The following is a 499,799-nucleotide window of genomic DNA, read 5'->3' as shown; positions in this document are numbered from 1 at the left end:
AAAGGAACAAGAAAACTACAGAACAACCAGAAAACAATTCAGAAAAATCATACTATAAGTCCTTACCTATTAATAATTATTTAAGTGTAAAAGGATTAAATGATCCAATCAGAAAGTATACAGTAGCTGAATGGATTAAAACAAAAAAACAATGCCCAAATATATATTGCTTACAAAGACTCACTTCAGTTTTAAGGACACATGTAAGTTCAAGGTGGAGGAATTGAAAGAGATTTTCCAAGAAATTGGAAGTCAAAAAAGAATAGGAGGTAACTATATTCATATTAAACAAAATAGATTAAAAAAAGTAACAAGAAACAAAGAAGGTTGTTATATGATGATAAAGAGGTCAGTTCATCAAGAGAACACAACAATTTAAAATATATATGTGAGATTCCCTGGTGGCTAAGTGGTGATGAATCCATCTCCAATGCAGAAGACATGGGTTCCGTCCCTGGGTTAGGAAGATCCCCTGAAGAAGAAAATGGCAACCCACTCCAGTATTCTCGCCTGGAGAGTCCTATGGATGGAGGAGCCTGGTGGGTCCTTCGGGTCGCAAAAGAGTCAGACACAACTTAGCAACTAAACAACACTGGCAAATATACATAACAACAAATATATATGCACCCAACATCAGAGGACGTAAGTTTACACAAATAGTAACAGATCTGAAGGGAGAAATAGACAGCAATCAATAATAGTAGGGGACTTCAATAGCCTGCTTTCAACAATGGATAGATCGTTCAGACAGAAAATCAGTAAGGAAGCATTGAACCTGACCTGTACTTTAGACCATATGAACCTAAAAGGCAGACCCAGAACATTTCATCCTACAGCAACAGACTATACATTCATCTGAAGTACACATAGAACATTCTCCAGGGCCGATCGTGTCACAACGCAAGTCTTAGGAAATTTATGAAGACTGAAATATACCAAGTATCTTTTCTGACCAAAATATTGTAACACTAGAAATAATGACAGGAGATCAATTGAAGAATTCACATATATGTGGGAATTATACAACTCCTGAACAAAACGTTAATCAAAGAAGAAATCAAAGGGAAATAAAAAATATCTTGAAACAAATAAAAATGGCAGCACAACATACCCAAACTTACAAGATGCAGTAAAAACAATTCTAAGAGACAAGTTTATGAATAATCACTTGGAAAAAAATGAAATCTGACCTCTGTCTTATACCACTCACAAAAATTAGCTCCAAATGGATTAAAGGCTTAAATTTAAAATGTGAACTAAAAAACTATTTGAAGAAAATATGGGAAAATCTCCTTGACATTGGTTTTTGCGATGGTATTTTAGATATGACACCAAAAGCACAAGCAACAAAATCAGAAACAAGTGTAACTCTATCAGACTGACAGCTTTTTTACAGCAAAAGAAACAACCAACAAAATGAGAAGGCAGTCTAAGGAATTGGGGGAAATATTTGCAAACTATCTGATGAGGGGTTAATATTCAAAATGTATAAGGAACTCATATGACTCAATAGCAAGAAACATAAACAAATAAGCTAAATAATATAATTTAATCCAGTTCAGAGAACCTGAATAGACATTTTTCATACAGAGAGACTGTAGAATGATCATTGCCAGCGGCTCAGGGATGGAGAAAATGGGGAAATGTTGGACAAAGAGTACAAACTTTTAGTTTTCAGATGAATAAATAGTAGGGATCTAATGTACAGCATAGTGACTACAGTTAGTAATACCATATTATATATTTGAAAGTTGCTATGGGGGTAAATCTTAAATGTTTTTAACATACACACAAAGATAAGCATGTGAACTTACGGAGGTATTTACTAACTTTATGGTGTTAAAGTATTATTTCACAATATATATGTTTGTGAAATCATTACATTGTATATTTAAACTTATATAATGTATATGTCAATTACATCTTTATAAAATAAGTACTGCTATTTTGACCTTGTGTTACCTCAGTCTATAACTAATTTGTAAAACATCAGGAGCAGTGGTCTTGAGGTCCTCTGCATTGACTCAACAGAAAAAGATTATTTGGGGGAAACATGACGACAACTTTGCGATAACCTGTCTATTCATACTAGAAAAATAACCCAATTGTTTTAGGTTCAAAGTCCAGCCACTCTGTTGCTATAGTGCGTAAAGCTCTATACTTTGCTTGGTGTTATTTCTTGCTGCCTCTGAAATATATTGCAAGCAATCTTTTAATTAACTTCAGTGTTGTTAGTTCTGCCTAATTATTCTCTAGAGGCAAACCAGAAAATACAGACATGAAAATAAAGCTTGGTATTACAGTGAAAACAGGTTGGTAGTGGGTAGTGAAAATGACTGAAGAGTAAGTAGGTGATATTTCTGCAGTCTATATGTAGAATAAAAATCTCTACAGCCATGAACATTTCTAAATTGACACCTCTGGTTATAAAAATTATAATAATAGCTTCATAGACTTTTACACAAACAATATAATTAATATATTTTTGTATTTCAGTTTCTGCTGATATCTTGGTCCTGATTTTTACAGAGCCCTTCCCCTTGCACAGAGAAGGCAATGGCACCCCACTCCAGTACTCTTGCCTGGAAAATCCCATGGATGGAGGAGCCTGCTGGCTGCAGTCCATGGGGTCGCTGAGGGTTAGACACGACTGAGAGACTTCACTTTCACTTTCCCCTTGCAAGTTTCTAATTTTAATTCATTAAGTAGATTGTACATTTTCTATGAAAAGACCATCACATAGTACATTCAGTTGCCAGGATTTAAAAACTCAAGCTAATACAAACAAACCAAAAACCACAAGCCAAAAACCATTTTTTAAATAAGAGTTAATAGAGACTTTTTGTGTGTTTATTCTCTATTCTCTAATCACTTAATATTGGACCCGCAACACAGATACAATGCAAAGAAGGATGGTCAGATTTTTTGAAATTAATCTTAGGATTGCTTATTATGGCAAAAATGGAAGATAGAGTAAATGGAAGTTTCTGTTCCCTGCTACTTCTAGATTTCTATTTTGTAGAAAGAATATCTTTTAGTAAAGTACAGGAAAGTGGTTGCCTTTTCTTCCTTGTGACAAATGAAGCTGAATAAATACATATATATTTTTTCCATAACACCTTTTGTGTTCAAAGGTTAAGCAGGCTTCTAGAGGGACAAAATGATGCTATTAAATAAAATGCAAATCTTTAAAGAGCATCTGTATTATATGAAAGTGAAAGTCACTCGGTTGAGTCCAACTCTTTGTGATCCCATGGACTATACAGTCCATGGAATTCTCCAGGCCAGGATACTGGAGTGGGTAGCCTTTCCCTTCTCCAGGGGATCTTCCTGACCCAGGAATCCAACTGAGGTCTCCTGCGTTGCAGGCAGATTGTTCACCAACTGAGCTATGAGTTAAGCTCTCTGTATTATATATCTTAGTTCAAAACCATCCAATGCTTATTAGATCAATTCTGCAACCTCACATGCACTTAGGCACTTAGAGGATTTCTACTTTAAATATTCTCACACTTTTCAGAATTTTTCAGCATCTTAGCAGCAGCTCAGAGGCTGCCAAGTGTGCTAAGGACGGACTTAACATAGACTGATGCTGAAGCCCAGGTTATGTCCTCCTCACTGTAATCCATGGGGTCACAAAGCGTCGGACACGACTGAGCGACTTTCACTTTCAAGTTCAAGGGGACAAAGTTCTAATCTCAGCTAATCATTCATGAAATAAAGAACAGGGAATGGTTGACAGCTAGAATATATAAAGAACTCATACAAACTTCCCTGGAGTCCAGTGGTTTAGACTCTGCACTCCCAATGCAGAGAGGACAGGTTTGACCCTCAGTTGGAGAACTAAGGTCCTGCATGCTACACAGTATGGCTAAAAAAAAAAAAAAAAAAAATAGAACTCATACAACTCAGCAGCAGATCTGACAAAAATTGGCAGATGATCTGAATATATATATTCTTGAAAGTTGCTGAGAGGGTGAAATGAAATAAGTAGATGATATAATGCAGATGTTAGTGACACTTTGGTGGTGATCATTTTATAGTATAAAAATGTACAAATCAACACGTTGTATCCCTTAATTACACAGTGTCATATGTCCTTTATGTCTCAACAAAACTGGCATAAATAGTTAGAATAGAATAGATAGGAATATTGCTCCTAGCACCCTTACATGATCTTCAGTTCAGTTCAGCTCAGTCATGTCCGACTCTTTGCAACCCCATGAATCACATCACGTCAGGCCTCCCTGTCCATCACCAACTCCGGGAGCTCACTCAGACTCATGCCCATCAAGTTGGTGATGCCATCCAGCCATCTCATCCTCTGTCGTCCCCTTCTGCTCCTGCCCCCAATCCCTCCCAGCATCAGAGTCTTTTCCAATGAGTCAACTCTTCGCATGAGGTGGCCAAAGTACTGGAGTTTCAGCTTTAGCATCATTCCTTCCAAAGTAATCCCAGGGCTGATCTCCTTCAGAATGGACTGGTTGGATCTCCTTGCAGTCCAAGGGACTCTCAAGAGTCTTCTCCAACACCACAGTTCAAAAGCATCAATTCTTCGGCACTCAGCTTTCTTCACAGTCCAGCTCTCACATCCATACATGATCACTGGAAAAACCATAGCCTTGACTAGACGGAGCTTTGTTGGCAAAGTAGTATCTCTGCTTTTGAATATGCTATCTAGGTTGGTCATAACTTTCCTTCCAAGGAGTAAGCGTCTTTTAATTTCATGGCTGCAGTCACCATCTGCAGTGATTTTGGAGCCTAGAAAAATAAAGTCTGACACTGTTTCCACTGTTTCCCCATCTATTTGCCATGAAGTGATGGGACTGGATGCCATGATCTTCGTTTTCTGAATGTTGAGCTTTAAGCCAACTTTTTCACTCTCCACTTTCACTTTCATCAAGAGACTTTTTAGTTCCTCTTCACTTTCTGCCATAAGGGTGGTGTCATCTGCATATCTGAGGTTATTGATATTTCTCCCGGCAATCTTGATTCCAGCTTGTGCTTCTTCCAGCCCAGCATTTCTCATGATGTACTCTGCATATAAGTTAAATAATCAGGGTGACAATATACAGCCTTGACGTACTCCTTTACCTATTTGGAACCAGTCTGTTGTTCCCTATCCAGTTCTAACTGTTGCTCAAGAGGCAGGTCAGGTGGTCTGGTATTCCCATCTCTTTCAGAATTTAAGAAGGGCTAATTCAGATAAAGTGTCTAAATCAAGCACTTCTCAAACTCTAACATGTGTTAGAATCCCTTGGACCTCTTGTTAAAAGGAAGGTTCCTGCTCATATCTGGGTGGGACCTGAGCATCTCTTTTCCTAGCAAGCTCCCAGATGATGTCCATGCCATGATCCACTTTGGGGAACAAGAGTCTAAAGCCTAGATCACACTCCTTGACACACAGTCAGCACTTAACGAATAGGTGTTATCTTATTCGCTTATATACCCATGCATAAAATGAGGCCACGACTACATGAAACATGACATGAAACGTTTTATAAGTTATGTGCAGAGTCTACATATTCTTTGCCTTATGAATGTACATAAATGTGGCCACAAAATAATGGGACATAGAAACTGCATGTGATAATCACCCTGGTACCTTGACAGTCTCAAGTTAGGGTCAATGTTAGATTTTGCTAGAATTGAGTACACTTTCTCATTTAACTTTCCAACTTCTCATTGATTAACCTTTAAGACTGAATATTGCTCCTCAAATTATAAGTCCCTTAAACTGCTCTCTAAAAGTTCAGAAATGGTTAAATCAGTACACCTGTTTTGGCTGACAAAAGCTAGTCATTGAAGAATATGGAAGGCTGCAGCATGCTGTGATGCTAATGAAACAGTGAGTGAGGGACTTTTCATTTGAAACCTGGAATTACTTTATTTTTTTTTTAACTGAAGCACAGTTGATTTACAATATTGTGCCAATCTCTGTCCAGCAAAGTGACTCTGTTTACACATACATATTTTTTAATATTCGTTTCCCTGATGGTTTACCAGAGGACATTCAATATAGTTCCCTGTGCTATACATTAGGACCTTGTTCATCCATTTTAAATACAATGGTTTGCTCTACCAACCCCAAACTCCCAGCCCACCCCTCGCCCTACCCTCTTTCCCCTTGGCAACCACGTCTGTTCTCTATGAGTCTGCTTCTGTTTTGTAGATAGGTTTTTTTGCACCATATTTTTGATTTCACATGAAAGTGATACCATATGATGTCTGCCTTTCTCTTTCTTACTTACTTGACTTTGCATGATAATCTCTAGTTGCACTTATGTTGCTGCAAATGGCATTATTTCATTCTTTTTAATGCCTGAGTAGTATTTCATTATATATATCTACTACATCTTCTTTATTTATTCATCTGTTGATGGACATTTAAATTGTTTCCATGTTTGGCTATTGTGAACAGCGCTGCTGTGAACATAGGGGTGCATGTATCTTTTTGAATTATAGCTTTGTCTGTGTGTTTTCCAAAGTTGGATTGCTAGATCATATGGTAATTCTATTTTCAGTTTCCCGAAGAACTGGCATACTGTTTTCCACATTAGCTGTGCCCACTTATACTTCCACCAACAGTGTAGGAGGGCTCCCTTTACTTCAAACCCTCTTTAGCATTTGCTACTTGTAGACTTTTTAATCATGGCCATTCCAACAGTTGTGAGGTGGTACCTCATTGTAGTTTTGCTTTGCATTTCTCCAGTAATTAGTGATGTTGAGCCTACTGACCATCTGTATGTCTTCTCTGGAGAAATATCTATTAAAGTCTTTGGCCCATTTTTCAGTTGGGTTATTTTTTTGTTGTTTTTGAGTGGTATGAGTTGTTTATGTATTTTGGAGATTAAATCCTTGTCTGCAGTATCATTTGCAAATATTTTCTCACATTTTGTAAATTGTCTTTTGTATGTGTGTGTGTGTGGTTTCCTTTGCCATGCAGAAAGCTTTAAGTTTGGTTAGGTTCCGTTTGTTTATATTTGTTTTTATTGCTATTACCTTGGGAAATTGACCATGGTATATCTCTGATATACCATTTATGTCAGAGAATGTTTTGCCTATGCTCTCTTTTAGGAGTTTTATGATGGCTTATGTTTAAGTCTTTAAGCCATTTTGAGTTTATTTTTGTGTGCGACATGAAGGTGTATTCTAACTTCATTGATTTAGTGCATCTGTCCAACTTTCACAGCACTTATTTGCTGAAGAGGGTATCTATTTTATATTCATGCCTCTTTTGTTGAAGATTAATTGACCATAGGTGTGTGGGCTTATTTCTGGGCTTTATATTCTGTTCCATTGATCCATATGCCTTAAAAAAAAATACTGTTTTGATTATTGTAGCTTTGTGATATAGTCCACAATCTGGGAGAGTTATGCCTCCTGCCTTTTTATCCCCCTCCTCCCCCCCAGGATTGCTCTAGCAGATCTTGGTGGGGGTGGGGGGGGTTATGGTTCCAAATAATTTTTTGGATTATTTGTTCTAGTTCTGTGAAAAACATCACGGATAATTTGATAAGGATTGCCTTAAATCTGTAGATTGCTTTGAGTAGTATTATCATTTGAACAATGTTAATTCTTTCAGTTCTGGAGCACGGGATATCTTTCCATGGATCAATATCCTCTTTTATTTCCTTTATTAACATTTTATAGTTCTCAGTATGTAAGTCTTTTACCTCCTTGGTCAAATTTATTCCTAAGTATTTTATTTTCTTTGTATAATTTTAAAAGGTTTTTTTGTGTTTTTTTTTTTTTTTTTACATTCCCTTTCTGATATTGTATTGTTAGTGTAAAGGAATGCAACCTTTGGGGTTACTTTAAACCATGAGATTATTTTAAAACATAAGGAAAGTCTTGAAGTTTAATTTTGAGTATCCTTACAGACGGAATACAGAGGGACAACTTCAAACACTGAACTGAAAAATATTATCATACATGGAAATCTATTTAAAAATCACCATGGAATACCCATGTACTGCTGGTGTGAGCATTTTGGAAAACCCATTGGCAGCGTCTGCTAAAGCTGAAGGTCTGTATGCCATATGACCCACTTATGGAATCCCGCTTGTAGGCACACAACAGGAAAGCATATGCATGCTTACTGAGGGACATGCACGAGAGAGCTTAAAGCAGTACTAGTCACTGTAACCCAGAGCAATCCCAAACCAAAGGGCCATGAATGGTAGCAGCCTATCATACAACGGAAACCACACAGCAATGCAACTAGTGGAACTACAGCTGTGGCAACAATGTGGACGAATCTCAAAAATATGTTGAGCAAAAGAAATAAAATTAAAAACAATGAAATTAAATACAGACATGGAAAACCAGCTTATAGTTACCAAGAGGGGAATCAGGGAGGATAAATTAGGAGTTTGGGATTAACATATGCACACTACTATATATAAAATAGGTAACCAATAAGGACCTATTGTATAGCAAGAGAAATTATACTCAATATTTTGTAATAACCTAAAAGGGAAAAGAATCTGAAAAAGAATATTATATATCTATAACTGAATCACATTGCTGTATACCTGAGACTAACATATCGTTGTAAATCAAATGTATTCAAAAAAAAATAAAACTTAAAAAAAAAGTGAAATTAAAACCAAAGTTAACCTATAGTCTTAATTTTGGGTGGTGCCACCACTTGGGGTGGGGACCATAGGAAAGACTGCTGGAGTGCTGGTCATGGTCTATTTCTTAGTCTGGACACTGGCTACAGAGCATGTAAGCTTTGTGATAAGCTGTCTATCTGCTTGCTTGTAATTTGTGCAGTTTACTATATGTATGCTATATATTGATAAAATTTACACTACAAAACCCCCTGAGACTGTCTTAAAAGTGATTAATACTTTTGAAGTGCTTGGTTATTCTAGTCAGTAAAGTATTTGAGAAAGAATAGATGATTTGTTTATGAATGTTTAATCTGTCTTTGATCTGACACATCTTAGCTCAGATCCATTCTTTAAAAGATGATGTCAAAAGAAAAATCTTCAGAAATACACTTAGAAAAAAAAGTAGCATGTTTCTTAAAGGAGGGCTACAGCTTCCCAATTTCTATTTTCTTTTCATTAACCTGTGAGGTTCCTTGAGCAAAAGCCAATTAAACAATCACAGACTCAAGGGACCCCTTCCTTCTTCTGGCCGAGAAAGTCAGTGAGCAGAACTTGGGAGGCAAAAATCGGAAGATCTGAAAAGGATTCCTGAGTTTTCTCAAAAGCTGCAAGAACAATGGACCTGTCCTGAACCACCCACCATTAACCACACTGAAGTAGATGAACTTTAAAAAGAAAGAAACAAACGCTGTAAACTTCTTGGGGAATGAATCATCATTGAAAATTATTAGCCCACATGCAAGATGCCATTTCTAGGTGCTCCCAAAGCTTTTTAATATTCCCCTCATTTCATCTCTCCCTAAAACCCATCTCTCAATCCAAATAAGTCTCTTCTTTTATTGCAAGATCTCCTGGTTGGGTCTCTAAGGTTGGTCCCTGTGGAATCATACAATTTTCATTACAAATCCAGCTTGTTTGTGGGAAGAAATCTGTTAAATGAGCTTTTCCAGTGTATACCACTGTTCCTGTTCATTTGTTTCCCTTCAGCTTTTCCCAGCTGAAATTCACTTTTAAAGCTTTTTTTTTTTAAACAGCAGCGTGCAGTCTACAATCTCTTATTCATAGTGCCCAAATAGGAAAAGCTCTGAAAACTAAGTTTCCTTTAAATTTAATGACAAAATCAGAACTCACATAAAACTGTTTATAGTGTCTATTTACCTCTCTTACTGTGAATTTTTATGTTTCCTTGCAGAGATTTAAATGTGTTTATTACAGGATGCTGCTTTGGACCTCCCTGGAGATGTAATACAATATGCCAGGTATGCACTGCATTAACTTTCTACACTTTCCGAATTTCCAGTTCCAAAGCACATCTGGGATTGTGGAGCTGTAAACAAGAATTCCTCTCCAGGAGTGGAAATGAACTTATTCAGCTACTAGAGAGATTTAGGTTAAATTTAAACAGCAGTCTTATGGCCAGAAGAGTGTTTCAAATGGATATTTTCTCCCAAAAGCCTGTATAGAGAGATCAGAACCAATATTTAACTTGGAATTCAAGCTTAAAAGTTAATTTCAGGCTGACTACAGGACTCTGAACCCTACATATCAGGTCTTTTTCCTACTGGTGAGATAAGGAGGTAGATACAGGATGCAACTCAACACGTTTGGGGTGAGTCACATAATTAGGAAGAATGGAGGATAAAATATGAATGTTATTGCAAACGTTTGATGTGCCTATTTTTAATGTCTGAAGCAGGTGATAAAACTCAGTTCCCTGAATCCATTTTGTGGATTCCTCAATTGAGAGGATTATTAGAGTGATGATCTTGGTGGAACCTACTTGCCTCCCACTTAAAAGTCTCCTCTGTGTGATAATAAAAAGATTGTGAGACTTTGCAAACTAAGAAACCTCTGTATTTCATTTGCTTGAACTTCCATTACCATAAATGTCAAGCTTAGCTGCACAAGCCATGTTGCATAGAGGAGGTATGGTAATTTAACCAAACTGTAGATAGCTGGTTCTCTAGTTTGGTGCATCCTTTAGAAAGAGATTAATGCTTGTAGCCCACACTCAGAAATTCACATTTGTCTGGAGGGCTTCTTGAATATCAGAAGTTTAAAGTTTAAAGTTACGAGGTGATTTGACCACATAGCCAGACCTGGGACTCCTGCTTCAAAGAAGCCTCTTAAAAAATTCGAAGATATACCATCTCCCAAGATGTTTGGGGGATATGCCTTTATAATGACATTGATAAAGCTATTATAAGGGACATTATATCAGCTAGTTATCACTGTGTAACAAAACCAGGGGTAAGGGCTAGCCAGAAGGTAGAAGAGTTTTTGCAGTAGTTATGGAGAAGGAAATGGCAACCCACTCCAGTATTCTTGCCTGGAGAATCCCATGGACAAAGGAGCCTGGCGGGCTACAGTCCACGGGGCCACAAAGGGTTGGCCACGACTGAGAGACTTCACACACACACACACAGACACACACACACACGCACACACAAATGCCAACCAAGGATTAAAAAGGAACAATGTAGACAGAACAAAAGAATGGGATGAAATGGACATCTGCTTACCAAGCAGAAGAGTTAAGAAGAAGTGACAAGATTACATAGAAGAACTATACAAAAAAGATTTTAATGACATGAATAACCACCATGATGTGGTCACTCACCTAGAGCCAGACTGCCTGGAGTGTTTGTTGCCTCAAAGAGCATTTCTAGGAACAAAGCTAGTAGAGGTGATAGAATTCCAGTTGAGCTATTTCAAATCCTAAAAAATAATGCTGTTAGAGTGCTGAGCTCAATATGTCAGCAAATTTGGAAAACTCAGTCATGGCCACATGGCTGGAAAAGGCCAATTTTTATTCCAATCCCAAAGAAAGGCAATGCCAAAGAATGTTCAAACTACTGTACAATTGTGCTCATTTCATATGTTAACAAAGTAATACTCGAAATCTTTCAAACTAGGCATTAGCAGTATGTGAATCAAGAACTTTCAGGTGTACAAGCTGGATTTAGAAAAGGCAGAGTAATAAGAGATCAAATTTCCAGCATCCGCTGGATCATAGAAAAAGCATGGGAATTCCAGAAAAACATCTACTTCTACTTCATTGACTATCCCCAAACTTCTGATTCTGTGGATCACAACAAACTGGAAAATTCTTAAAGAGGTGGAAATACCAGACCACCTTACCTGTCTCCTGAGAAATTTGTATGCAGGTCAAGAAGCAACTGGATATGGAACGACGGACTGGTTCCAAATTGGAGAAGGAGTACCTCAAGGCTGTATATTGTCACCCAGTTTATTTAACTTATATGCAGAGTACATCATGCAAAATGCCCAGCTGGATGAATCATAAGCTGGAATCATGATTGCTGGGAGAAATATCAACAACCTCAAATATGCAGATGATACCAATCTAGTGGCAGAAAGCTAAGAGGAACTAAAGAGCCTTTTGATGAGAGTGAAAAAAACTGACTTAAAACTCAACATTCAAAAACTCTAAGATCACAGCATCCAGTCACATCACTTCATGGCAAACAGAAGGGGGAAAAGTGGAAACAGTGATAGACTTTATTTTCTTGGGTTTCAAAATCACTGCAGATGGTGACTGCAGCCATGAAATTAAGACATGCTTGCTCCTTGGAAGGAAAGCTATCACAAACCTAGACAGCATATTAAGAAGCAGACATCACTTTGTTGACAGAAGTGTGTACAGTCAAAGCTATGGTTTTGCTGGTAGTCATGTATGGATATGAGAGTTGGACCATAAAGAAGGCTGAGCACTGAAGAATTGATGGTTTTGAACTGTGGTGTTGGAGAAGACTCTTGAGAGTCCCTTGGACTGCAAGGAGATCAAAGCAGTCATTCTTAAAGGAAATCAGTCCTGAATATTCATTGGAAGGACTGATGCTGAAGCTGAAGCCCCAGTACTTTGGCCACCTGATGTGAAGAACTGACTCATTGGAAAAAGCCCTGATGCTGGGAAAGATTGAAGGCAAAAGAAGGGAATGACAGAGGACGAGATGTTTGGATGGCATCACTGACTCAATGGATGTGAGTTTGAGCAAACTCCAGGAATAGTGAAGGACAGAGAAGCGGGCGTCCATGAAGTCACCGAGTTGGACATAACCTAGAAACCGAACAGCACCACTACTGGTTGAATTGAGTTTAGCTGTCAGTCTGAGCACCGGGACCACTCAAAGCCACTGGTCTTTCATCACTCTCAGCTGCTTAGACATGATGAAGCACAGGGTTCATTTTGGTATATTTTAAAACTAAAACTCTGAAAGAGTGGGGCTCAGGCTTTAATGTGCACACAAATCCCTTGGGCATCTTGTTGAGATGCAGATTCTAATTCCCTAGGCTTGAGATGATTCTGAGATCCTATCAGTGGCCAGGAGACTGTTTTTCAAGGCCTGAGTTTTTCAAACTTCACTGTGCATTGGAATCACCTGGAGGGATTGTTAAACACAAGCCCACCCTCACATCCTGATTCTGTAAGTCTAGGGTGGACCTGCAGAGAAGGCAATGGCAGCCCACTCCAGTACTCTTGTCTGGAAAATCCCATGGATGGCAGAGCCTGGTAGGCTGCAGTCCATGGGGCACGAAGAGTTGGACACGACTAAGCGACTTCACTTTGACTTTTCACTTTCATGCATTGGAGAAGGAAATGGCAACCCACTCCAGTGTTCTTGCCTGGAGAATCCCAGGGACGGGGGAGCCTGGTGGGTTGCCGTCTATGGGGTCGCACAGAGTCAGACATGACTGAAGCGACTTAGCAGCAGCAGCAGCAGGGTGGACCTGAAATCCTGAACATTCCTGCCAGGTGATGCTGCTAATTCAGGACCACACTTTAAGTTTTAAAAAAAATCAGTTAAATAAAAAAGTTACTCTTTTGGATTTATTGTTAATATCTGAATATTTGCTTTCAAATTGAAATAAGCATCTAGATAAAATATTGAATAAAAATTTCCTTGTGAGCTTTATGTGCTAAAATTCAATCATTCAGCTGAAATTTGTATTTATTACTGAAAGAGTAAAATACTATTATAATGAACAACTGTGAAAGGTTTTTACAATTTTAGGTAAAAAATTAATTATTAAAAACTTTTAAATAGTTAAATCAATAAAGAAATAAATCAGCCTAATAGGAATATTAAGCATGAATGCTGGGTAACTTTAGGAAGAATAAATTATTCTTCTTGAGGCAATAAATATTTGTACAATTTTAAATGAGAATAGAAGGCTGAATAATTGAGATTATCTACAAATCATGTTTATAGAGTTTGCATAATTATTAGATTTGTATCATTTATGAGATTGAACAAAATATCTTCAAAAACTATATTTCCATTTTGCTATTTAATTCCATTTGGGCTGTGAGTTTTTTAAAAAAATAACCTGTCCTAGAAGTTCATTTTAAGTTGACAATATTTGGCTTCAGCCTATTATTTATTTTAACACTAGGCTATTTGGCATTCAGCCAAATTGAGGATTTGGTACACTTCCAACATGACTCAAGAGCTGGATTAAGGGAGCTCCCAAGATACTGGGTCAGGCACTGTCCCGAGGGTTTCTGCTCCTGATGAACTGGAGCATCTCACATCTCCCTAGCCAGCTCCCCTCACTGAGGATTTTGGGGAAGTCAAAGCCAGTCCATTGAACTCCTTTATTTCAAGGATCAAGTGAGATTAGGGTTGCCAGATTAAATACAGGATGCCCAGTTAAATCTGGATTTCTGATAAATTATTTTTTAGTGGACGGATGCCCAATGGAATGTGTGAGACATTCCTGTATTTCTTTTTGCTATGTCTCACATCATTAGGCCCCAGGTGCAAGACACTTGTCCATGGATTATAATACACCTTTATTTCAGTAATTTTAAAATGTGGGGGGAAATGAATATCTTAGAATTAATAAATATGATACTTTGACTTGCCTCATTTATATAATGAGAATATCATTATCTTATTGAATAAATATGAAGATCCGACCAAGAAATTAATAATCAGTTCTTGTTGCTCAATCCAGTTTTGAATTGCACAACAGGAACTTTAGCTTCCAAGGTAGAATGTTTTCCAATGACTGCTCCTGTCAAAGTAGCACAAGAGGAGGTTACAACTTCTTATAGACTTTTTAGGACAAATACTGTATAATTCCATTTATATGAATTATCTAAAATAGTCAAAATCATAGAAAGTAGAAAGGTGATTACTGTGAGTTAGTGGGGGAAGGGAGGTAGAGTAATTAATATTTACTGGGTATACAGTTTCAGTGTTACAAGATGAAAAAGCTTTAGAAATCTATTGCAAGAAATGTGAATACCTTTAACTCTGCTTGACCACTTACAAATGGTTAAGAAGGCAAGTTTAATGTCATGTATGTGTTACTTCAATGAAAAAATTCTTATAGTCTATTCGTTTAAAGTTCCTTCCTGTGTGGGTCAATACTAAGTCAGTCTTATGATCACTGAGTGAAGAATTATCTTTATTATTAAAATGCATCAGAATTCAATGTCATATAAACAGAAAGTAGCTGAATCCATGAGTCTGTATCACCTATGCACTCATCCATCCTTTGATCCATTCATACATGCATGCATCCATCAATCCATCGATTTATTCATTTAATAATTCATCTGACAGCTATTGAATTTCTATTCTGTGCCCAGTACTGGGATTAGATATGAAGGAAACAGAAACAGAAAACGTCCTTGTGTTCAAGGAAAGGTCCAAAAATGTATTGCAATGCCCTACTTCTTAAGAGACTATAATACTTTTTGCATCTCAAATCTCTGGAAAATAGTTAATTTCTTCTTTCACATGTAATTCTCATCCCTTTCCCTTATTGACTATTCAAATCCCACCCATTTCTTCAAAGGCAACTCACACCCTCCTATTCTATGAAGTCTTTCCTGGATATTACAAATCTCTCCCTTCCTCAGATTCCTAAGTTCATTAAAGTACATAATTTGGCTGCTAATTGGGTATTGGATGAGTAAAATATGTAAAGTGTTAGAGAGTTATATGAGCTAAGAGGAAAAATCAAGTGGGAAGAGAGGATATTAATATCTGCAAAAGAGCTGGGTTGAAATTTTAAATGAAGTAACCAGTAAAACTCTTACACAAAAGCAGAATTCTGAGTCAGATCAGATCAGTTGCTCAGTCATGTCCGACTCTTTGTGACCCCATGTATCGCAGCACGCCAGGCCTCCCTGTCCATCACCAATTCCCGGAGTTCACTCAGACTCACGTCCATCGAGTCAGTGATGCCATCCAGCCATCTCATCCTCTATTGTCCCCTTCTCCTCCTGCCCCCAATCCCTCCCAGCATTAGAGTCTTTTCCAATGAGTCAACTCTTTGCATGAGGTGGCCAAAGTACTGGAGTTTCAGCTTTAGCATCATTCCTTCCAAAGAAATCCCAGGGCTGATCTCCTTCAGAATGGACTGGTTGGATCTCCTTGCAGTCCAAGGGACTCTCAAGAGTCTTCTCCAACATCACAGTTCAAAAGCATCAATTCTTCGGTGCTCAGCTTTCTTCACAGTCCAACTCTCGCATCCATACATGACCACAGGAAAAACCATAGCCTTGACTAGACGAACCTTTGTTGGCAAAGTAATGTCTCTGCTTTTCAATATGCTATCTAGGTTGCTCATAACTTTCCTTCCAAGGAGTAAGCATCTTTTAATTTCATGGCTGCAGTCACCATCTGTAGTGATTTTGGAGCCCAGAAAAATAAAGTCTGACACTGTTTCCACTGTTTCCCCATCTATTTGCCATGAAGTGATGGGACCGGATACCATGATCTTCGTTTTCTGAATGTTGAGCTTTAAGCCAACTTTTTCACTCTCCACTTTCACTTTCATCAAGAGGCTTTTCAGTTCCTCTTCAATTTCTGCCATAAGGGTGGTGTCATCTGCATATCTGAGGTGATTGATATTTCTCCTGGCAATCTTGATTTCAGTTTGTGTTTCTTCCAGTCCAGCGTTTCTCATGATGTACTCTGCATATAAGTTAAATAAACAGGGTGACAATATACAGCCTTGATGAACTCCTTTTCCTATTTGGAACCAGTCTGTTGTTCCATGTCCAGTTCTGTTGCTTCCTGACCTGCATACAAATTTCTCAAGAGGCAGATCAGGTGGTCTGGTATTCACATCTTTCAGAATTTTCCACAGTTTATTGTGATACACACAGTCAAAGGCTTTGGCATAGTCAATAAAGCAGAAATAGATGTTTTTCTGGAACTCTCTTGCTTTTTCGATGATCCAGCGGATGCTGGCAATTTGATCTCTGGTTCCTCTGCCTTTTCTAAAACCAGCTTGAACATCAGGAAGTTCATGGTTCACATATTGCCAAAGCCTGGCTTGGAGAATTTTGAGCATTACTTTACTAGCATGTGAGATGAGTGCAATTGTGCGATAGTTTGAGCATTCTTTGGCATTGCCTTTCTTTGGGATTGGAATGAAAACTGACCTTTTCCAGTCCTGTGGCCACTGCAGAGTTTTCCAAATTTGCTGGCATATTGAGTGCAGCACTTTCACAGCATCATCTTTCAGGATTTGGAATAGTTCAGCTGGAATTCCATCACCTCCACTAGCTTTGTTCATAGTGATGCTTTCTAAGGCCCACTTGACTTCACATTCCAGGATGTCTAGCTCTAGGTCAGTGATCACACCATTGTGATTATCTGGGTCATGAAGATCTTTTTTGTACAGTTCGTCTGTGTATTCTTGCCATCTCTTCTTAATATCTTCTGCTTCTGTTAGGTCCATACCATTTCTGTCCTTTATCGAGACCATCTTTGCATGAAATATTTCTTTGGTATCTCAGATTTTCTTGAAAAGATCCCTAGTCTTTCCCATTCTGTTGTTTTCCTCTATTTCTTTGCACTGATCGCTGAAGAAGGCTTTCTTATCTCTTTTTGCTATTCTTTGGAACTCTGCATTCAGATGTTTATATCTTTCCTTTTCTCCTTTGCTTTTCACTTCTCTTCTTTTCACAGCTATTTGTAAGGCCTCCCCAGACAGCCATTTTGCTTTTTTGCATTTCTTTTCTATGGGGATGGTCTTGATCCCTGTCTCCTGTACAATGTCATGAACCATAGTTCATCAGGCACTGTATCTATCAGATCTAGGCCCTTAAATCTATTTCTCACTTCCACTGTATAATCATAAGGGATTTGATTTAGGTCATACATGAATGGTCTAGTGGTTTTCCCTACTTTCTTCAATTTAAGTCTGAATTTGGCAATAAGGAGTTCATGGTCTGAGCCACAGTCAGCTCCTGGTCTTGTTTTTGCTGACTGTATAGAGCTTCTCCATCTTTGGTTGCAGAGAATATAATCAATCTGATTTTGGTGTTGACCATCTGGTGATGTCCATGTATAGAGTCTTCTCTTGTGTTGTTGGAAGAGGGTGTTTGTTATGACCAGTGCATTTTCTTGGCAAAACTCTATTAGCCTTTGCCCTGCTTCATTTCATATTCCAAGGCCAAATTTGCCTGTTACTCCAGGTGTTTCTTGACTTCCTACTTTTGCATTTCAGTCCCCTATAATGAAAAAGACATCTTTTTGTGGTGTTAGTTCTAAAAGGTCTTGTAGGTCTTCATAGAACCATTCAACTTCAGCTTCTTCAGCATTACTGGTTGGGGCATAGACTTGGATTACTGTGATATTGAATGGTTTGCCTTCGAAATGAACAGAGATAATTTTGTCATTTTTGAGATTGCATCCAAGTACTGCATTTCGGACTCTTTTGTTGACCATGATGGCCACTCCATTTCTTCTGAGGGATTCCTGCCCGCAGTAGTATATATAATGGTCATCTGAGTTAAATTCACCCATTCCAGTCCATTTCAGTTCGCTGATTCCTAGAATGTCGACATTCACTCTTGCCATCTCTTGTTTGACCACTTCCAATTTGCCTTGATTCATGGACCTGACATTCCAGGTTCCTATGCAATATTGCTCTTTACAGCATTGGACCTTGCTTCTATCACCAGTCACATCCACAGCTGGGTATTCTTTTTGCTTTGGCTCCATCCTTTCATTCTTTCTGGAGTTATTTTTCCACTGATCTTCAATAGCATATTGGGCACCTACTGACCTGGGGAGTTTCTCTTTCAGTATCCTATCATTTTGCCTTTTCATACTGTTCATGGGGTTCTCAAGGCAAGAATACTGAAGTGGTTTGCCATTCCCTTCTCCAGTGGACCACATTCTGTCAAATCTCTCCACCATGACCCGCCCTCTTGGGTTGCCCCATGGGCATGGCTTAGTTTCATTGAGTTAGACAAGGCTGTGGTCCTAGTATGATTAGATTGACTAGTTTTCTGTGAGTATGGTTTCAGTGTGTTTTCCCTCTGATGCCCTCTTGCAACACCTACCATCTTACTTGGGTTTCTCTTACCTTGGGCGTGGGGTATCTCTTCACGGCTGCTCCAGCAAAGCGCAGCCATTGCTCCTTACCTTGGACAAGGGGTATCTCCTCACCGCTGCCCTTCCTGACCTTCAATGTGGGATAGCTCCTCTAGGCCCTCCTGCGCCCGCACAGCCACAGCTCCTTGGACGTGGGGTTGGTCCTCCAGGCCACCACCCCTGGCCTCGGTCGTTTGGTTGCTCCTCCCCGCCGCCGCCCTTGGCCTCGGGCTTAGGGGCGTGGGGTATCTCCTCCAGCCCGCTGCCCCTGGCCTCGGGCTTGGGGCGTGGGATATCTCCTCCCGGCCGCCGCCCCTGACCTCGGACGTGGGTTAACTCCTCTCCTCGCTGCACCTGGCCTCCGGTGTGGGTTGCTCCTCCCTGCTGCCGCCCCTGGCCTCAGGCATGGGGTGTGTGGTAGCTCCTCCTGGCCGCTGCCCCTTGCCTCGGGTTTAGGGGCGTGGGGTAGCTCCTCCCGGCCGCCGCCCCTGACCTCGGACGCGGGGTAACTCCTCTCGTCGCCACCCCTGACCTCTGACGCTGGGAATCTTCTCTTGGCCGCACCCCCGACCTCGGATGTGGGGTAGCTCCTCTCGGCAGTTCCTGTGCCGTGGCAGTCTGGTATTCTTGGCCGCTGCCCCTGATCTCGGAGGTGGGGTAACTCCACTTGGCCGCTGCCCTTCGGGCATGGGGTCCTCCCAGCTTCTGCCCCTGACCTCAGACGTGGGGTGGCTCCTCTCGGCCGTGCTACGGCGCGCCATGTCGCAGCCGCCTGCGCTATGGCGCGCCCGTCGCAGCCGCCTGTGCTAGTGACCTGAATAAAGTAAAGGGTAAGCAATCTGGGTATTTGGGAGTGTCCGTTCAAGCAAAAAGAATAATTAATAGAATGGTCCTGATCTGGGAGAGTGCCTAGTATGTTGGAGGAACAGGAAGGAGACCACTGTGGTTGCAATGAAGTCAACAAAGGAGTGAAACTGGGAATGAAGTCAGAGAAGACATAGAACCAGGTCACGTGGAGCCTGTAGGTTTTACTAAGAATTTTGGCTTTTACTCTGACTGGAATAGGGTGCCATTGAAGGGTTTGGGGGGAGAAGTGATCTGATCTAATATTTATTTTCTCTCTACTTATTTTTAACATTATCTCTTCATCCTCTGAGTTGAGAATAGAATATGAAGTTGGGTAGAAGTGAGGAGGCTACTGTAATAATTTAATCAAGAAATAATGATGGCAGGAATCAGTGGTGGCAGCGAGGTAGACAGAAGTAGTTGAATTTGGACTATATTTTAAAAGAGCTGTTAGGATTTGCTAATGGATCAGAGGTGGAATGTGAAAGAAAGAAAACAAAAGATCACACTTGCGCAGCTAGAAGCAGCCCTTGACTAAGAATGGAAAGATTGTTTGGAGTGTATATCCAGTTTGGAGTACACAGATGGTATTGAAAGCCAGGATACTGGGTGAAACCAGCTAAGGAGAGCATGTAAGTAGAAAAGAGAAAATATCTGAGGACTGAGCTCTAGAGATGTTGCTGTAATTATCTCCATCAGAGCAGAACACTGTCCTGCCAGAAAGGAGTGTTGCCCAAGTCTTCATGATCCTTAAATCTTAAGACAGGTTAGGAAATCCTCTGGAGTGGAAATTATAAATGTTCACTGGGCATCTTTGGCATTAAGGAGAAAACAGAAAAGAGAGAACTTTGGAGATAAAAATTGTGCTACAATTCACGGGGTCGCAAAGAGTCAGACACGACTGAGTGACTGATCTGATCTGATCTGGTCTGATGAGTACTCTGTGATACCTGTAAGCTGTCTATAGCATGTGAAGTGGACACAATCTATATAAGAGAGAATAAGACAAAAAATAAGAAATGATTTGGTAACTGAAGAAGAATCAATGTCACAAGTGTGACCATCTGACACCAATTCTGTACTACCAACTGGATGTCCAACAAATAAATTCTGATGCTAACTCCCCAGCATTAGTGCAGACCCCACAGACAAGGCCTGAGCAAGACTGACCCCACCTCAGACACTAGCCACAAATCAGATTCCAGGACATCTGCACTGCTAAACAGTTGGTTACAAATTCAGGAGCTGCATGAACCTCTCACTGTTTATAATTTGCTAGAATAATTTGTGGAATGCAGGAAAGTACTATTCTTTTTTTTCTTTTTTTTTCTAATTTTATTTTATTTTTAATCTTTACATAATTGTATTAGTTTTGCCAAATATCAAAATGAATCCGCCACAGGTATACATGTGTTCCCCATCCCGAACCCTCCTCCCTCCTCCCTCCTCATACCAACCCTCTGGGTCGTCCCAGTGCACCAGCCCCAAGCATCCAGCATCGTGCATCGAACCTGGACTGGCAACTCGTTTCCTACATGATATTTTACATGTTTCAATGCCATTCTCCCAAATCTTCCCACCCTCTCCCTCTCCCACAGAGTCCATAAGACTGTTCTATACATCAGTGTCTCTTTTGCTGTCTCGTATACAGAGTTATTGTTACCATCTTTCTAAATTCCATATATATGCGTTAGTATACTGTATTTATGTTTTTCCTTCTGGCTTACTTCACTCTGTATAATAGGCTCCAGTTTCATCCACCTCATTAGAACTGATTCAAATGTATTCTTTTTAATGGCTGAGTAATACTCCATTGTGTATATGTACCACTGCTTTCTTATCCATTCATCTGCTGATGGACATCTAGGTTGCTTCCATGTCCTGGCTATTATAAACAGTGCTGCGATGAACATTGGGGTACACGTGTCTCTTTCCCTTCTGGTTTCCTCAGTGTGTATGCCCAGCAGTGGGATTGCTGGATCATAAGGCAGTTCTATTTCCAGTTTTTTAAGGAATCTCCACACTGTTCTCCATAGTGGCTGTACTAGGTTGCATTCCCACCAACAGTGTAAGAGGGTTCCCTTTTCTCCACACCCTCTCCAGCATTTATTATTTGTAGACTTTTGGATCGCAGCCATTCTGACTGGTGTGAAATGGTACCTCATAGTGGTTTTGATTTGCATTTCTCTGATAATGAGTGATGTTGAGCATCTTTTCATGTGTTTGTTAGCCATCTGTATGTCTTCTTTGGAGAAATGTCTATTTAGTTCTTTGGCCCATTTTTTGATTGGGTCGTTTATTTTTCTGGAGTTGAGCTGTAGGAGTTGCTTGTATATTTTTGAGATTAGTTGTTTGTCGGTTGCTTCATTTGCTATTATTTTCTCCCATTCTGAAGGCTGTCTTTTCACCTTGCTAATAGTTTCCTTTGATGTGCAGAAGCTTTTAAGGTTAATTAGGTCCCATTTGTTTATTTTTGCTTTTATTTCCAATATTCTGGGAGGTGGGTCATAGAGGATCCTGCTGTGATGTATGTCAGAGAGTGTTTTGCCTATGTTCTCCTCTAGGAGTTTTATATTTTCTGGTCTTACGTTTAGATCTTTAATCCATTTTGAGTTTATTTTTGTGTATGGTGTTAGAAAGTGGTCCAGTTTCATTCTTTTACAAGTGGTTGACCAGATTTCCCAGCACCACTTGTTAAAGAGATTGTCTTTAATCCATTGTATATTCTTGCCTCCTTTGTCAAAGATAAGGTGTCCATATGTGCGTGGATTTATCTCTGGGCTTTCTATTTTATTCCATTGATCAATATTTCTGTCTTTGTGCCAGTACCATACTGTCTTGATAACTGTGGCTTTGTAGTAGAGCCTGAAGTCAGGTAGGTTGATTCCTCCAGTTCCATTCTTCTTTCTCAAGATCGCTTTGGCTATTCGAGGTTTTTTGTATTTCCATACAAATTGTGAAATTATTTGTTCTAGCTCTGTGAAGAATACTGTTGGTAGCTTGATAGGGATTGCATTGAATCTATAAATTGCTTTGGGTAGTATACTCATTTTCACTATATTGATTCTTCCAATCCATGAACATGGTATATTTCTCCATCTATTAGTGTCCTCTTTGATTTCTTTCACCAGTGTTTTATAGTTTTCTATATATAGGTCTTTAGTTTCTTTAGGTAGATATATTCCTAAGTATTTTATTCTTTCTGTTGCAATGGTGAATGGAATTGTTTCCTTAATTTCTCTTTCTGTTTTCTCATTATTAGTGTATAGGAATGCAAGGGATTTCTGTGTGTTGATTTTATATCCTACAACTTTACTATAGTCATTGATTATTTCTAGTAATTTTCTGGTGGAATCTTTAGGGTTTTCTATGTAGAGGATCATGTCATCTGCAAATAGTGAGAGTTTTACTTCTTCTTTTCCAATTTGGATTCCTTTTATTTCTTTTTCTGCTCTGATTGCTGTGGCCAAAACTTCCAAAACTATGTTGAATAGTAATGGTGAAAGTGGGCACCCTTGTCTTGTTCCTGACTTTAGAGGAAATGCTTTCAATTTTTCACCATTGAGGATAATGTTTGCTGTGGGTTTGTCATATATAGCTTTTATTATGTTGAGGTATGTTCCTTCTATTCCTGCTTTCTGGAGAGTTTTTATCATAAATGGATGTTGAATTTTGTCAAAGGCTTTCTCTGCATCTATTGAGATAATCATATGGTTTTTATTTTTCAATTTGTTAATGTGATGTATTACATTGATTGATTTGCAGATATTGAAGAATCCTTGCATCCCTGGGATAAAGCCCACTTGATCATGGTGTATGATCTTTTTAATGTGTTGCTGGATTCTGATTGCTAGAATTTTGTTAAGGATTTTTGCATCTATGTTCATCAGTGATATTGGCCTGTAGTTTTCTTTTTTTGTGGCATCTTTGTCAGGTTTTGGTATTAGGGTGATGGTGGCCTCATAGAATGAGTTTGGAAGTTTACCTTCCTCTGCAATTTTCTGGAAGAGTTTGAGCAGGATAGGTGTGAGCTCTTCTCTAAATTTTTGGTAGAATTCAGCTGTGAAGCCGTCTGGACCTGGGCCTTTGTTTGCTGGAAGATTTTTGATTACAGTTTCAATTTCCATGCTTGTGATGGGTCTGTTAAGATTTTCTATTTCTTCCTGGTCCAATTTTGGAAAGTTGTACTTTTCTAAGAATTTGTCCATTTCTTCCACGTTGTCCATTTTATTGGCATATACTTGTTGATAGTAGTCTCGTATGATCCTTTGTATTTCTGTGTTGTCTGTTGTGATCTCTCCATTTTCGTTTCTAATTTTGTTGATTTGATTTTTCTCCCTTTGCTTCTTGATGAGTCTGGCTAATGGTTTGTCAATTTTATTTATCCTTTCAAAGAACCAGCTTTTGGTTTTGTTGATTTTTGCTATGGTCTCTTTTGTTTCTTTTGCATTTATTTCTGCTCTAATTTTTAAGATTTCTTTCCTTCTGCTAACCCTGGGGTTCTTCATTTCTTCCTTTTCTAGTTGCTTTAGGTGTAGAGTTAGGTTATTTATTTGACTTTTTTCTTGTTTCTTGAGGTGTGCCTGTATTGCTATGAACTTTCCCCTTAGGACTGCTTTTACCGTGTCCCACAGGTTTTGGGTTGTTGTGTTTTCATTTCCATTCATTTCTATGCAAATTTTGATTTCTTTTTTGATTTCTTCTGTGATTTGTTGGTTATTCAGCAGTGTGTTGTTCAGCCTCCATATGTTGGAATTTTTAATAGTTTTTCTCCTGTAATTGAGATCTAATCTTACTGCATTGTGGTCAGAAAAAATGCTTGGAATGATTTCTATTTTTTTGAATTTACCAAGGCTAGCTTTATGGCCCAGGATGTGATCTATCCTGGAGAAGGTTCCATGTGCGCTTGAGAAAAAGGTGAAATTCATTGTTTTGGGATGAAAAGTCCTATAGATATCAATTAGGTCTAACTGGTCTATTGTATCGTTTAAAGTTTGTGTTTCCTTGTTAATTTTCTGTTTAGTTGATCTATCCATAGGTGTAAGTGGGGTATTAAAGTCTCCCACTATTATTGTGTTATTATTAATTTCTCCTTTCATACTTGTTAGCATTTGTCTTACGTACTGTGGTGCTCCCGTGTTGGGTGCATATATATTTATAATTGTTATATCTTCTTCTTGGATTGATCCTTTGATCATTATGTAGTGACCTTCTTTGTCTCTTTTCACAGCCTTTGTTTTAAAGTCTATTTTATCTGATATAAGTATTGCTACTCCTGCTTTCTTTTGGTCCCTATTTGCATGGAAAATCTTTTTCCAGCCCTTCACTTTCAGTCTGTATGTGTCCCCTGTTTTGAGGTGGGTCTCTTGTAGACAACATATGTAGGGGTCTTGTTTTTGTATCCATTCAGCCAGTCTTTGTCTTTTGGTTGGGGCATTCAACCCATTTACGTTTAAGGTAATTACTGATAAGTATGATCCCGTTGCCATTTACTTTATTGTTTTGGGTTCGAGTTTATACACCGTTTTTGTGTTTCCTGTCTAGAGAATATCCTTTAGTATTTGTTGGAGAGCTGGTTTGGTGGTGCAGAATTCTCTCAGCTTTTGCTTGTCTGAAAAGCTTTTGATTTCTCCTTCATACTTGAATGAGATCCTTGCTGGGTACAATAATCTGGGCTGTAGGTTATTTTCTTTCATCATTTTAAGTATGTCTTGCCATTCCCTCCTGGCTTGAAGAGTTTCTATTGAAAGATCAGCTGTTATCCGTATGGGAATTCCCTTGTGTGTTATTTGTTGTTTTTCCCTTGCTGCTTTTAATATTTGTTCTTTGTGTTTGATCTTTGTTAATTTGATTAATATGTGTCTTGGGGTGTTTCTCCTTGGGTTTATCCTGTTTGGGACTCTCTGGGTTTCTTGTACTTGGGTGATTATTTTCTTCCCCATTTTAGGGAAGTTTTCCACTATTATCTCCTCAAGTATTTTCTCATGGTCTTTCTTTTTGTCTTCTTCTTCTGGAACCCCTATGATTCGAATGTTGTAGCGTTTAATATTGTCCTGGAGGTCTCTGAGATTGTCCTCATTTCTTTTGATTCGTTTTTCTTTTATCCTCTCTGATTCATTTATTTCTACCATTCTATCTTCTAATTCACTAATCCTGTCTTCTGCCTGTGTTATTCTACTATTTGTTGCCTCCAGAGTGTTTTTAATTTCACTTATTGCATTATTCATTATATATTGACTCTTTTTTATTTCTTCTAGGTCCTTGTTAAACCTTTCTTGCATCTTCTCAATCCTTGTCTCCAGGCTATTTATCTGTGATTCCATTTTAGTTTCAAGATTTTGGATCAATTTCACTATCATTATTCGGAATTCTTTATCAGGTAGATTCCCTATCTCTTCCTCTTTTGTTTGGTTTGGTGGGCATTTATCCTGTTCCTTTATCTGCTGAGTATTCCTCTGTCTCTTCATCTTGTTTAAATTGCTGAGTTTGGGGTGTCCTTTCTGTATTCTGGCAGTTTGTGGAGTTCTCTTTATTGTGGCGTTTCCTCACTGTGTGTGGGTTTGTACAGGTGGCTTGTCAAGGTTTCCTGGTTAGGGAAGCTTGTGTCGGTGTTCTGGTGGGTGGAGCTGTATTTCTTCTCTCTGGAGTGCAATGAAATGTCCAGTAATGATTTATGAGATGTCTATAGTTTTGGGGTGACTTTGGGCAGCCTGTATCTTGAAGCTCAGGGCTGATTTCCTTTGTTGCTAGAGAATTTGTTTGGTATGTCTTGCCCTGGAATTTATTGGGCCTTGTGTGGTGCTTGGTTTCAGTGTCGGTATGGGTGCATTTGATGAGCTCCCGTCAATTAATGTTCCTTGGAGTCAGGAGTTCCCTGGAGTCAGGGTTTGGACTTAAGTCTCCTGCTTCTGGTTATCGGTCTTATTTTTACAGTAGTTTCAAAACTTCTCCTTCTATACAGCACCATTGATAAAACATCTACATTAAAGATGAAAAGTTTCTCTACAGTGAGGGTCACTCAGAGAGGTTCACAGGGTTACATGGAGAAGAGAAGAGGGAGGAGGGAGTTAGAGGTGACCCAAATGAGATGAGGTGAATCAATAGTGGAGAGAGTGGGCTAGCCAGTAGTCACTTCCTTATGTGCACTCCACAACTGGACCACTCAGAGATGTTCACGGGGTTATACAGAGAAGAGAAGAAGGAGGAAGGTAACAGAGGTGGCCAGAAGGATAAAAGGGGGGAATGAAAAGGAGGGAGACAGATCCAGCCAGTAATCAGTTCCCTAAGTGTTCTCCACCGTCTGGAACACACAGAATTTCACAGAGTTGGGTAGAGTAGAGAGGGGTTAGGGAGGAGACACAGGCGACCTGGTGGAGAAAAAGGAGAGTCCAAAGGGAGAAAGAGCAGTCAAGCCAGTAATCTCACTCCCTAGTGAAAAATGGGTCCTGAAGATTGGGTCCTTAAAGGTACAAAATTGGTAACAAATACATAAAAGCAAAAATTAAAAATCTAGAGTAGAGTTTGGAATTTCAAAAATATGATGTTAAAGAAAAGAAGAAGGAAAAGAAAGAGAGAAAGAACGAACAAACAAAAACAAACAAGGTCGCGAAAATTATAAAGAAAGTACAGGTACAAAATTGATAACTAATACCAGAAAGCAAAAATTAAAAATCTAGAGTAGAGTTTGGAATTTCAAAAATACAATGTTAAAGAAAAGAAGAAGGAAAAGAAAGAGAGAAAAAACGAACAAACAAAAACAAACAAGGTCGCGAAAATTATAAAGAAAGTACAGGTACAAAATTGATAACTAATACCAGAAAGCAAAAATTAAAAATCTAGAGTAGAGTTTGGAATTTCAAAAATACAATGTTAAAAAAAAAAAAAGAAGAAGAAGAAGAAGAAGAAAAATAAAGAGAGAAAACAAACAAACAAATACGAACAATGTCACAAAAATTATAAAGAAAATACAGGTACAAAATTGATATCAAATACCAAAAAGCATAAATTAAAAATCTAGAGTAAAGTTTGGAATTTCAGATATACAATGTTATATAAAAGAAGAAGAGAAAGAAACAGAGAAGGAAAAAAAAAAAAAGTCAGAAATTATATAAAAAAAAAAAACTATAGGTACAAAATTGATAAAATATACCAAAAAGTGAAAATTAAAAATCTAGAGTAGAGTTTGGAATTTCAAAAATACAATGTTAAAGAAAAGAAGAAAAAAACAAAAACAAAAACAAACAAAAAACAAGGTCAAAAAATTATAAAATATATATATATGAAGTTTGCTGAAGAAGAAAAAAATAGGGTCTTTTTTTTTTTTTTTTTTTTGCAAAGTAATAGGTTATAAAAGTGAAATTTAAAGGAACAATAGAGGACTTAAAAAAATTTTTTTTAATTAAAAAAAAAAAAAAGGAAAGAATGATCGTAAAAATAATAAAAATATATCTAGGACTTTTTTGGTTTTTTTTTGTGGGTGTTGTGGGTTCAGTTCATTTTTGGCTAGTTCCTTGGTCAGATTTATATTTCTCAGGATCTATAGGCCCCTTCCTATGTAGTCCGTAGTAACCACAGGGTTTTGATCTATTGCCTGTAGCTTCCAAGGCGTTTCCCTCTGTTATATCTTCTTCTGTTTGCTAGTCTCTTCAGTATCTGGTTTCCGCCCTGACACAAAGGGCACGGTGGAGGACACTTTTTTTTCTTTTTTTTTTTTTTTTTAGGCTTACTTGTTCAGTCGCGCTGTGGGGAGGGAGGGAGGGAGGGATGCTGCAAACAAATAACACTGGCGTGGGCTCGCAGTGCCTCAGCCACCCTGGGTCTGCCCCTGCTCACGGCGCGTGTAGCCTCCCTGTCCACACTGCTCGGACTCTAGGTTGTTCCGCCGGGAACAATCCGAGGCTGGCCCTGGGCTGCATGCACCTCCCAGGTCCAAGCCGCTCAGGTTCAGGCACTCGGGTAGTCCTCAGAGGCGCAGACTCAGTTGGGCCTGCGTTTTGTGCTCTTCCCAGGTCCGAGCAGCTCAGGTGATGAGGTGTTTGGCGAGCGCCAATGCTGCGACTTATCGCCTCCCCACCACTCGGTTATCTGGATGTTAAAACCGGCGCACCTTATCAGGCAGATGTTGACCATCCAGACCCCCAAGAAGTTTTAGTTAGCAAAGAAGCCTGCTTACAGTTTTATAGATAATGTCTCTCTGGGGCTGCGATTGCCCCCTTCCGGCTCTGGCTGCCTGTCACCGGAGGGGGAAGATCTGCAGCCGGCTATCTCTGTTCAGTCCTTTGTTCCGTGCGCGGGCCTGGCGGTCTTAGGTTAGGGCTGGCTTTTCGCGTGGTAGATATCCCACAGTCTGGTTTGCTAGCCCAAATTATTTCTCTCAGATAGCGCTCAGGGTATTCAGGCCAGATTCTTACTCTCAGTGATGCAGCCCACGCTGCGCCTCCCTGCCCAGCCCCGGCTTGCTAATGGCGGATGCAGGCGTCTGCGCTGCTTCTCCGCTGGGGGAGTTACCGTAGGGCTCGCAATCTGCGAGTTTTAATTGTTTATTTATTTTTTCTCCCTGTTATGTTGCCCTCTGTGCTTCCAAAGCTCGGCACAGATTCGGCAGTGAGAAGGTTTCCTGGTGTTTGGAAACTTCTCTCTTTTTAAGATTCCCTTCCCGGGACGGAACTCCGTCCCTCCCTCTTTTGTCTCTTTTTTTTTGTTTTTAATATTTTTTCCTACCTCCTTTCGAAGAGTTGGGTTGCTTTTCTGGGTGCCTGATGTCCTCTGCCGGCATTCAGAAGTTGTTTTGTGGAATTTACTCGACGTTTAAATGCTCTTTTGATGAATTTGTGGGGGAGAAAGTGTTCTCCCCGTCCTACTCCTCCGCCATCTTGGCTCCTCCCCAGGAAAGTACTATTCTTAACAATTACAGTTTTCTATTAAGAGTATGGATCTGACAGATGGAGCAAGGCACGGGGCAAGGTTGGAAGATAAGGCAGAACTTCATACTGTCTTCTCATGGAATTCAGGTACGTCAATTTCCCGGCACATCGAGTTATTCACTCACCAACCAGGAACCTCCCATGAGCTTCTGTGTGATGGTAAACCGGATGTATCAACTTGATTGGGTCACTAGCTGCCTAGATATTTGGTTAACCATTATTTCTGGGTATGTGTGTGAGGTGGTTCTGGATGAGGTTACCATTTGAATCAGTAGACTGAGTAAAACAGATCATCCCCCACCAACGGAGGTGGGCCTCACCCAATCCATTGAAGACCTGAAAAAGCATGAGTAAGAAAAAATTCCTTCTCTCAGCTTGGCTGTCTTTGAGCTAAGACATTGCTCTTCTCCTTCCCTTGGACTAGGGTTTGGATGGGAACTATATTATTGACTCTCCTGGGTCTCCAGTTTGCCAGCTGCAGACCTTGGAATTATCAGCCTCCATAAGGAAATGGCAACCCACTCCAGTATTCTTGCCTGGAGAATCCCATGGACAGAGGAGCCTGGTGGGCTACAGTCTATGGGGTTGCAAAGAGTCCGACATGACTGTGCAACTTCACTTTCACAATAATATGAACCATTTCTCATAGAAAAATCTATGAACATAGAAAAACAGGAGATCTCTTCGTCTCTCCCCCACTCTCTTATGCTCTCATTTGACCCTTCAACAACATGTGTTTGAAGTGCACACTCCACTCATATGTGGATTTTTTTCAATAAATTCTATAATACTACATGATTTATAGTTAGCTGAATTCACAGATGCCAAACCACAGATACGGAAGATTGACTATAAAGTGATACACAGATTTTCTAATGCACAGGGGTCAGTGCTCCTGATTGCCACATTGTTCAAGGGTCAACTGTATACTGCTGGTCCTTGAGAACCCAGATTAACGCACTCCAGAGATTTTCTTGTGGTTTCAGTACTTGGGTGTGATTGATCATATCACTGTCATATGCTTGAACTCCATCTCCACCCCCCTCTCCTTCTAGGAGGTTGTTGTTCAATTGCACAGTCGTGTCCAACTTATTATGACTCCATGGACTGCAGCACGCCAGGCTTCCCCATCCTTCACCACCTCCCAGAGCTCACTTAAACTCATGTCCACTGAGTCAGTGATGCCATCCAATCATCTCATCCTCTGTCATCCCCTTCTCCTCCTGCCCTTAATCTTTCTCAGCATCAGGATCTTTCCAATGAGTCAGCTCTTCACATCAGGTGTCAACATATTGGAGCTTCAGCATCAGCATCAGTCCTTCCAAAGAATATTCAAGACTGATTTCTTTTAGGATTGACTGGTATAATCTCCTTGCTGTCCAAGGGACTCTCAAGAGCCTTCTCCAACACCATAGTTAAAAAGCAGTAATTCTTCGATGCTCAGCCTTCTTTATGGTCCAACTCTTATGTACATACATGACTACTGGAAAAACCATAGCTTTGACTATACGGACATTTGCTGGCAAAATAATGTCTCTGCTTTTTAATATGCTGTTTGTAATAGCTTTTCTTCCAAGGTGCAAGTGTCTTTTAATTTCATGGCTGCAGTCACCATCTGCAATGATTTTGGAGTCCAAGAGATAAAGTCTGTCACTGTTTCCATTATTTCCCCATCTATTTGCCATGAACTGATAGGACCAGATGCCAAGATATTAGCTTTTTGAATGTTGAGCTTTTAGCCAGGCTTTTCACCCTCCTCTTTCACCTTCATCAAGAGGCTTTTTGGTTCGTCTTTACTTTCTGCCATAAGAATGGTGTCATCTGCATATCTGAGGTTATTGATATTTCTCCCGGCAATCTTGATTCCAGCTTGTGCTTCAATCAGCCCAGCATTTCACATGATGTACTCTGCATAGTAGTTAAATAAGCAGGGTTACAATATACAATCTTGATATACTTCTTTCCCAATTTGGAACCAGCCCATTGTTTCATGTCTGGTTCTAACTGCTGCTTCTTGACTTGCATACAGGTTTCTCAGGAGGCAAGTATGGTGGTCTGGTATTCCCATCTTTTTAAAGAATTTTCCACAGTTTGTTGTGACCCACAACAAAGGCTTTAGTGTAGTCAGTGAAGCAGAAGTGGAGGTTTTTCTGAAATTTTCTTGCTTTTTCTATGATTCAACAGATGTTGGCAATTTGATCTCTGGTTCATCTGCCTTTCCTAAATCCAGATGGAATATCTGGAAATTTTTGGTTCAAGTACTGTTGAAGACTAGCTTGGAGAATTTTGAGCATTACTTTACTAGCATGTGAAATGAGAGCAATTGTGTGGTAGTTTGAACATTCTTTGGCACTGTTTTTCTTTGGGATTGGAATGAAAATTGACCTTTTCCAGTCCTGTGGCCACTGGTGAGTTTTCCAAATTTGCTGGCATATTGAGCACAGCAGTTTCACAGCATCATTTAGTATTTGAAATAGCTCAGCTGGAATTCCATCACCTCCACTAGCTTTGTTTGTAGTGATGCTTCCTAAGGCCCACTTGACTTTGTACTCCAAGACGTCTGGCTCTAGGTGAGTGAGCACACCATTGTGGTGATCTAGGATAATTCCAACTTTTAAATCATGGTTGGTCTTTCTGGTGACAAGTCCCCATCCTAAAGCAAACTCACTATGAGTAACCTCATTGGCATGACAAAGACATTTTTATTACAGAAAATTCCAAGGGTTTTTGAGGCTCTGTGTCAGGAACTGGAGATAATGAGATATTTTCTTTATTATACCACAGTGTGAACCATTGCATTCAATATTTTCCAAAATGGCTGCAATGCTATGTCATTTGGCACACTTTTCTTTGTAATTTACTTGGCTGCATCAGGTCTTAGTTGCAGCATGGGGGGATCTAGTTCCCTGACCAAGGAGCAAACCTGGGCCCCCTACATTGGGAACATGGAATCTAAACCACTGGACCACCAGGGGAGTCCCCCCACCCCCTACTCTTCTTACTGTCCTCCTAAGGAGACATGGTAACTATATTATTGTTTAGTCACTAAGTTGTGTCCTACTCTTTTGAGACTTCATGGACTGTAGCCCACCAGGATCCTCTGTCCATGGGATTTCCCATGCAAGAATACTGGAGTGGCTTTCCAATTCCTTCTCCAGAGGATCTTTCTAACCCGGGGATTAATCCAGCATCTCCTGCATTGTCAGGCAGGTTCTTTATCACTGAGCCACCAAGAAAGCCTGATGACTTCATTTCCTCCCCTTAAATTTGAGTGTGCTTGTGACTACAGTGACAGTGATGCTAGGTGACTTCTGAAGTTGGTTTGTAAGAGGTAAATGCAATTTTTGCATCATCTCCCTTGGGACACCTGCTCTGGAAATCCAGACACCATGCTGTGAGGAAACTCAGGCTATGTGGAGAAGCATCTATATGTGCTTTGGCTGACAGGTTCTGCTGAAGCCCCAGCAGACAGCGACACCCATCGCTAGACATCTGACTGAGGAATACTTCAAGAGGACTCTGGCCTTAGCTGCCACCTGCCTGCAATTGCATGAGAGACTCCCAAATGAGAACTGTAGTTGAGACAGTGAGCCTCCAAACCATGAGAGATAATAACAATAACAAGTTATTGTTGCTGTTTTATACCACAAGTATGTTGTGGGTGGTTTTGCAGCAATACGTAATTGATACACAGGGATTTCCCATGAATGAAATTTAGCTGATATGAACAATTTGCTATTTTTTTTCATCTTGGGAATAAAATCTAGATGAATGCACCCAATAAAATGAATATGTTGAAGGAGAATTTCATGCCTGGACTCTACTCCTAATGGAGTTTTCTCATTTGCTCCCTATATGACCTTGGACAAGTCCTGACATGCGTTTGGCCTCTGGCTTTTCATCTGTTAAAGGATGGGAGTGATGTGGATGACTAGAGTGTACTGTTCAGCCAAGTTTCTTGCTTTCTCTATTCTCAGACATGAAACTTCCATGGTTATATTCTTCTTTCACAACAGATAACAATGGAAGGTTGGTTCATTTTGACATTTTATACTACAGTTAAAGGAAGAAACAAGTCTTAGCCCACAGGCTGATAAATCTTAAATATTATACATTTTTATAAAGAAAGAGTAAATTGTCCTGGAGTAATTAAACTCCAAGCTAAGACTTGAGCAAATTGGTTTGAAATATTATAAACTGATCACGAAGCACCTTTCACTCAGAAAATTGTTGTCAGTTCTTTTTAAAATGTGTGCTTTGAAAAATTACCTGTCACTGATGATTTTCCCTCCACTCTTCTGAGGCTGAGAATGATTTAACTCAAACTCTATAGTCAAAGCTATGGTTCTTCCAGTAATCACATACGGATATGAGAGTTGGACCATAAAGAAAGGTGAGCACCAAAAAGTTGATGCTTTTGAATTGTGGTGCTAGAGAAGACTCTTAAGAGTCTCTTGGACTGCATGGAGATTAAATCAGTCAATCCGAAAGGAAATCAAGCCTGAATATTCATTGGAAGGGCTGATGCTAAAGCTGAAACTCCAATACTTTGCCCAGCTGATGTGAAAAGCCGACTGACTGGAAAAGATCCTGATGCCGGGAAAGATTGAAGGTGAACAGAAAAGGGGGCAGCAGAGGATAAGATGTTAGATAGCATCACAATTGAATGGACATGAATTTGAGCAAACTCTGGAAGATAGAGAAGGACAAGAAAGCCTGGTGTCCTGCAGTGCCTGAGGTCACAAAGAGGCAGACTCGACTTAGCAAGTAAACAAGAACAACTGTAGTTTTTAAGCCTAGGTTTTCAAAGTTAAGAAGCTAAATAAATTTCTGTAATTTTGGCTTTTGATGCTCCTCTATATGTAATCTGAGGAGCTGTGGCTGTGCGGGCACAGGAGGGCCGAGAGGAGCTATTCCACGTTCAAGGTCAGGAGGGGCGGCCATGAGAAGATACCCCTTGTCCAAGGTAAGGAGCAGCGGCTGCGCTTTGCTGGAGCAGCCGTGAAGAGATACCCCACAACCAAGGTAAGAGAAACCCAAGTAAGATGGTAGGTGTTGAAAGAGGGCATCAGAGGGCAGACACACTGAAACCATACTCACAGAAAACTAGTCAATCTAATCACACTGAGCACAGCCTTGTCTAACTCAATGAAACTAAGCCATGCCATGTGGGGCCACCCAAGACAAGTGGGCCATGGTGGAGAGGTCTGACAGAATGTGGTCCACTGGAGAAGGGAGTGGCAAACCACTTCAGTATTCTTGCCTTGAGAACCCCATGAACAGTATGAAAAGGCAAAATGATAGGATACTGAAAGAGGAACACCCCAGGTTGGTAAGTGCCCAATATGCTAATGGAGATCAGTGGAGAAAAAACTCCAGAAAGAATGAAGGGATGGAGCCAAAACAAAAACAATACCCAACTGTGGATGTGACTGATGATAGAAGCAAGGTCTGATGCTGTAAAGAGCAATATTGCCTAGGAACCTAGAATGTCAGGTCCATGAATCAAAGCAAATTGGAAGCGGCCAAACAGGAGATGGCAAGAGTGAACATCGACATTCTACGAATCAGCAAACTGAAATGGACTGGAATGGGTGAATTTAACCCAGATGACTATTATGTCTACTACTATGGGTAGGAATCCCCTAGAAGAAATGGACTAGCCATGATGGTCAACAAAAGAGTCCAAAATGCAGTACTTGGATGCAATCTCAAAAACGACAGAATGATCTCTGTTCATTTCCAAGGCAAACCATTCAATATTACAGTAATCCAAGTCTACGGCCCAATCAGTAACACTGAAGAAGCTGAAGTTGAATGGTTCTATGAAGACCTACAAGACCCTCTAGAACTAACACCCAAAAAAGATGTGCTTTTCATTATAGGGGACTGAAAAGCAAAAGTAGGAAGTCAAGAAACACCTGGAGTAACAGGCAAATTTGGCCTTGGAATATGGAATGAAGCAGGGCAAAGGCTAATAGAGTTTTGCCAAGAGAACACATTGGTCATAGCGAACACCCTCTTCCAACACAAGAGAAGACTCTACACATGGACATCACCAGATGGTCAACACTGAAATCAGATTGATTATATTCTTTGCAGCCAAAGATGGAGGGGCTCTATATAGTCAGCAAAAACAAGACTGGGTGCTGACTGTGGCTCAGACCATGAACTCCTTAGTGCCAGATTCAGACTTAAATTGAAGAAAGTAGGGAAAACCACAAAACCATTCAGGTATGACCTAAATCAAATCCCTTAAGATTATACAGTGGAAGTGAGAAATAGATTGAAGGGACTAGTTCTGATAGATAGAGTGCCCGATGAACTATGGACAGAGGTTCGTGACATTGTACAGGAGAGAGGGATCAAGACCATCCCCATAGAAAAGAAATGCAAAAAAGCAAAATGGCTGTCTGGGGAGGCCTTACAAATAGCTGTGAAAAGGAGAGAAGCAAAAAGCAAAGGAGAAAAGGAAAGATATAAGCATCTGAATGCAAAGCTTAAAGAATAGCAAGAAGAGATAAGAAAGCCTTCCTCAGGGATCAATGCAAAGAAATAGAGGAAAACAACAGAATGGAAAAGACTAGGGATCTCTTCAAGAAAATTAGAGATACCAAGGGAACATTTCATGCAAAGATGGGCTCGATAAAGGACAGAAATGGCATGGACCTAACAGAAGCAGAAGATATTAAGAAGAGGTGGCAAGAATACACAGAAGAACTGTACAAAAAAGATCTTCAAGACCAAGATAATCACGATGGTGTGATCACTGACCTAGAGCCAGACATCCTGGAATGTGAAGTCAAGTGAGCCTTAGAAAACATCACTACGAGCAAAGCTAGTGGAGGTGATGGAATTCCAGTTGAGCTATTCCAAATCCTGAAAGATGATGCTGTGAAAGTGCTGCACTCAATATGCCAGCAAATTTGGAAAACTCAGCAGTGGCCACAGGACTGGAAAAGGTCAGTTTATTCCAATCCCAAAGAAAGGCAATGCCAAAGAATGCTCAAACTACCACACAATTGCACTCATCTCACACCCTAGTAAAGTAATGCTCAAAATTCTCCAAGCCAGGCTTCAGCAATACGTGAACTGTGAACTTCCAGATATTCAAACTGGTTTTAGAAAAGGCAGAAGAACCAGAGATCAAATTGCCAACATCCACTGAATCATCAAAAAAGCAAGAGAGTTCCAGAAAAACATCTATTTCTGCTTTATTGACTATGCCAAAGCCTTTGACTGTGTGGATCACAATAAACTGTGGAAAATTCTGAAAGAGATGGGAATACCAGACCACCTGACCTGCCTCCTGAGAAATCTGTATGCAGGTCAGGAAGCAACACTTAGAACTGGATATGGAACAACAGACTGGTTCCAAATAGGAAAAGGAATACATCAAGGCTGTATATTATCACCCTGTTTATTTAACTTATATGCAGAGTACATCATGAGAAACGCTGGGCTGGAAGAAGCACAAGCTGGAATCAAGATTGCCAGGAGAAATATCAATCACCTCAGATATGCAGATGACACCACCCTTATGGCAGAAAGTGAAGAGGAACTAAAAAAACCTCTTGATGAAAGTGAAAGAGGAGAGTGAAAAGGTTGGCTTAAAGCTCAACATTCAGAAAACAAAGATCATGGCATCCAGTCCCATCACTTCATGGCAAATAGATGGGGAAACAGTGGAAACAGTGTCAGACTTTATATTTTGGGGCTCCAAAATCACTGCAGATGGTGATTACAGCCTTGAAATTAAAAGACGCTTACTCCTTGGAAGGAACGTTATGACCAACCTAGATAGCATATTTAGGTTTAAAGCAGAGACATTGCCATCAAAGGTCCGTCTAGTCAAAGCTATGGTTTTTCCAGTGGTCATGTATGGACGTGAGAGTTGGACTGTGAAGAAAGCTGAGCGCTGAAGAATTGATGCTTTTGAACTGTGGTGTTGGAAAAGACTCTTGAGAGTCCCTTGGACTGCAAGGAGATCCAAGCAGTCCATTCTGAAGGAGATCAGCCCTGGGATTTCTTTGGAAGGAATGATGCTAAAGTTGAAACTCCAGTACTTTGGCCACCTCATGTGAAGAGTTGACTCATTGGAAAAGACTCTGATGCTAGGAAGGATTGGGGGCAGGAGGAGAAGGGGACGACAGAGGATGAGATGGCTGGATGGCATCACCGACTTGATGGACGTGAGTCTGAGTGAATTCCGGGAGTTGGTGATGAACAGGGAGGCCTGGCGTACTGTGATTCGTGGAGTTGCAAAGAGTCAGACACGAATGAGCGACTGAACTGAACTGATATGTAATCTGACCTCTACATACCTTACGTGAAAATATATTCCAAATGGGTTGTAGATTTAAGTATGAACGGTAGATTAATAAAGTAAAAAAAAAAAAAAATAGAATATCTTCATGACTTTGAATAGGCAAATTTTTTTCAAAGCCCAATACAGAATTCTCATCATAACACAAAGAATTGATTAAATTTGACTATATTAAAATTATAAACTTCTGTTCATCAAAAGACACCATAAGGGAATTAAAACACAGCCGACAGAAAGAACCCTTGTATTACATTTATCCAAGAAAAGACTTTCGTCCAGGATATATAAAGAACTCCTAAACAATCAATGAGGAAGAAAAAAGATGGCCATCTGATAGAAACAGGAAAAAGACTTGAATAGATACCTTATTAAACAGAATACCTAAACAGCCAGTAAACACTTGAAAAGGTACTCAACTTTATGCAAATTAAAACCATAAACAAAATAAAATCCACCAGAATAACCAATTATAAAGACAGAAAAGATTAAATGTTGGGTAGGGTGTGGAGCAACTGGAACTTTCACATGGTTATTTGTGAGTTGCACTGGCTTTATCTACTAATGCTGTGAGCATACATGTTTCAGCAGTTCCACTCCTAGTTATATACCCCAAAGAAATTCATACATATGCTCACCAATGACATGTACAAGAATATTCTTAGCAGTGCTATTCGTAATAGCCAAAACCTGGAGACAACTCAATGTTCATCAACAGAAGAATGGGTAATGAATAAACTGTGATCTATTTAGACAAAAAAATAGCCAGAAGAATGAAATATCAATAACTTCACAAAACAACAAGGATGACTCTCATAAATGATAGGTGAAAGAAGATGGACATGAATACTGCCTACTGACAATATGCTGCCCATTGAAGCAAATTTAGAGATAATCACTAATGTCTTTACCTATTACCCATGAAGGGAATCAGAACATGCCAACTGAAGACATGCCACAATGGCATTTTGATTTTGCTGTTGTTCAGTGGCTGTCATGTTAAGCTAAAGGCATTTGAGAAATAGCAGGTGCCAGAAAGCCTCTCTGAACTCCCTTTCTACTCAAACACACTTTATAACATTTCCCATAAGAAAGCTTCCCTCCTTGTACCAGGAAGAGAAAAGCATTCTTATCATTGGAGATGATTTGATGCCAAAATGGATTTTTATAAAACAGCCCTACTAAAATAACCCTTATCTCCCATTGGTTTCCACTCAATATTTCCTTGCTGTGCATCCTGGGACACTCAGGCAAATCACATATCCTCTGCGCCTCAGTTTCCTCATCTGTATTACTATTATTTGGTAGGGGGAGAGGAGGCATGCCATGGGGCTGTGGGATCTCGGTTCATTGCAAGGGATTGAACTGGGGCCACTGCATTGAAAGCTCAGAATCCTAACCATGGGGCCAGCAGGGAACTCCATCCCCATATATTTCCTAGTCCCCTTCGCATGATTTACTGTCCCAGCCCAAACTCCTTTGTCTTGTCACTTCCTCAAAATTTATCATGTCTTTGTTTACAAAAAGTATTTGAGCTCTTGATTCTAATTGCTTTTTTTGTGTCTCCATTTTTCTCCTGAAGATTCTTGTGTGCACATAAAATTATTAAATAAAATTGGTATGCTTTTCTTCTATTAAGGAAGTAGGATTCCATTTATGTAAAATACAAAAAAACGGATGAAACTAATCTAAGTTAGAAGTCAGAATAGTGGTTTCTGTTAGGAGGAGGTGGTGACTGAAGGAGACTTAAAGAGAACGGTCCTGTTTCTTGATTTGGGTGCTGGATACATAACAATGTTCAGCTTGCGAGTACTCATCACAGGTGTGTTTATGTGCACATTTCTCTATGTATGCTGCAGTTCAATAACGTGTAAAATAAAATAGCAAAAACATTCTCCAATCTTTTAGAAGACTGCACCTAAGAATGTAATTATAGTTATTCTATCTGATGGGTGTTTTCTTAAAAATAATAGAGTTAATCAAATTTGGATTATTTATTTCAAGTGCTCAAGTGGAAGCAACTCTCTAAAGAAGGCTGAGATGAATCCTTTGATACATGAATAATTACGGTTGGTGACGTTTTGGAGTTCAGATGCTCTCAGAGTGAGACTTTTCTAAAATCTAGTTTCATATTTTGATTCTCAGATCAATATATGTAAAAATAAAATTAAATTTTGTTCACTTGGGAACCTAATCATATTAAGACCTTTTGAAGATTTCTCAATCATGACTCCACTTTTTAATGTTTATTTCCACCTGCATTGGGCCAATATAGCCAGAAAAGTTCTTTTGAACTTCATAAATAGCAAAAGCACTTAGAGGCAGAAATTTAAATATATGCTCTGTTAATGTTTTCATGTCAATGATATTATCAGATATGTGAGAGAATTAACATGGCATTCAATAGTTTAAAGGAAAAAAAGTTTTGTAATATTGAAATTGTTAGGACTTGTTTACAGTTACTGCTCTTCTTGAGGGCAAAAAAAATATATATATCACATATATGCATACCCTATCCCCTTTATCCATTCATCTTTTCATGGGCCCAGTGGTGGGTGAGGACAAGTCCTGGAACTATTGTCAGCCCACTGGTGGGCAGAACTGAGTTCTGGGGTCTCTGGCTGCCCAGTACATGGAGGTCCTGAAGTTGCTGTTGACCTGCTGGTGGGTGATGCTGGAGCCCGGGTGGTCCCAGGCTTGTGTTCTCCCCATGGTGGGTGAAGCTTATCTTGAGGCTAGCGCCAGCCCACTAACAGTGAAAATGTAGTCCTAAGGTCTCTAACTGTGGGACCAAGGATCCAAGAGCTAGTGTCCACCCTCTGATGGATGGGTCTGGGTTCTGGGCCCTCTGGTGGATGGTACCTGGACCTGGGGTGGCTGGTGGTTCAGGGAGTCCTACAGCAGCTATTCTGTGGTGGGTGCAGCTGTGTCCCCAGTTGGCTAGCTTCTTGGCCTGAGTGGGTCCTACTACTGATGCCTGCAGGCTGGGTGAGTGGGTTCAGGTCCCAGAGTCAACAAGCTAGAAATAGGACTTTCCAGCACCAATATCCCTGTGGTAGAAGAGCTCCCCCAAATGGCTGCCACATGTGCCTGTGTCTACAGAGTGAGTCCAGGTGCCTGCTCCCTCTTTAGGAGTCCAAGATCAGTAGGTGGGTCTGAGCCAGACTCCTTTCACATTACTGCTTCTGCCCCTAGTCTTATAACATGAGAGACTTTGTGTGTGCCTTTAACAGTGGAGTCTCTGTTTCTTTCAGCCAGCTGTCTGACGCTTCCAAAAGTGAGCCCTGTGTGAGTGTGTGGTCGGTCTCTTCAGTTGTGTCTGATGCTTTGTGATCTCACGCCCGCCAGTCTCCTCTGCCCGTGGGGTTCTCCAGGCAAGAACACTGGAGCCAGTTACCATGCCCTCCTCCAGAGGATCTTTCCAACCCAGGGAGTGAAACTGCATCTCTTACATCTCCTGCATTGGCAGATGGGTTCTTTACCACTGGTGCCACCTGGGAAGCTCAAAAGTAAGCCCCCTGGCCTTCAAAGCCAAATGTCTGGGGCCTTGTCTTCCTGGCCCAGGACCCCTGGTCTGGGGAGCCCAATGTAGAGTTCAGACCACTTGCTCCTTGAAGAGAACTTCTTCAGCTGTAATTATCCTATTTGTGGGTCACCATCCAAGGGGTATTGGTCTTGACTATATGCCGTTTCTACACTCCTACCTGTCATGTTGTGCTTCCTCCTTTCTATCTTTGGTTGTAGAAGACCTTTTCTGCTAATCTTCAGGTCATTCTCATCAATAGTTGCTTTGTAAATAGTTGTAATTTTGGTGTGCCAATGGGAGGAATTGAGCTTGGGGTCTTCCTACTCTGCCATCTTGGCCACTCCCCCTCAATAATTTCTCATTATCGATGTGAAAATCATCATACTTGAATTCATTTTGATATTAAACATCCTTTAAAAATTATGCAATTTTGCAGACATGTCTGACAATCCTAGATATCAATTAACTGTTTTGCAGATTAATAATGATATGTATGCTTTTTATTGTTCAGCCTGGTTGACTATATCCTGAATTCATAGCTGCACAATCTGTTTAATGTACTTTAGGCAGATTTATTTTTGTAGCAACTTGAAATACAAAAGAAAGACAAAAGCAGTGGTTTCCACTTCACTGTAATAAATGCAATAATTATTTTAAGAGTAGTGCTCACTAAACTTTCATTATTCTATTTAGATGGCAAGCTGTTATTAACAGGAAGCAAAATGCTGTTAACAACACATGCTACAGGGTCATCATTAACTGTGCTAGACTATTACTTTTGTAGCCCTTTAGACATACATGCACTTTAGTTTGGCATGATGTCCCTATCATTTTCTATGTTTGCTTGATATATTTTAGGATGTAGATCTTCAACAGGAAAACCAAAAAGAGCTTTCTTGTTTGGAATTGCTAGGTCCATGTTATATCAATAGGCTTTTTTAATCCATTTAAACAGTAAAACAATCTTTTGAGATATAGTAATAATGATGTTAAAGCCCATAAATTATTTTATATATTTCTCACTTTCAATGTTAATTTAAGTATTTGAGGACACTATTAAATGATATAACCTTCCTTGTTTCAATATCCCAAAATATATGTTTCTCATTGACTAGGGAAGATGTAAATTTATGAAACTTTTAACATCTCAAAAAAAAGTTCTTTAAAAAGTTCCAACTATCCCCTCTTACTATTCAAATTGTACTGTCAGTCTAAGTCAATGCAATGAGGTCAGAAAAGGGGGGGGGGGGGAGGAGAAAACTCTATTCACTAATAGTATAACTGTTTATCTCCAAAGCCCAAGACAGTCAACTAGAACTAGCAAAGAAGTTCACTAAGGAAATTGAATTAGAGTGTAACACACAAAATTGCTTTCTGCAGGTTTGTTTTAACCAGTGGAGAAACATGACATAAAGATATCATTCACTGTAACAAAAAACTTATAAAATAACTGGGAATAAACTCAACTATAGAACATGAAAGACATAATGATACAAAATATATTAAAGAACTAAATAAAATCAAAGTTAAGTTTGGAGATAGACAATTTTTCAGGATTAGCAGCCTAAATATTACATAGATGTCTTTACCATCTGAGCCACCAGGGAAACCCAACATAGGTGTCAGTTATGTACAAATAATGAAATCCCAATTAAAATCCCAAAGAATTTTCATGGGCCTTGTCAAGATAATTGTAAAATTTACCTTGGAGAGGAACAAAGTGGTGGAGGAGTAGGTGGACATGGAGTACATTTCTCTCCATGGATACATCAGGGATATACCTTCAGACACAGAAGTGCTTGCAGAACACCAGCTGAGAGCAGGCAGGAGTACCTGACCAGTGGAAAAGAATATATGCTGCTGCTAAGTCGCTTCAGTCGTGTCCAACTCTGTGCAACACCAGAGATGGCAGCCCACCAGGTTCCCCCATCCCTGGGATTCTCCAGGCAAGAACACTGGAGTGGGTTGCCATTTCCTTCTCCAATGCATGAAAGTGAAAAGTGAAAGTGAAGTTGCTCAGTTATGTTCAACTCCCAGCAACCCCATGGACTGCAGCCCACCAGGCTCCTCTGTCCATGGGATTCTCCAGGCAAGAGTACTGGAGTGGGGTGCCATTGCCTTCTCCAAAAGAAGATATAGAACCATGCAAAACTCGTTAGGATGAAGGAAGTAGGGGGAAAAAGAGGAGAGTTCATAGGATTGGACCTGCCCTCAGCGGGTGGGGAACTGAAGCAGGAGTTCGATCCCAACATTAGGCAATTGTTTGGGACAGAGGAGAAACAATTGAGGTTGAGAGTGAAGCAGCTGATCTGTGACAGTCTAAATGGAATGAAAATCACACAGACTATCTTTGCCGCAGCCATCCATATCCCGTACAGGAACACAAGTCCCCTAGATGGCACCGTGGCTGGAAGCTGGAGTATAGGGATTGTGGGGGAATCCCAGGGTGAGTTCTGCTATTGACTGTGGGGAGACATCTCTGGGTGATATGAGGAAGGAGATTGTGGTGTGAAATTTCTGTGGAGGAAAACCAGGCAGCCATGGAAGCAAAAAACCTCACCTCTTCCCACCAGAATGCAAGCACAAGTCATATAAACCACTGGACCAACCTTATGAGGGCAGAAACCAAAAGGAAGAAAGAATTCAACCTCAAAGCCTAGGAAAAGGAGACCTCAAACATGCTAAGTTAAAAAAAAATTAATGAAAAGGCAGAGAAATACTGCACAAATGAAGGAATAACCTAGAAACACATAAGTTCAAATAAATTAAGAGGAAATAGGGAAATTACCTGAAAACTGATTCAGAATAATGATAGTAAAGATCCAAAACCTGGAAAATAGAATGGAGAAAATGCAAGAATCAATTAACAAAGACCTAGGAGAAATAAAGCATAAACATACAGAAACAAAAAACACAATTACTGAAATTAAAAATACTCTAGAAGAAACCAACAGCAGAATATCTGAGGCAGAAGAACGAATCAGTGAGCTGGAAGACAGAATGGTGGGAATAACTGCTGAAGAGCAGAATAGAGTAAAAAGAATGAAAAGAACTGAGGATAGTATCAGAGACCTCTGGGACAGTATTAAATGTACCAACATCCCAATTATAGGGGTCCCAGAAGCAGAAGAGAAAAAGAAAGGGTATGAGAAAATTTTTGAATAAATTATAGTTGAAAATTTCCTCAATATGGGAAAGGATATAGTCAATCAAGTCCAAGAAGTGCAGAGTCTCATACAGGATAAACCCAAGGAGAAACACATTAAAACACATACTAATCAAACTAACACAGATGAAACACAAAGAAAGAATATTAAGAGCAGCAAGAGAAAAGCAGCAAGTAACATACAAGGGAAACCCCACAGGTTTAACAGCTGATCTTTCAGCAGAAACTTTGCAGGCCGGAGATGGAAGGATAGACAGAAAGGGAAAAATCTTTCTGTCTATCCTAACCAAGATTACTCTACCCAGCAAGGATCTCATTCAAAATTGATGGAAAAATCAAAAAGCTTTACAGACAAGCAAAAGTTAAGAGAATTCAGTACCACCAAACCAGCTTTACAACAAATGTTAAAGGGACTTACATAGTCAGCAAATACAAGAGAAGAAAAAGATCTACAAAAGTAAACCCCAAACAATCAAGAAAATGGCAATAAGAACATATATATCAATAATTACTTTAAAGGTAAATGGATTAAATGCTCCACCAAAAAACACAGACTAGCTGAATGGATACAATAAAAGACCCATATACATGCTGTCTAAAGAAACCCACTGCAGACCTAAAGACACATATAGACTGAAAGTGAAGGGATGGAAAAATATATTCCATGCAAATAGCAAGCAAAAGAAAGCTGGAGTAGCAATCCTCATATCAGGCAAAATAGACCTTAAAATAAGGAATGTTACAAGAAACAAGGATGGGCACCATGTAATGATCAAGGGATCAATGTCTTCCAAGAGGAAGACATAACAATTGTAAAGATGTACGCACCCAACATAGAATAACACAAACACTAACAGACATAAAAGGAAAAATTGACAGTAACACAATAATACTAGGAGACTTTAACACCCCACTCACACCAATGGACAGATCATGAAAACAAAAAATTATTAAGGAAACACAAGCCTGAAATGACAAATTAGATCAGATGGATCTCATTGATATCTTCAGGACAGTCCATCCAAATGCAGAAGAATACACTTTCTTCTTAAGTGCACATGGAACATTCTCCAGGTTAGACTACATCTTGGGTCACAAATCAAACCTCAGTAAATTTAAGAAAATTCAAATGGTATTAAGCATCTTTTCTGACCACAACATCATGAGACTAGATATCAGTTACAAGAAAAAAAGCTGTAAAAAACACAAACCATGGAGAGTAAGCAATACATTTCTAAAGAGCAAACACATTACTGAAAAATCAAAAGGGGAATAAAAATTTCCGAGAAACAGTTGACAATGAAACCACAAAAACTCAAAACCTATGGGACGAAGCAAAAGCAGTTCTAAGAGGGAAGTTTATAGGATTACAATCCTACCTCAAGAAACAATAAAAACATCAAATAGACAACCTAAAGAAATAAATGAATCAGAGAGAAAAAAAAAAAAACAAATTAAAAGAAATGACGACAATCTCAGAGACCTCCAGGACAATGTTAAATGTCCCAACATTCAAATCATGAGTCCCAGAAGAAGAATACAAAAAGAAAGACCATGAGAAAATACTTGAGGAGATAATAGTTGAAAACTTCCCTAAAATGGGGAAGGAAATAATCACCCAAGTCCAAGAAACCCAGAGAGTCCAAAACAGGATAAACCCAAGGCGAAACACCCCAAGACACATATTAATCAAATTAACAAAGATCAAACACAAAGAACAAATATTAAAAGCAGCAAGGGAAAAACAACAAATAACACACAAGGGGATTCCCATAAGGATAACAGCTGATCTTTCGATACAAACTCTTCAGGCCAGGAGGGAATGGCAGGATATACTTAAAGTGATGAAGGAAAATAACCTACAGTCCAGATTACTGTACCCAGCAAGGATCTCATTCAAATATGAAGGAGGAATCAAAAGCTTTACAGACAAGCAAAAGCTGAGAGAATTCAGCACCACCAAACCAGCTCTCCAACATATGCTAAAGGATCTTCTCTAGACAGGAAACACAAAAACGGTGTTTAAACTCAAACCCAAAACAATAAAGTAAATGGCAATGGGATCATACTTATCAATAATTACCTTAAATGCAAATGGGTTGAATGTCCCAACCAAAAGACAAAGACTGGCTGAATGGATACAAAAACAAGACCCCTACATATGTTGTCTACAAGAGACCCGCCTCAACACAGGGGACACATACAGACTGAAAGTGAAGGGCTGGAAAAAGACATTCTGAGCAAATAGAGACCAAAAGAAAGCAGGAGTAGCAATACTCATATCAGATAAAATAGACTTTAAAACAAAGGCTGTGAAAAGAGACAAAGAAGGACACTACATAATGATCAAAGGATCAATCCAAGAAGAAGATACAATTATAAATATATAAGCACTCAACATAGGAGCACCACAATATGTAAGACAAATGCTAACAAGTATGAAAGGGGAAATTAACAATAACACAATAATAGTGGGAGACTTTAATATCCCATTCACACCTATGGATAGATCAACTAAACAGAAAATTAATAAGGAAACACAAACTTTAAATGATACAATAGACCAGTTAGACCTAATTGATATCTATAGGACATTCCCCCTCCAAACAATGAATTTCACCTTTTTCTCAAGCGCACACAGAACCTTTTCCAAGATAGATCACATCCTGGGCCATAAATCTAGCCTTGGTAAATGCAAAAAACCTGAAATCATTCCAAGCATCTTTTCTGACCACAATGCAGTAAGATTAGATCTCAATTACAGGAGAAAAACTATTAAAAATTCCAACATATGGAGGCTGAACAACACGCTGCTGAATAACTAAGAAATCACAGAAGAAATCAAAAAAGAAATCAAAATATGCATAGAAATGAATGGAAATGAAAACACAACAACCCAAAACCTGTGGGACACTGTAAAAGCAGTGCTAAGGGGAAGGTTCATAGCAATACAGGCATACCTCAAAAAAACAAGAAAAAAGTCAATAAATAACCTACCTCTACACCTAAAGCAACTAGAAAAGGAAGAAATGAAGAACCCCAGGGTTAGTAGAAGGGAAGAAATCTTAAAAATCAGGGCAGAAATAAATGCAAAAGAAACAAAAGAGACCATAGCAAAAATCAACAAAGCCAAAAGCTGGTTCTTTGAAAGGATAAATAAAATTGACAAATCATTAGCCAGACTCATCAAGAAACAAAGGGAGAAAAACCAAATCAATAAAATTAGAAATGAAAATGGAGAGATCACAACAGACAACACAGAAATACAAAGGATCATAAGAGACTGCTATCAGCAATTATATGCCAATAAAATGGACAATGTGGAACAAATGGACAAATTCTTGGAAAAGTACAACTTTCCAAAACTGAACCAGGAAAACACAGAAAATCTTAACAGACCCATCACAAGCACAGAAATTGAAACTGTCATCAGAAATCTTCCAGCAAAAAAAAAAAAAAGCCCAGGTCCAGATGGCTTCACAGCTGAATTCTACCAAAAATTTAGAGAAGAGCTAACACCTATCCTACTCAAACTCTTCCAGAAAATTGCAGAGGAAGGTAAACTGCCAAACTCATTCTATGAGGCCACCATCACCCTAATACCAAAACCTCACAAAGATGCCACAAAAAAAGAAAACTACAGGCCAATATGATGAACATAGATGCAAAAGTCCTTAACAAAATTCTAGCAATCAGAATCCAACAACACATTAAAAAGATCATACACCATGACCAAGTGGGCTTTATCCCAGGGATACAAGGATTCTTCAATATCTGCAAATCAATCAATGTAATACACCACTAACAAATTGAAAAATAAAAGCCGTATGATTTTCTCAATAGATGCAGAGAAAGCCTTTGACAAAATTCAACATCCATTTATGATAAAAACTCTCCAGAAAGCAGGACTAGAAGGAACATACCTCAACATAATAAAAGCTATATATGACAAACCCACAGCAAACATTATCCTCAATGGTGAAAAATTGAAAGCATTTTCCCTAAAGTCAGGAACAAGACAAGGGTGCCCACTTTCACCACTACCATTCAAGATAGTTTTGGAAGTTTTGGCCACAGCAATCAGAGCAGAAAAAGAAATAAAAGGAATCCAAATTGGAAAAGAAGAAGTAAAACTCTGCAGATGACATGATCCTCTACATATAAAACCCTTAAGACTCCACCAGAAAATTACTAGAACCAAACAATGAATATAGTAAAGTTGTAGGATATAAAATCAACACACAGAAATCCCTTGCATTCCTATACACTAATAATGAGAAAATAGAAAGAGAAATTAAGGAAATAATTCCACTCACCATTGCAACGAAAAGAATAAAATACTTAGGAATATATCTATCTAAAGAAACTAAAGACCTATATATAGAAAACTATAAAACACTGGTGAAAGATTCAAAGAGGACACTAATAGATGGAGAAATATACCATGTTCATGGATCGGAAGAGTCAATATAGTGAAAATGAGTATACTACCCAAAGCAATATATAGATTCAATGCAATTCCTATCAAGCTACCAATGGTATTTTTCACAGAGCTAGAACAGATAATTTCACAATTTGTATGGAAATACAAAAAACCTCGAATAGCCAAAGCAATCTTGAGAAAGAAGAATAGAACTGAAGGAATCAACCTGCCTGACTTCAGGCTCTACTACAAAGCCACAGTCATAAAGACTGGCACAAAGGCAGAAATATAGATCAATGGAACAAAATAGAAAGCCCAGAGATAAATCCATGCACCTATGGACACCTTATCTTTGACAAAGGAGGCAAGAATATACAATGGAGAAAAGACAATCTCTTTAACAAGTGGTGCTGGGAAAACTGGTCAAGCACTTGTAAAAATGAAACTAGAACACTTTCTAACACCATACACAAAAATAAACTCAAAATGGATTAAAGATCTAAACATAAGACCAGAAACTATAAAACTCCTAGAGGAGAATATAGGCGAAACACTCTCCAACATACATCACAGCAGGATCCTCTATGACCCACTTCCCAGAATATTGTAAATAAAAGCAAAAATAAACAAATGGAACCTAATTACAATTAAAAGCTTCTGCACAACAAAGGAAACTATAAGCAAGATGAAAAGACAGCCTTCAGAATGGGAGAGTTCAGTTCATTTCAGTTCAGTTGCTCAGTCATGTCTGACTCTTTGTGACCCCAAGAATCGCAGCAGGCCAGGCCTCCTTGTCCATCACCAACTCCCGGAGTTCACTCAGACTCACATCCATTGAGTCAGTGATGCCATCCAGCCATCTCATCCTCTGTCATCCCCTTATCCTCCTGCCCCCAATCCCTCCCAGCATCAGAGTCTTTTCCAATGAGTCAACTCTTCCCATGAGGTGGCCAAAATACTCAAGTTTCAGCTTTAGCATCATTCCTTCCAAAGAAATCCCAGGACTGATCTCCTTCAGAATGGACTGGTTGGATCTCCTTGCAGTCCAAGGGACTCGCAAGAGTCTTTTCCAACACCACAGTTCAAAAGCATCGATTCTTCGGGGCTCAGCCTTCTTCACCCAACTCTTACATCCGTACATGACCACTGGAAAAACCATAGCCTTGACTAGATGAACCTTTGTTGGCAAAGTAATGTCTCTGCTTTTGAATATGCTATCTAGGTTGGTCATAACTTTCCTTCCAAGGAGTAAGCGTCTTTTAATTTCATGGCTGCAGTCACCATCTGTAGTGATTTTGGAGCCCCAAAACATAAAGTCTGACACTGTTTCCACTGTTTCCCCATCTATTTCCCATGAAGTGATGGGACCAGATGCCATGATCTTCGTCTTCTGAATGTTGAGCTTTAAGCCAACTTTTTCACTCTCCACTTTCACTTTCATCAAGAGGCTTTTGAGTTCCTCTTCACTTTCTGCCATAAGGGTGGTGCCAAATGCATATCTGAGGTTATTGATATTTCTCCCGGCAATCTTGATTCCAGCTTGTGTTTCTTCCAGTCCAGCGTTTCTTATGATGTACTCTGCATATAAGTTAAATAAACAGGGTGACAATATACAGCCTTGACATAGTCCATTGTCCTATTTGGAACCAGTCTGTTGTTCCATGTCCAGTTCTAACTGTTGCTTCCTGACCTGCATATAGGTTTCTCAAGAGGCAGATCAGGTAGTCTGGTATTCCCATCTCTTTCAGAATTTTCCATGGTTTATTGTGATCCACATGGTCAAAGGCTTTGGTATAGTCAATAAAGCAGAAATAGATATTTTTCTGGAACTCTCTTGCTTTTTCCATGATTCAGCAGATGTTGGCAATTTGATCTCTGGTTCCTCTGCCTTTTCTAAAACCAGCTTGAACATCAGGAAGTTCACGGTTCACATATTGCTGAAGCCTGGCTTGGAGAATTTTAAGCATTACTTTACTAGCGTGTGAGATGAGTGCAATTGTGTGGTAGTTTGAGCATTCTTTGGCATTGCCTTTCTTTGGGATTGGAAAGAAAACTGACCTTTTCCAGTCCTGTGGCCACTGCAGAGTTTTCCAAATTTGCTGGCATATTGAGTGCAGCACTTTCACAGCATCATCTTTCAGGATTTGGAATAGCTCAACTGGAATTCCATCACCTCCACTAGCTTTGTTCGTAGTGATGCTTTCTAAGGCCCACTTGACTTTACATTCCAGGATGTCTGTCTCTAGGTGAGTGATCACACCATTGTGATTATCTGGGTCATGAAGGTCTTTTTTGTACAGTTCTTCTGTGTATTCTTGCCATGTCTTCTTAATATCTTCTGCTTCTCTTAGGTCCATACCATTTCTGTCCTTTATCGAGCCCATCTTTGCATGAGAATGAGAGAAAATAATAGCAAATGAAGCAACTGACAAACAACTAATCTCAAAAATATACAAGCAACTCCTGCAGCTCAATTCCAGAAAAATAAATGACCCAGTCAAAAAATGGGCCAAAGAACTGAATAGACATTTCTCCAAAGAAGACATATAGATGGCTAACAAACACATGAAAAGATGCTCAACATCACTCATTATCAGAGAAATGCAAATCAAAACCACAATGAGGTACCATTTCACACCAGTCAGAATGGCTGTGATCCAAAAGTCTACAAGCAATAAATGCTGGAGAGGGTGTGGAGAAAAGCAAACCCTCTTACACTGTTGTTGGGAATGCAAACTAGTACAGCCACTATGGAGAACAGTGTGGAGATTCCTTAAAAAACTGGAAATAGAACTGCCATACGACCCAGCAATCCCACTGCTGGGCATAAACACCGAGGAAACCAGAATTGAAAGAGACACGTGTACCCCAATGTTCATTGCAGCACTGTTTATAATAACCAGGACATGGAAGCAACCTAGATGTCCATCAGCAGATGAATGGATAAGAAAGCTGTGGTACATATACACAATGGAATATTACTCAGACATTAAAAAGAATACATTTGAATCAGTTCTAATGAGGTGGATGAAACTGTAGCCTATTATACACAGTGAAGTATGCCAGAAAGAAAAACATCAATACAGTATACTAATGCATATATATGGAATTTAGAAAGATGGTAATGATAACCCTGTATGTGAAAGAGCAAGAGACACTGATGTATAGAACAGTCTTTTGGATTCTGTGGGAGAGGGAGAGGGTGGGATCATTTGGGAGAATGGCATTGAAACATGTATAATATCATATACGAAATGAAGCACCAGACCAGGTTCGATGCAGGATACAGGATGCTTGGGGCTGGTGCACTGGGATGACCCAGAAGGGTGGTATGGGGAGGGAGGTGGGAGGGGAGTTCAGGATGGGGAACACGTGTACACCCATGGTGTATTCATGTTGATGTATGGCAAAACCAATACAATATTGTAAAGTAATTAACCTCCAATTAAAATAAATAAATTTATATTAAAAAAAAATAGACAACCTAACTTTACACCTAAAACAATTGGAAAAGAACAACAAAAAAAAACCAAAGTTAGCAGAAGGAAAAAAAAAATCATAAAGATCAGAGAAGAAATGAAAGAAACAACAGTAAAAATTAATAAAACTGAAAGCTGGTTCTTTGAGAAGATAAACAAAATTGGCAAAACTTTAGCCAGACTCATCAAGAAAAAAAGAAAGAAGAATTAAATCAATAAAATTAGGAATGAAAAAGGAGAGATTGCAACAGACAATACAGAAATACAAAGGATTATAAGAGACTATTATGAACAACTATATGGCAATAAAATGAACTACCTGGAAGAAACAGACAGATTCATAGAAAAGTTCAATCTTCCAAGATTGAACCAGGAAGATACAGAAATTATGAACAACCCAATTACAAGCACTGAAATCAAAACTGTGATCAAAACTGTCCGAAAAAAACAAAAGCCCAGGGCCTCGTAGGTGAATTCTATTAAACATTTAGAGAAGAGTGAATGCCTATCCTAAAACTCTTTCAATAATTTTCAGAGGAAGGAACACTTCCAAACTCATTCTATGAGACTCCTGTCACCATGATTCCAAAACCAGGAAAGACAACACAAAAAAAGAAAATTACAGGCCAATATCACTGATGAACATAAATGTAAAAATCCTCAGCAAAATTCTAGCAAACAGAATTCAACAACACATGAAAAAGCTCATACACCATGATTAAGTTGGGTTTATTCTAGGGATGCAAGGATTCTTCAATATATGCAAGTCAATCAATGTGATACACCATACTAACAAATTGAAAGATAAAAACCACATGATCATCTCAATAGATGCAGGAAAAGCCTTTGACAAAATTAAACACCAATTTATCACAAAAACTCTTCAAAAAATTAGCACAGAAGGAACCTACCTCAACATAGTAAAGGCCATATATGATAAGGCCACAGCAAACATTATTCTCAATGGTGAAAAACTGAAAGTATTCCCTCAAGATCAGGAGCAAAACAAGGGTGTCCACTCTCATCACCATTATTCCACTTAGTTTTGGAAGTCCTAGCTATTGCAATCAGAGAATTTAAAAAAATAGTAATAATAAAAGAAATCCAGATTGGAAAAGAAGTAAAACTCTCATGGTTTGCAGATGATATGATACTATACATAGAAAACCGTAAAGATAATATCAGAAAATTACTAGAGCTAATCAGTGAATTTAGCAAAGTTGTGGGATACAAGGTGAGTACACAGAAATCACTTGCATCCCTATATACTAACAGTGAAAAATCAGAAAGAAAAATTAAGGAATCAATCCCATTCACCATTGCAACAAAAATAATAAAATATCTAGGAATAAAACTACCTAAGGAGACAGAAGAACTGTATATCGACAGTATAAAACAAAAGACGCTGAAGAAAAGAAATCAAAGATGACATAAAGAGATGGAGAGATATTCCATGTTCTTGGGTTGGAAGAATAGATATTGTGAAATGGACTATACTTACCAAATGCAATCTACAGATTCAATGTGATCTCTATCATATTACTGATGGCATTTTTCACAGAACTAGAACAAAAAATTTCACAATTCATATGGAAACACAAAAGACCCTAAATAGCCAAAACAGTCTTGAGAAAGAAGAATGGAGCTGGGGGAATCAACCTTCCTGACTACAGACTATACTACAAAGCTACAGTCATCAAGACAGTATGGCACTGTCTTGAAGAGAAATATAGACCAATGAAAGAAAGAAAAAATATAGACCAATGGAAGAAGATAGAGAGCCCAGAGATAAACTCATGCCCTTATGGGTACCTTATTTTTGACAAAAAAGGCAAGAATATAAAATGGGGCATAGACAGCCTCTTCAATAAGTGGTTCTGAAGACACTGGGCAGCTCCACTTAAAAGAATGAAACTAGAACACTTCCTAATGCCATCAACAAAGATAAACTCAAAATGGGTTAAAGACCTAAATGTAAGACCAGAAATTGTAAAACTCTTAGAGGGAAACATAGGCAGAACACTCAATGACATAAATGCAAGCAAGATCCTCTATGATCCACTTCCTAGAGTAATGGAAATAAAAACAAAAGTAAACAAGTGGGACCTAATTAAACTTAAAAGAGTTTGCACAGTAAAGGAAATTGCAAACAAAGTGAAAAGACAATCCTCAGAATGGGAGAAAATAATAGTTAAGAAAACAACTGGAAAATAATCAATTACCAAAATATACAAACAGCTCATACAAGTCAATAGCAGAAAAACAAACAATGCAATCAAAAAGTGGGAAAAATACCTAAACAGATGAAATGTCTGTCCAAAGAAGACATACAGATGGCTAACAGATACATGAAAAGATGCTCAACATCATTCATTGTTAGGGAAATGGAAATCAAAACTACAAGGAAATACCACCTCACTCTGGTCAGAATGGCCATCAGTAAAATCTTCAGACAATAATAGTTGGAGACAGTATGGAGAAAAGGGAACCCACTTTCATTGCTGATGGGAATGTAAAGTGACATAGCCACTATGGTAGTCAGTATGGAGATTCCTTAAAAAACTAGGAATAAAACCACCATATGATCCACCAATCCCACTGCTAGGCATATACCCTGGAGAAACATTGCAGCACTATTTATAACAGCTAGAACATGGAAGCAACCTAGATGTCCATTGACAGATGACTGGATAAAGAAATTGTGGTACGTATATACAATGGAATATTACTCAGCCATAAAAATAAATGCATTTAAGTCAGTTCTAATGAGATGGATGAGCCTAGAGCCCATTATACAGAGTGAAGTAAGTCAGCAAGAGAAATATAAATATTGCTTACTAATGCATATATGTGGAATCTAGAAAGATGGTACCAATGAATTTATCTGCAGGGTAGCAATGGAAAAACAGAACAGACTTAAGGACACGGTCAGGGGGAGGGGAGGAAGGAGAGGGTGAGATGTATGGAGAGAGTAACATGGAAACTCACACTATCATATGTAAATAGATAGCCAGTGGGAATTTGCTGTAACACTTAGGGAACTCAAACAAGTGCTCTGTGACAACCTAGAGGGGTGTGATGGAGAGGCAGATGGGGGGAGGCACAGGAGGGAGGGGACATGTGAAGGCCTATGGATGATTCATGTTGATATTTGGCAGAAAACAACAAAATTCTGTAAAGCAATTATCCTTCAATTAAAAATAAAATAAAATTTATCTGAATCCCCAGAACCTAGAACAGAACCTGGCATATAGTGACAGTGTTACCCATGTGTGGTGATTTAACAATCAGTGAATGGACAACTTTAACTTCTACCTATTCCCAGGTAGCTCAGTGGTAAAGAATCTGCCTGCCAATTCAAGAGGTGCATGAGATGTGGATTGTGTCCCTGGGTTGGGAAGATCCCCTGGAGAAGGAGATGGCAACCCAGTCCAGTGCTCTTCCCTGGAGAATCCATATGGACAAAGGAGCCTGGAGGGCTACACTCTATGGGGTCACGAAGACTTGGTCATGACTGAGTGACTAAACACAGCACAGCAAGTAAGAATCATGGATCAAAAAACTGACTGTGCATACTCTATATTTGATTTCATATTTTGAAGTTGTTCCTGCAGCAGAGTCCCAATGTTTCCATTAATTCATTGATTAAGATGAAAATAAAAACAGAAAAGATTCAAATATGAGAAGAGAGGTTCATCCATGAAGATAAACAGGATTTAATTTATAATAGAAAATGGTGAAGATATTTCTTATAATGCTCAATAATAAAGCAAAATACAGCATTTAAACAAGAACTTGAATTCATCTGTGTTTTAAAGACCTTATTTTCACGTGCCATGAAGATAAAACATTCTATTATACTTCATCATCAAGTGTAACCTAATTTGGTAAAATATTCATGCACAGTAAGTCCACAAGTAAAATAAGAAAGAATGGCTGACACTTTCTCCTGAGAAGTTGATGGAAATTCCTATCTTAGTTTTAATAAGTCATTTAATTTTCATGAGTAATCTAAGAATTTTCAAGTTGCTTACATAATTATAAAATAGATTCAAACATTCTTCACATATATTTACTCATTTCTTACAGTCAAAACATATATAAACAAGAGTAAAGAGATTCAGAATAGTACCTTTGAAGTATCTTAAGCACCATTGATAAATCAGCTCAGTTCAGTTCAGTCGCTCAGTCATGTCCGACTCTTTGCAACCCAATGAACCACAGCACGCCAGGCCTCCCTGTCCATCACCAACTCCTGGAGTCCACCCAAACCCATGTCCATTGAGTTGGTGATGCCATCCAACCATCTCATCCTGTCGTCCCCTTCTCCTCCTGCCTTCAATCTTTCCCAGCCCCAGAGTCTTTTCAAGTGAGTCAGCATCAGGTGGCCAAAGTATTGGAGTTTCAGCTTCAACCTCAGTCCTACCAATGAACACCCACGACTGATCTCCTTTAGGATGGACTGCTTGATCTCCTTGCAGTCCAAGGGACTCTCAAGAGTCTTCTCCAACACCACAGTTCAGAGGCATCAATTCTTTGGCACTCAGCTTTCTTTACAGTCCAACTTTCACATCCATACATGACCACTGGAAAAACCATAGCCTTGACTAGACAGACCTTTGTTGGCCAAGTAATGTCTCTGCTTTTTAATATGCCGTCTAGGTTGTTCATAACTTTCCTTCCAAGGAGTTAGCGTCTTTTAATTTCATGGCCGCAATCACCATCTGCAGTGATTTTGGAGCCCAGAAAAATAAAGTCAGCCACTGTTTCCCCATCTATTTGCCATGAAGTGATGGGACTGGATGCCATGATCTTCGTTTTCTGAATGTTGAGCTTTAAGCCAACTTTTTCACTCTCCTCTTTCACTTTCATCAAGAGGCTCTTTAGTTCCTCTTCACTTTCTGCCATAAGGGGGTGTCATCTGCATATCTGAGGTTATTGATATTTCTCCCGGCAATCTTAATTCCAGCTTGCGCTTCCCCCAGCCCAGCGTTTTTCACGATGTACTCTGCATAGAAGTTAAATAAGGAGGGTGACAATATACAGCCTTGACATACTCTTTTTCCTATTTGGAACCAGTCTGTTGTTCCATGTCCAGTTCTAACTATTGCTTCCTGACCTGCATACAGATTTCTCAAGAGGCAGGTCAAGTGCTCTGGTATTCCCATCTCTTTCAGAATTTTCCACAGTTTATTGTGATCCACACAGTTAAAGGCTTTGGCATAGTCAATAAAGCAGAAATAGATGTTTTTCCGGAACCCTCTTGCTTTTTTGATGATCCAGCGGATGTTGGCAATTTGATCTCTGGTTCCTCTGCCTTTTCTAAAACCAGCTTGAACATCAGGAAGTTCATGGTTCACATATTCTGAAGCCTGGCTTGGAGAATTTTAAGCATTACTTTACTAGTATGTGAGATGAGTGCAATTGTTCAGTAGTTTGAGCATTCTTTGGCATTGCCTTTCTTTGGGATTGGAATGCAAACTGACCTTTTCCAGTCCTGTGGCCACTGCTGAGTTTTCCAAATTTGCTGGCATATTGAGTGCCATTGATAATAAATGTTAATGATTTGTTGACATAAATTCAATCCATTTTTCTTAAAAAGTCAGGGAATATTAAATTTCTTTGCAATGAAATCACCTAGTCAGTATTCATAGATGTGGCTGAGTCACTGATAAAAATAATATGTAACACATTTATCTATGTTTCTAGTGAACCAAGACTGCCAGAGGGATTTAATAAATATGCCCATCATGCATAGTCTCTGACATAACCTAAGATAATTAAAATTATGCTGTTACTGTCTATATGATTACTTGAAAATTAAGCAAATGATTGAATATCCTTGTGATCACTCCACCAAAGTTTATAAATTTGTGATTTCGCTTTATCACAAGTAAAATTTTTAAACTCTTTCTAGGAGTTTCTATTTTATGTGGAATTCCCAGCCTGTTGAAATCTGCTGGAAGATTTTTCCTAGCTCCTATTTATTAAGTGCTGCTTACATGCTTACATTCTGTGCTAAGAGCTTTAAATTCATTATTTAATTTACATAACAATCACTTGAGATTAAAAAGCTCACAAGAATTAAGAGCTTAGTTAAGTATTTAAACTAAGGTCTCTCTGTCTTCAAAACACCAGAATTCTCAAATACCTGTATCTTGACTCCTTCTATCTATATAGATTGCATAGATATGTCTATGTCCTCAAATCTGTGACAGTCTATAAAACACATCATCAACTTAATAGTAACTATTTTGTGTGGGGAAAAAGACACCCAAATAATGTATACTTTGGTTTTAAGACACTTCAATATTAGAAAAGTTAAATGTAAAAATATGCAACAATAACAACAAAAACCAACTCATAGTTATTAAAAAGATCTATGGTGTATTAGCAATGAACAGTATTCATGGTCTTCTAAAATATAAAATCAAAATATTTTCTGGTAATGGAAAATCATTCTATTCAAAATAGCAACAGAACAATGAAATACTTAACAATTCATATAAATCCCATCCCTTGATCTCCAAGGAGAGTAGAAGGGCTGGAGGTTGAATTAGTTGCCAGTGAACAATGATTTAATCAATTATGCATATGTAACAAAGCCTCCATAAACCCCAAAAGGAGAGCATTCTAAGAGCTTCCCGGCTGCTGAACAGGTGGCAGTGTGGGGAGAGTAGCCCTCTCTGAGAGAGCGTGAAAGCCCCTTGCCCTTTCCTCATGACTTGCTCTGTATATCTCTTCCATCTGGCTGTTGCTGAGTTATATGCTTTTTATAGGAAACTGGTGATCTTGTGAGCAACATGTTTCTGTGAGTTCTGCAAGTCACACTAGCAAATTAATCGAATCCAAGGATTGGGTCATTGGAACTGCTGATCTATAGGATCTATAGCCAGTTGGTCAGAAGTACAGGTGATATCCTGGGCTTATGATAGGTACCTGAAATTATTTTATTTGAAATTTGATTATTAGTGCATTTAAAAATATAATGTGACTTCTAGTTTCTCATCCAGTATATTAGGAACTTAGAAATCATCTCTACATCCAAACAAGTAAAAAGGCGAACAAACTGAAAAATCGACAACTTGCCTTAGATCTGTGAAATGTTGCTCTAATCACCAAATGTGTGTGAGTGTTTGTGTGTGTGTGTGTGTGTGTTGGAGGTGGGATAGACACCTTTCCCCACACCAGCAAGCAATTCTCCAGATATCAGCAAGGTCCTACAATTCAACTCAATTCTGACACTCTTTGCCTGGAGAGATAACATCAGATTCCATAGGCTCAAGGCTTAATCCAACAAGATCTCCCCCTGCTCCTCCTAAGGAGGGAAAACCCTGAGAAGCGCTGGTGAAGTTCAGAGTCCAGGAGCACCAGCTCACTGGAAGACCAAGACCTAACCATAGGACCTTAGAATGCCACTCTTCTCAGAATTTACCACTGCCTCATGAAAGACCTCTTTACCAAGATCCCTTTTACACAGTGTGACATATCTGCCTTCTAACACCTGATGAGAGTAAGCATGACGATGGTGCAAAGAAGGGGAGTACCAGAGTGATTTAAGGAAGAAGCGGGGCAAGGAGATAGAACCCTACAAAAAAGATGATTGTAATTAAAGGACAACAATAAACAGAGAAATGAATTGAAATGTTTGGTGGTGAAACCTGGTTTATGGATGCCCATTGTCTCTGCTGGACAGATTTTACTCTACGTACAGCTGTAGCCCTGAAGAAGGAGGATTTACATCTTGACAACTTTAGCTATCTATAGGGGGTTGAGCGGTGAAACCCTCAAAATACCTGTCTAAGTCCTGTGCCCTATCCTGTGAACACGATCTTATTTGGAAATAGAGTTTTTGCAGATGTAATCAAGTTAAGGATATAATCAAGTTGACGTCAGATCATCCTGGATTTTGAGTGAGTGCCACCAGGGAAGTCCCCCAATGTGAATTCTTAGTTGGAAATTGTCAAGTTTCTTCATTTCCCTCTTAAGTCACAGTTTATTACAGATAATGGTATTCCACTAATTTTAGCATACCTAGTCTATTGATTATCTCTCCAACAAATGGCTTAGTATACATATAGGAAAAATTTAAGAGATCAGATACTCTTTTTTGAGTATTACTATGTCCTATATAAAGAAGCATAAAAATCTACTTGTAATCCCAAAATACAGGCTAACATTGGGTTTAGAAACATCTAAACTCAAATTTTGTACATGAATGGCAAAAATTTACAAGGATTATGGGATACTTCCCTGGTGGCTCAGATGGTAAAGAATCCGCCTGCAATGCGGGAGACCTGGGTTCAATTTGTGGGTTGGGAAGATCCCCTGCAGGAGAGCATGGCAACCCACTCCAGTATTCTGGCCTGGAGAATAGCCATGGACAGAGAAGCCTGGCAGACTACGGTCCATTGTGTCGCAAAGAGTCAGACACGACTGGGCAACTAAGCACAGAGTCACTAAGTGGAAATACTTAGCTACTTGAAAAAAAATTATAAAGCTATCAGATGTTCAAACTTCCCTCTTACTTCAGATTAAAAGATAGATTTATTTATACAGCTGAAACAGGACCCTATAACATATGTTTAGTCTCCTTGACTATTCTCCAAAGATTATCAGAAATGAATAACCTGACTAATCAGATATTTTGACAGGGCCCACATTGATTTTGAGAGTGATTTTTTTTACATGATATTCTTAAATAGTAACCTATATAATTTATGTCATTATAAACAATATTGTTTTATTTTAAACTTATCCAAAACGCTGTTCAACAATATAAGAATACAGAATACGATAGGTCTTATAAAAGTGCTTATAAGTTCTTTTCAATCATATGAATGCCTAAGTAGTTTTGATCATCAAACTGAGTCTGAGAATACCTATGATAATAAAAAATACTACTACTAATAATTTAAATATACTGTGGAAAATACTTCACTCTTAACAGTTGATTTAAATGTTTAACATATAAAAATCCTCTAATAGTATAAGTGGAAGAATTAAGAAATTGGATATTTACTAGACCAAATGAATATTTTGATGTAAAATGTCTTAACTTGTATTAGTTCTCCACTTTTTTTTCTGTGCTGCCAAAACCCTAACTTCTTTAGATTAGTGAGATGCTAATCCCTACGGTTCAGTAAACTTCACTAATAAATAATAATGATAGAACACGAGACATGTTCTGTGAGTCCCACAGACATGCTGAGCCATGTTCACGGGCTTCATTCTCCTCTGCATGATGCTCCTTTCCCTTTTTTTCTGTAGCTATCAGGGCTTCCTGTTCTGTCCCGCGAGGAAATGCAATACAATGGTTAGACTTCATCCTACTTTATCGGCAAACAATGCCCAAAGCTTAACTCAGTTGATATTTTATTGTTGTTATTTCTGACAAGATGAGCTCCTTTGAAATTATTTTCTTCAAGAATTTGCATCTCGTATTTTACCATCTGAGGTTGAATGATGATTTCCTTGTACTGTTGTTTTTTTTTTTTTTTTTAATTTCCAGTGTTTTCTACTAAAGATTGTATACCACTTTAGAAAACATGAATTTATAAAAATACTTCAACAAATTTATGACACACTCAAAATGAGAGCACTGGTGTTTCACAAAGAGACGTTACTGAACTCCGCAGAGTTAAAAACGACAATTAGAGATGGCTATCCTGAGAAGTGGAGACCTCCATAACTGATGAGGTCGGGTCGAGAGGTTTGCTCCAGCGTCCCTTCTTGGGCAACAGTTGAAATGCAGTCGAGGGCCTAGGAGACCCGGGACACTTCCCATGTTCCTAAGTGAGACCCTTTCTTAAGTGAATATAAAAACCCCTTGGTAAACACGTGTGAAGAACACTACCTTTGTGTTCGGAGTGATGGTGAAATGCAAAGCCATGGCATCAAGAATTTTTTTTCCACTTGTGTGATCAAATTTTTAGTATGTAATTATAAATAAGCTTTACTCTTGCCTTTATTAGGGGTCGACTGCTTCCTAACAAATTACACCCAAAACTTAAAGCAAAGTTTATTATCTCATAGATATATGAGGAATCAATCCAGGAGTGGCTTTTTTAGATGCTCTGCTTCAGGGCGTCTCATGAGGCTGCAAGGATAAATGTTAAACTCATCCTGAGGCCCACTAGGGAGAAACTGCTTCCAAATCCACTTCTGTGGTTACTGGCAGGATTTAGTTCCTTGTGGGCTGTTGGCTGGAGCCTCCCGTAGTCCCTTGTCCTGTGGGCCTCTACTTAGGGAAGCTCCCAACCTGGCCAATGGCTCACTCCATCAGAGTGATATTGAAAAAGAGGCCTATCTTTTGATCACACAGTATCGGAAACAATAGCCATCACTTCTGTGGTATTCAACTCATTAAAATCTAGTCATTTGGTTCCACTTACACTCAAAGGGTGTACGCCAGAGGTGAGATCAGTGGGAGCCATCTGGGAGGCTGCCCATCACGTGCAAGATACATCCACCTCCTTCCCAGATCCCCCAGATACTCATCACATTACAACATGAGCTAAAAGTCTAGAACCTCATTACTGAAGTCAAGTCAGGGTGGGTGAGGCTCCCGGGGTGTGATTCTTAGCTCCAGGAGCACAGGTCCTCTCCATCTGTAGACCCACAAAAACGAGTTATGTCTTGACATACAGTGATGGATCAGGCATAGGATAACCATCCTAAGACACTCCTGTTCACCAAGGGAGAACAGGGAAATGCAAAGGAATTTACACGCAGCCCACACTCAGACGGAGGGATTAGACCGGGGTCTACAAACCAGGAGGCGTCTCGAGGCTGCCCACCACTCTACCTGACTGACCCTAAAAATAAAGGACATGAAATTTTAGAGAAATATTTTATGAAGCTTGCAGTGTAGCTGATTTTTGGATATATATTGTATTGCTGTGAGTTTGTATTACAATTATTTTCTTTGACTTAGGATAAAAATTCTTTCAGATTTGTAAGAATTTTGGAGGAAATTGCTAAACCATTCTATCTCCCTCTATCATGACTATAGATATGACCACTGACTCTTAGGTTGTTTAATTTTTCCAAACTTTTCAAGATGTTTTCCTAAAATTTAATGTAACATGTTATAGCTCCATACTGACTATTCTAGCTATATTCTGTATTTCTTCTTCAATTTATCAATATATTTTGCTTTTCAAGTTATATTCCTTGATATGACATGTCTTTGAGTATGAGAATTGTTGTAGTTTCTTTTTGGCACTATTGACTGAAATAGAGAAATAGTTTTTCCACTTCTTTATGCTGTTTAAAATGAAAAAGTATGAAAGTGAAAGTTGCTCAGTCATGTATGACTCTTTGTGACCCCATGGACTATACAGTCCATGGAATTCTCCAAGCCAGAATACTGGAGGGGGTAGCCTTTCCCTTCTCTGGGGGATCTTCCCAACCCAGGGATCGAATCCAGGTTTCCCACATTGCAAGCAGATTCCTTATCAGCTGAGCCACAAGGGAAGCCCGAAAATACTGGGGTGGGTAGTTTATCTCTTCTCCAGGGGATCTACCCAACCCAGGAATCAAACCAGGGTCTCTTGCATTGCAGGCAGATTCTTTACCAACTGAGCTGTCAGGGAAGTTACTATATAAAGTCTATTTTTTTCTTGATTACACATTTCCTCAGAATAACAGAAATGAAGAACAATAATACAAACTAGCAATTGCAGGTAGAGCAGCTTCTACATCAATTACCCAATTACTGAATGATACAGTCTCAGATAAAGAACCTGGAAATTTTACTGAATGTGCAGTTTGAACACTTCTTTTGAATGAACAGTCTGTATCAGATGCTTTGTGATACTTCGGAATCTAGCTTTATACTTTAAAAATATGTAATTACTACTAAGTAAAAAATATCTATAAAAGTATATCCAAGCAAGAACATAGACTAGGATGTTTTAAAATTTCTGTATGCTCTTAGAATGACGTCAAAATAACGAGAACAGAAACTTATAACAATCTACAGCGGTACCTATGAACTCACTGACATAATTACCATATTTTCAACAATGCTTCATATTTTTATTATTCTATAGTATTTCTATTCAAGAATCAATTCTTTTTTCCTTAAATAAGTAAATCTATGATTTTATGAATCATCAATCTCAATATGGAGAACAGGCCTTTCAGAGAGAACATATAAACTCAATGCTTTTCTTTATTGACACGTCACTCGTTTTTCATTTTGTAAGATAACATTACATCAGTTTGTATCTTCAATGACACATGAAAGATCCAAAATCAAACTGGCAGTCTCCACAGCCACCTGCAGGCCACTAAGCTTCGCAGTAAAGCAGTCCAAGGTCAGGGTGTCGGCCGAGCCTGTGGCTTCACGGGAAAGGCAGGTTTGCGGTGGGAAGGGATGACGAGCACTTCTTAGGAAGGACCAGCTGAGTTCTTCCTGGCTGCTGTAGAGTCCACAGCCACATCTGGAAGGCAAATCTGGCCAGTTCACAGCAGAAGGCAAATTGGCCTGAATCGACCAGAAGTGTCCGTATTTGCTATCGGTAAGAATTTCACCTCCGTCGTGCTCTAGAGAGCCAGCGAGAGATTCAAGTGCGCTGCAGAATGCTTCAGTGATCAGCTGGAGTTCTGTCTGAGAGCATCTCTCATCTCGAAGAATGCTTTCTGGCTCATTACGGGTCTAGAGAGTAACAAAACCAAAAATGTTTCTGAAAAATACTTGATCAAACGCTTAGTCATACAGTACTTGGGGGTTGGCACAAGGCTAATGGGCAGGGATGGGCCAGCTGGCCAGGCTAATCCATTAACCTGGTTGTTACAGTAAAAGCATCCACTGCTACTGCTAAGTCGCTTCAGTCGTGTCCGACTCTGTGAGACCCCACAGATGGCAGCCCACCAGGCTCCCCCGTCCCTGGGATTCTCCAGGCAAGAACACTGGAGTGGGCTGCCATTTCCTTCTCCACTACCAGTCATTTTATCAGAATGAATGACTCAGAATTAACCCCACCATCAATTTGTTCTGAAGGATTGCCAGTAGCGGTAGTGCCTTTGTACAACACGAAGGACAAGGCATAATAAGTGAATCACAGGCTTCCATACACCCAGAAGGAAGCTCGTGAAGACTAATGAAGTCACAAACGAAGTACTTATTTATACTCAGTAAACATTTGAGATTTGTTTAAAATGCAAATACATGTGTTATAACTAAGACAAAAACCATCTAGGGACATGTATCATTTTCACCTTAATGTTTAAAAAATAAGTATTCTTCTCTTTAATTAATGACAAGGTTATATAATTTTGAATTGCTTTTCTTCCACCGTTCTAAAAAGTTTATTCTAGAAATTTCATGAGAGAAAAAGTAACACTTAACAAACTCATCACTGAATGATCGTTAAAAATCTGTATCTTAATTACTCAAAAACAATGACCATTTTTTCCTTTTGCCCAGGAGACTGGAACCAGATATCATGTCTACTGCACATCCCCTCCCCACATTTTCAGTGCTATATTGTTTCCTCAAAAATCCTACTCAAGACACTGTCCTTCTCCAAAAGACTTTTTCCAGTCTACTCAGTTCCATTTGCAGACTATATTATTGTCTCTTCAGCATCAATAGATTGGCAATGGTTTTGTTTTTCATAATGTACATTCTGATAACTTTTCATGAAGAAGCTTTATATTCATACAGATTTTAAGTTATCTGGGGAAGCAAGTTATTTGGGCATGTCTGTGGAAAACATTCACACACTCACCAATCCCAGGCATCCCAGAGACTCTGCACTCCTGACTGACCAAAGAACCAACTGCAAGCACTTGGAAAACACATACCTTTTTGTAGCTACTTTCAAAGAAAGTAGGTCAGTGTTAATGAAATAAAAGAAATATGATGTGTGACATTTATCTACTATTAGGATATGGAGTCTCATAGATTAATAAAAACAATTCTATTTAATAGAATTAACATGTATCATAAATGAATACCATTTAAAATTATAACAGAATCTAATAATTAGATGCTTTAATAAATGAAACTTTTTCTGGAATATTCAGAAGGTACTGAAGTTTTTTTGTAGAATCTCAACACTTTCATCATGAATATCAATTATTACTGTATGTTAGCAGTGGAGATCTCTAGGATGACAACTCCCATCAACAGAATACTCATTCAGTACAAATGAACTTGCTTAGAAAACAGAAACAGACTCACTGATTTTGAGAACAAGCTTACAGTTGCTGGTGGTAGTGGTGGGAAGGGATAGTTAGGAGCTTGAGATGGACATATACACATTGCTATATTTTAAATGGATAACCAACCAACAAGGACCTGCTGCGTAGTACATTGAACCCTGATAAATGTTATGTGGCAGCCTGGACGGGAAGGGGGTTTGGTGGGGAGAATAGATACGTGAATATGTATAGCTGAGTCCCTTTGCTGTTCTCCTGAAACTACATCAACGTTGTTTGTTAATTGGCTATACCCCAATACAAAATTAAAAAGTTAAAAAAAAAAGAAACTAGAAAAAAACCCAGAATGCTCAACAGGCAGTATATTTAGACAGTCCTCAAAGAATGTGATCATCTGCTAAAAGGCTGGATTAATAATCATTGTGACAAAGATATGAGCTTATATTTTCAAGTATTATTTTCCTCAAGTGTTTTTAAATACAATATTGATTTCAAGACTACTGAGAAATTAAGCATTAAAGGCTCCAGAGTATTATTATCTTATTATCTCATAAAATGCATGTTGCTGAGAATTCAGATAATTTAGGAGGGACTATCTAACCTACCTTGTGTCTGATATATGCCACCAGATGAGTTTCAGTACAGCCACCTCCCAACAAAACATACGGGTCCTTGATTGTTAACTGCAAAGCATGCAGTGCTGTTTGACACGTGAGCTAAAAAAGAAACAATCACCAGAATCTGACGTTGACATCATAAACACGAGGAAATAGAGCCATGTTTTCAAGGCAACTTAGACAGTGGACTCAAGGAGCCTGATTTTAATTGCAAAAGAACAAAACTAGTGTCACCATGGTTGTCATGTGATGAATACATTTTGGAATAATAAAAATTAGAAACGAAAGACTACTTTAGCCAGATGTTTGTTTTCATGGACTGGATTAATATTCTCCTTCATATACATTTAGCTCTTCAAATTGAGATTCACAAACACAACTGGATCAGCAGAGTGCTAATATTTCTAACAAAAATACCTGCATCTAAATAAATTAGCTGTATAAATGCTATATAGAATTTATTTCAAGCTGCTATGGAAATGATCCAATCCAGCAGCAATAAAAACACACAGACCTTGAATATTTACCAGGCTAGAGCCTTGAGTATCCATTCTGCCAGTCTGTGACAGTACCATTGGGCATCACTTTCACTGTATAAAAACTGCATGTGTTATTGCTGTTTGTGAACATCTCTGTTAAGAAGTGGATGATGGGTATAACTGGGGAACCTATTTCTAAGTGAGTTATTCATACACATTAGCATCAAGTACACAATTCAAATTAATTTCTTAAGAAAATTTCCCATCAAGGACTTTTACATTGCTTGTAGATTACTAGAAATAATAAGAGGCAACATATGCCAAGTTTCTATACCACAGGAAAATAAATCAGCTTACTTATAACTGTAATTCTCACATTTTGGTTGTTTTTGCTTTCTACACCACCTAGGAAAGTTGTGAAAAAAGCACAGCTGACTGATGTGAAAAAAATTATAGTACCTATCTGATTCTTTAATCCCTGCCCCAGTCCCTAGATAAGGAATTCAACATTTATTACCTACCTTCAGCTCATCCCAGGCTGTGTCATTTCTGTTGCAGAGAAGCAGGCTACAGATAGTTGTTTTGTTAGGAATAAGATGAAAAAAATGTTTGCAGCCAAACTTTGCAATGCACAAATCTTTTACACTTCCATAACTACTGGGGGAGATTGAGCCCAAGGAACCAATAGGCCATGTTCCTATTTTTTAAAAAAGTTTAGAAAACACAAAATAGATGAATAAACATGGAGCTTACAATCATTTAAAATTACAATATCCATTCCTAGCAAATATAAAAGTCCCAAAAGCACAGCATTTAAAATATGAAATATAGGATAAAGAAATAATAAGATGCATCTTCTTAAACTATAAATAGTATTCTATTATTCAAATGATGTGCAAATAAAGCAGCGGTTCTTTTGATTTACAGACTTCTTTGAACATTTGTTAGAAGCAATTCTGCACTCTTTCAGGAAGTCCAGGAACCTTGGAAGCCCATTCAGGGATCAGAGACCCCAAATTAACAACCACACTAATCTGAAATAAGGATGAAATGAGGAGACAGGATATTTTTAAAAGGTGTTATTATTTTTACCTTAAAACTCACAAACTAAGCTATGCAGAGGGCTGTATCACTGAATTCCTTTGGGGCTCCATTTAGTGAACATACAGGATTTTTTTTCTTTGCCAAACAATTGTTTGTATGTAAACAACTACCTAAAGCATGTCAAAATAAAGTATGTGAACTTATTATTTCATTTTGTTATTCTTTATATTTTCCCCTCCCTCCTGCATAGGTAAAATAATAAAATTTTACAAAACACAAATTAATAAAAAAATGAATGAAGAAGTTAGGATGACTTGAAGGTTTCTAAAATCTCTAAATGTAATTAAGTTATATAAGAAATGGCAACAAGCTTTTAAGAAGTAACAATGGTTTAACAATGGTTTAAACAATGGTTTAAATCTTAAGATTAAAACTATAATTCAGCAATGCACCTCCTTGGGCCAGTTTCCTCTCAAACGAATGGAATTAAAACAATAATGTCTAAATATTCTTGCAGCTCATGAACAATTTCACTTCTTTGAATATCCTTTCTTCTTTACTTCTGAAGTCTCAAAGAACAAGGAATACTTGAGGGATCTAAAATTTAAGAAAAAGAAACAAACCCTACATCTTGTACAACTTCAATGGTGGAACCAACAGAAAATTTGTAAGGCAAGGCTCAGCTTTCCTGCTGCCCAGCCTCTGATGTGGAGCAAATCACTGAACTCTTCTTGGTGGGCTTCCCCATAGGACAGTAAAGTGGGGGTGATCATGTCTATTTCACAAATCAAACCAAAAGTTAAAAATGTTTTGTAAGCCATGACAAGCCTCATACCCACCAGTCTACCAAGCACAATAATCCCATTACTCATCCTAAATTATCCAAAAAGAGGAATTAGGTTTGAAGCAGGAGGGAGAGGTAATTTCAACCTAGATAAAATGGATTAGGCCCAAACATACTTCATCTATTGTTTAATGGAGCCACAGGGGCCTGATAAAGAGTTTTTCTCCCCGCTTTCTCTTTTGTCTCAAAAAAGTTTCTGTCCCCAAGATCCAGAACTATAATTCTGGCTTTATGTAAAAGTGTTGGTTGCTCAGTCGTGTCCAAGTCTTTGCAACCCCATGGACTATAGCCTGTCAGGCTCCTCTGTCCATGGAATTCTCCAGGCAAGAATACTGGAGTTGGTAGCCATTCCCGACTCCAAGGAACCTTTCCTACCCAGGGATCAAACCCGAAATTATGTGGGGGAACAGAGCACAGCATGTCTATAAAAGAAGTTCACACTCTCCCCAATCCCAGGCACCCACTGGTAGTGCTGCAGTCTCTCGATGACACTCCTAAGCAACCAACCAATCAGCAGCAAATACTTGGAGAACGCTTAACTTTTTGTATCCATTTGCAAGTGAAATAGGTCAGCTCATGTTGTACAACACTCTAGTTATCAGTGGGATAAAAATCAGTTGTGGGCTGGTGTGGAAACCAAATGCCCACTTACACTATTTCAATGGAAAAATTCTTCAGTTTAAAAACTGACATCATAGTATTTAATACTCAATATTCATAACTTGAAATCACCTGCTCATGAAAAGCCAGTAAATACTTAGGGATGTGGGTCTGACCCACAACATCACTAATGAGTTCCAAAGAGTGATTGCCATTATTTCTTAACAATTTCCACTCTGATGATCGTCTGACAATAGTCCAGATATACTAGGGATTCGATACTGGCACTCACACTTCTTCTCTGATGACTTATAAAAATAGTCAACTTTAACAGTTTTACCAAAATTTATTAAACTCTTAAGTCCAACCACTTATAAATTGAAATTTATCCAAATGAAATGATGCAGTTAAGAGATATTGACAAGTGGCTCAAATCAGGAACTCTCTAACTTGTCATTTCTCTTGGTCTCTATTAGGTGACTACCAACCTGTTTCCAATTTGCCAGGTTTGTAAAATACAGTGAAATTCTTGCCTGTTATAATTTTATATGTTAATAAATGTATTATTGTTAATTCAACAAACATTTTAGAACCCCTACTATGGACCAAGCTTGTTTTAAGCACTAAAAGTAAAAGGCAACCCCAGCTCTCAAGGAGCCTAGCTGGAAATATCTGGGATATTTAATCATGTGCTAGCTTTAAACAAACATACACCCTAATAATACACACACATACCCTAATTAGAAACCACTATTTAGGCAGAAGTACAGTTGATTGTTGGAGTTAGATAACACAAAGTGACTTAAGAGCTTTGTAAAACTCAAGTAGAAGAAATCTGTTTAGATTATGAGACTTTATATGACTGTAAGAATGTTAGCTTTCTCGATAATCTGTTGAATGTTTGGGGGTTAATAGCTGTAAATTATGGCAGACTCTGCAGTACATTTGGGGCTGGAAAATACCTACAGAATAGTCATCATCACTCAATTTTTAATAAGTGAACAATACAGGATCTTTTTCAGAAACAACCTTTGCTGCCAGAAATGATACACACACACACACTGTGAGGTTGGCAGCTTTTCAAATTGTTCAATATGTTAACACAACACACACCAAGAATATCTTTGCTCAAGGGAAGTGTGATTTATTAACTATAAAGGGCAAAAACTGAGAGTGCTTTTTACCTGTCACTTTACTCAGGGGTTCCATCAGAGACACGCCAATTCTGTCTACAGCAATAACATGATGAGTTCTGAGAAACTGTTTCAAAGATGGGTGTATAACTTTTTGACACAAGACAAGATCTACATGGTCACTAACTAGTTGTTTTCCTAGGTTAAACAACTGGTCCAGAGCTGCATTTTCAAGAGAAACTCCGTAACTGACCAACAGTGTTCCTTCTCCAGTATCAGAAAGGTCTCCGGATAAAGACACACAAAAGAGGGCCACCTTGAAGGAATCTGATTTTTTGATAGGTAGTATCTTCATCAATTGAACTCCTGATACTTCAATAAGTATTCCAGGTAACACAGCAGAATCTATAACCCTTTGCCCTTTTAAAGGAACAATTATACTCTTTCCTAAAATGATGTGCTCTTGGGCGTTCTCTGGAATTGTAAGCAGAAAGGCTCTCAGAATCAGAGTACTGATATGGTCAACTTCCTTTGCGATGAGCATGCAGGCAGGTTTACTTGTTAGTATGCTGCGTACCAAACTCAGGAGGATCTGGGTGCTACTAAAGTCGACTGGGATTCGGCAAGCACAGCCCTCAGATTTCAAGTAACTGGTGCAGAGGCTCAAAAGATGCTTATTTAACTTAATAACCGTGGTGGGTGCCAAGCCTAGTCTCTGAACATTTTCGACAAGGTTGCAGCAAAGAATGGCTGTGAATAAGCCGCCATCGCTGAAGCAGGCCACGTGATTCCGCACGGCGGCCGTCAGGACCTTTAACACGGGGTGGCTGACGGGCAGGCCGGCGAGGAGGGCGGCCGACTGGGACGTGGTGACCACGGAGCCGCCCCGGCCGTTGTGCAGCTGCTTCAGCCTGCCCGCTGGGCCGTAGCACGACGTGACGAGGCCCTTCAAGGCCGCCAGGCTGGCCCTGGCACGCTCGCCCGTCAGGGGGTCACTTCTGCAGATAGAGGGCTTTTTAGCTTCTAAACGAGACATGTTACTGCAAGGTAATTTGTGAAGAAAGTTTTTATTTTGTTGACCAGAGTTTTCTATTCATTGTATTGTCGTGGGTTTTAACATTTAACAAGATTATCTTTTAGGAATCAAGAGTTAGGATTTACAGCATTGTGGCTCTAAAATTAAATACTGAGCTCCATGCTTATGAAGCGAATCGGCACATAAGGATCGATATAATGACATTTTAGTAATTCCAAATATTTATTTTACTTCATTATTCAAATTCTTTTGTTTGCCTTCAGGCTGAGACTTTACAGACTGTTTTGCAGCCCTCTGTATAAAATACGTTCCAAGATGGACACCTATGAAGGAAACCACAGCTACAAGAAGCCAGTTCTTTCTGATCCAACTGCTATTTTTCATCTCTTCTTTCTAGCTCAAGCTCTGACTCAGAGCTGCTTCTTTCTACAAGAAATAAAAATAAAAAATATTTTAGAGAAGTAACCCCAAAACATTTTATAATTGAAGCTTAGTAATTAATTTTAATGCTCTGCTCCTTCTTTAGAAAAAGGAACCACCCACAGGTACAAATCTCCAGAAAATGAGAAACTTAAGACTAAAAACATCCATTTCTTTATTCTTCAATGAATCTCTACAAGGAAAAGTACTGGTATTTTAATAATTCTGGAATGCACAACAAAGTCAGGAAGCTTATAGTACACAGTTTTTTAATATGATATGGTTCTAGAAAATGGTGTGTGTATATATGTGTATATATATATAGTAAAACTCATAGAATCTGGTCTCGAGGTCTCAAATGTTTTTATTCTCTTGCATCAAGATCTAGCGATATTTTTTTCTCTAACTTTGGTTTGCTTGGAAACCTTAGGTCTGAATATAAGTGCATTTGTATCAAATCCTATTTGTAAATAATTATGAAAATGAGATAACCGTCAGGATTCCTAATATAGACACGATCTAATGTACACTATCTAGTCTACATCTAGCTGGACAAATGTGTACAACACATTTACCAAAGAAAAAACCATGTTTAAAATATCTGGCTAAAGTCAGAGCAATCCTATGTAGTTTTACCCTATCAGTTAATGATACTCAGTGTTGATATCTTACAACTAATCCACTCCCAAACTACAGCTATGACAATAAATACAAAAGCCAGGGAATGTGCTGGATGACAAGGAGAAAGACAGGACTGGATTGGCAATCTGGCCTCAAAGAGGGTAAATAATGTACAATGCTGCCGTTTACCAGGTGTGCCCGCACTTGTACTAGTTTCCTTAATGAGGCTGGAAGAAGGGAGCCGGAGGCGTAAACTTCTGATACTATAATAATGTGTGGAGATCTGTTGAGGTTTGGTGCTTTGAAGGTAAAGGTTCAACCAATTACCGGTTATTTTCATGAATATACTAACCCTGCTAACCACGTGGACCGTGTTTAGCATAAATAAAACTAACTGAACTACTCAGACTACAGTCCTGCCCAGAGTAGACTATGGCACAGTACTATACAGACCAGGAAGGTGATCTGAAGACGTGCAAAGATGTGAAGAGAACAAAGGAATGTTATGCAAAGTGTTATTTTGGTTATCACACCTCCCAATTTAGTTACAGGGCTGTAACCATGGCAACTGGGCCCAAATAAAGTGAAAGCAAGGATGGCCAGCTTTCTCACTGCAATGATAAAGCTATAGTTGTGTCTTTTTACAGCACAAGGAAAAAAAGTTTCTGTTCATCTCATATGAGAAAGAGCCAAATAACTTAAATATTATTTCAAAGCTTATTTTAGATTCAGCAAAATCTGTGAAATACATTTAAATGCAAGCTTAGTGAAGTGACTTCCATATGTAAATTTGCATATTACAACACCCACACAAACCACAGAAACCACAAATCTTAACAGACTGTGACCAATAAAGTGATTTACCTGGTTACTTTTCAATACATAATAGTGACATGCGACTTTTCAAAAGGGGCTAAGTTGGCCCCTCTCACGTCTTGTGGTAGTTGGACCAGTAACCACATCTTTTGGCTAGTATCTTTATGAGAAAGGAAGAAAGTGTTGGTGACCGCCAAATCATTTTCAGGATGTCAAAACTGCTGACTCATGGTCCTATGTCTTTCTCTAGACAAAATAAGGTTCAACTGAGAAAATGGGGGACATAAAACACAGGGCTGGCTTATAGAATAGGTTTGGAAGTGCCAATTCAGTTATTTCTTTCTTCCTAACAATGTGACCTATTATTCCTAAAGTTAACATCACATGAATGGCCCTGACTATTCCTGGATGCACTGGCCTGGCAGATGGTCTTTTTGCAGTGATGGATAACAATTAAATATTAATAATACTAAAACTTCCATGACTGTATTCTCAATTCAGAGCTATAAAATATGATCTAAAGAAATATAAACAGGTAAAATTTTTTCCTAAAAGGAATCAGGGTTCTTTGGAGAAATGGCTGAGGCAAGAAATAAATGAGATAAGCTAGGGACTTTTCCTGTCAAAAAGTAATAGTTATTAAAAAATGACACAGGAAACAACTGACAAAGGATTAATCTACAAAATATACAGCAGCCCATGCAGCTCAACGCCAGAAAAACAAACAACCCAATCAAAAGGTGGGCAGAAGACCTAAACAGACATTTCTCCAAAGAGGACATAAAGATGGCCGACAAACAATGAAAAGATGAGCAACACTGCTCATCGCTAGAGAAATGCAAATCAAAGCTGTAAAGGGTGTCACCTCACACTGGTCAAAATGGCCATCACGAAAAAGTCTACAAACAACAAATGCTGGAGAGGATGTGGAGCAAAGGGAACCCTCTTGCACTGTTGGTGGGAATGTAAATTGATAGAGCAACTATGGAGACCAGTATGGAGATGTCTTAAAAAACTAGGAATAGAACTACCATGTGACCCAACAACCCCACTACTGAGAAAATTGTAACTGGAAGAGATATGTGTACCCATGTCCGTTGCAGCACTTTTTACAACAGCTAGGACGTGGAAGCAACTTAGATGTCCATTGACAGATGAATGGATAAAGAACTTATAGTACATATATACAATGGAATATTACTCAGCTATAAAACATTAACACATTTGAGTTAGTCTTAATGAGGTGGATGAACCTAGAGCCTGTTGAACTGAGTGAAGTTAGCTGGAAAGAGAAAGACAAATATTGTACATTAACGCATGTGTAGGGAATCTAGAAAGATGGTATTAATGAACCTATTTGCAGCACAGCAATGGAGAGGGACACATAGAGAACAGACACTGGACACAGCGGGGGAAGAAGAGGGTACAACAAACTGAGAGAAGAACATGGAGACATATACATCACCATATATAAAACAGATAGCCAGGGGGAATTTGGAGGGAATCTAAGATGGGACAATTTAAGCATTAAAAAGAATATTGATGATAATGACTGTGATAATTCAAATTTATGCCAACTTCTGAATTCATCAAGAGCAAAAACTCTCATTGCTACTAGAGCATTAACTTGTTATTATAAAAACTGATGAAGGGAAACAAGGGCTTCCCTGGTGGCTCAGTGGTAAAGAATCAGCCTACAATGCAGGAGATGCAGGTTTGATCTTTGTGTTGGGAAGATCCCCTGGAGAAGGAAATGGCAACCCACTCCAGTATTCTTGCATGGAAAATTCCATGGTCAGAGGAGCCTAGTGGGCAACAGCCCATGGGGGGTTGCAAAGAGTTAGACATGACTTAGCTGCTAAACAACAACAAAGGAAAACAAAGCCTATATTTTGCTTTTCCTATATAAATGCATTTTGAGGGGGTAAATCAAACTCACCTGAAACTTGCAAGCCTGCTACTTCCCTGGGAGGTGGTTCTTCTTAGGACTTGTAAGTGCCAGACTGTCTGGTTCAGAGAGGTTGTCCTTACTAGGAATTTGGAAAACAGGGCTGCTTTTGATCCTGTGCCACCCCAAATGTATGAACCCAATCAGAGGTACCATAACAACCAGAACTTTGTAGTCTTTCCAGAAGTTCTGAAAGCCCATAGTACTTCAGCATCAGTGTACCTAAGAAAAGGTTGACAGTTAAAAACAAAATTAAAAAAAAAAAAATCCCTCTAAAATTACACCTCTAAAGCACAAGCAAAATACTGCCCTCTAATAAAAGCTACCTGTTAAAAAGTTTCTAAGTACAATACATTGCAATGTTATTTAACAAAAAGAGGTAAGTTGCAGACTTACAGGGATAGCAGGAGATCAGGCTTGGAAACATACAGGACAACACTAAAAGTTTAGTCAGCAATTATGAAGGAGCAACATCACCTGCTGGGAAAGCTGCTGGAAACTTTGGGAACACTCATGCATCAATGTTATTGTCTTTATATAATTAATTTCTCTGACCCACAACAAGTTAAATCTATTTAGTCACAATTTTAACAGAAGAACCAAATGGCAATCCTTAAATATGCAGTGAGAATTCAGATTCTGCATTCTGATAGGATGTGAGTGATGATCTTTCCACTGAAATGTTGTCAAGCATTGTTCCCAATTGTAGCAGAAGACTTTTGGCTTGAACTCTGTGAATGCCATCTCCACATTTCTGTGCTGAGCCTCTGCATTTAGAGTGTTTACCCTTATCACTAACTATATCCTGTAAGGGTTATTTCTGCTTTACTGACTATGCCAAAGCCTTTGACTGTGTAGATCACAACAAACTGTGGAAAATTCTTAAAGAGATGGGAATACCAGACCACCTGACCTGCCTCTTGAGAAACCTATATGCAGGTCAGGAAGCAACAGTTAAGAACTGGACATGGAACAGCTGACTGGCTCCAAATCGGGAAAGGAGTACCTCAAGGCTGTTTATTGTTACCCTGCTTATTTTATTTACATGCAGAGTACATCATGAGAAACGCTGGGCTGGATGAAGCACAAGCTGGAATCAAAATTGCCAGGAGAAATAAGAATAATCTCAGATATGCAGATGATACCACCCTTATGGCAGTTAGTGAAGAAGAACTAAAGAGCCTCTTGATGAAAGTAAAAGAGGAGAGTGAAAAAGTTGGCTTAAAACTCAATATTCAGAAAACAAAGATCATAGTATCTGGTCCCATCACTTCATGGCAAATAGATGGGGAAACAGTGGAAACAGTGGTTGACTTTTTTTGGGGGGCTCCAACATCTCTGTAGATGGTGACTGCAGCCATAAAATTAAAAGACGCTTACTCCTTAGAAAAGTTATGACCGAACTAGACAGCATATTAAAAAGCAGAGACATTACTTTGCCAAAAAAGGTCCGTTTAGTCAAAGCTATGGTTTTTCCAGTAGTCATGTATGGACGTGAGAGCTGGACTATAAAGAAAGCTGAGTGCTGAAGAATTGATGCTTTTGAACTGTGGTGTTGGAGAAGACTCTTGAGAGTCCCTTGGACTGCAAGGAGATCAAACCAGTCAATCGTAAAGGAAATCAGTCCTGAATATTCATTGGAAGGACTGATGTTGAAGCTGAAACTCCAATACTTCGGCCACCTGATGCGAAGAACTGACTCACTGGAAAAGACCCTGGGAAAGATTGAAAGCAGGAGAAGGGGACGACAGAGGATGAGATGGTTGGATGGCATCACCAACTCACTGGACATGAGTCTGAGTAAACTCTGGGAGTTGGTGATGGACAGGGAGGCCTGGCGTGCTGCAGTCCATGGGGTCACAAAGAGTCAGACACGGCTGAGTGACTGAACTGAACTGCTAAGGGTTATTGTCAACAAAGTTTACTTGAAGAAACTAGGGCTAGGAACTTGTCTGCAGTTTCAAAGCTCCATAGTATTAAGAACAGTTTTTTTGCTCTGTCTGTTCTGGAAAGCATGAAATGTGGCCCAGGAGGTCTGTTTCTGATGATCTCTTGGGTTTGGGGTTGTAAGTCTAGATGACCTCTCAAGACTTCTTACACTTTTTTACTCAAGGGAGCTCACTAGGCTTTAGTGATGAGCTTATACACTCATAATGCTCTGAATGGACCCGCTCTCCAAGCTCCCTTCTGGGCAATGAAGGACAATAAGGACTGTTAAGAATTAGGTTCAGTGGCATATATGTGAGTTCCATTATGAAATCACTTATGGTAATTTTGTGTGAATGTGTTTAGAAAAATGTCTGAACATAATTTTTATTTATACCTTCCCTTTTAAGGCAAGATTAAAATATAGGACTAATGAGCTACATATCTGAACTGTGTTCTGTATGTACATATTAAAAATAAACAATGCTTAGAGTTATGCCTATGTACATATATTATTCCCAGCATTAGAAACGATTTCTCCTCGAAGTACAAATTCACATTTCATAAGGACTTTTTTGCTAACTTAAACAAATTGCTAGAGAAATCATGGCCTGCTTTGTAACTTCAAGTATTTTTAGCCCTCTCTCTTCCCTCAAGGGCTTTGGCATTCTATATGCTTTTTTGCAACCTTTAGGACCATACCTTTTATTGACAAACTCATGTTCTAATCTTTGGAGAAAGTCAATCACAAATAACTGTATCATGATTACATTTCTTTGTGGAGCCCACTGTGCAAAAGCCTTTGGGGCATTTGAGATTTGAGGAACAATAAAACCTCTGAGGGAGGCCCTGGGTGATCAGGAATAATGAGGGAAGAGCTTGAAGACTTACTTCTGAGATGGAAGGAGGGACTTGAGGCTGTGCCAAAGTCAATGGTCTGTGTTGACAGGTGGCATTTTTGTCCACAAAATACCTTCAATTAAAGGATCAGGATATACTGTCCTTTCACATCCAGTCTCAATACTTAAGGTGACTTTAAGCATCTCCAACTCTGTCCCTTTTGACATGAGCTTGTCAAGTCACAGCACTTTTCATAGACAGCACCTCTGCCCCTGTTTACTTCTCATGATCACTAACATATCATCATATTTGTCACTTTTTCGTGAGTTATGAACTTTTAGGAAAACAGCTTATAGAAAAGACTCATTAGGAATGGGGGTAGTAGTGGTTTAGTTGCTAAGTCATGTCTGACTCTTGTGACCCCATGAGCTGTAGCCCACTAGGCTCTCCTTCTCCATGTTTGGAATGAAAGAATAAAATAATAAAGCTGAGATGAATAACTCAATAACCAAACTTCAGAATAAATCCAGGTCCAAGCTGTAACAGCAATGTCTGGACTGTGGTACTATTCCCTCCATGCACAACAGATCACAGTATGGAATGTCATGTGCTAGGAGCCCTCGTATTAGGATCAACGTGGCTCCCTGTACTCAACGTCTCTTTGGGTCTTCCCTGGGTTAAGACAAGGGAGGTACTCCATTCTGTTTATATTGTGTTTAACAGGCGAGTATCCTTTTCCACTAGAATAAGATGCATTAAGGATCAGTGCATCTTTTTCTAGATTTAGGTTTAGTTCAGCCTTGCAATTAGTATCTATTTTGGCTGAAAACTCATTATTTGCCAAATGATCACTGAGGCCCAGCAACAGCACTTCCTGATATAATAATTTTAATATTTGCTCAACACCTACATGCAGCCATTTCCTCATATTCTCTGCGTCTCATATATTGATTTGGCTAATGGAGGTGAAAAAGCAGGTAACTGACTTCCAGTGATTATTCTGTCGTCCTTTGTGAGGCTTGGAAGATGATAAAGATCAGAATGACAGGGCATTTTACTTTACAAAGTACTTTTAGAGTCTTCACATTTAAATCCACATAAACACGCTGAGTATCACACCATCTCCAGCAAGTAAGATAGACTCACAATGGCACAGCAATCTTCACCTACTTCGTTTCTTTTACTTAGCGTCTTTCCAGCATTTTATATATACTGTCGCTTGTATAAATCACATACCAGGGCAGACACGTTAGACTTTACTAAATAAGGCTCCTTGCTAGTTGTAAGAAAAAGACAACAAAGTAGTTAGTGAAGTAATGTGTTCCTTATTTTTCTCGTATCTTCTTGTGGGGCTTTTGCTATGCTAAGTCACTTCAGTCGTGTCCAACTCTGTGCGACCCCATAGACGGCAGCCCACCAGGCTCCACCGTCCCTGGGATTCTCCAGGCAAGAACACTGGAGTGGGTTGCCATTTCCTTCTCCAATGCATGAAAGTGAAAAGTGAAAGTGAAGTCGCTCAGTCGTGTCCGACTCTTAGCGACCCCATTGATTGCAGCCTAACAGGCTCCTCCGTCCATGGGATTTTCCAAGCAAGAATACTGGAGTGGGGTGCCATTGCTTTCTCCGTGTGGGGCTTTTAAATACAATCAAATATACTAGGGGTATACAATTTGATTTAATCCATTTTTTTCTTCTAAAGTCTTTTTGTGGAATATTTTCAAAATGAAACTTAGTATCACTGCCCTTTTCTAAAAACTATAACACAGGCTTACTTTTTAAAGTTAGAAAATACAGTAATAAGAAAGCTAAAAAAATCTGTAATCTTTTTGGTTTTAACAAAAATATGACTGCAATATACACTCTCTCTTTGTAATCTCTTCTCCCTCCAATAATATAAATCTTCATTATGATTTTTAGTAGTTATATAGCTTTTATGGCGATATCCTAATTTAACAGATCACTGATTGATAGGAATCTGAGATTTTTTTCAGTTTTATTGCTAAACATGCTGAGTACTCTTGTAAATCCTCCAGAGTCCATGCTATAGCCTCTCTATGCTGCTTCTCAGGATAATCAAAGTCTTACTAGAATTCCTAACAATTAACTCATTTTTCAAATGAATTTAACAAGAAGGTTTTTAAAACTTTGACTTTTATAAAGGTTCACAGTGCTGAACAGCAGGGAGACAGGGAGTTCCAAATTGGGGATGGAAAACAAAGCTGGATACAGCTTTTCTTGAGATGGCCCTTCCCTCAAAACATTTGGCAAAGAGTTATTCCAAGTGGTGTGGAACTATTTTATGGACAGAAGAGATTCCTAAGTCTGAAGCAAGATTTTCTCAAGAATATGCTCAAAATGATCACATTTGCCAGGCAAAAATAGGCTGGCTTCTAAAATGAGTTAGTGCTTCTTCATTCACAGAGCGTTTCAAGTTTGCTTGGACTAAATCAGTGACACAGACCACAGCAAGAAGACGTCTTCCCTCTCCTTACCCTCCTCCAGTCAACCTGCCACTGCCCGTATCTTTCCTGGGTCCTCTCTAAACACGCTCCTAAGAAAAGCAAATGAAAGCAGAAGGTGTAGGGCTCTTTTGCAAAGATGGAGGAAACTAAGAAAAAGGAAAAGAGATTAGTAAATTTTACATTAGTAAACAGAAAGTAGATATTTACAGTTTTATCCATTGAAATGCCTCTGTTAAGTATAGAAAATGTTTATACACCATTGACACAGATGCTTTCTTATATCCTTCTTTCCAAAACAAATACTTTGTATTATTCAAAAAGTTTCCTATTTTTTCTATTTGTTTCCATAGCAATTTTATGAGACCAGTTTATATATGAGGAAACAGTAAATGATTCTAAAATTATTGTCAGTTAATATGGCACACGTCTTGGAGTTTGGAGTCCTAAAGTCTAGGCTGGTATTCTTAATGGCAATTTTCAAAAGTTGAGTATTAGTATCTCAGCTTTGGCAAGAGTCAATCAGAATTGCCAGTGCATAATGATGTGTGCCAAGAACATTCTGGGCACTGCTGAATAGCTGTGCGGGTCGCTGAGGTCAGGTTCCCCAGTGTATTACACCTGGCATGTCTTTATTCTCACAGCGGGATACATTAGAGGTTAACAGGTCTTGTGCCACTTGGTCCAAAATGAGAGGGCAAACAAGCCCATATCCTCTAAACACACACCCATGATCTAGTAATGGATGAGTGGAGCTAATTTTAGCCGCTATTTTTTTTTTTTTTTAGCTCAGTTCTTAGTGCTGAATAAATAGTGAGAAATTAATGAGCAGAATGGAGAAAAACTGGTTACATCTCTGCCCCACTAAAATATCATAATCTTTTTGACTGCATAGAACTGATCAGTAACGTGAAGGGCAAAAAAAGCACTTAATTCTAAACAACCTGGCCCTGGCTATCAGATTACTCTTGTATGCACGCAGTTAAAACCACCGCGTTTCGCTATCCATTAGGCCTACAATAACCCGGATGCAGGCAATGCGGGGAAGGCTCTCATTCTGCCTATTGGGCTTGCGGGGCGCCATCTGCTGGCCTCTTGAACACAGTGTAAGGCAGATTCTTACGTCTTCATTTGGCTCCGTTTAAATTTGAAAAAAAAAAAAATGTTTAAAACATTTTTAAAAATTATTGAATGTAATTTAAACATGAAGAGAACACTAAATGGAAAGTTGAACAGTTAATTAACCCAGCTCTTGTGGCTGCGATATTTCATTAAATTTATTGGAATTGTATAATGCCTTTTCTTCTGGCGTGACAAATGTTGATTTTAAGTATCTGTGAATTCCTCATTTCTGAAATCTAATTACTGACCCTGAAAGTAGTTCTTTTTATCCTCAATTTTAATACAACAGTTCACATTTTGGCAATTTTGTGTACACGTTAGAAAGGACTGCATGGTGTCTTCAGGCCTATTGAACTGACTGGTATGCCAAACAGAACAATAATTTATTTTTCTTTTCCCCCTTTTCTAACTACATCACCTAAAATAACAGCTTTGCTGAACTTTGTCTTGTCAAAACACAGACAACAAAAAAATTACTGTCAATCCTTGATTAACTGAGTGGACCATGTGTCTTAGTGGCTTAGTCCTGTCCCGACTATTTGTGACCCCACGGATAGTAGCCTGCCAGGGTCTTCTGTCCATGGAATTCTCCAGGCAAGAACAGTGGAGTGGGTTGCCATTCCCTTCTCCAGGCGATATTCCCCACCTGACCCAGGGATCAAACCCGAGTCTCCCTCACCGCAGGCAGATTCTTTACTGTCTGAGCCACCAGGCTTACGAAAAAATAATGGAACGCTTCATGAATTTGCCTATCATCCTTGCACAGGGGCCATGCTAATCTTCTCTGTATCGTTCCAATTTTAGTATATGTACTGCTGAACCTGAGCTCTAAGTTTCCTTTCTGCAAAATCTTTCCCCTACCTTGACCAGTAGGCAGTAACTGGTCAGAATCAGCTGACCAGCACAGCCTGGTCTGGAGCGGGTCAGGACCAGGCGCAGAGCATGGTAAAGGCATAAGCATTTTACGATCTCTGATATCCTCTACTCCATTACTGTGAATTCAGTGTCTTTATAAATAAGTAGTATACTGGAAGCATCACAAGTTTTATATGGGAGCTTTTAACTGTCCACAACCTAAAATTTGAACAGCAAGTGAATAAGTAGCAACTAACAAGGAAAAGACGATCAGCTTTCTGGCAGGCTGTGGCTTATCAGAAAAGTGTGGAAAGTCGTTATAAAACTTAGGGTTGTCTGAGAATCTTTCCAGTCCCTTTCACCATCTTTACACCTGCCATTTGACATGGAAGCTGGTGGGGAGTTACTGAAGACAGTGGAGTGGGCTCTTAGTGCTGCAGCAATGCCTTTATGTTCCCCTGGTCAGATCTGAATCTCAAAAGGGCTGGTTTCTGTCCTCACCATTTCTGAGATTTCTATTTTACTCTCTAACTTGGTTTCTTCAGATAACCTACTGGCCAGAGGACACTGTGGCTACTGGGTCTGAGCCCCTCTGCTTCCCGCTCCCATGTGGTAAAACTTCCGTCTCAGCTCCCATTTTCACGTCCTTCCTCACTGTCTCGGAGGAGGACCAGACACTTCTGGTCAGTCAGTCCCACCTGCCACTGTGTCTTCAGGGTCCCAACTCCATCACCCCCCCCCCCCAACTTCTACTTTCTATCTCCCACTTGGAACTGGTCTTCCTCCTTGGCAAAACTGTTTTTCTCCACTGAAAAGGACCAAAAGCAAATTCCCTAAAGCCACTACCCTTTACTGGCCCTTCCTTCTAGGTACTAGACACTGATTCCTTTCAAATAACACATTTCTAGAGCCAATTCCCAGGAGAAGGCAATGGCACCCCACTCCAATACTCTTGCCTGGAAAATCTCATGGACAGAGGAGCCTGGTAGGCTGCAGTCCATGGGGTCGCTAAGAGTCAGACATGACTGAGCGACTTCACTTTCACTTTTCACTTTCATGCATTGGAGAAGGAAATGGCAACCCACTCCAATGTTCTTGCCTGGAGAATCCCAGGGACGGTGGAGCCTGGTGGCTGCCGTTTATGGGTCGCACAGAGTCGGACACGACTGAAGCGACTTAGCAGCAGCAAAGCTAATTCCCACTTCCATCTTCACACCCAAGTAATTTGCTTTTGTTCCACTCTCCATGGAAACCGCTTTGACTATAAGGATCACGAATCTCTCCCTATAATCTCTCTACAGCACTTTTGATGAGTTCTTGAAACTCTTTAAGTACCTGAGGCTAGTCTGATCCTTCTCGGTCTCCTTTAATGGTTCCTTGGTCTCCATCCACCTGTTCACCCTTCTCAAAGCTCTGTCCTTGGCTGTCTTCTCCCTCTGTTCATTTCCTGGGTGTCCTCATTCACAACCAAAGCTTCTACTTTAGCTTTGTGACTCCCATGCCTTCATTTCCAGCTTAGTCCCACATGTCCCATGCTGCTGTTCCCCACAAGTGTCTAAACTCATCTCATATAAAAATGAATCCTCTTTCCTTCCCAAATTGCTGTTTCTCCTCTACTTCCTGCTTTTTTTTTTTTAAATAAAGAAATTATCTACCTCACTGTTCAACTAGAAAATCTAAATACGGTGGATTCTGCTGTTTCTTAAACTCCCCATCAAGTCAGTCACCCAATTCTCCATTTGACCTGACATTTCTTTTGCACAATTTCTCCCTACCGCCATAGTCCAGACCCTCATTACCTCACTTGCTTCTAGTCCAATGGTTCTCAGTGTGGTTCCTTCACCACTGGCAGTAGCATCACCTGGGAATTTATCAGAAATGTAAACTCTTGGGCTGCTCCGGAGCGACTGAATCAGAACTCTATACTGGGATTCAGTAATCTGTGTTTCAACAAATTCTTTAGGTAATTCTGAAGCTTAAATCTGAAAACCACTATTCCACTCTCTACCCTCTTAACACTGCTATCTTGGTGAAAACAACAACAGATACAGTTGTGTTGCTCAGAAGCCTTCAATGACATTTTTGACTAGAAGTGAAACCTACACTTCTTTGTACAGCACAAAAGATAGGATCTAGTTCCTGCCTACCAGTTTCCACAAGGTAAAGCACAATACATCGTCTTAGTAAGAATGCACTGTTGTGTAGTGATTAAGTGGACAAGCTGTGGAATCCTATTGCCTGGGCTTTGCATCTCTGCCTTATTACAGTACAGCTGGCTGTGACCCTGGATGATTCCTTAACCTCACAATGTACATCATCCATAAAATGAGAGTAACACTGACAGCCATATCACAAGGTTGTTGTGCAGTTATCACACACCTGGCACTCATGCTGGACTCTGTTACTAGATTTCAGGATGTTATAGAAAAGGTTGCTGCTAAGTCGCTTCAGTCATGTCCGACTCTGCGAGACCCCATAGACAGTAGCCCACCAGGCTCCCCCGTCCCTGGGATTCTCCAGGCAAGAACACTGGAGTGGGTTGCCATTTCCTTCTCCAATGCATCAAAGTGAAAAGTGAAAGTGAAGTCGCTCAGTCGTGTCTGACTCCTAGTGACCCCATGGACTGCAGCCTACCAGGCTCCTCCGCCCATGGGATTTTCCAGGCAAGAGTACTGGAGTGGGGTGCCACTGCCTTCTCCCATAGAAAAGGTTAACAGGCTCCAAAAGTGAGGGCCAGGAAAGTTCATCATGAAGGAAAGAAGGAAACTCAAGGACAAAGCAAAACAGCAAAGACAGGGTGATAAATTCATATTCGTTTCTCTGACAACAATTAATGAAGTTAATGGTGCTAAGTGATTAAATATGAGGGTTCCATATGAGGGTTCCATCATCCATAATGATGCTTTGAGTAATGATGGAAACCAAATTCTAACCTCCCCCACTAAGTATGATCTTAAGCAAAAGACTTATTTCTTGCCTCAATTTCATAGTCCATAACATGGTGCTATATAATGAGAATTCCTATATATTTACCTAGGACTTCCCTTGTGGCTCAGACGGTAAAGCATCCGCCTTCAATGAAGACCAGGGTTTGATCCCTGGGTCAGGAAGATCCTCTGGAGAAGGAAATGGCACCCCACTCCAGTACTCTTGCCTGGAAAATCCCATGGATGGAGGAGCGTGGTAGGCTACAGTCCATGGGGTCGCAAAGAGTTGTACACGACTGAGCGACTTCACTTGGTCTTGGTCTTACCTACGTAAATATTTATTGTTTATCCAATATCTGATATGTGAACATTCAATACAGGGCAGCAATTATTCTTATTGTATGTACAATATCTTCAATACAAATCAGATATAAAAACAGGCACTTCTGGAGACTCCTGTCTGATCCAAGCTCTGGGGAGTGTGCAGACAGATGTCAGTCCCAGGACTGACTGTGGGAAGAGTTGAAGTTATGCTGTCTTTCGGGAACAGTGGGTATCCAATAACTGATCACTGCAGGGATATAGTCTTGATTCTTCCCTCCAACTTAGGACAACTCTCAGAGTTACTGTGAGACTTGGTAGATACTCTCCTTGGGACCATACTGCAGCTCAACTTTTTCTACCCACCATTCTACCTCTTTTCTTCCTTGGTAAGATCCAAAAAGTACTAATAAATGTCCTGGTCATAAATCTCCTTAGGTCTGCTTCCCAGGGAACCCCATCTAGGACAATCTGGAAACATCTTGTTCATTTATCAATGTACTTGTTGACTGTTGCCCCTCCCATTATTAAATATAAGGTCAATGTGATCAGGGCCATGCTTGTGTTGGCCACTTCTGTATCTGCCAACTAGGCAGTGTGACAAATATGAATATAAACTGCCGGTGTTAATGAATGCATCAATGAAACTGCGGGTAGAGCGAGCCTCTGAAACACCAACAGGATGTGAGCCTGCTCTGGAATGGGAGGAAGAAGCATATGACCTCAGGAGGCCTCCATCTCAACAGGTTTCCAGGCCCAGAATGTCCAAAGCGCCAAGTCCTGCTTCTGCCGTCCGAGCTAGTACTGCCACACGCTGCGGAGTGCTCCCGTCAGAGGGCGGCTCTCCAGGCAGACACAGGTCTCAGGGCCAGGGCATTCGGCGCCTTCCCTCGGGCGCCTTTTCCGTCTACGTTTCGGTGCGGCCGCGCGGATCCGAGGGAGGAGAGTGCACACCCGGCGCTGTGCGCACACCTTCGGAGCACCCCCGCTCCTCCGCGTTCCTCCCGGCAGCAAGCGCCCAGCGCCGAGGCTGCAGGTTAAACGCAGTCTCTAAGGAGCCGGCCCCCCAGCCCCGCCCCCGGTCTCCTTCAGTGACCTTTCCGAGCGAGGACGAGGCACCGAGGAGCCCCGGCCCCCCTGCAGCCGGGCAGAGAGTCGGCTCCCCGCGGCGGCCCTGGCCTTCTCACCTGCCTGCCGGCCGCCGCCCGCAGCCCCCAAGGCCGCACCTCGCGCCGCCGCAGCTCCCGGAGTTAGGCCCGCTCTGGGAACCGAGCATGCGCAGCCCCGTGCTCGCGCAGGCCCGCGGCTCCTCCGGGCGTTGGTGACGCTTTCGGCCGGGGACGCGGTGGTGGCGACCGGAAGACCGGGGGCGGGGCTCGTCTGGTGTCTCTCTAGGCACACTGTCGGAAGTGGAAACGTTAAATGACGGGTCACACGGCCTTGCTGAGGCACAGTGTCTCCCTTTTTGCCCGCGCTTAAGAGGCGCTCATGGAATGGAAACGTGACCAACCGCTCTCGGCGGGTCCCGGGCCTTCCGGCCTTGACCAAGGGCGACGCGCCGGATCCCGCGGCCGCTCACCAGCCCCGGTTTTCCGGAGCGACCGCCCAGAAGACCCGGAGAGAGGGCGCCGCCGCGGCCGCCCCTGTGGAGTGGGGCGTGCGGGAGGCCCTCAGCGGTGCGGCGGCCGCCCCTCGTCCACGCGGGGGCTTACGGGGGTCGGAGGCCCCTGAGTCTGTGCGCTCGCCGGCTAGCTCATGTCCGTGCCGTCACCCCTCCCGCTGATGCGCTCGAGGGCCAAGACTGCATTCTTCCGTTCAAAGGAACTGTAAGAGAAGTTATGCTCATGGATAACTGTCTCACAATGCACCCGCCATTGAGAAAGCCACCTTCATCTGCCAACCCGTGTTTTCTATACTCGTTCCCCATCAAACATTCGGGAGACTTTTCCCCTTTTTGTGCTAGTAATTTTCAAGAAACATTCTGTGTCACAGAAATGTTGAGTTTTATTTTTCTCTCTTTCGATCGCCCTTCTCCCTGGCATAGCGGGTAACTGGTTTGTCACCGGCCAATCGAGCTCGCCTTGTTCGCGGTCCCTAGATAGAGGTCCTTCGCCGCCATGATTGTTTTGGGCCCTCGTTGGAAGCCGCGAGACCTTGCACGGAGGACATTTTTGTTTTTGGAAGATCCCGCGCGCTCTTCCGGCCGTTAGCTTAGTGTTCGCCGCCATCTTAAGTCCTGGTTGTGGCTTCAAGCGGGCCTCGAAGCAACCCAGGCCATCTTGTGTTTGGGCGGCGGCTGCAGGGCTTCTCTGCGCGCCCGGGAAGCGGGAAGGAGGTCGGCACCCGGAACACCAGAGCTTCCAAAGGCTGGCTTGGGAGCTTCTGGCCTCCTTTCTAGTCTGAGTTTGCACAGCCAGGTACCCTGGACAGTAACTAAACAAAAGCCCGACCCCAAACCCTGCCACCATCGTAGGTAAGAACTTGGAAATGCTGGGAACCTAAGACGTTCCTTCCCTTGCACTCAGCTGTGAGCCCAGCTCCTCTCCCGCTTCGGTTATTTCCTTTGATTAGTGAACCTTTCCTGAATCCTTATCCCTGTGCTTCCTCCTCTCTGTTTTAAACAGAAGGGTGCCGGAAGCCTGGGCTTGACAGTGGAAGTTTTGGCCTGGGAAATTGTTATTATTTGGACGAAATGGAGTACAGTGACAGGGCCAGGTATTTATATCAAACATCTACATTGTATGGAGAAGGCGAAGGCACCCCACTCCAGTACTCTTGCCTGGAAAATTCCATGGATGGAGGAGCCTGGTGGGCTGCAGTCCATGGGGTCGCTAAGAGTCGGACAGGACTGAGCGACTTAGCAGCAGCAGCAGATTCTCCTTCCCAGTTTTCAGTTTGTGACATACAGATTGTGTTTGTATATACATTCATTCATTCAGTACATTTGTTGAGTACCTGGTGTGTACTAGGTTGTAAGGATTCTGTAGTAAATGAAAACCACTTTATTTCATGAAGTTTCCATTCTGTCACCTTGAGAGCTACTAGGTTGGGCAAGTAACAGTGTTTTCTGGTTCTTAGACCTGCTATAATATACAAACAAGTATTCGTTTGCTCCTTCCCCTATCTTCCCCCGCTCCTTTTTCCTCCTGGACTAGGAATAAATCATACTGACACTTTATTTCTTGGATCCTGGACCTGACTGCATTTGTAGATGAACTGGTTCATTTTACAAACAATATTCAAGGTACTTACAGTCTTGCTGCTCCAGTTGTGAACTGTGTATCAACCGCTTGAACATCACCTGGGAGCTTGTTAGAAACGCCGCTGACTCCGAATCTGCCCTGAGAAGCGCATCTTAAGTTCAGACAGCACTGACCGAGGGCACGGACTAAAGACAAAGACTTTCTCTTTACAACTTGTGCTTCTGGAACAATATATGGTCAGTATAGTCCACGCTTTAAATGAAGTGGACGTGTGGCTTTATATTCATCAGTTTAATGTCAAGATGCCAATTTAGCATTCTAAAAAGTTGAGGATTTGTCAGCCCCATATACTGTTATGTAACATTTGCTATGCAACACCTTTTGTCCTATGTGCATATTTTATTTTTAATTTATTTGAAGTTGAACTCAAAATTCTGTTTGTTTTCAGTAGTTCAATATCAACTTGGAAAACCTTGGAGCATAGTTTACCAAAGCTTTTTTGGCACCTTGCATTCTGTCATTTTAAAATAACAAATCTAAATTTAATTTATTTCAGGGGTTCTCAGCTTTGGTTCTCAGCTATGAAAAAATCACTTGGGGTGCTTAAAAAAACCAACAACCCAGACCAGTATCAGTAGACTCTGAGATCTGTGGATGGAATTTAAGGAAGTTAAGGTATTTGAGAAACAACAAATGAGTTTTATATTTTCTGTGTTGCTATTTGTTAGATTTTTCTCCCTTGTAGATTTACTTAAAATAATTATGAAGAGAGTTGGACTGGAAATGTGGTGAACTAGCTTCTTAGTAACCCATCAGCTTGCTGTTTATTGTGTCCTAAGCAAGTTATTCAGTCTTTCTTTCCTTTATCCATCTAAATATTAATTGGGAAAAGAAGAATGAAGGTCCTGTTATGTTTTATTTAGTCTCTTGTGTATGTTGCAAAATGTAGTGGATATTTATATTCTGTGCATGTGAGGAAAAGAAGTATTTTGCAAGTGCAATATTCACTGCTTCTGATTTTCCTATACTGTATCTTGTATATGCTGGTAAGCATAATGGGTCTGGAAATGAATTCTAGAGCCATACTCTCTGGGTTGAAATCCTAGCTCCTCCAGCTACCAGCTTAAACTGATTACTTAACCCTTTTGTGCTTCAGTCTGTTGTTTAGTTGCTAAGGGGTGTCTGACTCTTGCTTACCACATGGACGGTAGCCTGCCAGGCTCCTCTATCCATGGGGTTTCCCAGCAAGAACACTGGAGCAGGTTGCCATTTCCTTCTTTAGGGGATCTTCCCAATGCAGGGATCAAACCCGAGTTTCCTAAATTGGCAGGCAGATTCTTTACCACTGTGCCACCTGGGAAGCCCTATACCTTAGTTCAGTTCAGTCGCTCAGTCGTGTCCGACTCTTTGTGACCGCATGAATCGCAGCACTCCAGGCCTCCCTGTCCATCACCATCTCCCAGAGTTCACTTAAACTCACGTCCATTGAGTCAGTGATGCCATCCAGCCATCTCATCCTCTGTTGTCCCTTTCTCCTCCTGCCTTCAATCTTTCCCAGCATCAGGGTCTTTTCCAGTGAGTCAGTTGCTTCATCTCAAAAATAGGGTTGATATGAGGGTCAGATAAGTTAATACAAGAAAAGTGCTGAAAACAGTGCTTGGCACATAGTCACAGCTATGTAAATGTTAATTAGGTATTATTCTATTTAAGTCTTCGGATTATTAAAGTTTTGTGCATACATTCAAATCACTAATGGGTAAAGGTATTGTAGTTCCATGACTTTTTAGGCCACGTATCCATTTGGGAAAGAGGGTGATTTAAATACAATATGCCAAGCCAGGAAGATGTGTGAGTGAGAGGTTTTTTTAATGATCTTTTTCTTTTCTCTGAATAGCTTTATGGAGGTATGATTGTCGTACAGTAAACAGCACATACTTAAAGTATACCGTTTGATGGTGATTTACATGTATATACTAATGAAATCAACACTTGAGTCAAGATAGTGAATGTACTCATCACCTCCCAAAAGTTTTCTCTTGTCCTTTTGTAAACCCTCTGGGCTCTTCTAGACAACTGCTGCTCTGTTTTCTGTCACTCTTGCATTTCCCAGAATTTTATCTAAATGGAATCTTCATGTATGTGCTGTCTTGGGGGGTGGGGTAGTCTGCTTTTTTTCGCTCATTATAATTGAGGGCCATCTTTGGTGCAAGTATCAGTGTTTCATTCCTTTGTAATTGCTATATTCAGCAATTTGTTAGACTAATTTGTTTGCACATTTGTTAATTGAAGGGCATTTGGGTTGTTTTTATTTTGATAGTGGTCATTTTCACATTGGAAAAACAAAAAAGTAATTATTTGGTGGCCAGTCAGTTCAGTCGCTCAGTTGTGTCCGACTCTTTGCGACCCCATGAATCGCAGCACGCCAGGCCTCCCTGTCCATCACCAACTCCCAGAGATCACCCAAACTCATGTCCATTGAGTCGGTGATGCCATCCAGCCATCTCATCCTCTGTCATCCCCTTCTCCTCCTGCCCCCAATCCCTCCCAGCATCAGAGTCTTTTCCAATGAGTCAACTCTTCACATGAGGTGGCCAAAGTACTGGAGTTTCAGCTTTAGCATCATTCCTTCCAAAGAACACCCAGGCCTTCCATATGCAGAGAACCTAGGAGGTGCCAGTGGCAGACTGTGTTTGTTTGGGACTTTGTCTTTGACATTGTTTAGTTTATGCATTCACGTTTTCTGAATGAAACGTTATAGTTTTTTAGATGCCAAACATGTCATCTATATTGAGTTGTTAGTGGGTTGGATCTCTTTTATTGAGATATAATTTATATGTAACGTAATAGTTTCATATGTACAACACAATTGTTTGATATATGTATATATAGTTAAACAAGTCAGGGGGTTAGGGGTGCTGACCCTCTGTGCTGTTGAAAATCTGCATACAACTTTACAGTGACAAGCTCACAACTCAGCCCCCATCTGAGATTCCACATCTTTGAATTCAACCAACTGTGGATCATGTGATACTGTAGTATGTATTTATTGGGAAAAATCCAAGTGAAGTGGATTCTCATAGTTCAAACCTTGTTGTTCAAGGGTTATCTGTATAGTACGGTTTTATTAACTGGTCACCATGTGGTACATTCCCAGGGCTTACTTATTTCATAACTGGAAGTTTGTACCTTTTGACTCCCTTCACCCATTTCACCATCCCCTACCATCCCTTCCTCAACACCCCACCCCCTGCCCCTGCCCCACCAATGACCACCAATATTTTCTCTGTATCTGAGTTTGGTGTTTGTTTTGTTTTAGATTTCACAGAAAAGTGGATCATATTATATTTGTCTTTCACTGTCTTACTTATTAGAAGAATGCCCATTATGTTGTCGCAAAGAGCAGGATTTCCTTTCTTCATGACTGAATAGCATTCCATTATATATATGCATACACCGTAATTTCTTTATCCATTCATCTATCATGGACACTTAGGATGTCTCCCCTGTCTTGGCTATTGTGGTTAATACTTCAGTGAACATGGAGGTGCAGATTACCTTTTCAAGTTAGTGTTTTTCTTTTCTAAAGATAAATACTGTGAAGTGGAATTGCCACATCATATGGCAGTTATATTTTTAATTTTTTGAGGAACCTCCTTACTGTTTTCTGTAGTGGCTAACCAATTTAAATTCCCATCTACAGGACACAAAGGCTCCCCTTTTTTCACATCCTTACCAATACTTCAGTTGCTCAGTCGTGTACGACTCTTTGTGACCCCTTTGACGTCAGCACGCCAGGCTTCCCTGACAGTCACCAACTCTCGAAGCTTGCTCAAACTCATGTCCATCGAGTCAGTGTGTCATCCCCTTCTCTTCCTGCCTTCAGTCTTTCCCAGCATCAGGGTCTTTTCCAGTGAGTCAGTTCTTCACATCAGGTGGCCAAAATATTGGCCATCACCAGCACTTATTTGTTGTCTTTTTGATGATAGCTATTCTGACAAGTGTGAGATGACATCTCATTGTGATTTTGAGTTCCTTTTCTCTGGAGATTTGGAGGTGCTGAGTAGGCTGTCTGAGGTCATGTAAAAAGGTAGGATTTGAATGCGTGTCATTTTTGCTAGAACCCGAGACCATGACTGCCTTGTGGGTCAGCGCCTGTTTCTGACAAAGTATTAAATAAAAATTAGATGCTGTTTTTTAGTGAAGCAACCACACAGGGCCAGGTGGGGATTTTCTGTGGGCCCCACAGGAATGGGAGGCCCAGAACTTGGCTTAGATGACCACGTTAAGGGTATAGAGTGAACTGTGGACTTAATCTTGGTGGGAGATTTCAGTATATGACCTACATTTAAAGAAAAAGAAAACAAAATCCTTATTTTTTGTGTGTCACTTGCATTATTTTCCTGTTGTTTCCATTTGTTTTTTGTTTTTTTTTTTTTTCAAGTTCACTTTGGCATTCAGAATTATCATATGAATAATAGGAAAAGCTGATTCACTACTTTTTTACACTGTAATTACCTTTTCAAATTTTATCAGTTGTTGTCAGCAAGATCTTTACTCATTTATCATTTTTCCTTGGTATTTTGTTAAGGTTTGTGATTCCTTCTTCATATTGTCCTTTTATGCGTGTGTGATAAAAGTAGATTGGGGGAGTAGGGGCAACAGGTTATGAAATGATTTCTCATTCCTGAATTACAGTTGTTCCTTCATAAATTCTAGAGCCTTTGTTATTTTAAGACAATAGAAGAGAGTATAACATATTCTTGGTAAAGTTTGAAATCTGGAGATTAGAAGCCTAAAGCTAATTTCTGATCTTTTAAATCCTGAGTAGGTGCTTTGGCTTGTGATGCAGACCGGCAGTGCTAGATGGAAGACAAATGTGAATTTCAGAGTGCCTTGAATTTTCCCACAGAATAATCTAGAAGGTCACAAACTTTATTAGAGTTTATCTCTGCTTTGTATTTAAATGACAGGACAATCGTGATATTGTTTCATCTACTTCCATTCCCTCCCCAAATTAATTTTCTTAAGGATTTTAGAATCTTTCCCTCTCCACTAAAAACACATATTTTTGGTGAGGTCAGATGCTATTGAAGACTTTTTGTGAAAGAATGCCTGTTTACAGGTCAGAGAAAATGGGCTCAAGAATGCAGGGTAGAGGATGAGATACTGTTTGTAAGACATGTACTTTAACTTCTCAGTATGTTTATGAAGATTATACGCTTTGAGATATTTGGAAAATTGATCTTTTTGGAGCTTGTTCTGAACTTCTTAAAAACAGGGTGTAAAGTAAAAATTCTACTGCATGTAGACTCGAATCGGCAGCTCTGATAAAGCTTTTTTAACATTTATGCTTTGAACCCCAGGCCCTGAGCTTGCTGTTCCCTCCTTAAAGTAATGCTAGGAGCCTAGGAAGGTAATTTTTTAAGGTGCATGTTTGCTTTTTAACTGTGTGTGTGCACATTTATCTTTTAATGATCAGTATGTAGAGGCTAATAATACCTTTTTCATTCAGATGAATGTAAGGATGTCAGTATTTTAAGGACAAAAACAAGTCACTGAAAACCTCACATTTATGACCTAATAAGGCTGAAACTCCAGTACTCTGGCCACCTCATGTGAAGAGTTGACTCAATGGAAAAGACTCTGATGCTGCGAGGGATTGAGGGCAGGAGGAGAAGGGGACGACAGAGGATGAGATGGCTGGATGGCATCACCGACTCGATGGACGTGAGTCTGAGTGAACTCCGGGAGTTGGTGATGGATAGGGAGGCCTGGCATGCTGCGATTCATGGGGTCGCAAAGAGTCAGATACTACTGAGCGACTGAACTGAACTGAACTGAACTGATGACCTAAACCTTCAACCAGGTATCTCTTGCCCCTTATGTTCAATACAAAACACTTCCATATTTTCTTTACATTTATATGCATCTTAGCTCTCTCAACTTTGGCTGCATGATATATGTAACTTACGTGTTATTTGTGTATTGAAATAGGACCAGAGTACCTTGACCTCCTGTTTAGAGGGTTTAATAAGGAATTTGGGATTTGGAGACAGTAAAGATGTATTAGATTAATAGGTATAAGTCTAAAACAGTAACACAGTCTGTAGCCACTGATTTCAGTAACATCAGCAGATTCCAATTAGCAGGCTTGACACTTACCTTTGCCCTGCTCCAGGTTATCAGAGGGAATAAGAATGGCCCCTGTTCTCAGAAAGCTCTGGTCACAGGGAGGGGAGGGACTGAGGAGCAGAGTTAAGTGAGTGGAGGGGGTGTGGAAGGGCTGGGCTGGCCCAGAGAAGGGACCCTTCACCCTGGGGATCCCTAGAGAGCTCCCGAGGAGCAGGCGGCAGCTCAGTTGGGTTTCCAATGATAACTCGATCTTAGGAAGAGAGGACCTTCTCTAGTGTGACACGCATATGTACACATATGTGCTGGCCCTGCATGTTCAAGGTCACATGCCCAAGTTGGCTGTGGAGGCCTCGGAGCTGTGACGGTCCCTGAGCCGGGGGTGGTGGGGCTCATACCTGCTCCAGTTCCTAGCCTGATGGTTTCGAGGCTGGAGAGTGCCAGGATGGAGACTGGAGCTTCTTGGAGAGGCCCGGGCCCTTCAGGACGACCAGCTCTTTGGGGCCTGAGACCGCCTGGCACCCCCTCCTGTGGTTTTCCCTCCTTGGGGGAGGCAGACGGCTGTCTGCGGCTTCCTCTGTCCTGTCCCGGACGACAGGCGCTGAGAGGAGAGAGCGCCCTGTGTGCTGCCCCAGGCCCCTGGCAAATGGCCTTCCTGTGTTTAGACTTCAGCCTCCCAGGGTTTCATAAAAGGACAGTGAAGGCCTTGCCCCTCACCGCCCCAGGGTGGTCGTCAAGGCAGCAGTAACGCAAGGGGTCAGTCAGAGATGCCTAGGGGCACCGCCGCCACCTCGCCAGATGTGAGGAGACTCAGCAGGGAGGCTGGTGCTCTCTGGCGCTTCTGCTGCCCGTCCCTTCTGTTGGCCTGTTCTGTTATGAATATGCGTCTGCACGTCTTACACACACCTTCTCTCAGTTTGTGGTTCCACCTCACCCCCCTCCCCAACTGAAGTTTAATTTTTTTAACCTTTTTGTTTTGAAATAATTATAGATTTGCCCCAAATTGGCATAAAAGTACATGGAGTCCCCTGTACCCATCACCCAGCTTCCTCCAGTGGTGACATCTTTTGTGACTAGAGTGCAGCTATTAAAACCAGAAAGCTAACATCGGTACAACCTCCAGAGCTTATGAGATGGAACCAGTTTACATGCATTTGTGTAGCTGTTTTTATCATGTGTTTCTATTCCTGTAACCAGCACCACAAGCACAGTGTAGAATTCCATTGCCAGAGCTTCCTTCTGCAGCTTCCCTATTCCTAACCCCTGGCAACCACGAATGTGGTCTTCACTTCTATAATTTTGTTGTCTGAAGAATGTTATATGAGTGGGATCATACATTCTATAACCTTTCAGATTGTCTTTTTTCTCCTGAGGATCATCCCCTTGAGATGATCCAGCCAAGCGGTCGTGTGTGTCAGCGGTTCAGTTATGGTTGCTGAGTGATGTCCCATGGTACAGATACGCCAGATCTGTTTAACCACTCACCCACTGAAGGACACCTGGGCTGTTTCCAGTTTTTGGCTGTTATGAATAAAGTCACTATGAACATTTGGCTACAAATTTTTATGTGAGCCTAGGTTTTCATTTTTCTGGGGTGAATTACCAGGAGTGCAAATTTTAGATTATGTGGTAAGCACATGGTTAGTTTTGTAGGAAGCTGTCAACAATCTCTTTTCTAGAGTGGCTCTGTGATCTTTACAGTCTTTCCAGTAGTGTAGGAGACATGCCTGTTCTCTGCATCTCCACCAGCATTTGGTGTTACCTGTTTTTTTTTTTTTTTTTTTAATCTCTTTTTTTATTAGCCATTCTGGTAGGTATGTAGTGATGGCTTATGATGTTGAGTGTTTTTTTTTAATTGAAATATAGTCAGTGTATACTGTTATGTATAGTCAAGCCAACAAAGGTCTATATAGTCAAGGCTATGGTCTTGCCAGTTGTCACGTACGGTTGTGAGAACTGGACGATAAAAAAGGCAAGGCTTCAAAGAATTGATGCCTTCAAACTGTGGTTCTGGAGAAGACTCCTGAAAGTCCGTTGGACAGCAAGGAGATCAAACCAGTTAATCTTAAGGGAAATCAACCCTGAATACATGTTGGAAGGACTGATGCTGAAGCTCCAGTACACTTGGCGCATTGGAAAAGTCCCTGATGCTGGGAAAGATTGACAGCAGAGGAGAAGGGGGCGTCAGAGGATGAGATGGCTGGATGGCACAATGGATATGAACTTGGGCAAACTTCAGGAGATGGTGAGGGACAGGGAGGCCTGGCATGCTGAAGTCCATGGGGTCGCAAAGAGTCGGACACGACTGGATGACTGAACAACAACTGTTTTTTAGTTTCAGGTGTACTATATAAATGATGCCTCATTTGCATACAGCATAAAATGATTCGAGTGTCTCTCATGCTTATTTCCCATGTTTGTCCTCTGCTGACATACCTGGTAATGTCCTTTGCCCACTTTTTGACTGGATTGGTTTTATTTTTTTACCATTGAGTTTTGAGAGTTCTTTATGTGTTCTAGTTTATAAGTTGTTTACTGGTTATGTGGATTGCAAATATTTTATTCCAGTCTGTAGAGAAGTTTTAATCTTAATACTGCCAACTCTACCATTCTTTTTCTTTTTGGGTTATACTTCTTGTATCTAGTTTAAAAATACCTTCCTTTCTCAGAGCTTATGAAAAACATTTCCTGAAAGCTGCTAACTTTTCACATTTGAGTTTGTAGCTCATCTGTAGTTGATCTTTATGTGCTGTGTGAAGTAGTGGTCCAGTTTTCTATTTTTCCAAGTAGACACACGGTTGTTGGACCACAGTTTGTCAAATGAACAGTTTCCTTATTTCCCACTGATGTGCACCACTGCTCCCGTCACCGTTTCCACGAGCCCAGGGGCTTGTTTCTGGCCTGTGAAGTCTGTTCCTTCAGCCTGTTTGTTTCCCCTTTGCCAGCACATTATTTGATTTACTCTGGCACTGTGGTAGTTTTGCAGTATCTGGTAAGACTGACTCCCTTCATTGTTTTTCTTTTTTTGTTTTCCTTCTCTCTTAGTCCTTTTTGTTCTTCTTCAGATGCCCTGTTTAGGATTGTGCCTGGGATTGCATAAAGTTTGAACAATGTGATGAGGTCTGGCACATGTCTTATTAAATTCATCTCTAGATATTTTAAATCTGTGGAATGCTAGTATGATGATATTTTCAGAAATCTATATCTTCTGCTTGTTTCAAAGAAATTGCTTTTAACATTCATCAGTAAACATGTTTGCTACTTTTTTTTCTTTGGTAGATGCTTTTCTCACATTAGCTTGTTTCTATTCAGAGATTTCTAGTGTTTTTCTTTTCTTTTTTTTCTATTTCTATGAAAATCATCCTGTGCTTTTATTCTGCTTCAGTTTTTAAGTATGGTAATTGTTCTAGTATTAAACTGACCTTGCACTGCTTGGATAAACCTCACTTGGTTCTGAAGTATTTTTGTAATGTATTGCTTCTGTTTGTTTAGGGTTCTTGTGTCTAAGTTCAGGCGTAGAACTGGCTGTGATTCTCCCTTTCATAGCCTGCCCTTGCCCAGTGTCAGTCTCTGGGCTTAATAGGCTGAGTTGCATGGTGGGAGGGGCTCCCTTTCACCCTCTGCTCTGGAATCATGTGTACATTTTGGCATTATTTATTCTTGGAAAAGCTGCTGGATTTTGGATCTCTTCTTAGATCACCTCTAAGAAGAGACCTTAGAGGTCAGCCTGTCCAACAGCATTGTTCTTCTGAGGCAGAAAGAATTAAATGCTGAGGCTCCAGTCCAGAAGGCCTGGTCCACTGTCTCAGGACTCAGCAGCCTCATCATTGTAGAAGCCCTAATCCCGACGTAAAGGTATCAGCCATTTTATTACCTGAGAGAGAGGGCACAAAGCCTTCACATCAGAGTCTACACAAATTCATAGGGAGACTTGAGAATCATCCCATCAGTATGACAAACAGGTCCCCTAGGTTTCTAGGGTCATCGGATTAAGTTAAAGAACCGAGAGGGGAAAGGGAGCCTTGGGCAGCACTCTGACAGCTCATGGAAAGCTGTGGGGAACAGGCAGAGGCTTCCCTGGCTCCACTGTGAGCAGCTCTGTGTAGGAATAACTCAGTGGGCCATTAATGCGTGTATTGCCCTTTGTGATGACAGGTGATAATTTTCACCTGGAATATCAAATATTCACTGTATGGTGTTTTTTCATGAAAGTCAATAAAGATTCAGTGTATTTTTTGGAAAATTTCCCAGAAACAGCAAACATAAAATAGTGTCAGCTCCTGTTTCAGGATTATTTCTTCATCCAGCAGACTTTCTTGAGCACCTTCTAACTTTGATAACCTGCTCCTTCCAGGATGGATAAGTGTGCTTTTCCCTGTTTGGAAAACAGCAAATTGTTTGGGTTCATTTTATGCTTCAGCTCCTCCTGTAGTTCATTTCTAGCCCCTGTGCATAAAGCTGTAGTGAGGCAGAGGATATGCGCCTTATCTAAAGGACTTCAGCAGGTGTGCAGGCTCAAGGTCTACACAGCTGCTGTCCAGATGCGTTACGTGCTTTATCTTGGTGCCCTGTCACAGCATGATGGTAATTAAATTGATTCAGGCCACATTTGCCTTAGCTGTGGAGTCCCTTCCTCCCTTCTCCACACCCCCCACCTCTTCTGTCTCTTACCTTTCCCTCTATTTCTCTTTCTTTGATGAGCAGGAGAGAACCACCCTCCTGCAGCCTTGTTTGAAGTTGTGCTCCGTGTTGGGAACGTCTGCCTTGGCCAGGGGAACAAGGACATGCCTACCTTGGCAGCCCAGTTAGCCTTTGACCTCGCAGTTCTGCAGGGGACAGATGATGCTCGATGGCTCTCAGTGAGGTGACCTGACTCTTCTCCTGCCCTCGATCTTCAGCTGTGAGACCCTGGCCTGATCCCCCAAGTTCTTGTTGGGGGAATAGAGGTCAGGCCTGGGAATAGATGGTCTGTAAGGGTGTCTTATAGTTCTAAAATTGTTAGTTTTTTGAGATTGCAAACACTGTGGGAACAAGTGAAAAAAAAATTGCATTGAGAGGCAGAATGCCATATGGTATTAAAAATGGGTTAAAAATGAGAGTAAGGTTATACAGTTGCTTTTTATTTATTTATTTTTTGCATGCAGTCTGTTTTATACTAGAGATCATATTATTTCATATAAAAATATGCCTTTCAGTTCTGGATTCTTACAGATTGTATTTTTGAGACGGGGCTTTGATGATGCTTTTTGAAGAATCCAGATCTTAAAACATAAATGCAGCTGCTCTTGCTTTACTGATTAAAGGGGGGGAAAATGAGCATTTTAAGAGTCAGCTGGAACCTTATTGTGAATTGAAAATACAACTTTCACTATAATATAGCTCTTAATCTATCTAACAGCAGATATGGTCTAAAGCCTTGTAATAGTCTTCTGTGTGGGCCACCTGTCCTTCTGGAAAAGGAAGACATACTGGAAAACCAGTGTGTAATTAAAAATAATTAGGGTGCACGTGCTTCAGATTTGGTTGGATACTTGTTGGCAGTACTCTTTTCCCTGTTCCTCTGTCTAGCTGAACTACTAGTATCCTCTAAATATCCCCAGAGAGGGACTCCCTAAATTCTTAACAGAAGTTACTCAAACCTGATTTAATATATTTAAAGGAGCTGACTGTGTGTTTATCTGGCTCAGATAATACAATGTAATTTTAAATATTTAACTAGTTTTCAGAACAACCTTTATGGATGTTGTTTTAAAGCACATGTTCTTGACTTTCTAGAAAGTTATTTTTTCCATTTACACCTCTGTAGAAATGGGCTTGCTAAGATGAACATCATTAAAAAACATTCTAAAGCATATGCATTGCATTGTTCAGGGAACAGAAGTGAATAGATTAAAATGAAATTAAAATGATTTAGGGTTTGGATAAAGAAAGATATTTTTGTCTATTAAAAAATAGAATCAAAGATTATAAGATTTTTTTTAAAATTTCCCATTGACTCAGTAATAATAACTGTTAACACTCATCTGGGGCCTACTATTTGTAAATGATGAGACTGTTTTCATGTACTTAGTCCTTTCAATAATTTTAAGTTAGGTATTGCTACCCCTATTTTATAAATAAGGAATCTGGGATTCAGAATAACTGCTTTTCTTCTTTTGCATTATGATTTATTGCAGGATATTGACTGTAGTTCTCTGCTGTGCAGTATCATATTGTTGTTTCTCCACTGCAGGTATGCTGGTTTGCATCTGCTAATCCCAGAGTCCCAGGCTGTCCCTCCCCAGCCCTTTCTCCCACTGGCAGCCCCCGTCTGCTCTCTGTCTGTGAGTCTCTTTCTGTTCTGTAGACAAGTTCACTTGTGTCATATTTTAGATTCCACATGTGAGTATTTGTCTTTCTCTCTCTGACGTACTTCACTTAGTATGATAATCTCTAGGTCCATCCAAGTTTTGCAGATGGTATTATTTCATTCTTTCTCATGGCTGAGTAGTAGTCTATTGTATGTGTGTGTTGGAGAAGACTCTTGAGAGTCCCTTGGACTGCAAGGAGATCCAGGCAGTCCATTCTGAAGGAGATCAGCCCTGGGATTTCTTTGGAAGGAATGATGCTAAAGCTGAAACTCCAGTACTTTGGCCACCTCATGCGAAGAGTTGACTCATTGGAAAAGACTCTGATGCTGGGAGGGATTGGGGGCAAGAGGAGAAGGGAACGACAGAGGATGAGATGGCTGGATGGCATCACTGACTCGATGGACATGAGTTTGAGTGAACTCCGGGAGTTGGTAATGGACAGGGAGGCCTGGCGTGCTGCAATTCATGGGGTCGCAAAAAGTCGGACACGACTGAGCAACTGATCTGATGTGATCTGATCTGATCCTACGGAAAAAAAGAGAAATTCATGGGCAGTTCACATGGCCCTTGTGATAGTTAACTGTCAACTTGTTTGGGCTAAGGGATGCCCAGATAACTAACAGACATTATGTCAGACATTATGTCTGTGAGAGTGCTTCTGGAAGAGATCACCATTTGAATTTATGAACTGAGTAAAGCAGATTACCCTCCCCCGTGTGGGTGGGCATCATTCAATCCACTGAGGGTCAAAATAGAACAAAAAGGTAGAGGAAAAAATGAATTCAAGATCTAATTTGGGATATCCATCTTCTCCCGCCCTTGGACATTACCACTCCTGGTTCTTGAGCCTTTGGACTTGGACTGAATCACACCACTGGTTTTTCTGGGTCCCCAGCTTACACACAGTGTATCGTAGGACTTCTCAGCCTCCAAAATTTCATGAGGCAACTCCTTTAATAAACACATGTATATATACATACATGTGTGTGTGCATTTATATCTTCTATTCATTCTGGAGAAGCTTGACTAACACACCCCTCTATCCTGCTATAGTCTCCAACTATAAGACTGAAACCTCCTCTTTCAGGGAACTGGATCTAAAAGTACTGACATCAGGGGTTCCCCAAGGAAACAGTCAAGACAGATGGTTCTAAAGTGAAGGCCACACCCACAAACCCCACATCTGTGTGCAGAACTAACTTCCATCTCCTAGTGCCCCACTCCCAAATACACACACATAAACAACGACAAATCATCTACCATGTAAGGAAAAACTCTATTATGAAAGAAAGTTAAACAGAAAAAAAACTACTTGGCTGAAACCCAGACTATGCAAGGAGAAAGACACTTTCACTGATATCAGCAAGATAGAAGATATTACATCAATAAATATTTTTTTAAAGGAGCTTCTGAGAAGGATAAATATCATATTCTAATGCATATAAACAGAATCTAGAAAAATGGTACTGAAGAATTTATTTACAGGGCAGCAGTGGAGAAACAGACATAGAGAAGAGACTTATCAACATGGGGAGAGGGGAGGAGAGGGTGAGATGTATGGAAGGAGTAACATGGAAACTTACATTACCATATGTAAAATAGATAGCCAACAGGAATTTGCTGTATGGCTCGGGAAACTCAAACAGGGGCTCTGAATCAACCTAGAGGGGTGGGATGGGGAGGGAGATGGGAGGGAGGTTCAAGAGAGAGGGGATATATGTATACCTATGTCTGATTCATGTTGAGATTTGACAGAGAACAACAAAATTCTGTAAAGCAATTATCTTTCAATAAAAAAAATAAAACATAAAAAGGAGCTTCTAGAAAGCAACTAAAACTATGATAAGTGAAATTTAAAACCTTAATAGAAGGACTAAAGGATCAAGTTGACTAAGTCATCCAGGAACTTCAGAAATAATAAAGATGAAAAATAAGAGAGAATAAATGAAAAAACTAAAGGATCCGTACAAAAGTACCAACATGTAAAACTTAGGATTGAAACAGACACATATCAGGGCATATATAACAGGAAAATTTCAGACATTGTTGAAAAAAGGATTTTAAAGTATGTGTACAGGAGTGTGAGTTGAGGGAGTGGGTGAGTTGGGAGGAGGGGGATGGGAAGAGAATATTTGGCTCCAAACTACCCAAAGCAACTCTGGAAGCTAAAATAATGGAAAACTATCCCCCAAAATCTGAAGAAAATTCTTTTCAAACTCCGACTACATTTAAACACAAGGGGGTGTGGGTGAAAACATTTTTAGATGTGCAAGATCTTAAAAAATGTATATTCTGTGCATCCTTTCTCAGTAAGCTACTAAGGATGTGCTTCACCAAAATGAGGAAATTGATCCCAAAAAAGGGAAGAGACAGGAAAAAGGAAGGCTGAGATAGGCAAAAGGCAGAGGAAATCCCTGAATCTGGTGAAAGCAGATTCCTGCCTGGGACCCATGGGCTAGACAAGCGAAGAACCACAGTCCCGGAGAGGTGTCTTCAGGAAGTGTCTGGGCACATGCAGATGAACTTCAGACAACCAGTATGGAATATGAGATTGAATTAGGACAGGTATGTGGAAAGCAAAGCAACTGAATAATACAAAGCAATTGCTGATTCCAGGATAAACAAAAAGTATGCAGAAAATAATAAGTAAAGAGTACTTCACACAGTTCAGTTATGACTAGCATTTATAATCATGATAATAAACAGCAAATATTGGCCTAAATAGTACTATGCTTTCAACAAAATTTAAAGAATGGGAAATGTGTGTGTATGTATGCGGTATGTAAGGTTAAAGGGAGCTCCCTTTAACCTTAATGGAATGTTTTAGAAACAAAACCTAAAACCAATAATAGCAACAATCTACACAGCCACAATAGTAATCATAAAGCAGCAATACAGCATGAAATTTAGTGATAAGGACTCAATTCCTTTTTTAAGTATATAGTTCATTTACAATGTTGTGTTAGTTTCTGCTGTACAGCACAGTGATTCATTTATACATATATATATATACGTTCTTTTTTATATTCTTTTCCATTATGGCTTATCACAGAATACTGAATATAGGTCTCTGTCCTACAGAGCAGGACCTTGTTATTTACCTATTTTATATACACAGTTTGCATATGTTAACCCCAAACCCCCCCTTCATTCCTTCCCCATCCCTACCCCTCTTCTCTATGGATACGGATCCAATTCTTAAATGCTAAATTCTGCTCCAACCTGCAGAGCAAGCTGGAGAGAGCTGCTGTGGAGGAAGGGATGGGGTGGGAAGGATGCCTTAACTCATAAGTCTTGTGCGTGGAATTATCTGCCTGTTTAGATCCTGCACAGATACTTTTTGAGCAGCACTGTCCAAAAGAAATGTAATGCAAGGCACAGATATAATTTTAAAATTCCTAACAACTACATTTAATAAAAAGTTAAACAGAAATGGTTAATTTTAATAATGTGTCTTATTTAACCCAATAAACCCATCCCGTTATCACTGCAGCATATAATCAATATAAAAATGTTTACATTCCGGATGTTTTAACTAAGCTTTCAAATCAGGTATGTATTTTGTTTCCAGAACCTTAATTTGTACTGGCTACGTGCTAAGGGCTCAACAGGTACTTGCAGTTAGTGGTGACCATAATGGACAGTGCAGTTTAAGGGATTTTGGTTATATTATAAGAAAAGCACTTATTATACAAACAGCTTGTGTGGCTCAATATTAAAAAAAAAAAATCAAAAAAATAGGCAGAAGACCTAAACAGATATTTCTCCAAAGAAAACATACAGATGGCCAATATGCACATGAAAAGATGCTAAATATCACTAATTATTGGACAAATGCAAACTACCATGAGGTACCGCCTCACACCTGTCAAAATGGCTATCATTAAAAAGTCAAATAACAAATGCTGGACTGTGTGTGGAGAAAAGGGAACCTTCCTACCCTACTGGTAGGAATGTTAATTGATGCAGCCACTATGGAAAACAGTATTGAGGTTCCTTAAAAACATCAAAAATAGAACTACCACATGATTTAGCAATCCCATTTTTGGATATATATATATATGCAGACAAACCTATAATTCAAAAAGACACACACCTCTATGTTCACAGCAACACTATTTACAACAGCCAAGACATGGAAGCAACCTAGATGATCACTGACAGATGGGTGAATAAAGAAGATGTGGTCAGTTCAGTTCAGTCGCTCAGTCGTATCCGACTCTTAGCGACCCCGTGAATCACAGCACGCCAGGCCTCCCTGTGCATCACCAACTCCCAGAGTTCACTGGGACTCAAGTCCATCGAGTCAGTGATGCCATCCTGCCATCTCATCCTCTGTCGTCCCTTTCTCTTGCCCCCAATCCCTCCCAGCATCAGTCTTTTCCAACGAGTCAACTCTTCGCATGAGGTGGCCAAAGTACTGGAGTTTCAGCTTTAGCATCAGTCCTTCCAAAGAAATCCCAGGGCTGATCTCCTTCAGAATGGACTGCCTGGATCTCCTTGCAGTCCAAGGGACTCTCAAGAGTCTTCTCCAACACCACAGTTCAAAAGCATCAATTCTTGGGTGCTCAGCCTTCTTCACAGTCCAACTCTCACATCCACATATGACCACAGGAAAAACCATAGCCTTGACTACACGAACCTTTGTTGGCAAAGTAATGTCTCTGCTTTTGAATATGCTATCTAGTTTGATCATAAACTTTCCTTCCAAGGAGTAAGCGTCTTTTAATTTCATGGCTGCAGTCACCATCTGCAGTGATTTTGGAGCCCAGAAAAATAAAGTCTGACACTGTTTCCACTATATGCTGCACCTGGTATTTTCCAGACCAGAGATCCTCTGTCTTATTTTCTCCAGAAAATAATTCTCTAGGCTTCTAGGTAGGGTGAAAAGAGCAGTTGCCTGGCTGTAAAAGGTATAAGAATTTGATTCCTTTTTATAGCCAAATAATATTCCATTGTTTGTATATATCATATTTTGTTAAGCATATAGTGATATAAGCTTACCTCAGAAAACAAGAAAGATCTCAATTATTCCATTATGTTTACCCATTCATAATTTGATGGGCATTTGGGTTCTTTCCACTTTTTTGGTTATTATGAATAATGCTGCTATGAACATTCCTGTATAAATGTTTGTGTGGACATATGTTTTTATTTTCCTAGGTACATATATAGAAGTGGAAGTGCTGAATCATATGACAACCCCATGTTTACCTTTTGGAAGAATTTCCAAATTGCCAAATTATTTTCCAAAGTGGCTCTAACATCTTACATTTCTCACCAGCTATGGATGAGAGTTCTAATCAATCCATATCTTTGTCAACGCTGTTGTCTGTTTTTTGTATTTTAGCCATCTTAGTGGGTGAAAAGTGGTGTATCATTGTGGTTTTGATTTGTATTTCCTCAATAGCTAGTAATTTTGAACTTATTATTTGTGCTTATAAGGCCATTTGTATATCTTCTTTGGAGAAATGTCTGTTCAAATATTTGGTCCATTTAAAAATCAGGTTATTCATCTTTTTTTTGTTGTTCTAATTGTTCTTCATGTTTTCTGGACATGAGTCCCTTACTTGAGATGTGACTTGCAGATATTCTCTCCCATTCTGTGAATTGTCTTTTCGAGTTCTTGATAGTGTCCTTTAAAGCACTCAAGTTTTAAATTTTCATGAAATCTGATTTAACATTTTTTTTTTTTCTTTCATGACTTGTGCTTTTGGTATGTATCTAAAAAATTATTGCCTTATGCAAGATCAGTGATACACTGGTAAAGAGCCCGCCTGGCAATGCAGGAGATGCAGGAGACAAGGGTTTAATCCTGGGTTTGGAAAGCCCCATGGAGGAGGAAATGGCAGCTGACTCCAGTATTCTTACCTATGAAATTCCATGGACAGAGGGGCCTGGCAGGCTATAGTCCATAGAGTCGCAAAGAGTTGGACGCGACTGAGCATGCACATATGTAAGGTCATAAAAACTTATGCCTATGTTTTCTTCTAAGAGTTTATAGTTTTAACTCTTACGTTTAGCTCTTTCATCCCTTTAGAGTTCATTTTTTATATAGTAGAACATAGGGGTCCAACTTTATTCTTTTGCATGTGGATACTCAGTTGTGACAGAAACATTTGTAGTAAGGACTGTTTCCCCATTAAATTGTCATGGTATATAGGTTAAAAATCAACCGAAGATAAATGTAAGGATCTGTTTTTGAATGCTCAGTTTTAGTCCACTGATTTATGTGAGTTTTATGACAGTACAGTACCACACTATTTGGATTACTTTGTAGTAAGTTTTCAAATGGGGAAGTATAAATTCTTCAATTTTGTTCTTTTTAAAGATTATTTTGCCTACTACAGAAGTCTTATATTTTTATACGAATTTTAGGATGAGATTATCAGTTTCTATAAAGGTCAGCTGAGATTTTGATGGAAATATGTTATAGATTGATTTGGGGTATATGGCCATGTTAACAAAATTATTAAATGTTCCAATCTATGTATATAGGATATCTGTCCATTTACTTACATTTTAAATTTCTTTAAATAATATTTTATGGGTTTTGTTGTATAAATTTTATTGGTTTTTTTTTTTGTTAAATTTTTTGTAAGTATGCTGTCTGACATTATTTTAAACATACTTCTTTTCTTAATTTCCTTTCAGGATTATTCATTGCCAGAATATAGAAAAGTAGTTAATTGTTTAATATATTTACATCTTATAACCTTAGTTCATATGCTTTGTAATCTAGTAGTTTTTTTTTTTTTTTTAATTAGGATTTTCTACATATAAGAACGTGTTATTTGTGAACAGAGATAGTTTTATCTCTTCCTTCCCATTCTGGATGTCTTTTATTTCTTTTTCTTGCCTAATTGCCCGGCTGCTGCTGCTGCTGCTAAGTCACGTCAGTTGTGTCCGACTCTGTGTGACCCCATAGACGGCAGCCCACCAGGCTCCCTCGTCCCTGGGAGTCTCCAGGCAAGAACACTGGAGTGGCTTGCCATTTCCTTCTCCAATGCATGAAAGTGAAAAGTGAAAGTGAAGTCACTCAGTCATGGCCGACCCTTACCGACCCCATGGACTGCAGCCCACCAGGCTCCTCCATCCATGGGATTTTCCAGGCAAGAGTACTGGAGTGGGGTGCCATTGCCTTCTCCAATTGCCCTGGCTAGTACCTCTGATACAATGCTTTGTGGAAGTAGCAAGAGCAGACATCACTGTTTCTCCTCCTTAAGGAGAAAGCATTCAGTTGTTCATGATTTAGTATGGTTTTAATAGTGGGTTTTTAGTAATGGATTTTCTTTTTTTCTCTTTTGGATGCACTGCATGGCTTGCAGGATTGGAGCTCCTTGACCAGTGATTGAATCTCAGCCCTCGGCAGTGAAAGCAGAGTGTTCTAACTACTGGGCCTTCAGGGAATTCCTAGGTGTGAGTTTTCTATAGATGTTCTTTACAGGTTGATAATACTTCTTTCTATATTCCTAGTGTGTTGGATTTTTTTGACTAAAAACTGTTGGGTTTTGTTACTTATTTGAGATAATAGTGTGCTTTTTCTTTTATTCTGTTAATATAGCAAAGGTTGCATGCTCTTCCTTCAGATTTATATATAGTAAAGAATGTAACCATTTGGGGTTCCTGGGTGGCACAGTGGTAAAGAATCCACCTGAATGCAAGGTGTGGGTTCCATCCCTGGGTTGGGGAGATCCCCTGGAGGAGGAAATGGCAACCCACTCCGGTATTCTTGCCTGCAAAATTCCATGGACAGAAGAGCCTGGTGGGCTATAGTCCATAGGGTCACAAAGAGTTGGACACGACTTCGCACCATGATGATGATAGTATGTTATGCAGGTTAGTTTTCAGATGTTAGACCAATCTTATATTCCTGAGATAAATGTATTGTGGTCATAATATATAATCCTTTTTATATGTTGCTGGCTTTGGTTTGTAGTATTTTGTTGAATACTGGTGTGTAGTTTTCCTTTCTTCTGATTTTTCTTTTTGGTATTGGTGCGTGTGTGCATGCCAAGTTGCTCAGTCGTGTCTGACTCTTTGCAACCCCATGGACTGTAGCCCTCCAGGCTCCTCTGTCCATGGGATTCTCCAGGCAAGAATACTGGAGTGGGTTACCATGCCTTCCTCCAGGGAATCTTCCTGACCCAGGGATTGAACCCACATCTCCTGCATTGGCAGATGGATTCTTTACCACTGAGCCACCTGGGAAGCCCCTTGGTATTGGTATCAGGATGTAACTGGCCTCTTAGAATGATTTGAGAATTTTTGTTATGCTTCTTTTAAAGGGTCTGTGAAGGACTGATATTAATTCTTCAAACATTTGGTACAATACATCTGGGCCTCTGCCTTTCTTTGTCAGCAGATTTTAAATTGCTAATATAATATTTTTGTTAAGACCAGTTATAAGTGGGCATTCATCTTGCAAAAATACATATTGATATTTGATTCTTTAGCCAACCTTTCTCTGATATAATATCCAAATAGAAAGAAATTTTAATATACCTACTTGTAACTTTCTTTTTTCTTTTGTTAAAGGTCTGTAATTATTCTGGAACCAGTAAACCATGGCATCAAAGAAATTTGCTGTTAAAGTAAGTGTTGCTTAATAGCTTTCTTTAAAATGATTAATCACTTTCTAAAATAACCAAGCCCTGTATTAATTGAAAATAGAAGCCCTGAACTTTCCTTTTGCTTTTTAAATTTGGGAGACCACTGAAAACTTGAAGTTGGTGATTGAAAATGAGAAAATGAATAGTTCATATGGTCATGGCAGTTTCTTGATTAAAGTCTTTTATAAATGCCTTTGGGGCTAACTTGGTCCTTAATGTTAAAAATTACGGTTCACACTGCATGTCCATGACATGATTTTTGATTATGACAGAGCAGGCAAAAGAAAAGAGGCAGGCAGCCCGTGCTGCACCCCAGTGAGTAGCAGGAGCTAGTTCTGCCTCATGGCCCTGCTTTGTTTTCCTCTCATAAGCATCTCTTCTTTATCTGTTGATGACTGGGTCTGACCCTTGCCTGTGAGGGAAGGGTCACCTGAGAGGGAAAAGAGAGGAGAAGAATTGATAAATAGTGACTATGATTGGCCCTCCAGGTTGTGCAGCCAGGGGTCCTGCCTCCCAGCAACTATAGATTCCGTCTCCCTAGAGGGACCACTGCATGAAGGATGCTTTCACATACGCGTGCTCTTTAGGGCATGTTCTCTATGCTAGTGTTTCATTAAGCAGAAATTGAAAACATCAAATCATACCAATTCTAGTGGTTGTTAACCGGATCAGATACTATATAATATTGTAGTCATGTCTTAACTTTATGAAGTCAGTGCTCATTAGATTTACAACCTATTTATAAATTTCATCACTTATAATTATTTCTAGTATTTGTATATTCTGTATGTAGTTTTCTTTCTGTGAGAGATTATAAGGTGAACTTTCACTATTTGTCTGTCTAGAAATGTATTTGGTTTTCCTCTAGAGAGTAAAGTTTGTTTAGAATTTCAAGTTGCACATCATTTCTCCTCAGCACTTTAAGGTATTTTCCCTTGTCTTCTGAAATCTCTTACTGCAAGTGAGAAATGTTTTAATTATCAGTTGGTACTAAAAAACCACCTGAAAATATAGTGACTTGAAACACAAGCCGTTTTACTCTCAGGATTCTGGAGGTCACCAGAAAAAAACGGGTTGGTTTTTCCATTTGCGGTTGACTGGGGCTGCAGTCATCTGGGACCTCAGAGCAGCTGGTGCATCGAAGCTGACGACTGTAATGGCTGACTGTGCTGCAGTCTCACCTGGGCTGTTAGTGCTGCCCTTCAGTTCCCATTCAAGTGGCTGCTCAGTATGGCTTGGGCTTCTCCTAGCTTGGTGGCTGAGTTTTGAGGGACGGGCTCCCAGGGCAAGAGTTGCCGGAAGAAGGAAGTGTGTAATTCGTCCAACCCTTGAAGACCTGGGCTCAGAAGTCTCAGATGCATTTCCTCCATATTCAGTTGGTCAGGGCACTCAGAGGTCAACTCCAGGGAAGATGGAGCTCTTGATGTGAAAAGCAGCTTGTGCTCACAAGGACGGGAGCCTCTGAGGGTGCATTTGTGGAGACCAGTCAGCTCAGAAATCTACTTGTGATTCCTTTCTCTGTTACCTTGCTTATCAAGCTATCTTGGTTCTCTGTGGTTACTTTTAAGGTTTTATCTTTGTCTTTGATAATCTACAGTTTCCCTGTGAAATCTTGAGATATAGACTTATTTTTATTTATCTGGCTCAGGATACAATGTACTTCCTTTGGAGGAGTCAAGTCTTTTGTCAGTTTTGGGAAATTTTGGCTTTTTTCTCTTCAAGTACTGCTCGTCTCTGTTCTCTCTGTTTCGTTCTCAAAAAACCAAGATCATGGCATTCGGTCCCATCACTTCATGGCAAATAGATGGGGGAAACAATGCAAATAGTGACAGACTTTATTTATACAAAATCACTGTGAACGGTGACTGCAGCCCTTGGACATTTGCTCCTTGGAAGAAAAGTTATGACATACCTAGACAGTGTATTAAAAAGCAGAGACATTTCTTTTCCAACAAAGGTCTGTCTAGTCAAAGCTATGGTTTTTCCAGTAGTCATGTATGGATGTGAGAGCTAGGCCATAAAGAAGGCTGAGTGCCATAGAATTAATCATTCTGAACTGTGGTGTTGGAGAAGACTCTTGAGAGTCCCTTGGACAGCAAGGAGATCAGGAAATCAACTGTGAATATTCATTGGAAGGACTGATGCTGAAGCTGAACCTCCAATACTTTGGCCAACTGATGTGAAGAGCTGACTCATTAGAAAAGACCCTGATGCTAGGAAACATTGAAGGCAGGAGAAGGGGATGGCAGAGGATGAGATGGTTGGATGGCATCATCAACTCAATGTGCATGAGTTTGAGCAGAATCCTGGAGATGGTGAACGACAGGGAATCCTGGCGTGCTGCAGTCCTTGCAAAGAATCAGACAGGACTGAAGCTCTGAAAGACAGCGATTCTTCTGGAACTCTTAAAACTTGTGGATAGTCCTGTATAATTGTTTCTTATATGCTAGAGGGTGATATTAACTCATCCAAGACTGAGCCCTTGCAGACTCTCTACTCAGAAAAAGACTGGGCCTCTTGCAAAGCTTTGCCCAAACTGACTGATCCATTTGGGCAGACAGTACTCATCAGGGGCAAAGCGTGGGCCCCAGGCACCTGATTATGTCAGAGTTGGTCTGTTGATTTCCAAAGCATACACCCTGCTGTGACAAGTTCTGCTCCCAGATTGCTCAATCTCACAGCTGCACCAGGTGGCGCTAGTGGTAAAGAACTGGCCTGCTTGATCTCTGGGTTGGGAGGATCCTCTGCAGGAGGAAATGGCTCTCCACTCCAGTATTCTTGCCTGGGAAATCCCATGGACAGAGGAGCCTGGCAGGCTGCAGTTCATGGGGTCGCAGAGAGTCACAACTTAGAGACTGAACAACAGTAACAACAAAATATTTTCAGAATCTTTAAAAAAAAAAAAAAGATACAAATGAGCATATTTACAAAACTTAAGCATACAGACATAGACGTATTTCCACTGTTACTTAATGTTTGAAATACGTGGTGGGAAGACCTACAAGCCTGGCCCTGCAGAGCCGTGGAGCGGTTTCAAGTTTACTTCTGCTGGAGCCATTGGCACTTGGGTGGTTTTGGACCAGGTTTATGTTCATTTCAGGGCTTGGAATTCCACCACCTGTGGGCAGTCTGACTTTGTAGCCCACAACCAAGTGTGGCACAAGCTTCGTGCTTTCAGTCTTTTCCACTCTTGTTCTCGCTCTTCTCCTTCCCCCTTCCCTTTCTCAGAACCCTGGGTCGGGGGCAGGCTTCCATGCTGCCTCCCTTGGTCAGGGAGCAGAGAGGTTTTTGCATTTTCATGAAGGGCACAGTTTCTCAAGAGAAAGAAGGAAAAGCTCTCTTGAATAGCTTTTATTCCAAGAAATTGTGGACAAACTTATCCACATGAACTAGAGTGTATTATATGAGATATCTCCAAATTGAGTATTTATTTCTATAATATTTCTGTTTCAAGCTTTGTATTATGTTTTAAGCTATTATGAAGAGCTGAAAGTTTTCTCCACAACTCCTGACTTAACTGGAATCAGTTTATTCCCAACTCCTCTCTCTCCTTTTCCTACCCTCTTTGGGCATTAGGATGCCAGCTCTCAGCTATCCTGGCTTCCAGATACTCTGACAACCAGGCTTGAACCTTTCAAAGGCATGATTATTTTTTTTTCCAGCTTGATTGAATTATTGACATAAAACCCTGTGTAAGTTTAAGGTGTACAGTGTGTTGGTTTGAGAAACATATAAATTGCAAAACGTTTATTTACCATAATGTTTAGTTAGCAAACATATCCTTCACTTAATTACTGTTTTCTTGTTACGGTGACAACATTAGAGCTTTACTCTCAAGTATATGGTACAGTGTTGCTAACTATAGTCACCAGGTTGTATATTAGCTCCCTGGAACTTTGTTGTTTTTTGGTCACTAAGTCATGTCCTAGTCTATTGCGACCCCATGTACTGTAGGCTGCCAGGCTTCTCTGCATGGGATTTCCCAGGCAGGCTTATCTTATAACTGAAAGTTTCTACCCTTAAACCAGTATCCTTTCATTTACCTACCCCCTCAACCCCGTACATCCACCACTCTACTCTGTCTCTGTGAATCCAAAGGTTAAAGATCCCACATGTAAGTGAAATCGTACAGTATTTGTCTTTCTCTAAGGTACTGACTGCACTTAGCATAGTGTCCTCGGAGTCTATGTTGTTGCAAATGGCAGACTTTTCTTCTTTGCTATGGCCAAATAATATTCCACTGTATGCATATACATTTTCTTTATTCATTCGTATGTGAATGGGCATTTAGGTTGTTTCCATGTCTTCACTGTTGTGAATAATGCTGCAGTGAACACAGGAGTGCAAATATCTCTTCAAGATAGTGATTTCATCAACATTGTTAATAGGCTATACCCCAATATAAAATAAAAAGTTAAAAGTAGTAGTGATAAAAAAGATAGCAATTTCATATTTCATATCCTTCACATATAATCACAGGAGTGGGATTGCTGGATCATATGGTAGTTGTATTTTAAAATTTTTTTGGAACCTCTGTTTTCCGTAGTTGTGCCACTAATTTACATTCCCACCACCCGTCTACCAGGGCTCCCTTTTCTTGACATTCTCACCAGCATTTGTCTTTTTTCATAATAGCTACAATAGCTTGTGTGGTTATAGCTCATTGTGGTTTTTAGGTATATTAGGATATTGACTAATACTGTTAGGGATTTATTAATTTTATTATTCTTTTCAGAGAACCAACTTTTGGCTTTGATTTTTTTTTTTTTTCCTGTAGGGTACTTGTTTTCTGTTTTATTGATTACTTTATTATTTCCTTCCTTCTATTTTGAGTAAATTTGTCCTTTTTCTAGCTTCTTAAGGTAGAAGTTTAAACCATTGATTTTGAACATTTTTTTTTTCTAATATATACACTTAAAGCTATAAATTCCTAAGCACCTACTTCGGTTCAGTTGTTCAGTCATGTCCAACTCTTTGTGACCGATGGACTGCAGCATGCCAGGCCTCCCTGTCTATCACCCAACTCCCAGAGGTTACTTCAACTTATGTCCATCGAGTCAGTGATGCCATCCAACCAATGATGCCATCATCCTCTGTTGTCCCCTTCTCCTCCCACCTTCAATCTTTCCCAGCATCAGGGTCTTTTCCAACGAGTCAGTTCTTTGCATCAAGTGGCCAAAATATTGGCGTTTCAGCTTCAGCATCTACCTTTCCAATGAATATTCAGGACTGATTTCCTTGAGGGTGGACTGGTTGGATCTCCTTGCAGTCCAAAGGATTCTCAAGAGTCTTCTCCAACACCACAGTTCAAAAACATCGATTCTTTGGCGCTCACCTTTCTTTATAGTCCAACTCTCACATCCATACATGACTACTGGAAAAACCATAGCTTTAACTAGATGGACCTATGTCAGCAAAGTAGTGTCTCTGCTTTTTAATATGCTGTGTAGGTTGGTCATAGCTTTTCTTCCAAGGAGCAAGCGTCTTTTAATTTCACAGCTACAGTCACCATCTGCAGTGATTTAGGGGCCCTCCAAAATAAAGTCTGTCACTGTTTCCATTCTTTCCCCATCTATTTGCCATTAAGTGATGGGATCAGATGCCATGATCTTCATTTTTTGAATGTTGAATTTTAAGCCAACTTTTGCACTCTCCTCTTTCACTTTCATCAACAGGTTCTTTAGCTCTTAAACTTCACTTTCTGCCATAAGGGTGGTGTCATCTGCCTATCTGAGGTTATTGATATTTCTCCCGGCAATCTTGATTCCAGCTTGTGCTTCATCCAGCCCAGCATTTGGCATGATGTACTCTGCATATAAGTTGAATAAGCAGGGTTACAATATACAGCCTTGACATACTCCTTTCCTGATTTGGAATCAGCCTGTTGTTCCTGTCCAGTTTATTAACTGTTGCTTCTTGACCTGTGTACAGATTTCTCAGAGGGCAGGTCAGGTGGTTCGGTATTCCCATCTCTTTCAGAATTTTCTGTAGATCATAGTTTATTGTGATCTACACAGTCAAAGGCTTTGGCATAGCCAATAAAGTAGAAATAGATGTTTTTCTGGAAGTCTTTTGGTTTTTCGATGATCCAGCAGATGTTGGCCATCTGATATCTGGTTCCTCTGCCTTTTCTAAATCCAGCTTGCACATCTGGAAGTTCATGGTTCATGTACTGTTGAAGCCTGGCTTGGAGAATTTTGAGCATTACTTTATTAGCATGTGAGATGAGTGCAGTTGTGTGGTATTTAGAACATTCTTTGGTACTGCCTTTCTTTGGGATTGGAATGAAAACTGACCTTTTCCAGTCCTGTGGCCACTGCTGAGTTTTACAGATTTGCTGGCATATTGAGTGTAGCACTTTCACAGCATCATATTTCAGGATTTGAAATAGCTCAACTGGAATTCCATTACCTCCACTAGCTTTGTTCTTAGTGATGGTTCCTAACGCCTACTTGACTTCACACTTCAGGATGTCTGGCTCAAGGTGAGTGATCACACCTTCATGGTCTGGGTCATGAAGATCTTTTTTGTACAGTTCTTCTATATATTCTTACCACCTCTTTTTAATATCTTTTGCTTCTGTTAGTTCCATACCATTTCTGTTCTTTATTGTGCTCATCTTTGGATGAAATGTTCCCTTGGTATTTGTAATTTTCTTGAAGAGATCTCTAGTCTTTCCCATTCTATTGTTTTCCTCTATTTCTTTGCATTGATCACTGAGGAAGCCTTTCTTATCTCTCCTTGCTATTCTTTGGAACTCTGTATTCAAATGGGTATAATTTTCCTTTTCTCCTTTGCCTTTCGCTTCTCTTCTTTTCTCAGCTATTTGTAAGGCCTCCTCAGACAACTGTTTTGCCTTTGTGCATTTCTTTTTCTTGGGGTGGCCTTCACCCCTGCCTCCTCTACAATGGCATGAACCTCGGTCATAGTTCTTCAGGGACTCGGTCTGTCAGGTCTAACCCCTTAAATCTATTTGTCACTTCCATTTGTTAAGCACCTGCTTCCATCTGTTTGTCAAGCACATAACTTGTTTCTATCCTTTTGCTTTCATAAAGATGCAGTTCAAGTAGTAATTTTGCTTTGATTCATATCAAAATATTTTCTAATTTTCATATTGTTTCCTTTTTGATTAATGGGTTATTCACATGTGTAGCTTCTAAGTGTTTGGAAATTTTTCAAAAATCATTTTGTTATAGGTGTTTTGTATAATTCCTCTATTTTGGTTAATATTTTATAAACACTTGAATAATCTGATGGTTGTTGTGTACAGTAAACTATGTATCTGACTCATGTCAAGTTTGTTACATGTGTTGTATAAATTTGCTATGTGTTTACTATATTTTGTCTACTTGATTAATCAGTTGAGAGTGCTGTATTAAAATTTCCAACTATGATTTTAGATTTGTATATTTGTCCTTTTGTTGATATTTGCTTTGTATATCCTGAGGGCTTCCCTGGTGACTCAGTGGTAAAGAATCTACCTGCCAGTGCAGGAGATATGGGTTTGATCCCTGGGTGAGGAAGATCCCCTGGAGAAGGGAATGGCAACCCACTCCAGTATTCTTGCCTAGAGAATCCTATGGACAGAGGAGCCTGGCGGGCTATAGTCCATGGGGCTACAAAGAGTCAGACACAACTTAGCAACTAAACAACAGCATTATCTTGAGGCTCTATTAATAGATATATACAAATTTATCATTGCTTTTTCTGTTGAATAGAATCTTTAATCAATATGAAATATCTCTTTTTATTTCCAGTCATAGTTACCCGAAAGTCTACTTGTCTGATATTAGTAGGGCCTACATTTGACATTCTCCAACCAAATAGCTGGGACCCCACTGGATTCCTGAAGCCCAGTAGTCATTCAGTGCCACCCATGAAAGGAAAGTTTTTAATTAGCATTTCCTTGTCTGTTCTTAATTATGAATGGACAAAAGATACCACCATAGATGTAAGGATGACTTGAGAAACAGAGTTCCAAAGAATAGCAAGGAGAGATAAGAAAGCCTTCCTCAGCGATCAATACAAAGAAATAGAGGAAAACAATAGAATGGGAAAGACTAGAGATCTTGTCAAGAAAATTACGGATACCAAGGGAACATTTCATGCAAAGATGGGCTCAATAAAGGACAGAAGTGGTATGGACCTAACAGAAGGAGAAGATATTAAGAAGAATACATAGAAGAACTGTACAAAAAAGATCTTCATGACCCAGATAATCATGAAGGTGTGATCACTCACACTCACCTAGAGCCAGACATCCTGGAATTGAAGTCAGGTGGGCTTTAGTAAGTATCACCACGAACAAAGCTAGTGGAGGTGATGGAATTCCAGTTGAGTTATTCCAAATCCTAAAAGATGATCCTGTGAAAGTGCTGCACTCAATATGTCAGCAAATTTGGAAAACTCAGCAGTGGCCACAGGACTCATTTCAATCCCAAAGAAAGGCAATGCCAAAGAATGCTCAAACTACCACACAATTGCACTCATCTCACACATTAACAAAGTAATGCTCAAAATTCTCCAAGCCAGGCTTCAGCAATACGTGAATCGTGAACTTCCTGAAGTTCAAGCTGGTTTTAGAAAAGGCAGAGGAACCAGAGATCAAATTGCCAACATCCGCTGGATCGTCGAAAAAGCAAGAGGCTTCCAGAAAAACATCTATTTCTGCTTTATTGACTATGCCAAAGCCTTTGACTGTGTGGATCCAATAAACTGTGGAAAATTCTGAAAGAGATGGGAATACCAGACTACCTGACCTGACTCTTGGGAAACCTGTATGCAGGTCAGGAAGCAATAGTTGGAGCTGGACATGAAACAACAGACGGGTTCCAAATAGGGAAAGGAATATGTCAAGGCTGTATATTGTCATCCTGTGTATTAATTTGTATGCAGAGTACATCATGTAAAATTCTGGGCTGGATGAAGCACAAGCTGGAATCAAGATTGCCGGGAGAAATATCAATAACCTTAGATAGCAGATGACACCACTCTTATGGCAGAAAGTGAAGAGGAACTAAAGAGCCTCTTGATGAAAGTGAAAGAGGAGAGTGAAAAAGTTGGCTTAAAGTTCAACATTCAGAAAACTAAGATCATGGCATCTGATCCCATCACTTCATGGCAAATAGATGGGGAAACAGTAGAAACAGTGGCTGACTATTTTTCTGGGCTCCAAAATGAATGCGGATGGTGATTGCAGTCATGAAATTAAGACACTTGCTCCTTGGAAAGAAAGTTATGAACAACCTAGACAGCATATTCAAAAGCAGAGACATTACTTTGCCAACAAAGGTCCGTCTAGTCAAGGTTATGGTGTTTCCAGTAGTCATCTATGGATGTGAGAGCTGGACCATAAAGACAGCTGAGTGCCGAAGAATTGATGCTTTTGAACTGTGGGTGTTGGAGAAGACTCTTGAGAGTCCCTTGGACTGCAAGGAGATCCAACCAGTCCATCCTAAAGGAGATCAGTCCTGGGTGTTCATTGGAGGGACTGATGTTGAAGCTGAAACTCCAATACTTTGGCCACCTGATGTGAAGAGCTGACTCATTGAAAAGACCCTAATGCTGGGAAGGATTGAGGGCAGGAGGAGAAGGGGATGACAGAGGATAAGATGGTTGGATGGCATCACCAACTCAATGGACATGAGTTTGGGTAGACTCCAGGAGTCGGTGATGGACAGCGAGGCCTGGTGTGCTGCGGTTCATGGGGTCGCAAAGATGACTGAGTGACTGAACTGAATTGAACTGAGAAAGAAAACTGAGAAAGAGAGGGGAAAAAAGCTAATGAACCAATTAGGGGGGGTAGGGTGATTCTAGTGAGTAAGAAAAGACTTTGAAAAAATTTGAAATTATATCTTCCTAGCAAAAAAGGAGACTGTTAAAACTATCTAACAAGTTGTAACAATAAGCATGTTATGAATAAGGGAAATTCCCCAGAAAATGTAAGTGTTCTTGTAAATTGAAAATATAATAGAAATAAAAATTTAGTAGTGTACCGGACAATAGATAAATATCTGCCCAAATAGTAGAGCAGAAAGATAATAGATAAAAAAATGGAAATATACCATGGGCACTTTTTTTGGTGGTCCAGTGATTAAAACTCTGAGCTTTCACTGCATCGAGCATGGTTCGATCCCTGATCAGGAAACTAAGATCCCACATGCCATGTGGCAAAAAAAAAAAAAAAAAAAGGTGAGGGGGAGGATAGCGCAAAAATGTTAGAAATTAGAGAGAGGTATAGTCTTAGAATGAAAAATTAGCATTCTGGAAAGGAAAACAAAAAAATGATGGAGAAGAAAATTATGAAGAAATAATAAAATTACTAGAAATGATAGCACAAAGTTACTATTTGAAAATTTCTGTGAGTGGACACCTAAAAAAGGCAGTGAGAACAAGTAATACTTAGGCATATTGTGCTAAAATTTCCTAACAATGGGAACTCAGAGAAGATCCTGAAAGGAAAATAGGTCACATGCCGAAGATCAGATTCAGAGCAGCCTCCTTAGCAGCCGGAGCTGGACAGTGGAGCAGGGGCTTCGGTATTCTGAAGATGATGGATTCCAACCCTGAATTCTTCCCTCAGCCCTGCTTTAGATCACATGGTCAGCTGGAATAGAAGTGTTTTCAGACTTGCAAAGACTAAAAAAAGAGTCCTTCTAATGTACTCAATTTTAGGAAGGATGTGATTTCTCCCAAATGCAAATGTGAACAGAGAAAGGATAAGATATAGGATCTTGGAAATAGGGAATCTAACAGGTGAGGGTCTCAGCAAATCCCATAATGATGAGCTATGTCTTATGCTTGGAAAGTAATGTTTGGAACAGGACAGATGGTTCCATCGACAATCTCCCCAACAAAAAATGAAATAAATAAAATAACACATGTATTTAAATGTATCGAAAGGAGTTTTGTAGGCCTGTCAGAGAGTGTGGGAATGATTTAGTGCTAGAAATAAGGGAACCTAAACAAAAGGAAAGTGACGTAGCCCTTCATTCTAAGCAAGCAAAAGACTATGCAAGATAGAAAAGTAAGCATAGTATACTACACTCCTCAGCTTTGAACATTTCCTATGTTGTGGTCTCCAAATTTTGGAAGGCTGGCAAAGGGGATGTGTGAGAGAGTGGGTTGTAAGCATTGTGTTTTCATTTTCCACAGATAGTGCTTACATTTGAAATAATAAGAGGTTATAGTATAAACAAAATATCTAGAACTATTTAGTAAATACGAGGTGAAATGTCTAAAAGTTTTCAGTGTGGTTGCTCCTAGTGAGTGAGAGTTGGGGTGGGGGTGGAGGCCGGATGGGGCGGAAGAGGCCTGTTTTTTATATTTCATTTTAATCTGTGTACATAAATTGCTACGACAAAAAATCAAATGAATAAATGTAAGTTAAAAAGAATTAACCTATGCAGATTTTCATACTGATGCATTTACTTTTGACCCTTAGGGTTGAAAAATACCTGGATAGAACATGATTTCCAAAGTAACAGAAAACCAGATGAACACCAGTTTGCCACTCGCACCTCAGGTGTTTATTCTTACTCCAAATAGTATTAATTATCCATGCAGACAGATTATTCTTATTCAAATGAAGAAAGGTCTTCTGACCTTCCTTTGAGGAAGAGGGCTTTTTTTTTTTTTTAACTGCTGTGACCCTGGTGTTGATCTTTCTTATGATTGCTACCTAGGCTAGAATTCCAGGAAATGGCAGCAGTGTATGAGATGAAAAAGTCCTTGGAACCCCAGCTTTCAGGGTCTCAGGGCAGGAAGACATGTCCTGAACTGCAGTGAAGGGTTTCTTAGCTGAGAGTAGTAGTGGCAGCAGACACATGTCTTCCTGGGGCTCTTGAGTGATCCTAATTCTAGCTCTGCAGCCTCCCCATTATTTCAGAACTTCCATAATTATTAGTTCTTTAGAGAACCAGGGGGCAGCAAATTACATCTGACACAGAGGAGCTGCCTGTTTTTGTAAATAAAGTTTTATTGAAACACAGACACTCCCATAAAAGCACCCTTGCTGATTTTATGCTATAATGGCAGAATTGAATAGTTGCAACAAGAGCCTTATTGGTGCAGAGTCTGAAACATTTATGATATAAGCTGATTTAAGTGTATAAATGTATCTCTCAAGGCACATCTCAGTTCCTGCCAGCCAGGTTTCAGAAGCTCAGTATTCACACGTGGGTAGTGGTTGCAGCTGGATTGGACCACTCGGATCTGAATCAGTGCTTCCTTCTGTACCCTTGCTTCCTTGTATCTTGTCAGAGTAGGCTTTCAACGAAGATACCTTGGGTTAAACTGGCTGCAAGGGCTGGGTAAGTTAGGAAGGTCAGGGCAACGCCATTTCCTTTGCAAGTGGAAGCAGAAAATAGACATGGACATACAATGTATTCAGAGTTTATTAAGAAAATAAATTTAAATAATAAATTTCTATTGAAATTGTCAAATCAGTATTCATGGCATCTACCTCTGAAAAGTTTAAGGATTGATTCCACTACAGGTTTTTAAAAAAACTATGCAGTGTCATCAAGTCTCATTCCCATGCAGTTATAATTACAATCTTATTTAAAGTGTTCAGCTTTGGTTTCAGCAGAGCAGTACTGTGAAAGGTTCCTACTTCATTGTCTGTCTCTGTTTGTAGATCATTTCCTCTGCTTCCTGCATCTGTTTTCTTGGATTAGTTAGGTATTACACCAAAGTCTAGAATTCTTTGGCTACAAAGCTTGCTCTGCTGTTTCCCCTCCCCGCAGCCCACTTTATTGTGGGTGGGAAAATTTTTGTTGGGAGGGTTTGATTAATTAGAAGGGATTCCTGGCTTCCCTAGCATTGGCAGCCTGGGAAGATTAGAGCCTGGCTTAGTGACAGGCCAATCTGTATTTAAGGAAAAACTCGGACCAGCCAGATTTCCCTGGAATGTGGATCTGGCTTTGTCTTCTTCCACAGGGAGTGTGTAATGACCGCTGCCTCCTCCTTCCCACCCACTCCAGGAGACCTGAGGCTTTTACTTGTGTTGATAGTTGTCTACTTTTTATTTGGCGGAAGGGGGTGGGGAGAGCAGGGGTGTGGTGTGTTAGACTACGGTTTAGGAAGGCTGAGTTATTTTCTAATTCTAAAAGTAACAGATTTAAGATTTTATTAATGTTAGCACAGAGAGGAGAGATTTTTACGTTTAAAAAAGTCTCCTTGCATCTTTACTATCAACGTTTTTCTTTCCACTCCTTTGTAGCAATTATAGTTTTATGTGTTCCCCTCTAAATTTCAATTAACCTTAATCTCTGCATTCCTAAGAAAAACTGCAAAAAGAGAAATATGTCCAAGAATTGACAGTAGTTTTCCCTTTATAGTAAATGTGAAGAGCAACTCTTTGAACTTCCAGAGAGAGAAAGTTTATGAATAGCAAGTAGCAAATGGGCTTTTGTCTTGCTGGTGTGCCTCAATGAATAACTTAAGTTCTGTGTCCTAGGTTTTTCAGTTACCTAAAGGGGAGTGCAGTACTTTGTCATCAGTACTCAATGCAGAAAAAGTTATACTGATGTTATGTATTGAAAAAAGATTTATGCAAATATTTTCATACTGTTTGAGTTCTAGTTAATGACTGTTAAGTTTTAAGAAAGAATAAAACTGATGTGTTGTAACAAAATAAATCACGCAAGTTTTCAATGGTTACTTTTTCACCCCAGTATTTATGTATTTATTTGGCTGCACTAGATCTTAGTTGTATCGTGTGGGACCTAATTCCCTGACCAGGGATCGAACCTGGGCCCCCTGCAATGACAGCTGAATCTTAGCCCCGGGACCGTTAAATGGTTACATGTGTGTGTCGTCAGTCACTCAGTCATGTCCAACTCTTTGTGGACCTATGGACTGTAGTCTACCAGGCTCCTCTGTCCATGTAATTTTCCAGGCAAGAATACTGGAGTGATTTCGAGTTGCCATTTCCTATTCCACAGGATCTTCCCTACCCAGGGATCCAACCCACATCTTGCATTGCAGGCGGATTCTTTACTACTGTGCCACTTGGGAAGCCCAAATGGTTACATTCTTTACTAGAAATAAATCTAAAGGAAGAGCATGCAACCTTTATCCTTGAGAATGTTTTTCCAAAGGAATTTGTCTTTGTGAAACTTTTCAAGGTGAAAGAAGTACCTCTGTCCTTCTCCCAGTACTTAAAGTCTTCATCTTCCAGTTCCTTCTTAATTCTGCCTATTCTTTGGGCAAACTTGAAGTTTTAAAGACATACAGGATCCCTATGAGTTTGCCTGGTGGAGGATGACACACACCAAGTTGGCTGCTCTTCCTTCCCCACTGCACAGTAAACTTGTTCTGTTTCATTGCTCCTGTTGGGAACTCAATGTGTGCTGAGTACTTGATCTGGAATAAAATTCATAGATGTTCACCAGCTATCACCCAATTAAATTCTGCCTCAGGCTTAAAGCTTTCAGGGACCATCACATTCCAGTGAGAGCATTTGTTCTGCGTGTTGATGACTTTGAAACCAAGTTCTTGTTGGGTCTGAAATGAAACTTCCAAGTGTTACCTCTGCCTCTCTGGCCAGACACCCAGTTTTCTGGGCATTATTTCCCCCATTCCTTCCCACATGTGTCAGCACATCTTTTCTTTTGGTCGGGGGTGGGGGGGGGGGTTGGTGTGATTAGAAAATGTTTAAATACAATCCTGGCTTCTCAAACCCTCTTTTCAGTTTCAACTTTCCACCTGCCTGCTGAAGTCTATGCCTAAATTGATCCCTGAAACTGCACACTAAAAATTCAGTTTATCCTATTTTCTTCTAAATTGGCTTTTGCTTTGGATGTCCCTGGACTTAGCAGCCTACGCTGTCTCCTGGTCCTTCCCTCACCGTCGTGTGTAATGCATCCATCCTTAACAAAGTGTCCTGGACTTGCTTCTTCTCTCTCCTTTTCTTATAATTCAGCCTTTATTATCCTTGTTGTTTATATTTCTGCACTGATCTCAGCATGATCTCTATGCCTTTCTTGTGTTGCCATTCCAGTGCCTCTAGAGAAGTGCCAGGATAATGTTTTCTTAACACCATTTTCACCATGTTATTTCCTTGCTTAAGCGATCAGAAGTAATTCTTTCTGTTAAATGAGATCTAATCTAAACTTGCCAGCTGACTTCAAGCCACTCTGATAACTCTTTTCCCTTTCCTCTTTAACTTTGACCCATATTTTCATCTTGAAACTTGGGAACGTGTCCACCTGTTTCTATGAAACTGATGAATTTGCATTTCCTGCAGTGGTCTGGCCTGTGGTTTTCTGTCTTCCTGTGCCCTCTCACCTTTTCTTGCAAAGTCTGTAGCATCAACTTTTCCCAGGCTTGACCAAAGCCTTGCTTTTATTTTCACACAAGATCTAAACCTTTCCTGTGTTGATTACCCTCTCACGTTGTTCCTCTGACTACGCGCAGTTACACCATCATGTGTTATATACACACACACACACACTCTCTCACAGCATATTCCTCTTAGCTACATTTCCCAAGACAAAGGACCTGTGCTCTGCTTCTTGGGTATCTGCCTTGAGTAATTCAGAACTTTTCTGAGGCGCCCAGTATCCCTCATTTTCATATTACAAAGATGAGGAATTTCTTTCCTCATGTCTTACGGAGAACAGGGAAGTCACTCCAGCTTAGAGTTATTTCATACTGGTCTTTTTTCAGTCCCAAACAGGAAATGTTATAATCTCCAATTTTATTTCTTTTCTTTTAAAAAAATTTCATCTCAACCTGTTTCTCCTTTTAGGAGTTCCTGTTTGAAAATATTTTAAGTGATTCTTTTGAAAATAGTCTTTGTTAATAGCTAAAATGACGTTGTGTAGAATTTGCTTCTATGAGGCCTTTAGGAAAGTAAATTGTTTCAGTACAGTGATGTTAATTCTTTGGACATCTTTTTATTTTATTTTAATCAGGACCTTACTGTTAGACTATGTAGACTATGGTATTTAGATTCTTTTCCAACATGCATACAAAACACATGTATATTATTAACTTATGCTAGTGTAAAAAAAAAATCTTAGTAGAAAAGCAGATTCAGGATGTCTCACAGATACAAGAGCTCATTCTGTCTCTTGAATTCCCTCTGAGGGCTGTAGAGGGCATCATTGTTCCACGAGTAACTCAGTAGACATGGCGATCCAAGAAAGGACAGCAGCCCAAGTGCTTTTAAAATTGCTGGCTCGTTCCTACATGATCGTGACATCCTAAATGCCGATGTTTGTTAGCCTGGGAGTTGTGTGTTTACCGCACCAATAGCCTGCTAGCCCGTGGATGTGTAGATCGCTGTCTCATGGACCTCCTGACCAGGAAACACAACTGTTAACCACAGCAGTAGGAAGCAGTCAATCCAAACTATCCACAGAGGCCTCAGAGAAAGCCTTCTCAGTGACACAAGACTGCCTCTGGCGTGCCGCCCTTCCAGATTCTGGAAGCGGAAGCAAGGGGCTGAGGGTAAGGGTCCTTTTGGTCCTGAGAAGGCTTTGGGACCCCAGCCCAACCCTGGTCCTAGCAGTAAAGACTGGAAGGATTCGGCTGGGACAAAGTCCTTGAAGTCACAGTGTTATTATAGTACTGTACTTCCTACTCACCTTTCCTTATTGTTATTGTTACATGAACTTTGGAGATGTGAGGCTGAAGAAGTGAGCTGTGGGGTGGGGACTCACAGAGGGTCGTTGCGTTCCAGAGCCCCTGGGAATGGAGATGATACTTCACTGAATGGCCCACATGTGCAGCAGTCCAGTCATGAGCCCAGTGATCTAAAGGTGCACAGTGTCCATCTATTCTTATTGTCCTCTTCAGGGCTTCTCTGGTTGTAACCTCTTGGAATACCCATGATTAAGTAATATAGGAAACTAGGCCACTGCATATGTCACTTTTTTGCACGTGAGTAGCATGTGACAATAACAGTCTGATTTTCGGACTACTAGAAACACCAAAGAAGGAATGAGTTTGTAATAGTCACTCTACACAGCAATAGGCACGTGCTATGTTTTGTGAGTGTGGTCTGAGATAAGGGAGAATGTTACGCCATTTGTTTCACAGAGATTTGGTGTCATATAGGTTCTGGCAAGGCCTGTGCCAAGTCTGACATCCTAGTTCTCATGACCTGAAAAACGCACTGTCTCTTATGGGTCAGTATTGAGATCATGTCTTATAAATTTCTGTGATTCTTTGTATCCTTTTCATGTGACTAGGTTCTTTTACAGTACTTCTTGAGATTTAGATCCTCAGATTTTTGAGGAAGATATCCTAGAAGATGAAATTAGCCTCAGACTTTCAATCAGGGTTCCTGATATCATGTCATGGCCTCACTTGTGAAACGTGGATGACTGGATGAATTGTGTTTACCCCTCTGAGCATCCATTTCTTCAACTATGTGAAAGTGCTGTTATTCCTGTCTGTTTAACAGAGTTTCTTATGGGTATCAAAGTAATAATTAAAGACAGTGCTGTCAGAGTGTTCGGGAAAAGAACACTTTATGCGGTAGTTATTTTACAGTGACATTCTGTACAGTGTTAGAGGGACTTGGCCTGGGTGTCTTACTTGTTCTTGCTCTCATAATTCTTTGGAGTGAGGACTAGTCTAATTCTTTTCATATGTGAGGTGTCAGTTAGCAGATCTTCATTTATCCCTGGTGTGCAAGGCCCTGGGTTAGGCACTAGAGACACAGACAAGGGTGATGATTGCCTGTCCGCCTCCTCAAGGTGGTTTGTAATGAGAAAACGTGTCCCAGTTTAAACAGCAGTAGCTTAGGTGACACAGACGCTGCCTTGCAGAGCTGAGTTGTGAACGAATGAGTACGGTGATTTTGTTCAGGTCTCTCTCTTTATGGGACATTGTGGCAAAACCATAGATCACTCAGGTTTTGGGGAGTATCATTTGTGTGTCAGTTTCCCTGGTGGTGGATAGCCAGGGCCAGAAACCAGAGGGCTTAGATTTCAATCCTTGTTGTTGGTTCTTGACTATGGGCAAGTCAGTTAACCTTTTGTTTCAGTTAGCCACAGCTGTATAACCAAGCAGCCCCAAACTTTCATAATTCCACGGGTCAGAAAATCTAGGTGGACAGTCTCTCTGCTTCACATGGCATTGACTAGGTCAGTCATTTGGAATGCATTCAGATACCCACTGGGTCGGAAAGCTCAAGAGGACTTCGCCCCCATGTTGGTTCCTTCTCCCCAACGCCTTTCTCTTCCCAAGGTGTCTTGTCATTCAGTTGTTTAGCTTGAGCTCCCTTACAGCATGGCGCTGGCCCTCCAGAGGCCATGACGCTGGAAGCTTCTCGGCTTCCTAAGGGCTGTGTCTAGAGCTGGCAGGCTCTTCCTTCTACCATACTCTAGCCATATGCATGTGTGCTCAGTCAGATCCAACTTTTTGCAACTCCATGGACTGTATAAATAGTGCTGTTCATTGATTTTTCCAGGCAAGAATACTGAGGTACGTTGTCTTGCCCTCCTCCAGAGGATCTTGCCAACCCAGGGCTCAAACCTGTGTTTCTTGCATCTCCTGCATTGGCAGGCATATTCTTTACCGCTGGCACCACCATATTCTGTTGGTCAGCAAATCACAGGGTCTGGAGAGAGAAAATAGCCTCGTCCTCTTGATGGGATGAGCAGCATGCTTGTGCAAAGCGGGGAGGATTGTTGGTGGCCATCTTTGGAGACTGTAAAGCATTTCTTCGTATCTCTTAGATCTTATCTGTTCAGTGAGGTATTGAATTACTGAGTCTCCAAGGCCCTGTCTGGCCCTATATTTTTTTAATTCCATAAATTCTTACTGGAGGAATTTTTTGTGTATAATGCAGTGGAAAGAATTTGGGCTTTGGCTGCAGAAAGGCCTGGGTTTGAACCTGGTCCTCACCACTGACCTGCTCTTTGGAAAGTGATATAAGTCTTTGTTCCCATCTGTTAAAAAGGGTTAGTTAGTGTTAATATAAACTCCCTTCTGGGTTAATTGTCCATCTCAGCACAGAGTCATCACTTAGAAATAGTTAGCATTGTTTCCCCTTTCACTTCTTCCTTACCTGATAGGGGCCTTTTCAAAGCCAATATTAGTTGAAGACTTTAATTGCCATTCATTTTGCTTAATTTTGATATAAGGATGATTAAGTATTTAATCTTGTTTTGCTGGTACAAGGGAATTTTTCTAGTTCAAGTAAGACTGTTCAGTTTATCTGTTGTGGTTTTATATATTATTCCTATAACACTGTTGCTCCTTAGAAAACATATTTAAAAATAAGTATTTTGAAAACACATTTTTGGTCTGTGAACAGCTGACTTATTTGGCACCTGTATCTAGTATCTTTTGTCTGGAAGAAACAAAAAGCCATGTGCAGTGGCCAGCATGCAGTCTGCCTGTTTGCACTGTTGCGGTGCCTGGCCTGTGGACCAGCACTGGTGTGTGAGGATGGGATGTGCAATTCTGTCAGCCTAACTGGGTCCGAAGTGAAGCTCAGAGACAAAGGACAAGAAGAGAAAAGACAGAGTCTGGTTTTCAAAATATGTTCCCTGAGCCCAGCATAAGCATTTCTAGTGCTAATTGCACTATTTTTATATCAGTGTTATTGTGAGGGCTAAATGAGATGATGGACTTCCCTGGTGGCTCAGACAGTAAAACGTCTGTCTACAATGTGGGAGACCCAGGTTCTATCCCTGGGTTGGGAAGATCCCCTGGAGAAGGAAATGGCAATCCGCTCCAGGACTATTGCCTGGAAAATCCCATGGACAGAGGAGCCTGGTAGGCTACAGTCCATGGGGTCGCAAAGAGTCGGACACAACTGAGCAACTTCCCTTTCACTTTCACTTTTCACAAGTGCTTAGCAGAGGTAACCATATTAATAAAAGTTAGGCACTATTTCAGTAGTAATCATCATCATAACAAAAAATATGCATTACTGAGATTAACTTTTTTCTTCCAGTGTTTCATGAAGCAGCTTGCTGGGTTTTCTTTTTTTTTTTTTTTTTTAAAGCTACCAGAGTTCTTATTTATCCTTTAAAAAATTTTTTATATAAATTTTTTTATTTTAATTGGAGGCTAATTACTTTACAATATTGTATTGGTTTTTTGCAACTGATCTCAGTCTAAGAACATTTCATGTTGTCAAGTAAATAAAGTCTTGTTTAAGCAGTGTCTGAAGGTACTTAATAATTCTGAAGATAATCCTCCATTTAAAGTGATGTTGAGAGATCATATAACATAGCTATGCAAATATATTCAAAGCCTTAATGTTTGTGGGAGTAATTAATGCTATTGAATGAGTCCTCAGGCAGTGTCTGAACTCTGGTTGTTGTTTGCTGTTAAAAAAAAAAACCCTATTCTTTCTCTAGACCTCCTTTCTTCATTTAGACAATCTGTATCCTTAAAAGTCCACATGGAGTCGTTTTCCTTTCCTTTCCTTCCTTTTCTCTTCCTTTCTCTCTTTCTCTCTCTTGTTACTTTCTTTGATTTGTGGTCAAGTAAGGATCATGGTTAACCCCAGAAGGAAGGCCAATAGGGCCGCAGGGGGCCTGGACCCAGCAGGACCTGGGCCTGGGGGCCCGGAGCCTTTGTGCTCATCAGCCTGCTGCCTCGGTCGCTTCCTCTTTTTCTCGCCTGTAACCACTGTGTGTAAGCCAAATCCCCAGATGAAAGCTGTGCATTGGTCTTTGCGGCCTGGTGATTCAGAGGCATGGGTGCTCTTGGGTGTCAGTGTCTGACCGCGGAGCTGTCGCTGTCACTTACCTTGGCCCCCTCTGGCACCTCCATCTAGCGGGTGCTCTCACTGAGGGAGCCTTGGGCTAGGGGTGGCCACGGCAGCTGTCTTGCCTGCGCTTCCTTGTCTCGGCTTGAGGCTGGTCTCATCGTCTCGTCTGTCTCCTTTGGGCCAGCATGTGGAGAGGCTAATGTAAAGCTGCTCTGCCCTTGGCGGGTGGGATTCCGGGCAGAGCCAAGGGCCCCCGAGAGCGCTGTGCTCTGGGGTTTGTACAGCACCCCCTGGGAGTGCGGCCTTCCAGGGGAGTGAGCCAGGCCCTGGTCCCAGCCCCATCCAGGTGGCTCAGCTGCCGTGGCTTTGCTCATTGGGCCCAGCACAGAATTTAACTGGGAGCGGGGCCGGGGAGGGAGAGATGGCATAGAACACACAGAAAAGCATGATGTAGTCCAGCTCCTTCACAGACAAGGTGAGCATCCTCATGGGGCAGAAGGTGAGGCTCTGAAAACTTGCTCAGGAGAACTTCAGTTCAGTTCAGTCGCTCAGTCGTGTCTGACTCTTTGCGACCCCATGAATTGCAGCACGCCAGGCCTCCCTGTCCATCACCAACTCCCAGAGTTCACTCAAACTCATGTCCATCGAGTCGGTGATGCCATCCAGCCATCTTATCCTCTGTCATCCCCTTCTCCTGCCTTCAATCTTTCCCAGCATCAGAGTCTTTTCCAATGAGTCAACTCTTGAGGTGGCCAAAGTATTGGAGTTTCAGCTTTAGCATCAGTCCTTCCAAAGAACACCCAGGACTGATCACCTTTAGGATGGACTGGTTGGATCTCTTTGCAGTCCAAGGGACTCGCAAGAGTCTTCTCCAACACCACAGTTCAAAAGCATCAATTCTTCGGCACTCAGCTTTCTTCACAGTCCAACTCTCACATCCATACATGACCACTGGAAAAACCATAGCCTTGACTAGACGGACCTTTGTTGGCAAAGTAATGTCTCTGCTTTTCAATATACTATCTAGGTTGGTTATAACTTTCCTTCCAAGGAGTAAGCGTCTTTTAATTTCATGGCTGCAGTCACCATCTGCAGTGATTTTGGAGCCCAAAAGTCTGACACTGTTTCCACTGTTTCCCCATCTATTTCCCATGAAGTGGTGGGACCGGATGCCATGATCTTCATTTTCTGAATGTTGAGCTTTAAGCCAACTTTTTCACTCTCCTCTTTCACTTTCATCAAGAGGCTTTTTAGTTCCTCTTCACTTTCTGCCTTAAGGGTGATGTCATCTGCTTATCTGAGGTTATTGATATTTCTCCTGGCAAACTTGATTCCAGCTTGTGCTTCTTCCAGCCCAGCATTTCTCATGATGTACTCTGCATATAAGTTAAATAAGCAGGGTGACAATATACAGCCTTAACATACTCCTTTTCCTATTTGGAACCAGTCTGTTGTTCCATGTCCAGTTCTAACTGTTGCTTCCTGACCTGCATATAGGTTTCTCAAGAGTCAGGTGAGGTGGTCTGGTATTCCCGTCTCTTTCAGAATTTTCCACAGTTTATTGTGAACCACACAGTCAAAGGCTTTGGCATAGTTAATAAAACAGAAATAGATGTTTTTCTGGAACTCTCTTCCTTTTTCCATGATCCAGCAGATGTTGACAATTTGATCTGTGATTCCTCTGCCTTTTCTAAAATGAGCTTAAATATCTGGAAGTTCATGGTTCACGTATTGCTGAAGCCTGGCTTGGAGAATTTTTTTTTTTATAATTCAAAATATTTATTTTTTTTAATTTAGTTTAATTTTTTAACTTTACATTATTGTATTGGTTTTGCCATATATCAACATGAATCTGCCACAGGGTATACACGTGTTCCCCATCCTGAACCCTCCTCCCTCCTCCCTCCCTGTACCATCCCTCTGGGTCGTCGGAGTGCACCAGCCCCAAGCATCCACTAGCGTGTGAGATGAGTGCAATTGTGTGCCTTATTTAAAGAGTAAGGACTGGATATGTTAGTCACTCAGTTGTGTCTCACTCTGTGACCCTATGGACTGCAGCCCGCCAGGCTCCTCTGTCCTTGGGATTCTCCAGGCAAGAATACTGGAGTGGGTTTCTGTGCCCTCCTCCAGGGGATCTTTCCAACCCAGGGATTGAACCCGCATCTCTTACATCTCCTGCATCGGCAGGTAGATTCTTCACCACTAGTGCCACCTGGGAAGCCCCTAAGAACCATATAGGGCTGGTGCTAATCAAGGCTTTTGGAGGAAGAAACAAGCACGTGCAAACTACCGAACTGGAAAGGGTGCTTTAGGATAGGGAGGTGGAGTGTCTCAGAACCCTGGCCCGGGCTCTCTGGTTGAGCCCGGGAAGGTCGCAAGACAGCCTCAGGCTGCCCGTGGCAGCTCCCTGTGGGCCTCTGTTTGAGGAGTGGAGCCCTGTTCTCTGTCTCTGCTTGTTACCCATGCTTTGCTCTCCTGTGCATGATGTGCACCATCGCGATGGTGCCTCACCTCCCCAGTGATGTCTTTTATAAGCCTGCAGTGCATTCCACCCCAGTGCAGCCTTCTGGAGGGAAATTTGGGTAGGCATCCATCATTACTCCAGTGACTGTGGCACAGGGGCAGGGGCACTTGGTGTGTCATGACTGTCCATGCCCCCCTACCGTTGGGCCTGGCAGTTGTCAGGATTAAATGCACAGATGAGCCTAAAAGTTACACAGCAATATTTTAAAGTTTAGAGACTTCACTATAAAGTTTCTCTTGGCAGTTCCGTAGAAGGCCTTTTTATAGAACATAACAAGTACTTCAAGTATGTGGTGAAGCCTCTGGGGCATCCAAGAGGTAACTGGAATAATCTGACCCTTGAGAAATTTCTCTTGGTACTGAGGATGAGGGCGATCATAATTACTGCATTGGCTCAGACAGTAAAGCATTCATCAGCAATACCAGAGACCTGGGTTTGATCCTTGAGTCAAGAAGATCCCCTGGAGAAGAAATGGTTACCCACTCCAGTATACCTGCCTGGAGAATTCCATGGACAGAGGAGCTTGGCTGGCTGCTGTTCATAGGGTTCCAGAGAGTCAGTCACGACTGAGTGACTAGCGATATTTACACTTTGCAACTTGCTTCATTGTTGATGTGCTTGTTGAAGCATTTTAGGGTCTTCATATCCTCAGTGTGTATATGTGTTATAACAGTTAAAATATTGCAATAATCAAGTCAAGTACCAAAGAGGGTGTCATCCTACCAGAATTTTTGAGTATCTACTCTATGGTTGGCATTCTGAATCAGGACTCTCAGTAGGATGCATCTGGCCTTAAATCTTGAGTTCTGAAGCACTGAGTGCATTCCAACAAACCCCTAGTTAGCCATGAGTCTGCATATTTGTCTCTGACTCAGCATTCCATTGTACTTTGCCCTGAGTGCAAAACTATAGAAAGTGCATTGTAGCTTCATTTTTAATTGTCATCAAGCAGTGCTGCATGCCTCTGTGCAGTCTCCCAACAGCTGATGAAATGCTTACTCTTTTAAAGATGGCCTGATGGAATCAGATGGTGCCGCGTCATTTCCGACGCTGCTGGGGTCTGTTTCACTTCCTACAATGACTGATCCTCCATCTGCCATGACATTGCATTCCTGGGCTGCTGCCCCTCACTGGGTTGGTGGCTGGACTGTTTATTTTTAAGAAAAGTTAAAATTATCCAGGGAAGGATGTCTTCTGTAAAATTTACATGAATCAGCCTCTCCCTGCAGGGATCTTGGGAGGGGTGTGTATGTGTATAGACTAAAAAAAAAACATTTTCTGGAAAATTTTAAATCTATTAAAGGGGAAGGAGTATAATGAACATAGAACCCATCTTCAAAATTGTGGACAGTTTTAAGTAATATTCAAGCTAAAGGCTGGTTTAAGAACAGCAAGTGGTACCATGTGACTCCAACACTCATGTGTTTAAGCTGACTTTTCCAAATTTCAGCACTGTTTGTAATTCTTCTCTACAAAACCAGAAAAGCCTTAGTTCTACCATCAGTCTTTGGTTTAAATAGTATGAGAAGTATGAGATCTTACTGGGGCCTTAGTGTGAGTTTTCTCATGACAAAAGCAGCCACCCAAACATTTTGGTGACCTTGGTTCTGAAGATGCTAATATTCCTTAGATTTCTGAGTTTACTGTGAAGGGAATTCTTGTTGAGGTATCAGTGCATGGTGGTTAGATGGGCCCACCTCTTTTCCTACCTATGGGATCCTGATTCCTCCTCTCCAGTGTTGGGATGGCTTCCCCCATGGCTCAGCAGGTAAAGAATCTGCATGCAGTGCAGGAGACACTGGAGACAAATGTTTGATCCCTGGGTTGGGAAGATCCCTGGAGGAGAAAATGGCAACCCACTCCAGTATTCTTGCTTGAAAAATCCCATGGGTAGAGGAGCCTGGCAGGCTACAGTCCGTGGGGTTACACAGAGTCAGACATGACTGAGTGACTAAGCAAGCAGGGTGGGGATAATAAGTGCCAACCTTCACATTGTTGTTACGTAGAAAGTATTTAATCCAGTGCCTGGCAATTGTTAACATTCACTAAATTGAGCCCTTAGCAATCAAGTTAAAGATACCAGCTGGGAGAGATTCTTACATTGTCTCGTATCTTGGGATCCATTGCCTATTCCAGTTCTTAAGTTATCTTCCTTCAGGATGTGTCTTCCTATTAAGTAATTTTTATTTGCTTTCCATGTTTATTAGGTTTTCTCTAATTGTTTTAATCTCCTTTTTCTTATATTTTTCATTCTGAAAAATGAGTATAGAAACCATACCACAGTAAACATGGTCCTAATGTACAGCACAGGGAACTATATTCAATATCTTGTAATAAACTATAATGGAAAAGAATATGAAAAGAATATACACACACATACGTTTAACTGAACACTTTGCTGTATACTAACACAACATTGTAAATTAACTATACTTTTCAAAACATTGCACCATGCCTATTGAAACCTTTTTACTGTCAGTTCATCGATCCTCAGGGTTGTCAATTTCTTGACTGTCTTATTTTCACTTATTAATTCTGTAATAATACTGATTTTGATTCTCAATTTGTTTCTTTATTTTCCCCCTTGATAGTAATCTACTATTCTTTACCAGATTACCCCAAAATTTAGACATTAAGACAACAAACCTTGCTGACCTAGCTAGGTAACTTTTCTTCAGTATCTCTCACAAGGATTCCGTCAAGATGTCAGCTGGGCAGCGGTTATTATCAAGGCTTGATTGGTGGAGCCTTATCAGTACTTCCAGGCTCCCTCAGTGATCCTGACAGGAGATCTCAGGTACTTACTTGCTGTTGACTGGAGACATCTACACATGGGCGTCTCCATAATGCAGCTCACAACATGACAGCTGACTTTGCTCAGAGAGGGCAAGAGAGAGTGCCCAAGAGGGAAGCCACCGTCATTTTGTGAGCTTCCATCAGAGTGACATCACACCATCAGCCCTGCCATATTGTTTGCTAGAAGCAGATCGTTGAGCCTGGCCCACACTGAAGAGAAGGGGAGCGTGGAACCAAGAGATGAGGACGACTGGAGGCCGCCTTAGACGCTGCCTGCCTCACCCTCTTTCTCATGTTGTTGTGTTGCGTCTATCTTTGGGCTCTTGAGTTAGTGAGTTTAGCTCCTAACTGCTATTTATCACATTGTGTTTTATTTTATTTTTAAAATTTTTATTGATGTGTAATTGATTTACAGTGTTGTGTTAGCTTCAGGTGTGTAGCAAAGTGATTCAGTTATACATATCCAATATCCGATTATACATACACACTCTTTTTTAGATTCTGTTCCCACATAGGTCATTACATAGTATTGAAGGGAGTTTCCCGTGCTATGCCATAGACCCTTATTATCTATTTTGTGTGTAGCAGTTTGTGTATGTCAATCTCAATCTCCCAGTTTCTCTCTCCCTCCATTTTCCCCCTGGTAACCGTAAGATTGTTTTCTACATCTGTGACTCTATTTCTGTTTTGTAGATAAGTTCATTTGAACCATTTTTTTAGATTACTTATAAGTGATATCATGAGATTTATCATTCTTTAGGGACAAATAAGTGACAAGTGAGTGACTTACTCCACTTAGTATGACAGCTTCTAGGTCCACCCATGTTGCTGAAATCACATTGTGTTGCCTTTTAGGTTGGCCTTGTACCTTTTGTTCTCCTCTCGTATTATGTTTTTGATGGAAATGCACTTAAAACCATGCCATTTATTTCAGTCTTGATCTCTTGGTGCTCCTACTCAGACATTCTCTTTGCTTTGGTGTAGTATGAGTGACTTTTTAATATTCTTCCCTCTGTATCTAAAGCCAGTTTGATTTCCTTTCAAGCTGTAGTTTGAGAACTAGGTATTTTGGCCAGCCTACTTTTATGTAGCTCTTAAGGATGGCCTCTGGAGGAAGGAAACAGTTGAGGTGAGGAGGTTAAACACCAGAATACCTGGATTCCTCCTCTCTTCTGAGGCCTTGTTAGCCACCCTGTGTTAGAGTTCACCTCTAGTCGGGGAGGGCTTGGGCAGCGCTGGATCCTCTTCCGTTGGGACATCCTGTTGTTAACTCTGCCTCCCAAATGCTCATTTACCATACTTCATAGCAGGAAGTTCAGTTCAGTGCAGTGTCTGACTCTTCGTGACCCCATGGACTGCACCATGCCAGGCTTCCCTGTCCATCACCAACTCCTGGAGCTTGCTCAATCTCATGTCCATCGAGTCGGTGATGCTATCCAACCATCTCATCCTCTGTCATCCCCTTCTCCTCCTGCCTTCAGTCTTTCCCAGCATCAGGGTCTTTCTAATGAGTCAGTTCTTTATATCAGGTGGCCAAAGTATTGGAGTTTCAGTTTCAGCATCAGTCCTTCCAATGAATATTCAGGACTGATTTCCTTTAAGATGGACTGGTTGGATCTCCTTGCAGTCTAAGGGACTCTCAAGAGTCTTCTCCAGCACCACAGTTCAAAGGCTCAGTACTTTGGTGCTCAGCTTTCTTTATAGTCCAACTTTCACATCCATACATGACTACTGGAAAAACCATAGCTTTGATTGGATGGAACTTGGCTGGCAAAGTAATGTCTCTGCTTTTTAATATGCTGTGTAGGTTGGTCATAGCTTTTCTTTCAAGGAGCAAGTGTCTTTTAATTTCATGGCTGCAGTCACCATCTGCAGTGATTTTGGAGCCCCCGGAAATAAAGTCTTGTCACTGCTTCCATTGTTTCCTCATCTATTTGCCATGAAGTGATGGAACTGGATGCCATGATCTTTGTTTTCTGAATGTAGACAAGCATATTTCCTGGAGTAGGTAAGTGGGCTGAGGAACTTTGGGGATAATGATAGAATCACTCTAAAACTGAATTATGATGATGGTAGAACAAGTCTACAAATTTACTTAAACTCATCAAAGGGGGAACTTAAAACAGGTAAATTTTATGATATGCAGATGGTTTGCTACTACTGATTGGAAGATGTGTAAGTGAGAGTCCTACCTAAAAATGCAAATTCGATTTTAATTACTTTCTAACTGTAAAAGAAACCAGTAGGAAAAAGGTGGAGAAAATGAAAGTAATGCCTTCCTAAAAGTATTCTGTGATGAGATAGCCTTTTATTTATTTTATCCTAATAGTAAAACATGGAGTCTAGTAGAGTCAAATCTTGATGGGCTTTAGATAACAAAGATAGAAATAATGTGGCTGCTGCTGCTGCTGCTGCTAAGTCACTTCAGTCTTGTTGACTCTGTGTGACCCCATAGACAGCAGCCCACCAGGCTCCCCCATCCCTGGGATTCTCCAGGCAAGAACACTGGAGTGGGTTGCCATTTCCTTCTCCAATGCGTGAAAGTGAAGTTGCTCAGTCGTGTCCGACCCTCAGCGACCCCATGGACTGCAGCCTTCCAGGCTCCTCCGTCCATGGGATTTTCCAGGCAAGAGTACTGGAGTGGGGTGCCATTGCCTTCTCCGAATAATGTGGCTGAAGGAATTAAAAAATAACCCCCACTTTTTTTAACAGCAGCTTCATTAATATAGCTAAGGAATATTTATTACGGGCTTGTTACTCTGGTGATCAATTAGAAAGACACACAAAGAAATATGGCAAGCTTCCCATCAGTCAGCCTTCAGTAAACAGATGGGCAAAGACTTCTGTGTGCTTGTCGCTGTGTGAGGCACCACGGGATGTACAGAAATTGGGAGGTCCTTAGGGGGAGGGCTGTGTCTTATGAATTCCTCCTTTCTTTTTTCCTGCTGCGCCCCATGGCATGTGGGATATGAATTCATTTCTATGGCTGTGATTCTTCATATATAATAGGTGCTCTGTGGATAATTAGCACATAAATAAATGAAAGAATAAGTAAGATAGAGTCCTTATCCTCTGGAAAAGTTGTGTTCTGCTTAGCACACTAACCCATGTAAGGGGGAATGGTCCCATGTCAACGCCAAGTGCTCATGTTGTCCATGTCGGGCCTGAGGAGGAGGAGCTGGCGGCCAGGACTGCTCAGCAGAGCCTGTGCAGTGAGTGGTACCCAGGTGGGTCCACCTGAATCCTTGACAGAATACATTTGAATGCTGTGCATACACAGGCTACAGGGTAGAAAAGAAGTTGGTTTGCGGGAGACCTCAAAGAGCAGGTGCTGACTCTGGTTGTAGAGGGAAGAACTGGAAGTTGAGTTGAGTGGTGAGAGTGGCTGCAGACTGCCTAGTGCCCAGGATTTGAAACCCAAAATGAGATTGGGTTTGTTTCATGGGGCATAAGGGAATTGGTGGTTCTTGAGCCAAAAGTGATTAGATTAAAATTTAGAAACTTGCTGTTAAAGTTATTGATGGACCAAGTGGGCAGTTTGGCTATTTTCACATCTTTTACCCAAGATGCTTATGTATTTAGGAAAGTTTGTATATTTGTTGTGACATGTTCTTTTTTTTTTTTTTCCTGGCAGCTTAAGCAAAATAATCATCAATTCTTCACTTTTTTTGTTTGTTTGTTTGTTTTGCTAGATAGGAATTCTCACACTGTCTTGTAAGAACAAAAATGTTTTATCTGAAACATTCAAGCAGAAATTCTTTTAGGGCATGTCATATATAGGACACCAAGTGCTGCCTGGAGGGTTCAAGTGGAGCTATGGCACACACAAGCCGAGCAGACAGTTAGAAAAGTAGCTATGTGGTGTCACTTGGGTTGAGAGGAGGGAGGAGCCAGGAAGGAGAGGTTTGGCCCATGTGTGTGCGAGACACTTTCCCATGTCTTCTTTTAATCCTCATAATGTCTCAGTAACATTTTTAATCCCTACATGACAGAGAAGAAATGAGACCCAGGGCCAGTGTCTATGGACATGAGCATTTCAGGTATCAGGTATATGCTTGGGTGAATTTTCTGATAGAATTCTTTTTTGTCTTTTGTAAAATTAATTTTTATTGGGTATAGCTGCTTTGGGCTTCCCAGGTGGCACAGTGTATATATAGAATCCACCTGCCAAGCAGGAGGCATGGGTTCAATCCAGAGGTTAGGAAGATCCCCTGGAGAAGGAAATAGTATCCCACTCTAGTATTCTTACCTGGGAAATCCCATGGACAGAGGAGCCTGGCGGTCTGCAGGCCATGGGGTCGCACAGAGTGGGACATAACTTAGTGACCAAATGGCGGCAGCAGTCGCTTTCCAACGTTGTACAGCAAAGTGAATCAGCTATGCATATGTATACACACATACACATAGACATACGTATACATCCCCTCTGTTTTGGGTTTCCTTCCAGGTTAGGTCACCACAGAGCACTGGGTAGAGTCCCCTGTCTTACACAGTAGGTGCTCATTCGTTATCTGTCTTATATGCATATCAATAGGGTGTGTGCGTCAGTCCCAGCCTCCCAGTCCCTTCCACCTCGCCCTTTCCCTTGGTACACATACATTTGTTCTCTACATCTGTCTCTCTACTTCTGCTTTGCAAATAAAATCATGTATACCATTTTTCTAGATTCCACATACATGTGTTAACATACAACTGATAGAATCTGGGTAGGAAAGGCAGTCAGGTCTGTGCGTCTTGTAAGTCAGCACTGTTACATGTTTGCTGGGATGGATGATCAGGCAGACGGTATAACCAGGGCAGCTCTGTGTATGTCCCTGTTTACAAAGTGTTAGACTCTCAGATAATAGTCCTTCAAATATTGCTTAGAATCAAATTCGTTACACTAAACATTCAACCCTAGCATTTCTTGGAAGGTTTAAAGATTGAACCCTTTGGAAAGATTCTAATCTGAAAAAATTTCTCCTGTTGGAACAAACTAATACTTGAATTTCAGCACTCAAACTTGGTTTCTTTTGAATCATCAAATGAAGGGTGCAATTAAGTGTTAATTTAGTTTGCTTGATCACTGACTTTGATCCACTTAGCGTGGGCCTTAGTTCCTACTCAGTAAACAGAGTTTTTGGATTAGAGCAGCCCTCACACCCTTGCAGCTCTGAACTTTCTGTCCTGTACTGTAGAAAACTATTTATTCCTTAAGACAGTAGCTCTTTGAGGGTTAAAAATGAAAACAACAAGAAGGAAAGCCACATCCAGTCTAATCCTGCTCAGCTCTTATTTACTCCGACATTTTTGGGAACTGTAATAACTTGTTAGATCTTGTGCAGTAAAACATGATTCCAAATTTTCCAAGCCCAGCTGTAGATCAGGATTCTAAAGGCCTAAATGGAAAAGGGTGGGCGTGTGTTTGTCAAGAGGCCACTTAGGGAAATCAGTTCCATGTAATTTTTAATACAGTTCTTTGGATAGACTTTTTTATGACTCAGTGTTACAGATGTCATTAATTTATAATGGAAAATAGTGAGACAATATGAAAATTTTCTTCAGCCTCAAGAACACTTAGGCAACAGGGTGAGTGATGGTTGAACAGTTTGAACAGAGGCTGCTATGAAATACCACTGCTAGGCACCAGGCTGAAGGGTCAGTCTGGCCTCTGGCCTCTGATCCTGCTGGGTTGGCAGCCAGTCCCTGGGTTACTAGGGCAGCAGAAAGAACCAGTCTTGTTGGAAATGCAGGGCTCTCAAGGTTTCTTCTCACCAGAGGAGATTCTACATGCATTTCTGCTCTGGGCAAGCTAAGAAAGGTAGTCTCGGATAAAATAGGAGAGTGGGTTTAATTTGTCTTCCTTCAAAGGCTTGTTTCCACACACTCACCTCCTCTGAGCAGTAGACACTTTAGAGATGAGTACTGCAGAAATATTTCAGGCGTCTTTGTGAGGGAGGAAGTTAAAATATCTTGGTGAACGTTGATCAAAGGGTAAGATGTTTTCCTTTCTCTGGTTTTGAAGGTTTCATTGGCTTTTTCAAAATATCAACATATTGTGGGTGACTTCATAAGTAGGGACTCCATAGCCTAAGCTAGAAATAGAGAGAATCTTGTGAACAAGAAAGGCTGCTGGTGTGAAATTGTGAGACGTGGGTACAGCTCATATCATGATCAGAGTTCCTCCTGCTTAGTCCTTGTTCTGGGTTGAATTGTGTCCACTTCCCACCCACCAGAAGATTTGTTGAAGTTCTAAGCCCTGGTGCCCCAGAAGGTGACCTTATTTAGAAACAGTGTCAGTAAAGAGGTAATCAAGTTTTAGTGATGTCATTAGGGTGGGCCCTAATCCAGTAATACCGCTGCCCTTATAAAAAGGGGAAATTTGGATACAGTCACAGGCAGAAAGAAGGCCACGTGAAGATACTGGGAGAAGGCCATTTTGCAAGCCCAGGAAAGACTGAGGCCACCAGAAACCGGGTGAAGCCTGGAACAGCTTCTCATCATAGCCCTTGGGAAGAATCCACCCTGTGACAACCTTCTTTGCAGACTCCCAGGCCAGAAACTGTGAGACAATACATTCCTATTGTTTTAAGCCACCCAGTTTTTGGTACTTTGCTACAGCAGCCCCAGGAAATGAATATAGTTCTGATCCCTAAAAGGCACAGAACTGTGAGCAAGAATCTCAGTGTCCTGGGCTTCAGCTTCCCTATTTGTAAAAGCAGTCTGAGAGTGGATGATGTCAGGACCTTTGTGCTCTGACACTTGGTGATTAATTCTTCAAAAACTGCACTTGATTTCCAGCAAAGTCACTGCTGTTGTATTTCCTAATGTAGCTTTAAATACGCAACAAATACATGGTTTTTTTTTTTTTCTTTTTCAGTTCCCACTTTTCTTCTGTTCACTCAGGAGTCATTGATGATACTTCCCTTAAACTAGATATTGGGCAAGGCTGTCCTTCCAAGTTAACCCACTAGACAAATGACAGCATGTCTAGTCTGTATAGAATGTGTAACCAAAAGCATTTAACTGTCATCTACTACCTGGAGGTTAAAGTATTTTGAATGTCAGTTCTTTAACTTTTCATCCCTAGATTTGTGGCTTGATTTCTTTTAGACATCCACAGACATATTCTAGTTTCCCAGAGGAGCCTACCACATAGACATAGGACACTTCTCAGCTCCATAATCAGTAGTGTAGGCAGCGTACAGATAGTAAAATAAGGGAAAGCGGTGTTACCTTTGAACCTTGTTTTTTCCTTTTCTTTTCCTTAATCCCTATATTACTGTGGATAATTTTTTTAAATGTGCCTTAAGCTTTTTAAGGAGAGATAAGTAATATAAAGTTTTCTTCTCATTCTAAAAGAAATCACTGTGTGTTAGGGTCAGAGTACAGGAAGGACACGTCATGCGATGACTGGTACACTTGCCCTCCTGAGGTTCTCTCATGGTCTTCCTGTTTCCCTCAGAACCCTTTTAGAGCGTCTTCCTCTAGAATATTCGCTGTCCTCAGTCTGCCAGCACTGAGAGACCGAGGTGCCAGGTGAGGCCTAGGGAGAGAATTTTAAATGGGGATAGGAGGAGCCCTGGTGGGCTGTGGCTGGATGGGCCTTCATTGCCCTGTTTTCTCTGCGCTCCTTAGTGAGAGGGTTAGGAAATGGCTAATGAGGACAGTTTCACTGTATTCAGCCAAATTAAAGGTAATGATTTTATTCCCATGTTTAATGTCACTTGTCTGGTTCTTCAAGAATTGCTATGCCATCTTCTGAAGTATTTTAACACATGCCTTGTTTTCATGCCTTATGTCTCCCTCCAGTCTGACTTAAATTTTCTTTTTCTTCTTCATATAATTCTACTCCACCCCAAAGATAAATAATCTTTCATAGATTAAAACACTGGGAAGGGCCTAACATTAAGGTCCTTAGTGTTGGTGTCTATTCTAGCGAGGCTCCAGTGAATCACCGGTGTGGGTTATAAAGAATGACACACCTTAGGAAAACATTGTCACCATGAGAGGCCTCAAGAACAGCTCTGCCACCTGAACCTAAGACTTGTGTTTTAAAAGGAGATATTTTTAATATTTAAACTAATGAAACTCTGTTTTTTAAAAGATTACAACAATCTTTGTTAAAGTTCTATGCACAAATTATTTATGACTGTTTTTGATTTCATTTTGTGCCTGAACAAATTATAATAATTAAAATATTCCCCTTCCGGCTGTCTCTTCATGTGGTTCTAAGCCTCTGCCCTGGGCTGGGTTTAGCAGATCAGTGGAAACAAAGGACTTGTTCAGCTGAATTGTGCATGTGGTTTCCTGCAACATTTTCTTCTTATGGTGTTAAGTATAGATTAAAGATAAATATATCTCCCCTTTTTATATTAAGATTCATGGTATCATAGATTCCTCTGACATCACATTGTTGGGTCTAGTCATTCATTAAAATTTTGTGAATTTTACCAGCTCTTTGATTCCAGTGCCTTTTTTTTTTTTTTCTGGAGAATAGTGTTTTGGCATTTTATTTCTTCCTCTGTGCCTTTTCTGAAAGACTCAGTGAAATAAAGGAAGGATTTGAGACTCAACCAATCTTTGTTGCTACTAGTTAATAGAAGTTGAAAAGATGTAATGGGTTTTCTGCAGCTTAACATTACTAACTAAAATAGTGACTTAGATTTTTTTTTTCATTGCTGTTTGATCATTTTATCTTAGTGTCTCTGTCGATTTCCCTTCTCCCTCTGAACATAGCTTCTCCTGGTAAGAGTCCAGTTTGCATTCATTATTTGATTTGAATGCTCTGATTCAGTGGTTCCCAACTTGTTGCTTTCTGCTGCCACACAGATGGCTTTCACATGCCTCACACGCTCACAGGGGTATACCCAGGGTTGTGCAGAATGCTAAGCAAGCTCCTAGTAATTCCGCCCCTCTCTTTCCCATTCAGGATGGGACAGAAGGAAGCAAGTGAAAAAGAACTGTTTTGTCGCATGGCCGTCAGTTGTTCCACTTTTTAATAAAGCAAATTGTTATAAATTCTGGTGCTTGAGATTACTGTCTTGCCTTATTCATTTATAGGTTCAATGGCTTCTTAAAAATAGTTCTATTTGAAATACTAAATAAAATGAATAATAACAGAAGGGAGCACCTCTGTACTCATTCTCCAGATTGAACATTTCATGACATTTTCCCAAACATAGTATCTGCCACTTTGTTTTCTAGATAAGAAAGGAATTAATACTTTTTCATTCCCCCTCCTTCTCCCTTGGGTTCCCTATTTTTACATTATTTTTTTTCTTTTTATTTTTTTATTGAAGAGTAATTGCTTTACAGAATTTTGTTGTTTTCTGTCAGACCTCAACATGAATCAGCCATATGTCCCCTCCCTTTTGAACCTCCCTCCCATCTTCCTTCCCATCCTTCCCATCTAGGTTGATTCAGAGCCCCTGTCAAGTTTCCTGAGGCATACAGCAAATTCCTGTTGGCTATCTGTTTTACATATGGTAATATAAGTTTCCATGTTACTCTTTCCATACATCTCACCCTCTCCTCCCCTTTCCCCTTGTCCATAAGTCTGTTCTCTATGTCTATTTCTCCATTGCTGCCCTGTAGATAAATTCTTCAGTACCATTTTTCTAGATTCCGTATATATGCATTAGAATACAATATTAATCTTTTTCTTTCTGACTCACTTCACTCTGTATAATAGGTTCTAGGTTCATCCACCTCATCAGAACTGACTCAAATGCGTTCCTTTTTATGGCTGACTAATATTCCATTGTGTATATGTACCACAACTTCTTTATCCATCTGTCAGTGGACATCTAGATTGCTTCCATGTTCTAGCTACTGTAAATAGTGCTGCAGTGAACAATGGGATACATGTGTCTTTTTCAATTTTGGTTTCCTCAGGGTCTATGCCTAGGGGTGGGATTACGAGGTCATATTATGGTTTTATTCCTAGTTTTTTAAGGAATCTCCATACTGTCTTCCATAGTGGCTATATCAATTTACATTCCCACCAACAGGGCAAGAGCATTCCCTTTTCTCCACACCTTCAGCATTTATTGTTTGTGGACTTTTTGATGATGGCCATTCTGACTGGTGTGAGATGATATCTCATTGTGGTTTTGATTTGCATTTCTCTGATAATGAGCGATGTTGAGCATCTTTTCATGTGTCTGTATGTTGTCTTTGGAGAAACATCTGTTTAGGTCTTTTTCCCACTTTTTGATTGGGTTGTTTGTTTTTTTTGGCATTGAGTTGTATGAGTTGCTTGTGTATTTTGGAAAGTAATCCTTTGTCAGTTGTTTCATTTGCTATTATTTTCTCCCATTTTGAGGGTTGTCTTTTCACCTTGTTTATAGTTTACTTTGCTATGCAAAAGCTTTTAAGTTTAATCAGGTCCCACTTGTTTACTTTTGTTTTTATTTCTATTACTCTAGGTGGTGGGTCATAGTGGGTTTTGCTTTGATTTATGTCATGGGGCATTCTGCCTATGTTTTCCTCTAAGAGTTTTATAGTTTCTGATCTTACATTTAGGTCTTTAATCCATTTTGAGTTTATTTTTAAAGTGTATGGTGTTAAGAAGTGTTCTAATTTCATGCTTTTACATGTAGCTGTCCAGTTTTCCCAGCACCATTTATTGAAGAGGCTGTCTTTGCCCCATTGTATATTTTTGCCTCCTTTGTCAAAAATAAGGTACCTATAGGTGCGTGGGTTTTTCTCTGGGCTTTCTATCTTGTTCTATTGGTCTGTATTTCTGTTTTTGTGCCAGTACCATACTGTCTTGATGACTGTAGCTTTGTAGTATAATCTGAAGTCAGGAAGGTTGATTCCTCCAGCTCCATTCTTCTTTCTCAAGACTGATTTGGCTATTCGGGGTCTTTTGTGTTTCCATATGAACTGTGAAATTTTTTGTTCTAATTCTGTGAAAAATGCCATTGGTAATTTAATAGGGATCACATTGAATCTGTAGATTGCATTTGGTAGTATAGTCATTTTCACAATATTGATTCTTCCTACCCAGGAACATGAAATATCTCTCCATCTGTTCATGTCATCTTTGATTTCTTTCATTGTTGTCTTATAATTTTTTTTGTGTACAGTTCTTTTATCTCCTTAGGTAAGTTTATTCTTAGATATTTAATTCTTTTTGTTGCAGAGGTGAATGTGATTGATTCCTTGATTTCTCTTTCTGATCTTTCATTCTTAGTATATAGAAATGCACATGATTTCTGTGTATTGATTTTGTATCTTGCAACTTTGCTAAATTCACTATTTAACTCTAGTAGTTTTCTGACACTATCTTTTGGGTACAGTATCATGTCATCTGCAAACTTTACTTCTTCTTTTCCAATCTGTATTCTATTTATTTCTTTTTCTCCTGTGATTGTCATAGCTAGGATTTCCAGAGCTGTGTTGGAAAATAGTGGCGAAAGTGGACGTCCTTGTCTTTTTCCTGAGCTTAGGGGTTATGCTTTCAGTTTTTCACCATTGAGAATGATGTTTGCTGTAGGTTTATCATATATGACTTTTACTGTGTTGAGGTAGGTTCCTTCTGTGCCCATTTTTTGAAGAGTTTTAATCATAAATGGGTACTGAATTTTGTCAAAGGCTTTTTCTGCCTCTATAGATATTATCATATGGTTTTTATCTTTCAATTTGTTAATATGGTGTATCGCATTGGTTGATTTGCATATATTGAAGAATCCTTGCATTCCAAACCCAACTTGATCACGATGTATGAGCTTTTTGATGTGTTGCTGAATTCTGCTTGCTAAAATTTTGTTGAGGATTTTTGCATCTATGTTCATCAGTGATATTGGCCTGTAGTTTTATTTTTTCATGTTGTCTTTGTGTGGTTTTGGTATTAGGGTGATGGTGGCCTTGTAGAATGAATTTGGAAGCGTTCTTTCCTCTGCAGTTTTTTGAAAGAGTTTTAGAAGGATAGGCATTAGCTCTTCTCTAAATGTTTGATAGAATTCTCCTCTGAAGCCATCTGGTTGTGGGCTTTTGTTTTTTGGGGGAGATGTTTGATCACAGCTTCAATTTCAGTGCTTGTAATTGGGTTGTTCATAATTTCTATTTCTTCCTGGTTCAGTCTTGGAAGATTGAACTTTTCTAACAACCTGTCCATTTCTTCCAGGTTATCCATTGTATTGCCATATAGTTGGTCATAATAGTCTTTTACGATCCTTTGTATTTCTGCATTGTCTGTTTTAACTTTTTCATTTCTAATTTTGTTGATTTGATTCTTCTCTCTTTTTTTTTGTTCTTGATGAGTCTGGCTAAAGGTTTGTCAATTTTGTTTATCTTCCAAAGAACCAGCTTTTAGTTTTATTTTTCTCTACTATTGTTTCTTTCATTTCTTTTTCATTTATTTCTGCTCAGATCTTTATGATTTCTTTTCTTGTACTAATTTTGGGAGATTTTTTTGTTCTTCTTTTTCCAGTTGTTTTAGGTGTAAAGTTAGGTCGTCTATTTGATTTTTTTTTTTCTTGTTTCTTGAGGTAGGATTGTATTGCTATAAATTTCCCTTAGAACTGCTTTTGCTGCATCCCATAGGCTTTGAGTTGTCGGGTTTTCATTGTCATTTGTTTCTAGAAATTTTTTGATTTCCCTTTTGATTTCTTTAGCAATTTGTTGGTTATTTAGAAACATGTTGTTTAATCCCCATGTGTTTGTGTTTCTTACAGTCTTTTTCTTGTAATTGATATATAGTCTCATAGCATTGTGGTCAGAGAAGATGCTTGATATGATTTCAGTTTTCTTAAATTTACTGAGGTTTGTTTTGTGACCCAAGATGTGGTCTAACCTGGAGAATGTTCCATATGCACTTGAGAAAAAGGTGTATTCTTCTGCATTTTGATGGAATGTCCTGAAGATATCAATGAAATCCATCTCATCTAATGTATCATTTAAGACTTGTGTTTCATTATTAATTTTCTGTTTTGATGATCTGTCCATTGGTGTGAGTGGGGTGTTAAAATCTCCTACTATTATTGTGTTACTGTCCGTTTCTTTTATGTCTGTTAGTGTTTGTCTTATGTATTGAGGTCTTCTATGTTGGGTGCATGGATATTTACAATTGTTATGTCTTCCTCTTGGACTGATCCCTTGATCATTATGCACTGTCCTTCCTTATCTCTTGTAATATATTTTATTTTAAGGTCTATTTTGTCTGATATGAGGATTGCTACTCCAGCTTTCTTTTGCTTCCCCTTTGCATGGAATGTATTTTCCCATCCTCTCACTTTCAGTTTTTATGTGTCTTGAGGTCTGAAGTGGGTTTCTTGTAGACAGCATATATATATGGGTCTTGTTTTCGTATCCATTCAGCCAGTCTCTGCCTTTTGGTTGGAACATTTAATCCGTTTACATTTAAAGTAATTATTGATATATATGTTCCTATTGCCATTTTCTTGTTTGGGGTTGATTTTGTAGATCTTTATTCTTCTCTTGTATTTCTTCACTATATAAGTCCCTTTAGCATTTGTTATAAAGCTGGTTTGGTGGTACTGAATTCTCTTAACTTTTGCTTGTCTGAAAAGCTTTTCATTTCTGCATCAATTTTGAATGAGATCCTTGCCGGGTACAATGATCTTGGTTGTAGATTTTTCCCTTCCATTGTCTTTAATATTTCCTGCCATTCCCTTCTGGCCTGCAGAGTTTAGGCTGAAAAGTCAGCTGTTAATCGTATGGGGTTTCCCTTGTATGTTACTTGTTGCTTCTCCCTTGCTGCTTTTAATGATCTTTCTTTGTGTTTAGTCTTTATTCATTTCATTAGTATGTGTCTTGGCGTGTTTCTCCTTGGGTTTATCCTGTATGGGACTCTTTGTGCCTCTTGGACTTGATTGACTATTCCCTTTTCCATGTTGGGGGAATTTTCAAGTATAATCTCTTCAAAAGTTTTCTCATACCCTTTCTTTTTCTCTTCTTCTCGGACCCCTATAATTTGAATGTTGGTGTGTTTGATATTGTCCCAGAGGTCTCTGACACTATCCTCAATTCTTCTCATTCTTTTTACTTTATTCTGCTCTTAGAAGTTATTTCTGCCATTTTATCTTCCAGCTCACTTATTCATTCTTCTGCTTCAGATATTCTGCTATTGATTCCTTCTAGAGTATTTTTAATTTCAGTAATTGTGTTGTTTGTCTGCATGTTTATTCTTTAATTCTTCTAGGTCTTTTTAAATTGATTCTTGCATTTACTCCCTTTTGTTTTCAGGGTTTTTGATCATCTTTACTATCATTATTCTGAATTCTTTTTCAGGTAGTTTGCCTATTTCCTCTTCATTTATTTGGACTTCTGTGTTTCTAGTTTGTTCCTTCATTTGTGCAATATTTCTCTGCCTTTTCATTATTATTATTATTTTTTAACCTAACTGTGTTTGAGGTCTCCTTTTCCCAGGCTTCAAGGGAATTCTTTCTTTTGGTTTCTACCCTCCTAAGATTGGTCCAGTGGTTTGTGTAAGCTTTGTATAGTGTGAAATGAGTTTTTGTTTGTTTGTTTGTTTGTTTTTCCTCTGATGGGCAAGGCTGAGTGAGGTGGTCTGCTGATGATTGGGTTTGTATTTTTGTTTTGTTTGTTGTTTAGATGAGGCGCCCTGCACAGGGTGCTACCGGTGGTTGGGTGATGCCGGGTCTTGTATTCAAGTGGTTTCCTTTGTATGAGTTCTCACTATTTGATACTCTGTAGGGTTAGTTCTCTGGTAGTCTAGGGTCTTGGAGTCAGTGCTCCCACTCCAAAAGCTCAGGGCTTGATCTCTGGTCAGGAAGGAAGGTTCCACAAGTGGTTTTTTATGGCATTAAGTGAGATTAAAGCAAATATCCTACAACGAGAAACCAAAGATGAACTGCAGACAAATGGCAGTTACAGGATCATGAAAATAATAATTAAAATAATGGAATATACACATACACTCATGAGCAAAGTCAAAACAGTCCAACAAAGATAAAGTAGAATAGATTGACTCAGCAAAAAAGGAAATCATAAATTGTATTTACCAGTTAAGAACAAAACTAACTAAAGCACAAACTGGAAAACAAAACTAAAGCAAGGTGCCAAGTGGGGAATAAAGTAATGAAAACAAAACTAACAAATATATTGAGAGGACAGGAAAGAAAGAAAACAAATAAAGAATAGATATGCAAAGTTAAATAGAGGTAGATGAAGAAGATTTATATACATTAAAGATTAACTGCAAGAGGAAAAGACCAGTAGGAAAGGCAAACAAAGGTATAAATGTATAAAAAATATAATAGAGTTTTAAAAATTAAAATTACAAAAAAGAGAAGAGAGAAAAAAAAGGAAGACGAAAGAAAAAAGGAAAACTCCACAGAACTGCAAAAGCCCAATGTAGAGGCAGAGGTTTATAACAACAATAAAAAAATGTGACTGAGAAATATAAGAAGAAAAAAAAAGCTCAAAAGCTTAATTAGATTTCATCAGTTCTGTTCAGTTTAGTCGCTCAGTCGTGTCCAACTCTTTGCAACCCCATGAATTGCAGCACGCCAGGCCTCGCTGTCCATCACCAACTCCTGGAGTTCACTCAAACTCAGGTCCATCGAGTCGGTGATGCCATCCAGCCATCACATCCTCTCTCGTCCCCTTCTCAATCCTGCCCCAAATCCCTCCCAGCATCAGAGTCTTTTCCAATGAGTCAACTCTTCGCATCAGGTGGCCAAAGTATTGGAGTTTCAGCTTTAGCATCAGTCCTTCCAAAGAACACCCAGGACTGATCTCCTTTAGAATGGACTGGTTGGATCTCTTTGCAGTCCAAGGGACTCGCAAGAGTCTCCTCCAACACCACAGTTCAAAAGCATCAATGCTTCGGTGCTCAGCTTTCTTCACAGTCCAACTCTCACATCCATACATAACCACAGGAAAAACCATAGCCTTGACTAGACAGACCTTTGTTGGCAAAGTAATGTCTCTGCTTTTGAATATGCTATCTAGGTTGGTCATAACTTTCCTTCCAAGGAGTAAGCGTCTTTTAATTTCATGGCTGCAGTCACCATCTGTAGTGATTTTGGAGCCCAGAAAAATAAAGTCTGACACTGTTTCCACTGTTTCCCATCTATTTCCCATGAAGTGATGGGACCGGATGCCATGATCTTTGTTTTCTGAATGTTGAGCTTTAAGCCAACCTTTTCACTCTCCTCTTTCACTTTCATCAAGAGGCTTTTTAGTTCCTCTTCACTTTCTGCCATAAGGGTGGTATCATCTGCATATCTGAGGTTATTGGTATTTCTCCTGGCAATCTTGATTCCAACTTGTGCTTCTTCCAGCCCATCGTTTTTCATGATGTATTCTGCATATAAGTTAAATAAGCAGGGTGACAATATACAGCCTTGATGTACTCCTTTTCCTATTTGGAACCAGCCTGTTGTTCCATGTCCAGTTGTAACTGTTGCTTCCTGACCTGCATATAGGTTTCTCAAGAGGCAGGTCAGGTGGTCTGGTATTCCCATTAGATTTCATAGTGCCTATAAAATTGACAGCTACAACTGAATGGGTGGGGGGAACAAAAAACATCGAAAGGAATCTACAGAACACGTCAAAACATAAGAATAATAAATTTTTTTCTTGAGTCACTGCTGTCAGAGTCCTTTCCCTTGCTGGGAGTCAGTCTACCTCACCTCCCTAGGATGCCCTCCAACGCTGTGCTGATCTCGGACCTGCTCTGGGGGCAGCTCAGATTCTAATCTGGTCCTACTCCTCTGTGTTCTTGCCTTCAGTGTCCACAGCTATCAGAACTAGTGAGTTTTCTTTTGTGGGAGCTCTCAGTGGCCTTTTATATATTCCATAGACACAGAGTCTGCCTAGTTGATCGTGTGGATTTAATCTGCAGCTTGTGCAGCTGGTGGGAAGGTTTTGGGTGTTCTTCCTTAGCCACACTGCCCCTGGGTTACAGTTGCGGTTTTATTTCCACCTCTGCATGTGGGTCATCCACGGGGGTTTGCTCTTGAGGCTTCCCTGGAGGACTTGGATTTGCCCCTGTGAGGGCCAGGTGTGGAGGTGTTGCAGCTGCTTGGGTCACAGGGGTTCTGGCAGCACCAGGTACTCAGGGGAGTTGGCGGCGAGGGCAGCAAGAAGTACAGCACTCTAGAAGGGTATGGCAACCAGTATTGGCCAATATGCTCCAGTATTCTTGCCTGGAGAATCCCCCTCCCTGACAGAGAAGCCTGGCAGGCCACAGTCTGCAGGGTTGCAAAGAGTCAGACACGACTGAGGTGACCCTGTACACATAGATGCAAGAGTTTTTTTGCCTGTGGCAACTCTGCCCCAGTGAGGGTTGAGTTTGAGGGTGGTGCAGCTGTTTGGCTTGTGGGGACCCTGGCGGCATCAAGTGTGCAGAGACATGGACTGCCTCAACCCCAGGAGTTGTGGCCCTATCAGAGTCTTTTTTGGAGCCTCTTGTAGCTGGCGAGCAGAAGGCCTCTTTGGCCAGTCTTTCTCCATAATTCTGCCACTTAGCTCTCCATAGCTCAGGCACTTAGAGGCCTCCCTTGCCTGGGGTCCATCTCTGTTGTTCAGTGCATCGGGCATATAGAGGCCTGCCCCCTGGCTGGGGTCCTACTCTGTAGATTGGCACGTCAGGCACTTAAAGGGGCACCCTGGGTGGGGTCCTCTGTAGACTGGCGCATCAGTCACTTAAAGGGGCACCCTGGGTGGGGTCCTGCTCTGTAGTTCAGTACGTCAGGCATTTGATGGGCCAGCCTCTCTACTGTTCAGCTGCGGATGCTGGCGTGTCAGGGGAGAGAGGCTATGATGATGGCTCCACCCCCTATGCATGACTCAGCAATATCGCCTTGCTTCCATGGCTGCCTGGCTTTCCTCCACAGGCATTTCCCACCACAGTCTCCTCCCTCACATCCCCTCGATCCATCTCTCCACAGTCAACAGCAGCCCTCGCCCTGGGATTGCTCCACAATCCCCAAACTCCAGCTCCCAGCCGTTGTGCCTTTTAGGGGACCAGCGTCCTATCTGGGGTCTGTAGGGGTCAGCAAGGTCTGTCTGATTCTCATTCCGTTTAGGTTGCCACTGATCAGCTGTTTCACTCCCAGCCTTAAATGTTTCTCCTCAGACTCAGACAGTTGCCCTGATGTGGGGATTGGACCCCTGCTTCAGTTCCCCCGCCCGCTGAGGTCCAGTCCTACTAACACTCCTGTTTCCCCCCTAGTTCCTTCGTCCTACCGAGTTTTGCGTGGTTCTGTATATTCTTTTCCGCTGGTCGGGTCCTCCTGCCTGCTCTCAGCTGGTGTTCTGCGTGCACTTCTGTGCCTGAAGGTGTGTTCCTCGTGTGTCCGTGGAGATGTATACTCCTTCTCCTTCTCCTCTACCATCTTGTTCCTACATTATTATTTTATCCAACTAGATTTTTTATGTTTATTCTCTGTAATCCTTTTTATGACACATTTTGTTCTTGGTTCTTGGTGTAAATGGGTTTCATGTTTATCGCTAGGCCCTTCTCCCTCTCTGCTTACCTCTCAGTGGGCTGGGGTTCTTCAAACTAGAGAATCTTCAAGAAGGGCTTCTGGATATTATCTTCTCTGAGGTTTTTGTTTTTTATTCCTTCTTGACATATGCCTTCTTGTCAGGTATGTTGGGACCAGTGACTTGGATGGATGGATGTTCTTGGGTTTAACTTTCTTTCCTTCAGAGCACTTAGACTTTGTACCATTGTCTTTTCCATTAAATGATGTGGAGAAACCCTTATGACTGAATTTTCTGTGTGTACAGCTGACAAATTCCTGAGGTCTGTAATATAAACAGCTTTTTAGTGATTATGCTCTACCAGTTTTCCCCAAAACTTGATGTATCTTTTAGATAACAATAATTTTTTTCCCCTTAACTTCATATATAGGAGGTTTATTCTATTACATTTTTAAACTTTTGTATTATGTGATAATGTGATCAGATCAGATCAGATCAGTCGCTCAGTCGTGTCCGACTCTTTGCGACTCCATGAATCGCAGCACGCCAGGCCTCCCTGTCCATCACCAACTCCCGGAGTTCACTGGCACTCACGTCCATCGAGTCAGTGATGCCATCCAGCCATCTCATCCTCTGTTGTCCCCTTCTCCTCCTGCCCCCAATCCCTCCCAGCATCAAAGTCTTTTCCAATGAGTCAACTCTTCGCATGAGGTGGCCAAAGTACTGGAGTTTCAGCTTTAGCATCATTCCTTGCAAAGAAATCCCAGGGCTGATCTCCTTCAGAATGGACTGGTTGGATCTCCTCGCAGTCCAAGAGTCTTCTCCAACACCACAGTTCAAAAGCATCAATTCTTTGGCGCTCAGCCTTCTTCACAGTCCAACTCTCACATCCATACATGAGCACAGGAAAAACCATAGCCTTGACTAGGCGAACCTTTGTTGGCAAAGTAATTTCTCTGCTTTTGAATATGCTATCTAGGTTGGTCATAACTTTCCTTTCAAGGAGTAAGCATCTTTTAATTTCATGGCTGCAGTCACCATCTGTAGTGATTTTGGAGCCCCAAAAAATAAAGTCTGACACTGTTTCCACTGTTTCCCCATCTATTTCCCATGAAGTGATGGGACCGGATGCCATGATCTTCGTTTTCTGAATGTTGAGCTTTAAGCCAACTTTTTCTCTCCCTACTTTCACTTTCATCAAGAGGCTTTTTAGTTCCTCTTCATGTTCTACCATAAGGGTGGTGTCATCTGCATATCTGAGGTGATTGATATTTCTCCCGGCAATCTTGATTTCAGCTTGTGTTTCTTCCAGTCCAGCGTTTCTCATGATGTACTCTGCATATAAGTTAAATAAACAGGGTGACAATATACAGCCTTGACGAACTCCTTTTCCTATTTGGAACCAGTCTGTTGTTCCATGTCCAGTTCTAACTGTTGCTTCCTGACCTGCATACAAATTTCTCAAGAGGCAGATCAGGTGTTCTGGTATTCCCATCTCTTTCAGAATTTTCCACAGTTTATTATGATCCACACAGTCAAAGGCTTTGGCATAGTCAATAAAGCAGAAATAGATGTTTTTCTGGACCTCTCTTGCTTTTTCCATGATCCAGCAGATGTTGGCAATTTGATCTCTGGTTCCTCTGCCTTTTCTCAAACTAGCTTGAACATCAGGAAGTTCACGGTTCACATATTGCTGAAGCCTGGCTTGGAGAATTTTGAGCACTACTTTACTAGCGTGTGAGATGAGTACAATTGTGCAGTAGTTTGAGCATTCTTTGGCATTGCCTTTCTTTGAGATTGGATAATGTGATACAAACGAAAAAAAGAATACGGGCATACCTTGTTTTATTACAGTTTGCAGATACTGCTTTTTTTTTTTTTTTTTTTTAACAAATTGAAGGTTTGTGGCAATCCTGTGTTGAACAAGTCCATAGATGCCATTTTTCCAACAGCATTTGGTTTCTTTGTATCTCTGTTTCACATTTTGGTAATTCTTAGAGTATTTCAAATTTTTCATTATTATTATTTTTCTTATGGTGATCAGCTATCTCTGATGCTACTGTTGCAAAAAATTATAACTCACTCTCACTGAAGAGTCATGATGGTTAGTGTTTTTAGCAATAGAATATTTTTTAATTAAGGAATGTACATTGTTTTCTATACACAATGCTATTGCACACTTAATAGACTACAGTATAGTCTAAACATACCTTTTACATACTCTGAGAAACGAGAAAATTCATGTGGCACCTCTTATTGCAGTGGTCTAGGACCGAAGCCCCAGTGTCTTCGAGGCCTGACTGTGTATGTAAATGACATCCAACAGAAGAGATCCTTCTACCTTTTTCATTTTCAAAGTTCTCTTGGCTGCTTTGGGTCTTTTGGTCTTCCTTAAAATTTTGAGATTTTCATTCAAGTGAGATTGAGTTTATACATCAATTGGAGAACGTTGTTATCTTTATGATTCTGAGTCTTCGAAGGCCTTAAGCAGGATTTTTTGTTAAGTCTGTTTGTAGACATTTTGTTTTTCTTGCTTCTGTATGCTATGCTAAGTATGCTAAGTCACTTCAGTCGTGTCCGACTCTGTGCGACCCCATAGACGGCAGCCCACCAGGCTTCCCCGTCCCTGGGATTCTCCAGGCAAGAACACTGGAGTGGGTTGCCATTTCCTTCTCCAGTGCATCAAAGTGAAAAGTGAAAGTGAAGTCGCTCAGTCGTGTCCGACTCCTAGCGACCCCATGGACTGCAGCCCACCAGGCCCCTCCGTCCATGGGATTTTCCAGGCAAGAGTACTAGAGTGGGGTGCCATTGCCTTCTCTGGCTTCTATAAATAGGATATTTTATTCTATTATGTTTTGAAATAGATTATCACAGGGTTTAGGAGAAACCACCAACCTTACTAAACTCTCTTATTTTAAAGTTTATTTTTAAATAGTTTTATATTTAATAGTTTCTGTAAGATTCTCTTGATTTTTCTAAATGTATTCAGTCATTATCCACAAATAACATCAATTTTGTCTCTAGTATTCACTTCTTACATCTCCCCTTTCTATTTCTTGAGTCATTGCATTGGGTAGGGCCCCTAAATCAGCAGGAATGTAGTGAATGCTTGTCTTATGCCTAATTTTAATGGAAAGAATCTTTAAGTCTCACTGTTAAGAACAGTTCCTGCTTTAGGCTTTGATAGGTACCACTTTTCAGATCAAAAATGTTCCCTACTGATCTGGGTTTTGACCACATTGTGTCATGAATCAATGTTAAATTTTATTGAAGATTTTTTAAAAAATTTATTGAACTGATTATATTTTTCTTTTAATCTCTTGTTACGGTACATTACATTAGTATATGTATATAGTGTATGTATATAGTGTAATATGTGTTCTGCTTTTGTCAATATTATTATTCTTGGGGTAAACTCTGCTTTGATTTGCCAGTATTACACTTTAGAATCATTGAAACTATTTTCAGTTAGTTTGAAATTATTTCAAACTAATAAATGAGCTTTATCTTTAATTTTCTTTCTTTGTTTTTTTGGACTGTCTTTTTTACTGATCTTAGTAAGTGAATTGAGTAGCTCAGTTTTTTAAAAAAATTATTGTAGTTTAAATAAGATTGAGGTTATCTATTTCTTGAAGACTTTGTAAAACTCTTCTGAAACTCCCTGGGTCTGAGTTTTTGGGTTGGAGGATATTGACTTTTTATTATTGGTTCATTTTCTTTAACACTTATTGATTTGTACATATTTTAGTATTTATTTTAGGTTTGATTTAGTGATTAATATTTGTTAGAGAAGCAGGCATTTCATCCATGTTTTCAAAAATATTGATACATTGAATTGAGTTATAGTTTTCTCTTGTTATTTTGTTTTAAAAACATTACTCTTAAGATTATGTCATCCTTTTCATACAGGATTATTTATTTGTGCAAGAGGTTTACCTGCTTAATTTGTTTTTCTAGTAAACCAGAATTAGGTTTTGTTAATGTTTGCTATTTTTTAATTTTCTGTTTAATTTCTACTTTATCTCTTTCTCACTTTCTCTCTCTACTGCTCCCCCAGCACTGTCCCACCATTTCATTCTGTATGTCTCTTTCTTTGATTTATTTTGTTTTAAATTGAATTTATTTTAATTCCTTCGTGTGTTTTAGAAAATTCAAAAAATGCTATAAAATTGCTTCCAAGTATCACCTTTACTTTAACTGCATTTTATATATTTAGATGTTAATTTCTAAATATTTTGTGATTTTCATGGTTATTTTTTAATTGCTTTTTATTTAGGATTATATCTTAGATTTTGCAAATAAGTACTTAAAAGAACATTTTCTGTAGTCTGAATGATAGCAACTGTTGGAAATTTGAGACTTCCTTTTAGACCTCAGTCAGCTTTTGTAAATGTTCCATGTATAATTGAAAAGAATTGGCATTCTACATTTATTAAATACAGGATTCTATTTAAATAGCAGATCAGGCTTACTAATTTTATTTCTCAAATATTCTACCTGACTTCTCAGTTTCTGATGCTATCTCTGACTGTTGTTAATAGATTTATTATTTTCTCCTTATAATTTTGTTAATTTTTGTTTCATATATTTTGAAACTGGTGCTACTAAGCACAAACAAATGTATGATTTTCTATTATCCTTACATATTTTTCTATTTTTATTATCAAATATTAATCTTTTGTCATATTAATGGTTTTTTGCTGAAATAATATTTTGTTTGGTATCAATATTTTTTTAACCAGTTTATATTTTGGTTGAACATGAGACCTTTGTTTTTCTAGCTCTTTGCAGCTTCTTTTTTGTAAGCATCAAATAGCCGACTTTTGTTTGGTTTGTTTGCCCAGTATTATAATCTATACTTCTGTGTCAGTTACATTTATTGCAAATATTGTGATATATTTGGATGTATTTCAACTGCAGTATATTTTGCTTACCATTTATTTTCTTTGGATCTTCCCCTTTCCTGCCTTCCGCCAAATTAATCAGAACCTTTTCTCATTCCTGCCCATGTGAAGTCAGTCACTCTTGTGGTTTGAAATACATATATAGTAATTCTTTTCTTATAGAACTTTAGGTAAAATAATGTCCAACTACAAGTAGCAGAAACCAAATAGAGAGGCACAGACAAGTAGATGTTACTCTTCTTGCACAACACAGAAGCTGGAGGTGGACCTGCCATCAGGGGCCTGGCTCTGGTCCAGCATCGTCAGCCTATCCCCTGTGAGGGTTTTTCCTTGGTTTTGCTGCTTCATGGCTGTGAGCTGGTTGGTGCACTTCGGGCATCAGTTTCCTGCGTGCCATGAGCCTCCCATAACCGGAAGGAGGCTGAAGAGAAATTGAGAATGGGGTTTGAGGTCAGACCATCTGCAGTGTCTCCCACATATATTTCATTCTAAAATTTTCTATCAAATTCTGTGGTTGTTCAATATTTCTATCCTTTTTGCATATTTCACTATAATTTAGTATATTTTATTAAAACAAGCAACTTCCACACTGTTTTCTTAATACAAAATAAATTGGTTATTGACTTTTTTTTCCAGTCATAAGTTTATGCGTAAATGGATGTGTGTGTCTCTTTTTAAAAATTAGTATCTAGACTGATTATTGCTTCCTTTATACCTTGCTTTTCCTTCAAGACTCCTTAAGTGAGAGATTGTGGGGGTCTTTGGGGGATAGACTGTGTTAGTTGTTTGATGTTAGAAATGTTTCTGCAGAATCTTGGATGGTAGTTTACATGGATATAAATTTTTAGGTCAACAGTGATTTTCCCTGAGCATTTTAAAGGTATTACTGTTCCACTGCCTGCTAATTAGAAATATTCTATAAGATTTTATGATAACTTTTAAGCTTCACAACTTTCTTTTAATCTCTAGTATTTGTGGTTTCACTCTAGTGTATCTAGGTGTGGATTTGTTTTATGCTTTGTACCCAAAATCGTTTTCATCTGAGGAATCATTTCCTCAATTTTAGAACATTCTTCACTATACTCTCTTGAAATATTGTTTTCTACCATTATGTCCAATTTCCTTTACTTAACCCTTATTCTGACCTTATTGCAGCCTTTCAACTTGTCTTCTGTGATATATGTGTTCTCTCATACGGATGTATTCCTCTGTTTGTTTTTCTCTCTGTTCTGTTTAGGGAAGTTCCCCAGTAGTATCTGCTAGCTTACTAAAATTTTTTTCTCAGTCACCTTACTTTAGTCTAGACCTTATGCTGTTTAAATTTTTTTCAAAATATGTTCTAAGATTTCTTATTTTTTCGTTTTCTATTTTTCTTACCAGTTTATTTTTTTTGTCTCTCTATTATAATTTCTTTATATTTTAAATGAAAAGTGTTTTCATGTATCTCTTTAAAGTTCTCAAATATATTTATTTATAAATCTACTAGAATTTTCCAGAAAATTAATTTTTTTTGTGTGTGTGTGGATGTGCCTTGCAACATGCAGGATCTTAGTTCCTTGACCAGCAGTGTTTGAACCACATGCTCTCTGCAGTAGAAGTGTGGAGTCTTAACCTCTGGGCTGCCACGGAAGCCCCTAATTATTTTTGTAATTGGTTTTATTGCCTACCTTTCTATCCATTAGAATTCTGTATATATTTTGGAATTTGGTGTTTATAGGCTCATTTTCAGTAGGTGGTGGTGATGGCTGTTGCTACTGCTGTTTCTTCTCTTCTTCTTCCTCCCCCTCCTCTTTCTTTATTGTTTTATTTTCCTCTATTGCTCTCTGTATGAAACCCTTATCTCTAATTTGCATTTTCTATAAAATTGTCTCTTCTCACTGAGAACCAGTTCTCTCTTCTCTTGGCTTCTCCAACATGAGGTCTAGAACCACATCTTAGAGTATATTTAATTAGTTCCCAAGTTCACGTTGTTCTCATGTTTTAAGGTCTTTTAGATTGGGATGCATCTGTAATTCATGGTCAGTCATGGCTTAGTTGGTGATTTTTGTTCCTTAGTTATATATAAAATTATATTATGCCTTACAATTGATGACATTATAGATTTGATGAAATATCAATAGCTAGTGTAGTTTCAGATCATCTGTCCTGCAGTCTAATGGGTGCTGTCCGGCTGAACCAGTGAGCAGCTCTGTTTAGCTGTCAAGGCTGTGTTTGTATTCTCCTGCCTCCTTGTGACCGCAGCATTCTTTCATCTTACTGTCTTAGGTCATCTGTTAACAGTTTTCTTCTGGGTAGTCCTTCCTCAGGCTTCAGTCCAGCCTCAGGGTTCTCTTTCCAGTTGTTCTGCAGGAGACTCCCCTGCTCCTGCCTCAGGTCCTGGCTTCTACCCTGCCCCTAGCTTATCTCACAGTCATTTCTTTGAATTAATGTTTTAAATTGAAGTGTAATTGATTTACAATGTTGTGTTAGTTTCAGGGGTTCATCATGTATATATGTATAGATTCTTTTTCAGATTCTTTTCCCATATAGGTTATTACAAAATATTGATGTAGTTCCATGTGCCACCCAATAGGTCCTTGTTTATCTATTTTATATACAGTGATCTGTTCATGTTAATCCCAAATTCCTAATTTATTTCTCCCTGTCTTCCCCTGTGATAACCATAAGTTTATCGTCTATTTTGTGAGTCTGTTCTGTTTTGTGAATATGTTCATTTTTTTTTTAAGATTACGAATATCTGTTGTTATTGTTATTTAGTCACTAAATTGTGCCTGACTCTTTGAGAGCCTATGGACTATAGCCCGCCAGGCTCCTCTATCCATGGATTTCCCAGGCAGGAATACTGGAGTTGGTTGGCCATTCCCTTCCCCAGCTGATCGTCCCAACCCAGGGATCAAGCTTTGCATCTCCTGTGTTAGCAGGTGGATTCTTTACCACTGAGCCACCAGAGAAGCCCAGATTCCATAAATAGCTGATACTATATGGAATTTTGTCTTTGTCTGTCTGACTTACTTCACTTTGCATGACCATTCTAGGTCTATCTGTGTCTCTGGCATTATTTCATTCTTTTTTTAATGCAGAAATATATATGTTATATATATGTATCAATTTATCAGCATATCACATCATCTTTATCCATTCATCTTCATGGTCATTTCTCACCCGTATCTGAGTTTTGAACTTTGCTTTATCAATCATTTTGCTAGTTTGTGGATGGTTTAAAAAATTTATCCTTGCCACAGGGATGCTACAAGATGAGAACTTAATAGATTATAATGATGACTATTCTTGTTGACCTCTTTTCCTCTAAGTAGAGAAAATAACTTAAAGTAATTGGACTGTGTGTTCTTTGTTGAGGGTTTAACTGAATCTCACAGTAAATAGAGCTAATTGTGATGATGACTGCTGTCCAAGATGCAAATGAGCTCAATAATTGAATCCAAGGAAATGGCACATGTCAAAGATGAAAAAAAGAAAAGCTGTAGTTATTGTCCAATTCTTAGGTGATTAATTTAAGAAGCATGCACCCCTTGTTCAGGAGACCAGAAGATTCTTTTTAAATCGTATTCCTTTATTAGATATTGCTGTCTGAGCTCTGGGGATAGGAGAGGGCTTTGCATTTATGATATTCTGTGTCAAGATTCTGCTTTTTTTTTTTTTTTTTTTCACATGAGGGAAAAAGATGGACTTTCCTAAGAGTCTGTTAGTATATTCTTTGTCCCTACCTTTGCACTGGGTACTCATTTTGGGATTCTGTTTTGTAGCCGACTTTGTTTTATGTGGTCATGTTCTCAAAACAGATGCTTTCAAACTGCATCAGAAGCAGCATATGTGGTGTGAGCACGTTAAGCCATGTTTGCAGGGGGACTGTGCATCAGAGCACTCTACAACAGTCTTTTCCTGAGTTTATTTGGCCTGGTCATCCTTCTCCACTGGCCTGATGAAGTTTGATTAGATCAATTTGTTGTTTTCTTTACATGAGTTATGTCTGTGTAAATCTGGAATGTTCCTCTAGGAAGCACTAATTTAGCCATATGTATCAATACTTATCTTGATTGTGGTTAACATAGGTGGAGCTATTGCAGTTACTGTTTAGCAGAAACCCTAGTGCCTTGGTGGCAGGGATAACGGTGATGGTAACTAGCGTGTATGTATGTATGAGCCCCTTCAGTCAGCACCCTGCAGTGCGCTGATCAGCGCTTCGCACGGAGCACCTCATGTAAGAGCCACAGCACCAGCCGTCTTGTGACCGTTCACTTTCTTTTCAAATGAGAATCTGAACGTGATAGCTCACTCTTTGTGTCATCTTGGCTAGGCCATAGTACCCAGTTTCTGGTCAAATATCCATCTAGATGTTGCTGTGAAGGTATTTTTTAGATGAGGTGTACCTGTCAATCTATAGACTGTGAGTAATGCACGTTATCCTCCATAATGTGGCTTCACTGCATCCAGTCACTTGAAGGCTTTAGAGAAAGAACTGAACCTCCAGACTGCCTTGTAGACGTAAGCTTGCCACACTAACTCCTCCCTGGGTGTCCAGGCTGCCAGGCCCACCAGTCACTAGCCAGTTTGTAAAAATACATCTATCTGTCCCTCCATCTCTGTCTGTCTTCCTCTCCCACCATCTCTACAGTTCTGTGTACACGCACGCACACACATGCCCCTACACTGAGACATCCCAAGCTGTCTAGCTCCAGAAGCTGTGTCCTAAGGCAGTACCGAAAAATTTCTGCCACACAGATAATTCAGTTTACATTTGAATTTTATTTATTCTCCCTCCCCTCTCATTTATCCACTCAAAAAGAGATGCTAGTAAGTAGGAATTCAAGCTTAAAAGGAGAAGGGTCTTCATCTTTAGAGTCACCGCCTTCACTGAAGAGTTATGGTGGCTGTTTGGAGTTGCCAGAGAGCTGTGGGCCCTCCCTGGGGTCCTGGAGATGCAGTGCTCATGTAGCACAGCAGATGCTCTTCCTTCAGGTGTCACTGTTCATGAAAGATACTTCCGTCTCCACAGCAGGCGCCTCTCTTTATCACCTCTTCACTATCACTACTCTGCTCGGCATTGGAGTCTGGTCACCAAAGGCCCTCCCCTGTCAGAGAGCTCTTAACTTATTGAATGGCTGCAAAGGTGATGGTCATGCTAGATGGCAGGTTATGCTTGCTTCTGCTTAACCAGGCAAGCAGACTCTAAAAGGTCTGATGGTAAAATGAGAATTTTGGTCACCATCAAGAAAGGTCTATGTCTCAATGTATTCATTTCTTCACATTTTCTTCTGACACACAGACTAAGAAACTTTAATGCTTCATTATTTTTGAAAATGTGTTCATACTTTGTAATGTTCTAACTACCCATATAAAAATGTAATGGGTACAAGTGTTTTTAGAGTCATGATGACTAGGTAGATCATTTCTCCTTTAGTAAATGTAGACGTGAACTCTGATTTGTGTGCAGTTTCACGTAGCAAAGAATGAACAGATTTTTCATTGGGTGGAGCTGAGAGGGCAGTTTATTATTTTTTCTTTAGGATAAGTACTCAGAAGGGTGTCCCCACACGTCCCCCCTGCTTGCACTGATGAATGCCTTTATTCTCTGAAGGCTCCAGCCTCCATCTCATGCTCATGCCCTTTGCTGTCTACCCCTCTGCCTACAATGCTCTTCCCCCAGATAACACCTTCTCTTTGAGGTCTTTCTTCATCACCCCATTAGAGGAGAGTGTAAAAGCTGGCTTAAAACTCAGCATTCAAAAAATTAAGATCATGGCATTAAGTCCCATCACTTCATGGCAAATAGATGCGGAAGAAGTGGAAACAGTGACAGATCTTATTTTCTTGGGCTCCAGATGCACTGAGAACAGTGACTGCAGCCATGAAGTTAAAAGATGCTTGCTCCTTGGAAGAAAAGCAAGGACAAAGCTAAACAGCATATTAAAAAGTAGACATCACTTTACCAACAAAGGTCCACGTAGCCAAAGCTATGCTTCTTCCATTCGTCATGTACAGATGTAAGAGCTGGGCCATAAAGAAGGCCGAGTGCCGAAGAACTGATGCTTTCAAATTGTGGTGTTGGAGAAGACTCTTGAGAGTCCCTTGGACTGCAGGGAAATCCAGCCAGTCCCTCCTAAAGGAAATCAGTCCTGAATATTCATTGGAAGGACTGATGCTGAAGCTGAAGCTCCAATACTTTGGCCACCTGATGTGAGGAGTCAAGTCATTGGGAAAGACCCTGATGCTGGGAAAGATTGAGGGCAGGAGGAGAAGGGGTTACAGAGGATGAGATGGTTAGATAGCATCAGTGACTCAATGGACCTGAGTTTGAACAAACTCCCAGTGATACGGAAGGACAGGGAAGCCAGGCATGCTACAATTTGTGGGGTCGCACAGAGCAGGACATGACTTAGCCCTGAACAACAACAGTCTGCTAACTACCCATACCCCTACTTTTCCTGTTGCTTCATCCTTCTCTGCTACTCAAATACTTCACTTTTTTTGTAGGGGTGGGGTTGTCTGTCTTCATTGTAGGGATTTTTACCTGACGTATTCTCTGCTATGTTCTTAACACTTGAAATAATTTTGGGTCTACAGTAGGTACTCAGTAGATATTCAGTGAATTTCTAGTCCTGATATAGCCTTTCAGAATGTGTCTCTAGATCTTTAGACTTGATGGTTAGTACTGCCTTTCCTGCTCTTTGACCTTGGCATTAGTGGCCACAAGCCTGGTTCCCCCTCAAGGTATAGTGCCTTGGGTGGCCGTAGGCACCCCTCCAGCCTTGGTACAACTGTGGCCCACCAGTGTTAGAGCCTTCTGTGCTTGCTGTCTTTTCCCCATATTCCCTTAACTCATTCATTCAGCCTACATCCACTTAATCCATTCCTTCTGGGTGTGAATGCAGGCCTCTTGGGAGCTCCTAGTTCTGCAGGGCCCACTGTCCTCAGAGCTCCTGTGAGTGAAGTAGCTACTGCGTGTCCTGAACAGCTGCCCAGTGACTGGTGGGCGGATTTAAGTAGAGGTGGCCTAGAGGCACGGCTGGGTTGGCTGGACCGTGGAGACAACCAAGGAAGTATGGCAGTGCTGAGCTGCCCCTGACGAGTAGCCACGTGGGCCGTTTGTGTGACACTGCTCTTTAGGCCACCTTGCTGCCAGCGTGCATGCAGGAGGGCTGGTGTGTGTGCCCTGGGCTTTCACATGCCGCAGTGCTTGCATCTGAGGGACGCTTGCATTCACAAATGCCAGATTTCTTTTCTTAGCTCAAGACAGAAATCGCCTCTGTGTATTAGTTTCCTGGGCTGCTGTAACAAAGGACCACAAACTGGATGGCTTAAGAACAAAACCTGAGGAGCTTCCCTGGTGGTCCAGTGGCTAAGGCTCCACTATTCTAGTGCAGGGGGCTGGGTTTGATTCCTGGCCAGGGGCTTCCCTGGTAACAAGTGCTAGTGGTAAAGAACCCTCCTGCCAACGCAGGGGACACAGGAGATGGAGGTTGGATTCCTGGGGTGGGAAGATCCCCTGAAGAAGGAAACGGCAACCCACTCCAGTATTCTTGCCTGGAGAATCTCATGGACAGAGGAGCCTGGCAAGCTGTAATATATAGGGTCACAAAGAGTCGGACACGACTGAAGCGACTTAGCGTGCACGCACACAGGGAATTCTATCCCACATGTCGCAACTAAGAGTTGACATGCTGCAAATAGGTCCTGCACGCTGCAGCTCAAAGCTCGTTGTCCTCAGTGAAGATCGAAGATCTGAGTGCTGCAACTGAGACCTGCCACAGCCAAATACAAATTAAATACTTAAAAAAACAAAAAACAATATTTTTTGTCTCATAGTTCTGGGGGCTGGAGGCCAAAAATCAAGGTGTTGGCAGGGCCTGCTTTCTCTCTGAAGACTCTGGGGAGGATCCTCTCACCTCTTCTAGTCTCTGGTGTTTCAGTCTCCGCCCCACCCCCCCCCCCATCATCATCATCACACTGCGGCCTTCCCTCTCTCTGTTTCTGTCTTTTCTTCTTCTTATAAGGACCTCCTAACCTCAACTTGGTTGCATCTGCACAGTCCCTATTTCCAAATAAGGTCACATTCACAAGTTCAGGGAATTAGGACTTTAATATCAGTATATCTTTTTTTAGTGGGAAGTGGGGTGGGAATACAGTTCAGCCAGCAGCACTCTTTTTGAGGCAGAAGCAGTAACCAAGGAGAAAGGGGAGACATTTTCTAAGGCTAGAGAGCAGAGTTGTGTCTTTTGGACAGTTTCAAGTTTCCCTCAATACTTTTGTCTTTATTGAGTGGCTTGTCCTAGGACGGAAATCTTTCCTCTCCAGACCCTGGAGTGCAGTTTACTTGGTTAAGTAATCCTGTGTACCTTCTCTCTCTGGGGTCTGGGAGCCCTGGTAGAATAGACAGATGAGCTATGAATGGAGAGTTCCCTAAAAATGCAGGAAGAAGCATCCTGCTGCAGGTGGAGGCCAGTCCCGTGGCGGGGGTGGGGCCTCAGCCCTCCATTGGGGCAGTCGTGGACGGCTGCAGCAGGATGGGGTGGTAGAAAGGTGGTTGGAGACTTTGATGTCAAGGGCTCCCCTCCAAAGGTGTCCTTAGGGCTTTGCTGCTCGTTGCTCTGTGGCAGTGTGTGGCAGGTGGGCGGCACTGCAGTTGCTTGGTGGACTGAGGAGGCATCCATCACCTGTTCTCCTCATGGAGAGGCAGAACCCTGGCCCCCTATTCACCCCCTTGTAGTGCAGGAGCCCAGTTACCGGGTCTGTGCAGGAGCCCCAGCAGCTAGAGAGAGGCCTCCGAGAGGCTGGAGGGATTTTCCTGTCTGGAAAGATGGTGGCCACTGTGGAGGAAGGCCAGCTTCATGGCCATGACCCACTGTCTGCAAGGAAGAGTGTGCAGCACACACCCAGCAGTGCTTAGGTAGCTGGAAACGTGGCAACTCCATACCCCCAAAGTGATCTTTAAAGTGGACTTATTTACACTGTTGTCATAGCAACAGGAAAACTCTTCTGACCTATAAGCAGTGGAAGACTCTGTAAAAGAAACTGTAGATGGAAAAAAAAAAATAATGCAGAAAAAAAAAAAAAACAAAAACCTGTAACAACGTACCATTCTTTCACTTATTCAGTCAATTGAGAATAACAGTTCGTGCATTTGGCAGTCAAATGGGAAATGGCCTTGCATGTTACAACATGAACCTGATTACATGAAGTGATTTATTTTCTTGTTTAGACACAGTGTACCAAGAACCTTCTTCAAGTGGAAAGCTGTTAAAAACGTGAGAACCAGCAGTGCTCACTAACTTACAGGAATGATAAATGCAAACAGCCCAGAATCCAGAAACTGTCTTGAGAATAACAGTTTATACTGTCTTTTCTTTGAGCATCTAAACCCTAGACTCTGGGAGTAAGTATGCAACTTTAGTCCATCAGATGTAGGTCATTTTTCTTTCTGTGAGGTCTATTTCACTTATATCTTGTCTGGACAGGGTGGAGCCCCTGCTTAAATTCTATTTCTAGCTTGCAGAAAGACTGAATTATCGTAGACCAAAGCCAGTGCTACTTGGAAAAATGGGAAAGGCGAAGGAGACAGGACATGTCTTCCTGTCTGGCCCAACTGTGAACTTGGCTGGGACCCTGTCTCTGGTGGGCGCTCCTGGGAGGTTGCACAGGCCTGGGTCAAGCTTCTGGGCCGGGCCTGTTAATGCCTCTCATCTCGTGTGAAGGCCGGTCCTTGGGGACTCTTTCCTGGCTCTTTCTGCCGCTTGACTCTGTGGTCAGCATATTTGTATGTGACCTTCACTAGAAATCTTTAGCCCAGAGACCTGGTATGCTGCTCCTGTCCTCTTTCTCAACCGTTTTCTATCTATTACATATATATATATATATATATATATATATATAAAATTCTGTACTGTATATATGCACATATAATTCAGTTATATCAAATTATAATTTTTCTTCAAAAACATACTGCAGTGAGATTTCCTGAAGCCCTCCTGCCCCTCCCTGCTGCCTTTAACCTGTCCCTCTGTCCCTTAGCCCCCACATGTCACATCTCAGTTCCCGCTCTGGCTGGGGAGCTGCATCCAATGGGCCCGTTGTATGCGGCTCCTCTCTGTGTTCATGGCTATGATACTGAAATATGATTCAGGACCACACACAGATAGCAAAGTCTCTGGCCACTTAAGCATGTAAACAGTCTAGCTTTTTATAAAGTGGAAAAATATTTCTTGTGCACTATTTTAACATGATCAGCATGTTGAAACTTGGTGAGCAACTGTGTCAACATTTCTTTGGCTGGAAAGAGCCAACCTGGAGAGCCTGGTGGTAACATATAAAAAGCGAAGCTGCTTTGTTTACTACTGGGATTTGGGCAGCAATTACAGCCTGCAGTTGACTTGCAGACTTGAGACATAAGTGAATAAGTGAAATCATTATTTTTTGCATCATGATTAGGCTAGTTGAAATAATGATTCCTTGTCAGATAGCTAAGATTCCTTCAGAGAATCAGAGGAAAATGGATAGCTGAGTTCCCATGAAGTCCTTTTATAGAAAAACTCACATCGTACCTGGTCTGCCAGTGTCTTCTTTTGTTTCAAATATTTACTGAACACCTCAAACATGTCAGATTCTTTTTTACACGCTGGGCGTGCGGATTAAGTGGGATAGACGGGCTATTGGCTCATGGTGCTTGCTGCTGCTGTCTCAGGGGAAACAGTAAATAAGAAATCAGGTACACAAAAAAGACAATATTTGTGATTGCTCTGAGATGGGTTTGCTCAACGTCAGATATTTATGGAGGGCACTTTTGAGTCTCTTAGGGTAGCTCAGAGTCTCCAAACTAATGCATTTCTTCTCTTACAGGTCTCCCATGCTAGCACAGGAGGCAGACAGTAAGCAGTAACCAAAATAAGTACATACATTAGGGCTTTCCTGGTGGCTCAGTGGTAAAGAATCCACCTGCCGGTGCAGGAGACATGGGTTCAATCCCTGATCCGGAAAGATCCCACATGCAGCCAAGCAACTAAGCCTGTGTGCCACAGCTATTGAGCCTGTGCTCTAGAGCCTGAGAACTGCAAACTCTGAAGCCTGCGCACTCTGGAGCCCATTCCCCACTGGAGAGGCCACCACAATGAGAAACCCACGAACCCCAGCTAGTGAGTAGCCCCCACTCGCCACAGCTAGAGAAGACCCCACAGGGCAATAGCCGAAAAGAAGACCCAGCATGGCCAAGGGTAGATAAATAACATTATAGATAGAAAACAACATGCATTCGATAGTGTGTTCGTCAGTGGTAAGGACTATCCAGCAGCAGAAAGTAGAACAAGGTGAAAGGTTACCAGCAGTGAGACCGAAAGTGGACAGGCTGCAGTTTTAAAGCGATGATCCTCGGAAAGCCTGCCCGAGAAGGCTGGGCGAGCTTGACAGGTCAGCTCAGAGGTGTCTGGGGAAAGAAGGTCCTAGGCCTGTGGAGATGCCTGTGTTTGAGGACAGCCAAGGGGTAAGCGTGGCTGGAGTGGGAGGAGTAGGGAAGGGCAAACAGGACACCCAGGTAACCGAGGGTGTCCGTGTGGGAGCAGCGCCACAGCTGACAGAGCCATGAGGTTGCTGTTTGGTTTTTTAAATTTTAACATCACAGACTGATTTCTTTCTGACTGTGCTGGCTCTCCTTGCTGAGTGCAGCCTCTCTGGTTGTGGCGAGCCAGGGCTGCTCCCTAGTTGTGTGTACAGGCTTCTCTCTGAGGGGGATTATCTCGTTGCGGAGAACAGGCTCCAGGGCGTGTGGGCTCAGTCGCTGTGGCACACAGGCTCAGTTACCCTGTGTGTGTGGGCTCTTCTCCGACCAGGAATCAAACCTGTGTCCCTTGCATTGGCAACCGGATTCTTAACCACTGGACCACCAGGCAAGTCCTATTGCTTTATTAATTTTTAAAACACGTATTTATTTGGCTGTGCCAGGTCTGAGTTGAGGCATGCAGGATCTAGTTCCCAGACAGGAATGAACCTGGGCACTCTGCACTGGGAGCATGAAGTCTAAGTCGCTGGCCCACCAGGGAAGTCCGGGGGCCGATCTTTGGGGCACAGGATGTCAGGGAAGGCTCTGGATGAGGTTGTGAGGCTTGAACTGAGACCTGAAGGGTTTGACGAGCCTTTCGCCTGTGGAAGAGTTAGGCAAGCCTGGTTCAGGCCTGGGAAACGAAGGAACAGCAGGGACCAAAGGCTCAGGATAGGAAAGAGCACCTCCCCGTCCTCCATGTTGCCGTGTGAAAGCGGGGCCGGGGGAGCTGGGGAGGGGGAGACGGCTCAGTACGCACTGTGTGGTCTGGGCAAGGTGTGCAGGTTTCCCTTGGAGTGAACGAGAGAGGTAGAGGAATGTGGCGATGCATGCCTTTCTACTGTCTTCTAAGGTTTGATAGCGGGAGGAGAAGGCAGCCTAAGCCACATCTGGAGGGAAAGCTGCATGCGGGCTGGGGCTTGATGCCCTTCCTCCGTCCCTGGCCCCTGAAGCTCAGCCCGAGTCTGCTGATGAAGGAGGCACACAGGCAGGGGGCGTTTGCGTGGACGGACACGTGGACCAGTGACTCACTGACATACCTCCCAGGCGGACAGAAGCCTGTTATCTTTTATTCTTTGAGTTATTTGGAAAACACAGACACAAGATTCCAAGAATAATATACCAGCCATCCAGAATTTATAGTGCTTAATATTTTGGCGTATTTGCTTCCAGCCTTTGTAAAATTGACTTCTCTGAGACCTGGGTTTGATCCCTGGGTTGGGAAGATCCTCTGGAGAAGGGACTGGCTACCCACTCCAGTATTCTTGCCCGGAGAATTCCATGGACAGAGGAGTCTGGTGGGCTCTATAGTCCACGGGGTTGCAAAGTGTCAGATACGACTGAGCAACTAACACTAAGACTTCGTAAAATTAGCACGTGCGTGTGTGTGTGTGTGTGTGTGTGTGTGTGTGTATTCTTTTCAATTCCGTCCTCAGTTGCTTTCCCAACTCTAGAGGCAGCCATGTTGAGTTGACCGAATTGGCTTTTAGCAGATCTTCTGTTTCTGGTTTGCACCTGGGGATAAGGAAGGCAGAGAGCAGAGCTGGCATTTCCCAAGGCTGGTGGCAGGCGTGGGGACCCGGCTCTGCCCTGTCTGGAGTCAGGCGGTATCTGTGCATGGACCTCGCCCTGGAACGTCAGGCCTGTTCCTCGAGCCTCCCACAGCGCTGGGCCCCAGGCCCACGTGGACAGAGCCTGTGACAGCCCCACCCTGAAAGCCCCTCCTGTGTCTCTCACTGGCATCTCTTTAGCTTGATGTGTCCTGGATCAGCTTGTCCTGGCTCCTGACATCATCAGGATGCGTGACAACTTTTCCAGATAACCAAAGCATATCCCTTTTTTATTTGAAACACTTTTGGTGGAAATTATCCTCAGATGTCTTGCAGATTTAGATTTTCTGAGTGTCTTAGATAAGATCTGTTAATCTTCTGTGGAAGATTAAGATCTGTGGATTGACCAGGGTTATTCCTTTGCGCATCAGCGGCTGTGTCCATTGATGTTCCGGGGACCGCACACAGCTTCCTCCAGCACACAACTTAAGGCTGCTTTGCTGAAGCTTTGCTACCAGCGTTCGCTGATTTGCAGCCCTCTCTCTCCATCAGCCAGCAGCTCTTCCCTCTCACTGTTGTCAGTAGACTTGCCTCTGACTCTCCCTCAGTTCCACTTCTCACTCCTTACCTAGGAGTCCCCCTCTGCTTTGGCCTGGGAAACAGATAATCAAATGAAGAACATGCTGGGTAAAGTCACAGAAGGCTCCAAGTGGGTGCTCTCCACTGAGGGCTCTCTAAGTGAGGGTGTCTGTTGGACTGGCCGGCAGACATGGTTCGACATGTGGTCTCTTCCAGATGACTGGTGCTGAGAGTAGCACTGTCCTTTGAGGCCCAGTGGCTGCATTTCTCCCTTCCTCACTCACTCCTCCTTCCTTGAGATTCTTCCCACCTTCCCTGAACAAGAGCTTGGGACACAGGGCCTCTTAGGAGCTGCTGTGGTGGCTGCCCTCAAGTTATAATTCAGCGTTAGAGAAATATGACTGTAAAATTGTTGAGGAAAGTCATTACTGGGTCTGTAAAGCTTCTTTTTTCTAGAACCAGCTGTTCAGTTTTAAAGGCAGGAGGGAACATTGAGAGGATCTCATTCCAGCACCTAGTTTTACAGCTGAAGAAAGCAAAGCCCCAAATGAAAACTGACGGAGTTCACCAAGTCCGTAGTTGCTGACTGAACAGTGCTTCCGTTGTGGAGCTGTCTGGGCTTCGTGGTCAGAGGCGCCGGCTGTTCACTGTCATGACCTGAGCACACAGGCTGGTAAGGGCTGTGGGAGCGGGGAAAGTAGATGCTCTCTCTTCTGTGCCTCGTTTCCTGAGCTTGGTGGGATGCCACCTCAGTGTAGACTAGACTTTTTACTGGTTAATAAAAGTGATTGAGAACGTATTCACTGTATCAGCAAAGGTTTATCCAGAAAGATGTTCATTGCAGCATTATTTACAGTAGTGAAAAATTGGAGATAGGTGGTCCACCATTGGGCTGATGAATAAATTTTGAAATAGCTCTGAAATTGAATATTACACTGTCATTAAAGCTGCATGTACAGAGTTATTAATAATAAAGGTATGACAAAGTCACTGGTTATCTTTGAGTGTACTGTTATTAAGTAGGCAAAATTAGGAAGTAAGGAAAATAATATTGAAATTATGTAGCATATCACCTTAACTATATAAACACTTTAAAGAGAGGAAAGACTGGCAAAGGAATATCCAAAATGAGAGTTTTTTTGGTGAAAGGCTTTTTTTAAATTATTTTTTCCTGTACTTTACAGAGTTTCTAGAATGTCTGTCTACTATTTTTATAAGCTAAAAAGTATTCTTTGATGATGCAGTGTGGGGAGGGGAGTGCAGAAACAGCACTGAACAGGGAGACAAGCTGAGAAACCACATTCAAACCTGCACAGAAGGAAGGCCCATCCTAGCAGCCCTGCTGAGGGTGGTGCCACCAGACAGACGCGCAGGCCAGGCCTACCCTGCAGTTGTTGCTGTTCACTCAGTTGTGTCTGCCTCTGAGACCCCGTGGACAGCTCCCTGTGCTTCACCCAGAGTTTGCTCACGCTCATGTCTGTTTCCTTACCCCTAAATGTAATTGTCTGGTTCTTAACCAGAGAAACAGTGATTTGCTCCAGCACTGGAGGGAAGAAAGGAAAAATTGGCCACATTGGATTGATTTATACACAGACAGTCCCACACAGTGTTTTATTTCTTTTTACATTTAAAATGTTTTCAGGAGTAACATTGGTGTGTTTAGAGCCCAGTTGTCATGTAAGCTCTGAGTCTGCTGTCTGTGCCCAGTGACAGAGGTCCTTGTTGGTGGCGCTCCTGTGAGCCTGTGTGTGAGGCCCTGCCCTCGGCCTTGGCCCTTGCGGGTTTTGTTGATCAGCTTCTTAAACAGAGCCTAAGAGGGAAAGAGGACAGGCGGGACAGGGCGCACAGGCGGGGAAGAGAGGAGCCCACCGCCCAGCGCTCTCTGAACACAGGGGGAATAGAGCTCATGCTTGCTCACTTGCTGCTCTGTGGTAGACGGCAGGTGGGAAGGGCCAGATTCTAGCAGATGCAATCTTACTGAATCTTCACTGCAATCTTCTGAGATAAGAATCATCACCCCCTTGTTGCAGATAAGGTAACTGAGACTCAGCTAGCACTTGGTAGAGTTGGAGTACCTAGCCAGGTGTGCAGAGCTCCAAGCTCAGGTGCCTCCTACAGTGAGGGCAGCTTACACTCCAGGGAAGTCAGGAGAGAGCCCCTGGCCGAGGACCACGGTGGGCTGGCCTGTGTTGCCACGACAGACGTTACTGGGGCGGTAGGGGAGCCGCAGGGTTCACTGTGCCCCCAGCACACTGGCTGTGCTGCCCATGTGGTCTGCCCCGGAAGGCCGACGTGGAGCTGGGCTCCCACAAGTTCCAACAGACGTACAAACCCTGAACTTTCCCTCCTGCCAGTTTTATGGAAATTTCTGCAAGGCACAAGGCAAAGGGTCTCTGAGGGCTCAGGCCCACTCTCCCAGGTGGCAGGTGGGGATGGGTGGGCACAGACGTGGAGAGGACATAGCTGCTGCTTCAGCAGCTTTGTTAGGGTTGAAGTTCCTCCTCTTTCCGCCAAGTCAGAGACTGAACTGCAAATTGCTGTCTCCTCTGAGGCGGCGGTGGCTGAGCCTGCACCTGGGTCATCCGCATGAGCCCTGATGCTGGGTCCTCCTGGACCTCCCCCAGCCCCATCCCCTTTCCTTCTGCTGAGACTTGTCCGCCCCGGGCCATTCTCACCGTATCTCCTGCTGTTCCTCCTGCGTGGGCTCTGGCACTGCATCCTGAAGCTGGTGAGGGCCTCCTCCTGGACAAGATGTGTCTCTCCTGCCCTTAGGCCTCCACATCTGCTCTCAGGCCACCTGGAGGTGGGGGTGGTACCAGGCACTGGTCCTCATGTGATCTTACGCTTCACCTCTCTGGGTTCAGTTGCCACGTTGAGGAAAATCATACACACCCAACAGGGTGGGCATGGGGACAGCGGGAGGACAGGTGATGGGTGAGAAGGGGTCTCGCCGCCTCCTTCCCTCTGTCCCCACTTCCTCCTCCTCCACTCAGCCTGAGCATCCTTGCTCCAAAAACCTGTCTCATTGATAAAAAGCTTTGGATTGGTGGACTGGACTCTTCTTAGCTGTGGGATTTTGGCCGAGTTACTTACCTCCTTTGAGCCTGTTTCTTCATCTGCAAGGATGAACATAGAACCATCTACCATACTATTTTCTGTATGTAATTTGTTTTATAAAGTGTAAAGCACCACGTGCAGGAGGAGCATTTATTATGCATCCTGTGTCCATCTGGCCTGAGAGAACTTGAGGTGAAGGTGCGAAGATGCAGTAGCCTTATGAAAAGGCATTTCGTGCTAATAACTCATGAAGCAGATGGACGGTGTGGGTTCTAGTAGTATGCTCACCTTCATCCGTTTATCCAGTGCCCTTATTCTCAATGTTTCAACTGAGAAAGCACACCCATGCTTTCTCCTTCTGCTCTTTAAAAGCCCTTGATTTGGGTTCGGCTTATCAGTGAATGACGCTTCGTCCCTCGGGCACTGAGGAGTGCCTGAGTCGTGCTCGGTGGCCACACTTGCGTGCTGTGCACCCACAGCGGGAGCCACGGGCCTCTGATGCCATCGGCTGGCCTCGCCCTGCCACGGTGAGCGGGTCAGGGCCACTCAACTGCAGACCAGGCCGCCGCAGCAAGAAGGGGCCTGAGCTTAGCCCCTGGCAGATGATCAGTGGGTCTTGGTTGAATGGACCCAGCATGAATTGGGCACAGTGTGACTCTGCAGAATCCTGCCAGGCAGAACCACTGGGTCTGTTGTTTGGGACCAGCCACTTCCTGGATTAATCCATCAGCCACGTTGGTCTGTTGGCACCCTGGTCTTGCCCTTCCGTTCACCTTTCTGGCAAAACAGAGTTTCTGGCAAAACAGTTGTTTTCTTACTGTTTTGAGTTGCTAGTGGTCCTTTAAAACTTAAAGTTTGCGAGACACTGTTCTCATGATCTGGGACATCCATTTAACCTTTGGTGTGTCATACTTCCCTATCAAGAAGATGATATGCACTCGTTTTTCAGGGACACGTAAAACTTTCTTTATCATAATCACAGAGGGATAAAAGAAAAACCCCTGAAGTCATTTAGTACCAACTGTCACCCTTCGGCAGCTCCCTCTGCACCAGCCCTGGTTGGTGCTGCCTCCTGGGGCAGCGTGTCGGGCATGTTGGACCCTGAGAATGTCTGTTTATCCACCTGTCCACAGGCAGTAAGTGAGCTGAAATCTGCCTACCTAAAACCCGCCCCTGGTGGTTTTAATTTTGTCAGCAGAGTATGTTTGCCAGTCCTTCAACAATAATAACAATAATATACATGATTAATTTAATAAAAGCAGCAACAGCAGTGGCTCTTGTGATCTGATTTGCTGCTCACCATCTGCCTGTGAGGAAGGTACTGTTACTATGCGAGCTCACAGATGAGGCTCAGAGAAGGCAAGGACCCCAGGTAGGACCTCACTCAGGACCAAGGTGCTGACTCCCTCCGTCCCTGGGTGCCAAGACTGGTGCCTGTCCTTCCCACCCCAAATCTTTTTTTCTTCCATATTATGTACTTCATGCTATTGGGCCTCCCACATAGAATGATGTTCTCAGTCCTGACACCCGGATAGTCCTACTTCTTTGTATCCTTTCTAGTTTGACAGAATGCTCTGAAAATTTGGTGCCCATCAGGAAGCTGTGTTTTGATAAATTTTAGTTTCATTTGAAATATAGAATTGCTACATAGTAGAAATCCATGTTAAAAAGAAGTGATTTGCTCTTATATTCTTGTCAAAGAATAGCACACAGATGTGACTGTGGGCTCAGAGTCCATGAGTTCCGATAAGCCTAGAACAATGGTTGTCAGATTTTTTCGGTAAAAAGCCAGATGCTGGATATTATGGACTCGGTGGACCATACGGTCTCTGTGGCATGAACTGAACTCTGCCAACACTGATGAAAGCAGAGGTGCTGTGTAAACAAAGGAGCACGGCTGCGTTCTAGTAGAACTTGATTTACAGAAACGGGCAACAGCTGGGTTTGGACCTTGGCTCAGTTTGCATTAACGGGATTGTCCTTGATGGTGAGAAAAGGTTTACAAGTGGATGTTAAGTAGGAAAGTCCTAGTTATTTTGCAATAAATATTAATAATACACCCTTTTAGTTTCAAAAGTGTCTTGGTCAAGAAATTAATATGTTGTCACCCTATATGTTCCATCATTTAAGGTTTTATTTTTAAAAGCACATTATTTGGCTGCCCTCGGCCCTCGTTGTGGTGTGCAGGGCCTTCTGGCTGCGGCGTGTGGGCTCTGGGCTTCCCAGGCGGGGCAGGGGCAAAGAAGTCACTGCAGTGCAGGAGATGGCAGGCTCCATCCCTGGGTGGGGAAGATCTCCTGGAGGAGGGCATGGCAACCCTCTCCAGTACTCTTGCCTGGGAAATCTCATGGACAGAGGAGCCTGTTGGGCTGCAGTCCATGGGGTCGTGAAGGGTCGGACACGCCTGGGCACAAACACATAAACACACATGTGGGATCTAGTTCCCAACCAGGGATCAGGGCCCCCTGCATTGGGTATGCAGAGTCTTAGCCACTGGATCACCAGGAAAGTCCCACCTGAAGATCATTAAATGAGACCACGATGAAATAGGAACTGTTCTTACTTCTGTTTTGTGACCTTTCCATAGATTTCTATGCTTTTCTAGTCTGAGAGGAGGGCCTGGCGTGGAGGGGAGCACTTGGAGGTGGGGATGCAGAGACTTTCCAGGGGAGTGGTTACAGCTCAGCTTTGTGCAGAGCTTCCTCTGTGCAGGGTGTGATATAAAGGGCTTCACACAAACCATCTCCAGAAATATATACTAATCCCATGCATTAAATAGGATTATTATTCCCGTTTTACTGATGAGGAAACTGAAGCACAGAGGGTTAGGAAATTTGCTCAGGGTTGCAGAGCTTGTGGTTGGATTTGGATTTGAACTGGATGATCTGACCTCAAATCTTCATGACCTAGATAATCACGATGGTATGTGATCACTCAGCTAGATAGAGCCAGACATCCTGGAATGTGAAGTCAAGTGGGCCTTAGGAAGCATCACTACGAACAAAGCTGGTAGAGGTGATGAAATTCCAATTGAGCTATTTCAAATCCTAAAAGATGAAGCTGTGAAAGTGCTACACTCAGTATGCCAGCGAATTTGGAACACACAGCAGTGTCCACAGGCCTGGAAAAGATCAGTTTTCATTCCAATCCCAAAGAAAGGCAATGCCAAAGAATGCTCAAACTACCACACAATTGTACTCATCTCACACGTTAGCAAAGTAATGCTCAAAATTCTCCCAAGCCAGGCTTCAATAGTATGTGAACCATGAAATTCCAGATGTTCAAGCTGGTTTTAGAAAAGGCAGAGGAACCAGAGATCAAATTGCCAACATCTGCTGGATCATGGAAAAAGCAAGAGAGTTCCAGAAAAACATCTATTTCTGCTTTATTGACTATGCCAAAGCCTTTGACTGTGTGGTTCACAATAAACTGTGGAAAATTCTGAAAGAGATGGGAATACCAGACCACCTGACCTGCCTCCTGAGAAATCTGTATGCAGGTCAAGAAGCAACAGTTAGAACTGGACATGGAACAACAGACTGGTTCCAAATAGGAAAAGGAGTACGTCAAGGCTGTATATTGTCACCCTGCTTATTAACTTATATGCAGAGTATATCATGAGAAACTCTGGGCTGGAAGAAGCACAAGCTGGAATCAAGATTGCCGGGAGAAATATCCATAACCTCAGATATGCAGATGACACCACCCTTATGGCAGAAAGTGAAGAGGAACTAAAAAGCCTCTTGATGAAAGTGAAAGAGGAGAGTCAAAAAGTTGGCTTAAAGTTCGATGTTCAGAAAACGAAGATCATGGCATCTGGTCCCATCACTTCATGGCAAATAGATGGGTAAACAGTGTCAGACTTTATTTTCTTGGGCTCCAAAATCACTGCAGATGGTGATCGCAGCCATGAAATTAAAAGACACTTGCTCCTTGGAAGAAAAGTTATGACCAACCTAGACAGCATATTAAAAAGCAGACATTACTTTGCCAACATAGGTCCGTCTAGTCAAGGCTATAGTTTTTCCAGTGGGCATGTATGGATGTGAGAATTGGACCATAAAGACAGCTGAGTGCCAAAGAATTGATGCTTTTGAACTGCCATGTTGAAGACTCTTGAGAGTCTCTTGGACTGCAAGGAAATCCAACCAGTCCATCCTGGAGGAAATCAGTCCTAAATATTCATTGGAAGGACTGATGCTGAAGCTGAAACTCCAATACTTTGGCTACCTGATAAGAAGAGCTGACTCATTAGAAAAGACCCTGATGCTGGGAAGGACTGAGGGCAGGAGGAGAAGGGGACTACTGAACAGAGTGGAACATCCACGTCCAGCAGCAGCATCTGTCTGGGACACGTGTGACTTCTAGTGGGACAGGGGAGTGAGAGTGGCTCCTCTCATTTCTGGACTCTTAGTGGCTAGTTCCATGTTTCTAGCTCAGTGACTTAAAGAGAACACCAAGTTGCATATAATTTTCAAAGGGAGTTGCCTTCTTTCGATAAACTAGAGCCAAAAGGAAATCTTCAAAACTAATTCCATCAATTTGTATTATTCTGGGTGGTATTTTTTTGTACAATTTCCAAAGCAGTGACCCTAACCACAGTGAGGACAGTCCTTTGGAGTTTTTGCAACCTACTCAGTCAGAGAAAAGCACAAAGGAGGGGGCCTGTAGGTTTGGTTAGAAGCCTCCTCCGGGGGCTGGGAGGTGAGAGGAGAACCAGGGCTCTGGCCCCTGGCCCCGCCTTTCAGTGTGTGTTCATCGAGGTGTAGTACACGCGGTGTGCTTTCCCAGACTTTTGGTGTTGCCCCAGGACAGCTAAGTTCATTTTGGCATCAGAACAAATGAGAGGATGTTTCCCATTTGCCGGACTCTTGCCACAGGTTCTTTTTCTGTTCTGTTAAGCTCCTGGCTGAGTTCTTTCCTCTTGTCCACATTTTAACTGGTGCTAAGGCACCAAGCGCAAAACTCTGCAAACAGCTTTCATCTTCGGGCATTCTGGTCGGAGCACACTGCAGTTAGAGTTCACACAGCATGGAAAGCTCCCCCTCTGCATGATGCACTAAACATTTAATAACTGTACAGTAATCCTGGATAGTTTCAGTGGGCCACACGGGAGCCTTAATGTGGTAAAAATGTACTTCTTCACTGTCAAGTTAACTTGTGGCAAATTGAGAGAAATTCTTCGAAGCAACTTTGAGGGGTTGGACATTTATAAGCCTAGAAACAAATAGCATATTCTGAAAGTAGTGTTTATGTAAAAAGAGATAATTGAAATAGAGTATTAACCCGGAGTTTGGTGCGTTTCTTTGCAGAGCAGTCCTTTTTAGGTTGGAGAGCCGTGTCCCTCCATGACAATGCAGAGAGGTTGTGAGTAGGGCCTGTGGCCAGACCAGCAATGGAACACAGGTCCGTCTGGCCCCAAGATCATGCTCTTTGATTCAGAATGTGGAGTGTTTGAATTTGACCTCTCTTGATGTAAAATCCTGCACTTTTGGAAAAAAGCAATCAAAGGTCAATGTGTATTATTAATTAATTGAATTCATATTTATTTCTAAGTGGAAGCATTTCTTAAGAAATTGTTCTCTGTGAGACAGGCATGCATCTGTAGCAATGCAGTTGTTTCCAAAAGCTCAGAAAGGACTGATTGAAACAAGGACCAAGTCCAGTATTGTAATTTTCCTTTGTTTTGGCGCATTTAAAATAGTCTTACTCCAAAGGAAATCCAGTCGAAACACTTACAGTTATAATGTGCATAAATTAAGGGTTTAGGAAACTGATATTTCTCAAGTATTTGGGGAGGAAATGATGTCTTCTGAATTAGCTTCATGACATAAGCCTGGCTCATTTCACTTGCCCGAGTACTGTATCTGAATGATATCTATATCTATATCTATATCTATATTTATTTGAAACATTTGTTGTTGTATTTTAGGTCTGTTTACATGGTTGGTATCAGAATATCAAGTAATTTGTTTTTTAAAGCCAAGATTATTATAAGAGCAATAATGTCTTTACCTCTGACTTTGTTGTGTGGTCACTTGCAATCTCTCACTTGCTTTTTGAGGCTATTTTTATCTATACCACAGTACCTGGCCTACTGCCTTCTTGCCCATGGTTAGTACACACACACACACACACACACACACACACACACACAATCTAGATCCTGGCAAGCCCTTACTGTATGAGGTGAGACTTTGATTTTTGATTCAGAGAAAATGACAGTCACAGTCTACAGACTGTGGTAGACTGTGACTCTGACTGTGGTGGTTATTGAGTGACACTGAGCTATGGCTCTGGGGGCTGTTTCAGGAGAAAATTTCCCCACGTTGGCAGCACTCAGGAATGAAGGTTGTGCTTCTCAGACATGTGTGTGTTTGCACGTCAATTCTGGGATGTTTTACAATAAGTCAGATTCTTGCTTAATGGCTCTTCACCATCAAGATGGGTCTGACAAGGAGACGCTCCCAAGCTCACCCCACTGAAGGCATTCATGAAGCAAACATCAAGTAATAAGTGGGCTGCTGTGTTTTTAGGCAAGAATTTGCTGGCATTAGCAAAGAAAACCCCAGCATGGCTCAGGTTGTCTCCATTGACTTCTAATCGTCTTTCCCTTTAACAGAGTGAAAAATGTCTGGGCAGTTACAGCTTTGTTCTAAAGTGGCCCATAATTTTGTCTATGTTTTACATCCCAGTGGATTCCCAAGACCAAATATGGTATCGTTTCTCAGAGAGGTCTCCTTTTCTTTCCCTTCAATCTATACAGTATTTAATAGATTTATTTTGAGGTCATGATTATCTTTTAGGTCAGCCTGCAACTTAAAACCTGGTAGACTGATGTGGTGAGCACGATAGTAGCTTAGAGGGACTGTGGGATGAACTGTGCATGTCTGTTCTGATCACTTTAAATTAAAAGCCATCATGTTTCAGAAAGCATTTGTAAGAACACATGAAATTGTTTAGACCAGTCTTTTCTCTCAACTCCATGCCATCACTTCTTACTGGTTCCATGTTTCCATATATACCACATGCAAAAAGACTGCTTCTGTTTTATCCACCCTCATGTGGTTGATGCCCTGCTGGGTGTTGTTGCGCTGCTGAAGATCAGGGGTACTGCCATTCCCCTGAGTCCGGCTTGATGAGGGGCACATCAGCGAGAAGAGAAGGGTGGAGGGGCTGGATTTGAGACAAAAGACACATGGGCCAGAGCTCCCTATGAGGTACGGTTAAACAGAGGGTTCTAACAGAAATGAGGTCGGTGAGCATCTCCTCACATATAGGAAATGTACAGTGCTGACGTTTATCAAAAGAAATGAACAGGTAGAATGTGGGCTCTTAGGGTAGTGGGAGTCTCTTACTTAGAAGTTCAGTTTCTGGAGACGTGGCAGCCAGCGTGGGGTCCCAGCTCCGTTGCTTCAGCTCATGGACTGTGAGCTGTGGACTCAGGGCTCGGTGACTAATTTCTGGGGAATGGGTGTGGGTCCCCGCTTCACTGGATCAGTCTGAGGAGTGAGTGGAGAGCACTCCCTGTGCTGGGGGGGCCTGGTGCTCGCACCCCGCCCGCTGTGTGTGCTGACATGGGACAGCTGTCCCTGGGGCACGGGGCTGGGACCATGCTGGACCCATTCACGAAGGTGCCTGGTGCAGCGTGTCAGCTCCCATCCCTGCGATCCTGAGCAAGGCTGTTAGCTTCTCTAGGCCTCAGTCCATAGACAGGTCTGTCAAATAAGAGCTTTGCTCTCCAAGATCCTTCCAGAATGAAAAAAAAATTTTTTTTAATTGAGAATAAACAGTACTTTAATATTTCAGAGTGCTGTTCAGGAAAATGAAGAGTTCTGCTAGGAAGGCACTTGCTAACTTTGGGAAAATGTTGATTAAACCGACATTGTTGCTTTCCTGTTGGAAACTGAGTCTTGTCACTCTGACAGATGGCTGCTCTCCGACCAGCATGTTAGCCCTTTCTAAGGAAGGCAGAGGATGCCTGCCTAGCACCGATGATTAATGCTGTCCACAGAAAGGTGGTAATGAGTTTGCTATTTTTTTTCCTGCTTTGTGTTCTGAAAGTAATATTTCTATAAATTCACTGTAATAAAACTGTTGCATTAGATACATTTAAAAAAATTTTTATTTGGCTCTGCCGGGTCTTAGCTGTGGCATGCAGAATCTTTAGTTGAGGGATGCAAACTCTTTAGTTGCTGAATGTGGGATCTAGTTCCCTGACCAGGGATCAAAAAATAAATCCAGGCCCCCTGTATTGGGAGTGCAGAAGCTTAGTCATTGGACCACTAGGGAAGTCCCTGGATACATTTTTAAAAGTCCACTTATATTGAGTACGACTTACATGCAATAACATGTACCCATTTGTGTGTAGAGTTGAGCGAGTCGTGACCAGTGTCTGCACATCTGTGTAGTAACCACTGCCTTGCTGCTGTTTGGTTGCTCAGTCGTGTTCCACTCTCTGCCACCCCAGGGACTATAGCCTGCTGGGCTCCTCTGTCCATGGGATTCTCAAGGCAAGAATACTGGACCGGGTTGTCCTTTCCTTCTCCAGCGGATCTTCCCAACCCAGGGGTAGAACCTGGGTCTTTTGGTTGGCAGGCAGATTCTTTATTACTGAGCCACCTGGGAAACCCAACCACTGCCTTAAAGATGTTTAAAAGCAACTTTATTGAGATATAACTCACATACCATAAAATTCCCTCATGAAAATGATATTTAAATCCAGTGAGTTTTAGCATATTTGCAGGGTTGTGCAGCCTTATCACATAGTAAGTTTAGAGCGTTGTCTTCACCCTAAAAAGAAACCCCAGGCCCATTAGCAGTCACTCCCCATTCCTCCTCCATTCCACCCTCCAACTCCTAGCCCTAGGCAGCCATCATTCTACTTTCTGTCTTTATAAATTTGCCTATTTTGGACATTTCATATAAGTAGAACTATACATACAGTATGTGGTGTTTTGTGACTGGCTTTTTTCACTTTGCAATTTGTTTTCAGGGTTCATCGATATTGTGGCATATATCAGCACTCCATTCCTTTTCATGTTTGAATAATACTCCATTGTATGGATATACTATCTTTTGTATATCAGTTAATGAACATATTGGTTGTTTCCACTTTGGGGGTACTATGGATAATGCTGTTATAAACATTTATGTAAAAGTTTTTGTGTACGCTTGCTAGGAGTGGAATTGCTAAATTGTATGATAAGTGTATGTAACTTTTTGAGAAACTGTTTTCCAAAGTGGTTGTATCATTTTACATTTTTACTAGCAATGCATTGGAGAAGGAAATGGCAACCCACTCCAGTGTTCTTGCCTGGAGAATCCCAGGGACCAGGAGCCTGGTGGGCTGCCGTCTGTGGGGTCGCACAGAGTCGGACACGACTGACGTGACTTAGCAGCAGCAGTAATGTAGGAGGATCCAACTTCCCCCACAATCCTCATCAACACTTATTGTTGTCTGTCTTCATGATTATAGCCATCCTAGTGGTGTGAGGTGGCTTCTCATTGTGATTTTAATTTGCATTTTCTTGATGGCTAAAGATGTTGAGCATCTTTTCACATGCTTGCTGGCCGTTTGTTTATCTTTTTTACTGAAATGTCTATTGAGATCCTATGCATTTTTAAATTTGGTCACTGTCTTTTTTCTGTTGTTGTAAGAATTCTGTGTATATTCTTATCAGATACATGATTTGCAAATATTATCTCCCATTTTTTGAATCATCTCTGCTTTCTTGATGGTGTACTTTGAAGCTCAAAAGTTTTAATTTTGGTTAAGACTACCTTATTTTTTTCTTTTTTCACTGTGTTTTTGGTATCATATCTAAGAAATCTTTGCCTAACCAAGGTCATAGAGGTTTACATCTATGTTTTCTTCTAAGAGTTTCAGAGTTTCACATTTGGGTCTGTAATCCATTTAGAGTTAATTTCTGTATATGGTTTGATGAACAGATCCAACTTCATTCTTTTGCATGTGGTATCCAATTGTCTCAGCAGCATCTGTATTACATGTGTGAACATGTATTTTTTTTGCTTTTCTTTTTTAATTCTTTCCCCCATCTAAATTGTCTTGGCATCACATTATAGACTTTGAAAGAAAAGCAGTAGTTTTATTCAACCCTCTCCCTTCCCAGAAGTGATGACTCTAAACCTACTTAGCTGTTTTTCTTCTGATTTTTACCTCTATATTTCTAAATACCATGCTTATATAGCAATTCTTGAGTATTATGATGAAACTCTCAATATATTTGAATTTGAACCATTTTAATGTACATCCATATTGTGTTTCATTATTACAACAATGTTCTATTATGACATTGTTTACTGCTGAGCTGAGTAGTAGTATATGCTGAGTACATTTCTTTTTCTTCCTGTGTCATTTTTGTTTTCCTTTGCATTGACCTGTTCCTCCCCCCATCTTGTTTCCATTGCTTGCTGTCTTCTGCGGTCTGGCCGGTCTGGCCCCACCCCCGCCCCCCACAGCGGGTCTTTAAAGCTCCTGCCAGCGCGGTTCTCCACATGGCCAGACCCCACAGGTGATCTTCTATGCCGTTTGTCCCCTGTGTCTTGCCGAGTTCTTTGCTCAGGAGGGGTCATCCTTCCTGCAGCTGTCTTGCTTTATTCATTCCAGGCTGGGTGCTCTGTGGGTTGCTGTCTTCCAGAGGCGCCTCCTGCTCTTCTTTTTGCTTCTCCTCTCTACTCTTCCTGAGATCTCCTCTTCCCAGATTAGCCAGAGATCCTTACATACACCTGAAGAACCTGATGCCCAGATTAATGAAGCTCCTTATTAATATCCTTGACTCTTGATTCTTTTAATATTTATTAGTATCTGAGCCACCAGGGAAGCCCTTTAATAGATATTAACTATTAATAGATATTAATGTCTATTAGGATAGTCTACCCTATCCTTCTCATACCTACCAAAAATGATTTGAAAGCAGTTAAGAATCCTGAGTCAAGAACACCTTCCTTTCCCAGAACGAAAGTCTCAGCCATCAGAACCACAATTCTAGGAACCAGGAAGTTCCCTGGAGTCCACAGGTGGTTCTGTGTCCCCAGTCATGGCTGCCGAAGGCAAACACTTTCCTCCCCATAGGCCGGTCTTCACTGAATCTGCGTCTCTTTTGCATACAGTCCTGGGTTGGCTTGACTTCTGGGGCACATCAGAGAAGAAGTTGGAAACACTTTCAGTTAGGAGCAGAGGGAATGCTAGAAAAAGAAGTGCCAGTTAGCCAAGGGACAGAAGGCAGGATGATTATTAAAGTCAGCTTATAGTTGATAGACCTGAATTACACAGCATTTAGTATCTCGTTTAATGTCACCACAGAAAGTTCTGCACTAGCTAGGCTCACAGAGGCGTCGCTTCATCATGGCGCTTCTGGAGGCTGCCCGCCTCCTCTCCCCCTGCCCGCCTCCAGCTGTCTATCACAGAAGCTATGTGTGAGGCGTTGTGCAAGGTGTTCCTCATAGACACCAGACTGTTTAAAGGAGTAAGTGAGTTTGAATTTTCTGGAAAGTAATTTTATGTAGGACAACCTTTTGTCACAGTTACAAATAAGAGAAATATTACCTTACATCCTTCTGAGAATAGGGTACCTGGAGGCCCTTCTTAACCGCCTTTCTCTGCTTGTGAAAGAGGAGCCTGGGGGCTTCCCTAGTGGTCCAGCGGTTTCGAATCTGCCTCCCAATGTGGGGGACACGGGTTTGATCCCGGTCCGGGAACTAAGGTGCCACGTGCCACGGGGAAGCTAGGCCTGTGTGCCACCAACCACTGAAGCCCATGCACCCGAGAGCCTGTGCTCTGCAACAGAGTGCCCGAGTGCCTTTGCAACAGAGAGCCGCATCGAAGACCCAGCACAGCCAAACATCAAATAATCAATTTAAAAATAGCTTTTAAAAGAAGTGTGATTGGTTTTTCTAAAAATTAAAAGAATTAAAGCACAGCCTAATGACTGTCCTTATAAATGGCATTTCTGTCATTGAAACTGTTTAATAAGTTAAAAAAAGTATGTATGTTCATATGTATGTATATTTCAGTGGTAATTTTAGAAATCTCCTGATCTCTCTCTTCATCCCATCTCCTTTTCTCCTTGTGTCTTACTGTTGTAACATCATCTTGCTTAACTAGGAAATCTATTATTAGAACATGTCAAGGTTCTAGAAAGGCCAGTTTTGCACAACATGTTGAAATAAAAACATATTGAATGTGTTCTTTGGGATGCTATCTTTAAATCTGGCCACTTCTTAGAACAAAAAATCTGGAAGTGGTTTTAGCTAGTATCAGTCCTGGCCCCTTCAAGATTGTCCAAAGGAGACTGAGGTTAAGATTTTTCCAGCAAACGCAGGACGGAAGTGGAACCAGAGCATCTCCGGCTGGGCCGCCTCTCACTTTGACATCAGGAGGGAGCAGCCTTCGGTTCTGGGGCCTGAGCGAGTCCTTGCACCATCAATGGAACTAGCTCTTGCATTCAGCACGTTCTCCAAGCCAGAGCAGCCACTGTGGCAAGTGACAGAGGAGGCGGAGTGAGCGGCAGGCTGGGGGCAGGCGGCTCAGAGAAGGGGGGTAGGCATCTGAGCGTGTGGTGATTCGCAAGCCTTAGAAATGATTACTAGTCAGAAAAAAACGTTTTGATCTTTCACTGTCAATAGAAAATGCAGGTTGTGTTACAGTTAATGGGAAGGGATTATTAATTTCTCCCTAGTGTTGCCTTTTTCTTGGGATCTTAGATCTTTTTGAAAAAAAAAATAAAGCCCCCTCCTCCCAAAGCTCAGTGCTCCAAACTGGTGTTTTTCGTGTTGCTCCTTTATGCCCCACCCCCCCCAGGAGAGTGGAGGTGCCCTGTGGGGGGAGCTTGTCCCCTCTTTGCCCCATTGCCCCAGGCAGCTCCACAGGGAGCAGAGGGGAGGGGGAGGGGGGAGGCGCCCAGCTCCCGGCCTCCGGAGCCCGTGGGAGGAACTAAAACCTGGGTTTTGCCAATCTGTTGGTCCTCACCTGGTGCCTCCCCGTGTCCTCCCCTTCCCGCCTGCCCACTGGGTATTCCAGAGAAGGCGGGTCGTTTCCTTTGTGCTGTCAGCCCAGGCGCTGTTACTGCCTTCCCCACAGAGCACCCTCTCGTTCCTGTTCTCAACCGCTGATGCCGTTAATCCACGCATGCCCCTCGACCCGGGTGTGCAGTGGAGACGGGGGTCTCTCCCTCCTGGTGCAGCCTGCCGGTGGGGAGCAGGCCACACTGCCTGGGTCCTTTGTGAACACAGAGTTTGGTAGGATGGCAGGGCGTCACCATCAGCCTGAGCACAGAGCCTGCCTCGCTTCCTTCTGTGGCTGTGCTGGGTCTTTGCTGGTCTGCTTCCTCTGGTTGTGAGTTGTAGGGCGCAGGCTTCTCATTGTGGTGGCTTCTCTTGTTGTGGAGCACGGACTCTGGCGTGTGCGGGCTTCAGTGGTTGCAGCACGTGGCTCAGTAGTTGTGGCTCCTGGACTCTAGGGAAGTCGGGGACCATGACTGCTTATTCCCTCATCCTCCCCAGCACCTGGCAGAATGCCTGGCATCAAGGACCCAGTACTGCCTGAGTGAATGAGTGAACAGTGTGTTGCAGGAGATGCTGCACGGGAGCTGGAGGATATATTTTGTGAGAAGCTCATGTGAAGCTTTAAAATCATGAGCAGATTAAGGAGGTGAAGTACTTTTTAAAATGTGAATGAGCAGAGGTGGGTGTGATGTTGGGCAGTTTGCCTCTGTTCCTGCCTAACACAGGCCTAGGAGGGTGGGCGGGCTGATCTCACACAGAGCCCACAGCAGCTCCGGGGTTGGGAGGCACGGCCCCGCGAGGGCAGAGAGCTGCGAACTTCGTGGGGTAGTAAAGTGGACAGGCCGGGTCCCCTTGGCACTGACTGTGCAGTTACAGGCCTACTTCACGGAGCTCCGGGCGGGTGCCAGGGGCCTTCTGCAGCGTCACCTTGGTTCTTCCCAGACTCTGGTGCAGCCTCAGCGGTTTCTGAGTTTACATATTACACGTTACAGGCGTGGCCGTGGTGGGAGACACTCTGGACCACGTGCCTTGCCCGAGTCCCACATTGCTGAGCGATATGAAGTGATCGTTCTGTCCTTTAGGGCCAGGCCAGCGGATGAAGTCAGGTGCACACAGGGCTCCCCAGGGGCCACTCTGTGGTGACTAGTCGAGAGTCATAGGGAAGAGATTTAACTGGGAATGCAGCTCACTGTACACATACGAATGTCTTTAACATCTAAAATACTAAATAATTTTTCAGATTGCTTTCAAGTTTTCCTTTGACCCATGAGGGTGCCGGATGGTAGTGGAGCTATAAAAACATTAGGCATGTACATTTGTACATTGAGAAGACAATGAAACACGGTGTCAAGAAGGACAAGTGGGATCCAGTTACTCACTATTTGATCTTATCTTTTCAAAGCCTTAGTTTATAGCTCTCAAAAATGGGGATCGTGATTTGTGCTTATCTGTATTGTAAGATTTTCTGTTGATGGGTGGGGTTGTGTTCTCTCCCTGTTATTTACCTGAGGAAATCAGTCCCGAATATTCATTGGAAGGACTGATGCTGAAGCTGAAACTCCAATACTTTGGCTACCTGATGCCAAGAACTGACTCATTTGAAAAGACCCTGATGCTGGGAAAGATTGAAGGCAGGAGGAGAAGGGGACGACAGAGGATGAGATGGTTGGATGGCATCACTGACTCAACAGACATGAGTTTGGGTGGACTCCAGGAGTTGGTGTTGGAGAGGGAGGCCTGGTATGCTGCAGTCCATGGGGTCGCAAAGAGTCGGACACGACCAAGCAACTAAACTGAACTGATGACCTCAAGTGCATCAAGCCTAAATTTCAGTGAAGCCTCTCCATCAGACATCTGAAGCTCAATGTGTCCAGAAATCTCATCTCTTACCCTGTTACACTTGCTTGTTTCTTGGACATTTTCCCCTTCCTCTCTCTCTATTTCTGCCGCTGTCATCTTGGTTTAGGCCACTGTCTTCTGTTGCCTGACTCTTGTAGCCACTTACCTAGTTGCATGACTTTGGTTTCTCCCTTTGGCACTGATCCTCTCGTCCAGAGCCAGGGTGATCTTTTTTATTTATCTGTGTGTATGTTTCTTGTGTAAAAGACACATGTTTATCATGTATGATATAAAGTCCACAGTACATCATCTAAAAGGAAAGAAAGAGAACAAGAGAGTCTTATCCACTCTGCTTTGTTTTTGTGTTTTTGTTTTGTCTTTTCTGGGGGGAGGGATGGGGAGGGCTGCACTGTATGGCCCAGGGACTCAGTTTCCTGACCAGGGGTCTAACGTGGGCCCGTAGCACTGAGACCGTGAAGTCCTAGTGACTGGACTGCCAGGGAATTCCCATCTCCCTTGTTCTTTTGTTTTAGATGTGGTTTTCTTTATAGCTTATGTAGTTTCAAATATCAAATAGCAGTACTCCAGGATTGTAATGAAAAGTAGCAGACCCTGCTCCTCCACTTTTCCTTATCCCTAAATCTTGTGCCTCAGAAGGTACTTCTTTCTGGCTGTTTATATTGTACAATTGCTTGCTTTCCAGACTTTGACATTATCTCCTCGCTTCTGTAGATGGGAATTAGCACTGCTGTGCCTCTTGCTTCTCACTTGCCCATGAGGAAACGTTCCCTCTTGGTGTCCTCCATAGTTACATCACAGTGTTTAGTTGAGACTGTCTTTAATGTTTATATTATTATAACTCTACAAGTATTTTCATTGCTGTGCCAGACTGTGTTCCACGAATATTTCCTTATTTTTATGTTTTGTTTTCCCTGAAGTTTTGAGTTGCTTGTTTGTTGTTGTTATAGTTTTCTTTGTTGCTGTCACTCTTTATCTCCGCAGTCATGCAAATGAGCTATAAAGTCCTTCCAAAGACTGTTTCCGCACAGCCCACGCCACCAGGCGATGCATCAGTGCACTGCTTCGTCTGGTCCTGCAGCTGCCACCCCGCTGCCTGCTCTGGACCGGTGGCTCGTAAGGCTCAGCACGCGGGCATCGCCCTCAATGTGTTGTCACCCCCGTCCTACGTCAGGTCCTCTTCCTTACAGTACTCTTCCCACTCTCTTGATTTACTGTCTGCTTGGTGCTTCACGTCTTAAGAAACCCCTGAGGAGGGGCTGTGGACGCGGGGTGAGGGCTCGGGGACCCTGTGGCACATGTTCCGCTGCCTGCCCTCCTGGAGCTGAGCATCTGAAGGACCGCACCATTTACAGACGTCCTCTCCTCGCCTCCTTGCCAGGCCTGCTGACTGGTCCTGTTTGTCCTTGCCTACATTAGAGGCAAGAGCATCACCTTTCCCACCACACCTTCCTGTGTGATTTGACATCACTGCATACTTTCACACCTTTGCATTTGTTGGTGCTATTCCCTTAGTCTGGAGGACTCTTCTCCAATTTTCTACCTGGTAAAAAAGTCTAGACATCAACCCAGATGTCTGTTCAGGTAATAAAATTGTAGCTGAGAAGGAACATTCCTACTTTTGTGTAGCAAAGTGTGAAATAACAGTTTTTTTTAGCAGGAGTATGGCAGTTGTTAGATTTAGGTTTGTCAACTGCCTTGATCCGTTTTGGAAGGACTAGGGTGTGTAATTCACTAACAAATCTGGTGAATACTATTTCCTCAGTTTCAGCATAGCAGACTTCAGAGATGGTAAGCAAGCTAACCGATGCTGACTGTTGGTCAGAGATAGATCTTCAAGATTGTCATTCAGTGGTTGTCTCCATCAAGTTATTTTTGACTTTCTGAGATATTTTTAGTAGACCTCTGTTCTCTCTCAGTGGTGAAAGCTGAAGTCTGAAATCAAGTCTGAAGTTGGTGGGGTCTTGCTCCCACTGGAGGCTTTGGGGGAGAACGCATCCTTGGCCTCCAGCAGCTTCCAGTGCAGGTGGCCGGCTCCCTTGTCTTGTGGCCACATCCTTCTCTTTGTCTGCAGGTCATCTTCTCACCTGTGTGTCCTTGTTCTGTGTTTCTTGTATGATTGGATTAGGGCCCATTTGATAAACCAGGATGATCTTGTCATTTCATAATCCTCAAAAACATGTGCAAAGACCTTTTCTCTAAATAAGGTAACATTCACATGTTCTGACAATTAGTCACCATGAGGGCTGCCATTCAACCCATGAAAGCCTCCAAGGTAAGGTGCCCTTCGAGATATATGGTCTCTGCTGATAAACATACATTGTTTTTTGGTCATAGTGACCACATCAGTCAATATGTTGCAGGTTCATTCAATCATTTTAACAGATAAACCTGCCACGAACCAGGCCCCGTGCCAGGTCCTGGCTTTATAAACACTAACACAGACACAGTTCTGCTCTTCAGACGCCCACAGTGCTGCAGGAGGGATCAGCTTTCCCCAAGCATCCTCATCTATTATTTGAATACATAATTTTATTTTCAATAACAGGAGAGATACGGAGTTAGAAATACAAAGAGAAACTCTGGCAAGTGTTTTAGATATGTGGAGAAGGTACAGAGGGGACTAGTCAAAGGACTGTTAATATTTAATAACTTACCAACCAGCAGTGTCTTGAGCAGACTTTTAATGTGCGAAGTGACTTGATGGTAGAAACCCAAACTCCTCGGTAAACCCAATGAACTCTACAGAATCCTCTCAGTTTATTTCACATGAGACCCTTGACTTCTTGCCCTAAAAGTTTACTCCATTCTATTCCCAAGGAAGGTATTTTCATAAGGTGCAAATCAAATGGAGGTTAGTCTTCAGCCTTTGGAAATGCTTTATTGCTTTCTTTTGTTTTAGGGCTTTATTGTACTGAAAACGGTTTTTTTTTCAATTATTCTTATAAGGTTCTCTTGGACTTGGGTAATAAGGAAGAATAACTTACAATCCAAAATTATAACCTCTAGTAGATGTTCTAATCCAAATTTTCTTCACAGTGCAGTGTGTTCTAGACAAGCTGTTATCATGAATAAAGGACCTAAGTTTGTCAGTGATTTCCTTACTGGGGGAAACAAAGATTGACACACATGTAAGATTATCCATTAATATAAATACTCCTTTTCATTTGGATTCCGTCCTGCATTTTCATCTGGGAAAGACAAGGGTGCAGGAACAGCTGGTGCCTCTGTAATTGCACACAACCCCCAGCCTGCCTGTCTGTGCACTCCCGGGAGTGTGGGTCACAAGTGTCACCCTCTGTCGTGCATGTTCCAATAAAATGAAAAGGCTGACACACCTGGTTTTTCTTCCACACCTTCCCCAAGTAATTGATCATTATGGGTGCTGTGTAGCCATTTATCAGGTAAGAATAGAATTGATTTTATGTTTACTTTTTGAAGCTAGAAAATAGTTTTAAGCTCTTAGATAATTTAGGAAATTTTCCAACTTTGTACTATTTTCCCAACTTTTCTAAAGTTTGAAATGATATCAAAACAAAACAACATTAAAGCAACTTGTAAAATCCTTGCAAACATGACAAGAACTGGAACCTTCCTGAGAACGTGACGTTAGTTTCAAGCATCGCCACTGTTGAAATGTAGTTAGTTCTCAGGGCAGGAGTGAGTCGTTCAGTGGGGTTTGTGCCTCCCGTTGTCACTTGTCTTTGCACCCTCCCTCTTCGCTCTGCTTCATCTGACGCTCACAAGTGATAATGAAAACACCAACTGACATTGACAAAAGTGAAAGAAAGTGAAGTCACTCAGTCGTGTCCGACTCTTTGCGGTTCCATGGACTGTAGTCTACCAGGCTTCTCTGTCCATGGGATTTTCCAGGCAAGAGTACTGGAGTGGGGTGCCATTTCCTTCTCCAGGGGATCTTTCTGACCCAGGGGTCGAGCCCAGGTCTCCTGCATTGCAGGCAGACGCCTTACCCTCTGAGCCACGGCAGCTTCCATCGACATCAACAAAGCGGAACGTAATTTTACTAGGTCACCTGGGAGGGTTGAGAGGGCCAAGCTTCATTGGCTGGTGTTCTATTTGTGGATTGTTTTCCTTTCTCTCTTCTTTTTTAAAGCCCTGGGAACTTGCATTATTGTGCCAGACTAGGTCTTCAGAATAAGCCCTGGACTTGCTTCCCTACGTCTCGGGACAAGCAAGGAGGGCCTTGACTCCTCGACCTCAGTCTGAAGATCCAGAAGAAAGAATGCGTGAGTCCAGGTGAAGACCCACCCTGACTGTAGTGCTGGCCAGGATTTGTCCTCCAGTACTGTTGCCCTGGCCTGGAAAGTTTGCCTGGTCATGTTAGATGTTCTTGCAATTTGGGATTTTCCTTCCAGGCATAGATGTAAACATCTCACCACCCTTAAACTCTGTGTCCAAATGCAACCCAGGTCAAAGTTGAAGCTATTGAAGATGTCTGGAGTTTTCCATTGTATCACATGCCTCATCAACATGGGAGCTATTTATTATTTCACTTTGAGCTGTGCATGGAAAATACCTGGTGATATATTCATGATTGCTTGGATGGATTTCTGAGTCTCTTTGCTTTGAAGTAATAAGTTTAGTATGGTGTCTGAGCAAAAGTAGATTCAGATTTTGCTCATAGCTTTAACTTTATTAAAGGTCCAGCTTGAGGAGGAGTAGGTTAATGTAATTTCTCTGTCATGCTAATAAGATATGTGTGATTTTTATGTTTAGATAGTATGTGTTTTGCTTTTGCAGCTTGTGAAAGAAGAAGATAAAATAAATGCCTTGTTGGTGAAAAGTGATCCTGACCACTCACATTCTTTTTTTTTTTTTTAATCCTAAATTTGTTAAAATTCCATATCACTATGAAAGGAGAATCCGAAGTCTTTGAAAATCCGAAGACCCTTTCCCACAATTGCTGTCATGTAAAATGTTCTTTTCAATTCTAGCCCCCTGGGATATAAATTAGCTTAAGCCAAAATTAACAATACTCTTGATGCCAGGACAGTTTCATGAGTTCAGGAAGCTTTTTGAGCCTCTGCCCTCAGAAAAGACTCATTTTGGCAGTTGTTTTATTTCTCCATTATTTCTCCATGGAACGTCCAAGGCTACGTGAAGTCCCAGAGCTTTCACTTAGGGCTGGGCCTCGGGAGTCCACCAGCAGGGCTGGGGAGGGGAGGTTCTGGTTCTTGCTATCGGGGTGTGGCGGTCTAGGCAGGGCTGAGCCCATAGAGCATGGTGCTTCTTGGAATTTTTGGGAATTTGTACTGGGGAGCCAGCTCTGAACAGCCTGGAACTCTGTCACTTAATGTTGAAGTGAAGCTGCTTTGTAAAGACACACACAAAAAAAGTCAAAAAGTATTTCAGGGCAAATAAAGACTGTTTTTGGAAACAATAATAGCATAGAAAGACTTTGCTCTGTTACCTGCCTCAGAGTAGGGCAGTGAATACAGTCGTGGAGGTCCAGCTTTGGCGATCCGAAGCGCAGTACTACTCTGGTTTGTACTACCCTTTATCATGTCTGTTTGTTTCTGGTGTAAGTCTGTATATTTAGATGGTTCTGTGAGTCTTTGAGCTTTTTTCTTTGTGAGGTCTGTTTATACATTTGGAAACATTGGTGAGCATGGTAGCCCTGGTGTTTTGTGGCTTTGAGCTTTTGATTCTTTTCTGAGGCTGCCGCCATGACGTTAAGCTTCGATGGAGTCAGGAGCATCAGAGGGGAGAAGAAAATGATTACCAGTGGTTAATAGTATCCCGGAGCTTTAGGAGTTTGGGAAGAGTGCCATTTCCATGAAGGAGTCTGAGAGCTCACATGGTGAGAAGCTCCCTGACCACATGTAAATTGAAAAACAGATTTCAAAATCAGTTTTGATTAAAATGGGAATTTGAGCCTGCCGCTGAAAACCAACCCTCTTGCTATAAATTATTTATGGCATGAGCACAAGGGTTTGGTATAGAGGCTGTAAGCCTTTTTTTAATCTCACTTCAGATACCGGTTTGATTATAAAAAGAAAATAATTAATTTTGATATTGAAACAAATTTTTTAAAGGGAGGTTCTGTTCCTACAGTGACTCTAAGGTAGAAAAAGAACAACCACTGATGCTTTTCAAAAGAGCCAGTGTTGCACTTGGGTTCAACGTAAAACTATAAGTGGCAGGTCTCAACTAACACAGTTCATCATGTTAGACGCTTGACGAGGTACTCCTTAAAGTGGGTGCATCAGTGGCCTATGGAGCAAACATTTGTGGAGTCTTGAGCTTTAAACATATAGTTAGGTTGATTCTGGCTAACTAGGTTGTGCCGTGTCTGTCTCGTGGAAAGACTGCTGAGCAACAGGACACTAGTGTGGGGTGCCTAGTAGATGGTATCGGGCAGCAGCCCAGCCTGTGGCATTGCCTCCCTTTCTGGGATCAGAACCCCCACCTCTGGCTGCTGTGGGATCAGACCCTCACCCTCGCCTCCTGCCTGCAGGGAAGTTCAGATAGTGAGGGGAAACTGGATTTTTAGACACAGATACAGAGACTGGTGAATGTTCGCAAAGATGGTGTAGTCTCTCTTTTCATTGTATAGGGTTTATGAAAGATATGTATATATCTCAGATGTATCGATCTATATTTCAGATCAGCATTATGTTTATATGTCCTTTTGGTCTTATTTATGTTTGCCTCCTTGTTCTAACATAGACTGAAAGAAGTGGATTCAGTCTCCTGAAACTCTGGTATTTCTCTTGTTCTTAAACATTTTATTTATTCATTGAATATTTATTGCTTGCCTCCCATGTACCAGGAATGGTTCTCGGCCTTGGGAACACAATTTTGAGTGAGATTGACAAGGTCCCTGGTCTCACAGAGGTAACACTGTGCTGGGGGAAGACAGATGCTGCCAAGGGAAAAAACAAGATGATTTCAGATGCCAACGAGAGGAAGAAAGGGAGCAAAAGACAGGAGATGGATAAAAAGGGACTAGAAGTGGCTTCAGTTGAAATAGGCTGGTCAGAGACCCTCTCCCAGGGGAGCGAAGGTAGCATTCGTAGAAGTCCAAGTAGAGAGAGGGAGGTGCTCCCCGGGATCTGGTGGAAGCAAGCTGTGGCAGAGGAAACAGAGGGGCCGAGGCAGAAGTGACCGTGGCGTTTTGGAAGAGCAGGTGCAAGGGGTTTCTGTCTGCATCTGTCAGTGATGCTGGGTTCTCGGGAGAGCTCCCATTTCCGTGTAGCTTTCGTCCTCTGTCACTGTGAGTGTCCTCCCCCAGCTCATTTCCTCCTCCTGCTGCGACTGATCGGTTGTGTGTCAGCGGTGTTGGTGGCTTTGCCTCTGCTGGCGGGGCAGTGCCTGTACTGAGTCCTGGGCTCCTCTGAGTCACCCAGAAGTTTCTCCGGTTGACCAGAGTGGTCTCCAGAGTTATGTGTGCACATTCCCCGGTGGCACTTGGAGGGAGGGAGATCGTCCACCTTACTCTGGGGAGAACATTAGAACTCATATCTGACTTTAGCATAATAAAAGATTAATCAGAAGACTGCCCCCAGCACTCTCGGCTGGGGCTTCTCTTTCTGGACAGGTGATCCACGGGAGGAAGGGGGCCTCTGTGGAGGGCGCACCTGTGGGGCCCTCACCTGCTGTCACTCTCCGGGCTGGACATACTGTGCAACAGACTTTGCATGGTGTCAGGGTGATTGTTTCATAAAGCACAACCAGTCTCCAGTCCCCACCTCACCCCAGCTCCCGTAGTGGGATATTGTGGTGAAAACTGCCAGAGTCTTGAATAGAGTTTTACCCTCTAAGTAACACCCCCACCCCAAGGTAGGTGGGTGTGCCCCCGCTGAAGTTTGGACTTGGTGATGGCTTGCACGTGGTTGCTGAGAAAAGAGTAGTGTCAGGGTCTTGGAAATGAGCAGGTGTTGGTGCCTCTGGCTGAGCCAGAGCAGGGAGGAGAAGCAGTCTGGGGAGAAGGTGTCGGTCTGGACAGGTGGGGAAGTCACGGTATGAACTTGAGGTTTCATCCTTAGACTCATGAATTCCCAAATGGTGAGAGAATAACCTAACTCCACACATGTTGCTGGACTCATGCCCTAGCCCCCCACCCATCCACCACTCGCTGTTGCATAACTTTTTATTAACCAAAAGCAAATTATTTGCTTCATGAAACGCAGACAATGAATAAGCCTGCACAACGGAGTGAATGGTTTGTCAGACGAGGTCGAAGAGTGCTCTGTTCAGAAAAGATCAAAGACGCTGAGCTGGAGAAGCACCGTTTGGCAAGATGAACTGGGAAACATAGGGAGCTGAGTCTGACAAAGGGGTCTGAGAAGTCAGGGACCCAAGTGAACTGGTGATCTGCCCGCCGGTGCAGAAGATGCTGGAGACATGTGTTCTATCCCTGGGTCGGGAAGATCCCCTGGAGGAGGAAATGGCGACCTACCCCAGTATTCTTGCCTAGAGAATCCCATGGACAGAGGAGCCTGGTGGGCTACAGTCCATGGGATCTCGGGGTCAGACACAACGACTGAGCAACTGAGCACACACACACAAACCCACACACACACACACATGGTCGCTACAATTTGCAGCCTTCTAATTTGCTATTTACATAAATTCTTCTCCATTCAGAGATCTTTAAAGCAACATCTTGTTTTTGGAATGTGAAGTTTTATGGCTAGTAGGACCAGGGAGAGATGGTAAGTTTGAAATGTGTTGGTTGGGTTGCAATGAGCTGTACTTCTGCATCATTCATTGGAAATATTGGAAAGGTAAGTATTTCAGCTGCCTGTTAATTCATCCCAGGGAAGGTAAGGAAGGCAGCAAGCCCGGGTCTTTGCAGGCGTGCTTCTTAGGAGCCTGCCCGTGTGTTTCCTGAGGTCTGAGTGCTTTGGCAGGTTGTTACCCTGACTGCAGGTAAGGCCTGGCCTCCGCTGCCTGCCAGCCAGGCCGCCGTTGCCCTCTTCTGGTAAGGGGCTCACGCTGCAAATGTCCCGAGTTTTACAGGGAGGGAAAACTCCAGCTCATCTTTCACTGTTGGCCAACTACGCTGCCAGCTGGCAGAAAGTCCTATAGTGAAGTGAATGTTTGGTTTAAGATGTTGTAAGATATACTCAGACCATGGAACCATGTGAGGGTCTAACCTTACTTACAGTTTTGGCTCTTGGGGGCTACCTTCAATATCCATATCGTTTTCCACAGTCAGGCAACTTTCTCTTTGGCGAAAAAGAGTTCCTTCAACCTTTTCTCTGCCTAGCAAACCCCGTCTGACTGCTTCATTAGCTCACACATGTGTGAGTTTGCATCCCTGATAATGGCAGCAAATGCAGGGAATATGGTTTTAATAAAATTTTCGTATCTAATATCTCTGAAGCATTAGGGCCCAGAACACTATAGGCCTGGGCTAAACAATTTATATCCAATAGGAGCATTTTAGCCTTGCTTGATGACATACTTACACAGTTTTTAATTTAGAGATGAGTTTATGTTACATGGGAAAACTTAAGAATATATTAAAATAACTAACTGTTGGAAAGGGGACATGAGGATATGGGGTTACCATGTATGGTGGTGAAGCTGTAGCCAAAAGCCAGTTTCTGTTCTGCTGAGGCTTGTTCTTTCCGGATGTGTCTCTGACTGGCAGCCTGTCTCTCTCTCCCCACCTGGGAGGGAGGTAAGCCCTCGAGTGAACCATCTGGGCTTTGCTGTTTCAAGGACCATTGTCGTGAATACCTGGAGTGGAAATACTATTTTGTGAAGCATTTAAGCACTTCCTTAGTACAACACCATTTAATAGATTTTTAAATGACCCATTAAGTAGCTATTTGGCACTTAAAACCTTGAGAGTGTCCCCAGTCCAAGCTAGCTACCCTACTTGTTTTGGTTACTAAGGATCTAAACACATAATGTTGATCTTTTTAAGCTGGATCAGTTTGATGTTTGCAGTTCGTTGATCAGTATAATTTTTCTAGGAAGTTAATAATGACAAGACATACATCAAATAGTCATGATCTCAGTATGATATTAATGATGCATGAGACGACTCTTCAGGGTTACCCCATCCACCCTGTGCTGAGACCCCCCACAGACTGCCCCGAATAAAAATGGTCAGACAACTGTCTCTCTCACGAATGGGCAGTTACCATTTAGATTTTTACAAAAGTAGTGATATAGTCGATTCTAAAAATGTTATCTGTTCAGAATTCCTGCATTTATTTTTTCATTCATTCATTCCTTGGTTTAGGCCTTTTTTGACGTTAGTAGTAACACACAAATGCTTTATAGAGTGGAGGTAATCTGTCAGTTGGCCTTGTGATTAATCATGGGACAGAATTGTTTGTTAGCAAATTATATCTTCAGACTCATGGAAAAAACCCTCATTGATAACATCCATCAGGATCATGGCTGAGAGGACCCTTTCCGTGTTTTCTGGGCAGTAGGGCAGGAGGAGCAGTAGCCCTGGCGCGCTCCTCCAGCTGGGCATTTGGTGGGGCATCTTTCGCTCTGGACTCTCTGCCCTTCTCTGTCTCCCACCCCCGCTGGCCCTGGATCTCAACCTGTCCTCCAACGCCTGAGAAAGCCCTCTGGCTTCACATGGGAGTTTCTGGAGCAGGACCTCTTTCCTTAGGCACTAATGACAGAATGAACCAGATGATCCTTTGTTGTGGGCCGTCCTGTGTATTGTGAAACATTTAGCAGCTATTCTGGACTCCACCCTCCGGATGCCATTGAAGACAACCCTAAATGCTTCCAGACGTTGCACGCTGGGGAGTGCAGGGGGAGATGGGGGTGATTTTTGCCTCAGAACCGCAGTTCTAGACTATGAATGGTGTATTCCTTCTGCTTTAGCCGCATTACTTGGAGGTAAATTGCACTGTCACACTTTCTCAGTAGGTGCTGATATATGGCACATGATGTATTTTAGCCTGAAGATTCATTAATTTGAGGAATTCAGGGTAAGGAATAGATTTTCTGTTGAAGGCTAATGCTCAAGGGAGAGTTAATCAGGGGGTGCATACCAAAAACAATTTAATTTAGCTTCTTTTTTCTCACCAAGAAAAATATTTAGTTCCCTAGTTTGTTTAAATTAGGAACAGGCATAATAAAACTTTATTTCATAGTAATAACTAACTGTAAGCTTCATCCTTGCCATGTTGAGGCAGAGATGAGGAGGAGAGGATCGAAGCAGGCAAATGATGTGTAGAGATAAGGAAGAGTAAAATCTAAAATGGAAAGAAGGGACAGGAATTTGAGGAGAACAGAAAGCAGATTGGAGGAAGAAAGACTTGACATGATAGTGACTGTCTTGAAAATTGCTCCTGCTGCTCATCTAGCGGCAGAGTTCTCTTTTCAAAAATTATTACTTGTTACCTACTAATGATTAGTAAATTTATCAGATCAGATCAGTTGCTCAGTCATGTCCGACTTTGCGACCCCATGAATTGCATCACGCCAGGCCTCCCTGTCCATCACCAACTCCCAGAGTTCACTGAGACTCACGTCCATCGAGTCAGTGATGCCATCCTGCCATCTCATCCTCTGTTGTCCCCTTCTCCTCTTGCCCCCAATCCCTCCCAGCATCAGAGTCTTTTCCAATGAGTCAACTCTTCGCATCAGGTGGCCAAAGTACTGGAGTTTCAGCTTTAGCATCATTCCTTGCAAAGAAATCCCAGGGCTGATCTCCTTCAGAATGGACTGGTTGGATCTCCTTGCAGTCCAAGGGACTCACAAGAGTCTTCTCCAACACCACAGTTCAAAAGCATCAATTCTTCAGCGCTCAGCCTTCTTCACAGTCCAACTCTCACATCCATACATGACCACAGGAAAAACCATAGCCTTGACTACACGAACCTTTGTTGGCAAAGTAATTTCTCTGCTTTTGAATATGCTATCTAGGTTGGTCACAACTTTCCTTCCAAGGAGTAAGCATCTTTTAATTTCATGGCTGCAGTCACCATCTGCAGTGATTTTGAAGCCCAGAAAAATAAAGTCTGACACTGTTTCCACTGTTTCCCCATCTATTTCCCATGAAGTGATGGGACCGGATGCCATGATCTTCGTTTTCTGAATGTTGAGCTTTAAGCCAACTTTTTCACTCTCCACTTTCACTTTCACCAAGAGGCTTTTGAGTGCCTCTTCAGTTTCTGCCATAAGGGTGGTGTCATCTGCATATCTGAGGTTATTGATATTTCTCCCAGCAATCTTGATTCCAATTGTGTTTCTTCCAGTCCAGCATTTCTCATGATGTACTCTGTGTAAATTTATCAGTGTGCATAAATCTTCAGTTGCTCTCATTAGTAAATCTTCAGAGAATTCTTGGAAAGACTGGGAGGGAGGGGAGAGAGGGAGTGTGTGCAGGGGACAGGGGTTTGCTGGTACAAAGGATCATTATATTTTGGTTCGTAGGGGAAAAAAATGACCAGTGAAATATATCACCTCCAAGGGTAGGAAGAATCAAGCAGATACCAGGGTCTGCTTCCCTGTCTCTAGTTTGTAAGGGCAAATGCAGACTTCAGATTGAAATCGTTTAAAGATGACCTTTTCCACAGTGGTTCTCAACCCAGCAAGCAGGCTACAATCAGGTAGGGAGATTTTAAACAATCCTGATGTCCAGGCCCAATTCTGCTTTCTCCCAGTCTGATTACGTTGGTCTGGGGCAGGATTTGGACACAGGCTTTCAGTATTACCCAGGGTATCCTGATGAGCTGTCAGGGGTGCACAGCCCTCTTCTTAGGCCGATGGGCCTCAAAGTGTGGTCTTCAGCAGGAGCAGCATCACCTGGCAGTGTTAGAAATGCATGTTCTCTGTCCCACCTCCAGCTGTGAAATAAGAAACCCTGGGCGTGAGCCTTGGCAATCCGTGTCTGTAACCTGCTCTCCTGATGAATCTGATAAATGGTCAAGTTTGAGAAACACTAGTTCAGGCAGTAGGTAGCGGTGCTTGGAAGACGTTGAATCCCGAGTCAAGAAAACGGAGTAGCAGCTGGTAGAAATATCAGCTGCAGTCGCTGAGACCGTCTTCAGAGTTCAGTCGCCTCGGGAGACTCCTCACTTATGCAAGGAGAGCGCCTGGGAGCTGTAACTTTCCACCGAGAGCCTTCATGAGGCTTAATTGCTAACGTGTAGGTAGCAGCTGATACCAAGTTGTCTCTCCCACTGGTTTCTGTGAAGCTTTCAACCTTGCTCTCAATATTCCTAATTAACGATCTTCAGCTTCTGAAGCCATTTCATCAGTGGTCTCCTGTCCCAGCACGTTTCCCTTTGAGCTGTCCTTGAAAGCGGTGTTATTCCCAGCAGTCAGTTAGAAAAGGAAAATGGAAGCGGCTCTTTGCAAGTCCTGTGACCAATTAACTGCCTCCCTTCTCTCCCCTTTGCCATTCTGTAAAGAGGGCTCGGGGAAGAAAGCCTCCGACTCCCCCAGCAGGCCCCGCCCATGGTCATCTAAAGTCTTCTGTCATCCTATTTGCTATTTCAATTTCCTGCCTTAGCCACGAACTAGTTGAAAATTCCCTTTGAACTCGTGCGCATTTTGTAGAAACCTGATGAAGCAGCCATGAAAGTCATTAAGAGTCCTGAGATGCAGGGCAGGGCTAGAAGGGAAATTCAAGCACCAAATTTTAAGGTTCATTCTCAGGGAAAGCCAAGGGATTAGGAGCGATTATGGTGGCTGCAATAATAATTTTAAGAATTCTCCTTGAATTTTGTTTTCTAATTTGATAAGGCAGGGTCAAAGTGAAAGGGGTGAGAGGTGAAGGGAAACTTAAACTGCTTAATCCTCTAATTGTCAGTAACAGCTTTTACGGCTTCACTTCTACAAGGAAAACACCTTGAACTAAAAAAGTTCTGTTGGATCAGCACCGACTGTGGTAAAGTTCAGAGAAATTTCCCAGGTTAGTCCCTATCATTCCCTCACATGCCATCCTGAGGAGGCTTCTGGAATTCCCTGCAGGATGGGAATCCCCTTGCATCACCAGGCACTTCCTATTACAGGGTTCCCAATGTTTTCTCTTTTGGTTTTAGTCTCTCATTCAAATAACAGGACCAGGGTTTCTGAACCAGGAGTCACTTTAGGGAAGTATCTGTGCTGTTCAGGACAGTAACTACCAAGTAAAGTAGCCATAAGTTCATTAATAAATCAATTGCTAATAAATATGCCAGCAAATTTGGAAAACTCATCAGTGGCCACAGGACTGGAAAAGATCAGTTTTCATCCCAATCCCAAAGAAAGGCAATGCCAAAGAATGCTCAAACTACCGCACAATTGCACTCATCTCACATGCTAGTAAAGTAAGGCTAAAACTTCTCCAAGCCAGGCTTCAGCAATATGTGAACCATGAACTTCCAGATGTTCAAGCTGGTTTGAGAAAAGGCAGAGGAACCAGAGATCAAATTGCCAACATCCGCTGGATCATCAAAAAAGCCAGGAGAGTTCCAGCAAAACATCTATTCCTGCTTTATTGACTATGCCAAAGCCTTTGACTGTGTGGATCACAATAAACTGGAAAATTCTGAAAGATGGGAATACCAGACCACCTGACCTGCCTCTTGAGAAACCTATATGCAGGTCAGGAAGCAACAGTTAGAACTGGACATGGAACAACAGACTGGTTCCAAATAGGAAAAGGAGTATATCAGGGCTGTATATTGTCACCCTGATTATTTAATTTATATGCTGAGTACATCATGAGAAACGCTGGGCTCAATAACCTCAGATATGCAGATGACACCACCCTTATGGCAGAAAGTGAAGAGGAACTCAAAAGCCTCTTGATGAAAGTGAAAGAGGAGAGTGAAAAAGTTGGCTTAAAGCTCAGTATTCAGAAAACAAAGATCAAGGCATCTGGTCCCATCACTTCATGGCAAATAGATAGGGAAACAGTGGAAACAGTGTCAGACTTTATTTTTTGGGACTCCAAAATCACTGCAGATGGTAATTGCACCCATGAAATTAAAAGATGCTTACTCCTTGGAAGGAAAGTTGTGACCAACCTAGACAGCATATTAAAAAGCAGAGACATTACTTTGCCAACAAAGGTTCGTCTAGTCAAGGCTATGGTTTTTCCTGTGGTCATGTATGGATGTGAGAGTTGGACTGTGAAGAAAGCTGAGCCCCGAAGAATTGATGCCTTTGAACTGTGGTGTTGGAGAAGACTCTTGTGAGTCCCTTGGACTGCAAGGAGATCCAACCAGTCCATTCTAAAGGAGATCAGTCCTGGGTGTTCTTTGGAAGGACTGATGTTGAAGCTGAAACTCCAATACTATGGCCACCTCATGCGAAAGTTGACTCATTAGAAATGACCCTGATGCTGGGAGGGATTGAGGGCAGGAGGAAAAGGGGACGACAGAGGATGAAATGGCTGGATGGCATCACCGACTCGATGGACATGAGTTTGGGTGAATTCCGGGAGTTGGTGAAGCACAGGGAGGCCTGGTGTGCTGCAATTCATGAGGTCGCAAAGAGTCAGACGTGACTTGAGCGACTGAACTGAACTGAAACTTATAAACTAAAAACTTAAATGAACTAGAATTAAACTCCTAAGTTATATAAGCCTCAATGCAGGTGCTCTGTAGCCACATGTGGCTTGTGGCCAAGGTGTTGGACAGAGAGACACAGAACATTTCTGTCATCACAGGAAGTTATCAGATTGCGGTTTGTTGATTTTGTCACCCCCATTAGTTGGAATACTGCAACTGCAAATGATACCATTATTTGTTAACTATTCCCAGTTTTGGCTGGATGGCATCACCGACTCTATGGACCTGAGTTTGAGCAAGCTCCAGGAGTTGGTGAGACAGGGAAGCCTGGCGTGCTACAGTCCATGGGGGCAAAGAGCCTGACACGACTGAGCGACTGAACTGAACTGATTCCCAATTTATTAGTTAGCTACTCTTTTTAACTGCTACTCTGTTTTTTTCTCTTTGAATTTAATCCTAAGGATATCTCTGTGAGAGCTATCCCCTTTTATAGACAAGAGGATGAGGTTCAGAGAGCCTGAGAAACTTGCTCCAGGCTTTATAGCCAGTAAAAGCTACAGCCGGTGGTGGGATACACGCCTGCTTGAATCTAAAAGCCCATGCTTTGTATGTGAAATTGTTTCCAAAGGTAGCTTCTCAGATTTTTGAGATTGGTAAGCCCACATCCTTACGGGTACGCGAAGAAAAAACAAAACACTAACCAGTGTTGTGCTGGATGATTGCAGTGGCCAGTCAATCAAATGCAGCAAATCAGTAGCATACCTTTCCCTGTGTCGTTTTCCTGACTGCTCCCGACTAGCCCAGTGCCCCGTAATAACAAGGCAGTGTTTATACAGTTGTCTGTTTTCATGTGTTCTCTGTCAGCACAGTGTAGTCTCCCAGCTCGGCTGCTGAGCATACCCTGTCCCATGGCACATCGTTTCCTGGTTGGAAAGCCTGCTGGCCAGAAAGTCTTCCTTATGTGAAGCTGATACTTGTCTCCTTGGGATTTCTCTGCTCTTAACTGGTTTTGTATCCCTAAGGCCCTAAAGCACTGAAAAAGATCATTCTTCCACCTTTAAAAGTCCTGGTAATATTATTTTATCCTGATTGTTTTCTTTTTTAGGTTAATCATTTCACTTGCTTCAATTGATCCTCATAACGTGATTTTCAGTGTTGCTCTTATCCTGGTCTCTCTTATGGTTTGTCTCTATTTGAATGTTGATACTAATTGAGCGTTAAATGTGTAAAACATAGCCATTGTAATGCTTATCCTGGCCAATACTGTGAAGGCAAACTAAAAGGACATTTCCATCATCAACCACAGCATTATGCTGTCCACTCACAGAGCTTCCCCTAGACTAAGATGACCTCTGTGCTCGGGCTGTTAGTTTTTTTGAATCAAATGTTGACCTTTGTGCTTGCTTAGTTGCTCAGTTGTGTCCGACTCTGTCCAACTCCATTGACTGTAGCCCACCAGGCTCCTCTGTCCATGGGGATTCTCCAGGCAAGAATACTGGAGTGGGTTGCCATGCCCTCCTCCAGGGGATCTTCCCAATCCAGGGATCAAACCCAGGTTTCCTGCACTGCAGGCTGATTCTTTACCGTCTGAGCCACCTACATATATTCTTGTTAAATCCCATCTAGTTAAGTTGAGGGCTTCCCAGGTGGCACTAGTGGTAAAGAACACGCCTGCTGATGCCAGGAACATAAGAGACTGCAGGTTTGATTCCTGAGTTGGGAAGATCCCCTGGAGAAGGGCATGGCTACCCCTTCCAGTATTCTTGGTGGGGAAATCCCGTGGACAGACGAGCCTGGTTGATCTCATCTTTCTGAGTTACAGAGATCTAGGTTTTTTTGTTTGTTTCTTGTTTTTGTGCCAGAGTCAGTTTTTGCTGTGCAGCCTCATCCATTGACTTTGTGGCATGTTCACCACGTCTTCATGTCACTGCTGGGAATGTGGACCAAGACCAGGGTCAAGGGAAAAGCTCTTCACCATCTCCCTCCATTTTGTGGTTTAGCCATTAATGACTTCTGTGGTTATCGGTGTTGAACAAGTTATGAATCCATCTAAGTGTCATTTCATCCATGATGAAATTTTTCTGTTTTTTCTTTACCAAGATTCATTTGTTCATTCACAGATTCATTCAGTCAATATTTGCTGGGACCAGGCAGGCCCTCTTGCAGGGAGAACTGTTCAGGTTTGTTAACAGATGGGTTGCAGAATATGAGAGACACAGAGGCATCCGGGATGACTCCAAGGTTTTGACCTGAATGGCTAGCAGAGTGGAGTTGTCATTTCCCAAGTCAAATCAGGTAAACCTAGTGGGAGCAGATTTGAGATTAATGTGTTAGAAGTTTGGTTTTGAACTTGTGAAGTTGTAAATTTCTATTTGGAGATGGAGACTGACTGGATATGTGCATCTCCAGCTGGAGAAAGGTCTGGGTTGGAACAGAAACATTGGACATGACTGATATATGAAGCCTTGAGACTAATGGGAGTGTAGGTGGAGACAAAGAGATCAAAGGACTGAGCTCTGTTTAGATGTTGGTGCAGTGGGGACCAGCGTGCAAAGGAGGCTGAGGAGCGACCAGTGAGGAGGGAGAACCAGGAAAAGCATGGTGGCCTGGAAGTGAGGGTTTCAAGGATCAAGTGAATGAACCACTTTGTTACGATGGCACCGAGGGCTTCCCTGGTGACTCAGTGGTAAAGAACCTGCCTGCCAGTGCAGGAGACATGGGTTCCATCCCTGATCCAGGATGATCCCACATGCCACAGTACAACTGAGCCCCTATGCCACAACTTTTGAGTCTGTGCTTTAGACCCTGGGAGATGCAACTCCTGAAGTTCATGTATCCTAGAGCCCATGTTCAGCACAAGAAAAGTCACCGCAGTGAGACGCCTGCACACCACACTAGAGAAAGTCTGAGCAGCAGTGAAGATCCGGCACAGCGAAAAATAAATAAATAAAATTATTTTTTAAAAAGGTGGTGCCGAGAGTCACTTACTGTGAGAACTGACAATTGTTTACTGGATTGGCTGCGTGAAACGTCATAGGTAACCTTGACAAAAGCTGCTTTGGTTCTGTTGTTCAGGCAAAACAATGTTACGGGAAACTGCCTGATTCCCGGCTGAGGTTCGTGTCTGCTTTGTCAGTCAGATTTCGCCAGTTGTCACAGACTAGGCGCCGTGGCAGAGGGTACTGAGGTTAGTTGTCGTAACTTGGCTTCTTCTGGATCCTCTCTAATAGTCTCTTAGGGCTTAGGTTTACGGCCACAAAGCCTGCCTTCCTCCCCCTTCTGCAAAGCGCAGTGCCGTCTGCCCCTCTCCAGGATCTCGTGCCACCTCCAGCGCTTCTCATTACCCCAGGGGCCAAGCTGTGTGCAGTGCTCACCCTCTTTGTGCTTCAAGGTAGGTTTCCCTGAACCCAGTGGTCTGGACTCATTTAAAGGACTTAAGTGCAGTGTGTGACCTCCCTGTCTGTTTTGGGCTTACAGCTTCCTTCCTTTCCATTTCTGGGCTTTACTTTCCATTTCTTCCTAAGACCCTACCTTGGTCCATCCAGTAGTTTTCCTTTTCCCTTTGGATTTCTGTCACCATCATCTTCAACCAGAGGGCAGTTTTTAAGATGCTCAGGGAAGCCTTATTGTATCTGTGGTTCTCAACCCTGGCTGTACATCACATGTATCTTTGAAGGGTTTCTGGTTTTTCTTTTTAAGGAAAATAATAATTTGAGTTTCTTAGAATTCTAAGACAATTATCGTCTTATCATTATGATAAAATCATGGTGTACTTTCCTCGTGGGTTTTAGAATTATATTCTGATGATCCGTTGCCATCTGTTGTATTACATTGTGAAACCCAGTCAGATTTTTTTCCCCTTCCTTTCTAATGTAACCTCCAGAAAATTTCCTGTATTGTATAAAGCACGCCAGAGTAGTCCTCAATGAGGTATAGTAGCCTACTGCAGAAGTTCGTAGACTTGAACCTGCACCAGAATCATCTAGAGGGCTTGTTAAAACACAGGCTACTGGACTCCACATCTGTAACTTTTGGTGGAACAGGTCTGAATTTGCATATCAGACAAGCCCCAGAAAATACTGATGCTACTGATGCTGTGAGCGCTAGACCTCTAGACTCTAGTGGACAAATATCCTTAAGGCTGTATGCACAGAGAGCTTTCCTGAACCGGCAGAACCAGGGTGGCCGGGCGCAGAGGGGGCTGGCGCGTGACGGGGCTGGGCCTCTGAGACGTCAGTTGCCCTGGGCCCTGCAGCACTGGAGACTCCTCATGTGCCGGAGGCCTCGGGTCCTCCCTCTGAGGTGGGCTTTGGCTGCACCGTGTGCCTGGCTCCCTGTGACTTCCTGTGACGGTTATAGTAGCCTTGTCTTGAGCCTGTCAGAGTCGGCTTGGAAAAGCCTTAGCCCTACCCAGGTTAGAAGAGTAAAAGGAGCCCCTTTTATCTCCAGAACCTACACAAAAATAATACTCCAGAGACAGTTAGATGACAGCTGGATTGAACAGAGGTGCCTGTCACAGCTCTACTGGACAAGTCCTTTGTTATATTTGAAAATAGAGCAGATTCTAGAGGAAAAGTACTAATGTGAAGAGCTCCTTAAGATATTTTACATTAACCAGATAAACAGAATTCCTCCAAGGTATCCAGAGCCGCCTGAGTGCTCCTCAGAGATGCTCTGGTTCCCCCACACCCACCCCAAGAGGCAGGAAACCTGTGCCACCATCCTGGATCTCCCTTCCTCTTTCAAGAAACCTCCCTCCAGGACTGACCACCCTGTCGAACAGGCCACACATTCTGACCATTGATTACCAGGGGAATATTTACAGGATTTTTGTTTTCATTTTTGATTCATTTATATTCTGTGATAAATTTATGTAACTGATAGGCTGCACTGCTTTCCATTTGTCCTTGACATTGAAGAATGCCATAATTCTTTGGGAATATAAAAGAAAGGTTTTTAACATGTTAATTTTTAAGGCTTACATTGAAATTCACATTCCAAAGCTTCTTTTTTTTTTTAATTTATTTATTTTTTAATTGAAGGATAATTGCTTTACAGAATTTTGCTGTTTTCTGTCAAACCGCAACATGACCCAAAGCTTCTTGATGACATAGAGGGTAAAGCGGGGAGCAGAATTTGATGACATAGACTGGGTAAAGCGGGGAGCAGAGTCTGAGGACATAGACTGGGTAAAGCGGGGAGCAGAATTTGAGGACATAGACTGGGTAAAGCGGGGAGCAGAGTTTGAGGCGCCAGCACCCCTGCTGTTCACCACTTTTCGTTTTCAGCTTACTGGGTGGTTGGCCATTAGTAATCCTGAGCACCCTTCTGACCAGCCGAAATGCTACTAAACTGAATGGGGCTTGTTTTTCTAGCAACTTAAGACCCTCTCAAGATAAGTTCCCTATAGACAAGTACAGAATAATTTCTGTCACAGCATCTTTTCATTTCATGCTCTCCGTTGCAGAAATACATGAGAAGAGGGTTCAGTGTAACCCGGTGTGATTACAAGCAATCTGTTCTTCTTCTGAGAAGCAGCGTGTGGTCAGAGTAAAGGGATTATGAGGCATTTATTAGCTTTTAATAGGAATAGGTGGAAACCTGTGCCCAGGCTGTTTGTAACTCTTTTGAAACTGACAATTAAGACTTCATTTAAAATAATCTGGAGTTGGAAGCAGATTCTACCTTTGGAGACAAACAAAACAAAATAACCATTTTGATATTTGGCAAAACTAATACAATTATGTAAAGTTTAAAAATAAAATAAAATAAAATAAAAATAAAATAAAATCTAAAAAAAAAAAAAACAAAATAACCTGTATTTCTTTCTTGAGCCCTTTGGATGGTTAGCACTATGCTCCAGTCTTGTGCCTGGATTCTCTCACTTAGTCCTCAGAACAGCCCTTTAAAGCATCTTTCGTTATTGTCCTGTTGTGCTCTAAGGGCCTTAACCTGGGGCCTGTGGTCTGAGGTACAGGCAGGGGGCTGTGCCAGGCCCATGCTGCCCCTCACCACCCTGTTGCTCGCTGCTCACAGGCTCTGTACGTGGCGCAGGCTGGTCTCCTAGGAATGGTGGCCTGGGGGTTCCACTGAAAAGGAGAAGTTGTGGAAAATCATTGAGGTTAGTGTTTAAAGAAATGAAGTCAGTTCTTACCTTTCCAAGGGAGTGACTGAGGGTGTGTTTCTAGCTGTACTCTTCATACGGTGATGGATTGTAGAGGCTGCAATTCGGCCTCAAATGCTCCGTAAAGGTTCCAGAGCATCTGTGAAACTTAAGCCAGCCTTCATCACACCACTTTGTTGTCTGCTTTCTTCTGAGTGGCACTTTGCTCCCCTTCTCAGATCTTGTCCATAGAGACTGTGAAGCACTGTGTGAGCACTTTAGGTAAGACCCCCCAAACCCTTTCTCTGCAGGAGACCAGAGACAACCTACCGAAGGACACCAGCCCCTGGCTCTGTTTTCTCCCCCTTTTTGAAGCTGTCATCGCAGCTGTTAGCTCTGCTCTTCTGCCATCTTCTTTCCTCACTCCTGTGTGATTTGCTCCCTGCCCATGTACAACCTTTTCCCAACCATGGCAATAAATCTGTTAAGAAAAACAAACATGTGACTAGGAAGGCCTATAATCCCTGACCTATAGTCAGACGCCCTGCAGCAGAAACCAAACAAGAGAGACACTCTCACTCCTCTTGATCCCTCAGACAAGTGACACCCTGCCCTGCATCCCTCTCTACCAGGAAAAACTTGACTTCAGGGGACCAGCCATCCATTCACAACCAAGGGAAGCCCTGAGTGCATTCCCTCTAATGGGTCTGAATTCATGTAGGCGATCCGGGGTTTCATCAGAAGGTGGGACCCTGATCTTCTGGCGTGGGGTGGTGGACATGTCTACCTGTTTTCTAGAGTGACAGCATTCTGTTCACGTAGGAAGGACCCTGAGTTGTAAACACTGAACTTGATGCTGTTCTCAGGACGGGATATAGGTGAGAGGGTGGTAATTTCTCCTAGTGAGAGAGCAAGCCAGACACTTAAGTACTTTTCATCACTGATGTAGTTTTTAAATTTATTGGGCAAACAATCTTCCCTGCCATCTGGGTGCTAGACTTGGTACTAGCCATTGATAACCCAGAGGTAACGGGAAGGTGCTCCTCCCCAGAGTCAGCCCCAGGAGCGGGGAGGCAGGTGGTCCTGCGTGGACAGCCTGTGACGAGTCCCACGACAGAAGCACAAATAAAATCCTGTGGCGGCAGAGAAGAGCCCATTCTCGCCTAAATCTGGCCAGATAGCGCTCTGGGGGCAAGAGCTCGTCGGTTGCTGCTGTTTTTGTCTCAGCTGACTCCACTGAGCTTCTCCGTGCCCTGTGGTTTTTACCGTGATGTCTAGCCTCGAGACAGGTTGCCAAGACGAAGTGGAGCCCACGCTCTCCTGTTGTCTGTTCTAGAGCGGAGGGTGGGGGGGTGGTTTGCCTGCTGTGCTTGGGGGACCTGCGTGAACCAGCGGATACCGCATCAGGTGCCAGACCTAGAGTGGCTCTTTGGGAAGCCTTTACAGGCGCAGACACATTGTGGGCCAGCAGAGTCCAAGTACAAGGTTGTAAACCCAAATACCAGCAGGAGATGGGACCTGAGAGTATACGGCATCTTGAAGGAGACCCAGTTATGTCCTTTTATAAAGGGGGAAACTGATACCCAGAGAGAGGGGAGCTGGGGCAGCCCTCCTAAGCCAGGCTGTGGTCAGAGGAGCTGGCGGTCTTGGAGTCCCGGTGCCGGCCATCCTCCTGTTTGTCAGTAGAGGCCTCTCTCCAGGCCGTCTCTGTGCTGGGCCCCTGACTTCACCCTGTCTAATTCTGTGCCTAAGATTCTAGAATGTTCCTCGCGCCTGGCCTGGCAAGTACTGTTGGCCAGGACCCACACCAAACAAAACCCAGCCCTGATCACCAGGGATCTTTGGAAAGAGAGAGCTCTCAGGCTCCTCGGTGTCTCCAGAATGCTGAGTTGGAATGTCTGTGCTTCTCCTGGGTGTCAAGAGTTAATGCAGGGCTGTACCGCAGGGCTGGACCCGGGACCTGGCACCCCGCAGGTGCTCTGCGAATCGGGGCTGCTGTGGTCGCCAGCTTGTTTCCCCCCGGGAAGTGTCTGCTCCGGGAGATGGTCTCCTCCACCGCCCCCTAACCTGCCTTGCCGCGACCACTGGTCGCCCTCCTAAAGGGGTGCTGGTTTCTCCTCTCAAACATAAACTCCAAGCTGGGGTTTCCAGAGTGAGTGAGTGAATAAGGAGCAGGCCCAGGGGGTTAAATGGCCAAAATACTTGCCTTGGCTTTTCTTCACCCTGAGCTCTCTGGCAGGGCTGTCAGCGTCATGCCTGCCACCCCACCCATCTTGGGCTCAGGGTGTCATGGTGCTCTCTGCACCCCCTTCTCCCCAGCCCCACCTGCTTGCTCCAGGCCCTCCATGGCGGGGCTGTAGCCTCCAAGCTGCCCCGTCATCCAACAGGATGCCTGCTCCCCAGTAGCAGCCGCAGGAGCTGAACTCTGTGCCTGCCTCCAGCCCAGGAGAGGGAGCTGCGTGGTCCCATTCAGAGCCTTAGGGTACCCTGCCAAGTGCGGCCCAGCTGGGTGTTACGGGTCAGCTCGGCACTCATCTGGAGGAAAAGGGAGCCAGTGTAATGGAGGAGGTTCCAGGCCACGTGGCCCTAAAGGGGCCCCCACGAGGGGTCAAGAAGTGAGTCCCAAGGGGCCTTCACCAGGGGGGGATTCCTTCAAAGCAATGCATGTGGGTGGACTCCAGAATCCGGCACCTCTGGACCTGACTCCTGGGGCTGTCACTTCCCGCCTGTGTGATCTTAGACTTCACCTTTGCCTTCCCTGACTCCACTTCCTTACCTCAAAAAGTGTGAGTGACAGTCCTGTTCTTTCATTGCTCAGGGGCGAGCTTTACATCAAATACTGTGAATTAAAGGGAGAGTTTTAGACTGTGCCTTTTCTTGAGAAGTCATGGGACTTTTAAATTTTGTGCTCTATTGGTTCGTCTTGATATGAATGTATGTAATATTTTGTTGAAGTCTTTAGTAAAGTTGATGCTCTGGGAAGACAATTCCCTTGTGCTTTTATGAAGACCTTTAGGAGAAACGTCTTTCTGGATTGCGTATCAGGATGGATTGGGTTATCCTCAGCACTGATTTGTTCTATCTTACAGCTTCTGATGGGCCTCTTATTTCTCACGTTGGTAACTGGTGCAAAGAGAGCAGAGTGCTACAGAGACTTAGGACGCGGTGGGGCTTTTGTTCAGACCTATCATACCTGTCGCTGGCTTCATTTTATGTCTTGACTCTTGTTTTCCTTATTTATTTTCCCATTTAAATCTTTGCCTTGTTAAGCCAAGCTGCCTTAAATCCTTCATTCCAGGTGGGTGTATGATGCCAGTGACACGTGACAGCTCATGTAGGAGTTGCCCCCAGGGGAATGGCTGGACCTGCCCATACGCCCACCCTTGCCCTTCCTCCCCGTACCCAGCTGCAGCTCCTGACTGTCCTCCGAATGTCCTCACGCCCACCCCTCCTCTCCCAGAGCTGCCTTCTGCTGACTTTCATTAGGGGGTTTTATATATATATATAGTGTGTGTGTGTGTGTGTGTGTGTGTGTGTGTATGTATGTGTGTGTGTGTGTGTGTGTGTGGACTGTTTGGGTTTATTTTTTTCCTTTTTTATAAATTTTTAACTTTTAATTGGAGAATAATTGTGTTACAGTACTGTGTTAATCTCTGCCATATAGAAACATGAATCCACTATGGGTACACGCACATCCCCTGCCTCTCCAGCCTCCCCACCAGCTCCCACCTCCCACTCATTAGGGTTTTGTGGTGGCTTTGAACCTGGAAGCCTGGCCCTGGGCATTTCTGCCTCCAGCCTTGAGTCTCCTTGCCCCTCGGGGCAGGTCTGCTGCTCCTCCGTGTGCTGAGCCCTCCTGCCCTGTGGCCTCAACTGCTGACCTGCCCTGTGTCCACATAATGAGACTCAAGTGTCCCCAGAGCACCCCCGGCTCTCTGGGCTCTTTCTCCACCATTCGGCTGTGATGCCTCCCCTCCGCCCTGGCCTCCCTCGGGCAGAGTTGGGAACTCCCTCTGGTCCAGGGGTGTTCGCTGTGGTCATACCTCCTGCAGGGCTTACCCTGAACCCCCCCGCCCCAGGAGGGAATAAATAACTGAATGAATGAAAGAGAGAATGTGGGGAACCTTCCACACGTCTCAGAGTTCTGAACCTGTGTCTGAGATGCCAGCATGAATGAGAAGTGTTAACATCCTCACTTTGCACTTCATTGTAAAATTAGAGGACAAGATTTCTCTGATCTGGAGGAGGAAGCCTTGGTACTCATTAAGTTTTGGCTCTGGAATTTTTAGGCAAGAGATAGGAAAAATCACCAACATACTTGGTTGGCAGTGAGTTTGGGGTGAAGTAATCTGAGGATCCTTGAATTCCCTTTTTCTAAAAGATGGAAAATGAGCGGTTGTCACTGGTGATGACATAGTTGTCACCACTCCAGAATAAGGAGGGAGAAAGTGATTCCCTGACACATCAGTGTATGGAGCTGTCTGAATGACCCTGGCCCTGGAGCGGGGAGTCCCCAGTTTGCAGATGAGGCTGTGCTTTGCCCTAAACTCAGAGCTCAGGTGCCCTTCTCCCTCCATCTCCCTCTCCCTCTCTCCCTCCCTCCCTTCTTCCCTTTCTTCTTCTCTGCCTCTGCATAGTAAGCATTCACTCTGAGCCAGCACTGTGCTGATCCCAGGGGTTGCAGAGGGACAGAGGTGTGGTCACTGTCTCCACCCAGGAGCTGCCAATCTGGCATGGGAGGCCCCTTCATGGAGCAGCCACTTCATGCAGAAGCAAGCACAGGAAACATCACTGATCTGGAGGAGGATGGGGTGAACCCTTCAGAAAAGTTCCAAAGGAGTGGCCACACTCCTTCAGGGATGTGCAGGGGCCCACTGAGCACGGGAGCACTGCTGCTTTGGCAGCAAAGAGCACGTGCCCAGGAGCCACGGGAGACGGTGAGGATGGGACCTTAGCAGAGCTCGGGCCTCTGCACTGCGGGCGTGGCTCTGCTGAGGCTGAGGCTCTGAGAAGTGGTCCTGATGGGACCAAGTGGGAGATGACGTGAGCGAGGAGCCAGAGGGGAGGGGAGGGGGGAGGAAAGTATTTTAACTCTTGAAGAAGCAGAACTGGCCAGGCGTGGTGACCGATGGTGCAGGCTGAGGGGAAGGGAGGGGTGAGGGGTGACTCTCAGGGTTTTGGCCGAAACCTCTGGGTGGAGGAGAGAGGAAGCTGGACCGGCCCTGGGCTGGCTGACTCCCAGCCCAAGCCGGGATGCAGCACTTCCTCTCTCTGCAGCCACTAGGCTGAGAGAGAGCGTGGCCTGTGTGGAGGACTCTGAGAGCCACTGGTGCTCTGTGCAGAAGAGCTGGCGAGAGGAGAAGCAGGCTCTAAGTGTGGAGGGGAGGGCTGGAGGCCTCGCTTCTGGCTGCCATCAGAGCTGGCTTTCCTGCTTTTTTCCCCTTTTCACTGCTGTTTACTCATGAGAGAAAAGAAGCAAAGCTTTGAGAGCAGGGACTTCAGAAAGGCAGAATACCTGTGATTAGTGTGAGAACTGCAGAGTTCTTGTTGGAGAACTCAGAAGGCTGGCTGCACCCCTCTGCGGGAGCAGGGAGGCGGGGTCTGGCAGAAAGCTCAGGAAGGTTTGAGTACCAGACTGAGAGTCAGTGATTTTTTTTTTTTTTTTAAAGACATTCTGGTCAGGCTGCTTATAAGCAAACAGACTAGCTTTTTTTTTATTTTTGTTTTATATTGGAGTGTAGTTAACACTCCAACATTAACAATGTTTTGTTAGTTTCAGGTGTACAGCAAAGTGATCCAGTTATACAAATACGTATCTATTCATTTTCAAATTCTTTCCCCATTTAGGTTACTACAGGATATTGAGCGGAGTTCCCTGTGCTCTGCAGTAGATCCTTTTTGGTTATCTGTTTTAAATACAGCAGTGTGTATGTCTGTACAGCAGTGTATGTGTGTACATAGCTTATTTGTGATCAGACCTACAAATGATGAAATGAAAAGTGAAAGTGAAAGTCACTCAGTCGTATCCAACTGTTTGCGGCCCCATGGACTGTATAATCCTTGGAATTCTCCAGGCCAGAATACTGGAGTGGGTAGCCTTTCCCTTCTCCAGGGGATCTTCCTAAGCCAGGGATCGAACTGGGGTCTCCTGTTTGCAGGCAGATTCTTTACCAACTGAGCTATCAGGGAAGCCTGCACAAATGATGAAAAAAATAGCAAATTGGATCTTAATATTCAGTTCTTTTTAGAAAGATTCTACACAGTATCAGTTCAGGTTGTTGAAACATCACTATTTGTTTTTAATGTTTTATTTTGTATTGGAGTATGCCAAAATTCTCCAAGCTAGGCTTCAGCCATACGTGAACCATGACCTTCCAGATGTTCAAGCTGGTTTGAGAAAAGGCAGAGGAACCAGAGATCAAATTGCCAACATCCACTGAATCATCAAAAAAGCAAGAGAGTTCCAGAAAAACATCTATTTCTGCTTTATTGACTATGCCAAAGCCTTTGACTGTGTGGATCACAGTAAACTGGAAAATTCTGAAAGAGATGGGAATACCAGACCACCTGACCTGCCTCTTGAGAAACCTATATGCAGGTCAGGAAGCAACAGTTAGAACTGGACACAGAACAACAGACTGGTTCCAAATAGGAAAAGGAGTATGTCAAGGCTGTATATTGTCACCCTGCTTATTTAACTTCTATGCAGAGTACATCACGAGAAACGCTGGGCTGGAAGAAACACAAGCTGGAATCAAGATTGCTGGGAGAAATATCAATAACCTCAGATATGCAGATGACACCACCCCTATGGCAGAGAGTGAAGAGGAACTAAAAAGCCTCTTAATGCAAGTGAAAGAGGAGAGTGAAAAAGTTGGCTTAAAGCTCAACATTCAGAAAATGAAAATCATGGCATCTGGCCCCATCACTTCATGGCACATAGATGGGGAAGCAGTGGACACAGTGTCAGACTTTATTTTTCTGGGCTCCAAAATCACTGCAGATGGTGACTGCAGCCATGAAATTAAAAGACGCTTACTCCTTGGAAGGAAAGTTATGACCAACCTAGATAGCATGTTCAAAAGCAGAGACATTACTTTGCCAACAAAGGTTCGTCTAGTCAAGGCTATGGTTTTTCCTGTGGTCATGTATGGATGTGAGAGTTGGACTGTGAAGAAGGCTGAGCACCGAAGAATTGATGCTTCTGAACTGTGGTGTTGGAGAAGACTCTTGGGAGTCCCTTGAACTATAAGGAGATCCAACCAGTCCATTCTGAAGGAGATCAGCCCTGGGATTTCATTGGAAGGAATGATGATAAAGCTGAAACTCCAGTACTTTGGCCACCTCATGCGAAGAGTTGACTCATTGGAAAAGACTCTGATGCTGGGAGGGATTGGGAGCAGGAGGAGAAGGGGACGACAGAGGATGAGATGGCTGGATGGCATCACTGACTCCATGGACGTGAGTCTGAGTGAAATCTGGGAGCTGGTGATGGACAGGGAGGCCTGGCGTGCTGTGATTCATGGGGTTGCAAAGAGCTGGACACGACTGAGCGACTGAACTGAACTGATACTCAATTAAGTGTGTTGTGATAGTTTCAGGTGAGCAGCAAAGAGACTCAACCAGACATACATATCTGCATTCCCCCCCAATGTCCTCTCCATCCAGGCGCCCACGTAACATTGAGCAAAGTTCCGTGTGCTATGCAGTGGGTCCTTGTTGGTTAGCCATTCTAAATGTCACAGTGTGCACATGTGCATCCCCAACTCCCTGACTATCCCTCACCCCCGTCCTCCCTGCCCCACCCTGGCAACCTTAAGTTCCTTCTCTAAGACTGTGTATCTCTGTTTTGTGAGCTCATTTGTTTCATTTCTGTTTAGATTCCACATATAAAGGATCTCACACGATATTTCTCCTCTGTCTGACTTACTGCACTCAGCATGGCGATTTCTAGGTCCGTCTATGTTGCTGCAAATGGCATTATTTCATTCTTTTTAATGGCTGTGTAATATTCCATTGTGTATAAAACCATCACTATTTTTTTTTTAATTTGGAAAATCGTCCTTGCTAATGACAAAGGGATAGCAGAGAACTTAGTTTGACCGAACAGTCGGGTGGAACACCCACAGGAGACCGGGTGGAATGTGTGTGAGGCACGTCTTCCCTCTTTGGAGGGGCTCTTGTTCTGGGATCTCTGGAGCCCCGACAGCCCATGGGCACTGAGCTTCCATGGGAGAAAAGTTACATCCTTATTTTGACCGAGTTCTAATAAATTTTGTTTTTATTGTGAATGAAGTGTTCAGAAGACAATATTATTAGCGGTATTTGTTACCAGTAGAAGTCACAGCTCTTTCCATATTGTAATATAATCATGGCAGATAATCTGAAAACATCACATGTGTTCATCATTGATTTGGATTTATAGATTATTGTTCAGTCACTAGGTCGTGTCTGACTCTTTGCCACCCCATGGACTGCAGCACACCAGGCTTCCCTTCACCAACTCCCAGAGTTTACTCAAACCCAAGTCTATTGAGTCGGTGATGCCATCCAACCGTCTCATCCTGTGTTGTCCCCTTCTCCTCCTGCCCTCAATCTCTCCCAGCATCAGGGTGGTTTTCCAATGAGTCGGCTCTTTGTGTCAGGTGACCGTAGTATAGTAATAGCCAGTGCTTTATTGAGCAAGTACATCCATTGCTGTATCACAAATTCTAAAATGTAAATAACTGTATTTCACTGTAATTGGTTTTCTGTTTAGTTATATGCATTGTGTCTCCGTGCATTTAAAACATTATTATGAACAGGTTTCATCAGCTTCACCACTGACCCAAGAGGTCTGTGTCGCATGAAGCTTAATAACCTCCGGCTAAGATTCTGTAGTTGTGGCGTGCTACCTCCACCTGGTGGCAGCATATTCCTTAAAGGTTAAATTGATAACAGAAGAAACTTTTAAAATAACATATTTGGATATGGTTTTCAAACCTTTTTGACCACAGCCCACAGTAAAAATTAGGCTTTATATCCTAACTCAGTATACTCATACTTAAGTTTCACAAAACAAGACTTAACTTTACCATGTGACACACTGATAGCTTTTAGCCCATTTCTGTTTCCTTAAAATGCTGATTGCAACTCATTAAAGAGTAATTCTGGGGTAACACTGTGCTGTTTGACGTCGTGGGAGACCATCTTTTATCATACTACACAATTTATTACCCAGGCCAAAGTTCACTTATTCCCACACATTTTCAGGGACATAATATTTACATTTAAAGTAACTGTCAACAAATATAAGTGTATCTTTACACAGTATTTTTAAAAATGTGTAATATTGATATGTGCAGTGGAATGAGCTGATTTTACTTGTATCACAAGACAGAACAATCCCATCATCACAACACGTCAGTCTCTGCCTAGGCAGTCAGATCAGATCAGATCAGTCACTCAGTTGTGTCTGACTCTTTGCGACCCCAGGAATCGCAGCACGCCAGGCCTCCCTGTCCATCACCAACTCCCAGAGTTCACTCAGACTCAACGTCCATCGAGTCAGTGATGCCATCCAGCCATTTCATCCTCTGTCGTCCCCTTCTCCTCCTGCTCCCAATCCCTCCCAGCATCAGAGTCTTTTCCAATGAGTCAACTCTTCGCATGAGGTGGCCAAAGTACTGGAGTTTCAGCTTTATCATCATTCCTTCCAATGAAATCCCAGGGCTGATCTCCTTCAGAATGGACTGGTTGGATCTCCTTATAGTTCAAGGAACTCCCCAAGAGTCTTCTCCAACACCACAGTTCAGAAGCATCAATTCTTCGGTGCTCAGCCTTCTTCACAGCCCAACTCTCACATCCATACATGACCACAGGAAAAACCATAGCCTTGACTAGACGAACCTTTGTTGGCAACGTAATTTCTCTGCTTTTGAACATGCTATCTAGGTTGGTCATAACTTTCCTTCCAAGGAGTAAGCGTCTTTTAATTTCATGGCTGCAGTCACCATCTGCAGTGATTTTGGAGCCCAGAAAAATAAAGTCTGACAGTGTGTCCACTGTTTCCCCATCTATTTGCCATGAAGTGATGGGACCAGATGCCATGATCTTTGTTTTCTGAATGCTGAGCTTTAAGCCAACTTTTTCACTCTCCACTTTCACTTTCATAATGAGGCTTTTTAGTTCCTCTTCACTTTCTGCCATAAGGGTGGTGTCATCTGCATATCTGAGGTTATTGATATTTCTCCTGGCAATCTTGATTCCAGCTTGTGTTTCTTCCAGTCCAACATTTCTCATGATGTACTCTGCATATAAGTTAAATAAGCAGGGTGACAATATACAGCCTTGACGAACTCCTTTTCCTATTTGGAACCAGTCTGTTGTTCCATGTCCAGTTCTAACTGTTCCTTCCTGACCTGCATACAAATTTCTCAAGAGGCAGATCAGGTGGTCTGGTATTCCCATCTCTTTCAGAATTTTCCACAGTTTATTGTGATCCACACAGTCAAAGGTTTTGGCATAGTCAATAAAGCAGAAATAGATGTTTTTCTGGAACTCTCTTGCTTTTTCCATGATCCAGCAGATGTTGGCAATTTAATCTCTGGTTCCTCTGCCTTTTCTAAAACCAGCTTGAACATCAGGAAGTTCCCAGTTCACATATTGCTGAAGCCTGGCTTGGAGAATTTTGATCATTACTTTACTAGCATGTGAGATGAGTGCAATTATGCTATACTTTGAGCATTCTTTGGCATTGCCTTTCTTTGGGATTGGAATGAAAACTGACCTTTTCCAGTCCTGTGGCCACTGCTGAGTTTTCCAAATTTGCTGGCATATTGAGTGCAGCACTTTCACAGCATCATCTTTCAGGATTTGGAATAGCTCAACTGGAATTCCATCACCTCCACTAGCTTTGTTCGTAGTGATGCTTTCTAAGGCCCACTTGACTTCACATTCCAGGATGTCTGGCTGTAGGTCAGTGATCACACCATCGTGATTATCTGGGTTGTGAAGATCTTTTTTGTACAGTTCTTCTGTGTATTCTTGCCATCTCTTCTTAATATCTTCTGCTTCTGTTAGGTCCATACCATTTCTGTCCTTTATTGAGATAGCCCATCTTTGCATGAAATGTTCCTTTGGTATCTCTGATTTTCTTGAAGAGATCCCTAGTCATTCCCATTCTGTTGTTTTCCTCTATTTCTTTGCATTGATTGCTGAAGAAGGCTTTCTTATCTCTTCTTGCTATTCTTTGGAACTCTGCATTCAGATGTTTATATCTTTCCTTTTCTCCTTTGCTTTTCACTTCTCTTCTTTTCACAGCTATTTGTAAGGCCTCCCCAGACAGCCATTTTGCTTTTTTGCATTTCTTTTCAATGGGAATGGTCTTGATCCCTGTCTCCTGTACAATGTCACGAACCTCATTCCATAGTTCATCAGGCACTCTATCTATCAGATCTAGGCCCTTAAATCTATTTCTCACTTCCACTGTATAATCCTAAGGGATTTGATTTAGGTCATACCTGAATGGTCTAGGGGTTTTCCCTACTTTCTTCAATTTAAGTCTGAATTTGACAATAAGGAGTTCATGGTCTGAGCCACAGTCAGCTCCTGGTCTTGTTTTTGCTGACTTTATAGAGCTTCTCCATCTTTTGCTGCTAAGAATATAGGCAGTCACTGTGCTGATTATTTTGACCATGGATTTAATCTTGGTTTTCTAGAACTTTATATAAATGGAGCCATACAGTTCTCATTTTAGCCTCACTTTGCTCAGTGCAGTGTTACTGAGATCATTCCATGTTGAGCAGGTCAGTGGTTTGAAATATAGTACAGTTTGTATTAATATATTCTCCTGGTGAGAGACTTCTGGGTTGTCTTCCATTTCGACTCTCGAAATTAAAACTTTCATGCACGTTTGTATACATGCCTCTGTGTGCACATGTTTCATCTCTCGCAGGTAAATACCTGAGGTAAAATTGCTGGCTCAGATGGTAAATAAATGTGTTTAACTATAGTGAGCAGACAAACATTTGCCAGGGTGGTTGATCCATTTTCCGTTTCCACTAGCAGTGTGTGAGTGTGGGTCGCTTCCCATCCTTAACCTATGTGTGACGTGCATCAGTCTTTATCCCTGCTGGCACTGCCTTAGGTATGTAGTTGTGTCACTTAGTAGTGAGTGTTAATTTGCATTTACTTGATGAATGATAATGTTGAACACTTTTCCACGTGCTTATTCACCAGTTGTTTATCTTTGTCATGGAGTGTCTGTTCAAACTTGAGTTGTTTTTTTAACATCAATTTGTAAGAGTAGTTTTTACATATTTTGGGCACCAGTCCTTTATCTCATTCATATGCATTTATGAATATTTTCTCCTAGTCTGTGACATACATATCTATTTTATTAATGATGTCATTTGATGAGCCAAAGTTTTTTAATTTTGATCAAGTCTAAGGTAGTGATTTTTTCTTTTATATTTAATTTTCTGGGTCTTGTCTAAGAAATCTTTTCCTACCCCAACGTTGGGAAGATAGATGGTATTTTTTTTTTAATGTTTAGGTCTGTGATTCATCTCAAATCAGTTTCTATTTATGGTGTGAGGTAGGTGTCAAGTTGCGTTTTTTTCCCCCCATATTTTGTCTCGTATTCTCACTATTTGCTGAAAATATTTTTTTCACCATTGAATTATAGCACAGAATTAAAAAAAAAAACTGTTTTGCCAAAGGGCTACAAAATTGAATTTCCCTGCTGGCCATAAACCAACCAACAATACTTTTCTTAGATAGTTTAGTTCATCCATTTATCTTGTGATTCTCAAGTTACTTTATTCACATAGTGTGAGGTTTTATGAAGCTACATCTTTTTATAGGGTCTGTAGCCATGCCACAGAGCTACTGGTTCTGTGGCTTTTTAAATTAGATTGAAATTAGGTAAAATTAAAAATTCAGCTTCTCAGTCAACAAAAGCCACATTTTAAATGCTCAGTAACACATGAGGCTATTTTCTTCCCTATTTACCAGTGCAGATAGAGATGTTTTCATTTCTTCCACAGTACTAGATAGCACTAGCCTATAGCAAAAGAAAGACTGGTTTTATATAGTTTTGAGGCATATTTTAATGAAACTTACTTAGTTTTGATACTGTCATTCAGCATCTTCCTTGCCCATTTTCATCTGTCTGTGCTTCTATTTCTATTCCAAGATGTATAGTCCCAGCCAGTGCTTTTGTTAGTCTGAAAATGCAGTTACTTCTGTCTGCTCTCTCCCACCTGGAAGAAAGAATTTCCCTGTGTGTGTCTACCAGACTCCTTTTCTGGAGCCTACCTGGCACTGACCTTTTTAACCCTTCTCAGTGTTAACTGCTGAATTTCTGGGCATCCTCCGACAACTTATAGTGTAGAGATAGGTATTTTCTCTTTCCTGTCCTGATTAAAATTAAATTTCTCCCTGGCATTTCTATAATAAATATTAAAATTGCAAAAAGCAACAAGTTATGAGTTTTATCATACCCCATATTAACATTTCTGTCCAGCAGTGAACTTTGTTGCCATTTCATCATGAGCAACCATGTAGGAATTTGTAAGCTTTTCTCTCATTGTTCACTGGGTGTGAGCTAAGTCTTTCATTAATGTCTTTCAGTGTGGGAACTTTGCTGTCCTGGTGGATCTTCATGTATTGCCGCAAGGCTCAAGCAAAGACACTAGCTGGTTTTCTGAACAGAAGAAAGAGGTACCAGGAAACTTTTCACTATTTTTTTAAATTGAAATGTCGTTGATTTACCATGTTTCAGGTGTACAACAAGTGATTCAGTTATACACACACACACACACACACGTATATTCTTTTCAGATTCTTTTCCATTATAGATTATTACTTGATATTGAATATAGTTAGTTCGCTGTGCTATACAGTAGGTGCTTAAAACTTTTCACTATTTTAAATGCAAGGAGCTGCTCTTAAGAGGAACATTAGCTTTTTTTCCAGCTCTCATTTTCATTAATGGACAGTAAATCTTGAGTGCTGTTTAATCCTTGAAGAAGAGTTGTCTTTGCCACAACAGACATACTCCTGCTTTTTCTGTTGTTGTTCCTTCAGAAACTGACACATCCATCTATTTCATATATTTCATTTGCCACTCTAGTATTTAAACCAGAAATTCCCTACCTCTTTGTTTGAGGGAAGGGGTTCTTTGTATTAAAAAAAAAAAAAAAAAGATGATGAAGAAGGAGAAGTTAAAGTGACTTTTCCAGGTAAGCAGGGATTGTAAACCTCACTGGTCGTAATGGATGGACTGAGCCCCTGGAGCAGGTGTGGGGTTGACACAGGCTGGTTTTTGTCACCTGTCTGAAATCTTCTCCTGTACCACATGATCCTTTGGCAAAAGTATGGGGATGGGTGACAGCAGCCCTCCTCTTACAGTGGCCAGTTGCAAAGCAGGTGGCCAGTCAGTAAAACAATTGATTGTATGACAGGATTGTGGTGTTGAACCTCCTCGAACCTCAGCCGCCTCCCCTGTGGATGAAGGGTTCCCCCAGACCCTGGCTGAGTCCCTCCCAGCTCTCATTTCTGTGGTCCCACCAAGTGCTGCTGTGGCAAAGGCAGAAGGTGCCTCCAGCTCTCATCACGTGCTTGGCTTCCTTCTCGAGACCCTTCCTTATGAGCGAGCAGGACAGTGAGCCTGTGGCTTTTACGTAACTTTCCAAACGTAACAGCCTTTGGTATCTTCCATGATGTTCGTTGGTCACAGTAGCTTTTTAGAGCTAGAAATAAATCCTATTACCAGGTGGTATGTGGAGAAAGAACTAGTGATGCTGGTACTTTTTGGCACCCCTTCTTTACCCCTTTACTGTGATGACTGTTTTCACTCAGCTTTTGGAGATAACGAGAAATCTCCTAAAAGAAAATTTATAAGTAATACGTTTTCAGTCAAAGGATAATATTATTAGGACTTTGTTGATCTCTGTTCATTTCCGAGGCAAACCATTCAATATCACGGTAATCCAAGTCTATGCCCCAACCAGTAACACTGAAGAAGCTGAAGTTTAACGGTTCTATGAAGCCCTAGAAGACCTTCTAGAACTAACACCCAAAAAAGATGTCCTTTTCATTATAGGGGACTGGGATGCAAAAGTACGAAGTCCAGAAACACCTGGAGTAACAGGCAGATTTGGCCTTGGAATACAGAATGAAGCAGGGCAAAGGCTAATAGAGTTTTGCCAAGAGAACGCACTGGTCATAGCAAACACCCTCTTCCAACAACACAAGAGAAGACTCTACACATGTACATCACCAGATGGTCAACACGGAAATCAGATTGATTATATTCTTTGCAGCCAAAGATGGAGAAGCTCTATACAGTCAGCAAAAACAAGACCGGGAGCGGACTGTGGCTTAGATCATGAACTCCTTATTGCCAAATTCAGACTGAAATTGAAGAAAGTAGGGAAAACCACTAGAACATTCAGGTATGACCTAAATCAAATCCCTTATGACTATACATTGGAAATGAGAAATAGATTTAAGGGATCAGATCTGATAGACAGAGTGCCTGATGAACTATGGACAGAGGTTCATGACATTGTACAGGAGACAGGGATCAAGATCATCCCCATGGAAAAGAAATGCAAAAAAGCAAAATGGCTGTCTAAGGAGACCTTACAAATAGCTGTGAAAAGGAGAGAAGCAAAAAGCAAAGGAGAAAACGAAAGATATACCCATTTGAATGCAGAGTTCCAAAGAATAGCAAGGAGAAATAAGAAAGCCTTCCTCAGCAATCAATGCAAAGAAATAGAGGAAAACAACAGAATGGGAAAGACTAGAGATCTTTTCAAGTAATTAGAGATACCAAAGGAACATTTCATGCAAAGTTGGGCTCAATAAAGGACAGAAATGGTATGGACCTAACAGAAGCAGAAGATATTCAGAAGAGGTGGCAAGAATACACAGAAGAACTGTACAAAAAAGAGCTTCACAACCCAGATAATCATGATGGTGTGATAACTGACCTAGAGCCAGACATCCTGGAATGTGAAGTCAGGTGGGCCTTAGGATGCATCACTACAAACAAAGTCAGTGGAGGTGATGGAATTCCAGTTGAGCTATTTCAAATCCTAAAAGATGATGCTTTGAAAGTGCTGTACTCTATGTCAGCAAATTTGGAAAACTCAGCAGTGGCCACAGGACTGGAAAAGGTCAGTTTTCATCCCAATCCCAAGAAAGATAATGCCAAAGAATGCTCAGACTACCACACAACTGGACTCAACTCACACGCTAGTAAAGTAATGATCAAAATTCTCCAAGCCAGGCTTCAGCAATATGTGAACCGGGAACTTCCAGATGTCAAGCTGGTTTGAGAAAAGGCAGAGGAACCAGAGATCAAATTGCCAACATCCACTGAATCATGGAAAAAGCAAGGGAGTTCCAGAAAAACATCTATTTCTGCTTTATTGACTATGCCAAAGCCTTTGACTGTGTGGATCACAATAAACTGTGGAAAATTCTGAAAGAGATGGGAATACCAGATCCCCTGACTTACCTCTTGAGAAACCTGTATGCAGGTCAGGAAGCAACAGTTACAACTGGACACAGAACAACAGACTGGTTCCAAATAGGAAAAGGAGTACATCAAGGCTGTATATTGTCACCCTGCTTATTTAACTTATATGCAGAGGACATCATGAAAAACTCTGAGCTGGAGGAAGTACAAGCTGGAATCAAGATTGCCAGGAGAAATATCAATAACCTCAGATATGCAGATGACACCACCCTTATGGCAGAAAGTGAAGAAGAACTAAAGAGCCTCTTGATGAAGATGAAAGAGGAGAGTGAAAAAGTTGGCTTAAAGCTCAACATTCAGAAAACAAGATCATAGCATCCGGTCCCATCACTTCATGGGAAATAGATGGGGAAACAGTGGCTGACTTTATTTTTCTGGGCTCCATAATCACTGCAGGTGGTGACTGCAGCCATGAAATTAAAAGACGCTTACTCCTTGGAAGGAAAATTATGAACATCCTAGATAGCATATTAAAGAGCAGAGACATTACTTTGCCAACAAAGATCCGTCTAGTCAAGGCTATGGTTTTTCCAGTAGTCATCTATGAATGTGAGAGTTGGACTATATAGAAAGCTGAGCGCCAAAGAATTGATGCTCTTAAACTGTGATGTTGGAGAACACTCTTGAGAGTCCCTTGGACTACAGGGAGATCCAACCAGTCCATCCTAAAGGAAATCAGTCCTAGGTGTTCATTGGAAGGACTGATGTTGAAGCTGAAACTCCAATACTTTGGGCACCCGAGGCGAAGAGCTGACTCATTTGAAAAGACCACGATGCTGAGAAAGATTGAGGGCAGGAGGAGAAGGGGACGACAGAGGATGGGATGGTTGGATGGCATCACGAACTCAATGGACATGGGTTTGGATGTACTCCGGGAGTTGGTGATGGACAGGGAGGCCTGGCGTGCCGCAGTTCATGGGGTCGCAAAGAGTTGGACACGACTGAGCGACTGAACTGTTGTCCTAATTTTGCTAAGGATACCCAGCGACCTCAAACTGGGAGCAGAAAGGCATAGGGTTCTGTGTGATGGGATTTATCATGCTAGTGGCATGAAATGTTGACATTATCATTCATGTAAATAGCCCTGGACTGTGGTCTGGAAGACTTTGTGTTTGATAGGCCATTGCCTGCTCCTCCAGTCCACCTTCATGTCATTCCAACCTTTGGCTTCTCAACATATGTCTCCGTGATTCAAAACATTTAATTGATACCCCCAAAGTGACCAATATGCACCCGAGGGGACCTCACCCAAGAAGTTTGACTTACATTAGCAGCATCCTCGGAGAAGGCAATGGCACCCCACTCCAGTACTCTTGCCTGGAAAATCCCATGGACAGAGGAGCCTGGTAGGCTGCAGTCCATGGGGTTGCTAAGAGTCGGACACGACTGAGCGACTTCACTTTCACTTTTCACTTTGATGCACTGGAGAAGGAAATGGCAACCCACTCCAGTGTTCTTGCCTGGAGAATCCCAGGGACAGGGGAGCCTGATGAGCTGCCATATGTGGGGTCGCACAGAGTCGGACACGACTGAAGCGACTTAGCAGCAGCAGCAGCAGCAGCATCCTAGAATCCACCATTCCAGGCCCAGATTTTCCTCCATTCTCTCCCAACTCTGCTGCCTCGGCTTTAGACCTTTTGTGTTGATACGCTGTCATTTTTGCCAAGAGTCAGTTGATTTGGAAGGCTTTACAATAAATCTGTGAGTACGTGACTCACTTCCCAGCCAAAGCGTGAAGCCAGAATTTGCCAGGGTGCCACACGCAGCTGCAGTGCCCTGCCTGTGCTGCTGTTGGGGCCACAGGGCGCGCCTTAGCGACGGGACTCAGGGCGCGATGGGGCCTGCAGGGCTCCGCTGTGGGCCGTGAGCGGGCTCTCCACTCAAAGCCAAGGATACGCTCTGTGGCTTCTACCTCACGCTGTTTCTTCAAAATATGGTCACTGACTTTAAAATGGATATGGGATAATGTGTGTGTGTTTAAGAGAAGAGAAGAGCTAGTTGAGGATATGACTTTAGCCTATGTTCAGTGTGCCAGGACTTTTATGTTTTTTAAATCATTAGATCATCTCAAGATTGGGATATCATGAACAATCAGTTTGATTGCATTTTAATAGCTACTTTGAGTAATGAAAGTCTTAAGAATATCCTGTTTCTTTTCAGAAAAGGAACTCATCACATGTATTAAACATGTGTTTATTTTGAGTCCAGCCTGAGTAGTCTTTGAACTCAGGCTCTTCCCCTTGTAAACCTAGGAAGCACAAATGAACCCCTGGGAGCCTGGAGATGTTGGGTACAACTCTCTCTTGCTCATTGATTGGTCTTCCTGCTGCCCCTCGAGTTTAGATGGGAATTTGTCTTTCCTTGTCTTGCCCTGGTTCTGAAGAGAACAGTGCTTCGCCAGGTGTGCTGTGGTCAGTTACTAGGGGACCTTGACGCAGCACACAGGATCCACCTTCCATTTGTCAAACCTGCTCAGGGAAGGAAAGCCCCATAACTACAGGGAGAGAGTTTGCATATGTGGGCCTTGGCTTTATTTTTGTCCTCCTATTTTTAGTTCTGGCCTTATAGGGCATTTATGGCCAAATTTTAGCAATCCTTGTTTCCATGTACGTCTTTCACATATTTTCTAGCTCAGTCATCGTTGAACCCTGCATGTGAAGCAAAATTCTTTAATTGTTAAAACAACAGTATGAGCAAGGCTGCCTTTCTGTTGCACCAACAATGCCAAAGCCTTCAACTGTAAGTGAATACCTCTGTGTCCACAAGGCACCGCATCTCTGGGCTGCAAAATGAGATCAGGAAGGAGGAGACCAGAGTTTGTATTTTATCGAGAAACTCATGTTTGTAAATTAAGTCCGGTGTTTTCTATACTCTTTGAAGAGTACGTGTATTTGCAACAAAAGAAAAGCTTGGCTCTCGTTGCCCTTCAAAGCAGCTTACAGCTCTGTCCTCGTTTTAATTTATGAAGATTCTAAGAGATCAACCTGAGATGGCATCGCAAGAAACCAGTGAAACAGGTTTGAGGTGACCTGAAAACTCTGAACCTTCTGCAGAGTCCTTAGGAACTGAACCAGAATTATCCGTCCTTATACACCAGTTCTTAATCTGGGTTAAGAAATTGAGATTTGGGAGCAATTTTATTTTCCCTTTCCCTACATCAGATTACGTTTTTCTGATAGTATAGCTAACGTGAGCAGTGTCATTCCATTGTACAGTTAGGCTTTAAGTTTTATTTTTCTTTTTTATAAATAACACTGATACATTAAAAACAGTAGCTCCAGAAATTTGGGATGTTGACATTCAATTAAAACCATGTTTTTCTGTTGCCTAATAAATATTAATTTACTTTTGAGCAATATAAGAAGTTAAATTATTTTTTACTGTGAATAGATGAATAGAGAGCAGTTTTCACAGAAGCTTATACAATGTCATCAACAAGCCTATGGAAGAAAACCAGACTCTTGATTTCCAGTTCTGTGTTCAACTTACCATCAGTGCTGTTGTTTTTCAGTAGATTTGTAAACCCCAGAAACTAATGAATTATAGTGGTTAGATATTAAAGTTTTTTGAACCAAGTTTTAAAAGTAGGAAATTTCTGTGTAAAAATCACTGTCTCTAGTTCCTCTTAAATCAGAAAATCTGGTGGCACTGTGCGGTGGGTCCCAGCGTGAAGTCTCAGGGCACTGCCCCTCCTGACTGGCTGGGGCTCCCCCTGACTTGCCCTGACTCTTTGGCTCCTCCCAGTCTGCAGTCCCTGCCCAGTAGGCCCATCTCTGGGGCTCCCGTTTGTAGCCAGAGTTGGCTCTGTTCTGTCTTCTACTTGTCATAGTCCCATTGGTTGATATTTACATGAAAACAGCCTTTCCCTCTCTGATTTTCTCACCTCCTTGCCCTGATTTTTACATTGTGTTTTTATCTTCCTTTTAGAAATATGAAACTGAGGCAGAGAGAAATGAAGAGAGGCAAAATATATTTCTTAGATCACAGAGTAAGCCAGCATCATGGTTTCAAACAAAGCTTAGTGGCAGATTTAAATCTTCAGCATTACCCATGAACATATGTAAATGCCTTTATTCATAGCTAAACTAAAAAGCAAACAAAATGAAATGTTTGATTTTGGCTTTTTCATATGCATGATACTGACTTTTTTTGCACTGTGTTGAATTAGAAAGTTATGTGTAATTTTTTTTTATTTACTTTAGGAAGTCTGTTTACTGTTAAAAGAAACCATTGATTCAAGAGTGAAGGAGTACTTACAAGTTCGTAAACAGCACAGGCCATCAGATACAGAATTCACAAGATCCAATCCCTTGTCCTTAAAAGGTAGGCACGAACTACTTTGATTTCGGATAAAATTTCTGCTTTGTAGAGATGGCAATTATGTTTGACTCTGACTGTCAGAGTCAGAGTTGTGTTGTTGTGTAGTGATACATTTTAAAAATACAGCCTAATGAATATGCTTTGTTTGGGTAAAGAAAATTAATCAAAAAGCCCTAAAGGGCTTTTAATGGTAGGCAAAATATATAAAAATAGAAAATACAACATTCCTAAGGAAACTATAAATTCTTTAAAGGATTTTTTTTTGACAAGTAGTCTTGCAAATAGATTTGCAATAATACTTAATTTGGGGTTTTATGCTTTTCTAAATGCTTTCATATATGTCACTATCTCAGAGGTTCTCAGCTGGGGGTGGTTCTGCCTCAGGGGACATTTGGTAATGCCTGTGACAGTCTGGATTGTCATACCTGGGGTGGGAGCCATGGTAGAGAGCTGTTGGCCCCTGGTGAGTAGGGGCCAGGAATGCCACTAAACATCCTACAGTGCACAGGGCAGCCCCCTTCCTGCCAACCAGGCAGTGTCCCCCAGATGTCAAGGGCACTGAGGTTGGAATATCCCAACCCCTTACCCTAACACCCTGTTACCCTAAGAATGGTAATATCTTTGAGTTATGGGTGAAGAAGCAGAGGATTGTGAGATTAAGGGGGTTGCTTGAATAAAATGTCATCTTCTTGAGGACCAAGATCATCTCCTGTATCTGGCATCTTCCCCTCCCTTCTCCCCACCCCTGACACTTAGGCTATGCCTAATGCAGAGATTTGGGGATATGAATGAAGGACTTCCCTGGTGGCTCAGACGGTGAAGCGTCTGCCTGCAGTGCAGGAGACCTGGGTTCAGTCCTGGGTTGGGAAGATCTCCTGGAGAAGGAAATGGCAACCCACTCCAGTATTCTTGCCTGGGAAATCCCATGGATGGAGGAGCCTGGCAGGCTACAGTCCATGGGGTCGCAAAAAGTTGGACAGACTGGGCGACTTCACTTTCTTTTACCTTTTCACTTTCAATGGAGGAGGACTTAGATGACAAGTGGCAGAGCCTGACCCTCAGCCCAGTGTTCTCTCCACTCTGTCATCACTGTGTTTTTTAAACTTTTTAAGTTAGCGTTTCATGGCACTCTGTTGCACAAATACAGTCTACCCCTGTTAATCCTCAGAGGTCAGTACTGCATTGCTGTGAACTAGATTATGCTAATGTAATAGTTCTTTAGGGAAACAACGGTTAACGTCCTCGCCTTTAAAGGCAGACTCAGTCTGCACCGTGTACTTGGGCACAGCTGGTAAGGAGGCAGATAAAGTTTTCTCAACAGAAAGCCTCAAACAAACAGAATTTTCAATCCAAACATATTGTATTAGATGACACTTTGTGGCATTTTGCTTAGGAATAGTTGAAGTCTTGAGAAAAACTGTAGCAGACATGGTGAGTGGCCCTTTGTAACTAACTGAGACGGAAAAGGAGCAGAGAGAGTTCTGAGACCCCAGCTCCACCATGGTCATGGCTTGCTCAGCACCAATTCTCAGGTGGTCCCTGCCCTGGTCTCCTCTCCTCAGTTGAGTTCAGTTCAGTTCAGTCACTCAATGGTGTCCGACTCTTTGCGACCCCATGAATCGCAGCACGCCAGGCCTCCCTGTCCATCACCAACTCTCAGAGTTCAGTGAGACCCACATCCATCTAGTCAGTGATGCCATCCAGCCATCTCATCCTCTGTCGTCCCCTTCTCCTCCTGCCCCCAATCCCTCCCAGCATCAGAGTCTTTTCCAATGAGTCAACTCTTCACATGAGGTGGCCAAAGTACTGGAGTTTCAGCTTCAGCATCATTCCTTGCAAAGAAATCCCAGGGCTGATCTCTTTTAGGATGGACTGATTGGATCTCCTTGCAGTCCAAGGGACTCTCAAGAGTCTTCTCCAACACCACAGTTCAAAAGCATCAATTCTTCTGCGCTCAGCTTTCTTCACAGTCCAACTCTCACATCCACACATGACCACTGGAAAAACCATAGCCTTGACTAGATAGACCTTTGTTGGCAAAGTAATGTCTCTGCTTTTTAATATGCTATCTAGATTGGTCATAACTTTTCTTCCAAGGAGTAAGCGTCTTTTAATTTCATGGCTGCAGTCACTGTCTGCAGTGATTTTGGAGCCCCCCAAAATAAAGCCTGCCACTGTTTCCACTGTTTCCCCATCTATTTGCCATGAAGTGATGGGACCAGATGCCATGATCTTCGTTTTCTGAATGTTGAGCTTTAAGCCAACTTTTTCACTCTCCACTTTCACTTTCATCAAGAGGCTTTTTAGTTCCTCTTCACTTTCTGCCAAAAGGGTGGTGTCATCTGCATATCTGAGGTTATTGATATTTCTCCCGGCAGTCTTGATTCCAGCTGTGCTTCTTCCAGCCCAGCGTTTCTCATGATGTACTCTGCATATAAGTTAAATAAGCAGGACGACAATATATAGCCTTGACGTACTCCTCTCCTCAGAGAAGTGCTAACTGCTCACTCTCCCAGCCTCTCTCCCAGGCGGGGAACTCACAGTGTTCTGACCTCAGGATGAAATCCAGAGCCTTTCTTGGGCTCATGTGGGCAAGAAGTTTGCTTTAAAACAGAAAATTAATCTTACTCTACACACAATTTTAATTTGTTTTTCCCACCTAACATAATGTAAAAGTCCTTGATTCATTTTTGGCTGGGCTGAGCCCCAGGTGTTGCACGGGCTTTTCTCTAGTGGCCCGTGGGCTCCCCTCTGGAGCACTGCACAGGCCTCATTGCAGAGCCTCTCCTGCTGTGGAGCCTGGGTTCTGGGCACATGGGTTCAGGAGCTGCAGTCCCCAGGCTCCAGCACACACACAGGCTCAGTAGTTGTGGCATACTGGGCGTGGTTGCCCAGTGACACGTGGGATCCTCCTGGACCAGGGTTGAACCCATGTTTCTTGCATTGGTGGGTGGATGCTTTACCACTGAGCCACCAGGGAAGCCCTTATAGAAGTCCTTTAAAACATGCATCACCATTTTTAAAATTTAATAGATAAGAAGTGGTGTCACATTCTGGTTTTGGTTTGCATTTCTTTAATAATTAGTGATACTGACCATCTTTACATGTGTTTATTAACTATTTGTGTATCTTTGGAGAATTGTCTGTTGGCCCATTATTTTATTAGGTTGTTGTAGGAGTTCTCTATATGTTCTGGATATTACTCTCTTATCAGATATGATTTGCAAATATTTTCTCCCCTTCCTAGAGAAATGGAGAAAACAAAGCCTTTTCCCATCTTTATAATGTCCTTTGACACAAAAGCATTTTTAATTTTAATGTAACCAGTTGATGTCACATCCATGAAATCATTTCTAGATTCAATGTCATGGAGATTTTCCCTGTTTTTTTCTTCTAAGAGTTTTATGGACTGCTGTTAAATTAGGCCTTTGATTCATTTTGAGTTAACCTTTTATATGGTTTAAGTTCAGGGTCTCACTTCATTCTTTTACTATCCAGTTTTCCTAGTGCCGTTTGTTGAAAAACCTGTCCTTTGCCCCACTGGGTGGCCTCCGCATCATTATTGAAAGTCTAAGTCATTTGACCACAGTCGTAAGAGTTTATTTCTGGGCTCTCTCTTCTATTCTTTTGGTGTGTATGTCTGTCTTTATGCCAGTACCACACTGCTTTGATGACCATAGCTTTGTAGTAAGTTTTGAAATTAAAAAATGTGACTCCTCCAACTTTGTTACCATTTTTCAAGGTTTATTTTGGCCACTTGAGGTCCACATTACTGTTTTTAATAACTACATAGAAGTCCATCAGTTGTCCGCCGTCTGATTTATCATTGGGACATTTAGGCTGAATCTCGTACTTTCGCTGTTGTAAACAGTGGTACAGTGGACATCTTGATGATCTAGATGTTTGCACACTTCAGTTTCTTTATAACATTTCTGTCTGTCTGTCTATTTGACCGTGTCAGGGCTCAGCTGCAGCTGAAGGGTCGCCGTTGCATCACGTGCAGTTTTCCCTCATGCACAGACTCTTTAGCTGTGGTGTGTGGGCTCAGTAGTTGGACTTAGTTGCTCCTTGGCATGTGGGATCTTAGTTCCCCAACCAGGGCTCAAGCCCACGTCCCCTGCATCACCAGGGAAACCCTAGTATTTCTGTTTCATGTTCATACTTTTATTGGTTTGTAAGAGCTCATTAATTAAGGATATTCATACTTTGTGTGATATATATATTGCAAGTAATTTGCCTCTAGCTTGGTTTATTTAACACACAACTACAAATGCGCAGCCTCTTTTTGCCTTCGGGAGCCTCTGAGGCGCACTTGTGGGATGAATGCCAGGCTTCCCTGTCGGGGATTAGTCGTGTGGTTGATGGCTGGATGGAGGCAGGGGCTGCTGATGCAACAGTGTGCTGCTCACTCTTGGGTGGAAAGGCTGTGCAAAGTATCCCTCTTGGAAAGTCACCTCAGCGTGACAGCCCATCTTCTTTCTGCTTCTGGACAGATGGCCTCCGAGCACACCTTCTGCAGCCCACCCCCTATCTGGCCCCCTTTCTGCTGCCTCTGGCCAGTCCTTGGCCCCACCTCGCTGGACACTGGACGCCGCCAGCAGCCCCCTAACTGGTGCCCCTGCGTCTGCTCTGGCTGGTGCGCCCCCTGCGGTCAGCACCCGAGTTAGGGTAAGACCTTCACGTCACAGCCTCATCTTGCATACAAAGCCCTTCAGGCTTTCCCCTGGGCTCCAGGGTGAAGGCTGGTACTCTGAGGTGACCACCTCTGCAGCCTCATCTTGTGCTGCCCATTCCTTCTTTCCTGCTGCAGCACAGTGGCCTCGATCCCTCTCTGGCACTCACCCAGGGGCCTGTGCTGGCATGGGCCCTCCCCATCTCCTTCCACTCTCCACTCCAAGTCCTCCTGTAGGGAAGCGTATCCTTGTCCACAGTCCCCAGGTTCCAGGCCCGCCAGCACCCTGTGCTTTGGTTCACACCATTTGATTCATGTTCATCTCTGCAAATGGGTAAGTCGCCTGAAAACAGGTTCTGCCTCTTTTATGATCTATAGCACATTTTCCGGTTCTTAAGAACTGTTTGTCCAGGTGACGAGTTACATGCATGAATGTAGCTCTCCTCTTCCCAGGAAGGCCAGGACTGCTGCAACTCACCTCTCCTGCCCTGTCTCCTCCCATGGCTTCCCTTTTCTATTTCCTGCAAACCTGCATTTTTGACACCTCTGTGCCTTTATACTTTCGGGTTTCTCTTTTGTCTGGAAAGCTCCTGTTATTCAGCTTTTAAGACCTAGCTCAAATACTTCTTCTCCAAAGTCTCCCTCAGTTTGCTGTCTTCCTTGCTCACAGCACTTTATAACACTGGCCACTGTATTATGACTGTAATGTAATCATTTTGCCTGTGATTTCATTTCTCCCTCTCTTTGGTGGTAAAGATTGAGGGATTGTCACCCCATGGCTTCTTCTTTTTTTTTTTTTTTCCTTCGAATTTCCATGCTGCTTAACTCGAGAGCAGAAACAGACAACTCTGCTTCACCTCATTGCAAACTGTTCATTTCTAAAGGTCAGAGCGTTGTCCACCCATCTCCCCAAGGCTGCCTTCCACAGGGGGCCAAGGCTCATCATCTCCTGAGCCAGGTACACCTGCCAGGATGAAGTGGGCACACACGGTGATGCGCCCATCCAGACTGTTTATTATCAGCATCACTTGGCTGCTCCATAGTCTTACTTTAAATGACTTTTTCCAAAAGCACTTTCAAAGCCCCAAGCCGTAAGGAAAGCCTTGCCTGTTTCCTCCTCAGTGTTCCGTTCGGTGTCTCGTTTGCCCTGAAAACAGAGTTGTTCTTACCGTCTTGGTGGCTTGGGTGAAAGTTGTGTGGTTTTCGCTTTTGTGTAAATTGGCTGTCTTCTCTCATGTGCACGAGTTTCTTACCTTTCTTATTTCCAGATCTGAGTAATGATATTGTGCTTCATCCTGGGGTAGACACTGATGCTGGGTGAACTGAAGTCAGTAGGCTGGTAACTTTGCTGATTACTCTAAAAAAATTAATATGTTTCATGCTCTGAGTTTCATGCTCTAAGTTATCCTTATTAAAACTAACATAAATTACTTTGAGGCCATTTCCTTAATCATAAAATACTGAGGAATACAGAGACTGCTGACAAAAACTCAGTCAGCAAACAGCATAGCATAGACATTTGCCAACAGCGTCATCCTTCTTAAGTCACCTGGAATAACTTCAATTGATTTAGTAAAATTAACGTTGGAAGAAAGTTTTTTTTTTAAGACTTAACTGTCAATTTCTGTCAACTCTACCTCATTAATATTTTTCCTCTTGGCCTTGCCAATATTGGGTGTTACCAGTATCTTTTAATTTTTGCCAGTCTGACAGGCCAAAAATAAAAGAAAAAAAAAACGTCTTGTCCTTTGATTTTTATCTTTCCTTTTTTGTGTTCGTTGACTGAGCTGTGTGTTTGTAGCCCATGCTTACCTTTGTACTGGGGCATTCACCTTTTTCAAGTTTTTCACTTTTTCTCAGTGTCACTTCCGGGTCAAGGCTGTACTTAATCAGCTCTTGAATCACTACCACAACCTTCTGATTTCACTTTCAGTTCATCCACATCTCGCTTCCAAAGTGCTTCTAAAATGACCTTTTGAAAACAAAAATGTGATAATCTTCACTGTAAAGACTTTTGTGGTCAGGAACCTTAGTTGCCTCATGAAAAGAAAAGTGAAAGTGAAGTTGCTCAGTCATGTCTGACTCTTTGCAACCCCATGGACTGTGGCCTGCCGGGCTCTTCTGTCCGTGAGATTCTCCAGGCAAGAGTACTGGCGTGTGTTGCCATTCCCAACCCAGGGATCGAACTCGGATCTCCCACACTGCAGGCAGGTGCTTTGCCTTCTGCCACCAGGGATAGGCTTTGTTTAATTTCATTTCTCCTCGAGGCTAGCTGGCATCAGTCTGGCTCTTCAGTGGAGAAGCTGTTGATTAAAGATAGTATAGATAGTTCACAGGATCTACCTGTGGGAAAGCCAGGCAGCCTGGTTCTGAAGCTGCACAAGACAGCACAGCCTCAGCCTCAAGATGAGGGGCGGAGCTTCCCTGGTGGTTTCAGTGGTTAAGAATCCGCCTTTCAATGCAGGGGCACAGGTTCGATCCTCTGTCAGGTAACTAAGATCCCACATCCCACAAGGCAGCTAAAGCCTGCAAGCCGCAACTAGAGAGAATCCTGCAGGCTGCAGTGAGAGACCCCGAGTGCTGAAACTAAGACCCAAGCAACACAGCCAAATTTAAAAAAGAAAGAAAGAAAGAATCTTATTTTTTAAAAAAGATGGGGGAGAATGGCTTTGGTACATGAGCCCTTTCAGTTGCCATCTATGAAGCTCAGGACTGAGCCTGCAGGAGCGTGGCAGCCTGGCCCATGGCCACGGCACTGTCTTCCTCTGAGCTCACCACAGATCCCATGGCCACATCCCGGTTACCGATGAGCCAGGGAGCCTGAAATGCTTCACTGTTTTTACCTTGGAAAAGTGGGGCTTAACAAAGTATGGGAAGTTACCAAAGCACAGGGAAGATGGTCAGAAGTTTTGGGAAGGTGGAAACGAGTTAGCGAGGTCCCCTGAAGGTTTCGTGTTGGCTTCCTTCTTCATAAACTTCTGAGCAATGATGAGCTTTTGCAAGAACACAGCTTTCCCAACTACAGGTGAAATATGCTCAGTACCCCCTCCAAGAAAGAGAAGCCAAGTCTCACATCTGAGCTCCACACCCGAGATTTCTGTGTGATATTTATTCCTCTTTCCCATCATTCAGAACCCATATTGGTTTATTTATTGGCTAAATGATGAAGCTAACTATTGCCAACATACCTCGAATAAAAAGCCAAAAAACTTGCTTAATATGTGAATATATACGTGGTGCAGCAAGGAAGACAGTTTAGGAAGATGCTACCGTTCTAACTTCTATGGTCAGTTACATGAAATAAATGGTTGGTGTTTATATCTTCCTACTTGTACTTTTATTTCATATTCCCTTTGTCTTTAGGCAGTAATTCAGCTGATCAGGACTCTTTACTTGGCAAGGTGACTGACATCTTCCTTCCTAAGGGGTTTGAGCCCTCAGTGGTTCTGCCTTTTTGAGGCTGCCATTTGTTATTTTTCAGTCACTCAGTCGTGTCTGACTCTTTGCGACCCCATGGATTGCAGCACGCCAGGCTTCCCTGTCCTTCACCATCTCCCAAAGCTTGCTAAAACTCACATCCATTGAGTCGGTGATGCCATCCAACCATCTCATCCTCTGTTGTCCCCTTCTCCTCCTGCCTTCAATCTTTCCCATCATCAGGATCTATTCTAATGAGGCATCTCTTTGCATCAGGTGGCCAAAGTACTGGAGCTTCAGCATCTGTCCTTCCAATGAATATTCAGACTGATTTCCTTTAGGCTTGATTGATTTGATCTCCTTGCAGTCCAAGGGACTTTCAAGAGTCTTCTCCAACACCACAGGTCAAAAGCAGCAATTCTTTGGCCCTTAGCCTTCTTTATGGTCCAACTCTCACATCCATACATGACTACTGGAAAAACCATAGCTTTGATTAGATGGACCTTTGTTGGCAAAATATTGTCTCTGCTTTTTAATATGCTGTCTAGGTTGGTCATAGCTTTTCTTTGAGGAGCAAGCATCTTTTAATTTCATGGCTGCAGTCACCATTTACAGTGATTTTGGAGCCCAAGAAAATAAAGTCTCTCACTGTTTCCATTGTTTCCCCATCTATTTGCCATGAAGTGATGGGGCCAGATGCCATGATCTTAGTTTTTTAAATGTTGAGTTTTAAGCCAACTTTTTCACTCGCCTCTTTCACTTTCATCAAGAGGCTCTTTAGTTCCTCTTCACTTTCTGCCCTAAGGATGGTGTCATCTGCATATCTGAGGTTATTGATGTTTCTCCCTGCAGTCTTGATTCCAGCTTGTGCTTCATCCAGCCCAGCATTTCACATGATGTACTCTGCATATAAGTTAAATAACCAAAGTCACAATATACAGCCTTGACATACTCCTTTCCCAACCTGGAAGCAGTCCATTGTTCCATATCCAGTTCTAACTATTGCTTCTTGACCCGCATACAGGTTTCTCAGGAGGCAGGTAAGGTGGTCTGGTATTCCTATCTCTTGAATAATTTTCCACAGTTTGTTGTGATCCACACAGTCAGAGGCTTTAGCGTAGTCAATGAAGCAGAAGAAGATGTTTAGTTTTTGCTAACTTTTAGCACTGGATGCACTCTGCTTGGTCACACCCATTGTATTGTATGTTACCTGTATACCTTGTGTGTTACCTGTATACCTGGTTGCTTCTTTTGTACACCATGGACCAGCATTTCAACCCCACTTTGGTCTGTTTGTCTAACGTGATGAAAGAGGTCTAATGTAATTCACCCTCCATGGCTGGCCATCTCCTGCCATGTGAGAGTTGGTGGTGAGTCTCAGATTAGTTGCATTTGGCAGGGCTCAGCCTCAGTGCATGTAAGTCTGTGTTGTTGAGCCCAAGTGTAATATTCATCCTTGCCATTGTGGCCACCTCCCTTATGAATCCTTGAGCAGCTACTTTGGCCCCTGTGAGAAGAGGCTGGCCAGCGCCCTTGGGGCAGGCTATCTGGTCCAGCTTATTATGAGATCCTCTTGCTGGGGCCTTTCAGAGAACGTTCACATCAGATCCAGATATTCTCACATGCTGGCTAACTTTTCCCCAGGTGTCCCTGTCCCAGCGTTTCTGTCCGTTGCAGAGTAAATCTTTTCCAGTCTTATGCTCAACACCGAGAAGACATTTTCACAGAGCTGCCCAGCCCTTTGTGAGATGACCTGAAGCCAGTTTCTGTTATCCCCCTCTGATGGGTTACAGTGGCAGTCAGAAACTCCAAGACTTAGCACTGTCTCAGAGCCAGTGTCTAGTCATCCTCAAAAGCTCTGGTATTTCCCTTTTATCACTGTTGTTCGTGTTTAGTTGCCCAGTCATGTCCGAGTGGACCATAGCCTGCCAGGCTTCTCTGTTCATGGGATTTCCCAGGGAAGACTACTGGAGTGGGGTGCCATTTCCTTCTCCAGGGGATCTTCCTGACCCAGAGATTGAACCTGTGTCTCCTGCATTGGCAGGTAGATTCTTTACCACTGAACCACCCGGGAAGGTTTTCTCACTGTGCAAATTCCCTGGTAAACAGTTGCAGACCCGAAAGGGAACATTACAGAACAGACTTGCAATATTTTTGAGGATTTCCTATCAGCTTGGCACTGTAGCCTGACTGACAGGCCCCAGAACGTCGCACCATCTCCCTCTGGCCTTGGCGTGTGCTGTCTCCTCCCCTGACACCCTTCTCCTCACCCGCCCCTGGGCTCGCTCTGCATCGCCCTGCAGGCTTGTTCTTCCCGTCGTTTCCCTCCGGGAGCCTTGTCTGGCTCCGGGCGTCTTCTGTCTCAGGGAGCTTTTCCCCCATCTTTTGGCATCCTGGCCAGTGGCATGCTCATCACTCCCTTCTCCTGGGCGGGGGTTCTCCCGACAATCACTCGGCAGGAGGACACATGGTAGAGGCAGTGAAGGAATGAGCAGAGGCTGCACTCAGCGGTGTTTGTTGGCCCTGGCTTCGTGCTCTGCTTCCGTCACGGCATCTGTTGCCCCTTCATCAGAAGGCAGGTGAAAGCAGCCTGGGGGTTACAAACTGTTAGTGTTCCACAGTTGGTCTTAAGAAAGGCAAAACCACATCCTGTGCCATCCTAAGAGGAGCCGCGGTATTTTCTGTCCTTTCTGAGGAGAGCTGCCCTCCGGCCCCGCCCATCCCAGGTGACCTCCAGCATCACTGCTCGTCCTAGTTACTGTTTCTGCGCGTCAGCCTGCTGGGCGCCAGCGCTGTGCTGGGACTCCCGTGTACCCACGGTGGATGCTCAGGGCTCCCCTTTCTAGCAGCGTCCTTCCCCTTGGTTCTGAGGATGAGAACCACTCAGCATTCAAGCAACTTGGCCCAGCTCCGATGACTGGCAAGTGTCAGGGGCATCTGACAACATGGCTGTCAGGGTGCCAGCTTCTGTTCACTACTCTGGCGTCTCTGTTGCCGTGGCAGGACTGTGTGTGTCTGTTTTCTCTTTTAGTACATTTTCCCTCTAATCATGAAAACAAAGCTGTGTTGAACCATGTGGAAGCCAGGAATAGCGTTCTACTTGACCTACTATGTGGGAATCTTTGTTTTAGATTTTTCCCCCCTCCTCTCTTGTTCACAAGGTAGAAGAGGAGAAAGCAACTCCAAAAGAGGGCTCATCTTCTAGCTCCAAGCACTTACCTCAGTGCGTTGTCTAACTGTTCAGTACACTTTTGTGTTTGTAGGGCAATTTTTTTTTTTTTTTTTACTGCCATTGTTCCATTCTGTGTAACCTTTTTCTTGCAGTTAACATCTAAGAAACCCAGTCCTTTGGAAAATGCCATAAAATAAATTAAATTTTCCTGGGCACTGTGGTTTCTGTCTGCCTTGGCTTTTGATTTGGCTTTTCTTCTAAGCTGAATGCTCCTCTAAAAATCTTAGCTTGAATCTCCAGCCAAAGTGTGTAGCTTGCTCTCCTATGGCATCCGAGGCATCTTCCTCGAATGTTCAGGGCTGGGTGGCCAGGCCCCCTCCCTTCGTCTGCACCCACGCAGCATCCCCAGGGGTGCTTGGAGGAGGGCACTTTACCACCATGTTAGGAAATCAGCGGGTGTTCATACTACAGGAGGAGCACAAGAAAAAGACGAGAATTGCCAAAACAAGCAAGTTCTTCCTATTCTTCCCTCCGCCTGAAAAACGCTCCCCTCTTTCCCCAACGACCGAGGTGCTGTCCCCGCCAAAGAAAGCTTTCCCCCTGCTCCCCCGACACAGGCCTCATTGTGAGCCATGCTCCCCATGTCCCCAGGAGCACACATTCATCTTTGTGCTGTTTGTTTGGGTTTGTATTTATTTTCCCAGCCATTGAAAAACAGCACCTTTTCCTATTTAAAAGAAATTTTAGAAGCAAAACCCTTTTCCCTTTGAGCCCAGCGCTTCCTCCGTATAAACCATCAGACATTTTTAGTGTTAGTTGCTCAGTCATGTTCTACTCTTTGGGACCCCATGGACTGTAGCCTGCCAGGCTTCTCTGTCCATGGGATTCTCCAGACAAAATACTGGGGTGGGCTGCCATTCTGTCTCCAAGGGGTCTTCCCAGCCCAGGGATTGAACCTGGAACTTCTACACTGCAGGCAGATTCTTTACCGTCTGAGCCACCAGGGAAAGCCTTCAGCGAGGACAGTGAAGGCTTGCTCTCTGAGACACCATCCTCACACACTCACGTTGCTATCCTTTCCTTATACATTAGGGACAGTGAACATGACTGTCTTTCTGATAGCTCTTAGCCCTGGTGAAGCACAGACCCTGGGCGGAAAGCCCACCTTAGACGTCACCTCGGCCTGTATTACCACCCGCCCCTGCCCGTCAGCCACGGCCTGGGGCTGTGGGCGCCGTTAGCACTGCACTGAAAGGGTGCCTCTGACTTGGAGGGAGGAACCGGGCACCCGTGTGGTTTTACAGACAGTAAAACCGCACCACAGAGTTTCAAAGATCTGTCGTTCTGCTAAATATCCTTAATATTGAGACATTGTTTTTTTTTCCTATTCACAGATCTTTACAATAGAAATGGGTTTCCCTAGATGTGTCCTAGGGCACCGTGGCAACATGTGTTTTCTCTTTACACATGTGTTTAAATAGCTTTGGTTATTATTTACATTTCTTCCCATAATGTACTCCATCAAAACATTTGCTCGGCTTTCATCCACATGTGAGAAGCTCACCAGGGCAATAATGGAAGCCAGTGCCCGTAAGGCCTTTGGGGAATGTGCCACAATTCCAGCAGAAATGACTTTTTCCTGGAACTGGAAATTTGTAAAACTTGGTTTTACACTTTTTACCAAAAGTGTGCTAAAGCCGCCCTGGTAGCACGAGAGGCTCTGCATCTTCAAAAGCTGGGGAGACTGGGCCAACCATTTTTGCAATAAATGGAAAGAAAGGCAAAATCTGTGAACTTTTACACATTATGTTTCCACTTGTTATGGTTACCTGTTGTGGACATTGCTTAAGTTGTAGTAACTTTTCTTTTATTTTTTAATTTTATAAGAAATTAAAACACACAGAAAAACTAATATGCAAAGCTTTGAAATATATAATATAATATAAATATAATATAATATAAAAGCTTCGAAAAACTTAGGATTCTTTTCACCACATCAGGAGGTTGTCGAGTACCAATTTGAACTACCTAGAAGACCTTTCCGTTAGTATAAACTTGATTAAATGGACCCTGCTGGCTGGTGCGTCAGCTGCTTCCCCCCGTGCACCCTGGCCTTCTTTCAGAAGCCCCTGCCGGCACATAGGAGATGCAGTGATTTCTCCCTCATACAGCAAAGTCTGAGTTGCCATTAGAAGATGTGCTCAGTCACTCAGTTGTGTCTGACTCTCTGTGACGCCATGGACTGAAGTCCATCAGTCTCCTCTGTCCATGGGATTCTCCAGGCAAGAACACTGGAGTGGGTTGCCATTACCTCCATGGGATCTTCCCTACCCAGGGACTGAACCCATGTCTCCTGTGTCTCCTGCCTTTGCAAGCAGATTCTTTACCACTGAGCCACCTGAGGTGCCATTGCTGAGGTTCAAATTACTATGCCGGTTCCATTGGGGCTTTTCTGGTGATGCAACCCCTGGCTTAGTGGTAAATAATCCGCCTGCCAAGGCAAGAGACTCAGGTTCAATCCCTGGGTTGGGAAGATCCCCTGGAGAAGGGAATGGCAACCCACTGCAGTATTCTTGCCTAGAAATCCCGTGGACAGAGGATCCTGGCGGACTGCAGTGCATGGAGTTGCAAAAGAGCAACTTAACAGCAACAGCAAACCCCATGTTTACTTTTGAGTTTGCTTGGGCTGGTTCACTTTCTGCTTCCAAATTTCTTCATATTCAGAAACTGGGAAGTGCAAAACAACTTTACCAAATCCCCTGGGACTCTTATGATTCTAGAAAGATCTTTGTCATCAGATGGTGGTTGCAAGACTTCTTTAAGGAGTTCTCAATTGGCTGAGAGCCCAGCCCATTAATCAGCTTTATGAAGACGGACCATGTATTAACTAGAGCTTCCAAAGATGCGTCCTCCTTGGTGGCAGGTGGGACTGGCTGGCTTCCTGCCCTGTTGGAGAGCCACCTGCCACTGATGAGAGGAGTGGGATTGCACCATTCTGTGAGTGAGCTGTCTGTTCTGCCACAGTATTTCTAATGGTGACAGCTGGATGGGGGGGCCTGAAGTTCTCATGGTTTACCCAGGGAAAACTATGGTTTTTCCCTTGCATGTTGCAAATATGGCCCTTGGGACACTTGCCTTGTATTATTCAAATGGTTTGGCTTTCACATTGTGTGTGTATGTGTGTGTGTGTGTGTGTTCAGGTGACAGTTGGGGGTCAGAGGAGATAGTGAGACGCACCCCTACTAAAAAAGCTGAATTTTCCTTTGGCAAATCCCAGATAAAATCTTAAAGAGTGACAGCCTCTCCTGAGTTTGACATATACTAATGAGGAAAGTTCTCCTCCCCTACCCCCCCACCCCTCTCCACCCCCCGCTCCTCAGAAGGCAGTGGCCGTTTCTCACAGAGGTTGCATATAATTTGTTAATGTGTGGGATGACAAGGTATAGTGGAAACTGTTTACCTTGGCATGTACTGTGCATTTCTTGGGAGTTTTATGTCCATTGCCCTGTAGCAATAGCCTTCCTATGTCTGGGAAGCACTTATGGCATTTACCAGCTTGTCTGTTCCCTTCAAATTCTTTTCCTTTGGCCAGAACTTCTGATCACAATGCCAAGATTTTACAACTTGTCGCAATTGAGTTTCACATCACTAATATTAATAGCCACTGGGAAGCTCCAGAGAGAAAGCAGATAGTAGTTATCTGACTGACTAAATGTCTGTAAGAATCCTTTGACTTTGAAGGACACAGAGGGCACGTGAAGAGGCTCTGTCTAGTGGAGGGGAGCACGCAGGGGTTTTGTGTTTGGGACTGGGAGCTGATAATTAGTTATCTTGGGAATTTGGGGGACGGTAACCCAAGTGATGATTAAAAGCTGGAGTGCTTTCGTTCTCAAATTCCCTAACACGACACCCTTTTATTCAGAATAAAGATGGAGAATCTAAAATGATGGTTGTTGCAGTGGTTGTTTTCAGCTTACTACTGCAGTTGTTTGCAATGAAGACAATTTTATATTCACTGAAATGTATAATATATGAACTGGGCAGAGTGTACCCACTCCCTTTGGTACAGGAGACATTTATATCACCTCTAAATGAATCCACCGCAGGTTTCTGAGGGAGGTGGATGTTCATGAAGCATTGCAAACCCCTGGGCTATTCCCAGGGAGTTGAGGAGAGGCACATTTAATACCTGCTCAGCCACACTTAATTGTGGAGCTGGTTTATATTTGTTGTTGCAGTGCAGTGCTGTTATTACTTAGAGCCTAAACTCCAATCAGCTTCAAATGGATCTCAGCTATTTGATCATAAACTATTTCACTAATGGGAAACTTGGCTTAACCTATTGTGTGGAATGTCTTGAGAAAGTCATCCATGTCTACATTAAGCAAAACCCAGACTAGCTCCACACGACCTCATACCTAAAAAATGAATCCCTGGGAAGAGATGCTGGTTTTAACTTTGAGGCCAAGTTCTGGGGTCATAGGTTGGTGTGTATGTGCTCGTAAGTGTGTATGTTTGTGTGTTTCCGTGTGTCTTTAATGCATAATATAGATATATATAAACCCACAAATATAAGCTGCTGCTAGAGAAAATAAAAAGTTACAAGGCCTGAAAGGAGACACCAAAAATATGATTTCCGTCCAAATATTTGTAGGAATTTTACTTAATTGCAACCAGAAGTCTGACCTGGAAGTGTAGTGTTTTGACCTCCTAGCTGTCTGGTTTCCTATTTGCAGTGTTTCACTCTCCCCCAGCTGTGAGAAAATATATTTTACACGGTTTTAACCCTGTGTATTCTTAGAAACACTGAAGTAGGAATTATTCTCCTGGGGGAAGAGAAATTCTCATTATTTACAAGAATGACTCGTAAAGGTTTCTTTTAAATAGAAAACATTTTTGAAACACTTAGCAAATCTTTCTCTGTAAGATATGTTTGAAAATAAAATAGCTTCTGGATTTCCTTTCAAGGTAATGTGAACTTCTGGGAGACTATAAGATTATTGCGATGTGTCGGTTTATCCTCATTTTAGTAAAATACTGTTTAATAACAAAAGTGTACGCTTTAGGAATAGTTCTCTCGTGAAGAGGCTTTTTTCCAGTTCTAGCTTATTAAATCTTTTGTTCCTAGCCTTTTAGAAAAGTAAAAATAGGGCTGAATAAACTTTGGGAGGCTGTAGTGGTGTTTGGTATTCTAATGGGCCAAAAGACAACACTGCCTTGTAGTTAGGGTGACTTAGGTCTAGGAGGCCTACTGTTGAAAAACTGTAGAATTGACACATCCGTTGCTCATAGAGGCATTTGCTGAATATAGCAAGATGATGGAGAATGTTGTTTCTGTGTAGCCTTAGAGAGTTTGCCTCAGACTTCATGGATTTAAGAGTGAGAAACACTGACAGTTCCCATCCATTTAGCTCAAGAACATTTCATCCCATGCTCCTTTTTTGTTTTTTTTAATAATAGCTTTCTTGAGATATAATTCATATACCAGGTGATTCACTCATTGGACATAAACGATCCAGTGGTTTTTGTATATTCAAAAAGCTGTGCAACCATAACCAGAAAACATCTGAGAACATTTTCATCACCCAGTGAAGCCATTACCCACCGTCTCACCCAACACCCGTCTTGCCGTCAGCAATTGCCGTTTCTATCGCTTTGCTTAGTCTGGACCTTTCGTATAAGCTGAATCATACAATATGTTGTTTTTGTTAACTGGCTTTTTAAATGTATCATGATGTTTTCCAGGTTCTTCCATGTTGTAGCATTTATCAGTAGTAGTTCTTTTTACTGTCAAAATAGTCTGTGGTATGGCTATATCACATTCATTTATTTGTTCATTGGTTGATGGACATTTCTGTTGTTTCAACTATTTGACTATTAGGAATAATGCTGGTATGAACATTTGTATAGGTTTTTGAGTGGATATTTATTTTAAATTCTTGTGAGTATATACCTAAGAATGGAGTTTCTAGGTTATTTTATACCTCTGTATTTAGTGCACTGAACTTTCAGCCTGTTTTTCAAAGTGGCTGTACCATTTTATATTCCCACCAGAAGTGTAAGAGGGTTCCATTTTCTCCACATCCTGTCAGCACTTGTTATTATCTGTCATTCTGATTATAGCCATCCGAGTGGATGTGAATGGAATAGCAAATGGCAACCCACTCCAGTACTCTTGCCTGGGAAATCCTGTGGACAGAGAAGCCTGGCGGGCTACAGTCCATGGGGTCCCAAAGGGTTGGACACGACTGAGTGACTAGACAACAACAAACGGATGTGAAGTAGTATCTCGTGGTTTTGATTTCCATTTTCCTGATGGTTAATGATGTTTTCCATCTGTTCAGATACTTGTTGGCCATGTGAATATTTTCTTGACAAGATATCTTTTCAAATCCTTTGCCTATTTTTTAAAACGAGTTGCCTTTGTATTAGTGAGTTTTTATAAGAGTTCTTTACATATTTGAGATACAAATCCTTTTTCAGATATATGATTTGCAAAATTTTTCTCGTTGTCTAAGGATTGTCCATTCACTTTCTAAATGGTATCCTTTGAAACACTTAAAGTTTTAAATTTTGATGATGTCCAATTTATCTGTTTTTTTTTCTTTTCATTGCTTGTCCCTTTAATATCATATCCAAGAAGCAATTACATGAAGCCTGTGAACATTTACAAGTATCTATTTTTTAAGACTTAATAGTTTTGCCTCTTACATTTAGCTGATTAACCCATTTTGAATTAATTTTGTATACAACATGATGTATGGGTTCAACTTCATTTCTTTTACATGTGGATATCTAGTTGTCCCAGTACCATTTACTGAAAAGATTATTCTATCTTCATTTAATTGTATTGGCAGCCTTGTCGAAAATCAGCTGACAGTAAATAAGAGGGTTCATTTCTGGACTCTCGATTCTATTTCTGTTCATTTGTCTTTATGCCAGTGTTGCACTATTTTAATTACGATAGCTTTGTAGTAAATTTTAAATCATCCCCCCGTTCTTTTAAAGAACTATTTTCTTGTCTTCCCAGCAAGGTTAGAGCTGACATTTACTGGTCAGGATCAAGACTCTGTTTTAACCTAGTCAGTGTAAGCACCATTTTAAATTACTGTAAGCAATTGTTTTGACAATTGTTATAAAACAATTGTTTTAAGAATCATTATAAAACCTGACTTTAAATGAATTAATTAAATATTATTGATTCTGCCAGGGTTTTAAATTAAACTCTTTCACAAATGTATCAACTCCAGTTACTCCATTTTAATCAAATCAATGAAGAGAAAAGTGATTCTTGTTATAGTCAAGGTCTTCGTATTAATGGGAAAACCTCGGGGTTATCAGTATTCGTAAGGCATGGCTGGGGACACGCATGAGTCTCAGTCACTCTCATTAAAATCCTTTACTTTAGGTTGTAAAGTTGACTGTGACTTAAAGTCTGGTCTCCTTTGCTTATCTGTCCAGCCTCATCCTTCATCCCTTTCCTTCTGTGCATTTTGAACCCTGCCCACCAGCATCCCCAGGAGCCACCAGGAGTGGCCTGTGGTTTTACACAGACGTGGGTGCAATGCCCCCCACCCATCCTCAGTCCTCCTAGTGGAATCCGCCTGACGCTTCCACACTCTGCCTGGATGTTCTTGGGGGAGGTTCCTTGGGGATCTCCCTCCTCCCAGATGAATCTGTTTGTTCTACCCTTTGTTTCATTAGACACACCCTTTCTTGGCACCCGCAGTTCCTGCAGCATCTGTTGTTGCCCTTCATGGTCCTTCTCCTCTGTCTCTTCTTTGGGGTAGATGTAGGAGCAGCAGGGCTTGGATGCCTCTGGTTTGAGTATTACTGTTAGAGGAACAGCTTTTGACAGAACAGCATATATATATATATATATACACACACACACATGTATATTTCCTATTCATGTTGGTCCCTATAACTCCTCTTCCGCAGTCATTTTCGGTAGAATGCCTTGAGACTATGGGGAAACTCCAGTGTGCTGCCAGCCTGCACCTGCATGACAGCTCATCAGTGTGATGTGTACTGTCATGTTCAACTTCTGTTACATGACTAACAGAATTTCTGGGCAAAGATGAGCATTCCAAGCTTGTTTAACCCTGATGGCCTTACTGCCATTTCCAAGGAATCTCTGATTTTTACTAAGTTCAGTAAAGTTTTTGTTGGTTGGTTTGTTAAAAAAACTGTATTTTGAGAAGGGAGCTGAGAAAAAGTTGACCCTTGCTCCACTGCCTTGAGAGGGGATTTTAATGGTGGGAATGAGCAGAGTGGAAGGGCAGACACAGGTGGATGGGAAAGAAATGGGCCTCAGAGCTTGGGACCTCAGGGCGAGTCCAGGGCACAGGGCTGGGGGTGATGACAGCAAGTATGGGCAGGGCTGGCATGTCGGGGGACTCTGAGAAGTACTAGAGCTTCCTGTAGAACCTGGGCACAGTAGGCTTGGCGGGAGGCAAGTGCCCCTGAGAAAGGGTGAAGGCAAATGCAGTAACCCAGCAAGTAACGCAAGGCCAGGGAGGAGCACAGGAGGGACCAGGCAGGGCTGGAGGCTGGAGGAAACGCACGCGCTCCTGCCCTTGTGTGGGTGGCCTCAGCTTTGAGGCTCATAGTGGCTCCAGGACCCCATTGAGAGCCCCGGAACTCCCCGTGGGCCACTTAAGGTCCTGCAGAGGGCCAAGCATCCTCAGATAGCCAGCAGAGAGGCTCACATCACATGGCCCTTCTCATAAAAGCAACTAAGGGAAGAGAGAAAGTTCCTGTGAAAAGAGCAGGGAGCTGTGTCTCAGATCTCAGTTAAGTGAGTTTAAGCGTGATCTTGAAAATGTGAGGGGAGAGAGAAAGAACGGGAAGGAGAGTGGTTCTGTGGGAGGCACCGCCAGGAAGCTGGGAGGTTTGGGATAATGAAACGTTCTGGGAGGCTTTGTGGAGCCTCAGGGGATGGTGAGTTCTCAGCATTCAGCAAAAGAAAAATACACAAGTCAAGTGGGAATGGGGTTTTCATGGAAGGATGGAGCAGCGCCTCCTCCCAGGGCTGGGCGGCTGCACGGGCTACAGCTAGGGGACAGCTCAGTCCTCGCCCCGGTGCATCTGACCCTCTCCATGGGCCTGAGAGGGTCTGTTCACTGCAGTTCTACTCTGGCCCTCTCCATTGCTCATATTTCCTGGACACCTCTCTTTCTTTCAGTCTTAGCCATGTATTTAGACCTGTTTTTTCTTTTTCCTGGATTCTGTGTTTTTAGTGGGAGGGTCTCCTTGAGCTCAGCCTGTCAGATTCCTCAGATTCAGTTTTTAGCAGTATGCTCATTTTACTGCAAGGCTGTATCTTTTAAAGAATGGTGGACTTTTTAATTCCATACTTAATTTTGATGTTGTGGCTTGAGTCTGCAAACTATATATATATCTGTATCTATACCTACCCATATAACTATATCTGTAATCAAGTTATATTTTCAGCTTGGGCTGCTAATAGTTAAAGAATCTGAGAGTGAGGTTACGACTCCTGTTTTAAGTACAGTGGTGTGTTTACTGAGGCTTCATAAAGATAGAGCTTTATACTTACCTGTTGGGCTATTTCTGCTTCAGTTGCCTTTTAATCTCCTTAGAAAAGATGATTCTAAAGATTACTGCTGAATTTCACAACATATAAAGAATACTTTTGCATTCTTTATAAAATATTATTTCCAAAATGAGCAAATTACCTCAAAAAGCAAGCTTTAATCAAGATTTATGTTCTGAGACTTTGAAAGAAGGCTGTTGTTAACACAAAATATTTAAAAGAAAAATATGCATCTTTTTTAAGATTCTTGAATATTTTCATCCAGTGATGGTGTTTCTTTTTTAAAAAAATAAGCTTCTTCAAAAGAATCTTCACTCTCATTTTGTAACCTAGAAATTTCAAATACATACAACAACAGAATCCTGCAGCGAACCCCCACTTCCATTGTCCAGCATCACATTTTTAACATATGGCCAGTGTTATTTCATTTGTCCTTTTTCCTGTCCCTCCCCCCAATTATTTTAAAGTAAATGCTGGATATCATATTATTTTACACAAAAATGATTCAATATGTATAGCTCTAAACGATGTGTTTTTTTTTTTTTTTTAATGATCAGAGTGCCACCCAGGAAAAGAAATATATTGATGTCATCAGATATATAGTCTGTTTTCAGAGTTCTCTGAATATCTCTTCAATTCCTTTATAATTGGTTTGTTCAAATCAGGGTCCAAACAAAGTTGATCTACGCATTGATTGCATTCCGCTGATTCTCTTTACCTAAGATAAATATCTCTTTGAACCATGAGAACACTCCTCCCAGCTTTTTTTCCATGTTATTTACTTGTTGAAGAAACTGGGTCAAGTGTCCTCTGGAATTTCCCACATTTGGGGTTTGGCTGCATCTGCATGGTGGAGTTCACATGCTCTTCCAGCCCTGTGTTTCCCGTAGCCTGGCAGTGAGCGCTCTGATGAAGTCAGGGCCCCTGTGCTTGCTCCTCGTGCAGGAGCCCTCTGTGGTAGTTGGGCTGTACTTACCACAGCCTCTCATTGGGCAGCACATGATGCTTGGTTGTATCTCTTTTACTCTCATGTTAACAATGTATATGTGGCAATAATGGAGTTTCTGTTTTATGATCTTTTTATTAGTCAGTATTTTCCATTGGTTCTTTTGATATTTCTACTATAGTACATCAAGGCTGTATATCGTCACCATGCTTATCTAACGTATATGCAGAATACATCATGAGAAACTCTGGGCTGGAGGAAGCACAAACTGGAGTCAAGATTGCTGGGAGAAATATCAATAACCTCAGATATGCAGATGACACCACCCTTATGGCAGAAAGTGAAGAAGAACTCAAAAGCCTCTTGATGAAAGTGAAAGTGGAGAGTGAAAAAGTTGGCTTAAAGCTCAACATTCAGAAAACGAAGATCATGGCATCCGGTCCCATCACTTCATGGCAAATAGATGGGGAAACAGTGTCAGACTTTATTTTTCTGGGCTCCAAAATCACTGCACATGGTGATTGCAACCATGAAATCAAAAGACGCTTACTCCTTGGAAGGAAAGTTATGACCAACCTACACAGCCTATTGAAAAGCAGAGACATTACTTTGCCAACAAAGGTCCATTTAGTGAAGGCTGTGGTTTTTCCAGTAGCCATGTATGGTTGTGAGAGTTGGACTATAAAGAAAGGTGAGTGCAGAAGAATTGATGCTTTTGAACTGTGGTGTTGGAGAAGACTCTTAAGAGTCCCTTGGAATGCAAGGAGATCCAACCAATCCATCCTAAAGGAGATCGGTCCTGGGTATTCATTGGTAGGACTGATGTTGAAGCTGAAACTCCAGTACTTTGGCCACCTGATGTGAAGAGCTGACTCATTTGAAAAGACCCTGATGCTGGGAAAGATTGAGGGCAGAAGGAAAAGGGGACAACAGAGGATGAGATGGTTGAATTGCATCATCGACTCGATGGACGTGGGTTTGGGTGGACTCCGGGAGTTGGTGATGGACAGGGAGGCCTGGTGTGCTGCGGTTCATGGGGTCGCAAAGAGTCGGACACGACTGAGTGACTGAACTGAACTATAGTAAACATAAGCAAAATAAAGTTTAAAAGACCACATTATGTATTCTTCTAAACTTTGCCTGTAGCATCTATAGTTGGTTCCTTTTTTAACCAGAGCCTCTATGAGATCTGATTTAGCATCTTAATTAAGATCATAAGTCATTGTATACCTATCGCTTTAAGTTTTACATATCAAAATGATGTACATTTTGTGTGAACTCTAAGGACTTAAGGAAGATAAAAAAAAGGAAAAGCAGGTGGTGAGGTTTTTGGTTTCTTTTCCATATGAAAAACTTGATCAGCAGGCAGTTAAGAAAGAGAAAAGAAAACAAAGAAGGCATGAGAGGTGTTCTTTGAAATCTTCCAGAGGTGCAATAATAATTGAGCTGATATGCACTGGCTTCTCATAAATTGTCTTGGTAGTCTGGGCATTGAGTACCTTAGAAATTAGCTTTCTCCATGCCTCTTCACTGTTGCTATAATATTCTTGCTAAAGGCCTATTTGTTTGTGTTTAAGGAGCCAGGGTAGTTTCTCTTTTATATTCACTTACAGAACTTGCGTTTTGTTTTTGTGTTCCAAGAACTTTGTCAAGTACCACCATTACTTTACCAAGCCTCCTGCTACTAATTTTGTTATAACAGACCAGTAAATCAGCAAAATAAGATTTAGAGCAGTGACTTCCAAACCTAAACTGTGCATCAGAATCCCCTGGAGCTTTCTAAAAACAATCTAGTTCTCTGGCACCTCCCCAGCTCTACATAGATTATCAGATATGAGGGTTGCAGGAATCCTATGCATGTGTCAAAGACCCTAGCTTTGGAGATTCAGATTCCCCAAGTGATTTAGATATGGGAAGGGAGCTCATGCTTGGGAGTTGGAAAAACTCGAGACCCATAGATGGTTGCTTGAACTTCACAGTGGTTTATTTAATAACTAGAAGAGACAGTGGGATTGATGATAAATGTTGGACATATTTGGTGTTTTCATCCATGGCTGGATGAGTGCATCAAAAATGGCAAAAAGACCTAGCGCCTTGTAAAGGAGATACGAATCCCAAATGACTGACAGTCCTGAGAGGAATGTTCGTTGCAGACGTAGGCTGAGTAGCGCATAGAGAACAGAAAACAGCCTACCTCCACCCGGAGGAGAAAGCAGCGACCGCCTGTGTGAAGGCCAGAACCACAGTAAGGGCCTTACTGACTGAGAGGCAGGGCTTGCTGAGAAAGCCGGCAGAGCCTGGGCAGCAAAACGGGGATGCGTGATGCGCTCCCTTCACTTCTCCAGTTTCCCCTGGAGCGCCTCATCCTTGCAGAGTGCCTGGAATAGACGCTTGTCCTTCTGTGCCCTCTTTATCACCCTCATTCATCCTTCTGCTGTGGAGTTACTCAGAAGTGCTCTCAGCCACCTCTTGTTGGTCAGCTCCTAGTGTTTCATTGTATTTCTGCCTTTGCTAATGCGTTTGATCTTGAAACTCTTTTCCCTTAACTTCTAAGACCTCTGTCCCCTGGTTGCCCCTCTTCCTGTCCGGCCATGTCTCCTTGTCCTCTTCACGTCTCTTTTGACATGCTCCATGGTGGACGTTTTTGCCCTTTGCCCAGAGTTGACTCAGCATTTTCTCCGGTCTTCACGTCCCTCTGAAGTCCACGCCTCATTTCTGTGTGCTTCCCAGACAGCTGTGCTCACTGTCTGAAGCTTGGGTCATGGTCTTACTGATTCCCACCACCACCAACCCCCCGCCCCGTTCCCGCCTCCATTCACCCCACCAACAAAGCCGAGACCCTCCTCTGCCCTCGTTGGTTGTCGACCACCAAACCTGTCTCTGCTTCTGTCCCTGAAGCGTCCCTTGAACGTGTCCCTTTCTCATTAGTCCTGTGACGACCCGCGATCCTCATCTTGCCCCACTTGGCTTGCGGGAAATTCTACCAGTTTCCGCCGCTCTGTGCCATCATGGAAATGCAGGCCCATGTGCTACATATTCTGACATTTCAAGCAGAGCTGGAAGTCCATATTTTCATGTAAACTTTCTGAATCCTTAAAATGCTTGTAACTAATTTAGAAACTTTGATAACACCATGTGCACCTTCATAGGCCACTAGTTTGTAATGTTTTACTTAAACATAAGGTAAAAATATCAAAGAAAATGTGATTTTGTTGTCTTTTGGCATGAGAAAAAGCTTTATATCAGAATTTCAAAACAAGACATGTATTTGACTAAATAAAATTGGAAAACACTTTGGCCAAATAAAAATACTATAAACAGTTAAAATATAAGTGATACTATGGGAAGAAAAAATTTTCAGTTAAAGGTCAATGTAGTTCTTATAAAATTATGCTTATAAATCAGTGTAAAACATAAGTTCAGAAAAGCTCTGTTCCCTAATAGAAATAAACAGAGGACGTGTAGAAATACAAATGAATCTGAAATAAAGCTTGTCCTTACTTGCAGTCAAAGAAATAGAGATTAAAAAGCCGTGAGCAGTGGTGAAGCCATGCGCACCTGTTCTGTATTTGAAGGTCCAGTATTGATGCGTATGTGGGGAAATGGACATGATCGTATACTCCTGGTAGGAATTTGAATTGGGCTTCCCTGGTGGCTTAGGTAGTGAAGAATCCACTTGCCATATGGGATACCTGGATTCGATCCCTGGGTCTGAAAGATCCCTGGAGAAGGAAATGGCAACCCATTATAGTATTCTTGCCTGGAAAATTCCATAGACAGAGAAGCATGGTGGGCTGCAGTCCATGGGGTCACAAAGAGTGGGACATGACTGAATGACTAGCACTTTCACACTTTAACTTTCACACTTTTCTGGAATGGAAGGTGGCAATTTCACATTGGTCAAAGTTTTAGCAGAATTCTGGAAATTAGGAAAAGAGAAAACAAATTTATTATTAAAAAAAAAAATCAAAGTTCCAGGAAACAGTAAAAAAGACACTCGGAGGCAAGAATTGAAGTGGAAAAGACTAACAACTTTCTAAAGCATTGAAGGATATGTTCATATGTTCTCTGGTTTAAGAAATCTCAGCATCCCAGCAGGATAAATTTTTCAAAAGATCCTAGATATATTGTAGTAAATTTCAAAACACCAAAGACTTAAAGTGTTAGTCAGTGTTAGACAGGCTTCTCTGTCCCTGGAATTCTCCAGGCAAAAATACTAGAGTGGGTAGGGGAATCTTCTCAACCCAGGGATTGAACCCAGGTCTCCCACATTGAAGGCAGATTCATCACTGTCTGAGCCACCAGGAAAACCCCTGATGCCCCAACGTGGGGCCAAAAAAAGAATAAATAGAAAACCGTAATAACCCCTGTTAAAGAATTTAGACCACTATTTCAGAAGTACCGGATCTGAACATTTTACCAAGGAATTCCCTCAAAATTTAAGAAATAGGTAATTGCAATTTTGTATAACAGAATAATAGCTAACATTTCCAACTCATTTTAGTATAACTTGACACTAAAACCAGATAAGGACAATACAAGAGAGGAAAGTTACAAGCCAGTCTCACTCAAACAATAAAAATAGAAATCCTAAACTAAATGTTAGCAACCCAAATTTGACAATGTGGAAGAATCATGACAGATGCCAAGTTGGTTCATAATTAGAAAGCCTATTAGTATTTATCATAATTAGAAAGCCTATTAGTATTTACAACATTAATATGTTATAGGAGAACAATGCATATGGTAACTAGATTGAAAAAAAAGTAGCTATCATTCATGATAAAAAATTCTTGGAAAGATTAGGATCATGTCTACAAAAGTCTATAGCAAATATTGTTCTCAGCAGTAAAACATTAAAAGTGTTCCTTTTATAACTGTGAGGACCACAAAAGTGGTTACTACAATATTCAACAGTTACTGGAGGTTCCAGCCCAAACAATAAGACAGGGAAAATAAAACAGGTGAAATATTGGAAATAAAGAACAAAATTTTAGGGGGTAAATGTATACATAGAAAAGTCTAGAGGAAATATGCAGACTAATTATTAGAATTAATAAGATTTAATATCTTTTTCAGCTGTAGGTCAGCATATAGGAATCATCTTATTATAGCAGACAGTTGGAAAATGTAATTTTTAGGAGCTGATACGTATAGCGGTAGCAATTAAAAAAAATGGGAAGTTCCTAATAGTAAACTGAATAAAGTATGCAATAAATTTATGTAGAAAATTTTTAAACTTTATCGAAAGACATTTTAAAAGTCCTTTAAAATAACTGGGAGACTTACCATGTTAAATGCATATGAAATCTCATTATCATAAAGATCTTATTTTCCCCAACTTAATCTATAGATTGAAGGCCTTTCTAACCACAGCTCCCAACAAAGTTTTTTCCATGAAGTTTGACAAGCTAATACTAAAAGCTGTATGACAGTCTGAAGGACCAAGAATAACTCCAAGTAATTTTATGAAGAGTGGAAACTGTGTTGAGGATCAGGAGAGGAACTTGCACTACTGGATATTGGGGTTTACAAATGAAGCTCAGGTAATTACCACAGTGTGCACTGACTCTTGGTCAATGGAATAAAATAACTCAGAGAGACCAGTTTATATATGACACAGCTGGCAGTTCAGATCATTGGGGACCTTCTGTTTGACTGTTCAATAGAGAACTGGGGAAAGAATAAAAGTGGATTCCTAATGGATACCATACACAAAGTCAATGTACATAGCATTGAGACTTGTTAAAAAATCAGATCATAAAGCAGCATTTCTAACCTGTCTCCATTTGTGTAAAAAGAGACAAGAATATGTGTGTGATTATATATCCTGAGAAAAGATCTGGAGGATATTGAAGTTAAGGTGACAAGTGACTCTCTCTGGGTGGTTGGATTTTTGCTGATTTAACCATCTCTTTATGCCTCTTTTTTGTTTCTGTTTAGTTTTTTTTTTTTTTTTAATACATTAAGTGTATATTACTTTTAATTAGAAATTTTTTTTCATTTTTAATTTTCTGCCTATTTGGTATCTATTTTATTTTTAGTCTTCTTTGAGATTATCTTTTCAAATTCTTCTTGGCAACTTCCAAACTGCCTCCTCCTTTCATGCACAGAAATAACATTTTCATTGTAATTTTGATTGAAATTGTCTGGCACATAATAGTCACTCAGTACATGTTTGTTAAATAGATAAATACGGGGACAATTCACATCTTAACACTGGTTAAGACTTCCAACCAAGAACATGATATGTTACTCAAATCTTTTCAAGTCTTTTTTTCCCTAAATGTGAGCTTTTCTGTTTTCTAAAAATACAGATCTCACACCTTCATGCAATTATTGTTTTCTAAAATGGTATAATCTTTTCTTCCCCCCCCCCCACATTGAGTCAGACCGTTAACTGTGTAGCTTTGCCATCAGGACTTAGAAGTGTCAGAAAGATGATTAAATGTAGATAAGCATATCCTGTGTAGTGAGGTCAAGGACCGGGGTTTATTTAGCTTAGAGTAAATGACTGCATTGAAACTGAATACCTGTCTCCAAGCACGTGATAGTGGCCAGCTTTCCTTCAACTCTGCTGAAGACAAGACACAGGAAAATGAACTTCAGCTAGAATGTGAGTGACTCAGATTAAAGATTGCAAACTGACAGTGTGACGCCAAAGTGGCCCTTGGGAACATTTTCTTTGGACTGTAGAATATATTATAAAACTTTGAATTCATTGCTAATTTGAAATTTTGGAGGTCTCACATGAAAATTTAGATTTCCAGCTTTTCTGGCAAGGCTTAAAATCTAGTATCCTGTGCCGGAGTTTCAGTGGCAGCTGATGGCTGGAATTCCGAAGCGACTGCCCCTCTTTAAAACAGCTGTGTGCTTTCTCCAGTTCTCCATGTCAGAACCCAGCCCTTCCTGTTATCTGCCTTGCCCTCTAAGCATTTTAGTCTGCAACCTCAGCTCCAGTGATAAAGGAAGAACTGAGTTGCCCATACACAGGCATGGCATTTTTCATTTTCAGGGTTGTTTTTAAAATGTGGTTTAAATATGGTCTGACTACTAAGCAAGAAGTGGACCAGGTGATTTCTCAAAGGTCTTTCCTGTCCTGTGAGTCTGTGATCCTGTTGGAATAGTGCCATGGTTCAAGAACTCAATGCATATGGTTGTCGAAGCTGCAGTGCGCCCATTGCAAGGCACAGAGCCCACAAAGCTCATCGTTCATCTGGTATTTCTTCATGTTGGGCATAGGAAGTTTGACAGATTTTGCAGAGGACCTGTTTCAAGAGCCTAGAGTTCAAACAACTAGCTACTTAATTTAGAAGATTTGCTAAAAGTCTGGTTCTTTTGTACATAGTTATATAAATGTGAGTGAAGGACTTTGTGAGTAACTTTAAGTTTTATAAGTATCCAGTATCACATCACTCCCATCATTACTGTGGGGCACCATTGTTTTGAATATCATTTCATCTGTGCTTGAATATCATCTAAGCACAGTTTTCATACTTAATGTTAAGGGTATATATACTCTTATAAACAAAAAAGTAGGAAGGCAGTGTGGGAAAAAAATCTGAAGTGATAATGTCTCAGTCTGTGGAAAATTCTTAAAGAGATGGGAATACCAGACCACCTGACCTGCCTCTTGAGAAATCTGTATGCAGGTCAGGAAGCAACGGATAGAACTGAACATGGAACAACACACGGGTTCCAAATAGGAAAAGGAGGATGTCAAAGCTGTTTATTGTCACCCTGCTTATTTAACTTGTATGCAGAGTACATCATGAGAAATGCTGGGCTGGAGGAAACACAAGCTGGAATCAAGATTGCCGGGAGAAATATGAATAACCTCAGATACGCAAATGACACCACTCTTATGGCAGAAAGCAAAGAACCAAAGAGCCTCTTGATGAAAGTGAAAGAGGAGAGTGAAAAAGTTGGCTTCAAACTCAACATTCAGAAAACTAAGATCATGGCATCTGGTCCCATCACTTGATGGGAAATAGATGGGGAAACAATGGAAACAGAGACTTAATTTTGGGGGGCTCCAAAATGACTGCAGATGGTGACTTCAGCCATGAAATTAAAAGATGCTTGCTCCTTGGAAGAAAAGCTGTGACAAATCTGGACAGCATATTAAAAAGCAGAGACAGTACTTTAACAACAAAGGTACATCTAGTCAAAGCTATGGTTTCTCCAGAAGTCATGTATGGATGCGAGAGTTGGACCATAAAGAAAGCTGAACACAGAAGAATCAATGCTTTTGAACTGTGGTACTGGAGAAGACTTTAGAGTCCCTTGGACTGCAGGAAGATCCAACCAGTCCACCCTAAAGGAAATCAGTCCTGGGTGTTTATTGGAAGGACTGAAGCTGAAGCTGAAACTCTAACTTTGGCCACCTGAGGGGAAGAACCAACTCATTTGAAAAACCCTGATGCTGGGAAAGACTGAGGGCAGGAGGAGAAGGGGATGACAGAGGATGAAATGGTTGGATGGCATCACCAACTCAATGGACATAAGTTTGAGCAAGCTTGGGGAGCTGGTGTTGGACAGGGAAGCCTGGCATGCTGCAGTCCATGGGGTTGCGAAGAGTCAGACATGACTGAGCGACTGAACTGAACAGCACTGAACTGATGGATCTTGTAAATAATAATAGCATGTGGCCAGTGGTATTACATACAGAGTCTGTCATGTTATGGGTACTGAGGCTACAGGTAGAAAATTTGTTTTGTTTTTTTCCTGACTAAATTTCAGTTCAGTTCAGTCGCTCAGTCGTGTCCGACTCTTTGTGACCCCATGAATCGCAGCACACCAGGCCTCCCTGTCCATCACCAACTCCTGGACTTCACTCAGACTCACGTCCATCGAGTCAGTGATGCCATCCAGCCATCTCATCCTCTGTTGCCCCCTTCTCCTCCTGCCCCCAATCCTTCCCAGCATCAGAGTCTTTTCCAATGAGTCAACTCTTCTATGTGGTGCCCAAAGTATTGGAGTTTCAGCTTCAACATCAGTCCTTCCAAAGAACACCCAGGACTGATCTCCTTTAGAATGGACTGGGTGGATCTCCTTGCAGTCCAAGGGACTCTCAAGAGTCTTCTCCAACACCACAGTTCAAAAGCATCAATTCTTCGGTGCTCACCTTTCTTCACAGTCCAACTCTAACATCCATACATGACTACTGGAAAAACCATAGCCTTGACTAGACGGACCTTTGTTGGCAAAGTAATGTCTCTGCTTTTGAATATGCTGTGTAGGTTGGTCATAACTTTCCTTCCAAAGAGTAAGTGTCTTTTAATTTCATGGCTGCATTCACCATCTGCAGTGATTTTGGAGCCCCCTAAAATAAAGTCTGACCCTGTTTCCACTGTTTCCCCATCTATTTGCCATGAAGTGATGGGGCCAGATGCCGTGACCTTCATTTTCTGAATGTTGAGCTTTAAGCCAACTTTTTCACTCTCCACTTTCACTTTCATCAAGAGGCTTTTGAGTTCCTCTTCACTTTCTGCCATAAGGGTGGTGTCATCTGCGTATCTGAGGTTATTGATATTTCTCCCGGCAATCTTGAGTCCAGCTTGTGCTTCTTCCAGCCCAGCGTTTCTCATGAGGTATTCTGCATATAAGTTAAATAAGCAGGGTGACAATATACAGCCTTGACGTACTCCTTTTCCTATTTGGAACCAGTCTGTTGTTCCATGTCCAGTTCTAACTGTTGCTTCCTGACCTGCATATAGGTTTCTCAAGAGGCAGATCAAGTGGTCTGGTATTCCCATCTCTTTCAGAATTTCTACAGTTTATTGTGATCCACACAGTCAAAGGCTTTGGCATAGTCAATAAAGCAGAAATAGATGTTTTTGTGGAACTCTCTTGCTTTTTCCATGATCCAGCAGATGTTGGCAATTTGATCTCTGGTTCCTCTGCCTTTTTTCAAACCAGAGAAGTTCACGGTTCACATATTGCTGAGGCCTGGCTTGGAGAATTTTGTGTATCACTTTACTAGCGTGTGAGAGGAGTGCAATTGTACAGTAGTTTGAGCTTTCTTTGGCATTGCCTTTCTTTGGGATTGGGATGAAAACTGACCTTTTCCAGTCCTGTGGCCAGTGCTGAGTTTTCCAAATTTGCTGGCATATTGAGTGCAACACTTTCACAGCATCATCTTTCAGGATTTGAAATAGCTCAACTGGAATTCCATCACCTCCACTAGCTTTGTTCGTAGTGATGCTTTCTAAAGCCCACTTGAGTTCACATTGTAGGATGTCTGGCTCTAGGTGAGTGATCACACCATTGTGATTATCTGGGTCGTGAAGATCTTTTTTGTACAGTTCTTCTGTGTATTCTTGCCACCTCTTCTGAATATCTTCTGCTTCTGTTAGGTCCATGCCATTTCTGTCCTTTATCGAGCCCATCTTTGCATGAAATGTTCCCTTGGTATCTCTAATTTTCTTGAAGAGATCTCTAGTCTTTCCCATTCTGTTGTTTTCCTCTATTTCTTTGCATTGATCACTGAGGAAGGCTTTCTTATCTCTTCTTGCTATTCTTTGGAACTCTGCATTCAGATGCTTATATCTTTCCTTTTCTCCTTTGCTTTTTGCTTCTCTTCTTTTCACAGCTATTTGTAAGGCCTCCCCAGACAGCCATTTTGCTTTTTTGCATTTCTTTTCCATGGAGATGGTCTTAATCCCTGTCTCCTGTACAATGTCACAAACCTCCATCCATAGTTCATCAGGCACTCTGTCTATCAGATCTATCCCTTAAATCTATTTCTCTCTTCCACTATATAATCATAAGGGATTTGATTTAGGTCATACCTGAATGGTCTAGGGGTTTTCCCTACTTTCTTCAATTTAAGTCTGAATTTGGCAATAAGGAGTTCATGATCTGAGCCACAGTCAGCTCCCAGTCTTGTTTTTGCTGAATGTATAGAGCTTCTCCATCTTTGGGTACAGTATTTGGCCACAAGTAATTATTTTGCTCACAGGTTTTTTTTTTTTTTCTTTTTTTCTTTTTAATGGGTCTAACCAGTTTGCCCATTTGTTTTGGCATCAAATAGACATAGCTTTATTGTGACTCAGAGTCCAGTACTGTCCTTATTTAAAGACATGAAATGTTATCTCAAGGGAAATGTTTTGGAGTCTCTAAATGTCTTGGGTAATAAGTGAAATTTTTAACCCAGGACCAAATATTCCATTTACCCACCCAAATTGTTTCCCAGTTGTGGTCTTAGACTAGGCTCCTGTGTGTATTCTTAAACTTATGAAGGACTCTTGTTTTTGGTTCCCACAGAACAATTTCTTTCTGCATCCACACCCACATCAGCAGTGATGAAGGTCAGACTGAGACCCACAGAATGTTTCAGAGGGCTCCATAAAGTCTTTTCCCAAGGCCACGTGTCATACTTGGTTTGTCCTTTAAGTTCTAACAGATGGTATCAAACTCATGACTTTTCTAGCCTTGACCGTCTGATAAGGACAGGTATCACTTTCCAAATAGGCACAGTTCCCAAAGTCATGACTTATGACATCATCTCTCCTGAATGAAATAGCTTTAAAATAGATGCAGTCTCCATCTTTTAAGTATGTTCTGTGTTCTGGAGTAATCCAGCACCAAGACAGTGTCCGTACTTGATAGGTATCAGCCCCTTTCTTCATGCTGTCTTATTAAATCTTACTCAAGTCTTCATCTGGTGAGTGAGCCCTGACTCACGACCTCAGCCTGGAAACAGTCACAAGTCTGAACCGGCTCACAGGAGGGAGCTGCTGCTAGTTCAGCCAGGAGGCATCTGGTTGCCATCAAGTGCCCTTTCTTCCAGCAAAAGTAGACCAATATGAGACCACTCTCCCACCTGCTTAAGTAAGCTTACCTTAGCTGAAAGTTGAAGTATTTATAAATTTAAGGTTTTGTTTCTTTGAAATCAACTTTAGGACTAAATCTTCAAATCATCTCTGTTCTAGACTTCAAATTGTGATCACAGCTTTAGTTTAAACTTAAAATTTCCTGCAACAGCTAAAGAAGCCATCAACATTAATAAGTGGCTGGCATTCTAAAAGAGTGGATAAAAGGGAAAGAGAGAGATTATTCTAGGTGAAAGAGACAAAACCAGATGCAGTGTGTGACCTTTGGTTGGATTCTAATTCAGGAGTATCAGTAATTTGGGGGACAGTTTAAGAATTTCAATGTGGACCATTTAAGCAATAATGTCATGTCAGTTACGATTATGGGATTTTGTGATGTAGGAGAATGTCATTGTCTAGGAGTCTGTATTACATATTGTGGAGTTATCTGTAAGGATATCTATTCTGAAATGGTATATAGCAAGTGTGTATGTGAAATATGATACAATATTAACCATTATTGAGTCTAGATGGTGGGCTTTGGGTGTTCATGGCACTGTTTTTCCACTTTTCTGGGTGTTTGAAATTTTTCATGCTTGTGAGTAATGATACAAACGAAGCAGTTGTCTCAGGGAGAGGAGTGCTGTGAGCCACAGTAAGTCTTGCTGAGGGCTTCCTGTGGTTTGAGAGAAGGCTTTGCTGGAGGGGATTCTGAGTGGTGGGTGGCGCGTACTGTGAGTGGTACTTTCCTGCCCAGGCCCCAGGCTAGCCATCCAGGGGCTCAGCAGGTGACCCCAAGGCGGTTTCCCAGGCTCCTGTGAATTGCTTTCCTAATCACAGTGGGAGAGGGCTTCCCACCACAAGCTGGACCGCAGCTTCCCCTTGGCAGTCTTGCGGAAGCTCAGGTCACATTGGCTAGGAATCCCTGGAAAACAAGCGAAGCTGGATGGCTTTACAGTAAAAACTCCATGTTGTAGATTTGCTCTTAGCATCTTGGGATTGTGAAATATCAATATAACGACCCAAATAAACGACCACTTCCTTCAAAAGTACTATTACTCATTGGAGCACAGTACTACTTAAGACTAATCTGCTGCCTCCCTAAGTCAGGGTGGAACTTGTTCAACTCACATTTGATTTTTTTGTTTTTTTGTTTTTCCTTTCTATTTCATAAAGTCTCTAAATTTCTAATAAAGCCAGTTGGAGCAGTTTATTTTAGACAGAATGCGAAATGAAATAGTAGCAGAACTCTGTCCTTAAAGCAGAGACCACCCTTTCTTTATCTCACAAAATGACCCCATCTCCTTTTTTTCTCGGGTTCTTGATGTTCTTTGGAGAAGAGTAGAAGGAAGTGCATGTGGCAACAGGTCAGCATCTAGAACGTCACTGGGGCATTGGGAGGTTGTCTGTTGGGAGGTGGTGAGCAGTACGGTAGCTCCTTATAAAGCATGGCGCTTGGGAGGCACAGGGATAGACTTTGGGGGCTGCTGGGGAGACGCTGGCCTCTGGCTGGGACTGGACGCCTCGTACATCAAGCAGTGCAGTGTGTGTCTGTCAGTCTGTCAGTCGTGTCTGGCTCTTTGTGACCCCGTAGACTGAGGCCCGCCAGGCTTCTCTGTCCTTGGAGTTCTCCAGACAAGAATGCTAAATTGGATTGCCGTTCCCTTCTCCAGGGTATCTTCCCAGCCCAGGGACTGAACCTGGGTCTCCTGAATTGCAGGCAGATTCTTTACTGTCTGAGCTACCATGGGAACCCAATTATTTTTTGAAATAGACCTACCTGAAGACTACTGGTGGTAAGATGCTTCCATGATAAAGCAGTTCTCTCTCTAATCCTAGTCTCTATTTGTGGCTAAAGATAGATTTTTCAGGCTATGGAGGACCACAGTAGCTCTCAAGAAAATAGGCATCCTTAATTGTGATTTACAAGTGCCTCTAGATTTTGGAATACCATTGCCATGTAATTTTCAGATGAAAAGGTTTATGATTTATGAAAAGGTAAAGATGAAATCACTTTATGATTTCCATTTTGCTTCTTCCTCCCAGCCCTGACCCCAGTTCTGGGCTTTCAGAGCATCAATATTGCAAGCCTGTAGCTGGTGCCCAAGAAGGGGGAAGCAGAGGGTCCCCTGGATTCTTTGCCAAGCTGCCATTTAGCTTTCAAGCATAGTGGAGCTTTGCTTGAGCCCCGGATTAGTACACAGTCTCAGAGGCCTGCTCAACTCAGTGAAATCAATGTCATTAAAGAGCAAAGATAATGCAGTCTTTATCACTGCCTGTTATCTGTGGACAAATGAAATACAGCTCCCTAAGTATGTCAATTCAGTGTATTTCAACAGCTGTGAGTTTCTTACGTATCAGAGTTAGGTTGCTGTAAGAACAGACACAAACACTTTTTGTGTTTTCTCTCTCTTCTGCTTTCTCTTTAAACAGTAAGGTTTCCCACAGCCAGTATAATTTGGACTAAGCAAGTGCAAATCTCTTTTACATGGTAAACTTACCATTTCTCTTATAGGTGTGTTCAGCAGGGTTTTCCACTAAAACCATAAGAAGACACCTGGTTAGGAAGGATTCCCTTCAAGATAATCCTGTCCTGGGGACAGTGAGGGGAGTGGGACAGAGGAGGAAAGATTTCAGTAAACTCCACTCTCCTAATAATGTCAGTAGTAAAACAGTCAGAGTTTGACTTATGCTGCTTTATTTTCCTAGAGGGGGAGGCGGTGTATTGAGACAGCTGACCAAGCAGGATTTAGTTATCACTCAAGTGGTATCTCCAGATACCAGGCTTCCTGAACTCATACTGGAACTTTCCTAGTCAACTTCAGATTTAGCCCCTTCCTACCAATAACACTTTATTCCTGGAGATTTTGTACATCGAAAAGAGTTTTGAGAATTGGAGCATGTTCTCTGACCCCTAATCACGTGGAACTATAAGCGTTAAAGTGTGATCCGCAGCAAAGGCAGAGTGACTTTGATAACGTATTCTTGTTGTTGTTCAGTCCTTTGCAAAATTCACATAATAAACCATTACTTTGAAAATCACTTCTCTTTGTGTGTTTCTATGTCCCTGACTACCATCCCCCTCCCCCAGCTGCAAGACAAATAAACAGATGTGGATGTCACTTCCACTCTCGCGGTGACCTAAGGTCCGAAGTATTTGTTTTAAAGCACTCAGAATAATGCCAGTGGTGTGCATATTTCATTTGACATTTTAAGCAGAAGAAAGCCACATGACCAAAATGCAATCCACTTCAAGTGTGTTAGGAAAAAACATATTTCATCTCTGTAAACCTGGAGATTATCCTGTCATAGATGTCACTGTTGTTGCGAAATCCCCACGGCTAAAGCAATTGTGTAGACAGAACATCAGGTCTGTGGTCACTGATGTTCTGGATCTTTCTGCGAGGATAACAGAAGGATACTTGAGTGTAGAACTGGAAACTTCTTTAATTGTATTTTTTATATATAAATTATTCCAAAACAAGGATCGTATTGGTCTTTGGAGAGTCCAGTGGACCTGGAGACCACCTCTTTTAACTCCTGGACCTTCCAGTTTTATGACTAAAACCCTGACTCTGAGGATAAGCGATTTGCTGAAGTTGTTTGAGGACCTGGGAACCCTCACCCTTCTTCGGTGGGCCTTTCACTTCTGATTCTTCCACCGGGTACCCAACTGTGTTTACCAGACATTTTTACTTGATCATTTCTGGAGGCTCGTTGACAGAGTGCTTTATACTTGGAGCAGAGCTGGAAGGGAGGAAAGAAGGGAGGGATGGAGAGAGGAGGGAACTATGTTGGTACTTCCTGTGACTACGGAAGTTTTGTTGCTGCAGAATTTGATGATGGTAAGAGGAATGGTGATGTCTCCATCGTTACAGATGGTGGAGTGCACTCCTTCAGACCAGGTTTCTTTAGCTTAACTTTATGCTTGTGAGATTTAGTCCTGATATGGCCTCTAGCTGAAGTTCATTTACTTTTAGGGGCAGAGTAGGATTTGCACTGTGTGACTGTTACCTCCCCCACACCCCACTTTGTTTTCAATGAAAAATTCTACTTTTGATGGATATTTGCATCAGTTCCGGTTTGGGACTTCTGTGAAAAGTGCTATTCATGCACCCTGTGTTTATGCTTGAGTTCAGCTTTAGATTCTGAAAGCAGCTGTCAGTGCATGAGAATTCCTGTTAGCCCACATTCTTGCCAACAGTTGGTGTTCATGGCCTTTTCCAGTTTGGCTATTCTGGTGGTTGGAGAGTTTTTTCTGCCTCTTTTTTGGGGGGAGGGAGGGGGACTTATGTCATATTTCGTTTCATCACATCCTATATAAAGACTTTATTTGAATTAGAATAAATTATAGGCAAAACACACTCCTCTTCAAATACTTTAAACTCTTCGTTATGTGAGCTGATAAGCGTGAGCATCAGAAAGTGGCCAATGGTACAACCGCTCAGCCTGAATTAAGCATCCTACCTGAGGGCCTGATTGTTAGGCCTGTTTGGTCCGACCTCCTCAGTTAGGCCATTTTCCAGATAGAGTAACTGAGCCGTTTCAGTGATTTTCCAGATAGAGTAACTGAGCCGTTTCAGTGATTGGAGGCTGTTCCAGGTGCCGTGGCCAGGCCTCCTAGGAGTTACTCAGGCATGTGCACCTCTTCCTCTGGAAGAGGCCTCTACAGATCCTCCTACTCTGACTCCCTAGGCAATCACTGAGTGCTCACTGGGCGGCAGGCGCTGGGCCGGGCCTGTGGGGTTCCTTCTCAGACAAGCGTTTAGTCTGATGCTGGCCTCTTTCACTTTACAGGCGTTTTCATTTTACTTTATTGCAGTATAGTTGATTTACACTGTTGTGTTGGTTTCAGGTGTACAGCAGAGGCATTCAATTATACGTATATATATACATTCTTTTTCATATTCTTTTCCATTATGGTTTATTAGAGGATATTGAACGTAGTTCTCTGTGCTATACAGTAGGTCCTTGTTGCTTATCTTTTTATATATAGTAGTGTGTATGTTAATCCCAAGCTTCTAATGGATCCCCCTTCACATTTCCCCTTTGGTAACCATAGGTTTGTTTTCAAAATCTGTGAATCTGTTTCTGTTCATAAGTAAGTTCATTTGTATCATTTTTAAAATTCGATCCCACACATGAGTGATGTATGATACTCACTTTTCAGGTTACGGCTTTAACATCACAGCCTACTTCCTAAAAAGAGGAATACGTCTCCGCTGCCTGAGGGGCTCACCAAGGACAGGTAGGAAGCCGATTTCTTGGGTCATTCTGCACAGTGAGTATGTCCTTAGAGAAGGAATGAAAATTAAGGAATGACGATTCCTAGTGGCCACATAGCCTTCATGAAACTGAAGTACTAATTAAGAGTGTTCGCAAACGCTTGAGATTATTTTTTTCCATCTTGCTCTGTTCACTGCCTGCCTCAGTCCAGTGAGCGGGGCCATGCTCCGCCTTCCTTTCCTGCTGCCTCTCGGCACTTGAGCATCCAGAGTCACTTCAGGCAGTTAGACCGCTGTCTGTGAACACTGAGGCCTTGGAGTACAGAGCGAGCGTGTGTGTGAAAAAGTGCATTCCCGGCCCTGAGCTGCCAGGGCCTCTCCGTAGGTGTGTGATGGGGCCCCCTGCCCCCACGACTCCCCGAGTCAAGATGTCCACTGAGGAGATGAGGTCAAATGTGTCCAGCCAACAACAACAGAGTCAGATGCTAACAACTGCTCTCCAAGTCCATCTGAGCTTTGGAAAGAAAATTTAACTCAGCTTCCTTTGCTGATTTTAGTAAATAAGATATGAAACAGGGACATTAAAAATGAACTATGCGGCAACTATACTCCAATAAAAACTTAGGAAAAAATAAAAGCAGTAGTACTTCTGGCACCCCACTCCAGTACTCTTGCCTAGAAAATCCCATGGACGGAGAAGCCTCGTAGGCTTCAGTCCATGGGGTCTCGAAGAGTCGGACACGACTGAGTGACTTCACTTTCACTTTTCACCTTCATGCATTGGAGAAGGAAATGGCAACCCACTCCAGTATTCTTGCCTGAAGAATCTCAGGGACAGGAGAGCCTGGTGGGCTGCCGTCTATGGGGTCGCACAAAGTCGGACACGACTAAAGCGACATAGCAGCAGCAGCAGTACTTCCAAGTAAAACACAGTATTCTAAACAAAGCAACAACAAAAAATGAACTGTGTAAAGGTTTGGTCTTGGGATCTTTGCAATTATCTGCACTTTCTTAACTTTAAGTGTCACTTGACTGTATTACTCTCACGGTGGGGCCTTCCACTCTGTTCAATCCTCTTAGTCAAATAAATCAGTTAACTTTGTATCTGTTAAAATACAGCCTAGCTACCCTTCATGGTAGGGACTGCCATTGCCTAAATTTTTATTTAAATGTTCATGAAAATCTCAGTTACAACCTAAGCAGAGTGAAGGGCTTTCTGTTGATAAATACCTGGCACCAAATTGCTTAAAATCTGCTGTTCTAGCATTCTTATTTTTCAGAGGAATCATTTGATCAGATCAGATCAGATCAGATCAGTCGCTCAGTCGTATCCGACTCTTTGCAACCCCATGAATCATAGCACGCCAGGCCTCCCTGTCCATCACCAACTCCTGGAGTTCACTCAGACTCACGTCCATCGAGTCAGTGATGCCATCTAGCCATCTCATCCTCTGTCGTCCCCTTCTCCTCCTGCCCCCAGTCCCTCCCAGCATCAGTCTTTTCCAATCAGTCAACTCTTCGCATGAGGTGGCCAAAGTACTGGAGTTTCAGCTTTAGCGTCATTCCTTCCAAAGAAATCCCAGGGCTGATCTCCTTCAGAATGGACTGGTTGGATCTCCTTGCAGTCCAAGGGACTCTCAAGAGTCTTCTCCAACACCACAGTTCAGAAGCATCAATTCTTCTGCACTCAGCCTTCTTCACAGTCCAACTCTCACATCCATACATGACCACAGGAAAAACCATAGCCTTGACTAGACGAACCTTTGTTGGCAAAGTAATGTCTCTGCTTTTGAATATGCTATCTAGGTTGGTCATAACTTTCCTTCCAAGGAGTAAGCATCTTTTAATTTCATGGCTGCAATCACCATATGTAGTGATTTTGAAGCCCAGAAAAATAAAGTCTGCCACTGTTTCCACTGTTCCTCCATCTATTTCCCCTGAAGTGATGGGACTGGATGACATGATCTTCGTTTTCTGAATGTTGAGCTTTAAGCCAACTTTTTCACTCTCCACTTTCACTTTCATCAAGAGGCTCTTGAGTTCCTCTTCGCTTTCTGCCATATGTCATCTGCATATCTGAGGTTACTGATATTTCTCCCGGCAATCTTGATTCCAGCTTGTGTTTCTTCCAGTCCAGCGTTTCTCATGATGTACTCTGCATATAAGTTAAATAAGCAGGGTGACAATATACAGCCTTGACGAACTCCTTTTCCTATTTGGAACCAGTCTGTTGTTCCATGTCCAGTTCTAACTGTTCCTTCCTGACCTGCATACAAATTTCTCAAGAGGCAGATCAGGTGGTCTGGTATTCCCATCTCTTTCAGAATTTTCCACAGTTTATTGTGATCCACATAGTCAAAGGCTTTGGCATAGTCAATAAAGCAGAAATAGATGTTTTTGTGGAACTCTCTTGCTTTTTCCATGATCCAGCGGATGTTGGCAATTTGATCTCTGGTTCCTCTGCCTTTTCTGAAACCAGCTTGAACATCAGGAAGTTCACGGTTCACATATTGCTGAAGCCTGGCTTGGAGAATTTTGATCATTACTTTACTAGCATGTGAGATGAGTGCAATTGTGCAGTAGTTTGAGCATTCTTTGGCATTGCCTTTCTTTGGGATTGGAATGCAAACTGACCTTTGCCAGTCCTGTGGCCACTGCTGAGTTTTCCAAATTTGCTGGCATATTGAGTGCAGGACTTTCACAGCATCATCTTTCAGGATTTGGAATAGCTCAACTGGAATTCCATCATCTCCACTAGCTTTGTTCGTAGTGATGCTTTCTAAGGCCCACTTGACTTCACATTCCAGGATGTCTGGCTCTAGGTCAGTGATCACACCATCGTGATTATCTGGGTCGTGAAGATCTTTTTTGTACAGTTCTTCTGTGTATTCTTGCCATCTCTTCTTAATATCTTCTGTTTCTGTTAGGTTCATACCATTTCTGTCCTTTATCGAGCTCATCTTTGCATGAAATATTCCTTTGGTATCTCTGATTTTCTTGAAGAGATCCCTAGTCTTTCCCATTCTGTTGTTTTCCTCTATTTCTTTGCATTGATCGCTGAAGAAGGCTTTCTTATCTCTTCTTGCTATTCTTTGGAACTCTGCATTCAGATGTTTATATCTTTCCTTTTCTCCTTTGCTTTTCACTTCTCTTCTTTTCACAGCTATTTGTAAGGCCTCCCCAGACAGCCATTTTGCTTTTTTGCATTTCTTTTCCATGGGAATGGTCTTGATCCCTGTCTCCTGTACAATGTCACAAACCTCAGTCCATAGTTCATCAGGCACTGTATCTATCAGATCTAGGCCCTTAAATCTATTTCTCACTTCCACTGTATAATCATAAGGGATTTGATTTAGGTCATACCTGAATGGTCTAGGGGTTTTCCCTACTTTCTTCAATTTAAGTCTGAATTTGGCAATAAGGAGTTCATGGTCTGAGCCACAGTCAGCTCCTGGTCTTGTTTTTGCTGACTGTATAGAGCTTCTCCATCTTTGGCTGCAGAGAATATAATCAGTCTGATTTTGGTGTTGACCTTCTGGTGATGTCCATGTATAGAGTCTTCTCTTGTGTTGTTGGAAGAGGGTGTTTGTTATGACCAGTGCATTTTCTTGGCAAAACTCTATCAGTCTTTGCCCTGCTTCTTTCTGTATTCCAAGGCCAAATTTGCCTGTTACTCCAGGTGTTTCTTGACTTCCTACTTTTGCATTCCAGTCCCCTATAATGAAAAGGACATCTTTTTTGGGTGTTAGTTCTAAAAGGTCTTGTAGGTCTTCATAGAACTGTTCAACTTCAGCTTCTTCAGCGTTACTGGTTGGGGCATAGACTTGGATTACTGTGATATTGAATGGTTTGCCTTGGAAACGAACAGAGATCATTCTGTCGTTTTTGAGATTGCATCCAAGTACTGCATTTCGGACTCTTTTGTTGACCATGATGGCTACTCCATTTCTTCTGAGGGATTCCTGCCTGCAGTAGTAGATATAATGGCCATCTAAGTTAAATTCACCCATTCCAGTCCATTTCAGTTCGCTGATTCCTAGAATGTCGACATTCACTCTTGCCATCTCTTGTTTGACCACTTCCAATTTGCCTTGATTCATGGACCTGACATTCCAGGTTCCTATGCAATATTGCTCTTTACAGCATCGGACCTTGCTTCTATCACCAGTCACATCCACAGCTGGGTATTGTTTTTGCTTTGGCTCCATACCTTCATTCTTTCTCGAGTTATTTCTCCACTGATCTTCAGTAGCATATTGGGCACCTACTGACCTGGGGAGTTTCTCTTTCAGTATCCTATCATTTTGCCTTTTCATACTGTTCATGGGGTTCTCAAGGCAAGAATACTGAAGTGGTTTGCCATTCCCTTCTCCAGTGGACCACATTCCGTCAAATCTCTCCACCATGACCTGCCCACCTTGGGTTGCCCTATGGGCATGGCTTAGTTTCATTGAGTTAGACAAGGCTGTGATCCTAGTGTGATTAGATTGACTAGTTTTCTGTGAGTATGGTTTCAGTGTGTTTTCCCTCTGATGCCCTCTTGCAACACCTACTGTCTTACTTGGGTTTCTCTTACCTTGGGCGTGGGGTATCTCTTCACGACTGCTCCAGCAAAGCGCAGCCATTGCTCCTCACCTTGGACGAGGGGTATCTCCTCACTGCCACCCTTCCTGACCTTCAACGTGGGGTAGCTCCTCTAGGACCTCCTGCGCCCGCGCAGCCACGGCTCCTTGGACATGTGGTTGGTCCTCCTGGCCACCACCCCTGGCCTCGGGCATGGGGTTGCTCCTCCTGGCCGCTGCCCCTGGCCTCGGGTTTGGAGCGTGGAGTATCTCCTCTCGTCGCCCCCTGACCTCGGACACTGGGTATCTCCTCTCGGCCTCCCCCGCTGAGCTTGAACGCAGGGTAGCTCCTCTCGGCCGTTCCTGTGCCATCGCAGTCTGGTACTCTCGGCCGCTGCCCCTGACCTCAGACATAGGGTAACTCCTCTTGGTTGCCACCCTTCAGGTATGGGCTCCTCATTTGATAGAACTGGCAATTTTGAATTCTAGTTCTTTTTTTAAAAAACTATTTTATTTATTTATTTTTTTAGCTGTGCTGGGCCTTAGTTGTGGCATGTGGGAGCTAGTTTCCTGACCAGGGATTGAACCTGGGCCCCTGCTTTGGGGGGCTTAGGGAGGTCTCTTGAATTCTGGTTCTGATTCACTGATGAGCTACTGTATTTCAAGATTGTCATGTTGGGAGAGGAAGTACAAATAATGAATTCTGTGGCTTCATTTCCCTTTCCAGAAAGCCGGAAACAGACTGGTTATCACTTATCTCAATAAGATGTTCTAAGCATTAGTGAATAAATATTAACTGCTTTGTTAACTTTGTTTTTCTGCCTTTTCAGTGTCCCATCTATAGTTACCTAGCCAGATAAAGCATCCATGTAGTGAAAGTGAAAGTCACTCAGTCGTGTCCGACTCTTTGCGACCCAATGGACTATACAGTCCATGGAATTCTCCAGGCCAGAATACTGGAGTGGGTAACCTTTCCCTTCTCCAGGGGATCTTCCCAACCCAGGGATGGAATCCAGGTCTCCAGCATTGCAGGCGGATTCTTTGCCAGCTGAGCCCCAAGGGAAGCCCAAAGCGTCCATGTGGGGTCAGAGGTTAAACACACCCAAGCCCCCTGCAGTGGGGGTTTCTGCCTGAGGACCAAAAGGGAGAAACAGAACAGCATGTCAGGCCCCAGTTGCAGAGACTGAGCAGCTGCACGTCTTGTGGTGAGCTGTGAAGCACCAGGGCAGGGTTCTGAGCAGGGTAAGCGGAGCTGTTGTTGAAACTGCTAACCCACTTGCCCCAAGTAGAATGAGTTGGAGGAGAGAAGGCGACCCCCAAGGAGACAGCAGGTGAGGAGAGAGTGGATCCCAGAACATCATTTTGATGTAATTTAGCCTCTCCAAGTGGTTGAGGCACTGACTGTGCAGGAGTCATGTGTCTGCGTAACTGACACTTTCACGCCTGTTCTCTGTCTCTGTCTCAGGGCCCTCCCACTGACATTTCTTGTGGGCAGTGTGCATTGTATGTAAAAGGCTTCACTTTCATGACTCAGAATAATAAAAATTGGTTACATCTAAAAGGAAGGCTTTCCCTTTTAGAAACAATTAGCTTTCTTTCCGTTGTAAATACGATACATGTGTATTATACAAACACTGAGGCAGTTGTTTAGGCGCTGAGTCATGTCTGACTCTTCTGCGACCCCATGGACTATAGTCTTCCAGTCTCCTCTGTCCATGGGATTTCCCAGGCAAGAATACTGGAGTGGGTTGCCATTTCCTTCTCCAGTTCAGCCAGTGAAGTGAAGTGAAGTCGCTCAGTCATGTCTGACTCTTTGTGACCCCATGGACTGTAGCCTATCAGGCTTCTCCGTCCATGGGATTTTCCAGGCAAGAGTGCTGGAGTGGGTTGCCATTTCCTTATCCAGGGGATCTTCCCGACCCAGGAATCGAACCCAGGTCTCCCACATTGCAGGCAGACACTGTACCGTCTGAGCCACCAGGAAGATCCAAGTAAGAAAAGGGGGAAGAGAAGACCCTCCCACTCCCTATCCCCCACCCCAGAATATTCACTGTTAACATGGGCTAAACGTCACTCCAGACATCACCCCAGAGGTCCATGGGGGCTGCGTGGATGAATAGAGAGATGGACAGACAGACGGAGAAGCAGGCACATTTACTATTCAATCATCCTTTCATTGAATGTTGAGGAGTCTGGTTCTGTGATTCATTTCACCTTCCCCACCCGGAAGTCAGTGGTTTTGCTTTAAGAAATTGTAATCATAGGTCGTTGCGACTGTGGTATAGTTGGACCGGCTTTCCTATTGCACATCTTTTAAAATTTATTTTATTGTTTCTGGCTGCGCTGGGTCTTTGCTGTGCGCAGTCTTTCTCTAGTTGTGGCGAGGGGAAGCTACTCTCTAGTTGCGGTGTACCAGGCTTCTCACTGCAGTGGCTTCTTTTGTGGCAGAGCACAGGCTCAGAGCAGGCTTCAGGAGTTCAGGCTTATGGACTCGAGAGCACAGGCTCAATAGTTGTAGTGCACGTGCTTAGCTGCCACACCACATGTGCAGTCTTCCTGGACCAGGCATTGAACCCACATCTCTTCCACTGGCAGGCAGATTCTTAACCACTAGACCCCCCAGGGAAGTCCTTCTATTGCACATTTAACTGTTTCCTTAAGAATGATCATTAATTCCTAATCTCCAACACTGCTATTTTCATAGCCTGGTTCAGACTGGGAATTTGCCCTGCAGCCTAGGGAACCTCTCCAAAGCCAGGTGACTGAAGAGGGGAGAGGGAAACTAGCAAGAACACTGACAAGGTGTGTTTTCAGATTTCCTCCCTCTTCCTGTGTATGTCTGAACACTCAGCAGTAAATGTTGATCCTGTCTCCCAAATGTGAGTCTGAACAGAAAACAGCAAACTGACCCAGGAGGAAAGCTGTGATGGCCCTGGGTGCCTGGGGCTTTCTAGGGATACCATGGTCCAGGGGCTCAGGTGGATCCATCTGCAGCCTCCTCCTCTGCCCCTGGAGCTTTGTGCTTGTCCTGTGCTGTTGATGGCAAACCCTGGAAGGAGGGGAGGGGAAAAGACACGTGTCTGATACGTACATGCTTATCAGTGTAAGGCAGAATTCTTGGACCAAGCATTTCTGTGTTCAAAGTCTTTTGATACCTCGAGTGATGTGATTTCTTTCCTTTTGTACAGAACTGCAAGTGTTTCCCGACAGGTTTGTGGTCTGTGTAAGTCAGCTTGCATTCAGTCGTGATCTTTCGGCAAGTCAGAGTGAAGATTTGGTATGTATTAAGAACTCTATAAGCAAATCTGCTTGAATGAAAAGTTACTGTAATAAATAGAACTGTTGAGCCCTCAATGCATGTTTTAAGGAACCAAAAATATCCTATTTTGCGTGATAATATTGATTCATTGATATGCTCTTTTTTTCCTGAAGACTTCTTGAGAATTTAGCGTGATCAGTAGTATAGCAACATAAAATGAGAAAGCACATACTACAAAAACCGTGAAAATGCTTCTGATAGTATTTAAATGAAATATAAAGCATTCTTTAAATGAAGTGAGGAAAATCCACATGTTTCCACTGGAAGCTTTCATTGGGGTCAGTGGCTTTTGAATTCTATTCCATGGTGAATCACTGACATTTTCATGGAAACCAGTACTTTTCCCCAATGTGCTGTTTCTTAGCTGATAGGATTTGTTTTCCCTCTCTTTTCTTGTGCTCAATTTTGAGCTCCGTCAATCTTATTTCTGTTTCAGCAGAGCTCTTTATGCAGACAAGTAGATTCTGAAAATTCACTCCTAATGTTATAGCTTACAGCCTTGTCTTTTAAGCTTAGCACATACATTTGAGAGTCTCCGTGGGGTGTGTGTGTGTGTGTCTTGCTGCAGTCACAGCCCAATCTGTCTGAGCTTACCTCTGTACCAATTTTTGTTTTTCATATTTTTGGACTTGTGACTTGAAACTTTAACAAAAAGGAAAAAGCGTCTAGCAGACCTTGAACCTGGACATGATATATGTCATGATTATTATGCTTCTAAAATAATTTGTGGGGATATTAGATTACCCCTTATGTTTGTTATCTTTTAATCCATTTGAAATTTGGCCCTCATGGTCCAAAACCAGCTTCTTATCTCATCTTAAATAAATACATAAGAAAAGTGTTTTAGAGACTAGAAGGCTGAACAGAGACCCAAGAAGAGTCTTCTGAGGATTCATATTTAAATTTAGATACCTTTGTCCAGAACAGGTGAGCCCTTCAGAAAATGCAATGAGGCACTTATTCCATCTAGCAGCTAAACTCTTAAGTATACACATTAAGTGCAATAAATGAAGCACATCTAGTGACAAGTGTTAAAAGTTTATTTCAGAAGCATTTCTAGAATGTTGAATTATTTTAGTAAATTAACAAATACTAAAGTAATAATGCTGCTGGCAAACAACTGTAATGTAATATAGCTTAACTGATTCTCAGACCAATGAAAACAGTGATTTGTGGTTCGAGAAGACAATTGTACCACAAAGTATTACTGTTTTCAGATAGAATACAGAAAAAATTAGATCTTGTATGACATGTAATATTAATACTTAATATTTTAAATTATTAAGGATGAGTTACAACATCTCCATACAAATGAAATATCATCCTCCTTAGGGGCACTGGTATTTGTACAGATGTAAGCTTTCTATAGCTGCTGTCATATAAATCTTATAATCTGGAGGACTTCCTAAATGTGAAGAATTTTCATTATGAAAAGTTGACTGGTCTGAGCGTTTTGCACAAGCCAGTTCCGTTTTCTTATCTTCGAAATGTTCTGATATCCAGGGATAACACTGGTAGCTCACCAAGTCAGCTTATGAGAAAAGTGCCATTTCCATCTTGAGGCTTTTTCACTGTTTTGCATGCTTCCCTTTAGCTGTGGTCAGCCTTCAGCTTCCCTTGTCCCCACCTCTGACCATCCTTCACATGCACACTTCCCTCGGTCAGCTAATGCTGGGCACTGACGGGGCAGCTTCAATCCCTGGCACCTCCGAGCCCCTCTCTGTGTGTCCAGCCCACCTGTGCAGCCCCTCCTCATGGTCCTGTCCCCCGTTTCCTTTCAGCGCCTGCTCCAGGAATAATAGCACACCCAAGTCAAGCAGGGGGCCCTGTCACCCACAAATGCCCCATCCAGCCAAGACCCTAGTCCTTCCGTCCCAGGTGCCTCCGAGTCAGTCCTCCCTGACGCTTGGCCTCTGCAGAGCCCTCCCGTCCCGTCCGGCTACGTGAAGATCAAAGAACACCTTTCCCTGCCAGGATGGCCTCCTGCTGGTAGACGCCTGTGGGGTCTGGCCCTCCTCTGACTAGCCCTTGAACTTCCTTTGTCCCTTAAAGCTTTGGATCATTTTATCCGTTCACAGGGACACTCGCCCCAGGGCCAGATCCATCTCGTTTCTCTCAGTAGTTACTTTCCAGGAACTAGGGGAGGCCTGGGAGTGGGCTTCCTGACTGGCGTATTGGAGCCGTTTTGGGGAAGAACATCAATCATTTGTCCGGTAACTGTTGACTTCGCTCCCTCTTCCCCAGCTGCAGAAGTGGCGGGGGAGAGTGGGCACCGGGCAGAGCCTGGCCGCCTTACTTGTGCTGTGGCCCCAAGTAGAGGTTGCTTCCTCCTACCCCTTTCCTCTTTTCCTATCGGATCTTCAGTGTTGAAGTGATGACTGGCTGGAAAACCTGGGAGCGTCTGTTCAGAGCTGCTCCGCCTGGATGCAGGGCAGCCCAAGAGAGCAGCCGTGCCAGACGAAGGAGCACCCAGGGAGCGCCCCATCTTTGGGGGCCGAGTGAGTGCAGCCACGCCGCTGCCCAGCACTGGGAAGGTCTGTCTCCCGCCCTGCACGAGGGCCCCATGCGGGGAGGCGCTCCGTGTTGCAATAGCTCTGTCCCGAGTGCCCTTGTGCCAGGGATGTGGGAATCGTGCTGTGTACTTTGGGAAGAAAGGGCATGATTACGGGATGAGTCACTGTATTTTTCTTACTACAGTTTCTCATAAGAAATCTCGAAGCCCTTATAGTCTCAGTTTTGGAACTATTGCTAGAAGTGGGTCCTTTTGCAGTTTTTACCTTTAGTTTCAAAGTTTTGCTTTTCCCCCACCTTCTTTTTCTTAAAAATATGAACAGCAGGAAGCTCAGCAATGTTGTCTTGCATATTTACAAACCCAAGTCCCTGTGTCAAGACTGCTTTCTCTGATGTAAAGCCTGGGAACCTTTGGGAAAGTCAAAATTATTTCTCATTTTTATTATTCCTTTATTAAGGGAAATAACCAATAATAACTGAAGCCATAACTTTACTTTCCAAAGTAATAAGTTTATTGTGTAAATAATCACAGACCCATCTGGATCTGGGACATTTCAGAGTCAGCACAAAGCTGCTGTCTCACAGAGCGTTGGTTACAGCCACTCCTAGTCTCTGGTGGCCCTTCCCATCTGTTCTTACCATCACATTCTAACATAATTTGCTGAGTGCTGACTCTGTGCCAGGAACTCTGGCAGGCACTGCGGAAACAAAGAAAAAGAAAGAAATCATTCTTGCCCTCAAGGAGCTTACAGTCTTGCAGATCAAGGGCTGTGAAGGTGATCTGGCGACCCAAAAATTTTAATTTAGGTAGAGCCTCCCTTTTTTTTTAAGGCGTATCCATTCTGTACCTTAATGGTTCATTTGGCCCCTCTCTACAATTCAGAAGGAAAGTTCAAAAGTCTTATTTTCTTTTAAACCTAAGCTGTAAAAACCTGTGATTCTTTGGGAAATTTAAAAATGGTGTTTAATACTAGTGCTGCAGAAAAGTAGATGTGGGCGCTAAGATGTTTAGGCTGTCTTCCTCACCTTCCTTTGACATGTGACCAAGCTGTGAAAGCATCTGCCAGGAGTCTTCAGAAAGCACTACCCCTCGCCAGAGCATCCTCTCAGTGGAAGGGTTGCTGGCATGCCCGACAAGGGACAATAGTTAAGCACTAAACTATCGTTCAATCTTAAAGAACACTCCATCTAGTTTATGAGTATAAAATTGAAGTGAAAATGAGTCTAAAGAAGCAATAAACTGCCCTTGCCTGGGTTATTTTTAGCCTGGCTGTCCTATTTCTCAGTTGTGAGTAACTGAACCTCGGTGGGCCTTAGTCCTCCTGTCAGTCAAGGGAGAGAGTATCTGAGTATATCAAAAATCCTTTCTCACACTGTTTCTACCAGAAAAAGTGGATGAAAATACATCTAAATAAAAATCACAAAATAATTTTACACAAAAGAGCACTTGACTTGTAGCTTTAAAAGTTGAGATTGGAAAAAAAATTCAGGGGAGGATTATATTTTAATCTTAGGAAAGATAAATAGAAATTGAAACATTTTAGTCCTGAATTTTTTGTTGTTGATGTTCAATCACTAAGTCATGTCCAACTCTTTGTGACCCCGTAGACTGCAGCATGCCAGGCTTCCCTGTCCTTCACTATCTCCTGGAATTTGCTCAGACTCATGTCCATCGAGTCAGTGATGCCATCCATGTCGTCCCCTTCTTCTGCCTTCAATCTTTCCCAGCAATCAGGGTCTTTTCCAGTGAATCAGCTCTTCGCATCAGGTGGCCAAAGTATTGGAGCTTCAGCTTCAGCATCAGTCCTTCCAAATGAATATTCAGGATTGATTTCCTTTAGGATTGACTAGTTTGATCTCCTTATAGAAGAAATAAAAGAATTTGTGTACTAACTTCATAACCCAACAACAGAATTCTTTAACTTTCATGAGCAAACTTCCATATAAGTTTAAAACAGATCATTCAAGAAAGGAACTCTTTTTTAATACCAAAAAATTAATAAGTAGTGGATGATTTTTCTATGTTTTTCTTACTGTATCATAGACTTTAAGAATCCATTCTTCTTCTTGTATTTCCTAAACAGTGCTAGTGGTAAATTATATGGAAGCCATTAACAAGAGATTCATGTAGCACTAGGAAATTTTCCTTGAGTGGGAAGAGGTAATTTCCATATTTCACATTTCCCACAGTGTTTTGAAGTTGGTTTTTTACTTAATAACAGCTTACCAAAATTGTACATGTTCACTGTACAAAAAATTTCAGAATCAAAACATATACAAAGAAAGTAAAAATTACCCATAACTCCCAACCCAAAGATAGCTTCTGTTAATGACCTAGTCTGCACTCCTCTATACTTCATACTTGATAACTGAGGTTGGTCTGTATTTAGTTAACAGGACCCATTCATTTGTGAATTGTGTGTTTATGTCCATTTTTCTATTGGTATTTTTGTATTTCACAAACTTCTTACTATATAAAAACTTCTTACATAGTAAGGAAAATAACTTTCAGTGAGTTTATCATTTTCTTTTCAATCACATGTCATTTTTGCTGCTTGGTAGATGTCTGTGTCCTCGACAGGGCCTGTGGATGGGCCGGATAAGGATGGGAACTATAGCAGCATCCATCACACACCTGTCCTGCGCTTCTGTGGATTGGCAAGGGAATGATCCTAATGGAAATGCTGTGTGTTGGGGGATGAAGATGCTCTTGGTTGGTCTGGTCTGTCTACAATAGTTTTTTTAGACAATGACAGAGACCATAAGAAAGCTTTTTCTCATGGAATATCATTTTTTTTTTTAAAGATGAGCTATCCTTTGTTGGTATGGGACTTCCCTGGTGGCTCAGACGGTAAAGCGTCTGTCTACAATGCGGGAGACCCGGGTTCGATCCCTGAGTTGGGAAGATCCCCTGGAGAAGGAAATGGCAATCCACTCCAGTACTATTGCCTGCAAAATCCCATGGACAGAGGAGCCTGGTAGGCTACAGTCCATGGTTTCGCAAAGAGTCAGACACGACTTAGCGACAGGGCAGGGCTATCCTTTGCTTGTATGTTCCAGTAGCCTGATCTTTTGTTCTCCTTTCCTAATAATAAAATTCTCCCAAACAGTTAGCCAGCAGTGTTTGTTAATGAGTTGTCTCCTGTCCCCTATTTCCAGCCCTCCAAAGGAATCTGCCCTTGGCCGAGTTAGAACAGGAAGGATAGATAATTTAGCGTAGAAATTGGCTTGGTTAGAATAGTTAGAGAGGGTAGATAGAATGGGGAAGATCAAAAGGGTAGTTAGAATAGGCTGTGTCTATGCCCCCTGATCCTTTGTGCCTTTGCCCCATCATGTACCTTTCCTTCTGAGAAACCTATTGTCTCCCTTTGATGACCACTTAGATGATTGATTGACTTAGGAAAAACATGACAGGGAATAAAACAAGTGAAATGGGGACCTGACTTTGACCACCACCTCTCCCCTCGCTCACTTGATGACCTTGGACAAAGCATTTGGCTTCTTGGGATTTGTTAAGCAGAAGTAAAATGATGCCCGGGACTTCCCTGGTCCAGTGTTAGAATCCTCCTTCCAGTGCAGGGGACTCAGGTTCAATCCCTGGTCGGGGAACTGAGATCCCGTATGCCTTAGGGCAACTAAGACTGTGCCCTACAACTACTGAGCCCTGGTGGCACAACTGAAGAAGCCTGCGTGCTGCAACAAAGACCCAGGCAGTCAAAAAAAAAAGAAGTAAAAGTGATGCCTGCCATGCAAGTGAAACGATGAATATAAAAGTGTCTTGTAAATTCTAAAGTGCTGATGCAGTAGTAATTATCATCACCATCATCATCTCATCATTCCCGTCCACCATTCTTCCTATTCTTAACCTGAAGAAGAGCTCATTTAAGTGCCATTAATGCTAGATGAAATTAAAAGACGCTTACTCCTTGAAGCAAAGCTATGACAAACCTAGACAGCGTATTAAAAGGCAGAGACATTACTTTACCAACAAAAGTCCATATAGTCAAAGCTATGGTTTTTCTAGGAGTCATGTATGGATGTGATAGTTGAGCCATAAAGAAGGCTGAGCACCCAAAGGTTGATGCTCTCAAACTGTGGTGTTGGACAGGGTTGTTGAGAGTCCCTTAGACACCAAGGAGATAAAATCAGTTAATCCTAAAGGAAATCAACCCTGAATATCCATTGGAAGGACTGATGATGAAACCGAAGCTCCAATACTTTGGCCATCTGATGCAAAGAGCTGATTCAGTGGGAAAGACCCTGATGCTGGGAAAGATTGAGCACAGGAGAAGGGAATGACAGAGGATGAGATGGTTGGATGGCATCATCAACTTGATGGACATGAGTTTGTGCAAGTTCTGGGAGATAGTGAAGGACTGGGAAGCCTAGCATGCTGTAGTCAGTCCATGGGGTCACAAAGAATCAGACATAACTTAGCGACTGAACAACAACAATACCAGATTAGCAAAGAGCTAAACACCTTACCCTCTGTGCTAGTGAGCTTCTGAAGAAGCTCAGTTCTTATTTTTCATCTCATTTGCCAACCCAGCATCATTTTGCTGCTATAAAAACTAACGTACCAGAGAGTTAAGTGACACATCCTCGTTTAGCCAGCAAGTCGGTGATGGACAGAGGGACACAGCAAAAGCATAAACTTGTGACCTCCTGTGGGAGCTCTGCTCACCACCATCCACAGGGGGAGGAGGGAGAGAAGAGACCACCCACTTAAAATGCCTTTCTTTCCAGTAGCTGCCAGTAGACTCCCAGTGAGACGCTGCTTTGGAGGAAGGACCTGGCCACTGCTCTAAGGTGCAGAGGAGTTGGGAAACAGCAGATTTTTCAGGCTGGGTTCCTAAAAGTGCACACAGCCCCTAGAACACCCACTGTGAGAGAGCACAGACCGAGACGACGTGCAAGGGGATCCTGTCGGGAACGTTCATTAGTAAACAGATGATTTAGAATTCGGTGCTTCCTTTCCCAAGCAAGCAAGGCTGTATGTGGGGCGAGGTTCCCAGACTTGTCCACAGAAGCCGTTGCTATCATGAGATTGGAGACTTGGAAAGGGGGTCTCACTGTCTGTTCGAGGGAGATGGGAAGAGCTGTTCCTTCTGTATCCCTGGGCAGAGGGCCAGCTCTGAGCAGAATTGTGAAATGAGACAGTCATCTAATGGCTTTGCTCAGGCTCTCACGCCTCTTTCCCACCAACAGCCAGGCTTGTAGTGGGCCTCGCTGGCCAGGCCTGCCACCCGCCCGCTGTCCTGAGCGTTTCCTCACCTCTTTCCTCTCCCATCCTGTCCAGACCCACCTGCTCGGCCACAGGAGACGCTAGGGTAAAGATAACCACCACCAATGAAGGACTGGTGACCTTCCTGCGGGTGCTGGCAGTTTGCAGCCCCAGGCTTCTGTGCGGGAAGGTATTTTTGAATAAGAGGTAGGGTAGTTCTGCCGGGGTGATTGCCATTAAGTTTCTATTTTTCACAGCTGTTTCCCTTCAACTTTTAAACTGGGCATTATTAACCTCTGATTCATGAATCATCTGAATTTTTTTTTAAAGGGGGATATGAATTTTTATGACCAGTGCATTTTCTTGGCAAAACTCTATTAGTCTTTGCCCTGCTTCATTCCATATTCCAAGGCCAAATTTGCCTGTTACTCCAGGTGTTTCTTGACTTCCTACTTTTGCATTCCAGTCCCCTATAATGAAAAGGACATCTTTTTTGGGTGTTAGTTCTAAAAGGTCTTGTAGGTCTTCATAGAACCATTCAACTTCAGCTTCTTCAGCGTTACTGGTTGGGGCATAGACTTGGATTACTGTGATATTGAATGGTTTACCTTGGAAACGAACAGAGATCATTCTGTCGTTTTTGAGATTGCATCCAAGTACTGCATTTCGGACTCTTTTGTTGACCATGATGGCTACTCCATTTCTTCTGAGGGATTCCTGCCCACAGTAGTAGATATAATGGCCATCTGAGTTAAATTCACCCATTCCAGTCCATTTCAGTTCGCTGATTCCTAGAATGTCGACATTCACTCTTGCCATCTCTTGTTTGACCACTTCCAATTTGCCTTGATTCATGGACCTGACATTCCAGGTTCCTATGCAATATTGCTCTTTACAGCATCGGACCTTGCTTCTATCACCAGTCACATCCACAGCTGGGTATTGTTTTTACTTTGGCTCCATCCCATCATTCTGTCTGGAGTTATTTCTCCACTGATCTTCAGTAGCATATTGGGCACCTACTGACCTGGGGAGTTTCTCTTTCAGTATCCTACCATTTTGCCTTTTCATACTGTTCATGGGGTTCTCAAGGCAAGAATACTGAAGTGGTTTGCCATTCCCTTCTCCAGTGGACCACATTCTGTCAGATGTCTCCACCATGACCTGCCCACCTTGGGTTGCCCCACGTGCATGGCTTAGTTTCATTGAGTTAGACAAGGCTGCGGTCCTAGTGTGATTAGATTGACTAGTTTTCTGTGAGTATGGTTTCAGTGTGTCTGCCCTCTGATGCCCTCTTGCAACACCTACCATCTTACTTGGGTTTCTCTTACCTTGGGCGTGGGGTATCTCTTCACAGCTGCTCCAGCAAAGCGCAGCCAATGCTCCTTACCTTGGATGAGGGGTATCTCCTCACCGCCGCCCTTCCTGACCTTCAACGTAGGATAGCTCCTCTAGGCCCTCGTGTGCCCACGCAGCCACGGCGTGGGGTTGGTCCTCCTGGTCACTGCCCCTGGCCTCTGGCATGGGGTTGCTCCTCCCAGCTGCTGCCCCTGGCCTCGGGCTTAGGGGCGTGGGGTATCTCCTCCCGCCCGCCGCCCCTAGCCTCGGGCTTAGGGGCGTGGGGTATCTCCTCCCAGCCGCTGCCCCTGACCTCGGACGCGGGGTAACTCCTCTTGTCGCCGCCCCTGACCTCAGACGCTGGATATCTCCTCTCGGGCACCGCCCCCCCCGCCCCGACCTTGGACGTGGGGTAGCTCCTCTCGGCCGTTCCTGCGCCGTCACAGTCTGGCACTGTCGGCCGCTGCCCCTGACCTCAGACATGGGGTAACTCCTCTCAGCCGCGCTTAGCGCACCCGTCGCAGCCGCCTGGGCTTTAGCGCACCCGTCGCAGCCGCCTGCTCTTTAGCACGCCCGTCACAGCCACACGCTAGTAAAGTAATGCTTAAAATTCTCCAAGCCAGGCTTCAGCAATATGTGAAATGTGAACTTCCTGATGCTCAATCTGGTTTTAGAAAAGGCAGCGGAACCAGAGATCAAATTGCCAACATCCGCTGGATCATGGAAAAAGCAAGAGAGTTCCACAAAAACATCTATTTCTGCTTTATTGACTATGCCAAAGCCTTTGACTGTGTGGATCACAATCAACTGTGGAAAATTCTGGAAGAGATGGGAATACCAGACCACCTGATCTGCCTTTTGAGAAATTTGTATGCAGGTCAGGAAGCAACAGTTAGAACTGGACATGGAACAACAGACTGGTTCCAAATAGGAAAAGGAGTACGTCAAGGCTGTATATTGTCACCCTGGTCATTTAACTTATATGCAGGAGAAACGCTGGACTGGAAGAAACACAAGCTGGAATCAAGATTGCCGGGAGAAATATCAATAACCTCAGATATGCAGATGACACCACCCTTATGGCAGAAAGTGAAGAGGAACTAAAGAGCCTCTTCATGAAGGTGAAAGTGGAGAGTGAAAACGTTGGCTTAAAGCTCAACATTCAGAAAACGAAGATCATGGCATCTGGTCCCATCACTTCATGGGAAATAGGTAGGGAAACAGTGGAAACAGTGTCAGACTTTATTTTCTTGGGCTCCAAAATCACTGCAGATGGTGATTGTACCCATGAAATTAAAAGACGTTTACTCCTTGGAAGGAAAGTTATGACCAACCTAGATAGCATATTCAAAAGCAGAGACATTACTTTGCCAACAAAGGTTCGTCTAGTCAAGGCTATGGTTTTTCCAGTGGTCACGTATGGATGTGAGAGTTGGACTGTGAAGAAGGCTGAGCGCCGAAGAATTGATGCTTTTGAACTGTGATGTTGGAGAAGACTCTTGAGAGTCCCTTGGACTGCAAGGAGATCCAACCAGTCCATTCTAAAGGAGATCAACCCTGGGATTTCTTTGGAAGGAATGATGCTAAAGCTGAAACTCCAGTACTTTGGCCACCTCATGCGAAGAGTTGACTCGTTGGAAAGGACTCTGATGCTGGGAGGGATTGGGGGCAAGAGGAGAAGGGGATGACAGAGGATGAGACGGCTGGATGGCATCGCTGACTCGATGGACGTGAGTCTGAGTGAACTCCGGGAGTTGGTGATGGACAGGGAGGCCTGGCATGCTGCGATTCATGGGGTTGCAAAGAGTCGGACACGACTGAGCGACTGATCTGATCTGATCTGATGAATTTTTATGTTTTTCTGGCGAAACTATAACAGCTCTCCTTTAGTTTTCAGAGTGCTCGATGAGCACCCTCCCTTCTTAAGAAGCACTGATTGCAAACCTACATATTTTCTCGAGCGTCCAAATTTTGTCACACTTGTGTGGCACCAGAGACTCAACTCTAAGGCCCCAGGTTGTTTAGGATTTATCGTTAGGCTCTCGAGGGTTAGATAAGTATAAACTGGAAAATCCCTATGAAATGTGTACTGCCTGCAAGATCACTTCCTTGATTTTTTTTCACTAATTTCATTTTCAGGTTAGCATTCTTTGCAGCTATTTTATTGGTACTCCCAAAGGTCTGTACAAGATAGCTTCATAGTCATTAATTCAGAAGACATGAGAACTTTTAAAAAGTATTTAAAATTTTTTTAAAAAAATGCTAGGGGGTCTGCTGTTAACCCAAGTGGCAACATCATCAGCAAACGTGTGCTCCTCTTCCCCTTAGAGACGTGTCCTTTCTTGTGAGGGTAGAGAAGCAGAGGGACCAGGGGCCAGAGGAGCCTGCTGAAGCAGAAAGGCTTCCCGCTCACAGTGGGAACTAGGCTGATGACAAGGCCTCATGGTCGTCAGTGTCCTCATCTCTGAGATGGAGGAGGGCGTGTCTGCCAGGGGGGCATCCCAGGAGGACTGGTCCCTCTCCAAGTGCTTCTCTCTATAGCGTCTCAGGACAGCTGCCCTCCACCATTATCACATGTAAAGAAAGCATCTGCTGGCCACAGTGGGATCCAGAAGATAACACTTTGCTCTTCATTTCCCTGTGTTTGCTGTGGTTCCAGTGAGTCAATGCACCCATGTCTATTCCTGTGTTTCTTTTCATTGTTGATGACTGCTCCATCCCACCTGATTTTTCCTTTTCACTGCCTTCACTTATTAAATATCAAATAATGTAAGAAAATCTTAGAAGTGAAATTTGGGAGAGACAGACCTCTTCCTCATTTTAGGACCATTGCTTCTACATGGCCGTGTTGCATCGTAGTCCAAGGCTGTAGTCATTGTCGTAGTTCACGCTCTACTTGGGCTACTTGGAATTCATCAGGCATCACACAAGAATAACTTTCCTTTGTGCTTTTATTATTGTAAAGTCATGAAAAACTGAAAGTAGTTTGTTTATTACTTTAATATTAGTATTTGCCCCCCCAAATAAGCTAATAAGATATAACTTTTGCTTTGCTTTTTAAAAGAAATTTTTAAAATTTATTTTTGGCTGTACTGGTTCTTAATGGCTATGCACAGGCTTTCTCGTGTTGCAGTGAGTGGGGGCTTGCCTCTCGTTGTAGTCCGTGAGCTTCTCATTGCAGTGTCTACTCTTGTTGCAGAGCATGGGCTCTAGGCATGCAGGCTAAGTAACTGTAGCATACAGGCTTCATTACCCCTTCGCATGTGGAATCTTCCTGGACCAGGGATCCAGCCCCTGTCCCCTGCATTGGCAGGTGGATTCTTGACCTCTGGACCAACAGGGAAGTCCCTGCTCTGCTTTTAATTGTTTGCAAAAGACTTTTATTGTTTGTGAAGGGCTGTTGCATACAATAGCTTGTTCTGTGCAGCAAACCCAAGAAGAGATTATATCAGCCTTAAACCTTTTAGTTTTCAAAGAACAGGAAGGCTAACTAAATGTTAGGAAAAAAAGGAAGGTTTTTGGCTCGTGTGCCTCAAAAGCCCACACTGTGAGTATGTTGATCAGAGGCACAGACTTTCATCAGAACTGTTTCTCACAATCCATTGGGTCTGCCTTCCACACTGTTTGACACATGCTCAGCCTGTGTGTGGTAGTGGTCCTGGTGGCTCCAGGTTCATGGCAGAAGAGAGCAGGCCCCAGCAGTCCATGTGTCTCTCTGAGGCTCACAAATTCTGGACTCGACTGGCCTGGCCTGGGTCACAGACCCACCTCTGGAGTCAGGCTTGGACACGAGACCTCCTGAAATGCCTGGACATTAGAAGGACCTTGGGGACATGATTCCCTAAGAGAGAAATCCATTTCCAGGAGATGGTGAGTGCCCACTGTGTAACTATCATTATCCCCCCACTTAAAAAAAAAAAGTAGATGAGGAAACTGATGCTCAGAGAAGACAAAGGGCCTGTCTGGACACCACAGTGACATAGTGACCAGGACAGCAGATGACCCCGGGCACATGGGGAGGGTGCTGTAGGGGACCAGGCCTTCTTCCTCAGTCCTGGCCCAGCTAGATGTGTGGCTCGAGACACTTAGCCGCTTGGGCCTCGTGCCATCAAATAGGGACACAACCTGTCTGTCAATCTCAGTGAGGCCCCAGTGAGGGGTGGGAAAAGGACTGTAATCACCTAAGCTTCCTACAGATAGAAAGCATCCTTCACCTTCTTATAAACCCATGTGGTCTGTGCAGGCATCAGATTTTCTTTCACAACAACGTCAAGAAAACATGTTCAGTCCTTTCCAGTTTCCAAAGTGTGCTTCATATACCTCGCTGCGGTTAAATTCCCTACACAATCGTGAACCAACTCTAAGGGGCTTCAGGAACCGGCTCTGGGACCAGCCATCAAGGGGTCCGTTCCTTGGCCTCTGTCCCCTTCGCCTCTGTGCTCCACCCCGCATCCCGGGAGCACGGAGCCCGTCTGATCGGTTCTGGGTGTTCCATTCTCAGCAGATGTGATTATGAGGAATTCAGAGACAGCCACGTTATGACTGTAACTTAGGCTGCATGTTCTACTAGTCCATGAATTACCTACTTCTAAAATATCCTGGTTGAGTTGTTAATTATTTTCATTTGGGAGTAAATAAAACAGAATCCGAAGAAACTCGTATATAAAACCATGAGAAAATGGATCCAAGTCTGAGAAGATAAAGACTGCGAGTACCATACTGCTACATTAAGTGTTACTGTGAGAAAAGTTCTTAACAACACTGAGGGTCTTTTCTTCCCCTTCTCCCATTATTGCCTTCATACCTAGCAGGATGTTTTACAGTCCTGGACACAAGCATTTGGCGGCTCTGTCATACCATCTAGCTGGGGCTGAGAGGGGGGCCTGTGCTCCAGGCAGCAGGTGGGCGGTGTGGCTGGTGTGGGCTGTGACACTCGTGCCCACACAGTGCCTGACCTCATGGCCTTCAGGCTCTGTGCCCCTCGGCTGGCACTGATATCCTGGGGGCCTGCAGCATGACATTCCCAGCAGAAGCCACAGTCTCAGGTGAGCAGCGCTTGGCCATGCTGCTCGTCCGCCAGTGGGACGTGATAGTGACAAAACTCCTCGTCTCCCCAAACGCTTTTGAAGGTGGCATTGGTGAATACACAGAAGCAGTGCCTGGCACTCAGTTTCAGGTTCGCACGTAGTGGGTGGTCACTTCTGGCCAGATATGCCTGCTCCAGAGTCATCCCTAACTCCATTACCCACCTGGCCCACAGCTACCACCCTGTGTCTCTGCTTCCCCTATACTGCAGAACTCCTCAAAGGTGTCATCCACACCTGTGCTGGCCAGTGCTGTGGCCACCAGCCACATCTGGCTGTTAAGAGAGTGAGAAAGTACTGGAAGTGTCTAATACACCCCAGATTTCAAAAGCAGTCCACAAAGGTAAACTCTGTCAGTAATCGTATATTGATCACTTGTTATGAAGATAACATATGGATTCCTTGGTGGCTCAAGGGTACAGAACCCACCTGCCAATGCTGGAGACATGGGTTCAATCCCTGGGTTGGGAAGATCCCTTGGAGAAGGAAATGGCAATCAACTGCAGTATTCTTGCCTGGAGAATCCCATGTACCAGAGGAGCCTGGCAGGCTACAGTCCGCAGGATGACAAAAGAGTCAAACATGACTCAGTGACAACAACAGTGTGTTATTGAAAACTGGTGTCATCGATTTCCTGTTTTTCATGGGTCTCTGGGAGATTTAGTTACCTGCGCAGCTCAGGTTGTATTTCTACTTGAGAGTCCTTGTCTCCACTGTGCCTCCGCTTCACTCTTGAACCCCTTCCAGGTACACTTAGGTCCCAGCACTTCACCAAAAATAACTTTTGTCAAATCACCCTCTACTAATGACTTTTCAGTCCTAAATGTTCAGCAGGCTTAGACGTGGTTTTCACTGTTGATGAAGCCCTTTCTCCTGTTGCCTCCAGGGACACCAGGTTACCTTGCCTCTTCCCTCTCCTTACTGAAAATTCCTTCCTAGTCTCCTTTCTGAATCCTCCATGTCTTCTCAACCTCTGTTTTCTCACCCAAGGGCACTCCCCCTGCAGCTCATCCACACAAAGCCTTTAAGTGCCTACCACCTCTGTGGACTTCCCAGCTTGGTGTCTGCAGACAGAACTCTCTGGAAACTGTAGCTTAACCACCTGCTCAGCATCTCCATTTAGACATCCAGGACAGCTCTTAAAGCCTACATACCTAAAACGGGCTTCTTGGTTTCATTTCCCCAAGCCTGCCCCACCCCCAGTACTTCCTATATTAGTAAAGGGTAACTTCCCTCATCCAGCTGTTTAAACCAGTACTTCTTGTATGGTTAAAGGGTAACTTCCTTCATCCACAGATCATGGAGTTATCCTCAACTTTTTTCCTTCTTCTCACTTTTTGTATATAGTCCATCAGCTCATTCTGTTGGGTCTCCTTGATTTCCGATCAAACTACTTCTCACCACCTGCCTCCTCCAAGACCTGTCATCCTCAGATGGACCATTACAGTAGCCTCATGACTGGCCTCCCTGCCTCCACCCTTGTCCCTCCATTATACCCAAGGTGATCCTTTCAAAATACCAAGTCACTTTTCTTGGGATCTTCTAGTGGCCTTACCGTCATCATCAACACATACACACCTACACACAATATGTGTGCACCTCACCCCTGTTCCCTGATCCCTGCCCCTCTTCTTCATAAGTGGCCCACCCTCCACACAGATCTCTGGGAAAAGCTGTCCTTCGTACCTACCACAGTCTTCCCTGACCACCCAGTGACCCCTTCGAGGTATGTTTCTCCTCGTGACACCGTCAGCGCCTGACACTGTCTGTCTGCTTGCTGTCCTCCCCACTGGAATGGGGACCCCATGAGAGGAAGAGCATGTTCTGTGGGTCCATGTACTTTCCAGGTCTAGGTCCTCAAGGACCTCCTGCAGTGACTGGCCCTGAGTCCAGTGGTGCCGACTGGATGACTCTGCTCAGTTTTCAGTTTCACACCCTTGTAGGACAAGAGTTTAGTAACTCTGCCGGGCATCAGGATCACTGGGAAACTTACCTAAAATTCACATGCCCTCACCCCACCCCACTTTGGAGACCCAAAATGCAGTGGATTCTGGGGTAGACTCCTGCATGTTTTTGAACAAACTCCTCAGGTTATTTTGAGGCCTGATACACCTGGGCCACCCTCTACCAGATGCTGCCGCAGTGAGCAACTCTACACTGTGTACCTGTCACTCTGCTCTGAGGATCGTATTTCCATGTGTTATCAGCAGTCCTTGAGTCACCTGGGAACCTAAATATAGCTCTCGTAGCCCCACCCCAGATCTTCCAGGGATGGGTCTCAGGAATCTTTTTTTTTTTTTTTAAGCCTCTGAGAGCCTTTGGGAGGCCCAGTTGTGCTGTGTGCCCTCCTGGAGGAGGATGTAAATTAAGAGTGAGTATTTTTAATGTCTTTTTAGTCCAGCTTCACTCCCCATCCCTCATTAATCCAACAGTATCCTATTCAAAAGTAGTTGTACTCAAGTAAGTAAATCCTTGATTTGTCCACAATTTAAACTTGCTCTGTAATTTGAACATCCACCAGTGTTTCTAACTATTGGGTTGGCCCAAAAGTTCATTCAGGGAAAACCTGAATGAACTTTTGGGCCAACCCAGTACATTGCAACACAGCCTCATTCTGGTGGCTACTTTCTTTGTCATCTTTTGTATTTAAGAATTTAAAATATGTCTCCCAGGTTGGACTGGACAGCACTGGAGGTAATGCCTACCCCACCATACTCAGATTCACCTGCTCAGCCTTCGCATTGAACCCGTGGTGGAGCACGTGGCTTTGGCTGTCCTCAACTTCATATGCATACACTCTCTGGTCTCCAGAGCATCCCCAGGGATGGAGGCAGGCCTGACCACTTGTTCTGGGCACCCACATGAGCTGCTCAAGCTGCTGAGGAGGGTGTCTCCCTAATTAGACTTCTGGGTCCAGTAGCCTTGCCCTACTGCTGTTTGTTTTTTTTTCCTGAAACTGTATGCGGACAGCTTTACAAGCCAACCCAAATTCCATGGACAGATGAGCCTGGTGGGCTACATTTCATGGGTCACAAAGAATCAGACATGACTGAGTGGCTTACACTTTCACTTTCACGGGTGGAAATTTTTAAAACCACAATCCTCAACGTACTACCAAAGATAAATAATTGAGAGGGGGGGCTGGCCATAGTTGCAGCATTGTATTCCTTAGCTGGACTCCAAGCTAGCATCCAAGTGGTGAGGGATCACGGTGATTGATGATGGCCCAAAGCAATCCTCTTGGTTTACCTGTTTCTTAAATCCTGAGTCCCCATGGGGTGCTCTCTCTGGGCTTTGGATAGCCTGTGCTGTGCTGTGCTTGGTCACTCAGTCGTGTCTGACTCTTTTTGACCCCATGGACTGAAACCCTCCAGGTTCCTCTGTCCAGGGGATTCTCCAAGCAAGAACACTGGAGTGGGTTGTCATGCCTTCCTCCAGGTGATTTTCCCAACCCAGGGACTGAACCCAGGTCTCCTGTATTGCAGATAGAGTCTGAGCCACCAGGGACAGCCTACCAGTAGCCTTTTGGAGTATGTTGTGTTTGTCTGTCTTCTTTGCAGATAGTGTCAGGGTCGTTAGTCACATAGAATCTGGAAAGAAGCAGGGTCACCTGGGTAAGCCCCGGAGGCACTTGCCACCTTCACAGCCTTAAGAGTCTTGCCTCTGGATAAGCTACAGTTGCATTTTGATGCCAGATGTGAGACACCATTAGTAATCAGGATGAGTCCCATGGGATATCCTGTTCCCAGGTGAGAGCTGCTTCCTCTAGAGTACGTGTTCAGGGCACCGGAGGCTGCAGTGTGGTGACAAAGGGGTGTGAATAACCCTGGAGATGTGAGAATGAGAGATTTCTAATGAGCTCTGACAGTTCAAGGGCTGAAGGAGTCTAACCTCTTTTTTCCCCTGCCCACCCAGTCTTCATACAAATGTAAATATGCCTCCTTCGACAAATTGCCAAATTGCCAAATGTGGTTTTAATTTGTAAGCAGGAGACCCTGCCTTGCCTTTTTCTTTCTTCTTTTTATTTATTTATTTTTCTTTCTTTCTTTTTTTGAAAATATGAAGTCACAGGCTTTGCACTTTTTGAGCTGGACATTTCCTTCTGTCACTCTTGCTGTTGTTGTTGTTTTTCTCTTCCGAGGACATTTTCCTCCATTGTTGTCAGAAGAATTTGGGATGAGAGTCCGTTGTCCTGTTTTTTAGAGGTGTTTTTGAAGTTCCCATAGGAAATGCAGAGTGCTCTTTAAGCTTAAAAAATAAATAAATAGAGGCAGCGGTTAAATCCAGTGTGAGATGCGAAGAGTGTCTGTATCACGGCCTTATGTTTTGTGGTCTGTGCAGTATCCATTGTTGTTATTTATGACCCTGTCTCCCTCCATTGTGGACTTCTTCCAGCCTTGGGGAATTTACATCATTCCTAATAGCAAAAGGCTTTCTGGTTCCCACAGAGTTGTTCAAAGCCTGACTCATGCTCCTTATGTTAATTGTGCAGCTCTGAAAATACAGCACTTTACAGGGTGTGGTTGTAAGGGGAAAATCTACTGTACTTACAGGGCATGTTTAGAAGCGTTTCACACATAAATCTCAATCTCTCTCTCTCCCTCTCTTCCTCTCTCTCTCTCTGTCATTTAACTTTTAAACTAACACTTTTGGGTCAACAAACCTAGACAGTGTATTAAAAAGCAGAGACATCACTCTGCCCATTAAGGTCTGTACAGTCAAAACTATGATTTTTTTGATATTCTTGTACGAATGTGAGGGTTGGACCATAAAGAAGGCTGAGTGCCAAAGAATTGATGCCTTTGAATTGTGCTGGAGAAGACTCTTGAGAGCCCCTTGGACAGCAAGGATATCAACCAGTCAGTCCTAAAGGAAATCAATCCTGAATATTCATTGGAAGGACTGATGCTGAAGCTGAAGCTCCAGTGCTGTGGTCACCTGATACGAAGAACTCATTGAGAAGATCCTGATCCTGGGAAAGATTGAAGGCAGGAGGAGAAGGGGACAACAGAGGATGAGAAGGTTGTATGGCATCACTGACTCAATGGATGTGAGTTTGAGCAAACTCCAGGAGATAGTGAAGGACAAGGAAGCCTGGCATACTGCAGTCCTTGGGGTTGCAAAGAATGGAACAGGACTTAGCGACTGAACAACAGGAAGTCTTAAGGGAAAGAAAAGGGACTAGCATTAAAATGCAGTGAAAGTGAAAGTCTCTGAGTTGTAAGTCTGACTCTTTGTGACCCCATGGACTATACAGTCTGTGGAATTCTCCAGGCCAGAATACTGGAGTGGGTAGCCTTTCCCTTCTCCAAGGGATCTTTCTAACCCAGGGATCAAACCCAAGTGTCCCACATTGCAGTTGGATTCTTTACCAGCTGAGCCATAAGGGAAGCCCCAAAATGCAGTATAATCCAATAAAACCAATTCTATTCTGTTCACTAACTCTTAAAACTGACTTGGGTTATAACTAGACCGTGAGTGACATTGGTCCAGGTCTAAACCTCAGGAGAGTTCATGAGAGCAAAAGGTTGGTGCTCAGTGGTGCAGGGCAGTGATTGGACGAAGTTCATAGCATCGCTCTGTGGGACATGCAGGCATTATTCCAATGGCTGCAGCCTACTAGGCTCTCTGGCGTGTCAGTCTTACTTCCAGTGTAGGTCTGCTGGTACCTTACCAATACCATTCCTTGTGGCAGCAACATTTTACTATGAAATTTCATGGAGAAGGGTACTGAGAAACATACTAGAAATTGAAAGAATTTAACACCTTGTCTGAATTATCTAGGTGCTAACCAAAAGGAAACAACTTTCCAAAAGAAAGAAATTGGTCAATATTGATGATGGTTGGGAGATTTGTACTTTTTATAGCTACTTCTTTATGAAGCTTCCGTGTTTAAGGATAGATAGATAACCTAAGAATTATCTAAAACCATGTTAGTGCTGTTAGTTTAAGGGGGAAATAACTCAGGAGTGTTTTAGTAACTAGGAATCTCAAACTCTGGTTTTCAAAGTACCAGTATTGAAAGGCTGAACTCCTGACATGTTTTGCAAAGGCCATACTCTATTTTTATAGATAGAGAAGATGTAAGAATTCTGAAGTTCATCAGGGTACAGACACTGTGCCCCCAGTTCTCTCTGGAAGGCCAGGCCCACAGCCACGTGGTCACCTGGCTCGGGCATCGTCACATCCGGGGCCTCAGAGCTCTTGGTTCTGGCCGAGAGTTCCCGGATGGCTTGGAGTCACCATCTTGCATGTTTGTGGCACACATTCACGAATGAAACGTGTACTGGGAATCCAAGAGAAGTGGTGGTGTTCAGTCGACAGTTGGGTCCGCCTCTGTGACCCCATGCACTGCAGCATGACAGGTATCCCTGTCCTTCACCATCTCTTGCTCAAACTCATGCCCATTGCGTCGGTGATGCTATCTAAACACCTTATCCTCTGTCGTTCCCTTCTCCTTCTGCCTTCCATCTTTCCCAGCATCAGGGTCTTTTCTAATGAGTTGGCTCTTCACGTCAGGTGGCCAAAGCATTGGAGCTTCAGCTTCAGAATCCATCCTTCTAATGAATATTCAGTATTGATTTCCTTTCAGACTGACTAGTTTGATCTCCTTGTAGTCCAAGAGACTCATAAGAGTCTTCTCCAGCTTCACAGTTTGAAAGCATCACTTCTTCAATGCTCAGCCTTCTTTATAATCCAACTCTCAGATCCATACATGACTACTAGAATAACCATAGCTTTGACTATACGGACCTTTTTTGGCAAAGTGATGTCTTTTTTTAATACACTGTCTAGGTTTGTCATAGGACATTCTAGACTGAAAAAAATTAAAATAACCTAACACTATGTAGTTTCAACCTGTCCTCACCAAACTAAATCTGTTCACTGGGGCATTTGGAATGGAAATGTTTTCCTCCTGTGCAGTTAACAGATTACTGGTTGACTTTTGTTGTCTTTTGCAGCAGCCAGGAAGAGCTCTTCACAGAGCATCAGGGGATCGTACTGGGTGTGTGGAACAACTACTTCCTTCCGGGGCAGAGCCCAGGAGAAACATTCTGCGAGAAATGTAGGTCCTGTGGGTTTCATCTTGTTCTCTCCAAACTGTCTGTATAGATGGGGACACAACACGAGGGCTAGACTTCAGCAAGAGTGCAGGGACCCTAATCACAGAAGCCCCTCTGGCACTGATCCTGTCCAAAGTCACAGAGCTGGGACTTTTTCTACCTTCCAGACTTTTTCTCTTGCTTTCTGGACAGTGGGAAACAAGGCCTGGCTTCACAGGTATGTTGCAAGGAGTAATTAGTGACAAACACTTTGAAGATGAAAAGCACCTGTTGATGGTGTTTCATACAACTTTCCAAGCAACCCCAGACAAATCGGGAAACATACACTGCTTTCCTCAGGGGCCTCTTCTGACCCTCATGTCATTATGATAATCTTTGGGAGAATGATAGCTGTAGTAAGAATATGAATACATGTATTGGTTTCCAGATGAAAGCTTAACCTAAAGAAATATTTCAGCCTCAGTATTTTGAGTTTGGTGGTTCAAGAAACGTCTTTCCATTCACAAGTCTACAAATATATGCCAAAATCTCTGGTCTGTAAAATCTCCCTGGCCAGCTTCTATCCTGCCCCTCCAAGTGAATGTCACACAGTACAATCTGCATTGTCTGTTGTATATATGTTGTAGACAAGGGAAAGTTTAGAAAGTTTCTGTGTGTTATAGAAAAGTTTGTGTGTGCGTAGAAGAACGTGCTTGTGTGTACACACACACACACAGACTCTGCTCTGTGTATTTGCTTCTGGGGAAAAAATCAATATATCAAATATAGGTAATGTTGATATTTAACATCTGAAATGAATGCCTCCCTGCCTTAGTTAAAATATGAACTCCATTATAATGCCATTGTTAACCAGTGATCAATAAGTAAAGTGTGTCCCAGTGTGTTGGAAACTGTGAAAGCTCTTGCTTGATCCAGTCTGCATATCAATAGACACTTGGGATTTTTTGTGAGATTGGCCAGGGGGTGAGGAGAAGTGAGGTTAACACATGCCTCCTGCTTCAAGTGTAAGAAATATGACATGGGGATTCCAAGGGAAACCTGGCCATCACAGGTTTACAAATCAAAAAATTCTTTGTTTGTTTTAGTGTGAACAGAACTGAGACTAAAAGCAGCACCATGAGTGGATCTCGGAGCAACAGGACCAGTGTGGGAGCATCCAGTCACTCGGTGGCTGCAGAGGGAGCATGGAGGAGGCGGGGGCTGCCAGCCTCATCCAGCCCCCCGGCCATGGGACAGGCGGAGGATGACAGGAAGGCATCTGAGACCCACCAGGGGCTTCCTGCTCTGAAGCTGGAGAAAGGTCATCAGGCCTGGCCAGGAGCAGCAGAAACCTCATCCCAGGGTGCGGTTGCAGACCGGGCTTCTAAGCAGGAGCCTTGTCTGTGGCTGTGAGTCAGCATTCCCCGGTCCAAAGCAGAGTCCTCGAGGGGCCAGAACACCGCAGAAATGCAGGAAGCGCAACCCTGCGGGAGATGCCGACCACCACAAGAGAGTTTCTCTTAGAAGTGATCGATTAGCCCCGAGGGAAATAATAGTGGGAAAAGCAAAGTTGCCAGGGTCCTGCCAACTTGAGAGCTGTCAGATCCGGGGTTACTTTTGAAACAAGATTTGGCAGAAACTGCATCTAATGAAGAGTTGCATGTTTTGGAAAACTCTCTCCTCCAGACATCTTACGAAAAATAAGCCAGGGCAGGCACAACTCAGCCACAAACACTGAAAGCTTAGCTCTGACTCAGGGCAGCCCAACCAAGAAAAGAAAAGGGTGGAAGCAGCTACTTGCTCACAGAAGAAGATTGCAACCCCGTCGTGGAGGATGTCGTGACCAGACCTGGGACAAATGAGCAGTGTGCCTAGAAGCCATGACTTACAGGAATTCAAATGATCATTTTCAGTAGAAGATATGTACCTGCATTGGGCTTCACTTTCAAATCAGCAGCCTCCAGGAGCTTGTTCTGACAACACCGCTCCTTTCTGGTTCACACTTTAATATCAGAAACTTACTTTAGTGCTAAAGAGCCATTGGCTTTGTCGGCAGTGACAGCATCCATAGAGGAAGCACATGAAGAAACCAGTGGTGTGCCTCGTCACATCCTTGCATGAAGCACAGTGACCGTGATGCTGTCTTTGCCGGCCAGTCCTCCTGCCCTGCAGCCTGAGTCGGGCAGCAGTGGTGAACAGGCTTACGGGTCACCCCATCTGCTTGCGGCCCCAGCGTCATATCTGAAAGTATGTGAGAAAGGCAGAGCCTGGGCCCCACCCAGACCTACAGAATGAGAAACTGGGTGATTCTGAAACCTGCTCAAGTTTGGCAACCCCCGGGCTAATTGCAGACCCCTTGGGATTGGTTTCCTGCAGCCTGACTGTCCTGGCCCCCAGCGCATCAGCAGGGCCCATGTGTGGACATGCAGCCGTCACGACCCCTAAGACTTACGAAGCACCTGGCTCAGGGTGTGAAGCACTGTTCCCAGGTCCTTAAGCATGGTGGCCACAGCACCCCGGGAGCTGTGACTGCGCTAAGAGTTGCAGGACATTTACATATAGTTTGGCCTGACATTAGGGGGAGACGTCAGAGAGGCTTGTTCTTTCTTGTAGTTCAGGCATGTCCCTTCCCCTTGCCCCTGCCCCCACCTTTAAGACTCTGGTGAAGTTCAGAACAGATCCAAGCCCAAGAGGAATTCAGTGGGCAGAGTTTGCAGTTCCCCACTTGGAAGGCTGCCTTGGAAATCTAAGGGCAGCTTAGATTTCACACCAGGAGACTTCCATTTGCAGGATCACCCACTGTTGTCTCCAATGGGCTTGCTGAAATGTCATGTAGTGAATCATAGCAATGACTTATTTTGGATGGACAACTACAGTTGATTTTCTTAACCAAGTTTTATTCTGAAATAAGGAAGGAAACTATATTCAAAGGCCACCCATCAAATGTGTCTTTTTTTCCTGCTCAACATTGGGTGGTCCTTTGAAGTAATACCTCCTCCCTAGTAACACGGAAAATCAAGATATTCCCCAAAGTGTAGGAGTTAGCAAAAAAAAAGAACAGAAAAAGCCCAACAAAATGAAAGAATATGGAAATGGACACAGTGTAAGTTCATTCTTAAGATTAGTGGTTTCTCCCAGCTCATTCTGTCCATCCCCCACTCGCCTTTCCTTAGATTGTAGGGCAGGACTCATGAAGAGGCAGCCGAATTTCATGGCACTATTTTGGGTCGTGAAGCTAAGTCTTCCTTGCCATGCCTGGCTGTGGATGCAGGCCTTCTTCGTTGATGCTCCAGACTCTTCTGGAGACTTCTTCCCTTCCTGGGAACCCCAGCCTCACCATCCCCACCAGAAACGTAGCCCTGCCTACTGACGTCTCTTCCTCTTCCCTCCTAGCTCTTAATCTTCCCCCAGGTGCCTCCGTTCACTGGGCTCCACAGTAGAAGAGGTAGCCCAGCAGAATACCAACCACAGTGGAGTGGAGTCCACTCCTCCAGGAAGTGCAGACTGCCCAGGGCAGAACCCTCCTGAGGAGGTGATAGAACATGGTCTGTCCTGAGCCCCCTCTCAGAGTCACCCGTTTTCTGGGTGTGCTTGTCACTGAAGTGTTGTTGAGTCTTAAACAGAAACAGTTGTTGCAATAGTTTAAGCAGAGAGGGCACAAAATAACAACCCAGGTGATAGGCCAAGAAACAGTGAGCTCCCTGGAAGAGTCTGGAATAAGAAAGAGCCATCCCAACAGCTGCTGCCTGCCCCAGAACCAGGGGGAGCTGTTTGAACTAGAGGCACCAGAGAAAGTTTTTATCAGGTTTTTATTTCATTAGTTAATCTGGGCCTGGTGGTTAAAGCCAGTACTTGTATGTTTAATGATTATCTTTCAAGAAAATTCTTGGCTTTAGAGTTTGGTGTATTTGTGGATATAATGATGACTGAGTTTCAGACTTCCCATCTCCCAATGCAGAGCACATGGTTCAGTCCCTGGTCGGGGAACTAAGATCCCACATGATGAGGGGCAACTAGAGAAGGCCATGTGCCGCAGCTAGAGAAAAGCCTGTGCAATGCAGTGAAAAGCCAGTGCAGCCGAAATTTAAAAACAGAAAAGTTGTTTAACAGCTGTGTCATTGCACAGCTGTAGATCAGTAGGGTCTTTCTCACAGCCTTCATGTACATGGGTTTTAACAGTATTAGCAAAGGGACCAACTTTCTGCTTCTGCACAGGGGCATGTGTTTGAGGAATTTCGCCTTTAAGCATTTTCCTTCCACATGTCTGAAACACCCCTGGTTCTCTTGTTTCTTGAGTGGTTGTTTGATTCTTTGGATATTTGGAAGTTCAGAGGGGAAAATGGATGCCAGGTTTTTTGTTGCTTATTAGGTGGGAAATGAAGAATTGGTTCTCTACTGCTGGAAGTGGGTGTGTTTTGATATTCTTGATAATCTTAGTAATTCATCTACAAATCTGAGACTCTGTCAGTATTCTTGGTTAAAAAGAATAAGTTCTTCAGCCACTCACTTAATAACCCAAATTAAATGTATATTCAAGTTCCTGTAACTCTGATGCTTGGAAGAAATATGGATACTATTGATTAATGTTATAACTTTGAACTCCCTAACTTTCTCAATGTCATGGCTTCTAATTCACCTCCATGTGCTTCCAAATGACTTTTTAATAGATTGTTTTTTTTTTTTTTTTAATATCCATAAATGTCTGAGAACAGTCAGTGTGACTTTTCTTCCACATTTTTCTTTTCTTTGCCTCTGGAGGTTACCTGTCATCCAGCCGTGCATGTAAATTGTGAAATGCAAAGGAGCAAACATTTGGGCAGAGAGGAATAAATGTTGTAGCTTTTGTTCACTCATTTTAAATGAAGAAAGTAGGAAAATGTATTTCATTTAATAAAAAGCACGAGTCCCAAAAGCCCTCTGTAGTTTTATTTATGGAGAACATAGCTTCTCTCTAAAAAATGTTTCTCAAGATATATCTTGAAAACATCAATGGGATCACAGTTTGTTTGCTTTCAGTGTCTTATTTGGACTTTAACCTGAATTGTGCATGTTGGTGGCCTTTGACTTCAGGCCGAGCTGGGAGAGGGCAGCGCACAGGAGGGAAGGGAACCATCACAGGAGAGTGCTGGGGTCACGGTGCTGCCATCCCGTGGCCTTGAATTCATTCTGGGCAGGCCCCACTGCAGTCTAACACACAGTTCTGGAGACTGGTCCTCCCTTGGCTTTCCTGAGAGCCAGCACCACTCTCCAGCATGCTGTGCTATGGCTTGCATATAGAAATCCTTTTCATTTCTTCTTTTCTTTCATGAGGAAATCTCCATGCATGGTTTGTCAGGACAGGAGAGTTCAAACCTTGTTATTGAAATACAAATCAATTGAAACGTGTTGGAACAAGTAGGAAAACAAAGTTAAGCTGATTTCTGTTAAACAGTTTAAAGTCTTCTTCGGTACCAAATAAATTAAGCATTGTAAAGTGAAGTTAATTCGGATAATCACTCAGGGCAGAGGTCTAACCATATAGATCACGGGTATTACAATTTATGGTATAATTAGATCCTCAGAAATCTGCAGAACTCCCTCTCAATTGGTTTCTGTGTTTACTTAACAAGACACGGAACAAATACATGTCAATGTGTAGCTGAACTGAAGGGACTTGAGTGGATGAAGTTACTGCCTTTAACTGTCAAGAACTACTCAGGTTCAGGGTTGGATTTAATCATGTAAGTTGTGTTATGCAGCATGATTGCCATTACAGTTACTTATTAAAAATCTTGTTAATTAAACAAATCAGTAAAATGAGGAAAACCATACATTTGATCCCAGAGCACCTGACCAGGCAACTAAGGGTGTGGCTTTTTGTTGGTTTTTTTTTTAATTGTGGCTGCTCTGGGCCTTCACTTCATGGCAGCATGCGGGCTCTTCATTGCGGGGTACAAGCTTTTCTGGTTGTGCCACACGGCCTTCCCTAAATGTGGCACTCAGGCTTAGTTGCCCTACAGCATGTGGGATCGTAGTTCCCCAACCAGGGGTCGAACCCACGTGTGCTCCATCAGGAGGCAGAGTCTGAACCGCTGGACCAGCAGGGAAGTCCCCTAAAGATGTGGATTTGACAGAGCCCCAGAGTAGATGTTCTTCAGTCAAGGCAGAAAGCCAGTCGCTGCCTTCATCACCAGGCGAGGTGTCTTCTCCCACTGACCTTACTCTCTTGTTTGGTTTCAGCTACTAAAATAGTTTCCCTGGTGGCTCAGGTGGTAAAGAGTCTGCCTGCAAAGCAGGAGACCTGGGTTCAATCCCTGGGCCTGGAAGAGCCCCTGGAGAAAGGAATGGCTACTCACGCTGGTATTCTTGCCTGGAGAATCCCATGGGCAGAGGAGTCTGGTGGGCTACCTTCCATGGGGTTGCAAGAGTTGGACACAACTGAGCGATTAACACACACTAAAATAGTTTCAATGGTTGTGCATTCCTAGGGGATGAAATTAGTGTGTAGTAGTAAATGAACCTATTTCATGAATAAAAAATAAAATTGTTTTAGTGTGTATCACTTTTCTTTAAAGCAAGTAAACTAATTAATCCTAAGGAATATGCATTCAAAATGCCCTTTTCTGAACACACAATTTAAAATCATCTTTTATTGGTTGGAGACTTTTTCCTCCTTGGAGCAGTTCTGATGGTTTGAAGACTGTTAAAATAATCAAAGGAGCTCCTCATTTGAACCATTGGCCCTAAAAATTTAGGCCTGGAACACCCTGTGCAGATGTTGTGATTAAATGTAAGACTAGGGGTGGTCTTTACAATGTAGCTATATTCCCACTTCTCCCATTTGTGAGCTGAGATAGACTCCTCTAGTGAGGGGTTAAAGTATGTGACCTTGACTTCTTTCCAGAGAATCTTGACATTTCCCAAGGGGATTCCTTTCCATTTCCGAAGTGCAGCACTGAGTGAAGTCCTGGGCCGCCGCCTCCTCTGCACTGCCTCTTATGACAGGTTTCGAGGCCTCTCTGGTTGCTTGCAAATATATTTCCCTTTGGATCCTATGCATAATTTTTTAGAAGCATTTCAAATCAGATTGGGATAATACTACCTGACTCAGCATGAAACGCTGAGAGCCACTGCACCCAAGCCATTTCTTGGTGTTTCAGTCACAGGCCCCAAGTGCCAGCCCAGGAAAGCCACTCTTCCCTGTCTGCTGCTGCTGCCAACCCTGGTACTTTGCCACCAATTTGTTCCTGTGGTTTGGAGACAAGTCACATAACCTCCCAGGCCTCGGTTTCTTCATCTGTCCAATAATATTTGACAGTAAGTGCCACGCCTGGCTCCATAGAACCCCGAGGTAAACGTACCACTCTATGCGTTAAAACTCGTCTGGTTAAAAATGGGTTCAGTGTATGGACACTGGTCACACATTGGAAGGACCTTGTGGGTCATTAGTAGCTTCTAGTTAAATCAGAATCCTTGAGATTTGGCCTAGGCATTGGCAGTTTTAAAAGCTCCTCAAATTCCCATGAGATGCCATAGTTAAGAACTGTTGTTTAAAAGTAGGGGTGGCAGTTTTTGTGTGTCTAAATACTGGGTGCTAGAAGAGGCAGGGTCTACGAAGAGCTGAGTATCCTTGAGAAGGGCTTTGTGCAGGTCAGAAGTGGGCCTGACAGACAGCTGTGGGAAGCTGCGTGCAGCACAGGGAGCTGAGCTCGGGCTCTGTGACCACCTGGGGGTGGGGTGGGGTGGGGACGCCCGAGAGAAAGGGGGTGCGTGTGTACGTGCAGCTGATGCAGTTTGCTGTGCAGCAGAAACTACCACAACGCTGTGAAGCAGATACATTCCAAAAATGAAACGTTTCTACTGGAAACTGGAAAAGGCTTAGGTGACAAGGTACCAGTAGGTGTACGTTTTACTCCCACAGAGAGACCCGTTCTCTCTTCTGCAAGTCCCCCTGTGTTAGTTAGCTCTGCTGCTTTACACTCGACACATCAGAGCCCAGCTTCCTCTTTGTAGGCACTGAGACATTGTTACCCTCCTACAGAAGATGGGTTTTTAAAGCACCTAAGTAATTGTCTGGGCTTTGCCTTTGATCCACTATCATTAATATCATTAATAAGCTCTCAAAAGTGCGTGTGAATCTCAAGTTCACGCTTAGCAGGGCAGTGGAAGAAAGAACGCTTTTAAAATAATTTGGCTCAGAAAGCACATCTGAAATAACCCTGTGGGAAAAAGAGGAGAATTTCTCATCCTCGGAAGGATTACCTAGGACAGAGATGCTGACCTTGTGTTTTAAGTTCACTTACATTTCGTAAAACCTCATTCATCCCCCAGCCTGATTTATTTTAGGAGGTGAAGCAGGCTGTGGGAGGGGAGTCTGGTGCTATGCAGTTTTCATGTTTGCTTTCTGTTTTTTTTTTTTTTTCCACAGTTACCCAAAGATCATAACATGCATATATTTCTTTAAAAAAAAAAAAAAGTTTGCTTCATGAGCTTTACTACAGCTTTTCTCTCAGAAATCAGCGCTGAAGAATTCTTTGCTCTGCAGGCTTCCACAGCGATCCAGTCCCAGAAGGCGGGTGCCCAGGGCGAGCAGAGCAGTGACCTCTGTGGGGGAGAGGTCAGCTGAGCAGCGAGGCTCAAAAGGGAGGAAGAAAAAGCAGCTCCTCAGCGGGGAGTTTGACTTGCTTCAGGGCAGAAGAGCTTTTATAAATAAGGTCCCAGGCTCCCACGCCCTCTCGCCAGTCTTCTGTTACCAGTCCTGTCTCTGCCCTTAGACACATGCGCACACACTCATGGACACACACAGACATACAGACACATTCATGGACACACAGTAGTGGATGCACACACACACTGACACACATTCAGACATACAGACACATGGACACACTTAGACACAAACATTCATGGATATGCATACACAGTCATGAACACAGACGTACACACTCATGAACACAGACATACACACATTGACTCATACACACAGATACACATTCATGGACACACAGACACAAACATTCATGGACACCTACAGACATGATCATGAACACACAGACACACACACACTAGTGGACACACAGGAACACAGTAGTGGATGCACACATAAAGACATTACACATGGGCGTACATACACACTACACAGTCACACTCATGACACACGATACACTGGTGGACACAGACACTGATAGACACACATGGACACATGCACACAGTCACACTCATGGACACACTCAGACACACAGACACAATCCTGGACACACTTTTGTGGACACATACTCATTGCTACGCAAACTAGTGGACATGTACACACAGACATGCTCACGGACACACCCTGGTGGACACACACCCTGGTGGACATGGCCCCGGCTCTCACTTGCCGTGCCTGCCTCTCCCCACCTGCCTCTGGATCTTCAGTTGGACAGACATCCTTCTCCAGAGGAGCAGGTGATGGATTGGCTGGGGATTTTTCTAGGCCCAGTGGCTCCTACGGCCCTTTCAGTTCCTCCACAGGCTCAGCTGGTGAGAAGAATGTGGAGTGCTCGTTCCCAAACCCACCGTGGGTGCCTGGGAGGACTGAGACCAACCCATCCGTCTGTGCCTGCTGTCAGAGGGAGGAGGGGGATGGTCAATCAGGACGACCTCCAATCTCCATGGGACACACAGGGCCAGAGCTGGGAATGTGTTCTCACAGGAGGGGCCTGGAAGACCTTCCCCAAATGATGCCGGTGTGGACAGGGGCTTGTGAAACAGCAGCTTTGCTTTGCTGTGTATATTCTCCTTCCGCATGCTTTCCTGTGAGCCTCTTGCAGTGCCCTCTGCTCCGTGACCCTGCAGAGCAGGGTGGAGCCTGCCTGGGCGGAGCCTGGGGCATCTAGCAAAGCGTCCTCGGGTGGCTCTGCCATGGGAGGAATGACTCTCCGAGTCAGAGACACAGGTACCAGGTCTGCTGGTGGCTGGCCGGGGGCAGCGCTCAGCATCTTCTGGCTTTTCTCAGGACCTAATGCAGAAACCCCTTGTGCTGAATCCCTTTCCTATTTTCAATCTCTCTGACTTCTACTGTAACCAGCCAGGAAAAACTCCCTGCTTTTAAATCTCCACTTGGATAATTGCATTTTAAGGTGAACTGATTTGGTAACTTTAATTATGTAAAAAAAAAAAAAAAATCCCTTCACAGTGGGACCTGGATTAGTGTTTGGTCAAATAACCAGGGGTAGGAGTCTCTAGGGACCGTCCACCACCAGATCCAACAGCCCTTGGCTCTTCTCTAACACAGGTGCAGTTCAAGGGAGAGAATGGGGGGGCTTCCTCAGTGGTCCAGTGCCACCAAGTGAGAAGAAGGCCATACTGCCAAGGCAGGGGGCAAGGGTTTTCATCCCTGGTCTGGGAACTAAGATCCCACGCATTGTGCAGTATGGCCAAAAGATTTTTTAAAAAGTGAGAATGGAGACAGTCATTGAAATCTAGCTGGACTTCCTGTTTTAATGGACTCTGGTCTCACGTGACTTAGAGAAATACAGAGGGTGCGTTCTTTCTTGCTGCCCTCCCTTTCTGTGAATACTGACCAAGTGACACACATTTCTTATCACCATTTTGCAGATGGGGAAACTGAGGCACAGAGCATTTTGGAAACTTTCACGAGTTGGTAAGTGGCAGAACTGAGAATCCAGGCCTGTCTAAACCCCAAAGCCCAGTGACTTCTGTTGAGCCACAGTGGTGTGAGCCTAACACCGCCCAGACAGAAGATACTGGCGCCAGGACTCAAGGAAGAAAGTGCTGCAGGGAAATCAAGGAGGTGTGGCTCCGGAGTGCAGGCCCTGACTACTCAGGGCTCGGTAGCTGAGAAGGCGAAAGTGACAGGCGGCCAGCTAGGCCGCGGTGGAGGCCTGTCTGTTTGAATTTAACTACAGTTGACTTAGTATTGTGTTAGTTTCAGGTGTACAGCTTCAGATGCTTTGCTTTACAGATAATTACAAGATACTGAATATAGTTCCCTTTGCTATACAGTAAACACTTATTGTTTATTCTATATATAGTGGTATGTATCTTTTAATCCCATACTTCTATAATAATTTATCCCTCCCTCTCCCCTTTTGCCTTTGGTAACCACAAGATGATTTTTTTCCTCTGGCTATGAGTCTGTTTCTGTTTTGCAAATAAGTTGATTTGTATTATTGTTTTTTAGACTCCACATATAAGTGATCTCGTATGACCTAAATCAAATCCCTTATGATTATACAGTGGAAGTGAGAAATAGATTTAAGGGCCTAGATCTGATAGATAGAGTGCCTGATGAACTATGGACTAAGGTTCGTGACATTGTACAGGAGACAGGGATCAAGACCATTCCCATAGAAAAGAAATGCAAAAAAGCAAAATGGTTGTCTGGGGAGGCCATACAAGTAGCTGTGAAAAGAAGAGAAGGGAAAAGCAAAGGAGAAAAGGAAAGATATAAGCATCTGAATGCAGAGTTCCAAAGAATAGCAAGAAGAGATAAGAAAGCCTTCTTCAGTGATCAATGCAAAGAAATAGAGGAAAACAACAGAATGGGAAAGACTAGGGATCTTTTCAAGAAAATGGGAGATACCAAAGGAACATTTCATGCAAAGATGAGCTCGATAAAGGACAGAAATAGTATGGACCTAACAGAAACAGAAGATATTAAGAAGAGATGGCAAGAATACACAGAAGAACTGTACAAAAAAGATCTTCACAACCCAGATAATCACGATGGTGTGATCACTGACCTAGAGCCAGACATTCTGGAATGTGAAGTCAAGTGGGCCTTAGAAAGCATCACTATGAACAAAGCTAGTGGAGGTGATGGAATTCCAATTGAGCTATTCCAAATCCTAAAAGATGATGCTGTGAAAGTGCTGCACTCAATAGGCCAGCAAATTTGGAAAACTCAGCAGTGGCCACAGGACTGGCAAAGGTCAGCTTTCATTCCAATCCCAAAGAAAGGCAATGCCAAAGAATGCTCAAACTACTGCACAATTGCACTCATCTCACATGCTAGTAAAGTAATGCTCAAAATTCTCCAAGCCAGGCTTCAGCAATACGAGAACCATGAACTTTCTGATGTTCAAGCTGGTTTTAGAAAAGGCAGAGGAACCAGAGATCAAATTGCCAACATCCACTGGATCATGGAAAAAGCAAGAGAGTTCCAGAAAAACATCTATTTCTGCTTTATTGACTATGCCAAAGCCTTTGACTGTGTGGATCACAATAAACTGTGGAAAATTTTGAAAGAGATGGGAATACCAGACCACTTGATCTGCCTCTTGAGAAACCTATATGCAGGTCAGGAAGCAACAGTTAGAACTGGACATGGACCAACAGACTGGTTCCAAATAGGAAAAGGAGTTCGTCAAGGCTGTATATTGTCACCCTGCTTATTTAACTTATATGCAGAGTATATCATGAGAAACACTGGACTGGAAGAAACACAAACTGGAATCAAGATTGCCGGGAGAAGTATCAATAACCTCAGATATGCAGATGACACCACCCTCATGGCAGAAAGTGAAGAGGAACTCAAAAGCCTGCCAAAGATCTAAATAGACATTTCTCCAAAGAAGACATACAGATGGCTAACAAACACATGAAAAGATGCTCAACATCACTCATTATCAGAGAAATGCAAATCAAAACCACTATGAGATACCATTTCACACCAGTCAGAATGGCTGCGATCCAAAAGTCTACAAATAATAAATGCTGGAGAGGGTGTGGAGAAAAGGGAACCCTCTTACACTGTTGGTGGGAATGCAAACTAGTACAGCCACTATGGAGAACAATGTGGAGATTCCTTAAAAAACTGGAAATAGAACTGCCTTATGATCCAGCAATCCCACTGCTGGGCATACACACTGAGGAAACCAGAAGGGAAAGAGACACGTGTACCCCAATGTTCGTCGCAGCACTGTTTATAATAGCCAGGACATGGAAGCAACCTAGATGTCCATCAGCAGATGAATGGATAAGAAAGCTGTGGTACATATACACAATGGAGTATTACTCAGCCATTAAAAAGAATACATTTGAATCAGTTTTAATGAGGTGGATGAAACTGGAGCCTATTATACAGAGTGAAGTAAGCCAGAAGGAAAAACACCAATACAGTATACTAACGCATATATATGGAATTTAGAAAGATGGTAACGATAACCCTGTATACGAGACAGCAAAAGAGACACTGATGTATAGAACAGTCTTATGGACTCTGTGGGAGAGGGAGAGGGTGGGAAGATTTGGGAGAATGGCATTGAAACATGTGAAATGTCATGTATGAAACGAGATGCCAGTCCAGGTTCAATGCACGATGCTGGATGCTTGGGGCTGGTGCACTGGGACGACCCAGAGGGATGGTATGGGGAGGGAGGAGGGAGGAGGGTTCAGGATGGGGAACACATGAGAAATAAAGGAATAAAAAATTAAAAAAAAAAAGAGAGTGAAAAAGTTGGCTTAAAGCTCAACATTCAGAAAACGAAGATCATGGCATCCGGTCCCATCACTTCATGGGAAATAGATGGGGAAACAGTGGAAACAGTGTCAGACTTTATTTTTCTGGGCTCCAAAATCACTACAGATGGTGACTGCAGCCATGAAATTAAAAGACGCTTACTTCTTGGAAGGAAAGTTATGACCAACCTAGATAGCATATTAAAAAGCAGAGACATTACTTTGCCAACAAAGGTTCGTCTAGTCAAGGCTATGGTTTTTCCTGTGGTCATGTATGGATGTGAGAGTTGGACTGTGAAGAAGGCTGAGCACCGAAGAATTGATGCTTTTGAACTGTGGTATTGAAGACTCTTGAGAGTCCCTTGGACTGCAAGGAGATCCAACCAGTCCATTCTGAAGGAGATCAGCCCTGAGATTTCTTTGGAAGGAGTGATGCTGAAACTGAAACTCCAGTACTTTGGCCACCTCATGCAAGGAGTTGACTCGTTGGAAAGGACTCTGATGCTGGGAGGGATTGGGGGCAGGAGGAGAAGGGGACGACAGAGGATGAGATGGCTGGGTGGCATCACTGACTCGATGGACGTGAGTCTGAGTGAACTCCAGGAGTTGGTGATGGACAGGGAGGCCTGGTGTGCTGCGATTTATGGGTTCGCAAAGAGTTGGACACGACTGAGAGACTGATCTGATCTGATCTGATGATATTTATCTTTGTCTGGCTTCACTTTGGTATGATAATCTCTAGATCCATCCATGTTGCTGCAAATGGCAATATTTCATTCTTTTTGTGGCTGAATAATATTCCATATCACATCTGCTTCATCCATTCATCTGTTGATGGACAGATGTCTTGGCTGTTCTGAACAGTGCTGCGATGAACATTGAATGTGAAAGTGTTAGTCGCTCAGTCATGTGGGACTCTGCGACCCCATGGACTGTAGCCCGCCAGGCTCCTCTGTGCATGGAATTCTCCAGGCAAGAATACTGGAGTGGGTTGCCATGCTCTTCTCCAAGGGATCTTTCCCACCCAGAGATCAAACCCAGGTCTCCCACATTGCAGGCAGATTATTTACCATCCGTGCCACCAGGGAAGCCCCTCTATGAACGCTGAGGTGCATGTATCTTTGTCAGTTCAAGTTTTCATCTTTTCCAGATATATGCTCAAGAGTAGAATTGCTGGATCATATGGTTAGCTCTATTTCCAGTTGTTTAAGGAACCTCCGGACTGTTTTCCATAGTAACTGCGTCAGTTTACCTTCTGTTCAGGCCTTTTTACCCATGTTGGATCAAGAACTCACAGTTCGCAAAGGTAAAGATGCCAGCCATGGACGCAGCTGAGTGAGGTGGGAGGCCTCGCTCAGCGCCCCACCCCCACACTCCTTTTCTTTTATGTCTTGGCCACTTCGTCCTTAGTTTTGTGCAAACCTGTTGCTGTTTCACATTTGTGCTCTTCCTTTCTGATTGGTGCCTTGGATTCTTTCAAAAACACTTCCAGAAACCGTCCTGCGGAGCCAGAGAGCCCCCGAGGATATCTGACTGTCATCATCCTGAATTTGGGGGGGTGTACATTTCTGTCTCCAGGACGGCGTTTTCCTAAATGGGTCCTCGAGGGTGCCTTGGCGCATAGGAAACTTTAGCATAAAGCGTGTAATTCTGGGCTCCCCAGCATGAGCAACAGGTTGAAGACGTGGGATCCGCTCCGGCCCCTCCTCGGCGGGTGGGGACACGTGGAGGAATCCAGTGGCCCATGGGCGGTTCCGGGAATCCCCGGATGTGTCTATGCTGGCCCTGGCCACGGATGGCATCACGTTCAGCCGCCTGGGAGTTTAGTCCTTTAACTAGTCGGGTGCTATTTGCTCTGTAGCCTGCCCTGGAGGCAAGCATGGTGGAGGGGCTGTGAGAGCAGGCCTGCTGCAGTGGCAGTCACCTGACCCCGCCCGCCCCTCCCAGCTGCTGCCGAAAGGACCCTCTTGAAAACCCGGTGAGGTGCGCCTGTGCGTGCAACGCAGAGGGAGGGGCAGGATGTAGGCGGCTGTCGCTTGCTTTCCTTTCTCACCCTCTTTTCCTGCGATTCATTTTCTAATTCCGTGAAGCAGAAACTCAAAAGGAAATCCGAAGCTGGCCAAGAACAAGGGATCGCCTCCAAAGGAGCAGGGCCATGTCTGCCTTTGCTTTGGGGAATGTGCATTGTTCGTGGGGTCGTAAAGCTGTCAATTTCTAGGCAGAGTCTGGAGGAGGCAAGCTCGGATGGTCACACTGACTTTGTGGTGGCATCCTGTGCCTTCATTTTGGTCCCTTGCTCACTTCCCAAGTTTGCATCTTTGACAGTCACATCAAGGGCAGATTCTGGAGATAAACCTGACAAATCCCCAGAAGACGCTGAAAACACAGCAACCCAGCTGACAGCCCCAGATTCTAGCCCTAATTCTTGCTGACTCGGTGTGACCTGGAATGGGTCCCTGATCCTCTTTAGGTCCCAGTTTTCCCACCTGGGAAAGGAAGGGCGGATCCTTTGCTTGGGAAGGTCTCCAATTGCGTTACTATCCAGTGAGTCTCCCATTAAGTCTTTTCAGCTGCACTTTCTGAGAAAGGCTGAAGTAAAGCAGTTTTTCCCCCTTCAGGTGGAAAAGAGAGCCGGGGCCAACCCGTCTGGGTGCGGACCTGTCATTAGGAAGCCAGCTGCCAGCTTGTGTTCCCTTGGGATGGAGGAGGAGCCCCGCGGTCCCTGCCAGGAGAGGGTCCCTTTAACAAAAAGCTGGTGCCGCCATCTGCTTTCGCCCTCTGGGTAATTCAGCTCCTGGGTGCCCTGATGTGGAGAGTGGCGAGGGAGGCGTTGGGGAGGGGGGGCGGGTAGGTCAGTGGGCAGGCCTCGATTCAAGGTTCTTATTGGACTTTAGAGCCTTTACTCGCCGAGTTAATTTCCCCAACTTGCCTATCACAGGTTAATACTGGACCCGTGCATAATGATACATAATTTAAGACTTGTAAAAGCTGCCCAGGACTTGAAAGGAACACAGTCTAAGCCAGGAGCCTGTGCCTGGCATGCAAGAGCAAGTAACACAGGTAGAATTTATGTCCAAAGCGGGGGAGCCGCACCCTCGTGACACCGTCTCAGAGGGTGCCACGCTGTGTGCAGGCCCTTCTGTGCCAGGCGGCAGCACCCAAGCCCTGCAACCATCACCCCCACTTGCACTTAACCACCACTGGAAAGCAGTTAGTTGTTCACAAGGGGAAGTTCTTTATTCTAAGACCCAGGAATATCTCATGGATGTAAAGTGACACAACATGATTGCCCTAATGGTTTCTGAACTCTGTTTTTAAGACTTCTGGGGCCAGAACCCCACAGAACTGCCCTGGGGCACCCTTCTACTTCTGATAGCCAAGCTGTCTGTTGGCATAGTTGGAGCCTGACATAGCCTGAGTCGGGATGTTTAGCTGCTTGTGGGATGGAAAAAAAATGTTAAGAAAAATAATTGTTGTTTTTGCAAACTATCTATTTAAAAACAGAACCTCAGGAAGCAGATTTCTGTTTCAAGGCTCAGATGAATCAGAGCTTACAAAGTATAAATACACATTAGCAGGAGGAGGCTTCCCATAACCCAGTGCTGGTGTGCCTTCCCAGCCCCGGAACCTCTGACTCCTGCTTCTCATTCCCAGCAGAGGCAAGAAAGCAAGCCTCCATGGAAGCGGAAGTGCTGGAACCTCGCTCAGCCCGAGTTGCAAACCTCTGCAGGCCAGTGGAAGTTTTGTATTTTTTTCTTTAAAAGCAACTGGTTGTTCACCACACACTCGCTCACTTTAGGGTCGACAGGTGTATGCTGTTCGGAAATGTGGCAAACCCGCAGGCTGATTCCTTGGGCTCTTTGCTACCTAAGAAAGATTACCAAATAAGTTAACTTTGACTCACTGACCCCTCAGATCAGCCAATAAAATGAAGCGCTTACACCACAACTTGCTCAAGGGGTAGTGTAATTGATTTACTTAAAAATGATGTCAGGTGGCAATTGAGCAACAAACTGGCTTCCAGACTGCTTAATTCAGTTTAACAAGGAGGAAAAACCTTGTAATTAACGGAAGAGCTTGAATACTTTGGAAGCTGTTTTCAAAGTCTGCCATACCTAAGCTGGGGAGGGTGGGGGTAGGAGGGGACAGCTTGTTGAAAACTATAAGTTCCCAGGCCCCGCTTGCAAGTCAGGGGCCAGGCCTGGGATTCTGCATTTAAGAGAAACCCCTTTGCAAGTTCTGCTTCTCTGCTCATCACCCAGTCTCACTTGACTTTTAGTTAAGCTCTACTCCCTTTTCTGTTCTAAGTCTACATTGTATATATATGTCTAGAATCCTAGGACAGTTTCCCATCCTAAAGCAACCAGCTTTGAGCTGCTGTTTTCCTGGAGTTTCATGGTATATATGTACTAATGTTGGAATTCTAGTTCATCACGTTTCTGATGGGAAAATTCTTCATCTTCCAGAGCCTGATTATAGAGGGCATAGAGCTTTCAGGGGGTGGGGGGGGGGGAAGGTTCTGGGGCTCTTCTCTTGCAGTTTCCTGCCCCCAGGACAACCAGGACTCCAGTGCAGGATGCCTGCTATCTGAAGAAAGGTTGACACCTGCCCTTAACAACCAAGGTCCTGGCTTCGAACTGTGTCCAGATGAGCCTGTCTCCTCCTTTCCACCACCCAGTGTGACCTGTGTAGACGGCTCCTTGAAATAACAAGATCACTCCTCTCTTAGAACAAAGAACTGCAGAGGTCATCAAACTTTTTTCTTGGCACACAAGCATCTGGCAACTACCCAGGGAATTTGGGGGTCCTGCAGAATCCAAGTTTACAAACCACCAGAGCAAGGTAGTATTGGAATTCAGATTTAGTCCTGCTGGTCGGTCTGCTCCTCCCTCTGACCCCACCCTGCAAAGAGCCGCACCCGGACAGGGAGCAGTCATGGGGACCACCCAACTCCACAGAGAGCTGCGCCCAGACGGGGAGCCGTCGGGGACCAGACTCGTCTCGGTGCTTGTCCTTGGTGGCACCTCCCAGGTGAGCCAGAACTCCGTCCCCGCCCCCGACCATGCACAAGGAACAGGGGCCTGCCATCCATTCTTAACCACGACACCCGCTGGGACACAGCTCCTAACCTGGTAGAAAGAGAAGGGTCCCAAGAATGAAGCAAGATCAACATCCGCATGGCTTTTCCTGCGCTCAGCCTGCCGCTCCAGGTGGACGTGCACCACGAAGACTGGATGGGGTGCACAGCCGGAGAGCAGCGGCTGGGAGGAGGGCAAGCTGGGGCTTCCTGCACAGAGGAGGGCACTCCTGGCAGCTCCCTGAAGCTGCTGGAAGCTGTCCACGAGCCCGTCACTGGCGGCTCAGCCTCCACGCAGAAGGTGCCAGAAGACCGACCCCCCCACACACACCCCCGACACCGCGCTGGCATGCCTGTTGCCCACAGCTCTCCTGCCCGTCACCGGCGGGACAGCCCAGTGCTGGCTCCCAGGGCTGACCAAGAGGGAGGCCGCTGGCAGCTCACCCCTGGGAGCAAGGTGATGAGCGGTGAGACGGGCCCTCAACCCCAGAGCCTGGCATCACCACCTCCTGGAGGCCAGCCTGGAGGCAGGAGCATGCACAGAAGCCTCGAGGGTGTGGTCCGCAGTGACGCCAGGACAGTCCTATTCATCCAAGTAGCCAGAGAGGAAGAGAAGGCATCCTGCCTCCCTCCTAATCCCTCAGCACCGATTCCAAGCTATTTAAAACCCTCTAAGGTGGGTATCGCCCCAAAGTTGCTCAAAACAATTCACATCCACACTGCAGGCCATTAATCCAGTGGTGTTTATTCAAGCAGTATTCACACTCGCTGTTGAATAACAAGGGCATCAAGACCCCAAAGATGGGGCTCTCACAGCTCCAGCTTCACAGCAGCCTCTCTAGGAGGGGTTTCAAGAACTTAAGATGAAGGTGATGGCTGAAAAGGCTTGCCGTTCTTGCTCTGGGTCCCCGAGGAGTACAGCCTGCTTCTCTCATCCCGGTCACCAGACAGACCCAGGCCAGCGGCAGAGGCACAGCTGGGCAAAACTACGTAAGCTCAGAAGAGGCCACACTGGTCCATGTTTTCGTACAAAAAATTTAATAAATATGACTTTTCAAAATGTATTGCCAGGAACAACACAAAGATGCATGTTTATGTTCGTATAACACTAAGAGGACAATACAAAGGATCTTCATGGTCTCAATGGTGAACTAACAAAATCAGTTTTGAATAAGCCTTTTTGAACTTAAACTTCATCATAGCGTTTTGATTTCCTCACTTAAGGCAGGCAATGGACTCTATGGCAAATCTAAACAGTGATCTTACTGGACATTTTATGGTTCAAGTATTCAACTAGCTTATTAGAATACTCCCTAAATGCAGTAGATAAAAAAATCAAATCAGTCTTACATAACGAATGGTGAAAAGAAATCAGAATTTACAAAATGAGATTGGTGTGCTTCCAACTTCACACAATTAATTTGATATTTTTATTGATCTTCAACCACTCAACATTTTGGCTATGTTTAGTCATAGCTCACCTTGTTCCCTTAAACTGCTAGGCAGCAGATCATCTGCCTGTCTCTCTTCAAGTCTTTAAAAAAAAAAAAAAAAAAAAAAAACCTGTTCTAGACTAATTCTCAAACTGCCTCTCAGTCGGGGTTTTAAATATCTGACGTCGTACGGAAAAAAAAAAAAAAAATTCCACCAGTATTCCAGGCACAAAAGGCCCACCCTATTGTCTTAAACTATTTTCAAACACCTTAATTTTGGCTTATAGGCAACACATAATAAGAAAATAGGTTCAAAAAAATAAAGCCATACGCTTATAACGCTATCAAAAACCTTCAATTCTAAACACGTACATATAAATAAAAAGGAATGATGTCTTAAGGCTCTTGATTATTAAGTTAATAAATCAAATATACACAGTGATTAATAAAAAAAAGAATTATTTACATAACTATACAAAATTCTACTTTTGACACATTTTTCCTCTTTAAATTCTTCATTTTACCAGCAACTGCTGACATCAAAGTCCCCCCTCCCCCAACAACAACAAAATACAATAAAAAAAAATAAATAATAAACTCATTTGTGATAGTTGCTGTGGTTCTGAGCTGCAAAGGCACTTTTCAAATACAGAACTACTTGGACGTCATCATAAAACCAATATACAAAAACAACTCAAGAGTCAATAAATATAAATAAAAACTATGATCCTAAGACTGCATCACCATCGGGACATCTGGCAGAAATGGAAGCTGGGCGTACTCCTGGGAGCCTGATCCGGAGGTGCGGGCAGGCGGGGGCGGGGGGCCCGGTGTTTGCATAGCTGCGCGGTGCGGTGCCACCCAGCCAACCACGGAGACTACCACTGCCAGTGTAAGCCAGCTTGTCAGAACTTAAATTAACACGCGACTCTACATCCAGGACAGCGCGGGGCCGGAACACGACAGACAGGGCGGCTGCGGGAGCGGGAGCCCCGGGAGCCCCTGGACAGCGCCCGCCCGTCTGCTATACGATGTACTCCATGCGGTTCAGGCTCTGCGCGCTCTCCAGGTCTCTGTTGTCCTGTTTGTTTGTCCAGTTGGGGTGTTTGGCCGGCGTGCCATGGGCGGGCTTCTCCTCTCGGTCGACCAGCGTGTACGTGGCCTGCTTGGCGAAGCGTGCCTTCTGCTGGTGCTTGTCCATGTCGTCCTCCTCCACCTCCGAGTTGTGTGTCCTTATTTTGGACATTTTGGAGTTCTTGCTCTCGTAGTCCTTGACGGGGACCGTGTTGGCCCCATGCTTCTCGATGGGGTTCTTAATCTGGTTCAGCTGCTCGCGCACGTTGTTGGTGGTGTTATCCTCGGAAGCGGCGCGCGCGTGGCTGCCCGGCTTCCGGCGCTTGCGCACGCACCAGTAGAAGGCGGTCACCAGGCAGCAGACCCAGGCCACGGTCAGCACCGAGCTCAGCAGCGGCACCAGGAAATCTGCACGGCAGGGCAGCAGCGGGGAGCCCGGTGAATCACACCGCAGCCCCAGCCCTTTCCCCACCCGTACTGTCCCTCCCGGCGTCCTCAGAGACCCTGCTGGCCTCCCCAGAGAGACCGGGCCAAACGGCAGCCCATACGGGTGCCCACCTCCGTGTGGGGAGGGGCGTCTGGGCCAGGGGTGGGGAGTCCGGCTACTGAGACAGCTCATGAGATGAGTGGTTCTCAGAATCTTCAGAAAGAGGGCCCTGGGATGCATGGCTCCAACGCCCCCGGGGGTCCCTTGCCAGCTATAGCACAGTGATGCTCCAGGGATCCCCGGGGGACTCCGGCTGCCCTGCAGGGCCACTGAGCCATTCATCAAAGCTGTGCTTAGGATGGACAGTTTCCCAACCTCAGAGCACAAGCAGGCTCCACGAAGACACATACTCAGGGTACGGCAACACTCTGCCAGGGCGGTGCCTGACAGCCAGAGACAGCCCGCAGGCAGGGGACAAGTCAGGCCACCTCTGCCCACAGTCATGGGATCCAGTCATGTCAGCCAGCCTCTGTCTTCTTGCTAGTTAAAAATGGGGGTCCTTGAACAGGGAACCGGCAGGTAACTTCCCGCCTGGGGGTTTTCCTGGATGTAGGTTGTGCTGGTCTTATTGATGAGCTGGACAGGACGGTCCCCACAGAAAGGGACCCCAACCCCACCACCTACCTGTTCTGCTCTTCAGAGGACGCCTCTGAACTCTCACTTCCGCAACGGCAGCAATCAGCGAGCTGTTCCCGTCACGTTTACTGACGAGATTTATGATTTTGTCGGTGATCTCCTTGATAGGGTTTCCATCATCCCGGATGTCTTCAGCAGACTGGAAAAGGAAGCATCAGACCCAGGGGGTCAGGGACACTCACCAGTCACTTTTACTCAAAATTATTTGACCACACATGTATGCCATTCCCTGGCGGCTCAGACGGTAAAGAATCTGTCTACAGTGCTGGAGGACCCAGCTGGGGATTTCTGGGCTGCGAAGATCTCCTAGAGAAGGGAATGGCAACCCACTCCACTATTACTGCCTAGGAAATCCTATGGACAGAGAAGCCTGGTGTGCTATGGTCCATGGGGTTGCAAAGAGTTGCATACGACTGAGCTCCTAACACACATGTACGTCAAGCTCTCCTTCCATGTATCTGTTCATCTGGATACCAGCTAAGTGAGCTTTCTGGGCTACTTCCAGTGAAACGACTCGGTGTGAATGGGTCTCATACTCACAATGGCCACGTGTATTTCATTGTTTGCAGAAGGGGAAGGCTCGCAAGCTATGTAAATCGAATATTCGGCAGAAACATTCTTCAAAATATTCAAATTTCGCAGTTCGCTGCAAATATGCTCCGTGGTGAGACCCTAGAATGATATTTTAAAATCCACACGTGTGTAAGGGAGAGGAATGAAAAAAGACTGCTGTTTACTTGAAAGGGAGGCTGCGTGCAAGCCGAGCTTTGGTGAAGGACAAGAATCCAGGCTAAGGAAGAGATCCGAGCTCATGATGTCTCTGCTTTAGGGCAAGTGGACACACCCCACCCTCCAGAGCCAGCCAGAAGTGTTCCATACCGGCGACATCATCTCCTTGTTGAAGGTGAACGTGATGTTGGCACAGTTGTCCTGGTAGTAGGGGTCGGACGCACACTTGGTCTTCACGGGCTGGAGGCTTGATGACCGGCACTCGCCCACCCCAGTGCAGGGGCGCACAAAGCACTGGGTGTCCAGGATGGGCACGCAGCTCTGCCCGCTGGGGCACTCGCTGTGCCCTCTGTGCAGTGAGCAAGGGCGGGGGCCACACCACACCTGCAGAGACAGAAGGAGTGCAGCTCAGGAGGCGCCCGGCAGCGGCCCGCATAGCCCCAGGACAAGGGTGGCCAGGCTGTGCCTACCTTGGAGCAGGCCACCCTCCCATCCAGGCACTGGCAGGCGTTGCAGTCGGCGTCCCACTTGGCCCCGTCGGGTATCACGCTCCCCATAGTGACGCACGACCTCCCTGAAACTGAGGCAGAGACCTGTGAGTGGCAGGAGCTGCCCTTTCTGTGGACCGTCCTCCTGATTCTTCACTCCCTGCCCAGCAGGAGATGCTGATGCCCGTCGCCCTCTGCCCTGTGACAATGCAGCTGCTCCCAGCGGGCAGGCATTCTTGGCCACCCCCCAGCGGGCCCTGCACCTGGCCACGCGACCAGCTATGGTCAGTGCAGCGTCCAGGGACAGGAGTGAGCGGAGTCTCCCCCTGGGAGTGAGCTCGGCCCCTCGAGAGCCTGCCATGTGCCAGGAAAAGGACACACCCTGGGTAGTGCTGGTCCAAAAAGGGTGGGGTGGCACACAGAACAGAACTGGGTGCCCAGCGTGAGGCATCCAGCACTCTGCTTGCCCTGTGTGCCCACGAGCATCACAACTGCCTGCTGTAGGCACACAGGATGGGGAGGGTTGTTACAGCATAATGGTGACAAAAGCTGGCTAAAACTAAGTGACTCTACTTTCAAAGGACCCTCAGGTTTCCCGGTCCTGGGGGTCTCCAGCAGATGTGCCCTCTGTGTTCTCTCCCTGAGCACAATGTCCTCACACAAACAGTCAAAAAGGTGGCTGCAATGCCTGCTCAGCCCAGGGGACCCACGGCAGCGGGACCTGGCCCACATACCTTCCTGGCATTTGGCACCACTGTGCCCTGGGGGGCAGATACAGCGGTAACCATTGATCTCATCCACGCAGGTCGCCCCGAAAGCACAAGGTGAAGACTGGCACTCGTTGATGTCTAGGAGAAATGGTCAAATTTAGGCTCCAATGGGAGGCACCAATGCTTTTCTGATAAAATACACAGACAGGATCTGCAGGCCTAAGTATAGGCTGAGTGCATTTTCATCATGTGACCAGCACCCAAATGAAGAAATGATCATCAGTACTGCCAAAGTCTCCGGTCACTGCCACCCAAGGGTTACCACTAGCCTGACTTCTAACAGCTTAGAATTTCTCATTCGGGGAAACAGCAATTTTTAATTAAATGCTCCTTTTCTCTGATAGTGTAATTTAGAGAACAATGGCCAGCAAAGATCTTGAAAAGGGTCAGCTAGCAAGTATCTTAGGCTTTGTGGGCCATGTGGTCTCTTGTCACAGCTGCTCAATTCTTGCAGCATGAAAGCAACCCTTGACAGTACATAAACACGAGTGTGGCTGTGGGTCAATAAAACTGTATTTACAAAAACAGGCAGTGGGCCAGATTCGGCCCCCAGACCATCATCTGCCAATCCTTGATTCAGAAACATGAAATAGACACAAAGTCCCCCACCCAGTGGAGCCCCTGGTGGCTCAGTCGGTAGAGTCTGCCAGAAGTGCAGGATACCCGGGTTCAATTCCTGGGTCAGGAAGACCTGGGAAGATCCTGAGTTGGGAAGACCCCCTGGAGAAGGCAATGGCAACCCACTCCAGTATTCCTGCCTGGAGAATCCCATGGATGGAGGGGCCTGGTGAGCTACAGTCCATGGGGTCACAAAGAGTTGGTCACAAGTGAGTGACTTCACTTTCACTTTTCTTTCCCCCACCCAGTAGTTCTTGAAGATTCAGACTTGGGGACTCAAGGAGGACCAGTTTAAAAGTTTAAACAATTATTGAGGGATAAGAACATACACAAAGAAGCACAACTGATCTATAACTTTTTTTGGCAAAAGAAAGGGCATGTAAAAAAGTAGGGAAAAGGCTCAGAATAAACTGTAAACTTCCTAAAAAACTGGATTTCCTGACCTCATTTTGTCTGAATCATTTCAGTGGGGCCTGATCAAGCCTTGGAAACCACAGCCTCAGCCCTTCCTGTGGCTGAGGTCTGAGGCTATGCATCCTTGCCCATCGCTTCATGCTACCACAGGAGAAGCACACTTTTCTTATAGCCTCAGAGTAGATTAACCATCAGTTGCTGTGGCCGAGCTCTCCCCAGGAGTGAGGGTGGCTGTGCACCCCAGGGAGAGTCCAGCCAGGGGCATCTTACTCCCAGCTGGAAGCAGGAGACTAATTGTCAAGGCTACTCAGAACCATGGCCATAACTGTTTTAGAGATGAAAACTTTTAGACTAAGGGGTGGGGAGACAGCAGTCAGAGGTGGTCCTTACTTATTCTGCAGTCGGGCCCAGCGAAGCCAGGGGCGCATTCACAGCGGTACCAGTTCTCACCATCCACGCACGTGCCACTGTTGTAACTACGAGAGCAAAGGCCACTTGGTTACCACCTCCCTGTCTGCCACACCCCCGCCAAAGGTGGCCCCACACTGGTTATGATGGGCAGCTCTCAGCCCTGCCCACACGCACCAGTGCCTGGGTCCCACCCCCAGAGCGTCCAATTCACAGTTCCTGGTTGCAGGAGCTCCGGTTGCGTCCCAGGCACTAAACCCTCCAAGTCTGAGCATCACTGCTCTAAACGTGGACACCATCTGACTGAAGTGTGGCCCACGGACTGGAGTGATGGGCACTGCCTGGGAGCTTGTTGGAAAGAAGGAATCTGCAGCAACCCCCAGCTCTCCTGAATCAGAAGCTGGATTTTATATAGGAGGCCCACACCTGTCACAGCCAACAAGTGCCTGCATAATAGGGCACCATGCTTACCAGGGATGAGGACTGCAGTCGTTGGTGTCTGCAAAGTAAAAAAAAAAAAAAATTTAAAAACTTAACAGCGAAGCCTTCTTAGCCCTAAGTGAAAACACCCATGATTTCCACGATACCCAAATGATAAGGCTGTCATTAACGCCAGCAGGAGCTTAAGACCCCTGCTCAGTTGGAACCAGACCCACATCACACTGCTGCAGTCACCATGGGACACTCATACACAGGAAGAGGCCCTGGGAGGGGTGGGCAGGGGGCTGTGAGAATGGTTCTTGGTCAGACCAGGGCCGGGAAGCAAGCCACCATCAAAGCCCACGAGCAAGATGCCGGTGGCCGTGGGTCCCTATGGACAGTCCTAGCCAAGCTGCTTTGACCGCATGAAGATGGGCTTCGTGATGCGTTGCACCGTGGGCACAGCGGCAGGGGCGCTCTTCGGCACCTTTTCCTGTCTCAGGATGGGAATGCGGGGTCGGGAGCTGATGGGCGGCATTGGAAAAACCACGATGCAGAGCGGCGGCACCTTTGGCAAATTCATGGCCATCGGGATGGGCATCCGATGCTAATCAGGGCAGTGGTTGCACACAACATCCACCCCCTCCCGTCAGTTCCATCCCATGTGTACTATAATAAAGCAAGTCTTTTAGTATTCGGAAAAAGAAAGAAAGATTAATCATAATGGAAACGATTCTACAAATAAAAAATGTTTCTCTTGTGGCCAAATGGGGCATTTTTGCCAGCAATGTCCTGCCAAGTAGGGACAACAAGCCGTGCCAATCAACCCCAGGTAGCGCAGGACTGGACCTCAGTTCCACCAACGAAACAATATTAACCCCTGACGTGCCAGTTACTCCGATTCCAACGGGAGTGGCTGGCCCCCTACCCGAGGGCGTTGTAGGACTTGTGCTGGGGCGTGGCTCGCTTTCCCTTTAAGGGATTTCGGTGGTGCCTGGTGTAGTAGATTCTGATTATACTGGGGAAATTAAAGTTTTGATCTCGCCGCCTACTAAAACTATGCAAATTAATAAAGGTCAAAGAATAGCACAGCTTTTGCTTTTACCTTATTATGAGATAGGACTTCTCAAGCTAGGGGCCCCAGAGGATTTGGATCCAGCGATCTAGGTTTTTGGGTGCAGGAAATTACAGCTTCTAGGCTTTTAAAAGATCTTTTAATTCAAGGAAATAAAATGTCAGGGCTGTTAGATACTGGAGCAGACGTCTCTTGCATTGCTGGAAAAGACTGGCCCTCGTCCTGGCCAACATGCTTAACCAGTGCCAGCTTTGTAGGAATACGGTCAGTGCCCTCGGTTGCTAAGAGCTCACAAATTTTGACATGGTCAGATGAGAAGGGGGCACAAGGCACTTTTTGTTCATATGTGGTTCCTTCACTACCTTTTTCTTTATGGGGGAGAGAGATATTATCTCAGGTGGGAATGCTTTTATATAGCCCAGATGAAAATGTTACTAATCAAATGCTGCAAATGAGGTATAATCTTGATAAGGGGCTTGTTAAAGATCAGCAGAAAATTGTTTCTCCATTAGAGGCGGTTCCTAACAAGAATAGAGAAGGTCTGGGATATTCAAATTTACCCTAGAGGCTCTTGCTCTTGCTGCCGACCCTATTACCTGGAAATCTGATAATCCGGTATGGGTGGAACAATGGCCCTTAACAGCTGAAAAGCTACAGGCAGCTGAGGATTTAGTTATGGAACAACTGACAGCCAGCCATACAGAGCCTTCTAATAGCCCTTGGAATACTCCTATTTTTGTTATTAAGAAAAAATCAGGAAAATGGAGATTGTTATAAGATTTGAGGGCTATAAACGCAACTATGGAAGACACAGGGGCCCTCCAGCCGGGCCTCCCTTCCCCAGTGGCGGTGCCTTTCCAGTATAATGTGATAGTTATAGATCTACAGAGTTCTTTCGTTACCATCCCCCTGGCTGTTCAGGATTGCAAAGGGTTTGCTTTCAGTCTCACTTCAGCTAAAGGGAATGAAAAATAGGCTCATCTTGTGTCAGAAATTTGTAGGCCAAGCTGTGCAAAATGCTAGACGAAAATATAAAGATCTATATTTGATACATTATATGGATGATATTTTGGCAGCTCATAAGGACAGAACCTTGTTACAACAAATTTTATCTGAATTGATTGAGGCCTTGGAAAGATGGGGTTTAAAGATAGCTCCAGATAAGATACAAGTAAATCCTCCTTTTTCTTATTTAGGGAGGGTATTAAATACCCATACCATGAGTCATGCCCCTTTGCAGCTGCGGAGAGATCGTTTACTAACTTTAAATGATTTCCAAAAATTATTAGGGGATATGAATTGGATATGGCCACATTTAAAACTGACTACTGCAGATTTAAAGCCTTTGTTTGTTTGCTTAAAAAGCGATCCTAATACCTGTTCTAAGAGAAAGTTGACTAGTGAGGCAGAGTTGGCTCTTATTAAAGTGGATGAGGCTTTACACGATCAGTTGATTAGGATTAATATTACCAGAGGATGGGGTTTAATTATTCTCGCCACAGAGCATACACCTACAGGATGCTTGTGGCAAGAAGACCCATTGGAATGGCTCCATCTACCAGTGACCCCAAGAAAAATAGTTTTATCTTATCCCAGCTTGGTGGCACAATTAATTATAAAAGGTAGAAAAAGAAGTGTGGAACTTTTTGGAAAAGAAGTAGCAAATATAGTAATTTCATTCAATAAGGATCAACTGCAATTTCTTTTACAAAACAATGATGATTGACAAGTTGCCCTGATAAGATTTCAGAGGTCAAATTTTGTTTCATTTGCCCTCAAGCCCCCTACTGCATTTTTTGAAAGCACATCCAGTGATTTTTCTGAAGAAATTTTCTATTCAACCTTTGGAAGGGGCAATTTTAGTTATCATAGATGGTTCCTCTAATGGTAAAGCAGTCACAATTATTGATGGAAAATCCCATGTTCAGGTAACTGAAGAGACATTGGCCCAGAGAGCTGAGTTGAGGGTGGTTATTTGGGCTTTTCAACATTTAAGAGACCACACCTTCAATCTTCTGACTGACTCCCGATATATTGTAGGGTTATTTCCTCATATTGAGACTGCTAATATTCCAGAAAATAAAACTACCATCTTCTCCTTGTTATTTGATTTACAGAAGGAGATTAAGCATAGAGATAAGAAATATTTTGTGGGACATAGTAGAGCCCATTCCGGCTTACCTGGCCCTTTGCATGAAGGAAATGCTTTGGCAGATGCATTAACTAAAGTAATTGCTTTAAACTTACATGAAAAGATTGACAAGGCCAAAAATTCTCACAAAATTCATCATCAAAATGCAGCTGGTTTAAGGTATGAATTTCATATCTCTAGGGAAACAGCTAGACAAATAGTCATGTCCAAATTGCCCAATATTTAATCCATCGCCACCATTAGGAGTAAATCCCCGAGGCCTTAGGCCTAATGCTCTCTGGCAAATGGACGTAACTCATATCCCAGCCTTTGGAAAACTGTTCTTTGTGCATGTTACCCTGGATACTTTTCTCATGTTATTACAGCCTCTGGTAGATCAGGTGAAGCAACAAGAGATATAATTCAGCACCTGTTTCAATGCTTTTCCCAAATAGGACTCCCCGAACAGATAAAAACAGATAATGCCCCAGTTTATACTTCTGCTGCTTTTAAGAGATTTTGTCAACAATTATCCATAGTACATTCAACAGGAATACCTTATAATCCCCAAGGCCAAGCCATAGTGGAAAGGGCGCACCAGACTTTAAAAAGTCAGATAGCTAAATGGAGACAGGGAGAATTTAAATATTCCTCTCCACATCATGTTTTACATCATACTTTGTAATTAATCATTTAAATGTGGACACACAGGGGCAGACTGCAATGATGAGACACTGGACTCCTAAAGGGGCTACGACTCGGCCTCTGGTTAAGTGAAAACACGTCCTTACAGGAGAGTGGAAAGGGCCAGATATACTGCTAACTTGTGGGAGAGGGTATGCTTGTGTGTTTCCACAGGATTCCACTTCTCCTGTTTGGACCCCTGAGGTTACTAAAATCCCTGGGGTCCTGGAGTCCGGGACCGAGGAAAGATGGGGAGACCAGAAGCTCATCAGGTCCAGACCTGAGGAAGCCAAGGAAACGCCAAAGGGCCAGTGACCCTTTGCCTGAGGCTTCACGGCTAGTGCATCACTTCAGGCACCTGGCACTTCAGGAGAGACATGCTGCTCGAGCTCAACCTATTCTGCCCCACCTCGTCGCTGTCATCGTACTTAAACAACCACCTCCAGCACGGTACCAACTTGGAGCCAGCTAAAACATCTCACTCAGTAGGCTGAAGAGTTAATAGAAAGGGGGAGATATGAGGCTACTCCTATGATAAGGTTTGTGGCTATGCTTGCTGTGTTGGCTTGTCAGCCGAGGCCCTCCAGTGAAGAAAAGGTACATTGGGCCTATTTGCCTAATCCACCTTCTTTCCAGCCTGTTGATTGGATGAATGAGCCCATTCGTGTTTTTGTTAATGATACTCTTCTTTTGCCAAGTTTTGCCAAGAAAATGTACTGGTCATAGCAAACACCCTCTTCCAACAACACAAGAGAAGACTCTACACATGGACATCACCAGATGGTCAACACCAAAATCAGACTGATTATATTCTTTGCAGCCAAAGATGGAGAAGCTCTATACAGTCAGCAAAAACAAGACCAGGAGCTGACTGTGGCTCAGACCATGAACTCCTTATTGCCAAATTCAGACTTAAATTGAAGAAAGTAGGGAAAACCACTAGACCATTCAGGTATGACCTAAATCAAATCCCTTATGATTATACAGTGGAAGTGAGAAATAGATTTAAGGGATTAGATCTCATAGATAGAGTGCCTGATGAACTATGGACTAAGGTTTGTGACATTGTACAGGAGACAGGGATCAAGACCATCCCCACGAAAAAGAAATGCAAAAAAGCAAAATGGCTGTCTGGGGAGGCCTTACAAATAGCTGTGAAAAGAAGAGAAGTGAAAAGCAAAGGAGAAAAGGAAAGATATAAACATCTGAATGCAGAGTTCCAAAGAATAGCAAGAAGAGACAAGAAAGCCTTCCTCAGAGATCAATGCAAAGAAATAGAGGAAAACAACAGAATGGGAAAGAATAGAGATCTCTTCAAGAAAATTAGAGATACCAAGGGAACATTTCATGAAAAGACAGGCTCGATAAAGGACAGAAATGGCATGGACCTAACAGAAGCAGAAGACATTAAGAAGAGGTGGCAAGAATACACAGAAGAACTGTACAAAAAAGATCTTCATGACCCAGATAATCACGATGGTGTGATCGCTGACCTAGAGCCAGACATCCTGGAATGTGAAGTCAAGCGGGCCTTAGAAAGCATCACTATGAACAAAGCTAGTGGAGGTGATGGAATTCCAGTTGAGCTATTCCAAATCCTGAGAGATGATGCTGTGAAAGTGCTGCACTCAATAGGCCAGCAAATTTGGAAAACTCTGCAGTGGCCACAGGACTGGAAAAGGTCAGTTTTCATTCCAATCCCAAAGAAAGGTAATGCCAAAGAACGCTCAAACTACCGCACAATTGCACTCATCTCACATGCTAGTAAAGTCATGCTCAAAATTCTCCAAGCCAGGCTTCAGCAATACGTGACCCATGGACTTCCAGTTGTCCAAGCTGGTTTTAGAAAAGGCAGAGGAACCAGAGACCAAATTGCCAACATCCACTGGATCATGGAAAAAGCAAGAGAGTTCCAGAAAAACATCTATTTCTGCTTTATTGACTATGCCAAAGCCTCTGACTGTGTGGATCACAATAAACTGTGGAAAATTCTGAAAGAGATGGGAATACCAGACCACCTGACCTGCCTCTTGAGAAACCTATATGCAGGTCAGGAAGCAACAGTTAGAGCTGGACATGGAACAACAGACTGGTTCCAAATCTGTCATGAGTATGTCAAGGCTATATATTGTCACCCTGCTTGTTATATGCAGAGTACATCATGAGAAATGCTGGGCTGGAAGAAGCACAAACTGGAATCAAGATTGCCGGGAGAAATATCAATAACCTCAGATATGCAGATAACACGAACCTTATGGCAGAAAGTGAAGAGGAACTAAAAAGCCTCTTGATGAAGGTGAAAGAGGCGAGTGAAAAAGTAGGCTTAAAACTCAACATTCAGAAAACAAAGATCATGGCATCTGGTCCCATCACTTCATGGGAAATAGATGGGGAAACAGTGGCAGACATTATTTTTGGGGGCTCCAAAATCACTACAGATAGTGACTGCAGCCATGAAATTAAAAGACGCTTACTCCTTGGAAGAAAAGTTATGACCAACCTAGATGGCATATTAAAAAGCAGAGACATTACTTTGCCAACAAAGGTCCATCTAGTCAAGGCTATGGTTTTTCCTGTGGTCATGTATGGATGTGAGAGTTGGACTGTGAAGAAGGCTGAGCACTGAAGAATTGATGCTTTTGAACTGTGGTGTTGGAGAAGACTCTTGCGAGTCCCTTGGACTGCAAGGAGATCCAACCACTCCATTCTGAAGGAGATCAGCCCTGAGATTTCTTTGGAAGGAATGATGCTAAAGCTGAAACTCCAGTACTTTGGCCACCTCATGCGATGAGTTGACTCATTGGAAAAGACTCTGATGCTGGGAGGGATTGGGGGCAGGAGGAGAAGGGGACGACAGAGGATGAGATGGCTGGATGGCATCACTGAGTCAATGGACGTGAGTCTCAGTGAACTCCAGGAGTTGGTGATGGACAGGGAGGCCTGGCGTGCTGCGATTCATGGGGTCACAAAGAGTCGGACATGACTGAGCAACTGAACTGAACTCTTCTTTTGGGCGGGCTTCCATCTATCCTAATAATGTTAAAACAGTGGTCAGCACTCCCTTCAATTTTTCAGGCGTGTCCATTTATCCACCTATTTTCTTTGCCATACCTTCCTCTCTACAAGGAGCAGCTCCAGTCTTGAATGGATGCGTTAGCACTTCCTTGAAAGGCATGCTTACTGATTCTCTGAGAAGTGATGGCAAGAGAGACTTTTGGTCTTTACAGCTGCTGATGCCAGGGGGTGCAAGAAAGACTATTTGATGCCTTAAAAAGGAAGCCCCTCATTTAAAGGACTATCCGAGTTGTGCACTCCCCACTTCGGACTCTGATGAACAAGGACTACAGGCTTGGGAAAGCATAAGCAGAATTTATGGCTTTCCTCATTGGAAAGAATGCATGTACGCCATAAAGTTATCTATTCCCATTGCTGCCACCGGACATTTTCTGACCGAATGGGGGTGCCCCTATCTTTCTAATCAACGATGGGGCTTGATTTATGTAGAACCTTATAGGTCCACATGGAATAATTCATTTCTCCCTATGGCTTTAGTAATTACTAGGTGGCATGCTAATGGATGGGTTCCTCCTTTAGTGAGCTTCGATGGGACGGGCCCCATGCAGCCTGAGTTATGGAAAGGACTGGCTGCCATGGCACCTGTGATTTTACATAGACCTTTAAATGAAGAAAGATACATTGTAGGGGCCTGTGTACATTCTCCCTATGCCTTTTTGTTGGCCAGAAATCGGAGTGATTTGGAAGTTTCTGAAGGAGAAACTGTTTACAATGTTATATGTGTGAATTGTTTTATATCAAATTGTGTTGATGGGAATGATTATAATTATAAGGCTGTGATGACTGTAAAGCAACCACCATATTTGATGGTCCCTGTAAAATTAGAGGGACAATCGTTTGACGATTATGCATTGAAAGTTTTATATGAACTTAATGGCTTAATTTCTCAACCTAAGAGATTCATTGCAGCTCTGGTTGTGGGAATAACTGCCTGGATTGCCATAATTGCATCAGTTATGGTTTCTGCTGTTGCCCTGTCAAAAGAAGTGCATACGGCCTCGTTTGTCAATCAGCTGTCCAAAAATGTCTCCATAGCTCTTACTATACAGGAAATTATAGATAAGAAAATAGAAAATAAGGTCAATGCTTTAGAAGAAGCAGTTTTGTTTATGGGGCAAGAAATTACAATTTTAAAAATTAAATTGTCTTTAAGGTGCCATGCTGAATTTAAATGGATGTGCATTACCCCTCTACAAGTGAATGAGTCCATGCGCTCTTGTGAACGCATTAGGAATCATATTTTAGGCATCTGGAATCATTCAGATTTTAGTATTGATATTTCTAAGTTACATCAGGATATTCAGAATATGAAGCAGGCAGAGTCTGACTTTTCCTCTCAATGGCTTTCTAATTCCCTCTTTGAAAATCTGGAGGGGTATCTTTCCCATGGATCCTTTTCTACAATAATGATTAATGCGGCCACGTGCTTTTGCCTGTTAGTTCTGATTTGTGTAATGGCCCTGTGCCTTTTTAGAATACTCAACCAAAATGTTTCTGCTCTATCTACTGAGTTTCATACCTATGCTCTAAAAAATAGAAAAGGGGGAGATGTCGGGAGCCGTGTTAGGCATTACTGACAAAATGGAGGCACAGCCCCCAGCCCCCTCTCCTCATTCTGCAGGCACAGACCTGGGATTAAGGAGTTAGGCCTTGTAATTCTGACTTGTCTTTTCCTCTCCTCCGATGAGTTGACTGAAAAGGAATATTAAGGTGCTTATTGTTCTTGAGAGGAGCATGAGAAGGCACAAAGCCTTCTGCAGCTGTGCTCAGAAAATAATTCATAAAGTTAATCATTGACATTTGTTCAAAGAGTTACAAACGAGTGTTCCAGGATGAGCACATAGGCCGTAGCTTGAGGCCATGGGAGGGATTGCTATCTGAAGCCTATTTGTGAGGAGAATGTTTATGGCAAAGAAGTTTACTGAATGTAGGGCTTAGAAATAATTAGAACACTTAGAAGTTAAAGATTTAAGGAATGTTGTAAAGTTAGCATATTTTACTATAGCTTATAGAAGTTAGGAATTTTTAGAGACACTATAGCTAGAAGCCTTTTTAAGAGATAGTGAGCTCAGGATGTTAGGGACAAACAGGATTTAGGAAGATAAGTAATAAACTGAGGAATGTAGCATGAGTTACAATGTAATCACATGTTAACTATAGGACACATTAGAGGAGGTAGATAATAGATGATAAGGCTGATTCCCAGAGAATCACTGAAGCAGGAACTCTGAAGAATAACGATTTATGGAGATAATAAATCTGGGAGAGGGGAAACTGAAAATGTCAAACCTCTGGCCTAATGTTTTTGTAAAAGTATAAACGAGAATCTTAAACTTGAAATAAACAGGCAGTCCAAAGAGAACTGAGAGGCTGTCTCATTCACTGACACCGTTCACCTCTTCAGGTCGAATCCCTGGCTGCTGGAGTTGGACTCCAGCAGTGGGTGACTTTCTCATGCCCGGTGCAGGGCTGCCTCCCATCAAGGCCCAGGTGATGTGCACGGAGCCATCACACAGCTCCGCTTCTGGTTTCCATCACCAGCCCCCGGGGGTCAGGATGAGCTCTTGCAGAGCTCGGGGTTGGGGGGACACTCACTCTGTGTGCAGATGGGCCCTTCCCAGCCTTCCTTGCAGACACACGTGAAGGACTCGCCATTGACCACGCAGGTACCCCCGTTGTGGCAGGGGCTGGGCAGGCAACTGCTGTTCCGGGCTGCGAGACAAGAGCAAACAAGACCATGCTCCCTGAGGCTCCAGAGACCTCGCGAGGGACAAAACACAGGCCCCGGAGAGCGGTCCCAGGGACTCGGATGCCCTGCACGCACCACAGCCGCAGGGGCAGAACGTACCTATGTTGCAGGTCGTGCCTTCCCAGCCTCCAGGGCACATGCACTTGAAAGCGTCCCCCTCGTCATAGCAGGTGCCACCGTTATTGCACGTGGCCTCGTCACACTGGCTGTCACCTGGACGAGGAGATCGGCGTGAGCCCAGGCCGCCCTCCCTGCACCCCCAGACACAGGCCAAGGTCCCCGCCGGCCCCCACTTACGTGAATGGCACGTCTTGCCTTTCCACCCGTTTTTACAGTCGCAGTAAAAGTCATTGACCAGGTCGCGACAGGAGCCTCCGTTGTGGCAGGGGTTCTGGCTGCAGTCGTTAATGTCTGCAGTGAGAGCAGACACCCAGCTGAAGCCACTCCCAGGCCCTTCAATGCCCCACAACGTGCAAGAGGCACGTCTCTCCACCTTCACCCCATTTTCCACTCCCAGTTCAAAAACCAGCACAGCCAAGCCGGGACTTAAGCAGGGTCAGCCTTTCCCAGGAATAAAGGAGCCCGGGACAAGTCATGTAAGTTCAACTCAGGATGGGCAGAAAAGATGACCCCTTTCTTTGTAAGCTGGGATGTCAAGCATGCTAATTCCAGGGGCTAATTCTCAAAGCATCTCCACAGACACTCCCTCCCATGGGCTGGCCTGAGCACCACTACAGGAGTGCACACAGGCTCTCCTGTCCCACAGCAGGAGCTGCTGGGGCCTTGCTTCCAGAAATTCTCACTAGAAGGAAAGGCCTGCCGGGCTGCCTCTGCCCCCCGCCCCAGCGCGGCCATCCCGGGCTGCCTCTGCCCCCTGCCCCAGCGCGGCCGTCCCGGGCTGCCTCTGCCCCCTGCCCCAGCGCGGCCGTCCCGGGCTGCCTCTGCCCCCTGCCCCAGCGCAGCCATCCCGGGCTGCCTCTGCCCCCTGCCCCAGCGTGGCCATCCCGGGCTGCCTCTGCCCCCTGCCCCAGCGCGGCCGTGCCCAGGGAGCCCGACGCACTGGTCTCGCAGTGGGCCCCCTCCCAGCCGCCGCTGCAAATGCACGCGTAGGAGTTCACGCCATCGATGCAGGTGCCGCCGTTTCTACAGGGGTTGCTCTCACAGTCGTTAATGTCTGGGGAAGGAGGGGACACAGAACCTGGGTGAGTGCAGGACCAGCGATGCCACCGCCAGCGCTCTCCTAGGAGTTTCAAGCTCCTCCCGAGAAGAGCCACCCGACACCGCCACGCTGAACTCCATCAGGACTGTCCTGCAACCTGACAGGCAGCTGGGGAAGCAGGGGCCTCCAAAGGGCAACCCGTCCATTCTACTGAACATCCTCACACGAAGCTGCTCAGTGAGGGTCAGGAAGAAACTGTGATGGAAGGCGGACCCCCCTACCTATGGAGGTTTCACAACCTTCTGAAACATATGTGCTAAAGACCCCAGAGGCATCAGTGATCTCAGTTAAGCACCACCTCGGTCTTGGATCCTAGACGGCACCCCTGAGCTGGTCTTGCCTAAAAGGATCCAGGCCCCAGCCCCGCCCCCACGGCTAGGCCAGGCAAGGTGGGGCCCTGACGCCACGTGGTCTTACTTTCATGGCAGTACGTTCCGGTGAAGCCTTTGTTACAGTCACAGGTGAACTTGCCTCCCGACTGACTCTTGCACTTCCCGTGCGGGCCGCAGACATTGGAGGAAATGTAGCGCACCCCTTCCGGCGTGTCATTGGAGGCCATGGCCACTGTGCAGCTGTCAATCACTGCAAGACAGACCCGGGCTCAGTGCCCCGCCAGGGACCCAGCGTTCCCAAACCCAAGACCCAGGCCGCCTGCTCTCCCAGAGGCAAGTGCCATTGGCTACTGAGGGTAAGAAGCCCCAAGGCACCTCGGGGGCCAAGATGGCCATGTGCTGCATGCACTGTGACAGGCAAAGCCAACATTCCACGCAGAGGAGAGTAGTAGTTGCTTTTTTTTTTTTTTTTTGCGGTATTTATTTCCTGTGGAGCTGAGCAGCTCATGCACGCAGGCCCTGTCCACCCTTCCTGCTACATCCACCAATTCTGCTGGAAGCTGGCTGACGAGGAGGAACGGCTTTCCCCTCCACTCAGTGGCACACAGGGCTGCAGGACGGACTTGCAGAACCTAGGGCTAAGCCACCTCACACGGCCACAGGCGCTAGTTACATCTAAGTAAATTAAAGTTAGGTAAATCAGGGTTTCTACTTGCCCCGATCGCTCTCTAAATGCCCTGGACCACATGTGGCCTGAGGCTCTTGTACCTGCTGGTGCAGAGACCACCAAGGCAGAAGGCGCTGCTGAAGTGGGTGCCCCAGGCAAAGTCTCGGCTTGCAGACCAGCCCGTCCCAGGACAGGATGCTAAATGAATTTCCTTCTCTCCCCAGGCTACTTGCAGGCATGGCCCCTCCACTGGCGGCCTGGGTAGATTGTTTCCACGTGTTCTGGCTTCCCTCCAAAGGGGCTATCAATCTACACTCCCCTCGAGTGTCCCAGGGCAGTGACAAATGGCCAGAGAGGAGGAGGAGCTTCGCAGAGGAGCCAGCGTTGAGCGGGGCAGACGGTACCTTCGCAGGGGGTGGTGCGGCAGTGGTCTTTAAGGTGGGAGCAGTTCTTGCCTTCATAGTCCTCAGGACACTTGCAGAAATAGTCGCTGGCTCGGTTGTAGCACTGGGCACCGTTTTGGCAGGGATTGGGCTCACAATAATCGATGTCCAGCTGTGGGACCAGGGACCAGGCAGGGAACAAAGTAAAACAAAGGCGTGATTACGACTCCTCTGGGGCAGCGGCCCCCGGAACGTGACCCTTCCAACTGCTTCCGTCAGGAGGACACGCAGCACGATTTATAGCTGTGTCCTAGACACTGTCCAGGTAAGCATTTGAAAAAGCAGGGCAGAGTGGGAGAGCACTGGGTCTGAGATGAAACAGACAAAAAGAAGGGGCGGGAGGGAGGTTCAGGAGGGAGAGGATACGTGTGTCCTCATGGCTCATTCACGCTGTTGCATGGCAGACACAACATCGCACAGCAATTATCCTCCAGTGAAAAATAAAGAAATCAACAGACACCCAGAAGACAATCACTCATCAGTCTCCTTTCACGGCTTATCTCGAAGAGATCCCTAGTCAAGAGGAGACTCCAGGCAGTGTTGGGGGATGGAGGGAGAGGAGGAGACATCTGTGAAAACCTGGCCATCTGCGCTCCAGCCTGGCTCACCTGACAGAGGTTTCCAGAGAAACCAGTGGGACACAGACACTGGAATCTGTTGATTTCGTTCTGACAGTGACCCCCGTTGAGACAGGGGTTGCTGGCACACTCATCGATGTCTGTCTCACAGTGATCACCTGCATAGCCAGGTGGACAGATACAGCGATAACCGTTAACCAAATCCTGGAGGAGGAGAAGGAGGGGGAGAAACACATGCATTTTTTTCGAGGTGCTGCACAAACACGGGGCTTCGGTGGTTCAACGTGACTGTTTCGGTTCAGCTGATTCACTGAGAGAGAGGCCATGCGTTTCCAAACGTGACAGAGGAATTTCTATGTGCATGCCGTCAAGACGATTCCCAGGAGGGAGGCTGGGGGTAACATGAGCCCGGGTGAAGCGTCCAGAGCCTCACTTTTCATCTGCAGTTTAAAATCCCCCAGGGACAGAGCTTTCCGGGGGTCCCATCAATCTTTAGGCTTGTTGTCAATCAGTAAGGTTTTGACTGAAGCAAAGATTTACATACCCGACAGGAGGCATCATTCTGACACTGGCCGACGCAGTCATTAATATCTAAAAAATAAACAAGCCATCACATCAGAGGGGCAATTTACATTGAAATTGGGCTTAATTGAAAAGCCTTCTCCTCTCAGGACAGATTAAAAACCTCCAATCAGATTTCCTGTGTGCTTCCCGTGAGATAAGGTTATTACTGGGTGGGAACACTCCCTAATTCTTCCAGACTGAGCAACTGTAACTTCACATCATTGTTTTAACCACCTTATCAGTGTACAGCCTTTTTACCAGCTAATGAGCCTGATAACAAGTATGTTTTCACTGAACACTCCTTCTCCAAAAACATTCCCTCTATAAGGTTTTCCTTCTACTCCTCAAGTCTTAAACCTGGAGCCTGACTATATATAGCCGGCCAACACCTTCAACACCCTGGCGTCAGGAAAATCAAAGTGCTGAGAACCTCACTCACTTATGTCACAGTTTTGACCCATCCAGCCTGGGAGGCAATTGCAGTAGTAGCTGGCAATCAGATTCTTGCAGGATCTGGCATTTACACAAGGTTTGGCCTCGCATTCATTTGCATCTGAAAGAAAGAGGATGAACAGTGAGAAATGGGGTTCTACCCCCACCCCAACCCTCCCACACCCACAAAAGAAACCACCAATAGTTTGTCTGAAGTGAGACATTTCAGTAAGCTCGCTAAATAAGAGATACTATCTGGAACATCTGAATCCTCCTAGCCATGATCTAATAAGGCACGCTGACTGATCACTTCCCAGCTGCTGTGAACAGCCAGCCCCCAACCAGAGGGCAGAAAGCACCAGGCACTTCTGTGCAGAACCCAGCGCAGCCTAGTTGCTGGGATTTAAAAGTGGCAGAAAGAATGCAGACAGCTCATTCCTCATGAGATCATCCCCGTTTGGAACCCAGCTGAACACTTCTCGGACAGACGATTGACATGGTTCGAGGAATCCCACGACTTTCCCACAGGGCCTCCAAAAGCCAGGCCATTTGCATACGAGGGATTTCTCCCAGGCTCGCTGGCGCGACCCTCGATAATAAATGACTTCTCGGGAGGGACGGCGCGTGAACTGGCACAGCCGGTCACATGCATCTTCCCCAACAGCTCGGAGGACTCACGCTAACCCTGGTGCGGGGGCTCTCTTACCTAACTGGCACGTTTTGCCAGTCCACTGGGGCGGGCACACACACTGAAATCCGTTAACCAAGTCCTGGCAGGTGCCCCCGTGGGCACAGTTATTTGGAGAACAGTCATCAATGTCTGTTCGACAGAGAGAGGAGAGGGTTGGCAACTTAATCTCAGTCCATTTGATAATCAGGTAGTTTAACACCACCCCTCACATGAGGGACCTTCACTTAAGAGCAAGGCACCTGAAGTGACAGCCACGATGACGGTAAGGCCCGATTTTAGCTTTAAATCCCCCACTGGCCCAGTTCATCTAATCCCCGACCTAAGCAGGCAGGAGAGCCAGCTGGATTCCTAGGCGTCAGCCCTTGGTAATTTGGGACACCATCTCTGCCCACCTTTATTTCTAAAGAAAAGTTTCATCTCAGCTCAAAGGTAGCTAAGGAGCAGTAAGGATAAATAACTTTCTTCACTGGTGAAAAAGATCACATTCTTATCTGCTCACAGAGTTCTCCCAAAATAACATGCCTGGGGTACCCAACCTCCCACTTCTGCACTGGACTCCAGGGCCTTTGGAGGGGTGGTCTCCTGCACACTCAGGAGGTGGCAGACTCTCCCTATGAACCTGCTCGCTGAGCCTTCATGCCCCAGGAAATGGGAAGAGAGGACGCCACCTTTCTCTGTTGAAACAGGGCACGGCTGGCAGCAACCAGAGTCCCACAAGCAGTGGGGGCGATCCCAACCCCGGGCCAATCCTTAACTGTGTCGCCTCCTGCTCTCAGGAGTAGATGACAGAGGACCTCAGGCCTGGCGACACCCCAGGAATCCAGGGGCTTGTTAAGGAGTACAGACTCCCCACCTCCAAGGGAAATGGTAGGACCCACAAATCTTGGTAACTCGGTAGCCCTGGTCCCTCTTGGAAAATGTTTGTCCCCATTATGAACTTCAGTAGTGACAACCTCCCCCACAGGTGGTGTCTGCAGGGCTTCGAGGAGAACCAGCGCCCCCAGGATTCAATCCAGAGGAGGCGGGGCTCCAGGGGGAACGTGCAAAGGGAGAAGCTTTCCCGGGGAGCCTCTTCCCGTCAGAGCTGCACGTGCTGACTTAGGAGGCTGCCTCAGACAGGGGAGCCCCTCCCACAGAGACAGACCCGGCACTGAGATGACATGGGGCCTCGATAGCCCTGCATCTCGACACAGTGATCCGCAGCCCCCACCACACACCACACCCACCCCCGCACGGAGAAAGGACACGGGTCAAAGCCCAGACTTACTTGTGGAGCACGTAGGGCCAGTCCAGCCCGGAGAACACTCACACTCAAACCCCAGGGAGGTCTCCTTACAGCTGCCTCTGTTGTGGCAGGGATCAGAGAGGCAGGCGTGCTCCGCTGTGGACACCAGAGGGCCATCAGCATGGGACGCCCACCAAGAGGCTACCGGACGCAAGCTCCCCGCCCACCCCACCCAAAGCCCACCCCTGGGCCACCAGCTCGAGCTTGTTCAAGAAATGATGCATATACACTAACATGTGTAAATAGATAGCCAATGGGAATTTGCTGAATGACTCAGGGAGATCAAACTGGGGCTCTGAAATAACCTAGAGGGGTGGAAATGGGTGGGAGGGAGATTCAAGAGGCAGAGGACACAGGCGTACCTGTGTTAACATAGGTACAACATATTAATTCATGTTGATGTATGATCAACAAATCAAACCAATGTTGTAAACCAATCATCAATTTAAAATAAATAAATATTAAAAAAAAAAAAAAAAGAAAGCAAGCAAGCGTGGGACACAACCCTACTGTGTCTGGGGAAAAAGGAAGTCATCTTTCTTGCTAAGCTCTGGTCACCTTTCTCCCAGCTTCCAACTGGAAGCTGGGTCACTGCCCTGCACACGCTGCCCCGATGCAATCAGCCACACCCAAAACACCTGAGCAACTGGAGGGAGGTTTCAGACAGCCAGGGAGCTGCTGGGAGCACAGGTCTTAACACCGGAGGGCAGTTTCACCTTTTCCAAGTCTCTAAGTGTATTTGAGTTGAGCAGACAGAAAGAGTGGAAAAGGGGCTTTCTTTGCACCTAGAGCGCTTACCGATTTCACAGTTGGGCCCGGAGTACCCTTCGGGGCAGGAACACTGGTATTTGTCAGGCCCTGTGTTGCTACAAGTTCCCCCATTGAGACATGGCTGGTGGGTCCCGCAGTAGTTGAGATCTGCCAAAAAGACCCCAAAGAAGTCTCTCAAAGATCAGAGAGACGGCCCATCTGCTGCGTTCCTAGACCCATTCCTCTTTACAAACTAAAACCAAGAGAAATAAACCCAAATTCACAGCGTTAAAGGCAAGTTCAAGCAGATTTGGAATAAAAGCCCAACAAACAAACATAAAGGAAAGTGGAAACCCAGTCCCTGCATGGACGCACCTTTGTCGCAGAGCTGGCCGCCCCAGTTGGTCTCGCAGAGGCACTGCCAGGGCTCGTTACACGTGCCGTGGACGCAGCCGGGGTGCGGGATGCACTTGTCGCAGTACAGGCCCTGCCAGCCATACTGGCACCTGGGGACACACAGCACGCCAGCCTTACCCTCCAGAGCTGGCGGGGAGAGCCGAGCCAGAAAATACAAGCCCTCGAAGCCCAGGCTTGCTAGTTTTGGTGACCGCCTGGTAGACGCTCAAGGTCCGTCCAGGGGTTCCCTCTGAACAAACATTTTCACAGTGGGACCGAGGGCCCCTCCCAGGCCCAGGTGACTCCCGACAAAAGGCAGGCTGTCTAGGGAGAGGCCCTTGCAGGGCCTTCCTGCACAAAGCCCCTCTCTCTTCTCGGGTTCCTGCAGGAGCCCAGGGTGGGGAATCAATCAAGCCCTAGGGGCGGAGGAGAGGGATCTCCCTCCAGTGACAGCAGCCACGCACAAGTCCTGCAAATGTGGTGAGTTTTACACCGCAGCTCCACTGGGGTCCCTTTCAGAGCAAGGCATGACCCCAGCACACAACAAGGCATCAAGATATCAAGGGTGGCAGAAAACTGCCTCCCACGGAGGCGTCCTGAGACGGGACAAGGAGGGAGGAGGCACCCTTCCTCGCAGAGATGGGGTTGGATCTCTGGACACATGTCTGCAGGGACAGCGAGGAAAGCGGACCGTGCTCAGAGCCAGCTCTGTGGGTGACCTATGACCCATCATCGTGGCTGCTTATGCTCTTTATTCTATAGCAGTTATTTCTCACTTTGCAAAAACCGAGTCAACTCAGTTTATCCAGTATTGGGGAAGGGAGGTGCGTTTCCTTGATAAATAAGCGCATCACTAATCGGACTCTTTGGAGGCCAGAGAGTGCCTTTGATCCTCAAACAAAACCAGAAGCACACACCTTCACCTGGGACAGGGCTCAGCTACTCTTCCCTCAGGTTTCAAGCCCTCTGCAACTGTGTCTTCTCAGAAATCCAGCTTCAGCAAACAGGTTGGAGCAGAGGGGAGGGGGCCCCCATGGCAGAGTGAAGGGGGAGTAAGCAAGGGAGAGCAATAGGCAAGCATTTCCACGGTGGGCCCACGAAAGCTGTGTCAGAACCGTCTCCCCCTTCCCACTCAGCTGAACTTGGGAAAACAAGCACCCCAAGACGTAAAGGCTTTCTGCTTCCAGAGAGCTGAAGGCAAGTTAAAAATCTTCGTCATGGGAAAATTATAGGGATCCAGCTAATGGCTAATCACCCATGGCCGCGAGTCAACTTAGCCCCTGAGAATTCTGACTAACCACTTCCTAACTTCTAAAAGCAAGCCATCCACGCCCCAGTACAAAGAACCACCAGGATGTGCGGTTTAAAAATCAGACACAGGATTCCGGTTGATCTGAAATGAAACTTCAGTCTAAATGACAAATGACTATTTAATGGAGTAAAAGAAGAACAAAGTCAATGCTTTGGTAGCAATTTCTTTAAAAGTGGACCCTCAAGTTGGTGGGAGTTCACGGTGATGCTTTTGATACTCTTAGCCTAGAAGGTAGATATTAAGAGGGAGTTGATTTTGAAATAGCATTCTTGTCACTGTCTTTCCCCTATTCCCTCCCAAATGAGGGCTTGCTACACCTCTTCAATTTGCTTAACAAAATGCAAGAAGAGACAGCTGAGGACCTGCCCTCAGCTCTTAATTAATGAGAGCTGGATCCCCAAGCATAAAAAAGGAACCACAAGAGGCCACGGATGACTTCAAAAGAAAACAAATAAAAATACTGACCCTAAAACAGGCATCCACAAAGCTGTCCCAGTTTAATAATATATGATTAAGGTTCTCATGAGAAATTGAAGCGACTTTCCTCACAGGATGATTCACAATTAAGTTTGATATTATTGGCAGGCTTGCAATGAAGCAAGACCGTGCATCCAGGAAAAGGAACCCAGGTCGACTGGGGAGCAAGAGAGGCAGGCAGGTTCTCTCATGTGGAGGAAACAGAACAAAAACACACCCTTGTCGGCCACCATCCAGAGGGCTGCTTACAGGTCGCGGGCCATCCAGCTACGGAGCAGCAGACCGACCAGAACTTCCTCTGGCCGCAAGAGGGTTCTGTTATCATTTTTCTTTCAAGGGAAGGGGAAGGAGCCGGGTGGAAGGCTATGCAAATGCCGTGTGGGAAAGTCACACCTTCAGTCAGTAAGGGCCTGCGTGTCCAGGCAGGAGTGGGAGGGAGACTTTGAGAGAGGAAGGGCTCAGCTCTGGAGACAAAGCCTGTTGTTCTGGCTGGGAGGGCCTCCCCTGGCAGCGGCGTGTTCATTCTGATGACGGGAGCAGAAATCAGCCCCTGGCTGATAGTCATCTGAGCCCAACACAGGCGGGTGCCCGCGAGCTCGGCTGCTCTGAACCCGCGAGCACCCTTCAGGAGCAGGGCCTGCTCCCCACGACGGCGCCAGCTGCCCCCACTGGTAGGGTCCGCCCCAAACCCCCTCGGCTTCCGGGAGCATAACCGCCTCTCTGGAGTGCAAGGACAGGGACATCTCAGAGCAGCCTCTTCCGTTTGACCTCAGTGGCCCTGAGCTCTACTTCAGCCTCAAGCCTCAGAGCTCAGCGCTCCTGGCGGCGAGCAGAGGTGGCAGGGAGCACCCCGAGGTGCAGGCGACCAGGGCGGTCCTCTAGACTTTCTGAGCAGCAAAACCATGTGGCTGAGGTGGGCCGGTCAAAATGCAGATTCCCTGGGCCCAGCCGAGGGAGTGGGATCATCTAGGTGCAGGGTGGTACCCTGGAACCTGCATTTCCACACACGCCCGGTTAATTAGGGGAATGACACAGTACCGAGGTTTGTCCCTCCAGCAACAGCGGCATCACTGGAGGCTTCCTGCAACTGCTGAGACTCGATATCCGCCTGCCCCTCACCTGCCCCCGACTCAGAATTCGAGACCTCACAAGAGCCCCAGGTAACGTGAGTTTGAGAGGCACTGCTCTAGACTACGGATTCGTAAGCTGCCCTTGGCTCAAACTGGAGTGGCTTTGGGGGCGAAAACAACAGGTCCGAAGGACCCATGTAGTGTCACATTAAATCTGCTAATCCTCAGGTCTGGGAGGGGAGTAAAGTGGGTGCTCCTGTCAAAGTGCCACAGACAGCCACAGCATTTCCTGAGACAAGCCTTTCCCAGATGGGCATGATGCACATTTCAAGAAGTTCCAAAAGCTGTAAGCGGGAAGTGGGGGGGTGGGGATGGGAAGGTCTAGGTTTGGCTTCTTGCATTGTCCCGCGCCATAAAAGAACAGACTTCAAAGGTCGGCAGCAAAAGTCTGCATTCATCAGGCTCAACTGACAAGATTCCAGCCCAGCCATTAACCTCTCAGCACCGGCCGGGCTCCCGCCTGCGAAGGGGGCCAGGAGCTCGTGCTAATCCCATTCTAAAGAATGCTCCACTTTCCCTACTGATGGGAAAAGTGGGGGAGGGCCGGGAGACCGAACACCGCGGCGGTGGGGGGAGGAGAGAGCCCCCAGCACCAACCCAGTCCTGGACAGTCCATTAGCACTTGAAGGGGAAGATTATAACAACGTGTTATCAATTTACAGAACTGTTAATACATGAAGTCACTTGCTATGCCCAGAAGTTTGTTTTTTTTTTTTTTTTTCCAAGAGAGAAGCATGTACATTCCAGTGGACAGCTGGTATAATTTAATAAGCTTCGGATGTGCTTATTTGAATTTTTTTTTGGTCAAGTTTTCTTGTCCTCCAATGAAAGATAGGCATATTCACAGTAGAGTCAGTCCTCTTTCTGCATTAAAGGGATAATTATTAGGGGGAAAAAAAAGTCGAGTTGTTTACCTGCAATCGCCTGGGAGTTTGCAAGACCCATGCTTGGGGCTACAGCCCTGTCGGCAAATAGCTGTAAAAAAGATAAAAAAGGGAAACAAAGAAGGGTGCGTCAGTGCTGCCAGTCTCTCGCACGGCCACAGTCACGGGAATGGCCTCATCCGACAAAATCCACTGTTTTAAGAGATCTCATTTCAAGTACACTATAAGGAGAGGAAGATGGGAGGTGCCCCAAGAACGAATCCAGCTTTAAACTTCAAGGCCACATGAGCAGATCCTCAAACGCGACGCTATGTGTGGACAAAAAGCAGGCAAGTGGGTAGGGGAAGGGGTGCCTCTGAAGGATACCTGCCCTGTTCCCACCCTCGCCAAAACAAAAAGAAGGCCTAATCCTCCCCTGGTCATCTTCCTTCCTCCATCCTCCAGCCTTCCTAGAACCCTCCGACCAAACACCTGGGTCTCAGAAACCCCACGGGACTCACAAAGCCAACCAGGCCGACCTTGCTTGGCAGGCTAATCCACCAGCCGGATCTAGTGGTACTTTTTTTTGCAAAGTATTCCTACAAAGCAATTCTGCTTCTTTTACAGAAAAAAATTTTTGAGCAGACATTAAAAAATACTGGGCAGATACTTTTAAGTAACTGTTACTGATTTTTAGGACATCAACTATCTAAAATATGTTTATCAGTCCTTTTATTTGGATCCCAGAAAGGCTACCTTTTCAAATTCCTGTCTCTAATTATTTAAGAAAGCATTTTTGCCTGAGAGACCAGCAAATTCTTCTTTGCTCTGCCCTTCAGCCACAGTTCAAAAATTCATTTTTTAACTTGAGTTTATCTTAAAGGAATTTACCAAATTATATGAACCAAGCAGAGTGTGTTAATGTTCGTAAGGGCCTATTATATGGTTAACTAGAATTACCCACCAATTTGCTCTGAATGAGAAGGTTTGTAAAGGTGAAGCCCACAGACAATTCTGTGCACATCTGTGAACTGGTGCCAACTCCCTGAATTCTAGCAGTCGGGGCTGACAATCGACGGGACGTCTGAGGTGTATCCCACTGTAGGTACATTCGATTCACCGCTCACTCTCTCCCCCAAAGCCCTGCCCCCAGAGATGCCCAGTGAAGGTTGCCAGGAGGCCACCTTGAGCCTCGGGTGTTGTTTCTCACAGGCTCTCAGACACTGGCTGGGTAACCCCATCTCAGCCAGGATCTGTGTGAGGTCAGGGGCCTTAAGCATGGACCCTGAGAAGCGGGGTCAGGCAGAGAGAAGGCGCTGACGGCAGCAAGCAGAAGAGGAGCGGCTGAGCTGGAACTGGAATGAGCCGGAGCCTGGCCTTGGCCCGATCCCAGGTGCAGCTCTGGAGTGCGGACTGCAGCCCTGAATCAAGGCCGCGGGGGTGTGGCCCGCACACACCCGTGTCAGCCACTCACAGGCTGAGCTGGAGGGGCTAGGCGTCAAGCAGCATCCATTTAGCCCAGGACAGCGCTCCGGAGATGGAGCCACTGTGCGGGGTTAGTGGGCAAGACTCACTGGGGGAGTGGGTACCGACAGCAGCTTTGTGTCTGGGGCCTAGAAAACAGCCCCCATCTCCCAGCCCGAGATGCCACCTGACCGGAGGCGGGTGAGACTGTGGCCCTCACGGCGACAGCGGTCGAGCACGCACACACACCTTTGTTGCACTCGGGGCCCATCCAGCCTTCCATGCACGTTTTGTTCCCATTCTGGTCGCAGGCATAGTGTCCAAAGAAGTCGTCTCTGGGTCGGCAGAACTTATTGCAGCCGAAGCCATAGTAATAGTCATCGCAGGTTACTCGGATCTGATACTCAAAGTGGGCAACCCCTGTGTTCTGCTTCAGTGTCTGCCACTGCCGGCCGGGGTTGATCATGCCTGAGTAGGAAGCCTTTTCAATGATGCTGTCAGGTTCTAGAGGGGGGGGAAAAAAAAAAGGATTAATCACAGTGACCTTCACATCGGAGATTTCTCCCCCAACCATTCTGATGATTTTTAATAACAAATGCACCTGGTACAAAATGGCAGAAAATAAGCCATTCACCTCCCTCTCCAGAGGCAACCACCATACATTTACCTTCTTACTTCCAGTATTTCATTGTTTGCAAATAAAGTGAAGTTATCTACCTCACTTCTGACATGTGCACTGAGGTTGTTTTTGGCCTTTTGTTAATAAGGAAGGCCACAAGGAACGGCCTTGAACGTATTTGCCTGCACGTTGTTCTAAAAGAAAGAAGTATCCCCGAAACAGAAGTACTAGGTCAAAGACACACACACAAACCCACTTCCACCCAGAAAACTCCAACCACCAGAAACGAAGCCCTGTCCTCCTGCTCTCCCACCAGCAGAGCAAACTTTCCCAACAGCACTGCCAACACTGCGTGTTACTGGACCTTCTCATTTAATGGGTGTTTAACCGATTGTGAGGACCCTTTTGACAAAGCCGCGTGTATCTCTTCCTCTGAACTGCAAGCCTGTTTCTCTCCTTCACCAACTCTTCTTTTGCTGCTGGTAATACTGGTTTGCAAAAGCTCTTTATATGTAATAGAAAGAGGCCCCTCTCTTATGGAAGGCTACTCTCCAAGAAATTTCCTTATCCCAGGTCAAGGTTAGCAACCTTTCTTTTCTGGTTTTAGAGTTGTGTATTTTGCTTTAGAAAAGCTGTGTCTACTCCCAAACTCTCCACTGGAAGCCAAAGAGTAATTCTGGGTGTTTTTTTTTTTAAGTTGAAAACTTTGCTGCCTCTTAAGCTGGTGTTTAAACAGCAATACCACGAACTTGATGTATTTGAACTTTCACCTTTGCCCAGAGGGCAGATGGGAAAATCATTCACCCCAGTTTACCAACAGGTGGACTGAAGGTTTTTTCCAACCAAGTCAAGTTCCTTAAAGACTGCCTAGACTCAGCCGGGGCCAAAGCGGCTCCAGAAAGAGGCAGTGGTCCCTGCCCTGAGGTCACGCATCATCTAGTAGGGTAAGAGACAAATACAAAAACAGCTCCAAACTTAGGTGTCCAGAGCTCAGAGCAGGGCTGTGAGAAGGAAGCGAGGCCCCAAGTCAGCACCCAGCCTGGTCCTGTGTTTATTTTCTTAAACCTGCCAGTACCAACCCTGGAAGCCTTGTCAAATCTAAGGCCGCCTTGGAGCGACCGTTAGGGCCTGCGTGCAGTGTCTCTGTGATTCTTACCCACCCACACCCCTGTTTTTCTAGGCCCAGGGCCTGTGCTCATTTGCAAGGCTGGGCAAATGCCACGGGTGACCAGGACACGGGCCTCCTGGGTGGCCTCGGCCACCCTCCACCTCAAACAGCACCCAGTCCACACCCTCTGGGCGCTTACATTTGGGCAGGACAAGCCTTGGACAAGCCCGCATACCTGCAGACCTACACCCCAGCACGCATGAAGCACCTGCAGAGAACGCTTTCCTAACCTGAGTTTTGCAAATAAACACGGGCCAAAGAATGACAAAAATGTCCCTCTATTAACTGTGTGTTTGCTCTGCTGGTTCAATTAAAAAGTGGAGTGAGCTATTACCATGTGACGATGAGATCTTAATAAAGGAATTACTTAAACACACTGGCCCTGGCTCCGAGGCCTCCCCTCCACTCAGGCAGGTAACAACAAACAGTTCAGACGGCAGTGCAGGGTAATCCGAAAGGCACAGGCTGCCGTGTCAGTGCTCTGGTATGCTTTCTGTTTCCGGAAGATGTTGTGGGACATCATGTTGGAATCCTCAATGGGGCAAACAGGGCTGTACAGCTGCCCTCATACCTGCATGACAGATTCTCCCTAAGGGCTGAGAGGGAGCCTAGTGTGTCTGTGACACACTCCTGGCATCCGGGTTACAGAGAGCATGTCTACTGACTGCTTCTTCTAAGCTCCTGCCACCTGAATCATTCTTCCTATCAGCTCAGGGCACTACCAGTGTTTCTGGGCGAGTTCAGTTGGCAGTCCAGCTTTAAGACTGGAAGGGGGACTTCCCTGGCGGTCCAGTGGTTAAGAATCCACATTCTAATGAAGGGGACGCTGGTTCGATTTCTGGTCTGGGAACTAAGATCCCACAGGCCTTGCAGCACAGCCAAAGATAACAATGATAATAAATAGTAATAAAGAGAGTAGAAGGGGATGTTAGCAGGCCTTCCTGCAATTGTGAACTGCGTGAAGATGGAAGGCAAAGTACCCGCAACAGTTCTGCAGGCCAAGGAGGAGGGCATGAGAGGTGAGTATGAGCAGAACCCTGGAACCACGCCAACCACAAACCTAGATGGCAACCTTGGCCAAGAAGGCTAAGTAAGATATAAGGAAAACCTGGTCTCAGGATGCCAACTTGTGTTTACATACCTATTGATCAGAGTGATAAAAAGAAATCATTTGCTCTGGGAAACAGTAAAATCTACACCCTTAGATAGCTCAGTCCTGAGAGGTAACAGCAATGACCTTGAGGGCAGATGACAGCAAGGCCATCCTATACTTCCTGACACATGTGTATCTCCTGGGCTTCGCGTGGGCCGGGCTCTGCTCCTGAGGGTTCACTGCAGAGCTGCTGTGAGAAGGAATTCTCAGTTCCAAAGCTCAGGGCTCTGCCTCTAAATCTGAAGCCTTGTTTGGTCCCTAAAGAGCAGCCAACTCCATTTGGGTTACTACACATCTTCAGGTTCTGCCCTCATGGAGGACAGTCCCCTTGGGAGGCATAGAGCGTGAAGGGAGTAAAAAGCAAAAGTCTCCAGGGAGAGGGAACAGCACGTGCAAAGGCCTTGAGGCAGGAGAGAATGTGATGCATTCTGGTGACTGGTGCGGTACGATTATATGTGACAAACGACAGTGTGGCATGTGAGATGGAGCAGACAGGGAGACAAAGCCGGGCTGTGAGAGAGGCTTTGGGGCCACACAGATACCTGTCCCAAGGACAACAGGAAGCTGCCAAATGGCTCTTAGAAAGGTGACACTCAAACGTTACACTTTGAAAAGATGAAGATGGCAGGAGAACACAGAAAGCACCAGAAGCGGACCAGGGCAGATAGAGGTCCATTAATTCAGCCGTTACTATAGGAGTTCAGGCATGAGCAGAAGGTGGCGCAGACCAGGACTGCAGTGAGACGCCAGTGAGGTGCTGGACACAAGACTTTCAGGACTCGGAGGTGGATTAGAGGCCGATGCGGAGAGAGGGCGGTACATAGGGAGTGCCGCCCAGACTCCTGGATTATGGTCCTGGGCGTTCAAACGCTGCTGCCAGTCACCCATCGAGGGCCCTAGGCAAGCTCCGCTTTGGGAAGGGAAGATGACACATTGGGTTCTGAACGTGCTATAATTCAGGATACCTTAGAAGCACGGCGAAGGGAAGCTGGAAAAGCAAGTGGGTAAGCCACTCCCAGCAAACCCCAGCCCCTCCTCATTGGGTTAACAAGGTGAGCTCAGTGCCCTGCAGGGGACACCCTGCGACTTGGAGGCAACCCTTCACTGTAGGAGTAAAGGTCTGAAAGGCCTTTATCCCCACGCCAACATTTTGATGCACTTCCATGGTTTTACCTCCCAGCAAGGACGAGAGGCTCCAGAACCCCCAAATGGAGCAGACAACCCTGGGCAGCTCTGGGCGGGCCTCCGCTTCCGGGGAAGAGCCCCCTGGCCTGTGGGTTGATGGGAGGCCTCAGAAGGGCCCTGCAGATGCTCGGGGCTCTCTGCACACCCCGGCAGGTATCCTGATCTGGCTCTCACCAGGAGCCAGCAGGAACCTCAAGGATGCTCGCTCCACCAGCCTGTGTCAACATTGACACCGGGAGAGCTGAGGAGCCTATCCCTGCCCCACCCCCGTCACCCCAATGCTTAGTGACCACTGCAATCAGGTCCCTGTGACATAACACTCACCCAACCCCCAACACACGGCAGGGGAGGGAGCAGAACCAACAGGTGCCCACAACCCTGACTGGCACCAGCCACAACCCAGGCTGGGCACAGACTCCCCTCCCCCCACCCCCACCGCAGGACAGGGCATCACCCGGGGACGGGACAGACGACAGATCTCGACTCAGATGCTAAAGGGAGGGGGTGACCCAAACAGCCTGCAGCGTCTGGTAACGGGCTCAGCAGCAACCAGGTGGGCCCAGGCAGCCCAGTGAGACAGGGCTGGCCCTATGGTGCCCCTTCTGGTGTTCACCGATCCCAGAGTCAGGAAGAAAAAGTAAGGTGAGAAGAGAGGGAAATGTTACCAGCAGCAACACTCCAAGGGTCAGGGTCAGAGGATGAGCCCCGCAGAGGGAGAGGTCAGAGACAGCGGGCTGATGAGCCCCTCCTCTTGTGCAGAATCGGATTTCAGCGTGAACCAAGATTCCCCATGACAACCACCCAGATCCTGCTGGCAAAAGGGGTACTAACAGAATCAGCCAGGGAGGGGAGGCGTAGTTTGAAGGTACAATTCAGGAGCAGAGGCCCTGTTCTAGCCAGACAGCTGCCATTCCCACTCACGTCCTCCAGGGCTCCCCCATCCCCTGCGCCCACCCGCCCGCCCACCCCCAGAGGGCAGCCCGTGCTGAGAATAGGGTCAGCTTTCAGAAGGGGACAAGGCCAGCGTGGTGGCCTTGGAGCAGCCAAGCTGGCACTGGAGCCAGCTTCAACGAAAGGACTGTCATGCCCAGTGTGGGAAACAGACCACTCAGGCCTCACCTGCCCACCGAGTGAAATTCAAGGTCGGTCTTTCGAGCCCAGAGCCACCTCTGGGGCTTTATCTTTCTGATGAGAGATTAAACACTCACTTAAAATTTAAATGGACTTTTTAAAAGTCACTACTTTGATCCTTTCACAGTCTACAAGGTTTTAGAGTTGTAAAACCATTAAGATCTCTATCCTAAAGATAATCTAAGGCCTGTATTCAGGGGCTGAGTTAACTAGAAATCTGTTCTGGCCACTTAATATTCCAAGGGAACATTCTAGGGGAAGGGATGGAAAAAGACTCCATGGAGAGGTTCAGGATGGGGAGTGGGTGGGTACAGAGGAGCTCTGACAGGCCCGGGGACTTGCGGTGTGCTTCCAGACTCACAGCTTGAGCCCGTGGTTTGATACTTACGGACAGTGTCATTGCTGGAATCCCACGCCTCCACGAGCAAAGTGTAGGACCTCTGAAACACAGATAAACAGCAGCTCAGTATTCAGAAACCGGGGTCAGCTCACAAAGGTCAGGCTTTCTCGGCCTGCCTGCACGCTCTGCCAAACAAAACCGTGCGCCAAGACGGGACCCGTCTTCGCCGTGAAGCGAGGTCCTGGGTGTTCAGACCCAGACCAGCTCCCCACCCACCCCCAGCGCCCACCCCAAGTTGACAGAAGACACAGCGCTCTCTGTCGTCCACAGGCAGGTCGCCCCAAGTTCCGAGCAGGAAATGCCCCCTCCCGATTTGTGCACACTCGGCGGGTGGTTTCCCCAGACGTCCCAGCCCCTGAGCCTGTGGCCTGAGAAAGCTGCACAAAGAACTGATTCTCAGCTAAGCTACCAGGTATCTGGGCTGGGGAGTGGGGGTGCTCATCCACTGAGGAGGGCTGCGGACTGCTGTTTCACTCCGGGCCTTGCTGGGGAGGCCCCCGGGGGCCCCCTTTCCTTTTCAGAACCCTTTGAAAGCCCTGTCTATGTGAGACCATCTCGGCTCCCACAAGTATCAGGTGACTCTAGGAAGCAGGAGGGGTGGGTAGGTGCAAAGAGAGTCTGAAGACAAAGGCAGCAACCTAACTTAGGGGTGCACAGTGCCGGGGGTGGGGGTGCGGTGCTGGTAGAAGATAGGAAAGAAAGTATAAAAGGAAGAAAGAGCTGCACTCCATGGTTATATTTATTGATAAACTTTATCTGTCAATAAGATCTAACATTCCAGGAATAATCAGAGTCCACTAACCAAACAAATTCCCTGGATACTGGCGGGATGCCAGCCATTCTACTGAAGGCACCTTTTATCTTTCAGCTTATCTCAGAATTCCACCTCTCCCCTCAAAATCCAAGCTATTAGCAAATTCCCACTTTTACTCAAATCTTCATTTGTAACTTAGGATGAGGTCAGTCTCACAAAACACCAGGCTTTCAAGAAAGCGTCTGCTGTCTTCGTGATGGGAAATATGTCCAGGAGGGGGTGGAATGGGAAAGGCGGGCACATGAACATTTCTCTGCACCCCTGCCTTTCACTGTCCAACACCAGTATGCTGGGAAGAGCAGCGTATATCGATCAAACACTGCGCCACAAGAAGGTAACTACAAGGTGAAGGCAAAAACAGAAGGGGGGAGGAAGAAATTTAAAAAAAAAGGAGCTTCATTCATAACTCAAGGCAAGCTTACTGCTCACACAGTGACCCAGCAGGTCTTTGAATATAAAAGTATCTTGTGATAGACCCTGCCTTGGAATTCAGCCGAAATATGTTTCATACTCAAAGCAGAGTAGGATTCCATTTCGTTCACTGATAACTGTGGGAAAATGCTCTGAGAAGCAAGCAGAACCAGGCAAGCCGGGGCATATACCCAGCCCTCTCCTGCAACCAGCCAGAGGTCCAAATTCACTGCTGTCATTGTTGATATTTTATTAGCGAAAGTTACACCTTATTTACTGCCTCTGCGTTTCCTACGATTTCCTACAAATTACAGGACCCCTCCCTGAGAACAGCAAGAAGTGAAGTTTCTCTACAGACGTGAGATGAGAGCCAGGTCCAAATGAGGCCACACGTGGGGCTGATGCTGGATAACGAGCCCTTCACTTACAGGTCACGATGAGACCCACCTCTCCACTTGCACATATTGCTGCAATTTATCCTCTGATTAAACGCACCAACACGTGGAGTTCTGACAGACTTGCACCAGCACTAAACACGTAATGCCCACAAGCCCCACGCAAGGAAGGGCCTCTGGGATCAGCTGGCGTGACAGCAGCAACTGCTTAATGCTCAAGGGAGGGGGCGGCATCGTTCTCACACAAGGTCCTAGGAGGCCAGGCTGCCTTCAGACTCATCCTCCCAGAACTGGGAGACCTCAGAAGCCGCTGGCCAACACGCCCCGCCTTGAGGGGAAGGAGGGCCTGCATCTGGGTCTTCCCACGAACTGCCTTCTAGGAAACAGACGTGGGCTGGGGGCTGCAGCATTGGCGGTCTTGGACGGTCTCACTCCCAGGCTTCAGAGCAGGGACCACAGGTCTAGGACTCACCTCCCAGGGCAGGAGGACTCCTCCCCACCCAACCTTCAGGGCAAAGAATCCTCTCGGAGGCCCCTATTAGGGGGCACTCTCATCCCCCACTCCGTCCCCACACTATAGATCAGCAATCAAGATCATTTGGCAATGATTATTAGTTGCCAGGGAGCTTTAACTTTTCCCAGGCCCATGCTTGACCTCTGTGCATCCCAGAAGGTACATCCAGACTCCAGGGTCCAGACCACGCATGCTCACCTTATGCTGTCAAGGCCAGGTACCAGGTCCCAAATCGGCATTCCACTACAATCACATCACATCCAAGTGGCCACTGCCAACCTAACCCCAAGGGAGGCCGAATCCCAAGGCCCTCCTCACAGCGTGGCATGGGGGGGCAGGTGAGATGACTGGCAGGTGTTCCAACTTACTAATAAGTTCATACAAACACCCCCACCCCCAAAGAAACACAAAAGAAAACTGCACACACCTGGATTTTTCTTGGTTTCAAGCTATAAGAATAGGATTCTTATATAAAGCTACCTGGCATTCACCTATTTTTCCTTTTTTTTTCCAGAAAAACAGCCAGGGGGCAAAGCAGGAGGGATGGGCAGGATCAGGCCTTCAGTTTGGGCTCACAGAGTGAATGGCTCTGCCCCTCCCCAGCTCCAGGGAACCTGGCAACCCGGGAGGTGGGTCTCCATTCCGTGCAGCAGGAAGGGGTAATGGTCAGCTTTCAGAAGGCCCTTTGGAGAGGATGCCCTGGGATTCTACTTCGAGGAGGGTCCTGGCCTCAAAGCGCCCCCGTGCCTGCCCCCGTCCCTGGCACCTGGGCTGCGGGAGGCCTGAGTTCCGCACCCATCCTGCCTGCGGGGATTACCTTGGCACCGGGCAGAGTGGCAAGCACTTAATTGCCACATTAAGAAGGGGGGATGTGAGAAACGAGGTGATTGTGCTGATAGCTGGGAGCTTCCTCTTCCTGGCAACAGTGGCAGCCAAACCAAGCCCTGAGAAGTGGCGGCTTCCCCTCCTGCAAAGCTGACAGACACAGACAGCCCACCCTGCAAACGGCACGCGTGCAGCGTCCAGAGGCCCTGGTGGGTGGCGGGGGCACGCCCTGGAGCGCCCAGCGTGCCCGGGGGGCCACTGTATGCAGTCATCGCCCCGGTCAGGCTGGGGCCCTGGGCTCTGCTGACTCGACGGTCGCGTCCTGTGGCTGGCCCTGTATCTGCACTATTTGTGAGGCGGCAGCATTATTCCCTGTAATCCTCGTTTCAGTCAATCCGGCCACACTATTGTCCTGCCTGCGTCTGGGTGGCCAGAGTAGAATATATTCCAGGCACAAACATATTACATAAAGGCTCCAGAAATGCCATGTGTGGGCACACACGTGCTCACCCCGACAACTCACGTGTGTGGCAGGGTTTGGGCAAAGTAAGGCACACAGCAGGGACGGCCACCCCATGGCGGCCCAGCTGAAACCTCAGTCATAGAAAGCAATTTAGTCTGCAGGGCTCGACATTTCAATAGAGTCTGATCTGGTTACAAAGGGTGATTTTCTCATGAAACTCCACCTCAAAGACTCACCAAGCGGGGCCCCAAAGCTCGGATCCAGATTGGAGACTCTCAATGAGATGCCCCCACCTCCTTTCCCATCATTACCCCTACCTGTTTGAAAAGCATCCCACTGATAATTAAATGCACCAGTTACAAAAGGGTGGCGAGGTTAATAGATAGAATACCGAGAAGCCAGCCAAGCACAACCGTCCGGTTCACACAGAGCAAGCCTGAACAAGATGCCTTTCTACTCATTTACCAAAAGGGCATAGAGACTGGGCTGAGCTGGTAGAGGACCCTGGACGTTTGACTATTTATGTACCACTTTTAACCACTGGGACCCACGCTGTGGAACTGCCTCCCTGCACACACACTGCACCAGAGACAAATGTCTTTGGTGCCATAAAATCAAGGGCCACAGGGGAGGGATCAGAGACCAGTATGGGAGTCACAACACAGGCACTTACCCCCCCCACCAAACCACCCCCCAGCAACTCCCCACCCCCCACCGGAGCCAAGATAGAAGCAGGACATTTCAGAACCCAGAAGCCTACTCCTCCTCCCCTACCATACTCCTCCTCCTCTAGAAAACCCAAGAATCATCACTTTCCATGTGTACTATTAAAAACATCTTCCTAAAGTTTAAAACTAGGTTAGCTGTGTTTGGGTCTAACTTTTTTTTTTTTAATGTATTTAAAGACTGGAGCAGCTTGGCACCTCACCTCGGCAGAGAGGGTAGAAACATGTCTCTAGAAGTTTACCAAGGGGAATTCTCAGGAATATTTGCCTTTACGGATTACCATGCTAATTGTATGCATGTCCAGAGATTATGCATTCTTACACGGTAACTAATCTTGAACGCTTGGCACTAGAACCAGGTTCTGGCCCTCCTACAATGGGCCAGCAGCTGCTCCGAATCCAGCCCAGGCCTCTGTATTCCTGTTTTCAGATCAGGACATGAAGACTCTGTTGCCTTGGCTTCGTTTTTTCATGAATAACATTTTTCCTCCAAGCTAAACTTTACACATGCCTTCATCCAAAGGTCCGTTACAACCCTTTGCTGTATAGATTTTAGGCAGCGTTCAGATTTTTAGGCTGGCTTTCCGGGAAGCTGCGTGCTTTGTAAAGGGCTGCTGCCCCTCCTCCTCACCCATCCAACTTCCCTAAGTGCCTGCATGCCAAAAGCTCTACCAGTCTTGAGAAATGTTTGAAATCCCTGTAGAATGATGGGTGTGGAGTTGGTGGGTTGCAAACTCATGTAAGTACTGGAGATTTGAATAAGTTGCTAAGAAACAAGACAACAAGGAGAAGAACACACCGAGGCTACACCTGGAAGAGGAAAAAACTATGAGAAACCTAGTACCTTGCACAGGGAGTCCAAGTGGGGAGCAGCCATTGTGCAGACCCACAGCACCAAGCGAGCACAGCTCAATTTTCTCCCTGGCCAGGTTTTGCAATGTAGACATATCATTTCATCGCTTTAGTATGGGGGAGGTGTTTTAGGGCAAAGGGTGTTTTCCCCATACACAGAAAGTCCCTTGCTGTGAGCATGTGCGCACGTGAGCTGTTTGTGTGCACGCACACTGATCACGTGGGTGGCACATTCTGACTGCAGAAAGGGGCCAGGTCCAATGAGAACCCCATCCCTCCACTGGCTACCCAGGGACCAGGGACCTGGAAAGTGAGAGTCGCTCAGTCATGTCTGACTCTTTGAGACCCCATGGATGATACAGTCCATGGAATTCTCCAGGCCAGAACACTGGAGTGGGTAGCCTTTCCCTTCACCAGGGGATCTTCCCATCCCAGGGATCGAACCCAGGTCTCCCGAATTGCAGGTAGATTGTTTACCAGGGAATTTACAAGGGAAGCCCCAGGGACGCAAAGGACAGCATAAAAGGCAAAGGCATGTCAGTTGCAGTCTGTAACTAACCTTATAGCGTCTGATTTACCCAGTGTCAATGGCATTTAAATAAGAGGCAGAGAGGTGAGGTGCCTGAACTGCTTCTGACAAAGTTTCTCCAGATTCACTTCACTCTAGGGCCAGCAAAACAGCAGTAGAGCGAACTGGGGTTCCTAAAAAGCTTTTCAGGCTGGATAGTGGTAATTATACTAATGTATTTTTAATGAGCAGGCACTCCTGGGATTTAGTACTAATTTTGGAAAGTGCAACTTACCCATTTCAGTGATTTCTAAATGGTTATTCCCCAATCTTTTCCGTTGAGCCCAATTACCTTTGATAATGTATGGTCTTATCACTGGGTTCCCTGATTGGAGGATCGTAAATCAGGCTCATTGCTTCAAGTCAAGCCCCTTCCAGCAGCACCACTAGGGTAATCAGAGCCACTGAAGAAAACCACCACCAGGCTGGGGCAGTGGACCCAAGTGGGACATAATCAAGAGGGCAGACCCACACCACAGAGCTTCTCACAAGGGCACTGTGATTATACTTCACATCTGACCGAATCATTTCCTCCTCTCCCATTCCAGACCATGAGCAGTTGTTTGATTTGGGTCATAATTCCAAACAAAAGACGTGAATTACACCACCTTCTAAAGTGACCTTCTTCTCTGCACTCTGAACCACCTCTCTGCCACTTTCAGCAAACCTGGGAGGACCCATGCAGATGGTAACTGTGGCTGCCTAAGGGTTAGAAGCTTTGGGGCCTGGAAGTTCAAGGTGTTTGTTTTAAAAAACCATATTCTCCTGAATTCTGTACCCAATTCAGCTATCACCTATTCAAGATAGCCCCTTTAAATAGACACACTCATTAATATTTAATTGGTAAGCTGAAATGAAGCTGTGCAATCTACTTCGATACTTATCCAGCTACCTGAGTGCTTTCACTTCAGTTAACACTCACGCTGCAATCATTCTTGCACGTTACAGACGTTAGGGTTCCTCCAGCCACACTGGAGCAAACAACAGGGCACACCCCAAGTCCACACTCCCGTGGGAAGTCAGGCTTACATGGCACAGCAGCCCTTCTGGGGGTGATGGGGTGGGGACGTGTTTATGAGGGACACAGGCATTTGGCGCAGCTTCAAAAGAACCACGCTCGCAGTGCAGCCCCAGCTGTCTTCCCCATTCGAGAAAAGCCAAGAGTCTATTTCATGGTTGGTGACCCGTGGGGCCTGGAAACCACAGAAGAGCACCAGCGAATCAATCGGCTCCCTGCCCTCAGACACCACTTCCGCTCGTTCCCATCTAGGGCTCTCTGCCAAATGTCAAAAGGAGTCAGACACACCTCTGGGTCGGCCTCCCCAGCCAGCCTGGGGAGCAAGACTCCTCGTGCTCATCCCAGCTGGTTCTCTGACCCTGCTCCCCACGAGGAGCCTCAGCCAGCCCTGAAGCTTTCCCACATCACTAATAGGATTCCTTTTATGGTCTTGTGAAAAGCGAGGGGCTCCACACAGATCCTGCCGGCGGTGGAGCCACCTGCGGGCCCCTTCCCCCTAACTCCAAACACACGGTCAAGGGCGAGGGCCGTCAGTCCTCACAGTAAACTTGGGTCCAGCCAGATTAAAACGTGGCCAACCTCTTTAGCTTAGAGTTCTCCCTAATAGGGGATTAACAAACAAGATAAACACTCTGTAAAAGTGAAATCCCGCAACAGGCCCAGTCCTCCGTTCTCAGCGAATCCCACAAACCACAGGGGTTTATAAGCCCCTTTTAATGGCACGTTTCTGATAACTGTCTTATCTCAGACAGGCAGAGGGCACTTTGTAGTGCCAGCTCCAGTCAGCGCGGGCCTCGAGAGCCGCCGGGGCTTCCCACACACTCCGAGGCCAGCTCCCTCCCCCCTCTCGCAGGCAGGATCCCAGCCCCAGCCCCGCGGTAGGAGGCGGCAGAGCGCGCCCCGTCCGAGCACGTGGCGGAGAGGACCCCGCGGGGCATCGAGCGCCCCCTCTCACCGCCCGCCCGCCCGGCGCAGGGCCGGCAAGCCCCGGTCCTGGCACCGAGTCACGCCTCCCGGGCGGCGGGAGTGGGCCAGAGGGCACCCACATGTCCCCCTCCCCTTCCTGCTGCGACCGCTCTCATCTCCTTCCTCCCATCTCGGGATGCTGCCGGGGCTCCACCGGCAGACCCTGCCGCGGGGGGCCCGGGCCTGGAGCGGCTCTGGAGCCGGGGGTCTGTGTATTTGCTCCCGCAGGGCCTGCCTCAGGCGGGCCGCCCGTTCTAGGCTTCTGCGCGCCCCCCAAGTGCTCACGGGGGCCGCGCGCCTGCCGGACGAGGGCGCACCCCCGCCCTTCCCGGGGAAGTTTGCAAACACAGCTGTTCCAGAGCCCGGGAACCGCTGGAAGTGAGGCCACCAGAGCTACGCCGCGCGGGGGCGAGGGCAGGAAGGGAACTGCAGGGGGCGGAGGCTCCCGGGCCCGCGGCGCGGGCGAGAGCCCGGCCAGCCCGCGGCGCCGGCCCCCCCCCCAGGCCCTAACCCGGTCCGGAGCGCGCCCCCGCACGCACCGAAATCTCCCGGGGAGCAGCGGGAAGCGGGCTCCCCACACCCTCCAGGAAGGACACGCCCGCCCTCCGGGCTGCTCACGGGAAACGGGAGGGTGCCAATTGGACGGCTCTGAGAGGCCAGAATTGTGCCCAGCCGCCTTCCACAGCGCATCAGGTTTAATTGGTTGAGCAAAGATCATCCATAATGACCTCCTGGCTCGGGCGGTTACTCTGGGGCCTCCAAGTTGCAAGTTTCAACCGGCCCTCCCGGGAGCCTTGCCCGACAATACCCTCTCGAGCCCCACTTTCCACTTTTTTTTTTTTTTTTTTTTTTTGCGCGGAGCAAAAAGCATCCGGACTGGGGCTTGCCAAGATCTAGCACAGAGCCCCGGCTCCCTGACCACCACCTCCATAGACGTCCCGGGCCTGCGCCAAGTTTCCAGCCAAGGCCCTTTAAATCCCTCTCCTCTCGCAAGAGAAAGCAGAGCTCGGCCCGCGGGTCCGACCCCGGCCCGGTCCGCCACTCACCGGCCAGGCGAAACTGAAAGGCAGCACGATGCGGTTGCGTTCGTTGCCGCGACTGGCTTTGAGGTCGAAGGTGTTGCCCCCGATGACAGGCGTGGACCCCGAGCCGAAGCTGCACGGCCCCCCGGCCGTGACGCGCGACTGGTACTCCTTGAGGCACACTTTGAAGTACGTGTCACACTCGTCGCGGGAGCACTTGCGGTCCCCCGGGTTCCGGGAGCCGCCGCAGCAGTTCCCGTTCTGAAGCTCCCCGTTCACGTTCTCCATGGACAGGATCTCCAGCTCGAACTGCCCGGAGGCCCCGCACACCTGCCGGCGAGGGAGGGAGAGAGGTCAGCGCAGGGGAAAGTTGTTTTCTTCGAGGGTGGAAGCGGCGACTCCCTCCCCGCCCTCCCTGACGAGCCCTTGGCGCCAAGTGAAACTCATTTTGCAAAACTGGGTGCAAGGACTCAACGCGATTCCCGGGCTTAAGAGGCTCGAGTGTGGGAACAATCCGACACGACGGTCCCCTGGGAACAGGAGCGGCGCGAACCCGCCGCCTGGAGGGTACATTTGGGAGCCCGGGGGTCCCCCTGGTCCAGGTGCAGCCTACCGGGCGCAGGGGCCCAGGCGGGAGCCGGAGCCCCAGGGCTCCGAAGCCCGCTCCAGACGCTCAACCGCAGGCGTCCAGGAGCGCCGCGAGGGGAAAGAGAGGGCGGGCCGGGGAGGGAGGCCCGGCGGGCTCCTACCTTGGCTCGCAGGGCGCAGAGCAGGGCGAGCAGGAGGCTCAGGGGGCGCCCGGGCCGGCCGCGCGTCCGTGGGGACCGCATCGCTGCGCCGCGCGCCGCGGGCACTCGGGACGCCGCCGCCGCTGCTGCTCGCGCTGGTGCTGCCGCCGGTGCTGCCGTCGCCGCTGCCCCTGCGGCCGCCGCGTCCCGGCTCTAATATACTCCGCCGATTGGAGCATGCACGACTGGAAAACAACACCACTTTTCAAAAGCCCTTTCAAGAGCGGCCCGTTCCAGAAGGCAAAGAGCCCGGCCTCCTTTTATTATTCTGATGGCTTCTTTGAGGCGCTCCCCCTCCTCTTCCACCTCCTGGCTTTCTTTCCTTCTCTCGAGCTCTTTTATTATTATGATTATGCGCAGCCTTTTATTCCCTTTCAGATCAGCTGCTTGAAGAGGAGGGAGGGAGGGGAGGAAGAAAAAAAAAGCCGGAGCCCAGCTCGCGGTCCAGCCGCAGGTAGCACAATGACGCGTGCCCGCCCGCCCGCCCGGCTCTCGGAGAGGGACTCAGGGAGCCGGTCTGGGAGCCGCGGCCCGGGCTGGCCACCTCTACCCAGCGCGCGGGGCCGGCGCATGCGTCCGTTCATATTCATGAGGGGCGTGCCCACCCGCGCCACGCCCCCGGCGCTGGGGGGAACGGGGAAGGGCCCGGGGGCTCCGCGGCCCGCGGGGCGGCGCGGGTGCTTTGGGGCCGGTGCAGACCTCCTGGCTGCGGGCGTTCGGGCCCGGAGGGAGCGGGTGGAGCGCGGGGGGACGTGAAGGCTCTATTGCTCGGGTGCGCGCGGGCCCCGCGCAGACCGCCCCCTCGGGCGCTCCGGGCAGTGAGCCGCCGGCTGCACGTCGGGGTGTAGGCGCCGCGGCGCTGCGGAGCGGTCGAAGCGGGGCGGCTTCCGCCTTCCGAGCCGCCTGCGTCAGCTGCGGCTTCGCCCCGGGCGCCGGGCCCGCTCCCCGAGAGCGAGCGAGCGCGTCGCCCAGAGCGCGCGGCTGGCGGCGGCGGGGCTGGCGCGCGGGCCGCCGGCTGCTCGCCCCGCGGAGGCGACCTGGGCCGGCGCTGCTGAGAACTTGGGAAAACTTTCCCGGAGCCGGGCTGGCCGCAGAGGCGAGGGGAAGCCTCGGCCGCGCCCCGCTGCCGCCCAAATCCAAGTCTGCGGAGCCCGGGAGGGCCCCCGGCTTCCTTCTCCAACCGCGCCGGGGCGGAGGCGGGGAGGTCGGCGGGGTAGGGGGCGAGGGCCCCACGCAGGCTCGGCGAGCGCCCGGTGGTGAGGCCGGAGCCCTGGGACTCGCGCCTACCCGCCCCGCCGCCCGGGACGCAGTGCCGTGATTGCACCTGTAGGCGGCCTCGGAGCCGCTCTGGGTGGCCGGAGCCCAGCCTGGGAGAGACTGTCTCCCCGCCGTCGCCCAGCAGCACAACTGGGCTTCTCTGGGGGTAGCAGTGGAAACCAATGCTATTTTCTACCTTGAGGCGAGCCTCGCAATTAACAGCGACACTCTAGGTCACAACCAAGGTCAAAGGAAACCTGCCCAACGCCTCTATCAGCCCCTTTCTGGGGGGACCTGCTGCTGTGTTGGAGGGGATCTCTTTAGGGAAAAGATCGATTTCCCCTGAAAGGTGCACCAAGTTAGACCTCTATATGGGGTACGTTCTACGGGAAAGCGTGACTATTTAGGAGCCGGATCATGGCTCAAACCCTCAGCAGCTGTTGACCACGATGGGCTGCAAGGGTCAAGGGAAAATATTTTCCAAGCTCCTGTGTCAAAAGAGAATAAAAAGATAGCTAATTGTGGTTGTTTGTGGGTGGGTCGATACGGACAGTATTTTCAGTACTTGCTCTCATCAGGCTAGAGAATAAAACAAGGCAGCTAACTGACCTCTTTACACTGTTTCAGGATCACCAAGGATGGTTTAGGAATACTGGCATTTTAACAGCCTAAGACGGAGAAGACAATGGCACCCCACTCCAGTACTCCTGCCTGGAAAATCCCATGGACGGGGGAGCCTGGTAGGCTGCAGTCCATGGGGTCGCTGAGGGTCGGACACGACTGACCGACTTCACTTTCATTTTTCACTTTCATGCATTGGAGAAGGAAATGGCAACCCACTCCAGTGTTCTTGCCTGGAGAATCCCAGGGCGGGGAGCCTGGTGGGCTGCCATCTATGGGATCACACAGAGTCGGGCACAACTGAAGTGACTTAGCAGCAGCAGCAACAACAGCCTAAGAGAGACAGCTTTTTAATGGTAACATGTCCCATCTTGATGGTCATTGGTGAGAGAACTAGTCCATATTTTGGAAAGGACATTTCCAAGAGCAGAATCATAAGCAGTAGCACCCGGGGTGTTTTGCCGTAATGTACCCCAGTCCTAGCTCCCCCCAATTATCCTAAATACAAGGCATCCATCTTTCATACGTAATCACGTCTAGACTTTTCTCACCAACATTTCCATACAAACCAATCTCTCCCACCTCCTATCTGCCCCCTTCTTACCTCTGCCCCCAAATTTTCCATAATTGGGGTGCTAAGTAATGGTTTAAAAGCAAAATGTTGGTATTGGAAAAAATTCACAAAGGCTAGTAAGGTCTTAAAATGCTCACTCCTTGCTGTTCCCCACGTCTGAACCCGTTTTGTTTCTGTGCCCCTGTGACCTCTTCCACACACCCCTCAGGAAGGAGTCAAGCCGTTAGCTGAAGAGTTTAGATCCAGCCACCCAACTTAACTGAGAGGACTGCCTGAGACGCCAGATGCCTTCAGGTGGGAATATGATGTGCACATAAGCTGAGGTTAGCTCCAGGCCACAGGTGAGGTTAGCCCCTTGAATAATAACATGGATTTCTGAGGGATGGAAACTGATTAACCCTACCCAAAATGAGTGACTGAACTGAACTGAAATGTCAAGTCACAAATAAACATGAAATTCTCGGGTGAAGAGTATGGTGCCCCTCACCTTCCTGAGCTTGGGAACCCACTTTTAGAGAAGATAGCTGTGGGCTAGAAGGGATTCTTTGGAAAATTTTCAGTTGAGCCTTTTGCAGCTAGTTGGTACTCCCCCAAAAAGCCAGTCACGTTTTCCACAACCAACATCAAGGAGACGCTCTGCCCTCGACTTCCTCCCAGCCGGTTCTCAGCCTCCCTCCCTGGAGAATGGGGAACTACTGCAGAAAAAACTCCAATATGCAAAGTCCCCCTTGGCCAGAAGTCCTCAACCTTTTTGACAGCAGGGACTGGTTTTGTAGAAGACAATGTTTCCAGGGACCAGAGATGCGGAGGGATGGTTTCAGGGATGGTTTTGGGATGATTCAAGCGCATTACACTGGTTGTGCGTTTTACTTCTTTATTACATCAGCTCCACTTCAGATCACCAGGCATTAGATCCCAGGGGATGGAGATCCCTGCCCTTGGCCACTTGCATCCTGACTTTGGGTGTAGCCTCTAGTAAGTGACCATTACGGAAAAACGTTCCCATGAACACCATCACACCTGTAAGAAGGGGAGAGGCTGGTGGCCAGTTCCTGTCTAGCTAGTCTTGTGCGCAAATCATAACTGTCTTTGAGTATATTTCTATTTTAATTTTAAAAAGATGATGCATTGTTTTTCTTTTTCTACCAAACTTCCCTACCTTTGCTGAATCATCGACAAACAGTAATACTGAACCCCCTCCCCCAACACACACACAACAAAGGCTTACTTAAAGACATTCAAGCTATAATAACTATTTAAATACATTTAGTTGGCTTAAGTCCCTGGTTAATTGACACTGTGATGAAAATCAGCAAGTCAATATTTATTGAGAACTTCATGACGTGCAACAACATGGGTGATCTCAGAAATATGAAGCTGAGCGAAAGAAGCCAGACACAAAAGACTGCATCCTGTCTGAATCCATTTCTATGACGTTCTAGAACAGACAAGACTAATCTATGGTCAAAAAAAAAAATTGAAAGAGTGGGGAGATAGGAAGGTGGAGAGGAGCTGGGAATGGCCTGAGGCCTCTTTTGAGGGATGGAGAGAGGGATAAGGATCTGTCTCTTGATAAGGCTTTGGATTACACAAGTGTATGCACTTGTCAGAATTCTATTAAATAGTACACTTAAGATTAGTGCATTTCATTGAGTGTTCAAAAATAAATTAGTAATACTCAAACTAAGTTAGTTATACGAGTGCTGAAGTATTCAGAGGAAGAGAAATGCTATTTGCAACTTGAAAATGCATAAAAAATTAGAGGGACTGATGGATGAAGAAGGCTGGATCACTTGATATATGCAGGAGCAAAATATTAAAGTGTTAGTGATAGGATCTAGGTGGTGGGCACACTGGTGTTCATGTGAAATTCTTTCAAACTTTTCTGTGTTGAAAATTTTTCACTATAAAATGTTAAGGAAAATAGCTATTGATGTGTCAGGTATTATTTAGGTCCACAGAATAATGGACTGAATAAACTAGAGGGCATGCTTCTAAGGGATGATGATAGTTTTTTGTGTTTTTTTTTTTGTAGTTCAAATGTTGTTGTTGCTTATCAACCAGATGATGATAGTTTAGATTGTGGTAGTGAACACACGGGGCTTCCCAGGTGGCGTGGTAAACAATCCGCCTGCCAATGCAGGAGACGTGGCTTCTATCCCTGGGTCAGGAAGATCTCCTGGAGAAGGAAATGGCAACCCACTCCAGTATTCTTGTCTGCAGAATCCCATGGACAGAGGAGCCTGGCAGGGTACAGAGTTGGACATGACTGAGCACACATACAGTGAATACGAGGAAGGCAGTTTCATTCCCCCACACTTTTTCTCCTAATCCTTTCTTTCCAATAAGTAAGAGTGAGAGTGAGGTTGCTTGGTCGTGTCCGACTCTTTGCGATCACATGGACTATAGCCTACCAGGCTTCTTTGACCATGGGATTTTCCAGGCAAGAGTACCGGAATGGCCATTTCCTTCTCCAGGGGATCTTCCTGACCCAGGGATTGAACCTGGGTCTCCCACATTGTAGGCAGACGCTTTACCATCTGAGCCACCAGGGAAGTCCACCGTAAGTAAGAAAGACAGGTCCAAATAGAGAGAAAGGGTGTGTGAAATATCTTTCAGTATCTTCCTTTTTCTTTGAGGATGAAGTTTGTGCAAGTTCATGAGCCCCCTTCCATGGAAAAGTAGTTGTGATATGTTTATGTCCCTTTACAGCAGGAGCAAAGAACACATCCGTGTCCTCCAAGCTCTCTACCATATGACCGTCTCAGAAAATATAAGCCTTTGTAAACTCTGTGTAGCTAGCTCCCCAGAGAAGCACATCGTTTGATTACACAGCCACCTCCGTGGATTATTCTTATTCTTCCACATCACAAGGAGTCCTGGACCAGAAAGAAAGAACCACCTATGGGCAATAAATTAGACATTAACAAATCAGGATAAAGTTATACTTCCCACCACCATCATAACCAGATCGCAATTTATACACCCAAGCACTGAGTAGATCTAACCATTTCCCCCCCAAAGCTTCATTTTACATACACAAGAGATCTGAATTCATTTTCTTTGGAAACTAGAACGATGAATTTCTTGAATTGTCAATAGTAATTTTGTATGAGCTTTGCTTTAAACATTGTTTTGGTTTTGCTTTGAGCTCAGGTATTTATAATTTTGCCTGTCTTGCCCCAACCCTGTTTCACATTCATTATCTGGAAATCTATCAGGCCAAATAGTTACGTGTCCATGTCCTCCTTAACAAGCCAATCACAGAAAGTCGGGAAAATCCCCAAGATAGAGAATTCAGGAACCCTGGGACTAATTTCCTCATTTCACTCCTTGAATTAAAACCAAAAGGGTTTTAAATGACCTTTCATAAGTTTGTATCTGCCTGCCTGCAATGCAGGAAAGCCAGGTTCGATCCCTGGGTCAGGAAGATCCCCTGGAGAAGGAAATGGCAACCCACTCCAGTGTTCTTGCCTGGAGAATCCCATGGACGGAGGAGCCTGGCAGGCTACGGGCCATGTGGTCGCAAAGAGTCGGACACAACTTAGTGACTAAACCACCATAGTTTCATCATTTAATGGGGCAGGGAGAGTACTTATAGAATGTCCTGTTTTTTAATTTTTATTTTTTATTGTGGAGAGTCTTTGAAAGTGAAAATCTTGTGTGTAAATTGCTGTTAAATTGGCATTCTCAAACAACCATAAATGATTCACCCACCTTCCTTTTTCTGGTGATAACGTAGTGAGTTTTCTGTTCTGTGAATGACACCTGAATGACTTGACCCATGGATGTTCTGGGATAATATTTTTGAAACTAAATTACCATTTGTACAGTTGACTGATCTGAATGAAACTACCAATTTTCTATAATTTGAAAGTGTGACTGAACTCATAAATCTTTTCATCTCCTAAAAGGCTCTGAAAATTACACTTCCAAAAGCAGGTGAAGTGAAGTGAGTGAAAGTCACTCAGTCGTGTCTGACTCTTTGCGACCACATGGATGATACAGCCCATGCAATTCACCAGGCCAGAACACTGGAGTGGGTAGCCTTTCCCTTCTCCAGGGGATCTTCCCAACCCAGGGATCGAACCCAGATCTCCCTCATTGCAGGCGGATTCTTTACCAGCTGAGCCATAAGGAAAGCCCTAAAGCAGGTAGCATTTGGAAAATGTTTAATACTGCAATACAATTCACTTTTCAGCACTTTTTCATCTTGTTTGCACTCAACTTTCTAAACCTGTGCAAACCCAAATCTGCCTCCAGAACTCAAAAAAAAAAAAAAAAAAACAAAGTGGTTGTTGGAACTAGAGAAAAGGAGAGCTAAATATATCCAGTTATCTGAGAAAGTTTTAAAACATGCATAAATGTGGGAGTCAAAGAAAGATAATTACACCTGCCAATGGCACGAAAGCCACAGGGCTTCGAATCCCAGTATTTCATGTTTGGGTTAATGGTTCTCAATAAATAACAAGATTGTGTCTGTGTTTGCCATTTTTGTTCTCAAGCCAGTGATTTCTTTACTGATGGCTTCTCTCAGAAGTTACTAAGGACATAAAATGTGGATGATTGCAATGCTTAAGGTTATTTTTTCATTTGGAAGGTAAATAACTGTTTTTATTGTTGTTTTGATGCCAAGAGCACTCAAGGATGGCTAAAGAAACATTAGCTTGAGCACAGAAATATTGGCACAAGGAGTAAGTTTCAGATCTGTAGTTACAGGTCTATAAGTTTCAGATCTGTAGTTACAGGTCATAACAGGTTACTGACACACAGATTTTCACAGACATCATTCAGAAATAATTTAGGAACACATCATAGATTCTTTTTTGTAAATTAAGGCATAGAAAACTTTGATTATAAAGAAAGTTTCAATTCTAAAAGATTTCAGTGAACTGGTAATTTTTTTTCAAAGGCAGGTAAAAACTAGAGAAGCCAATTACATTATTTTAGGATAGTTTGGCAATAATTCATGTGAGGAGGAGGTGGGGGTTTTAATAGACCACACCTGTGACATACCTTAATTGTGTAATCAGGCTGCTAAGAAGTAGGGCCACAGTACAAGGTTGAATTACTAGAAATGCAGGGGGTTAGCAGTCATGGAAAAATAGCCCCAGCACACTCCCCACTAGCCTTAACACAACTGAAGGGTTCTCACCAGCTCTCGGCATTATTTTTTAACAGTTGTGGTAAAATACACATAAGATAAAATTTGCCAACCTAACCATTTTTAAGTGTACAGTTCAAAAGTGTTAATTAAATCCACATTGTTGTGAAAACAATCTTCAGAACATTTTCATCTTCTCAAACTGAAAGTCTGCACTCGTTAGACAATTCTCCATTCTCCCCTCTCTTGACCCCTGTCAATCACCATTCTACTTTTGGCCCACAAATGTGACTAGGTACCTCACGTAAGTGGAGTTATACAGCATTTGGCTTTCCGTGGCTGTCTTATTTCATTTAGCTGATGTCCCCAAAGTTTATCCATGTTGCTGCATATGTCAGAATTTCCTTCCTCAGGCTGAATAATAACCCATTTGTATGCATATGCTACATTTTGTTTATCCATTCTTCTGTTGATGGACACTGGGCTGTTGTGAATAATGCTGCTATGAACATGGGTCTACAAATATCTCTTCAGGATCCTGCTTTCAATTCTGTTGGGTATATGCTGGGCACCGTTTTAAGAGGCATATCAACTGATTGGGTCATGCTTAGAAGGTGGTGAAAGATCAAAAACTGGAGACCTTTAAGGAAAGCATTTGAAGGACTTGGGAGGGTCTTGTTGGGAGAAGAGGGAAGAGGAGGCGTAGCAGCTGTCTGCAATATTGGAAAGGCTGCCTTAAGTTGGGGGAGCAGACTTGGGATGCTGTAAGTGGCAGACTCAGCTTAACAGGTGGAGGTTATAAGGAAGTTGATTTTGACTCAGCAGACAGACAGACAGTTTCCATAAAAGCTATTCCTCAATGTAACAGGCTGCCTGGGAGGTAGTGAGTCCCTACTCTTGAAGGTAATCAAACAGGCTGCTGGGACCACTTGTCAGCAGCAGGAGAGAGGGAGGTTCCTCATCCTGGGTGGGATGTTGAACTTGGTGGTTTCCTAGGAACCTCATCTCTATGAGGCAATGGCAAAGTAAACGGGTAGGGTGGGAATTCAGATCTCTACCCACAAAGACAATCTAGGAGCCAGTTTTGGACAAACATGATGCTGACCCCGCTGATTGGGGATCAGCAGAGCCTGGTGTGCATGGGTGAGAATGGCATGGACTTATCCGCTTTCCTGAACTGACTTGTTGAAACTGTCACACTCATGTTCACCTAATGGCTGCAGCAAATAAATCAAGTATAAATGTTGCAGAGTTGGTCACCTTAGCCCCGGCCTATTACCTTCATCTCTCCCTTGCTCCTCTGCAGACCGTCTGAGGCCAGCAGCATTGGCTCCCTCTGGAAGCTGGAGAGAAAGGCAAATTTTCTGGCCCTCATCCCAGACCATCCTATCGGAATCTGCAATTTCACAAGATCCCCAGGTGATTCATATGCACGCTAAGGTCTCATCCACACTGAAGACAGAAACAGTCTTTGCATTAGATAAGCAGAAGTTATCAGAGGTTCTTTCCACTGACTGGTGGCCATATTGCGTTACTGGGTTGGTTACTCAAATCTACATTTTGGGGGTCCCATCAATCCTGAGCTCCGTGTCGTAATGGGAATTTCTTACATTTATTTTTCCAACTATATATTTATACACCAGCCTAGTCTTTAAAAAAAGATTTCAAGTGACTTTCAGGTAAAATATGTGAACAGATAAATATCAGGACCAGGGAAAAGGGAGCTTGAAGGTAGATCTTAACCAGGGAGGAAAAATAATAAGTGAAGACAGGTCAAGCGCAACTACCTGACTGGAGAACTGGATGATGAGCTTGCCAGTGGAAGAAAACAGTCAGCTGCAAGATTATCTGCAGAGCGCCAACCAGCTGGTTCCTCATTTGGAGCAAAGCTTTCCCTGGTATTTTGTGATGCAAGATACCCACGTTTATGAAGGTGCATGATTATGAAAATATAGAGGGGCTTGGGTCTTATATTTATGTAACTCTGAAAATACAACTGTTTCTCAGAATGAGACACCTGGAGTTGAGGCCTGACACCAAGCACTGCTCTGAGAAAGTGGTGCAGGGGTGGGCAGGAGAGGAAGATAACTTGGTCCCAAGGGTACATCTTTCTGAGAGTTATACTTAATCCAAAAATGATCCCCAACTGTCTAGTGTGGCGGCTTTTTTTGTTTCTTGTTTTTTTTTTTTTAATACTGCTCAGCAACTATTACTGAATCACTGAATAAATTCTCATGTGTGGGAAATGATTACAGATTAAAATCCTAGCAATTTAATTGTTCTTGTTCAAAAAACATTTCACAAATCGCCCTGCCCAAAGATTGACCCAGTGTAAGTTCTAACAATACAGTCTGAGATCTCTGATCTTCTAGTTTACATGGTTGTAATTACCTAGGTCAGTAACAGAGTGAATTTCTTTCTTTCTTTTTTTTTCAATTGAGTTCTCCTCTTGTGTAAACTTATTGATTTTGATGAACTCAGTAAACTTTTTCTGGGGAGTAAAACTAATGAGATATAAGTAACTTAATTGTGAGAGAGGGTACTTATAAAAAGCTTTTTTAGATAAGTACTGAAATAAGCCATTTAACTTTCTCAAAAACGTGAGTTTTATGAGAAAAAAATGGCATTTTGGCTAATCTTCAATCAAAAGATACTAGACTTCATTTTTTTTTAATCTTGATTTTTTCCAGACCTCCACTCCACAGATAATAGTAATAAGGTTATAAGCTTAGAGCCAGGGAGTTTAAATTTACTTCTCAAGCTTTCTTCATCTAGCCTTTCCTGCTTTCAAAATTGCATTAATACTTCACCTGGCACAAACCCAACATTATATATTATGTCCAGTTCTGTTTTATTTTAATCCTCTTCATATTAGCTCACAGTTAAAGCAGCTCTCTAGTGGTAGCAACATGAGAATAAACTGGACATCAAAATTACATGAATAACACCTAGCATAAGGTGGTCATATAAACAGTACAGTATATTCTTAAGCAGACATTTGATATATATTCATTAAAATACTCTGTAGACCCATTTCATAAAGGCATTGCATAAGAAAAGTGCTCAATTAGCTCTAAGATAGTTTTTTTTTTTTTAATTACAAATTAATCTATGACTGGTGAATTGCAGAAAATCGCCCCAACAGTTTGCCACCTCCTTCTGCCCCAGCCCCACGTCTGTACTGGCCTCATGACTTGCTGTGGCCACGAATCAGTGCAGAAATGACAGTGCACCAGCTCAGGGCACAGGCCCAGAGAACTTGCTTCCCTTTCGCTTCAAGACTCTGCCATGGGGATTCCCTAGTGGTCCAGTGGCTGAGACTCTGCACTCCCAATGCAGGGGGCCCGGGTTCGATCCCTGGTCATGGAACTAGATCCCACATGCCGCAACGAAGGATCCTGCGTGCTGCAACCAAGATCAAAGCTCCCACGTGCCACAACTAAGACAGGGTACAGCCAAATAAATAAATATTAAAAAACACACACACACACACACAAACTCTGCTACAGTCATGGGGCAAGCTGCGTTAACTGGCAGGAGGGTGAGAGATTATGGGCAGGAGAACTGAGTGATCCCAGACCAGATTTTTCTTGACCAGTCTCATCTGACCCACCAGTTGACTCCAGACAAACCAGGAAGCCCAGCCGACATCAGGAAGCCCAACCTCCCAGGTGACTCACAGACTTGTGAGAAATAACTGCTCCGTTTTAAGTCAATAGGTTTTGGAGCTGGTTTGTTGTACAGCACTATTGTAGCCGTAGATAACAGTATGGTTTCCATGGGTGAAATTTTTGAATAGTTTTCATTCAGTTTATTTAAATGAAATTCCCCCAGACAAACCACTCACTTCTTACATCCACCACACCCATCCTCTTGCAACTGCCAATCTGTTCTCTATATCTAACAGCTTTTTTAAGTTTCCCCATATAAGAGAGGTCATATGGTATGTCTTTGACGTATTTTACTTAATACCCTCGACATCCACCCATATTGCTGCACATGGCAAGATTTGTTCTTTTTATGGCTGAATAATACTCCAGTTAACATATATATCACAATTTCTTTAGCCTTTCATCTACCCATGGCATGTAGGTTGTTTTCATATCTTAGTTGTTATTAAGTAATGCTGCAATGATCCTGGGATGGGGGAAGTGCAAACGTCTTTTTAAAATATTGTTTTTGTTTTCTTTGGATAAATACCCAGAAGTGGAATTGTTGGATCATATGGTTTCATTGCAATCCCAAAGAAAGGTAATGCCAAAGAATGATCAAACGGTCACACAAGTACATTCATTTCACATGGTAGCAAGGTAATACTCAAAATCCTTCAAGCCAGGCTTCAACAGTACATAAACTGAGAGCATACAGACATAAAAGCTGGGTTTAGAAAAGGCAGAGGAACCAGAGATCAAATTGCCAATATGCCCTGGATCATAGAAAAAGCGAGGGAATTCCAGAAAAGCATCTACTTCTGCTTCATTGACTATGCTAAACCTTTGTGTGGATCACAACAAGCTGGGAAAATTCTGAAAGAGATGGGAATACCAGACCACCTTACCTGCCTCCTGAGAAATCTGATGCAGGTCAAGAAGCAACAGTTAGAACCAGACATGGGACAACACACTGGTCCCATACTGGGAAAGGAGTACGTCAAGGCTGTATATTGTCACCCTGCTTATTTAACTTATCTGTAGAGTACATCATGAGAAATGTCAGGCTGGATGAAGCACAAGCTGGAATCAAGATTGCTGGGAGAAATATCAATAACCTCAGATATGCAGATGACACCACCTTTGTGGCAGAAAATAAAGAGGAACTGAAGAGCCTCTTGATGAAAGTGAAAGAAGAGAGTGAAAAAGCTGGCTTAAAACTCAACATTCAAAAAACTAAGATCATGGCATCTGGTCCTATCACTTCATGGCAAATAGATGGGGAAAAGTGGAAGCAGTGACAGAGTTTTTTTGTTGGGCTCCAAAATCACTGTGGATGGTGACTGCAGCCATGAAATTAAAAGATGATTGATCTTTGGAAGAAAAGATGACAAACCTAGGCAGTGTATTAAAAAGCAGAGATAGCACTTTGCCAACAAAGGTCCATATAGTCAAAGCTATGGTTATCTTCATAGTCAGAAATGGATGTGAGAGCTGGACCATAAAGAAGACTGAGTGCCAAAAACTGATGCTTTCAAATTGTGGTGCTGGAGAAGACTCTTGAGAGTCCCTTGGACTGCAAGAACAAACCAGTCAATCCTAAAGGAAATCATCACCAAATATTCATTGGAAGGACTGATGCTGAAGCTGAAGCTCCAATATTTTGGCCACCTGATGTGAAGAGCTGACTCACTGGAAAAGATCCTGATGCTGGGAAAGATTGAAGGCAGGAGGAGAAGGGGGTGACAGAGGATGAGATAGTTGGCTGGCATCATCAATTCAATGGACATGAGTTGAGCAAAGTCTGGGAGATAATGAAGAATAGGAAGCCTGGTGTGCTGCAGTCCATGGGGTCACAAAGAGCTGGACATGAGTTAGCAACTGAACAACAACAATGGTAGTTGCATTTTTAGTTTTTTGAGGAACCTCCATACTGTTCTGCATAGTGGCTGCACCAATTTACATTCCCACCAACATCGCACAATTGTTCCTTTTTCCACATCCTTGCTGACTCTTGTTATTTCTTTTTGATGTCTCTTTGATGAATAGTCATTCTGACAAGTGTGAGTTGACACCTCTTTGTGGTTTTGATTTGCGTTTCCCTGATGACTAGTGATGTTGAGCACCTTTTTGTGTACCTGTTGGCCATCTGTGTGTCTTCTATGGAAAAATGTCTATTCAGAGCTTTAGACCATTTTTTAATTGGATTTTTTTTTTTTTTGGTGATTGAGTTCTTTTGGATATTAGCCTATTATCAAATATGTGATTTGCAATTATTTTCTCCCATTCAGCTGATTGCTCTTTCATTTTGTTGATTGTTTCCTTTGCTGTGCAGAAGCTTTTTAGTTTGATGTAGTCTTACTTGTTTATTTTTGCTTTTGTTGCCATGGGTGAAATTTTAAAGAAAACAGAACCACAAAAATTACTTGTAAGCATGCAATGAGTAGTAATTACCACTAGTAAACTTCTGTGAGTTAAGCATAGCCTGGGCTAACCAACCTTACTCAGTGGCCTCCACTTCAGAAAGGAAGCTGAAATGTGAGCTCAGGTGGCATTTTTATACAAATAACCTTGCGTCTGCTCAAGTTATCTTAAAAATATGTTATTTGCAGGATCCCCTAAAAAAGTCAAGATAGAGGCTCTTGTAAACATCCTTTGCTTAGCCTTGTCATCGATTTGAACTATGTCCTTCATTCCTTCTTTAATAAATATTAACTGTAACCCACAGCATGGAGAATTCTGGCAGCTAATAGGCTAATTTCTGTTCCAAAGAGGGGTAAGATGTTATATTTTCCAATAGTCAGTTTGGATGAGCTCCCAAAACTGTATATGCCAGCTGTACTTGTTATTGTAGTTACATCATTTAATTCACTATCACATAAACCAATGAAATATGAGTGCTGGAGGAAACATGTTGCTTCTATGCAAATTAAATTGAATATAGCTTGATGAGAGTAAGTGTGAATTGCTAAAAATAAATTCTTAGTGAGTGAATATGAGCAAGACAGCTTTAAAACAGAGTGGGAATCCTCAAACATCTTGTGAAAAGGCAGATCCTTATTATCAGTCTGGGGCAAGCCTGGGAGTCTGTATTTCTCATGAGCTCCCAGGTAAGGCCAGTGCAGCTGGTCCCAGAATGCACTTGGAGGAGGGATGCTCTCAAGGCCATCGGCACTGGTGCAGAGGCCGGGATGTCCCTTGGCAAGAAGCAGCGGTCGCAAATGGTCCTTTAATCATGTTATCCAAACAATATAATTTGCCTTTCATTTTGTCAATGAAGAATTTGAAGAGGGAACAAAAAGGGAAACTGTATTAAAAGGATGAGAGCAAAGAAGGATGCCAAGGCCATGCATTCTTCGTGAGATAAAGGAGGAAGCCCCAAGGGGAAGGAGTTGGGACCATCTGAGTAAGAAAACCCACTGCTTGTGTCTGAATGTGATCTCCTCTGGGAAGTAAATGGAATATAGTCACTTGGTCACCAACTGCAGGAACATGTGATGGGATCTAGAATGCTCATTGGTTACCACCATCAGGAAGAGGGAGGGTGTGGTTATGGGGGAAGCCGCACTAGGGCAGAGAGTTTCAAAACTTCTATTCACACCATTCATGCCATAAGTGTTACTATTCCCTGCACATGGTCGTCTGATCACCACCATCATACTCAAGATCCGGATATTCCCCCGCCCCGTCGTGGCTGCTCCTTTGGGCTCAACCCCCTCTCCCCAGCCCTGTGGCTTTGCCTGTTCTAGAATGCCATATGGATGGAGCCACACAGCATGCAGCCTGAGTCTGGTTCTTTCACTTCACATAATGCATTTGGGATTCTCCGTGTTGGTTGGTGTGTCAACGGCTCAGTCCTTTTTCATTGCCTGGTGATGGTTCGTTGCTGGGATGTACCGCAGCATGTTTATCCATCCCCAGCTGGGAGACCTTTGAGTTGTTTGGGCTCCTCATGATTACGAGTAGCTGCTATAAATATCTGAGTGCAATTTTTTGTGAGAACATAAGGCACCATTTCCGGAGAAGGCAATGGCACCCCACTCCAGTACTCTTGCCTGGAAATTCCCATGGACAGAGGAGCCTGGTAGGCTGCAGTCCATGGGGTCGCTAAGAGTCGGACACGACTGAGTGACTTCACTTTCACTTTTCACTTTCATGCATTGGAGAAGGAAATGGCAACCCACTCCAGTGTTCTTGCCTGGACAATCCCAGGGACGGGGGACCCTGCTAGGCTACCACCTATGGGGTCACACAGAGTCGGACACGACTGAAGTGACTTAGCATAGCATAGCATAAGGCACCATTTCTCTTAGGTAAATGAATACCTAAGACTGAGATTGCTGGGTTCCCATGGTAAGGGTATGTTTGTAAAAAACCTGCAAATGAACCACTGAAGAGAAACTGCGGTCAGAGGCTCTGCAAAAGTCAGGGAGGCTGGGGTTACCTCCCCCAGCCACTGTCAGCTTCTAGACCCATCTGCTGAAGCTCTGTGCCTCCTCTCTGAGGGAGGCTTGGAGCCCACCTTTCTCACCAGCAAATGTGCAACCTCCCAAACACCACCCTCCGGGGTCAGGCTTTGTTGCCAGATAATGTGACTTTGTAAAGAAGTCTCCTCCCTCCTCCCTTCTCCTCCCCCCAAAAAGGAGGCTAAGAAAGGCTCTCAGATCAATCCTCAGCAGATACGCAGAGTCACAAAGCTCCAGCAAATCCTTTATTCTCCCTTTGGAGCAGCTGCTGCAGCACCCCGCCCTGCAGAGCTGGCCCCCAGTGGAAACCTGAAAACTATTCATATCATTTAATCCTGTTGAAAATCCTCTCTGCTCTTTCACTGAGGTGCGGTTGGCCGAGGTAAACCTGGGCTTAATTCATATGTTGGAAGGGAGATGAAAGGTGTCATCACATGATCTGACATCCTATCCAGGAGGCTGACTCTTCCCTAATGTGGAAGAGTCACAACCCCTGACTGAGAGGAGCTAAAGTCAAGTCTTCAAGGAACAGTCCCATTTGGACTTTGTTTTACTGTGCACTCACTTTAGAAGACAGCAAAACTGCAGAAGCAAAGTAGGCGGTGTGAGGGGATTTGAGGAGCCCTTCACTATGGCTCATTCATGTTAAGAATCTACCAGATTTTTTACACTTCATACCAGACATGGGGAAAAAAGACTCTTAAGACCATTTTTACCCTATTGCCAGTCATAGCCATGAGGCTTGGGTTTCTCCTCTGGCACCAAAAAGTGTGAGATCTTAGAACCAAGTTCTTTAATGTTAAGAAACTGATCCTAAGATACTGATATATCCAGAATGATCATCAAACCTACTCTTTTTTCTTCTAGAACTCATTGATACTTACCAGTACCAACAGGCCCCCAGACCTTCTCTGTTCTTTCCAGGCTGGGAAAAGACTTCTTATGAGTTCCATGGGTCATACAGTTAGAGAGAAAGCAAAAGAACATAAGAAACTGGATGCATAATTTCACAGAATACATTCTTTCTGGCTTGCTTTGAGACCCAAGTAGGATTTGGAGAATAAGTGGTCCCAGGTGGGCTAGTTTAGGGTGACTTCCTTATGAGGAAAACTATTATAAGGCCCCCATGAAAATGCCAGTCTCCTGGCAGATGACATTTAAATGCCTTCCACTGGGTGAGGGATGGCCCAGGAAGCACGCTGGAGAAACACAGATGGAAGGACCATCCTGGAGAGTTTGTCATCCTACGGTCCTTGAAATGTGAGGACAGCAGCAGGCAGATGAAACCTGTGATCAGTGTTCCCCATCTCTGTTACCTGTTGGGGTCACCTGGGGAACTTTGAAGAGTATAGAGGCCTGGGTCCCACCCCCAGAGACCTTAGTTTAATGGGTCAGGGTTGCAGGCTGGGCACTGAGACTCTTTAAATCTTCCAGTGTGTAGCCATGGTTGAAACATGCCTCTGGACAAACTACGTCCCAAGTGGGCAGATAAATGCATGACATAACCAGAGCCTTCTCTCCCCTGGAGGGCCCATCAGGTGTGTGTCTCATGGTGCTATGGGCCAGGGAAGTTAGGTGAGAGGAAGCTGTAGGGTATGTAACAATTGGGATCTGCAGTGGTCATGAGAGAGAAACTGGGAAAATGCCACATTAGCATTTGTCAAATGGGGAATGGGACTGGGTGCCAGAGAACTAGGAAAGCGTGGAACAGCCCTGAGTACAGTGTGTTTCTTCTGGATCATGCTTGCTTTGTGATCAAAGTTCAGACTATTTTCATATGTGTTTTCTCATGCCTCTAGAGGCAATAAAGCATAAGGAATAAAAGATAGTCTTGGGTTAGAACCCCAGCTATGCTTTGATTAGTGCTGCCATTTGGGCAAGTGAACCCCTCTAAGCCTCAGTTTTCCTATCTGTAGAATGGAAATAATAGTACTTTCCTCATAGGGTGGTTGGGAAACTGAAATAATTATGTAAAATAGTTAGCTGGATGCTTGGCATGTGGAAAACTTCTCATGTGTTTTAGCTTCATTTACAGTTATCATCATGCACAGGGTGTGGGGTGGAGACCAAAGTCCATGGGTGAAGATTTTCTGACTGAGAATGGGAACTAAAAAATATTAAAAACTCCAGAAGCTAAGACTGATGGAGCTCTTCAAGAGAGACAACCTGGGGCTTCCCTGGTGGTCCAGTGGTTAAGAATTTGCCTAACAATGCAGAGGACACGGGGTCCGATCCCTGGTCCAGGAAGCTCCCACCTGCCTCAGAGCAGCTAACCTCTGGAGCCCCCGAGCTTCAGCTGCTGAAGTCCCGTGCCGGGCCTGCGCTCTGCAAAAAGAGAAGCTGCCACGGCCGGCAGCCCTCACCCTGCGGGGAAGGGGGACCCCGCTCCCGGCCACGGAGGAGGGAAACGAAAATAAATACACACTTTTTTAAAAAGAAAGACACCCTGACGGCTGGCTTTGAGCTCTGAGCAGCTTCTTCTCTCTGAGGAAGTCTGTGTTGGTCGCACTTTCACAGAAGAGGCTAGAATGTAACCAGGGCTAGAGGCTGGGGGTGATGAAGTAATTGTGCCATGAAGAACTTGTCGGGTCGGTTTGAGTTGAAAGTGGAGCGTCTAGAGGAACAGTAACACTGGCCTGTGGACGGAGCTTGACTCTATAGGCTGCGCAGCAGAGTGGGTGCGGGGCTCGGCCCGTCAGCGAAAGGGGGTGCGTCCTGGGCCCGAGTGAGCGCACCCAGGGGAGGAGGGCGGGGGGAGACACTGGGTGTGCTACGGTCGTTGGGAGGCGTGTGTGTGTGTGAGCATGTTAGTGAGAGTGTGTGTGGGTGATGAGTGTGTGTATATGAGTGTGTGTGTGACTGAGTATGTGTGTATGTGAGTGTGTGTGTGACTGTGAGTGTATGTGTGAGTGTGTGTATGAATGTGAGTATGCGTGAGTGTGTGTGTGAATATGCATGAGTGTGTGTATGAGTGTGTGTGACTGTGAGAGTGTGTGTGTGACAGTTTGTGTGTATGTGAGTGTACGTGTGTGTGTGAGTGAGAGTGTGTGTGTGTGTGTATGAGTGTATGTGTGTATGTGAGTGTGTGTGTGACTGTGAGTGTATGTGTGAGTGTGTGTATGAATGTGAGTATGCGTGTGTGTGTGAATATGCATGAGTGTGTGTGTATGAGTGTGTGTGACTGTGTGAGAGTGTGTGTGTGACAGTTTGTGTGTGAGTATGTGAGTGTACGTGTGAGTGTGTGTGAGTATGTGTGTATGAGTGTGTGTGTGTCAAGAGAGGCCCAACTTGAGGCCAGTGAAGAGCCCACTCTCACGTGAGAGGGCTTGTTGAGGTTTCTGGCCTTGAACCTGCACTTCTTTTGTGTGGCCACCGGAAATGTGAGAAGGCTGGCAGGAAGGGTCTCAAGTTCACTAGAGATGGAATTGAACACCTCCCTGTTGGATGGACACGGCTGCAGCCACTTCACACACGCTGCTGGGTGGGTGAAGTTCCTCATCTTAAGGAGCTGTGGCTGACTCTGAAGCCCCTTTTCATGGCAGGGGCGTGGATGCTCCCAGTCCCCTCTGGGAGGCTCTGCTCCCTGGCCCCTGCTGAGCCCTTACTGCATTTATAAAGTCCTGCAGGGCTGACCTGTCAGCTGCCAAGCAGCTCCCTAAGATCTCCCAAGTGGGGTACTTCTCACAGTCCAATGTACAGAAGAATTGCTTTGAAAAAGTGTTAAATAGGGACTTCCCTGGTTGCCCAGTGGTTAAGACTTTGTGCTTCCAGGGACCTGGGTTCCATCTCTGGTCAGGGAACTGGATCCTGTGCATTGCAACTAAGACCCATTGCAGCCAATAAATAAATAAAATTGTTAAACAGATTAATTCCTCTCACCCACAGCAATGCAGATGTAACACAGCAGGGGTGGGGCCTGAGAAGCTGCTTTTTAACAAGCTTCTAGATGCTCCTGCTGCTGGAGAAGGCGATGGCACCCCACTCCAGTACTCTCGCCTGGAGAATCCCATGGATGGAGGAGCCTGGTAGGCTGCAGTCCACGGGGTCGCTAAGAGTCGGACACGACTGAGCGACTTCACTTTCACTTTTCACTTTCATGCATTGGAGAAGGAAATGGCAACCCACCCCAGTATTCTTGCTTGGAGAATCCCAGGGATGGCGGAGCCTGGTGGGCTGCCGTCTATGGGGTCACACAGAGTCAGACACGACTGACACGACTTAGCAGCAGCAGCAGCAGATGCTCCTGCTGCTGGGCCAAGGTCTACATTTTGCACAGCCTGCCCCAGCCCCTCTGGAAGTTTTGAGTATGTGCCTTTGCTTACCGGCTGGGGTCGGGGTGGAGGGGGCAAGTGGATATTAGTCAGTTCTCCAGGTGCTGTGGGTTGGGATTTTGGCCTCATGTAGGGCTTCTCGGGGCAAGCTTATTAATAGAACTCAAATGTTGACCCTTTTAGAGGAGAATTTTCATAAACCAGAGTCTGGATGTCAAGTTCTTCCAAGAAGAGCTGCCATTTCTTACTGGGTCCCGTTTTGGCACATGAGACATGAAGGATAAGATGAGGATGAGACATTTTGTAAATCTAGAATCTGTATGCCAACAATGCTTTGGTGTAATATACTTTTTTTTTTTTTTTTACACTGGGGGATGCTGAGAAGAAGGCAGGCTTCTCCTCTTAATGAGCGTCTAGACAATTTTGTCCACTCTGCTGAGTTTCCTTTGCAGTTTGAATCTCAAAACCAAAATTTTCCACAGGGGATCCTTTTGTTTCTTCTGGATCTGCCAGAATGAAATCCTCAATTCGGTTTGACCCCACCCCACTTTCTTTCTGGACCTCACAAATAACACTTAAAATGTGAACAGAATCTCTTTTTTGAAGGAGCAAAGTCTAATCTCAATGTTCTGTTAAAAGAAAGACATCTGGATTGACAGTCCTGGTTTTTTCAAACACGTGGACTTCTGAGCTTCGGTAACTGAAGGAGGGTGTAAGTTTCTGCTGCCTCTCAGAGCCTCAAAGGTTCCCCTATGATGGCCGAGCTGAGAAATCAGAACAGTCCAGAGTTTGGTGTAAACAAGTCCTCTTAATTCCTATTTGGGGTTTGTCACTGCCTGAATAGCTGAGCAGTCTCTATGTGGAGTCATTTTACTTAACCATTCTTGTTTTGTAGACTCACCACCCATCCCAAGGTGGCCCTAAATAGAGTGAGGCCCCATGTCTCCACGAAAGGAGGTGATTCTTAGGCAACAACTGGAGTTTATTTTGATCTCTATCTTTTGAAGCCAGAAACTGTTCATGTGTAACTTTAAAGAAAACTGTGATTTTTTTTTTTTTTTCCTAGAGCAAAGCTGTAATTTGAAGTCAGGATTCTATTAAAAACAGACAAATAATTCCCATTCCTTCCTGGTCCTGCCTATTGTTTTCTTAAGTTTGTTTGGATTCTCAGATTGAATCCTGCTGGCTAACCTTCCAAAGAGAGGGTCCCGGCTGCTGCCATCCAGCGAGGTGACTGTCTCCTAAGCTCTTTGGGGAACACATCCTGTTTCCCCATCAAAGAGGCATTTGGAGGATGTGGGAGACTGTCTCTTGTCTTCCCTGTTCAGGCAGCCTTTATTTCCTCCCCGTGTTTTGTCTATAGACTGCTTCAGTCTTCCGAAGAACTGTCCCTAGGAAGCAATGTTGGTCGAGAGCCAATCTCGTTTATAGGTCATAAGCAGTAAACCATGGGATTGGTTGAAGGAACCCATGTCCTGCCCCTAACAAGTGGTCCCCCTCCACCATCCTGCACACACGCACATCAGAGACAAAGATCTGATACACGGTACCTCTAGATGCCTTCACTGATGATGCTCTAAGTGTGCCACATCCTTCCACGCCATGGAGGGCATCCCTAATCCTGTGACTGTGGCTCCTTTTTCTCAGGGGGGCCTAAGGTGACCAAGATTTTTCATGTAGCCAGTGTTCACTAATCAGAGCCTGGGTGTGAGTTGCAGCCTAGCAGCCATACATGAGTCAGGTGTTGACTTTTCTTTTGAAAGGAAATTATTCTGGAGACCGTGACACAGAGATATCATCACTTTTCTGTGACTTTGACTTTTTCTTTTCCTGGGTCCACACGGCCATGCTGGCCTACATCAGGAGAGCAATGCCACCCTGCCCTGGATTTTCTTGCTCTGAGAATGGTGTAGGTTCTTACCGGGGCTTGCCGAGAAAATTCCTAGTTGAGCAATAATAAGAGAGGAAACTTTTTTCCCCTCAATCTAAACCTGAAAGGTCCACTACTGATTAAGTATATCTGGTCAAGAATCACTTCTCTTAAGCTCTAAACTGAAACCTCTAAACCCTGAATATTCTTTCCCAGAATATTCCAGAGACAACCGGGCAAGCTGTATGATTTCCAAGTTGCTTTTTCCTTAGGGAGAATGAGTGATGTTTGAGCTGGGCAGACATGGAGCTCTGCGCATCCTGATAAAGATAGGGACTTTAGGCTAGCAGAAAAAAAAAATCCAAATAAACAGATTTTCAAACAAACCAGCTTTCCTTTTGGTAGCTGAAAAGGAAACCCCACATCCAGGAGGAATGCAGATCAAAGCAGAGTCTACAAGCGATGCAGAAACACATAAAATAACAAACAAGCCTGGTGGGAAGAGGGACCTTTTTGTAAAAGAATAGGCCTCTTCAAATTACACTGAAATTGAATGCAAGATTGCAGGCAAAGATACATGAATTGGGAATACAAAGCTATAGTTTCTTTCCCCCTTTTTTGGAGCCGAGGGTATACTTTTGATAGGTCAGATTGAAAGCCACTAAAAGCAACGGACAAAAGATAGCCCCTTGTTGGAAACCTTGCCGAGCCTACCTTTTGCTTTGCCTTGGTCTCCCTCTTTCTTGGTATAAAGTGGACAGAATAATGAATCTGTTCTGGTTGTAAAAGTGGAACCCGAATCGTAGTGGTCTCTGAGCATTCCATGTCAAAAATTGGGCCTTTTCACTCTGGCAAACCTAGTTCTAGTTAAAAGTTTTCCCAGGTGAGTTGCAGATTTTAAATTGTTGACCTGATGACATCCTCATTCAGAGGCTATCCTTTTCCCTGGCGTTAAAATTTATTTGGGTCAAAGTCTCAATTGGATCATAGGTGGCAAGCTGCAAAACCAGTCTTAGGACACTTGATCTTTGGGAATTAAGCTCCTTTAAAATCCTATCTGTGTTCTGATAGTGAGGTGCTGAGTGGCTACCGAAGACACAGACTTCTATTGGTTGCTATCACTCACAATTTAAATGTCGAAGTAACTGTCAGTGTTAAGCATCTGCTTTTTGAGAACCATTGGAATAAGTGCTTGTGCTATCTATGTAGCTCAGTGGGTAAAGAATCTGCCTGCAGTGCAGGAGACCCAGGTTTGATCCCTGGGTCAGGAAGATCCCCAGGAGAAGGCAATGGCAACCCACTCCAGTATTCTTGCCTGGAGAATTCCGTGGACAGCGGAGCTGGTGGGCTGTAGTCCATGGGGTTGCAAAGAGTTGGGCACGACTGAGCGACTAACACTTACTATGTACTAAGTCACTTCAGTCATGTCCAACTCTTTGTGACCCCATGGACTGTAACCTGTCAGGCTCCTCTGTCCATGGAATTCTCCAGGCAAGAATACTGGAGTGGGTTGCTATTTCCTTCTCCAGGGGATCTTTCTGACCTGGGGAGCGAAACTCTGTTTCTTATATCTCCTGCATTGGCAGGTAGGTTCTTTACCACTAGCATCACCTGGAAAGTCCTGGAATAAATGGTTGGTGGAGTTTGAATCCTCTTTAAAGGACCTTGGGGTGTTAACTGTATGTTTAGTTGAGCTTTTAGCTCATTTCCTACCTCCGTTTGGAAAGGGGAACGAAGCAGTATTAGCTTTACCTGGGAGCATTGCCTGAGGTCTATTCCTCAGAGTGGAATTTTGAGTCAAAGAAGGCAATGGCAACCCACTCCAGTATCCTTGCCTGGAAAATCTCACGGACAGAGGAGCCTGGTAGGCTGCAGTCCATGGGGTCGCTAATTGTCAGACATAACTGAGCAACTTCACTTTGACTTTTCACTTTCATGCATTGGAGAAGGCAATGGCAACCCACTCCAGTACTCTTGCCTGGAGAATCCCATGGATGCAGGAGCCTGGTGGACTGCCGTCTATGGGGTCACACAGAGTCGGACACGACTGAAGCGACTTAGCAGCAGCAGCATGTTTATAGTGTCTTCCAACATATTGGCTGGTGCCAAGTTGTTCTCCAGGGTGGTTGCCTCCATTTCAACCCTGCCACTGTGTAATAATAATTCTGTGTCCTATTGTTTCATACTTTCCCTAACACTGATATCATACTTATTCTTTTTTTTTTTAACCAAATTTTGATGACTGGAAAACAGTACTTTGTTTCAATTTGCGCTTTCCTACTTGTGAAACTGATTCCCTTTCTAGATGGGAATTTCCTCTTCAGTAAACACATCTTTTGCCCATTTTCTCCCCTTTTGAGTTGTTGGTCTTTCTCTTGCCTGTTTGTGGGAGTGAGGTCCCTCTTCCAGACAGTGACTATTTACCATGCATGACAAGCAGGGCAGTATGTGGCTTGAGTTTATTTCTTTTAATGGTGTCTTTTAAATATATATAATTCTGTTTATTTGTTTTGTTTTGGGCTGTGCTGGGTTTTCGTTGCTGTGTGGGCTCTTCTCTGGTTGCAGCGAGCAGGCTGCTCTCTGGCTGGCGTGTGAGGGTTCCTTGCGGTGGCTTCTCTTGTTGGGCAGCACAGGCTCTAGGGCACGCAGGCATCCGTATTTGCAGCGGTGGGCTCGGTCAGCTGTGGTTCCGAGGCTCAGAGCGCAGGCTTAGTAGTTGTGGTACCCAGGCTGTGTTGTTCCACAGCATGTGGAATCTTCCCAGACCAGAGACTGAACTCATGTCTCCTATGTTGGCAGGCAGAGTCTTTGCCACTGAACCAACAGGGAAGCCTTGGTGTCTTTTAATAAACAGAAATGTTAACTTTTAATGTTGTTGAATTTATTCATCTCTATTTTTGTGATTTGTGGGGTTTGGGTTTTTTTTTTGGTATATTGTTGAGAACTTTACCCTCAGATCATAACAGATTCTCCTGTGTTGTCCCCATTAGGCCTTTAGACACCTGAACAGACTTTTGTGTGAGGCATAGAGCAGGGACCTAGCTTCGTGTGTAATGAGCTGTCCCACCTGCAACATAAATACGTAGTCCACTGTTTGCTCGATAACCTATGGTTCCTCATCTGTTACCTGTCACCTTTTCATGTATGAATGGGACTGTTTCAAGAGTCTCTATTCTGTTCTATTTATATTTATCTTTGTGCCAATACTATACTATATTCACCACCATCACTGTACTTATTGCTACAAATATTGAATATTTGGAAAATGAGTTTCTCCCTCCATTCATCCTCATTCTCTTTAAAAACTGACCTGGCTGTAATTGGGCTTTTGCGCCTATGTGTGGATTTTATAATCTGATTATTAAGGTTCATAAAAAAACATATAGACATTTTTACTGAAATTACATTAAAATTATATTTTAATTTGCTGATTAACATTTTATGATTTTGGCTTTCCATCGATGAACATGGTATAATACTTTGAGTATTAAACTTATTTATTAATGACCTTCAATAATTCATTTGTCTATGAAATATTTGCATATTTTTGTTAGTTTCTTAGGTACCTTATATATATTTTTGGCAGTTTCTATTGTTTGCCACCAAGAACTCTGGCATATGCATTCACACTTACGCTCCCAGTTGAAAATGTCTTAGGTGTTCAGTGAAAGTGAAAGTCGCTCAGTTGTGTTTGACTCTTTGCAACCCCAGGGACTATACAGTCCATGGAATTCTCCAGGCCAGAATACTGGAGTGGGTAGCTTTTCCCTCCTCCAGGGGTCTTCCCAACCCAGAAATGGAACTGGGTCTCCTGCAGGAGGCTGTATAATACATGGCTTTTGCCTTTGTATCTCACATTTTCACTAAGGAGCCAGGACACATGGAATGCCAATCATCGTCAGAGCAAGTTGGTGCTGAGTAGTACAGAAGAGGGAAGAGGCTATAGATTAAGTGTTTAGTCAGAGAGGGTCTCATAAAACAAGTGCAGCTGGAAAGTTGAGTTAGATCTTGATAAAGAGATAAGATGTATAAGTTGGAAGAAAGTCTGTGAACATAAATTTAAGCCTATGAACATCAACATGTGTTTAAGCAACAGAAATTTGGGGTTAATGAGAGACAAGGGTGTGGCCAGACTCTTGATGGACTTGAATGCCAGGATAAAGCACTTGAGCTTCATTTTTTCCATAGTGAGGCTTCCGAAGCTGGATGATACGTCAAATTGTAATAGTGTGATTGTTTCCTTTCTACAAAGAGGCATAAGAAGTCGGCTTTCCTTGTGATAAATCTTTTAAATTTATTTTGGTTCAGAGCTGGTGAGAGTGGAGGCACAGCAGTTGCTCTACATGGAATCAGTACCTTAAGGATAGGTTTTAGAGTGGGCATTGATTTCAAACATTAGGAAAAGCTTTTGTTCTAGGAACTGCCAAGGAAGTGTGGCCCAAGTACAGTGAACAACGTATCTTCTTTTTACCTTCATTTTCTTCCTGTAAAAAGCATCTTATTATCAGCATTTCCCAAGGTACTATCTTGGGGTTTCCTGAGAAATGGTCAAAGCTGGGCTAGAGCTTCCTGAGAAACACAAAGGGATCTCCAGCTATCCATGACCCTCACGACATAGTTCTCCTGACTTTCCACGGCCCAACAGGTGATTTATTTCCTTCTCCCTCAAAATGTGTTTTCAATTTTATTGAAAGTTTGCATGTTCTTTCTTCACTGAGCATCATGCCCTCTTTCCTGAAAGAGCCAGAGACCTGTCTCAGCTGCTATGGCAGGGCCGCCTGACAGTGGTGGGGAACTGATAGGACCTGTGCAGTAGGGGCTGGCGTTGGGGCTGCCAGCCGTCAGAGGAGGCCTCCGGGACAGGCCACCTTCTCCTCTTAAAGCCCAGGAGACAGCTCTCTGCAAGAGCCGCAGAGCATGCCTGCTGGGCCTGTGCTAGCACTTGGAAATCCAAGGAGGTATCATTCATCGGGGATGTTGAAGTTCCAGGAAGACAGTAGCAGACAATGCTGCTGTACATTTCATTCTCAGAAGCATCAGGAGGCTCTGAGTCCACAGTACCATTCAGTTCTTTCCCCTCACCTGGAATCTCTGCTCTTTCAGCTGCCCCCTTCCATTCTTCCTTCTCTAGCCTTCATCCCCTACAGTGGGGAAAAGCATTCCTGGCCATTTTGCAATGAAAGGCCAACAAAAATGCACCCTGTTATTTCTGAACACCCCCTCAACTCCTGCCGACACACACGTGTATGTCAATGAGTCACCACCCAGTACTCAGTGTACCGTGAGCATCAGGTTTCTAGGCAATGGGCAGCATGTCCCAAGTGAGATGTATGTCCTGAGACCACATAAGACTCTTTGGAAACAATAGCTCCAAATAAACTTGACAGTAGTTAGGCTGTTATCTCAGCTCTCAGCTCTCCCTGTATACTCTGTAATTCTGGAGCTCAGACCCCGTTAATCCTGGTTTAGCTTTGCCAGCTGCTGCCCATAGTGGGTGCTAGATTGAGACGACAAGGTTGGAGGAGGCAGTCCGAGCTTTCTGTTTGAATGGGCATCACCAGAGTATCCTTTATTCTCTGGCTGCTGATGCTGCTAAGTCACTTCAGTCGTGTCCGACTCTGTGTGACTCCATAGATGGCAGCCCACCAGGCTCCCCCGTGCCTGGGATTCTCCAGGCAAGAACACTGGAGTGGGTTGCCATTTCCTTCTCCAATGCATGAGAGTGAAAAGTGAAAATGAAGTTGCTCAGTCGTGTCCGACTCCTAGAGATCCCATGGACTGCAGCCTACCAGCCTCCTCCATCCATGGGATTTTCCAGGCAAGAGTACTCGAGTGGATTGCCGTTGCCTTCTCCGTTATTCTCTGGCAGTAGGAGTTAATTGGTTTGTGGTTTATTTCCCATTTGCAGCATCAGCTTGCTCGCACCCCCTCAGGCGCTCGGTACCAGTTGCCGGGGTCCCTCCTCAGAAGCCTGGGTCTCTCCCTCTGGAGTGACTGAGTCCTGATCCTTTTCAGTGGCCCCTTCTCAGTCCCACAGGGCCCCTCCTCTCCTCCATCTAAATTTTAATAACTCCAATCTCTTACCTTTGTTTTCCCAGCCCTGGGAGGGCAGCCTGCTTTCTCCAGCTTCTGTCTCCTTGAGACTCTGGCCTTCCGTTTTTGTCTCTTCAGTTATTAGCTGGAACTTTATACCTGGTTAACAATTCCTTCTATTACATTCTCTCTTCAGTCTGGTGTGATTTCTGACTGGACCTGAGCAGACCAGCGGTTCTCAAGTCTTAAAGTGCATCAGAAACGCCTCATGAAAGCACAGATTTCTGGGCCCATTTCTAGAGTTTCCAATCCAATAGTTCTGGATGGGTCCAGGGATTCGCATTTCTAGCAAGTTCTCATGAGATGCTGACCCTCCTGGTCCAGCAGTCACACTTGGAGAACCACGGCACTGGACAAGGCCACCTGCCCCACATAAACCCCATTGGTTAATGAGTTAATGATTTTTTAAAATTTATTTTTCTATTTTTGGCCGTGCTGGCTCTTCATTGCTGTGCATGTGCTTTCTCTAGTTGCTTGAGTGGAGGCTACTCTCTAGTGGTGTGAGGGCATCTCATTGCAGTGGCTTCTCTTGTTGCAGAGCATGGGCTCTAGGCATGTAGGCTTCAGTACTGGGCATGTGGGGTTATTTGTTGTAGCACACAGGCTTGGTTGCTCCATGGCATGTGGAATCTTCCCAGACCAGGGATAGAACCCATGTCCCCTGCATTGGCATGTAGATTCTTAACCACTGGACTACCAAGAAAGCCCCTTAATGATGTTTTAAAAATGAAGTAATATGAGGTCCAGGATGCTGCCACTTGCCAAAATAATAAGAGGGGACCAACATCTCACCAGCTTTCCTGCAGTGTGATGGATCAGAAGGTGTCACTCCAGAACGATGTGTGAGACATACTTCTGGCACTTTAGAACCCACAGGTCTTGGATGAGGATGGATTCAAGGGGGAATGACATCTCAGTGGTTCTGCACAGTAGTATATTTGAACAAAAAACTCCATATCCTACACCTGGCCAAGCTGAATGGCTTCATCTTTGACTGTTCTTCACACTCTTTACTTAGAGTATACATAGTGATCTTATCTTTTTTTCCCACCCTGCATGTTATGGGATGGCAGTGAGGATCCTAAATCCTCCTCAAAGGAATAGAAACCATGTAATAAGGAGACACTGCTCTTCTGCAATTCTTTAGCACCATGCTTGGCTTGGTTGGCAGTGAGGTGAGGAGACCAGACAAGGGAATTGGAGCATGAAGGTCATCAGAAATCCAGATGAGGGACGAGTCCAGTGAGGGACAAGATGGGAATGCCAAAGCTCACTGAAACCAATTGCTATAACTATGCAACAGATTCCACACAAACGAAGGACTCAAACCAGCAGCAGCAAAAATATTCATTAATAACAATATTTATTTTCTTGTGAATCGGTAATTTGGGCAGGGTTTGGTGGGAATAGCTCACCTCTACTCGATTCAGGATTCTTTGGAGCAGCTTGAAGGCTTGACTGGAGGTCCTGTGATGGTGTCCTATGGTGGATGCTAGTCGTGGGGCGTTAGGTGGGACTGTTGGTGGGAGCGTCAACATCTGACCTTTCAATGGGACCTGGGTTTCCTCACAACCTGGTGGCTAGGTTCCCAAGTGTGAATAGGGAGAGAAGGAGACAGAGAGAGATGGAGAGAGTCGTGAGCACCAGGCAGAAACGGCACCTTTTCCATGACCTAGCAGCCTCGGAATTTCCATCGCACCACTGCTGCCATATTCTATTGATTGGCCAGAGCAGCTCGAGCCTTGGTTCAAGAGAAGGGAATCAGACCCCCGCTTCTCAAACTGAAGAGTGTCAAGGGTCTCAAGAGTACAGAGGACTGGTGGTTTGGGGAAGAAAACAGTCTGCTATCCCATTTATTTTCATCAGAAGCCCTGGCCATCTTTACACAGACAGACCCATTCTTCTCATTCTCTGGGGATTGGAGCAGAGGGAGATACATGACGTGGGAATGGGGCCAATTGGATTCCTCCCTGGCTGAGAGTGTAAGTAACTCAGAGAGTGAGGTGTTGTATACCTGGATCTACTCCTGGAGCTGTGGTGGCCTGTGGACTGGAGAACTGGGGTAGGAAAGAAGGAAAAAAGGAAAGAGGAGATGGAGTCTGTTCCTAGTGGTTCCCCAACTTCTTCAAATTGCCCCACTGGATTTTGCCATCTTGAGGCCCTCTTGTGTGGTAAAAAAAACAATTCCCTCTTTACTGAGCTAGTTTGCATGGATTTCTCTAGTCTGGGTGGATGGCCAGGCAGGGGAAGATGGATTGATTCCTCTCTGTTTTGCACTAGGTTGTCCCTGGATCTGTTTTCCATGGTTCCTGCCCTTTGATTTTATGCTTCTTATCAAGGATGGCCCCACCTACCACGCCCATAATTCCTCAACAGATATTAAAGGCTCAAGCAAATGTCTCATGGAAAGAGGCCAGGGTAAGTAAATGAGCATTTATTTACAAATTAGCTAGGTTTATTTTAAGTTTTATTTACACAAAAGGCCACATGGGGAGATGTTTCATGAACACATTTTATTGATGAAAATAGGTGGAACACTGTCACGGTTTCCATCAGGCTGTTCCCCACGTTCCTGGACCCTCTACTGGCTGACGGTGTCATGCCTCGGCCTCTGTGTGCTTTGATGCCAGCAGTGGGAACTGCTGACCTTCTTCAGAGGACCACCCTTGGGCTACTGGCGCTGCTTTGCCCATCCTGCAAGCAGGGATCCAGAAGTACCTGGGAACTTGTGTCTGCTGGCGCAGCCTGGAGCCGGTAGCTGGCAGTGTGGGTGTGTGGAAGCCCCACTCACTTGCTTCCAGGTGGGACAGAGCATGTGCCATCATTCATGCCACAGGAGCCCACAGAATCAGACTGGGGCTGGGACTGGGTCTAAAATTGCCACTTCCTGGGACTTATTTCTCCTGTCCTGTTTCCCCATCCTTCTCCTGTTTCTCTGGGAGTTCTTCCTGAGTAAAAGAAGAGCTTGATCCATTTAAGCACATGAGACCTTGTCTCAGGTTCTGCTTCTTGAGCACCCGGCCTAAGACATGGAAATTCTCTAAAATGGAATGTGATATCATGGTAAGAGAAAAGTCTTTCAAATGGTAGAATTTGGACTCAAATCCTTGCCTACAGAATTGATCTAATATATACATCCATGGACTCAGTTCACTTTCCTAATTTTGTCTCCAAACCTAAAAATTGGAGGTAATAATCACTACCTTGTGACTACAATCTTGCAAACATACCTATTTTATGTCTATAAATCTGTAATTATATCCTAAACAGTATTTGAAAGCTATAGGTCAACACTGTCCAATAGGCCTTTCTGTAACGATGGAAATGTTCTCTGTACAATTCAATACAATGGTCCCTAGGCATATACGGCTGTTGAGCATTTTAAATGTGGCTCATGTGACCAAGGAACTGAATGCTTCATCTTAATTAGCTTAAATTTAAGTATAAATCGTCACATGTCACTAATGGCTGCCATATTGGACAGTTTGAGATAGATCAGGTGATAGAATTGTAAAGTTAATTTCCTAATATTTAATAATTGTATGGTTGATTGTGTAAGCCTTGATTTTGGAAATACACACCAAAATATTTAAGGGTAAATAAACATCATGTCTGTTTTAACTTATTTTCAAAAAATTTAGAGGAAATACATACTATCACTGTTATATATACATATATATATATATATATGCTTCTATCATATTCTCTATGGTAGAAATCAAAGAATATCATATATATATTCATATATCATGATTCTTGTACAATGCAGTGTGGGAATTGGGGCACTCAGCTTTGGCAGAGTCAAAAATGCACATAGAATTTGCAATCAGCCCTCTGTATCTTTGGTTCTTCTGTATCCATGGTTCCAAATCTGCAGATTCAACGAACTGTGGATCATGTAATAGTGAAATGTTATTGTTGTTTAGTCACTAAGGTGTGTTTGACTCTTTTGTGACCCTGTGGACTGTAGTCCACCAGGCTCCTCTGTCCATGGGATTTCCCAGGCAAGAATACTGGAGTGGGTTGCCATTCCCTTCTTCAGGGTATCTTCCTAACCCAGGGATTGAACCCCAGCTTCCTGCATAGCAGACAGATTGTTTACCACTGAGCCACTGGACAACCCACTGAGTTCAATCACATGTTCTTCAAGGGTCTATATATATATATATATATATATATTATATCAGTATATAAAATATATATTTTGTATCAGTTTTGTTAACTGTTAACATTTAAAGAATCTGAGTGAAAGGTATACCAACTTTTTGAGGTAAAGAAAGGGAAAGGGACTTCTCCGGCTGTCCAGTGCTTAAGATTCCATGATTTCACTGCAGGGAGCATGGGTTTGATCCCTGATTAGGGAACTAAAATCTTACATGCTGCTGGTGCAACCAAAAAAAAGTGGGGGAATAAAAAAGATAAGCTCTTAATTATTATAATAATAAACCAGAAAGTCATATTTGAAACTGGTTACTTCAGAGGTAGCTATACACATGTATTTTGTAGAAATATGAAAGTAAGTACTAGAATAAAACTATTCAATTACTTGAAATATTAAAAATGTCCATCAATTCTTTCCATTCCATTCTGCATGCCCCTTGCAGTATAATTTTGAAAGTGTGATCATCATTTTTGAAACTGGAGTTAGCTTGTGACTTGCTTTGGCAGGTGGAATAGTAGCAAATATGATACAAGCAGAGGATTGAAAGTACTTGTGCTTTGGTATTTCCCTTTCTTAATGCTCTCAGGCTCTTGGAAACTGTAACTATCACCATGGAAACAAGCCTTGACTGGCCTGCTAGAGGAGGAGGGGCCCTGTGGAGGGAGGCCCTGACATGTTGGTCATCCTGGCTCTCCCAGCTAAGATCCCAGATATGAGTGTGAGGCCATCTAACTCATCTAGCTACCAGCTAACTCAACAGCTGACCTCATACATGAGTGAGCCCGGCCAAGACCAGCAGAAGAACCATGCTGCTGAGCCCAGCCCAAATTTGCCACCCCACGGTATCAAGGGCTAAAGGAGTGATGGTTATTTTAAGCCACCGTGTTTTGTGTGTTTTGTTTCCCAAGAAAAGGTAACTGACAAAAAATGCTCCTCTAGGGAGAAGGATAAGATTGCAATATGCAAATATAACACGGCTTTAGGAATGTGGATTTTTGAGCTAGAACCTACCTTCAATCTCCTAGCTGTGTGAGCTTTAAAAATTTCATTAACCGATTGCTTTTTCACATCTGAAAAGTAGAAATGATAATACAACTTCTTATATTTATTTTGAGATTAAATTTTTTAAAATGCAAGTAAAAGACTCAGATAGTACTTGGCACATAATAAATGTTCCATAAATTGCTGGAGATGTGTGTGGGGTGGAGAAAGGCAAAATAACACTGGGGTTGCAATCAGAGGTAGAAGATAATGTTAAGTACACTGCATTAGTAAGAAAAAGGAGAGTTTGATTCTTCTCTCTAATATCTTCTGGCTGTGTCATTTTTAGGCAAGTCATTTTTGTTTTCTAGACCTTGGTTACCTTGGAAAAAATTTTTTACTGATGGAATAAACTGCCTCAGTAGATTTTTTCAGATTCCAAGGACTGTGATTATATTTATTTTAATTCTGTTGTTTGTAAGAATCCCTTACTTTTCCAAAAAGAAGGTCATAGAGATCAGTCAGAATTACTAGGGCATAAGATGAATACGGAATGAAGCAGGGCAAAGACTAAGAGAGTTTTGCCAAGAAAATGCACTGGTCATAGCAAACACCCTCTTCCAACAACACAAGAGAAGACTCTACACATGGACATCACCAGACGGTCAACACCGAAATCAGACTGATTATGTTCTTTGCAGCCAAAGATGGAGAAGCTCTATACAGCCAACAAAAACAAGACCAGGAGCTGACTGTGGCTCAGATCATGAACTCCTTATTACCAAATTCAGACTTAAATTGAAGAAAGTAGGGAAAACCACCAGGCCATTCAGGTATGACCTAAATCAAATCCCTTATGATTATACAGTGGAAGTGAGAAATAGATTTAAGGGCCTAGATCTGATAGATAGAGTGCCTGATGAACTATGGAATGAGGTTCGTGACATTGTACAGGAGACAGGGATCAAGACCATCCCCATGGAAAAGAAATGCAAAAAAGCAAAATGGCTGTCTGGGGAGGCCTTACAAGTAGCTGTGAAAAAAAGAGAAGTGAAAAGCAAAGGAGAAAAGGAAAGATATAAGCATCTGAATGCAGAGTTCCAAAGAAGAGCAAGAAGAGATAAGAAAGCCTTCCTCAGTGATCAATGCAAAGAAATAGAGGAAAACAACAGAATGGGAAAGAATAGAGATCTCTTCAAGAAAATTAGATACCAAGGGAACATTTCATGCAAAGATGGGCTCGATAAAGGACAGAAATGGCATGGACCTAACAGAAGCAGAAGATATTAAGAAGAGATGGCAAGAATACACAGAAGAACTGTACAAAAAAGATTTTCACGACCCAGATGATCACAATGATGTGATCACTGACCTAGAACCAGACATCCTGGAATGTGAAGTCAAGTGGGCCTTAGAAAGCATCACTACGAACAAAGCTAGTGGAGGTGATAGAATTCTAGTTGAGCTATTTCAAATCCTGAAAGATGATGCTTGAAAGTGCTGCACTCAATAGGCCAGCAAATTTGGAAAACTCAGCAGTGGCCACAGGACTGGAAAAGGTCAGTTTTCATCCCAATCCCAAAGAAAGGCAATGCCAAAGAATGCTCAAACTACCACACAATTGCACTCATCTCACATGCTAGTAAAGTAATGATCAAAATTCTCCAAGCCACGCTTCAGCAATACGTGAACCGTGAACTTCCTGATGTTCAAGCTGGTTTTAGAAAAGGCAGAGAAACCTGAGATCAAATTGCCAACGTCCGGTGGATCATGGAAAAAGCAAGAGAATTCCAGAAAAACATCTATTTCTGCTTTATTGACTATGCCAAAGCCTTTGACTGTGTGGATCACAATCAACTGTGGAAAATTCTGAAAGAGATGGGAATACCAGACCACCTGACCTGCCTCTTGAGAAATCTGTATGCAGGTCAGGAAGCAACAGTTAGAATTGGATGTGGAACAACAGACTGGTTCCAAATAGGAAAAGGAGTTCGTCAAGGCTGTATATTGTCACCCTGTTTATTTAACTTATATGCAGAGTACATCATGAGAAAAGCTGGACTGGAAGAAGCACAAGCTGGAATCAAGATTGCTTGGAGAAATATCAATAACCTCAGATATGCAGATGACACCAGCCTTATGGCAGAAAGTGAAGAGGAACTAAAAAGCCTCTTGATGAAGTGAAAGTAGAGAGTGAAAAAGTTGGCTTAAAGCTCAACATTCAGAAAACAAAGATCACGGCATCTTGTCCCATCACTTCATGGGAAATAGATGGAGGAACAGTGGAAACAGTGTCAGACTTTATTTTGGGGGGCTCCAAAATCACTGCAGATGGTGACTGCAGCTATGAAATTAAAAGATGCTTACTTTTTGGAAGGAAAGTTATGACCAACCTAGATAGCATTTTCAGAAGCAGAGACATTACTTTGCCAACAAAGGTTCGTCTAGTCAAGGCTATGGTTTTTCCTGTGGTCATGTATGGATGTGAGAGTTGGACTGTGAAGAAGGCTGAGCACCGAAGAATTGATGCTTTTGAACTGCGGTGTTGCAGAAGACTCTCGAGAGTCCCTTGGACTGCAAGGAGATCTAACCAGTCCATTCTGAAGGAGATCAGCCCCGGGATTTCTTTGGAAGGAATGATGCTAAAGCTGAAACTCCAATACTTTGGCCACCTCATGTGAAGATTTGACTCATTGGAAAAGACTCTGATGCTGGGAGGGATTGGGGACAGGAGGAGAAGGGGACGACAGAGAATGAGATGGCTGGATGGCATCGCCGACTCGATGGACGTGAATCTGAGTGAACTCCAGGAGTTGGTGATGGACAGGGAGGCCTGGTGTGCTGAGATTCATGGGGTTGCAAAGAGTCGGACACGACTGAGCAACTGAACCTAACTGAACTGAAGATGTAGATTTAAGGAACAGGCAAATTCAGACACAAACATAGCTGCACAAATTAATGTTGTTAGAAAAAGCTAATTACTAAGGAGTTCCAGGAAGGAAGTATATCATTTGAAGTTCATGATGGGTAGATTTCTATAAGAAATAGTGCCTTTCAGAGAGATTAGTAATGGCTGAATCAGTGTAAGCTGAGATATTAAATCATGTCACAGACTTCCTAGGAAGCTCAAAGGCAGGTGTGCTGAGGTCATGTTAGCTGCTGTAACAAAAGAACTCAAAATGCATAATCACTCAAACAGGATAAAACTAGTTTCATTCCTTGCAGGTGGATCTGCCAAACTGACATCTTTCTGTTTTTAACACATGGCTTGATTGCATCAAGTGGATGAGAAGAGAGCAGGGATGAGCACCTGTGAGAGATTTTATAGCAGTTACCATAAAGTGAGCCCTTACATTCCACTGGCCGGACCACACCTAGCTGCCAGGGAGGATGGGAGATAAAGTCATGTGTGTTCAGAAAGAAGAGGATTCATGTTTTGTGAACTGCTCTCTAGTTTCTGCCTCGGCAGGTACACACTGAATACAAGTAATACTGGGGGCACAACAGTGAGGGGTGATAGGGAGTCCTAAAGGGAAATATTGCCTCCATGTCTAAATGGTGCCAGGTAGAAATGCAAACCATGGACAGCCAGACCTCCCAGTCTCTACGGAGCAGTGAGGCTTCTCAATTGATATGTAAAATCTCTTGCTTGTAAAATGTTGGTGATGAATTTATTTAAACAAACAACAATATGTAGAATGTAGCAGCAGCAGTAGGGACTTCCCTGGTGATTCAGTGGTTAAGATTCCAAGCTTCCACTGGAAGGACCTGGGTTTGATTCCTGGTTGGGAAAATCAGATCCTACGTGCTACAGGGCGGCCAAAAAAACCAGTGTAGAGTATAAAGAAAATGCCTGTGCGGGTCCAGCATTCCCTACATATTTCAGGCTACCAATGTGTAGTACCTATGTGTAGTACCTATGTGTACATGGGAAAGTCCTAGAAAATCAGATAAGAGCCTAGGAGGCAGATAACCTACAGGTGACAATCAGCCTGGACTGCCCTAGGCAAAAGGATAAAGGGGAGAAATCAGCCCGAGTGCTTGTTAGGCCTCCCTCCCAGGGCCTAGGAGAAGCTCCAAGGGGACGGGGAAAAGCCCTTTGATTAGACGTTTCCAGACCCTTTTCAAAGAAGAACTGGTCTTGTCTTCTGTTGCCGTGCAGGACATGGTAAGAAAGCAGCCGTCTACAACCCAGAAAGAGAGCTCTCACTAGGAACCCAACTGCCTATCACCTTGACCTCTGTCTTTTCAGCCTTCAGAAATGCTCAGAGGATCAAACATTGTGGAGACCACTGAATGATATAGGATGCCCATTGTCACCTTCACTCATCGTTAAGGTGACAAGTTCAGCATTCCAAGCTGCCTAAAAGCCTTTCAACTTGGGTCTAAACTTCTATGCGTGACCCTGAGGACAAATTCTTACATCTGTGTTTAAAGGAAAATAAATAATAGTTTTTATAGGGAAAAAAAAAAAAAAGCAAGGATTGGTGGCAAAGCTGAGGATGGTGACTAGAAAGAAGGGAGAAGTAAAATGGCTGAGAAAGGAAGACCCATGTCTGCCTGTCTTCAACCGTGTCCTGCCTGCCTGTGACACCCAGAGAAGGTGGGAAGGGAGCAGGGTATGGTCTTGGGAAACGGGTGATTTCACGCTTAGTCACAGATGCAGTGTGTACTTACCGGTCCAAGACAGAGGTCCAGTCTGCATAGACACACATTTCCTGTAACCCTGTGACTAGCTGTCAGGTTCAAGTTTTATACAAAATTGTGGTTGTGTCCTAGTCATACTTTTGGTGATTTACAAAGACTATAAACACTGGAACTAAATGCCTATTGTTTTCTTTTGTTCTTGGTAATTTGGTAATGACCTCAAAGGTAAGCCATGAATGCATATTTATATTGTATAGCAGTGTGGAAAATTCTGTCTCTCTGGTGTTTTAACCTTCATCCTCATGGTCAGTGGCATGCTAGGAAATGCCATTTTGTGCTGGACACTGAGAGAAATTGGTTGATTATATACCCCTCCATCCTGCTGAAGGGTTTTATGATCCAGGGAAAGAGGCAAGAAATACACAGTATTGAAAAAAGCAAAACAGTGTTCAATACAGGCAGGGCATATAATTGAGAAATGAATGGTGGAAATGGAGGAGCTTGAGGCATAGATGGGGAAGGGAGATGGACTGGTGTAGGGTTAGGAGTAGACCCACTGTCCTGTCTTACACAACAGTCCTTCCTAAAGATGTGTCAAATATTATTGTCCTTGATTTTCTTATGAATAGATTGATGGTGCTCTCAGTTCAGTTCAATCGCTCAGTCATGTCCGACTCTTTGTGACCCCATGGACTGCAGCACGCCAGGCTTCCCTGTCCATCACCAACTCCCAGAGCTTACTCAAACTCATGTCCATCACGTCGGTGATGCCATCCAACCATCTCATCCTCTGTCGTCCCCTTCTCCTCCTGCCTTCAATCTTTTCCAGCGCCAGGGTTTTTTCCAATGAGTCAGTTCTTCACATCAGATGGCCAAGATATTGGAGTTTCAGCTTCAGCATCAGTCCAACCAATGAATATTCAGGACTGATTTCCTTTAGGGTGGGCTGGTTGGATCTGCTTGCTGTCCAAGGGACTCTAAAGAGTCTTCTTCAACACCACAGTTCAAAAGCATCAATTCTTCGGTGCTCAGCTTTTTTTACACTCGAACTCTCACATACATACATGACTACTGGAAAACCATTGCTTTGACTACATGGGCCTTTGTTGGTAAAGTAATGTCTCTGCTTTTTAATATGCTGTCTAGGTTGGTCATAGCTTTTCTTCCAAGGAGGAAGTGTCTTTTAATTTCATGCCTGTAGTTACCATCTGCAGTGATTTTGGAGCTCAAAAAAATAAAGTCTGTCACTGTTTCCACTGTTTCCCCATCTATTTGCCATGAAGTGATGGGACCGGATGCCATGATCTTCGTTTTTCTGAATGTTGAGTTTTAAGCCAACTTTTTTACTCTCTTCTTTCACTTTCATCAAGAAGCTCTTTAGTTCTTCTTCGCTTTCTGCCATAAGGGTGGTGTCATCTGCATATCTGAGGTTATTGATATTTCTCCCGGCAATCTTGATTCCAGCTTGTGCTTCATCCAGCCCAGCATTTCTCGTGATGTACTCTGCATATAAGTTAAATAAGCAGGGTGACAATATATAGCCTTGACGTACTCCTTTCCCGATTTGGAACCAGTATGTTGTTCCATGTCCAGTCCTAACTGTTACTTCTTGGTGCTTTAGTCCCTTTTGAAAAAATAAAAAGAAGTGAAGGCATTTTAAGCAAAAATTTGGAATATTTTGTTGAATTTGAAGCTTATTTTATTACAGTAACTTTGGTTTTGCCAGATGTGATGGTCACAAGTATGGTGCATGGTTGTAGGCTATGTTGATGAAGAGACCATGGCTTCCCACTGAAGGACTGACCTCCTGGATTGGAAACTTAGAAATGCCCTTTCCTCTGAAAAACTCTCCACCAAGAAATCAGCAAAGCTCCCAGAAGTCTCTGCTTAGAAGGGTTGGATAAAAGTCCTTGTATGGTTTTGCTCATTATTTATGTCAAAATGAAAAATACGTTCTTTACCCATGATTAGAAGTATCTTTTTCATGGCTATAGCACTAGCACTTGAGATGATGTCCTCCATTTGGCAGTGAGATAAGTGGAGAAGGGAATATCATGCCAACTTTGGACAACATATGATTGTGTATTTTTAGTTATGATCCAAAGTCACAATTTGGCCTGTGAAGCTGGTTCTATCTCTTTGCCAAGTTGGGCAAGGAATCTTGGCTGAAAGATGCTTTTTAAAGACCTGGAGTATTGGACTAGATGTCAAGACATTTGTATTTGGACTTCTTTGGTGCCACTGTTTGAAAAAGCAAAGGTGTCCTGGATTTGCTGTTTCTTTCCATTTTAATGTACCAGGAATGATCCCGGAGCCCTCTTACAGAACATGATATGGCTATATCAGAACTTCATTTAGAAATATTTAGAATCGCCTAAGTTGGAGTGTCTAGAATAATTATTGTTTAATAATGCTACTATTATAATATATAATAGTGTCTACTATTATTATTGCTGCTTTGTTATTACAGTTTTGGTCATGGTTATAGTACCAATGTCTCTGTTTATTATAAAGTGAGATGATGACTGGTATTCTTTCCAGACAGCCCCAAACTGTCCCAGAGAAATTAAAAGTGAAAATAATTTATGTCACAGTGCTGAGGAAATGAAATACCCAGTGGTCAAGAAATAAATATGTCAAAGCTTCTAGCAAAATATGAAGTGGGAATGTAGCTCCAGACTGTGTGGACCTACTCACTGCCTTTCACTGTGGAACCAGCTTTAATATTTTTGACCTCACCATATGGCATGTGGGATCCTACTTCCCTGACCAGAGATTGAACAAGTGCCCACTGTGCTGGAAACACTGAGTCTAAACCACTGGACCACCAGGCAAGTCCCCAGAACCAGCTTTAGATCTCAATATTCTGCTTTGTATTAACTTTCTTTAGACCTACCTAACTTATAAATCAATATTGTAGTTTATAGTAACCCTGTTTAGACCTACCTGAAGTTATACACAAAAGTAGGATTTTGACTTTGCAGTTACATTGTCATGGGTGATAATGCTCTCCCAAGTCACAGATTTGGAGACAAATAGGAGATCATTTTAGCACCAGCATCTTCTTCCCTGACTACTTGGACACTTCTATATTGTCAGTCTCTTTGGATAAAAATTATTTTTAAATTTATGAAAAAAAAAACCCATCCAGGACTCAGAAACAATCTGGGCTTCAGAGTATCATCCAGGAAGTCATGTACAGGAGACTGCAGGTGGCAAACGAGGGTGAAGTCCACGGTCAGAATGAGAAGTAGCCAACACCAGCCTTGGCTGGGAACAGGGGACCAGTGCAGTAATGTGATTATGATAATGTTCCACAACTCTTTGTGTGCTGCCTGTGTTCCCTGCAATTCACTTTTGGGAATCGCACAGTCTCTGTCTCTGGGCTCATCAGCTGGCCCAGCCTTTGTGTTCCTAGCCTGTCATTCCTCCCCGGGTCCGGGAACCTCTGAGTGCCTTGCTAAATGAATTCATTGTGGGAACAAAGATGGGGTGGTCGCATAGAGATGGCTATCTTTTGTTGTCAGACATTCAATCCCATAGAGCAATCCAATTACTTAAGCTGTTTCTCTCAGTCTTATTAGGGCTGGCCACGGAGGCCGGCTTGGATGCTGATTGCTGCGTCTCAGAAGAATGTGGTGGAACAGATTAGCGCTTTAATGAGAGACCTTCTGAAGGCCAGATCGTTTCCATTGTATATGTATTGAGATCTAGGAATCATTTTTAGGCAAAAGCCCAGAGTCACTGTTACAATGACTGATCAAAGGATGGCTGGAAATCTGTACAACTGCTTGAAGAAATTTTATGGGTTATAAAATATTGGCATGGCTTCTGTCTGTTATGGGCTATCTGCTAAAAATCTTTGGTAGGCTGGGAAAAGGAAATTGCTTATTGGCATTTTATTCTGTGGGGTGGATATCTTTGGAGTTTGCATTTGAACTCTTTCCTCACTGTGTTACAGGTCAAATTCTATGCTCAGTGCTAACATTCCAGGAATGTGGACTGCACAAAATCAACACAAGCCTTACTCTATATTCTGCTGCTCAGAAAAACAGACCGTGAGAGGGTGGCTCAGACAAGGGTGAATGGACGATTGCTAAGAACAGATAGCAAGGGTGGGGTAAGATTGCCATGGTTAATGTGTAAGGTTAAAACTTGATGTTAGAATGAAAGTTAGGAATTAAGTTTGAGAAGCAGCTTAGGAAACTCTTGCTCTGGCTGTTGAGAAAAGATGATATTGGGGTTTTGTTTTGGCAATTAGTTTTCATGCTGAAAGAAACAATATCCAGGCCTTATAGGTCATGCCTATGGCTCTGGGAATATTTCTGAAATATCAGATGCAAAGAGCTTTTATTTTAAAAGAAGGGCAGCTACTCCCATTTGGAAGGTTTTAAATAAATAGAAAAAGTTTTTTTAATATAAATATCTTATTATTTAAAACAGACATAAAAGTACTCATTACTCAGCTTCAGTAATTAATTGTAGCTAATCTTTCACTTATACTTTCTAATGTTTCTGGAAAACACTGACTTATATAATTTCACCCATGACTACTACACTCTAAAAAACAGGAACTCTTTAGCAAAGCTTCAACTGCAATAGCATTATTGTGCCTTAAAAATATTAACAATAGTTTCTTTTTTTTTTGAACAATAATTTATTAACAGCCAGGAATTTTTACTAAATTAAATTTCTCATAAGCATAAGATACTAAGATACTTGGCCAATTTCTGGAAGTATTTTTGGCATGGCATATTTTAGATAATTTTAGATAATAAATGCATCTTTTTCCCAGGAGGGTATTGCTCATCTCCTTCTATGCAGACTTATTCCAGATTCCATCAAGATGTTAGAATAAGAATAAATTCTATTTGTATGGAATTTTGTAGTTTTCAAAATACTTTTATGTGTGTAGATATTTTGGTTGTTATATTAGCCTCTACAAAACAGCTGAATGTATTAGAGATAAAGAAACAAACATAACTGGTACTTGAATTTAACTCTTTAACGTCAGCAAAATGTTCTTTCTCCTTTACTGTTGATTTTCACTCTCTTTCAATATAATGTGGTAAGTTGTTTTCGATTCTTTGTGACCTCATGGACTGTAACCCACCAGGCTCCTCTGTCCATGGGATTCTCCAGGCAAGAATACTGGAGTGTGTTGCCATGCTCTTCTCAAGGGGATCTTTCTGACCTGGGGATCAAACCTGCATCTCTTATGTCTCCTGCTTTGGCAGGCAGGCTTTTCACCGATAGTGCCAATGATTTCTATCAAAAAGTAAAATTCCATGGGCTTTGTGTTAGACTGAATTTCAGATACTGATTATACTCAGTTATATATAATCTTAGGTGAATTATTAACCAAGTGGAAGCTCAGTTTCCTCATCTGTAAACTGGTGAGTGTAATAATGTAACTTCCTGGCTTATAGCAGAATAAAGTGAGCATGAATAAAGGGTAGCGGAGGATGCCTAGTTGCTTGTATCTTTGCTTCTCAGATAATGGCCTGGATGCAACCCCACCTTTCACAGTGTGACTTTACTTCCTCACATCTTGAATCTGAGCTGGACTTGTGACTTGCTTTGGCAAGCAGAATCAACAGAAGTACTGTCTTGCCATTTCCTAGGTCAGACCTGAAGACGCTTATGTGCTTATCTGTTTTCTTGGGTGCCTGCCATGACCATACAAGCCTTGGCTAGGCTGCTGGGTGGTAAGAAATGACCTGGAGAGCCCAGTTGTCACAGTGGAGACCATCCTAGATCAGTCTGTAGTCAGTGACCTTCATAATGTGTGAGAAAGCTTAGCTAACATCAACAGAGTTCCCTCTCTACCCAGCCTGACACTGACCACACACGTGTGAGTCCTGCCAAGACCAGAAGAACAACCCGGCAGACCCAGACAATTATGAGTGGTAATACATGCTTATTGTTTTAAGCAACTAAATCTGGGGGTGACTTGTTATACAGCAATTGCTAACTGTTACACAGTAATTAGAGAGACAACATTAACATTTATTAAGTTTGAGGGGAATTAGATAATGCTTCCATTCTCTTACCCTCATTCAATCCATCTGTTTTATAAATGTTAGATAGATCACCTCAATTAAGTGATTTTTGCATGTTTCTTTCTACTGTTTACAACTTTGCAGCTCTTCATTCCTGTAGGAAGTAGCTCAAAGTCTTCAGCATGTGACTCAGCAAAATCTGACTCCAACTACCTTTCTGTTATTTTCTTCCAGTACTTTCCTATGCTAATTTTTTCTAATAAACTTCTTTTTATGAACATCCAACTTTAAGTGTTTCTTTTTGTGCTTTTGCTCTGTCTCTAAGTCTCTACCTAAAATGTTCTTCCTTCTGGCTACATGCTATTCAGGGGAGCTCTTAACTTCCCGAAAGCTTTCCCAAATGCCTTTAGTCATGTTATTGGCAGCATGTCTTTATGTCACTGGCTTAGCAATGAGCCATTTTTGCATTCTGACCATTTATGTTGCATCTTTTATTACTGTATGACTTTCTAATTGTATCCTTCTTGGTGATAAGAATCACATCTCATGTTTTTGTATCTAAGACAGTTGTTAACACAAAGAGTTCAGTAAGTATTTGGTCACCATTGAATTGAAGGTTAAAGGGTATGATGGTACATATCCATAGAGAGAAAGGGGAGATCATTGTGGCATAAATAAATTAGGAAGGCCTCTTGGAGAAAGAGAACTTGTGCTGGATCCAGAAGCCTGAGCAGAACTTCAAAAAATAGGAGGAAGTAGAGAGAGGGCATATGTATAGTAAAAATGCTTGGAGGCAGGAACCAGCACAGTGGGTGTATTAGTTAGGATGGGCTAGCTTGTGATAGAGCAACAACCATCCCCCAAATCTCAGTGACAGATGCAGTGGAGTATCACATATCAGTAGGAGGAATCTGCTGAAACTCATCTTCACTTAGGGATCCAGGGCAATGGAGTTGCTACCATCTGGAGTTAATCGGTCTTTGTGGCAAAGGGAAGAGATGAGAAAAATGAATTGCTTCTTAAATACTTTCACCCAGAGGTTGTATATGTCACTTCTGTCTGCATAGAATTCATTGGCCAGAGGTGATCACATGGCCACACCTAACTTCATGAGTACCTGGCTGGACATGTTTAAAAGATATTAGTAAATAGTTTTAATCCTCTTGGGTAGTGGGAGGTGGTAGCCTGGGACAAACTAGCCTAATCAGATAAAGGTTACACAGTGGAGAAAAAGGTAAGAAATTAGATGGATTGGATAAAATGGGACAAAATTATGGAAAGTCTTTTGGCCCAGGAGGAGGAATTTGTTGTGGATATTAGGCAGTAGGTAGCCATTGTAGAGTAGATTTTTGAACAGTGAAAGGGCATGATGACAGCTGTGTTCAAGTAAGATAACCGTTACCTTGCAAATAGGATGAAGAGGAGACTGATAGGGAGCCGTTCCATAAACTTTAAGGCTTGGAGTGCTGAGCACTGGTGGGGACTGAGCTAAGGGGGATGTCTGTGTATGTGTGTGTGTGAGAGAGATACAAGATACTTCAAAGTAAGATGCCACAGGATTTGGTGATGGATTGAAGTGGTAGACTGAGATCTGGAGGATCGATGTCTTTAGTATATGCAGCCCCTTTCCTAAAGTAGGAAGAGGAGGAGCAGGAGGATGAGGTTCAAGCTAACTCATACACTAAGCTAGTTTCAGACCTTCTGAATCAGTGTGGACTTCATAAGATAGTGACTGAAACAAAAAAGAGAGGATCTCATTCAAGTCACAAGTATGGTGTGTGTGTCTGTCTGCCTGTGTGTGTGTACAAAGAAAAATAGACTTCCTTGGATCACTTCAATGCCCTGCTCATTTCTTTATAAAGCTGTAAGAACCAACAAATGCAGAATTCTGATTTTGTTTTCTACTGAGACATGCAAAGTCACTGGTGCCTGCTTTCTTTGGTTTAAGAAAAAGAGAGTTGGAAAGGTCATCCAAGATAGGAATAAATAGAGGCAGAGGCGAATCAATGTTTAACTTGGAAATATTTTTCAGTTAATCATCTCTGACCGCTCACACTAAGAGGGCAGTCCCAGAGTGCTGGCACGCTTGTACTGCAAGCCACCAAGCTTCCAGTAAAAGAGCCAAATGTCAGGATCCGTACAATCAGAAAGACTGCCTACTGTAGGTTTAACCTAAAATGGGGAGGAAGTCTTCCACAAATGTATATCTAGGGCTATTTTGACTTACAGATTTTTGCTTCCAAGTCAGAAGTCATGAAGCCATAAGATTTTCCTTGTTTGGGGGATTACCATTTAAAAGTTGGGACTTTTACCTGGTAGGAAATTTGTTGAAATGTGTGGGAAATCATCTTGAAATCTGTTTTCTGGCTTTCTTTTCCTGTTTTTACTGATGGTATATGTAATTGTACAGAATACTACATAATATGGTTTCTTAGTTGGGGGCTGTTTTGATGACTTTTTTGGTCACTTTATCAAAGGAAGCCAATCAATAAGAAAAGTTTGGAAACTTTATGGGGCCCATGGGGCCAATATTTGGTCTTATAAGAAATAGATTTTTAAAGTTTTTATCCATTTTAGTTTGTTTGCAGATGGTCAGTGATGAGGAAGCACAATGATTTGACAGGCTGTGTTCATTCTCTCTTCTGTAGGAGGTGAAATAATGATCTATCAGACAAGAGAGGTAACTTATCTGGCCTTTGAATATAATGTTCCCATTACATTCATATAAAGCCCAGTTTGTAAAGAGAATTCTTAATCCAAGCATCACCTTTGACTTAAGGCCATCGTTCTTGTGAACCTCAGAGCATATGGTGTGTTCTTTTGCAACCCAGCACTCCAACGAGTTTCCTATACCACAGACATTGCTTTCCAAGCAGACAGTAATACAACCAGTGCCAAAATAATAAATACTCTAGGAGCGCAAAGATGTATTTCTCTTAGGAGGCCCGGTCTTTCTAGCATTCTCATTCTAGATGGGTGAAACAGCTTGTAATAATTCAACAGCAGGGAAATTCAGTGAAGCTGTGTTTGAATTAAGGGATGTCTTAATTTTGGTTTTGCCTTTGTGTGTGTGTGTGTGTGAGTTGCTCAGTTGTGTCCGACTCTGTCACCCCATGGACTGTAGTCACCAGGCTCCTCTGTCCATGGAAGTCTCCAGACAAGAATACTGGATTGGGTTGCCATTTCCTTCTCCAGGGGATCTTCCCAACCCAGGGACTGAATGTGGGTCTCCCACATTGGGCAGGCAGACTCCTTACCATTTGAGTCATCAGGGAAGACCTGGTTTAGCCTTTGGGGAGCTTTTAAAAAAATCTGATTTTGAATGCTTTTGAGGAATTCATATAGATTCTATGGATTTTACAGGAAATGTAAAATACTATGTTACATGTGTCTTATATTCAAAAGAACAAATTTTATATCTTTTATGTTCTTTTAGGGTGAATGGACAGCAAGATACTGATGGAACACTAAAGAAAGTCTTTTATTATGGATTGGATCTTTAATCTTGTAATGTCTTTAAATGATGTCACTTTAGATTTTTATTCTTAACAATCCCATTGCTTGGGCTTCCCAGATGGCTCAGTAGTGAAGAATCTGCCTGCAATGAAGGAGACACAGGAGACATGGGTTCAATCCTTGGGTTGGGAAGATTCCCCAGGAGGAGGGCAAGGCAACCCACACTAGCATTCTTGCCTGGAGAATCCCATGGACAGAGAAGCCTGGCGGGCTACAGTCCATATGGTCACAAAGAGTCAGACACGACAGAAGCAACTTAGCATGCATGCATTCCATTGTTTGGAACCTGGGTTTCAGACTTCTTATCTTGTACTATATCCTCGGTCACCACCTAGGTCCACCAGTAAAGTTTGGCCATGAATTTATTATTTATTTATTTAGGTCAAAATAAGAGGTGTGTTCCCTTCCTATTGCAGGATTCAGTCTCCTTCAGAGTACAGTTTATGGCTCTTGGGTTAGATGGACAGCTCTTATGCTGTTGGTAAGGCTCGCCTCCTATCTCCTGCCAGCAGTGGCCAGGTAGGGAGCTCTGCATTTCTAGGCTGACTATGGGCTGGTCTGAGGTCACCTTGAATGGGACAGGTGGTGTCTTCTTCACGAAGGCTCTCATTGTCCAGCAGTCTTGTCTGGACCTGTTCGCATGGTGGTGATAAGGATCTGAGAGAGACACATGAATGTTTTTTCAAGACAGCACACTGACATTTCCATTGCAAGTTGACCAGCAAGCCACAAGGCCAGTCTAGACACAAAAGGTAAGAAAGTAGACTTCCTCTTGATGGGAGGAGCTGTAGAGTCTCTTGGAGAGAGTGTAGATACAGGGAGGCCATTGCTTGGAGTCATCAGTGCAACCAACTGATTGCATCATAATGGGAAATAATCATCAACAAGGCTAGTGATCTCTGCCCCAGGTGAAAGGTCCATGACTTACAGCCAACTGCTCGAGCCATATTTCAACAGGTGCAGTCTGTAGGTGCTCTACCTCCCACATCAGAGTCACTGTAGGACTTGAGGTGCCCTAAACCTACCGCATTATATTTTGGGGTGAGTCCTACAAATCGGCATGTTAATCAATATTCCCAACCCTACCCCACAACACACTCAAGTTTCAGAATCTCTGCTTTAGAGTCTCCTACCCAGCATGAAAACATGTAGAATCAAGTAAGAGTATGTTTTTTCAGATATATAAAATTTATTTTGAATTTAAGTACAAAAAATATAGATAGACATTTCCAATGTATTGCCTTAGACAAATTCTTACCTTTTCCCAAATTATGATAAATATAATATGACAAAATTATATTAATTAGTAAACTCATACTGGTAGGATAATCACTACTTTTGCTCCTTTGATTTTATACCTGCAAAGGGTCCCTAAAACCTGATGCATCTCAAAATTGGGCTATTTCCCCTTCCTCAACGATAATGTCCAAGTCAACATTCCTTTGGTTTCTTTCATAAGAAGACACAGAAACCTACCAAGATGTTACCCCCTCTAGGAGCCTGTGGTATAGCAAAGATGAAATATTCATAAATTTATATTTCAGGAGAAAAGGACATAGATATATGGGGGTCATAGGTTTTATCCAGTGCCTCCTAGCCTATGAGTAGGGATGGAAGATACTGTTATATGTTTGAAATCTATCTTTATCTTCCACTCAGAAGGCTTCAGTGGGAGTCAGATGCCCTTCAGGTAGAGACCAACTCTGCATATGTGTGTGTGTGTGTGTGTGTGTGGTGAGTGTGTACATGTGTGTGGTGTGTGTGTGTGGTACATGTGTATGTATATGAGTGGTATGTATATGTGTGTGTGGTGTATATGTGTGTGTGTGTATGTGTGTGGTGTGTATGTGCTTTTGTATGTGTGGTGTATGCATGTGTGTAGATATATGTGAGTGGTGTGTCTATGTGAGTATGTGGTAAGTCTGTGTGTGTGTGTGTATGTGAATGAGTGGCGTGTGTGTGTGTGGTGTGTGTGCACAGTGTGTGAATGTGTGTGTGTGTGTGGTGTCTGTGTATGTATGTGCCTGTGTGTCTGTAAGTGAGAGTAGTACTATCATTTCACTGGAAACTGCCTTTGAGCCATAGACTGAAAATTTAAGATATTCTGGAAGAAACTTTTGAGATCAACAATGTATTTTAATGAACACTCAAAGGGAAAAAACCTGAAAGAAGCAAAAAGAGCTTTAGAAAAGACCAGTTCTCGAGTTAAACTAGTCGCCTTGATTCCAGTCTTTACTGGAACAAATTTAGCAAGTGCGGAGAGCAGATGAGTGTCTGGAAGCAGCCTTGGCCTCTCATTCTCCTCCTTTGCTTGCAGACCCTTCACGGCACCAATTGCCTCACTGGGTTGCCAAATGCAAGTACCTCAGGGATGGGGAAAGCACAGGTGAGTGAGGCTGTGTGGTTCTGAGTATATATAATAGTGGTGGGGGGCCTGTGGGAAACTGGAAACTGGAAGTCTCATTGAGAAGTACTCAAAATCATATTTTTAGAAGAAAAATTGGACCTAACCAAAAGAATACACATGTGGGTCAATTCATGTCTTAAACCACCTGTGTGCTACCCCTGGGCTGGCTCAAGTTCAAGCATGATAATCTGGCATTTAAGATTCTCTATGGCCTGGCTTCCCTGGTGGCTCAGATGGTTAAAGAGTCTGCCTGTAATGTCAGAGACCTGGGTTCAATCCCTGGGTTGGGAAGACCCCTTGGAAAAGGGAACGGCTATCCACTCAGTATTCTTGCCCAGAGAATTTTATGGACAGAAGGGCCTGGAGGGCTACAGTCCATGGGGTCGCAAAGAGGCAGACATGACTGAGCGACTTACTTTCAAATAGAGTAAGGTTTTCCTGCTCACTTTTTTAAAAGATGTTTTTGATGTGGACCATTTTTAAAGTCTTTACTGAATTTGTTGCAATATTGCTTCTGTCTGAAGTTTTGGTTTTTGGCCACTGGGCAAATTAGATCTTAGTTCCCTGACCAAGGATCAAACCTACTTGATCAAGAAGCAAAACCAAGGATTTCCCCTGCAGTGGAAGTGCATGGTCTCATCACTGGACAGCCAGTGAAGTCTCTTCACGCTCATTTTTAATTCAGCGAGGTGTAGGGAAAGATCACTGGGCTTTGGAATTCTTGGGACTGAATTCTGATTCCACCACTCACTGGTCCCCACAGCCTCAGATGAGTCTTGTGTATTTTTCATATGTGCATTTTGGTTTGTGATGCCTGCCCCGCCATGCTCATTTTTCCCCTAGGAACATACAATCATACCATTCAGAGCTGTGCCACCAGTATGGCAGCCACTGGCCTCATGGGGCCACTGAGCATTTGGCAGAGTGTTAGTGCCACAGAGGAACTTGATTTTTTAGTTGCCTCCAGGTTTAATTCATTTAAATTGAAATTGAAAACCTGCTTGATTTACTTTTCAGAAAACTTTTTAAAGAATGACTGGAATAGCTGACTTTATCAATCTAGTTTTTTTTAGTTGTAATTTTTTCTGAAATATAAATGCAGATCAAACATTTCTCATGAAAATTAAGCATCTGAATTGAGAGACCTAAATGGTACTAAAGTACACAGTGAATTTTGAAAATACAATAAAGAATATAAAATAGCTCATTAATAACTTTTTATGTTTACTACATGTTAAATAATATTTTGGACATAGTGGGTTAAATTAAGTATAGTTTTCTTTTCTTTCTACCCTCTACATCAACCCCCTTCCCTCAATTTAAGTATATTGTTACATTGATTTCACCTCTTCACATTAAAAAAAAATGTAAAATATCACATGTGGCTTACATTACATTTCTATTGAGCACTGCTGATCTACATGAAAACTTTGAATAAACTATCATGTTTTTATCAGCAATATTTATTTATTTGAATAAACTATCATGTTTTTATCAGCAATAAATACTGTACAAAGAGGGTCCAATATTTGTGAGAGTAGCTATTACATCTGTCTTATTCCCCATCTTATAACTGGGGCCCGGCTTGTTCCCTGCACAAATCAAAGGTGATAAAGATTCTTCCAACAAATGCATATTTAAATAAGTTTAAATATTTATGAAATGATCACGTATTCAAATGGTATCTGTGTTGCATTGCCTATAAAATGAGGGAGCTGTAAAATGATATCGAAGTGGCTTCCAGCTCTAAAAGACAGTGAAACTGACAAGGTAGATACTATACAGTATAGTGCAACATGCTGCCACTCTATGTGTAGATGTGTGGTCTTTTCACTTGGCTGCCCTATTGGGATTTTGGTAGAGTATCTTTAAATACAACACATCCCAATGCAAGAAAGACAAGCAACTCTTCATTGGATGACAAGAAGTGCCTCGTGTTGCCAGACTGTGTTTAGGAATGAGGGAAGCAAGCCTGGCCCAGGCCAGCATCTGTGTTGTGGACCTGGTCATGTTGTCTTTGCTAGTTTTGCTTTTCAGTCAAACTACAGTCTTATTGGAAAAATCACTTTTGTAGACTTTCTTGCCTACAGATCAGAAAGTGTTTTGTGTATCTGAATATTCTACACCTTGAAGTGCGAATTTGCTCTTGGAAAGTCACATGCTTTCTTAGAGAATGAATTGTCACCTCACATGTTCCATCTGTCCTCCAGGAAATATGTTTATTTTTAGTGAGCAAGATAAACCCTAGAGGGGTAAGTGTAGACTACCCCCACTTCCTTTCATTTTGTATGGAGTGTAGGATTCTCTTGACAATTAGCATGTCAGGTTTCTGAGGTCCCTGGAGCTCTTCTTGCAAGGAAAAGTGTATATGGTTGTAAATTCTATGTTTAATATATGTATATGTGTTTCTGTTTCCATGGGAGATGTTACAGTATGATTTATTGCCATAGATGAAATTTCACATTTGAAAGACCAGCTTTTTCTTTTGGAGTATAGTTGCTTTACAATGTTGTGTTAGTTTCTACTGTACAGCAAAGTGAAGCAGCCTTAGGTACACATATATTCCATCTTTTTTGGATTTCCTCTCCATTTAGGGGAAAGACCAACTTTCATTCCATGGGATTAAAGGTGAGAAGCTATACTGTGTTGTGGTATTTCTTTGGAAATGAATGGGAGTTTGGCATTTTCCTCTGCTTCTTACTGATGGAAGTTGTGAGGATTCCAGTGTCTTCCCCTGAGAGTTATCTTCCCTTGGCTGCCATCCTAAGTTTTGAGATGTTTATTCTAGAAGCAATTTAAACAAAAGAGAGGAAATGCCCTGGACTAGTGGCTGCATGTAATCATCATGAAAAATGCTTGATATTGAATCAAAGGAGTAGAAGATGTTATCGATTCTATACACTCTTATCTCTCGGGATGGGACTCTTTTGGAGAAACGAGGATAAAAGAAAAGAGTGTTGGGGCAAAACTGGCCCATTCATAGTGCATGTATTTCCCTCTGTCCTTCTTTTCATTGTCACCCTGTGAATGAAGAAACCTGATGAGTTGTGAGCTAATACAGTCTAAGGGTTTTTCTCCAAAAAAGGGTTTCTACAAAACCCTTTCTCACTGATGGTGTTCAGTGAGTTAAGTTTCTATAGTGTTACTTAAATAAAAAAGAAAACTCGTGAGCATTATAATGAAAATGGATTCAGGCAGGAGTCCTCAATGGATACTTAATCTAGAGGTGGAGATTCCATGGAGAACAGAATACTTACATCATCTCAAGGTATCTTAAAGTCCAGAAGGGAAAAGTTAACTATGCAGTAAAAACATGGGACAGCACTGTCATCAGATGATAGACATTAGCATCACCACAAAGGGGCAAATGGTATTACAGGCCCAGAGATGGGACAGTTTGGGAAGAACACATCCTGATGTAGTATTCCAGCCCCAAAGGTAATCCATGAACTGGATCCTTCATCCCCCAAATAATTGTTACAATGGTCATTATTGGGGACACATGATGAAATTTGTCTGTCGACTGTAGATTAGATGAAAAAGTATTATGCCATTGTTAAATTTCTCAAATTTGATAGCTGTACTGTGATTATGTAAGACTATTCTTTCTTTCTTTTTTTTTATCCATTTTATTTTATTTTATTTTTTCTAAATTTTTAAAAGAAAATCCATCCTGAACCCTAAGACTATTCTTAAGAAATACACATTGATATATTATAGAGTAAGGCATCAAACATGGAGCCTACTCTCACATGGTTCAGAACTGATTATATTTGTGTGTGTGTACACCTATATACACACACAGAAAGAAAGGGCTGCATTAAGCAAAAGTAGCAAAATATTAAAGTTTGTTAAATGGGTGGAAAGGGAGTTTAGCCTTTGCAACTTTAAATGTGAAATCATTTCAAATGGAAAAGTTTTTAAAAAATAGAGCCAACCTCTCCACTACACACACATACACATGTATCTCTTGGGGTAAACGTTTTCTAGGAGAAGAATTTAGAATACAAACAGCCTGAACATTAGAGGGAAAATGTGAGGATGAACCATGGAAGCACCTTCTCATAAATATTCTTGGAAGCAGTCATTTTACGATGACAGACTCCAGGATTTCTGGGTCCATCAAGGTAATCCCGTTAAAGAAATTTCAGATGCCTGCAAAGCCCCGAGAGTCCAGGGTGTAGGGTGATGAAGCCCTGGTTGGAGGGTTGATTTATTGGCTGGCTTAACCCGCTTGTTACTGGGAACTTGCAGAGCAGCGGTCTGGGTCAAGGCTGTGTGCCCTGAGCTGTCCCTCCGGAGGCAAGGAGCGCATGCGCTCTCCTGTAAATTGCATTGTAGGGGCGGAGATTAGCCAGCCACCTTCTGTTGGTGCCTGGGCATGTCTGCGGTGGCTCCACCGTCGCTTGTGAAGCATGTGGAGGAAAAGTTGGTTCTTCATGCAAGCTCCGGCATCCGGATAGCAGTCATCAGTGACTCACGAGGTTTTAATTGTGCAAGCTTGCCTTTCTTGTAGACTCAAGGCTGAGACAGTGCACCCATGGACGCTGTTAACAGAGCCTTCTAGAAAGGGGAGCGCTTGCTAACCAGCCCATTAGCATGAGAGAGAATGAAGCTGTTGTTCAATCAGTCCTGAGAAAAATCTCAGTGGGATCTCCTTTAACAAACACCTGTAATCTGGGGTTACACCAACACACAGTTAATTCTTTATACAGACCTTTGTCGTGCTTTTGGAAGCATCCTGTGGGGGTTACATAGAAAGAAAAATTCAGCTTTTTATTACTTAATCACATCACTCAGTATTAGAGGTTTTCATTGTCTCATAAATTGCTTTCCAGGGGTAAGGAAAGGGGGTTTGGAAGAAAGTTTGTTATTGACTTGCCTCATTTCCAATTTTGTGAGCTTTCAAACAAAAATTCTTGTGTTCTCTTTTTATTTGTTGATTTAAAAAAATATGACTTTTGGGCAGGCAGGATTGGTTCATTTCCATGGCCATTTTGTCCTGATATCAGTATGCTTTAAGCATTATTTTTCTTAAGTGTAAATGGCATAGAGAGCTATAAATTATCCACATGCATTTGACTATGACAGTAATTATTTTTGAGTGTCACAGATCAAAAACACAACAGAGGATGGAGCCAGTGTGGATCTAGCAAGCTTTCAAAGGTATTTGCTTTAAAAGAAAAATGAAGTCCTAAGATGAAGGCTTCTACTTTTCAATGTGCTGTGCAGAATTTCAACCTCATGATCTCTTATCAGCTCTGAAAGGGGACACGGTTGTTGTCTTTGCTTAGCAACAGTTTTAAAAGTTTCCATTTTTAGTTTCATGGGTAGGGCTGTGATTATTTTTTTTTAACATGATTTGAAATGTTTTACAGGGGGCTCTCCGTTCAAGTCGGGGACTACAAAACTACTTTTTCACTTAGCACCTAGAAAAGGAGTCAAAGAATGAAAGACAAGGATTTTATTTTTTCAACAAAGACTAGACTAGAGACACACCTAAGCACAGCGTGAAGCTTTCTAGCAGGGAGTTCATTTTCCATGTATATGACTTATTTGGCAGAGCAATATGGTCCCAAGACTTCTGATTTAACAGTTTTAAAAAATTCCATGGCTTAGCATGCAAAATGGGTGTGGGATTTCTAAGGCATAATTGCAGTGGAGGCCGAAGCTCTTTGGAAGCCTGGCGATTAAGGTTGGTGACTGAGATCTCTTTCTGAACAGAGAGATGCTGGTGTCTCTCTGGGAAATGCTGGTCTGGAGAGGAAGCAGGGGGGTTCATTTCAGTGCCTGGTAAACTGGAGCAACTGTCTGGAGCCCTCGAGATGGTGCTGCCTTTCACTGAATGTTTCTTACCTGGATTGTGCCTTTCTTGTAAGAAAGAAGAATGATTTCTTGGACTATGGTCTTCTTTAGCTGGTGGGTGTTTTGAGGCATGCGCGTGTGTATCTATGTATATGTATGTGCACATATATACATTTTTTAAGTTGGATAATTTCTAAATTTATTCTTCATTCTTAAGACCCTGTGGTATGGTATCATGAGTACCTCTCTCGTGTGGCAGGAGCAAGTCTCAACCAAGACTTGAGAAGTCTCAGTCAAGTGAGAAGTAAACAAAAGGCTTTCTCTTTGCAGACCTTCCCACAGGATCCATTTCTTCTCATCACTGTTCACAGCAGTGACAGAAAAGGAGATAATTTTCCTTCTCTTTCTCCTTCATGTTCTGGCAACTGGACAACTTTCTCTTGGGACCAAAAGCATTAAGGCTGACCCTGGGTTTCCTCAATGTGGCAGATTGACTTTGCTTAAAGAACCCAGTGGAACTCCTCTGGGAACACCAGGGCCACCAACTCTCTTTCCAAAAACACTGACTATCTACAGGATTTATCCATGCATGGTGCTTTTTTCCCACCAGTTATTTTAATGGCACTGAGCTCTGGCTGTATTGTAAACTATGTCTACTCATTTACTGCATTAAGAAAGAAGCAGGTATTTATTCCATTTCGTGAGGTGCTGATTGGTTGTAAAATGTCCTTGTAAAATCTATTCTTACTGTTAGCCTCATTTGCACAAAGAAAAAGTATTTGGAATTTTCCAGAACTGCTGAGCAGTCACTCTGACAGCCTCGTGTTTGTTGAATTATTAGAAAATCCTGAGCCTGTGAGAACCCCAGGAAGTCTTCTAGTGTGCTCCTCTGGCTCTGGGTGAATCAGCCACTCTAAATGGTCATGCGTGTTACTGGGGCTTTCCTGTCTCACATCCAGGCATCTCCTGGGAACAAGATTACAAGACTTCCCTTTGTAATCTAATATGATACGTATCAACTTATGCACGAAGAATTCATCCTAAAAACTAAGCTGACATCTTTCTGGACTGACTTAAAGCCCATTTTTGGTTGTTTTCTCCTCCGTGATAGGGGGCTTTGATCTAATAACACTCCATATATTACTCAGCCACCCTGAGGGGCCAATCTCAGTTCCTTTAACCATTTCTCTCCTCTGCTTTTTTCCAAATCTATAACCAGTCTAGTTTTTGTCTTCTTTAAACAATATATTCTTTAGATGTCTACGACTCATTTGTTTTGTTTTAAGGTTTTGTTTTGTTTGTTTGTTTTAAATTGAAGTATAGCTAATTTTCTTTCCTGATGGCTCAGCAGTAAAGAATCCACCTGCAAGGAAGGAGACAAAGGAGATGTGAGTTCTATCCCTGGAATTGGAAAGATCCCCCGGAGGAGGAAATGGCAGCCCACTCCAGTGTACTTGCCTGAAAAATTCATGGACAGAGGAGCCTGATGGGCTACAGTCCATGGGGTCGCAGAGAGTTGAACACAACTAAGCAAGAGAGAAAGCTAATTGTAAATGTGTTAGTTTCAAGTGTACAGCAAAGTGATTCAGTTATATATACATATTTATATGTTCTTTTTCAGATTCTTTTCATGTATAGGTTGTTACAAGATTTTTTTTAACATTCAAAATTTTGTGCTACTTCTGTTCATGTTCCCACTGTTTTCTTCTTAACCCACATGCCAGCTATGCCTCATTTAGCCAGGCCAAGAACATGCATATTATCCTGTGGTGGCACAGCCCTCTGTCAGAGGTGCCTGCAAAAGATGCAAGCAAAGAGAATGGGAAAAAGGATCAGGCATATCAACCTGTGTTTTTGTCTAGAACACAGACTACAGAGGAAGTACATATTTAATAAATGAAATCTGCCTAAATAAAATTTCATTCTTGTTATTTTCCTTGCCACTGTACCACCTTTGATATTAATCTAAAAAGTTTCCTATTAAGATATTTTGAAACTTAAAAGCTATTCCTCTTTTTTATAACCTTAGGATAATGGAATGTGTTATACTGGAGATTTTTGCATTAATTAGACACTTTCTTGGGGTACAGAATTAGCAGTTTGGTTGATCTTTCAGTGACTGGTATTACCAGAAGCTGTTGTGTTCCCCAGACTAACACTGATAAAAAGGGACTTCTCCCAGAACGCCATGGGCCTTTCCAGTTAAAACTAGGATGGGTGTAACTTCTTTACTTCCTGAAGCTATATCAGTTACAAATATGTGGAAACAGAGAAGATTAAGCTATTGTGGTGAATTTGTTTCTGAATAATTCATATTCTTTTTCCCATGTAGAACTGTTCATTCTCCCTGTCACCTAGATATAAACTAATTATTGAAGGCTCATTACATTTCTTCTGAATATCAGAATTTAACCATGATGTTCAGTTTGGGAACAGGATGAGTTTTTAGTGTCCCAATGAACAGGATGTAGTAAAAGTTTTTTAAAGAGTCAACTCTTTGCCATGTACTTTGACCATTATGTTTCACTAATAGTGTTTTTCTATCTTTTAATGATTGAGGAAAAGCAGTTTACAATTTTAGCTTTATGCATGGCTTTAAAGTAAATCAGGGCTTCCCTGATGGCTCAGCTACTGGTAAAGAACCTGCCTGACAATGCAGGAGATGCAAGAAGCATAGATTCAATCCTTATGTCAGGAAGATACCCTGGAGAAGGAAATGGCAAACTGCTCCAGTATTCTTGCCTGGAGAGTTCCATGGAGAGAGGAGCCTGGCAGGCTACAGTGTATGGGGTTGCAAAGAGTTGGACATGACTGAGTGCACACACACACATACACACACACACACACACACAGTGAGCTAAATCAAGATCATCTTCCAAATCATGTTTTAGTAAAAATCATCCTACCCTCAATTTTAAGTCAATGAATTTTTAGGTTTTGTCATCTTATTGATAAATGTCTTCCCTTCTGGAAGGGTTGCTAGCAGACTGACTTTCTGCATGATTTGGTTTTCTGTCCCTCTTGTTGAATGCAGTGCCGTCTTGCTTAGTAGGAAACGAGCCGTTTGAGCGCCAGTGGCTAAGGAGCTGATGTTGTTCAAGTCTGTCTGGTACAGGGCGCCCCTGGGGCTATTTACACATGCTTGGCCATTTGACTTGTCGATCTCCCTTGTCAAGTAACTCATCTAGCATCCTGGGTATTTCTTCTCATGTCATTTTCCTGGAAATGGCTTAAGGTCTATGTTTTCTCATCTACATCATATAAAGGCTTAATCCTGGGCATAGAACAGATAATTCTATTAAATGCCCACCACTTTATACTCATGTCCTACCTTTTAACAGATATAAGAATCCCTGGCTTTTCCTGGTAAAACATCCACAGCCCTAATCTCTTCCTTCCTCTTCACCTCCTTCATCTTAAAAAAAAAAAAAAAAGCCTCAGATAGACTGATAATTTTTTAAAGTACCATGCTATACATTCTGAATGCCTTAGTGGAGGGAGGATTAAGAGGGCAGATTTTAATTACTCAAGTATGTGTTAGGCTCTACTAGATGCCAGTTCCTGAGGTCAACTGAGGTCGAAATTTCACATTTCTCATCTCCAAAATGGCAGTGGTTGAGGACAAGCAGGAGCAAAGGTGTTCTGACCTTGTGTGCAAATGTTATTAGAGATGACTTCACAATGGCGAATTGGAACAGAGCACCTGGGACCTAGGCCACAGGAAAGACGGTAAACAGCTGTGCCCTTCAACGAGGTGTGGGGGACTCTTTCTAGGCTGTCTTCGAGAAATAGAATGGAAGTGTCTACTGGCCAGGGGAGGGATTTACCTGGTTGAATAGGCTTCTTACTATAGACAAAACCAGAACATTCAAGAAGACTGTGGTTTGTTGCTGAGGTGATGAGACAGATGGGGCATAAATACTCTTTTTTACCTCTGTTGCCTAAAATGCTAAAGCTCTGGAAGAAGAAGTAAGAGCTAGCACTCATGGGGTGTTCACCATGTGGCAGGAATCTATTTTCATCCTTTTATATACTATCTAATTAGATGTCATAGTAAACTTTTAAGCTAGGCACTATTACTATGATTTTTTCATATGGGGAAACAGATACGAAAAGCATGAGTACCTTGCCCAAATCCATGTAGCTAGTGGAAGGTGGAGCCAGGCAGTCAGATTCCATAGAGCTCTTAACCAGAAAACGGGGCTCCTCCCTGTGTATGATGCTTCTTGTGCTACAACTTGGAAGAAAGAAACACATCTTTCTTTCTTTTTTTCAAGATTTTTCTTATGCGGATCATTTTAAAAGCCTTTATTGAATTTAAAGACTCAATAAAATTCAATATTACAGTTTCAATATTGCTTCTGTTTTATTTGTTCTTTTTTTTTTTTTTTGCCACAAGGTATGTGGTATCTTAGCTCACTGACAAGGGATCAAAACCCACACCCCTTGCACTGGAAGGCAACATCTTAACCACTGGATGGTCAGGGAAGTCCCCTTTCTTTTTCAAAAGTTAGTTTCCTAGAGAATTAGAGTGGTTTTTGTCTACTTGAACATAGGCATCCAATCATATAATGTGGGGGGAAGCATATGATTGTTTTTAATGAGCGTAGACATTTCCAGGGAATTAACTCAGATTGTGGAAACATTTCTGCCTATGAAACTCTTGGAGGTGGTTTTGCTCTTCCAGAAAAACACATACTCTAAAGTTTGCACAGAAGAGCCCTGGAGCCCCCCTGGGAGAGTGGGAAGAAGTTTCTTCTTAAGCTGATTGATGGAAGCCCCAGCAAAGTGGCATTTGATGGAAGAGGCTCGATCAAAGCCAGTAAAGCTGAGTGTAATTCCTTAAATGTATCTTTATGTAAACAGGAGGACTCCATACAATTTAAAAATAACACAGTCGAGTAAGTAAAACAACTGGAGATATGCATCTGATTCAGATCGAATTCAGCCACTGCCACAAAATTATCTGATGAGGGAGATTTTGTGCCACATGTTCAAAGCCGGCTTTAAGTCCTTAAGAGGTATCAAAATAATCAAAGTGTTTTCTTTGCTCTTAGCTGGCTTGTGGAAGAATCATAAATGGTTAAAACGTTTATGTTGATCAGAAACCACAGTTGGAAAATGGAAAAAAAGTGTTTCTGTGCAGGGAGAAAGCAGGGAGAAAGGAGACTCCCACTCTTATCGCAGCCTTTCTCTTAGGACTATAAAGATCTCTGCCTCAAATCCCAGCTCTAAGCTAGCAGACACTCCTTAGAGGGGAGTATGTCTTTTTTTTAATTGGGGTACAGTTGCTTTACAATGTGTTAGTTTCTACAGTCCAGCAAAGTGAATCAGCTATGCAAATACATATATCCCCTCTTTTTTTGAATTTCCTTCCCATGCTGCAGAGCATTGAGTAGAGTTTCCTGTGCTATACAGTAGATTCTCATTCGTTATCTACTATAGCCATGAAATTAAGACACTTGCTCCTTGGAAGAGAAACTACCCTGCACAATAAAAAGCAGAGACGAGAGACATCACTTTGCTGACAAAGGTCCATATGGTCAAAGCTACGATTTTTCCAGTAGTCAGGTATGGATGTAAGAAGTGGGCGTAAAGAAGGCTGAGCATGGAAGAGCTGATGTTTTGAATTGTGGTGTTGCAGAAGACTTTTGAGAGTCCCTTGAACTGCGAGGAGGACAAACCAGTCAACCCTAAAGGAAATCAACTTTGAATATTCATTGGAAAGACTGATGCTGAAGCCAAAGCTCTAGTACTTTGGCCACCTGATGTGAAGAGCTGACTCATTGTAAATGACCCTGCTGCTGGCAAAGACTGAAGGCAGGAGAAGAAAGGGACAACAGAGGATGAGATGGTTGGATGGCATCACCAATTCAATGGACATCAATTTGAACAAACTCAAGGAGATGGTAAAGGACAAGGAAGCCTGGTGTGCTGAAGTCCACGGGGTCACAAAGAGTCAGACACGACGGAGTGACTGAACAACAACAACGTAGTATCAATAGTGCATATACGCCAACCCCCAAATCCCAGCTAATCCCGCCCCCTCCCCCCATGGTGTCCGTACATTTGTTTTCTCATCCGGGTCTTTATTTCTGTGTCACCAGTAAGATCATCTATACCATTTTTATTTTTATTTTTTTTCAAGACCTTTCACTTTTATTTTTTTTTCTTTTTTTTTTTTATAGTTTTTTCTTGTATTTTTTTTCTTTTTTTTTTTTTCTTTAATAGAAAATTATTTAATTAGTATACATGTGTTCCCCATCCTGAACCCTCCTCCCTCCTCCCCCCCCACACCATCCCTCTGGGTCGTCCCAGTGCACCAGCCCCAAGCATCCAGCATCGTGCATTGAACCTGGACTGGCAACTCGTTTCATACATGACGTTTCACATGTTTCAATGCCATTCTCCCAAATCTTCCCACCCTCTCCCTCTCCCACGGAGTCCATAAGACTGTTCTATACATCAGTGTCTCTTTTGCTGTCTCGTATACAGGGTTATCGTTACCATCTTTCTAAATTCCATATATATGTGTTAGTATACTGTATTGGTGTTTTTCTTTTTGGCTTACTTCACTCTGTATAATAGGCTCCAGTTTCATCCACCTCATTAGAACTGATTCAAATGTATTCTTTTTAATGGCTGAGTAATACTCCATTGTGTATATGTACCACAGCTTTCTTATCCATTCATCTGCTGATGGACATCTAGGTTGCTTCCATGTCCTGGCTATTATAAACAGTGCTGCGATGAACATTGGGGTACACGTGTCTCTTTCCCTTCTGGTTTCCTCAGTGTGTATGCCCAGCAGTGGGATTGCTGGATCATAAGGCAGTTCTATTTCCAGTTTTTTAAGGAATCTCCACACTGTTCTCCATAGTGGCTGTACTAGTTTGCATTCCCACCAACAGTGTAAGAGGGTTCCCTTTTCTCCACACCCTCTCCAGCATTTATTATTTGTAGACTTTTGGATCGCAGCCATTCTGACTGGTGTGAAATGGTACCTCATAGTGGTTTTGATTTGCATTTCTCTGATAATGAGTGATGTTGAGCATCTTTTCATGTGTTTGTTAGCCATCTGTATGTCTTCTTTGGAGAAATGTCTATTTAGATCTTTGGCCCTGAAGAGGAACTAAAAAGTCTCTTGCTGAAAGTGAAAGAGGAGAGTGAAAAAGTTGGCTTAAAGCTCAACATTCAGAAAACGAAGATCATAGCATCTGGTCCCATCACTTCATGGGAAATAGATGGGGAAACAGCAGAAACAGTGTCAGACTTTATCTTTTGGGGCTCCAAAATCACTGCAGATGGTGATTGCAGCCATGAAATTAAAAGACGCTTACTCCTTGGAAGAAAAGTTATGACCAACCTAGATAGCATATTCAAAAACAGAGACATTACTTTGCCAACAAAGCTCTGTCTAGTCAAGGCTATGGTTTTTCCAGTGGTCATGTATGGATGTGAGAGTTGGACTGTGAAGAAGGCTGAGTGCTGAAGAACTGATGCTTTTGAACTGTGGTGTTGGAGAAGACTCTTGAGAGTCCCTTGGACTGCGAGGAGATCCAACCAGTCCATTCTGAAGGAGATCAGCCCTGGGTGTTCTTTGGAAGGAATGATGCTAAAGCTGAAACTCCAGTACTTTGGCTACCTCATGTGAAGAGTTGACTCATTGGAAAAGACTCTGATGCTGGGAGGGATTAGGGGCAGGAGGAGAAGGGGACGACAGAGGATGAGATGGCTGGATGGCATCGCCGACTCGATGGACGTGAATTTGAGTGAACTCTGGCAGATGGTGATGGACAGGGAGGCCTGGTGTGCTGTGATTCATGGGGTCACAAAGAGTCGGACATGACTGAGTGACTGAACTGAACTGAACTGAACTGATACCATTTTTCTAGATTCCTCATATGTGCATTAATATACAGTATTTGTTTTTCTTTTTCTGATGGGAGTGTATCTTTTAATGTGAAGAGAATCAGAATTGGAAAAGGGATTCCCAAACTTGACTGATTATTTTAACTGCCTGGAATACTCTTTTGAAGGTAGAAAGTTTCAGGCTCCTCCCCGGGAAGGATTTAGCAGATTCAGATTGGAATCTAGGAAAAGGAATTTTAACAAATCTCCCTAGATGGGAGTCTTATAATCAGCCAGGACTGAGGACCACAATCTAGTGCACACATTTTATAGACAAGTAGAATGACATTTGGCAAGGGTAATTAACATGCTCAATTCCTATTCTAGAGGTAAGCTGAGGCTAGAATTTCTTTTCTCCCCCGCTTTTTTTCTTTTCTTTTTTCCCTCCCCTCTCCTTTGCCTCCTCCTCCTTCTTTGTCCTCCAGCTTCAAAGCTTTTTTCCAAGTCTCTGAGTACATATGCTTCGGCAGTTAGGGATGAGAGTGTGCTTGTGTGTGTGCATGCCTCAGGATGAGGATCTGTCAGTGGAAGATGTTAAGTGTCGGCCTGTTAATCTGAATTGTCATCAGATGGGTAAAAATCTCTGACTCTGGGAACTAAAATGTTTGTCCTGTGAAAATATAATTATTTAATGCAGTCTCCTGGGAGAAGTAAAAGGCACACACACATGCACACACACACAAGAAATAAGATACATTTTTCAAATAATTTTTCAAGAGAATATTTAATTTACTTTGTCCAAGGCTTGCAATCATGTAGAAGAATCAGGCCTTACATCCTAGAAAAGATAATTAGACAAGTGGAAAAGCATCGTTTTCCTGCTGGTATTTCCTCTCCCCAAACCATTTTCTCCTCCAGTGAATTTTGTACTTCTTGAGGTCAGGGACTACATCTTACTCCTACATAGATCTCCAAATGCCCACCCCAATGTCTAATATATAACAGTGATGATCATAATGATGATTTATTGAGGATTTATTGAGCATTTATTGAATCTTCAAGACTATCCTATAATCTAGGTGCTCTTAAAACCCAATATCCCATATGGGAAAATATCTATGCAAACACCATCTGGTTTTTTACTGAGCATAGCGGAAGCACCACTTCTGTCCTTGAATGGATGAAAAGAGGTTCAGGACCAGATGGGACTTTTGCCAAGGCATGGGGGTGGGGATGAATCAGATGAAGAAAGAACTGGGGCAGGACGATGCCTGGCAGAAAGAAGGATTGGCAGTTTGCTTGAGATGTTGGGAAGCCATAAAAGTGGGCAAGCTTGAGAGCACAGAGAGGATATCTTCTTTAGAAGGTTTGAGCAGAGAGGCAGTAGGAACCACTTTGGGAAAGGGAACTTGGGTTGGACCCAGGGTGGCCTTGAAACCTTGATTGAGAACCTTAGATTTTATTCTGTCCATATCAAGGAGCTGGAAGGCTTTGAGCAGGGGTACAAGCATGGTAGGAAGTGCTATTCTAGAATGACTGTGTCCTGAGTGTGGGGAGGTATGAGGCACCACAACTTGAAGTCCCTGTTCAAAGAAATAGGGAGATTTGGAGGAAGGACCAGTTAAAGGGGAGAGAAGAGGCTGAACTCCTCTGTGCCTTGATTGGACTAGAATGTCCAGGTCAGGTGCCATCTCTAGCAGGTAGCTGGACCTATAGGGTTGGAGACAAAGATATGGAAATTGGATTTTTTTGACAGTAAAATTTTGTTGATAGTAAATGAGATCTCTGAGCTGGAGAACAAGGAACAGGAAGAAAGAGCATTCAGGAACAAGATCTTATACACCTGATATATTTGGAAAGCAAATAGAGTCTAGCATGTAATAAACATTTGCACTTTATTTAGAAATAGCCTCTTGTTCTATACATCATTGTCTCTATTCCTGCCCAGCAAATAGGTTCATCTGTACTGTTTTTAAGATTACACATACATGCATTAATATACATTTGTTTTCTTCTTTCTGACTCACTTCATTCTGCATGACAGACTCTAGGTCCATTCCACATCTCTACAAATGACCCAGTTTCATTCCTTCTTATGACTGAGTAATATTCCATTGCATATAATGTACCACATCTTTATCCATTCATCTGTTGATGAACATCTAGGTTGTTTCTATGTCCTCGCTGTTGTAAATAATGCCACAGTGAACATTGGGGTACATGTGTCCTTTTAAATTATGTTTTTCTCATGGTGTATGCCCAGGAGTGGTATTGCTGGGTCGTATTGCTGGGTCATACAGTGGGGAATGGCGGAGAAGGCAATGGCACCCCACTCCAGTACTCTTGCCTGGAAAATCCCATGGATGGAGGAGCCTGGTGGGCTGCAGTCCGTGGGGTCACGAAGAGTTGGACATGACTGTGCGACTTCATTTTCACTTTTCACTTTCATGCATTGGAGAAGGAAATGGCAACCCATTCCAGTGTTCTTGCCTAGAGAATCCCAGGGACGGTGGAGCCTGGTGGGCTGCCGTCTCTGGGGTCACAGAGTCGGACATGACTGAAGCGACTTAGCAGCAGCACAGTGGGGAATGGACGTGCGGACACAGTGGGGGCAGGGGAGGTTGGGACGAATTAGGAGATTAGCATGTGTGAGATGGATAGCTGTGGGAAACTGCTGTGAAGCACAGTGGATCAGCTAGGCACTCTGAGCCGACCTGGAGGAGTGGGACCCGGGTGGGTGGGAGGGGGGCTCAAGAGGGAGGGGCTATGCAACTGATTCACTTTATTGTTCAGCAGGAACTAACACAACATTGTAGAGCAATTACACTGCAATAAAAGAATCATACCACTCAAAAATTTCACTCTGAATATTATCTGATATAAAACTTGATTTCAAATAAAAATGCTCTCCTGTATATGATTAACTGTCTCATGTGCTCATCTCACGTGTGTGTTTATTCGGAGAGATTTTTTCCCCTCAACTGCTTGCAAGTCATTTCCATCAAGCTGTTTGCCCCCTGGAAATCTTTCCAGAACCTCAAACTTAACACTATTTCCCTAACTTGGCTTTTCATTTCCCAGACTTGACTTGTGTTTGGTGTCCTCTATTTCTGTGACAGCCTCCTATCTTCCAGGCTCAAAACCCTGGATTCTCCTTCATGTTCTATTTGCTTCCAAGGCCCAAAATGTTGACTTCTTTGTACTGCTGTTAAGTGGCCAGTCTCCTCTCCTCTTCCACATTTCTGGGCTTGATTTTAGGCCCCCAGTACCTCTACCTGGGTATGATGCAATAACCTCTTAATCCATCTTCCCATGTTGACACTCCCCTCTGTTGAATCCATCATATACGCTACTACTACCAGATTCATCTTTTGGCAATGAATCTTCTGACTCACCCAACCCTCTTAAAATGCTTGCACAGATGGAATTTACTGACAGTAGTGGTTTTTTATGTGGCTTCCTAATCTTGTCTAGAAACTCTAGTAGATCAACTGGATAAAAGCAGTCTGTTCTGGTCACACCAGGAGAGTATCCTCAACCATTGCCCATTCTGTCTTCATGACATCCAGAACTCGGTGGAAGAGATGTGAATAAACGCCAGTTTCCTGAGCCTCATCATCATGGCCCTCTGAAATCTCCTCTCAATGTATTTTTTCAATCTTACTTCTCATTTGTCCCCATTTAGTCCTAAAGAGTTGAGTCAAAGGGAACTGTTATTTCCATGCACCCTCTCTGCTCTTCCCATTTGTATCTTTTGCTCATATGAATAGAATTCCCTTCTGTTTAGTTTATGCACCCTGCATCTGCATATGTTTTTCAACATCCACACAGGGAGCTCTACTCAGGACTCTGTAACAAACTACATGGGAATAGAACCTAAAAACGAGTGGATCTATGTATAACTGATTCACTTTGCTCTACACCTGAAACAAACACAGCTTTGTAAATCAGCTATAGTTCAATAAAAGTTAATTTAATTTAATTTTTTTTTAAAGTTAATTTTAAAAATGACCTGCTCAAAATCTTCCTCAATCCATCCTCCCTTACTTCTAAGTAATTTCCATTCTCCTTAATGCCTTGTTGTCCATTATCTGGGTCTCTCCTAGGAATGTGTCACTTTCTGCTTTATTTATTAGAAGTATTTAACGCCAGTTTTCTCTCCCTTTGTAGCCTGTGAGTGAAGTCCCGGAAATCAGGGTAACTGATGGATTTGCCCTCGTATTCTTTCTCAGGGACACACCTTAATCTTGGTGCTTGCAGTTATTTGCTGAACAAGTACCTGATTTGTGAGCATCTTGAAGGAAGAGATGAGGGCTTTGTTATGACTATGCATTTCCCATCATGTCTCGTGCAGGGCTGGGTTTGTAGCAGGCCTCATATTGAGTATATAAAATCAGCAGGTGCTTTCCTTTGCAGCTGTGATATGCTTCCCTCCCTTTTCAGACGTCTTTTGGAAGCCACAGATGGGAGACCCTCTGGAGAGCCACAAAAGAGGTATTTGTTAATCGAGTATAGAGGTAATGGGAACAATATTGCTATCACCATTGTGTTCATGGCATTCATGGGCTAAAAGGGGGTAAAATGCACTTCAGACAGTTAGAATTTTAAAATGCCTTTCCTTGTTTTGTCTCTTCCATCCTAGATCATCTTTCCAGTAAGTATTCTGCGGCATGTTCCCTTTGAGGTAATTTACTGCATGTCACTGTCTTTAGGGCAGACCTTCTGAAAGGATCTGGAAAGAATCTAAACTAATGGTTTGGAACTTTTATAGTTACACATTTCTAGTGAGGTGTATAAAGGGTTTGAGTTGAAAGAGCCCAGAGGACTGTGACAATAAGCTTCTGGTAAGGACAGAGGGAAGTCTGAAGGAGTAAATTAAAGTACTAGATGCCCTTTATACTGCTCAACTTCTCAGCATGAGTCAGGCCCAGTTTCCCAGCTTGGGTCACAAGTTTATCTTCTCTAAGGGCTGTGAAAGCAGCCGCAGAGGCAGGGGATGATGGATGGAGTTGTTCTGAGGAAGGGTGTGCTTGGAAGATCTGCTGGGGTCTTGAAATTCTCCAGGAGGGTTCAAGAACTTCTTGTGGTCTAAATTCAGTAAAATGAAAAAAAAAAAAAAAGGTTTGACATAAATCATTTGACTTAATTGTATACATTCAATATCATATAGGAGAGCTTGATTGCTTGTGTGAAGTAACAGTGGGGAAGATTTTTGTGATCTCTATTTTTTAAAAGTAAAAATAAAACATAAAATTAAATATTTCAATTAAAATTTTGATTAAATACAAGTTACCATTCCTCACATATATGGTATTCTCTTAAAGATGTCAATCTCTTAAAGCATACAGGCTTAGAGATATGCCTGTTCTAACCTGTTCCTCATCTCTTTCGCCATTGGAATTGCTCTGAGTTTTCCATTGCTAAGAAAATCAGGTATTTTTCTTTGGCATAGATGATCTTATTTACAAAGCATAAATAGAGACAGAAGTAGAGAACAAATGTTTGGGTACCAAGGGGGAAAGGCATGAATGAGATGAATTGGGAGATTGAGTTGGACACATGTATGTTTTTGATGCTGTGTATAACAGATGACTGATGAGAACCTGCTGTACAGCACAGGGAACTCTACTCAGTGCTCTGTAGTGACCTAGATGGGAAGGAGATCCAGAAAAGGGGATATTTGTATACCTATAGCTGTTTTACTTTGCTGATTCATAGTAGAAACTAAGTTTAAAGCAATAATGTGCCCCTTCAGTTTTGTTCCACTCTTTGTGACCCTATGGACTGTCAGGCTCCTCTGTCCATGAGGATTCTCCAGTCAAGAATACTGGAGTGGGTTGCCATGCCCTCCTCCAGGGGATCTTCCCAACTCAGGAATTGAAACTGCATCTCCATGTCTCCTGCATTGGCAGGCCAGTATTTTTTTTTCTTTTTTTAACAACTAGCACCACTTGGGAAGACTTAGAGCAACTATATGCCAATAAAAATTAAGAGAAAGAAAATCAGTTATTTTTCAAAGTAACTCACTATTCTCATGAAAATGGAAATAAAGTGCATAAATTATGGACAAATGATTGGACATTTTAGTGTCATTTTTTGGTTACAATATTCACAGTACTTGTATGTTAAATGTTGGCCCATTTACAGATCTTACCATCTTTTGTTGTTGTTCAGTCACTCAGTCGTATCTGATTCTTTGCAACCCCATGGACTTCAGCACGCCAGGCTTCCCTGTCCTTCACTATCTCCTGGAGTTTGCTCAAATTCATGTCCATTGAGTTAGTGAAGTTATATAACCATCTCATCCTCTGCTGCTCTCTTCTCCTTCTGCCTTCAATCTTTCCCAGCATCAGAGTCTTTCCAGTGAATCAGCTTGTTGCATCAGGTGCCCAAAGTATTGGAGCTTCAGCTTCAGCTTCAGTCCTTCCAATGAATATTCAGGGTTGATTTCCTTTGGGATTGACTGGCTTGATCTCCTTGCAATCAAAGAGATTCTAAAGAGTCTTCTCCAGCACCAAAATTCAAAAGCATCAGTTCTTTGGTGCTCAGCTTTATTTATGGTCCAACTCTTACATCCACACATGACCACTGGAAAAGCCATAGCTTTGACTGTATGGATATTTTGCCTATGGAATGTATAGCAAAGTGATGTCTCTGTTCAAGAATGGTTAAAGACCTAGGATAGCTCAGTTGGTAAAGAATCCGCCTGCAATTCAGGAGACTCCAATTCGATTCCTCGGTCAGGAAAATCCCCTGAAGAAAGGATAGGCTACCCACTCCAGTATTCTTGGGTTTCCCTTGTGGCTCAGCTGGTAAAGAATCTACCTGCAAAGTGGGAGACCTGGGCTCAATCCCTGAGTTGGGAAGATCCTCTGGAGAAGGGAACTCCAGTATTCTGGTCTGGAGAATTCCATGGACTGTATAGCCCATGGGGTCGCAAAGACTTGGAAATGACTGAGTGACTTTCACTTCACTTCACTTTCAAAGACTTAGGAAATAAAATAACCATATCTTGGTTGGAGTTGGAACTCAAAGGTCTGTTAACATTTCTTGTAGAATGATATCACAATATTTATTTGTTTCTAACATTGAATATGCATTATAAAGCAGGGCATAATGATGCTGTTTTAGAGTTTCATTGTTTGGTTTAAATTTTATCTTCTCTAATAATTTATCTGTGTGACCCTGGTCAAGTCACTTAACTTTCTGTATCTGAATTACTTTATCTGAAAATAAGAACAGGCCATGTCTGTATTAGTTAGCTTTTACTACAATAGTGCTGTGTGACAAACATCTCCTTCTCCAACCTCAGTGACTTATGACCATAAATATTATTTTCATTCTCAAAAGTCTGTAGGTCAACTGGGAAGCCGTGTTCTAGGCTGAAAGGTAGATTCAGTTCTACATCATAGGTACCAGGCTGAAAGGGAAGAGGTTCTGTGAAGGGGATGTTAGGAGCACAGGAGAGTGAGCCAAACCACTGAACAATCCCAGTCAGAACTTCATTTGTATAAATTCACATTTCATTGCTCAAATAAGTCATAAAGCCAAGTTCAGCATGGAAAGGCAGGGCAATTATCCTTTTCTCATGGAATGAGGAAGGCAGAATGAGTACTTGTTCACTAATAACATCTACCTTACTAACCTAGAGTTGTTTGAGTGATAATTGTACAATAGCTTATAACTCTTAGAATAGTTACTTGTCACATAGTAAAAGATCAGTAGCATTCCTTACTATTACTTATAAAAAGGTGGTTCCATAAATTGAAAGAGAGAAACAACGGAACCTCTGGAAACCCAGTCAGACCTTAATGAGATTCATGTGACAACTTGTCCAGAGGCTCTTCCTTGTGTCCGACTTCTTCCACTCCTGCTGCAGAATGTAAAGACTGTTAGCAACATGAGAGCAGAGGAGAGATGCTTCTTTTTCTCTCTCCCTCATCCAGGATGGTGCTCGCTTGGCCACTGATTACATAATGGTTGAAAAATGCCACAGATGTCAACTTCTCAGAACCCATGTAGTGAGTTGTGAATCTCAAGAAGTACTTAGCCGCCATTAATTGCCTCTCCTCTTTCCTTATTTCCTTTCTTCCTTCCTTCTTTTCTCCTTTGCTCCCTCCCTCTTTCCCTTCTATCCCTCCTTTTTTTCTTCCTTCCTTCCTCTGCCTTTTCTCTCATTTCTTCTTTTTAAAAGTAAAACGAGACTTTTAGCAGATGAATAGCCTGGATCTCAGTACTTACTGTAACCACTGACTCTTATGAATGAATATTTCTTAGGGTCTTCAAAGCAGACATTGGTACAATGCTTGGGATGCAAGATATTTGTTAGGGTTTGGGGAAAAGGAGAAGTCAATCTAAAACTGTGATAAAGCCTTAGCCAACCAGGCATGGGCTGTGGAACTAGAATTTCCTTCTAGATCTTTCCTGAGTTGGATCAAGATGATCACACCTTTATATTTCTTTCTAGACTAGCCATTTGATATGGACTGTCCAACAAGTGGCATGGCTTGGGCTTGGGAATGCTGTGACTGAGGCAGACCCTGAAGGAGCTGGCAGCTGGAGGCAGGTTGTAGAATGCATACCCTGCAGCTATACAGCAAACCTTTACTACAGAGGGGTCTGTGTGATGCATCTCCATATCAACCACAGTACTGAGCCCAAAGTTGTTGTTGTTCACTTGCTCAGTCACGTCCGACTCTTTGCAACCCCATGGACTGCAGCAAACCAGGCTTCCCTGTCCTTCAACATCTCCTGGAGTTTGCTCAGACTCATGTCCAGTGAGTCGGTGATGCCATCCAACTATCTCATCCTCTTTCTCCCCTTTTCCTCCTGCCTTCAATCTTTCCCAGCATCAGGATCTTTTCTAATGAATCAGCTTTTCGCATCAGGTGGCCAAAGTATTAGAGCTTCAGCATCAGTCCTTCCAATGAATATTCAGCATTCATTTCCTTTAGGATGGACTGATTTGTCCCCCTTGCAGTCCAAAGGACTCAGAAGAGTCTTCTCCAACACCACAGTTTGAAAGCATCAATTCTTCTGCATTCAGCCTTGTTTATAGTCCAACTCTCTCATCCATACATGACTACTGGAAAAACCACAGCTTTGACTATATGGAACTTTGTTGGAAAAGTGATGTCTCTGCTTTTTAATGTACTGTCTAGGTTTATCATAGCTTTTCTTCCAAGGAGCAAACGTCTTTTAATTTCATGGCTGCAGTCACCATCCACAGTGATTTTGGAGCCCAAGAAAATAAAGTCTGTCACCGTTTCCACTGTTTCCCCATCTATTTGCCATGAAGTGATGGGACCAGATGCCATGAACTTAGTTTTTTGAATGTTGAGTTTTAAGCCAACTTTTTCACTATCCTCTTTCACTTTCATCAAGAGGCTCTTTAGTTCTTTGCTTTCTGCCATAAGGATGGTGTCATCTGCATATCTGAGGCTGTTGATGTTTCTCCAGGCAATCTTGATTCCAGCTTGTGCTTCATCCAGCCCAGCATTTCACATGGTGTACTCTGCATATAAGTAAATAAGCAGGGTGACGTACTCTGCTTTGACGTACATATACAGCTTTGATGTACTCCTTTCCCAATTTGGAATCAGTCTGTTGTTCCATGTCTGGTTCTAACTATTGCTTCTTGACCTGCATACAGATTTCTCAGGAGGCAGGTTAGGGTATGGTATTACTATCTCTTGAAGAATTTTCCACAGTTTGTTGTGATCCACACAGTCAAAGGCTTTAGCATAGTCAATGAAGCAGAAGTAGATGTTTTTCTGTAATTCTCTTGCTTTTCCTATGATCCAACAGATGTTGGAAATTTGATCTCTGGTTCCTCTACCTTTTCTAAAACCGGCTTGAACATCTGGAAGTTCTTGGTTCATGTGCTGTTGAAGCCTTGTTTGGAGAATTTTGAGCATTACTTTGCTAGCGTGTGAAATGTGTGCAGTAGCATAAACATTTTTTGGCATTGTCTTTCTTTGGAGTTGGAATGAAAACTGAACTTTTCTAGCCCTGTGGACACTGCTGAGTTTTCCAAATTTGCTGGCATACTAAGTGCAGCACTTTAAGAGCATCATCTTATAGGATTTGAAATAGCTCAGCTGGAAATCTGTTCATAGTGATGCTTCCTAAGGCCCACTTAACTTGGCACTTCAGGATATCTGGCTCTAGGTGAGTGATCAGATCATCGTGATTATCCATGTCATTAAGGTCTCTTTTGTATAGTTCTTCTGTGTGTTCTCACCACCTCTTCTATTTTTTTTTTTATAATTTATTTATTTTAATTGAGGGCTAATTACTTTACAATATTGTATTGGTTTTGCAATACATCAACATGAATCCGCCACGGGTGTACACGTGTTCCCAATCCTGAACCCCCCTCCCACCTCCCTCCCCATACCATCCCTCTGGGTCATCCCAGTGCACCAGCTCCAGGCATCCTGTATCCTGCATCAAACCTGGACTGGCGATTCATTTCTTATATGACATTATACATGTTTCAATGCCATTCTCCCAAATCATCCCCCCTCCCTCTCCCACAGAGTCCAAAAGACTGTTCTATACATCTGTGTCTCTTTTGCTCTCTCACATACAGGGTTATTGTTACCATCTTTCTAAATTCCCTATATATGCATTAGTATACTGTATTGGTGTTTTTCTTTCTGGTTTACTTCACTCTGTATAATTGGCTCCAGTTTCATCCACCTCATTAGAACCGATTCTAATGTATTCTTTTCAATGGCTGAGTACTACTCCATTGTGTATAACTACCACAGCTTTCTTATCCATTCATCTGCTGATGGACAGCTAGGTTGCTTCCATGTCCTGGCTATTATAAACAGTGCTGCGATGAACATTGGGGTACATGTGTTTCTTTCAATTCTGGTTTCCTCAGTGTGTATGCCCAGCAGTGGGATTGCTGGGTCATACGGCAGTTCTATTTCCAGTTTTTTAAGGAATCTCCACACTGTTCTCCATAGTGGCTGTACTAGTTTGCATTGCCACCAACAGTGTAAGAGGGTTCCCTTTTCTCCACACCCTCTCCAGCATTTATCGTTTGTAGACTTTTGGAACGCAGCCATTCTGACTGGCGTGAAATGGTACCTCACTGTGGTTTTGATTTGCATTTCTCTGATAATGAGTGATATTGAGCATCTTTTCATGTGTTTGTTAGCCATCTGTATGTCTTCTTTGGAGAAATGTCTATTTAGTTCTTTGGCCCAATTTTTGATTGGGTCGTTTATTTTTCTGGAATTGAGCTGCAGGAGTTGCTTGTATATTTTTGAGATTAGTTGTTTGTCAGTTGCTTCATTTGCTATTATTTTCTTCTATTCTGAAGGCTGTCTTTTCACTTTGCTTATAGTTTCTTTTGTTGTGCAGAAGCTTTTAAGTTTAATTATGTCTCATTTGTTTATTTTTGCTTTTATTTCCAATATTCTGGGAGGTGGGTCATAGAGGATCCTGCTGTGATTTATGTCGGAGAGTGCTTTGCCTATGTTCTCCTCTAAGAATTTTAGAGTTTCTGGTCTTACATTTAGATCTTTAACCCATTTTGAGTTTATTTTTGTGTATGATGTTAGAAAGGGTTCTAGTTTCATTCTTTTACAAGTGGTTGACCAGTTTTCCCAGCACCACTTGTTAAAGAGATTGTCTTTTCTCCATTGTATATTCTTGCCTCCTTTGTCAAAGATAAGGTGTCCATAGGTGCGTGGATTTATCTCTGGGCTTTCTATTTTGTTCCATTGATCTATATTTCTGCCTTTGTGCTAGTACCATATTGTCTTGATGACTGTGGCTTTGTAGTAGAGACTGAAGTCAGGCAGGTTGATTCCTCCAGTTCCCTTCTTCTTTCTCAAGATTGCTTTGGCTATTTGTGTTTTTTTTTTTTTTTTTGTATTTCCATACAAATTGTGAAATTATTTGTTCTAGCTCTGTGAAGAATACCGTTGGTAGCTTGATAGGGATTGCATTGAATCTATAAATTGCTTTGGGTAGTATACTCATTTTCACTATACTGATTCTTCCCATCCATGAACATGGTATATTTCTCCATCTGTTAGTGTCGTCTTTGATTTCTTTCACCAGTGTTTTATAATTTTCTATATATAGGTCTTTAGTTTCTTTAGGTAGATATATTCCTAAGTATTTTATTCTTTCCGTTGCAATGGTGAATGGAATTGTTTCCTTAATTTCTCCATTTTCTCATTATTAGTGTATAGGAATGCAAGGGATTTCTGTGTGTTGATTTTATATCCTGCAACTTTACTATTTCATTGATTAACTCTAGTAATTTTTCTGGTGGAGTCTTTAGGGTTTTCTATGTAGAGGATCATGTCATCTGCAAACATTGAGTTTTACTTCTTCTTTTCCAATTTGGATTCCTTTTATTTCTTTTTCTGCTCTGATTGTTGTGGCCAAAACTTCCAGAACTATGTGGAATAGTAGTGGTGAGAGTGGGCACCCTTGTCTTGTTTCTGACTTTAGGGGAAATGCTTTCAATTTTTCACCATTGAGGATAATGTTTGCTGTGTGTTTGTCATATGTAGCTTTTATTATGTTGAGGAATGTTCCTTCTATTCCTGCTTTCTGGAGAGTTTTTATCATAAAGGGATGTTGAATTTTGTCAAAGGCTTTCTCTGTATCTATTGAGAAAATCATATGGCTTTTATTTTTCAATTTGTTAATGTGGTGTATTACATTGATTGATTTGTGGATATTGAAGAATCCTTGCATCCCTGGGATAAAGCCCACTTGGTCATGGTGTATGACCTTTTTAATGTGTTGTTGGATTCTGATTGCTAAAATTTTGTTAAGGATTTTTGCATCTATGTTCATCAGTGATATTGGCCTGTAGTTTTCTTTTTTTGTGGCATCTTTGTCAGGTTTTGTTATTAGGGTGATGGTGGCCTCATAGAATGAGTTTGGAAGTTTACCTTCCTCTGCAATTTTCTGGGAGAGTTTGAGTAGGATAGGTGTTAGCTCTTCTCTAAATTTTTGGTAGAATTCAGCTGTGAAGCCATCTGGACCTGGGCTTTTTTTTTTTTGCTAGAAGATTTCTGATTGCAGTGTTTCAATTTCTGTGCTTGTGATGGGTCTGTTAAGATTTTCTATGTCTTCCTGGTTCAGTTTTGGAAAGTTATACTTTTCCAAGAATTTGTCCATTTCTTCCACGTTGTCCATTTGATTGGCATATAATTGCTGATAGCAGTCTCTTATGATCCTTTGTATTTCTCTGTTGTCTATTGTGATCTCTCCATTTTCATTTCTAATTTTATCGATTTGATTTTTCTCCCTTTGTTTCTTGATGAGTCTGGCTAATGGTTTGTCAATTTTATTTATCCTCTCAAAGAACCAGCTTTTGGCTTTGTTGATTTTTGCTATAGTCTCTTTTGTTTCTTTTGCATTTATTTCTGCCCTAATTTTTAAGATTTCTTTCCTTTTACTAACCCTGGGGTTCTTCATTTCTTCCTTTTCTAGTTGCTTTAGGTGTAGAGTTAGGTTATTTATTTGCCTTTTTTCTTGCTTCTTGAGGTATGTCTGTATTGCTATGAACTTTCCCCTTAGCACTGCTTTTACAGTGTCCCACAGGTTTTGGGTTGTTTTGTTTTCATTTTCATTCATTTCTATGCATATTTTGTTTTCTTTTTTGATTTCTTCTGTGATTTGTTGGTTATTCAGCAGCCTGTTGTTCAGCCTCCATATGTTGGAATTTTTAATAGTTTTTCTCCTGTAATTGAGATCTAATCTTACTGTATTGAGGTCAGAAAAGATGCTTGGAATGATTTCAGTTTTTTTGAATTTACCAAGGCTAGATTTATGGCCCAGGATATGATCTATCCTGGAGAAGGTTCCGTGTGCATTTGAGAAAAAGGTGAAATTCATTGTTTTGGGGGTGAACTGTCCTATAGATATCATTTAGGTCTAACTGGTCTATTATATCATTTAAAGTTTGTGTTTCCTTGTAAATTTTCTTTTTATTTGATCTATCCATAGGTGTGAGTGTGGTATTAAAGTCTCCCACTATTATTGTGTTGTTTTTCATTTCCCCTTTCATACTTGTTAGCATTTGTCTTATGTATTGTGGTGCTTCTATGTGGGTGCATATATATATATATGTAACTGTTATATCTTCTTCTTGGATTGATCCTTTGATCATTATGTAGTGTCCTTCTTTGTCTCTTTTCACAGCCTTTGTCTTAAAGTCTATTTTATCTGACATGAATATTGCTACTCCTGCTTTCTTTTGGTCTCTATTTGCATGGAATATCTTTTTCCAGCCATTCACTTTCAGTCTGTACATGTCCCCTGTTTTGAGGTGGGTCTCTTGTAGACAACATATGTAGGGGTCTTGTTTTTGTATCCATTCAGCCCGTCTTTGTATTTTGGTTGGGGCATTCAACCCATTTACATTTAAGGTAATTATTGATAAGTATGATCCCATTGCCATTTACTTTGTTGTTTTTAGTTTGAGTTTATACATACTTTTTGTGTTTCCTGTCTAGAGAATATCCTTTAGCATTTGTTGGAGAGCTGGTTTGGTGGTGCTAAATTCTCTCAGCTTTTGCTTGTCTGTAAAGCTTTTGATTTCTCCTTCGTATTTGAATGAGATCCTTGCTGGATACAGTAATCTGGGCTGTGGGTTATTTTTTTCCATCACTTTAAGTATGTCTTGCCATTCCCTCCTGGCCTGAAGAGTTTCTATTGAAAGATCAGCTGTTATCCTTATGGGAATCCCCTTGTGTGTTATTTGTTGTTTTTCCCCTGCTGCTTTTAATATTTGTCCTTTGTGTTTGATCTTTGTTAATTTGATTAATATGTGTCTTGGGGTGTTTTGCCTTGGATTTATCCTGTTTGGGACTCTCTGGGTTTCTTGGATTTGGGTGATTATTTCCTTCCCCATTTTAGGGAGGTTTTCACCTATTATCTCCTCAAATATTTTCTCATGGTCTTTCTTTCTGTCCTCTTCTTCTGGGACTCCTATGATTCGAATGTTCGGGCATTTAACATTGTCCTGGAGGTCTCTGCGATTGTCCTCATTTCTTTTAATTCGTTTTTCTTTTTTGCTCTCTGATTCATTTATTTCTACCATTCTGTCTTCTAGTTCACTAATCCTATCTTCTGCCTCTGTTACTCTACTATTTGTTGCCTCCAGAGTGTTTTTGATCTCATTTATTGCATTATTCATTATATATCGACTCTTTTTTACTTCTTCTAGGTCCTTGTTAAACCTTTCTTGCATCTTCTCAATCCTTGTCTCCAGGCTATTTATCTGTGATTCCATTTTGATTTCAAGATTTTGGATCATTTTTTCTATCAGTATTTGGAATTCTTTATCAGGTAGATTCCCTATCTCTTCCTCTTTTTTTTGGTTTGGTGGGCATTTATCCTGTTCCTTTACCTGCTGGATATTCCTCTGTCTCTTCATCTTGTTTATATTGCTGAGTTTGGGGTGGCCTCTCTGTATTCTAGCAGTTTGTGGAGTTCTTTTTATTGTGAAGTATCCTCACTGTGGATGGGGTTGTATGGGTGGCTTGTCAAGGTTTCTTGGTTAGGGAAGCTTGTATCGGTGTTCTGGTGGGTGGAGCTGGATTTCTTCTTTCTGGAGTGCAATGAAGTGTCCAGTGATGAGTTATGAGATGTCAATGGGTTTGGAGTAACTTTGGGCAGCCTCTATATTGGAGCTCAGGGCTGTGTTCCTGTGTTGCTGGAGAATTTGTGTGGTATGTCTTGCTTTGGAACTTGTTGGCCCTTGGGTGGTGCTTGGTTTCAGTGTAGGTATGGTGGCGTTTGATGAGCTCCTGTTGATTAATGTTCCCTGGAGTCTCGAGTTCTCTAGTGTTTGCAGGATTTGGACTTAAGCCTCCTGCTTCTGGTTTTCAGTCTTATTTTTACGGTAGTCTCAAGACTTCTCCTTCTATACAGCACCATTGATAAACATCTAGGTTAAAGATGAAAAGTTTCTCCACAGTGAGGGACACACATAGAATTTCACAGAGTTACATGGAGAAGAGAAGAGGGAAGAGGGAGTTAGAGGTGACCCAAACGAGATGAGGTGGAATCAAAAGAGGAGAGAGCAAGCTAGCCAGTAATCACTTCCTTATGTGTGCTCCACACAGTGAGGACCGCTCAGAGATGTTCATGGAGTTATAAAGAGAAGAGAAGAGGGAGGAAGGAGACAGAAATGGCCAGGAGGATAAAAGTGGGGAATCAAAAGGAGAGAGACAGATCCAGCCAGTAATCAGTTCCCTAAGTGTTCTCCACCATCTGGAACACACAGAGATTCCCAGAGTTGGATAGAGAAGAGAAGGGGGAGGGAGGAGACAGAGGCGACCTGGTAGAGAAAAAGGATAGTCCAAAGCGGGAGAGAGCAGTCAAGCCAGCAATCTCGCTCCCAAGTAAAAATGGGTACTGAAGATTGGGTTCTTAAAGGTACAAAATTGATAACAAATATCAAAAAGCAAAGATTAAAAGTCTAGAGTAGACGTTTTCAAAAATACAATATTAAAGAAAAGAAGAAAAAAAAAACAAAGGAAAAAAGTCACAAAAATTATATATGAAAAAATATATATATATATGAAGTTTGCTTTAAAAAAATAGGGTCTCTTTTTTTGCAAAGTAATAGTATTTTATAAAAATAAAAATAAAGTAATAATAGAGGACTTAAAATTTAAAAAAAATTAAAAGAAAAAAAAAAAAGAATGATCGTAAAAATAGTAAAAATATATCTAGGACTTTCCCTGGTGGTGTTGTGGGCAGTGTGGGGTCAGTTCATTTTTGGATGGTTCCTTGATCCAGCTTATATTTCTCAAGATCTGTTATGACCAACCTAGAGAGCATATTGAAAAGCAGAGACATTACCAACAAATGTCCATCTGGTCAAGGCTATCGTTTTTCCAGTGGTCATGTATGGACGTGAGAGTTGGACTGTGAAGAAAGCTGAGTGCCGAAGAATTGATGCTTTTTGAACTGTGGTGTTGGAGAAGACTCTTGAGAGTCCCATGGACTGCAAGGAGATCCAACCAGTCCATTCTGAAGGAGATCAGCCCTGGGATTTTTTGCAAGGAATAATGCTAAAGCTGAAACTCCAGTACTTTGGCCACCTCATGTGAAGAGTTGACTCATTGGAAAAGACTCTGATGCTGGGAGGGATTGGGGGCAGGAGGAGAAGGGGACGACAGAGGATGAGATGGCTGGATGGCATCACTGACAAATGGATGTGAGTCTGAGTGAACTCCGGGAGTTGGTGATGGATAGGGAGGCCTGGCATGCTGCAGTTCATGGGGTCGCAGAGAGTAGGACACGACTGAGTGACTGAACTGACTGAACTGACTGATAGGCCCCTTCCTATGTAGTTGGTACTAATGACAGGGTCTTAATCTACTGCACCTGTCACTTCCAAGGCAGTTCCGTCAGTTTTAGCTTCTTCTATTTGCTGGTCTCTTCGGTGTCTGATTTCTGCCCTAACACAAGGGGGGCGATGGTGGACACTTTCTTTAGGTTCATTTGTTCGGTTGCAGTGTGGGGAGGGAGGGACACTGCAAACAAATAACACTGGCGTGTGCTCATAGTGTCTCAGCAACACTGGGTCTGCCCCCTCTCACAGCACGTGTGCCCTCCCTTCCCACACTGCTCAGGCTCTAGGTTGATCCACCAGAAACCGTCCGAGGCTGGCCCTGGGCTGCCTGGACCTCCCAGGTCTAAGCCGCTCAGGTTCAGGCACTCGGGTAGTCCTCAGAGGCACAGAGTCCATTGGGCCTGCGTTTTGTGCCCTTCCCAGGTCCGAGCAGCTCAGGTGATGAGGTGTTTGGTGAGCGAGGTCACTGCAACTTATCTCCTTCCCCGTCCCTGCTGCTCGGTTTTCTGGGTGTACACCTTCTGGCGCACCTTCACAGGTGGATGTCCAGAACCCCAGAAGTTTTAGTTAGCAAAGAAGGCTGCTTGCAGTTTGGTAGATAATGTCTCTCTGGGGCTGTGATTGCCCCTTTCCGGCTCTGGCTGCCTTGTCACTGGAGGGGGATGGTCTGCAGCGGGCTATCTCTGTTCAGTTCTTTGTTCTGTGCACAGGCCTGGCGGTTTCTTAGGTTAGGGCTCTTCGCTTTGTAGGTATCCTGCAGTCTGGTTTGCTGGCCAGAGTTAGTTCCCTCAGATTGCCCTCAGGGCATTCAGGCCTGGTCCTTACTCTAAGCAATGCAGCCCGCACCTCCCTGCCCAGCCTCTGCTTGCTAGTGGCGGGTGCAGGCGTCTACGCTGCTTCTCCGCTGGGGGAGTTACTGCTGGGCTCGTAATCTGTGGGGTTTAATTATTTATTTTTCCTCCCTGTTATGTTGCCCTCTGTGCTTCCAGGACTCGCCACACACTCGGCAGTGAGAGTGTTTCCAAGTGTTTGGAAACTTCTCTCTTTTTAAGACTCCCTTCTGGGGACGGAGCTCCGTCCCTCCCTCTTTTGTCTTTTTTCTTGTCTTTTATATTTTTTCCTACCTCTTTTTAAAGACAATGGGCTGCTTTTCTGGGTGCCTAATGTCCTCTGCCGGCATTCAGAAGTTGTTTTGTGGAATTTACTCAGCATTTAAATGTTCTTTTGATGAATTTGTGGGGGAGAAAGTGGTCTCCCGGTCCTATTCCTCTGCCATCTTAGGACCGCCTCTCCCACTTCACTTCTCTTTTCTGAGCTAGTCATAAGCCCTCCTCTGACAACCATTTTCCATTTTTGCATTTCTCTTTCTTGGGGATGGTTTTGATCACCGCCTCCTGTACAGTGTTACAAGCTGATTGTACACATTCAATAAATGCTGCTCATGGTTGTTATTGCTGGCTATCTTTGATATTTAGATTTATGTACTGTTTTGCTCTCTCAGCTCTCTTCTTGCCCATCTCCACCACTGCCCCCAAACAGCCTATCCCCTACCTTCCTTGGCATGAACTCCAAGAGTCTATTTTCTATTCCAAGGGCCATGATGATAGCAAGTCCCATCAGGACTCTTTTTCTTTGAGCCCTTGAGAATACTCTTGCTCCTTCATTGCCTTGGGTTTCCAACCTCAGTTCATGTAACTTCAAGTAGTAGGGCAGAAAATATTTCTAGACTCAAGTGCTCTTACAGTCTAAAATATACATGAATCTCTCAAGAATCTTGTTAAAATGAAGATTCTGATCCAGTAGGGCTGAGACTCTTCCAGCAAGATCCTGAGCTATACTGATGCTGTAGGTCTAGAATGTTGAGTAGCAAAGTCTAGAATGTTGCTCTCAAAAAAAGTTTCTACAATGATGGAAATGTTCAATATCTACATTGTCCAATACACTAGTCCCTAACCATATGCGGCTACTCAGTATTTGAAACGTGGCTAGTGAAGCAGAGAAAATAAATTTAAATTTAATTCAGTTTAATTTTGTTAAATGTGGCTAGTGGTGAATGTGCGGGTTTAGAGAACAGGATTCATGGCCTATTTAGCTCTGAATTCCTAGGACATAGCCAGGATATTGAAGCACTCAATACACGTTTGTTGCGAGCAAGGAGCTTATTGCCTGAGGCAGGGGGCTAAGGTGCCATGGGAGACACATTCACATCTGTTCCACTTGATTTTTCCTAGAAACTGTATTTTGGATGGTGTTGTATAGCAAGTGGATAAGACTGCAGAGTTCAGAGCTCATTTGTCTGGGCTTGAATATGGACTCTACTGTTTATTAAGCTTGCCTTCTTGATTCCTATGCCTCACTGTCATCATCTGTAAAATGGAGACACAGGAATACTTCATCTTATTGTGTTTCATTTTAATGCACTTGGCAGATACTGTCATTTTTTGCAAACTGGGTGTTTGTGTAAACTCTGTGTTGAGCAAGTCTACTGGTGCCAACAGCATTTGCTCACTTTGTGTCTTTGGGTCACATTTGGGTAATTCTCATAATATTTCAAAGTTGTTCATTATCATTCTATTTGTCATGGTAACTTGTGATCAGTGATCTTTGATGTTACTACTGCAACACACCAAAGGCTCAGAGGATGTTTAGCATAAAGTATATTTTGGTCATATAAAGAGCAGTATATATTTGATGTATACAACTGGAAGAGTATGGAGATCATTTTATACCCATTAAATCATCTTCATAATCTATGCCATAAACATATACATCACCTCTGAAAGTTTCCTCCTGTCCTATTGGTATTATTATGATTATTATGGGTGCGTGCGTGTGGTGGCGCTAGTGGTAAAGAACCCACCTGCCAATGTAGGAGACAGAAGAGACACAGGCTTGGTCCCTGGGTTGGAAAGATTACCTGGAGAAGGAAATGGCTGCCCACTGTAGTATTCCTGCCTGGAGAATCCTATGGACAAAGGAGCCTGGTAGGCTCCAGTCCACAGGGTTGTAAAAAGTCAGACATGACTGAAGCGACTTAGCCTGCACACATGCATGTGACAGTCATAATCATGTTCTTCTTGCCTTTTGATTGGCAGCTCCAGGTCATTATTTCAAGGAAGGTATGTCCTATGTCCATTTTCTTAGACATGGTGCTATTTTACACTTAATAGAGATAGTGTAGTATGAACTTAACTTATCTGCCTTGGAGAACCAAAAGATTTGTGTAACCCACTTTGTTGTGATATTTGCTTTATTGTGCTGGTCTGGATCTGAGCTTAAGTTGTGACTGTAAAATAGTGTGTCTTATAGGCTTATGGGGGCTTCCCTAGTAGCTCAGCTGGTAAAGAATCTGCATGCAATGCAGGAGACCCCAGTTTGATTCCTGGGTCGGGATGATCCTCTGGAGAAAGGATAGCCTACCCACTCTAATATTCTTGGGCTTACCTGGTGGCACAGACAGTTAAGAATCCACTCACAGTGCAAGAGACCTGGGTTCGATCCCTGGGTTGGGAAGATCCCCTGGAGGAGGGCATGTCAACCCACTCCAGTGTTCTTGCCTGGAGAATCCCCATAGACAGGGGAGCCTGACAGGCTACAGTCCATGGGGTTGCAAAGAGTCGAACACAGCTGAGTGATTAAGCACAGCACAGCACAACACAGCACATAGCCTGGAAGGATTTAATCTGTGTGCAATTCTTAGAAGAGCTCTTGGAACATGCCAAGTTCCCACGTGTACACATGGTCTCCTCCTGGGTTAAGCCCTCATGCATCTTGGCCTTCTTTCCACCTTTCAGAAAAGTTGAGCAACACCTTGAGCTCCATGTCCTTGTGTAGAAGGGCTTCTTTCATGTTGCTGATGCTAATTTGGATAACTCAGTCTGGTTGTGTTGTTAGCCCTGAAACATTTATTCCAAACCTCCATCCATACATGGAGCCAGTTAACCAAAGTGTCTGGTGGGAGGAGCGAGCTTCAAAACAATGAGGTCAATGCTCCGAACCAAACAGGGTAATGCTAGCTGGCCCCACAGAAGATACGACGGCTAGGAAATTCTGCACCCGTGTTTATACAAAACAAGCAGGAAATGTTTGCCAGTGGAATAAATAAAGGAGCCTTCTGGTTACATAATGTTTTGTTGTGCCTCAGTTTGAGGCTGCTTTGGAATCGTGGCTTGGTCTAAGGTTTGTAGTTTGGAGCTCAGGGTGCCTGTTTCCTCTTTTTTGCTTTGCTCTTGATACTTGAAATGTCATTCTACTCCAGGTCCTCAGGACATGAGTTAAAGCTGGACCTGAATGTGACTTCATTGCTTTGCTTTAGACAGCTCTCATGACCTACTTTGTTTCTGCACCTCTGACATGGGGATCGATTTGGAATGGGCAGGGAATGATGCGATGGGAGTGCTGGGGCTCAGACAGTGATCCCATGTGCTTAGAAAAAGGGGAAGCTCTACTTACTTGTTGAGATCTTACTATGTGCCAAGCATTCTGCTAGGCTGGTCTCAGGCTCCCACCATAAACTTGCAGTGTAAGCAGTTATGATCCAGAGATGGAGAGTGGTCTTTAAGTACCTCAGAAGTTAGGCTGAGTTAGCTCCTGCATCTCTGCTTTTTCCTTTCTGTTACATCACCTTTCTTGAACTGGAAATTAAAGTAGATATTTCAGCTCAGTTTCCAAAGTTTCCCCGTGTAACCCAGGAAAACAAAATTTATTCTCACCTGGAAGAAAAAACATCTGGTTGTAAAATATCAAAGAAAATCCTTGTGAGTCAACATAATTTAATTTGTCTAGAACATGTATGTTTATTATAGTGAGATTTGAATGTCTCACTACCCTGAAAAGAAGATACCTTTCACTACCCCACCAGTACATATTTCATAAATGCATTTACTGAGTGCCTGCTGGATGCAATGTCTGCCTGTAAGTCGGAGGGGGCAAGTAGAGCAAGGTGCAAAGTCCTAACCCAGTCTGACAGATTGGGGACTTTGTGACACCCAACTTACTATCTTGAGCTCCACTGGGCTTAAGTATAAAGGATAAAGCCCCTTGAAGCTCTAGGGTGTGGTGACCCTGGCTGAACACTTAGGCACTTAGAGAGAAAACTCTACTCTCTGGTCTACTATCTCTTGAGGAAGCTCCTATCGTTCATTCAGAAGTTCAAGAAAACATGCATGACCATTGCCCAAGTGCCCCTTAGGATCAAGAGGGCTGAAGGAAAAGTAGAAAAATAGACAGAAATGGGAGCTGTGATGGTATCTGACATTTATTGGGCATTTGCTACGACTCCAGCACTGTTGTAACTGTGTTACTTGGACTATCTTTACTCATTAAGTCACTTAGTCCAGTGATTTACAACAGTGTGTGGGCCCTGTGGGGCTTACCTGATAGTTCAGCTGGTAAAGAATTCACCTGCAATGCGGGAGACCTTGGTACGATTCCTGGGTTGGGAAGATCTGCTAGAGAAGGAGTAGGCTACCCTCTCCAGTATTCTTGGGCTCGTGAGTGAATCTAGAAAGCTGAGAAGATGGACAAGTGTTTGCAAGTGTATGGGGAAGGTGGCTGGGTCTGGGTGACTGACTGGCTAAGTGATTTGAGGTTCACACTGGTGGCCCCTGAATTTCTGAGCAGGAGAGTCAGGGACCTGCAAATCAGTTGGAAAAGGGTCTATGGAACTTGTCTTGAAGCTTCATTTGCTTGGCATACACATTATTTTTGCTTCAGTTCAGTTCAGTCGCTCAGTCATGTCCAACTCTTTGTGACCCCATGGACTGCAGCACACCAGGCTTCCCTGTCCATCACCAACTCCCGGAGCTTGCTCAAATTCAGGTCCATCAAGTCGGTGGTACCATCCAACCATCTCATCCTCTGTCATCCCCTTCTCCTCCTGCCTTCAATCTTTCCCAGCATCAGAGTCTTTTCCAATGAGTCACTTCTTCGCATCAGGCAGCCAAAGTATTAGAGTTTCAGCTTCAGCATCAGTCCTTCCAATGAATATTCAAGACTAATCTCCTTTAGGATGGACTGGTTGGATCTCCTTGCAGTCCAAGGGACTCTCAAGAGTCTTCTCCAACACCCACAGTTCAAAAGCATCAATTCTTTGGCACTCAGCTTTCTTTATAATCCAACTTTCATATCCATACATGACTACTGTAAAAACCATAGCTTTGACTAGATGGACCTTTGTTTGCAAAGTAATGTAGTTTTGCTTAGTTTGCATGTTTATTGGCTGCGGGAGGTCTGTTGGTAGAGACTGGAGCCTGAGTCCCCTCGCAAAGCTGTTCATTGGTGCTGTCATTTGATCCCGTGCAGATCCTCTTGATACTGGGGTCCAAGTGTCTGAAGCTGCACCACTGAAGACTCATTCATTAGCATCCTGCCTTTTCCCTGAAGGTTTGCCTTTTCTAAATTTATTTTTTCTTGAGGATTAATTTACATTCAGTGAAATGCACAGATCTTAAGTATTAAAATATGGTTTGAGTTTTGAGAAATAGGTATTCCCATGGATTCACCACCACTCAAGATTTAGAATATTTTTATCTTTCCAGAAAGTCCTGTTTTTCCCTTTCTAGTTGATCTCTGCCTCTCTTGTCACCACACCTGACAACTATTCTGATTTTTATCCCTATAGATTAGTTTTACCTGTTGTAGAACTTCACCTAGGCTTTGCTTGCTAAGTTGCTCAGTCATGTCTTTGTGACCCTACAGACTGTAGCTCCTCTGTCCCTAGGATTCTCCAGGCAAGAATACCGGAATGGGTTGCCATGCCCTCCTCAAGGGGTTCTTCCTGACCCAGGGATTGAACCTGTTTGATAGGTTGCATTGGCACCTGCATTGGCAAGTGGGTTCTTTACCACTAGCACCACCTAGGAAGCCTGACCTTTGTCTACTTGAAACCAAATGGTATGTACCTTTTGAGTCTGCTTTTTTTTCACTTGATATAATGATCTTGAGGGTTTTTTTTCACATTATGATGTGTACCAGGAGTTTCTTCCTTCTTGTTGCTGATAAGTATTCCATTATATGAATACACCACTGCTTTTAGAATCCATTCCCAGAGATGGACTTTAAGGTTGTCTCTCATTTTTGGCATGATACCCAAAACCAGTAGGAAAGTTCATGTGCAAGATTTGTTGGCACATGCACTTATTTCCCTTGTGTAGATATGCAGAAGGGAATTGTTGGGTCAGAGGGCAGTTTCCCAAAGCTGTTGTGCCATTTTATATACTTACTCAAGATTTTCTCTTAAAAGATCAGCAGTGCTGGAAGAGGGATCTTTGTACTACTTTCTCTTTGATCTTCCATCTTCCTCTCTTCCTATCAAACAGGGTCAACGAGCCAAATCTAAACACAGGGCAGGAGTCAATAAGCAGATATTCTCATTTCTGATTACTTAAGCTTTTTATTCACCAATTCATTCTGTTCAAAAATCGTATTTTCAAAATGTATAAATAAGTGAAAATGTGAAGGACTTTAAAAGTCTAAGAAAAAAAGCAACAGCTAACATCATACTCAATGGTGACTATTGGGTGTTTTCCCCTGATGATCATGAAAAAGATGGGGATATCCACTCTTACCACTTCCACGGACATTGTATTAAAGGTTACACCAGTCCAGTAAAAGAAGAAAAAGAAGCATAAAGATCAAAAGGGAGAATATGACTTTACAAAAGTCATTTTTATCTATGTAGACAATCATAAGGATTCTGTAAAAATCTGCTGGAACTAGTATTAAGTTCAGCAAGGTTTTAGTATTCAAAGTTGATATGCAAAATAGATTGTATTTATATATCCAACAGCAACCATTTGAAAAATGAAAAATGTTTAAAAAGCATCAAAAATCATAACAGACCAAAATTTATTTCTAGCAAAAATGTGCAAGATGCACATTAAAAAAATACAAAACATTTCAGGCAGAGATGACCTAAAGAAATGGAGAAATATACCATATTCATGGATTGGAAAACTCACTATTATTAAGATCAAATTGATCTCTAGAAGGTGTTGGCAAACATTTTCTGAAAGGGCCATGAACTTTAAGTTTTGTAGGTCATGTGATCTCAATTGGATAGTACTCAACTTTGCCTATATAATATGAAAGCCTAGACAATATATACAGAAAAATGTGGCCAGGTTCCAATAAAACTTTATTTACAAAAACAGACTGTGGGCCAGATTTGTCCCGCTTTTATTACTCATCAGCTGAAAAATGAGAAGACCAAATGGTCTCTAGAGTTCCTTCCAGCTTTCACTTGGGAAAAAATGAAAGGTTCTCTTCTCTGATCATGCTAGATGAAGACAGCATGTAATAACTTATATTAGTTTGACTAATATAATTAGTCTACTAATTAATTTGACTACTAATTCTCTTGCCAACCTCCCCTTCATATATAAAGTGGTGATAATGATGCTTACTTGATAGTGTTGATGAGAATGTTTAGTGAAATAATATAAAGACATAGATATCTGGATAATGCTGGGCTCATTCAAAGAAATTCATATCCTTCACTCCCAAACCCTATTCCAGTTTTTTCCCATTTGTTTTCAGGATTTAGCTTTAGAGGTTGACATGTCCAATACTGTTTCCAGTCCATCAACTGAAGCTTCAGATCACAGGCTTGTGTATGTCTGAGGAACCTAGTGTTAGGTGTTCAAAACACATGTAGACTGGCCCAGCTGCCATATCACCACTTTGCAGAGTGAGGTGCTGGGGTTTGATCCCCAGTAATTAATACTGTAGACTTCCAGGTTCATAGCTCTGAAGGACTCAGCTTTATTTCAGGGGTTACAGGGAAGAAACAGTTCAGGAAGCCCTGGGGCGGTAGCCCAGAAACAACAGGCACTTAAGCTCCTATTGCCTTTTTAAGAAGACATGCTTCTTATTGTAAATATTATGCTCCAACCTCCCAGCATAATCCCAAATAATGTCATCTCTGGGAAAAGTTGACAAGTGGAGAGAATTTAAGGCCTTCCATCTGTTGGGAAAGAAAGCTGGTAGATGTACAGGAGTTTCTTTCCACCTTATACTGTTGGGTCATCCCTTCATTGACTTTTCTTTTACTTTCTGGTCTTGAGTTGGCTAAAGATGAGGGGTGATATGCTGCTTGCTTCAGCCCTGCCCTGTATGGCATTTGTCTTGCAACTTTCCCATGCTTGTTTCAACAGGGAAAAAAAATCAAAGAGATTGACATATAGCTGCCCCGAGGCTAGATTGTCACTGAAATAGACTTCTTCAAATAAAAATAAGGGCCATTTTTGCTTGCATGGCTTTGGAATGAAACACAGTTAATAAAAACTGCATGGGAAACTCACATTGCAGCTATAAAAAAATTAGAAAATAGAATTCTTAGCTAAAGTCAGCAGTGATTGTTGGCTCAGGGTAGGAATTAGGGAGGAAAACATTCTGAAACTCATTGAAAGTGAAGAGAGAAGATTTATTACCCTTTATCCATCTGTTTAACCCTTCAGAAGGAAAGTTAGAGTCACATTTGCTTAGAAAGTGATTGAGTCCTGGGTTTTAAGATAAGGACAGACCATTTTCTCCTTGTGGATAAACTGTTAAACAGAAAATAGGGCTACTTAGCTTAAAAAAAAAAAAAGCAAAAACCCAAAACTGCTCCAAAACAAAGACTGGATAAAATCATGGACGACAAGCTTTCCTATTTATTTTTCCTCCTCTGTCAACCACCATCTTTGTGTGGGTGTATCGAATGTTTCTGAGGTTAGATTGTGTATCTTTCCAGGTGGGAGGGCGGGGACACCTCTCATCACTCTCTGGTCCTTATCCCAACATCATCATCTGGAATATCTCTTAAAACCCTGGAGAGATGGTTTGTTTCTAGAGCACCCCACTGGGCAGGGGCTATGCCTTCTAGAATGGAATATCCAGGATCCTTCCAGTTTTAATGTGAAGTGCCACTAGGCCATCAGGAAATGGTGATTGATTATCTGAGAAGTTTCACCGTCTTTCTGCATTCACCAAAGCCATTACTCTAATGGGAAGCTGAAGTCTTGACCAATTCCCATTTAAGGCGACAAACATGAAAACTCACAGCATCTAGACAAGTGTGCTTGTCCCTGGTTGCTACAGGAGAGTTTATAAGAATATTTAGGAGTGACTTAGGGTCCTTTCTTTCTCTCTCCTTAAAACCTATAAACTGTAGTCATTTTCACAGGTTTTTGCTAATTAATGCCACCATTGTGGAAATGGGACTGTTCTGCAAGCAAGCTGCAACAAATGGGATTTTTATTGCTGGTGGAAAAACCTGGGGAATAATTAGCAGATCCATGGAGATCCCTTGACTCTAGGCATGTGCATGGTAATGGCCAACCCTGGAGATCACTGAGGGAAATGGGGTCAGAGTTTCTACCTTAGGGCACGTTTATATTGTCAGTTACAGCCTTCAAACTGCAGTTGGACAAATGTGGGAAAATGCTCTGTGAAATGCTAGACAAATGAATCTGATGTGGACCAATCTCAACTAGGAAAACTGGCTCTGCTTTGCTAAGTGCTGTACAGCTGCCAAGACTTGCAAATGAAATATTTTGATATCTCGTTAAACTTGAGTCCCCAGAGAGGCTCACACACACACACACACACACACACACACACACACACACACATATACGGTTGATGAAGGTCCCCCTCAAGGTGCTTGGCTGGAGGAGATTACAGAAATGACAGACTCGTCGGGCCAGAAGAGGACCTGGGGGTCATCTGGTCCAGAGGTTCATAACTGAGGATCCTTGGGGAAAAATAATTATAATTTTTGTTTTTACTAATCTCTAATTGAAATTTATCATTTCTTCCCATTTCAAATGTGGGCAAAAACCACAGGGACATCACTTGTGCCTGGGATTTTGACACAATAAAAGTCAAAGATGTCTTTGTATCACATTTCAGTGTTGCACATTATCTTGAGATATCGTTCATGCCCATTATGTCTTTGAAATTATGGGATTTAGGAGATCGACTGTTAGATATTATTATTTGTGTTACTAAAGAATATACATATAGTATTATATCACACATTTAAAATTATTTTTAGCTCTGTGTTTTATGTGATTAATTGTTTTGTAATTGTATGTATTTTCTTTTATCCACTTAAAAATACTATTGTGAAAGAGGTCACAGGCTTCATCAGACTGCTCAAGAGGTCCATAATACAAGGTTTAAGAGTGCTTCTGGGGAATTTCCTGGTGGTCCAGTGGCTGAGACTCTGAGTTCCCAGTGTAAGGAGCCCGGATTCCGTCCCTGGTCAGGGGACTAGATTCCACAAGCCACAACTAAGACCCGGCATAGCCAAAATGAATAAATAAATATTTATAAAAAGAGGATTTCCTTACACAATCTCTATTTGCAGCTGAGGAAATTGAGGCAGCATGGTGAGGGGCAGAGAAAGAGCCAGAATCCCATAGTGCTGTCTTTGTTCTGTTCCCACCATTATGGGACTCTGCAGAAGAAGAATGTACCCTCAGGAAAAACAATATACAACACCTCTGGCAACAAATGTTTTTAAGCTGAGGATTCAGGGACGATAAGAAATTCCTGAGGCTAATATTAGCAAATTTGTTTCCAAACTCAAATGTACTTTTCTACCTTCCACTGTCTAGAGTGGACATTACCAAGTAAAATTCATGTCATTATTTAAAAAAAAAATCAACTCAGAGGCGCAACGATGCAGGTCATCTTTAAACTGACCCACAGAATACATTATTTGCTATTTTCTGCACCCCCAGCAGAAGTTTTATCTCCTGCATAGACTGCAGCCATGAAATTAAAAGACGCTTACTCCTTGGAAGGAAAATTATGACCAACCTAGCTAGCATATTCAAAAGCAAAGACATTACTTTGCCAACAAAGGTCCATCTAGTCAAGGCTATGGTTTTTCCTGTGGTCATGTATGGATGTGACAGTTGGACTGTGAAGAAAGCTGAGCGCCGAAGAATTGATGCTTTTGAACTGTGGTGTTGGAGAAGACTCTTGAGAGTCCCTTGGACTGCAAGGAGATCCAACCAGTCCATTCTGAAGGAGATCAGCCCTGGGATTTCTTTGGAAGGAATGATGCTAAAGCTGAAACTCCAGTACTTTGGCCACCTCATTCGAAGAGTTGACTCATTGGAAAAGACTCTGATGCTAGGAGGGATTGGGGGCAGGAGGAGAAGGGACAACAGAGGATGAGATGGCTGGATGGCATCACTGACTCGATGGACGTGAATCTGGGTGAACTCCGGGAGTTGGTGATGGACAGGGAGGCCTGGTGTGCTGTGATTCATGGGGTCTCAAAGAGTTGGACACGACTGAGTGACTGAACTGACTGAACTGAACTGAAATGAAAATTTTAATCTGTGAACATTCCAATTGTGAATGGCAGGAAGCTGGGTGTCAGGCAGTCTAGGCTAGAATGAGTATGGATTATTTGGTTTATTTTCTAGAATAAGATGCATTAATGATACATGTATGCTGAGTTGTGTCCAATTCTTTGCAGCCCTATGGACTGTAGCCCACCAGGCTCCTCTATCCATGGGATTTCCTAGGCAAGAATACTGGAGTGGGTTGCCATTTCCTCCTCCAGGGGATATTCCTGAGGATCAAACCTGAGTCCCCTGCAATTCCTGCACTGCAGGTCCATTCTTTACCACTGATCCACCTGGGGGCCCACGTTAATGATGCACACATGTGTATATATCTCCACTAGTGGAGAAGACAAGGAGCGGATTTATTTCTGTATCTCTTATGAAAGTGTCAGGTGATGTGAATCTGTTATATTACCTGTTACCTGGTGTGAACATAAAGATGTAAGAAATTCAAATAAATTCTCACTCTCTCACGGTTCAGTTGGAGGCAGATTTTCTTAAAGCAATTGATCTTGAAACATTCTGATTTTCTAAGTTTGATAATTCATGTAATTGTAAAACCTTAGCACACAATCTAATCCAGTAGTTCTCAAACTTTCTTCTTTTTTTTCCTTAGCAATTTATCAGTGTGACAGGTGTATATATTTATTTATATTTTTTGGCTGTATTTTTGTGTATTTTAACTTTTCATTTTGAACTAATTTCAGATTTATGAAAAAGTTACAGAATTAATTTCTTAGTATGCTCACATCAAGACTCTCCAAAAGTTAATATTTTTTATAATCACTGTACAATGATCAAAATCAATAAATTAACACTGATACTACTCTATTGTCTAAGCTGTCGAGCTTATTTAAGCTTCACCAGTCATCACACTAATGTTCTTTTTTTGGTCCAGAATCTGACCTATGATTAAATTATGTTACATTTAGCTTTTATCTCTGCTCTTCTCCTTTAATCAGAAAGGAGTCTGATTAAAGTCTTTCTGTCCTTTGTGACCTTGAACTTTAAAGAGTTTGGACCTGTTATTTTGTAAAAGTTTCTTCACCTTGGGTTGGACTGATGTTTCCTTGTGATTCTTTGCAGGCCACACACTTTTAGCAGGAAAATCACAGAAGGGATCTTGTGTCCTTCTCAGTGCACCATATTAGGAGGCATTTGATGTTGATATCTCACTACTGATGTTGTTAACTTTGATCTCTTGGTTAAGGTGGTATCTGGTAGATATCTCCACTATCCGTTCAGTTCAGTCACTCAGTTGTGTCCAACTCTTTGTGACCCCATGGACTGCAGCACGCCAGACTTCCCTGTGCATCATCAACTCCTGGAGCTTGCTCAAACTCATGTCCATCAAGTCAGTGATGCCATCCAATCGTCTCATCCTCTGTCATCCCCTTCTCCTCCTGCCTTCAATCTTTCCCAGCATCAGGGTCTTTTCTAATGAGTCAGTTCTTCACATCAGGTGGCCAAAGTATTAGAGCTTCAGCTTCAGCATTGGTCCTTCCAATGAACATTTAGGACTGGTATCCTCCTGGATTGAGTGGTTTGATCTCCTTGCAGTCCAAAGGACTTCACTATAATTAATAAGTATTCTCCACTATAATTAATAAGTATTCTGTGGGGAGATACTTTGAGACTTTGTAAAAATCCTGTTTCTCACCTTACTGTCCCCTACTAGTTTTAACTGATAATTCTTGCCTTAAACAACTACGGAAATACTTCGTTTTTTTGCACTTCATATTATTGCACTTTGTAGATATTGTGTTTTTTACAACTTGAAGTTTTGTGGCCACCCTGTGTTAAACAAGTCTATTGGTGACATTTTTCCAATAGCATTTGCTCACTGTGTGTCTTTGTATCACATTTTTATTTTTCTTGGAAAGTTGCAAAGCTTTTGCTATTATTATATTTCTTAAGGTGATTTGTGATCAATGATCTTTGATGTTACTATTATGACTTGCTTAAGGCTCAGTTGATGGTTAGCATTTCTTAGCAGTGAAATATTTTTTAACTAAGACATACCCATCACCCTAAGGGCAGAAAGTGAAGAAGAACTAAAGAGCTTCTTGATTAAGGTGAAAGAGGAGAGTGAAAAAGCTGGCTTAAAACTCAATTTTCAAAAAACTAAGATCATGGCTTCTGGTTCTATCAGTTCATGGCAAATAGATGGGGAAAAAATGGAAACAGTGACAGATTTTATTTTCCGGGGTTACAAACTCACTGCAGATGGTGACTGCAGGCGTGAAAGTAAAAGATGTTTGCTCCTTGGAAGGAAAGCTATGACAAACCTAGATAGCATATTAAAAAGCAGAGACATCACTTTGCTGACAAAGGTTTATACAGACAAAGCTATCACTTTTCCAATAATCATGTATGGATGTGAGAGCTGGACCATAAAGAAGGCTGAGCATGGAAGAATTGATGTTTTCACACTGTGAAGTTGAAGAAGACTCTTGAGAGTCCCTTGGACTGCAAGGAGATCTAACCAGTCAATCCCAAAGGAAATTAACCATGAATATTCTTTGGAAGAACGGATACTGAAGCTAAAGCTCCAATACTTTGACCACCTGATGCAAAGAGCCTTCTTATTGGAAAAGACCCTGGTGCTGGGAAAGACTGAAGGCAGGAGGAGAAGGGGAAGACAGAATGAAATGTTGGATGGCATTGCTGACTCAATGGACATGAGTTTGAGCAAACTCTGGGAGATAGTTCAGGAGAGGGAAGCCTGGTGTCCTGCAGTCCATGGGGTCACAAAGAATCAGACACCAATGAGGTACTGAACAACGAAAACAAAGCCCCTGGTGGTGGTGTGGAAAAGAATCCACCTGCCAATGCAGGAGATGCAAGAGACATGGATTTGATCCCTGGGTTGGGAAGATGCCCTGCAGTAGAAAGTGGCAACCCACTCCAATATTCTTGCCAAAAAAATTCCATGGACAGAAGAGCCTGGTGGGCTACAGTCCATGGAACCACAAAGAGTAGGACACAACTGAGCACACACATGCTTTTTTAGTCATAATGCTAGTGCACACTTAATAGACTGTGATGTAGTGTAAACACTAGTTTTATATGCACTGGGAAATCAAAAAATTTGTGTGACTTGTTTTATTGTGATATTCATTCTACTGTGGAAGTTTGAAACTGAACTCCCATTGTCCCATTTTGTATGAGAAAGAAGCAATTTTACTCTAGAGAAGATTCAATATTTAATGTGAAATCTAAAATTTCCTTTTCTTGAGCTTTGGATTGTTGTTCATAATTACTCATTCATTGCCTCACTGGATTCCTTTCTCTCACTATTTACTCAAAGTTATAAATGCACGACCATGTGACAGTTAAGAATGTGTACGCATAGTAAATGTACTTGAAAGACAGGCGTGGTAATTCCTGAGGGTTCTTACTGGATTTCAAGTACTTAAAAACATAGAAAAAGGTGCTAAGTGGATTCTTTTGTGCATAAATGTATTTCAGTTACTCCTGTGAGTAGAGAAGAGCATTTATCTTCAAGGTCAAAACACCTAATCAGTGTACATCATACTGAAATAAACTTCTGGGTTACACACATGTCAAAAACAAAAGCTTCATGCCACATTTTAATACCCATCAAAGTAAGCTGGACTCTCGGGGAGAGAGAGGAAGGTTGTGATGGGGGATTTCTGGTGTTAACATTTGACCACCTACTTTAATTATTTTTGTAGTGCAATTCTAGGTGTATGGAAGTAAGCAGATAAGTAAAACTGCCTCAGAATTTCACTCATTACTTTAGAATGGGCTTCAAGACTCAGATATACCTGGGTGTCCACCAAAGAAAAGTCCTTGGAATGACTGGGGCCAGCTGGTGAAAAGACCACCCCCCCACCTCAGGTAATCCCCCAAAATGTGAATGAGAATTGACCTCTCACAAAACTAGTATTTTTTCAGGGCTGACTCCTTTAAAAGTATGAAAGGGAAATTGTTAGTCACCCAGTTGTGTCTGAGTCTTTGTGACCCTGTGGTCTGCAGCCCACCAGACCCCTCTGTCCATGGAATTCTCCAGGTAAGAATACTGAAGTGGGTAGTCATTTCCTTCTCTGGGGGCTTTTCCTGACCCAGGGATCCAACCCATGTCTCCTGCATTGCAGGAGAATTCTTTACTGTCTAATGTTGGTATAGGAGGTTCACTTTTCTTTTCCAAGATAACAAGACAACTTCCTATGCCTAACAAGTTTCTTTAGTTTCACCTTCACTTCCGGAAGCCATCCTTGATTATAAGTTCCTCCTCCTTAGACAACTCAAGTGCTGGAAGTCTAACACCTCCATCACCTCTCACTAGTTTCCACTGTCAAAGTTCCTTCCTGATGGCTGTTTGAAGATCTGCTTCCATAAAAACCCAATCATTTAAAATCGAGACATAATAGTAGAAACCAAAGTGTGTTTCTTGACCTGCCCTTCCCAATACTGTAATAAGAACTTGGGATGAATTTTTAAAGCATGTTTATTAAGTGTATTGTGGACACAAGGCTAAGAGAGAGCACAATTTCCAGAAGACAGATTTAGGCTGATCTTAAGATCGGATTAAAACCCGAAAGGTCGTGACTGCTGAGTCTGGGCCAAATGTAACAAGCTGAAATGAAAAGGGCTATGTGTGAGATTGTTAGTTTGGGTCAGAATATCTGCTGGCATAAATACAGATCAAAGAAGAAGCAAATGGGCAAAACCAAAATGAAACAAAACCAAACTTGGTAGAGAGTTTTCACTGCAGATAAACCCACACTAGCAATGTGGAGTGGCTGGAAACGTAACTTTCCAATCCATTCCTGTGGAGTCCTTGAATGCAGAATCTAGTGGCCTGGTAATGAAGACCTTGACCGAAATGTTGGAGGCCCTTAGGTCCAGTGTTAGTGACCTGATGTGGAGGATGGCAGCTTCTGAATTCTTGAGCAAACCCACTGGGTACATATTTTCTCAGTCAGAAGAGTTGTGTGATTTTCCATTAAGTTTGACTTTATACTAAGCTTCAAACCCTGTTGCCTATTTTTTCCTTATGACAATCTTTCAGAAACAAATGGATTTTTAAAATAAAACATTAGCAACAATCCCCCCCCCCCAAAAAAAAGTGGGGAGGAGGAAGAGAGAAACAAAAATGTCAAAGAAAATTCTGAAGACAAGCAACCAATTTGGCATAAAGAACAATAGTTTATGCATATGGAAATTAAGGTTGTGTTATGGAAAAATATCACAAATGTTTTGAGTATGAGAAATGTAATTGGATGTCACTGAAGTAGAGAGGAGGTGGATGCAGTTCTTTTCATCAATTTAACATTTGCAAATGTTCTTTAGCTTTGTCATCCCATGTGATCAGCGATCAGCTCAGCACCAAAGAAACAATATTTATTTTGGAGAAAAACAGAGGTGAATATAAAGTAGATCTATGGGCTGGTTTTTTTTTTTTTTTTGCTTGTTTGTTTTTCATTTTGCCTACCTTTTACTCTTGTCCCAGTTGCATAAAATGTTCAACTGTGAGAACAAAGAATGAGAAAGAAATAAAAGAAATGCGAGTTTCAGACATAGAAAACAAACTTATGGTTATCAAAGGGGAAAAGGTGGAGAGGGATAAATTGGTAGTTGGAATTAACAGATACATATGGCTGTATATAAAATAGATAAAAAATAAGGACCTACCATACAGCACAGGGAACTATATTCAGTATGTTGTAAAAACCTTTAATGGAAGAGATTCTGAAAAAAATACATATATTCAGTTATTATATATATTTATGTATATACTCAGTTTAATATATTTGTATACATTCAGTTATATATATATATATATGTATATATACACACAGATGAATCATTTTGCTGAACACCTGAAACTATAATACAACATTGTAATTCAACTATCCTTCAATTTTAAAAATCAATAAAAAAGAAGCAATTGTAGAAATAAAAAAAAATAAATGTGAGTAGATAGAATACTAGGAGAGTTTCCTGTAGGACATGAAGGGAGTCCATCTTCTGGATCCCGAGCCCAATTCTCTCTGACTTTGTTTCTTGGTCTGTACCCCACCTTTCAGTGAGGCCGTCTAAGGTGGCCCATGCAAGCTTGGAAAGGCAGATCAGTTCTGAAGTTGAACTGACACAATAGGTAACAGAGGAGTAATAGAAGGATGCTTCCAGTGAGCAAGCATATACAGACGTCTGCCAGTGAGGTGTTTAAACAGAAGGAGGTTGCCTATATTCTAGTGATTTTTGATTCTGGTCTGAAGGGTTAATTTGGTGCCAGGGCTTTAGCTTTGCTCTGTCCCGGTCTCTGCAAGAAGTGGAGCTGTGAAGCCACTTAGAACCAGCACATAAACTGCTTCTAAATGATCAGAAACCTCTGGAGCTCTCCGCTTCAGTTCACTGGATGCCTTTAAGCAACAGAGATTTAAAAGTCCTGAGATTATAGGACCATAAAAATACACATTTACATGTGGTCACATGCAAGGTTTAAGACTGGGAGTGAACCACAAAGGGAATGCTTTATACAAGCACCAGAATTCAAGTTCAATTAGTGACACAGCAGCTCTAAGAGGAACACGAGGAAAACACCTGAACTGGGGGCTCTTCTGAGCCCTGGGCGTGTGTTCTGGCCCTGCAAGTCTGCACGGTTGTTACTCCTTGCTCTCCTCCTTCTGGGGCCTTCTGCAGCCATATAAAATGCAGCTAGTAAAACAGGTTTCCGTGGGAGGGAGACTTGGGAGTGTCCGAATTTCCTTCTTCTTCTTTTTTTTTGCTTAACAATTAAGCAACAAAAACAGTCTGGGAAAACAGAAGACATTTCAGAGCTGGCCATGCATTCTGCACATGCCAAAGAGGGGGATTTCTGTAGCCTTTTGACTCCTAATCTTGTATTTACTTGTTGGCTAAGTTGAATTAATTTATTTAGTCTTAGAGACTGTGGGCTTTCTTTTCATCCATGAAGTGTCTCTTCTCTTTCCTCACCCCGAAGAATGGCAGGCTTACCTCAGATGGTAGCTTGGGGATCTCCGGTTACTGGGTTAGAAGAAATGATCTTAGTTTAATGAGCACACTATTCAGTGAATTCAAAATGGAAAGATAGTTTAGTGCTCACTGTGGGCCAGGCCTCATGTAGAATACCTAAGAGGGAAAGACACATGAAGGGACAGTCATGGAAAGCCTGGAAAATGGACATGGGGTTAATGTAAGGGAGGCCATTGAGAGGACTGGGGTCTTATCCATATCCAGGGACTTGACAAAGATTTCTTGCTGAAATATACACAGAGGCCATGGAGTAAGAGAGAGTCCATGAAGCAACAAGGGGAAGGAAGCACTTTCCAGGAAAAGGGACAGTCTGCCTAGGGCTGAGTGCTCGTGTGTACAAAGGAATGAAAGTATTGACCATTTCTGGTGCTGTCAGGCGTTCGGGATCTCACTGCCAAGAGCAAGAGAGAGGTATTCTCCCCGCCTGGGAAGTACTGGGGCTGGGTGATGGGGGGACTTCTGCTTCCCCTGATGTCAGCCATTAGCAGGCATCCCCATCATACCCCAGGAGGCTGTATGAACCCGTTATGCCTCAATCGACCATGCTTCATCCAGGCCTTCTGAAGTATCTGTTTTGTTTCTTTAAATTGTGGGACTTCCCTGGCAGTCCAGTGGTTAAGACTCCACACTTCCATTCCAAGTGGTGCAGGTTCAACCCCTGACTGGGAAACTAGAATCCTGCATGCCGCATGATGTGGCCAAAAAATGAAGAAAAAACTTGTACCCACTTGGGGATTAATACATCATTGGATAAAATAAACTTAGATCCAAGTAGAGAAGGAAAGGGGGCTCATTTGTTCTGTTATGTTGGGATTGGGGGGATGATTGGTATCTACCTAATGTTTGCCTTCTAAGCTAGTCTGAGAGAGTTGCTGCCAAGGAAATCTATGAAAATATTCATAGATTAGGGCATACTAAAGGGCAGAGAAAAACATCTAGCAGTTCATGTTCCTTGACCTCTCAGAAGCCCATTATGTAGGCCTTTAGGTTATAAAGGGTCATTTTCCTTCTCAACACATTTCCCTTAAGGCGTAAATGTTTGGTAATGTGCTCATTAAACATTAAGGCCTCAAACAAGCACAAACACCCTTTTTTGGTACAGGGAAGAAGTTAGAATTGTGGAATCTAAAGCATCAGCGGGCAGGGGTACATTCTGGAGCGGGAGAATAGAGGTCCACAACACCCGACATAGAAGGAACACCCGACATTGAGGGAGCAGAGCAGGATTCACACAGGAATTTGTGAATTACATGTTGTGTGACTCTGAACCTTCTGGATTTGAAATAGCTCAACTGGAATTCCATCACCTCCACTAGCTTTGTTCAGAGTGATGCTTCCTATGGCCCACTTGACTTCACATTCCAGGATGTCTGGCTCTAGGTGAGTGATCACACCATCCTGATTATCTGGGTCATGAAGATCTTTTTTGTACAGTTCTTCTGTGTATTCTTGCCACCTCTTCTTATCTTCTGCTTCTGTTAGGTCCATACCATTTCTGTCCTTTATTGAGCCCATCTTCACATGAAATGTTCCCTTGGTATCTCTAATTTTCTTGAAGAGATCTCCAGTCTTTCTCATTCTATTGTTTTCCTCTATTTCTTTGCACTGATCATGGGGGAAGGCTTTCTTACCTTTCCTTGCTATTCTTTGGAACTCTGCATTCAAATGTGTATATCTTTCCTTTTCTCCTTTGTTTTTCACTTCTCTTCTTTTCACAGCTATTTGTAACACCTCCTCAGACAGCCATTTTGCTTCCCCCCCCCGCTCCTCCCCCCCCGCCTTGGGGATGGTCTTTCTCCCTGTCTCCTGTACAATGTCATGAACCTCTGTCCATAGTTCATCAGGCATTCTATCAGATTTAGTCCCTTAAATCTGTTTCTCACTTCCACTGTATAATCATAAGGGATTTGATTTAGGTCATACCTGAATGGTCTAGTGGTTTTCCCTACTTTCTTCAATTTAAGTCTGAGTTTTGCAATAAGCTGTTCATGATCTGAGCCACAGTCAGCTCCTGGTCTTGTTTTTGCTGACTGTATAGAGCTTCTCCATCTTTGGCTGCAAAGAATATAATCAATCTGATTTCGGTATTGACCATCTGGGGATGTCCATGTGTAGAGTCTTCTCTTGTGTTGTTGGAAGAGGATGTTTGCTGTGACCAGTGTGTTCTCTTGGCAAAACTCTATTAGCCTTTTCCCTGCTTCATTCTATTCCCCAAGGCCAAATTTGCCTATTACTCCAGGTGTTTCTTGACTTTGTACTTCTGCATTCCAGTCCACTCTAATGAAAAGGACATCTTTTGGGGGTGTTAGTTCTAAAAGGTCTTGTAGGTCTTCATAGAACCATTCAACTTCAGCTTCTTCAGCATTACTGGTTGGGGCACAGACTTGGATTACCGTGATATTGAATGGTTTGCCTTGGAAACAAACAGAGATCATTCTGTCGTTTTTGAGATTGCATCCAAGTACTGCATTTCATACTCTTCTGTTTACTATAATGGCTACTCCATTTCTTCTAAGGGATTCTTGCCCACAGTAGTAGACATAATGGTCATCTGAGTTAAATTCACCCATTCCAGTCCATTTTAGTTTGCTGATTCCTAAAATGTCAATGTAGGAGAAGAAGATAGCACCCCACTCCAGTACTTTTGCCTGGAAAATCCCATGGATGGAGGAGCCTAGTGGGCTGCAGTCCATGGGGTCGCGAAGAGTCGGACATGACTGAGCAACTTCACTTTCACTTTTCACTTTCATGCATTGGAGAAGGAAATGGCAACCCACTCCAGTGTTCTTGCCTGGAGAATCCCAGGGACAGGGGAGCCTTGTGGGCTGCCGTCTATGGGGTTGCACAGAGTCGGACACGACTGAAGCGACTTAGCAGCAGCGGCAGCAAAATGTCAATGTTCACTCTTCCATCTCCTTCCAATTTGCCTTGATTCATGAACCTAACATTCCAGGTTCCTATGCAATATTGCTCTTTACAGCATCGGACCTTGCTTCCATCACCAGTCACATCCACAACTGGGTGTTGTTTTTGCTTTGGCTCCATCTCTTCATTCTTTCTGGAGTTATTTCTCCACTGATTTCTCCACTAGCATATTGGGCACCTACCGACCTGGGGAGTTCATCTTTCAGTGTCCTATTTTTTGCCTTTTCATACTGTTCATCGGGTTCTCAAGGCAACAATACTGAAGTGGTTTGCCATTCCCTTCTCCAGTCAACCACATTTTGTCAAATTTGGAAAACTCAGCAGTGGCCACAGGACTGGAAAAAGTCAGTTTTCATTCCAATCCCAAAGAAAGGCAATGCCAAAGAATGCTCAAACTACCACACAATTGCACTCATCTCACATGCTAGTAAAGTAATGCTCAAAATTCTCCAAGTCAGACTTCAGCAATATGTGAAATTCCTTGAAATTCCAGATGTTCCAGCTGGTTTTAGAAAAGGCAGAGGAACCAGAGATCAAATTGCCAACATCTGCTGGATCATGGAAAAAGCAAGAGAGTTCCAGAAAAACATCTATTTCTGCTTTATTGACTATGCCAAAGCCTTTGACTGTATGGATCACAATAAACTGTGGAAAATTCTGGAAGAGATTAATACCAGACCACCTGACCTGCCTCCTGAGAAACCTGTATGCAGGTCAGGAAGCAAAAGTTAGAACTGGACATGGAACAACAGACTGGTTCCAAATCAGTAAAAGAGTACGTCAAGGCTGTATATTGTCACCCTGCTTATATGCAGAGTACCTCATGAGAAACACTGGGCTGGAGGAAGCACAAGCTGGAATCAAGATTGCTGGGAGAAAACCTCAGATATGCAGATGACACCACCCTTTTGGCAGAAAGTGAAGAACTAAAGAGCCTCTTGATGAAAGTGAAAGAGGAGAGTGAAAAAGTTGGCTTAAAACTCAACATTCAGAAAACTAAGATCATGGCATCTGGTCCCATGACTTCATGGCAAATAGATGGGAAAACAGTGGCTGACTTTACTTTTTTGGGCTCTAAAATCACTGCAGATGGTGACTTCAGCCATTAAATTAAAAGACACTTACTCCTTGGAAGGAAAAGTTATGACCAACATAGACAGCATATTAAAAAGCAGAGACATTACTTTGCTAATTAACAAAGGTCCATCTAGTCAAGGCTACGGTTTTTCCTGTAGTCATGTATGGATGTGAGAATTGGACTATTAAAGAAAGCTGAGCATCGAAGAATTGATGCTTTTGAACTGTGGATGTTGGAGAAGACTCTTGAGAGTCCCTTGGACTGCAAGGAGATCCAACCAGTCCATCCTAAAGGAGATCAGTCCTGGGTGTTCATTGGAAGGACTGATGTTGAAGCTGAAACTCCAATACTTTGGCCACCTGATGCGAAGAACTGACTCATTGGAAAAGACCTTGATGCTGGGAAAGACTGAAGGCAGGAGGAGAAGGGGATAACAGAGGATGAGATGGTTGGATGGCATCACTAATTCAATAGACATGAGTTTGGGTAGACTCTGGGAGTTGGTGATGGACAGGGAGGCCTGGTGTGCTGCAGTCCATGGGGTGGCAAAGAGTCGGACATGACTGAGCAACTGAACTTAACTGAACTTTCTGGGGATCAAGTCAAATCAAAACAGATAATGTGTGTAATGTGTTTAGCACGCTGTTGGGCAGGTAAAGGAGACTTAGTAAGTATGGACTGTTATTGTGAACTATGGAGTACCTGTTGTGTGGTTAAGGACATTGAGTGGAAAAACTGCAACTGCCTTGGGTTGCTGTTGGGAGTGGGGATGTATATTGCACTGGAGATGTCATCGGGGGCAAGAAGGAAGTCCATTTCCCTCTTGTCTCCAAGGTCAGATGGCATGATAGAGAACACAGGGACCAGAGGAGTGATAACTCCAGTAATTCTTGTTATGGATATAAGTCCATATTGACTTAGGGGCAGCCCTGACCTGAGTACTGCACAACCCCTTCGGCTTATTGCTGTCACAGGACTTATTTCTTTCCAGGTGTTCCATGGAATGCTCTAGAACATTTATGAATTGAAAAGACTGTACAGAATCATACTCACAGATTTAGAGAATGAGCTTATGGTTACTAGGGAGGAAGGGTGGGGGAGGGATAGTTAGGCAGTTTGGGATGGATGTGCATGCGTGTGTGTGTTAGTCACTCAGTCATATGTGACTCTTTGCAACTCCATGGACTGTAGCCCGCCAGGGTCCTCTGTCCATGAAATTCTCCAGGGAAGAATAATGGAGTGGTTAGCCATTCCCTTCTCCAGGGGATCTCCCCAACCCCGGAATCAAACCTGAGTCTCCTGCATTGCAGGCAGATTCTTTAACGTCTGAGCCATCAAGGAAGCTCACGGCCATGTACACACTCCTATATTTAAAAGGGATAACCGATAAAATCCTACTGAATAGCACAGAGCCCTCTGCTGAATGTTTTGTGGCAGCCTGGATGGGAAGGGAGTTTGGGGAGAATGGATACATGTATATGTATTTCTGAATCCCTTCACTGTTCACCTGAAACTATCACAATATTGTTAATTGGCTATACTCCATTATAAAATAAAAAGTGAAAAAAAGTTAAAATATGAAAAAAAGGCTGTACACATGCATGGTATTACTATTACCATGTATTAACTGGTGAAGTGGCCCCACTTAGGGGATCACTTATAGACAGGACATACTGGGTGCAACCCAAACTCCCCATCCCTTTTCCTTCCCATTTTGAAGCATATATTTATGTTTACTCACTGTTACTGGATCTGGAGCACAGACTTCTAGCTCTCCTATCTCTTCTTTGCTGATATTCAAAATTTCATTAAGGCTATCCTGGGAGACCTAAGCAGTTGTGGGAAGAAAATGTAAGTCAGAAGTCAAAATGGGGGATGAAGGAAAATCAGAATCTGTTACAGAAGTTTAAATTAAGCGTACCACAGAGCAGGGAGCTGAGTTACAGAGCATGGAAGTGAAGCCCACGTGCATCTGATAATGCTGACACTGTCCAGTGGCTAATTGCGTGTCCATAGTCCTCATGTTTTCTATGGGGTCTGTGATGCTTCCTCAACTCACACTCCTTGTATTCACTTTTTGTCTTGCATTCTTGTGGCTGAGTATTTTGTGTATGTGGAATGGGGATAGCAATCTGAAGAGGCATCACCAGATGGTGAAAATGAAGAAGATGGAAGATTCTGACTGTTGGTAGGTATGTGGGGTGCTGCCGGTGGGAGTCAAAATTGACACAATCTTGGAAAAATGCGTGGAATTCTTACTAATGCTGAATATAAACCTCTCCAGGGCTCAGTAAGTCTAATTTTTGCTATGTACTCAACAGAAATGCATAAACTAATTAGTAAAAGACATGTAGTATAATGCTCAAATATGCTCAAACTGGAATTACCCAAATGTCTATCAGCAACACAACAGGTTGATTAATGGTGCCATGTTCCTAGAATGGGGTGCTCTACAGTACTGAGTATGAGAGATCTAATCTCAATTTACATCCATCAATTATAGCTAAACCAAACCAAAAATTAGAGGCAAATGCTGAACAAAAGAAGCCAGTTACAAAAAAGAACACACTGCATGATTTTAGTTATATGAAGTATTAAAAACAGGCACCGCTAATCTGTGCTGTTTAGAAGTCAGGATGGTGGTCACCCTTGGAAGACTAGTGACCAGAGGAACGTATGACCAGAGGCTTCTCGTGTGGGTGACTCGTGTTCTGTTTCTTAGTCTGAGTGTTTGTTGGTTGCAAAAGTGTGTTCAGTTTGTGAAAATTCACTGAATTGTATGCTGAAGTGTATTTTAAAGTATATTTCCAATGTTATGTTTCAATATGTTATTAAAATGTTGGCAAGATTAAGTTCATTATTTCTAGTACATTTACCTTGCCACTCTAGACAGAATTAGCAATTTTTGTGTCACCAAGCTGACCAGCTAAGTCAACCAGCTACAGACAATTCCTGCAGTCCTTAAATTTATACAACATTTCAAACAGAATAGAGAATTTTCATATCATTATTTCAGGATGATAGAGTCAATGTCTTCATCTAAAAGCTGAAGCTATGGGAGGGAGCTTTTTTTAATTTTAAAATGCTAATCCAACGCAGCTATAGGTGGGATTTCATGAAGTAGCAAAAACTCTAAATTATTAGAGTGATACTGTAAGAAAAACATATCTACAAAGCAAATGTGCATTTTTCAAATAATTTTGAACCCAAAATTTCATATGAATCTCTTAATAAAGAGCAGGGGAAATTGATAACATAAATCTTCAAAATCTGAGGCTAGAAATATTACCCTCAGAGGGCTATTGCAAGTAGTAAACAAGATCTTCATATAGTAAGGTTCCTGACAGTGGCAGGCACCCAGAGCACTGGCAGTCCGAAACCCCTGCTTGAACTTGAAATAAGGGAAAAGAGAAAAAGTGAATAATTACTAAGCAAGCATTATGTGTCAAGTGTTACTCATAAATTCATAAGTGGCTGTATAAGTCATCTTACTTAATCTGCTATCAACCCTGTGGGATAAAAGTGGCTTTCCCCATTGTCCAGATAAGGTCAATGTGGTTCAGAGAGCCAGGTAGGTGACATCACAGAACCATAGGAAACACAGTGATATTTGAAGCCAAGCTTGCTTCCTTCCAAAACTCATTCCACAAGAGCCCTCCACCTCCCGGTTAGGTAGGAAATTAACCAAGTTGTAGTCTAATTTTTCTAAACATAGCGGTTTCCTCCTGAGTAGGACTTGTCTGCTCAGCTGGTTTCCAGAGTACCATTTTCCTTGTTGAATTGACTTAGCAGTAAAATACTTTTCGAATAAAGTGGGCAGAGGGTTCCAGAGGACAGCAGGGAAGTCTCAAAGGACCTTGTGATTGGGGCTTGCACTGTGGGAGTTGTTATGCTTTGCAGTAATTGCATATTGAATAAATAATTCTAATTTCTCCAGAGTGGGATGTCTGGACCCTCTGACTTTTACTACTTATTGACTTATTTTATCTGGTTTATCAGTTTAACAACTAAAACACACTTTCCTCTTGGTCAAGAGTTTCCCAGGAGCATATTAGAAAAAGTGGTAGATACAAATTTGTTAATATCCACTTTCACCTCTGCTCAAAGAAAAAATAAGAAGTCCAGGTATGGGCCAAAAATAACTTTTACTGAAATAGGTCTGGAAGCTCAACTCTGGTCCTTGCAACCAAGATATAGTGTGGACTGTTTTCTTTGCAAATTAGAACTTTGCCAATGTCTGCTGGCCTGATGCCTCTGACAGCTACACAGAGAAAGGCCTGGCAAGACGAATGGCAGAGGGACCCATACCTGTGATTCTAAGCACCATTTTGTCGTTATTTAGTTGCTCAGTCATGTCTGACTTCTTGCACCCCTATGGATTGTAGCCCACTAGGCTCCTCTATCTATGGGATCCTCCAGACAAGAATACTGGAGTGGGTTGCCATGCCCTTCTCCAGGTGATCTTTCCTACTCAGGGATCGAACCTGTGTCTCCTGCCTTGGCAGTCCAATTCTTTACCACTGAGCCACCTGGGAAGCCCAATCATCATTTTAGAACCCTGTAATATACTTGCTCTTTTAGTTTAGAAAGAGAAAATCAACATCATGGAGGTCAAGAAACGTACTTACTTCTGCATAAATATTAAATGATAGAATCAAAATGTCAGTCTATCTTATGGGTGGCAAATTTACTCTGTAAAGGGCCAGTTAGTAAATATTTCAGCTTTGTGGGCCATACTGTCTCTGTTACAACAACTCAATTCTGTTGTAGTGAGGGCAGTCACTGACAAGTCTATGAGGAAGTAGGTGTGCCTATATTCCAATACAATTTTATTTATGGACATTCAAATTTGAATCTCATAAATTTCTCGTGTGTCTCCAACTCCTACATGTTCTTGAATTTTTTTAATTATTTAAAAATGTAGAAAAAAAAATGTAGAGACCATTTTTGGCTTGCAGGTATACACCAACAGGTGTGGAGCCAGATTTGGTTCATATGCCTTAGTTTATTGACCACTGTTTTGTTTTTTTTTTTCTGATCCCAAAGCTCAAGCAAGCTATTTTGATTTAGCAACTGGTTTTATCTTAAGTTCCTTGGAATCAGAACCTCCCTGCCCAGCAGGGACTTTTGAAAGGAGACCTTTGGCACACAGTAGAGGATGATGAGGCTTCCCTCGTGGCTCAGACAGTAAAGAATCTGCCTGCAATGCAGGAGACCTGGGTTCAATCCCTGGGTTAAGAGGATCCCTTGGAGAAGGAAATGGCAAGCCACTCCAGTTTTCTTGCCTAAAGAAGCCCATGGATAGAGGACCCTGGTGGGTTACAGTCCATGAGGTCGCAAAGAGTCAGACATGACTGAGCAACTAACAACCACAGGTATAGGTATAGAGGGATGGTGAGTGTGTGCGTGTGTGTGTGTGTGTGTGTGTGAGAGAGAGAGAGAGAGAGAGAGATGGAGAGATGGAGAGAGAGAGAGGGAGAGGAAGGCAGCACAGAGAACAGATAGCAAAAAGAAATCATTTTTTTTCCTCCTATCAACTGACAGATATTGACATTCCCTTTTTCAAAATCTAGGATGTCTTGCTACCTGTTTTCTAAAATAGGAGGGAATTAAAGTATTGTCAGCATGAAGATTGACTTTATTATAATGAATAGGCAGAACTGTTTGTTTCTGGTGGATGAAATTCAATGGATGTCTCACTTGGAATTTGTGAATCTTATCACTGTGTCATGAAAGGTCATGGGGCTTTGCAGGTGTTGTCTAACTGAGGCTAATGGATGGTATGTGCTGGGGTCCTCCGTGTTATCCACTTCGTCATTAGGTTCTGGGGATGTCAATTTATGGATCTGGAAGGCATAGCTGTGTTCATTACTGAACCAAGGGGAATCTTGGCACAGGTTCATCCAGGACAGGCAGATCCCATTGGAGGACTGTGCATGAAGACAGGGCAGAAATAATTGGCATCGTGAAATGTTAAACTGGTAGGAATCCTTGGGCAAACCCAACTTGTGAGAAATTGGACATCTGGAGAAGGAAATGGCAACCCACTCCAGTATTCTTGTCTGGAAAATCCCAGGGACAGGGGAGCCTGGTGGGATGCCATCTATGGGGTCACACAGAATTGGACACGACTGAAGCGACTTAGCAACAACAGCAGCAGATGTTAGCCAATTCGTGCTGAAGCCAAGGCTGATATTTGCACAGATACTGATTTTTTTTCTCTAGAATTGAGGTTAGTTTAAGATGCTCAAAAGGCCTTAAGCTTGGTTTCCCCATAGAGATTTCAAAATAACAATATCAAGTCATGCAATTAGTGAAGGAAGCCCCAAAGAGTTCTAATTTCCCCCACTATGACTATTTGTGATGCTTTATAAAATGACAAAAATAAAATTCAAAGGGAGAATTGTTTTTTCCTACTTTGTAGTGCTTTAAGCAATTGATGGTTGGCTGAGACCTTCCCCAAAGCCTCTTGATTCATTTTTGGTGACATTGCTAGGGAACTCCCACAATATCTTGTGAGTCTATGGAAACCACGTGTAAGCCTCCAGTGTATCATGTACATCAGAGGAGACCTATCACGTGGAAACGTCCTGTTCCAAAAGTTCCTTGGAACTTTGGAAGCATTTTTCTTATAAAGCCATGTTCCAAAGGACGGTTATCTCCCTAGGTCATCAGAAAAGCTTCCTGGAACCCCTTGTGGCTGAACTGGAATGAGAGAGCTCAGAGGCTGCTGAGGCCCCAACTGCTAAGCCTTGGTGAGGCAGCTCCTTGGTTTGGGAAACTCTAGGGACTCGGCCGCATCCTGTCCTCCTCCTTTTGGGAGCACTTGGCAGCCACTGAGTGGCGAGAGGAGGAGGGCCTGTGGGAGTGGGGGCTGAGAGCGGAGAGCTGAGGTCTCCTTTGGAAACAGTCTAGGAAGGCTCCATGTTAAAGGGGAAAGGAGGAGACAGGAAACCTCCATTAAATTGTTTATAAGTTGAATTGTTTCTAAGGCCGGAACTGACAACTGTTTTTACAAAGTAAAAAAGGAGGCAATGAGCTCCACCGCCTTTATTCAGGCATATCCAGTGCTTAAGAAGATCAGAGTACAGTTTTCTTTGGACAGGTGGGTTTCAAAAAACTGAATGTTGGGCAGTGTATAAAGCCTTCCAATCTGAAGATTTTTGGAGGTTACTGCTGATGCCGTTTGAATAGGACTGTGATATTCACGGACTGTGGAGTGGTTCAGATTGCTGCCTAAGCAAACAATTATTTTGTTTTTGCTTCTCCAGTTAGACAAGGGAACGTGTTTTGCATTCTATCAGCTGGCCTTTTATTGTTTTTCATGTTGGGACAGATGTTCTTTGAGAGGTGGGGTCTTGTTTGAGGAAATGTCAAGCTGTCCAGGTTAGATTTATTGGTGATTGTGGCAGGTGCCAAATGTTTCAAGAAGTTGGTGTATGCATTTATTTTCCTCTCCTTTGGAAGATTTTTCTGGAACCAGGATGTGTTCTCTTCAGGCAGAAAGCAGATATATTACACTTAAACCAGTGTATGATAGAAAAACCTAAAGAAGGCTTGTAGTGGATGCATTTACATCATCTGAAAGGCATTTTATGCACCAAGTTCCAAAGCCAGGAAAGGCAGCTAAACAAGGAACAGTCTTTTCAGGCACAGGCTTGTGGAGTATGATGTCTGGGTGGGCCAATGAGGCATGATTTATGGGGGTATCGTAAGTCTGGCTGGTTCTGAAATATTTGTCCTCTGATGTCCAGAAATTCCCATCTTTGGCACAGTCCTCAGAGAAGCACTGACTTAGCCCAACTTTCCCACTATGACCCCCATGAGCAGGTCAAATTCAATGTGAACCTTTTGGTGGGGAATGCTTTGGAGGCTTATGTTTTATCCTAAAAATTGCTAGGAATTTCCATCCTTTCCATAACATGTTCATGTTTTATTTAACTTAAAAAGGTCACCTACCCTTAAATCTTTGAGTAAAGCTGATGTTCCAGGAAGATGGGCCACATCCATCCTGCAGCCCTGAACGCTCCCAGGAATACTGTCTTGTCTCCTCCAGAGCAGGAAGATCTTGTTTTGAGAAACGAGAATTTCAAGCATTATCCAACTGGTGGTCCAGCCATTGTCCTTTGAAATGTACAAATCCTCCTTTGGAACAATCATGCGTGAGTTCATTTTTACATGAGGAGGAGATAATTTGTCACAGGAGTTAATTGCCATTTTGGAAAACAGCACTCTGGCCTCTGAGGGATTAGAAACTAGAAAACCTTTGGTGATGAAAAAGGGGGAGGCTTGAAAATAGAAGAGTAAACTTGGGTGGAGATGTGGGGAATCTGGTTGAAGGAGGAGGTGTGGGGTGGGGCTCAGGGAGAAACAGGAGCAGAAAAAAAAGGGTGGAGGTATAAGTGGCAAGTTTTGCCTGAGGTTTTATTTTAAAATGGCTTTTCATTCTTCCAAATCAGTCTCCAACCTCAGTTCCATTCTTTAGCTCTGACTCCAATGCCTGAAATCCAATGGTAGCATCTCCACCTGGAGACCCAAGTCAGCAGAGCCTTGATGCTAACTCACCTGTGTGCGGCCCTGCCCACCCTCTCCCCTGCTGCTTCTCCACTTGGTGGTTCCTAGGCAACTCTTTGGCTTCATTTCTGACACCACTGACTATGTGTTGCAGACTGGAGCCTGGGAGTCTTCATTTTTTCCTTCTCCCAACCTCTCAGGCACACATCCAATTGATCATGAAATCTAACCAAGCAACCTCAGAAACAATCTTTTGTTTTCTGTAGAAACTAGGGTTTCTGCAGGAATCGCTCAAAGGGCTGAGTGGCAGAGACCTTTATGAAGAGCCTGCTCACAGAGCAGGGATGAGGAAGCTGAGAATGAACAACTGAAGATCCAGGGACAACCGTGGGATGCTATTAACACTCTGGGGAAGAAGGGTCAAGGGCAGCTGGGGAATTCTCACAGGTCCCTTATGTGTGACCTTGGGGGTCTGGAAGAAGGGCCACAGAGCCCCAGTTCGAGTTCCCTGAGTCACACAGCAAATTCCCACTGGCGATCTATTTTACATGATACATACTAGTCATGACTAGTCTTGTGTGCAAATCATAACTGTCTTTGAGTATCTTTCTAATTTTAAAAGATGATGCATTGTTTTTCTTTATCTACAAAACTTCCCCACCTCTGCTCATGGTTGGCTTTAAAGGAACCTAACCTGAGACATTTTAGTATACTCTTTCAGCATTGACTTGCCTTTGAATATGCTATTATTTGTGTTTGGGTTCCCCTTTCTTTTTATAAACATTTGAAATGATAAATGAAAAAAAAAAAAAGAATAAAATGTTAAAGCCTCTTTAATTACCAATTCCTGCCACATACCTATATAGGCCATTTCACATGACTGAAATCATATACATATTATACTGTGACTTGCTTTAAAAAAAAATAATATGATACCTTTATATTCCAGGATATATTTTGGATATACTATAATTATTTAAACATTTCTTTTATTGATGAATGATTAAGGTGCTGATACTTTTTCCTCTCTGATAGAAAATGCTACAATAACCGTGTACATGTCTTTGTACATGTGTTAGTCATCTTGCAGATACGAATTTCTGCTTGGATTTTTTTAGTTGTAAGAGAAAATACCCTAACCAGTTTAAGCAGAAAGCAAACCTAAGGGTGGAGATAGTGGATCTGGCCTTAGAATCAGCTGCCAGGGGCTCAAGAGGTCCCGTCCACTCACCCCAACTGCTGTTGTCCTCTGTGGTGCTCCATTCCCAAGGCCTTTTCAAGGGCAAAGTGGCAGCCAGTAATTCTATGCTGTGCCACTCAAAACTCTAAGCCCACTGGAAAACAGAGGGCAATTTTCTTTTAGTAATCTTAAGAAATGTCCCCAGATTATGTCACTTTGATTCACACACCCATCCCCAAACAAATTCCTGTGTCTAGAGGTATGTAATGCTTTTGTTGGCCAGGCCTAGGAACACACCCCATAGTAACCTGAATTGAAGATGGGGCGGGGGAGATTCCCCAGCGTTACTCTTGCTCTTGTTTCTAGAAGGGGGAAGGAACACTGCCTAGCAGGAGAGGGAACCATCATGGACCTTTGCAAATTGAAAGATAGGGTTAGAGTAGGCGTTACAAATTTTTGATAGCTACTGCCAGATAGCTCTCTTGAAATTGTATCTCAATTTATATTCCCAGCACCAGTAGGATCCACAGTCCCTTTATTTACAGTCTTAAGACACTGGATGTTATCAGTATTTTAAATTTTAACTGAAAGGAGGGCTAAAAATGTTACATCACTTTTTAAATTTGATTCCTCTGATGCCCAGTGATAGTGAGTTATCCTTTCATATGTTGAGCCAATCTTTCCATTTCTTTTTCTGTGAAATCCCTGTGTATATCTTTTGGTCAACATTTTATTAGGTTTCTTTTTTTATTGTTTGTATCAGCTCTTTATATATTAAGGACTTCAGAAGTGTGAGCTTCTTGAGGGTGGAGACTCAAAAAATGAGTGAATGAATGATTGAGTGAGTGAATAAATGAGTGAGTTAATAGTTTCCTTTTTCCTGTTTGGTACTAAGACCTGAGGGAGAGTGAACTATCCCTTTTCCAGTATATTTTTCTGGAAATTTCGCTATAGAGTTTCTCAGTAAACTTTTTTGTGGGCTGTGAGGAACAATTGAATCAAGTTAACATGGGGAACATTTTCAGAAGTTTCCCTCATATCCTCTTGCCCTCACACGTCCCGTGGATAAGGGCACATGACCTACTGTGTGTGGTTCAGTCTCACACACACATCCACCCGCTCTGAAGCGAAGGCCCCGGGGCTCTGTTGAGACCCGTGCCTGCCACGGGAGTCAGCTAGTACGTTGCCTGGTTAAACATCCATCCAGGATTTCAGAGGGACTTGAAAATGATTGTTTTTGGCTGGAATCCTGGGTTTGAGGTTTCTTCATGTAGGACTCTGAAAAAAGGTTTTGGAAACATCTCTAATCCCAAAGTATGTATTTGGGAGGCTGCCTTCGCCATTACCCACCTAATAATTCAGGCTCCCAGGGCCGTCTCACCCAAGGGCATTCACTGCTTTGGCTGAATCAAAAGGAACTGATCTGGGGAACAGAGGACCTGGGTTCCAATGCCGTTCTCGGTGGGCAAGTTATTCACCACCCGAAGCCTCTTGTTCCTTATCTTAAAATACGATGGTTGGAATGCACAATGTCTATGTCCCTGTCCAACTGCAATATTCTGAGTGGGATTCCGAATTCTGCTCTGCCACCAACCGTGTGTCCTCGGGGCTTTGCCCATTACTCATGAGAATGTCAACATCTTGGTAAATAGATATTTTGGGGTCAGCTCTGAAAAACCCCAAAGTACGTACTGCATGTTGATTTTGGCATGTGGACAAGCCTGAGCAGGGCCGTGTCAAGCATTTCACCACGATAGCTGCTGGAGGGAGGGCCCAGGGCGGCGGTCTGGGTAGCCGTTGGGGTGATGAGACCAGTAGGGTCCTGAGGCACAGATGACTCTGCAGGAGAGGAGGCGGGGAAAGGCCCGGGAGTAAATCTACGAATCATAAAAAAATCATTAGACCCATGTTGGGAATTGCTTATGACACTGTCTCAAAGCCACATTCTCAGGCAACAGGGAAAGCTGTAAATAGATCCACAGTTATCCAAGCGTAGCAGAATAAAACTACAGGACGCCAAGTCAAACAGGCTCAGCCAACGTTTTGGGTGAAATCGCTGAATATTGCTCAGGCTTTCAGAGTGGGAGGGTCTGTTCAGAAGACTCACGACTGCGGGTCCCTAGGAGACAGCTCCAGGCAGCTCAGCTGGCTCTGCCTTCCCACCAGGAGCCAGCTCAGTGTAGAAAAACCAGAGGCAAAGACACTTTCTAAGGGGTGGCCTTGTCCCCGGAGGACTTGTAGCATCGCTCTGTTGTTACTCAAGTGAAAAAAATGTAAAAAGCATGGGAGGCTCCCAAGCCTCCATGACTGAGAATTATAATAACATGGTGGCATCTCAAAAAACTTTTTTAACATAATTTCAAGCTCCTAGAAAATTTGCACCTGTACTGTACACCCTTTACATCAGTGTTTGACCAATTCTCCCTCCCATCCTTTCTCTCCCTCTTTCTCTCTTTCTCTTCTTTCCTTTCCTTCTGTCTTTCTCTTTCCTTCTTTCCCTCTTGCTTTTTTTCAGTATTGCTTTCTCTTTCCTTTCTTATATACATATATATTCCTCCAGGAAGGTTTGCAGATAACTTGTATAATTAATGATTCTTTACTTTAAATATTTCAGTGCATAGTTCCATATTTCCTGAAAATGAGGACACTCTCTTATATAGTCATTGTGCCATTATCAAAATTAAGAATTAACACTGGCACGGGACTATTATCTAGACGTCCCTCAGATCCCCAGTTATCCTAATAATGTTCTTTATAGTAACAGAAAATCCAGGATCCCATGTTGCCTTTAGTCTGTTTTAATCTGGAAGAGCTTCTTAGTCTTTCTTTGTCTTTCGTGATATTTTTGATGAATACAGGCCAGTTATTTTGTGGAATGTCCCTCAATTTGGGTCTGTCTGATGCTGTGGAATTTCCTTTCTGCTTCATGCACTGCCTCCTGAAGTACAAATGCCTGGTTGGGATGTGACTGGCTGCAGGAAACCGCTTTCCCAGTCCAGCAGTCTAGAGCTAATGCAAACTCCCCTTTGCCCTGTCTTGGGGGTTTCCTCTCCATTCTCTTCAATCATGGTTTCTCCTCCTGCAATCATTGTGGAAAAGTCAGATAATTTGCTCGTTGGAATTTGGACTCACCATATAGTTGCCCACATACGCAGTGCTGAGTGTGGCAGATGATTCTTTGGTTCTATCAGAATTATATGGAAGAGCATTAAATACCCAGTAAAAGGCTGGGGAACAGATTCAAGATGGGCAACTTAGGTTCTTTGGGAAAATAAACTTTGAGTTCTAAACAAATCTATGTACAAATTAACTTCTGGAGCTTATAGTGGACTCTTTGCAGGGGGTTTCTATTTGTTTTATGATTCAGTTTTCTGTCATACAATTCCATCTTGGCCTCTGCTTGAACGGGTTTCATTGCTGAGAGGCCCCCACATAGCTTTTCTCTAAAGCAGTTTCCCCTACAAGTTGATCCCACATCATGAAATCTGGAAATGGAAATGATACAAACTTCCAGTGAATCTATACATGATTTATCAGCTCACTGACCCTGACATTTCACTAACAAATGAAGGAGGTTGGAAGGATATGGAAAGAGGTGGGATGAGAGACCTCTCCCACCAAGTGTTTCATCTGTGACTTGACAGACAATTGAGGGTGTTCTCAAGGACTAGGACTTTTCTCGGCAAACCTGCCAGTCAGCTGAGGAATTTTCTTGATGTGAACCACAGAGTCGGATTCTTAGCAGTGCAGTGATTGTTACAAATTGCAGTTGAATCTGGGAATGGTTTCCAATGACACCCCTGAAAAGGACCTTGGCAACTTCATCTAGATAGGAGGGGCATCTCTAGTTTTAACCAGTAAACAGAAGCCAACATATATAAATACTTGAATGAATAACTTAATTCTTAGGATGCAGATAAGAATTAAATCAGTTCTTGAAACACAGTTCCAATTATCAGGTCTTTGAAATCATGCAGGACTTGCAGAGTTACATTTCTGTGTCATGTGAAGAACAAGCTCGTGCTTTACAAGTCATTGGTGACTGTGGATAGACCTCCTTTTCAATCAATCAGTCAATTATTATTTTAGGGACAGTGTAAAGAATATCTGTTCTAGAAACCAGAAGGATGATATCCTAGTTGTTAATCACTTGTTGGGAACTAGGTACTAACTATGTGAAAGATACTACAGAGCCCTAGGGTTAGAAATAGAAGTGAAAAATTATCCTTATTCACAATGAACAGTAACTGTAGGAGAAGAAAAGGTAAACTAAAACAGAGATAATTCCTCTTTGAATTGTAGCATGAAGCATTAAGGGGCTTCTGGTGCTCAGTTCAGTTCAGTTTAGTCGCTTAGTCGTGTCCGACTCTCTGCGACCCCATGAATCGCAGCACGCCAGGCCTCCCTGTCCATCACCAACTCCCGGACTTCACTCAGACTCACGTCCATCGGGTCAGTGGTGCCATCCAGCCATCTCATCCTTTGTCGTCCCCTTCTTCTCCTGCCCCCAATCCCTCCCAGCATCAGAGTCTTTTCCAATGAGTCAACTCATCGCATGAGGTGGCCAAAGTACTGGAGTTTCAGCTTTAGCATCATTCCTTGCAAAGAAATCCCAGGGCTGATCTCCTTCAGAATGGACTGGCTGGATCTCCTTGCAGTCCAAGGGACTCTCAAGAGTCTTCTCCAACACCACAGTTCAAAAGCATCAATTCTTCGGTGCTCAGCCTTCTTCACAGTCCAACTCTCACATCCATACATGACCACAGGAAAAACCATAGCCTTGACTAGATGAACCTTTGTTGGCAAAGTAATGTCTCTGCTTTTGAATATGCTATCTAGGTTGGTCATACCTTTCCTTCCAAGGACTAAGTGTCTTTTAATTTCATGGCTGCAGTCACCATCTGCAGTGATTTTGGAGACCCCAAAAATAAAGTCTGACACTGTTTCCACTGTTTCCCCATCTATTTGCCATGAAGTGATGGGACCAGATGCCATGATCTTCATTTTCTGAATGTTGAGCTTTAAGCCAACTTCTGGTGCTAGTGGTAAAAAAAAAAAAAAAATCCACCTGCCAGTGCAGGAGATGTGAGAGTCATGGGTTTGATCCCGGGATTGGGAAGATCCCCTGGAGGAGGGCATGGCAACCCACTCTAGTGTTCTTGCCTGGAGAATCCCATGGACAGAGGAGCCTGGAGGGCTACAGTACATAGGGTCGCAAAGAGTCAGACATGATTGAAGCAACTTGCATGCACGCATGCATGAAGAATTAAAAATAGAAAGAAGAATAGAGGGTTAGGTAGAGATGAACAGTAGCTAACTCAGCTAAAATTGGTGTGAGGAAAACTACGGTGAGAACGCCCAAAGGAGGTTATGACTAAGCTGAGTTTGCAGAATGGAGAGAAGCCAGGCAGGTGGATGGAGAAGGGAAGGGCGCCAAAGGCAGAGGTCATAGCATATTTAGCACTTAATGGGGCTGATGGCTTGGACTTTGGGGGACTGTAAGTTATTCAAACTCGGTGGAGGTGGGGGAGAAGCAGGAAGTGAAGCTGAAAGAATATGAAAGGGAAGATCAGGGAGAACTTGTAGATCATGGAAGAGACTCAAAATATCATCTCCAGGTTACTCAGTCATCAAAGGGACTTCAAAAAAAGGCAGGGTTACTGAATGGTAAGTGTTGGACGGGTCACAGATGTAGAGGCAGGCAAAGCAGCTAGGACACTATTAGAATATGGAGCAATAATAATGACCTAAATTAAGATAATGACTGAGAATAGAGAAAATAGTATAGATTAGAAGGGTGTTTCAGAGATGGAGGCATTAAGACTTGGTGACTGATGGGATATGAAGTTTATGAAGAAGCATCAATTAAGGATGACACTAAGATTTCAGCCTATGGTGACCAGAAAGGAGATGATATTACTGTTCTCTACAATAGAGAAGCTACTAACTGCTTTGTGGGAGAAAAAAGATATTCCCTTCAGATTTTTGTGCATATGGAGTTTGATGTGCTGGAGGGAGATCCAAGTGATGATACAAGAAGTTGGAGGTTGGGTTCCAGATCACTGAAAGAGCTAATGTTGAAGAAAAGACATTTGGATGCTGTTGGTACAGAGGTGGTAATACAATAAATAGGAACAGATGAGCCCAGGAAAATGTGTACAGTGAGACAAGAGGGATACAGAGAACAAGCATTTCAAGAGTGGGATTAGGAAGAGGATTTTGACAAGGAGAGACTGAGAGGAAGCAGTAAGAGAAGTAGGAGGAAAACCAAGAGACAGGGCCTTCACTGAAGATGGCCAGGGAGCAAGTATGAAGGGCATCATGGAGGCATAGATGTCTTATGACAAAGTGAAAAATGGCTTTATTTTAAGGTTTGCTCATCACAGGTCGTAGGTGCCCTTAAGGAGAGAACTTTCTGTGGATTGGTGGGGGCAGAAGCTAAACAACAAGATTCAGGAGGCTGGTAGAGGAGGAGGGGAGAGTTAGTATAGGTGAAACCATCCAGAAGCTTGTTGGAGAGAAGGCATAGAAGAGAGTAGCGTATAAGAGGGTCTGGGTTCTAGATGAGGGGGTAGTGAGGGGGCTTATATGCTGGAGTAAAACATCCAATGGATAAAGACTAAGTAGAAGTTTTAGGAGGGAAAGAGTCACAGATGCTGCATCTAATGCAATTACAGGACCCTGGACAAGACCCTTCACCTCCCTAAACTGCAATCTTTTTTGGTTTTTCTTTTACTTTACTAGTACATTTTGGTGGTGTGCTCCACATTGGTACCAGTAGATTGCTTAATTCTTCTTACTGATTGCATATTATTCCATTGTATGAATTACCTGTAATTTATTTAGCTGACTCCTTAATGATGAATCAGATGGATTAGATGGTTTCCAATATTTTGCTGTTACAGGCAATTCTATTATATCTCATTTTTCACATGTGCAGTATATCTATAGAATAAATATTTAGAAATGCTATTGCTAGGTCAAAGGGCATGTGAAATTTTAATGTGGAGAAATTTGAGCAAGTTTGAAAATGTGCAGAATGAAGGGCAATGGGTTTGGGCCTAATACATCTCCTGATTATTCACCAGGGAAAGTAAGAGGGACAGTAAGATGGAAGCAGATAGTGGCACAGCTCAGTGGACCTTTAGTCCAGTGAAAAGGTGTCTCAGGACACAATTAGGCATGAACATCACCCTTCTGTGACCCCATGGCCATTGTGTGGCCAGTGCTCCTAACGATCCCTAGCCTATGATGATCCCTAGGTCCATGATGTTGCACCTGAACTTTGTACAGCAGAGGCCCAACTCCCAGGCAAAGCTCAGTATCTTCCTATTAGAGGAGAAGCTCTATCAACTTCTACTTTAGAAGCTTATAATCCCAAGCAACTGACCTCTCTGAAGCCAGGTCCTGGATTAAGCTAAAATAGAAACTTCAGGGTGGAAGGAGCAAGTTGAGAGACTAGTTAAGGAGTATATTAAAGCCAGAACAGTAACAGCGAAACCAATCTCCATTCAGATAGGAGTGTGGTATCTCTGCAGCTCCAATCTCCAACCTTCTGTCCCCTAACATCAAAGAGATGAGATAGACAATGCAAGAAGTGGGTGTCATAAAAGCAAGATGTGTCCAATCCCTTGCAATCAACCCCCTTTGGAGCTCCAAACTGTAACTGCATTTCCAGGGCCAGAGTCTCCCAATACTGGATGATGTTTCTACAAGGAATTAGGTGTTTGTTTCAATAAGGAAACATAATCTAAGAAACCATGTCTGGTAGCAGGGCACCCCCTTCTTTTATCTCCTGCACTTTAACCTATGAGGCATTTCCCATGCATTAGCAGGTGAAGTCAAGGGAGAAAATGGGGCCAGAGGGGAACGTTTGCATTACCCTGGAAGACAAGAAAGTAGAGTGAAGAAAGAACTATGGCCACCCATTCACCCTATTCCTTTATCAAAGAGCACTGGAGGCGGATGTCTCTTTTCCTAATTTAATGTTTCTGGGGTTCAGGAAGTACCATGTATAGCACTAGAGAGCCATGAGGCCTGGACCTAACTCCTCCATTCTCTGGTTGAGTGACCATAGGATTAACCCAAGGAGGCTTAAAGTCTACATTTATAAAACAGGAGTAATAACAGTACATGTATCTCAAAGAAAATATGAGTAGAAACTTGACATACTGCCTGGCACATATTGGCTAGTTAATACATGTTAGCTACTATCATTACCAAGAATCCCACCGCACCAGCTGTATTACAAGTTGGTTTGTACCAAAGCCAGTGTTACAGTACCCATTGTTACAAACCTTCAGACAGCATCATTTCTATGGATTCTCCTCCCTGGATCATGTATAGATTCTGTCTATGCAGACATGACCCAGAAAATTATGTAGCAGGAAGACAGAATGCAATTGTATAGCCAGAAGTTAGGCTAATGGTTTTTAAAGTGTATTCCTTGAACCAGCAGAATCAACATCACATGGAAACTTGTCAGGAGCAAAAACAGACCTACCCAATCAAAATCTCTAGGTCCCCTACCCTATCCCTGAAAGCCCCAGGAGATATTGAGATTATGCTAAAGCTGGAGAAGACTCTTGAGAGTCCCTTGGACAGTGAGGAGATCAAGCCAGTCAATTCTAAAGGAAATCAACCCTGAATATTCATTGAAATGACTGAAGCTGAAGCTCCAATACTTTGACCACTGGAGAGAAAGGGCTGACTCATTAGAAAAGAGTCTGATTCTGGGAAAGACTGAGGGTAAAAGGAGAAGAGGGCAAGGACGAGATGGTTGGGTGGAATCATCAACTCAATGGACATGAGTATGAGCAAGTTCTGGGAGACAGTGAAGGACAGGGAACCCTGGCATGCTGCAGTCCATGTGGTCACAAAGAGTCAGACAGAGCTGTGTGACTAAATGACAACAAAGTGTGAAAGCCACTGAGTTAGACTCTGGGATGCCATTTCCTACTTCACACAGAAAGAGCAGAGTGGATAGAGAAATCCAAGATGGCGTGCCTGCAGCTCACAACCACATTTGGACGAATGACTTAACAACCTTGCCTGTTCCTGAACACTCTCCACTATGGCTGGGAACAGCCTGTCAAACTGCAGATTTTTCCTTTTCTCTTTTTCTCCCCACTTCTCTCCCACAAGACACAAGATAGTTCCTGCCCAGGCATCTCAGATTACCATTTTTTCCCTCAAAGCCAATTAAAGGTCTCTAATCCCTCCTGTGTTTACCTAAAGGATGAATTTGATCGGAAGAGATGAACAGGAAGGGCAAAATCCTAGAAGGGCTTGGGAAAGGAAGTTTCTGCTCCAGTGGTGGGAACACACCCTTTCTCACTAAGCTTCTTACGAACTGGGGAATTTTTTGAATTACAATTCTCTATCCAGCCTGACTTTCATCTCAAGCCCACAATCGTGCTTTCAAAGGCAGTGCCTGACTTTATTCTTAGTATTAATACTTTGGAGATTTTTTTTCCCCAAGAACATCTCAGGAATCCCCAGAGTGATAGTTCAAATCATTTGAATTATTCCCTTTTTTAGGTTGAAAGGAGGTGAATATCAGCAATTTTTTATGATTAAATGTAATGTATGGACCCAAGAATGTTTGCATGGGACCCGTGATTCTGTGTTACTCAGGTTATTTTTTGAGGACTTCTGGGCATAGATTTTCTCCTTTATGGGATTGTCTAGAGTTTGCCACTTCTGGGCCTGGCTGAAGTCCTTGTGTAAGTAATTTGACCTCCCAAGACTCACTTTCCTTGTCTGTTAAGTGGGAGTGCTATTACCTTCCTCACAGGTAGATGTACGATAGAGCCGGAAATTGTACCTGCAGTATCTGGTGTGGCATTATTCTATCCGGCATTATATGCTTTAGTGGCCTTCTTCAGTTGAAGCTGGATTAACACTTGAAACTCCTGTCTCCACCTCTTCCACTAGCTCTTAGCTCTGTTCTACATGTGTGCAGGTGGTGATCCTCCAGGTCACAAGTGTTCCTCATCTAGAAATAAGGGATCAGGACATCTTTTTAAGGCCCTTAAACAGGATGCATTTCTATGAGATGCTAAGAAAGTGAAATATTTTTTCTCCCTTGCTGCTAAATTGCTTCAGTCGTGTCCAACTCTGTGCAACCCCATAGACGGCAGCCCACCAGGCTCCCCCGTCCCTGGGATTCTCCAGGCAAGAATACTGGAATGGGTTGCCATTTCCTTCTCCAATGCATGAAAGTGAAAAGTGAAAGTGAAGTCGCTCAGTCGTGCCTGACTCTTAGCGACCCTGCTCCTCCATCCATGGGATTTTCCAAGCAAGAGTACTGGAGTGGGGTGCCATTGCCTTCTCCATTTCTCCCTTAAGTAAACATTATTATTCTTCATTTCGGAGAAGTGTCAGATGAATTTATTTATGTGTTTCAGAATCTCTGTAGGAGAAGAGAAAGCAGCCCAGCAAATGAAGGCAGAAAGTTCTGGCTGCATCATTAACTGGATTGTGCAACCTCTGAGCACTGCCCTAATCTCTGTCTCTGGTTTCCTGTCTTGCACACGAGGATTACATGCACGCCTCACCCTACCTCAGTGAGGACGAAGGTGATCGAACGAGCTAGTGCTTCATGAAAGTGCTTTGAGCTTTGGAAGCAGAGATTTTACATAGATACAAGGTATTGTTACATTATACAAGGATGATCATTTTTCTTTGCCAATAGTCATGACACCAGGAAAACTTATCTATTACAGTTCAAAAGCAGAATGAGAACGAATAAAGTTGTTTTATTTTCCCCAGTAAGAACCATCATCAGCCCAGAGATGTTTTGGAGGATGTTATAGAAATATTCTCAATGGTCTTCAAGAGCAAGGTGAAAAGCTCCCTGCACTTGGTTCTTCCTCCCCTACATAGAGGTAAGAGTCCTGACAGATTGTCTTCAATTATTAGATGTTAAAAAGGTAAGTGAGAATCTGATACACTGTACGTTGGGCTGATGACAAGAGACCTTGTGAATTTTCAAAGGTGGGTATTGATCGGAAATTTGCATGTGTTCCCAGCCAGTTTGTTTATAGGAGATGTCCTATTCTTGGAAGTAAACAAGGAGAAGCAATTCAACATTTCCATCAATAAAATGGCTTGACTTCTGCTGGTAAAATGTTCTGTGGCTTATTTTAAACTGAGAGTTGAATAATGATGGGTGTACAGGGCCAGGCACAACAAGCAAAGAACTGGGAAGCTTCACTTTTCTTAATGTGAGGCTCTTTGTATTTGTAAAGAAATGAGGTTAGTGATGTTTAAATGAGGAAACTGGAATCTGGGGTCTCGTGTTTTTTTCTTGTTAAGTTCGAGTGCTTCTAGTTTTTTGTTTATATCAAACTCTGAAGATGAAACTCATGCACATAAGGAGAATCCTGTAGAACTGCCAACAAAAAATATCCAAGGACTTGGGTTCTTCGGCAATTTTTGCCACCCGCCATGAGACGATCAGCAGACTGCTGAGTAGAGAGATGTGTATTTTGAATACCTTCCTCCCCTAAAAACATTCCACTCACTACCACTGATGCCTGCTCATGGGGCAGTCGACCTGCAGACATGTGTTGTTTTTTTGCTCTCTCCTCTCTGTCTCTCCCCACCGCCCTTTAAATTAAAATACAGTTGACAAACAATCTTTTTAGTCTCAGGTGTACTACACAATGATTTGAAATTTGTGTACACTACACAATGATCATCATGATAAATTTAGTGACCACCTGTCTCCATAAAAAGTTAGTACAAAATTTTTTTATCATATTCCTTAAGCTATATATTATATACCCACGTGAAGGTTTATTATATAGCTGGTGGCTTGCACCTCTTAGTCCTCTTCCTTTATTTCATCCATCCCCACCTTTTCCCTTCTGTTCTTCCTTAAAGAGTAAAACCTTGTAAGGATGGCTTCATCTTTCTCATTCTCTTTCTCCTTGTCTGTTCATAACTGATTTCCTATTTACATCCAGAGCCCTACCTGTTGTTTTTAAGTAGTTACACACAAACATAAGCAGATCTGAAGGAAACCCTCAGCCAAATCTATGCTTGTCCTGGCCACGTTCTTTCATCTCCTCTGTAGAAGATGGGCAATCAGGATGACTAATGGCTACCTTGGAAGTGATTAGTTAACCAAATGAAAAGTGAATTAACTAGCTAACCACAAGGCAGATCGAGAAAGAAAAATTCCATAGTTATATCATTTGGTGTCTGTGAGATGGTAATCAAAAATTTTTGTTACATTTTTAATTTGACAAATACCAGTTTTCTTGTGTGAGTCTAAACAGGTTGTGGTTTCCACAACTACTTAGTAGTTGTTAGCTACAGTAGTTCTCATAGTTACCTGCTGCTGCTGCTGCTGCTAAGTCACTTCAGTTGTGTCCAACTCTCTGCGACCCCATAGACGGCAGCCCACCAGGCTCCGCCGTCCCTGGGATTCTCCAAGCAAGAACACTCGAGTGGATTGCCATTTCCTTCTCCAATGCATGAAAGTGAAAAGTGAAAGTGAAGTTGCTCAGTCGTGTCTTCGCAACCTACCAGGCTCCTCTGTCCATGGGATTCTCCAGGCAAGAGTACTAGAGTGGGGTGCCATTGCCTTCTCCGATATATATATCTATACATACATCTATCTATGTCTATGTATACTGCTGTGCTTAGTTGTCCAGTTGTGTCTGACTCTTAGCAATCCCATGCATTGAAGCATGCCAGGCTTCCCTGTCCTTCACTATCTTTCAGAGTTTGCTGAAATTTATGTCCATTGAGTCAGTGATGCTATCCAACCATCTCATCCTCTGTTGCCCTCTTTTTTGTCTTCAATCTTTCCCAGCATTAGGGTTTTTTCCCAGTGAGTCAGCTCTTTGCATCAGGTGGCCAAAGTATTGGAGTTTAAGTTTCAACATCAGTCCTTCCAATGAATATTCAGGACTGATTTCCTTTAGGATTGACTAGTTTGATCTCCTTGCAGTCCAAGGGACTTTCAAGAATCTTCTCCAGCACCACAATCTGAAAGCATCAATTCTTTGGCACTCAGCCTTCTTTATGGTCAGACTTCCACATTTGCACATGACTACTACAAAACCCATAGCTTTGGCTCTATGGATCTTTGTTGTCAAAGCAATGTCTTTGCTTTTTAATATGCTGTCTTGGTTTGCCATATCTTTCCTTCCAAAGAGCAAGCATCCTTTAATTTCATGGCTGTATTCACCATTCACAGTGATTTTGGAGCCCAAGAAAAGAAAATCTGTCACCAGTTCCACTTTTCCCCCATCTATTTGCCATGAAGTGATGGGATTGGATGCCATGATCTTAATGTTTTGAATGTTGAGTTTTAAGCCAGCCTTTTCATTCTCCTCTTTCACACTCATCAAGAGGCTCTTTAGTTCCTCTTTGCTTTCTGCTATTAAAATGGTATCATCTGCATATCTGAGGTTGTTGATACTTCTCCCAGCAATCTTGTTTCTAGGTTGTGATTCATCCAGTCCGGCATTTCACTTGATGTACCCTGCATATAAGTTAAATAAGTGACAGTATAAGTGACAATATACAGCCTTTTCATACTCCTTTCCCATTTTGAACCAGTCGTTCCATGTAAGGTTCTAACTGTTGCTTCTTGACCCTTACATAGGTTTCTCAGGAGACAGGTAAGGTGTTCTGGTATTCTCATCTCTTTGAGAATTTTCCACAGTTTGTTGTCCTCTGTCCGTGGAATTCTTCAGGCAAGAATACTGGAGTGAGGCCATTCCCTTCTCAAGGGGATCTTACTGACCCAGGGATCAAACCCCAGTTTCCTGCGTTGCAGTTAGATTCTTTACAACTTGGAGAAGGACATGGCAACCCACTCCAGTAATCTTTCCTGGAGAATTCCATGGACACTGGAGCCTGCAGGCTACAATCCATGGAGTTGCAAAGAGTCAGGCATGATTGAGCCTATAACATCCGAGCCACCAGGGAAGCCTGATGTATATGTATATGTATATGTATATGTATATGTATATGCATATGTATATACATATGTATGTATATAAGGCTGGATTTGGTGTTAGAGATGTAGGAACTGCATGAACTTGGCTGTAGAACTACTTCTCTTTTTAGAGCTCTTCAAAACATCCCCATGTGGCCAGAGCACAAAGCATGAGTTGTTACAACTATTTCAGATGTCACTGGAGGAGTTAAGCTAGGAGCTGTTGTTTTTACTGTTAACATCTACCTTCAGATGCCCTGGTAACCAGGTTGATGTCACTGCTGACTCACCAGGTTTCCTAAATGCACCTAAGACAGAACTAGTTATGTAGCCTTTAGAATCCTGGCAGTTTATAGGTGGTGATGCTGCTCAATCCAGCTTTATTCCTCTCCTTGCTGGTTTGAGCTGTTGGTCCCTTCAATTCAGTGTTTCTTTTACATTCAGAGGCAGGAAAGCTGTAATTTGAGGGTTGGGGGAAGGGGTTCTGTTAGTTAGCAAAAAGTGTAATGTGAGAGGAGGTAACTTGACATGGGAATGAAGGATCTGTTCTTGGCTAGAGATTCAGTTCCCCAGTTCTGTCATCCTTGGAAGCTGAGCATCCTTGGGCAACGTCCTTTGCTTCCATTTCCTCACCTGTTAAATGGGCTAATGATAATAGAACAGTTGTGAAAGTTAAGCTGATGTACAGAGCTATTAAGCTTTCCATAATCATTAGCTCATATTACTATTGATTCTGAGATGTTGAATTCAAGTAATGTATTCAAACTGGCTTCTCAGATGACTCAGTGAGAAAGAATCTGCCTGCCAATGCAGAAGATATGAAATCCATCCCTGGGGCAGGAAGATCCCTTAAGGAGGAAGTGACAACCTATTCCAGTACTCTTGCCTGGAAAATTCCATGGACAGAGGGGCCGGGTGGGCTACAGTCCATAGGGTCGCAAAGAGTTGGACATGACTGAGCACACACACAACGTATTTATGCCAACCATAACTATCTGAATGGGAGAAACAAAGCTTATGAAGATGAATTTGGAAGAAAAAATGTTGCCCAATATGAGAAGAAACCACGTTATTTTCTTTTGTCCTCACTCCTTGGCATTATTGAAAACCACTTCAATTTGGGGAGAATGTTTCAGAATAAGCCAGTCCAAACATCACCATTTTCTATACAAGTCACAGTTTCACTTTGCATTAAAACACTGAGATGCCCTTGAAGGTGGGGAGCTGGGAGAGGAGAATGAGAGATGTGGTCAAAGAGTAGGAGAGAGGCCGGTGGGGAAGGTAAAGGGACTCAGGGAAGGAGGGGGCTCCATGGACTTTCTCCAAGAGAACACTGATTTTGAAGTTAGCGCATCACCAGAGGCTTACTAAGGAAGAATATGACTTTTCTGTGCAGAAAGATTTGAGTGAGATGAATGGAAACTTTGTCAGTAATTGCTGTTGTTGTTGCTCAGTCCCTAGGTCATGTCTGACTATTTGTGACCCCATGGACAACAGCACGCCAGCCCCTGTCCTCCACCGTCTCCGGGACTTTGCTCAGATTCACGTTCCTGAGTTGGTGATGCTAGAATAGCCTGTCAGGAATAGCTGCTGTTAAATTGCCATTCTCTTCTGTTTTGGGTTCCCCTCAAAGCAGATACTGAATAGGCAGTTCATTTGAGAGGTGACCCCTGAAAGCACAGTGAGAGAGTGGAAACGGACAGAAGGGAGGAAGGCAATCCAGGATGTGTTGACGGGCCAGTTATGGTGGCAGGCTATGGTGCTCACTCCTGCTGGGGAACTTTCTTGGAGTCGTGTGAAATACACCTTCCCAGGGAAATCTGAGAGATTGCCATATAAGCATTTTATTCAATATCAAGTCTTTGAATATCATAAAGATGCAATGGGAAAAAATGGAACAGAGACTCAACTTGTTTCTAAAAACTTTTTATACTCGCTTTGCCTGTAACAACAAAACTTGTCTCTGTTCCCTAGGGTAATCCTAGTACTTAGAATAGTTCCTGGCACTTAAAAAATTCTCAGTTAATAATTCTTGAGTAAACCATGAATGACTTTTCAGTGACTCACAGGGAATGTAGTCCTGATGGCTATAAAATCTACATTCTACATTTGAAATCATAAGTATTGTTCACTCTCACTTGAGTGAGAGTGAAAGCCATCAGTCGTGTCTGACCCTTTCTGACCCCATGGACTATACAGCCCATGGAATTCTCCAGGCCAGAATACTGGAGTGGGTAGCCTTTCCCTTCTCCAGGAGATCTTCCCAACCCAGGGATCAAACTCAGGTCTCCCTCATTGCAGGTGGATTCTTTACCAGCTGAGCCACAAGGGAAGCCCAAGAATATTGGAGTGAGTAGCCTATCCCTTCTCCAGTGGATCTTCCAACCTGGGAATCGAAATGGGTTTCCTGCATTGCAGGCAGATTCTTTACCTACTGAGCTATCAGGGAATGATGATGAATTCCAACTTTTTCTATTATGATGTATATTAATGCCCCCTCACCCCTCACCCTGCTACTCATACACATGAACTTAAATGTGGTTGAGCTTAAACATGCTTAGACCATCGGGCATGCCCCTTACCTGATCATCTGGAAAACATCCCCATCATCTGGGTAAAGTAGGGACATTTGGATGTCTTCAGATGTGTATCTCGGCAGGACACTGGTATTGATATCCAAAAGGTATTTGTTGAATAATTACATGAAGGTTTCAATTTTTATTTCTAGAGCTCAAAACAAGCAAAAAGTTCTATAAGACATGACTTATAAGAGATCCAAGGACTGTACAAAACCATCTTTAGCAAACATCTAGATTCTGTGAAATATCTGTGCCCACATTAAATTTAATACAGAGTTTATTAAAAGACTTAGGTTTTCATTGCTTCTTAATATTCTGAATGGAGTCCAAAATGATTTTAAAGCATCCTTTGAGTTGCCTGTAAATACTTCCTAGTTCATATTAACACAAAACTTTTTCTTTCTGGATGTTTTATTTACAAACATCATTTCATTTATTTTCTTAGGATTCTGGTCTGTTTATTACTGGGCTGGTCATTTCCATAGCAAATATTTCACTTGTGAACCTGTGGTTCATCAGCTATATAGCTTAATAGACAGTTAACCCAGATTTGATTCACTTTGTTAATTTAAAAAGAATTAGAAGACAATAGAGCTTAATAAACTTTTCAAACCCCATTGAACATCATTTGCTCTTTTCTGCACAGTACAAAAGGGACCCCGGCACCTTGTTGTGTCTCATGCTATCACTAATGCAGGAATTGTCACCGTGTTGCAGAAGGGTGACCGTGCCAGCTCATGACATGCCACACACATTGATGTCCGTGTGCCGAATATCCAGCAAGCTCAATCTGTGATTCTAATCAGAAGAGCTGTTTCCTATTCATATCTAATTATCTTAATTGCCACTGCTTCCCACTGTGCCACACAAGCAGATAAGAAAACCATTAGTTAAAAATTGTCAACTCCACAATGTAACACAGATCACAGGCATTTTGTCACGTGGTTTACTGAAGTGTGGGAAATGCATTTGCTAATCTTTTGTGTTAGGAATCCAAAGACGTTTCAAGGAAGGAGTGCCAAATTCCAGCAACCTGAGTTGTGGAACTTGTGCCTTCATCTTGTGCAGATATGCCATCGCTAATAAGGCAACTTTTAGGCTTCAGGTTGCTGCTGTCTTTGACTTTCAAGTGATGGCTTTTGGTCCAACTCCAATGAGTGCTCCATTTTCTGGCCTTGATCTATTGAAGAGGGAAGTTACCTTTCCCCATGAGCCCCTTCAAAAACCAGCAGTCCAGTTTAATAGATCAGCTTCCTCATTTGGGCAGCGGCAGAATTCAGACACATCTGTAGTCATCTCATGTCAGCCCCAAAGATGACAGACTCATTACAAACAAGTCTCTTGGTTTTAGTCAAAATAATTCAATTTCCTTTCTGGGAAAAAAAACGTTTCCCTTAAGTTACTTGTTTTTTTCTCCTCTTCTTTCCCTCCCATCAGTAGATCAAAACGTTGGGCCCTTCTTAACCCTAATTCAAACATCACTTTAGAAGTTAACACATTTGAGTTCCAAAAGCAATGCTTTTAACTTCTGTCTTGTGGTCAATAAGGGGGCTAAGTCAATGTATAAACAGTGTCAGATGGTGTCTCACACATGGCACTTAAGAAACCTTACCCCTGATACTGCCTTGACCTCGGGGCCTCCTATCAGGCTGGCTTGGTGACATTGTACAGGGAGGTTTCAAAGAAAAGGCCTGTGCGGTCCTGGAACCTTGACAGCAGGGCCTTAGGGAGAGGGTGCTGACTATGGGCAAGATCTGGGCCTGCTGTAGCCACTGAGTATTTTAGCTCGGCTCCTGACTTGACTGCAGAGGCAAGTTTTTTTTTTAAATATAAATTTATTTATTTTAATTGGAGGTTAATTACTTTAAAATATTGTATTGGTTTTGCAATACAGCAACATGAATCCACCACATGTATACATGTGTTCCCCATCCTGAACCCTCCTCCCTCCTCCCTCCCCATACCATCCCTCTAGGTCGTCACAGTGCACCAGCCACAAGCAATCAGTATCATGCATCGAACTTGGACTGCTGATTTGTTTCATATATGATATTATACATGTTTCAATGCCATTCTCCCAAATCATCCTACCCTTGCCCTCTCCCACAGAGTCCAAAAGACTGTTCTATACATCTGTGTCTCTTTTGCTGTCTCACTTACAGGGTTATCATTACCATCTTTCTAAATTCCCTATATATGCATTTCAAATTGCCAACATCCGCTGGATCATGGAGAAAGCAAGAGAGTTCCAGAAAAGCATCTATTTCTGCTTTATTGACTATGCCAAAGCCTTTGACTGTGTGGATCACAATAAACTGTGGAAAATTCTGAAAGAGATGGGAATACCAGACCACCTGATCTGCCTCTTGAGAAATTTGTATGCAGCTCAGGAAGCAACAGTTAGAACTGGACATGGAACAACAGACTGGTTCCAAATAGGAAAAGGAGTACATCAAGGCTGTATATTGTCACCCTGTTTATTTAACTTATATGCAGAGTACATCATGAGAAATGCTGGACTAGAAGAAGCACAAGCTGGAATCAAGATTGCTGTGAGAAATATCAATAACCTCAGATATGCAGATGACACCACCCTTATGGCAGAAAGTGAAGAGGAACGCAAAAGCCTCTTGATGAAAGTGAAAGTGGAGAGTGAAAAAGTTGGCTTAAAGCTCAACATTCAGAAAACGAAGATCATGGCATCCCATCACTTCATGGGAAATAGATGGGGAAACAGTGGAAACAGTGTCAGACTTTTTTTGGGGGGGCTCCAAAATCACTGCAGATGGTGACTGCAGCCATGAAATTAAAAGACGCTTACTCCTTGGAAGGAAAGTTATGACCAACCTAGATAGCATATTCAAAAGCAAAGACATTACTTGCCAACAAAGGTTCATCTAGTCAAGGCTATGGCTTTTCCTGTGGTCACGTATGGATGTGAGAGTTGGACTGTGAAGAAGGCTGAGCGCCAAAGAACTGATGCTTTTGAACTGTGGTGTTGGAGAAGACTTGAGAGTCCCTTGGACTGCAAGGATATCCAACCAGTCCATTCTGAAGGAGATCAGCCCTGGGATTTCTTTGGAAGGAATGATGCTAAAGCTGAAACTCCAGTACTTTGGCCACCTCATTCGAAGAGTTGACTCATTGGAAAAGACTCTGATGCTGGGAGGGATTGGGGGCAGGAGGAGAAGGGGACAACAGAGGATGAGATGGCTGGATGGCATCACTGACTCGATGGACGTGAGTCTGGGTGAACTCCGGGAGTTGGTGATGGACAGGGAGGCCTGGCGTGCTGCGATTCATGGGGTTGCAGAGTCGGACACGACTGAGCGACTGATCTGATCTGATCTGATACTGTGTTGGTGTTTTTCTTTCTGGCTTACTTCACTCTGTATAATTGGCTCCAGTTTCATCCACCTCATTAGAACTTTTCAAATGTATTTTTTTTAATGGCTGAGTAATATTTCATTGTGTATATGTACCACAGCTTTCTTATCCATTCGTCTGCTGATAGACATCTAGGTTGCTTCCATGTCCTGGCTATTATAAACAGTGCTGCGATGAAAATTGGGGTACACGTGTCTCTTTCAGTTCTGGTTTCCTTGGTGTGTATGCCCAGCAGTGGGATTGCTGGGTCATAAGGCAGTTCTATTTCCAATATTTTAAGGAATCTCCACACTGCTCTCCATAGTGGCTGTACTAGTTTGCATTCCCACCAACAGTGTAATAGGGTTCCCTTTTCTCCACACCCTCTCTGGCATTTATTGCTTGTAGACTTTTGGATCGCAGCCATTCTGACTGGCGTGAAATAGTACCTCATTGTGGTTTTGATTTGCATTTCTCTGATAATGAGTGATGTTG

At 43.2% G+C, this 499,799-nt stretch overlaps 5 protein-coding genes, 3 long non-coding RNA genes, 1 other non-coding gene and 2 pseudogenes across 45 annotated transcripts; 5 read left to right on the top strand and 6 right to left on the bottom strand.

The window, feature by feature from the left end:
• Window positions 1-64,837: 64,837 nt before the first annotated feature.
• On the bottom strand, window positions 64,838-88,127 carry MKKS (MKKS centrosomal shuttling protein). 17 transcript variants are annotated; one of them, XM_086335059.1, is made up of 9 exons: window positions 88,045-88,127; window positions 86,643-86,862; window positions 81,666-81,781; window positions 76,399-76,629; window positions 74,508-74,619; window positions 71,618-73,028; window positions 68,467-68,642; window positions 67,455-67,565; window positions 64,838-65,341 (listed from the first exon to the last, which is right to left on the bottom strand). In XM_086335059.1, the coding sequence occupies exons 6-9, from the start codon at window positions 72,600-72,602 to the stop codon at window positions 64,901-64,903; spliced, it is 1,713 nt and encodes a 570-aa protein (XP_086191185.1). In that variant the 5' UTR covers window positions 72,603-73,028; window positions 74,508-74,619; window positions 76,399-76,629; window positions 81,666-81,781; window positions 86,643-86,862; window positions 88,045-88,127; the 3' UTR covers window positions 64,838-64,900. The 17 variants fall into 17 exon arrangements, with proteins under 17 accessions (XP_086191185.1, XP_086191184.1, XP_086191187.1 ...); XM_086335058.1 differs by lacking the exon at window positions 86,643-86,862 and adding an exon at window positions 85,409-85,470; XM_086335061.1 differs by lacking the exon at window positions 86,643-86,862 and adding an exon at window positions 85,409-85,470 and having other exon boundaries at window positions 81,666-81,724.
• LOC147361294 (uncharacterized) lies at window positions 72,615-88,127 on the bottom strand. Of its 6 annotated transcripts, XM_086335083.1 has the most exons (5): window positions 88,045-88,127; window positions 85,409-85,470; window positions 81,666-81,724; window positions 76,399-76,629; window positions 72,806-73,028 (listed from the first exon to the last, which is right to left on the bottom strand). In XM_086335083.1, exon 4 carries the CDS (start codon window positions 76,606-76,608, stop codon window positions 76,417-76,419), a length of 192 nt encoding a protein of 63 aa, XP_086191209.1. In that variant the 5' UTR covers window positions 76,609-76,629; window positions 81,666-81,724; window positions 85,409-85,470; window positions 88,045-88,127; the 3' UTR covers window positions 72,806-73,028; window positions 76,399-76,416. The 6 variants fall into 6 exon arrangements, 5 of the variants coding, with proteins under 5 accessions (XP_086191209.1, XP_086191210.1, XP_086191207.1 ...); XR_015140018.1 differs by lacking the exons at window positions 81,666-81,724; window positions 85,409-85,470 and adding an exon at window positions 74,508-74,619 and having other exon boundaries at window positions 72,615-73,028; XM_086335084.1 differs by lacking the exon at window positions 81,666-81,724.
• On the bottom strand, window positions 72,615-88,127 carry LOC147361295 (uncharacterized). 2 transcript variants are annotated; one of them, XM_086335085.1, is made up of 4 exons: window positions 88,045-88,127; window positions 76,399-76,629; window positions 74,508-74,619; window positions 72,615-73,028 (listed from the first exon to the last, which is right to left on the bottom strand). In XM_086335085.1, the coding sequence occupies exon 4, from the start codon at window positions 72,984-72,986 to the stop codon at window positions 72,825-72,827; it is 162 nt and encodes a 53-aa protein (XP_086191211.1). In that variant the 5' UTR covers window positions 72,987-73,028; window positions 74,508-74,619; window positions 76,399-76,629; window positions 88,045-88,127; the 3' UTR covers window positions 72,615-72,824. The 2 variants fall into 2 exon arrangements, with proteins under 2 accessions (XP_086191211.1, XP_086191212.1); XM_086335086.1 differs by lacking the exons at window positions 74,508-74,619; window positions 76,399-76,629.
• On the bottom strand, window positions 83,476-83,583 carry LOC147361296 (U6 spliceosomal RNA). Its single transcript, XR_015140077.1, has one exon. It is a non-coding gene; the product is annotated as a U6 spliceosomal RNA (small nuclear RNA).
• A 108-nt stretch (window positions 88,128-88,235) lies between the features above and the next one.
• SLX4IP (SLX4 interacting protein) lies at window positions 88,236-308,898 on the top strand. 13 transcript variants are annotated; one of them, XM_086335066.1, is made up of 11 exons: window positions 88,901-89,330; window positions 90,013-90,296; window positions 90,617-90,735; window positions 109,868-109,958; window positions 111,078-111,133; window positions 227,247-227,336; window positions 234,366-234,486; window positions 273,236-273,313; window positions 281,041-281,129; window positions 302,291-302,394; window positions 303,478-308,898. In XM_086335066.1, the coding sequence occupies exons 5-11, from the start codon at window positions 111,107-111,109 to the stop codon at window positions 303,782-303,784; spliced, it is 816 nt and encodes a 271-aa protein (XP_086191192.1). In that variant the 5' UTR covers window positions 88,901-89,330; window positions 90,013-90,296; window positions 90,617-90,735; window positions 109,868-109,958; window positions 111,078-111,106; the 3' UTR covers window positions 303,785-308,898. The 13 variants fall into 13 exon arrangements, with proteins under 13 accessions (XP_086191191.1, XP_086191193.1, XP_086191201.1 ...); XM_086335076.1 differs by having other exon boundaries at window positions 302,294-302,394; window positions 303,478-307,283; XM_086335067.1 differs by lacking the exon at window positions 90,617-90,735 and having other exon boundaries at window positions 88,278-89,330; window positions 303,478-307,283.
• On the top strand, window positions 143,564-146,157 carry LOC147361292 (uncharacterized). The gene is made up of 2 exons (XR_015140020.1): window positions 143,564-143,700; window positions 146,069-146,157. It is a non-coding gene; the product is annotated as an uncharacterized LOC147361292 (long non-coding RNA).
• A 9,558-nt stretch (window positions 308,899-318,456) lies between the features above and the next one.
• On the top strand, window positions 318,457-319,585 carry LOC147361290 (uncharacterized). The gene is made up of 3 exons (XR_015140017.1): window positions 318,457-318,593; window positions 318,750-318,871; window positions 319,466-319,585. It is a non-coding gene; the product is annotated as an uncharacterized LOC147361290 (long non-coding RNA).
• Window positions 319,586-321,612: 2,027 nt separating this feature from the next.
• JAG1 (jagged canonical Notch ligand 1) lies at window positions 321,613-366,256 on the bottom strand. The gene is made up of 26 exons (XM_086335045.1): window positions 365,661-366,256; window positions 364,936-365,241; window positions 356,327-356,378; window positions 350,932-351,186; window positions 349,270-349,330; window positions 345,416-345,546; window positions 345,089-345,208; window positions 344,273-344,386; window positions 343,021-343,134; window positions 342,322-342,435; window positions 341,863-341,909; window positions 341,349-341,522; window positions 340,702-340,852; window positions 339,716-339,880; window positions 339,140-339,253; window positions 338,377-338,490; window positions 338,179-338,292; window positions 337,926-338,042; window positions 328,417-328,444; window positions 327,928-328,013; window positions 326,470-326,583; window positions 325,718-325,827; window positions 325,398-325,631; window positions 325,059-325,190; window positions 324,507-324,657; window positions 321,613-323,803 (listed from the first exon to the last, which is right to left on the bottom strand). Exons 1-26 carry the CDS (start codon window positions 365,739-365,741, stop codon window positions 323,346-323,348), a joined length of 3,657 nt encoding a protein of 1,218 aa, XP_086191171.1. The 5' UTR covers window positions 365,742-366,256; the 3' UTR covers window positions 321,613-323,345.
• Window positions 328,602-331,049, top strand: LOC147361289 (reactive oxygen species modulator 1 pseudogene; annotated as a pseudogene). Its single transcript, XR_015140015.1, has one exon. The product of XR_015140015.1 is annotated as a reactive oxygen species modulator 1 pseudogene (transcript).
• LOC147361287 (uncharacterized) lies at window positions 365,973-369,166 on the bottom strand (annotated as a pseudogene). The gene is made up of 2 exons (XR_015140058.1): window positions 369,142-369,166; window positions 365,973-367,298 (listed from the first exon to the last, which is right to left on the bottom strand). The product of XR_015140058.1 is annotated as an uncharacterized LOC147361287 (transcript).
• Window positions 369,167-374,114: 4,948 nt separating this feature from the next.
• LOC147361286 (uncharacterized) lies at window positions 374,115-396,015 on the top strand. Its single transcript, XR_015140016.1, has 3 exons — window positions 374,115-374,158; window positions 374,562-374,674; window positions 395,886-396,015. It is a non-coding gene; the product is annotated as an uncharacterized LOC147361286 (long non-coding RNA).
• Window positions 396,016-499,799: the final 103,784 nt, after the last annotated feature.

This window comes from Bos grunniens, chromosome 13 (assembly GCF_055505025.1).
Source record: "Bos grunniens cultivar Pamir isolate PY7600 chromosome 13, Bosgru_T2T1.0, whole genome shotgun sequence".
Taxonomy (NCBI): Eukaryota; Metazoa; Chordata; class Mammalia; order Artiodactyla; family Bovidae; genus Bos; species Bos grunniens.
The sequence above is the reverse complement of the archived record's forward strand: the minus strand, read 5'-3'. Positions and strand labels throughout refer to the sequence as shown.

Coding starts and splice junctions, on each gene's coding strand:
- LOC147361294 (XM_086335083.1), bottom strand. CDS start 76,608: ATGGGCTTTCAGAACTTCTGGAAAGACTACAAAGTTCTGGTTGTTATG.
- MKKS (XM_086335059.1), bottom strand. CDS start 72,602: ATGTCTCGTTTAGAAGCTAAAAAGCCCTCTATCTGCAGAAGTGACCCC. Junction 68,643..71,617: donor ACCCCTGAGTAAAGTGACAG/GTAAAAAGCACT, acceptor TTTAAAAAATAG/GAACATGGCCTATTGGTTCC. Junction 65,342..67,454: donor TGGCATATATCAGACACAAG/GTAGGTTAGATA, acceptor GTTACTCTCTAG/ACCCGTAATGAGCCAGAAAG.
- JAG1 (XM_086335045.1), bottom strand. CDS start 365,741: ATGCGGTCCCCACGGACGCGCGGCCGGCCCGGGCGCCCCCTGAGCCTC. Junction 345,547..349,269: donor AAACTCCCAGGCGATTGCAG/GTAAACAACTCG, acceptor GTGTGTCCCCAG/GTGCCAGTATGGCTGGCAGG. Junction 344,387..345,088: donor CGGGCCCAACTGTGAAATCG/GTAAGCGCTCTA, acceptor TGGTGTCCACAG/CGGAGCACGCCTGCCTCTCT.
- SLX4IP (XM_086335066.1), top strand. CDS start 111,107: ATGGCATCAAAGAAATTTGCTGTTAAA. Junction 111,134..227,246: donor CAAAGAAATTTGCTGTTAAA/GTAAGTGTTGCT, acceptor AATGTCTTTCAG/TGTGGGAACTTTGCTGTCCT. Junction 227,337..234,365: donor TTTCTGAACAGAAGAAAGAG/GTACCAGGAAAC, acceptor TATTTACTTTAG/GAAGTCTGTTTACTGTTAAA.
- LOC147361295 (XM_086335085.1), bottom strand. CDS start 72,986: ATGAAAAATAGCAGTTGGATCAGAAAGAACTGGCTTCTTGTAGCTGTG.